This window comes from Bos mutus, chromosome 23 (genome assembly GCF_027580195.1).
Source record: "Bos mutus isolate GX-2022 chromosome 23, NWIPB_WYAK_1.1, whole genome shotgun sequence".
Taxonomy (NCBI): domain Eukaryota; kingdom Metazoa; phylum Chordata; class Mammalia; order Artiodactyla; family Bovidae; genus Bos; species Bos mutus.
The window spans coordinates 11,585,967-12,162,682 of record NC_091639.1 but is presented as its reverse complement, the minus strand read 5'-3'; the positions used below and the strand labels follow the sequence as shown (position 1 = coordinate 12,162,682).

At 42.8% G+C, this 576,716-nt stretch overlaps 1 protein-coding gene, 1 long non-coding RNA gene and 1 other non-coding gene across 6 annotated transcripts; 2 read left to right on the top strand and 1 right to left on the bottom strand.

The window, feature by feature from the left end:
• Positions 1–132,990: 132,990 nt before the first annotated feature.
• Positions 132,991–133,097, top strand: LOC138985157 (U6 spliceosomal RNA). Its single transcript, XR_011462413.1, has one exon. It is a non-coding gene; the product is annotated as a U6 spliceosomal RNA (small nuclear RNA).
• Positions 133,098–139,664: 6,567 nt separating this feature from the next.
• On the bottom strand, positions 139,665–154,324 carry LOC106700940 (uncharacterized). 4 transcript variants are annotated; one of them, XR_011462157.1, is made up of 6 exons: positions 154,186–154,324; positions 153,179–153,580; positions 152,654–152,729; positions 145,743–145,816; positions 141,780–141,970; positions 139,665–140,966 (listed from the first exon to the last, which is right to left on the bottom strand). It is a non-coding gene; the product is annotated as an uncharacterized lncRNA (long non-coding RNA). The 4 variants fall into 4 exon arrangements; XR_011462158.1 differs by lacking the exon at positions 152,654–152,729 and having other exon boundaries at positions 145,743–145,854; positions 154,186–154,323; XR_011462155.1 differs by lacking the exon at positions 152,654–152,729 and having other exon boundaries at positions 154,186–154,320.
• Positions 154,325–154,477: 153 nt separating this feature from the next.
• Positions 154,478–568,454, top strand: ATXN1 (ataxin 1). The gene is given in 9 exon segments (XM_070360780.1): positions 154,478–154,637; positions 162,815–162,929; positions 263,681–263,806; positions 321,077–321,204; positions 384,565–384,625; positions 427,548–427,676; positions 549,455–550,128; positions 550,131–551,536; positions 566,448–568,454. Coding segments are annotated over 3 exon segments (2,451 nt in total). The 5' UTR covers positions 154,478–154,637; positions 162,815–162,929; positions 263,681–263,806; positions 321,077–321,204; positions 384,565–384,625; positions 427,548–427,676; positions 549,455–549,614; the 3' UTR covers positions 566,979–568,454.
• The last annotated feature ends 8,262 nt before the right edge of the window (positions 568,455–576,716 follow it).

Sequence of the window (576,716 nt, the reverse complement as noted above, 5' to 3'; positions counted from 1 at the left end):
ATCATGATGACTTAAACATAACTTATTAATACTTTCAATGAACTATCTGACAGAATACCATTTTTTCCTCCCAAACCAATTAAAATGCTACCAGTCATTAAGAGTAGTATGAATTGTTTTTATTTTTTTACATTGCTTGATAAAATAAGTTTTAAATTAGCAAATGATACAAAAGTTAGAAGACAAAAAGAACACTGATATTTCTTAGAATTATTTTTCACGATTCTTTGGTATTTACTCATCCTCAGAAGAATCACAGCATATAGATAGGACAGGAAGAGAAACCTAAAACCAAAAGACCAAACTAATTTTACAAAGTAGAATACTAAGAGATTAAGAGGCTGTTCCAATCCCACACTCACTGAACCACACTAGAATATAATTATTTTTTGGCTCTCCTTCTGGAGTTCCCGTTTCCTCCAATTCAATGCTTCAAGTATAGCATTACTGAAAGAATAGAAGGCCAGAGATTGGTTGATTAACAGACTTGAAGCGGCTGTTCTCCTCCCACAAGATTAAGGAGCTCTTAGGAAGGTTACCCTAATGTTCGACTAGCCCTTCCTGAGTGCCTGAGGCTGGAGACAGCAGCCACTTCTGCCTCACCAGCTACTCTCCGTTTATAACCCCTTCACTTGAAGTACCAGAGTTCAGAGGGAATCAGTTATGAACCAAGAGGGAAAGCATGGTTGGAAAGAAAAGCTCAGCGTCTCACGCTCTCATCAATTCTTTCAAAAACTGAGTTAAGGGTGCTGCCAAGCCCTTGCCTTTGCTACCTCAGTGTTTCTACTTGTTAAAGGATGAAGATGCTAGTAACTCTGGGAACAAACATGGAATGCATATCAACCGGCCACTAAATAAAACAGATTTCAGATGCAAATAGAAACAAAAAAGCTGGGGAAGTACGAAGAGTTTTAAGGATTAAAAAAAACCTAAAAAGATAATCCTTTTAAGAAGCTGATTTTTTTTCTTAGTCATTCCAGAAGTAAGAGGGACAGGGTAATACCGCCAATGCTTAACTCCAAAATAGATAAAAGATTTTTTTAAAAAGAGAGAGGCTGCTCTATTGAGGAAAAAAGCCCTGAAATAACCTATCACTGGTGTTCAGAAGTCACAAGGTCATCATTCATCTTTATAAAAGGAGACACTGAACAAAGATGAATAAGGTAAAGCGTTTACTTTTACATAACGCCAGGACATGTGAAAGAAATAGCTTAATTCCACAGGCCTTGAGCATGACAGAGAAATACAAAGCTTTAGGAAATATGCTATGAAATGCTATACTTCTGCTTCCAACAAATGCTTGGAGACATCATGAAAGGCCTTTTGATGTGGACAGAAAATTTTGTTCACTATTTCTTTTAAATTCATTTTTTGGGGGATCTTTTAAAAAAATTAAAGTATAGTTTATTTACAATATTGTGTTAGTTTTGGGTGTTTTGCAGATTCTTTTCCCTTATAGGTTATTACAAAATATTGAATATCATTTTCTCTCTTTTAAATCTTTTTAAAACAATTTTTTTTTTTTCCAGAGCTCTCCAGTCTACTCTCTGTCTTGATCTAAGATCAGTCAGGGTTAAACAATCCATAACTTTGGAAGTTTACATCTAATTTTATACCTTTGGCCTTAATATTTATTAACTTCAACACAGGACAATGTATTACTCTAACAATAGTTAACATTGCTGATGCCACGAGCTCTCCATTTGGCTCTCAACAATAATTGCCTTTGTAGGGCTCTTTAAAATTGACATGTACACAGGCACACATTCTTACAAAATGAAGAATGGAAAGAAAAATTAATGGGTTTGTCCAGTGAAACCTTGACATAAATGTACTCCTGATGGTGGAGGTAAATGTATAGGAGACCAGGATCACAGACTGACATATAGCAAGAATAAAATTTCTTCAAAATCTCCTGTTTATCAAGAAACTTACACAAAATTATAATTGTACATTGTGATATATGTAAGTTTCTTTTAATGTTAACTTAAAAATATACATTTGGTTATATACAAGTTTCTTTTACTGTTGAAATAATATTTTCCTCCAAAATTTCCTATATTATTTTGTATGATTGGCATCCATCAGTACAATATAACAAAAAGAAAGCCCACAACACTTTGGATTCAATCTTCTGGCTATTTTCAGGCCAAGTGTTTTGGTTTATTTTTTCTTTTGAATTATTCAGATCTCCATACCTAGTCATGCCCCACACTTTGCATAAGTATAATACTAAGAAATCTTATAATTTTTTATTAACTTGCAGATTTTTTGTGGGGTAGGAATATTGTTTAAATATTCCCTAAGGAGAAACCAAATGAGAGGGAAATTTTCCTCTGAGTTTTCAATTGTAGCTGATAGTGAATGGGAAATCACTTCTCACTTAGATCTACATGGCTGTTTGTGAGCAGAAAATAGTTTTAATTATCCTGACTGTGCAACCAAAATTTCTGGGACAGTCCCAATTTCATTCTTTTCAATAAATGTGAATTTCCATTATACTTACAGGAAATTGTCCAACACACGTATTCATACAGGTGATTAAAGTCCATTGTAGAAAGCTGTTCACTGCACCCTTGTGGGTAATGGTAAACAACTGGAAACAAGTTAAATGTCCTTCAGTAGGGAGAAGAGTTTAAGAAATATCCATACATCCATATAATATAACACCAAGCAGAATCAGGTAGATCACTGTGTACTGGTCTGGGAAAATATTCAAGATACATTGTTCATTTGAAAAATATCATTACAGAACAGATGTTTAGTTGTACTCCCATTTGTGTTACACTTTGAAAATTTCCACTATATATGTTTGTAAAGGGTTAGAAAATTTTGGCAGGACATATCAGAAACAAACCCCAAAATTTCCTCTGTGGTTGGGATGAAGAATTAGAGATAAATGGAGACTTTTGTTTGTTACTCATACTTCCTAACTCCCAGTATTTCCCGATTCCTCCAGTTCTCATTGCTTTCCACCATGTTTGAGACCCCGGTATTGTCATAAATCATACAGTAGTGGCTACAAGATATGAGCTTGCATGAGACTGGTTGGAAAAGTAAAGAAGATAGAGGTCACAGAACTTGATTAGCCATGGGGTTGACCTCTGAAGGAGGAAGCCAGTGGGTTCCAGTCACTGGCAATGTCAAGAAAATCCTGATCAGAAGTGAGTGTAGGAGCTACCAGGTGGAGGTGACACAGGAAGTCAAGCATGTGGCATCATCATTCCAAATTGTCCAACTTTTTCCTTGAACTTGGTTTGTGGTGGACATTACTGTTGCAATGTTGTGCCTGTGCTCAGGTGCTCAGTTGTTCAGCTGTGTCTGACTCTGCCGCCCAGTGGACTGAGCCCACCCGGCTCTTCTCTGTGTGGGATTTCCCAGGCAAGAATACTGGAATGGGTTGCCATTTCCTTCTCCAGGGGCTCTTCCTGACCCAGGGATTGAACCCACATCTCTTGTGTCTCCTGCATTGCAGGCAGATTATTTACCACTGTGCCCAATATCTATTCTCCTTTTCTTCATTATTACAGAGCCAGAATTTCTTTTGGGGCCACAGAGTACCCAGTTAAACACAATCACTTCCGCAGGTTTTCTTAATGTTAGAGGTGACCAAGTTACTCAGTATTGGCCAATAGCTTGAAAGCAAAGGCTTTTGGGTGACACTATCTGAAATTTTCTCTTTTCCTGATAAAAAGGACAGATTCAGTGACTTATGCCTTTTGCCTTCATCTTTCAACCTGATTGGAAATAGATTTGAGTTCTGGGGGTAGAAAAGTCACTTTGCACCACGAAGATGAAAATCAAACCGTAAAGATGGTAAAGCAGGTCATCCGTGAGGACCTCGGGCACTTGCAGAGGTAGCCTGGGAGTCCTTCTGGAGCTCCAGTCATACAAGAAAAACGGCCCTCTGTTTGGCTAAGCTGTTGACATCAGGTGTCTGTGGTCAAAGGTAATTAATTCTAACCAATTCTGGATCCTCCACAAAGGTTCAGATGAGAGGAAACAAAGGGCTGTTCAGTTCGGGATGAGTCACAAGAACTCTGTACGAGTAGGCTGTGATCCTGCTGAGTAGGGGAGTCTGGAAAATAGACCAGGAAACTCCAGGAGAAGCTGGGCAAGGACCTGGGAGAACACAAGGGAGGCTGCATATTGGTAGGTGCCTAGGAGGCACCTGAAAATCAGCGGTCTGTTTGTAGAGCAGGATCCTGCAGGTAACACAAAGTGGGGTGACTTCTAGCTGTGGTCTAAAAAGGACTTGAAAGAAGGTTCCACACTCTTGCCAGGATCAGCTGCTTTCTGGTCCTCAACCTGTGGGGTTGATTTTGATTCGCAGGTGCTCGTCCAGGCCATGGTGGTGAAATCTCTGGGTCGTTTGCCTTCATTTCTCTGCCAGGACTCAGAGCTTCAGGCATCATTTGCATGCAGCTGCTCATGGGTGTTTGGCTTGGCCGAGCCAATGGCCTGCTGTTGGACGTGATGGGGGAGGGGAAGACCTGTACTCCGGTGACCACGCTCCTCCAACAGCCCACCGTCACTTGCTCACTTCTGTTACTTTTACTTTTCTTAATTAAAAAAAAAAAATCTCCATAGTCAAGGAAAGGTGAGTAAAAAGGGATAAATAAATAAGTGTTAACTGGGAGAGTTTCATTTAAAATTTTTTTTCAAACTTACTCAGAAGGATGCATTATCTGTTAGTAAGTAGTGTAAGTAATTATCTTTAGCGTGGAACTGGTATATTTTTGGCAGTCCCACTGAAATGGTGTAAACAACATTTCCTGTGTCAAAAGCAGAGATCCAAGTCTGTTTTAGAATGGTCCTAATCTCCATCTATTATAATTTCCACCAATAACTTGTCTTTTTATATATGCTGGCATCTGTGTGAAAGACAGCATCCCACTTTGACCAAGTCTCCATCTGGTGACAGGCGGGGGAGCAGGAACGTAGACTGTCACTTTATGCAGATGGATTTCTATTAATACAAACAAGTGACCCTAAAAGAGAAATTGGCTAGCTCCAGCAGAACTTTAAGAAGATTGTTCTGAATTTCCTGAAAGCAGGTTATTTCTAAATACATGGTGTTGCCTTTTAAACACAGATCAGGCATTTCTGTCCTTCTGAGAGCTGGTTTCACAAAGTGGGCTTGCTGTTCTCAGCCCATTCGCTTGGGGCGGGAGTGGAAGGAAGTGACTGCAATGAAAGAGGTTTCTTATGGGAAGAGCCCTGAGTTTTGCTGTCCCCGTTTCAGGACTCATCAGGTTATGAGTCCTGGAGAGAGTCAAGGAGGAGGGCAAGAGAACTGAGGGGAAGGGAAATGGTTTCACCCTGCATGACTCCTGACCACCCCTTATTTGTCCTGCCTTACCAAGAGGAAAGGTAGCTTTAAAATATACTCCAGTGCATCCATCCAGTAAATTCACATTCTGAACTTAACACAAGCAAACCTTTCCCAAGGGAGTCTGCTTTCGAGGATGGCCAGACAGGTTTTCTCTGGCGACTTCCTCTTCCTTTGTGAGCCGTCCCAGGCCAGCAGTGGCAAGGAGGACACTAACTGGGCCCTGGAGAGATTCACCAGGGTAACAAACCCTGGTTGTAGACAGCCCAATGGCTCATCAAGAGAGACTGAGTCCTGCTATATCATCCATGCAACAGATACTATGACATGATTAAAAATAATATTTTGGAGGAGTTTTTTTTAACTACCATTGTTTCAGTACCATTTCAGAGCGTTTGCCCTGTTTAGCCCTACTATTACATACTTTGTGTATTTCTTTAAATTTGTTCAGTTTTTAAAATATATATTCCCTCCTCTCCTGACCCTAAGCACTTATATGTGTGACATCAGTTTGATGAGCTAGTTATATTTTTTTAGTACACAATAACATAAATAGACAACTAAAATAAAAACTTTTCGGGGGCTTCCTTGGCAGTCCAGTGATTAAGACTCAATGCTTCCAATGCAGGGGGTGTGGGTTCAATCCCTGGTCAAGGAATTAAGATCTCACATTCCCTATGGGAAAAAAAAAGTTCACTCAAGTATCAGCTTAAATTGTCCTGAGCATCCCCAGTGGTCCTCTTCCCACCTTTTGGAGAAACCCTGCTTTATAAGAGTATTTGGTGTCCTTGGGGGAAAGGCTATGCCATTACCTGAAAAACAGCAAATGCAGAATGCAGTGCTTGATCAAAATCTTGCGGAGATAATGTGTGTGTGTGTCTGTGTGAAAAATGCACATATGTATTTGTGCATCCCCAATATGAGAATAGCATTAACTCTATTAATATGTCATATGGTCTCAGATTGAGTTATGTCTTTTTTACAAGTGCCACCTATACTTAAAAGTGATGGTTAACTCATTGGCTTAATTTTAATAAGAACTTTCAGTTTAGTTCAGTTCAGTCGCTCAGTAGTGTCCGACTCTTTGCGACCCCATGAATCGCAGAATGCCAGGCCTCCCTGTCCATCATCAACTCCCAGAATTCACTCAGACTCACGTCCATCGAGTCAGTGATGCCATCCAGACATCTCATCCTCTGTCGTCCTCTTCTCCTCCTGCCCCCAATCCCTCCCAGCATCAGAGTTTTTTCCAATGAGTCAACTCTTCGCATGAGGTGGCCAAAGTACTGGAGTTTCAGCTTTAGCAACTTTATTGAGATATAATTCACATACTAGAAAATTCACACTTTTAAAATAAAAATTCAGTGTTTTTAGCATATTCACAAAGTTGTATACCACCAGTAATATCTAGTGTTAGAACATTTTATCACCCCAAAAGAAACTCTGTACCCATTAGGAGTTATTACCCTATTGTCCCCTACATCCAGCCTCTGGCAATCATTAGTCTACTTTCTGTCTCTATGGATTTGCATATTCTGCAAATTACATATAAATGGAATCATGGAATCATACAATACATGGCCTTTTATGATTGGCTCCTTTCATTTAATATAATGTTTTCAATGTTCATCTATGCTGGAGCATGTTTTAGTATTTCAATCCTCTTTATTATAGAATAGCATTCCCCTGCCTGGATATATCATATTTTTATTTATCTATTCATTATTTGGTAGGCAATTTTGCTATTCGTACTTTCTGGCTATTATAAATAATTCTGCTATGAATATTTATGTACAAGTTTTATGTGGACATATGTTTTAAATTTCCATGAGTCTCTATCCAGAAGTAGAATTGCTGAATTATATAATGACTCTATGTTAAACAGTTTAAGGAACTACCAAATTGTCTTCCAAAGTGGCTACACCATTTTATAATCCCAGAAACAGTGAATGAGGATTCCGTTTTCTGCACATCTTTGCCAACATCTGTCTCTGTCTGTCATTTTGATTTTAACTATCCTAATGGATGTGAAATGGTTATCTTATTGTGGTTTTGGTTATTACATGTTTCCCAGAAAGCTAAGGATTTCAGGTTTATTATCCTGTGTTTGTTACCCATTTGTCTGTCTTCTCAGGATAAACGTCTATTCGATTTTCTCCCTGTTTTACAATTGGAGTGCTTGTCTTCTTCCCGTTGAGCTGTAGGACTTCTTTATATAATCTATATATGTCTTTTATCAGATATACAATTGCAAATAGTTTCTCCTATTCTGTGAGTTGTCTTCTCATTTTCTTGACAGTGTCCTTTAAAGCACAAGAGTTTTAAATTTCATTAAGTCCAATTATATTTCCTTTTGTTGCTTGTGGTCTGGGTGTCATATTTAAGAATCCATTGTCTGATTGGGTCACAAATATTATGCCTGTGTTTTCTTCAAGGAATTTTATAAGTTTAGCTCTTATATTTAGGTCAGTGATCTGTTTTGAGTTAATTTTATATTTTATTTGTGGAAAGGGTCCTGTTTCATTGATATCCAGATGTCCAAACATTGTTTGTTGAGAAGACTGTTCCATGCACATCGAATGGAACAAGGGTTCTTGGCACCCTTGTCGAAAACAACATCATAAATTTGTCAAAAACAAATTCATAAATGTATGAATTTGGGGAATTCCCTGGTGGTCCAGTGGTTGGGACTCTCACTTCAACTGCAGAGGGCTTGGGTTTGATCCCTGGTTAGGGAATTAAGATCCTTCATGCCTGTTGCATGACACAGACAAATAAATAAAACAATAAATAAATAGATTTAATCCTGTACTTTCAATTCTATTCCATTGATCTGAGTGTCCAGCTTTATGCCAGTACCTCAGTGTCTTGGTTATTATAGCTTTGTAGTGGAGTTTGAAATTGGTAAGTAACAATCTTTTAACTTTGCTATTCTTTCTCAAGATTGTTTTGACTATTCAGGGTTCCTTAAATTACCATATGAATTTTAGGATCAGCTTATCAGTTCTGCCCAACGAAAGGCAGTTGGGATTCTGATACAGAGTGCATTGAACCTGTAGATCAATTTGGAGACTATTACTACCCTTATAATACTAAGTCCCCTGATCCATGATCATGAGATGTTTTTTCATTCAGTTAAATCTCTTTTAATTTCTTTCAACAAAGCTTTGTAGTTTTCAGTACATAAGTCTTACACTTTTTTTTGTTAAACTTACTCCTAAGTATTTTATTCTTTTGGTGTTATTGTAAATGGATTCAGACTGAGTTTTACTTTCTTCTTTATCCTTTCCCAAAATTAAGAAATTTTTACAATAATATTCTTTATTATTGTCAATAATATTTTTATAGTCAGAAAGAATATGAAAGAGTACAATTTCTGCCCTAGGAAAAATTGGGAAAACTAAATATGGACTTTGGAAGAATTTTTTTGTTGTATGAATTTGACTTATAATTTGATTCAAATAATTCATGAAGCCTCTAATGGAACTTAAGTTGATTTCATTCTTAACTGCGTGTTTAACCTATTGTAAAGATGGAAAATGCACATTTATTACTCACAACATAACAAATTTTAGGCATTTTGTTTAATGAAAATGAAAGATGTTTTATTGGAAGTAAGATCAATAAACTCTATAACCTTGAGTCTATAAAGCAAGTTAAAATAAAGCACTTCATGGTCTTACAGAGTAGAGGGAACAGGAATGGGGATCTCAGTGTGAAGGGGAAAAACGTCTGTTGGCTTGCCAGATTTTGAATGTAGCTGACCTGACAGAGTAGCTGAATCAGCCTCCCACACCCCAGCTTCACCCTAGGCTGTAACTTACCTTTCCCTTCAGTTCAGTTCAGGTACCCAGTTGTGTCTGATTCTTTGCGACCCCATGGACTGCAGCGTGCCAGGCTTCCCTGTCCATCACCAAATCCCTTTCCCTTGCAAGTTTATTATGTATGTATGTGCTCAGTCACTTCAGTTGTGTCCAGCTCTTTGTGACCCTATGGACTGCAGCCCGCCAGGCTCCTTTGTCCATGGGCTTCTCCAGGCAGGAATACTATAGTGGGTTGCCATGCCCTCCTCCAGGGGATCAAACCCATGTCTCCTGTGTCTCCTCCATTACAGGCAGATTCTTTACCCACTGAGCCACCTGGGAAGCCCTGCAGGTTTATTATATTCTAGTTTTAAATCAGATCCATCAGTTGAACCACCAGGCCCCTCAGAGATCTCTACCAGAAACCTCAGCAAAAGATGTCAGTTTATGGCTTAAACCTGTGCTTTACAATGTTGTTTGTTTATTGACTTTAAATCAAACAGGACTTGCTCACATTGGTGGTAGGACCCACTTGTTATTAGCCCTTAGCTGTTTTAGTGAATATAAGACTTACTTGGTCATTGTAGCAGCTGCAAAGAGTCATGTCACTCATAACAGAGCTAAAAGATCTTTCAGATCCTAGAGATAGTCCCCTGGGTAAGGCTAAACCTCCACAGCTAAAATCATAGTTCCTGGCAAGAAAAGTTATCGGCCAAAAATATCCTGTATGGAGAACAGAATTCAGCTTCAACAGTCACTCAGATAAGGTCTTAGAAACTATTTCTTGTATAATGTAAGACAGTCAGTCCTCACCTGAAAAGAGTGCGCGCTAACACTCAAAATGCTCTATGTTTGCTTTTCCAGCATCATCCAGTAGATGCTGATGGCTTCCCAGTAGACCATGTCAAGAACTGAGAAAGAAATGTTTGAGAATTCACACTCAGAAAAGGCTCATCAATATGAGCACGTCACATATTTAAATTCAGAAACTAATCTCAGGTCCTCAGACACAGAGAACCAATAAAGAACAGTTCGTGGTATGATTAGAAGCCTTTTAACAACTGCCAGCCTTTAAAGCAAGAACTGGGTAAACTGAATCCCTTGTCCCCAAATCTAGACTTCTGAGTTCTTATGTACTAGTGTCTCTACCCGCTTCTTTCATTGGGAAAAGCATTAAGAAGCTAGCTAGGTGGGGATTTCTCTGGTGGTCTAATGCATAGGATTCCATCCTCCCAATGCAGGGGCCTGGGTTCAATCCCTGGTTGGGGAACTCGATCCCACATGCCACCAACTAAGACCTGGCCCAGCCAAATGAATAAAAATAAATATTAAAAAAAAAAGAAGCTAGCTAGGAATGCAGTCAGCTCCCACAGTATCTTTAAGACAGAGAGAGACAAGACCTGCTAATATAGCCCTCTTTATAAAGGACCCATAACTTTCTTTCCCAACAAGAAACTGAACAGAAATCTGCAGCCCTTCAGGGACTGAGACTCTGTACCCGTCTCTGCACACATCCAAATAAGGCTTAGCTCACCTCCCAAGAAAGGAAATTGAGTCAAGAAGGTCAGGTGAGAAAGGTCAGGATCTTCTATATGCCTTCCTGAGGACGAGCAAAAAGATTTCATGCTCTTTGAAAGCAAACAGAATAAAAGGGTCAAGGTTTTAACCATAGTTCTCCTCATGAGGCAGAATCTTGTGTGATAACATTTTCATCAGTAGAAACTCTCAGGCAAATTGTTCTACTCATCTCTCCCCGGGAAGCTTAACCCTAACCCTCAGCCAATCTCTTTCTCAGCAGTCCCAGAACAATATCCTGCCCTGTATCTGCATGACTTCTTTGCAAGACCTTCCCTCCAAAGATGGCCCGATAGACCCAAATCCTTCCTTTGACTGCTATGCTTGGCCCTGATAAGTCAGGCCTCGCCAACCACAGGTCAACAATAATAGAACCGTTTAAGGTCAAGCCCTTAAAGAGAAATATGGCCTTTCTTTCTGACACCTGGAAGTGTCTTCTGGTGACAGCTCATCTTTGCCTTGAAAGTGGGAAGGTAGAGGCAAACTTTCTGATTTTAAAATGTATCTTTTAGATGCTAATATCGCCCATTTTCAGATTACCCCGTGTTCCAGAAAATCCTTCCTTATCTGACTCTTCAGTTCCTCCTTGTATTCTTCTCAAGCTTCAAGGCAGAGGAATTCTAGTGGGAGTAAAGGCTCTGGCTACATTGATTTTTGCTGACATTAGAGGGTCAGCTTGTGGAATATCAAGCGAATGTGATTCATTTTATTCAGACAGCAAGAATGTACACCTCCTAATTCTGGTCTGGCTTCCTGATGGGACCAGCTTGGTCTATCATCATATATCAATCCTACCTGCTAATGGGCACACAGAGTCCTTTAATGTGTGGAATCACTCTGACAGTTTTCAGCATACATTAGCTTACTGAACACTTGTTGGAAAATTGAATGACAGATTTGGCAACGGTTCTTTAAAATTCCATCTACAGAAAATAAGAGATGTGGAGATTTATCCCCATTGGTCATTTCCCTAGGGATGTCTGCATGAATCAATAAGGACTAAATGCATACCATGATGACTCACTGATGGCATATTCGGTGAGTTTGTCATGAAATTTGCTTATATTTTTAATCAAGAATGAATATACCCTTTAGTAATCTTTGTTTTTTAGTTTTTCTCTGTTTTCAAGGTGGATATTTTAAGTTGTGTTGAACAACATTAGTTCTTAAATTAGTTTCTTAAATTTACTCTGACCACAGTGGCATATGCTTATTAATAATTAAAAATGCTAGTTGAATGTTGAATGAATAAAAAGATGAATGAATGAATCCATGGAAAAAAATGAATAATTTTAATTTATGGATATAATGTTGCTGCAAATGTCTAAAAACCAAATATATATATTGACAGATTTAAAAGATAACAAGGACAAATGATAATATTGATTTTGTTATGTAATCAAATTGAAGGAATTTTTCATCTTGCTATGTCCAACAGTCTTATTGCAAAAAAACAACACTAAAAATGAATCTGATAATACACAAAACTTACAGACGTAGGATTATGAGGTAAGAAAACTAATAATATCATGAGATGATCAAAAGATTTAAAGCAAGCTTTCAAGATATCTACTTCAATCAATATATATAACAAAAAATTATAGATAAGCTGGAATTCATCTTGACTGTCCTCTTTGGATAAGCAGTATATTTTAGTTTAATAGAGGCTTTTAATAAGGAAAAGGAAGAAATAGCAAAGTTAAAAAGAAAAACATCCTTTTACGAAACTGAATTTTATAGACCTCCAAAGTATTATGTTTCACTATCAGGGCCAACAGTAAGTGGAGATAGAGTAGCTGCCTTTGGTGTAATCTCTGCAAAAAAAGGTTACCAGGAGGATCAGTCTTTCTTAACTTCATGAATTCTTTTTCTCAACTTGAAATCTCCACAATCTCTTAATGTTTTGTAGATCCCGGTTTTGACTCTGGAAAAAATATCTGTTTTAAGCATCTAAAGCTGAGAAAGCTCCAGGGTTGTAGTAAAAATAGCTTTCATTCCATCTGAATTCAGTGGTCCCCAATTTTTGGAGCCTTTGACAGTTTTCATGAGTACTGTCACACTGATCTCGCTCACCCTCGTTTTTTCTTTTATTGGAATTTTATTGAGATACTTGTAGGTTTGCATGCAGTATAAGAAGTGATAGAGATTTGTTGTATACTTGACCAAGTTTCCCCTAATGGTAACATTTAGCGAAACTAAAGTATAATATTCACAACCGACATTGACATTGATGCAATTCACTGATCGTATTCAGATTGTGTGTGTGTGTGTGTGTGTGTGTGTAGTGAGTCCTGTACTATTTTATTGGTGACCTCCAATTTTTGCCAAATTATTTGCCCTAATTTTCTCTTCAGATGTAGTTAATTTGGGGTATTTTCAAAGTGAAATCCACCCCACATTTAACCTAGAATGTTCCACATCTGCCCCAAATTAGAGACTCATTGGTTTACTATTCATCTCTTCAGTGGTCTACATCAGCTTTCTTCTTAAGATTACAAAAGACAAATTTTCTTGGATTTAGATGAACATGAGTCATCTCTGGGTTAATCTGTTCCATTTGAGTATAGATTCCAGATTTTTCATGGTTTATTTGTTCATTCAAAAAATATTTACTGGTTGCTTGCTGAGTCCTTAAAGTAGTATCCTAGGAGCCTGGTGTACAGTGGGGAAACAACAAGCATGATCTCTGCTCTCAGAAGACTTAGGATCTACTAGACCGCCAGGTTTGTGCCAACAATAAACTGCCAGAATCAAGTAGGTGGAGATTAGCTGAAAGGGTGGTCACATTTTTTAAAAAGTTCAATGCAATCTCCTCACTTGCCTCAACAAATAGGTGACCTTCATTTAGTCTCCATAGGAATTCATCTACCTTAAAAAAAAAAAAAAAAAGAAGAAATACTACAAATAGAATACAAAGAAATGCTACAATAATATTCAACTTTTGTCATTCAGAGGGATTATGCAGCCAGTTATAAACCAAGGAATCCACATTACCACCTTAGAGTTTCCAAATTCTTCATCTTTCTCTTTAGTGTGGCATTGGCCAAACTTGAAGGACCTAGTTCATAGATTTCTTCTAATTGTAGAGAAGGTACCACTTCCATCCTTTTCAGCTAGCCCAGAAGCTTTATGGTAGGATGATACAATGGAAGGAACCTTGGAGTAAAAACAAAAAAGAAACAAAAAGAGTTGAATTTATACAACACACTCAAATTATAGTGTGAGTAAAATTTGCTATCAGGCTACCACACATTTCCTAAACAAAAACTATAATCACTGAATTTATTAGACAGTCTCCATCATTCAAATAGACAACACCCTTAGCCTCAGGTTGACTTATTCAGAATCTCAGAATATATTTTGCAGTGTACTCTTTGGGATTCCCCTTCTAAAATTCATTCTTCTACCCAGACTATGATTAAGTTATTTTAAAATTGGAACTGCCAGATTGTTCCACCTGCCCTTTCCCAGTCCCAAACTCTAATCCGTTCTTTGGGCAAGGGTTTTGAACCAAATTCTTATTCAAGTGCATGCATTGATTCAAAGTTTTTTTGAGTAAAGTCTGGCTTTGCACAGTTACCCTGTTATCAAGTGTGTACACCAATAAGGTAGCGCCCCCCCCAATCTGGGCTAGCGTACAAGTCAGGTTGCTAAATTTACACAACAGAATGTTGGCTTTGCCATCTGCACACCTGTTATCTAAAGCATACGGCTCTCTCTTTAATCAACAACACAAAACATAGGCTCTTCAGGCGCTCCTGGGAGATTTCAGTCCTGCCTCTGATCCAGCCCTTGGCAAAAGCTCACTTGAAACATCTGATATTTGAAGGAGAGTCTTTAAGGCATGCTAACTACACATTCCTTTAGGTACCTAAGTGAAAACATTTCCCTCTTACATGTAAATATTTCGAAAATAATGTATCTGGACGCTCTGTGAGCCTCACACAGAAGTTGTCCCTCTGTGATATGGATTATAATGGAGGTAAACACATATTTACTTGTAGTTTATTTTGGCATCATCTGCAATTCTGTATCTGATGAGCATATTTGAGAACAAAGATGAGGGTGCAGAAAGCTAGAGGGGACTATACCTCTCACAAATTGATGGAGTCACCATACAGCACTCACTCACCTACCTTTGAAACGGGAAGTAAAGTTCTGAATTTTTCAGACCACTGTTATTATGAGATTTTTATATTAAATGTAGTGAGATGGAATTTTGACTGACAGCAGTCCTCAAGGAGCCCCTGGTGGCTCAGACGGTAAAGAGTGCTTGCAGTGCAGGAGACCAGGGTTCGATCCCTGTGTCTGGAAGATCCCCGGAGAAGGAAATGACAACCCACTCCAATATTCTTGCCTGGAGAATCCCATGGATGGAGGAGCCTAGCCGGCTACAGTCCATGGGGTCGCAAAGAGTCGGACACAGCTGAGCGACGTCATTTTCACTTTCTTTCAATCCTAATAATCATTGTCTTGCTCATTACTTCATTAAACAAATAATTTTTATCACCCAAATTATGCTAGGCTAAATGTAGATTAAAAATGAATAAAATACAGTCCTGCACTGAAAGAACAAAGTCAATAAAAACATAATGCAAGCCACATATGTAATTTTAAACTTTATACTAGCCACACTTAACAAAAAGCCACAGTAATAGGTAAAATAGTCTTTAATAATTTATTGCACTTATCCTAATATATCACAAATATTATCATTAACATTAAATTGAAGTAAAAGTATGCTAATGATATTAACCTCCCATCAGATATAGGATTCACAAAAAATGGAAGAATCGTTTCCTGAGGGTTTTCTCTGCTTTGTGGATCCTTTTTAGCTCAGTGTAGTCCAACTTGCCTCTTTTTTGTTGTTGCCTGTGCTTTTCATGTTATGTCTAGGAACTAGTTGCCAAGACCAATGTCAAAAAGCTTTCTCTCTGTTCTCTTCTGGGAGTTTTCAGTCTTGTATTTAAGTCTTTAATCCATTTGTAGTTGATTTTTATCTATGGAGTAAGATTAGGGTCCAGTTTCATTCTTTTGCATATGGATTTAGTTTCCCCAACACCATTTGTTGAAGAGACTCTCTTTTCCCACATTCTATTCTTGGCATTTTCGTCAAAGGACAGTTGTACGTGAATATACTTCCAGACTCTCTGTTACATTGGTCTGCATGTCTGTCTTAGCAACACTAATCCCTGGGATCCTCTGCTGGTCTCTTGTTGCCTTCATCTACAGTCTCCCTCTTGGCTGGTTTCCTCTCTTGCTTGGGACACATCCTCCTGTTGCTTCATGAGGCAGGATATGTGGAAAGCAGATTTTTGAAAGCTCGAATGCCCCCAAATGTTTTTATTTTCTTCTGATACTTGATTAATAGTAGTTTTATTGCACAGAATTTTAGGTTGGATTCATTTCCCTCAAATATCACTTTGTTATTTTAGAGCAAAAAACCAGATACAAATAATTTCTAAGTATTGGTCTTTGATCTTCTTTTTCCTGTAGCAGCCTTACAGGAAAAAGTAAGCCTTACTTTCTCCTTACCCCAGGTTCTGAAATGTCACAATTATGTGAATTGACGTGTTATTGTTGGTGGTGTTGTTGTTCAGTTGCTAAGTTGTATCCAACCCTTTTGCCACCCACGGACTGTAGCCTGCTAGGCTCCTCTGTTCATGGGATTTACCAGGCAAGCATACTGGAGTGAGTTGCCATTTCCTTCTCCAGAGGATCTTCCTGACCCAGGGATTAAACCTATGTCTCCTGTACTGAAGGTGGATTCTTTATGGCTGAGCCACCAGGGAAGCCCTTTAGCCCTCAATGAGCCCCTTTAAATCGTGAATCCATATTTTTCTGTTCTTAAAATATTTTACTTGATGATATCCCTTTCACTCTTGTATTCTTGTCTCTCACTAGAACTGTGTTAATCTATTGATATTTGGGTCTCTAATTTTCTTCTCTTATATTTTCCATATATATATATATATATATATATATGTGTGTGTGTGTGTGTGTGTCTTATTTTCATATTTTTTGAGTGAAATTCTCAAACTTATCTTCAAGTCTTCTACTGAATATTTTATTCCTATTATTACATGTTATCATTTTCAAAAAAGCATATTGATTCAATTCCACAAACATTTGTTGCATATTTATTATATTAAGTTTACTGCATTTGGGAATGGTTTGTTGGGAGTTGTAGACAGATTTTAAAAAAGCTTTTAATATAAACATATATACAAATATCTATGAAATAAAAGCTATATTAATTTGAGTCAACAACTCTAAAAGTAGACAAGGAAGAAATGCCATCAGTATTCTTCTCATTTCTAAACCAAAAGTGCAACTAATGAGATTATCAGCAAATTAATTAAAAGATATTACTAATGATCATAATAAGAAAGCTGACAAATTCTCAAGTTTGATTGACACTACTCAAGGTAAAACTTTGATTGACATCCATTCAGTCATTCTAATACACGTCTCAGAGCCCATGATAGATATAATGAGCATAAAGTTAAATTCTGGAGAAAATATATTCCATCCTGTTACAGAATATTTTGAGATCAAATAATAGGGCTCTTTAACAAGTACGTAGGATGTTCAACTACTGGCAAACCTTACATGAAGAGATCACGTAATTGGTTTTTGTCCTGGTTAAAAAAAGAATCCTCTAACCAAGGTCACATATGGGATTATTCACCAGTCTTAAATCTAGTAATAAAATGGATAATGGGAAGGCAAGAAGGGATATTTCACAGTTTTGACTCAAAATGTCTGAGCAGCATTTATAATGGAGCAACACAAAAGAATTGCTATTTGACACAAACAGCAGGGGACTCCAGTCCACTGTTCCAGCACTATGGAAGCAAGACAGGGTTCTAGAAAAGGAAGTTGGAAAACAGGGCTGCATGACTCTGAGAAACCCACTCAAGTAAAAGGTGGCTTTTCTCTCCCCTGCCCCCAGCTTTATTGAGATGTCATTGACCTACACCATTGTGTAGTTTGAGGCGTACAACAGGGTGGTTTAATATACTTAGATGTTGCAAGATGATTACCACCATAGCTCACACTTCAGTGTCACATAATTACCATTTTGTTTTTGTGGTGAGAACATTTAAGATCTACACTCTTGGCAACTTTCAAGTGTATAATACAGTATGATTAACTAAGGTCATCTTGCTGTACATAAGATCCCCAGCAATTATTCATCTTATAACTGCATGTTTGTGCTCTCTGACATCTTCCCATTTCCCCCACCTGACCCCAGAGCCTGTAACCACCATTCTTCTCTCTGGTTCTATAAGTTGGTCTCTTCGATCCCATATATAAGTTACATTATACAGTGTTTGCCTTTCTCTGATTGATTTCACTTTGCATAATGCCCTCAGGGTCCACCCTTTCTCAAACAGCAGAATTTCTTTCCTTCTTATGGCTAAATAATATTCCGTTTTATATATAATGCTGCAATAAACATGGGACTGCAGATATCTTCTCAGTTCTAATGTTTATTTCCTTTGGATATATGCCCAGAAGTCAGATCGTTGAATCGTACAGTAGTTCTATTTTTAATCTTTTGAGGAAACTTAATACTGTGTACCAGTTTACATTCCCACCAGTAGCACATGTTTCTCCACATCCTTACCAACACTTATCTGCTGTATTTTTGATAATGGCCATTCTAATAGGTGTGAGTGATATTGTGGCTTTGATTTGCACTTCCCTGAATATTTGATGTTGAGTACTTCTGTATACCTGTTAGCCATCTGTATGTCTTCTGTGGGAAAAGTATCTATTCAGTTCCTCTGCCCAGTTTAAATCACATCATTTGTTTTTTTTGCTGTTGAGTCATAAGAGTTCTTTGTATAATTTGGATCTTAACCCCTTATCAGATATATGATTTATACATTTTTTCCTATTCTGTAGTTTGCCATTTCATTTTATTGATTGTTTCTTTGGCTGTGCAGTTTTTGAGTTTGATATGGTCCCACTTATTAATTTTTGCTTTTGCTTCTTGTGCTTTTGGTGTCATATCCCCCAAAAATCATTGCTAAGACCAATGTCAAGGGGGTTTTGCCCAGTATTTTCTTTTAGAAGTTTTACAGTTTCAGTTCTCATGTTAAGTCTTTCCAATATGTGTAGTTTCCCCCCATTCGACCAAGCACCTCTCTGACACCAGCCTGGTGTCCTACAATCCAACTCAATTCAATTCTGATGCTTCCGACCTGGAGATACTATGAGATCTCACAAGCTAAGGGGCTCAGTCCTACTAGACTGTCCGTCTCTCACTTCAGATGCCAGTCACAAGTCCAGCTTGTCACCTGTGCTTCTGACCAATTGGTTGTACATAAGAGGTTCCAACAAAACCCTCATCAGGTCTGATTGATTTGCTAGAGTCACTCTCAGAACTCAGAGAAACATTTTATTACAGATTGATTAATTATTATAAAAGGATATAACTCATAAACTGCCAGATGGAAGAGATGCACTGGGGAAGTTGTACACGAAAAGGCTCAGAGCTTCCATACCATCTCAGAGTGTCTGACACTCCCAGCACCTCCATGTGGAAGACCTCCAAACCCATCATTTGGGCTTTGTAAGACGGCTTCATTATAGAGGCATGATTGGTCATTGGTAACTGAACAGTCTCTAACCCCACTCCCCTCCCAGAGGTCAGGAGCTAGGACTGAAGTTTCGGTTGTAAACATTTCCAACCATCTAACCATCTGGTTGGTTCCTCAGAAGAAGGATCCCATCTTAGGCTACCTTGGACTTTCTAGAAGTCACCTAATTAACATAATAAGAGATGCTATTATGGTTTCATCACTTAAGAAATCCAGCTGTGTGCCAGGAATAGGTCAAAGGCTAAATATATATTTATTATAAATTACAGTATCAAAGTCTTCATTCCATTTTGAGTTAATTTTTGTGAGTAGTGCTAGATTGAGGTCTAATTTTATTCTTCTATAGGTGGTTTTCCAGTTCTCCCAATACCATTTATTGAAGAGATTGTCCTCTTCCCCCATTGAATATTCTTGGCTTCTAAACAGCAGCTTTTCATTTTCATACCTCAGGGTCCAGAAGGAAAAGCCAGCTGAAATTAGCAGATGAGGACATTGTTTTGTCTGCTGATATAAGAGATGCACCCCCAAGAGAGGTGCTGGCATTTGACATTAAGGACAGGGAAGCCTGGTGTGCTGCAGTCCGTGGGGTGACAAAGAGCTGGACACGACTTAGTGACTGAACAACAACAATAAAGAAAGCCTAACTGTTCTGTGATTACAATTCTTATTTGGACTTCTCAATTTCAAGGACCTCTCATCACTGGGCCTGAATCTTGGGAGAACTTTGAGTAAGTGATATAGCAGTAGCTTTATTAAGCTAGTGTGGTCATGATCTGTATAGCTCTGACTCTGTGTTACCCAAGTTCAGTCAGGGAGTAAACAGGCAGTAGGCCAGTAGAATTAAGGCTGTTTCTACATGCCTAGAATAAAAGGATAAGCCACCCATTTCATTGACTTAACTGATTCAGATCTCTGTAAGGCTGATCCAATTAGCTGTGTGGCAGTTGGCTGGTTGCATGCCATAAAAAATGAGCAGTTCGTGTGCTTAATAGATTTCTTCCTTCAAAACATGATCTTTGTATCTTAAGAGCCTAACACAGTGTCTGGCACAGCATGGCTGCTCCATAAATATTCGTGGGATGAATGAGCTCTAAGAAGTCTTAGACAAAGCAACTTAGTTCCATCCTCACTACCTGCTGTGCTAAAAATCTCCTTGGCTGATTCCATATGACACTTAGGAGACCTTTCTTGTTTTTTTTTTTTTTTATATTGCATTTCATCAGTTCCTGTTAAATTCAAAGAAAAGAAGTTGAAACAGTTCTTCAGCAAATATTTATGGAAACCTACCACGTACAAGGCACTTCTTGGAAAACTAAAACTCTAAGATAATCTTTTCCCTGCAATAGCTTATAGCCTCAAAGAGAAGATATGCATGCACATATACATTCTCAGAACTACAGCTTTCTAAATGATAAATGCATCTGTATGCCGTTATATGCCCCAAGCTTATGAAAGGGGTATAAAATAAGTCTTTCTTTGGTTTGATGCTTCATATTGGTTTTTTAGTTTTTAATGTTGATGCAGACACTTAAAAAGAATTTGACCGTACCAAGTCATAGTTGCACCATGTGGGATCAAGTTCTCTGACCAGGGATGGAACCCATGCCCCCTGCATTAAAGCATGGAGTCTTAACCACTGGACCACCAGGGAAGTCCCTGCATCATATTGTTTAATGTTGAGATCCAAAATGACTCTAAGCTCTCCATGGTTATAAATGACAATCTTTTCCCCCACAATTTCCTTTACTAAGTACTTCCAAAAAGTGTCTGGCATTTCTCTTCTGGGTAGCCTCTGTTTGTCCCTCCTCATATTCTCCTCTTTTGTCTGCCTGCTCTGAGTCCCAGGAGGCTGACCTCTCCCTACACTACTGACTGTATCACACGGGCTCCATAGTCCACTGGCTTACGGTTGGGTTGGGAGAGTGGAATACACCAGCAGAAGATGGGGATGCAGAGAGAAAGAATGGATGTGTATTCACTTCTCTTCTTCCCTGCCTGAGAGCTGTTCTAACAGCAGCTGCACCTCTCTCAACCACAGATCCTGTCTCAAGACTCATGACTCCAGCTCCTGCAAGGCTCTGGGAACAGTATTTGTCCTTTGCCCCTGTCATGGTTAATTTCGTGTGTCAACTGGATGGGGTTGATGGGGTGCCCAAATAAGTGGTTAAGTCTTATTTCTGAGTGTGCCTGTGAGGATGTTTCTGGAGAAGACTAATATTTAATCAGTCGGTTGAGTAAAATAGATTGCCCTGCCCACTGTGGCCTCATCCAGTCTGGTGACAGCCAGAATAAAAGTCTGAGTGAAAGAAAATGATTTCTTTCTGACTGTCCTTGAACTCACACTAAGGCTGGAACTTACACCCTCGGCTCTCTATCAGTTCTCCTGGATTCCGGCTTGCTGACTGCAGGTCATGAAGCTTCTTAACCTTCATCATTGCATGAGCCAATTCCTTATAATTCATGCATACACAACATACCCTTTTGGTTTTGTTTCTCTGGCTAATTTTTTTTCTCCTGATTACTATATCCCTTCAGATCTAGAGATGGTAACGGCTTCCTAGTGTTGTCAGACTCTGGGTACTTCAACATTGCTTGTTGGTACGCTTAGCCCCGCCCATGCCTCTGCAAGGCCTTCTCAGGTGGCAAAGAGTCTGCTTGCTAATGCAGGAGATGCGGGTTTGATCCCTGGTCAGGAAAGATCCCCTGGAGAAGGAAATGGCAACCCTCTCCAGTATTCTTGCCTGGGAAATCTCAGGGACAGAGGAGCCTGGTGGGCTACAAGTCATGGGGTCACAAAGAGTTGGGTATGACTGAGTGATTGAACACACACACACACACACACATATACCTCCTACCTCTGCAAATAATCCCTTCAATAAACTTTCTCAAAATCCTGGTTGAGTAGGCATCTGTTTCCTGCCAGAAGCCTGACTGAGACAATAGCCTGAATGGCACATCTTCTCATTTACCATTCCGGCTGGGAGGACACAGGAGCTCAGAGCCCCTGAGCTCAGTGGTACCTAAAGACCCCTCTCCAAAGCTGGTGACCAGACCCTCTCACCCACTGATCTAGGTTTGTTTGGCAATGACTATTTCCCTCACTCAACCGAAGACTTTGTGTCACCTAGGAAAGAAGAATTCAGATAGTTCATCTAATACAGTGGAAATCTCTAATATGGCAGAGCTAGAGAAGCATCTGACGTGTAAAGATTTTATTCTATTTAAATATAGAATGATAACAGATTACTCAGGGTTGCCTACTCTGTCTTAATCCTTCATTAAAATAAGGTGGTAAGATGCCAGTTACAAGAAACTGAAATAATCCTTTTCTTTTTTTACTGTGTCTTAGGTACATTACAGATCAAAGAGGCTTTGGTCTTTTGGTTTTATATTCCACCCATTTTAAATACATTACTTATTGAAGACGACATGTTCTTTGCCCTAACAACTGGCTTTGATACTTTTGTCATGAGATTTTTCTTGTATCACATTTATTTAAATATCCAGAGTAGTATACTTATTCTCATAATAAGGTCTTTATATTATTTATCATTTTATCTCCAAAGCTATAATCTTTAGTACAGAGGCACTATAAGCATTTATTAAGTGAATGAAAGAATGAATAAATGACAATGAGCCTTGAAATGTAACTCACTTGTAAGTTGAGAGCTATGAAGCTTGAGGGGCACAGAGTAATGCCATGGATTCCTGTCCCCTTACTATGAAGGGTTCTGCCTCTCAGCTCTTTCCAGGCTTGTTGTCGTTGTTTAGTTGCTCAGTTGTGTCCAACTCTTTTGTGATCCCATGGACTCTAGCCCACCAGATCCTCTGTCCGTGAGATTTCCCAGGCAAAAATACTGGAGTGGGTTGGCTATTTCCTTCTCCAGGGGATCTTCCAGACCCAAGGATTAAATCTCAGTCTCCTGCATTGGCAAGTGGGTTCTTTACCACTTGAGTCAACAGGGGAGCCTGTCTTGCCAGGGTATTTCCTACCTATTAGGTGTATGTTGAGCTCTTTTGAAATTGATTAGCAGCCTATGAAATTACCCGGAAATTCTGAGGTAAGCTGTTCTTTCTTTCCTATGTCTGGCAAGCTGCTTTTTACCAATATAATAAATTTTGTGCAATTTTCAAATTATTGCCTATTGAGAATATGATTCACAATATATCCCCTCTATTCTCCAAACTTCAAACTAAGTCACAGGAGAATTACCAGTTTATGTACCACAGAGAAAAATCTGCCCCCCCCCCATTCTATTACTTATTATATCACAGCGGATTGATGACTCAGTGATGAACCTAAGAATTTTAAGCCCCTGAGCAAACTTTCAAACTTTCGTTGTCCCTTGCAATGCAGGGCTACTCTTGATATAATATACATGTGCATATATATTTCTATATAATATATATTTATAAATTATATGTATATATTTAAGTACATTATATTTAAATTATTTATTTAAGGAAGAAAATGGAAGCAACCTCTTTTCTCATTGTTGTGTGTTTCCCCAGGCAAAAGTATCAGAATAGTTAACCATCAGCAGACTGCACAGCCTATGCACAATCATTCGCTACACCTTCAGCTTGTAGAGTTCAGCAGAAGTGGATGTTTGCTCAGTCTTAGGTAAAGATGCAGGAAAATTCTAATAATTCTCCAGTGCTATCCTTTGTTGACTTAAAATTATTTTCAAGTACTAGCAGCCATCCGTAAATCACAAAACTGTCAGTGGTTTAACACAACAGGAGTTAATTACTACTCATTTAACAGTCCAGTGAAGGTTTCCTGATGGGTGGACAGATTTCCTCCGGTGGCGATTCAGGGGCCCAGGCTCCTTCCATATTATGGCTCCTCCATCCAGTAGCTGAGTCCTTGGAGACCAGCAGCCAATTGGGAGAGAGCATGATGAGTGTTCCATTAGAGGCTTTAGTTCACATTTCATTACAAACAGCTCAGCCACACGTCTGCTCCTAACCCCGAAGATGCTACCGCCCAGTGACAGCGGTACACCAGGAAAGAAGGACACAGATTGTTCTGTGAATAAAGAGCTGACTGCCACTGGAAGTATGGGCACTATATAATCCCAAATAGAATATTTCTGTGGGTTTAGAGTGAGAGAAAAGGCAAGTGCTGAATCTGAAACTCAGAAATGCTAGAGATCTTCAGCCCTTATGCCTTCAGTAATAGGGAAGAATCTTTATAGTCTGTTATAAATTAATCACTGAAAGAATGTTGCCTATAACCTTGCTAAGTCACTTCAGTCGTGTCTGACTCTGTGCGACCCCATAGACGGCAGCCCACCAGGCTCCCCCGTCCCTGGGATTCTCCAGGCAAGAACACTGGAGTGGGCTGCCATTTCCTTCTCCAATGCATGAAAGTGAAAAGTGAAAGTGCAGTCGCTCAGTCGTGTCCGACTCTTAGCGACCCCATGGATTGCAGCCTAACAGGCTCCTCCGTCCATGGGATTTTCCAAGCAAGACTACTGGAGTGGGGTGCCATTGCCTATAACCTTAAACCATACATAACAGCCCATCTCTGGGAACCCTGCCTCCCAAGTAATGAACATAAAGCTGAAAAGCCTTTGTTTTACCTACAGGAAACATCCTGACCAGGCCCTCTTGTGAATGACTGCAGGGAGGAAGAAATTAACACAACCCCTCCTGAGGCTGACCAGAATGAGGAAATGTTTAAATTGACTCCCTCCCTTTTAGCGTAAAAGAAGCCTGAATTCTAACTCAGACAAGTTGGTTCTTTGGGATGCAAGTTCACCATCTTCTCAGTCTGCTGGCCTTCTGAATAAAGTCTCTATTCCTTGCCCAGACAACTCGTCTTTCGATTTATTGGCCTGTCTTGCAGTGAGCAGTACGAGGCGAGCGTACACTCGGTAACGAATTTCCACGCAGCCAGCCAGGAGCCTTGCTGCCCGTGGCCCGCAGCCCCATTTGGGGAGTTTTCAGGTGAGGCCCTAGCAGCTGTCCATTGCTTGTCCTGAGGGTCTTTCCTTCAAAGTTCCCCAAAGCGGCACTGGCTGCCCAGTGCTTGGCAGTTGGAGCAAGGAATGGACATTTGGGAGGTGACCAGACTCCAAGAGTGCATACAGATGGATAAGTTGCGCTGGTATGTACAGCCAGAAATTTTTTTTCCTGCATATGTGGGGCTTTTTCTCCAGAATAAGCTAATTTGTTTTGGGGGTACCCTATTGGAGAGAGGAAATAGTTGCGTTTTCTCTTCGTTTGGTGCCTTTTGTGTGGAATAAGCCGATTTGTTTTGTATCTGAGTGGGGTGCCCTGTAAAGAGGAGTTGCTGGACTTCTACCTGATTTGTGAATCAGTGAATTGGTTCATTTGTTTCTTTGGATGCTAGCGTGTGTGTGCGAGTGTGTGTGCATGTGTGTGTGTGCCATTTGTATTTTGTCTTGAATTTCTGTCTTTAAAATGGGAAATGTTTTATGCGTGCTCAGTCGTGTTTGACTCTCTGGGACCCTATGGACTGTAGCCCACCAGGCTTCTCTGTCCATGGGATTCTCCCAGGCAAGAATACTGGAACAGGCTGCCATTTTCTACTCCAGGGGATCTTTCCGACCCAAGGATTGAACCCTCGTCTCTTGCATCTCCTGCACTGGCAGGCGGATTCTTTACCACTGCCCCACCTGGGAAGCCCACGGGCAGTGTTTAACGATCCCTGAAGAAAGTCCCCGGAGGCGCACTTTGGGTAACTGATCTGATTACAGCTCTGAGCCCATGTGTGAGGGGAGGATGGTACTTAATTGAAACAGTGTGTGGCAGCAGTACTGTTAGGGCCTCCACAAGGGGCTGAGGCAGAGTGATCCTGGGACACTGTGGGCTCCCCTTGTCACGTTAATTATGTTGTCTGTGGTCTCCTGTGTCGAAACTCCAAGACCAAACTTGAGGGTTTATTTAGGATTTTCTGATTGTCTTTTTTGGGTTTTTCATTTCATTTTGTTTGGTACTGTTTCTCCACTTATAGCCAAATCAGTTTTGTGATATATAAAACGTTTACTGATGTGAAATGGAGAAAAGGAACAGGAAAAAAAAAAAACTAAAAAAAACCCTGTCTGTTCTTGTCCGAGAATGGGACAGTCCCAGGAAGAAGAGAAATTTCCACATGTTTCCTAAAATCATCAGAAGCTACAAATAGACATAAAGGTCTTTTCCATAAATATTAGTAAAGAGGATTTAGCCATTTAGGCAGGTAACTTGGACATGTCCCATCTGCCAGAAACCCAATTTGAACCCAACCTCTTTTGTAATTAATGGGTTTTACATCGTTGTACCTGACTCATGGCTGAAATTTCGGAATGGGAACTGTGAGGTTCCTGTGTTTGTCTGTTTGTACATGTGCTATCGTTGTGTGGCATTACCACAGTTAATTTGTAAAAGAGCTGTATTCAATTGGCTTAAAGGAAATTAAGCCCTTATATGAACATTCAATTCAAACATTATATGAATTTTGGGTTCATGTGATCTTAAAATTCAGTATTGAATTATTTTGATATCTGTTATTAAAGTTAGCTTAAGCTTATTGGTTTGATTAAGTATATTGCTTTTTTTGTATCTGGGTTTACTAGAAATCAAATAAGACCTTATTATTCCCATTACAAAGTGTATCAGCAAGAAAAATAACAATATGACAGAGCTTTTAAGAAAATAAAATAGAGGTAAATGAAGTGTTAGAGTTTTAGGTAAACTCCATAGGAATAATTGTGTCTTAGGAATGTCTTGAATGTCCATCCAAAATAGTCTCTCCAGATTTTCATGTCTTTGAAGTAAGTTGAATGAAGAAAATTCATTGACTATCTGGATCACTTTATTTTCTGTGTATATATACACACAATTTCAGTGTAATTGCTTTACAATGTATTTCTGTTGTACAAAAACATGAATCAGCCATAAGTATACTGGGTCATTTTAAATAGAATAGCATATTAGAACATTAATTACTGGGCAGGTCTGCATTTGCTTTTCTAGAAGAGGAAGACTAAGTGTAAGTTTGTCAATTAGGAAATGCTGGTGTGACAGATAGTTGATAATTAATTGCTCCTTGCTTTTCACTAGAGATAGAGGTTAAGAATTATAAGAGACATATTTAATATGCAAAGATTTAGGATGTGTGTTTTCAGGAAAGAAGATATGAGGAATAGAAATGCATTCTGTTGTTTCTGAGGGGAAAAGAAAATGCGTGTTCAGTCATGTCCTACTCTTTGTGATCCCATGCACTCTAGCCCACCAGGCTCCCCTGCCCATGAAATTTTCCAGGCAAGAAAGATCCAGGGGATCTTCCCAACTCAGGGATCAAACCCACGTCTCTTGCATCTCCTGCATTGGCAGATGAATTCTTAACCACTGTGCCAAATGAGGGACAGAAAAATATGGATACAGAAAGTTATGGAAGGTTTCTCGAGGAACACAAAGTTTTGTACATGGTCATGATTGGCTAAGATAAGATTGAACTTAATTAAGCAAATGAATTTTAAAGGTGAAGTACAAAACCTGAATTTAATTCTCTAAGGGAACGAAGTTCTTTAAATATTGAATTGCTTTTTAATAATTGTGAGTTTCTTTAAGTGATCTGTATTTGTGATCTTTTTTTATCACTGGTTAAAACTTTTTGATATTTTTAACAAACTTTCCAAAGATCAAATTCTCAGTGAAGTTCATTTGACCTCTAGCTAATTTTTGAGGCTTTCCAAAGGGTCCCTGGAACACCTCAAAACATTTGTTCTCTCTTCATCTCAGAGAGAGGAATATTAAGCTAACTAGGATTATTTGGTATGTTAAACCATGTGAGAGGCATTGTCAAATAAGCAGTGATAACATATCTTAGATTATATTATATGGGTAAATATTATTAATATACACATTCTAGAAATTATATGGAACTCCTAAAATTCTGGTATATCCTGGTAAATGGTATCAGTCATAATTTTGGTAATTAAATTGCATGTTACAGAAATAACCAGTTTTCTTTTGAACTACATTGTAGTCCCTGTTTTTTGATGCCAAAGCAAAAATCCCCCTTTTAATAGTCTTACAGTGGTTTCTCTCAGTTTATTGGCCTATTGTGTCATGAGCAATGCAAGTTAGGGCTCAGTAACATTGGTGCTTTCTCTGTTTTGAGTGGCAAGTCAGGTGCTCCTTTCCCAAGATGTAGAAGACTTATTGGGGAAATATTCCATCCTTCCTCCCCTCATGTTTCTTCACAGAGAACCATTCACCCCTCCTAATAAAGTCCAATCATTTGGACCCCACTGAGCAGCAGTGGACCCCATATCTTGCTTCTTCCACTCCTTGTCACAATTGAATAAAATCGGATTAGACATCAACCCAAGTTAAGCAAATCAGATACTCTCTCCAAGAAATTAGAAATTGGAATTCAAAATACTAGGTAGACTATACTGAGTGTTTAAACTCCTAGATGAGATAAAGCTGGGACTGGCCATCTGTGTTTTAGCTGGTGTTACAGGTGCTCAGAAAGTCGATCTGGGGGTGAGCATACAAAGAAACAAGAGTCTCAAATAAGAGTACCCTTGAGTTCTGGCATTCCAGCTCCTGGTTCCCTCTCTTAGAAGTTTCATCTTTCCGAAAGATATCCTTCTAAGCTGAAACTAGAGGGGGTGAGTCTACAGCCATTTAGTTTCTAAAATTAATTTCCACTTGGTTGCAGGGACTATCTCCCTGTAGACAATGATGGAATGTAACAGTAAAGTAAAACCCATCCATAAAATTTATCACCAAACTCCAGAAATAGAGCCCTTTTCTATATCCAAACCTCCAGAACGTTCTAGGGATGGCACAAAAAGACAAAACTCAAGACTTGGCAAAAGGGACTTTGAGATCAGGAGATTATTCTGGATTATCTGGGTGGGCCTGATATAATCACAAGAGTTGTTACAAGGAGGGTCAAAAAATAAGAAAAAGATGGGACTTGAGACCCGTTTCAGACTTCTGACCTTGGAAGAGAATAACTTTGTGTTTAAGTAATTAAGTTTATGGTAATTCATCATAACACAATGGGAAATGAATACAGCTAGTAATTAATAAACGTTCATGTAGGCTTAGTCAATCAATTGTGTCTAACTCTCTGTGACCCTTTTAGGCTCCTCTGTCCATGGGATTTTTTAGGCAAAAGTATCAGAGTGGGTTGCCATTTCCTGCTCCAGGGGATCTTCCTGACCCAGAGGTCGAACTCATGTCTCCTGTGTCTCTTGCATAAGCAGTTTTCTAATAGCTGCTTGAATATAATTTTAGAGTGAGTTCAGCATGGGTACGAAAAAAATGGACCCTGTTCTTCATTGCATGTTATAGAGGCAGGAGAGGAACCTACTTTACGGAATCATTCTTTCAAAAATGGGTATGGGGAGAATTTCCTTGGCCATCCAGTGATTTGGCCTCTGCTTTCATTACTGAGGGCCTGGATTTGACCCCTTGTTGGAGAACTAAAATCCCACAAGCTGTGCAGTGCAGCTAAAAGAAAAAACAAACAAACAAAACTAAGCTTGGGGATGGGGGTGGGAGGCAGGGTTTATGCAAGAGGATAAAAAGTAGGTCTCTAGCAATTCCAAGAACACTGAGTTCAGGGGGGAAAATGTAGGTTCCATACAGTTAGCTCCTTTTTTAGAACCAAGAGGGTTAAGAAGCAGATATGATGTCTTAACCATCTGAATTAACCATCTAGAATAAACAAAGCTCTGTCCTTCAGCTTCTTAACCACTTTATAGAGCATATGTGGCTCACCAGTCCTGTCTTCATCTCCTACTCTTTTTAATGAAAATCACCTCTTGACACCTGGTTCTTAGTAGAGTCTCATGCTTAAAGAAGATGGGAGATTACTGTCTATTAAAACGTTCTGGTTGATCTCTTGGCAATTTTTTTCAGCCTCTGAGCATACCAGCTTCACAAAATGAGATGATCTTACCCACACTACAAATACCTTAAAAATAAAAACACTCAGATCGAGTATCACTTCTTTTTCACAAAACTCTGATATGATAGACAATGATAGCTATTGGTTTTGTAATTCCCAACAAGAGTTCTTTTCTTATCTCTTATCAGAGCCTGTCTTCCAACCACAGGTCGGGGCAGGTGCACCAAACTTGACTAATCAGAGTCGCTCACTGGCACTGATATATAGACACTGGAATTGCTGGATGTGACAAGACCCATCTGAGGCTATCTTCCCACCATGTTAGTTGAGACTGTTCTTAGAATGACTCTATGCAGAGACTGGTATAAATAAAAAAACAGAGCAGAACAACACTGTGACCTGTGGCACTGAGTCCCAAGTGTTAATCTCTACATCCCTATCCTATATATTTCTCTAACTTTGTGGACTCCACATTCTTTTCAGCTGCATGAGCCAATTCATCCCTTTTTTTGCTTCAGTTAGTTTGAAGTGTATTTCTGATTCATCTGACAACTAAATGAGCACTTCTCATTACATTAGAAAATATGTCAGTGTATAAAGGTTAATTTCTATTTCAGTGAATTCCAAAGAACCTATTTTGTCATTGGAGAACGTATTTTGCATAATCCCAGTTTTTAAAAAATGTATTGAGGCTTGTGTGATGGCCCAGGATATGGTGAGTCTTGATTAATTCTCCACACACAGTTGAAAAGAAAGTGAATTCTGCTGGTGTTGTAGGATGGCTTGTTCTATAAATGTCAGTTGGGTCAAACTGGTGAATAGTGTTGTTCGAGTCTTCTAAACTCTAATTTTCTGCTTATTTGCCCTATCAGTTATTGAGAGAGTGGTATTGGAATCTCCACTATAATTGTGGGGTTGGCCTGCTTCGTTCTTGCAATTCTATCAGTTTTTGCTTCATCTGTTTTGCTCTATGAAGTGCATACACATTTAAAATTCTTATGTCTTCCTCTATGAAATTATCCCTTTGTTATTATGAAATGTTTCCCTTTATCTTTCATAATATTCTTTGTTCTGAAATTACTATGTTGGATATTAATATAGCCTATTGATACAACTTTCTTTAATCATTTTGCTTTTAACCTATATGCATCTTCATATTTAAATTAAATAAGTTTCTTATATGTAGCATATATAAGATCTTGCTTTGTGATCCAATCTGACAATCACTGCCTTTTCATTGGAATATATAGACCACTTAAATTTAATGTAATATTTTATTTTATTAGATTTAAACATATTACCTTGTTATTTATTATCTAGTTGTCCCATATGTTCTTGGTTATTTTTTTCCTTCCCCTGCCTTCTTTTGGATTAATTAAGCAATAGGATTCCATCTCCATTATTGCTATACTCCTTTGTTTTATTTTTTAGTGCTGAAACCAAAAGTTTTTAATATATATCTTTAACTTATCACCATCTATATTTAAGTACTATTATATCTCTTCATATGCAATGTAAGAGACTCACAATCGTATGCTTTCATTTCTACCCTTCTTTTCTTTACACCACTCTTGTTATACATTTAACTTCTATATGTCATGAGCTCCAAAATATATTTTATTTATTTATTAATTTTGCTTTAAGCAATCACTTATCCTTTAAAGGTATTTTAAAACAATAAAACATTGTCTTTTTATAATTATCCACATATTTTTCATCTCTCACCCTTTTTAGTCCTTCATTTTTATGTATAGATCCAAATTTCCATGTACTATTAATTTCTTTTCACCTGGAGAACTTTCTTTAAACTTCTTGTAGTCCAGTATAGCTGGCAAAAAGTCTCTTAGCTTCTATTTGTCTAAAAAGTCTTTGTCTTCATTTTGAAAGATATTCTTAGTATAGAATTCTAGGTTGACAGGATTTGGTTTGGTTTTGATTGTAAAGGTGTTGCTCTTCTGTTGTCTAAGTTGCTTTATTTCTAACAGGAAGTCTGCTGTGATGCATATTTTGTTCTTCTGCATATACTGTGTCTTTTTCCCCCTCCTTGCTGCTTCTAGAGTTTTCTCTTTATCACTGGTTTTAAGCAATCTGCTTATAATGTGACCTAGTAACACTTTCTTAATGTTTCTTCTGCTTGAGTTCATTGACCTTCGATCTATAAGTTTGTACTTCTCATCAAGTTTCAGAAAAATTCAGTCAACGTGTCTTCAAATATTCCCCTATTCTTTCTTTCTTACCTTTCCTCTGGGACTCTGATTACACATATGTCAAACTTGTTGATATTTTCCCACAGATCACTGATGGTATGTTCACTTTTTCCAGGCTTTTAAAAATATGTGTTTTATTTTAGGAGTTTCAATTGCTGTGTTTCCAAGTTTACCGCTCTGTCCAATCTGCTGTTAATCCTATTCGCTATAATTTTCATTTCAATTATAGAGTTTTTCATTTCTGGAAGTTCTATTTAGTTCTTTTTTAGTCTTTCTATCCTCATCATGTTCATCTTTTTCATAATATCCTGGGCCATATTTGTAAGATTCATAAAGCTGTTTTAAGGTCCTTGTCTGCCAGTTCAGCATCTCTGCTACTTCTTGATTTATTTCTATTGTTTATTTTCTTCTCATCATGGGTCATACTTTCTTGGCTACTTTGCATGTCTATTAATACTTTTATTGGATACTAAACATTATTGGGTGCTAGACTGTGTTGTGTTCATTCAGTGTGGGACTTTGTTCTATACGCAGTTAAGTACTTCATGTCAATTTGATTCTTTCATGACTTGCTTTTGATAAGCCTGAGAAGCCTTTAGTCTGGGAATAATTTAGCCCCACTGCTCGGGAGAGTCCATTCTCAACTCTATACCCAAAGCCCATTTATTACAAAGTTTTTCCCTGTGACAGTGAAAATGTGACCCCAGTCTTATGTAAGCTTGGGGATTTTTCAGCTTCTTTCTGATGGTTCTTTACCAAACTTTTTCTGTACTCCCCACCCCAGCCCCCGCCAAAATATCAAGGGATCTCTCTGCACATCTTTGGAACATTTGTATTCTCCCCCACCCTTCACTCTCTCCCTCCCTCCCCTCCAGTGTATGTTCACAAATTTAGCTGTATTATCTCTCTGAGCTTCACCTCTGGCTTTCTTAACTCAACAAGACTGCTGGGTTGTGTTTGGGTTTCCCCAGCCTGTGCTACGACTGGAAACTGCTCCAGGTAAAAACTGCAACAATCATAGGACCCACCCATTTGTTTTCCTGCTTTAGATGTCATTGTCCTGAATTCCATGCTGCCCAACTTCTGACAACTGTTTCATAAAATTTATCTGGTTTTCTAGTTGTAGCAGCAGGAGAGCAAATTCCATACCAGTTAACCCTTCACAAGCAGAAGCAAGGTTTTCCACTATATTTTGGTGGTGCTATTTATCTAGGTTTGCTATTGTGGTAATAGTTTTCCTTTTGAATGATATATCACAAGACATTCAGATGTACAGCAAAACTGGTCTTAACTGCTCTGATCTCAAGTGTTGAAGACCAGTAGAAGTGGGGGAGGATCAGAGACTAAATTTTAGCCCGATATGGATGAATCGTTCCATTGCATCAGTTTAAACTGTCTCTTTTAGTGACTCCATTTTTGTTTGGATGAGAAAATTGTATTCAGTCTCACATCCTCTTAGGGTAATCAACAGGTAGTAGTTCACCCTCAAAGTGTTCTAGTTTTAGCACTAAAAGTCCTGCATCCTGGAAAATCTCTCAATTCCAGGGAAATTTGAAGCAGGTGGTCACTACATCACCCCCTACTCCTCTCCAAGATGGTGCCTGAGTGTTGAGACACTGGTACATTTTTCCTATCCCTGTGGTTGCAGAAGAAAGATCGAGCAGTAATTCTTACTGGCCACTAGCCAGAACTGGTAAACAAAGATTCAATTGGTTCCATTCCTGGTAATTCTATTGGAGCTGTAGCCGCATATCTAGGGAGCAATGGCCATCTACTCTTGAAGAGGATCTGCTTCAGTCTCACTGGCCCAAGGAACCCACGGGTTCTTATAAGGATACTCATTGTTCTCCAGCTTGAACGATCTGACCTACAACCTCAAGGACAGGGCCACTGCATGAAGGCTCATACTGGCAAGCTCTCCAGATAGCACGCCTAGCTACCTTTGGCATTTCTCCATAAGGCACACTGGAAATACTTAATTTTATCCCCAACCTGGGAGTTCCTGTGGAGCTTTTTCTGCCTGACGACATGATGCCACTGAATTTAGCTTGATGTGGTCACTCTCAGTTTGTTGTGGGGACAGGCAGTGAGCCTATCTAATACATCTTGCCAACTTGAAACTTGATCCTGGGAAGGGTCCATCAGGATGCATGTCTGACCACTGGTTTCTTCCGCCTATAGTTCTTTATTTTCTCACCATTCTCGGGGAGTTGAGAGAGGTGGGATTTTGACTTGGGCTTTCTCTTTATCACGTGCTTCTACTGTAGACCTCAAGTATAAACTAAAACTGACCCACCATTTATAACTCTTACAATATAAAAGGTGGAGACTTTTAAAAATCATAATACTTTTCTCTACCAATATAGCCTAGCTTTCTAGATTTACACATCAGAATTTTAATATTGACTCTTATTACACTTTAGCTAGACAGCATATTAAAAAGCAGAGACATTACTTTGTCAACAAAGGTCCATCTAGTCAAGGCTATGGTTTTTCCAGTAGTCTTGTATGGATGTGAGAGCTGGACTATAAAGAAAGATGAGCACCGAAGAATTGATGCTTTTGAACTGTGGTGTTGGAGAAGACTCTTGAGAATCCCTTGGATGGCAAGGAGACCAAACCAGTCCATCCTAAAGGAAATCAGTCCTGAATATTTACTGGAAGGACTGGTGTTGAAGCTGAAACTCCAATACTTTGGCCACCTGATGTGAAGAACTGACTCATTTGAAAAGACCCTGATGCTGGGAAAGTTCGAAGGCAGGAGGAAAAGGGGATGACAGAGGATGAGATGGTTGGATGGCATCACCTACTGGATGGACATGAGTTTGAGCAAGCTTCGGGAGTTGGTAATGGACAGGGAAGACTTGGGTGCTGCAGTCGATGGGGTCTCAAAGAGTCAGATACGACTGAGCGACTGAACTGAACTGAACTGAATGAGGTGGATGAAACTGGAGCCTATTATACAGAATGAAGTAAGTCAGAAAGAAAACACCAGTACAGTATATTAATGCATATATATGGAATTTAGAAAGATGGTAATGATGACCCTATATGCGAGATAGCAAAAGAGACACAGATGTAAAGAATAGACTTTTGGACTCTGTGGGAGAAGGTTAGGGTGGGATGATTTGAGAGAATAGCATTGAAACATGTATATTACCATATATGAAATAGATGACCAGTCCAATTTTGATGCATGAAACAGGGCACTCAAAACCGGTGCACTGGAAGAACCCAGAGAGATGGTATGGGGAGGGTGGGAGGGGCGTTTAGGATGGGGGGACACAGGTACACCCATGACTGATTCATGTCAATGTATGGCAAAAACCACCACAGTATTGTAAAGTAATTAGCCTACAATTAAAATAAATATTTTTTTAAAAGAATGTTCTCATTAAATAAGTTTGGAAAATTCAGAATGATATAAAGTTAAAAATACTTCTTATTGTAGTTCTTCTTATAACTTTCAATATGTTAATGAATTTTAGACTCCAAAAGTAGAATACAGGATATGCCAGATTTATTTGACCACAGAATCCTTTTTTCAGTGAACCTTTACTGAAACAATGATTATAAAACCTGTATGAGAAATGCTATGCTAGTGATTTCCTAATATTAAAAAAACTTATACCCTATATTCATGTGAATATTAATAAATTAAAAATGCCTCTGTTGTCTGCACTAAATATTCTGTTCCTCCCGGGTCTATTTTCCATCCATCTCCAATTTGCTTGAAGGCTCGTGGGCTGTCCTCTGTGTTCTTCTGGGTTCCCTCATCAGACTCAGCTGGGCCAGCCAATGGGAGGCCCTGGCAGGAGATGAGAGGCTATGAAGAAAGCCCATTATGGGGCTTCCCTGGTGGTCCAGTGGCTAAGGCTCCTTGCTCCCAGTGCAGGAGGCCAAGTTCAATCCCTGGTCAAGGTACTGGATTCCATATGCCGCAACTAAGACCTAGCACAGCCAAATAAATAAATATATAAAAAAAGGAAGAGCCCAATATCACTCTCCTAGTTTCCTTCCGTCTGGACCAGGGGTTGGCAGTGCTTTCCTCTTGAAGGCCACAGCTTCTAATGGGAAGCCGGTTCTACAGTTACTGCTCCAGCTCCAGCTGTCTCTAGGTTCCAGAAACCATTATTCCTTTCCATTATTTCTTCAGGCTTAGCAGTTGGTAACAGCTACCTGCTGTTACCACTGCCAAGGTGTTTCACCATCCATTGCTGGTTCCACATAACTCTGTATAAGGTATATATGTCAAAATCATTTCTTCATTAAACTCTCCTTGATTTCACCACTTGAGTGAGTCCTCTGTTTCCTGATTCATATAATGTCTGTTTATAGTACTGAAATTAACTCACACTTCCACATCCCCTTTCCCCTTCCAACCACAGTTTTTGTTTGTTAATATGGAATTTTAGATGAGATTTCACAGTTTTCAGTTGTTAGTATTATCATTTATTTTAAACTGAGATTTTGTCTATAGGAAATGTTAGTGATATTTTGCATTTCTTCAGTCATACTTATTAATATTGTTTAGAATAACTTTTGTTTAAATGCTTTGAAGGCTCATTTTTAGTGCTTTTATCCTGGGTCTACTCTATTCTTGAATACTTTACTTTGCTTAATCACTCAGTTACCTAGAGTGGTTGTCAGAAAGAATATATGAGTTGTATATTTTAAAAGTCATTGCATATCTTAAAATATCATTCTGTTCCCTTCTCAGAACAATGCTTTGGCTTGGTATAAAATTCATGAATCACCATCCCTTCAAATCCTCTACATGTTCTTTCCAATATCTACTATATTTTAAGGTAGTGGAGAAGTAGTCTGGGGCCAACCCAATTTTCCTTTGACCAACCTCCTTTCCATTGCTGCCAGCTGAAATTTCAGGGAAGAGTTCTTATTTCAGAAGACCCCCATCTCTCCCCCCTGCCCCACCACATGCAAACTTTGAGACCATGAAAATATTCTGTTCCTCAAATTTTCCTATGAGATTTATCATTCAGTAACTTTTCTTGTCTGATTCTATCTTTACCATGATGCTTTCAAAATGATGGTTTTCCAAATTTTACTACTTGGTCTCTGGCACTCAACTGTAAGCAAGAGCTTTCTCTTCTCCCTGAATTATTTATTTATTTGTTATAAGTATGGATGCAGGATTTCTGGTTTTTTCAATGGTTTACATTTCATTACTATACTTAATTTTTTTTCACATTCAGATTTTCCCAGACCTATCCAGTGAAAGCCTTTTCAATCTGACACCCCCTCTCTTGACGTTCAATTGCTCATTTCCAACAAAATTAACACGCAGGGAATAAGATTCCTAAGCTCAAATCATCAGCCTGTCCTAGAAGCTACCATCATTTTCTCTTTGTATATTCCCCCATGGCCAGACTAGGCATTAGACAGCATCTCCTGAGTTCGTTCTCTATTTCTTCAAGTCTTTTCTGATGATGTATTCTTTTGTACTGATTGCTACAAGCTTCTGTATATACTTGCATGTGTCTAAATTAGAGAAATCTGTAGATCTGATTTTTTTTTTTTTTTTTGGTTAGATCATCATAAAGCAAGATCTGACATTTTGAACATAAGTTCAAACGTGCTTATGCAAATATCCATCTAAAAATACGAACCTTATGGCTGCACAGTCTAATATGATGTGTGTGTGTGTGTGCACATGCACAAGTGTGTCCACTGTTGTTGGAAACCATCCAGGGAACAGGCTATCCCTTATTAAAACCACAGTGAAAGTAGCATTGGGTACAATTGGTTATCAGTTCCAGACTAAGCTTGGTGCTTGCAAGAGGTTGCTACTGGAATCAGTGAAGTCCAGCAGAACACAGATCAGGGCAGAAGCCAGAATGAATTAGAACTTAAGTCAAGTCCAGGGTAGAGGCTAGACTTCAGGAACAAAACAGAAGGCTCTGGCCTCCAGATCAGGGAGAATCAAAGGTGGAAGCAGCCCAGTACCCTGGATAGCTCCCTGAGCGCAATAGCTTTGCTTTGCTTCAGAACGCCATTTTGCTTCTCTGCTCTATCTGGAATTCTCAGGAACTTAAAATTTCTTATCCCCTCTGTGTTCCCTCTCTTCCTCTACCCAACCTGGTGACCATTTCCATTCCTGCGATGGTTGATTTTGTGTGTCAGTTTGACTGGGCCCCAGAGCAGATAATGGTTATTCTTGGTGTTTCTGTGAGGATGTTTCTGGGTGAAATTTACATTTGAATTGGTAGACTGAGTAAAGCTGATTGCCCTTCCTGTTTGCGGAAGAATCGCATCCAGTCAACACAGGGCGTGCATAGAATAAAAGGCTGAATAAGAAGGAACTCTTCTTGACCAACTGCTTTTAGCTAGAACGGCAGGGTTTTTCCTGCCTTCAGACATAAACTGAAACATCATCTCTTCTTGGGTCTTGAGCCTACCAGCTTTTGGGTCGGAACTTACACCACCAGCTCTCCTGGGTCTCCAGCTGCTGACTGCAGATCTTGGGACTTCTCTGCCTATATGATTGCATGAGGCAATTCTTTATAATAAATCTGTGGATGGGTAGATTGATAGATATTCTATTGGTTCTGGTTTTCTGGAGAACTCAGATACAATCCTCTTAAGAGTGTTTTTTTGCAAGTTTTATATTGAGAGGGAGGTTCTCTCATGGAATATTCATGTCTTTAGAAGGATCTACAAAGCCTAGAATGAGGACCCTGGGACACAGCATCAAACAAAGAAATTAATGGCATTTCTCTCTTTGCCTCTATGTGAGCGTGGCAGTTGAGTGTCATCTTTCAGGATATCTTCCTGCATGTGTGTGTAGCACGTGAATGCCTCCAAGGGCTAGGAGCTACAGCCCATAAACTGTTTTAACCCCCTCCTGCCACTCAGCCCGTGACACGCCGCAGCCAGCCTGAGCCGGCACCCACTACCGTCTCATGGCTCTTCCTTCCCAGTGAGGCTGCCACATGTCACCAAGAGCTGCAGTTCGCTCTCACACGTTTTGCATAATCAGTTTCTATTCTGTCATGTTCTCTCACACATGGTGCTCAGAGACTTCTGGAAAATAGAGAACATTTTTCAGTTCAGATGAGTAGCATGATTTTACGCTGTGCTCAGACTGTTTGGTAAATGAAAAGTCAGTTACTCACATATCTGTCAGATGAAGAGAAAGACGCAGAGATGAGTAGAAGCTGTTTTTAGATCCAGAGGCCACTCCTTTGCCTCCACCCCCACCCCCTAAGAAGTGATCTGCATCATGGTCCTGAGAATTGCTTGCATTTAGATTTATAACTAAATCTGCTGAATGCATTTCTGCAATAGCTTTTAAGTGTTTCTTTCCTTTTGGTACATTCTACAAGCCACTCCTCAATCAAACTTCTGAAAGCACAGTTTATGCTCAGCTTAGAGATTTAGTTTTGCTGTTGACTGGCTATCCAATCTATTAATGTCACCCCTTCTCTGAGCCTCACCTTCCTGAAGTAACATTAGGATGATTATGTTTCTTCCTTGAAGGACTGTTAGGAGGATTCACTGAAAGCTTGTACATGAAGGGCTTTCTAAAGGGTCCCTAGCAGTGTTCATTAGTTCTCAGGATCTTTCTGTGGCTTCTCATTACTCAAAGTTCAAACTCCACCCTGGCATTTTAACGACTCCAAGTCCAAAACCCACCCGAACACCCGTTTATTGTTTTGATTTTCTATTCCCCCCAGATAACAAACTTTCTTTTCCAGCTGGACATATGTACCCATATTCTCACTGGGTGTGGCTGGTGTAGAATAATAAAGTCCAGAAAAATTCAGGACATTGAAGAAACATGGCAGAAACACCAGATGACTTGGCAGAACTTAGATTTGAATACACATTTTAAACAGACTTTTTTCTCACTTGACTCCTGAAGGTAGAGTGTACCAATTCCGTCTTTTTTTTTTCCAATTCCGTATTTTGGCAAAAATGACCAAGGCTTGGTTTCTGGCTGGCACTGTTTTCCAAGTGTGTGACCTTAGGATGCTCTCTTCAACGCCCTAAGATTTCCTTTCTCTCTCTGTTAACATTTTGAATGTTAGCAGATTGTTGGGAGGAATCGATGAGCCAATGTATGTTAAAAATAGAGTTAAAGGAAAATGTTAAAGGGTTACACAAACGGTAGTTTGCCATTAACGGGCCATTGTGAGGACAGGTGAGTTCACAGCGCTTGACAAATACCTGCAGAGCAGTTCTTTTGATCAACAAACTCTGTACTCCCCCAAAATAGGTGATTCCATCATTCCCTCCATAGATCTATCCTCAAATTTTCATAAGCAGAGCCAATCTAAGGGGAGAGGAAAAGCAGTTAAACAACCTAAAAACACGAATTTCCCTTAAATTTGGAGAGCAGATATTATCCGAGCAGGCAGTTGCCTTGCCTCAGAGCACTCACAGTATACTTTAAACCTCTTTCCATTGACAGCCAGCTTTTGATCATCCAGGGACTGCTCACTCCGTTTAGGGCTTTGCTTTTCTTCCTCTTCCTGCCCACGGCCTCCTTCTTCATCATCCCCTACCCATTAGCACACCTCCCCAAGGGAGGGCCAGGAAAGAAGACATTGATTAACTCAAATAAGTCAATAAGAGTCCTTTTTAACAACTTAAACTGGTGAAAGAACAGGTCACATAAAATGTGGTTTGTGAGCACTCTGTGAATTTCATTCATTCACCATCCTTTCCCCTCCAACATAACCACAAGTAAACCAGAGGTGGACTGAACTGAGCCCTTCTCACAGAAATTCAGCTTCTTTGGCAAAGAGCCACAACGCGTCAGAGTGCCCTCTTCTCCCTTTTACGAGTAATGAAATGCTGTTTGACTCCTGAAAGCTGCTCTTTAGACTGTAGGGACACGAGGCCAGGGAACAGGAGTCACCCAGAGTGACTGTTTTGGAGCCATAGTTTTCATAACAGAAGCAAGAAGATCCGAAGGGGAAAGGCAAGCATCCTTCAGCCAAATCCAGACAGGGGTCATGCATTCTTCACCTGACCTGCCTTCAGTAAGCACACCTCCAAGACGCACAGGCTCTCCTGAAAACAAACTGCCTAAACATCTGTGGGGAGACAAAGGGAGACATGGTGAAGGAACCCAGAAATGAATATTTCAGCAGAAACGTGGGAAGAAGTACACTGCAACTTGCAAACAGCCTTCTGTAGCACATGCCATAAATTAACACAATATAAATTTATACATATTTACACCACATAGTCTCTAACTATATAAATCCTCAATACTCAGACTTGTGGGGTAGGTGTAAGAGAACAGTCCATATGTTTATTCATGTTCTGTGGAGCTCTAGGGAACTTAGTGAGTTTATACACAGACACACACAATATAACTAAAGGTGATTCTAAATGTTTAAGTCAAATTAATGCCTAACGACAAAATTGTGTTTTAGAAAATGTTCCCATCTTCAAAGATAACTCACAGCCAAAGATAATTTTAATTCCATTTAAACTGAGCATTTACCTAGTTGCCTTATGCATACCAAAGCATCAGTAAATAGTTACTGATGTGCACATACAGATTGCGACCCCATGGACTATATGGTCCAAGCAATTCTGCAGGCCAGAATACTGGAGTGGGTAGCCATTCCTTTCTCTAGGGGATCTTCCCAACCCAGGGATTGAACCCAGGTCTTGTGCATTGCAGGCAGATTCTTTTACCAGCTGAGCCACAATTGAAGCCCAACTCACAGCCAAAGATAATTTTAATTCCATTTAACTAAGCATTTACCTAGTTGCCTTATGTATTCCAAAACATCAGTACATAGTTACTGATGGGCACATACAGATTGCACAGAGTAAGTTTTTTACTGAAGGAAAAGACAATTTAAATGACTTTTCCCTAGGCTCTCCCATTGTATGAAAGAAAGCAGGGTTAAAATACAAGACTTTCAAATTTCTCCAGGGAAGCTCCCTAATTAATAAGGGACCCTGTAATACCTGAGTCGCTGGGGAAGTTGCAGAAATCAGAGTCAGAATAGCTGGGTTCTGCTCGTGGTTGACATTTGCTGCCGTATTCTCCTTGGACAAGTCACTCAATCTCTTGGAGACCCATATCCTTGGAAAGATAGTAACAACTGCCCCGAATGCCTCCAAAAATGGCAAGAATCAGTGACACAGAGCCGATGTGAAAGTCCTTGGCAACTACAGTGTTTTTCGCATGTACTGTCAAGTCATTGTTATGGGTTCTTTCATAATTTGCTGCTAAGCAAACAAAGCGCATTCAGTTTCTTTTACAGCTTTCTTGGAAGAAATCTACAGCTGAATTGCTGTTGACGCTCTTTGTCTCAGAAGAATGCCATCCACAGTGGTCAGAGAAGCACATCGCAGCACCAATTGCCAACTTGCCTTGGCACATGCGTGTGTGTGGGCAGGGATTGTCAATGTGTCTTGGACATTGCCCAGTACCCAGTGGGCACTCATTAAATATGGAGTAACAGTAAGTATTTTAGGGGAAAATGGCTGTCTGACACAAACAAGACAGCAATTTCCCCACATGTCACTACTTTAAAGGTATAGCAGATGTAAAGTGAACAGAGTCTTTCTGTCCTGGCAGGCACCAGAGAATCACAATAGAGTAGAACTACGCTCATCTGAGCCAAAGGAACAACCGCTACACAGTGAAGGGTAGAGAAGCCTCATCTCTGCTTTTCTTTACACTGACAGTAAATAGAATCCTCTGCAGATAATACCTTGTCTCTATTTCTGAATAACTTGTTTCTCCCACTCTATATATTGGTAATACATCCTTTGGGGATTGGAGGGGAGAAACTTTCCTTCCAGGCATGGAAAAGGGCTCCACATCACAGAGATGCCCTTAGACTCCATGTCACAGTCAAGACATCAACTGAGAATCACATATAATAATTGAGTGATGCTGTGTCCATATGGACTCCCCATCTACCACCACCAGCACCGCCACCACCACCATGCATAGTGGAGCAGTGAGGAGTCCAGCAGAGTCACCCACCCCAAGCTCCGTGAAATCGGTGAGGCCTCCTTCTGAGGAACAGAGTTTGGCATATGCAAGAAACAAGAACGGGGACTTCCCTGATGGTCTAGTGGCTGAGACTCTGCACGCCCAATGCAGGGGGCCCAGATTCGGTCCCTGGTCAGAGAACAAGACTCCAAATGCTGCAGTGAAGATCCTGGATGCCGCAACTAAGACCCGACGCAGCCAGATAAATAATTGTTATTTTTAAAAAAGAAAAAGAAACAAGAACAGCACCAACATGGCACGTGGGAGCACCATTTTAGAGCAAAACCCCACCAGCCTCAGCTCTAACGGTGGAGGAAGGACCGCATGTGAAAGAATGAAGATACTTGAAAAGTTCTCTTTCTCACACTCCTTCTTTTACTCCACCCACAGCCTGCGAGGGGTTAAGATGTGAAGATGGGAATGCCCAGTCAAGAGGAACACTTTTAATTTAGAAATCATAGATCATTGTCTTAACCTGATGAAATCTATGGATTCCTTTTCTTAAAAAGTGCATGTGACACAAAATTACAAATATAATTTTGGAAGGCTGACCACCGCTACTAACCCAATTTAGGAGCTCAGTTCTGAAGAATTAAAGGAAAGACAGCAAGGGGTGATCTTTATAGGTTTATACTTTCTGCAGGGCTAAAAGGGGGAAGGAGTGTGTGTTAGCTTCCTATAGTTGCTATAACAAATTATCCCAAACGTGGTGCCTTAAACAGCACAATTTAGTTGTCCTACAGTTCTGGAGATCAGAAGCCTAGAATTGTTCTGCAGGGCTGTATTCCCTCTGGGGGTTCCCGGGGAGAATCTGGTTCCTTGACTTTTCTGGCTTTTAGAGGCTGTTCAAACTCTCTGCTCATAACCTGCTCCATCCTACCTATGCTTCCATCATTACATCTCCTTCTCTGATTCTGACCCCCTCTTCTCCTTCTTATAAAGACCCTGGGATGGCAGAGGACCCATCTGGGTAACTCATGATAATCTCCTGATCTCAAGATCCTTAACTGACTCACATCTGCAGAATCCCTTTTTGCCGTGTAAGGTAATGTATTCACCGATTCTGGGATTTAGGAGGTAGAACATCATTGGGGGCCATTATTCAAACTACCATATGGTGCTTGAAGGGTTTTACTTTGCAGAGGACCAGGGGTTCTGGGTAGAAGTGCTAACCGGAAATTGAAAGTAGGCATTGACTTACCACGTCCTCCAAGTTTCTATCCTCATGGAAGTTACAGGATGGGAACCAAATCTGAGCAATGGGAAGAAATGACTGTGCTGCAGTGCTTGAGACAGCATGATTCCCTGTTCAACCATGGCTCCAGGAAAAGACACTTGGTCTCACTATGTCTTGAATGGTACCAGGCAAACTAGATTATTGATGACTTTGAATGGCACCAACACAAAAAGATAAAGGAGAATTGAGGAGATGATCAAGCTAATTGAGGTTATATATTTAGTCAAAATATTTTATGTCACTCTCCCCTCAGTTTTCTGGATCTTTGAAAGTCATTTTTCCTTAAATGTCCAAAATACCTAGATAATCTCCTCAACTAGCCCCTTCATTTTCCCTAGATAGATAGGATAATGTGCAGGCTTGAATCTGAACATACAAAAAAGGAAATGATCTTTGTCCATAACACGTTAGGACTTTATGATTACCTGGAGGAGTTTTTGCAGATTTCATATAACACTGAGAGTGCTATTCTTAGCAAAATTCACACTTGGTATGCTCAGTTTCAATATGAACTCAATATTTGAGGAAAAGGAAATTAAATCAGCATTTGGGTGGTTGTTTTCTTTTCTGTTCTCCACCAGACTGGTGTGTCTGGATCCTGTGATCAAGATAGAATGTCATTATCCTGGTTTTTGTCTGTGACCTGTCAGAGCGGACGATTGGGTTTGAACTGAAAGGCAGCCCATATGCTGCTGAAATGCTTAATTGTAGCAACAGAGAAACATTGAATAAGCTTCATGTTGAAAATGTTGTCAGTTCTCTTCCCAAGTCCTTCAGTGTTAAAACTGGGCAAAAAATAGATGGTCGAGCAAAGGCTGTTGTTTCCCTGATGTTCTCAGAAGCCAGTTCCCAGTCCTTGGCTTAGCTTTACTGCTGAGTTTGAACTGAGGCTGGTGAACACATAAATGCCATACAGTCCCCCACATTGGAAATCAAATGGAGGCTTTGCATCTTTCTAGAGCATTGCACTAGAGTCCTGTTGATCTGGTTCTTTAGATTTAAATGGAAAACCCTCCAGGGAAGTTTTGTGTACTGTAAGCATGATCTCTGTTGGACCAGATAATAGGATCTATGTGAATGTAATGCAAAAGAGAGAGAGAGAAAGGCGGGGTACGTGGTAATGCAGAATAGAAATTATTCAGCTGAGACTTTCATTTACTGGGGCACATAATATAAAAATGCCTCTCTCTCAACTGCCGTTTTATTGTGATTTCTCTAAGCTTTGGGGAAGATTATTTTACAAACAAAACAAGTTTAACTCTCAAGAAGTTAGGTTGATGAAGCTTCATATGTATTCCCAACAAATACTCATCTACACTGTGTTTTTAAACTGCACATGTTTTAAAGGTAACATTTGAAATCAATGATAGTGGATATGATTATCACTGATTTCACTTAGATAAACAAGGAGTAATTGATTTGAAAATGGATCTTCTATTAAAGGAGATATAGAGAATGGTTAGATAGCTTAATGATTCCAAGGAAACAATGACGATAGTGAGGATGCTACTTTTAGTGCTGTGATAACTAAAAGAAACAATGTCATGAAATTCTATACATGCCAAGAATGCTCATCTTGACATCGAAATATTAATATATCAAGAATGTTAGTTCTTGGCATGTTCCCTCCTGTATTAGTCAGCGTTCTCCACAGAAACAGAACCGGGAGGAGCTAGGTAGATAGATGACAGATGACAGCTAGAGAATAGATTTATTATAAGTAGTTGGCTCATGGAGTTAAGAATTCTGACAAGATCTTCCGTCAGCAAGCTGGAGACCCAGAGGAGCCAACATTGTAGTTTCAGTTTGAGTCTGAGGGCCTGAGACCAGGAAACCTGATGGTGTATTTCTAGTCTGAAGATGAGTAGTCTTAAGACCCAGGAAGAGCCAAAGTTTCAGTTCGAGTCTTAAGGAAGAACAAAAACAATGTCTCAGCTCATAGGCAGTCAGGTGGAAGGAATTCCTTCTTTCTGGAGGAGGCGCAGCCTTTTTGTTCTCTTCAGGCCTTCAACTGATTGGATGAGGCCCACCCACATTAAGTGGGAGCAATCTGCTTTACTCAGGCTGCGGATTCAGATGTTAGTCTCATCCAGAAATATGCTATCCATACAATGGAATATTATTCAGCAATTAAAAAAGAATGAAATACTGATACATGCAACAACATGAATAAACCTTGAAAACATTATGCTAAGTGAAAGAAGCCATACACAATATTACACTATTGCACTTATATGGAATGTCCAGAGGAGGCAAATCTGTAGCGACAGAAAGTAGATGAGTGGTTCCGTAGGGCTGAAGGAAGGAGGTGGGGGAATGATAGCTCAAATGCAGGAGCTTTCTTTTTAAGGTGAACAGTATGGTCTAAAATTGATGGTGGTGGTGGTTGCACATATCCATGAATATCCTAAAACCCAGTGAATTGTTCTTGGATGCTTGCTGTGCCAGAAATAAGCACAGGATACTCTGGGAGCTGATGAGAAAGTGAGGGAAAGCTTCATGGAGGAAGTGATACTTGCTGCTAAGTCACTTCAGTCGTGTCCGACTCTGTGTGACCCCATAGACGGCAGCCCACCAGGCTCCCCTGTCCTTGGGATTCTCCAGGCAAGAACACTGGAGTGGGTTGCCATTTCCTTCTCCAATGCATGAAAGTGAAAAGTGAAAATGAAGTCGCTCAGTCGTGTCCAACTCTTAGCGACCCCATGGACTGCAGCCTTCCAGGCTTCTCCATCCATGGGATTTCTAGGCAAGAGTACTGGAGTGGGGTGCCATTGCTTTCTCCAGTGATACTTGAGGTGGATTCTAAAATATAGGTAGAAATTGTCCTGTAGAAGAGAGACAGGGAAAATAAGGAATGTAAGAGCATAAAAGGAGAATATTAATACCAGAGAGGATAACATGAGCAAAGGTTTGGGGGAAAGTAGTAGTAATGGAAGTTTGGATTTTTGATCATAACAGTAGTGGGACTGGAGAGTTTGGGAAAGACTAGAAAAAGGGTGTGATGTGTATGGACTTCACGCTCCAGGTTAGCAGCATGCTGCAACACCACAAACACTGTTGCATCTTTGATCCTTAAGTAACACCTAAGCGTGTTTTAACCAAAAATGTATGCAATCATAGCAGTGCCTGTAGAAGCAATATTGAGCTGACCAGGTCACAAAATATAGCACAGAGCACGAATTGGCTGCATTAAATGTTAAGAAGTACAGCTCTTATATCCCATAAATACCTTAACTTTATGAATGAGCCATCCTCTTGCACTACTCGCCTCCAGAAATTCTCTTCCTATTTCTCCTCCTGTCTTTCTTATCTCACCTGGAACGCTAAGTCTAAAAGACAGGAGTGTAATTTTAGGGGGAAAAAGAAAAGAGTTAAGAGGTATAATTTAATAGGCTGGTGTACACAAAATATTATATGTTTATTGAAACATGTAAAACTTTCCTCATAAGTCTATAGGAGAACCTGGCTGGATAGAAAACAATCTTTTTCAATTGAGAACAATGGTGAAAGACATACGGAAAGAAGTGCAATAATTGCGGATGCATTTGTAGGTGTTACAAGCCATAATCACACCACTGCTGTATCTGTGCAGTAATTATTGCTGACTTGCTTTACGTGTTTATAGTCCTTCAAATGTACTTCCAAAAAATAGAATTTTAAAATAAGTTTTGAAACACGTAAGTGCTGAGAATACTACTTTCAGTTGTAGGGTTATTCAGTTCAGTTCAGTCACTCAGTCGTGTCCGACTCTTTGCGACCCCATGTATCGCAGCATGCCAGGCCTCCCTGTCCATCACCAACTCCCGGAGTTCACTCAAACTCATGTCCATCGAGTCGGTGATGCCATCCAGCCATCTCATCCTCCGTCGTCCCCTTCTCCTCCTGCCCCCAATCCCTCCAAGCATCAGAGTCTTTTCCAATGAGTCAACTCTTCACATGAGGTGGCCAAAGTACTGGAGTTTCAGCTTTAGCATCATTCCTTCCAAAGAACACTGGATAATTAAAGGTAACTGTGGCACCAGACAAATCCATGTTATCTCAGAGAATAAATAAGGTTTCTTGCTTGCTTTTATACAAGCAAGATATAATTTATTTCCTCTTGAAGATATATCATCTGGAGTAGGCATGATCCAACAGAAGAGACACTGAGCAGTTAGCAGCCTTAGCCCAGAAGTGTCACCTAGCACTTCTGTTCCAAATCCATTGGTCAGAACCAGGCATGTGACCCCAGTCTAACTCAAAGAAGACTGGGAATCCAGGGGAGCACAGGGAATATTTGCTGAGCACCGAATGTTCCTGTTACATGTGTGTAATGAAGAACAGGCTAGAGGCTGGGAGGCCTCCCTGTATCAGCAGTAAGCTTTTACATTGCGGGAGCAGGGTACACGTGAGATGGGTCGATTGGGTGGAATAAAATGAAGAGAGGAAGCAAGAAAAGCCATATGGCTGACAATTTTTGATCTCAATATCCATCTTAGGGGACTCCCCTGGTGGTCCAGTGGCTAAGACTCTATGCTTCCAGTGCTGGGGGCACAGGTTCAATCCCTGGTTGGGGGACTAATAAGATCCCACGTGCTGTGTGGTGTGGCTAAAGTAAATAAATAAATTATAAAATGTTAAATATATATGAAGTAATTTGAAAAAGAAAATTTTAATTAATAAATAAATATCCATCTTAGGAATTATCCAAGCCAGTTAATTTCCCCCTTCACCCTCTGGAGATCCCTTCCAGGCTACTGGAGAGAGGGCTGAGTAAGATAAAGAGATAAAAGTATGAAAGCATGGAGACATTTTCTGTTCGTCAGAGGCACAGAAGAGGAGATGCCGACTTCTGATGAAACAAGGTGGAATTCACTCATTCATACTCCTTCTGTTTTTCACTCTTGCATATGGCTGAATAAAATAAATTCAGGGGTATCTGCATAGACTCATAGTACGGAAGCATTGGATGGCCACAGTAACCACTGTGACATTTACATCTGATACGATGACTTTATTGAGGAAACCGAACCATCCCATCTTCCTACAGGACTCCTCCAGGTCATCTCATCACCGCGTTTATCCCTTTCCCCTTCAGAAAGTACAATATGTCAAAACCAGCAACAATGACCACACTAGAAAGCCAGGCTGGGAAAGAGAAAGGACAATATTGCCAGTTCTGCCCCTTTCAGAGCACAGGTGGCCTCTGGAGATTCAGCAGGACCAGAAGTGGTCCTCAGACCATCATCTCTGCCCAGTCAGTGGCTGATGCTTAATGGATGGCCAACAGCTTATTTCCTGTGGCTTAAATAAGACCAAAGTGAACCAATGGGTTTATCTTCCTGGTCATAAATCAACAAACCGGCAGTGTACTTTTCCTTGAGCTTAACTGACAGTTCAGTTTTCTTTGAAAGCATTAAAGCACTTCAGCAACGTGACTGGAGTTATTAGCTAGAATTCAGAACGATTCTCTTCCTACTCAATGGATTGTAGGAGAGACTGTCAGGATTGACACTGTGTATGGAATTCTCTAGTCAAGAGTACTGGAGTGCGTTGCCATGCCCTCCTTCAGGGGATCTGCCCAACGCAGGGCTCGAACCCAAGTCTCTTGCTTGTCTCCTGCATTGGCAGGCGTGTTCTTTAGCACTAATGCCACCTGGGAAGCCATAATAGAACAGATGAGTTGAAGAAGGAGATGGAGCCAAACCATCCTCAGCCATCACGTCTTCCTGGAAGTCACCATTTTAAATATTCACCATGATCACTACCAGCTCAGTTCAGTACCTTTTTTTTTTTTTTTGAGTTTCCATAGTAACCCGAGTTTGCAGCTCTTCCTACTCTTTTGCTATCTTACGGTTATCTTTTTATGTGTTGGTTACCCACTAGACAATGAACTTTCTGAAAAAAAGAATCCATTCATCTTTTTTATCTCCAGCATGCATACCAACACGTGTAAGTGGTCAATGAATGTTTCTGGTATAAATGGATGAAAAAAAATGGTGACATTGCAAGTCTCCCTGTGACAATGGCTGGAGCCGGTATGATGACAGTGGTGTTAGGGAGCAAAGAAGGATTCTAAGAGACAAGGCTTCTCCAAAAACACTTGGAGTTTTTCCAGTGTGATTTGACCTCCTTTCAAGAAGTCTGTCCCTCCTCCCACCCACCCTTCTTCAGATTCTTTCTAAGGATGACCCACTTCTCACTAAGATTTCTTCCAGATAACAGGTTATTGGGAGCCTTCATTAAAGAAAAAGGTTTCCCCTTCAATGAAAATGACTGGAAACGGTGAAAAGACACAGTTTGAAACTGAAGGCCCCCTGCCAATACGATGACCCAGTTAGGAGCCAAAACAAAGAACAGATAAATCAGGGGAATAAAAGTCTCCCATCATCCCCACCCCCACCCCGCCCTTCTCTCTTCTACTTACTGCAGTGAGTTCTATGAAGTTTTAAACCTGAGGAGCTAATTTAATTCCCTAGAATTGGAAAATTCCAGCCTTTACCTCAAAGTTCTTCCCAGAGAAGTGGGGATAGAGTTGTACACACTCTTATGCTGTGAGAAGGTCAGTTTTCTTCTCACCTCTCAGAGGCACAGTTCCCTGTTGCTCATTCTTCTTCCCTCTCCTCTCTCCACCCTCCCGTATACCTTACAAAATGTTTCCTTGTCTTACTTCTCTCAAAAATTATAACAGCTCAGCAACAACTCATATTGGGGTGAGCTGGGGGTTGGAAGGTACAACAGAGTGTTGGTAAGGTGGGGAAAGAAAATTACCCTCCTTAGGGAAGTGGCTTTTTAAACAGTTTTATTGAATTGTCCAGTAATGGCAAAGGAGAGTTGAAGAGTACATCTTAGGGCCTGGAGGCTTAGGCAAGCCCGAACATTTAAAAAAATCTCTTGTTTTTTCTTTAAAATTGCTGAAAATTTCTTTTTATCACACACACACACACACACACACACACACTTCTCTGCTGCTAAGTCACTTCAGTCGTGTCCGACTCTGTGCGACCCCAGAGACGGCAGCCCACCAGGCTCCCCCGTCCCTGGGATTCTCCAGGCAAGAACACTGGAGTGGGTTGCCACTTCCTTCTCCAATGCATGAAAGTGAAAAGCGAAAGTGAAGCCGCTTAGTCATGTCTGACTCTTAGCGACCCCATGGACTGCAGCCTACGAAGCTCCTCACATGGGATTTTCCAGGCAAGAGTACTGGAGTGGGTGCCATTGCCTTCTCCCATACTTCTCTACTTTTGTACTAAAATTAAAATAGTCCACCTACCAAATCTTTGGACAAAATTGACGACAAACACCATGAAGTTTATCCTGTGCCTTCAGGTACTAGTATCTCCCAAGACCATCTTTCCCCCTGAGAGAATGAATACCCCCAGTTTAGACCCTTTCCCCCAGGACATCCGTTCTTTTAAATTTCAGGCAAGCATGCGCAGGGGCTGAAGCTACCTGCCGTAAGTTTCAGTGAGACAGTGGACGAGCAGACACCCAACTGGGTTTTAACCCAGTCTCAATTGAGCTTCTTTAGAAGTCTGTTAGGAAAGTTGCTGGAGACCAGAGAGGAGAGAATTTGTCATTGTCTTTTGTTTAAAAGATTGATTTATTTAATTTTTTAGCCGTGGTGGGTCTTTGTTGCTGCCCGCGGACTTTCTCTAGTTGCAGCAAGCAGGGGCTGTTCTTCGTTGTGGAGCACAGACTCTAGGTGCACGGGTTCAGTGGTTGCAGCACGTGGGCTCAAGTAGTTGAGGCTCTCGGGCTCTAGAGTGCTGGCTCAGTACTTGTGGTGCACGGGCTTAGTTGCTCTGTGGCATGTGGGATCTTCCCAGACCGGGACACTTCTCAAACCAGTGTCCCTTGCATTGCAAGGTGGATTCTTAACCACTGGACCACCAGGGAAGCTTCTGTGATGTCACTTTTTATGGCCATTGATGGGTAAGCAAAATTTACAGAGATGTAGTGGTTTATTTCCGTATGATCCATTGCTAGGTAGGACATGAGAGCAGAGCATTTGAAAGGTTGCAGAGGCTGTTCATGGTGGCTTTTAGTTTATCAGACTTCAGTTTCCTGTGGGCCTCATTCATTTCCTCTGTCCTTCCTCTATCCTTGTTTATTTTCTCCGTCTTGCCCTCAGAGCTCCAGAAGGGGACGTGGCTAGTTCTACTTACCTCACCTAAAGTTTCTGGGTGTGACAGACCACGCGATAACTGCCGCTTTGGATATTCTTTTTTTCCAATTAAAGTGTGATTTTGCTTTTCTGTGGCTCTAGCAAATTATCATTTTCATTGCAAAAAATATTATTCAACAAATAATTTTCACGGTCTTTTCAATGCATTAAGGAAACAGAAACCTTATGTCACAGTTCAGTTCAGGCCAGTCACTCAGTCGTGTCTGACTCTTTGCGACCCCATGCATCACAGCACGCCAGGCCTCCCTGTCCATCACCAACTCCCGGAGTTGACTCAGACTCACATCCATTGAGTCAGTGATGCCATCCAGCCATCTCAGCCTCTGTCGTCCCCTTCTCCTCCTGCCCCCCAATCCCTCCCAGCATCAGAGTCTTTTCCAATGAGTCAACTCTTCACATGAGGTGGCCAAAGTAATGGAGTTTCAGCTTTAGCATCATTCCTTCCAAAGAACACCCAGGACTGATCTCCTTTAGAATGGACTGGTTGGATCTCCTTGCAGTCCAAGGGACTCTCAAGAGTCTTCTCCAACACCACAGTTCAAAAGCATCAATTCTTCGGCGCTAGGAGTGCACACTATAGAAAAGCATTTTATAGTTTCTAAATTTCTCTGCTTTGATTTTCCTTCTATTCCAGTGCTTAAGACAATGCCTGGAATAGTTCTTTTCCCCGTCTTGTTGAATTTGACTGAATTGCTTGAAAAAATCGTAGAGCAGAGACAATGTACGGAGGATGTAACTCAAACACCTTGTGCTACAGAAGAGGATCCGGGAAGCCAGGCGGATTGTCCATGGATGAACAGGTAGTGGCTGAACCAGTCAAGTCTGGTCCATTGCTCTATATCACACAGCCTCAAAATTGAAGCTGGTCCAGTGTTACTAAATTGACTCTCTCTTAATAACTTTGTTCTGCTTTTAGAATTATCTAGGATCAGATGTGATCTATAGACTAGCTTGTTAATGTTGAAATGGCTCCCACTTAAGCCACTATGTTGGATAAGTTGCGTTTGGCTGTAAGTGACAGAAAATCTAAGTCAACTGCCTTAATAAAGCATTTTACTAGCTCACATAATTGGAAGTCTACAAGTAAGTTAGGTATTACATGAGACTTGTTATAGCTCATTACCTGTCCCGCTGTGACCCCGTGGCTCCACCCTCCTCCCTGTCCTCAAACCAGCAGTGAAAAGGCTACCATAGTACCAGGAGTCCTGCTAGTGCTCTGCGAGGTGGGGGCAAGGGGAGAGTACCTTTTCCTGTGCATCTCTGTGAGGGGCAAGGACCCTTACCTGAAGCCTCTAATAAACTTCTTCTTGCCACGTGTGATGGTTAATTTTACTGTCAGCTTGATGGGCTAACGGAGGCCCAGATAGCTGGTAAAACATTATTTCTGAGTATGTCTGTGAGGATGTTTCTGGAACACTGGTAGACTGAATAACAGAGAGTAGGTCACCCTCATCGGTGTGAGTGGACATCATCAAGTCCACTGAGGGTCCAAGAAGAGCAAAAATGTGGAGAGAGGACGGATTTGCTCTCTCTGCCTGGGCCAAGACATGCATTTCCTCCTGTCCTTAGGGGCTCTACAGGCTCTCGGGCCTTTGGACCAGGACTGAATTATACCAGCTTTCCTGATTCTCCAGTTTACTGATGGCCTCCATAATCACATACATCAATTCCTATAATAAATCTCTCTCTCTCTCTCTCTCTCACACACACACACACACACAAACTCATGCACCCAACTGGTTCTTTCTTTTATTTTTTTGGCTGCACTGTGAGGCATGTGAGATCTTCCCCAACCAGGGCCAGGGATCTAACCCGTGCCCTCTGCAGTAGGAGCATGGAATCTTAACCACTGGACCACCAGGGAAGTCCCCCAATCGGTTTTCTTTCTCTGGAGAGCCCTAGTACACCACATTTAAGACAAATGGACATCCATCAGTGAAAAAAGGCTTCATTATATCTGAGTAAGCCTAGTTTATGAAAGTCGTCCTTGGCCTAGTTGCTTGGCTCTGAATTTCTCCTAGTCCCGTAGCCCGTGTCCCCCCATCCAGGACCTCTCACTTCAGACTCTGCCTTATCGTCACTTCTCAGTCATTGCTTGGGTGGCAACTTAAATTTTCTAATCAACAGCTGAGTCTCTAGCATCACATCACCTTTGCCTCTCTCTGCCCCTTCTGCCCTGATCCTTGATCCTGAGTTCCTGTTTGGGGAACTGTCCAGCTCTCTGCTTGCCCCATGACTCTGACTCTTTGCTTCTTCTTTCCCAGCTGCCACCATGGCCATGGACCCCCTCTCAGAAGCTTGAAACCTATTCCTTTCGATGACCGTCTTCCATGTCAGCCACTTGTCTGCTCTGTCTTGTTAGTCTGTGTCTCCTGCTCTGAATTTCCACACTGAGTTGGCCAGTTCCTGGGATGCTTTGCCATCTCTTTTTGGACTTCTCATTCCCAATTACTTGCCTTGATGGTGAGCCTCAACTTCTAGCCCCATGCCCTGCCCCTACTTAGAGGCCCAGTGCTCATTCCTACGAACCCTTACCAGCTCCATCACAAAGTTTGTAAGGGGCATGTCCCATTCCTAATGTGATCAACCTTTGTGCTAGTCAATCATTTCTTAAGATATAGAAATTGTCTTCCTAGTTAGGAGAAGGTTTTCATTGCATCATAGAGCTCAGACTTCACAAAATGGTTTAGTGCAAACTTCTAGACTCCCATAGCACTTAGTTTTACCAGTTTATAGTCTGTTTTTATATATATCTTCTCTCTCCCTCTTACAGCCTAGTGACTCTAAGTTCCAAGACAACTAGGGCTCCGTCTTATGCTTGTTCTATGCAGAAGGGCACCTTGAAGTTCCTGCTAAATGCTAGTGGACTAACTGAGCCAGGTGAACAGACCGAGTCTAAGTCCAAGGTCACAGACATAATTGGAAGTCCACAAGTAAGTTAGGTATTACATGAGACTTGTTACAGCTCATTACCTGTCTCCTTGTGACCCCATGGCTCCACCCTCCTCCCTGTCCTCAAACCGGAGGCAACCAGAACTCAGGTTTCCTGATTTCTTGGATTTTCTGAATTACAAAACAAAGTATATAATACCGGCTTTAAAATAGTTCTGTGTATCTTATCATATTTTCCCCTCAAAGTGTACTAAAGGATTTTGCAAATAATTTCTCCTTTACCATTTACATTTCAGTAGGGAGAAATTGTTGTTAAAACAAACCAAGATTTCCTGAAGGACTCACTGAGGTGAAAAAGCCCTGAAAACTCATCACACAGCTAGTTTCCTACACTTCTCTCGTTTGCTTTTCAGACCCATGGTTGAATTTCCCCATTCCCTCTCCAAAGCGAAAAACCGTGGCTAGCTTTGTCAACAGCAAATAAAACACGGGTAACTACTTTGTAATCAGTTCATGTATTCATCTCTCGGCGTCTATTATGAATCTATTATGAATCAAGCTATACTTGGCAAATCTGTGAAAGAGCGTGTGAAGCTTTCTTGCAGAACAAAAAACAATAACACTCATATTCATGGATTGTGATATTCTGGGAGAGCCATATGTGACTCGTGTGTCTTCAAAATATTTTATTCTGTTGATACATAAAAGGTTTGAAAATGTTGTTTTCTCGGCCTCTGATGTTCAAGGAGGCTAAAGAGCTGGAAACAGGGTTTTTTCTTATTCACATGCAAAAGTTGTATCAGAAACACTCTTCTGACATAAGTTAGTTGTGTCTTCAGGAGTAAAAACGGGTGTCCCTCTTTTTCAGGCCACAAAAGCCACCGGTCGTTAACCGAGAGTGACTGTTAATAAATTATATGCCAAACAGAGCTTTGCCAGTACCCAGTGAGTGAATGTTTTCTGCTTGTTTTTATTGAAGTAGACTTAATTTACAATGTTTTAGTAGTTTTAGATGTACAAGTGATTCATTATTTTTATAGATTATGTTCCATTTAGTTATTATAAAATATTGGTTATATTCCCTGTGCTGTACATTCATCCGTCTGTCTTATTTCTTTTATACCTCATACTTTGTACCCATTAATCCCCTTTCCCTACATCGTCCCATCCCTATCCTCTTAATGTGTTTGCAAATTAAATTATTCTTCAGATCTATGAGTCCAGTTTTATCACCTTCATTCCTTTGTTTTATTTTTTAGATTCCACATATAAGTGAAAACACACAGTATTTGTCTTTATCTGACTTACTTCTCTAAGCATGATACTCTGTACATCCATCTACGTTGTTGGAAATGACAGAATTTCAGTCTTTCTTATGGCTGAGTAATATTCTGTTGTATATATACCACATCTTCTTTGTCCATTAGATACTGGATATTTTGAAAGGTACCATGGAATTGAATAGGGTTCTTCTGCCTCTGAACTATGTTTAGTATTTCAACATAAGGACGTCTTGTGTCATAGAAGGAAGAAGATATATAATTATATTTTATTTATTAATACCTCATCTAGTTGCAGAAAAGATTTAAAGCAGCTTCCATAGAGACTTAGAGTATAAGAAGAAGACAAATGAAACAGAAGAAATGTGAGAAAGTTGAAGCCAGAGGAAAATGAGGGCAGTATGTTTATATGAAATTTAAGATGCAAAGACTTAAGTCAGTGCTAGAATAGTTCACCTAAGAAATATGCCTATGTCTGTCTAACTTTTGGAGAACCAAACATATACAAATCCAGACTTTTAAGCCAGAGAACTTAGACTAATTACATTTCAGAAGTATTTTTCATTTTACAAAACAATTCATCACTATATTCCTTCAAATAATGAGGCATTTGCATTTAAAATACATTCATGTTGTTGTAGACGAAACTTCAGTGTATCCATATATGATGTTTTACATCCTTTCTGCTGAAACAGGCATGAATAAATCATACTTTATTGCTTAGGAAGCCTTCCCTGGTGGCTCAGATGGTAAAGAATCTGCCTGCAAGGCAGGCGACCCAGGTTGGATTCCTGGGTTGGGAAGATCCCCTGGAGAAGGAAATGGCAACCCATTCTAGTGTTCTTGCTTGGAGAATTCCATGGACAGAGAAGCCTGGTGGGCTATAGTCCATGGGGTCACAAAGAGCTGGCCACAACCGAGTGACTAACACTTTTATTGCTTAGGATGTGAGTGTACAGCAACCATTATAGGGTATGCTACTGACAAGTGCCTTGAAAATATTTAATCAAAACTATGAATGATGAGGCAGGAAACCAGTTGGAGAACAGCGAACACATAGGTTTCTCCAATTAGGCCAGGATTCCACTTCAGAGACATAAGCTGCCTTGCTAAGGAGGGAATCACACATTTGTAAGTTCTCATCCTACCTTCTTCCTCTTCATCTGCTAAAAATCCTTACTGTGATGTTTGCTAGATTGTAACCTCCTGGAGTATAGGCTTATTTCATCTGTTAGCGCTCAGGTCAGTACAGAAAATACAGTAGACACATGAAATATTTTCTGAATTTTGCAAGGAGAATAGAAAAGAAAACATTCATTATTGAATTTTGAATCCATAGTTCTTACAAGTCAAAGTAGGATTTACGTTCCTTTATGCATTTTCTTTTCAGGGTCCCACTCTGATGCTGCGGGACTGAGACCCCAGGCAGCTCAGTAGTGACTTATAAGGGCAGGGGTACCTTGACAGGGCACGGAGGTGGGCCCAGAGGAAGAGGCAGTTGCTAGGTGAGGAAGAGGAGACCCAACTGGTCCTGAAATCAAAAAGATATGAGGGTCAGATACCCACAGTACCGAAGTCCCCACCATGGGTGGTCTCAAGGCAAACAGGAAGAGCTGCCCTTTAACCTTTTCATATTTATATCTCAAGAAGCAATACTCTGTGGGTTTTTTTTCCTCTTCAAGATTGCTTTTGACATTCATTCCAGTTATAAATGTCACAGTTGTTGCCAAAGAGTGATTAAGTAACCCCTTACTCAGAAGTTCCCAGGATAGCACTGGAGACTAAAACCTCCTAAGGGCAGTCTTGCTATATATTCTCTTTCTGCTATTTTCCACCATCTCATTTGCTAGTCACTTCTTTGGCTGTGTGTGGGGGAGGCGGGGCTGGGGGGGCAGGAAGATAACCCATTTCAACTAAAAGAAAGCTTCCTTTTTAAGTTTTACAATGTTAAAATAAATTCTGAGAGTCGTATCTTTAAGAATGTTTTGGGCTATTCTTCAAAGGTAGTTCTTCTAATTTATTGAAAATAATGTGGTCAAGTTAAAAGAAAAGTACTAAAGTTTTACTTTTAAAATAAGCATTGTGGTATTGATCCACTGCTTAGTTTCCCTATAAAATTGTGGAACAGCTAACTCCAAAAATATTCTGTGCCTTTAAATTTTTCTCTGCCTAAAATTTGTTTTTTTTGTAAATTATTTTTGAATTTATTGTTGGATAATGCTGTACTACAGAAATATATAAAACACAAGCTGTCTCTTATTTTGTTTGGTGCTGAAATGCTCAATTAAAAACAGGTTATGTTGCCTGCCCTTGGCATCCTGAGCTGATATCGTATTGTTCAGAATAGTACATGTCACCCTGAATAATTTCACATGCATCTGTTTTATTAGTAGGTGCTAATTAAACATGTATCTTGTGCAGTGACTTCACATAAGATCATTTTGCAGTTTCCTGTATTATTTATGTAGCACATTGGGATCTGTAAGTCACAAATCCTACTATAAACTTTTCCTCTTAAAATTGTTACTGGAAAGTAAAGTCCTTCTTTAATAGTGTTTTTTTTTTCCAGATATGCTTGGAAAAATATTCCAGTGAAAATTTTAAAACAAAGAAAGAATGTATTTCTAGTATACACTGGGTTACTATTTTCCCAATTTAGAAATTACCACAAATGCTCATTTCTTGAGAGTAATACCCTCTTTTGATTGAAGGTCTACATACTGCCCCTGGGGGTCCATCTAGTCCTATTTTTTTAAAAACTTATTTTATTGAAGTATAGTTGATTTACAAAGTTCTGCTGTACAGAAGAGTGATTCAGTTATTTATATACATGCATATATATATGCTGCTGCTGCTGCTGCTAAGTCGCTTCAGTCGTGTCCGACTCTGTGCGACCCCAGAGACGGCAGCCCACCAGGCTCCCCCGTTCCTGGGATTCTCCAGGCAAGAACACTGGAGTGGGTTGCCATTTCCTTCTCCAATGTATGAAAGTGAAAAGTGAAAGTGAAGTCACCCAGTCGTGTCTGACTCTTCGAGACCCCATGGACTGCAGCCTACCAGGCTCCTCGGTCCTTGGGATTTTCCAAGCAGGAGTACAGGAGTGGGGTGCCATTGCCTTCTCCGATATATATATGCATGTATATATATATGCATACATTGTTTTTCATATTATTTTCCATTATGGTTTATCACAGGATATTGAATATGGTTCCCTGTGCTACACAGTAGGACCTTGTTGTTTATTTGTCCTATGTATAATAGTTTGCATCTGTTAATGCTAAACTCCCAATCCATCCCCCCCACCCCTCCTCCCCCTTGGCAACCACAAGTCTGTTCCGTGTGTCTTATGTCACATTTAAATTCCACATATAAGTGATATCATATGGTATTGTCCTCTTTTTGACTTATTTCACTTAGTAGGATAATCTCTAGCTCTATCCATGTTGCTGCAAATGACGTTTTTTCATTCTTTTTACGGCTGAGTAGTATCCCATTGTATACATGTCCTGTATCTTCTTTATCCATTCATCTGTCGATGCATCTAGTTCTATTCTTGAGGCCAAATTATCCATGCAGATTATAGTCAATATGAAGATAACTGATGGTAAGTTTCTCTGGTAGCTGAGAGCTATGGCTTTGCCCAAGTGTTCTGCATGATCCAGTAGACCACACGCACTCATCCAGTCTGGTCAGTACCGGACTGCTTCCTCAGTTCCTGTGCCTCTTCTCCAAATACATCTCAAAACCTCAAATCTATAGCCTATAATTGTTCCAGAAATGGCCACCATCCTTTCTTTCTCCACTTTTCATTCAGTGTTATACCACCACTGTGGCCCACTATTCAAGTAAGTCGTCTTATTTATATGTAGGTAGTTTTGTAGCTTTAGACAAAGCCCTCACCCACTCTGGATCTTGCTTTCTTTTTTGAAAAATAGATGGATGTGCATTTCTTGGAATAATCTGTCCATTAAATGAAAAAGAATCTCAGTGAAATAAGCTTGTGACCTCTCTTGATTCATAATGCATATTAGTGTATGAAAGAATCTAAGAAGTTCTACAGCAAAGAAACTGGCTTATCTTTGCTTAACTCGATGTCCCTCAGATTATATGATCTCAACACCTTCTCCCTGGTGATATGCTACCATCATTAAGAACCAGCAGGAAGTCGTTTTGAAATGCTACTCTAGACAATTCTTTGAATGACTGTTCTGATTGTAATGGACACTCTCTGACTCCCTTTTGCCACTGTGCTCTTCCTCTCACAAAGAATTTGTATGCTTAGATCTCAGCTCAGTTAATCTAACTAAATGACTCTATATAGTCAATAGTAAAAAAAAAAATTTTTTTTTTCTAATTGCTTCAGTTTGAATCTGGGAGTTGGATCTGCCCACCAGTCACATAGTTCATGGCATTTAACACACACACCAGAGTACAGTATGCTAAATCCTTTCAAGAGTGACTAATACTCTACTGTGATAGGACAGACGCTTGGGGTTTTAGCCAAATCTTGTAAATTTAGCAAAGAATATCAGAGCAACTCCTTCTGTTACCCTAAATGTCAGGGACTCTTACATTTTCATGAAGAACATGCAGGTCTTGGTTTTTAAAGGTCTGATGTGAGCACTTTCATTGAAAATCATGACTCGTTTGCATTGAGAAGATGAATGCTCTAGTTAGATGTATGTGAAAAATTGACCTGGAAGTTGCAGCAGACTTTTGGTATTCCTATTGCGTTGATTAGATCAAATCTCAGCACCCTGAACATAAGTCACATTTTGGGACCAATAAGACTACTTTTCCCCATAATCAATTTTTAAATATATCACGTATTTTCTTGCTCTACTATTTGGAATTGAGCTGAGTAAGCTATGAGCTAGTTGAGACCCCAAAAGCACATTAAGTATGAAAATTAGCCTTTATGTTTTGCCCCATATACTTAATTTCATAATCTAATTACCTCTTCTCCTAAGTAATCACTCTCTATTTCCCAGCCTAGCCTATCCAATTCTTGCCTTAGTTTTATTCCAGCATGAAGTCTTAAAGACAGTCTATGAAGGCAGACTTAGTCTCGAGGTGTCCATTTGACCAGTACCTTATGTTTACATGATTGTTGAAATCCTGATTCACCTAGATCTTGTTTATTTGCTGAGTTTTATTCTCTTGACCTTGGAAGGAAGTTAGCACATTCATAGTTTGAATAGCAGAGACATTACTTTGCCAACAAAGGTCCGTCTAGTCAAGGCTATGGTTTTTCCAGTGGTCATGTATGGATGTGAATGTTGGACTGTGAAGGAAGCTTAAGCGCCAAAGAATTGATGCTTTTGAACTGTGGTGTTGGAGAAGACTCTTGAGAGTCCCTTGGACTGCAAAGAGATCCAACCAGTCCATCCTAAAGGAGATCAGTCCTTGGTGTTCTTTGGAAGGAATTATGTTAAAGCTGAAACTCCAATACTTTGGCCACCTCATGCGAAGAGTTGACTCATTGGAAAAGACTCTGATGCTGGGAGGGATTGGGGACAGGAGGAGAAGGGAACGACAGAGGATGAGATGGCTGGATGGCATCACTGACTCCATGGATGTGAGTCTGAGTGAACTCCGGGAGTTGGTGATGGACAGGGAGGCCTGGCGTGCTGCGATTCATGGGGTCGCAAAGAGTTGGACACAACTGAGTGACTGAACTGAACTGAACTGGTTTTTGGGTTTTCATTATTGAGGTATAGTTGCTTCACAATATTGCATTAGTTTCTGCTGTACAATTAAGTGAATCAGCTATGCTGCTAAGTCACTTCAGTCGTGTCCAACTCTGTGCGACCCCATGGACGGCAGCCCACCAGGCTCCCCCTGGGATTCTCCAGGCAAGAACACTGGAGTGGGCTGCCATTTCCTTCTCCAATGTGTGAAAGTGAAAAGTGAAAGTGAAGTCGCTCAGTCATGTCTGACTCTTAGCGACCCCATGGACTGCAGCCTACCAGGCTCCTCTGCCCATGGGATTTTTCAGGCAAGAGTACTGGAGTGGGGTGCCATTGCCTTCTCCGAATCAGCTATAGGTATACATATATCCTCTTCCTCTTGGACCTCCCTTCCACCCCACCCTCAGCTTACCCATTTTGGTCTCCACAGAACACCAAGCAGCTTCCCACCATCTATCATTTTACACGTGCCGTTGCACAGATGTCCATCCCATTGCACTCCTGACAGCTCAGCTGTTTTCAGAGAAACAACCTCTATGTTAACCTTTCCATTATTGTTTCTATCTTGCTTTTGTTCACCTAGATTTGCTTTCTAACCTGAATCCAACTCCAGTCACAGCACAATATTATATTAACAGGTCCATTTAGGTGTGCTGGAGCATAGAGGAATAACAAAGAATGTTGAGCACACACAAATAAACCAAGTGAAAGTTAGTCAGTCAGTCATGTCCAACTCTTTGCAACTCCATGGACTTCCTAGAATTCCTAGTGCCCCCATCAAGCAATCACAACAGAGATCCCGGAGAGCCCCTCCTTAGAATCCTCTTTACCCCTCTGTCAGCTCATAGTAATGCTCAACTAAAGTAAGCCCGCCAGGCTCCTCTGTCCATGGGATTCTCCAGTCAAGAACAACTGGGATGAGTAGCCATTCCCTTCTCCAGGGAATCTTCCTGACCCAGGGATTGAGCCTGGGTCTCTTGCATTGCAGACAGGTTCTTAACCACCTGAGCTGCTAGGGAAGCCCCATATATACTAAGGATATAGCATTTGGATGGAGTCATTTTACAATTAAATGGCTACATTTAACTAACAGTTGTATCAAGTCATATAGGTATAGTGTCATGGACTTGACTTCTATGCAAACTCTAGCCACCATGGATGGCTCAACTCAAGTCACATCTTCGAGAAGCTTTCCCTGATTGCCTGAGCCCCAATGAGTCTCTTTTTTCTGAATTTATATAGCTCTGATTGTCGGTACCAAGTGCCAGAAATTTACCATTGTCTGGCATTGAATTCCATGATTATCTCATTGGCTCTATTTTTACACAGGGATAGTCTTCCTAACTAGATGAGGACTGTGTCTAACAATTTTTTATATCTCCCACAATATGTCAGAACAGAAAGTAACAAGGAGATATTCTCATAGATTCCATCAACTGGACAGTGTGATATGGGGCAATGAGTTACCTATTTGAGTGAAGTGGAAATTGAGACAGAACATGACTACTGTGGGGAATTGTTGGAAAGGAATGAAGGTGTTTAGAGGCAGAGTGAGGAAGCTAAAGGGGAAGTTCAACTGCTGTTCTGAGAGTTTGGTTTAAACTAAACACTACCATTTCCTTTGTCCCACAAGATTTTCAGAATTACCTTCCTCATTCATAATTACCTACACTGGACAAATTAGACAAGAGTCTTCCAAGAATTCCTAATGCCCCCATCAAATAATCATAGCAAAGATCCCAGGAATTAAGGTTGAGAGCCTCCTTATAAACTTTTTTACCCCTCTCTCAGGTTATGGTCGAAGAAGAAGGCAATGGAGAAGGCGATGGCACCCCACTCCAGTACTCTTGCCTGGAAAATCCCATGAACCGAGGAGCCTGGTGGGCTGCAGTCCATGGGGTCTCGAAGAGTTGGACACGACTGAAGCAACTTAGCAGCAGCAGCAGCAGCAGCTTATAGTAATGCTCAACTAAAGTGAGAAGAAAGCTCTGGCAAAACTTTCTTCCTCTTTCTCCTCAACATCAGTCTCAACAGTCTTTGGGTAACTGAGACTCATGTTTCAAAGAGCATGGGGCCGATCTTAGATTGGTTGTGATTCTTCTCATTATCACAGACAGTAATTGTGCCTCTCCTTTGAAATAATTCATGCCCAGGCCTGATGAGTTTGCCCTCTTTACATATTCATAGCTTTTTGTTGATTTATTGTATGTAGCTGTATCTTTTCCAGTTTAAAAAGATCATTTTCAGAAAGATAAGCAGTGGTTTCTTAATGATGATATTTGATTAACCCCAATAAATGATTCAGCAAAGTGTTGGCTTTTAAAGATGCAAATATAAATGTGGGAGTGAGGTTTCTTCCTGCAATAATTACAATGTGCCCAGGTGACTTAATAAGCCAAACTGTTCCTAAGCACTGAGGTCCAGCCTCAACATTGGGAATCTGACTGTGGGCTAATAAAGAACTCATTGTCTTACTCTCAGACTGATAGCTGTATGTTGTCCAATTGCAAATGAGCAGTTGCAAATCTGGCTCCTCAGAGGCTGAGAAAATCTCCTTTCATCTGTAATCATAAACAAAGGAAATGAATGTCCATCTAGTATGATTTTAAGACAGAGTTCAAAAAAGGAATTGGTAGTGTGATGAGCTCTATTTTGAAAATCAAAAAGGTAGGCCTATAAGTGGATCCATGGGGAGACCCATAATGTTTTATAGTTACCTGAAAGTGAAAGTCGCTCAGTATTGACAAAGATGTGACCCTATGGACTATACAGTCCATGGAATTCTCCAGGCCAGAATACTGGAGTGGGTTGCCATTCCCTTTTCCAGGGGATCTTCCCAACCCAGAGATCAAACCCAGGTTTCCTGCACTGCAGGATTCTTTACTAACTGAGCTATCAGGGAGGGAAGCCCTTAGAGTTACCTATAGCTGCAGAAATGATAGAAATCCATGCAACAGGATGCCAGGGAAATAAGAACCATTTATTTCTGTTAGCTATTGATGTACTGTCTGTGCTGTCACATTCCCCTCGGCATGACACAGTCCACTGGAGTCAGAAGGACAGTGTTGTATGTCTGGCTCTGCCTTTAGCTTGCTGTATGGAAATTTTATACCTTCTCTGAGTCTCGGGTCCTCTTCTGAAAAGTGGGGACACAAGTGTGTTCATTGTCTTACCCAAGAGGGTAGTCGTGAAGATAATATGTGATAACCTTGGAACCAGCTCAGTATGCAGAAGAGTTCTCTGTCCGTTCACTGACAAATCAAGTCCAAGGGAGATTTCCCCAAAGGCTCCTTCTCTCTGCCCACAGAGGTAGTTGTAGATGTCAACCATCTCTCCATTCTGCCAGCTGTGTGTCAACCAACCCCAGTTACAGACTTCACTTCTAATGAGTGTTTGCTGCCCTTCTACCTCCCTTTTCAACACCATCTTTGCCAAAACACTTTGGAACTTCCCAAGATGGCCAAAATGTAGCGTTCAGCCCCTTTTCAACCCATATCCAGGAGTCATAAACTAGGCCACTTCAACATGGGCTCAACTGCTTCTCCTAAAACTCTGCTTGGGCCTGAGCCTCAGGCTTCAGCCTGCCTGGAAGGGTGTTAGGACAAGAATATATGTGAAGGTGGTATAAACTGTATGATAATTCCGTTCTGTTGTAAAGTAGCCACCGCTAAGGTGATTTCAGTAAATTATCTATCTGATCTTTAGTGTTTCTTTATGGCTTGTGCAGTAGTAGTGTATTCACTGAGCATTCAGAGGCAGTCCATTCCATCTTTGGATAGCTTTGGTGGTTGAACTGGAATCTGGGTCCCTGTCATTCTTCTCAGTGCGGTCCAAGTGCTACTCATCAATGCCAGATAGAGGTCTAATCATCCTTCCACGTAATAATTATACATTTTATTTATGTATATAATTGTGTATTTATATGTAAATAAATATTTATATATGGGATTTCCCAGGTTGTGCAGTGCTAAAGAATCCGCCTGCCAATGCAGGAGATGCAAGAGACATGGATTCGATCCCTGGATTGGGAAGATCCCCTGGAGTAGGAAATGGCACCTCACTCCAGTATCCTTGCCTGGAAAATTTTATGGGCAGAGGAGCCTGTTGGGCTACAGTCCATGGGGTAGCAAAAGAGTCAGACACAACTGAATGACTGGGTGCAAATATTTATATGTATGCATATATATATTTTTTCTGGCCAAGGAAACTTGTTTTATCTGTTTTTTTTTTTCTATTATTTCTCATAGATACATTGTCAAAATTCTTCATTGCCCTATTTTCTTCTCTCTAAACACCTCCAGTTTTTCTAGCTTGTTTGTAATAACTCATAATAATTACCAGTACTAATATTCAGCTAATGATTTGCCAATCCCTTGACAAGATTATTGTGAGTGATTTTGAGGTTTTCTTAATGAAGGCTCAAATACAGGCTAAGAATGAGGTCCACATCTCCCTGATTTCCTTATTTGCAAGCTTGATACATTGTCAGTGAAAGAGATGAATTTTGTTTGATAGGACTTGTTCTTAATGAATCAGTGCTAGTTCCTGGTGGTCACTGATTCTTCTCTTATTAGTCCATTCTAACATCTTACCCAGAAACCATTTGAATTCTCTTTCTGGAATTCATAATGTCATCTCAGATTTTGAATCTTCCTTATTCTCTATAATTCCTCACAGATTAATAACAGTGATCTAGAAATTTCTCAAACATGATTTCTCATTTTTATATTTTCATAAGAGATAGAGGGAGGAACACCATTTGAATAGAAGAATAAAGGCATAAACAACTTTGTGTGACTGGTGTGGTCACTCCTTTTTGTATAAAATCTGCTATTTCTAAGCTCCTAGATGGCCTTTTTATTGGGTTGGCCAAAAAGTTTGTTTGGGATTTTTCTGTTACATCTTATGAAAACACCCAAATGAACCTTTTGGCCAACCCAATCATTGAAAGAAAGTTCTTTCAATTCTATTGTGCTTTTCAATTTTCAAACTTTGCACACATGTGATTTCATATAATCCTATAATAACCCTTTCTTAAATTCCCTACTTCTATATTGCCCCTTTCCCTTTTCCTCTTCTCACTGGTAATCACTGGCTTGTTCTCTATATCTGTGAGTCTGCATCTTTTTTTACTTGTTTTATTCAATACTTTGTTGTATTTTTAATATTCCACAAGTTCAGTTCAGTTCAGTCACTCAGTCGTGTCTGACTATTTGCCATCACATGAATCGCAGCACGCCAGGCCTCCCTGTCCATCACCAACTCCCGGAGTTCACCCAAACTCATGTCCATAGAGTTGGTGATGCCATCCAGCCATCTCATCCTCTGGCCTCCCCTTCTCCTCCTGCCCCCAATCCCTCCCAGCATCAGAGTCTTTTCCAATGAGTCAACTCTTTGCATGAGGTGGCCAAAGTACTGGAGTTTCAGCTTCAGCATCAGTCCTTCCAAAGAAATCCCAGGGCTGATCTCCTTCAGAATGGACTGGTTGGATCTCCTTGCAGTCCAAGGGACTCTCAAGAGTCTTCTCCAACACCACAGTTCAAAAGCATCAATTCTTCAGCGCTCAGCTTTCTTCACAGTCCAACTCTCACATCTATACATGACCACTGGAAAAATCATAGCCTTGACTAGATGGACCTTTGTTGGCAAAGTAATGTCTCTGCTTTTGAATATGCTATCTAGGTTGGTCATAACTTTCCTTCCAAGGAGTAAGTGTCTTTTAATTTCATGGCTGCAGTCACCATCTGCAGTGATTTTGGAGCCCCAAAAATAAAGTCTGACACTGTTTCCACTGTTTCCCCATCTATTTCCCATGAAGTGGTGGGACCAGGTGCCGTGATCTTAGTTAGTGATACCACACAGTGTTTATCTTTCTCTGTCTGACTTATTTCACTCAGCATAATGCCCTTCAGCTCTATCCATGTTGTTGCAAATGGCAAAATTCTTTTTTATAGCTAATATCCCAGTGTATGTGTGTACCATCTTCTTTATGCATATATCTTTGATGGACACAAGTCATTTCCATTCTTTGGCAATAATAAATAATGCTGTTATGAACATTGAGGTACATATATCTTTTTGAATTAGTTTTTTTGGCTGTATATTGAGGAGTGGAATTGCAGAGTCATACATTAGTTAGTTTTTTGAGAAACCTCTGTATTAGCAAGAGAGTTCCAGAAAAGCATCTATTTCTGCTTTATTGACTATGCCAAAGCCTGTGACTGTGTGGATCACAATAAACTGTGGAAAATTCTGAAAGAGATGGGAATACCAGACCACCTGATCTGCCTCTTGAGAAATTTGTATGCAGGTCAGGAAGCAACAGTTAGAACTGGACATGGAACAACAGACTGGTTCCAAATAGGAAAAGGAGTTCGTCAAGGCTGTATATTGTCACCCTGTTTATTTAACTTATATGCAGAGTACATCATGAGAAACGCTGGACTGGAAGAAACACAAGCTGGAATCAAGATTGCCGGGAGAAATCTCAATAACCTCAGATATGCAGATGACACCACCCTTATGGCAGAAAGTGAAGAGGAACTAAAAAGTCTCTTGATGAAGGTGAAAGTGGAGAGTGAAAAAGTTGGCTTAAAGCTCAACATTCAGAAAACGAAGATCATGGCATCCGGTCCCATCACTTCATGGGAAATAGATGGGGAAACAGTGGAAACAGTGTCAGACTTTATTTTTCTGGGCTCCAAAATCACTACAGATGGTGACTGCAGCCATGAAATTAAAAGACGCTTCCTCCTTGGAAGGAAAGTTATGACCAACCTAGATAGCATATTCAAAAGCAGAGACATTACTTTGCCAACAAAGGTCCATCTAGTCAAGGCTATGGTTTTTCCTGTGGTCATGTATGGATGTGAGAGTTGCACTGTGAAGAAAGCTGAGTGCCGAAGAATTGATGCTTTTGAACTGTGGTGTTGGAGAAGACTCTTGAGAGTCCCTTGGACTGCAAGGAGATCCAACCAGCCCATTTTGAAGGAGATCAGCCCTGGGATTTCTTTGGAAGGAATGCTGCTAAAGCTGAAACTCCAGTACTTTGGCCACCTCATGCAAAGAGTTGACTCATTGGAAAAACTCTGATGCTGGGAGGGATTGGGGGCAAGAGGAGAAGGGGACGACAGAGGATGAGATGGCTGGATGGCATCACTGACTCAATGGACATGAGTCTGAGTCAACTCCAAGAGTTGGTGATGGACAGGGAGGCCTGGCATGCTGCAATTCACGGGGTCTCAAAGAGTCAGACACGACTGAGCGACTGATCTGATCTGTACTGTTTTCCACAGTGGCTGCACCAACTTACATTCCCACCGACAGTGTAGGAGGGTTCCCTTTTCTTTACATCTTCCTGTGTTTTAAAACTTCCTAATGTGCATCACCCCTAGAAAAAAGGGGGAGTTACATTTGTCTCCAGATTTCTCTACTTTGGTTGGGCATAGTCAGCAGTATCTCTTCTCCTGGGGAGAAGACAAGTGTCTGCCTGGTCTGGATTAAGAAACATTCACAGGGGAAGCCTGTGGTCATTTAAACAGTGCTTGTTCCCACAATGCACCAGGGTTAACAAATTAACAAAAAGGAAACATGCTGTATCAATGCTGAACCTTTTTAAGCATGAGATCATCACTTCCAGCCGTCTGCATTTTACACGAATCTAAATGAAAGAAACTCAACTCCCACTTGCCTACATACACACCAAAAATCATTCATCTATGAGTAATAGCTGAGCATACTTTTGAGGACAAACTGCAGCAGTTTTTAACTGTAAGATTGCAAGGATACATTCTGTGCTAAAAAGTTTTATTGAGATGGTATTGGAAGAAACGGATTTATTTAAGTACCACGTTGCATTTTCCTTTGTTCTTTCAACAGGTTAGTAATTACAGGAGTAGTAATTAGCCTCGACAGAGAGTACACAAAACAATAAATGGGACTGTGTGTTGAGTGGAGGGGCTCTGTGCTGCCAAGCTTATTATTTTCAGTTGAAGCTAATTATCCTTATTATACCGCATGACTCTTTTTCTCCTGAATTATGAGTGGAGAAGTGCTGAATAGAAAATTTTTTCCAAAGTGCCCTAAACTGTGGAGGGAAATGAAAATCACAAACAACAAAAAGCTTGTTAGACCATGAGTTTGATCATCTATAAAGGGATTTTGAAGGAACTTGCGTTCCCCGGCACTGAAACAGTGTAACGGGCTGATGTGAAAATGCTCTGGATTGGTTTTGTTTTGCCGCATGGACGATGGGGCAGAAAGAGCTAGACTCAGCCTCAGTCTCAAGTGAACCAGAAGGAGGAAAGATGGAAAGTCTTGAGTCCTTGCACAAGTACAGGGAAGGGGCTGTGTATAGACAGAGGGTAAATTCGCGATAACCTTTACATGCAATTAAGCCTCTGTAGGTCAGAGCTCTAGGGGTGAGGAAGGGTTTTGGGATCCTGCCTGGCCCAAAGGCCACCTGCGAATTGATCTGAAAAGAGAGACTTCGGTTTCAAAGCTGGTTCCTATGCAACCCTTTTATCTCTCTTTTTTCCCCCATCTCTATTGCCCCCCCCCCATTATAGCAATGCATATGAGCAAAATTCCACAGATGGTGCATGCTTTTATGAGCTCAGTCCTGAAATTTGGTTTGAAATTTCCCCAGTGTCCTCTGAGCTTCTGTCTTTGCAACAGATGCACTTAAATGTTAGCAATTTATTTGCGGCCTGTGCTACAACCAGAGCTGAAGAGGGGAGAGAGGACTGTCATTTCTTGATCACAACTGCTGCAGGAGCGGGCGGGAGGAGAGCTTGGTTTCTGCGGGCACAGCCAGTAAGCCACATAAAAATCAATTTTGTCTTCCCCTGCAGATCACGTCTGTTCTATGAACAAGATGTTAAATCCAATTATTCTCGAGGAAGTTCTTTGCTTTCTTTAGCCTATCATGCTTAGTATTCCCACACGACAGCATCTCATTTCGGTTGTTACCACTTAGCAGGCCTCTAGATTTCCGAGGGCCGGGATGTAGAAATGCATGAGAGGCCGTGAAGAGGCAGATTCCTTTTAAGGACACCCGAGCCCTGTAAGGTGACACCATCTAAGAATACAGCACTGGTTCCAGAGCACCGTGTGAGTCAACTCTTTTGTTTAGTATGTCAACAGTTATATGCTCATTTAGCTGCACTAAAATATTCCTGAACAGAAAGTTATGGGCTTTCTGTGTGGGTTTAGAAATGTCAGCCCAGATAAGCAGGCAATTAACAAAAGCACAAAGTTATCTTCCTCCAGAGCAACCATCATGCATGAGAAGAGATGATAGGTGATTTCTCAAAGAAGGGCATGCACTAATAATGATGAACTAAGGCTGGTAACACGGGCTGGAGAAGCAACAGCAGTTGTCTAATGGGGATAAAATCCCACGTGGGCTTGTGGTATTATTCCATAGGTCAGCAATGCCACAGGTCCAGTTGTCGAGGTGCCATCCCCAGATCTGATCATATTGCTGATCTACTTATACCCTCCAATGGCCTCCGCTGCCATTAGGATAAAGCCCAAATCTTGCAAGATTTTGCAAAGCCCTACATGACTGAGCGTGTCTTGCCTACTTTTTGTGGTGTCTCACCACTGACGTCTAAACCCCATCTCTCCTTGCCTGCAGTATTCTCCCTTCCCTCAACCCCTCCATTGCTACTGCCCACACGTGCTTCAGGATCCCACTTCCCTAGGACTCCCTCTGGGAAATCTTCCTAGTTTCCGCATGCCTGAGTTGGGTGTCCCTCTGGTCCAATACAGACAGCATTTTTTTTTTTTCTTTTTTTCTCTTCCTCTCCCTCTGCAGCTTGGGGAACTCTGTGAGGAATTGCCAGTGTTGAGTTCACTGTTGCACAGGGCATTATGTCCCATGATTCATTACATAACACATTTTATTGAGTCTCTAAATATGCAATGCTCAATCTTCCATCCTCCGTAATGCGAGCTGCATGGCTCAAATGGATTAGTCATTGAAAATTAGATTTAGTCTAATACACATATATACCATACTACTCAGACTGGCTTATTCTATTACCGTATGTCATTAGGAAATTCTAGGTGGAGGTCAAAGTTTGGGACATCTGCCAATAAATTTAGACAAGTCAGTTTTTTCGGGGGTGTGTGGCTATTAACCACATAATGTCTTATGGGTAGAGTTAATGAGTGACAATCTGGTGAGAGGGGTAGGAGACTTCTCCTAACGCTACATTTGAGGTGGTAGCAGAGGAGAACAGAGCCCTCCCACGATGCTGTCCTGGCGTCCCCACCAGGCTGTTCTGCCACCACTCCCTTTGCTCCCATGACCTGCTTTGTGGTTTAGCAGTGTCAGCTTTGGAGAAGGAAATGGCAACCCACTCCAGTGTTCTTGCCTGGAGAATCCCAGGGACGGGGGAGCCTGGTGGGCTGCCGTCTATGGGGTCGCACAGAGTCGGACACGACTGAAGTGACTTAGCAGCAGTGTCAGCTTTAAGGTTCCACGCTGGTCTCCTAGATTCCCACCTGCTTTTCTCAGTGAAGCATGGGAAGCCAGCTTTCTGGAAATTCTAGAACACAGGGACAAAGAGAGCTGGACCTCCATACCTATTTTGCAAGGCTGTTCATCCTCACATGGTAGGTTGTCAGGCAACTCTGGCAGATACAGCAGCCCCTCCAACCCCCGCTAAACTTAAACACCTGAAGTGCAGATTTTCTGATTGAGGGAATATGGCTTTGTGTTAGTTGTTGACAGTTATGAGCTATAATCATGTTTAAATCTCCCTGCAAACTGTATCTGTTATGCCAAAATCACCCTGCTTAGGTTTATAGCCTGCTCAGAAGAGTAACTCCTGGTGTTATTAGATTTTAAGCAGCTGAAAGGTAGTGCTCAGGGATTTATGCCCATGGAAATTTATAGATTTTGTTATGTCTATTCCTCAACTATAAAAATGAGAGGGACCAATTTTGTTTATGCTCTCAGTTTATTGTTTGCTTGGCTAAAAGTCAGGTTGCCAGCAACCAAAGGGATAAGACATGAGTCAATGACTAAGAAAACTTTTAAAGGCTTAGATATAGCTGCTTTTAGATTTCTGAATTGCTGGTGCCCACTTAAAAATAACAGATGTGCTAAGATTTCCCTGGTGTTACACAAATGCTAAGGACAGCGGAAAGCTGACCTTCTCATACTTCTTAACAGTTTTTGTTCAGTTATGACCCTACCCTGCAAATGCTAAGATCTGCTGGTGGCTTTTTACTAGCTTCCCTGGTGGCTCAGATGGTAAAGAATCCGCCTGCAATGGGGGAGACCTGGGTTTGATCCCTAGATTGGGAAGATCCCTTGGAGGAGGGTATGGCAACCCACTCCAGTATTCTTGCCTGGAGAATCCCCATGGAGAGAGGAGCCTGGTGGAGTCGCAAAGAGTCAGATACAACTGAGTGACTAAGCACAGCACAGCACATTTTGCTACCGTGGTCGAAGCTGGCATGAAATTAGTGAATGGAGGAAGCAGGCATTCCTTTTCTAAGACTATGAGGAGCCTGCTAATTTCTTCAATTAGAACAGATTAATTATAGTAATGTATCAACCTAATTATGATAAGGATATGGGAAAAAAATGAATGTATAGGAATAAAATGTATTTGCCTAGGGGCTGTTGAATCCTGTCCCAAGGAGGAAGAGGTCTGGTGCCTATGCTTTCTTAATTTATCTCCAATCTGTCAGAGCAAAGATCGTATTGTTACAGTTAGAATTCTGTTCACCTTCAGACAAGCACAGAAGCCATGTACCTCCAAGAGTATCTCCATCAAGGAGCACCCATCCAAGGAGATAGTGTTGAGGTCATTAGTAGAGTTACAAGGACAACTTCTCTGTTTTATCTCTATTATCTGGCTCTTCCTCTTGCCTAATCAATGCCTGTCCTGGAGCTGCCATATAGGACTTGAAGAGTGTCCCTAGACTATAAAGTTGGCTATTTCTAGGGAGTACCATGGGATGCCCTTTCACTCGTGAGGCATTATAAACAAAGGCAAGCAGAGGTCTGCGTGCTGGAGGAGCACGCCTGTCATCTTGGTGACTGAGTCAAGCAACTCCAACTCTCTGAACTAAAACTCAGGAATGGCCCAGTAGCATGCACTACCTGCCTTGGGCCCTATCTTACATTCACAAAGAGGTGTGTTACTAATATATTCCTTTAATTCTCTTCCTGACATTTTTGCTAATCTGCTTTCCTTTTCCTTTTTTTAAATTTTAAATTTAAATTTTATTGTGATAAGAATCTTCAATATGAGATCTACCCTTGAAAGGTTCCCCCTGCCCTCCTCAGGGTCTAAGCAGCTTTTATTTAAAAAAATAATTTATTGGAGTATAAGTGCTTTACAATGTAGTTAGTTTCCGGATCCTCTATATATAAACATATATCCCCTTTTTAAGCGTACAAACTGAGTCGTTAGCGGTAGGCACAGTGTTATACAGTAGATCTCCAGGACTTACTCATCTTAAGTCACTGAAACTTTATGCCTATCAATTATCGACTCCCTACTTCCTACTCCCACTTCCTCCTGGCAACCACCGTTCTGCTCTTGGCTTCTCTGACTATGTTAGATACCGCATATAAGTGGAATCATGCAGTATTAATCCTTCCGTGACTGGCTTTCCTCTTTCTCTTGACTCAAGAGTAAACTTAAGACCATGGGACAGGCGGGTAGTAGCAAATAGTAAGTTGAACTCTGAAGTAGGAGAAGCACTTGAAGAGTGATTTGACTGGTGTGTGTGTGCTGTGTGCTCAGTCGTGTCCGACTCTTTGCAACCCAGCGGACTGTAGCCCACCAGGCTCCTCTTCAATACTGAAGTGGGGTACTGGAGTGGGTTGCCATTTTCCTCCTCCAGGGGATCTTCCTGACCCAGGGATCAAACTCATATTCTCTTTCGTCTTCTGCATTGGCAGGCAGATTCTTGCCACTAGCACCACCTGTGAAGCCCCGATTTAACGTGGGGAGTTGGTTTTACATTACCCTTTGGGGGCCATGCCACCACCTCCTGAAGCAGCTGTGCTAGTGAACACACTGGTTCTTGCTGACCCATGATTCTGCATGACTGAAGAATCTTTAGACCTTAAAACCAAGGCTCTCTATGGAATTATTAAAGACTTCCAAGACATTTTTACAAGCCTAAAATTCTGTTCTCTTATTCTCTAAATTGCTGTTTAATTAAGTATAGAATACCTCTGTAATGGATCTGATAGTTGGATCAAGCACAGACCTTTTCCTTGGAGGGAAGAAATACTCTGGTTCAATTACATAATACCTTCATTATTTACCTGCATATTCTGAAAAAAATAGGACTTATTTTTATTTGCTAGGTTTTAGTTGTACAGTAACCTTTTACATGAAGTCCCATATTTAAGATGTTGAGATAAAGTAAAATAAAATCACATGATATTTTTGGTTTTGTTTTATAACTTTTTCCAGTGAAAAGCTTTTTCTCTAATTGCCATGGCTAAGAGCTTCAGTTAATTATATCTGTAGGCCTGTATGGTGTGGTATGAGAGTCAATGGGGGGGAGGGTCATTTAGACTTCTGCTCTATATACATCTCACTAAAATAATGATAAATAAACTATAAGTCAAGTTATAAACATTTTGAAGTACAACATTTTGAAATTAAAAAATTTAATGTACAAAAATATATATTACAAAAATCAAGTTATCTTTCTTTTAATGGCACCACAGATTTGTTAATTTAAAAAAACCACCTAAGCTTTTTAGAAATTGAGGTATACTTGACATATAACATTACATTAGTTTTGGGTGTACAACATAAAGTAATGGTTCAATATTTGTATATATTGCAAAATGATCACCACAATAAACCTAGTTAACATCTGTCACTGTACATAGTTACAAAAATATTTTTTTTCCTTGTAATGAGGACTTTAAAGATCTGCTCTCTTAGCAACTCACAGATATGCAATAAAGTATTGTTAACTATAATCACCATCAGTTCAGTTCAGTCTCTCGGTCGTGTCCAACTCTTTGCAACCCCATGGACTGCAGCATGCCAGGCTTCCCTGTCCATTACCAACTCCTAGAGCTTGCTCAAACTCAAGTCCATCAAGTCGGTGATGCCATCCAACCATCTCATTTTCCACTTGGTCCACTGGGGAAGGGAATGGCAAATCACTTCAGTATTCTTGCCTTGAGAACCCCATAAACAGTATGATTATCATGTTGTATATTATATCCCCATGACATATTTTAATCTGGAACTTTGTATCTTTTGATCTCTTTCATCTATTTCATCCAAATTATCTTTTAAAAGTGTGCTCTTTCTAGAGTATAAGTAAAATGTTTGCTATTATAAAACAATTCCAGTTGAAGAAATAGATTAAGTAAATGAGATACAGTCCTTGTGTATATTTTAAGCATTGAGTAAAATAATCTTATGGTCTTTCATCGTCACAGGAAGTCAGCTAACACCCTGAGGGAAAGGTTATTACAATTCCTTCCCCCATGTGTTGCCTCTTTGGACATTAGCCTGCAAGGCATCTCTAAAGGTACTCAGCACTAATTAACACTATCTATAAAGATCCTTATTTGTAGAATTACTTACAGGGAGTCAGGCATCTCTTAAAAGGGTGCTGAATATTCTTTCGTAGCCCATAGAGAAATTTTGGCAGCCTTTAAAAGATAAGTTTAATTAAAAAAGGAAAAAGAAGAATGGAGGACATTTACAAAAATTTCTGAGAAATAAGTGTACATTCCAGAAAATTCATTGTGTAAGTTTATTAGTAGCAAGAGAACTCTACTCTGATCCAAGAGACCTATGCTCTGGTCTTGGTTCCACCAGGATCTAGTTGTGACATGCGGGACCATTCTCAACTTATTGAGCCTCATTTATCTTTACCTGGAAAATGGGGTGACATCTTCCCTACATTGTGGGATTATTGTGAGGATAAAAATGAAAGGACTAACACGAAGCACTTTGAAAAGCTGGAATCACTGAGTAAATGCAACATCTTATTATGCAAATAATCCTGAAATGTCTGAGGTCATTGAAAAAGAAATATTTGGTTATTTTGTAAAAGCCTGTATGTGTGCATGCTCAATTACATCCAACTCTGCAACCCCACGGACTGTAGCCCGTCAGGCTCCTCTGTCCATGGGATTCTCCAGGCAAGAATACTGGAGTGGGTTGCCATTTCCTCTTCTAGGAGGTCTTCCCAATCCAGGAATTGAACCTGCATTTCCTGCATCAGCAGGCTGATTCTTAAACCACTGAGCCACCAAAAATAATATGCCTAAAGAGTCAGGCAATAAGTTCTATGGCTATACATGTTCTCATTAAAATATAGGTTCTCTATTTGTCATTTTTTGATAGTTGGGTACCTCTCCAATTCCCCCATGACCTCTTGAAGAAAAATGTTTGGTGTTTCTGGGGTTAATTCTAGTTTCTTAAGTCAGATAAGCCTAAAAACTGAAATACAATCTTTTTCTAGGAATTCAGCTTAATGAGACACTTTCCAATCCTAGAACAGTTTTCTAGTCTTGACTTCTTTCTTTTTAAATTTTTTTCAAATTACATAAGCAACATATGATTACTTTAGAAATTTGAAAAATAGAGAAAAGCAGAGAAAAAGAAAATAAAATTACCCATCCTCTCATCACGTCTTTAAAAAATTTACCTAAACCAATGAGTAAAAGACCCCTCTGCACGCCACCAGTCCCGATCCCAGGGACAGTCACTGTTTTCCCCAGAAGGGTATGTATCCTTTCGTTCTTATCCAAACATTGCCAACCCATCAACAGAACATGCATATATGAACAGCAATAATTAAATCCAATTGCCTGATAGTCTTCCAACTTCCTATCATATAAAACCATAGCTTACACATATTTTTTCGATTTTGTCCATCTGAAGCTGTATTTTAGTTAACAGCTTATTAACTTGATTTACAACTTTTATGTGTTTCCACAGATGGTAAGTGGCCTCCATTTGTGCTCTGGCCTCGGGCTCCACAAATGTTCAGGGTGGGGCTGCGGCAGGGAGCCTGCTGCAGCGTGTGCTTCCTGGTCCCTCGCTGCAGCCAGCCTTGCAGAACCTCCACCGCCATCTTGCACCTCTGGGGTAACCCCCAGTCCAGGCCCTTCCTGGAAACCGTTGATGTGAGGGAGGGGAGAGACAGCGAGTGGAAAACTCAAAGAAGCTAGAGCACAGGGGAGAAAGTGGAAGACAGGCAAAGGGAGCTATTGGTGCATTTGATCCCTGTCCTAACAATGATGACACCGTATCCTGAACGAGACTATGACCTTTTGAGAGTATCAGCTGACTTATGTTCCAGGTACAGAATAGGCACTCAAACAATAACTGTTGAAGAGACTGAGCAAAGGAGACTTTTGAAACCCTAAAGTGGAAAAAAAAAAATTGGACTTGCCTGGTGGCTTAGATAGGAAAGAATCTGCCTGGGATGTAGGAAACCCAAGTTCCATCCCTGGGTCAGGAAGATCCCTTGGAGAAGGGAATGGCTACCCACTCCAATATTCTTGCTGGGATAATCCCATGGACAGAGGAGCCTGGTAGGCTACAGTGCATGGGGTCACAAAGAGTTGGACACAACTGAGTGACTAACACTTTCACTTTTTTCAAAGTGGAAAATACAGAATTACTTATGGATCTCATAAACTGACAGTCCTGAAAGCAGAGCTCTGAAACATGTTAGATGCGTTTGGCCACCTCATTTCAGATGCATATCTTCCGTATGTTTGTGAAGATATCAGCATTTTCAGCCCATAGTCAAATGATGTTTTCACCCTAAACATGACAACCAACATGGAGAGCTCTAGGAGAAGTTGTAACTGTTTTTTTTTTTTAAATTAATACATCTGAGATTAAACTCTTTTTTTTTGATACTGTGGATGTATGATGAAATTCACTGTTTGCTTTTGAGTTTGATGACATATCAGTTAGCATGGTGATGTTTTTGACCCTATGAAGTACTAATGCATAAGGAATGAAAAGGCAGCAAGTGGAAAGTAAGGAAGGGTCAATTTATGCGTGTTAAAGGCAGGTAACAGGTTGTGTCAGCCAAACGCAGAGTAAGTTGCTGGTTGACAAAATGGCAGCCCAAATCTAATGAAGCTTTCGGCCAGCAGACCTAGGATGACCATTTTTACATTTTTATCTCTAGGATCAGTGTTTACACAACATAAAGGAATCAAAAAAAAAAACAGGCATCTCTGAAATACAAGGGTTAAGTTTTCATCTTGTCTGTTTTCCTAGTCACCATATCAGCCGTGCTGCTGGACTTGAATTCCCATACCTATAATGTGGCAATCCTACATCTGAGGAATTTATCCTGTGGAAATAATCAGTTAGGGGCACAGATATTTACATACAAAGATGCTCACAGCATTGTTTAGAGTAGTGAGATACTGAAGACAGTCTTAATGGGCTACTCTGGGAGACTGAATAAAGCAAGTGCAGAGTATCTGCAGGACAAAACATTATACCATTGAACATCACAGTGCAGAAGGACAGAAGATCATGTAGGGGACAGAAAACCACAGTATATTTCACAGCCTGTTGATAAAGGAAAGAACTGTTTATAAGCAATACACAATATGATTCTACTGTTGTTCTAAAATACATAGATACGCGTAGAAAAGTGACTTAGTGTTGGTCACTCATTCATATCCGACTCTCTGTGACCCTATGGACTGTAGCCCGCCAGGCTCCTCTGTCCATGGAGCTCTTCAGGCAAGAATACTAGAGTGGGCTACCATTCCCTTCTCCAGGGGATCTTCTGGACCCAGGGAGCAACCTAGGTCTCCTGCACTGCAGGCAGATTCTTTACGGTCTGAGCTATCAGAGGAAGCCCAGAAAAGAGACTAGAATGACATATAGTGACATTTTGCAGTGTTTTTCACCAGGTGACATTAGGGGTGATTTTTTTTCTTTTGTCTTTGTGTATTTCTCTATTTTATATATTTTCTACAATGAACTTGCCTTCAAAATTTATATTTATAAAAGGATAACTTTATATCAGCATTTTAGTTTGTAAGATTGAAGGTGATCACATTCTACAGTCCCATTTTGCAGAGTTTCCTATCCAATGTCCTCTTGCCTCCTTTGTATTATCTGGTATCTGGCTTACTCAGTGGATAGTATATGCTCTTTTGATGGCCAAATCTGTGTCTGATTCATTTTCATATTCCCAACAGAAAATAAATAAAAACCCAGGAAGCGATCCTAGATTTTCTCAAAGATCCAGAGAAAATCAATCCAGAGAAACCCCCGATTTCCATGCCACCACCAACACACGCCTCCAGCCTTTCACCTGGTGTGGGCACAAAGCAGTCACGTGGGTTAAAGCATTATAGTAAATACAAGGTGTTGACCTCCAGCTGTATCTGTCTGATTTACATGCACTTTCGTAAGCATTTACTATTCGCTGTATGAGCACATCACCCAGGTATAAATGAATAGTTGATTAAAGATGGTAATGGTGGTCATGGTCATTTTAACAAAATACTGTTAGTCCCTTGTTCAGAGCATAATCTTCATCATTATATTATTTCAGTGAGAACATCAAATCATTTTTATCTGTTTCCAGGAAAGTTTGCCCCTCAGTAAGTGAGAGACTTGCTCTCAGATGGGGGATTCCCGTGTTCTTCTCTGGGGATGGGATGGAGTGCAGGGGAACTCTCACCCCTTCATGAGAGCCCTCCAGTGACCCTGGTCATAAAGATGATGCCTTTGCCACAGGCCTCATGTGATTTATGAGACTCGGTTGGAGTCAAGGGTGTTTCCCTGGAGTGTCTGCTGCAGCCTTAGACACCAGTGCACGTACCCCTCTGGCAGGTAATTAGGGACAATGGAACTAGTCTAGACTTTGGGATTTTTCTGGTTCTAGCATGCCTAGTCAATCAATATGCATTAACCATTATGTCCTCAAGTGAACAGGATTCAGCCTTAGTGACTCATCAGCTTCACACACAGGACAGTGTGTTGTGACTTGAGACGAGCAAAAGAGTTAAAGGAATTAAGAAACATATTATGCCTCAAGGTGCAGAGTACACCAGAGATGAGTGATGAGAGCCCAGTGGTGAGGTAGAGAGCAAATGCAAACCAAATGAATTTTGTGCAGCCTGCGGAAGGCTCCTTCCTAGCATTGTCTGCATGGCTCAGTTAGCACTCAGCATATGCTGCTTAGCATTGTGATTATTTGTCATTTATAAATGCCTTATCCTTCCAACTTTGCTCTGAGCTCCAGAAGGGTAGGGGCCACACAGCTCCTGTCTGGGTCTCCAGCACGTAACACCACCTCAGAGAGAACAGCCATTCAGCAAAAATGGCGGATGAGAGTTGTATCTTGGTGATTAGGGTGGGGCTTCTGGCAAAATCTGCTCTGCTGACCACATAAAGGTAGAACTTTTAGAGGTGCTGTCAAGCTTGATTGCCCAGCGAAACTTCTTTGGCCTGCTAATCACTGAAAAACAGGCTCTCTCACTCATATGAGATTTCCCCTCCTTCCTGTTCTCAGCTAGAAATACCATGAGAACAGACTGTCTCACAGTGTTTTCAGATTTCCACTTCGAGTCCCTGCCAAAAGCAGGAAGTGCAGAAGTGGGCGATAATTCTTTTTTTCTTTTTAGAACACTTTATTAAAGAGTTTTGGTTGTTACTTGTTTTTTCCCCCTGAACCTCATTAGAATTAATTTGAGCAATACTTTGAATTTACATAATGATTTTCTTACAAGTCACACAAAGAGTTTTATTTATCAATGCCATTTCCCAGTAAGGTAAGGTAGAAAGAGGTACAGCATAGCAGAGATTGAGGGCACCTCAATTTTTCTGCTTCAGCATTATTTATTTATTGGCTGATGAGGCGACTGAGACCCAGAGTTATCACCGGGGGTATTTCTCGTTCTGTGTCTGCGCCTACCACTCTGTTTCCACACTGTCATTCTTCCTTCCTCCCTGCCGTGGGGTATCACACTCGTTTCTCGTGTCTTACACCAACACCACCGCGACCTGCCACCCTCTTCCCATCTATTAAGCTCTCTCTGCTTCCCTACTCCTTACCCGTAAGTCAGACCTTTCATTCTGGGAAAATCAAAAGCAGATTAACCATCACTAAGAGGGCCAAGTACCACTGTGTCTGACTGTATACTATTAAAAACAGAGAGAGAAAGGAAGACATGGAAAACAGGAAGGAAGGGAAAAAAGAGGAATAAAACACGAAAGAGAAAGAACAGGAAAGGAAGGGAAACACAGCTTTGTCAGGGGTCAAGGAAACCATTTCTCTGTGACATGCCTGGGCTCTCTTTGCAGCACTCTGCTGGGAAATTTGCTCTGTGCAGGGCGCCATTTGGTTCTACTTCCTGGAGGTCATTGTTCTACTCCACCCTGCTCTAACATTATCCTCAGATCTGAGTGCATTGAATCCTTAAGAGGTGAGACCTCAAGAGCAAGCCAGAAGTAGGGCACAATCAGTGCTATGGACTGAATTGTGTCCCCTGCAAAGTCCATACCCTGAAGCCCATACACTCCCAATGTGATTGGATTTGGAAATAGGGTTTTTAAGGTAAATTAAATTTAAATAAGGTCCTAAGGGTGGGGCCCTAATCCAATAGGACTGGTGGCCTTATAGAAAAGGACAAGGTTTTTCTCTTTTTCTGTCCGGGAATTCACAGAAGGAAGGACATGTGAGGATGCAGTGAGCCGAGGGCCCATCTCCAAGTGGGGAAGGCAGCTCTCACCAGAAATCAAATTGTCTCATCCCTTGATCTTGGACTTCCCAGCTTCCACAACTGTGAGAAATAAATTTCTACTTTTTGAGCCACCAGTGTGAAGGATTATGGCAGCCCCAGCAGATGGATATATAGGTTATTGATGAAAGCCACATTCTGAATTTTTCCCATGACACTATATGGTCCCATAGATATCCATCCCACTCCACTTGGACATACTCTGTGGGTATAATGATTTCTCATCATGAGTCAGCATATCAAGTGACAGACCTAAATTAAATTGTCGTAGGACCAAAGCGAGGTGCCAGCACCATACAAAGTCACAAAAAAGCGGGTGATCATTCATTAGAGGTTCTCAGGATAGTGTGTTCACTTCCTCAGACAAAGGGAGATTTACTGTCATGCTCACGAAGCTTTAATTTCAGAGCACCTGCATGGGCTCCTTCCTCAGCCCTGAACCTGATTCTGTGTTTGTGTATTTTTTAAATGTTTTCATTAGAGCTCCCCCTCCCAAATTACACATGCCTCATACCCCTTCATCTCACCCCTGCATCCAGCAGGTATTTCTTAGCCAAGGGCTGAGAATACAATAGGGTCCAAAATCAGGCCATCAGAGCCCAGGTGCATGAGTTTCAGGGTAAATGGATTGATTTATGTGAAAACAATCAAACTATGTACTAGTAATACATGATAGTCGAGATGGAAGAAGAGTTTATGACCACTTTACAAGGACTCGGTAGATGCAGCCTGGATCTATTGGGTTGGCCAAAAAGTTCATTCAGGACTTCCATACTGTCTTATAGAAAACCCCACACAAAGTTTTTGGCTAATCCAACAGTTTGTCTCTTCCTGGCCCCAAAGATGATGCATTTCAAATGGAGGCAGACATATTCATAGAGAGCCTGCTGTGCACACCAGGTGAAGTACTCAGTATCTGGCATGTTATCTCAATCATTTTTTAACAACATCCATGTGGCATAGGCATCATTATCTCCATTTAGTAAGAACTCTGAGGATCCAAGAAGTTAGATAACCCAACCTACAGTGGAGCTCACTTTATATCCAGGCCCACCTGACCCTAAAGATTCCAAAGCTTCCAGTTTGCCATACATTCTGCTGATACCACCCCCCACCCCCTAGCTGAGGATGGGCTGACAGTAAGGGAGGAGATGATGGAGAAACAGGAGGACAGGGTATTCAAGCCTTCCAAACGATCATTGCACAGTCCTCCAAATGTCATTCTTTTCATATCGCTTTTACTCACGAGGGGCCCAACTGTCCAGGGCCGTGTGTGCTGACAGCAAATGAGCTCAGGCTTTGGGCATCACCATGCCTCTGAGGGCTGAATTCAGAGCTTTTTCGACTCTTCCTAGGGATCTGAGCTCTGTAAAATTTGGAATTTTAAATTCACACTCCCCTTGGCTATTGATTCAGACTTTGGATATCTAATTCTAGGAGAAAAGGAAATCATTCAAATTTTGAAACTGTTGGCATTGAATTAATCATGCTTGACTCCAGAATCTTCACCCTGCATAGCCCTTATGTAAGCTCCTTGATGGAGGTTTCCCTGTGCAGACAGAAAAAAAAAAAGTGTCAAATGATGATAAACCACTCTCTTCTTTGGCTGTGAGTATAACAAGAAGTACTAGTATGACATGCAGTTTTTCTCCTTTTATCTTCTTAAAAGACCAACCAGAAATCCAATGTGAAAAAAAGCTAATGTGATACTAAGTTTGCAAATTTAAACTAAGAGTTCTGCAGTCAAGACATGTAAAAGTTTCCATAGCAACATTAGCTCTCATCTTTAGGATTTTCAGTTCTATTAAAGCCATTAAAATCATACTTTGATATATACAAGGGTATATACAATGTGATTGGATTTAAGGGGTTGAGGTTTATTTTCCATATTTTAATTATAAATGATTCCTGGTACAGCTTTGAATGCCTGTTTCCTGAATGGACCTTTTGTAAATGGAGAGTATTAAGCAGCTGGTTGATTTCTTTTGTTCTTCTCCAAATTTCTTCCTCTTTTATGTTCCATTCCCTCAATACCCTGGATGCTGAAAGAAGGGAAGATAACAGAATCAGACTGCTATAGACCTCACAAGGGACCCACCTAGCTATCATCATGGTACCACCTCCATGCATATTGCAAAACCAACTTCCTTTGGGAGGCAGGATGGGGAAGGGCAGGGACTAAGCCTACATTCTCCCCAGTAGCCATAGACTGACCTACTCACATATGCTGCCTCCTGTAGAGGGCTTCCTAATCACTCTGAAAGCTAGAAAAGGAGCTGGCTTTGCCAGCGGCCACAGAGTCCACCAGCTCCCGGAGGGGGAGAAATGTCTCCTCAAACTAAGCCTGAGTAGAGAATCTAGTAAAATCCTACATCAGCTGGAAAGGGTAGTTGTACTCAATATTTCATGAGCTATCCATAGAAAAATCACACATGTAATAAACATTTCCTTGAAAAAAAATCCCTAATAATTGTAGACTCTTGTTTGCAATGTGGATGGTGTTTACTTTTCCAAAAATGAGTGAAGCAGATGGGGATGGCAAGGATGCCGGAAGATTCCCGTGAGTTCTCCTAATAGGAAACAGCAATGGACAGTTGGGGACATCTGGAGTGAACGTGGGGGAGGGAAGCAAACATTTCTTCAATGCACTTTTCATCTGAAATAGTATCACCGTGTCATAGACACGCAGAAACCCTGAATGAAACAGACAAATGGATGCGGCAGAAGGCTTAAAGTGAAATCAGCCTGCAATGATCGGGGCTATTTTTAGTTTTCTAATGAAGAAAGCAGCTGTATTCAGAAAGGCTGTCACCGACTGCTTGTGAGACCAATTTGTTCTGTTCCAGGGTTCCAGCATTTATCACCAGCAAACTTCCCCTGAGATCCTCAGAAAGGGGCCCCAAATAGACATTACTGTGTGTGTGTGTGTGTGTTTTAAAGAAATTTGAAGAAGATTCTTAAGAATCTTGGTTTATAGATCTATTAGAACCAGAGAATAATAAGCTAAATAATAATTTATTCTTATGCCCTCCTGGTATAAACCCGATCGCATACAAATCAGTTGCAAAGCCTTGAGGAACAAAGGGCAAAATTCCAGCTTACTCTTTCGATGACCCAAGTAGCTAGTCTCTGCCTATTTCATTCTTTTTGGCCAGAGCTGCTAAACAAGAGGATAGAAGACAATAGACATTTTCCAGAAACTGAAAGGCAAGCAGTGAAGATGACCCACTTTTAGAAACAAGAACCTGCCAGAGAGTGATTTACTGTTGTATGAGAGGGGTACTGAAGGTGGTTATCTGAGCTCCTGACAAAGTCTGTTTTCAGCAGTGATCCTGCCATCCTCTCTGGGGCCACAGCGCCCTATGTACTCAGTTCTCCTGACATGATGACATTTACAGGGCAACTATACACAGGATTCTGTCCAACCTATTAGACCCCACATATGACCTTCATTAAAAGCTGCTCTTATTGGGCAGTAGAGTATGTCTTCTTATTTCTAAATATTTAGCTTGCTGGCAGAAATTGCCCATTATGTTAGCAAGAACTTGAGAAAAGGCACTAGTTTTGCATACGTGGGTTATAAATCACACCCACAGATCTAAACCCTTCTCTGTCTTAGGGAAGTGGGAAGGAAGATGGCAGTAAGGGAATGGACAGAGATCCTCCCACAAGCAGCTTGAAGTTGGGGACTTAGCTCCTCATCCTGTGGACCCAGTGGTACTGTCGTGTGTAAAGCTTCCTGGAGGCAGCCTAGGAGAAGATAACCATGGCCTCTCAGGACAGGATGAGGCTTTGGGAATCATCAGCACATAATCCCAAGTTCAACTCAGACAGAAATGAGTTTGAAAAATCGGAGAAGGCAGTGGCACCCCACTCCAGTACTTTTGCCTGGAAAATCTCATGGTCGGAGGAGCCTAGTAGGCTGCAGTCCATGGGGTCGCTAAGAGTCGGACACGACTGAAGCGACTTAGCAGCAGCAGCATCAGCAATAGCAGCTTCTAGGTTTAAAAAGGAAAAGCGGGGAGGAGGAGTTGAGGATGTAAAAAAAAAAAAAAAACAAGCAAGCAAACAAAATCATCTATAAACATCAAACAGTAATACCCAATACTGGCCTTCCATCGTTTGTAAAACAAGATGGAAGACTCTGAGACATTGAAGTTTCCTTCCAGTTCTTAAATCTGGACACAAGAGATGATGAACCCCCTGCCCCTAAAGCTTTCATGTTAATGTGGGAGTTCTCTCACTTTGGGAACATACCTCCTCTAACCCAGAGGGTCTGAGCCTCAGCTACACATTAGAATCACCTGGGGAGCTTTTCAAAAATCCCATTTGTTCCTAAGGCCCAGGCCCAACCCCAGACCAATGAGGTCAGAATCTTAAAAATGGTGGTACCCAGGCCTCCATATTTGTTTAACGGACTTCATCTGCCCAGCTTAATCCCTTCTTGTTTCTTCCTCACGGATGCTCTGAACAGCCACGCAGGCCTTCTCAGCAGCCTCGTTTAGGGTCTGGACTGGCGCTGTCCATCACACTGCCGCTTTGGCCACATGTGACCACTGAACCCAGGAAATGTGGTTTGTTCACACTGAAAGGCTTCACTTGTAAAATACATACTGGGTTTCTGAGACTTAATGTAAAGAACATAAAATATGTCATTAAAATAATTTTGTACTGATTATATACTGAAATAATTACATTTAGATATATTGGGTTAAATAAAATATATTATTCAATTTTTTCTTACCTATTTCCTTTTACATTATTTAATGTGCCTACTAGGAAATTTAAAGTTACTTATGCAGCTCATGTTTATTTCTATTGAACATATTTTAAGCTATGGTTAATCATTCCTCTCTAACCTCTTCCCCACCTTGAAGAGTACCAATTCTTTTCACTTTTTTCCTTAAATCATTTTTCCAGTACAAAGGGCTTTTTTTTTTCTGTTTGCTCTTCTCTGAATCTCTTTCATGGTGGAACTTAGAGTACATATAAAGATTTGCATTTAGAATTTGCTCAACTCATGTCCAGCGTGAGGAGCTATTGGAAAACCATATAAACCCAAAGTACCTCCTCCATTTCCATTAGATCATTACAACATTCATTTGGGTTAAGGTACCAGTTCCCCCCAAACTTTTATCAAATGTTCTCCCAAGAATTTTAATCCACTAACATTCATAATATTTGCAAAGAGTAAGCAGACTGATAGAGATACAGAACAGGCAGCTTTTTTCACAAGAGTGTACAGTTCAGAAGGGGCCTGTCTGATGGTAAGAATAAAACTTGAGTGCTCATAAACAGGCGGGAAAATGACGATCTAGAATTGCCCTCAGCAAGTTAGAGCAAGTGGGAAAGTACTCAAGAGAGATTTTTGTCCACTGAGCAATGTTGCTGAAGCACTGTACTGCTCTTCAAAAAAACTGTTTTAACTCAGTCTTTAGAAACAGGTAGAATAGGAGGTGATTATTCATCTTGCCAGAGAAGTCCTCCTTTTAGATAAAGATTTGCAATCTTTTGCCTTTAAATAGCAACCGCCCAGACATGTTTTTCAAAAGATTCTATTTACAAAAATTCCTACTTAATCACAGCCACAGCATAGAAGGAAGCAGCTTGGATCCCAGAAAGGGTCAGTAAATTACGGAAGCATAATGGCAGGATTGCTCTGCGAGTCGTTCTTATCTCTTCGCACTAGACTGCATGCGTCTCAGCGTCGCACTTGGTGTTTCGCCACTCGCGGAGCACCACACCCTCGACTGCTCGCAGCATCCGCTCCCCAAGCCACTTCTTCCCTCAGCCCTGGGCACTTGGCGGAGGGTCTGGTTTTTCTTTTCTTTTCTTTAAGTTGAAATGTAGTTGATTTACAACTTGTGGGAGACACAAGGTTGGGTCTTCACATTTGTCTCTTGTACATACGTGCTGTTGTTCCTACATAGATAAATCAACCTTGTATTGCCAAACAGTCATGATTAGAAACCTGCAAGCCCAGGTCCCAGGAAAAGGGAGGGGCTGCTGGAACCTGGAGTTCAACTGCATCGTCTGCCCTGATAAACCACTCAGACTGGCACGTGGTTCTATTTTTGTACCCATTACCCTGAACTAAGATTCCTATTATAAGCCTATCTCCCCTCTGACTCCTCACCGGAAGAAAATGTGTCCCATTTCTTTCTTTGTCCTTAAATCTAGGATAGTGCTAACCACATATTAGTTAATCAATAAATGTTTGGCAAACAGGTGAATGCATTAAGCATGTTAATCAGCTCTGCTCTGCAAATGGACTAAAAGAGATCTAGTTAATGAGCCATAAGGAATGTGGACATTTGAAGCAGAAATGATCGGTTTCTTAGGCTGCTGCATAAGAAAGTATTGAGCACAAAGGCCTAGCAACTGGCCAGTGAATGTTTTCAACACACAGTACAGAGTGAGAAGAAGCAATGGGACAGGGCTGAGAGACTGACACCCGCCCTGTACCAGGACACCAAGTCACGGGGATGTGAAGGAGCTGTGCCTTAGGTTTTGGTAGGATGGTGCACGGCCCAAGGAAAGGCTCTATGGGGTCAGAGGGAGGGCCTTGGACACACAATGACCCAGAGTCAGAAGTATGGCAGGGCCCTGAGGTCATGGGGATAAGACGAAGGATGATGCTGAGACCAAAGACAAGGAAGAAGGTGCTGATGGAGACAGAGAATCCTCTGATCCAGTACTTTCTGTCAGCTTCTGGGAGACATGAGGTTGGGTCTTCACGTGGGCCAGAGTTCCTGGGTCCCGTTGACCAGGAACTGAGTGGAGCATTTTGAAGTGGCCAGGAAATCACAGACTCACCTCCAAGCCAGCGTCTCCTTTGCTAACTTACCCATAATGGGGCTTCCTAGCACCAGGGGTTCCCACAGTGGGGCAAGAATGTCCCCTCATCCGGTGATATGTGCAAGTACTTTGGTTTTGGATCAGAAACTCTAAGGCGGCTCAGCAATCTGTTCTTCAACCAGCACTCCAGGGGATTCTGATGCAGGTTAGACTTAAACACCATCCTTGGAGATCCTAATCTAATTGCTCTGAAAGCTTGGTCCTCAGATGATGCTAATTCATAGCCACAGCTTATGGCATCTACGTTTCTGTGCCTTGAAGCCAGTTTCTTCCTCTGGTTCCTCTTCTGCAAAATGGGGATAACCCTATCCTTTTTATCTCAATGCAATGTGCTGAATTAGATGATTTCTTGAGGTCCCTTTCATCTCTAGAGAAAATGAGTCCTTGAAACAAAAAAAAAAAAAAAAAAGGAGAGTGAGAGAAAAGAAAAGAATCAGAAGAGGCTGGTGTGATGAAGAGCCAGCTAGCTAATGCTCCAGAAGATAAAGTAAGGCTTCTAGAGATGGCCGTGGAATATTTTTAGCCGAATCAAATATGTAGGACAAGCAGCACTTGGTATTTCTCCATTGGTGACTGAAACAAGCCTTCTTAAGATCTCGGAGGAAAACGTAAATGGATTTGGATGAAAGGAGCATTTCAAAACATTTTGGTAACAAAATAAAAGACTCTGTGGGGGATTCCTTGGTGGCTCAGTGGTAAAGAATCTGCCTGCTAATGCAGGAGACACAGGTTCAATCCCCTATGCTGCAGAGCAGCTAAGCCTGTGTGCCACAGCTATTGAGCCTGTGCTCCAAAGCCAGGGAAACACAACTACTGAGCCTGCGTGCCTTAGAGTCTATGCTTGGCAACAAGAGAGGCCTCCACACTGAGAAGCCTACGCACCGCAACTGGAGAGTAGCCCCTACTTACCACACTAAAGAAAAAGCCCTTGAGGGAACAAAGACTCAGCACAGCAAAAAGTAAACAAATAAATAAAATTATATATATATAAAGGACTCTGTAGCTGTCTGCAGGTTCCATGATGAAAATTATGTTAAGGACCAGCTCAGCACTTGACAGGGTGGACTAGAATGGGACAGACTTGGATCTCTGGGGGATAACTCCAGTGTTTTCTTCTTTTCTCTTGTCCCTTCCTCTGCCTTGTAAATAGGGGAGAAGTCTGGGAAACGTTTTTCTGTTTCCAGACATACCAGGGACAAAGTTGAACTAGGTAAACATGAAGCCTGGGGCAGGGGTTTAAGGGTATGACTGGAAGTGAAAATATAAACAGTCAATTCCTTGATGACCCAGAGTTCTGGCTGAGAGCCTGGGCTGCACCAGGAAGTCACTAGGCATCGCCAAGAATAGAGCTGGTTTCCAAGTTTCTGTCTTCAGAATGGGGCAAAGCTAGGAGAACAGTTGATTGTATGGATGAACCTTCAGGAAGCAGACTGTGCCAGCCTGGGCTGGTAACTACAGTGGCTGCAAAAGGGCTCACTTTGCAGACTGTGGACAGACTACAGCTAGGGAGGGAAGGCAGGAAGCCAGGGTTCAGTGCCAGAGAAGAAATGTCAGTCATCAGGTCCATACATACAGATCAAAATAGGAATGGTGCTCTCTTCAGTTATGTGGTGCTGGAACAACTGTCCATGGCAGCACTTCAAGATAGCTACGACACCAGAAGATATAACTGGGGCTGGCCTCCTATTTCTTCCAAATAATGCCTTTTTTTCTGAGATTGATATAAAATGACTGTTACATCAAAGGCACCACACAAAAGACATGAATTTAATTTATGGATTCCCTTTTCCCTCCCGCTTTTTTCCCTTACCTTCTTATTTACTAGTTCCTCAGTTTCTCAAAGACTGACTACGGAACTGGGATCAGAAAAAGGGCTAAGCAAGAAATGGCCCTAAGCAAGGGGTATTTGGGCTTCCCTCCTGGCTCAGACAGTAAAGAATCTGCCTGCAGTGCAGGAGACCCAGGTTCAATCCCAGAGTTGGAATAATCATCTGGAAAAGGGAATGGCTACCCACTCCAGTATTCTTGCCTGGAGAATCCCATGGACTGAGGAAGCTAGCAGGCTGGTCTATGGGTTCCCAAAAAGTCAGACACGACTGAGCAACTAACACATACACCCAAGAGCCATTAGAGATTATTTAGATAACCCTTTCAAAAATATGTTAACTTTGAATCAATTTGGCACAAATTTAAAATAGAGAGCTCCAGTCTTTTCTACCTGCTAAGTTGATTATTTGAACTAAAAAAGAAAAGCAGATGACTAGATCATTATATTTTACAAATTTCTTTTCAAAAAGATTATGTAAGAGCCCCAAAGAGTGTCCCAAATAAAATCCTGGAGATAAATGAAATCTACATTTTCATCATGATAGTTACTAGTGAATGCCGAGAGAATAAAGTCATTTCAGGAAAGACAGAAATATGAGCCAAAGGGTGGCTTGGAATGTGTCTTGGCATGAGATGGCCAAGATACAAAGAAAAAGAAAAATATACCTGGCATCTTGGCCATCTTCCCTCCTCAGAACAGAACTTCATTTTATGGAAGACATAATTATCTCCTAGCTTGTCCAATGCTGGCTGTCGAGCTAATTCTATAGAGACAGGCTATTTAAATGTTCTAGGAATGCCTGCTGGTAGGGTTTGCATATGATATGCATGGCCTCCCAAAGATTTTACAGAGCAGCGGGAACTGCGGTGCATAATTCTATGGAGGGAATAGCTTGTCAGACCTAAAAGTAGGTACCTTTAAATTTTTTTGTAATTTTATGCATATTTCAGAGACTATATACATTTGCTTGTTATACTTACGCCTGTATCAGGGTTGAGAGTGAACTCAGGCTGATGTCTGAAATAAGGTATAACTTACAAGGCTTATTGGATGAGTGTCCCGTTATATGGACCAGTGGAACTGTGGCTGCGTAAACTCCCAGGACAGAGGAAGCCCTGTGTGGGCGTGTCTCTGATTTCCCAGATTAATCAAGTATCCGTCTACTTTCCAACTGCTCCAGTGCATGGGAGATCCAGAAAAGATCATCTACATGTTTTGTTTTTTTTTAATTTTTGACTGCAACGGATCTTAGTTGCAGCATGCAGGATCTAGTTCCCTGACCAGGAATTGAATCCAGGCTCCCTGCATTGGGCATGTGGAGTCTTAACCACTGGACCCCTATCCCAGTCTACACGTTCTTACGGCAACTTACACTTCTACAAGGTCCTATGAATGGCACCAGTGATTCTTTATGGACAACCACAGCATGAACGAAGCTTCCCAGACTCATCAACTAATATCATGTTCAGAGAGAAAGTTTGAATAACTCCAGGGGTTATACTTTCATGATAATTTTGAAGATATATAAGGAACATAGACTTTTCAACTCTATTATGAATGCTTCCTGAGCTCAGTAAGCTACTGTCCCCTACCCAGCCATGGGGGGATGCCTTTTGCACTCCCAGTGTGTAGCAAGAACCCCAGGAGAGGTCTCCAGATTTTAGAAAGAACCTTGTTGGGGAGGAGCAAGGATATCCCTGGAGTGGGGAGAAGGAACACAGAGGGTATCAGAAGAAAAGGAAGAGCGTGCCAGTTAGGGTCTTGGGAATCCCCAAGAAAGCGATACAGGAATCAACTGCATGGGGGCTCTGCACTGTTTCCTCTTTCTGACAATCAATGCTTTTTTTTCACTGAGTTTCAAGGCATCCTCCACGGATCAGCATTAGCAGAGGCATTAGACACATCCGAATCTGAGAAGCGCTTTAATTACAGTGAAGCTCAGAGCTCATCCTCCTCTAATCAGAGAGTGTCTGACTTTGGAAAGCGACAGAGAGACTCATCCTCCCTTGAATGAGGGTTTTCTTAGGGCTAAAAATAGGTCTTGTAATCACCAGGCTAGCACTGTCCTGCCACTTCCGGGTTGTGTGGGGAGGGGGTTCCCTTCTTTTCTTCAACCCACTTGGACACCACCTTCACCCCTTGGCATGTCCTCATTTAGTGTGTGTGCCCGCTTGCCTCTGCTTAAACCCAGCTCAGCCCTGAACTTCTGTCAGATTACTTAACCAACCCTCATCTGTAAAATGGGGATAATGACCGTGCTTTCTGCCTAGAATTATCCCAAGAACAAATTGAGTGAATATATGTGCAGTGCTGAGAATGAGAACTCTGGCAAGTGACAAACGCTGAGGATATGTTGGGGGTTACTCTATAATTATAATTTTACATTTTTCTCGGCATTTCTGAGTTCCTTAGTGATGACCACTTTTCTTCATAGGAAGTAACTTTGCTAGTCGGGAATGATCATGGATGACCAGTTAGGGGTTTAATACATGTTCAATCCAAAAGAAAAAAAAATGCAGACTTGACAAGTAAATGTTATCTTAGGACAAGAGTTGGCAAACTTTTTCCGTAAAGGGCCACATGGTCAATGTTTTAGACTTTGCAGGCCCTGTGGTCTCTGTCACAAGTACTCTACTCTACTGTCATGGTGGAAGCAGCCACAGGCAATATGTAAATCGATGAGCATGACTGTGTTCCAATAAAACTTTATTTACAAAACCAAGCAGTGGGCCAGATTTGGTCCACAGTTAGAGTCCCCCAACCCCAACCCAGGTTATAGATGCCACAAGAGAGGGACCAAACCCATGATCACCTTGACATCCTACTGCTCAGCATCATGTCTGGCACACACTTGTTGCTCACATTGTGACAAATTTCTGAGTGAATGAATAACTCCAGAGGAGAGTTTTTCATTCCTTTAAACAGTGGACTTTGGCATACCTATTCAGACTCTGAAATGCGCAGTTTCAAGTTCTGCCAATAGACATGACAAAAGAGTTCTTGGGAACGACAGACCATTTCCATCCAAGGGTTTCAGGCTCTCTGGCAAATGTGTGTGTTAGTTGCTCAGTCATGTCTGACTCTTTTGTGATCCATGAACTGTAGCCCTCCAGGCTCCTCTGTCCATGGGATTCTCCAACCAAGAATACTAGAGTGGGTTGCCATGCTCCATCCTCCTCTAGGGGATCTTCCAACCCAGGGATTAAACCTGGCTCTTCTGCATTGCAGGCAGATTCTTTACCATTTGAGCCACCAGGGAAGCCCCTCCAGAAAATAGGTGTTATTAAAAAAAAAAAAAAATCAGTGACAGAGACTCCAGCAAACCACAGCACTGCCTTTATAAAGCTTTGTCTATTGTCCATTTTGGACACCTCCAAGTCAACAATGGACGGGCATCTCCTATCTCTGGGCACAAGGAGCTTGAGATCTGAAACTTCTGCCATGTTGTTCCTGCTCCCCTGTCCAGGCTCTCGGAAGAGGTGATTCAGTTAAGAGGTGGCTCCGGAGTCAGACAGGCTCATGGATGCCATGAGCTTAAGCACATGACTTCCCCCACTTATGCTTTGGGTTCCTTGTCTACACAATGGAAATATAATAGTAATAGTCCCAGCTCCCATAGTTGATGTGAAGATGAATCAGGATGATGCTCAGTGCCGGGGTCCAGCCCCGGTGGATCCAAGGAATTCGAAGCAGGGACGGCGTCGGTGAGGATCAGGAAACAACTGCTTAATTAAACGTTAATTAAGGATATAAAGAGTAATAGAATGAGGATAGCTCAGTGAGGAAATTCAGTGGAGAAAAGAGGCTGAAATAAGGATAGCTCAGTGAGGAAATTCAGTGGAGAAAAGAGGCTGAATAATTCAGCCAGAAGGTGAGAGAAAGAACGACATGGGGAGACCAAGTTTCAGTGAACAAGGCCCGCACTTTATTTTCCAAAGTAGTTTTTATACCTTAAGTTATGCATAGAGGACAATGGGGGAAGGGGTAGAGTCATGCAGTAAGCCAGGCTTTCTTCCTGCAAACTTATCATATGCAAAAGTTTAGGTGATTTGCATCATCTTCTGGCCCGGAGGCCTGATAACATTTTAAGACCCTTTCTTCAGAAAACTTATTTTTCTCTGAAGGTGATTAGTCAGGCGCCACCCTCCAAAAGCATTAAAGTTGCATTCCTATAGGGCAAAGGTGTGGTGGGCTATAACAAGAAAAGGAATTAACTCAAGGGTCCAAGGTTACAAATGTTAAAGCTACTACTTACACCAATTATATTAATCAATACACTGCCAGGGACACAGCAGGTAAGGGATATGGAGACTTAGCAGCAAACATTGGCCCAACAAGTGAAAAACCCTTCACCAATACAATTTCTAATCAATCTTTTAACTGCTCAAAGGAATCTGTGTTTAGACAGTTTAGAACATCTCATGCCTCTCACAGTTGGGAGGCTCTGAGCAATCACATGTGGCCAGAAAAACCTATTCAGGCAGGCTAGAGGACTTCCAAAGGAGTTTGTAGGTTGAAACACTATCACACCCAGGAACTTTATTAACTGGAGCTGTAAGTTAACTCTTTTTTTCAGAGAGAGGTAGTGGGGACAGCCCCCCATGAAGTCAGAGGTATAGGTGAGAGCACAAAGCAGAAAGTAGGCAGACTCTGGTTTTGGGGGGTAGATGCTCAAGAATTTCCAGGGGGACTCCTGAGGCTCGATCCCGCCTTTGCATATGCCAAGCCTCATTCCTCATGACCTTTGCCAGGGCGGAGCTCCTGCTCCTGGCAGCTCAGCATATTGTCCATTGAACCAGCACTCAACAAAGCTAGCTTTACGGTTTCTGGACCAGCACCTGGCATCTGTTGACGTGATGGCTAAGGGCAGCCTCGCCCTGGTTCTGAACGGCCAGCTGATGCCTGGGAAGGATACCTGAGAGGCAGTGCTCCCTGCTTCCCTCCTGCCTTTGTTTAGCCCCTTCCTGCTCTTGCCCACCCCTCCTTGGTGGTTTCCACATCTGCAGGAGATGACGGTGTTCTGAATATTTTGGGAACCAGGGCATTCTCTGGAGGCTAGAAAACATAGCCCCAAAGGGTTCAAACCTGAAAGAGACACACACTGAAGCTTCCTTCAACAGGCAGTTAAAATTGAGGAAACTGGGGGATCACTTACACAAAGAGCTGGAAGGTAAGAGGCAAGAATTCTCTTCCTATCTTAGAGCAAGCAGATTCTGAGGCATGAAGCCAGGGAGAGGTCCTCACTGTGCCTCAATTTTCCTACTAGGGAGCAGGAAGTAACCATTTTAGGACTGGTTTGGGTATAATTAAAATGAGGGTTAAAGCGCTTGGCAAAAATAAAACAGAGGGGTGGCATCATTTAATAGTCATGATTTACGGCTAGCAGGATAACGATAGAAGCCACCATAGGTCAAAACTAATTTTAGGAACCGCTCTGCCTAGAGGCTAAATGACCTCCAACACCTTCTAAATGATTCTCTGTGACTGCCGTACAGTTTCTTCAGTTTCAGGAGAACAAGGCGGAAGCCCATCTGAATTAGTGGAGAGCAGAACTTTATTGCAATCAGTCCGTCAAATCTAGCCCTTTTAGAAAATTAAAAAGTGGGCCTTTAACCCAGTGTTCCTATGAGAAGTTTTCTTAGGAATAGATTTAAATTACATGCAGTTGCTTATACCTGAGTAGGTGTTTATAGAGAGTTCCAGGGTATTGGCAAACCATTTATTCTCTTAATTAATGTAAACTTTAGTCTGCAGTCTCTGGCCCCCAGTCTTGGAGGTATGGTTGTTCCGTTTTCTGTGAGGTGTCAAAAGAATTCCCTGGTGGTCTAGTGGTTAAGACTCCACCTTTCCAACACAGGGAGTGCAGGTTCAACCCCTGGTCACAGAAGGAACTAAGATCCTGCATGTAGCATGGCGCGGTCAAAAACTAAAAGAGAAAAATTCTATAAAGGAATTCCTTTGGTTTGCTATGCAAACCTTATCTTCATTGATATTGCAAATGTAAACTTCAGGCCTAGCTCAGTCACCACAATTTCTAATTTATGGAATCTGCATTCCTAAGGACTGCAGACCCCCACACTGCAATTAAAATCCACAGGAATGCTGAGGACTCAGTCTGTGGCCTTTCAGGGGGGAGTGTGGGTCAGTCCGTAGGAACCCCTCACTTGTCACTCCTTCTCTCTAACCACAGGGCCGTTGGCAGCTGGGCTGCGGAAAAAATGCCTTCAATCTCCTGCCGACCAGCTAGGAGAAAACAAGTAAGAGAGAGACTGGCTTGCTATCCTGTGTGGTGTGTGGGTTCAGCTCCATAAGAACTTTTGTCGAGATCCAGACCTTTTGTTGCTGGGTTGAAAGCCAGGGGCCTATGAGCACGCACACACAGTTTACCAAATCAGGTGGGCTTGCCCTCAGTGATTCCTGCAGGGGTTTGTAGAGAAGAAGGATAGGTTTAAGGTAGGAATGCTGACTCCACCCTGCAACTCCCACTGTCCCAGGGATGTGTGCTGAGGAAGAGGGGTGCAGAGGGGTCCGCCCATGCACACAGTCGGGAAGTTCATCCTAGAGTCAAATAGGAAAGGTACCTGGCCAGCAAGAGCAGGGATGATCCAGGCTCTGCCAGCAGTTTCCTTCCCATCATCATCCAAGCCCAGGGCCTGTCACATAGTAGGTCCTCAATAAAGTGAGTGAACAAATGAATGACTGAATATTTGTTTCTTTGTTGAGTGAATCAAAGTATCTAGACCACACAAGGCCATTCATTGGCAAGTGTGGGGCAAAGCGCACTTAGAAGGGTGACAGCTGAGGGAATTAGTGTGTGTCCTTTCCAAAGTTGCTGGCTTTTCCTCCAGTTAAAAATAGATGAAATAAATTTAAAAAATATTTTAATGAGGAAAATGCAAATAAATAAATGAAATTGCTTGCTTAGGAGCCCAGGTTCCTCAGGTCCAGGGTTCACTCCTTGTTCATAGGAAAGCTCACCACTTTGCCTCTTCAGAGACACAACCCTGCTATCTTTATTAGGGTCACTCATCTTGCAAGTAGAAGTCATCCTTTTTTAAGATGATGATGCGCTGGGGAAGTTCAGGTTTGCTATAAGTCTTCTGCTTTTCAGGATTAGCCAAATAGGAGCTTGCATCCAGTAGATGGCACTTTGACAACGAAGGTCCCTGAACTCCCTGAGAAATTTGACAACAGCTTTTTAAATTCATCTCAACTTTTAAAATAAGAAGAATCAAGCCACAATCCGTAATTGTGGTTGCAGATGGTCAGTATTTGGCTATCAGTAACACCATAATTCTCCAAAAGCCCCTAATTTCAGCTTGAGGTTCAGGCAGAGGAAATAATTCCTGTGAAAATTTAAGACAAGCAAAATCATTCCAAGTCCTGAAAAACCCCGAAAGAAATAAGGTCATAGGACTTTCCCTGGTGCTATGGTGTTTGTGTTCAGTGATTTCTCTCTCTCCTACTAAATATACCATCTGGAAGCAAGCTTACCATCTGGAAGGACTCTAAGTGGGTTCCAGATGGATCTCCCTTTGATCCAATCGATATGGACAGGAGAACACCAGAACAAACTCTATCCCATATTCCGAGTTGGCTGCTAGATCATAAATATTTCAGAACTGGAGCTAAAAGCAAGCCCTGTACTGATGGGTTAGGAGCAGGCTCTGCAAGAAGAAAGGGCGAGCTGAGGGGAAGAGAAATACCTGCAGAGAGGGGATGGGGGGATAGGACAGAATTTGAGGGTACCCAGAGGACTTGCCATATCATAGGTCACTGCCCGGAAGGACAGTATCATCATTTCAGGTTTTACTTTGTTTTAACAAAAGGGTCACAATCTATTTTTCCATTGTTTGGCACATGTGAGGGGAGTGGAAGAAAAAAGTTAAACATTGGCTCAACCTTTTCACCCTAGGGCTGTGCCAAGCGGCCACATACAGAGCGCTACAGAGCAGAGGAGATAAAGCCAAGTGCAAGGTGCCTGGTGTTTCTTTCCAGAAACCCCATGGCCCTAGAGCTGAGATTGGAGGACTGAAATGGAATTACTAGGATTAGAAGGCAAAGAAAGGCTTGGGCCATGTGAGTGACAGCTCTGTCCTTATACATGCATAACAGTTCTTGCCTCCTGGAATTGTGCTGAACAAATGTAGGTAAATCACCTATTACAATGCCCGGCACTTAGTAGGTGTTCAATAAACTGTAGGGTTGGTTTTTGTTTAAGTTAAATAGGTACTCTTGCCTGGAAAATCCCATGGGTGGAGGAGCCTGGAAGGCTGCAGTCCATGGGGTCGCTGAGGGTCAGACACGACTGAACGACTTCACTTTCACTTTTCACTTTCATGCATTGGAGAAGGAAATGGCAACCCACTCCAGTGTTCTTGCCTGGAGAATCTCAGGGACGGGGGAGCCTGGTGCACTGCCGTCTATAGGGTCGCACAGAGTCGGACACGACTGAAGTGACTTAGTAGTAGTAGTCATAGTTTACAAAGGACCTGTAGAACACTCATACATTTGAGTCTCACAATAACTTTGTGAGACAGGAGGGAACTCTTAATACTGTGTTGCTCATGAGGAAAATGGTGCCCAGAAAGTTTTAAAGAATTGTCCAAAGTCAAACACTGGGTAAATGGAAATCTTGGACTTGAAAGTGACACAATTGGATTCTAGCTTCGAGAGGTCTTTCCACTGTGCCAACTGCACCGTCTTTTGTATAACTCCAGCGCTTTAGTCTTTTTTCAGTGTACTTCATTTCTGGTTGATCCCAATGGTTATGAATCACATTGAGTAAATAGCTCTGATAATTTGGAACTAAGGTGACCTGTGCGTGAGTGGATATGTTTCTACTTTGGGAGAAAATAGTGAAAGTAACAAGAGACATGTAACCCTGATATTATTTAAAAAGAGAATCCTTGGTCTAATTCTATGCTATACATAAATAGTATTCTACTATTTTACATTTGGTAAACTGCATATAAAATAAAATACTTCTAGCATTTAGTACAGATAGATAATAGTGTTACATAACCTAAAATAGAAAATGATAAAAGAACATTCTCCAAAGGGGGAGAAAAGGTATCTTTTTCACGTTCTGATTCTCTAGTGTTAGGGTATATGGTCCTAATTTGTTCCTATACTTTCACTAAAGGCTTCTGAAAAGTCTCTTCATAAGGCTCTATTTTTATGGAGAGCTAAAAACAAATTAAAAAGTGAAACCTTTTCAAGGGAGAATTTTCTGTGTGCTTGGTCATAGTCTAATTTTTACCCCAAAGATGGCTTTTCTCCAGGCCTGTTTAGCTGTTGGAACAAACCTGGAGGCCTCAGTCACAGACATTTATTTTGTCTAATAAAAACATTGTGGAATTTGCATAACATATTTCAATACCCAGGAGGTTTTCACTTATTTCCACTTATTTATTTATTTATTTAATCCTATTTTGGGAGGAGAAAAAAAATGTAATAAAAACCAGAAGATAAAAAAAAAAAAAACCAGAAGATAACACCAGGGAGGCCTAGGTTGGAATCGTTTTGTCTAGTGGTCTCTGGTACATGTGCCGAGGAACAAATGTGCCCAGTCCTTCTTGGCATCTGGGGCACCATGAGCTCTTTTCAAAGTTGAGAGACTTAGAAATCTGTGGTTCCTGGTGGGAAAAATATGATTTGGCTCCCGTAGCTTTTCCTTCCCCGGGAGTAGTGGTTTAATTAATGATGTTGGAAAACTAGGCTAAACACAGACACCATTGCAGTAGGAGGCAGGAGCAGCAAAAGGCCCAACCTCGCGTTGTGGGCGTTGGGCCAGTAGGAACGCAAGAGAAAAATGGTGCCATCTGCCCATCTTCTTCGGGAATTGCTACAGCCAGGTGACTAACTGTGGGGTGTGGGTGCTTCTGCTTCTCTCAAACGTTAAGACTGGTTACCAGTGCTCCTCCTCCGCCTTTTGTTGCATCACAAAACACTGCAAAGAAATGTTTGGATAAAGACATCAGGGAGCCTCAGTGCAGTCCTTAGACCACAGGTGTTGGTTCAAAGACCTCAGGATCCTCCCTCCCTGTTTACATTGGCCAAGGAGATCAATTTGCCTCTCTAACCCATTCATGGTGCAGTGAAATCATCTTCAAATTTGGGTCCTGAGAAGGAAGGAAGGGAGAATAGGAGAATATATACACTTCTACCTAAAATGCAAGTGGATATTGGGAATACTATCTATTAATACCCTTTGTTGCCATTTTTTAGTTATCCCTTTCAACTTAAAATATAGTGCAAATCTAGGCTTGATGTTCAAGAAGGGAGACACAAATTTACCACTGAGTACCCAGTCAGTGGAAATACCCTATGTAGTAATGACATTCTAAGTTCTAGTTTTCAACTTTATATATCTGGACATTTGAGTTTTTTCATTGTGCCCAGATTCAGGAGGTCTGGTTCTCATTAACCAACCTCAAAAGAGACTGATGCATAAACAATAATATCAATGTAAAAGGTTATAATAGGAGCTATTCAATCCCTGGGTCAAAAAGATCCCCTGGAGAAGGAAATGGCAACCTACTCCAGTATTCTTGCCTGGGAAATCCTATGGATAGAGGAACCTGGCAGGCTACGGTCCATGGGATTGCAAAAGAGTTGGACAAGACTTAGTGACTAAACAACAATAGGAGCTATTCCTTTCTTACGGCTAAAAATGTAAAGTTTAGCATCGAGATCACCTTCTTTTCAATATCAGAAAAGTCCATTTGGAACAAAAAAGCTGTTTGTGGAGCACAGAGTCCGAACAAAAAAGGGTGGCTGGATATCCTTTAGAGAACTTTATTTAGGTCGCGGGAAAGCCTGATGAACCAACCATCCTTGCTTTCCCTTGGAGTACCCTCTCTAGTGATCATGATGCTTATGAATCCCAGATCCAGTGGTTCAGTCCTTGGATAATACTAGATAACACAGTGCTTACACTTTCTCTAACTTTCCCTTTTAGAAACCCTAAGCAGGCCAGCCTGTATGTTATAATACTACTGATCAACTTAGTAAAATCACATTCTACTCACATGGCCCTGAAATTACGTGCTTCAATGTACTTCACGTCCTTGAAGTACCAGTGTGCTTCAAATAGTGTTGGTGGTTCTTCAGATATTCTTTCCTAAGTGACTCTTATAGTTGGTCTCACCAGTTTTATATGAACTCTTAGTGTTGTCAAGCTTGTGTTTTCAAGTTCAGGGGGCACTTCACTTTACTTTTTGAGCTTCTTCTGATGATAAATGGTGAGAAAAAATAATAAGATCTATGTTCGTCTTAACATATGTGGGTCAGTGCTTTCTAATAAAACTGGAAGCAGTTAAAAAAATCAGCTATAATTGTAGATCCTTAATTCAGTTCAACTAGGGAAAAGACTAGCTTTGAATTAACCAAAGTATTTAATCACAGCTTTTGTTTTTTAAAGGTCTGATTTAATGAAAAGTACTCTGAATTGGAATGAGATCTCTACTCTATTTCCCTCCTCCATTCACATTGGCCAAGATCATTAACCTCTCCAGGTCTCAGTTTCCTCATCTGTAAAATCAAAGTATTGAGCTAACTTGCCTCTAGGGACCCTACCAGTTCAGTATTTACTTTCTTTAATGTGTGTCTCTGTAGCCCTCAAGCAAAAGAATTGCTGTTTGCAGGCAAGGAAGAGTAGCTCGCAGTAGTTAGATGGTCTTGCCCCAGTGAAACACAATTTTCAATCCCTGAAACTCCACTGATGACAACAACAACAGTTAGCATTAAATTCCAAAACTAGTTCTGTGTTAACCTTCAAAAATAAACAAAAACTTTTTTGGCTTAATTTTTGTGGTATATTTTTGCATTAAAATATTGCATAAAATATTGTTATTAACCTTTGAATGGAAATGACGCAATAATAACACAGCAGAGTTTGAGCATTCCAACCCCAAAAGAACCAGGATTTCTCCACCACACTATTCATGGTTTCAGGTGGATGGTATGTACTTTTCTTCAGTCTAGGACATTTTTCATTTAACAAATCTTCAAGACTGAGTTTTCCCATAAGTAGAAGACAGAGCATATCCTTGATCATAAATTGAGATGGAGAGGCAGTAAACGCTGGTAAGCCAGTTAAAACACTAATGCTGCCCTCATGTCCCCAAGTGAAATTACCAAAGGGCAAGTATATTGTTGTTTAGCCGCTAAGTCACGTCTGGCTTTTTTGCGACCCCGTGGACTGTAGCCCACCAGGTTCCTCTGTCCTGCTGGGACTTCCCAGCAAAGGATACTGGAGTGGGTTGCCATTTCCTTCTCCATGGGATCTTCCCAACCCAGAGACAGAACCTGAGTCTCCTGCCTTGGCGAGCAGATTCTTTACCACTGAGCCACCTGGGAAACCCCTAAGTACATTACAGCCTGCATTAAAATACTTGACATTTTCAAACCCAAACAAGATGCAAAATAGATTATTTTAAAATTTATTTTGAAATGCTTGAATAAGTGATTGTTCTAATCCTCTTTATTATTTTGCCAAATCCTGAGGAATTATTGTCCCTATTTAACAGGTGAGAAAACTGAGGCACAGAGAAGATAAATAATTTCCCCAAGATCATGTAGCTAGTAAGTGGAAGAACTAGGCTTTAAGCCAGGTAATCTAATCCCAGAATTTATGATTTTAGCTTTTATATTATGTTATCCCCAATTAAATAAGCAAAATGTTCATATGACCAAATATTTTTCAATATGTGCAACTAATAACTAAAAGTAAAAAGAGTTACTGATGTGGGGAAATATATAACATATTGTTTTGTGGATAAATAAACTATGGGTTAAGTTCAGTTCAGTTCAGTAGCTCAGTCGTGTCCGACTCTTTGTGACCCCATGAATCACAGCACGCCAGGCCTCCCTGTCCATCACCGACTCCTGGAGTTCACTGAGACTCATGTCCATCAAGTCAGTGATGCCATCCAGCCATCTCATCCTCTGGCCTCCCCTTCTCCTCCTGCCCCCAATCCCTCCCAGCATCAGAGTCTTTTCCAATGAGTCAACTCTTTGCATGAGGTGGCCAAAGTACTGGAGTTTCAGCTTTAGCATCATTCCTTCCAAAGAAATCCCAGGGCTGATCTCCTTCAGAATGGACTGGTTGGATCTCCTTGCAGTCCAAGGGACTCTCAAGAGTCTTCTCCAACACCACAGTTCAAAAGCATCAATTCTTCAGCACTCAGCTTTCTTCACAGTCCAACTCTCACATCCATATATGACCACTGGAAAAACCATAGCCTTGACTAGATGGACCTTTGTTGGCAAAGTAATGTCTCTGCTTTTCAATATGCTATCTAGGTTGGTCATAACTTTCCTTCCAAGGAGGAAGCGTCTTTTAATTTCATGGCTGCAGTCACCATCTGCAGTGATTTTGGAGCCCAGAAAAATAAAGTCTGACACTGTTTCCACTGTTTCCCCATCTATTTGCCATGAAGTGATGGGACCGGATGCCATGATCTTCGTTTTCTGAATGTTGAGCTGTACGCCAACTTTTTCACTATCCACTTTCACTTTCATCAAGAGGCTTTTGAGTTCCTCTTCCCTTTCTGCCATAAGGGTGGTGTCATCTGCATATCTGAGGTTATTGAGATTTCTCCCGGCAATCTTATTCCAGCTTGTGCTTATTCCAGCCCAGCGTTTCTCATGATGTACTCTGCATATAAGTTAAATAAGCAGGGTGACAATATGCAGCCTTGAAGTACTCCTTTTCCTATTTGGAACCAGTCTGTTGCATGTCCAGTTCTAACTGTTGCTTCCTGACCTGCATATAGGTTTCTCAAGAGGCAGGTCAGGTGGTCTGGTATTCCCATCTCTTTCAGAATTTTCCACAGTTTATTGTGATCCACACAGTCAAAGGCTTTGGCATAGTCAATAAAGCAGAAATAGATGTTTTCTATTTAACTATGGGTAGCATAGCATAATTTTCTGTTTAACTATGGGTAGCATAGCATAATTCTATTAAAAAGTATTTTACATGTATTTAACATGTATACATTATAGGCATAGAATATATACATTCACAATTTAACTGATTATCAGTGGTTAGTGGAATTATTGGTGATTTTTATAGTCTACTTAAGAATTTTTCTGTATTTTTCAGATTTTCTAAAACCTTTGAACTTAAAAACTTAAAAAGCTGCATTTGAACTTTCAGTTTCCAGCCTAACCTGTGAAGAACTTGGAAATTGTCACTCTGTCCTTGCAGTAAGAAAAAAAGCTGCACAAACTAAAATCCAATTACCCATCAGAGAACTCGGCAGAGCAAAACTGCTGCCTTCAAACTGGAGAGACAAACAGGCAGATACAGAGAATCACAGCTTCTGTAGAGCAGAAGCCCGTGACTGCAGCCAGCATCTGTATGAACACTTAAAAACCGTGACTGATAAATTGCTGGAGGCTCAATCTATCCTAGTTGTTGTTGGGCTTCCCAGGTGGCTCAGTGGTAAAGAATCTGCCTGCCAATGCAGGAGATGTGGGTTCGATCCCTGGGTTGGGAAGATTCCCTGCAGGAAGCCCACGGCAACCCACTCCAGTATTCTTGCCTGGAGAATCCCATGGACAGAGGAGCCTGGCGGCTACAGTCCATGGGGTTGCAAGAGAGTTGGACATGATTAGCAATTAAACAACAAACAGCAACAGTCTGTCCTAGCGCGAGAGCTAAAAATTCTCAAGCTAGAATAGGGGCCCCCACACTTTCCTGAATTTTATCTCCAGGAGCCCTACCAGGTTCCCACTGTGAAAATGGAAGAAAAAAAAAATCCCTACATGCTTCCAGCAGGGTTAGGGGAATAAGTAAACATTCTGAAATCTGCCCAGAGCATCCAGTTCCTTCATTAAAGCCTAGTCTCAAGGAACCCTGTTTAACCAAGTGTAACTGACTGGGGTTTTACCAGATCATAACACACCCAGGGGGAGGGAAATACCCAACTCAGTCCTGTCTAGCCTTTGACATGAGGGAAGGGAAATACCCACTCAGGCTCACTGGAAGACTGAGACCTGTAATAACAGGACCAGAGAACATGTTCCATCCCCCCACGTCTCACCACCGCAGTCAGGGCTCCTCACAATAACAGGGGATTGCAGCAAGAAGAACTGTAAGCCTCAGAGGCTATTTAAGTAGTCTCTAGGAAAACCCCCAAACAACAGAGGAGACAAAAATAAGGACATCAGAGGAAACTGTAACCTCTGACACCAGAGCTATAACAAGGAGTAAACAAAGCCTAAGTGAAAGTCACTCAGTCGTGTCCAACTCTTTGCCACTCCATGGACTGTATGGAGTTCTCCAGGCCAGAATACTGGAGTGGGTAGCCTTTCCCTTCTCCAGGGGATCTTCCCAACCCAGGGATCAAACCCAGGTCTCCTGAATTGCAGGCAGATTCTTTACCAGCTAAGCCACAAGGGAAGCCCAACGAAGCCTAACTCCTAGCCAAATAAACACAAAAGCTCATGTTACAGTCGTATCTACCTCCATTCCTTTTACCCCACACATCATGTCTGGCTTTCAACAAAAAAATTACAAGGTATAATAAAAGGCAAAAAACAAGGTCTGAAGAGACAAAGCAAACAACACAACCAGACTCAGATATGACAGAGATTTGAGAATGGTCAGACCAGAGATTTAAAAATAACTTTGACTAACATGTTAAGGGCTCCAATGGAAAAGGTAGACAGCATGCAAGAACAAATTGGTAATGTAAGCAGCTAAGAAAGAATTAAAAAAAAGGAAATTCTAGAAATCAAAAATACCCTAATAAGAGGACTTAGCTAGTGGTCCAGTGGCTAAGAATCTGCATTTCCAATGCAGGGGCCTGGGTTCAATCCCTGGTTGGGGGACTAAGATCACAGAAGCTGTACGGGAGACCAAAAAAAAAAAAATTAAAATGCCCTAACAAAAATGAAGAATGCCCATGTCTTCGATGGGCTCATCAGTAAATTAGACATGGCCACGAAAATAATCAGATATTTCAATAAATGCTTTCAAAGCTGAATCGAAAAGAGGAAAAAAGAAAACAAACTGTCCAAGAACTGTGGAACAACTACAAAAGATATACCATACGTATAAGGGGAATACCAGAAGGAGAATAAGGAGAGAAAATAACTGAAGAAATATTTGAAGTAGTAATGGCTGAGAATTTTCCAACATTAATAACAGATATGAAACCAGGAAGCTTGGAAAACACTGAGTAAGATAAATACCCCCAAATCTACACTCTTTCATATCATATTCAAACTTTAGAAAATCAAACACAAACAGAAACTCTTGAAAGAAGCTTGAGATGAAAATAAAACCAAGAATCATCCTACCTACAGAGAAACACAGCAAGAATTATACTTCTCTTCAAAAGTCATGCTATCAAGGAAAGAATGGAGAGAAATATGTAAAGTATTGATAGAAAAATCCAACAACTTAGAATTCTGTGTCCAATAAAATGATCCTTCAAAAGTGAAGTCTTTCTCAGACAGACAAAAATTAAGGTAATATGTCACAAGTAGAACTACTTTGCAAGAAACATTAAAAGGAATTCTTCAGAAAAAAGGAAAATTATACAGATCAGACACTTGGGTCTATATAAAGAAAGGAAGAGCATGAAAGAAGGAATAAATGAAGTCAGCCAGGAACCATATTTACACAGAAGATTCAGGAAACCATGAGCCCAAAGTCACCTGCCATCAGAGCTCCATGAATGCAGGCACACTCTGCCACAGGGTTTGCTGGAAGTGCCCTGCCTCAGAAGCTCCATCAGAAGCAGGAAAAAAAAAAAAAAAAAAAAAAAAGACGTCTCCTCTCTTTAGTCAATTTCCTATCAGTTTCACATAAGTAACCAAAATAGTCTACGTTTTGGCTACTTAGCAGCCTTCTCACCATGATTAAACTTCCAAATAATAAGTGGCAATATCATGCATCAGCTTCTAGTGTGCAAGAGAAGGTGCAAAATCCTATCCATTACCACATCCATGTCCTGGAGATATTAATTCCATTTCTAGTTCAGCCGCAATCCCTCCTGGATACTTTATAATCTAAAGATTAAATTGCAAAGTTGACAACTGCCAACAAAACTGACAGATGTGTAACTAGACTGGCCGATAAAAAGACAGAGAGGGAAAAGACCCAAACAACCACCAGCATTCCTTATATAACATAGGAGAAGGAGAAAGGAGGAAGAGAATTGGTTTTATATGCTAGCAAGTGTTGTGACTTGAATTGTCCCCCCTAAAAGATGTATTTGGGCTTCCCGGGTGGCGGTAGTGGTAAAGAACCTGCCGGCTAATGCAAGAAACATAATGAGACATGAGACTCGGGTTCAATCCCTGGGTCAGAAAGATCCCCTGGAGGAGGGCATGGCAACCCACTCCAGTATTCTTGCCTGGAGAATCCCATGGACAGAGGAGCCTGGCGGGCTACAGTCCATAGGGTCACAAAGAGTTGGATACAACTGAAGCAACTTAACACACACATGCCAAAAAAAAGTATTTAAGTCCTAATCTCCCAATACCTGTAAATATGACCTTATTTGGAAATATGAACTTTGCAGATATTTAGAGGGCTTCCCTCATAGCTCACTTGGTAAAGAATCCGCCTGCAATGCAGGAGACCCTGGTTCAATTCCTGGGTCAGGAAGATTCCCCTGGAGAAGGGATAGGATCCCCTGGAGGAGGGCATGGCAACCCACTCCAGTATTCTTGGGCTTCCCTTATGGCTCAGCTGGTAAAGAATCCACATGCAATGTGGGAGACCTGGGTTCGATCCCTGGGTTGGGAAGATCCCTTGGAGAAGGGAAAGGCTACCCACTCCTGTATTCTGGCCTGGAGAATTCCATGAACTGTATAGTCCACGGGTCACAAAGAGCTGGACACAACTGAGTGACTTGCACTTTCAGAGGAGGTAATACTGGATTAGGTGGCCCCTAACTCCAGTGACCATGGTTCTTATAAGGAGAGAGAGATTTGGAGACACACAGACACACCCAAAGTGAAGGAGGCCCTCTGACAACAAAGGCAGAGACTGGAGTGCCAGCAACCAGCAGAAGCTGGACGAGAAAAGAGCCTTCAAAGAGAGCATGGCTCTACCAACACTTTGATTTCAGATTTCTAGCCTTCAAAAACTGGGGAGAGATTGTTTCTGTCTTGAGGAAAAAAAGTTGAATTTGCTTTATAATTTTTAAAAAGCCCCCCTCCTGATCCACAAGGGGTTTTGTAGTAGGAGCCAGTGTGTGCTTGGACATCTGGATCTCCTTATCTGGTTTATCGAAGTTGGAGCCTGTTTGACAAGGGCTGAATTGTGCTTTTCACCCTCTAATATGCTGTAATCTGGCTTGGTATTAGTGCACTCTTCAAATACATGTTTAATTTTCCAGTAAATTCTTAGCCCCTATAATGTTTAAATGAAAAGATTAAAATGGTTAAGAGCATTCGATTCTGTCTATGCTTCTAAAACCACTAATTTATTTTTATCTGAACCACTCATTTTATCTTATTTGTTGCCTGTCTAATTCTCACCTGTATCAGAGTCCTGGTAGGAAACAAGCGATACCCTAACATCAGGGGAATCTGAGGACATGTGAGCAAAGCATGTGGGAAGAACAAGCGACTGACTAACCCTGGGACCAGCGACCTCCAAGCCATCACTACCCCTAGGACCAAAGGGACAGATGACATTTAAATGCAAGAAAGGTGCTCAGTTGTGTCTGATTCTTTGTGACTCTGTGGAATTCTCCAGGCCAGAATACTGGAGTGGGTAGCCATTCCCTTCTCCAGGGGACCTTCCCAACCCAAGGATTGAACTGAAGTCTCCTGTACTGCAGGTGGATTCTTTACCAGCTGAGCTACCAGGGAAGTCCTTTAAATGGAAGACCATGTCTTTAAACAAATATTGGGTGTTTTTTCCCCCCAAAATGTGGACCATTTTTTAAAGCCTTTATTGAATTTGTTACAATATTGCCTTGGTTTTATGTTTTGGTTTTTGGCCCAGAGGCCTGTGGGATCTCAGGCACACCCCCTGCATTGGGAGGAGAAGTCTTAACCCCCAGACTGCCAGGGAAGTCCCTAAAACAAAAATTGGCTTCCACCATGTGGTAGAATGTAGGGTGCTGAATGCAGGAAATTGAGTAATACACACTCCCTTCCCTCCTCTTGGGACTTTACAAGCAGGTGGGAGACAGAAACACTCAACGGATGACTCCACAAATAAATATCACAGATAGCCGTTAAGTTCCATGAATGAAGAGAAGATTGAATGAAAAAGATTTCAGTAGGGGGCTGGGACCTGATTCCCACTGGTCAGGGAAGGCTTTCCTGAGCAAGTGATGTTACAGCTGAAATCTGGGGGATGCAGAGGAGATTTCAGTTGCAAGAGTGGGCAGGGAGGGGCGCCTGACACGATGGGAACCACGCCCCACAGTGACCTTGACCTCGGAAAGACTGTGGTGCATTAACACTGCCAAGAGAAGCCCAGTAGGGTTGAAGCTCAATCCCACAAAGGGGAGGGAGGGACAAAATCGTGCCAGGTCCTTCAGGCTGGATTGGGGTTTGGAACTCAGAGGAACAGAGAAAAGAGACAGGAGGATGCCAAGATCTGTCTTTATTTCTAAGAGATTCTTACAGGCAAGGGCTGCCTTTTGCTCATTTTCCAATCCTGCCCAGTATCCTTACATACAATCGGTGCTTTTGTTGAACTGCACTTCAGTTCTTCAAGAAAGGTGTTTTAGAAATTGTGTTTAGCAGTGGAAAGTAATGGAGGGGCTGTGGAATGAAACTGGGGATGAAGCAATGGTTGCTTTCCTTCCAGAAATCTGTTTTCTCTTTTTTGATTCTTGATTTGATTCTTGATTTGATTCTTGATTACCACGTGTCAGGGTCACATAAAATGGAAAAGATGCACTTGCTTAAAAGAACATAAAATCAGCATAAGGAAAACATTATTTCTTATGTATTACTGGTTAGTGAAAGTGAAGTTGCTCAGTCGTACCCGACTCTTTGCGATCCCATGGACAGTAGCCTGCACCAAGCTCCTCTGTCCATGGGATTTTCTAAGCAAGAGTACTGGAGTGGGTTGCCGTTTCCTTCTCCAGGGAATCTTCCCCACCCAGGGATCGAACCCAGGTCTCCCTCATTGTAGACAGACTCTTTACCGTCTGAGCCACCAGGGAAGTCCATTACTGGTTAAACCATCTGCTAGGAAATCAGACTGCCTGAATTTGAATCCTGGTTTAATTACTACTACTTACTAGCTGTGGATCCTTGGATAAGTTACTTAGACCCTCTGGGCCTCAGTTTTCTTATCTGCAAAAAGAGATTATAATACTACCTACGTCATCTCTCTGTTGTGAGGTTTAAGTGAGAATACATGAGAAGCATGTCAAAGACTGCCAGGCACAGAGTTAAGGGCTCAATAATGTCACCTATTATTAATTGCATACAATTTAATATATAAAAAGCTGCTTCCCCCAACTGTAAAATAACTTGCTCTTTAAAATGTTCCCAATCCTTGACTCTTAACAGGGGCTGTTGGTTATGTATTCATAATAATATTATATAATGGCAAGATGACTTATACAGAAATGTTTAATGCATCAGGTTTTGCTGGGCTTATTACACAGAGGAATAAGATCTCTCCCCAGTATTAAATTGTTTTCTGATGCATTCCAGATAATGCATTCTATGAAATGTTTAAAGCTAACAACGTGTAAACTCATGGCATGTAATTTTCTTTGATTTCCAGATCATTAGAGGCATTATGAAACATATCTGGGGTTTCCATGAAGGCATGGTCTTTTTTTTTCTTCTCTTGCCCATCTCTCAATTTTCAGAGAGCTGTACATTTGAATACTGTTTCTTCCCCACTCTCCCCCACCCCCTACATATGCTCCTGAGTGAGAAATGCACATTAGGGCATGAACATCACACAAATTGATTATTGAAGCTTATGAAGGTTAGCTCAGTAGACAGGATGTTCATTCTCTCCCTCCTAGCTGCAAAACAGGACTCTTGATCTGTCAGTCTCATAAATCATTCCCCAACTAGTCCATGACAGACAAAAATCAAAGAACATGTTAGCACCGAACCAGTTACAGATTAGAAATCAGGCAACAGCAGGCCCACTGTTTCTTGTAGAATGTCCCCCATAGGGGTACGCTGCAGTGCATGGGTAAGCACTCCCCAACTTGTTGACAGAATTATTTTTAGAAAGTAATGCCTTCCCATTTTTAAAACCCAGAGAGAGGCAGCAGGATATGTAGGTGGTAGTTCTCAGCCCTGGCTTCCAATCAAAATCACCTGTGGAGCTTTTAAAACTCTGCAGAAGCCAGGACCTCACTCCAGACTGATGGTTTTCAGCCCGGGCTGCTCATGTGAATCGCCTGGGGAGTTTTTGAAAAGCTAGGATGCCTGCCAAGCTGCCCCACCCCAGACCAATTGCATCAGAGCCTCTGGGAGTAGGGCCTAATCAGTCCTCCAGGTGATTTGAACATAGAGCCAGGCCTGAGAACCACCCCTCGAGATGGATTGAATTCACTTATTCATTTCACGAATAAGGACTGGCTGCTCCTATGTGCCAGGCCTTGCTGGCAACATAGCACTTAAGAAAATAAACACTCCCTGATCTCTTGGGCTAAGAAATCTGAGTCCAGATCTTCAGGAGTGGGGCCTAGGCATCTGAAATTTCTAAAAGCTGAGCAGCCAAGATTAAGAACTGGGGAGTAGCAAAAAGGGCAAGGAGTCCAACAGCTGTGTTTGAATCTTGGTTCAATCCTCGGCTTATTGGCTGTTTGATCCCATATATTATGTAACTCTTCTAAGCCTCTGCTTCCTATCTTTAAAATGATGAAAAGCAAATCTTCCACTCTAGGGCAGTTACGAGTTTTAAATGAAAAAAAAAAAAGTTGATCAAAATCTTGGTGGAGTGGCTGGTACCTATCAGGCACCCAATAAATGTTCAGTTCAGTTCCATTGCTCAGTCGTGTCCGACTCTTTGGGACCCCATGGACTGCAGCATGCCAGGGTTAGTTTTCCTTTTTCCTCCTCCCTTTCATTTTTCCCATTGTCCTGATGATGTACAATTGAAATGTGGGCTTCCCTGGTGGCTCAGTGGTAAAGACTCTGCCTGCTAATTCAGGAGATGAGGGTTTGATCCCTGGGTCAGAAAGATACCTTGGAGAAGGAAATGGCAGCCCACTCCAGTATTCTTGCCTGGGGAATCCCATGGACAGAGGAGCCTGGTGGGCTATAGTCCAGCGGGTTGCAAAAAGAGTTGGACAGGACTTAGCAACTAAACAAAAACAATTGAAATACCAGACACTGGCCCTGGCTTTCCAGGAGTTGTGTAATAAAGAACAGCCACGTCATACCTAGGTGTGTGCTCCCAGCCGCTTTTATTGCTGCAGGCTTTCTGAATGGGGAGAAGTAATCACTGAGAATCAGAAGTCAGAGGTTTCCTAAAGAGGAAGAATTTAAGAGGAGGGTTTAAGAGCAGAGGAGGGTACTGCAGACTGAAGAAACAGCAGAGCAAGATAACTTCGAAATAATACCTGCAGGTAGGTCATGTTTAAAGACAATATTTACCTTTCAAACATTATTTGACATGTATCTATGCATGTCATTGACCAAGAAAGTGGAAGTTTACCTTGTTATCAGCGTGTGCCTGCATAATAATGTATATGTTCTATGTGTTTATGAACATGTATGAGTTTTACATTTTTAATGAGAAATGCATTTTATATGCATATTCCTGAATATGTTATTCAGGAAAATGCTTCACGCCTCTCTGTGTTTCCTTGCATTCTCCTTGAGGGTATCAGCCCGCCTTATTAGAAATAACTCACTAGCCTCAGAACTAACGATGAATTTTCTCAGCACAAAGAACAAAGAACTGAATCAAGATGACATCATCCTTCTTGTAGTGAATTTTCATTCAGGTGAAAACATTTAAGCCCGGCTGAAGCTTTGTCCAGAAGAATGGTTAGTCCCGGACCAATTGTAAACGGCCAAGAAACTGGATTTGACTAAAAGCAAGCCAGGCTGGCGGGCGAGCGTGCACCTCGCTGCAACCGCGTCCCGCGGGGCAGCCGGGCATTAGGTTCCAGCCTTCCGCTGCGAGGCCTGGGCCTCCACGCAGGCTCCGTGGACTGAGGCTGACAGCGTAGCCCTCCTCTGCTGAGACTACCTGAATGACCTACTTTGAAAATGGTGTGAACTCGGCTGAGTGCCAAGGGATTGAGAGGCAAACAGGCCTGCCCAGAGGGCTTGCAGCAGAAGAGAGCAGGCTTCCTCTCGGGGGGACCCTCCAGAAGCCGTGTGTATGGTTTTGTTTGGCGGGTGGGGGGTAGTTGCTTTTTTTTTTTTTATTCCCAGGGCCTTGCCTGTTACAATTCATCTTTCAGCTCTCGGAGTACCGGCTATTGATTGGCTGGGCCAGCTGTTACATCAGAGAAAGGCAGCCAATCAGAGCAGGACTCTGCCTGTCTCCCTGCTGCAGACTGCTGAAGTTGTAACAAACAGGAACTCCAAATTCAGCCAGGCACTGCTCTTTCCAGGGCAAAGCCGGGAGGAACGCGAGGACTCAGAGCTGAATCACAGAGCAGGGACCTCCTGAGGCCTCCATCCTGGCCCCTACGTGGAGCACTGGCAAAGCTTCCCTTCCAGCCAGGTTCATTTTTCTCTGAGTATCTGACTTTTAAAGCCAATATGGATGTCTGTGGGGTGTGGGAAAGGGAAAAACCAGGGGGCAGAAATGTTGGCAGTCACAAGATTGCTGTACTTTAAGTGATGACTCCAGATAATCCCTTTTTTCTTTACTTTCAGAACTGCCTGCTTAAAAAGTTAGGCCAGCTTTGGATCTAGGGAAATTATCTGCACTTGTAAATCACTTTAAAAATGAATTTTTTTAAAAAAAATTTCAAAGCATTGCCCTGAATTCAGAATAACTAGCTTTCAAATAGGTGGGAAACAATGGAAACAGTGACATACTTTATTTGGGGGGCTCCAAAATCACTGCAGATGGTGACTACAGCCAAGAAATTAAAAGACACTTGCTCCTTGGAAGAAAAGTTATGACCAACCTAGACAGCATATTAAAAAGCAGAGACATTACTTTGCCAACAAAGGTCCATCTAGTCAAAGTTATGGTTTTTCCAGTGGTCATGTATGGATGTGAGAGTTGGACCATAAAGGAAACTGAGCACTGAAGAATTGATGCTTTTGAACTGTGATGTTGGAGAAGACTCTTGAGAGTCTCTTGGTCTGCAAGGAGATCAAACCAGTCCACCCTACAGGAAATCAGTCCTGAATATCCATTGGAAGGACTGATGCTGAAGCTGAAACTCCAATACTTTGGCCACCTGATGTGAAGAACTGACTCATTGGAAAAGACCCTGATGCTGGGAAAGATTGAGGGCAGGAGAAGGGGACAGCAGAGGATGAGATGGTTGGATGGCATCACCAACTCAATGGACATGAGTTTGAGTAAACTCCAGGAGCTGGTGATGGACAGGGAAGCCTGGCGTGCTGCAGTCCATGGGGTCGCAAGGAGTTGCACACAACTGAACAACTGAACTGAAATGTTTACCATCTGATAAGACTCTTAAGATGAAGTTTTTGTTGATAGACATATGAAGAGAATGGGAGCTGGTTTATCAACTTTTCCCACCGGAAAACCACAATGTTTTCTCTTTGTTGAATCAATTTGGGCTGCTATCAAATATGAAGGAAGAGAGAAATTTTACTTTAACTCTTATATTTGAACCTAAAATGAAATATTTGGTATTTATCTGAAAACACCATTTAAAATTAAATGCCTGTGACAGTTCTGTGACTTAGTGCTCAGAGTGCTTCTCCCCTTATTTATTTTTTTAAGCTGTCAAGATATTTTGCTTTCATGAGTTTTCTACCTTGAAGTCCTCTCAATTGCCAAAGACGCCTGTATTTGAAATCCACCACTTTCAGTTTCACCCCAACATTCCAGTCTTTTTCAGAGCTTGGTCTATGGAATACATCAAGAACTAGATACGTTTTCCTAAAAGGAAGGCCTGTGTGCCTGCTCAGTTGCTCAGTCGTGTCCAACTCTTTGCAACCCTATGGAAAAATGGTGAACACGGAGTTATCACTCCCAAATGCACACATGATTCTTCACATAAATTCACATTTGGTACCACTTGGTAAATGTTGGCAAAATGGAAGTATAGGGGTTTTAAAGTAGGGAAACACAAGCAAAAATTTTAAGTATCCTGAAGTGTAGTTGTTGAAAGTGACAATCACTCAGCCGTGTCTGACTCTTTGTGACCCCATGGGCTAACAGTCCGTGGAATTCTCCTGGCCAGGATACTAGAGTGGGTAACTGTTCCCTTCTCCAGGGAACCAAACCCAGGTCTCCCACGTTGCAGGCAGATTCTTTACCAGCTGAGCCACCAGGGAAGCCCAGGAATACTGGAGTGGGTAGCCTACCCCTTCTCCAGCAGATCTTTCTGACCCCGGAATCGAACTGTGGTCTCCTGCATTGCAGGTGGATTCTTTACCAGCTGAGCTACCAGGGGATCCACATTGTTGGTACTGCCCTTTTCCCCGTTGCTCGGTGGACACACTGGATGGGAGAAATGAGCAGAAAAAGGAAAGTGACAGAAATTGGAATCTGCGTTTGACACACAACAATTGCTGGCTGTGCTCACGATATGGGACAGTCCAGATCTTTACATCATCTCTGGCAAACCATCATCTTTTTCTTCAGTCTGACTCCTTGAGGATTTCTGTCTGACAGATGTAAGAATAGAGGCCACAGGGGAACTGACAATTTTATATCAGCAGGGTCACTCCCACAAGCGTCAGCCTGCAGTGCGTATTAGTTTTAAAAGCTGAATAAAGGTGGTTGTGCCCAAGACTTGACCACTTGTCAGAAAAGACCCAGACTCCTCTATGAGACGACAGGCGATGGAGGGGATCAAACACCAGGCTGAGAATAGCCTTTCGGTTTCAGGAGCAGAGCCCAGTGCTGAGGAAGAGAAAAGAATCAACAGTGGAAGACAGAATTAGGAGGACCTAACCTGGAGAAGGCATTGGCACCCCACTCCAGTATTCTTGCCTGGAAAATCCCATGGACAGAGGAGCCTGGTAGGCTGTAGTGCATGGGGTCGCTAAGAGTCGGGTACGACTAAGCAACTTCACTTTCACTTTTCCCTTTGATGCATTGGAGAAGGAAATGGCAACCCACTCCAGTGCTCTTGCCTGGAGAATCCCAGGGACAGGGAGCCTGGTGGGCTGCCCTCTATGGGGTCGCACAGAGTCGGACACGACTGAAGCGACTTAGCAGCAGCAGCAGCAACCTGGAAAGCAGTCATAATGATGGAGATGGTGCTCTGTAGACAGCTTAACCAAATGGAATGGAGAAGGCTAATGCGGTTGAGTAGATAGTTTCCTTTTTCCCAAAATAATTTAAAGTGGCTTCTGTTTTAATTTTACATCCCAAGTAAAATGTGGCAGGCGCTGTGATGTTGTTGCTCATTGTTAGCTAGTATTCATTGACTTATGAAACACCTGGACGCATGTGATGCTGTGCGACGTGTCACTCCCAAGAGTCTGGCAGCCCTAGGGGAATTTGTAGAAGCAAACCCAAAGAGAAAGCTGTTCATTGGAATGCCACATCTTTCTCCTTCTTTCCCCCATGAAGGTTTGTAAATGTTTCTATTTAGAACAGCTATTTTGGCTTTCACTAGATTAGCCACAGTAATCATGAATACAAAGAGGAAGAGAAAAACAGTAAAGAAGAAGTGAAGCCTTGGACCCCAGGAAAACCACAGGATGCTCAAGCATCTCATATGGTGTATGCATCCTAAGTACCTGTTGAAGAGACCACCTGTTGCTGAAAATTCCTCAGTTGCTGTTTTCCTTCTGTCCTGAAGTTTTTCAAAATGCTGAGGGAAGATGATGGGGCCAGAGGGGTTCAATGGTCTGCTGTCCCCTGGGGCCCAGTCCCCTCTGGGGTCCAGCTCATCTGGCCTGCTCAGTGACTACCTGCCTCCTATCTGTTCTACACATTACCTGTTTAAATAGCCACATTACATCAAGTGGTCCCTGGTGGCTCAAGGGTAAAGAATCCATCTGCCAATGCAGGAGATGCAGGTTCACTCTGGGTCAGGAAGATCCCTTGGAGAAGGAAATGGCAGTCCACTCACGTATTCTTGCCTGGGAAATCCCATGGACAAAGGAGCTTGGCGGTCTACATGGGGTCACAAAAGAGTCAGACACAACTTAGCGACTAACCAACAGCCAAAAGGAAATACTATAAGAGAGAGATGAAAGGAGAAAACATTGTCATTGAATACCACAGTGATTGGGCAAGAACAGGAACATATCAGCTCCAGCGGAAGGCTTCAGTTCGAATGAAGCACTATGATCAGGAAGAAACTGGCTCTAACCTAATACCTGGGCAGGGGGCGGGGGTGAATTATGTGAAGCCTTCCAATAAACTAGGCAAACAGACTGGTGGCATGTTTGAAGAAATGACTGTGATTAGATTTTGGTTTATCATCTTCTATCCCAGGAAGCTCATTAGTAAGCACACGATGTGAGTGTTGTCAAAATTTCCCTGAAATGTACAAGAACAATATCTCCTGATATCAAGCTCCCGGGAATATGATAAGGGCAGGTAGGAATCTATACCCAGTGCATAGAAATAGGAAAACCACAGTTCTGCAAGGTTTCATTCACAAAGAGAAGCAGGTCATGGGGCACAAATACTAATTCATGCTTAGTAGGGACTTCACCTTTGCTGCTAACAGAGCTATGGTTTAGTAGAGAAATTCTCTTTAGTTTCGTGGGGAGAACCAGTGTATGTGTTACGAATGTCTAAAGGGCATCATTGTGGGAAGGATACTCATTTCATCTGCTGCTGCTACCGTTTAGCTGCTGTCGTGTCCGACTCTGCAACCCCCTGGACTGTAGCCTGCCAGGTTCCTCTGTCCATGGGATTCTCCAGGCAAGAACACTGGAGTGGGTTGCCATTTCCTTCTCCAGGGGATCTTCCCCACCCAGGGGTTGAACCCCCATCTCCTGTTTGGCAGGCAGATTCTTCATCACTGAGCCACCTGGGAAGCCCTCATTTCATCTGGGAGAAAGTAAAAAAATCAGCAAAAGCTTGGTCACTAGGTAGGTACCAGAGCTGCAGGAAAGTAATTTTTCTCTTTTCGATTCTGTGCTGAGTTCTGCTGGCACCCTGAATCAGGATGAAATTAACACCACACTCCTCACAGGGAACTTAGCATTTTAAAAAAGCTCACATTGTGTTTTAAACCTTTTATCACAAAATAATAGAAGTCATGAAGTTCAAGTTTGTTCCTGTGGTTTTTCTCTGAAACATCTGTGATTTTATACGGGGGATGAGTTTATATTCCATGTGGATCTTTGTCCATTGAAAATATGGTTGAAGAGCTAGTGGTTCAATATGTAAGGCTTACTCCCCACCCCCATCAGAGGTACTTGCTTTCCTCCTTGCAGGCACTCCAGAAATTTTTTTTTTAAATAAGAAACACCTTTTATGTTCACATTCATTGTCATTATTACTATTTGCTGGGTCTGAACAGTGTGACTCATTCCAACTAAAAGCCCCCAGGAGAATAGAGGAGGAAGGCTAAGAAGCAAATTCCATTCAATAAATTACTATTGAGCACTTACTATGTTTGGCGCTATGAGGCCAGCATCCTTAAAGAGCATGTTATCCAGCAGACTATGTAGGGCAGATATACTAATAACTATAAATCAGGACAAAGTAAGGGAAGGGTCTTACCAAAGGTGCTAAAAATCTGGAGGAGTGGGTGGATCACCATTTGAAAAGGCTCAGCAAAGGTTTTGGAGGGAGACTGCTAAGGGGGGAAAAGGCTGTGGAAGCCAGGTGCCAGCTGGGCCCTCCCTGCCATTAAGCTCTAGGTTGGACAGGCCTGAATACCCACTCCAGGCCTCCTGGAAAATCCAGCCCTGCCCCCCCCCCACACTTCCCCACCCCCTGCATGTGCCCGTTGTCTGCTCTGCAGGGTGTCACCACTCATTCATTCCCTCTGCTGAAACCCCATCTCTTTTCTTGATTTCCACAAAAAACCACTTACACAAGCCTTTCTGAGATGCCATTATTATTGAAGGGGTTGGAGAGATGGGTTGTAGCCCAATAATGATCTCAATGGGGCATGGCAGCCCACTCCTGTATTCTTGCCTGGAAAATCCCGTGGGCAGAGGAGTCTGGCGGGCTACAGTCCATGGGGTTGCAAAGAGTCGGACAGGACTGAAGTGACTTAGCAAGCACTCACACAATGATCTTAACACTGAACATTTGTCATCTCTGTGTTTAAAAATCCTTTGGGAGCCCCACCCTGTTGCTCATTCATTTTCCCTTTTGCTGCCTCTCTTTTGGTCAAAACCCCCCAAATTCCATTCATTTTCTTTTATAAAAGAGTAATTAATTTATTTTTACTTTAGCAGCACTGGGTCTTTGATGGCACGTGCAGGCTTTCTCTAGTTTCAGGATACAGGCTTAGTTGCCCCTCGGCATGTGGGATCTTAGGTCCCTGACCAGGTATTGAACCCATGACCCCTGCATTGGAAGGTAGATTCTTAACCCCCTGGACCAGCAGGGAAGCCCCTCCATTCATTTTCTTAAACACAGAATTTCAACCTAAATTGTAGGTTACACTCTTCCTTTACACTAGGAACTATGGCCTACTTTTCCTAACAAGTGACCCATTGGTGTTTTATTTTCTTAAAGACTGTTTTCCTCCCTCTAAGATAAACTCTGGTTGGTATAATTTTATTTTTAGCATGCAACCATGATAACTTGTCAAGGCAGCGTTGCAAGATGAGGATATTTCATAGGGTCATGGGGTTAGAAGACCTAGAAAAATTCTTAGAGATTTTTCAAACAACCATCTCTCATTTTACCAGTAAGAAAACTGAAGCTCAGCCCTGCTCAAGTGCATGAACTTACTGGTGCAGAACTTTGCCAGTTCCATGCTTTTCCACACGATGGTGAAGACTTACGGATGAAGGTATAAAGTTGGAAAACCAGGCATTTATTACAGGAGGTGTCATTAGGTAGGTTGTCGGGTGGCAAAAGATGTGAATAGTAAAAGTAGCTTTTTTATTTCCTTGTAAGTGACCTTATAAGCCACTCAGCCCACCACACTGGCCAATAGGAGCAATCTAGACTTTTCAAATAGCAACATCTCCATGAATGTCATAGCAGTGTTTTTGATTGGTTTAGAGCCCAGAATATGGAGCCAGATTGCTAGGTTAGAAATCTCATCTCTGGCTTATACTTTCTAGATAACCTTGGCAAGTTTCTTTATGCCTCAGTTATGGTATCTGTGAAATGGGGGATAATGATAGGGCTGCTTCCTATGGTTATGTAGAAGCCAGTATCTAAAAAGTGCTTGGTGGTTGCTTAGTCACTAAGTCGTGTCCAGCTGTTTTTGCTACATTATGCACTGTAGCCTGCCCGCCAGGCTCCTCTGTCCATGGCATTTCCCAGGCAAGAATACTGCAGTGGGTTGCCATTTCCTTCTCCAGGGAATCTTCCCAACCCAGGGATTGAACCCATGTCTCCTGCATTGGCAGAGGGGTTCTTTACCATTGAGCTCCCTGGGAAGCCCAAGAAGCGCTTAGAATAGTGCTCTGGGCATAATTCATGCTACATAAATATAAGCTATTTATTATTTCAGTTTTTCTTTTTAGTATTTTTCTTATGTGAAGAACACACTATAATGATTATAAATGAATATATTAAAATAGTGCATCCAAATGTCAAGAGTAAAAGCGTGACCTCTAAATAGAAGGACATTTCAACATACTTCTCAGGAGTTTAATAAAAGATACTGACATTCATCCAGCTCGTTGCTTGTATCACTACTTTGTTCTGATTATCACTGAGTAGTATGCCATGGTATGGATGTGCTGTGGTTTGTTTAACCAGTCACCCATTCAGGGACAGTCAAGTTGTTTCCAGTTTCTGGCTATTGCAAATAAAGTTGTTATGACCATTCATGGACAGGTTTTTGTGTGAACGTAAGTTTTCATTTCTCTGGGATGAATACTGTAGTGTGTAATATGTGGTTGTATGGTAATTGCCCATTTTTTTGTCCACACCCCAAAACATGTGGGAATCCAAGTTTCTTGACCAAGGATCAAACGAATAGCATGGAGTTTTAACCACTGGACTACCAGGAAAATCCCCAGCATATTTTTTTTTTAAAGCAACTGTAAACTTTTCGAGTGTCTGTTCTATTTGGGATTACCAAATATAGGAAGGATCCAATTTCCCTGCATCTTTACCATTTGGTGGTATCACTACTTTTTATTTTAGTCATTCTCATAGATATGTCGAGATATCTCGTGGTCTGAATTTGCATTTCCCTGATTAGTAATGATGTTGAGGGCTTCTCTGGTGGGTCAGTGGCAAAGAACCCACCTGCCAATGCAGGAGACGGAGGTTCAATCCATGGGTCAGGAAGATCGCCTCAGGGAAATGGCAATCCACACCGCTATTCTTGCCTGAAAAATCCCATGGACAGATAGTCCTGGCAGGCTACAGTCCATGGGGTCACAAAGAGTTGGACACGACTTAGCTACTGAGCATGCACTCAGTGATGTTGAACGTATTTTTCATGTGCTTATTTGTCATCTGTAGGACCTCTTTGGTGAAATGTCTCTTTTGCTCATTTTCTCACTGGATTGTTTGGTATTTTTACTGTTGAATTTTCCAAGTTCTTTATATATTCTAGATACTAGTCCTTTGCTGGATATGTGGTTTGCAAATATTTTCTCACAGTCTGTGTCATATCTTTTCATCCTCCTAACAGGGTCTTTCACAGAGTAGCATTGAAACATATACATTACCATATGTAAAATGGATAGCTAGTGGGAAGTTGCTATATAACACAGGGAGCTAACTCTGTGACAACATAGAGGGGTGGGGGGTGGGGAGTGGGAGGGAGGTTCAAGAGGGAGGGGATATCTGTATACTTACAGATGATTCACTGTACAGCAGAAATCAACACAACACTGAAAAGCAATTATCCTCCAATTAAAATAAATTTTAAAAAGCAGATTTTAAAATTTTGGTGGAGCCTAATTTATCAGTTTTTCCTTTTATGAATCATACTTTGGCATGAAGTCTAAGACTTTTTTGTCTAGCCCTAGATTCCAAAGATATTCTCCAGGTTTTTTTTTTTTCTTTCTTTCTTTCCTGAAAGTACATAGATTTCGGTTTTATTTTGTTTATATTGTACTTTTATTTGAATTAATTATTGTATAAGGTCAAAGTTCAATTTTTGTCTATAAATGTCCACCTGTTCTAGCACTATTTACTGTAAAAGTCCTGGAGGTTCCTGCAGAGTTGAAATCTCAACTGTATAGCGCTTCGTGAAGTGATTACATCTAAGGATCTAAAGAAGCATGGAACATCTGGATGTGCCCTGGGTCTGATAATGCCTGCACATGGTTCTTCTCTGTATTTGAGGATGGTTAGGTGGGTGATGCCACCATTAATACTCAGGACCCAAGATACAGAGGGAATCATGTCTGTGATCAGAACTCAGGTTTACACAAACTGATGGGTACCCGCCTTCGTAACACCCTCCACTCCCCAGGACCCATCTCCCCTCCTAAAAGGGCTCAGGAGCAGCAGGTGAGGCTACCCCAAGAAATCAAGAACCCACTATCAAGGGGCAGGAAGATGATAGAAGAGGCGGCTTCCATGGTGGATACTGACCCAGGATCCATTCCATATTTGGATGCCCCAGATTGACTTTCCACCCCTGATTTTCCCAGTTGACTTAAGAAATAAAGTCAGTTGGGAAAGCAGACAAACAAACTAAGAAAACAAAAAAGTAAATAAAACAATGAAACCACGTTGTGTTCTCTAGGTGTGGGAGCAGCCTAGAGAAGAAAAAAGGGAAAAGATAATGGCTTCTTAGGACAGCTTCACCAAACTACCAGTGAATCCAATCCAGTTGTTGGAATGAGAAAAGTATCTCTTCACGTGGTTACTCATCCTTTCCAAAGTCTTGCAGAAGTCGTGAACTCTTCTGCTCCTGGCACGCAGAAACATTCCATTTTGTTAACTCTGGAGTCTCAGTTTTCTCTCCTCCCTTCTCCTCCTCCTCTCTTCTTCCGTTTATTCCTCCTCCTTCTCCTTCTTCACCTTTCCTCCATCAAGTGTGTGGATGTATCCAGGTGTCCTGGCCTACTAATATTGTGGGTTATGTTGATTAACTCCCAAATACTGAACCAGACTTGCATTCCTGGATTAAACCCTACTTAGCTATGATGTATAATTCTTTGGCAATATTGCTGAATTCTATTTGCTAATATATTGTTAAAATTTTTTGCATCATTATTCACAAGAAATATTGGTCTGCAGTTTTCTTATTTTGTACCATCTTTGCCTGTGTGTGAGGATAATATTAGCTCTATAAAATGAACTGGAAGTGATTTTTCTTTTTTCTATAAGAGGTTATATAGAATTGGTATTAAGTCTTCCTTAAATGTTTGGTAGAATTTCTCCTGTAAAACCCTCTGGGGTAGGAGATCTCTTTGGGGGGGAATTTTTAAAAATTGCCAATTCAATTTCCTTAATGATGTTAGGATTATTGAAATTTTCTATTTCATTTTTGGGAAGTTGTTGTGGCTTGTGTTTTTGAACAATTGGTTAATTTCATCTGTGTTGTCAAATCTATATGTTACTTTTTTTTTTTTTTCATGGTGTCCCCTTTTCTTTTTGACATCTGTAGTGATACCTTTTATTCATTCCAGATATTGGTCATTTGTGTCTTCTTTCCATTTTCCCTTTGTCAGTCTTGATAGAAGTTTGTCAGTTTTGATCTTTTTGAAGAGCCAAGGTTTGTATCATTGATTTTCTCTATTGTTTTTCCTGTTTTCATTGATTTCTGCTCTTAACCTCATTGTTTCCTTTCTCTTGCTTGCTTTGGGTTTATTTTGCTTCTCTTTTTCTACATTCTTGTGGTGAGACCTTAGATTATTGATTTGGGACTTTGTCCCTTTCCTAATGTATGCCTTTGGAGCTATAAATGTCCCTCTCAGCACTACTTTTAATGGCATCCTACAATTTTGCTATTTTAATTTTTATTCAGTTTGATGTATTGATTTCTCTTGAAATTTTTCTCATTGGCCCTTGAATTATTTAGAACCATGGTATTTAGTTTGCAAATGTTGGGAGATTTTTCTATTATCTCTCAATTATCAGTTTCTAGTTTAATCCCACTGTGAATGAAGAACATATACTCTGCTGCTGCTGCTGCTGCTTAATCGCTTCAGTTGTGTCTGACTCTGTGCGACCCCAGAGACGGCAGCCCACCAGGCTCCCCATCCCTGGGATTCTCCAGGCAAGAACACTGGAGTGGGTTGCCATTTCCTTCTCCAATGCATGAAACTGAAAAGTGAAAGTGAAGTCGCTCAGTCGTGTCCAACTCTTAGCGACCCCATGGACTGCAGCCCACCAGGCTCCTCAGTCCATGGGGTTTTCCAGGCAAGAGTACTGGAGTGGGGTGCCATTGCCTTCTCGGGAACATATACTCTATGAGACCATAAATGTCTGGCTGGAGTTTCTTAGAAATCATCAACTTGAAATATTTCTTACTTTACCATAAAGGAATCTGGGGATAACCTGGGTTTATAAAGAACCCAGGCAAGCAGGGTTTCTCTTCACTGCCCATTCATTTCTTTATTAACGCAACATTTGTTGAGAATCTAATATGTACCAAGCGTATCATGCTTCTCGGTTTAGACATTTCATTCCCAGGTGACTCAGTGGTAAAGAATCTCCTGCCAGTGCAGAAGCCACAGGAGGTGCGGGTTCAGTCCCTGGGTCAGGAAGATCCCCTGGAGGAGGAAATGGCAACCCATTCCAGCATTCTTGCAAGAATAATCCCATGGACAGAGGAGCCTGGTGGACTAAAGTCCACGGGGTTGCAAAGAGCTGGACACGACAGAGCGACTGACTGAGCATTGACAAGTGCTAATAAAAGGACAAAATTCTCTGAGGACAATTTGACATATAATTTTCCAAATTCAGACAGAAACACAGTGACTTCATAGAGGAAAAGTCTATAGAAGGCTCTATAAGAACTACTCTATTCAGTTGCATTTAGAAATGGTTATGTAACTGTTGCACTGAACTAGCATGACTCATAGGATGTAATCAATCATAAAGCAACACTTCAAATTTATTCCACAGAGTTAGCACTTTCTCGGCTCTTGGGTTTGAAATTTAGAGGAAATTTTTATTCTTCCAGTTACTTCCAGGTAATATATCCATTGGTCAGTAATTAACGTGTCTGGATTCACGTCACAGTAAAAAAAAAACATCGACAGGTTTCTCCCATCCCCAGCTCAACCTCCTACAAAGAGCTACAGTTGGGTTAGGAGAGAAACCTGTGTTCCCTTCCTTTCCACATCCCTGCCCCTTGCAGTCTGTAGAAGGCGGCTGCGCACTTTTCTCTGGTTAGAATACTGGGAGGAGGAGGAGAAGGCGGGGCAGGAAAGTTCTTACTTGTCTGGTCCTCTTGTGAAGATCTGGTGTTACAGTTCTTTGATCTTCACAGGTATATAAAGTTGCCTCTCCTGTTGGTTTGTATGAATTTTTGGAGATGCTCGGGGGTAGAGTTATCTCACCAAGATTTCCCTGCAAACAAATGGATCCATCTTAATATGGCTGATCACTTACTCTTTCCTGGGACCCCAGGAATCTGTTACCAACTCCAGCCTTTTTGTTCATCTGGCTACACGTCCAAATGATCCTCTTAGAAAGGATGCAAGATAACCCCATGCTTGCATTCTTTTGTGGGTGACCCACATCCGATCCAGGGGAACTACCCACATTTTCTTTGCCCCTAAAGATTTAGAAAAGTTGGTGGGGGGAGGACACCCAGCACACAGACTACTCTATACAAAACAACTGCCATCTTTAACCTCTAGTTTTCATTTTTTATGTACTTTATATTTATGTAAGGGGTTGAAAGCCATGTGATCAGATTTTGATAACCTCTCTCGCAAATTTTGCACATGGAGGTCTTGTACCTCACTTTTAAATGTGACATCAGTGTCACAGTGCGTTAGCTGAAACTTTCATCCGTCTACAGGTCTACCTGCCTTGTGATCCTAGAATGACCAGTTTCTAACCCCACCTTTGGTTTAGACTTGCCATGTCACCATGAGAAGTAGCCTTTTCTTCCCCTAGTTTCATCATCTAAGGGAAAGTTAATATCAAGTCTTTATGTAATTTGACGTACTCACTTTCATAATCTGGAGATTCCTAGGGCTACCATGACAAAAATAACCACAAACTAGGTGTTTTAAAGGTTGGGCAGTCCCCAACTTTTTGGTACCAGGAACTGGTTTCACGGAAGACAGTTTTTCTATGGATCAGGGGTTGGGGGGAAGATGGTTTGGGGATGATTCAAGGGAACAGGGGTCGGGGGAGATGGTTTGGGATGATTCAAACACATTGCACTTATCGTGCACTTTATTTCTATTATTATTACATCAGCTCCACCTCAGATCATCAGACATTCAGATCCGGGAGGTTGGGGACCCCTGGTATAAACAATAGAAATTTATATCTCACTGTTCTGGAGGTTAGGAGTCCAAAATCAAAGTGTCACCAAAGCCACATCCCTCCACCAAAGACTCAGACTAGAACCTGTACTGAGCTTCTCTCCTAGCTTCTGAGGGTTACTGGCAGTCCTTGACTTGCAGCTGCATCACTCCAGTCTCGGCCTCTGTCTTCACATGATGGTCTTCCGGCATGTCTACATCTCTGAAGGACCTTCTTATAAGGCACCAGTCATTGGGTTTAGGGCCTACACTAATCCAGTATGACATCATCTTAATGTGGTTACATTGATAAAGACTCTTATTTCCAAATAAGGTCATATTCACAAGTTCTGAGTAATCATGGATTGGGGGGAGGTAAGGGTAACACAGAATATACAATCCAGTACAGGTACAGTAATATTTTCTATACATTTATTTTTATTTGTTTATTTTTTGGCCATGTTGTGCAGCATGTGGGATCTTAGTTGCCCCACCAGGGATCAAACCCATGCCCCCTGCAACGGAAGCATGGAGTCTTACCCACTGAACTACCAAGGAAGTCCCTAATATTATCTATGAAAAGTTCAACATCAGTTGCAAATATGACTTTGCATGTTTTTTCCAACAAATAACCTTTTGCAAACTATGGAGCTTACATCAGGTTTGGAAAAACCTGTGGAAATGGGTACCTCTGGGCTGCACTAGACTGCACTGCATAGCTGTAGTCATAATCATAGCACAAAGGAAGCGAGCAAGCAGCTTAATAAGCATGGGTACAGATCGTATGAGAGAATCGAAGCAAGCTAATCATAGCTACTCTAGAGATGAGCTAACCGATGCTTTTCCCCCAGCTGAATCCTCAGAGGGATGATGTAGTATTTGTTGATTTTGCCATGTGACTTGTGAAAACAAAAGAGATACAAAGAAGACAAATGACATTGTAATTTTGAGTGGTTTGACTGTAACTGCACATACGACACTAGTAGTGATGTGCTGTTTTGTCTACTTCTCCCTTTTTAGGCTTTGCAACATGTTAGACATTTTTCCTGAGAGCATTTCCCACCCCCACCCTCCACCACCCCCATACCAGGTTTCCCCTTTGCCAAAAGTTTAAACGGTTGGTTGGAACCCTGTTCAAATAATGACATAACATCAGGCATAGCACTGAAAACCACTAAAGGGGAGTTTTCGTGCCATCCGTCAAAATTGGGTTTTTTTAGACTAACTTCAAATACAGCTTCTTCATGACTTATCAATAAAGTCTGTCCTGAGAAAATCTGGACCTTTAGAATGATCCAGTGAATGGTTCATGCTTATGTATGTTCTATTTCCTATCCAAACACTCTTGCTAATCTTGAGTAACTTCTTCCTGGACCTTTGATTTCGCTTGGCCAAGAGTGTCTTTGGAAAACCATATATTTATGTACCGCTGCTGATTTAATGAGATCGCCATGCAACTTTAGAAACTTGGAATGACTACATTGCATAGCATGTATTTCCTTCTATTTTCCATGGAACTTCTTTTTGGACCATGGCAAATGCCACTACATGCCTACCTTGCTATGTGCAAGCAGCCAGTGGATACTTATCCAGTCTTTTGCTGCAAACGATGGATGCCAAATTCAAATCTTCCTCTAGATAATTGTTTTCTTTGTGTCTTGCTGTGTTATCGCGTCTTTCCTGCAATTTGTATTTTCTTTTGTAAGACATTTGGATTCTTGTGAAAGTGTTATGTATGTAAATAATGGAAACAACACCCACACCATTCCTTAGCTGCTGTGGGTGCTGCCACACTTTCTTCTTGTTTTCTTTCTTCTTTCTCATCTTTTTTTTTTTTTTTTTTTAATCACCATAAGAATAGCTCTTAGGAATAGAAATGATGTAACAATCTTAAAGATAAAGTCAGTGCTTTATTATGAATTAGGGGAGAGTAATAAAAATTGGCTTCTCTAGCTGATGGCCGACCTGACGTGGCTTAAAACACAGTAGCAGATGTGATACACTTTGTATAATGTTCCACCACAGATTGAGCAGGGCAAGAGGTATAACACCATAGGTCAAAGTGAAATGGTTGTATGGGAACCAGAGAAATGATTGAGCTTCTGTATGCATTAGCCTGTATTTATAAAGTAAGTTGGCTTCCCTCATAGCTCAGTTGGCAAAGAATCCACCTGCAGTGCAGGAGACCCGGTTCAGTTCCTGGGCTGGGAAGATCCACTGGAGAAGGGATAGGCTACCCACTCCTGTATTCTTGGGCTTCCCTTATGGCTCAGCTGGTAAAGAATCTGCCTGTAATGCAAGAGACCTGGGTTTGATCCCTGGGTTGGGAAGATCCTCTGGAGAAGGGAAAGGTTACCTACTCCAGTATTCTGGTCTGGAGAATTCCATGGCCTGTATAGTCCATGGGGTGGCAAAAAGTAGGACACAACTGAGCGACTTTCACTTTCACGTTCATAAAGTAAGTTAGGCCACAAAGATTTTTCTCCACCTTGGAGAAAAGAGCCCAAACTACAAGCTGTGCAAAACAACTGGGCCCATTTGTAGTCAGTAGTCTTCCAAGACTTTTAGGATATCTTTTACCTAAAGGGCTCCAAGGGCAGTGCTTGGAGTTGGCCTACACACACAAGCAGGGCCATGAAGTCCCAGCATCTTAGATGTTAACAGAGAGAAGGGACTGAGTCCTGCCACCCTTGCTCTGTGCTGGCCTCCTTCTCTTTAGTAGGAGACATTTGTGTGTAAGGCAGGCTGAGACCACATCAGCTCAGGCCCTGGGAAGGGGGAAGAAGCCAAGATTCAGGGGGACAGAGGGGACAGAGCGTGTCTTCAGAAGCTAGCCTGTCCCCAGGAGGCAGCGAGGCAGACTTGTGTGCAGCAGTCAAAGGCCATGACTAACTCAGATTGAGCCAGGCTACTTGGACATCTGACTGTGAACTCTCTGCCAGCAGAACGCAGTTCTGGAAGAAGTCCAGGTGACAATATTCAAAATCAGGCACAGTTCCAGGTGATCGGGCCAGTCACAGCGGGTCCCCAGCAGAAGCTGAGAAGAGAGTAGAAAATCACATCCTGCGTCCCAGAGGAGGGGCAGTGCAAGCCTCTGGTGGAACGTGAGGACCGCACTGAGGAAACTGGGGTCCTGGCCAGGATCCAATCCCTGCAGAGAACTGACACGCTAGCAGAGAAACTGAGGCCAACTGGAGTCACACGGCTTTGGCCAAAGTGGTAGGAGCACTCTGAGATGCAGAGTCTACAGGAGGAACCAGATTTCCAGGTCTCTAGGCAACCAAACCAGTTTTGTCTATTAATAGGGCTAAGGCTGATGACATTGATCAGGTCTGGCTCAGATTGGCTGGGGGCAACTAAGAGCTTCTGGAACTTGACTGTGCATACAAATTACCTGGGGATCTTGTTAAAATGAAGATTTGGACTGGGTAAATCTGAGTTGGGGCCTGTATTCTGAATTTCTAACAAGATCCCAAGGGATGCTGCTGGTTTTCTAGAATAACAGAACTCAGAAAATCCACACTTGCTGTCATTTTCTCCTCCCCACTTTCTTCCGCCCGCCCCACTGTTCTCCACCCATTTCTCCAGCCCTCCTCCAAATCATGTCTGACCATCTTCTTTTCCTTTCCTTTCCTTTTCCCCTGTTGTCCCAACCCCTTTGATTGGCTGAATTTCTCTGTCAAGACTACCAAAGAATTTCCACTTTGGGATTTCCCTGGTGGGAATCTGTCTTCCAATGCAGGGCTTCAGGTTAGATCCCTACTCAGGGAACTAAGATCTCACATGCCTCAGGGCGACCCTCGCAACTACTGAAGCTAAGGGCTCTACAGCCCACGTGCTACAAGGAAGACCCAGAGCAGCCAAAAATAAAATATACACAGAAATACTGGGGGAGGAGAGGGAGGTAAGGGATATGTATACAATTTGTGACTGATTCGTGTTATTTTAGGGCAGAAACCAACATAAAATTGTAAAGCAATATTCCACCAATTGAAAAATAAATAAAAATTTTAAAAATCTGACACACACAAAAATAAATAAATAAAAGGTTTCTTCACTTTTAGTCCAAAAAACCATAAATAATTTTTTTAAAAAACCTTCCATTTAGATGATAGATGGTGTGAGATAACATAGTCAGAAACATTTCCTCCATTTCTAGCACGCAACTAAATGCTTTTATGTTTGATAGAAATAACTAGTCCAGATTAATCTCCTTTTTGGTCTCATAAAGAAAGTGAAGAATATGTTACCTTTCTCTCCTGATATAATCCAACCATTACAAGAAAAATTTGTCTGAATGCTCGCTTAGACAACACATATACTAAAGTTGGAACAGTACAGAGAAGATGAACACAGTCCCTGTGCAAAAATGACATGCAAATTTCTGAAGCTTTCCATATTTTAAAAAAGACATTAAAATAGACATAAATTAATGGAGAAATATACTGTGTTTATGAAAGACAGGAACCAAGATAGTAAAATTTTCAGTTCTACTCCAATTAATCTATAAAAGGAATGCAAATCCAATAAAAATCCCAACAGAGTTTTGGTAAAACCTAATTCTCAAATTCAAATAAAAGAGCAAATGGGCAAGAATAGCTCAGAAAAATTTGAAGATAAAGAACAGAGTTGGGGTGGGGGGTGGGAAGAGGAGAGTGTGGGAGGGGAGTTCTCACTCTAGCGAAACTCCAGACTGAATATGTAGTCAGTTATTAAAACGGTGTAATGATAGATATTTTATCTAATGTGATCATAAGTGATTTTGATTTTCTTATTTGTGCTCTTCTTTCCTACATCAAATGTGCTAGTTTTGTAATAAAAATAAAGCTAAAAAATTAATGCTTTAAAAAAGGAAATATCTACTATAAGATAAAAAAATTAGAATGTTGTCACATATTTATGTCCCTACTGCCTAAAAACATGTGGTATACACTACCAGCTCTAAGGAGTTACCAGTTCCTGGCTTCAGTTCAGTTCAGTCACTCAGTCGTGTCCGACTTTTTGCAACCCCATGGACTGCAGCACACCAAGCTTCCCTGTCCATCATCTGCTACTGCTAAGTCACTTCAGTCGTGTCCGACTCTGTGCAACCCCATAGAGGGCAGCCCACCAGGCTCCCCGTCCCTGGGATTCTCCAGGCAAGAACACTGGAGTGGGTTGCCATTTCCTTCTCCAATGCAGGAAAGTAAGAAGTGAAAGTGAAGTCGCTCAGTCGTGCCCAACCCTCAGCAACCCCATAGGCTGCAGCCTTCCAGGCTCCTCCGTCCATGGGATTTTCCAGGCAAGAATACTGGAGTGGGGTGCCACTGCCTTCTCCATGTCCATCATCAACTCCCCTCAAACTCATGTCCATTGAGTTGGTGATGCCATCCAACCATCTCATCCTCTGTCATCCCCTTTTCCTCCTGCCTTCAATCTTTCCCAGCATCAAGGTCTTTTCTAGTAAGTCGGTTCTTCACATCAGGTGGCCAAAGTATTTGAGTTTCAGCTTCAGCATGTCCTTCCAATGAATATTCAGGACTGATTTCCTTTAGGATGGACTGGTTGGATCTTCTTGCAGTCCAAGGGACTCTCAAGAGTCTTCTCCAACACCACGGTTCAAAAACATCAATTTTTCGGTGCTCAGCTTTCTTTATGGTCCAACTCTCACACCCATCCATGACTACTGGAAAAACCATAGCTTTGACTAGATGGACCTTTGCTAGTAATGTTTCTGCTTTTTAATATGCTGTCTAGGTTGGTCATAGCTTTTCTTCCAAGGAGCAAGCGTCTTTTAATTTCATGGCTGCAATTACCATCTGCAGTGATTTTGGAACCCCCAAAAATAGTCTCTCACTCTTTCCATTGTTTCCCCATCTATGTGCCATGAAGTGATGGGACTGGATGCCATGATCTTAGTTTTCTGATTGCTGAGTTTTAAGCCAGCTTTTTCACTCTCCTCTTTCACTTTCATCAAGAGGCTCTTTAGTTCTTCACTTTCTGCCATAAGGGTGATATTATCTGTATATCTGAGGTTACTGATACTTTTCTGGGCAATCTTGATTCCAGTCTGTGCTTCATCCAGCCTGTCATTTTGCATGATGTACTCTGCATATAAGTTAAATAATCAGGGTGACAATATACAGCCTTGATGTATTCTTTTCCCAATTTGGAACCAGTCTGTTGTTCCATGCCCAGTTCTAAATGCTGCTTCTTGACCTGCATACAGATTTCTCAGAAGATAGTAAGGTGGTCTGGTATTCTCATCTCTTGAAGAATTTTCCACAATTTGTTGTGATCCACACAGTTAAAGGCTTTGGCATAGTCAATAAAGCAGAAGTAGATGTTTTTCTGGAGCTCTTTTGATTTTTCTATGATCCAACAGATGTTGGATATTTCATCTCTGGTTCCTCTGCCTTTTCCAAATCCAGTTTGAACTTCAGGAAGTTCTCAGTTCATGTACTGCTGAAGCCTTGCTTGGAGAATTTTGAGCATTACTTTGCTAGAGTGTGAGATGAGTGCAATTGTGTGATAGTTTGAACATTCATTGGCATTGCTTTTCTTTGGGATTGGAATGAAAACTGACCTTTTCCAGTCCTGTGGCCACTGCTGAGTTTTCCAAATTTGCTGGAATATTGAGTACAGCACTTTAACAGCATTGTCTTTTAGGATTTGAAATATCTCGGCTGGAATTCCATCACCTCCACTAGCTTTGTTTGTAGTGATGCTTCCTAAGGCCCCCTTGACTTTGGACTCCAGGATGTCTGGCTCTAGGTGAATGATCACACCATCATGGTTATCTGGGTCATTAAGATCTTTTTTGTATAGTTCTTCAGTGTATTCTTGCCTACTGTTCCTGGCTTAGACTGAAAAATAATCTTATGAAGCCAGTTACTTAAGCTCAGACAGTTTTCCCATCTATAAAATGATGACATTAATAGCCTCTCAGTTCATGTTGGAGGTTTTATTGTTGGAATTGTATAAGACTTGTGAAACTGCTTCACAAAATATAAAACAAGATACAAACTGCTATTACTGGTGTGTGTGTGTGTGTGTGTGTGCTCAGTTGTGTCCGACTCTGTGAGACCCCACGGAGTGTAGCCTGCAGGCTCCTCTGTTCATGAAATTTTCCAGCAAGAATACTGGACTGGGTTGCCATTTCCTTCTCCAGGGGATCTTCCCGAACAAGGGACCAAACCCACACCTCTTGGGTCTCCTTCATTGGCCAGTAGATTCTTTCACTAGTTGGAGAAGGTGATGGCACCCCACTCCAGCACTCTTGCCTGGAAAATCCCATGGACGGAGGAGCCTGGTAGGCTGCAGTCCATGGGATCGCAAAGAGTCAGACACGACTGAGTGACTTCACTATCACTTTTCCCTTTCATGCATTGGAGAAGGCAATGGCAACCCACTCCAGTGTTCTTGCCTGGAAAATCCCAGGGACGGGGGAGCCTGGTGGGCTGCTGTCTCTGAGGTCACACAGAGTAAGTATTTGAAATGAAGCCATTGTAGAATTTAAAGCTTCACACCATCCTGTGTTGGTTTGATTGGACTCTTTGAAGCCATTTGTGTTTAATGGGTGAAGTGAGTTGGAAGAGCATAATTTAAATCCCAGCTCCACTCCTCACACTCCATCTCATTTCACAACTGTTTTTCACCCATTCAATAACTGTATTTATTGGGTGCCAGTGTGCACTAGAGCTGGCAGTTTCAATGGTGAAACAGACATGCGTGCGTGAAGGACATGCATGTCCTTGCATGTGTGAAGCTTATGGATTTGCAGCATATTTGTGGACAAGAAAATAGGCTATTTCAAAATAAGGTGACCAGCGCTGTGATGTGGTAGGTTCAGGGTGCCATGAAGCTGTTGCTTGGGTGGTCATAGAAGGTTTCTTCAACCATGTAATGTTGGGGAGGATGAAATATGCAGATGATGAAAAGGGTAAAGGAGAACTGATCAGTTCTGATCATTGCTGATCAGGCGATGGGGAGGAGCAGCGTGTTCCAGGCAGAGGGAAGGAAACTTGGACTGCCCTCTGGGCAAGGAGAGCAACGGAACGACTTTTTTTTTTTTTTAGCATCTGGATCATTTTTTGTTCGATTTCAGTACTTTATAATATTTCCTAGGTCAGGATCAGCATGATGAGTATTAGAATACATTTTAGGGTGACCTCCTCCTCCCTGCAAGCCTCCTGACCACTCCCATACTGGCCTTTCCCCTCACTGGCTGGCCTTTCCTTTTGAAGAGGCAGCACACCGAAGAGGTGGAAAGAGGCTTTTCTCTTTTGAAGCTGCAGCATTATTAACAGAGAAGTAAAAGTCTCCCATGAGCTACGACAAAATCCTGCAGATTGGTTTATGAATCACTGTAGCTTAGGTTAAAGCAACCTAATTTCCTGAAAGCCACTCCATGGCTTTAGCCTTCCAAAGGGGCATAAGGCTTGTATGATATTTACTCTTAGTTAAAATTAAATGGAAATTGAAAACAAAAAAACCCAAGAGTTTCTTCTGGGAGATCCAATCATTAAAGAAAACGAAAATTAAAGGCTACAAAGCCGTGTGGGTAAGATGTACATATTGCATTAAAGAAGGTCTGGAAAATATACATATCAAAGTGTTAAATTGATAACTATCTCTGAGTAATTGGGTTTCATGTGATTTTTATACCCTTTTTATTGTGAAATATACATTAGAGAAAGTGTATGATATATAAAAGTATAATTTCATAAATTTTTATTATGTGAGCCCTCACATAACCATTACTCAAATCAAGAAATTGAATATGGCCCAGGGGCTGTCCATCCACCCCTTCCCACTCACAACCCACCCTCTCCCCAGCACCCTTACTTTTATGATAACTTCTTTTTTCCTTTTCTTTAGTTTTTCCACCTAAGTGTGTATTGATATTTTCACTTATTTATCTTTTCTTATTTTTTGGACTTTAAGTAAATGGGAACATATGCCTTTTTTTTTAACTTCTATCTTTTAACATTAGATTTCTCAGCTTCATTTATGCGAAGGGTATTATGGTTCATTCCTTTTGAAAGGCTGTATAGTATTCCAAGGTTGGATACAATAATACCACATTTTATCTACTCTACTGTTGGTAGACAACTTGTTTTCAGTTTGGGGCCATTATGAATGGAGTTGCTATTCTTTTGGTGCTCACATGCACGTATTTCTATTGGATATACACCCAGGGATGGGAATCTGGGTCACCAGATGTGTATATCTTTAATAGATAAAGCCAAATGCAGCAGTAGCAATGAATACTCTCTGCAGCAGGGTGGGAGTGTTCCCATCGTCCTACACTGAAGTTTTGCACGTTTTTTTCCTTTAGCTCATTTGAATTGTCTATTTTTCCTCTACAAATATAAATATCAATATTTAATTAGCAGAATGCTTTTCTAATATGTCTTAAATTTGTCTTTCCCAATGTGAATATTATTTTTAAACTTTTAAATTGAAGTAAATCATTCTTATCGTAAAAACCACCCAGATCACAGGTATATGGCTTAATGGATTACCACGAAGTGAACCCACCTCTGGGTCCATCACCTGGGTCAAGAAATGGAATTTTCTGGCCTCCTGGAAGCATCTTCATGCCCCCTATCTGGCACGATCCTTTCCCTCATCAAAAGTAAACTATATATTTAGTTCTAACATGATAGATTAGTCTTGTATGATTTTGAATTTTATACAAGTGGAACAATACAGGAGACCTTATTTCACGTGTAGCCGCTTTTATTTTTCAACATTGCGAGATTCATCTGTATTGCTATGTTTAGTAGTAATTCATTCTTTTTTTTTTTTTTTTTCTGCCACAAGGAAGAAATTTTGACCTAAGAGGCAACCTACTCAGTGCTTTCTTAACTCATGGACTGTATTGACCCTTGCCACATGTGGATTAGAACACTTCACAGTCATCTGTGTGTTTGTTTCCACATCAATAATAAGCTTTGGGGTTCTAGGTGCTGCTGGGAGAGTGAGTATGGTACCCAGCTGCCCTCTGATATCCATAATTATGGCTCCATTTGGAGTTGTCTCTCAGCAATAATGAATGTTTTCTTTCCCTTCTTCTCCACCTAAAATACAAAATAATATCACAGCCCCAGGCTGCACACTTTTATGTAAAACAGAGCAGTCATAGGATTTTACTGGAAAGTTGATTTATTTCCGAGGATCATGAGAGTCCAAGGATAAAACTGGCATCTGGCCACAGGGAGAGCCCTTGACCTAGAAGTGGAGACAGCTTCAAAGCTGTGTTGGTTTATAATGGAACAAGGCACTTTTAACATGAATCAGAGCCTCAAAACTTTCTGGGGGCAAAAAAAAAAAAAAAATCCTAAAACTGTCCTCCAAAAGGAAAGGTAAAATCAATAGCTTGGGTTTTTCACTCTTTCAGATAAGCAATACTAAACCCTTCTACCAAAACAGTTGTTTAAATCTAGCTTTTGGTTTTTTTTTTTTGAAAGAACAAAGTGTCAACTGAGCTTGAACTCTTAAAGCAGAATCTTGATATCAATCTATTTTTTTTTTTTTTTAAAGCAGCCAAACAGGCTTTCAGTTTGTCTCTGAAAGGCTCTGGTAAGTCTCTGAAAGGCTGCATGTGAATATGTAGTAAATGTAATTTTTCTTCTTTTTTTCTTTAGGCCTTGAGATGTAATTATTAAAGCTGCAAATGTCCCCAGTGATATCAGCTAGATAATCAAATTTGGATCACAGGAATGAAATAACCTGAAGTGTGCCTTTATTACTGCTTCCCTAGAAATAATTCACTTAAGATAATTCTACCCTCCCCCCCACCCACAAATCTGTAACCAGACAATGGAGAGAGCCAGTAAAACTAGCCAGAGTAGTCAAAAGGGTCAAATTGATTCTCAAAGCAAAGAATGCCAATATTTCTCCACCGTAAAAATAGAATAAAACATTGCCAAAATCACATGCAGGAACAAGAAATTAAAAGGCTGAATAAAAATGCAAAATTTAGAAGACTTTATTGCTAAAGTAGCCATGAATTACTGATTAACTTTCTTAAAAAAAAAAACAAACAGCAAAAAATAACATTTTTTATAATAGTTGATTGAGAATAGTTTTTGTTAACAAACATATGTACCCACTGGAAAAAATGATCTATGAATATATAGGACATTCAAACAAGGATATAATTAGTATTATATAAACTTAAAATAAGCAAAATCAAGATTTCAACAAATTGAGAAGTTCTGAACTGTTTCAGTATACTTCCTTTCACTGCTGCTGCTGCTGCTAAGTCGCTTCAGTCATGTCCGACTCTGTGCGACCCCACAGACGGCAGCCTACCAGCTCCCCCGTCCCTGGGATTCTCCAGGCAAGAACACTGGAGTGGGTTGCTACTTCCTTCTCCAATGCATGAAAGTGAAAAGTGAAAGTGAAGTCGCACAGTCGTGTCTGACTCTTAGCAACCCCATGGACTGCAGCCCACCAGGCTCCTCTGTCCATGGGATTCTCCAGGCAAGAGTACTGGAGTGGGGTGCCATTGCCTTCTCAGTTCCTTCACTAAGAAGATAAAAACCCCTTTTTGCTCTTACCTACCCCTCTCTTCCAGTGCTATCAGTAAAGAACCCGCCTGCCAGTGCAGGAGATGTGAGAGAGATGGGTTTGATCCCTGGGTCAGGAAGATTCCCCTGGAGGAGGGCATAGCAACCCACTCCAGTAATCTTGCCTGGAGAATTCCATGGGCAGAGGAGCCTGGCGGGCTACAGTCTATGAGGTTACAAAGAATAAGACACGACTGAAGCGACTTAGCACACACGCACACCCCTCTCTTCAGTTAAGGCCAGGAGAAATTCTTAGGCCAGTAAAGCTCGGGGTGGGAAGTCATTGCATTAAGACTGCTCTCTTTTGCCAATGCTTCTTAATCCCTATGTACCAGTCTTCCTTGCTATTTCATGAAAAGAGGATCCCAGCTGGGCCAAATTGTGTGATAGCTATATAATCTAGACACAGTCCCCAGGGGCTTAGAACAAAAATTAACCCCAAATATTTAAACTTGAAAGCTTAGCTATAAAGAATATCTACAAACATTCACAGACCAGTCAGAGATTCTATCCTCTTACAAGAACTCAAGAGGGAAGATTACCATGAGAAAGGTCTTCTAGAATTGGACTTTGCTTATCACGGAAATGTCCGTGGGTGTTAAAACAGAACACACGTTGAACCGAGAAATAGATGTCTTGGGTTCCAGAACTGAATTTGCCACCAACCAGTATAGTCTCTGCCAATTTCTTGCAACTCTTTGGCGGTGATTCCTGTCTATAAAATGAAAGGAAAACAAAATTGAACTAGATTCTGTAAGGATCCTTCCAGGTCTAGCAATTGTGTAAGTTATATTTCTAGATCATGATTAAGGAATAGCCCACCCTCTCCCCATTATTCCACATCCACTTTTTCTTTCTTGCTGATGCACTGAGAGATGGTGATGGGACTGGGAACCGAATTCATTTCCCAGTACCCATCTCAGGTCACTTCTTAGATCCAGAGTCAACTGAATGTGCTTTAACATCCTATCTCCCTAGGTTCCTTTCAGAGAAATCCATTATCATATTTGGTCTTTTTCCTGGCATTAGAATTCCCATGATGTTCCATGGGAACACTAGATCAAAACAAAAAGTATGAGAAAAGCTAGGTTTAGGGCTCCAGGCTGCCATATGTGTTTGTGATGTTCCCCGGAAGACTCAGAATCCATAAATAAATGGATTGCACTCCTTTTAACCTTTGGGAGTTACCGAGTGGATCATGTCAGTGTTGAATAATTGTAACTAGAGCTCGGGGGACCATTTGAAATAGTATGTTTTAAAACGTCATCAATGAGACCTGACATGTGAGAGACTCTTCTGCACTAAGAGCTACAGCGGATGCCACATGGAAGAGCTGCAAACTGGGAGCAAATCCACTCCATCCTACTATGAGCCTTTCCTGTTTTGTCAGCCAGCATGGTTTCCTAAATCTCAAATTGCAGCCGAACTGTTCTGCAATTCCATGGCTAGCTATTTCTGGAGCCTAACACAGCAGGACAAATGTGTACAAGTCCACACAGTATGACAGAAGAATTAAAAATGTATTTACCATCTGTTGGTAGTTTCCTTGTGGGGCTCTTTTCCTCTCCTGCAGCCATGAATAGGGTCTTCTTACCTCCTCCCATCCTCAAAGAACAGAGTTCTGTCCTCAGATCTTTGGATGAAGGGCTTTTTTCCTCCCTCTTTTAAATTTCCCAGACTGTTGAACTCTGGAAGTATTTCAGCTTCTAGGATTGTTTCCTGCAAATATAAAGTGGAGTGAGTCTGTGAACAGGTGGTAGTGTTTTATACGCCTTTGTATGGCCAGGTTACTTTGAGATCCTGGCCTTGAGTTCTGGTGACAGTGGCCTTTGGGAAGTTCAAGAGTAGAACAAGAGAAGTCAAACCCAGGTCAACAGAAAGGAAATTAAATTTTAAGTTAGGCTTGGAAACTCATGTGGGCCCTTTACAATCTATTTAGACCTTACTATGATGGAATGTGTCAGATTCCAGACAAAATTTCTGAGAGGAAAGGGTCCTCAGAATGTGACCATGGGCTTCAAGTGAGAGTCATGGCAGCCATGTAGCAGCATGGATAAAAGTCATAAGCTGGAGTATAGTTTGGCAAGTTGGGAAACCAGTTAGGTTGCTTTGAAGCCACTTGGCTTATGTAGGAATATTCAGTCCTCAATAAGCATCACTAGTTTTAATTTCTGGGACATATATTATTCACTCAAAAATAAAATCTAATAGAGAGTTGTACTAAAAGTGTTGCTTTAGCCAAAATAATTACAATGCAGTGTTACGATTCCACTTGGCCTATATCATTCAGGTAATGACTTGTTAAAAACTCTCAGGCTGTGTAAGTGGATAGCTTCCTACCTTGAAACCAGTGCTGGGTGAGCTTGGACCTTGGGCAGGTCCCCTTAAACTGCCAGCCTCAGTTTAATCATCAAAGAAATGGGAAGCATGATCTCAAGCTCACCGGACTGCGGTGGGGATTTAGATGAAATGACATCTGCCAAGCTCTCCCCACGTTGCCTGGCACAGAATAACAGCTTGATAAATGGCAGCTTTTAACAATTATTATTACTGAAAGCTGGCGCTATGCTTTTTCTGTTTTTCCTCAAAACCTGCTGTCAGGTTTGTACATTGTCTTCAATTCTGGTTTCAAATTTTGTTTTTAAAAAGTCCTTCACAAATCTGAGCCTGACTATGAATTCAGCTCTTTCTGATCCAGTCTTACTAGGCGTACCAGATATGATTAAGTCAAAGATCAATAGAACATGTGGACACAATGCGTTGGTTTTGGATTAGCTTATAATGAGGGAATCATTGTGCTAGAACTTAAAACTTTGCACATAGTAGGTCCTGAAAAATATTACTGACTCATTAATTCATTTAAATGGTTGATAAACCTTTAGTCTGTCGTGTGCCAAGGACTGTTCTAGATATTTGGGGTTTATCTGTGAATACAACAGATAAAACCTCTGCTCTCGACAAAAAATAAATAAAGGAAATGACTCAGAACGTTCTAAGGTAACACATCGATGGAATAACAGAGCAGAGCAAAGTGGATCAGGAAAGTCAGGGGTCCAGTTTTAAGTAGGGTGGTCAGAGCAGACTTTGCTGGGAGGTTTTTAATTTCCTAAGCAAAAACGCTGAAGAAAGTGATGGAGCGAGCCATGTGGATATTCAGCATTCCAAGCCAAAGGACCAGCAAGTAGGAAAGGCCTGGAGGCAAGGGAGCACCTGGTTTGTTTGGGGCTGGAGCTGTGGGACTGAGGAGGAGAGAGAGAGGCAGGGGATCTGAAAGACAGAGGGCATCCCGACGGTGTGCAACCTCGGAGGTCACGGGAGGACTTTGACTCCAGGTGGAAGATGACATTTCACATGCTTTCGAGCAAAGCTGTGGCATCACCTCACACAGAAGCCCCAGTCAGGCCTGAGGCCAACACGGTGGAAGCAGAGAGAGGATTTAGGAGTTCAGTCCGAACATTCTGATGAAGGGTGGTGGTGGTTCCGCTCCAGCAGCAGCAGCCCAGGTGGTGAGAAATGGTCCGGATACATTTTTAGAGGGTAAAAATTGGATTTGGCGGCAGGTTGGATGTGGGGGTGTGAAAGAAAGAGAGGAGTCAAGGTGCTTCTTGGCCTGAGCCCTTGGAAGGACGGAGCTGCCATTTTCCTGAGATGAGTGTGTGAGGACTGTACCATCCTTCTCACGGAGACTCTGAGAACAGACACTTAGGGATTCTAGGCTCCAGTGGAAGGCCTCCCTCCACCTGCTGGGGGAAGCCTCTTGAAACCAACGAGCTTCCGGATGTGCTTTTGAAAGATGGGACTCAGACTGAGTTTTTCCTAAGGACTTTTATAAGACTCAAATGAACAGTTTACAAAAAGGGCAGCAGTTTTGGGGGTTGTATTTCCTCCTCCGTGCCAAACAATTAATTGTGTTTTTAGTATTTTCCTCACCCCTACTCCACACAGAGAAATACCACTTCTTTTTCTTTTAAAGTTTTATCTATTTATTTTTTAAATATTTGTTTATTTATTTGGCTGCCGTGGGTCTTAAATGCTGCACACAGGATCTCCCATCTTCATTGTGGCACGCAGGATCTTTGGTTGCAGCATGTGAACTCTCAGTTGCAGCATTCGGGATCTAGTTCCTTGACCAGGAATGGAACCCAGGTCTCCTGCATTGGGAGTGCGGAGGCTTAGCCACTGGACCACCAGGGAAGTCCCTGAAATGCCACTTCTCAAGAGGAGAGCTGCTGTGGCATCCTGGCACCAGTAGAGGGAGCCGAGGAGCCCTGGGAAGACCTTTGAGCTGTGGCCCAGTGTGGGAGGAGACAGGTCTATCTCAGACCTCTGCAACCTCTGTGCCTGGGCCAGAAGCCGGGTGTTTCTGGGAGGATGGGAAGGTAGTTCTAGAACTCTCTTGCCAGCTTTCCTATTCCACTGCAACTTTTGTTTATTGTTGTGGTCATGGCTAGAAGAGCAAACACACATCCAGAACTGATTACCGATGTGTATCTATGGAGGGAAGACAGTGGGCCATCTGTGTAAATACAGACAAGAAAGAATGCAACGCATCTGTTGCCATTGCTCTTGTAGAAACGGTGTCTGAATTTCCTGGGGCTGTGGTAAAAAAAAAATTGGGTGGCCTCAAACAAGAGAAATTTATTCTCCCACAATTCTGGAGACCAGAAGCCTAACGTCAAGGTGTCAGCAGGGACCTGTTCCCTCTGAGGCTTTACGGAAGAATCTTTCCTTGCTTCTTCTAGCTCTCCATGGTTTCTGGCCATTCTTGGCTTTCCTTGGCTGGGGGGAGCATAGCTCCAGTCTCTGCCTCCGTCTTCATGTGGCTGCTCCTTCTCCCCCGTGTCTCTTCTGTGACTCCTGTTCTTAGGAGGACAGTAGTCATATTGGACATAGGGTCCACCCTAATCCAGTAAGACTTTATCTCAACTAATTACATCTGTACATGCTAAATCACTTCAGTCATGTCTGACTCTTTGGGACCCTATGGACTGTAGCCCACCAGGCTCCTCTGTCCATGGGATTCTCCAGGCAAGAATACTGGAGTGGGCTGCTATGCCTTCCTCCAGCAGATCTTCCCAACCCAGGGAGGGAACCAGCGTCTCTGGTGTCTTCTGCATTGTAGGTGGGTTTTTCACCACTAGCGCCACCTATGTGGAGAGACTCTATTTCCAAATAAAGCCATACTCACGGCACTGGGGACTAATATATCTCTCCGGGAACACAAGTCAACCCACAACAATGGGAACTCGCAGGGAGAACTGACTAGTTGGGGTGCCACATAAATGGAGCAATAAAAGGAAAACAGTGACGTGAAATTGTAAGTGGAGGTCAGACGGGTTTGGGAGTAACAGGAAATATTAGATAAGAGACGCTCTCATTTAGGAGACTCTTTCCATCTGTGCTTACGGCCCTGATTTTTTTCTTTTCTGTCAGAGTTAAAAAAAAATTGTATAAATAAAAAGAATAAGAAAATAGCACTTAGCTGACTCACACGTTGGGCAGAGCCACAAACTCTTGTGATAATCAGGAAAGACTTCGCAGAAATGTTGGTGCTTGAGCTGGATCCTGGAGGATGGGAATAAAAATTACCCTGCAGAGAAGGGCTTCCCAGGTAGGGAGAAAGTATATGGAAAAACACAATGTTATTTAGGCGATCCCTTTACGCCTTAAGTAGGGTGAAGAGTGTCTAAAAGCAACGCCCAGATTGTCTGCTTAATCTCTATTACTAAGAAATGGTATTAAAGAAAGGAAGAGGCAGAGATGTTTCTGGTTTTGATAAATGCACAAATCAGCACACAGTAACCTGAGGAACTCTAGGAGCATCTCTAAGGCGGAGTTCGTTCTTGGACACATTTGCCAAAGCACAAATATGGAAACCCCGCCCTCAGCCAGATCTGAAGAAATCAAAAGGCTGATGTGGTATAAATTCCTCTGCCCTGATTGCATAAAGGAGATGTGCCAACATTTTTTTCTCTGATATATTCCTTTCTGCACAGAGAGCTGAACTGGGTTCTTAAAAACCCGATCGTGAACTGAGATAGGCAATTCTGAATCACCACCAGGATCTAGGAAAATTAACTCCTGACTGATCTTCCTAGATAAGCTCCCAATCTTGCTGCCTCTCAGATCAGCACCGGGATCTGGTGAGGTTTCTGCCACAGAGCAACTCCCTTTTTTGGCATAAGAATGTACAGGATGCCAGTAAAGTTCACGCTGGGTCATCTAAGTCTCTTTAAATGCGCGATGATTCATTGCTGGGGGTGGGGGCGAGAGGAGTGAGGGGGAAGGAAGTGCTGAGCTGAGAGGCGGAGCGAAGTCATTATGAAATTGACTGCAGAAAAGCTGGCGCTGGGAGTGTTGGGGTCACATGGTCTTACTATTGGTATTTCAGCTACAAGTTTTAAACCAGAGGTAGGGGGAGGGGTTGGGAAGCATCACCTTGAAGCCTGATCGGCTTTCAGAGGAGATGCTTCCGTTGATGGCTGGCATGTTGATTAGAATTACAATGGGCGTATTAATTTCTCTTTTTATCTGACAAAAAAAGAAAAGTTCTCCCATGACAGTATGGCTAGCAGAATAAGAATCTGGCTGTAAGTGGTGTGAGTGAACCGTTTGTCTTTTTCTACTTGATTTACTTGCATTCTAGCTGACAGGGTCTTCCATTCTGTGCATTCATTTTGTACTTAAAAAGGGATTGTTTGTAATTTACAGTTGAAGCCTGAGTGCTATTAGTCGGCTCGGTCAGAGAGCATGGACAGCAGGAGCAATCGCTCCGTGTCAGTGCCAGGGCACAAAGCAAATTTGGATCTTCAGTCATCAGTCTTGAGAGCTCCCCAAAGTTACCCAGCAGTTAAACTGTGGAGCGGCCCTGCCGCACAGGGCTTCTGCAAATAACAAACTGCCTGACAAACCCTGCTGAAATCCTGACACGGACAGTTTCCTCTACTTGTTTATGTCAAAAGGCAAAGTTTGCCAATGCATTTTTCTCTGACTCTTCCTCTTTGGGGTAAACTTGGTAAATTCCTCATAAAATAATTGTCTTAAACTCTGACCTGCATTTGGATCAGCTTTTCCTAGCCGAAACAGACTCAAGAAAAACAAAGGCACGGTAAGAGCTTATAGCTATGTGTTTTAATGTTTTGAAGTCAGAATAACAATGTGATGGCTATTGTTCTCCCTGATCTTAGTTTGAAGGCACCCCAAGCTTTACCCTCACAACCTATCAACAGCCTCTATCTTAAGTGTAAACAATGGTGGCTTTGGGCTTTGGTTTTAATTTGGAAAATATATTTCTTTCGAGGAAACAAAATGCCAAGTTGTTAATGATGTGCTTTTAATAGCTTTCCAAATGCTCCTGGCCAATACTGAGCAAAGTTCAATTCACTCATTCTGAGCCTTAAAATGTTCATTTTAATTTCATATAAGAAGAGCTATGTTCTATAGATGCATAAAACCACAAATTCTGTTACTTCATAAGTCACTGCAGTACATTCAATGTTGATAATACTTATATTGATGAAAATGTATCTAGGTCTTGCTTGCAAAATAAATGGTAATGGTTAAAATTCATCTCTTTTCTGGACATGTCCTATTGTACTAAATATATTAGAAATTGTTAAAAAAAAAACAACCCCACAGATTTCCTTTTAGCTTTGATTTGTTTTCTAGTGAAGCAGTAACTGTATACTTTTCATTATCCACGCCTAAAGCCATTTCTTATTAAAAGATGTCACCCTCAACCATTCAGCTGTCACTCCAGAAAGTGTGGATTCTAAAACAGAGAACAAGTTTTCCATCAGCTTCCCAGGGTGGCAAAGTATCTGAGGCCTGTCCCTACCCCACCCCGAGAGACTGACTCTTAACAAATTTTTAGTCTAACATAAAGCCTAACAAATTTTTGTTTGCTGGCCCATAGCATATCTCAGGATTATGCATTTACCAATAGCTTACTCTCACAGATCATTTTAATAAGGGGTAAAGTCCATGTTGGGCTTCCCAGGTGACTTAGTTGGTAAAGAATCTGCCCGCAATGCAGGAGACCTGGGTTCAATCCCTGGGTCAGGAAGATCCTCTGGAGAAGGGAATGGCAACCCACTCCAGTATTCTTGCCTGGAGAATTCCATGGACAGGGGAGCCTGGCAGGCTGCAGTTCATGGGGTCCCAAAGAGTCAGACATGACTGAGTGACTAACACTCACTTTTCAAGGTCAGTGTTATACACTGCAAGGGGGGAATCTCAGGAAGGTAGAAAAGTAACCAGATTACCTACTGCTGCTGCTAAGTCGCTTCAGTTGTGTCCGACTCTGTATGACCCCATAGACGGCAGCCCACCAGGCTCCCCCGTCCCTGGGATTCTTCTCCAGGCAAGAACACTGGAGTGGGTTGCCATTTCCTTCTCCAATGCATGAAAGTGAAAAGTGAAAGTGAAGTCACTCAGTTGTGTCCGACTCTTCGTGACCCCATGGACTGCAGCCTACCAGGCTCCTCTGTCCATGGGATTTTCCAGGCAAGAGTGCTGGAGTGGGGTGCCATCACCTTCTCCGAAATTACCTACTACACTACTGCAATAAGGTCTCCAACTATGGTTCTTAGAACTAATTCCCTACACCTCCCCAGCCCCAATGTCTTTACTAGCGCTGTCCATTAGAAACATAATGGACACATGTCATTGTAAATCTTATAGTAGTCACAGTAAAATGTAAAAAGAAACAGGTAAGTTAATTTTAACAATATTTTAATTTAACCTAATATATGTAGAATATTTTCATTTTAACATTTAATCAATATAAACATTGAGATACTATATGAATTTATGTGTATATATGTGCATGTGTATGTACGTATATGTTTCAAGTCTTTAAAATCCAAGGTATATTTTATAATTACAGCCCATCTCAAGTGCTTAACAATCATATTGGACAGTACTAGACCTATGCTATTGGAGGAGGAAATGGCAACCCACTCCAGTGTTCTTGCCTGGAGAATCCCAGGGACAGGGGAGCCTGGTGGGCTGCCATCTATGGGGTCGCACAGAGTCGGACACGACTGAAGCGACTCAGCAGCAGCAACAGACCTATGCTAAAGCACTTGTTTTTGTTTTCATTGTAGACAGAATCTTATTTAAAATTGCCTAATATGTGTACTATTAAGTCATAAACTGTCAGCAGATGTTTAAACACAATGATTTTAATTTCACTCTTGACTATTGCTGATCTCACATTCATTACCCAGAAGCCTGTGGTGCTACAGTTTAGTGGAGGGTCAAGAAAGCTGATTCAGAAGCATGTCTTTTAAGAGTCTCCATGCCAAGAACAGAGCCCAGTGACTTCAGTTTGGGTGTGGTGAGTTGACCTCAGAGTCTATTGTGTGAGTGGTTTTCACTTTTGTTTTTAGTTTATTTTACTTCTCTGGTCTCTCAGCTTTATTTGGAAGTGCAGTCTAAGGAAAGCATATTGGTTTTGTAAGCATACTATGGTTTGCTCAGATTTTTAAATGATATATATAGGCTACCACTCTCCTTATAATACCGTGGTTAAAGAACTGTCAGTGTTTCTACTAACTTTGGGGGTTTTATTACACAACCATAACAAATTGCTGCAGGTTGAAATTTGGCAGATCTTTCTTTAGCCTGGAGGAAATTCTTTTTAGCAATTTTTTAAGAAAAAGATATAAATTATTAAATGCTGACCATTTAAATTCACTGTGATTTTTTTTTTCTGTTTTGGATAGGCAAGGATATCAGATAAAATATATGTTGTATCTTTACATTTTGGTTGTTTTACAAATTTGAAATATTAATATTAGCTTTATAAATAACTTTGGCTGATGATTTACACAATTCCCTGATCCCCAACCACATTTTCAATGATCCTAGTGTTTGAGCCTTGTATTCGGAAGTCTGATCAATATACTGCTTCTGAGAGGTACTGGAACAATTAACTATGAATCTTTTAAGTTTTATCATGGTAAAAATAGACATTTTTCAAAAGATAAGGTTTGTTTTGCTATGAGCTCCTTGCAGACGGAAATGTCTTACTCATCTTTATAGTCTCAGGGCCTCGTTATTGTAAATGCAAAATGAACAGCTGCTGGTAAATAAGTGATAAACACATAAAAATATAGCTCGAGAATGAAGACTGTCTCTGTTGTTCATAAGTTTCTCATTTAAATATTCAATTATTAAATATTTACTATCTGATAACTCGAAAAGTCTTAAAAACTATAAAGAACATGTTGCTGGGTCTTCAACCTCTATGATTTCCCTCATTTCTGAACAAATCAGTGGGTTACTCACTTGTTCATTAGTAATAAGTTAATGACTTGTTCATCATTAAACAACTCAATACTGTTCAGGCATGAGCCAATTCCAAAACTTTTTAGAGGCTGAGCTTTATAGCCATCTCATTCATCTCCCAGAACCACTGGAAGATGCAATGTGGAAGGACTGTAAAAAGTATGAAAAGCTACATTGATATAATTGAAACATAAATCTACCCTTCTACAAACATAGAGGATAACCCCCTAAGATGACTGTGAAAGTAAACACACTAAGAAATACCTCTTCTTTCAGCAACATATCTGATTCCAAATGAAGTGAACTTATCTGATATCATATTGAGTTAATTGACCCCAAGATTTTTAGAGAAACAGGAGTGACTCTTACTTGCCTTACTCCGTGTTGTATATCTTTATTTTTCATGGTAGAAAAGATAAGGCATCTTTCTCAAGTATGACTATTGAGGCCCACTTTAAGAATTCAAGCCTGAAACTGTAAATAATTATATCTATATGCTACTGACTATTTAGCTTCCAATCCATTCTATTACTTAGTTGTTACAAGCCGCTGAGCCCTTTGTGTTTGCTTGTCTTTGAACTGTGTAAGAGGCTACGTCCAATGAAGACATACTCTACAATTAAAAAGCCCTTGCGATTTGAAGGGCCTGTACACTTGCTTTATTAAGCACTCTTGTGCTCCCTCTGCTGCCCTGAAGAAAACCTCCATGTCCAAGACCCTGGTATATTCCTTACAGAGTGTTCCCTTGGCAATGATGATGCAGATTTGTGCATAACTCAGGGCCCTTCTGAAATGCAGTACTGTTTGACCAAAGCATAGAATGTTAATGATTTTTCATTTGAAAAGTGCAAAGTAATAAAAGGGAAGGGAATAAAAAGGAATACATTGAAGAATCAAGTTCCACGTTTGTGAATAAATTCATCTAGACAGAGCCCTGGAGTGTAGACAGGGTAATGCACTCAGCAATCACTGTGGGGTAGGGGGTTGGGGTGGGGTAGGGATGTTGGTTACACTGTGATTCAGTAGGTCTTGGGTAGAACTCTCTGAAGGTCTAAAAAGCTTCCAGATGCTGCTCTGAAGACTATGCTTTCAGAAGTACGATGTGATATATAATTATATGATATAAAATATACTTGATAGGCCATTTTAAACCTTTAAAAGTAGACATTACCCTAACAGTGAAGTAGATATGAGTGTTCAAGCAATGCAGAACACAGATTAGGAGGAAGAAGGCTCAGCAGGCCTTATTTTTCAATCTCCTTTAATTGCAAAGTTCAACTCATGCTGGCATGAATGTAGTACCAGGTTTATGAATAGAAGCATAGTACTACAGAGTTGCTTACTGGCTTCTTGAAAACCCTTCTTTCACTGAGTTTTTCTTCGCTGGAGAAGGTATTGTTTTTAAAGAAATCAGGGCCAGTTGTGATTGTACATTTCATATTTTGCCATCTGAAAATACAACATTTCAGTACTAAAGGTAATGAAACTATATTGTGAGTATTATGTTTATGTTGGACCTTGCAGGAAGAAATAGTTACAGATTTTAACGGCAGATTATGGTTTTAACCTTAATGGCTAAGTAACTAAATGACACAGTTCTTATTAATTGTTCTTACTGTTTGGGTAATAAACATATTTATCTTCCTTGAGGGAACATTTAAATTAATTGACTAACTGTAATCTGAATTATGTGTTTTAATTTGTCTAAGGTTGTTATAATAACTGCTTGCATCAGTATAATAATGAAAGTATTAGCTTTTTTCTTTAACCCCAAATTGTCTAAATGTAAGATGTCTAAAAATAGAGTGGAGGTGGATTGGACAATCTGCAGATTAGGAGTTGGAATGAAAGCATCTCAGTTAAGCCAAAAACATGGCAACCAATATTTTCTGTTATAAAAATATTTTAGATGAATTAATTTTTTATGAAAGCTGTCTGAATCTGAAATGAAGAGCAGAAGTTCTCTTTTTATTCACAGGCCAGTAATAATAATACCTGCCTCACAAAGCATAGGTCTTTTCCCTGCAGAGCCTACAGCTTCTACTCCTTTCAGAAACCCACTGGCCAATTCAGGAGAAAAGATATTATTACCCGGTTATTAACCTTCACCTTGATAATGCTTGTCAACGAACACATCGCCAGGCAGAGCCTTTTCAGGAAACTGATTTTAATTGTCCACTAGAGGCTGTAATGAGACCAACAATGTCACTTTAGACCAAGCCGGGCTTTAAACTGTAACCATCATTGATTTTTAAGTGGAAAAAAAAAAAGTTGTAGAAACGAGTAAACAGTAGTAGTTCTTTTAAAATAGACATGTATATGTGCATGGTATTTCAAAATGTGAGAAATATTTCCGGGGCACTACACCTTCCTAGTTAGGATGCTTTTATTTCTGCAACACCTTGGCTCTACAATACAGTTGTTTAAAAGTTGACACATTTCTCTTGGTGATTCTGTATCCTGCTTCAGTTGGTGACTAACGGTTAGATCATAAGTAAATTAAGCCAAAAGATTTCTCAAATACAACTTGCAGTCAAGTGGAGACTTTCAGAGAGAAACTTACGTGGAGGGATTCTATTTCTAGCCATTTGGTTCGAAGCACCTGAAAAAGGTCAAATGTTGCCCGACACCTACCGGCCTTCCAGAATTATCTGCAGCCAGGAGAACGCCGCCGCAATGAGTTCCCTGTAGCATGGCTGTGCCTTCTCCTCCTCCAGGTGGCACACCTGTTGGCCAGGTACCACCAGTCCAAAGAAGAGTCCTTCCCTTCCAGCTAATGCCTGGCGGTGGTACCCACGGAGGGTCGGGTGGCGAGGAACTGAGAACTGCACTTTAAAAACTGAGTCCAGAGGAAGTTCTTACCGCGCGGATTCACGAGAACTGCCATCTGATGCTCGGTTTGCTTTCTCTATCTCCTACACTGGTTACCTCATTTCCGATGAAATTAATGATCCCGAATTAGAGGCGAGAGGAGTGCGCGGGTCGTCTACCCAGGCTCGAGCTGGGTAGTTCCGTGCTCTGAGCAGATTTCCGGACCTGCAAAAAGAGAAAGGAGAGCAGGGTGGTCACCAGCTTTCACAGGCAGGAAAGGCGAGGGTGCACGTGCAGACGGGGGGTTGAGGGGGAGGACCCTTAAAACTTTCCTGAGTTGCACGCCAAGGCGATCCCCGCGGCTCGGTGGGCTGGGTTCCAAAACGCCGAAGCTAAACCGGTTTGAGGGTTAACGTGCGTGAAGGTCGGAGTCAGCCCTCTTAAGACGCTTCTCCGCACGCCCGAAGGGAACGTCGGGATCGGAACCGGCCCACCTCTGCTTCCCCAGAGGGGATTTCACGGGCTCCGGTTTGCAGCCCGGCACCCCTCGGAGAGTCCCTCCAGGGTGCCTGAGTCGCGCCCAGCCTGTGCCTTCACAACTCGATGCAGGGACCCGAGGAGGCGCGCGAGGACCGACCGGTCACCGCTCCAATTACCTCATCGCTTCAGCTCCCCGCCCCTTTCCCAAACCTGGAAGAACTGTCCCCTCCGGTCCCGGTCACCGCTCCCGCCCCGCGTCCCCCCCCCCTCCGCCACCCCGATCCCGAGCGGGTCTCGGGGAAACGCGCCCGCCTCCCCGGGGGGACTGCCGGGCCCGGAGATGCGCGCACCCAAGGGTTAAGGGCGCCGGCCGGCGGCCGCGCCGTGCGCTCGCGGTGCTCAGAGCGGCTCGCCCCGCCGCCCCGCCGGAGGGTGGCCCCCCCCAACCCCCGCGAAGTCGGATCCTTGAGCTGCGGCGGCGGCAGCCAACTGCTCCATATTTGGCTTCTATTACACATTTACATACTGGAGCGAGCAAGCGAGCGAGCGCGAGAGAGCGCGAGGGAGGGCGGGCGGAGGGAGGAGGGAGGAGGGAGGAGGGGGGAGGAGGAGGAGAGAGCAGAGTATACCGCAGACATCATTTCTACTACAGTGGCGGAGCCGTACAGGACCTGTTTCACTGCAGGGGGATCCAAAACAAGCCCCGTGGAGCAGCAGCCAGAGCTACAGCAGCCGCAAGACACTGTTTCTCTCCCTCTGCCCCCCCTTCCCCACGCAACCCCAGATCCATTTACACTTTACAGTAAGTGGCTATTTTTTTTTTCCTCCTCTGATTCTTTCTCTCCCCCCTCCCCCCATCTCCTTCTCCCCTGATTTAGATCAAGATCCCCCCCTACCCCGCTCTCCCGAGAGGGGCAAAAGCAACAACCAGCAAACAAACCCCAAACCCCATTCGGCGGCACGGAAAACAGCTGGAAGAGGAGCGAAGGAAATCGACGCGTCGTGTTGTGTTGTGTTGTGTTGTGTGTGTGTGTGTGTGTGTGTGTGTGTGTGTGTGTGTACATACACCCTTCCCCGGCTCCAGCCTCCCAGGCCGACTTCCCCAGCTGTGGGCGCTGAGACGACCGGCGGGAGGGTGGTGTGCAGGGGCCGGGTGGGCGCCCGCCCGGCGAGGGGGCGCGCCCGGGCGGGGGGCGCGGGCGGGCGGGGAGATCCGCGACGGCTCCCCACTACGGCGGCTGCCGGTCCGATCGCCAGTGGGGAGAGCCGTGTCCTCTTCCCAGGAGGTGGCGTAGGGGGGAGGCGGCGGCCGGGGGTCTCGCTGTCCCCTCCTCCCGCCGCCCCCTCCTCACTCCTCTCTTCGCAGAGGGCGGCGAGAGCGAGCGGATCTGGAAAAGGGCTGGCTTTACCGCGGGGGCCGCTTGGCCCCGGAGCCCCCCGGGGCGGGGGTCTCCCGACGGAGGCCCGCCTGGGCCGGCGCGCGACTGCGGACCAGGAGGGTCTGCGCCCGCGGCCGGGTCGGGACTTTGCGCGCGCCGCCGGTCGGTGGGATCGCGGGGGGCACCGAGGGAGGTGGGCGCGGGGGGAACGGGCGCGCGGTGCCGGGAGCGCGGCCGGAGTAGCGGTGGCGGCTCGGGCGGCTGCCGCCGCCGCCGCCGCCCTGTTGGTACGGCCGCTTCCTGATCATGTGCAGCCGCCGCCGCCGCCCGGAGCCGGGAGCCCGCGAGCGCCCCAGCCCGGGCCGGCGCCCCCGCCAGCGCCCGCGGCCGGAGCCGGGAAGCCGCGGCAGGCGCTGCCCTGCCCGCGCCGGGAGTGAGCGGCTGCGCGGCTGCTGAGAGGGTGAATGAAGCCGGGAGGAGGGGAGGGGGGAGGCGGCGGCGGCGGAGGAGGCGCTGCGGGCGCTGGGATGCGCCCGGAGCCCCGCTGCTCGCTCACTCTGGGCCGGGCCGGAGACTCCGCCACTCCCGCGGCCGCCGCCGCCTCCTACGTGGTTCCAGCGCTGCGCGCAGGCCGGTCCCGCAGGGGGCAGGGCAGGGGGCCGGCCGGGCGGAGCGAGAGGTGAGGCGGCGGCGGAGCGCGGCGTGAGTGTGTGAGTGCGTGTGTGTGTGTGCGCGCCCGCGGGGGAGGGGGCGGCAGGGCCATCGCGGTGGGGAGGGGGCCCCGCCGTGGCCGCTTGGCTGACTCCGCAGTGCCCTGACCCCTCCTCGGCCACCCTCGCCCTCAGGCCGCCTTCCTAAACTCCGCGGCTGGTGCTTTCATTTTATTTCAGACCACGTAGGGGGCTGACTGGAAGCGATGGAACAATTCAGGTTTTCTAGGGAGATTGAGCAAGAACCTTAGTGGGGGGTGGAAGTAGGGTGGTTGTGGAGATCCTGCCAGAAAACAAACAACAACAAAAAGCAGTTTCTAAGGACTAGTGGGGTTCAGTTCAATCCCGTGGCTGCTCTGTTTTGTTTTGCTTTCTTGGTATATAATCCTACAGATAAGAGGGTAATATAAATACTTCGAGAGATTGGGAAATTGCTGAAGAGTAGTAAGGGCACACACACACAGAAAGCCAGTCGGAAGCTGGTTATATAATGCGCGATGTGGCTAAGGAGAATGGCAAGCTATTTTTATTTTGTTTACCGTATGCTGTGCAGTAGGGACTCCTCCGAACTGGTTCTGTCCCCGAAGAGATTCTTAGCTTCCCTGTGAGAGCCACAGGATACAATTAGCAAAATTAGAAGACCCTATTACACCCACAGAATAAAAACTAATGGCTTAGAGTGGCATGCTCCTTGCACATCCTGGAGCTTGCACGGGAATGTGTGTATGCAAATAAGTTCTCCTTTGGCAATCTCGTAGTCACATCTCAATGACATTTGTGTTTTATAATGCAGGCTGTTCTTAATATTTAAACATCATCGTTACATATCGCTCGCAGCAGCGGGTACTTGATGGGTTATTTTTAGGCACAGCTAGTTACTTTTTCGACCGTGTTAGCTAAGCCATCTCATTTGGGTTTCTGAGGAACCCTACAGTTCCTGGAAGCCCTCGTCTTAAGCCCACCTTGTGGTTTATTTGGTGGATGAGGGTAGTTTGACACTTGAGCTTTTTTTGGAATGGAGCGTCTGCCTGAAGAAACCACCAGAGAGAAGGATGAGAAAACCCTGCACATGAACTCTTGGAAAGGGATTGCACTTTAAGGGCTAATGCTATGGCATTTAATCTCCTCTGATTGCCCTCTAACTGTGCCTGCATCAGTCAATATTTTAGCAGCTCCACAGATAAATGGGCTTGAGTGCCACCTTCTACAGAAAGCAGAGGTCGAAGGGCTCCCCTGAACCTTCCGCCTGCCTGCCTTTCTCATCTCGTAGATACCTGTCAGCGGGTGTAGGTTTTCGGTGCACTTACTCCATCCCTGATCACTCATGTAATTAGATCAGGCTGCCATGGCAACAGACAGTGTTCTCCCGTCCATTCAGGTGGGTTTGTCTGTGCCTGAACTACTCCCAAGTGTTTGATGCACAGTATTTGTGCTGCCCCAACCAGATGAGAGACTCTTTACTATTTCAGCCGCATCTTCTTTTTGTCACTTCGGATGGGAGACGCTGAATGAGGCTTCTAGCTACTCAACTTTTAAAAGGAGACCAACAAGCTGTGCTTACTGGGTGCAGTATGTAAATGCATCTCCCCAGACCGTGAAAGGAGCCTGACAGTCCTGCTTGTGAACACATCAACAAGTATTTGGTACTTGCTAGAAACCTTTCAGAGCTGAGGAGCTGAGGAAAGCAACCTTTCTCTTGCAGTTTGTCTGGTGCCTTTGGCCTTGCAGGCACTTAACCCTTTCAAGTGCAAAAGAACTCATCCTTTAGAACCCAAGCTGCCAATAGCGGGGTTTTCTAAAGGATTTATTCAGCGGAAGTAATTTATTTGAGAAGGATATCCCCGTTGTCATATTTAAAAACTTTATGGCCATCCTAATGACACACACAAAAAATGCTACTGGCAGTAGGCAGTCATTCTGAATGTATTCATTCTTAACTTGGATTTCTTGGCCAGGATCCTTACCTTGGAGGTAGTAAGTTAAAAGGTTTTTGTCTCAGGTAAGAGATGATACAGGCCTTTAGCTGGTAGACTGATAATGTTTGGTGCTTTTGCACGGTAATTTGTACTCTATTTGGGAATAAAATTTAATGAGCATTTAATAACAGCGAACAACATTCTGCTCTTTGCATTAGGTGGCCACCTTAATAAGCCTTCTATGCAAAGAAAAATAATACTGTTGGGGAAAAAAAGGAAAGTAGCTTTGGTTGCTGAAGCTCTGTGTTGTTCAGGCAATCCAAACAAGAGGGAGTATTTTAATAACTCTGATATTTGAAAGAAAAAATAATTGAGAATAATAATGTCTGGATGTCTGTGTGACCTTGCTAGTCAGTTTACAGTTTTACAACCCCATAGCTAAACTGGTAAATCCTTTTTTTTTTTTTTTAAACCTCTGGGGCCTGGATTGAGAGAGCTATTCAGTGTTCCTCACAGAGGGCTTATGAGTTTCTACCCTTTAGTGAGTCTCTGCAGTTGGTAACATGATTGCGACCTGCTCAGATCAAGTGTTGCTGTGTTTAAAGTAAGCCATTATTTCTAGGAGGTAAATAGATGGGAGAGGCAAGGATATAAAATGAAGCACAGAAGTTTAAGTTTTACACAACGCCTTGGAGGTCCTGAATTACATTTTACTATGTACAGAAAAACACTTTACTGGCAGCCAAATGTGAACGTGTATTTTTGAGTGCACAAATAAATTTGTGTTAAAATAAGTATGAAAAATGTGCTTGATTGGGAACTGTGAAAATGGGTATCTTCTCCTTCCCTTCCGGATTTCATTTTAAGAGGGTTTGATAAACAGAAGTGATATTTAATCAGACTAGGTTTCCTGGCCTCTAATTTGTCTTTTACCCTTGCAAATAGATTCAAGAATAACTCTTCAGCCATCAGACTGTACATGTAGCTGGCCTTACGTTTCAATAGGTCTAAGTCAGTTGTCTGGGGGTCCCAGGAAAGGCCAGCCTAAAGAGCTTATTAAAATATTAATAAACATGCTTCTGTGACTTCTTGTTTTGTTGTCATTACAGAGTTTGATTCACATTCCTTTTGTATAATGTGCCTTTATTTTTTTTCCATTCTGAAATGTCAAGTGGATTTTCTGTTTGCACTTACCTTGAATGACAGTTTTTGATGACTAACGCATGGTAACACCGGCTCATTTTGTTTCCTATGAGAAGTTAGTCAATAAACATGTTTTTACTAAAAGCCTAAAATTTAGCGAAGGTAGGAGTGAATGTTAATTCTTTAAACTATAGTTGTCTGCAAGTAACACATAGTTTTGATTCTGAAAAGCTTAAATACGTGCATATGTGAGATGACATAGTGCAGCAAGACAGAATATTATTTTTATGGGGAGACAGATGATTTGATTTCCATTGCTTTATATCTTTTGATATGTGCAGCTTAACTGCTTCAAAGAGCAGATTTAGTTCTGCTTATATTTCCCAGCTTATCAGAAGCAGGCTCTCCTTATTTTGTGAAAAGATCGAAAATAAGAAATCATAGAAATTCCAAAAGAGATAATAATTTCTGTTCTAAGGCGTTCCACACAGGACTGCCCTTTTTTAAAGAAAGACTTTTATAGTCCTCAATTATGCTGTTCAAATTTTAATTTAATTTAATTCAGTTTAATAAAATACACATTCAAAATTTCTTTAAGAGGTGATAAGTGTATACTCTGTGCTAGTTTTAAGAGAATATTTTCAAATGTTGGCTGAAAGAGTTGTAATTGGATCAAGGTTTTAAAAATATGTAAATGCTTAAAATTCCAGGAGTAATAAAAAGGCTTAGGTAAATAATCTTTAATGGTGGAAACAGTTTTCAGAAATCTCTTTCCTATTTCATAATTTATGTATCTTTGTCTTTATCAGTGTAGTAGTATATTTTATAATCCTTATAAATCTGAACTTTTCAGGCTAATGCACTATAAATTCATGTACTACCTATTGCCACCTCAAATGTACTAAAACATGTTTAGAACTATTAAAGACAAAAAAGCAATAAGCATTGTATCCTCTTTGACACATTTGATGGGAGCAGAACTATTTCATTGATTTTTTAAAAATATAACTTTTAATGCATCCCATTTGTGAAGTGATGAGAAAGCACCAATGATGGCAATAATGCAAGCAAAAATTGTATACTAAACCTGAATGTTACTTTTCAGAAAACTCACTGTAATGTAATCAGTTTGAGGCTTCAGGGGGCAGAGGCTCCCCTGGTGGTGGCATTTGGGTTCAGGCTAAGAGGAAGTTCTCTTTTTTCTACTTAGGTGCTCTTTAATGGATACCTTTTGAGTTATTTATCAGAAGTTTTTAGTCATCACTGTTATAGCTGCTAACCTGTAAATGCTTATGCTTCTAGCATTCAAATGCTAGAATTCTAGAATTCAAATGCTAGATATTTTTTCTATCACCGTGTATGGCATATTTTCTTTTAGTGCACCCTTAACTTTGGCCTACTCTCCCTGAAGTATTTATGTTTTCTTCTGTATCTACATTATTTGTATAGTATCTCCTCTTTACTGTCACATCAGTATTACTTAGGCCACCTTTCTATCTCCCACTATTTATAGTGTTGTGTTATGTTGCTCTGCTGTGCTTTTTAAATATTAAAAATTCCACTTCTAGTAGATATATTGTCTTAAACAGTCTATAGGCTATTTTATTGTACGTTGTCTGTATATTTTTGCAGTGAGTCCATTCTGCCTTGCTTTTATTTTTGGCTTCTTCCCTCTGATAGGACCCAGCAAGTTATGTTAACTCTTTAGTTACTCTAACTGGTGTAGCAACACAGATACTTTTGAAATAAGCAGGCATACCGACGCGAGAGTAAATTAATATTTTACAGCATTTGCATCATGTTTGACTGTTCTCTGCACTTCAGCAGAATAGGAGGAGACTGTAATTTGGACTCTATAAAATCTTATCTGCCAGGTGATAGGTAAATAGGATAGTGTGCACACACGTCGATACACAAGCCAACACTCTCAATTGTTAGCTCATAAAGCAAGCACTCTGCAAATCCGTGGTACCTGCACATTGTTTGAAAATGATGATCAAGGATTTTGAGGCTTCATTTGAGATGTTACTAGATAAAATCAAGATCACCCCCTGGCCCTTAAACCAAGTACTGTGTAAGAATAAATAGAATATTGTGAGCTTTTATTTAACTTGGCCACTATTAATGTTTGTAACTCAACAAGCTTTTTACTGGAGGGCTTGTCTTCCAAGGACTTCAGAGATGTGATAGTCTAGAAAGGCTTCCTCCTTTCTCTACACTTAACTGTTTGGGATTTCCCAGGTGGCGCTAGTGGTAAAGAACCTGCCTGCCAATGCAGGAAACCAAAGAGACGAGAGACTTGGGTTCGATCTGTTCGGAAGATCCCCTGGAGGAGGGTGTGGCAACCCACTCCAGTATTCTTGACTGGAGAATCCAATGGACAGAGGAAACTGGTGGGGTACAGTCCATAGGGTCATAAAGAGTTGGCCATGACTGAAACAACAGCACACAGACCTAACTGTTTACAGATGGGGAAACCAAGGCCTAGAGAACTTCCTTCTGCATGTCAGTCTATGGCATGCAAATGAGGCCTAAATAAATAGTTGGTGAATGGATTAGCTAGAAGTAAGAATACTTTGGCTACTATTCATTACTTTGCAAAGTGTTGGAAAGCAATCGACATTATTTTCCTTTCCAGCTGGGCTGTGCTCTTAAAAATAGTGAGTGTGTATGGATGAAAATAATCATGAGATGTGTTGCCATGTACCCAAGGCTAATTGGCTCACTTACCTGTTTACAGATTATTCACATTGGAGATCATATTCATAGCTCCAGAATAGTTTCTTTCTGACACCCAATATAATCCTGGGCCTTCTCCTTCCTACTGTTACCTGGCGTGGGCTTAGGAAACCCAAACTAAATTTAAAACCAGCCTAAGCAAATATGCAGATCAGCTCCAGTAATGAAAGGCTGAAAAAAAAAAATCAGCAATGACGAGTTTGGGGATTAGTTTATAATAACTGTGCTCCTGATTCTATTTAATGTGGACAGTTGGGAACTACCAGTATTTAAAAATATGCTTTGAATAGATAGGAAAGTATGTTAGCAGATCGAGTCCTCAACTTCTTCTGTTTCTATGCATAGGTGTTTACCTCACAAAAACTACTAGGAGCGCCAGGCTCCCTGATGGAAAGGTATATGGAAGATTGATTCCTTCTGTTTCATTCATCCATTCACGCATTCACTCATTCATCCTACAGTGGGTAATCTTTCCTTAAACATGCTCAAGGTGTTATGGCAGAATGAAAATCAAGTAGATGTACATTCAGTAATTAAATCCTTTAAAGTTCAGAGGAAACTCTAGTGAGTATATGCATACTTAAATTTTTTTTCTGCGTTTGATTCTTTTTTTCTATCCCATTAGACTGGTATGCTAACAACTGTGCTCTGTGTCATGATTGTGCCTAAAGTTGCATGTTGATAGTAAGATATGCCTCATGAAAATTAGTCTTTGGCTCAATTACTATTCAGTCCGTGCCCATTTCCACCTGATAGTCCCGTAATGACCAGCATGTGTTTATGAGGTGATTCGTTAGAATCTTAGAGAAAAGATTGACAGTAGCTGGCTCAAATGGAGAGACCAAGCTTTTAATTTGATTGAAGGGATGACCTTTTTGTGTGTTGGCCCCCCTCCGAGCCCTGTTGAATCAAACCAGATCTGCCTTTTAAGCTGGCTGGTGCCTGTGTAATTCTCATAAAACGATGCAAAATTTGATGTTCTTAAAGTTTAGATTTCCCTGCATGGTGTCTTCAGGTGGAATTATTTTTTAAAGCCATTCGTGCTGTTTCTCATTTTGGATTTCCTCTTCTGCACCCCCTTGACCACTGCAGGAGGAGCCGGCTGCAAATCACCGAGGTGTTCCATTCAAGCTGCAGATTTGTCTGTCGTCTTTGGACAGCAGTCTCTTCCTCCACGGCTGCTTTGGGGGAGTCCAACACCCATCGGGTAAGAGTTTTGCGATGCTGTCTGGTTTCTATCTGAGGATAAAGTCTGGCCTGGGAAAATCACTTACTAGTCATACTTTAGCACTTTACAGACTGTTGAAGATAATTGTCTTTGCAAACTGTACTGTGTGGGAAATGGAGAAATCGCAGAGAGGTGTTTTTTTTTTTTTAAACTTGGATTCAGGTATCCTCCTTTTTGGTTTATTTGGTTGATAACAGTCTGCCTCTGCCTTGCCGATGGTTCATTATTGTGTGCTGGGGTTGAGCCTGATCGTTTTAATTGTCACCTGTACTTGGAGCCGATGAGCAGGTTTTGCTACCAAACGGTTACCTTAAGTCACTGTCTCCATGTTTTAGGTCGTGGTCGTTGTGTGACTGTGGTGCAGGGAGATAGCTTGTTGGTTCCGTAGCAACCCATGTTGGCTGGATCTTGAATTTCTTTGTGTCAGTTTTGGATTTGACAACTTCCTGCTTTCTTCATGTACAGTAAATTTTTCTGACCTGGAGAGTCATGCAGACACAGGGTGGATGCAGGGTTGATGACTCATGGTTCTCTGTTGAAGGGAAGACTGCCTGCCTAGAATCAGGAGAGCAGGGGAAGTTAGTTCGAAGTTGGGGCAATAAGGGCTTGGGAACACTGGTATTCGCAACCAGAGGAGATTGTGAAATCGATCCCCTCTTTCTGTTTGCCTTGGGAGTAGTCCTGCTCCAAGCTGTGGAAATAGACCAGTTCAGAGGTTCTCGAGCCTGGCGGGACACCAGAATCGCCAGGAGAGGTTAAAAAAAAAAAAGAAAAAAATAGAACCGGGACTCCACCCTAGACCCACTGAATCCAAATGAACCGGAATGTTCTCTTGGAGTCACACTGATGTTCCACTGCTGTGTCGTGGGCTGGATCTGGTGGTCTCAAGGCAGCTCTTCCCAAGTCATGTTCTGTTTCTTTCCCTGATAAGATGCATCAACCACTTTTATCCAACCTTACATACAGAAATTTGGATTTTCAGCTCATGTTTAAGAGGCGAATCCTTGCTTTATCGGAATGTTCATTTTGAAACTGATTCACTAGATTTCTTTAAATAAAGAGCTTGCCCCTCGTCCCTGACACCCTGCTTCTAAGGTCCAGTTTTTTAAGTTCTATATAAATTCCGTGGTATTTAAAATAAGGATGCGGGGCTCTGGAACCAGCCTGTCTGAATTTAAGATATAGAAGTGCCACTGTAACCTTCCTGGGCCTCAGTTTCTTCATGTGTAAGATGGAGATCATATGAGAACTTCCGCTAGGGCTGCTGTGAGGTTGGAACGATGTAATATTTGTACACTGGACAGAATAGTAACCTGGTATATGGTTTATGATCCATGAACATAAGCTATCACTGTGAGCATGTGACTTGTCTTGACAGGGTGATTGTAACGTTCTTGTTTGGTGATGGTTGCTCCTTAACCATAAGTGACGAGGAGTAAGTAAATATCCCTGTACCTTGGTCTTTGGACCAACAGTGTGGACATTTGCAGCCCCGAGAGCCAAAAGGCCTTTTATTTATTTTTCTGGATTTTGTGTTAGTCTGCCTCGATTCCTGACCCAGGATCCCTGTGTGTTGTTTTTCTACTGTAGGATGAACTGCTGAGTTGCAGGCGTAAGTGAAGTTATTTGTGGTCTGAGTGAAAACTCACACACACACACACACACACACACACACCTGAATGATTGAAGTACGGTGACTCAGGAAGGGGGATCAGTAAAGTCCTACTGGGGTGCAAGGCAGGGGAGGGGGGAAGTTATCACACACGTTCTGTCCTTGTAAAATATGGAACTGGGTACTTTATATTTTATGGGCCTTGGGTTAGGGAGGTGTCTTTTAAAAGGAAATAGAATAACTCCGGAATTATGTGCAGAGGGAAGCCTCATGAGGTCTGTAAGTATCAACTCCATTGAAAGGGGTGCAGTGTCTTATTGCTAGTTTCTCTCTTAGGGGTATTATCCATTTTAGGCAGAAAGTTCTCACATTCACATTTTTGGGGAAGTAGCTTAATTGCACATGTGGTTAATACATATGCAATTTTTTTTTAATCTGCGGTGTTTAAAGAGAGTCATGTGTTAAAACAAGAATGTCTCAAGAATTTTATTATGAAAAAATCAGGCAGCAAACAGTCCTGTCTCTCAGTCAGTACGGGAAGCTTATTGAGAAGAGATCCAGGTTTCTGTAGTACCTGGTACAGTGCATGAAGGGTTGTAGGAATGTTCGTATTGTATTACTGACAAAGTAGTAGAGTCACCTTGAGTTTTAAGCAGCTGACATGTCCTAGGATCACATTTAAAGGAAGCGTATAAGTATTAGCTAAACATGATGCATAAATAATGGCCTCATTACAGTCCTCACAATTGATGGCTAAACGTGAGCAGGGAAACAGTATCATTCATGTTGTACCTTGTTATAGTCATTAGGTTTTTAAAAAAAAAACCTAGATTACAGTTATTTTAGGTTCTAGCTATTTTATCAATGTTGCTGTTGTTTACCTGCTAAGTTGTGCCCGAATCCTCGTGACCCCCATAGACTGTAGCCCACCAGGCTCCTCAGTCCATGTTATTTCCCAGGCAAGAATATTGAAGTGGGTTGCCATTTCCTTCTCCGGGGGATCTTCCCAACCCAGGGATTGAACCTGCATCTCCTGCATTGGCAGGAGGATTCTTTACCACTGAGCCACCAGGGAAGCCATATCAATATAATATAGCTATAGCAAGTTATGACTTACCTTGTTCACAGGCACTGTCTGTATAAAGAAATGATTCATTCATTTATTCAATGTGTACTTTTTTTTTTTTACTACTGCACAGAGTGAGTAAGAGCTACCAGAAGGGGGTTATATTCTTCGTGGTCAAGTAGGGGAAAGAAGACATGCTCTGAAATTACTAATACAGAGCAGGAGGGGGTGGGTTGTGCTTACTGGGGTAGGTTCTAACACAGCGGAAATTCAGAAGAATGGTGCTGAGTAGGATGATGGGGAAAACTTGGAGGAGGAAGCACCATTTGGGTTGAACTCTGGAGGCTGGTTAACATTTCTTTGGGAAGAGAAGAGAGGGCGGAAGGATGACTGTTTTGGTGGCTGGGCCCTTACAGGCAAGTAGCATGGTGTGTAATCTATCAGGCCGTTTTGGCGAAAGCCCAGGTGCTGGTGGACATCTGAGTTGCTGGAGTCCAGCAGACGCTAGAGAGTGTGGGAAGAAGATTGCTGGGAGGTCCAATCTGGAAATAAATTTGGAGGAGCCACTGGCCTAAAAGTGATCTTTGAGTCTGGGCTTTGGGTTCTTGTGCCTGGTAGGAAGTTTACCAGGCAGGCGGGAATGAGTTTTCTTTCAGCAATGAAGTCAGCCAGAGTGGAATATGTGAGGGAAGGCAAGAGGCAGTGGAGGCAGCAGAAATGGAGCGCTGGTGTGACACAGCCTGTGTATGTTTCCTGTTTAAGACCTGAGGCGAAGGGAGAGTGGGTGGAAAAATTGGGATGATGCCCAAGTGGATAATGGAGTGCGGCAAGGGGGGGTGTCTTCCCTAGATGCTCAGGTACCTTGGAAACTCAGGGCTGAGCTTCGGCTCAATGAAATTTTGTTGAAACCTTTATTCTTTAAGACTTAAAAAAAATAAAGTAGAAACTGGAGCTAATTTTAGCCAGATCTAATGTGTGTGTATGAAAATGAATGCTGCTTTTGAAATTCAACATATGCAGTATCTCTTTTCATTTAAACAAATGATCCCTCTATTTTCCTCTAAACAGTTTTATTAAGAAGATTTTCAGTGAAGCCCTGTACATGTTAACAACAATTCCAGCTTTGCCTTTGATCTTTTCCACCGTGGATTTATTCATCTCATATGATATGCGTAAATCACATTGTGCCACCTACTTGTTCGGGAGCAATTGTTCATTTGTGGTAATTCATTTACTATACTTTGATAAATCACAGTAATATGAGTGTGTTTGATAGCTTCCATGTGGACTCTTGAATGTGATGTGTGTGTGTTAGTGTGTATGTGTGTGTGTGTATGTGCTTAGTCACTCAGTCGTATCCGACTCTTTGTGGCCCCATGAACAGGAGCCCACCAGGCTCCTCTGTCCATGGGATTCCCCAGGCAAGAATCCTGGAGTGAGTTGCCATTTCCTTTTCCAATGTGCGTGAATATTCATATATATACACATTTATATATATATCAGTCAGTTCAGTTCAGTCGCTCAGTTGTGTCTGACTCTTTGGGACCCTATGGACTACAACACGCCAGGCCTCCCTGTCCATCACCAACTCCGGGAGCTTGCTCAAACGCATGTCCATCGAGTCAGTGATGCCATCCAACCATCTCATCCTCTGTTGTCCCCTTCCCCTTCTGCCTTCAGTCTTTCCCAGCATCAGGGTCTTCTCCAGTGGGTCAGTTCTTCACATCAGGTGGCCAAAATATTGGAACTTCAGCTTCAGCATCAGTCCTTCCAATGAATATTCAGGACTGATTTCCTTTTGGATTGACTGGTTGGATCTCCTTGCAGTCCAAGGGACTCTCAAGAGTCTTCTCCAACACCACAGTTCAAAAGCATCAATTCTTCGGTGCTCAGCTTTCTTTAGAGTCCAACTCTCACATCCATACGTGACTACTGGAAAAACCATAACTTTGACTAGATGGACCTTTGTTGGCAAAGTAATGTCTCTGCTTTTTAATATGCTGTCTAGGTTGGTCATAGCTTTTCTTCCAAGGAGCAAGTATCTTTTAATTTCATGGCTGCAGTCACCATCTGCAGTGATTTTGGAGCTCCCCAAAATAAAGTCTGTCACTGTTTCCATTGTTTCCCTGTCTATCTCTCATGAAGTGATGGGACCGGATGCCATGATCTTAGTTTTCTGAATGTTGAATTTTAAGTCAACTTATTCACTCTCCTCTTTCACTTTCATCAAGAGGCTCTTCAGTTCTTCTTCACTTTCTGCCATAAGGGTGGTGTCATCTGCATATCTGAGGTTATTGATATTTCTCCTGGCAATCTTGATTCCAGCTTGTGCTTTATCCAGTCCAGCATTTCTCATGATGTACTCTGCATATAAGTTAAATAAGCAGGGTGACAATATACAGCCTTGACGTACTCCTTTCCCAATTTGGAACCAGTCTGTTCCATGTCCAGTTCTAACTGTTGCTTCTTGACCTGTATAAAGATTTCTCAGGAGGCAGCTAAGGTGGTCTGGTATTCCTATCTCTTGAAGAATTTTCCACAGTTTGTTATGATCCACACAGTCAAAGGCTTTGGCATAGTCATTAAAGCAGAAATAGATGTTTTTCTGGAACTCTCTTGCTTTTTCGATGATCCAATGGATGTTGGCAATTTGTAATCTGGTTCCAGATTACGTATTTCTGGGCTTCCCTGGTGGGTCAGTTGTAAAGAATCCGCCTGCCATTGCAGGAGACCTGAGTTCGATCTTTGGGTCAGGAAGATCTCCTGGAGGAGGAAATGGCAACCCACTCCAGTATTCTTGCCAGGGAAATCCCATGGACTGAGGAGCCTGGCAGGCTACAGTCCGTGGGGTTGCAAAGAGTCATCCATGACTTATGACTAAACAACAACAACAACAAATATATTTCCGGCTGCTAGCCACAGCTTTGCAAACAATTTGGCTTCTCATTTATACTTTATAGAAAATATAGAATCAGTGAGCCTTGGCTCTAGGGAGAAAGATCCTAAGACTATATGGCTCAAAGTGAAGGAGAAGGCTGGAAATTATCAGGTTGTATTGCTGTTACAGGGGACTCAGTCTTAATATAACTAAGGAATATTTGAGGACTGTGTATTTATTTTTTAACCTGTGTTATTTCATTGGGCCTTCTGTATTCCCCTAAATGGCCCAGAATGAGGCTGTGACTTACCTAACTTTTATAAAAGATCAGAAGGTTAAGATAGGAGTGATATAACTGGAGAAAACAGCTCAGCAACTCCAGAGGGCTGCAGACGGTACTGTCTGTAAAGATTTAATAAACATCTAAGGTGTGAAGGGCGTTATGCCAGCTAGACCCTAAAGGAAATAAAGAGATGATCCATAGTCCACGCTTTCTGTGTTTTAACTCTTTTAATCTTCACTGCGGACCTTCCGGGGCAGGCACTGCTATTATCTGCATTTCACAAGTGAGGAAACTGAAGCACAGAGTGGTTAAGTCGCTTGCCCAAGACTGCCCAGCTGTCAAGCGGTGGAGTCATGCTGGGACCCCAGCCTGTATTTGTTGCTGCCAGGCACTGTCTCTCAAGCCCCCAGCCCCGTCTGTAAGAAGGCAGGGTAATGCCCAGGAGTAGCATTTAAAGACCCATGGCAGAAGTGTGGCAGGCTCTCAGAGGTCGGGATCAGGGGAGGTTCACGGGCCATGAGCCCTCCTTTTCCAGGCTTGCCTGTCTGTCCAGGGTCACCTACAAGCTGTTTCCCATTCTTTCAGTCTTTGTCTTACCTCCCTGAGATTCCTACGCACTTTCAATAATTATTAATGGAAGAAAATGATGACCATGGCATATGCTTATCTGTGTTTCAGAGGATTGGCTTAAGTTGGGCTCCAAATGTTTGGCGTCCAGAGTCCCAGCAAGGTGGTGAACTTTTGACTCTCAAAAAGAGCTTCACTGGGTCCACGCTCCGCTTGCCAGATTTGGCCGATTGGAACTATTTTTGTCTCCAGTTTGATAGATGGGGGGTGGCACCTAATCCAACTCTTAAGAACAAAGCATGCAGTGAAGGGAGGTGACTCCTGCGTCAGGGATCCACTGGGAGGCGAGTGCTGGGTCCCCTCCTGTCCCTGCCCCTCCCTGTCTCACCTCCACTGGACCAGAGATGAGTCCTCACTGACTCATGTCAACAGGATAGAGAAGCAAGATCATTTTTCTCTCTTAGCCTGTGCAGGGAAAACAGAGAGCTTGTCTTTCTTACACTGAAGGAAAATTACCAACGTGGTGATCGTTTTGTAACATGTAGAAATATCGAATCACTCTCTCATGCCCTTGGATCTAACGGAGTGTTGTAGGTCAATTATACTTCCATAAAGGAAAGAAAATTACCATGGATTTTCTTTTTTTTTTAAAGTGTCTTCAGAGCCCAGTCTTGCTTTGTAGACACTCAGAACAGAAGGATTTGGGATTTACTCTTTGTGCGTGAGGCTGGCAACCCCAGCCTACAGCCCAGCTGTAATCATATGTGATGCATTTTATTTACAGATTAGGAAGCTCTGACTCTGACATATGACTAACGGGGAAGCTCCTCCCTTACAACAGTTGTATGTCATCTGCTTCAGAGAACTAATTGCTTGGCAATTCCCCTTTGGTAATTCCCTCTTTATTTTCTGATGAGTTACTTAACAGTGACGGGCTTGTTGAGCGGAGCGTAGAGTTTAATGTGTGCTCCAGAAACTCCACTGTAGGCCTGGGGGATATGTTTTTCGAATTCTGTTTAGCTTTACTGAAGGAACACTGAAACCATTCTATGGCCTGTTAATATTTCACTCAATACGAGGTTAAGTGTTGAGCGCTGTGCGATTTTCCAAAAGAAATCAAAACCAGGCTTCTTTTTTTCTTTTCTTTTTCAGCGTACCCCTGTGCATTTGAAAATTATTTAAAAAGGAATTTAATAGTTATAGAATGTTTAATGCTTTTTTTTCCCCCCCAAAAGATTTCACATGGAGTGGCTTTCCAGGACTCTGTGGCATGAATGGGGTGTGGTGGAAAGCTGTTAGACCGGTTTTGGGGAGACCGAGAGTTTCTTTTTAACTGCCCTGCTGCAAGGTGAGCTGGACCAGCCACCCACCTTTCTGGGCCTCAGTTTCTCCAATTACAGTAAAGCAAGTGGGTGAAAGAAATAAGCACTCAGGCCCCTTCTGTCTCTCACAAGGCACAGTTCCATGAACAGACTTGATTGTCATTCTTCCTCTTGGTTCCATGCCTCCTCCCCCCACCAGACCTTTGCTCTGTCAAACATCATTTGCTGTTGTTTGACTTTGTTCCGTTTCGTCTTTAATTAGAATTTACATTTTCGGCTATTATTGTGTCACTGTTTATAAAGTAAGTCAGAAGGGGTGCCTAAAATCATCCATCACCCCATCTCTATTAGTTTTATACCTTACTGCTTCTTCAGCTTCTTTTCCCTCTTCTTGCTACCGTACCCCAAACAACATCCTTTTCTGGAGTGGCTGTGTTATCGCTGGAAGGAATCTTTCTGCTAATTATGGATAATTTCTTTGCAAGGAGAGCGAAGAATCTCTTCTCTGCAATAGCGTCAAGGGTCACATTTGGCTTTTAATTTGCAAGTAGAAATCATTTTTGGGTGCCGTTTGGCTTTTACCTGCAGGTGCAGAGTTGAGGCTGGAGGTAATTTCTTTTCTCTTCTGCATCAACTTTCCCAATTGGTGTGCACAGACCATTACCTTGTCTTATTGGTTAATCTGTAAGCAGTTGGTACTGATGTCTCCTGATTCATGGAATGGTTTTTCTAGGCAGCCAGTGCAAGTAGAAGAGGTGACATTTAAGAGTCTTCTTGTTTTGTTGTCTTATTTGTTTTCACAGGGAGGGAGGAAGGAAGGGAAGAGGCAGGATGTGGAATGGTAAGAAGTGAAGGCTTTGAAGACAGGGAGATTGAGGTCTGAATTCTGGCTCCAGCTGCTTAGATGTGTGTCCCAGGCCACATTTCTTAAGTCTGTGATCTTCAGTTGTAAAGTGGGGATGATGACATCTATCCCACAGGATTGTTGGAAGAATCAAATGGATGTTCACTTTTCATAAGTCTGTGATTCTCGGTTTTCTCATCTGTAAAGTGGGGATGATGACAACATCTTTCTCACAGGATTGTTGGAAGAATCAAATGGATGTTCACTTTATATTGCATGGTGGCTCAGTGGTAAAGAATTCACCTGCAGGAGACACGGGTTTGAACCCTGATTCGAGAAGATCCCCTGGAGAAGGAAATGGCAACCCACTCCAGTATTCTTGCCTGCGAAATCCTATGGACAGAGGAGCCTGGCGAGCTAGTCCCTGGGGTCGCGGAGTCAGATACGACTTAGCGACTGAACAACAACAAAGCCTATCAATATGTAATTTTATAAAAAGAAAGAGGGGGGAGGTATGGAATTTAAGGGCCGTAAAAAAAAGCAAAGGAAAGAGTTGTGTCTTTGGAGGGTGGGTACTAAGGGTAGGAGGGTCTCTTCAGCCCTTTGTGGCCAGGTTTAAATCCTACATGGACCACTGAGACTTGAGAGGATGTAGACAGCCTTCCATGATCTGCGTGTGATGTTCTCTAGAAGGTCAATTTGCTCCATCGAAGAGGGAGTTCAGAGACACTGATGTATAGAACAGTCTTATGGACTCTGTGGGAGAGGGAGAGGGTGGGAAGATTTGGGAGAATGACATTGAAACATGTAAAATACCATGTAAGAAACGAGTTGCCAGTCCAGGTTCGATGCACGATACTGGATGCTTGGGGCTAGTGCACTGGGACGACCCAGAAGGATGGTATGGGGAGGGAGGAAGGAGGAGGGTTCAGAATGGGGAACACATGTATACCTGTGGCGGATTCATTTTGGTATTTGGCAAAATTAATACAATTATGTAAAGTTTAAAAATAAAATAAAATTAAAAAAAAAAAAAGCTGTGGTACATATACACAATGGAGTATTACTCAGCCATTAAAAAGAATACATTTGAATCAGTTCTAATGAGGTGGATGAAACTGGAGCCTGAGAGTGAAGTAAGCCAGAAAGAAAAACACCAATACAGTATACTAATGCATATATATGGAATTTAGAAAGATGGTAACAATAACCCTGTATATGAGACAGCAAAAGAGACACTGATGTATAGAACAGTCTTTTGGACTCTGTGGGAGAGGGAGAGGGTGAGATGATTTGGGAGAATGGCATTGAAATATGTATAATATCATATATGAAACGAGTTGCCAGTCCAGGTTGGATGCACGATACTGGATGCTTGGGGCTGGTGCACTGGGATGACTCAGAGGGATGGTATGGGGAGGGAGGAGGGAGGAGGGTTCAGGATGGGGAACATGTGTATGCCTGTGGCGGATTCATTTCGATATATCGCAGAACCAATACAATATGTAAAGTTTAAAAATAAAATAAAATTTAAAAAAATTAAAAAAAAAAAGAAGAAGAGGGAGTTCACTGCTATAGAATGGATAGAAATATTACATTTTAAACGTCTGTTGCCTATACTTTACGACAGTAAGAGGAAACCAATAAAAGCAAAAGTCCCCTTTGACTCTGCCATCCCAGTCCATCAATCATAATTGCTGTTAGGCATTGTCTTTTAGTCTTGACAATTTAACATATATCTTTTTTCACTTTTGCTTTTTCTGTTTAGTGTGAGCATTCCAATTTACAACTTCGACTGTGCAGTTATCCTTTGCAAGGATACTACCAAGTTGTTTTCTTTTAATTTCAGTTTTGTATTATTTGTGGACGTTGGAGTTGCTTCTGATTGTTTACTGTTAGAAAACTGCAGTGAATACCTCTATACGCTTAAGTATTTTCTTCGGATTACAGTCACATCAGAAGACTTCATTCCTTGATAGAGGGGCCCTTGCTCTGAATTACTTTCTAAAAGACAATATTTGCATTGTTACTGATGATATATGATTGTCTTGCTTCCACCTGATTAATGGTGAGACTTACTCTTTTTGGCTAATTTAATGGCCTCCTTGGCTTTAAAATATGCATTCCTTTGATCTCTCTCAGTCATAGAACATTTCCATATGTGTTTATTTACTGATTTTCTTTTACACAATTAGCAATGAGTCTTGATATTTTCTCATCTGTGTCTCTGAGTTCTTTGTGTGTTCTGGATATTGATCTTTTTTAAAGTCATATGTACTGCAGCTGTTTCTCCAGTCTGATTTCCTTTTATTTGGATTCTCTGACTTTGTGTTGTAAGAAAATTCAAGTTTTTTGTAGGATGTCTCTCTTTTCTTCTGTGATTGTGCCCAGGGCCAACCTGGAAGGACAAAGAGGGGTGACCCCAGGTCACATTCTGCACCAGGCTGGTCAGCGACTTGGCTTGGATAAGTTCTCCTTCTCATCTGCCCACTTCACCCCTTGGGAACCGCTCCACGTTGAAACCTTGCGTGTGTGCTAAGTGGCTTCTGTTGTGTCTGACTCTGTGTGACCCCATGGACTGCAGCCCACCAGGCTCCTCTGTCCATGGGATTACCAGGCAATAGTACTGGAGTGGGGTGCCAGGCCCTCCTGCTGGGGATCTTCCCGACTCAGGGATTGAACCGGTGTCTCATGCCTCCTGCATTGGCAGGTGGGGTCTTTTCCACTGGCGCCACCTAGTGCTTTTCCATTGCTCAGGGCCCTTTCTACTTTCCCACCTACTTCTCACTCCTTGACCTTGATTCATCCTGGGTCAGTTTTCTAGTCAGGGGTCCCTAACCTCCAGCCACGGACCAAGTCCCAGTCATTGCTGGTTAGGAACCGGGCCGCCCAGCTTGAGGTGAGTGTCGGGCGGGTGGGCGGGCAGGCTATGGAAGCTTCATCTGTGTTTATAGCCGCTCCCCATCGCTCGCATTACGGCCTGAGCTCTCCCTCCTGCTCAGTGAACTCAATAAATGTGGTGCGCTTGAGTAATCCCTAAACCATGCCTCCTCTCCTCCCGTGTGGAAACGTTGTCTTCCACAAAACCGGTTCCTGGTGCCTAAAAGGGGACACGGCTCTTCTAGGTGTCTCGTCTCCTCTGCCTGCCGTTGGGGCTCTCCGCCCTCTGTGGCTGACCCTCTTTCTCTCGGGGAACTTGGGGGCCGTGCAGGAGGCCTGGCAGCCGCCCTCACGTGGGCCTGGAGCCATCAGTCTGGATTTTCAGGCCCGGCCGAGGTTGACCCCTTCTCCAGGGCTCCCCACACCTTCTGCTCCCTTGGTCCTAAAGGCCTCCCGCGGGTTTGACATTCCTCACCCTGCCCGGCCTCCCTGCCATTGCAGCTCTTCCCTGGAGAGAGCTCTTCGGGCAGGAGATTGGGAGCAGTTTCCTGGGTCTGGAGCTCTGAGGGCATCTGGCCTCCAGGCCTGCACTGGGCCCAGTGGCCCTGCTGACCTACAGTGGTCTGCTGCTGCTGCTGCTAAGTCGCTTCAGTCGTGTCCGACTCTGTGCAACCCCATAGACGGCAGCCCACTAGGCTCTGCTGTCCCTGGGATTCTCCAGGCAAGAACACTGGAGTGGGTTGCCATTTCCTTCTCCAGTGCATGAAAGTGAAAAGTGAAAACTGAAAGTGAAGTCGCTCAGTCGTGTCCGACTCTTCGAGACCCCATGGTCTGGGATGTGCTAAATCCCTCCTCAGTGGTATTCCTCTCTGAGGCCGAAGTGGACATTTCCTCTTCTTAGACATCTGTTTGCATCTCTGTTGTCCGTCTGCCTCTCCTTGGTTTTTCATTGAACTTCTGAATACTTAACTTCGTCCTGCAAGTTTAGCCCTGTCCCTCGTCTATTGCCCCTTATTCGCTTCAGTCATTTAGTTTTCTCCTTCCAAGTACCTTGTCCTTTCTTATTGTGTTACAGCATTTAGCCACGCTCTTCCCCTTCCCTACCTGCCTCTATCTAGGGGGCTCACTCTGGCCCATTCTTAGAGTCTGGGTTTGGAGTCCTTTCCTCCCAGGACTGGTTTTGTGTTGCCTGTCAGGCCCCCTGCTCTTCTGCTTTTGAAACATTCCACATCTCTTTTCCCAGCGTGGAGACACCAGGGACCTTTGTCTTTCCCCCCCATTCTTGGCAGTTGGCACCCAGTAGGGCTGCAATAAATGTTAAGCATTTCCTCTACAATGTGGGTTTTCAGGATACAAACTGGATGTGATTTCATCTATTTATACAGACCATGACTTAAAGGATTGTGGTCTGGAACCAGCCTGGGGCCTCATGGACCTAAGTGGTGGAAAAAGCCGTGGTGTCTTTGGGTTTGAATACTGTTTTGGTTTGAATACCGTTGTTTGTGCATCAAACAATTGGTGATAAAGGTGAGCAAAATTTGTAAGAAAGCTATGCTCAGATGAAAGAAAAGCCCAGTGATGAATTTTCTAGAATGAAAGTAATAAACTAGAATGCTGGATTTGCTTAGGGATATCTCAGTTTTGTAATACTACACTTATAGCCATGCCAAACACTATTATTATTGAACATCAGTGCAGGGCAAAAATTACTTTTGTTTTTGAATGTCTAAAACTGTCTTTCTCTGTAATGAAAATATTTTCCTGTTGGATTTTGATTATATGAGAGGATTCTTAGGAATACCGCCGTCCTGTGGGATGAATGAGCAGATTCGAGGTTTACCTCCTTAACATCTGTTCTTCGCTTCGATCAGTCTCCCTACGCGCGTGCTCCTGTGACCCGGCTCTCCAATTCAGGTGAAAGCTCTTGATAGGATAATTTCCCCAGGGAGATCATTTTATCTGGAAGAGAGTAGTTCTGGAGGCTTAAGCGAGATGGGTCAAGTGGAAGTAAAGCACCCCATGGATGGGGAGCCCTAAACCCCTCCGGCTTTGACCCGCTCAGGAGGAAGGGGGCTGGTGGGGTGGGCCAGCCGCTGGCCGTGGTGTTCCCTGCCCCTGTGAGTGCGCACCTCCTCTGTCTTGTCTTGTGAGTTTGTCTAGAAGTTGCCCTGCTGCTGGTGGGTGAAAATGCCTCTTCCAGGTAGAGGATGTCCACTGGCGATCACTGATGTGAAGGTGTGTGTGCGTCCGACGGAGGTTCTGTAGGGAGTCTGTCATTAGAAACCGCGGCCCAGGGCCCTTTGTCCACCACAGCGCCCCAAAGCCCTTTCTACCTTGCTCTGTTCGGGCAGGTTCTCAGAGGGGGGCAGAAAGACTGCTGGGTGCATTTAGAATATTCTTCCCTTTGTCAGGGCTCCATTCCCGATTCACCTCTGGAGCTGCCTCTGTGGCCGTCACCCACACCATTGAGAAGTGTGACCCCAAGTTGTGGCTTTTGTGGGGAGACAGTCTTTCTATAGGGAGCTGAGAAAAGAATGTTTCCTTTCGGCGGCTGCCTCTGCTGCTTGATCCGACATTTCTCATAAGATTAGCATGTTGGTTTTTTTTTTTTTTTTTTCTTTTATAAGTGGCCCTAGGCCCCTAAGACCAGTTATCTATTGTTTGTTGACAGGAAAAAAGATGATGTAGTTATTTATTTAAAAATCTCCATCCATAAAACTTGGCTTTCTATTGCATTTGAAGGAAATATAGTGATAGCATCTAAGATCAAATTTTGTGTTTTATTTTGGCTTTCCTGTTCTGTTGAAGCCTCTGTAACCCTTTAGACCTCTGTCTCCTCTTCAGAAGGAACAGGTTATTATTATTTTTTTTTCCATCCCAGAGTCATCCGAATGAACAAGACTATTTTAATGATCCTTGTAAACAGATCCAAAAAAAGAGGAAAAACTGTTTCCCCGCCCTCCCCACCCCCGTCACCCCAGCAAGCTTTTGATCCATTTTGGTCATCCTAGAGATTAGAACGGGCCAATGTGAGTAAGAAACAATCTGAAATGAAGAAAAATATTTTTGAGTGTGTCCTTGAAACACAAGCCTTACCAGGAGTAGATGAGCCTTCTCCAAACAAAACTCTGGAAGTCACAGTTCATATCATCTTTAAGCCCTGGAGAGAGGGTTATTAATCTATGGAAATGAACACTCACCCACTGTTTGCTGTTCTGCTGTGCAGAGAACATTCAGTGACCTGACTAATCTCAGAATTTCTTTCTCTAAATGCTACCCTTCTTACTCTTTGCCCTGAAGTCTCCAGAAATGATTTCCTTAAAAAATTTAAAAAAAAACAACACTTTCCCATTTTAAATATGTAGGGTCTTCAAAGACTTTGCTGGGATGAAAGTTCTTTGTTTTCCTGTTTCTCCAGTAGGACTAGTCAGAACTACCCTTTTCTCTTAGCAATGTTTGGCAGTCTGAGCCTCTGATTAGTAAATGCAGTCCTAAAGACCTCAGTCTTCTGGACTGTGTGCAGTGACTAGCCGTGTCATGGGTCCAGCTCAGACGATAATAGCATATCACAGGAGTTGGAGTGCCTTGAACGAAGGGTTTCCTTGGACGGTCATCATAACTCCTTGAGGGTATCCTCGGCATTTTCTAGAGGAGGGAACAAAGCCAAAGAGGTTGACAGGTTTCCTTGGTTCCAGGGACTAAAATGCATGTGCCTGGGCTGTCTACCCAGATCTTCCGACTTGCATGAAGCTCAGGACTTTCTTCATCACCTTGTGGGGCCAAGATCTCTCAAGTCTTATTCATTTGTGTCTCTGAATTTGTAGACTGAAAAGACAACTTTGCTTAGTTGAAGTGACCTAACAGCAGTTTTGAGATAGAGCTGGAAAGATGGCCAAAGAGGATAGCCCCTTGAATGTAAGCCAGCCCTTCTTGCCTGTTGAAACATTTCTTTATAAGTTTTGATGTTGGTTCCTGGCCTAGCTTGAATTTGATGGATAGGTAGAGAGTGTTTATTTTTTTCTTCTGCAGTCACTGCACCTTTGAAGTTGAGCTTCTCAGGCTTTATTTCCTTTAATGCAACAGTGTCAGCAAAAAACCCCCAAAAATCAGGAAATTGTATTGATCTCGTCTATGGAATCTTGAAAATTGATGCCATCTTCTCTGGGAAGTCCTTTCCTATGTGGAAGGGAAGACAGATTACTTCCAGATAGATAGGTCCTGTGTGTCTTTCTGCTGGATGATGCAGAAGCGAGTTAAGAATCCCATGAAGCCCCTATCGCTTTGATGACAATCCTCTACGGTCCCATGACATCTAGCGGTTCATCTTTGAGTAGAAATCACCATCCATCTCTTGATGTCAGAAGCACATATAACAACTATCATGGAGCCTTTTCTGTCTTTGCAGAAGTAATTGATCACTGATGGTCGACTGTGCTGTAGGTTTCAAAAATACTTAGAATCTGATTCGCCCTGAGACTCTCTGAAGCTAGATTTTAGATGTGGAATCTTCCCCGGGGATTCTACAGACCAGACAAAGGCCATGTCTCTTGTAGGCGTCCTCGCCGCAGTCTCTTTACAGATTTTTCCTAGGCGTAAAGGCACTAGAGCCTGGCTGGGGAGTTTTGCTTGGTGACGGAGTAGCTAAGAATGTTTCTCTCTAACAGGTCACAGAGAGTGCTGGTGGACAACTCTCCCTGCCCCAAGATCTTCGGTGGAAGTCCACGGGACTTGGTGTCTGGGCCATTCAAAGTATATATGAACTCACCAGGAGGCATAATGCGTCACCATTTAATTCTGGGCCACCCTAAAGGATGACACCCAGCTTCAGAGACCTCCTCTTGGACATCATCTCTGAGATCCAGGGTTTTAGCTCCCCACTGTCTGAAATCTGTTTCTGACCGAGTTTGAGCTGCCCCGGCTTTAGGCATTCAGTGGCCAGGACCGCGTGGCAGCGACTCACCGTATGTCGCTTTCAGAGCAGCAACTCCTTCCGAGCACTTATTGAGTCTTTACACAGATATGCTAGAAAACAGGCACCAACCCATTCTTTCCATCTTGGCATTTGCCCACAAGCCTAGTCCTGGGATGACCTGGCACAGAGGCAGTGGAGGATAAATTCATCTTGTACAGACTTGTTCCTGCTAGTTCTAGCCTGTCTGTCGCCACAGATCTAGCTTTTAAATCCTCAAGCGATTGGTTTTATATAGGAATGTGAGGATTGTTGGATCACAATAATTTTCTCCCTGGATGTCTAGTGTTTATACAAGCAGATGTATGTTAAAAAAAGTTTTATCATTGATGTAAACAGCAGGGCTTAATTTTAAAAGTTATGGATGCTTAAAGATGGTGCAGAATAAAAACATAAGATTTTTAAATTATGAGTTGCAACACAACCAAAGGTCTATATTAATGTTTGGCCAGGAAAGGGTCAACATGGAAAATTTGCAACAAAGACAAACGAGAATAGAACAGTGCAAACAGAAGCTGACAAATATATGCCCCATGTTGGGAGTTCAGCCCCTGGAATGTTATGTAGGACAAAAGGAATGGAAGAGATATTTCAGTAACATTTTGTTCTGTGTCAAAAACCTTGTGAAATATAAATCTGCTGTGTATTGGAGAATGGATACAGCAATTGATTCAAGTTGAATAGCTTTCATTTAACTAGAATATCCCACAGAAAGCCGTTCTTGTTCTGACAACCGTATTTTTGCTTTTCTTGACTTAAAGAAAATTGAATTCGTGTTTACATATTTCATAGGATTGTTTTATGGACAAAGACACAGGTCAAATCCCATCCTAGCATAGTGGCTATTGTTAGAGCAAATAGAAACATTTCTAAACGAAATAAAAACCATTTCTAAGCCATGGCCTGTGGCCCATAGTAATCATACTACATTGGAATTATGAAGCTATTTGCAACTATCAATAATTCAGCCCTAGATGTGCTTTTTTCTAATTCTGTTTTTTTAAAAATATTCTAGTCTTTTGCCAACACACATACCCATGCATCTACTTCTCTGATTTGCATGGTAGAGAAGGAAGAGCATGAATATGCATAACAGGAGTCAGCTTTATATCGGACGTTTTGGAACAGATCACCTTTCTTCCTTCCATATGATGACTGCTTGAATTGCTTCCAGTTATTGAAGTTTCATAATTGCCCACAAGTGTGTATGTGTCCATTTAAGGGTCTTGCCATATGAACCAACCCAGTCACAAGCTGTGCTAGTGGTTAAAGAAGCTGAACTTCAGAATTAAGTGCGTGCGTGCCACATTGCTTCAGTCATGTCCAACTCTTTGTGACTCTATGGACTCGTAACCTGCCAGGGTTCTCTGTCCCTGGGATCCTCCAGGCAAGAATACTGGAGTGGGTTGCCATGCCCTTCTCCAGGGGATCTTCCTAACCCAGGGATTGAGCCTGCGTCTCTTACATCTCCTGCACTGGCAGGTGGGTTCTTTACCACTAGCGCCACCTGGAAAGCCCAGAATTAAGACCACTCTGCAAAGGTTCTCTCCATGTCTGCACTTCTCAAGGAGAAATTAGGTGCTTGTTGCTTTGTGTTTTCAGTTCCCAGATCACTCTGGCATTGATCCTGGACTCATTTGCAAACATGGTTTTTAGCAATGACTATTACCCCTAAGGAGAAGGCAGTGGCACCCCACTCCAGTACTCTTGCCTGGAAAATCCCATGGATGGAAGAGCCTGGTGGGCTGCAGTCCATGGGGTTGAGAAGAGTTGGACACGACTGAGCGACTTCACTTTCACTTTTCACTTTCATGCATTGGAGAAGGAAATGGCAACCCACTCCAGTGTTCTTGCCTGGAGAATCCCAGGGACGGGGGAGCCTGGTGGGCTGCCGTCTATGGGGTCGCACAGAGTCGGACACGACTGAAGCAACTTAGCAGCAGCAGCAGCAGTACCCCTAAAACATTTGGCTCTCTGTGGCATATGGTTTTGTAGAATCTGAGATTTTACAGGTACATCAAAGACTAAAATACAGGATGTGTTAAACTTTTAGAGAAATTGATCAAAAGAAAACTACTCTAGGAGTAAAGGTTTTTTAGGTTTTAGCTCTATTCTACCTTCAAGGTTCTTAACTGGATCCCTTCTGTTTTATTTCTTTCTGTATTTATATTAATCTGTTCCTTGGATTTACTGTTTTCTTTTTGAAACAACTTTTAAAAAGTAACACAGCTCTTAAAAATACGAATCAATTCCAACTTGCTCCATTCTTACCTTGACTATCTTTTCTGTCTTATTGCTGAACCTCTGCTTCTCTTTCTACTTCTCTTCTGGGATTTTATCTTGCTCAGCGATTCTGGTGTGTGATTCTGAATTCTATGGTTTGAGTTTCCTGACCAACTTCTCCTTGCATCTGAGTCCATTTCCTGTGCGTAAAACTTTGGCATTCCATTCCCGGATCCCAGTCAAAACTGAAACTTCTAGTGCTAATAACATTAGGCCTTGTAATACTATTAATTCTTTCCTCCCCATTTCTCATTCCATTGGCATTTCTCAAAGATGAACATTTATTTGTCATTAAGGACGTCATTAGATGGTGATAACTAGACGTACTGTGATCGTCTTGCAGTGTATACAAATATGCAACCATGATGTTGTACACCTGAAACTAATATAATATTATATGTCAGCTATATCTCAATTTTTAAAAACAACAAAAAAGAGGAGACAAAAACAGAACTTCATTTTGATGTCACTTCCTTAAGACTTCCTGAATTTTTGTTTTACTGATAACACTTCATAGCTTTGAACTACAAGAACCTTCAACAGGTCTTTGATAAATTAGTTGTCCCTACACATGGTTTACAATATTACACTCACTGTTGAAAAATAATTAAACTTCTCTCAGTGTTCTTTGCTGTGGGGTCAGGAACTTTACTTGCTTTTCCATCCAACACAGAAGTTAATCACAAACGGGTCCTCTGAACCAAATAATTAAAAATAGAGCAAAGTTTCTGAACCAGGCAGTTGGCAGAAAAGTCTGTACTTCCATCTGTGCACAGTTAGGAAAATATTTCATGATATTGAAATAGCATCAGCCTTGCTCTCTTTTGTGTGAGAGTGTATCTGATGACTGCATGTCATTCAGTGCTCCGAATGTTTGACTGTTAGTTGTTTTATCTCTGTGTGTGTGTGTGTGTGTATACATATATATGTATATATGAAAGTCACTGGCAGGGAAACAGGGAAGCAAATCCAGGTGTTCTGTGCATATATTCTTTATTTGCTAGTTTCTGTAGAGGGAACATGGTTTTGCTCTTGCTTTTTAGTTAAATTTTCTTTAAACATGTGCTTCACAAGATTAAAGACCATTACATTTTGATTTGGAAATCTTTATGTCTTTTGATTCTTTATCTACAAATAACCTTTGCCAATAACTTTTAGGAGTTGTTCTTATGTAGGTGAAATGCTAATGGATCTATCTCAGTTTGGAATGTGTATAATAAGGAGTTTCTGCTCTCTGGAAGGAGACTTATGTCTGGACTATATTGTACATCAAACTCATAAACACTTTATGACAGAGGTACAGACATGTGAGTGGCTGATCTTGAGATAAATTTAATCCTTCAATTAGGATTTTCCTTTGCTTTCATCAGTAATCAGTAACTCCTCAAATACTGATCAAACTCAATTTTGGCCAGTTCTAAACCTATGCTATGACTTTAAAAGTATATTTTCTATTTATAAGGTTCTAACTGCTATATAAAATAGATTATTCCCTTCTGGTGAATTTCTATTGCAACTATCTCTCTTTATCTCTGGAAAAGTCTTATTTTTAGGTTGATTTTCTTTCTCCCTGGAGAGCCATTGTATTAAATAACAACTAATGCTCAAAAAATACACAAAAAGGAGATTAGGAATTATTGAGGAAAAAAAGGAAATGTCCTAATTTTCTTCCTGTGGCTTCAAAACATATGTATTTCTCAGAGTCGCTAGTTTCTTTATGCTTCTGGGGACTTAGAGCCTTGGCATACTCTTAATACTGTGATAATAGAATTAAATACTGAAACCAGGAGCTGTGGGTTGCTCATGCTCACATAAATTGAAATTAAGGAAGGAAGAATATCTTCAATAACTGTCATTTTTAATGTTGCAGCTCATTGTTGAATTTAGCTGTGAGGATCAACTAAGGTTGATGATGGTTCGATCATATAGGCAGTTTGCATTTGGGAAGTTGAACATTTAATAGTTTGGTTATTGAGGCATTTGGTCATCCATGAAATTCAGAATTTAGTAGTTTGATCATTTGGGCAGTGTATCATTTATGGTGTTGAAGGGACTGTGCACATTTTTCTGTCCAGCCTCCTCATTTTACAGTCAACCTAATTTTGTTCATTTCTTGTAAACCTACTATGTATGTGCAAAGCACACTGTTCAGAGGGAACAATAAAGTTGAATAAATTGTGGCCTGTGGCTTCAAACAAATTCATGTTTGATTGCCTTTTCATAAGTATCAGGGGACTAACTTTTAGAAAGATATATACATGGATTTTGCTAATTGTTATTCTTTGCTCACATAAGGTATCAGGACTTAACATATTTTGTGCACTGTGAATACTGCTAAGGGTGAATGGTAAATGTTTTTAAGCTTGAAAGTTAATGCTGGATTGATCTTCTCTTACATGAGGCAGCTAACATTGCTAATATTAATTAGGCTCCCTGGAAAAGGTGCCTTGACCCTTGGGTTCCTCACACTTTACTTGTGGACTGTTATATTTGTTTCCTTAATTAATTTAGACATCTTCTAGACAACAGCATATGGGATTTCATTTTTAAAAGTCTGTGTTTGATTGTGGATATCTTTATTCAGTACTGTAAATTGGTTGACCAGTATTTATCTACCAGATTCCTGATCTACTGGACACAGTCAAGAAAGGTCATTGTGCAAAGAACCTACCCTTTTAATAATAGTAACGGCTAGCTGGCACATTGAGGATTTAGGATGTGTCTGTCACTGTGCTGATCACTTAATCTTCACAGTCAACTTATTTGGGAGTTATTATCTCCAGTCTGCAGATAAGGTAACTGGGTTAGTAGCTTGCCCAAGGTCATACAACCAGTAAGTGGTAGGACTGTGACTCAATTCATAGCATTTTAACTTCAGGCCCTATGCCCTTAACTAATTATACTTTACCACTTACCACCCATGTCATTGTGAGACTTGCAAAATTGCTTTCATTAATGTGAGCTCTATACAAAAGCGTAGTTGCAAAATTAAGATAAACTATAGAGCATAAGAATTCAGTGAGCACTCTAGTAACTGTCCACCCAGATTTCATAATTATCACGAATTTGACATCCTCTCTGTGGGGCCCTTCTGCATCACGTCACCTTTCTTCCCACCTTAGCAGTAGCTGCTGGGACTTCCCTGGTGATCCAGTGCTTCTAAGGCAGGGGGCAGGGGGCAGGGGTTCAGTCCCTGGTCAGGGAGCTAGGATCCCCCATGTCACATGATGCAGGCAAAAAAAAAAAGCAAGTAGTAGCCACTAAAGAACAGTGATATTTGAAAACATTTTTAACGAAAGTGCACAGAGATAAATCCCCAGTCAGATATTTATTTTGTTTTCCCTCCTTTTTCTCATCTCTCCTCGTGGCTCAGTCATCTCTTACTTCTTCCTCCTTGTTCTCACCATTGTGGGCTTAAAGAGGAACTGAGTCAGATCTGTACAAAGAGGTTAGGGAGCATGTCCTCTGCTGTGTTGTGCAGGCTGGAGGACCAGAACTAGTGTAGGGGATTTTGAGGTGGAGTGATGGTTTCTTTGGTGCTCTCGAAGGATGCATCCTCTCCCAGGCAAGGCATATGCTCTGGAGGGATGGTAACAAATAGGCCATCCGAGAGGCTGATTTCATGTAACTGGGCAGACACCTCTCTAAAAATCTTGTCAGGTTATAAGTCACAAATATTAGCCCTACAGACATGTGGTTCCTTAATAGCGTGACTCTTAAAATAGCAATGCATTTTTGGTAACTAATGTGAGGCACTTCATAACACAGTCGAGAGCCATTGAGTGGAACATGTTAAGATAATGTAACCTTGTTGTCCCTGACTGCTTTCATGCTATCTTTCAGCAAGTAGTAATAATACCTGGTGCAGCGTGTGAAAATCAAAATGGGCTCGGGTGTGGTGGGAATACTATAATTCTTTCATCACTTGGAAAATACATTCTAATAATTAACTACTTGAAACAAATAAGCAAGGGAGATTTTTGGTTTTTTGTTTGTAAATCATACTCTATTGCATGAAATCTTTTCCCAAGGTCAGACAGTACTGTAGAAGGTGGCAGTTTAATGCACTCTTAGTTATTAAGAGCATAGACCTGGGTTACTTTTACATTACTCTCATGGCATCACAGAAATATGTAATGAATTTAAAAGATTTTAAAAAATCGCATCTAGCTAGACATAAAAGTGCTTATAAAGGCATATATGTATCTGTAGATAGTCATTGCCACATACACATTTATATATGTATGTCTTGTATTAATATTTTTCTGGGGTTGCATGTGTTTGTATGTATAGATACAGTATGCATTGTTTACAGAACTAATGTTAGGAGACCTTTTTATGAACCAACTATATGATTTGGAGCTTTATCAAATGTGATTTTTCAAAGGTCATGATTTTGGCCTGTAATAAAAAACAGTATAGTATTGAGGTTAAGGTCGGGGTCTGTGTATCTTCTTGCGCTCATCTTTTTGCTTAGAGAAAATCTATGTTCAAAGACACCAATGTGCCTACTAATAAGCTTCAAATATGAAAAAAAGAGCTACATATAACACTTTGTTGCAGTTTTGTACATTGTCTCAAAAACATGCTGTAAAAATATGGAAACTAGAAAAATCTTGGCAAATGTAGACTTAGAGTGTAGCTGATTTAAAAGCTGCATTTGAGGATTCTAAGTACTGTTCTGTGACAGCTATTACTATAGGAATTGGCACAGCTAAGAAAATTTACAGTTTAATACTTTAGAGCAAATAATTGCTTAGGATGCTTTAAATAGCACAGGAAATGTGTAGAGTGTTTACTTGACATTTGTTATATTGAACACTAATTCTGAAACAGATTCTTTGACCACAGAGAATGCCAATGTAGGTGGGGTGGGGGTAGACAAGAGAAAGAGACAGATAGAAAACAGCCAGCATGATTAGATAAAAATTAAATGGCAAATGAGCTTTTTCATGATAGAGCAATACCAGAAAAAAAAAGCCCATTTGTTCAATCAAGTTGTCTTTGAGTGTGGTAGCAGAAAGCAAAGTAAAACAAACTCCCTGGGGTTAGGTTTCTCCTTGTTTTAAGGTCCTGCGTTCTGCTCAAGGCTCTCTTCAAAACTTTCCAGCCCTTGGCCACTCTGGTTTAGTTTTTAAGGTCCTGAAAGCAAGAGGAATGACCTCCCTTTTCATAAAACAGAAAGAAAAAAAAAATCCCTCTTGTTATCTGTTTAATCTGCACATGCTCTTAAATTTTTTTTTTTTATGACAGCTCTGGCGCCCTCATTTCTTGATACAGCTTAGTTCTCATGATGTTTCCCCTCTAAATGCATCTTGCACTCCCAGAGCCTACTTTTCCACCCTTGCCAGACACTGCTCATGCAGTCTTATCCTAGGACATGGTCTCCTATGATTGGGTGATGCCTTAAATGAAGAGGGTTTCTTTTTGCAGCAACTTCTTACCCTGTACTGTGATTCAGCTGCATTTAATAGGAAGAAAATATACTTCAGGCTACTAAACCCATTCCCATTCCTGTATCTTTGAGTCAGTTACACAGTATCTTAAGGAAGTTTTAAATGCACATGTTAAAAATGAATTGGCATGTGTGATAGGCCCAAGAATGCGAAACTGTGCAGTGTTAGGGAAATTTGCTAGCTTTTCAACATGAGCTGCTTTAAAATACCGAAGGGAATTTTGAAAACAACATTCAAGAGTCAAAACTTCACGCAGTATGGCCCAGTACCCAGAAACTTCATGGTGGAGAGGCTGTTCAGTTCAGTCGCTCAGTCATGTCTGACTCTTTGCAACCCCATGGACTGCAGCATGCCAAGCAGGCTTCCCTGTCCATCACCAACTCCCAGAGCCTGCTCAAACTCATGTCCATCGAGTCGGTGATGCCATCTGTCATCCTCTGTCATCCCCTTCTCCTGCCTTCAGTCTTTCCCAGCATCAGGATCTTTCCCAATGAGTCAGTTCTTTGCATCAGATGGCCAAAGTATTGGAGCTTCAGCATCAGTCCTTCCAATGAATATTCAGGACTGATTTCCTTTAGGACTGACAGGTTGGATCTCCTTGCAGTCCAAGGGACTCTCAAGAGTCTTCTCTAACACCACAGTTCAAAAGCATCGATTCTTCAGTGCTCAGCTTTCTTTATGGTCTAAGTCTCACATCCATACATGACTACTGGGAAAACCATAGCTTTGACTGATGGACTTCTGTCGGCAAAGTAGTCTCTGCTTTTTAATATGCTGTCTAGGTTTGTCATAGCTTTTCTTCCAAGGAGCAAGCATCTTTTAATTTCATGGCTGCAGTCACCATCTGAAGTGATTTTGGAGCTCAAGAAAATAAAGTCTGTCACTGTTCCCATTGTTTCCCCATCTGTTTGCCATGAAGTGATGGGACCGGATGCCATAATTTTCGATTTTTGAATGCTGAGTTTTAAGCCAGCTTTTTCACTCTCCTCTTTCACTTTCATCAAGAGGCTCTTTAGTTCCTCTTCGCTTTCAGTGTTTATGGAGAGGCTGTATTTATGGGTTTTCCACTGACTGGAGAGTTGACCTTGAATAAATCATGTTTAACTTCTCTATGCTTCAATTAGCTTTTGAAAGATATGTGTGGTTGTATATAGCCAGTGGGAAGGCCATAACCCAAGTTCACGACAAAAGGAGAACTTGAAGGAAAATTTTATTAGAAAAGAGCAGTAGACCTGAATGCAAGCCTTATGTAGGGTACGATTAATAAGTCTTGGTACACATGGCTCCTAAGAATGATAGAGGGTTTTCTTCTAATATTCTTCTTGTATTTTGTAGAATTAAAAAACATATATTTATTGGTTTTTAAAGAGCTGTTATCATTTTTTATTACCATGAGCATTAAAAAAGCTTTTTTATTGACATACAGTTAGTTGCCTTACAATGTTTTGTTAGTTTTTGCTGTACAGCAGAGTGAATCAGCTCTGTTGTTGTTGTCGTTTAGTCGCTGGGTCATGTCTGACTGTTTTGCGACTCCATGGACGGTAGCCCACCAGGCTCCTCTGTCCATGGGATTTCCCAAGCAAGAATACTGGAGTGGGTTGCCATTTCCTTCTCCAGGGGATCTTCCTGACCCAGGGATCGAACCCACATTTCCTGCATTGGCAGGTGGGTTCTTTACCTCTGAGCCACCTGGGAAGCCCCAAATTAGCTATACGTATACAAATATCCCCACTTTTGGATTTCCTTCCCATTTAGGTCTCCACAGAGCTTTGAGCATGGCTCCCTGTGCTGTTCAGTAAGTTCTCATTAGTTACCTACTCGACATAGTATCAATAGTGTATATATGTCTATATTTTTTGTTCTGCTTTTTAATTCCAGAAAGCTTTGTGTTCATGTATTTTTTTCCCCTATAAGTTTCACCTTATATAAAGCTTTTTTTTCCTTTAAGATAGTTAACAATTTAAATTGTAATTGTGCAGTAAAGAGATTTCATTTACTATACAAAGACATTTAATTTTATTTTTAGTAAGATACTTGAAGTTATTCTTTATTTTGAAAAGTTTATTTCTTTTTTAGTCTGTTGCTGCCCCTGCATTGATGATCTCAGTGGTTTTTCATTCATCTGGGGAGTCAGGAAGAAGAGTATTCAACATTTAATATGCCAGAAGCCCTAGTAAGCACAAAAACACTTAAGTACCCATGTGATTTACGGTCAGTGGGTCTGTTTCCCCTTTCTACTGTGTCAGGAATTAGTTGGAAGGACCAGAATTCATAGGAGAAAGTAAAATAGGACTGTGGGGATTAATAATCAAAGGAGGGCTTTTTAGTCCGTGGTACTCAGAGCTGCACATTGATGCAGGAGGTGGTGCTGTTGGTTTAGTCGCTCAGTCACGTCTGACTCTTTGTGACCCCATGAACTGCAGCACGCCAGACTTCCCTGTCCTTCACTATCTCCTGGAGTTTGCTCAAACTCATCATTGAGTCAGTGATGCCATCCAACCATTTCATCCCCTGTCACCGCTTGTCCTCCTGCCCTCAGTTTTTCCCAGATTCAGGGTCTTTTTGAAGGAGATCAAACCAGTCAATCCTAAAGGAAATCAACCTTGACTGTTCATTGGAAGGTCAAGCTGAAGCTGAAGCTGAAGCTCCAAAACTTTGGCCACCTGATGTGAAGAGCCAACGCATTGGAAAAGACCCTGACTCTTTGGAAAAGGAGTTTGTGAGGTCTTAGTAAACCAAATGCGGACAGGTCTCCCTAGCCCACATCTCCCTGGCCAATCTCTTGCAGTTATGGCCTCATTTAAGTTGCACTGTTGTGAAAAGGACAGAGGGCTGAGATGCTACAGTCTCAGGTGGAATTCTGGAGTGTGTAAATGTAAGCCTCCAGCTCTGAGTTTAGAGAAAACATTTAAAAGAAAGCCAGAGGAAAAATCTTACAGATTAAACTCCGTATCCATGACTCACTTTCTCTTTGCTCTCTCGTTCCAGCTGTTACTCATTTTACCGCGAACCCCACAGGAAGGCTTCTTGTGATGTTTTCCCTTTGACTGCTTTGCCAAAAATATAAATATACACCTTGGGAGAAAAAGGGTGAGAGAGAAAACAGGCACAGGTCACAGTTTTTTTTTTAAATCCTGGTTCTGCCGATAACAAACTCTATGACCAGATACTCTGTACAGGAAGAGAGGATGTTATAAAATTTGTTCTCGGTGGCCAGGCAGCCATCTCTCTGTAGAAGGGCTTGTCTCAGATGTCCACCGTGTCTGGATTGCTGAGGTCCCTTTTGGATCAGCTCTCCTGGGCTTTTGGAAGTAGCCCCGCAGGTGTGACTACAGCCTGGAGATTCCTTAGCAATGAGGACTGAATTATCAGAGAACAGGCAGGAATGAAGCCTGTGCGGTGGGGCACGGGGTGCCAAGCTGTCTTGCAGTGGCAGCTTAAACTTGGCTGGTTATGCCCATGTGTTTTGTTATTGTTGGATATCCCAGAATTTTGAAATCTCCTGTGATTTAAACACCAGCCCTGACATATACTACCTTGACCAAGTCACTTAAGGCCTCAGTTTCTTCATCTGAAAAGTGCAAAGTGGAGATTATAATCAGCATGAGGATTAAATGAATCAGGATACATATGACACCTTAGAAGAGCTTCTCTGGTGGCTCAGATGGTAAAGAATCTGCCTGCAATGCAGGAGACCAGGGTTCGATCCCTGGGTCAGAAAGATCCCCTGGAGAGAGAAATGGCAACCCACTCCAGTATTCTTGCCTGGAAAATCCCATGGACAGAGGAACCTGGCCGGCTACAGTCGGCCAAGGAGTCGGACAGGACTGAGAGGCTAACACTTTCACTTTACTTTTTTTTTTTTATGACACCTAGGAGAGCCCTTGGTAACTAGTAAATGCTGTTTATGACTTAGTTACTTTTTATCATGATAATGTTCTCCTTTAGGATTTTCTAATTTATTTGTGTAGTATTTGTGTGTATTTAGAGCAGAGTACAGTCTGTGGGGTTGCAAAGAGTCAGATAATGACTGAGTGGCTGAGCACGCATGCATGCATACTATGTCTATGGGAGGCAGTGGCGATGTGGTTGCTGACAGGGAGACCCAGGGTGCTAGTTGTTGCTCAGTTGCTCAGTGGTGTCCAACTCTTTTGAGACCTCATGGACTGTAACCTGCCAGGCTCCTCTGTCAATGGGATTCTCCAGGCAAGAATACAGGAGTGGGTTGCCATTTCCTTCTCTAGAGGATCTTCCTGACCCAGCGCTGGAACCTGCTTTTACAGGAGGATTCTTTACCACTGAGCCACCTGGAAATCCCCATTGTTCTCCTTTGGGGTTTTCTAATTTATTTCTATCATGTTTAGGGCAGACTCCTAGGCATGTGGGAGGAGGTGGGGGTGGTGGGGTTGGTGAGAGGGAGACTGAGAGTGGTAGAGTGTGGACATAATCTGGTGTCCACCCCAGGCGTCAGCCTTTGCCTGTACATATCATGTTTATTTCTCACCACCAGGCTTTGCTCAGATTCTTCCCTCACTCTCTGCCTTCACCCCCACCTTCTGCCCCACCCTGAATGTCCAGCATGAGCCTCCCATTCTCCAGGACGGAATGCCTTCCCCAGCTATTTCTGCTCAAACCAGCCTCCTTCCCCACTTCCCTCAATTCCTGTGTACTTGTCTGCACAGCTCATTTTATCATGTCATTATTGCTTCATTCTGTTACAAGTCTTGCTTCCTAGTCAGCCTCCATGTGACTGGAGGCTCTGGCCGCCTCTCAGCGTCCCAGGCAATGAGGCAGAAAGAGCAAGGATCAGGAAGGAAAGAAACCTGCTTTGCTCTCGCTAATCAACTCGGCATGCTCAAGGCATTTGATCTCTTTAACCCTCAGAGCATCACAGGTAAAAGGAGGGTCTGGACTGAGTGCTCTCTAAATTTTCCCTGCAGCTTCATCGTTTGAGGGTAGTACACATGTGCATAAAAATGTGAGGAAAGAGTGAACGAGTGTCCACGCTTCCATTTGCTCAGCACAGCTTTAGTTATGCCCAGTAGCATCTCTGCTTGGTGAATGGAGGAAACAGGCTAGATGATGGTTTCACTTTCATTGGATAGAGATTTTGTTCATTTTGATCCTTTCGTGGTCTGAATTCGTGTCCACATCTGAGTTTATGTGAGTAATTTGCCAATGATAAAAGATTTTCTCTGAAAAAGTAGTACAAATTATATCACAGACAAAATAGTGAGCACATTAGAAAAGAAAAGAGTATACAAGAAAGCACTTTAGAAGTCCCTATTTTCATGCATCTATTTTATGTATTATATGTATATTATCTATTTTAGTTTATATATACAAGCTCTTAGCCTATTCACTTAGTAATTTATTGCTCATTTTGAGGTTTTTCTATAAGTACTTAAGAAATTTAAAACTATGTCTTCTTTTTCATTGGAGTGTAGTTGATGTACGGTATTATATAAATTATTGCTATATAATTTATAATTATATAAATCACTGTATAATATGGTGATTTCATAATTTATAAGGGTTGTGCTTATTTATAATTATCTTAAAGTATTGGCTGTATTTCTTGTGTTGTACAGTAGATCCATGTAGCTTATTTTATACATAGTAGTTTGAACCTCTTAATTCTTTACTCCAGTATTGCCCCTCCCCCGTTCCTTCTGCCCACTGATAACCACTAGTTTGTCTCCTCTGTGAGTTTGCTTCTTTGAAACTATATCTCTTTTTAAAAAATTATAATTTGGGCTTATTTTTTCATTCATATTAGGCATCTCGTATGCATGCGAAGTCAATTACATTGTGTCCGACTCTGCGACCCTATGGACTGTAGCCCACCAGGCTCCTCTGTCCATGGGATTCTACAGGCAAAGAATACTGAAGTGGGTTGCCATTTCCTTCTCCATTTAGGTATCTTATCTGAACCCAATTTGCTGAGCATGTTTTGTTGTTTTTGATATATTAGGAGAATTGATACATTTATAGTGGCTGAAATTTTCAGCATCCAGTGTCAATAATTTGGAATTATTTATGCATTTCATTTATTCCTCTTTCCTAATATCTACATCTGGATCCAAAATTGATTGCTCCTTGATCATATTTAAGGCATCTATTTACTTTATGCTTTTACTAATATTTGTAAATTTTAAACAACTACAAAAAGTTTTGAACTTACTGATCTTAATTTACTAGGAAAAGAGAGAGGGAGGGAGAGATAGAGATGGAATAGAATTTGGCCATTTGTTTATGGCTGTAACCATCTTTGTATATGAGAGAAATGACTTCATGATTGAGGAGACTTTATGGTAATAAACCATGACTTTTTCAAACACATTACTCTCTAGAAAAAAAATAGCTTTTGAAATATTGTTTGTCATACAAGTTCAGACCAAGAAGGGTGTAAGTTGACTGTCTAATTAGGCTCCATATGGCTTGAACTCTTCAGAGAGCCACCTGAAATAGGACCCTGTTAAGAAATTATTCTGTGTCGTACATAATCGTGTTCAAGAGGTCTTTGTAATTTGCATTGAAAAATGATAATTGGCATCATCCTCACAGATGAGATCTGTGACCTTAGATGTTTTCTGATTCAGCTTAACACTGACACTAAGATTTATATTAAAATCTCTTTCATATTACTGGGAACACCCCCCCACCACCACCACAACACACACACACACATCAAACCTTTTATAGTTCACTGAGTTTAAGAGGAAGAAGCTCCTTCCTAGTATTTTCATCTGAATCCAGTGGTTGGCTTCCATGCTATAACCAAAAGGAAAGTGTCTCTGGGTGTTGTGGGGAAGGAGAGCTTGCAGGACACGGGGTCACAAGGGTAGAGAAACATCAGCTGCTTTTATTTAGCAAATATTACTATTTACCAATCATTTCTACCCCTGTGCTCCTTGCGTACCAGGATCTGAATTGATCAAAAAGGTCTGCATGTATGGAGTCTTTCCTCGTAGAAATGCTTAGGCTTCACTTGGCTGCTTTTACCTCTCTTTTAAGAAGCAGTGCAGAAAAATGCTGGCATGTGTGTAGTCCATTTGTATGGCGATAGCTGTCTCTCTTAACTGGGCAAAGTTTTGTTGGAGGAGAGACGGTGGGAGTAGGTACTAAAGTCGGAATCCTGGGTGCAAGTGATAATTGACCTCACTGACTAGAGGGAGGAGGGAAAAATAGTTTGCAAGTCCTTTTCACAGGATATTTCAAGCAAGGTGTTTTTTTGAATTTGGTTTCTGAGTTGAAAACCGGACCGGGCTGTTTTGTGTTTCATCTGAACAAATTTACAGTGAATCGAAGGGTAGGGTGTTTCTTAAGCCCAAGATCTTTAGGCAGCGAATCATTTCCATGTTGTTGAGACATTTTCCAGCCTTTATTGCTGTGTGTAGCTCATGCTTTTCTCTGGCTGTTTTGACTCCTTGAGAAACTCGCAATAACAAATTAACAATCACACTCCGCTGGAATGAAAACACTCGGTAGCAGAGAAATAAATAGCAGTTCTGGAAACCTGAGTAAACAGAAAACTCCACTCTCCCGCTTAAGAAGGCTCTAGAGAAGGAATCTAACGCCCAACAGATACAGGCAAGATACACCGTGTAAAGCAAAGAGGCATGAATGTACTTTCATTTTAATTGTCCAAGGGACTGTGGGCTGAAAACCGTAGAGCCACTTTCATTCTTTAAGAACTTACTAGGTAAATTATTTTCCATCTTATCACCTTCCTTCCCTCAAATGGACCATAAAGGATCAGCAGGTTTGACTTGTTAAAGTGGGTTGTATTTGTTTGGGAGCCCCACGGTGGCCTGGGGCTTCTTCACTTCCTGTCTTTCTCTGGTGAAACTGGGACTAGCCCAGGGCCTTGACCTTGGTGGGAAAGACGTGAATGGCACAGTCCTGAGATGGAGTGAGCCCAGCCCTGCTTGTGTGTATGCCACCTTGGTCTGCCCATTGAGTGTCCCATTGGAATTTTCAGTCACAACGAGATTATAAATAGCTCCTGGGGGTATGTCCATCCACTCTATTCATAGGGTTGCTTACTCTGGTGGTGGTAGATGGAGCAGATGTATAATCTAGGGATCATTACCAACTGGTGTTCTTGACTTTCCCTAGTCAATAGAAACTGGTAAGAGGCCAGATGAGAAATTCAGGTGAGGGCTGAATTATTGGGGCTCCTGCTGCAGCAGGAAGGAGCCAAAAACAAATAACAGTTTCCTTTGCTTGCTCACTCAGGAGTAGGGTGAGCTGGTTCCATACATGGGTTGAGGGTAGGGGTGGGTTCAGGGGTCGGGCCCAAAGGATGGCTTAGGTGATCTGCCCACCCCCTCGGTGGTGCTCTGTGCATGGGGGCATGCATTGTACTTGGCTGTCATTCCCAGTACTGTCTTTTTGCTCCCAGATCCTCAGACGTGGCAGTTGGGTTTTTGGTCTTTTCGTATCCTGCTGTCCATACGTCACCCTAACTGCACATGCACCCAGCTATTTTTAGCTCCATATTATTTCTTTGTATTTTGTTGCAAGGAGATGTTTGTCCAGGTGCAAGCGCTGCAGCAAAGGGTCCCAGGTCCCAGGTCCCAGCCTGTCTCAGGATGAACACTTGACTTGGTTAGAGGCCATTATCATGGAAGATATTACAGCTCCTTCATGACCATACATGCCTGGAGGAGAACTTTGGTGCCCACAGAATCTGAACGCCAGGGGACTTTTTAGATTTCCCATTAATCAAAAAGACACCTTAAATAAGCTGCTGAGATTTCATGAATTTTCTCCAGATTCCTATTGAGGAATTGGGGCTAAGGGTTATTATTTTTTTTTTTTTCGCCTCATGAAATGTACCCATATTTAGTCTGTCCAGTTGCAAAAGGGAATGCCATCCATTTTGTGCTTAGGACAATGAAGTTCTTCCCACACCTGGCTGGGACAGCCCATTTGGTTAACTTTCCAGTCTGAAGCATGTGAGTCAGAGAGAAGCAAAGATTTAAATGTTATTAACATGAGAAAAATCTTTTGAACATGAAGTCATCATGGTTGAGGTTACTTTGAACATTCCTCACAGTCTCTTTTATGATTTGTACCAGAATCAACACGCATTTGTTTTATGCTAAAAAATACCATGGAGTAAAAATGGACATGAGTTTGAAAGCCAGAAGCTTTCATATTATAGAAATGTTATACTCTGATAAATATTTCGTGAAGCTCCTTGGCTCATGGGCTGTTTTTTTTCTTTAATGGCTTTTGGATTCAAGAATTTTGAAAGTCAGATTCTTTGTAATTTAAATTTCCTTCTAAGCAAGGAAGTACAGTATATTATTAATTTTTTAAAAATATATACTTAGAAGTTCAAGTTGTGTAATTATCTTAATGCTCCAGAGCCTCTTTTCTGACTAAACATTGGAATTTATGATGTTGAATGCAGGGAATTTGTCCAGAAAAGCTTAAGGAAATTTAGCCTACACAGGGAAATTTGCTAGATTTATAAATAAAAGGTTTAACTAAAGGGATGATACATAACAGAATTTTATCTTATCTATAAAAGATTGCTTTTGAGTTTTGTCTCTTAACCCTTTTTTAGGATTAAGTAATAATTGTAGCTTGTTTTTTGGTAGTTGATTTATAGTAATAGGTTTTGTGCAATCTGACCATGGGTAATTGAACTCATTTTAAGTGCATAAGGATAAACTACCTTTTAAAGGATCACAAAAAGGCATTTTTTTTTAAGTGAAAATGTCCCCAGAGATGACCTGCCTAAGACCTTAAAGTATGAAAGAAAGATAATATAGTATGTTACTCTGTCTCTTGAAGCAATGACCTCTTCTATTGGAAAATAACCTTAAAGAATTCATAGTTTAGAATTTTTAGTTGAAATAATTTATAAATCATGGAACTGGCTTTTAATCCTTAGCAGAATTCTTCTTTATTTCTAAGAAGCCTGCATAAATGTTTATATGAACATAACCTTAAGTATTTAAAATGTAGCATACCAACCTTCCTTAAAGACAACTTTATGCATGACAGTGCACATTCAAAGTTCTTGGATAAAAATGCTTTGTACCTTTTTTGGAAGAAAAATCTTAGTTTTTTTTTTTTCCCCTTTTAATTCCTACCATAACAGAACTTTTGAACAGAGTGGGAAACTAGTATTGTTACTCACACTTACCACCAGTGTTATTACTCATGCTTATAGTATTGTTATTCACACTTATACCAGTATTGTTACTTACAGTTACCACTAGTATTGTTACCCACATTTACTACTTGTATTGTCACTAACAGAGTGGGTGAAGCAACACTATATGTTCAACTTTAGCCAGTTAGATGCATTAACTTACTCATTTAAAGAACTTGAATGACAAAACCTTAATTTTCATTATAGAAAATACTAATAGCAGAGCTTAATTAGCAAAGCTTGTATAGGATCAGATTTGCTTACTATGATGACTCAGTTCAGTTCAGTTCAGTCGCTCAGTCGTGTCCGGCTCTTTGCGACCCCATGGATTGCACCACACCAGGCCTCCCTGTCCATTACCAACTCCCGGAGTTCACTTAAACTCACGTCCATTGAGTCGGTGATGCCATCCAACCATCTCATCCTCTGTTGTCCCCTTCTCCTCCTGCCTTCAATCTTCCCCAGCATCAGGGTCTTTTCAAATGAATCAGCTCTTTGCATTACGTGGCCAAAGTATTGGATTTTCAGCTTCAGCATCAGTCCTTCCAGTCAATATTCAGGACTTTATAATTTGACATATTTTCTCTGTATAATCTAATTTTTTCCTATTGTTTTGGATTTTATATTACATATACTGTGGTTTCAGCACTTGCATACACCAAGGGGAGAGCAGGGGAGAGAAACACAGGTGAGTGATCAGGTGAGGAGGCTGGGTGAGGTGCCCGTGGGCTGACAGTAAAGTAGAGTGGTTGGAGAGTTTGCATTTCTGGTCATTGGACTTTCTCAGAATGCCCCATGACTCCCCAGTAACTGTATTTACATGACATTATATGAATATGTGTTTTTCTGGTACAAGGTTATAGCTTTCACCAAATTCTCAAAGAATTCTCTGGCCCTCCAGAGTTTTATAAGAACCACTAATGTAGAATTGAAAGGTCTGGACAGCTTTGAGGATAAGATGCTATGTCTGAGTTACATAAAGCAAGCTGTGGGCTACCTTTTTTCACATGATTAAAAATGGCCATGGCAGCCCTAAGTTTCTTTTGTGTCTGTGAGTTGATTTCTGTTTTTTTAAGTAAGTTCATTTGTATCTTTTTTTTTTGATTCCACATATAATTGATAGCATTTGAAAACAAATTATGGTTACCAAGGGGGTGGGGGTGGGGAGGGATAAATTAGGAGTTTGGGATTAAGATACACACTCCTATAGATGAACAACAAGGACCTACTGTATAACACAGGGAACTATATTCAGAATCTGGTAATAACCTATAATGGAAAATAATCTGAAAAAAAGGAATATACGTATATATGTATAACTGGGAGCCACCCACTGAGGTGGCTCAGTGGGTAAAGAATCCACGGCAATGCAGGAGATGTAAGAGACTTGGGTTCAGCCCATGGGTCAGGAAGTTGCCCTGGAGAAGGGTATGGCAACCCAGTATTTTTGCCTGGAGAATCCTATGGACAGAGGAGCCTGGTGGGCTACAGTCCATGGAGTTGTAAAGAGTCGGACAGGACTAAACCGACTGAACACACACGCATGCGTGTATAGCTGAATCACCTTGCTGTACATCTGAAACTAACGTAACATTGTACATCAACTGTGTGTCAATAAAAAACAAAAATCTATTGTGACATGGCCACATATGAACTACCTTGAGTTGGTATTGCTCACACCCTGGTACGTATTTAAAACAGCGTGTTTATTTTGAAATAAGTAAAATAAATAAATAAATAACATCTCATGGTTTGTCCCATCCCCATTTTTAGATGACTAAATGTTATACCCTTGTTCATGGTAGCTCTGATTTTTTTTTTTCCTATATTAGAAATTGCTAAGCAGGAGACAAATGAGGTTCCCATGCGAACTGTGCGGGTAATTGAGTGAAGAGGGTAATCCATGTCGTTGGAGATCCATCTTCTTGTTCACATTTGTGTTAAGAAGTATGCAGAGCAGAAAGCCTTGAACAGTTTGGAAATGGGGAGCTGGTTACACTGGAGTGTCAAGCACACATCGCACCCCCCTGCTTTTACATATGCACATTTTGCCACTTGCAAAGCTGTGTGCTTGGATCTGCGTTTGATAAGGGCAGACATACCTTGTCTAGGTTCTGGCTGTGTCACCATGCTGGCACAACATCTGGCCTGCACAATATCCAGAGAAATACTTTGTTGATTAAATGACCTCAATTGGTTCTCAGGGGCGTCCTGTGGATTCAGACACAACAAGTTTCAGCATTCCATTCTCCAGGTTCAAAGAGGACAGTTATTTACCTAGGGTCACATGGCCTGGTAGCTGAAGGATCTAGATCTCTCCTTTACACTGTGCTTCATCTTAACTCCAGTAATAGAAGTGGAAAAGCCACACTTTGATCAACTAACTGTGTTTTGATATAATGGATGAGGGATTGTAACTCTCAGAGACTTCAAAAATCATAGTCGCCTGTTGGACCTGTAACAGAGTCTCTCTTGATGGTGCTATCAAGTCAGGTTTTTATAATTTAGCAGAAGAAAAGAAAACTATTCCTTCTTATGCAACTGGATATTCAGGTGCCAGGCAGAGTGTGTACACTGGGTGTATAAATGAACAAATGCAGTGTGAGCCCCTGCTCTTGGAGTGCTTACCTTTTCATAGGGGAGGAAGACTGCTTATAAATCCATAAGTGTGCTGTGTATTTCAGACAAAAATCAGAGCAGGGTGCATTAGGAGAGAAAGAGTGATGGTGGCAGACAGAGGGTGACTTTATTTGGGGAAGTCAGGGAAACCCTTTCATAGCATGTGACACTCATGCAGAGACCTCAGTGATGTGTAGGAATGCTGTGGGGGTGACATCATCAGAAGAGCTTTGCAGATGGAGGGAATGGTCATGCAAAGGCCCTGCGGTCAGGAAGAGGCTTTCACTCTGGAGTGAGAGGCAAGAGGACTTGCATTTTATTCTACCTGTGATAGGAGACTGAATTTGTTTCCCAGGGCTGTCCTAACGAAGGACCACAAATTTGGTGGCTTGAAACAACAGAAATTTGTTCCCTCACAATTCTAGAGGACAGAAGTCTGAAGCCAAGCTGTCACCTTGCCTCCCTCGCTCTGAAGTTACCAGGGGAGAATCTTTCCTTGCCTCTTGAAGCTTCCGGTAGCTCCAGGCATTCTTTGGCTTGTGGCAGAGTCACTCCAGTCCCTGCCACTGTGTTCACATGGCCTTCTCCTTTGGGTCTGTGTCTTGTCCTCTTCTGTCTCTTTTAAGGACACTGGTTACTGGATTTGGGGCCCACCCAGGTAATCCGGGGTGATATCATCTTGAGATCTTTTTTACTTAAGTACACTTGCAGAAACTCTTTTTCCATAGAAGCTCATAGTCACAGGTTCTGGATGTGAACATACCATTTTGGGGCCTGCTGTTCAACTCATCACGGGAACTATGGAGGGCATTTAAGCAGGGGGAGTGGTGGTGTCTGCGGTGTTTCATAAAGATGGCTTGGATCCTATGGGAGAGCAGTTGTAGGTGAATGAAGAATCAACCAGGAGAAGCTCCTGCAGTGGTCTAGATGAGCTAGGGGAGCGGGGGAGATAGAGAGCAATGGGTGGATTCGGTTCTGCATCACAGTAGGGCAGCGGGGACTTGTTTGATGGATTAGAAGTAGCAAGGAAAGAAAAGAGACAATCCAAGATGGCAGTGCCCTTCATAGAGAATGGGGGAGTTGGGTTTAGGAGGAAGCCAAGGCAGGGGTGGTACCATCCAGAGTTCTGTTTGGGGCACGTGAACTGTTGCGAGGGGGAGATGCTGGGCATTCATTAACTTAGACGTGTGGATCTGCAGCTCAGCAGATCTATAAAGGAGAGCTTTGTCAGCCTAGAGACGGGGTAGTACCAAAGGACACTCCTCTCCAGGAAGAGGGTTGTCATGGACTGGAGACCACAATTCAGTCCATTCGCATGAAGATCACCAAACTGATAATCACCAGTTTCAATCTCTCAACCCTGGCATTTATGTCAATGTCTTCCCTGGTCTCTCAGATGGTAAAGAATCTGCCTGTAATTCGGGAGACCTGGGTTCAATCCCTGGGTTGGGAAGATCCCCTGGAGAAGGGAATGGCTACCCACTCCAGTATTCTTGCCTGGAGAATTCCATGGGCAGAGGAGCCTGGCGGGCTACAGTCCATGGGGTCGCAAAGAGTTGGACACAACTGAGCAGATAACACTGAGGGAGGGAAGCAAGCCATCAAGAGAACCTGGCTCAGTTATCCTTGGCTGTCACAAAGGCCATTGTGTGGTTAATTTTTATTTCATTGCTATCTTTATTTTTTTTTGAATTGTTTCATTCTAAGCTCGACAAGCCTGATTGGCAGATTCACTGTCTGATTTTTTCTAGTTTTAAATGATATGCTTTTTCTTCCAGGCATCTTCATCTATTAACCTACATTCATTTTTAATTTTAATGCTCCAATCAATAATTATTTCGCTTGACAGTTTTTGACAGTCTGCTGCTCCATTTAGCTGTTTAGCGTGAATTTCAAAGGTGATTTCTCAGTCTGTACAAGGGAAGTAAACTTGCTCTTTCATCCTCTACTTTGCGGGGGCATAGGAAAACAGTCATGTTTTGCTCTTTCCTAAGGAGTTTTTAATATAGAAGAACTTCATAGTTTTCCATGTAGGAAGATAGAGGACTATAGAACAGTCACATTTTCTGTGATGTAGCATTTTGTTCCTGTCATTAATTCACTTGAAAGGCTGGATTTCTGTTAATTGGAATTGATATTGTGAGGTCAGCCCTTCGCCAAATATTTATTGAATACTCATTGTGTGCAAGGCACTATGTTAAATGTGATAAGAAATTAATACACGAGTTGGACATGACTGACGGAACACATGCGCGTGCTCGCGCGCGCGCGCGCACACACACACTCTCTCTCTCTCTCTCTCCAAGAAGTGTAGTGGTCAGGGAAAGTGATTTTCAAAATTATGATGAGTAGAAATGCTTAGAAAAATTACAGTTTTATCTTGCTGAATATTATCTGCACCCAGGATAATCCTGCTTGGAAATTCCAAGCAAAAAGCCAGGAACCAAAGTGCATGGTCATCTTCTTGTCGACATTATCCACACACATACATGAGCACGTTGTCATCAAGGGCAAACCTAGCCAAAGACTAAACAGAGTGGGGTGGGGGGTGGGGGGATGTTCCTTCCCACTAGAGTCACAGTGTGAAAGTTCTTGGCAGTTTCAGATGGTGTCGGCTATAGCTGTTAGTTTACATTTTGATAATTTACTAGTGAGCGTATAATATTTAATTCCCAGTTGGATTGTGCCACCAAACACAGCATTGCCAACAGAACACACTGCAAATTAGAAAGTTAAGAGTTCTCCTAGGGGACGTGCTCACTCCGTCGGCTCTTCTGTGAGTAGGAGCGTGACCTGTGGGTTAGAAGTTCTGGAACAGAAGGTGGAACTTGGATCGTGTCACAGCGAACAGGAAAGGAGGTGCTCCCTGCTCCTGCTCCTCTGCAGTGAGCTGCTCTGCTCTGCCTTTCCTCCTAGGTCTGGGGCCGCTTGGCCTCAGATATCCTGGCATCATTTAGGGAAGCAGGCCCTGACCTTTTGAAGCCCTTTCTTTCATTTTGCTCCAGGCTTATTACTAGGCAAAATTCAGTGTCGTATTTGTGTGGCTAAAACTCTTCCGACTTCAGGACTGAGCTTTTGTTTTTCAGCTGAGTAGGGCCAGAGATCTAGCATTTTCTGGACATCACTGACCCTTCACCACAATTGAGGTTTATGATTCACTCTGCCGTGCAGCAGAAACTAACACTGCTGGCTGCTGCTGCTAAGTTGCTTCAGTCGTGTTCGACTCTGTGCGACCCCATAGACGGCAACCCACCAGGTTCCCCGGTCCCTGGGATTCTCAAGGCAAGAACACTGGAGTGGGTTGCCATTTCCTTCTCCAATAGAAACTAACACAGCATTGTAATATAACTATACTCCAATGAAGACAATATATTAGGGCAGAAAAACCCCCAATACCCCTTATATAAACTTCCTTGCACCTTATGGTGGCAGCCAAGCCAGTCACTCATTAGAACTATGAATACTTGGCTGTTGCTCTTTTCAACTTAAGTCTGGTTTTTGCTGACTTTCATTGTACACACGCATAGGGAGGCAAACAGAAACCCTGTTCTGCACTCGCCAATGCTCTGGCTTCAAATCAGTTGAAAGTGAGCAGAGCTGGAAGTGGTGTGTCAGCCGGGCTGTTGGAGAGGGCTGGCTGGGTCTCCACCCGCTCGCCACCCTCCGCCCTGCAGCCCAGAGATGGCTTCAGGTCTGTGTCCAGGACTTGCCACACTGACTCAGAGAGCTAAGTAACGTCTGGGCGGAGCATGCACTTTGATGCCGGCATGGTAATTCATAGTGAGATGCGTCACTCGAGTATCCTTGGGCGCCGAGATCAGCGTATGCTCTGTGTCAAGCTACTCTGGAATGTAAATCACAAGTGGAAGCTATTCTGTTGATTCACTTTGAGAAATTGCTTGCTTTCTCGATGCAGGTAGCAGTAAGGGTTACAGCACTTCCGTCTCCTTAAGAAATGTTTCATAGGGAGTTAGGTAATTGTTTGGTGAGCCTGGAATCAGAGCAGGGAAGAGCTGTTGCTCTCTTTGTCTCAGGAGAAGGATGTTTTTCTAGTGGGACCCACAGTCATCTCACCAGGGTTGCCTAGATAGTGAAGCCACTTTCTTCCCCACAACAGCCTTGGCACTGCTCACATTTGCTTTAGTGACTGTACTCATCCCTGGAAGAGCCAACCCATGGCCCCTTTGGAAGACAATCTTTTCTTAAATTTTTGAGTGTAATTCACAGGTACTGGCTGGAGCAGGGGGCTGTGGTGGGGGTGGGGGTGGGACTTTGCTGTCTTCATTGACTTTGTGTGTGTATATTCTTATCCATTAAGTCTAGTTCTTACTGTAAACCTCTGACTTGGCAATCTCTTTTTCCCATTTTCAAGTTCCTGGTGGGGAGTGGTGGTGTATATCTTATTATACTCCTCATTATACTCTTTATAAGACCCTTGGAGACTTTGTAATAAACACCCCGTGAATTATAACTTCAGATCAAGCACTGGGAATTGCACAGCAACATGGAGGCATTTGCCCAGAGCAAGGGTAGGCAGATTATGGCCTACAGCCCCTATCTGGCCTGCTGCCACTTTTTTAGAAATAAAGTTTTATTGGAACAAGCAGTGTCCATTCATTTATCTAATGTCTATGGAGGCTTTCCCTGTATAACTACAGAACTGAGATGAGTAGTTGAGAAAGGGATCGTCAACCAACACAAAGTATGAAATATTTACTCTTGGGTGCGTTTCAGAAAATGTTTGCCAACCTTGGTCTGTAGAATTTGCAAGTCATAGAATTGCAACAAGTAAGAACTGGAAGCTTAGTCCCCCTCCTCCCACCGAAATTCAGTGAACAAATGGAGGATTAGAGAAGAATGAGACTTGCGTAAAGGTCACAGAGCTGCTTCGTGAGAGAGCCAGAAACTGGACTCAGACTTTCCAGTTCCTAGTGTCAGTACTTGCCTTTGGCTTTTGGAGGTGGGACGTTGGGAGTTTTACAGTTTACAGATGATCAGCCATTACAACACACAGAATAGAGCTCCTTTAGTGGCAAGAGCTATTTGCCAAACTGACTTCCCCCGGATAAAATTACCAACCAGGCTGGTACTGATATTCATTTGACAGCACCTACCAGAGGCTGAGAGTGGAGAGAAGGGATAAGGACCCTGATGAATAAGTGCTATCCTTACCCTCTGGAAATTTGGATGAGAGGAAGAGTCAGATATTTGCACATCTTTTTATTTGCAGTGTGTTTAAATGTCATCACAGGGCCACAATCAAATAAACGGAAAACTGTGTTCATTTGATCATGGGGGATAGAGGTGTTATCAGAGGTGGCTCCACAGAGTTGAAGATGTTTGAGCTAAAGAACTCTCTCATAAGAGGCTTGCGATGGATGTGGCTTGGGGGCCTCTAGGCATGAAATCCAATAGTGTAGGAATATTTGTCTACCACACCCAGAGGTAGGGCGGCGGGTATGTGGCGAAGAGGGGACAAGAAACACAGTTGGAAATGTAGATTGGGCCTAAATAGTGGAGTTTATGGTATTTCATGATAAAGACTTTACTTTACTTTCTGGGGGTCTCTAACCTGTAGATTTTAGGACAACGGGAGACCACAGTTTTTATGAAGGAGGACCTACCCATCCATATGGGCTTCCCAAGTGGTCCTAGCAGGTAAATACCCTGCCCACCAGTGCAGGAGATGTAAGAAATGTGGTTTCGATCCCTGAATTGGGAAGATCCCCTGGAGAAAGGCATGGCAACCCACTCCGGTATTCTTGCCTGGAGAATCCCATGAACAGAGGAGTCTGGTGGGCTACAGTCCATAGGATCACACAGAGTGGGACACGGCTGAAGTGACTTAGCATGCACACATAAATCCATATGCAGTGTAAGCTTCGTGTGTGGGTTTAATAATTAATATCACTAACAGAAATCAGTGCTTTCTCCCAAATATATGTAGCTGGTTGATATAATTCATCAACCCCAAATTCATTTAAAGTGTTACTAAATTAATAGTATCTTTTTGGTCACTGTATATTTTTTTGATTAACAGATATTTAGAGCAAAATATCTATTGTTCACAGTCGGTAAAATTTTGGATTAAAAAATAATATTGGAAACCACTGCTGTTGATGACAGATAGCATGCAGTTTTCTGAGTTAACAAATGGGATTGGTTCTGGGGTCATGCTGCTCCAAATCTATTTAGCTGTGTGACTTGGACCAAGTTATTTGACCTCTCCAAGCCTTAAAGTCCTTATCTCTAATAGTAACATGATAACATTTGCCTCTTTGTCATGAAGATGTATGAAAAGCATTAGCATAGTGCCAGTTGCATGAGATGTGCCCAGTAATTTCAGCTGTTTTCATTATTTCTGGTAGTCTGTGCAAATGTGTATTAGATCTGACCCAGGGTGGAGGACAAATTCCAAGCAGAGAGTTGTAAGACCTTTTGTTACTCAAGTGAGTAACAATGGGGCTGGCATGGGCAGAGGGCAGCGGTATGGAGAGAATGGGAGAGTGAACATCCGCCTCAGGTGATGACGTGGAAAATGAGAGAACCCAGCTTCCATTCATGTCCATAGCAATGGATGAGGTAGAGATTAGACTTCAGTGAACCTTGTTCCTGTGATTTCCTGGCAGTATATAGTGTGAATTATCTGGCAGGTTCCATAGCTCTTAGTTCCTAGAATTGATCTAGGTAAGAATTCACCTAGAATAAATTTTATTTATTAGTTTAATGAATTAATAAGCCCTCTTTGGAACATGTTAAAACTAGAATTAGAATATAAGTATCTTGCTTCATGATGATGTAGTATAACTGCAGTTCAGCCTATCCCCATCATAGCTTTCAAAGAAATGTATATAGGACAATAAGTGACATAGTCCAAATTTTAAAAAATTGTTCTATTTGCATATTATTAGTTATTTTTTGTCTGTACTTAGAAAAAAATCAAACAGGATAAATGTTAAGTGTTATCTGAGAGGTTTGTATTTTTGGGTCATTTTTGTATTTTCCAAAGTGAAAATATGCATTTTGGAAAAATATTTTTATTTTGTATTTGAGAATAGTTGATTAACAACGTTGCATCAGCTTCAGGTGTACAGCAAAGTGATTCAGTTACATTAATACATATACATTTTTCTATTCTTTTAAAATTCTTTTCCTGTTTAGGTTATTGCGGAATATTAAACAGACTTCTCTGTGCTATATAGTAGGTCCTTGTTGGTTTCTGGTTTATGTGTAGCAGTGTGTACTTGTCAACGTGTATTTTTAAAGTGCTAAAAAGGGAAACTTTAAAAAGGACTGGATTGGAAAGGCTGAAGGGAATTTGCCTTCCCCATCTTTTTGAGAAGCTGTTTATAAACGCTAGTGGTAGTGGGTGCTCTCCCAAGTGTCTCGTTTCAGTCAGATGGTGTTCTCCTAAATCTGCGGAATTGGGGACCAGCTCATAGAGGTGGGCGGAAGTGAGAAACGAGAGTAGCAGTAGTACATGCTAATGGGCCGGTCAGAATGTGACTATTACATCTTATTGGATTATTTTTAATGTTACAATCCAGGCGAAGACAAATGATTCCTATTACTTTACCATCCATTCTCAATGTGCAAATTCTCACACCTGGGTGTTGGCACACATGTGTGGGTACACGGTGAAGGGGTGCTGGGCAGTTGCCAGGAGCAGCGACAACCCCAATCCAGGAATCAGGAAATGGGGGTGGTTGGTGGTGATCTAGTCTCAACTCTGTTACTTAGTTTTATAGACTTAAGTCATTAACTTCCCTGAGCCCAGCCTTTTCATCTGGGAATGAAGGATATCTGTAACAGTTCTGACTACCTCACAGGGTTATTTTGGAAATCCATTTTGAACAGATTATAAAACCCCATACACATGAGAGTTGTTTTCAGTGCTGGCTTGGCCCTGCTTCAACACTGTGGTCGTGGGCAAGTGACTCAAGCTCTGCCGACCTGGCACCGCAAAACAAAGGCTACCGAGTCTTCACTTTTTGTCTTGAGACAGTGGAGACCGAGGTTCAGAAACAGTGGGCCAGAGGAGCATCACCTAGGGCAGTAGGTCTCAAACTGAGACAGCATCAGAATTAACTGGAAAGGCGTGTGAAACTGCAGAATCCTGGGCTCTGGGATTTCTGATTTCCTCTATTGGGACCTGAGAATATGCATTTGTAACAAAATTCCCTCATGATATCGATGCTGGGGTTCTAGGAACCATACTCTAAGGATGAGGGTGGGTATTCAGGTGGTGGGAGAACTGAACGCATTATGAAAAAGCATCCAGTTGAATTTATTAATATTAATACATGTAATAATAAATCGAGTTTATTAATATATACAAACACATCCAATTGAATTTATTAATATCACTGTGATATATTAGTATACAATATGATAAATAATATTCAACACCCATATTATATATATATATAATTTATTTAATAATATTCAATGTCCCCTTCTTCCCCCATCCACACACACCAAAATCGCCTGAACCAGACGTTTTCTGAGACTCTTGGCTACTCCTGAATATTTGGTTCTCTCTAGATACCTCAGCCAGTAGAAACAAGAAGGGACTTTGGGATTAAGCAGTTCTCCCACAAGTAGCCTAAATAACATTGACAGATCGTTACTCTTCGGCATCCACTCCAACACAGAGATGCTTTTTCCCACATGCATGTGCACCAGAGGCCAGTGATGTCTTTTCTGCTCTGTTCTCCTTTTTTAAAAATTCAGTGAGTCAGCTAATTTTGTAGGAATGTCTCAAAGCTATTCCTGTAAAGCCAGCATTGGTCAGTTGAAATAGAGGAAGCAGCGCTGATGAACGCAATCTTATTGAAATTTGATCTCGTAGAGGTCGCCCTAGATTCAGAGAGTTTGGACCGGAACCCTCCTACTCATTGCTTGTAGCTCCGTGGTGTGGTAAAGTTCATTCTGCTCACATGGTGTCTACTTTTTCAGCCGGGGTTAATTCTTTTGCTGGAGGGGATGAGTAAGAGAGAGAGTTGGCATTAATTGCTTCATCAACTGCTCGTGTTAGTCATCTCCTGCTCGTCTTATTAATTCAACTGGAAGGAGGAGAAATGTTATCTCTGGTTCCAAGGCCAGCTTCAGTTAACTAGGATACTCCCTCAGAGGGACTTGTGGTCATGGTTTCATTCACTTATTAAAGGAATGAATAGATTGTGAATCTCATTATCCTAGCATGTCTATACGTAAATATATTAACGGCCACATGTGACCTTGTGATGTTTATCATTGATCAAATGCCATAGACAGGAATGTGTTAACTCAGGATTATATTGATGGTGGTTGGTTTTCAAAAAAGAAAAGAGAGGGATGTATTTAGGTTCATGCCTTCCCCGAATTCCCCTGTTTCCCACTTGATTAACTGAGGTGTGGAGGGAAGAAGAGGACAGTTTCCAAATAAAACTGCCTTCAGCTCTTTTCAGAGTGTAACGCGGTAGCTGTATTATTTTAAAACACAATTGTATGTCTGTAATTTTCTGCTCCTTACGTTCAGCTCATTCGCGTCTTCCTGTTTGGCTTGTACCTTCCCCTTCTGACTCAGTCTTCTCGATTTCTCTTCTCACTCGACCAGACCACTGTTCTTCCTCTGCCTTTAGCTTTTTCTTACTTGGCCTCCCTTGCACGGCTTTTTTTTTTTTTTTCACTGAAGCGCATCTCTGTTCACTTTTTCCTTACAAAGAGCATGGGTTATCCCCAGGCAGGTGCTCCAGATGGAAAGTATATCTTTATCTTAACTTAATAAATTCATTTGTATTCAGGAAGAGTTTATATACAGTGAAATGCACACAGCTTAAATGTATAGTTCAGTGAGTTTTGATAACTGGATATGTCTGTGTAGCCAGCACCTTATTCAAGATCCAGGGCATGTCCATCACCCCAAAGAGAGTCTTTATTTCTCCTGTTAATCTCCCCGCCCTCGCCCCCTGCCCATAATCAACCATTGCTCTGATTTCTTTCACTGTAGATGAGTTTGGTCTATTCTTGAACTTTATACAAGCGAGATCGTTCAGTAGGTACTTTTTTGGTATCTGCCTCCTTTTGTTTAACATATCATTTTAGAGATTCACCCACACTGTTGCATGTATCAGTTAAAAAAATTTTTTTTTGACTAGTAGTCCAGTGTGTGTGTGAATACTACAGTTTATTCTTTCACTTGTTTATGGCCCTTTGGGTTGTTTCTGTGTTTTGACTATTATGAAGACAGCAGCTGTAAATACTCTTTTGCAAGTCTTTTTGTGGACATATATTTTCATTTCTCTCTGGAGTGGAATTACTGGGACACTGGTTAGGTGTGTAAGTTTATAAGAACCTGACTGTTTTCTAAAGTGGTTGCAGCATTTTATGTTCCCTCCCCAAGTATATGAAAGTTCCAGTCATTCCACATCCTCACCAGCATCTGGTCCACCCCCTGCCCCATTCTTTTTAATTTTAGCTATTCTAGTGGTTAAATGAAGTAGTATCACATGGTTTTAATTGCATTTCCTGATGACTCATGATATTGAGCATCTTTTTATGTGCTTTTCGGCCATTTGTGTATCTTCTTTTTTTGTAGTGTCTGTTTAAAATTCCTTGACAGTTTTTAAAATTGGGTTGGTTGCTTTTTTTTGATATATTTAGTTCTTTATATATTCTGAATATAAGTTTTTTTTTTTTTGGTCAAGTGTATGTATTACAACATTTCCCCCCAGTGTTTTGGCTTATCTTTCTTTTTTAAACTGTGTTTTTGGGTAAGCAGTTTTTAATTCTAATGAAGTCTCAATTTACCATTTTTTTAAGATAAATGTTTTTTCTCATGTCTTCGTGGAGCTTTTGCTTACCTTCTGGTTACTGAAATGTTCCCCTAAATTTTCTCTCAGAAGCTTTTTGGGTTAGTCTTAATATTTAAAGTTCTAACGCATCTCAAATTAGTTTTAATGTATGGTGTGAGGTAGGGGTCAGGGTTCCATTTTTTTTCAAACATTTATTGAAATGTATCAAATGATTGAGGAAGTTTTCTTTCCTCATCAAATTACCTTAATGTCTTTGTCAAATATCAGTTGAGAATATTTGTTGTTTCAAGACTCTGTTTTATTAGATTGATGTGCATGCTAAACTTAGGTCAATACTGGGCTAAAACAGCTTCGTGGTAACTCAGGTGTTATGTATTCTCTAATTTTATTCTTCTTTTTCAAGATGGTTTTTGGTGGTCCAGCTCTTTTAGAGCTCCATACACATTTTATAATTGACTTTAATTTTTTAAAAAGCCTTTGAGAAGTTTGTTTGGCTTGCATTGAATTATAAGGGATCAATTTAAGGAAAATAAGTATATTAACAATATTGAGACTTCCAATTCAAAAACAGTATATTTCTTTTTGTTTATTAATTTGTTTCAATGATGGCTCCCTATTTTTGGTGCAAAGGAACTGCCTGTCTTTTGTAAAATGTAACTGCATTTTGCTTTTTTTTCCGATACTGTGATACATTTAATTTTTTAGAATTTCATTTTCAAATTACTTGATGTTATATAAGGAAATACAGTTGATTTTTACCTTATTGACCTTATATTTGTGGACTGCTAACTTCATTTATGAGTGAGGATATATAACCACACCTTGTCTCTCACCTTACAGGGAAAGAATTTGCTCTTTTACTATCAAGTATGATGTTAACTATAACTTTTTCATAGTTGTCCTTTATCAGATTGAGGAAGCACCTTCTGTTTCTAGCTTTATTAGGGATGTTTGTTTTTATCAGCAGTGGATTTTGAATTTTGTACAGTTCTCTTTCTGCTTCTAATAAGATATCATATTGTTTTTCTCCTCTATCTGGTAAATTACATTGATTGATATTAGACTTTGAATCAACCTTGAGTTCCTAGGATAAGAACAAGTTATCATTATGCACAGTTCTTTTTACCTATTACTGAATTTTTTGCTGATATTTTATTGTTTTTACAAATATGCCCATTAAGAATTGTCTTTAATTTTTTCCCCCTGTGTAGTATTTGCTAGCTTTTAGTATTGGCGTTATGCTGCTCTTATAAAGTGTGTGCTAGAGTGTTCCTGTTTTCACTATTTTCTGAAAGCACTTCTGTAAGATTTTATTTCTTTTAAAAATAATTGGTGAAATTTGATAGTTGAAAACACTTGGGCCTGGAGTTTCCTTTGTGCAAAGGTTCTAAAAGTATTTAATTTCTAAAAGTATTTAATTTAATTAAAAATATTATACAGCAAAATATCCTTTTTTGGTTACAGTTCTGAGTTTTAACACGTGTAGCGTTGCGTAACTGTGACTGTAATCAGGTTTCAAAGCAGTTATATCACTGTGTGCTGAGGATTTTGATAAGGAATTCAATTTTCTTAACTGATAGTAACCTATTTTTTTTAGCAGAGTTTTTGTACATTTTTGGTTATGTTGAGGTAAATTTTGTATCCATTTTTCAAAAAATTGTTCACTTCCTGTAAGTTGCCAAAATTATTGGCATAAAGTTGTTTGTAACATTTAATATTTGTAGGATTTGTAGCAATATCTGCTTTTCCGTTATTATTATTTTGTTTTCTCGTTTTTGTAATTAGACTTGCTGGGAATTGAAGAATTAACTGTTGCCGATTTTCTGTTTCACTGATTTCTGCTCTTAGGTTTACTATTTCTTTCTTACTCCTTATTTTTGGCATAATTTTCTCTCCTTTTTGTAGATCATTTGATTTGAAATTTTTATTCTTTTCTTTTCCTAGGTGTACAGGTACATACATTTCTAGAATTATTTCTTTCTAATGAATGCTCTTTAGTTTTTATGACATTTGTTCTAGAACTCTGGTAATTCTCCTTGTCTACAACCTGCTATATGGGTATGGGCTTAATAGCTGTAGCCTGTTCAGGCTTCAGCCAAGGACTTAGGGTGAATTCTCATGTTTCAACTGCACTGCACAGATTTTGATACATAATACTTTAATTGTTGCTTAAGTCAGTATTTGGTTATTTCTATTTTATTTCCTCCCCAGGTTAATAGTTAAGTATTTTAATTCCCAGAAATATTTTTAGCTTTCCTTTTTTCTTTTTCTTTTTAAATTTATTTATTTTTTAATTGAAGGATAATTGCTATACAGAATTTTTTCCTTTTTTTCTTGATTGCTAGATACGTTTTTGATTTACCTGATTTTTGCCATAATTTTGCCTTAAAATTTTGAGATCATTTTATTAGATGCATGTATGTTCATGATCATAAAATCCTCTTTACTGAGCATTCCTTTTGCAGGTATATAATATCCCTCATGGTCATTTTTAATGCTTTATGACTTACATTCCATTTGTCTGATATTAAAAGTACTGTCCTAGATTTTGTCTTTATTTTTGTTCATATTTTCTTTTTTATAATTCCTTATTTTCAATGTTGGTTTATACTTTCACTTTAAAGTGGTTCATTTTCCTCTACTACTTATTGTATGTAGTTTAAATGTAATGTTGTCTGTGTTAGTTACTGACTTTACACCCAATTTCACTTATTTAAATTATTTTTATTAAGACATTTTAGCCTTGCTACTAATGTTTTCTACTTGCTATTTCCTTTTGCTTCTTTTTTTTTTTTTTAAACTGCTTTCCTTCCTTTCTTTGGATAGACTGAATTTTCTTTTGCTAGTTTTGAAGGAATATATTTTATTTTATTCTTATCATGTTTAACCTTATGTTTCTATAAACTTAGTTTTCTCTAAGGCTTATCAATAACTTCTCTGTTCCCCAAATCACTCCACACTTCATAACCATTAGACCTTTCCTGCCTCAGTCTGAGATTTTCCCCCTCCTGAGACTTTACTACCTTCTTTCCTCCAAGAGTTCCCGGAATACTTACATTAGTTAACGGGCATAACTCTAAGATGATTCAACCTCTAGTCTATGCAACTTCCCCATCTTGTTGGGAACCAGAAGTGACTGGTACTTTAAGAAAGTTTATTCTTCTGCAGAGTGGACTGTTGAATTGATGGGGGTGATTCTGGAGACAGAGACACTACCTAGGGGTCCCAGTGTAATAGTCATGAGAGTTTCAGAGGTTTCTAGTGAATACAGTGGCTGTCAAGAGTGGGTGTATTGTGTAACAATCAGTAGGTCTTCTCATATGTGAGAGAAAGAGGGGGTGATGGTGCTAAGCATGAATGGCCAATATATTAAATTTCTGGGGTTGTTTTTTTTTAGCCCTATCCCCTTCTTGAATTCCAGTTACATGGTTTCTTATCAGGGTTAAATGAGGCAAAATGTAAAAGACACAACATATATCCTGAAATGGAAATAATAATTTAGAAAAAAAATTAAGTAATTAAAAAAGTGCCCACTTCCACATTTCTGTCTCAGATGACTGTATGAATGGGCATAGGGAAGCTCAGGTGACTTAGAAGGAACAAGTGTTTTGCTTTTTAGTTTGAGTTGTTGCTTTTTTTTTTTCCTTGCAGAAGGCAGGGGGAAATGTATTTATTTTTATTTATTTCTTGTTGTTTTAAATTTGGGTCATCAGTAGGACATCTAGATGGCAGATAATTGAGTATATAATTCTATATAGAGAGAGAGCTGATAGGAGAGAAGGATTTGAGAGTAGTTTGTAAAGACCCTATAGGGGATCTTCCAGGAGAAGGTGACAGGGTCCAAAAGAATAGAGATCCCTGTTATTAAATTGTATTACTTAAAAAAACTTTTTTTTCTATTATTATTATTTTTTTGTCCACACCATGTGGCATGTGAGATCTTAGTTCCGAGACCAGGGGTTGAACCTGCGCCCCCTGCATCAGAAGCACAGAATATTAACCACTGGACCACCAAAGAAATTCAAGAGTAGAGATCCTTGAAAAAAAAGCATGGATTTGGAGGATGGAAGATGCATCAGAGAAAATAGAGGACTGGATTCTTAACCCGGTTCCGACACTGACTGGTTTGCTTAACCTTTTGAAAAGCACCAAATCCCTTCAGGGGCTTCTCTTTCTTTTAAGCCCTTTTTTTCCCTTTCCTTCCCCTTTCCTCCCCTCCATTCTTCATTAATTCAAATATTTTTCTTGAATCCTCATTATATGTCAAATTTTGCTGTAGGTCCTGAGCTTAAAGTATCAGATAAGGTGTGGGCTTTGACCCCTTGTGCTGAGAGCAGGCAACAGATTCAACCGTTACTCTCTGTTAAGCATTGTGGTACCTGTGCGTTACAAAACCACAGAGAAGGGGCGTCTAAATTAAATTGAAGGGACTTTCCTGGTGGTCCAGTGGCTAAGACTCCATGCTCCCAGTGCAGGGGGCTTGGGTTTGATACGTGGTAAGGGAACTGGATCCCACATGCTGCATGCTGCAACTTAAGACCTGGTGTAGCCAAATGAATAATAAGAATAAATATTTAAAAGTAACTAGGTAAATAAAACACAATAGTTCTCTGTAAGTTTATTAAGAAAAATAAATCGGATCGAAGGAAGGAAAAGGGGAGTGTGAGAAGGCTTTCAGGACACGTGTCCTTCAAACTAAGCTTCTCAGAATGAGAGGTAGTTTAGACAAGCGTATGCAAAGTAATTTAGGCAGCGTATGCAAAAAGGAACAAAACAGTGCAGAATGGTATACAGATGGGCTAAAGAAGCTGTTGAAGTCAGGCTGGCCCGACCGCCTTGGAGAGGTTCAAAGTCTAGGGCAGGAGGGGTCTGGTAGGCCAAACCCAGAAGTTTGGGTTTTATCTGGGATGGAATGCAGACCCACTGAAAAACTTGAAACAGGGATGTGAAAAATCAGGTGTGTGTTTTAGAAATCCCATTATTGTACTGGGCATTTGCTGTGATAAGGGACCAGGTGGTGAGCTGGGAGCCCAGAGGAGAAACAGTTCTAGAAATTCAGGTGACAGAGGAATGCTTACTCAACAGCCATGAAGCACCTGCTCCATGCTCATCCCCGGCCTGTGTGCTGGTCATCCCACCTGGCCCCACGGAGATAGGTCCCTTGTTCTCAGAGAGCTTGGAGTGATGGTGGAAGGAGTGGGTAGATTGGAGAGGTGGAGATGAGACAGCACCCAGAGGACTTGGTGACTCATCCGATGTTGGAGGTGAGTGAGAGGGAGGAGTTTGTGGTTTGAATTACTCGGTGGATGATGACCCCATTCACTATGGTGGGGGACCCAGCAGAGCCCAGCAGAACCTCCAGGCAAACGTGTCCAGCACGTGAATAGGTCCAGACCTCTGGAGGGACCTCTGCAACTTGTGTGCGTGCTCAGTTGCGAAGTTGTGTCTGACTCTTTTGCAACCCCATTGACCATAGCCCACCAGACTCCTCTGTCTGTAGGGTTCTCCAGGCAAAAATACTGGAGTGGGTTGCCATTTCCTCCTCCAGGGCATCTTCCCCCCGCCAGAGATCGAACCTGTGTTGCTTGTGTCTCTTGCGTTGGCAGGTGGATTATTTACCACCGAGCCACCTAGGAAGCTTACTGAATGAAAGAAGTGGACTAGGTGTTAAACATACTTGATTTTGTTCAGGTCCAGGATTCAGTTTCAGTCTCTATTATGGTTGCTTCCCTGAGAAGCAGACTTCTTTACATATCTCCCATAACTTAGTGTGCAGCTGGGCAAAGCAGGAGGTTTAGTTGTTTTAGGTACATCCGGGGTCCAGTACCATTAATTTCATTACTCACCCTTCATCCCTTCACCTTTCCAGCCTGGGAGTGAGCTCACTACTTGATTTTGCCTTGTTATGTAGGTTGCTGTGGGCAGTGGTTGTATTCATGAGTGCTTGTAGGGGTTTTAGGATGATCTGGCCCTATTTATGTATTTTACAGATAAGAGATGAGGCCTGGGGAGGTTTGGGGACTTTCAGAGTATGAGCAGGGCTGAGATTAGATCTCCAAGTTCACTGGTCTCTCTGCCACTGCCTTCACCACCGTCCCTCCCACTTATTTGATTCACATTGGAGTGCTTACAGATCCAGGCAGAAATGCTCTTAGGTATATATTTGTGCAGAAGTTTGGAAATGCCTAAGCCTGTGTATGTAACTTTGAGACTCTGTGTAAAGCCTGTCAAGAAGCATTGGGTCATTCTAGCTCTGATGCAGAGAGACGCGTCCTTGGTGTCGCAGTTAGATGCAGGCAGCTCCCTGAGTGCACCCTGCTTCAGGGTGCCCTCCAAAGGCTCCCTGGAAGGCGTCGTTTGACCCCAGGTAGAGAATCACGTTGCACTGCCACTTCAAAGAATAAAAAGAGTGCAGAAACTACCGAACTGAGTGTGGGAAGCCCTTCTTGTTGGTAAGAGTTTCAAGTGCTAGAGAAGGGATGTGTTGAAAGGACATTTACTTTCATCAGCTCAGAGCATCTGTTTTTTGTTCTTTAAAAAGAAGCAACACCTCAAATTATGGCAGTCCCTAGGCAAGTAAGCACTTGAGATTTTGATCTGTACAGATTCTTCGACGGAGTGCCTCGCAGGAGCTTTTAGTAGTGATTTGCAGCATTTGTCTAGTTCTGTAGAATGACAGCCCGTCTTTGTGGGGAAGGGGAGAGAGAGGCAGAGACCGCTAAGGAGCCACTCTGTGAAACAGCAAATAAGCCATTTCTCTCAGATGCGGATAGAAGTGGAAACTGGGCTTAGCAGGCCCCGGAGACCAAATTAAAGGAGATAGGAAATGGAAACTCAAGTCCGTGTTTTCATTTTCAACTCGGTGCCCACCTTCAAAACATTCATTCAGTGTGGGCTTTGTCACAATTTTCCCCCCTCTTCGATGCAGATTTCTATTTTCTTATTGTGGTAAATGTATAGAGCATAAAACTTGCACATTCTTCGTGTGCAAAGTGACATCGGGAGCATTACAGTGATGGACATCACTCCCCCCCTGTCGTGGTAATTATTATTTTAGGCCCAGGTTTCCTAAATGAAGCAAATTGACAGTTAGGGTGGTGTCACCCTTAACCCCAGGGCGCAGTGTAACCACCGTTAAGAGTCAGTCTCCCATCTCTTTTTTTCCTTATTCATACGGTTTTGTTCAAGCCTAGTTGCAATATTGTTCATACTCTTCATAAAGAGAATTTTAGAACTGTTAGGAAATTTAAAGATGCTTCATTCCATTTCCCCCGTTGTTTAGGTTAAGACCTGAGTGACCAAAATGGCTTGCATAGCTGGACAGTAGCCGAGCTGGGTCTCCCTCTGTCCTGGGCGGCTCTGTCTTTAGTTTCAAAATTATTATAAAAAATTCATCTGTGGTTTATTTTTAGGGTCATCTTCCTTCTCTCTCTCTCTCTCTCTCTCTCTGTGGTTTCTATGTCTGGATTTTTTTTTTTTTTTTTTTAAGTGGCGTCTTTAAGCAGGAATTTGTTTTAAACAAGAAAATCACAACATTCATGCCATTCCCAGGGCTTATCACCCATGACTGAGACTGTGAATTCTCTCCCTTCTTGTCTCTGTCCAGATATTCTAAATCCAGGATGTTACTTTCTTTTTTTTTTTTTAACCCCCATTTGTTTTGCTGAGTGTGGTGAAATCACAGTTTAAAGGTGATTGTCATTTTCCCAAGATGAGGTTTTTTTTTTTTTTTAAGCCAGTTTCTTTTCCTTCTTAAGATCTGTTTTCCACTTTGAATTAGGTGGAAACTCAGGGAAGCGGAGCCCTGCAGCTAAAAACCGACCATCTGCTGACCACTTTACCCCCTCAGGGCCGACCTGCCTGTATGATCCCTTTCAAAATGCTTTCCAGCTTCTAAATTCCTATCAGCAAGGAGTTAGGGCCTGGTCCTGCCCACGCTGGAGGTCTGTGGGAGGTGGTTAGGAAGCCGGAGGAGAGAGAGAGAAGCCGGGGTATATTGTTTGGGTCGGCCATGGCAACCGCAGCAGTAAAAAGGAACAGGACTAGTTTTGTGCTGCTCTGTAGATGGCCAGGATTCAGCACTTATCTCTGGACTTTCTGCTCGGCACCAGACAACCTGATCTCCTGGTAAGCTCAGACTTGGCTCTCTTCTGACCGTCTTTGATCACATCCTCAGGCAGGAATGGACGTGGGGAGGGAGTCCAGAACACACTGAGACTAGTACCCAGCAGAGACATAGTGACCACAGAGGCAGAACGGGGAGTGTTTTCTCGTCCGTACCCCAGATACAGAGAGAAGTCCCTCCCCAGGCCCTTGGTTGAGCATGTGTGCAAGTGACCAGCTAGACCAGCAGGGAGGGTGCAGCCAGGAGGGAAGTGAGGAAAGCTTCCCGTGTACAGTCAGGGAAGCTGAAAGGCAGGACCTGCCTGCCACCTGTGGTTCATGAAAATGGGATTGCAAAGGAGAGTGGGAATCCAGAGAAAGCCCCCCTCGCTGAACAATAGTTTGTTTTGCCTTGAGTCAGAATGGCTTTTCTTTTCATTCAGCAGATCATTTTTGGTGCCATTCAGTGTATTTTAAGCTGTGTGTTTCATCCAAATCAGATGAAGAATTTTTATTTTTTTTCAACCCTGTACCGTGTTGCTTCCTCCTGGGCAATGTAACCTATACATGTCATTTTATTGCCTGTGAGCAACATCTAGGTGGTCAAGTCCTGAAGTTTGAATGTTGTTTCTGCTAAGAGGCACCGGTGATTCTTATTCAAAATTGGGCAAGTCTGACATTTCATTTGGGGAAGTCTAAGGAAGTTGGTGAGGGCTTCTGTTAATAAAAACAAGTGCCTCTTTTTCTCCTTATCGCCTCTCACTATCTGCTTGGCTGGCTCACGCAGTGTGGTCTGGCTTTAGTTCTCCCTGGAAGTCTCATTGTGCTTTCAGAGCTCTCTTTTACTATGACCCACAAACAGTGTTCAGACTTCACTCTAAGGAGCCAAAGGTAAAAACCACGAATAAACAGGGCAACAACATCTCTGCTTTTCTGACTTCAGCCCTCCTTGAAAACCACTTGGAATCTGCCTCTGAATTCAGAGAGATGTGTTCGTTTTTCCTTCTGCTTTCCTATCCTCACCTACTGTGTTCTGCTGCCCTTTTATTTTTATTCTTTTCATAGTCACCGACAGGGAAATAGTTACTCAATTTGTCAAAGGCTGGGTGGTGAGGTCACAGATTCTGAGATTAGCCTGTAATTTGTAACAGTTTCAGACAGTTGACAGCAAGATTTTGCTTGCTTATTTCTGAGCTGTTTTCCACAGTCTTTTCGATGCAGTTTAATAGTGAGTAATAGAGGTGTTCCTTTCTGTTGGGGAGGTGCTGTACACAGCAGATCAGCAAACACAGGAGAACTTCAACAGGCTCGTCATTTCTTGTCCAGTGGTGAACTGAACATTGCATAAAACAAAAATGGGGCTTTTTTTCTGGAAGATCAGATATTAATAATTTCTGGACAGACGTGGTGTTGCATGGGTTACATTTTGAAAAATTCTTTTCTGGATGTGTTTTCTTGACCTATTTGAGCTTTGCTGCCTTTAAAAAAATTTAGCTTCATTGAAAAGGCAGGCCGTGTTAAACACTATATTGTACTTTACTGAATTGCAAGGACAGTCATAGAATCAGAATCTTAGAGCTGAAAGAGCTTTAATCTATCCTCATGTTCTAATTTCACAGATGAGAAATCTGAGGCATAGAGAAGTTAAATGATCAACCCCACAACACACAGCTTGTGTGTGTTCAGTCTGGGACTGAAAAAAACCATCTCTCCAGAGACACCTGGATGAGTGTTTTTTTTCTTCATTGGACGTAGCTTTTTAGCTTCAGTTAGGATTTTTTTTTCGTTATTGAGATTATTTTTTAAAATAGATTGGCCTTGAAAATTTATTATTTTTGCTTACTTGAAATATGTCTATGTTATCATATAACATGGGAAATGTATACACAAACGCTGCAGAGATTTTAACGGTGCCGTAGCCATTAGGTGTTTAATCCTCTCTGGAAAGAAGTTGATTTGTTTAAGAAAAGCCCAGTGTTGTGTTAAGTATACACTTGGAACAATAAAACATCACCTCCTAGGTATTGGGAATGAGAGTGGGAGGGGTAGGGAGTGGCCGGTCCTGTGGGCAGCTCAAACACATTTTTGTTCTAGCCTCTCACATGTTAACACAATAATTTATCAGAGAAGGCCTTCTTCAGCGGGACTCTCTGATGATAGAGTGATGTGTTGAGACTTGAAGGTTCTAGGCACTGCTCGAAGGAATAATGAACGCAGTCAGTCTGCGTGCAAGTGAAAATTCAATCACTGAGAAGTGGCACCGGTTGCCCCTTTTGTTGGTTGGTTGGGTCTTTTTCTCTTTCATCATTGTTTAATTTTTTTTTTTAATTGGGGAATAGTTGATATATAATTTTCAAATGTATGACACAGTGATTCACAAGTTTTAAAAGTTATATTCCAAGAGGTTGTAGTTTTTCTCCCCGCCCCCACCCCCCGCTTTGTTACCCTGTGGCATTATGTCTGCTGTGACCTTGGGACAGATGGTTGGGGTGGGCAAGTACACGCTCCTGGTGCTCGGAGCAGTCAGGAAGCATCGCATGAGATGTGTGTGCAGCACGGCCCTACAGACTCAGGAAGGGACCTCGTTCTGTACCTTGGGCAAAACTTCCCAGGGCCTGGGGGGGTCTCTTCCCAGTGGTTGAAGCTATTTATTGATGAGAACGGCACACACTGACTCTCAGGACTTGATTATTTATTTGTACTATTTGTACTTGGGTGCTGTTTACTCCATGTGTGGCTTTGTTAGAAGTGGGTTAAAAATTTGGAAGGAAGAAGTCTTTGGTCCCTTTGGGAAGGCACAGGTTGGTCATTTCTCTACAGAGAGCAGCACCCGGTGAGTAAATTAAAAACACCTGAAGCTAATGAAACTCTGATGGGCTTCCACTGTGGCTCAGTGGTGAAGAATCTGCCGGCCGATGCAGGAGATGCGCGTTCGATCTCTGGCTCGGGAAAATCCCCTGGAGAAGGCCATGGCAATCCACTCCCATATTATTGCCTGAAGAATCCCATGAACAGAGGAGCCTGGTGGGCTACAATCCATGGGGTCACAGGAGAATTGGACATGATTGAACGACTGGACACGCAAACACGCTGATGCAGTCAGGGGAACACTAGCCTAGGCCTTGAGGCCAAGGTCCTAACAGAAAGTGAGGTGGAGATGAAAACAAATGAGTCCTGTGCTCATTCCTTTCCTAACTGAAAAACCGAGAGCAAATTATGGAATATTGTGGAGCCTCAGCTTTCTTCACCTGTAAAATGGGGATAATAATTCCTGCCTCGCTGGTGCCTTCTGAGGATGCAATCTGCTGACATCTATGAAGCCCTACACAGTACCTATACTCTCAGTGGTGGGCCTCTGTATATAGAGGGTTTTTTCCCACTCTTTGTAGCTCTCTGCCTTGATTCATCCACTGTGAAAAGAATATGCTTCGCTAGATGATCATTAAGCACTATTTTGGCTCTTTTAACCAATAAATTATCCTCTTGATAACAACCCCCTCCAAAAAAAATTGAAGATTAAGCCCAGTGGGAGCTTTGTCTCTTTTATGAGAGAATTGGGGAGTGAGGGGCAACTGTAGGGAAAAATAATTATAGAAAACAAAGGATAAGAATTTTAAGCTAATAAGGACCTACTGTATAGCACAGCGAACTCTATACAATACTCTGTAATGGCGTATATGGGAAAAGAATCTAAAAAAGAGTGGGGATATGTGTGTGTATAACAGAGTCACTTTGCTGTACACCTGAGACTAACACAATATTGTAATCAACTATACCCCAATAAAAATTAAAAAAAATAATAATTTTAAAAAAGGAAAATAAATTAGGCTAGCTTTCCACAGATTACCACCACCATCTCCCCTCCCCCAAAATTTAAGTGCAAAGAAACGGCTAATAAAAGCTCTAAAATACTTTTAGTACAGAAAAAGAATGGAAAAAGTGTTGTTAGAAAGATGAATAAACAGCTGTATTCTATATAGCATCTCACAAACTTTTTTGAGATGGATTTGAAGGGAATTGAAGGCTTGAGAAGGGTCTTCAAGGAGTCCAAGGGTGAAAAAGTTAATAGATATTTAAAGAAGTGGAGTTTGTAACAATTTGATGGATGGTAATGATGGATTTACTTCCTCTTAGAATTATTTTGTCCTTAACACTTAATAATACAGTCTTCCTTTGGTATCCATGGGGGATTGGTTCCAGGGTTCCTCAAAGGTACCAAAATCTGAGGATGCTCAAGTCCTATCAACCTGCTCTTGGTTGAACCCAAGGATGCAGAACCCACGGATAGGGAGGCCTGACTACACCGTCGCTAATAATATGTTAAGGAATTTTCCTGATTTGTAATCTGAAACAAAATTATCTGCTATATATGCTGCAATGGAAGTCCACTTAATAAAATGCATCGATAGGTATGCTAGTTTGACGAACTTCCATTCCTCACCTCGCTGAGGCATTTCCACTTTAAAATGGTGATGTTGGCACTAAATAAGCCCAGGGCAGTGTCCTCCAAGAGTAAAAAAGCCATGCCAGAATTTCCCTAAAACTCTTATTAATGGAAGTATCATATCCACATAGCAAGGATGTTTAAGAGATGAGCTGGCAAAGTATTACACTAAAAGCATCCCTAGTTTTTTTTTCCCCTCTTAGCTTTTAGAATCAAAACCATCTTTTTATTGAAAACGAGAAGGGGAGAGAACTCTTCACATTATTCTTGTGAGAGGTGTCAGAATTCTCTGGGTCCACCTAAACGTAAGGGCTTTTACGACAGCTGGACTTCTGAGCAGTATAGATTTGCAAGTAAATTTCTTTCCTTCAAATGTTCCTCTCCACAAGAGAAGGCAAACCCATTACTTCTTTAGAATTTCTTAATGATTATTCACTTCTGTTCTTACTTCAGATTTCCCTAGTAAAGATTTAAATATTTAATTTTGTGTACTCCTGGAATTAACTGCTTTCAGATATAGTATATTGACTCAGAATATTTAAATACATCAAGTGCTGACTTTGTTAGAAGGGGAAAAAAAAAAAAACAAAACCTCAACGTTTTCAGGCAGAAATCAATGCAAAATGCGGTATGCTGCTGCTGCTGCTAAGTCGCTTCAGTCGTGTCTGACTCTGTGCGACCCCGTAGACGGCAGCCCACCAGGCTCCCCCGTCCCTGGGATTCTCCAGGCAAGAACACTGGAGTGGGTTGCCATTTCCTTCTCCAATGCATGAAAGTGAAAAGTGAAAGTGAAGTCACTCAGTCATGTCCGACTCTTCGTGACCCCGTGGATTGCAGCCTACCAGGCTCCTCTGTACATGGGATTTTCCAGGCAAGAGTACTGGAGTGGGTGCCATCGCCTTCTCCCAAAATGCGGTATAAAGTTTCCTAAATAGAGTACAATAGAGTGAACATAATTTAACTTTCTTCTTGGAGATTTATTGTCATTTCTCTGAAGTGATTACACAGATATAGTAGAGTCATGCATGAGGCCCCAGAAGCTCATAATTCTTTTTGATGCCATGGCCTCTGCCTTATCCACTTTTCTTGGTTGTCATGTCTTAAAGCTCCTTTCATTTGCCTGTATCTGATCTGTTGTAAACTTAAGGGAAACCAGATAAGCAAGCTTATAAAATTACTGGGCTGGATTGTATACCCTGATTCTAACCCCTGACTCTCTCCAGCTATTCACTTTGGCCCAAGGCAGTGCTGGCCACGTTCTCTGTGGTGGAGACTGAGAGATTCAGGAAGGACGGTTCCCAGCTAAATTGGGCCATTCATATATAAAGTAAGGGCTGTCTGTGTGCATGACATTTAAAAATTTTAGTAACAGCCCGAAACGGGCATTGGATAAAATAATAAAAATAAATACGATCACCTCTCTGCTTAAGCCGTTTACGATTCAAGACAAAGCTGCTAGTAAGACATCGTATAGGACTTCATTGCTTTTACTGCAAGGTATACATGAAGGCCTGTTAAGGTATAGACCAGGAGCTTCAGAAGGGATGTCAATGCCAGCAGGTCCCAGAGTGCTGGATTTGTCCCACATGCCTGGCTGGGCATGGTGTACGTAGGTAAACACCTGGGAGACTGGTGACTTAGAGAAACTCAGGGCATTTGTCTTCAGCCTCTGTGATCCCAGGCAGCAGAAGAGATCTGAATAGTATGGGTTTGCTAACGCTGCTTCTAGTCAGCTCCTTTTAGCCAAGGGAGGAGTAGCTGAGGATTTTTATGCACACACCAAAATACTTACTTGGCTCATAAGACAGGTAAGAAGACAGAGTGATAATTTATACCTCGTGGAGTTTTTCTTAAGTGTATTTTCCCCGTAAGTAGAAATAGTAGTTTATAAATGGATCTTTTCAGAAAGATGATAAGTCATACCTTGGGAACTCAGAATACATTTCTCACAGAAACAGTGTGTGTGATAGCGGGGTCCCAGGAAAGTCCACAGAGTACCCTGATGACCATAGGACCATGGCCATCACAGTCTTCATGGAGATTGGAGCCCGGGAGCCCTGTTGTTTAGTTGCTAAGTTGTGTCCGACTCTTTGCAACCCCATGAACTGCAGCCCGCCAGGCTCCTCTGTCTATGGGATTTCCCAGGCAGGAATACTGGAGTGGGTTTCCATTTCCTTCTTCAGGGGAATCTTCCTGACCGAGGGATCAAACCCACGTCTTCTGCATTGGCAGGTGGATTCTTTACCACTGAGCCACCAGGGAAGCCCCTTAGCTGGTGGTATATGACTCTGAAGAATGGTCCTCATGGTTTGTAGGAGAACAGTGAAAAATATGAGTAGAAGCAGGTCATTATTTAACTGATAGAGTGAGTGAAACTGGCAGACAGCCTGATGGGAAGTGAACTCACTTTTACTGAAGTGGGTCCAGAGAGCCCAACTAAGAACAGGAAGGAAGTTAAAGGTAAGGAGAGTTGGACTCCACTTGGGGAAGAATGTTCTAACATCAGGACTGCCTAAAAATAGAACAAGCTGATTGAAGAGGTAATGAGACCTCTGTCACTGGAGATGTTCAAGCAGAGGTGGGAGGACCTCCTTAATTCTCCAAAATTCTCCAGAGGTAAGCCGTCTGTTGAACAGAGGGTTATAATGGATGACTATTCCTTTTTCTCCCAGCACTGAGATACAGGACTTAGGCACATTTGTGTTCCAGTTTTTAATTGGAAAAGATAACATAACAGCATTGTAGTAATTTTGACAAAGGCAAATAGCCATACCCCTAATATGGTCTAACTTTTTGCTTTGTGTACTATGTTCCTCGTTAGCATACACATAATTTCTGTGAACCAGTGGACAAAAATGAGCAAAATGTTATTTTCCTACTCTTGAGGAGAGTTGTATTCAGTATGACTCATCTGTTTTTACACTTCTAAGTACTGAGAATAATAAGATATTTAATGGTGTGTTTTTATGGTATTCCTTGTTCAAATGTTTAAATTCCTTATTAACAAAGCCAAGATTATAATATATTCGAAGCATGTTGGAATCTTACATAGTTTAAATTTTTCGTTGTTTCAAGATTTTGACTTTACTATTTCTGTGGTCCTTGAGGATTGCTCAGGACAAAGTTCTTTTGACTTGTTTAATTACCACACTGGATTCCCAGTATTTCTTATCCCAGGGTGGCCTGTATCTTAGAGTAAACTCTGATAAAGTGCATTTGGGGATGGGATGTTGAGCAGAAGCTTCCAGTGACCAGAGAACCTGTGATTACTCTCTAGGTCATGAATTTTCAAAGATCTTGAATATAATTAAATACATTTCTTAATAAACTAGGCTGAACATAATTTAATCTTTCCCCGAAGGTACTTCAGAGTCTTGGAGTGCTCTGGGGTCATGGTGAACATCAATTACCTTCTCACGGTGGGTGTGCAGAAGGAGATAGTTAATAGAGTTCCGTTTGATCGAGTCCTGAATGACCAGACATTTGTTCTATTATTATAAGTAGTCCAGTGTGAAGACTGGAACCAATGCTCAATGTTAAATTCTCAGGCTGGAGAGAATGTAATAAAGACGAGCTCTTTGGTTTTGAGAGGCTGAAAGTTGCTAATAATTCACATGGCTGTGGTAGTTCAGAGCACTTTTTTGAATCCTTTAATGCACTGTCACATACATTGTCTATTAATTGTTACTTATAACAATCCTGGGGAGAAATACAAGGCAGCTGGCATCTCATTTTTACAGATGAAGCTCAGCAAGTTTAAGTGACTTGGGAAAGGTCACACAGTATTTAGATAATGTGTGTGTGTGTGTGTGTGTGTGTGTCTGAGGCCAGTTGACTCCAAATTCAGTGTTCTTTTTAGCATCCCTAAGGATACTAAACCTTGGCACAGGTGACAGTCTTGAGTCCTGACGGTGTTCTCTGGGCTGTATGTGTATTACCTCACTTAGTCCTTACAACCACCTGATGAGCTGGTAGGTAGCAGGTCTTTTGGTATTGTTATGATTCCATGTTAAGAGATGAGGACACAGAGGCACAGAGGGGTCAGGGTGTATAGCTAGCACGTGGTAGAGCTGAAATGTAAACCTAGGAGCTTGAGCTCCAAAGCCTGCTGCTGCTGCTGCTGCTAAGTCACTTTAGTCATGTCCAACTCTGTGTGACCCCATAGACGGCAGCCCACCAGGCTCCCCCGTCCCTGGGATTCTCCAGGCAAGAACACTGGAGTGGGTTGCCATTTCCTTCTCCAATACATGAAAGTGAAAAGTGAAAGTGAAGTCGCTCAGTCGTGTCCAACTCTTAGCGACCCCATGGACTGCAGCCTATCAGGCTCCTCCATCCATGGGATTTTCCAGGCAAGAGTACTGGAGTGGGGTGCCATGGCCTTCTCCACTCCAAAGCCTAGGTCTCATCATTATGCTGCCTGACTGCTCAGTGTACAGATATACAGCCATTGAATAGATCAAGAGCTATGCATTTAAACGTATCTTCCTATCTTTGAAGACCTATCTGCCACTTTATTTAGCTTTTGAGCCTGTTTCTTCATCTGTAAAGCAAAAAGGTAGAATAGCCACTTGAGGTACGTGTAAAGCACCTACTATGGTGCTTATTCTATGTTGTCATTCAGTTGCTCAGTCTACCCCATGGACTGCAGCACACCAGGCTTCCCTATCCTTCACTATCTCCCAGAGTTTGCTCAGATTCATGTCTGTTGAATTGGTGATGCTTATTCCATAGCCTTTATTTTTCAAAGTGGTTGCTGATTTTGTTACCTTTATTATTAGGCATTTATAATGGCTAAAATCATATTAATTTTTTTAAAAGAAAAATTTATTTGTATTTACTTCCCATTACGCAAATGTGGCTTCCCTGGTGGCTCAGATGGTAAAGTATCTGTCTACAATGCAGGAGACCTGGGTTCGATCCCTGGGTTGGGAAGATTCCCTGGAGAAGGAAGTGGCAACCCACCCCAGTACTCTTGCCTAGAAAATCCCATGGACAGAGGAGCCTGGTGCAGGCTACTGCCCATGGGGTCACAAAGAGTCGGACACGACTGAGCGACTTCACTTTCACTTTCATGCAAATGTGAGTATATTAATTGGATCTAATTGTCTTTCCCAAGTCCTTAAAATTGGCAAATCTTATAATTACATTTGTTCATATTATACCTACCTATACCTAGATAGCATATTAAAAAGCAGAGACATTACTTTGCCAACAAAGGTCTGTCTGGTCAAGGCTATGGTTTTTCCAGTGGTCATGTATGGATGTGAGAGTTGGACTGTGAAGAAAGCTGAGCACCGAAGAATTGATGCTTTCGAACTGTGGTGTTGGAGAAGACTCTTGAGAGTCCCTTGGACTGCAAGGAGATGCAACCAGTCCATCCTAAAGGAGATCAGTCCTGGGTGTTCATTAGAAGGACTGTGCTGAAGCTGAAACTCCAGTACTTTGGCCACCTCATGCGAAGAGTTGACTCATTTGAAAAGACCCTGATGCTGGTAGGGATTGGGGACAGGAGGAAAAGGGGATGACAGAGGATGAGATGGCTGGATGGCATCACCAACTCGATGGACATGAGTTTGGGTAAACTCCGGGAGTTGATGATGGACAGGGAGGCCTGGTGTGCTGTGATTCATGGGGTCACAAAGAGTCAGACACGACGAAGCAACTGAACTGAACTGAACTGATACTTAATTTATAAGTTTATTTCATTAGAGAGCCAGCAAGTTATATGAGGACCCAAAGTAATTGTCCAAATTATTTGTCAGATAGTTTATTTGGGGCTGAGATAGAGCTGCTAAAGTATAGGTTCGGATTTAAAAGCACAGAGAGAAATGTTGATTTCAGTGGTTGCACACAGGTCAATTATATGAACTATACGGTGGTCATTAGAAAATATACAATGATCACCTTTATTCTGTCTGAACACCCAGTGCGTAGACCTTCCATTTCTATTCTATTCCAACTACATTTGCTTTTTCTTTTATTATTTGTTCATGGTATCTTCCCAGTAACTATTTATTTGCTACCCTTTAATTAAGGTGTTTTCTTGATGTTGTGCTTGGGGCTGTAAGCTCTTTATAACCTGAGAACTGTGTTGGCTTAACTAATGGTACCTACTTAATAAATGGAAGTGATGGTAACTGTTTAATAGGTGCTTTACATTTTTAACTTTTTACAAATATTTAAAAAAACCACCTATCTTTTCACATTTGTTTACATTTCAAATAGGTATCTTTTTCATTTTTCCTTAGAGGAAATGATAATACTGCATATGCATTTCCAAACTATGCATATTTCTTCTTCTTTCCTCTTAGGAGTTTTTATTCATTCTTTCAGTACATTTTACAGAGTATGTGCTCTGGGCTGCATATTCCCCAGGTCCAGGGAGTATCATAGTGAACTAGACAGACCAGGTCCCTACCCTCAGGAGCTTTGCCGTGAGACTTCGTGATGACTGTGGTGAAAGGAACATGTCAAGATTTGGGACCTGCTTCCAAAGGAATGTTTCTGTGACACTTTCCACGAGATTCTGGCCAGAAATTGTCCTCGTCACTGCAGACTACATGAGGCTTGTATCACAGATTTCATCATGCACTTAAATGCAGGGAGAAGCACAAGTGGTGTTTGCGAGCACTGAAAGCATGAGTTGTCTTTCGGCTCTTTTCTCATTGTCTCTCTTCCCTCGCGCCTTTCCTTTGTCGCATTCTCAGTTTTCATAGCTTAGTCATTATCTCCTAGTCCTTTCCTAAAACGTAATCGGGTGACCTAAGGGCAGGAAGGTTGTCTGAATGGCACCAGCATGATTTATGAAGGGGCTTGGATGTGAAAGTTTGCCACGCTGGATAGTCAGGTCTGACCTGAGGCAGTGCTAACCCAGTTTGTGTCCAGTAGACTGATGGCGTCACCGACTCGATGCACATGAGTTTGGGTGAACTCCGGGAGTTGGTGATGGACAGGGAAGCCTGGTGTGCTGCAGTCCATGGGGTCACAAAGAGTCGGACACGACTGAGCGACTGAACTGAACTGAACTGAGACTGTATCTGGGCAAGTCACTCTTTGTGCCTCCATTTTCTTGTTATTGGTGTCAGAAGTTGCAGTAGCATCATTTTCTAAATTCCCTGCCAATGCTGCAATTCTGTGATTCAGATGTTCCTGAAAAGTTGAGTGTATTTTTTTTTTTTTTTCAGTAAGTGGAAATCTATTTTCCAATGAGCCTGGGAATCTATTTTGCAATTATTCTCTCCCCAGGGTTTACAACTTATCAGCTGTGTGCTGTGGCTTCTAACGCTGTGACTGCTCTAAGCCCATCAAGAGGTTAATTACTTGTAAAGAATAAGGAGCTGCTGGAGACCTGTCACACGTCCAGGAGAGCTTTGGAGTTTACCTCTTCGGTAATGTGAATAAACAAATGTCCTCCTTGTATCTAGTTTCCAAGTGGAGGCATGACAGTACTGGGCTGTGTGGCCTGGAGAAGGTCAAGTTGCCGATGGCATTGAGTACCAAATATCATCATCTATCAGGACTGTATTCTCCGAGAGCTTCTCCAACCAGAAAACAAATAATGTTTTTTATTTTTATTTTTTTCTTCATGTCCCCTCCCTCCTCTATAATATTTTTTAAAAAACAACTTATTCCTCTATGGTTTACCATGTAAACCTTTTTTTCATTTTTAAAATTGAAATATAATTTGTGGTGTTTCAGGTATACAGCAAAATGATTCAGTTATATATAAGTATTTAGTTATGTATATATATTCAGTTTTTGATTCTTTTTCATTATAAATTATTACAAGATGTTGACTAGAGTTTCTTGTGCTATACAGTAGGTCTTAAATAGTGCCATTTTTGATTGTTTCATCTTGTTCTCCTGTAGTTGCTAAAAACTCCAAATGAGGAAGCAAATGAGAACATTTGTCAAAAAGCATTCTAACTGCCAACACAGTTCATCTTCTTTCCCATTCTTTTCTGTCTGGAGTGGAATAGCCCCAGGCCTTTCAACTTGCTTTCCTATGACTTAAGCAGTCCCAAGCATTTTAGCCCCATAATACTGCCTGACTCACAGGCTCTGTCCTGAAGAGTATTGTCTTGATTTGCTTTAAAATATACCAGACAGGAAATTCCTGCTGCATATAGGAAAGGTATATGTTTACACACACACACACACACCACCAAACATATCTATTTTCTTGCTTCCTTTCAGTAAAGCATGACAGGAAGGAAGAAGAGCTATCTACCCAGCTTTTGGTAGTTGTCAGGAATGTCATTAGTGGGAATCTCAAGATGTTAAGCTTAATTTTTGAAGTAGTTTATTGGTAGTTCTAGAATGGCAGTGCTTTTTAGATAGCCCCATTACTTCCATGGTAGCTCAGATGGTGAAGAATCTTCCTATAATGCAGCAGACTTGGGTTCAATCCCTGGGTCGAGAAGATCCGATAAAAGGAGGGAATGGCAACCCACTCCAGTGTTCTTGCCTGGAGAATCCTAGGGACGGGGGAGCCTGGTGGGCTGCCATCTCTGGGGTTGCACAGAGTCAGACACGACTGAAGCTACTTAGCAGTAGCAGCAGGACAGCAAGGATCACCAGGAATATTCTGTAGAAAGTGGGCGTATAATGAATTCCTTCTTTTCCCCATTCCCCTTATTTTATTTTTTGGTTTGCTGTATTATGTTGAGTGAGGATGGGTATATTCCATCAGCAGCATGTTACAACTTGTCGAAAATTACTCAGCCTTCAATGTTAGCGTGCTTCAGTGTTGAACAGGTACTTACTTAACCATTTCTGAGTTTCCTCGGAGAACCGTGGGCAAAGGCCAGAGTCAGGCGTTATTCCTGTCACTGAGATAGAGGTCTCAACCAGGAAAGCCTTGGACTCTTAACTGAGTTGGTAGGCTAGTACCACCTTACTGCTGGAGTTAAACTTAGAGCCCTTTTTCTTCTTATTCTTTCTGTGACGTCAGAGCTATTTCAAGAACTATTTCTTGGGGCTTCCCTATCGGTCCATTGGCTAAGACTCTACCACTTGAGCCTGGGTTTGATCCCCGGTCAGAGAACTAGATCCCACACGCCCAGCTAAGACCAGCACAGCCAAAAAATAAAAAGAAGAAGAGGATTTTCTCCTAAGAAAAATTATTCACTTGTACCACGTGTGTTTTCTCAGGTTATAGGAGAGGGATGAACTCCCAAGAGGCAGACATTTCATCAGTCCATTTTTTTTTTTAAATCAAAGTTTTTTAAGAAAAGCCACTAAATGATATGTTTCATATTCATGGAAATTCATCAGAGTTGTTTTGGCCTACTATCTCCTGTCTGACTGCTTTTTACTTTAGGTAACTGCTGTGATACAACTGCCTGGAGTTTGAAAATAAGCTGAAGGGCTAATGCTATTAGTAGGTTCCCTACTGTCAGTGTTGTAGGAACTCAGTAAGCATAATCCACAAGTGGTCCCTGCAGGAACTGAGTTTTCATGGGAATCAGTGTTGTAGGAACTCAGTAAGCATAATCCACAAGTGGTCCCTGCAGGAACTGAGTTTTCATGGGAATGTCACATACCTTTGCTGTTAGAAGCATGATGGTGTTAAAGGTGGCCACATAAAGGACAGTTTCTGTATGCCTTATATTGGATTTGATGAGGCCTTCGGACAGAGGTTTTTTTTAGCCTCTTAGTTGCTATGGCAATACTGATTTTTATAGAGGTTTAGTGACCTCTACAAGTACCAAATAAAGTTAGATATGATAAAGGAAGCCATATGTGTCCTAAATACAGATATATAGATTGAATTTATATGCATGTTTGCCTTCATACCCTGTGGTGCTTGTTATCGTGTGTGTGTGTGTGTGTGTGTGTGTGTGTTTCTTCTTTTATCCAGGCTTCTTGAGGAAAGAAAAAAAAAAGACACTGATTCATAGTATCATTGTCTTTTGTTTTCCCAGGAAAATTCTGGATTTGTTTCTAAATTCATTTTGCTATAATCCTGAGTTTAATCTCTCCAGATAAATCTTTTTTTGTTCCCCCTCTTGCAGACACAAGACACTTGGCTTTGTGTATGTGAATAGAAGTCAGGTTCATCTCAAGGAATTAGAAGACATGCCAGTAATTTCTTAGGGCTCTTAAGTATGATTTTTCCCCCTTGTTTCTTAATATATTGCCCTTTAAGACTTTCATTTTAGGTGTCTGAAGGTGAGATTGGAAGATTCTAAGAATTTACTGGTCATATCAGATGGTCTGCTAAGTCATTCAGTCGTGTCCGACTCTGTGCGACCCCATAGATGGCAGCCTACCAGGCTCCCCCGTCCCTGGGATTCTCCAGGCAAGAGAATCCACTGGAGTGGGTTGCCATTTCCTTCTCCAATGCATGGAAGTGAAAAGTGAAAGTGAAGTCACTTAGTCGTGTCCGACTCTTAGCGGTCCTCTTAGAGGACCCCATGGACTGCAGCCCACCAGGCTCCTCCATCCATGGGATTTTCCAGGCAAGAGTACTGGAGTGGGGTGCCATTTCCTTCTCTGAATATCAGATGGTCTGGTCCCTACCAAATATATTAACATATCTGTAAAGTAAACCCTTTTGGATATTTTCTCATGACAAAAGTAGAAAGTTTAATTTTGGAGATGAAGAGGTTTTTCAGATGTATTAACTAGATTTTGTTACAGTGAGGTGAGAGGTACTTTTCAATGGAACATTTCTTATGTACTAGCCAGTGGATGGCTTGGCTTCCTGGTTGTAATTACATGCCAAAGGCTTGGTGGTTATTATTTTAGAAGTTGAGTTCATCATGGATTCCCCAAGCACGAAGAGTAGTGCACCCTGATTGTCCACATTAAGATTGTAATTCCATCCAGGGTTTACGGTGTCATCATAGAAACTAGATGGAATTACAGCCCTAGGCACATTTTGGAAGACTATTTATTGACATTCTTTATAAAGTTAAATAATTTTGTAATGGGATTTAGAAACGTAATCCTGGCCACATAGAAAGTTCTCAGTAAATATTTGTTGTTTATTTGATTGACTTCATTTACACCTTTAAATAAACTTTTTTTTTTTGTTTAAAGTCTGGGGAGGTTGTACTTAAAAGTATTTGTAGGGCTTAAAAGAAATCTTGTCGGAAAAGGCTCTTAAGGTTTTCTGCATGTTATGGATGGAAAAAAATTGGCCCCCCATATGAATATGTTAGTTAACCTTCTTTGTTTCTAGCTTGAAGTATAATATTAAATGGGTCTAGTGTCCAAGAATCTTTATTTTCAGCAAGTTTGACCATCCTGTGTATTTTGTTTTACGTAAACATCTGTTTCCAGCATAATTCTCGAAAACCTGTGTGTCTCATACCTTTGAGGTGGACCCCTATGAGGGAAGTAACTACACAACCAGAAACTCTGGTTGTCTGTTGGAATAGCCAATGGGTGCTTTTCTATTTAACCTTAATTAGAGCAAGAACTATGAGAATAATTCACTAATTCATGGTGTGTTACCAGATTAGAAATCACCTCTGTTTTTCATGCTTCTGGACGTAGTACTTCAGAAGACTATAAGGTTGGAAGTTCAGAAGGAGACATTATATATTTCAGAATCTGATATGGTTTTTCACTTTAGAGTCTGTGTTATTTACTGTAGGATGATTATATATAATCTTTGTAACAAGGTATTACTGGAAGCAGTATGGCCTGTACCATCATGCCCTGCAAGATACAGTATCAAGATGCTAAAAGTCAATATGTTTTGAGTAATTTTTTGAATTTGCATTCTTGTAAGTAAATACATACTATCTCTAGTCTATACACAAACTTTTAAAAATGAAAGAGCTCCAGGATCAAAAAATTTAAGTAATACATGGTTAAGATGGTTAATACATACGGAGAAGGCAATGGCACCCCACTCCAGTACTCTTGCCTGGAAAATCCCATGGATGGAGGAGCCTGGTAGGCTGCAGTCCATGGGGTTGCTATGAGTCAGACACGACTGAGCAACTTCACTTTCACTTTTCACTTTCCTGCATTGGAGAAGGAAATGGCAACCCACTCCAGTGTTCTTGCCTGGAGAATCCCAGGGACGGGGGAGCCTGGTGGGCTGCCATCTATGGGGTCACACAGAGTTGGACACGACTGAAGTGACTTAGCAGCAGCAGTAAATACATAACAGGTGGAGCTAAGGTCAATACTTTCTGCTCTCAGAAGAACTTACTGAAAAAGAAAATATCTCGGGCTTGGTACCACTTGAAGCATGTTTCATCTTTTAACAGTTTAAAGATTGAGCAATGACCGGTTTCTCTGTTTCCTGATTTGTTGCCATGCGATAAAGGCTAACTTCATTTTTAATCACCTGTACACAATGAATACCTGTAAACATTTAATGTCAGCTGTGTAAGTTAGATGCCAACTTAACAAAATCTGACTTCTTGATGCATCTTACCATGAGCAGAGAGCAGCCTTCTCCAGCTTCTAACAGGGAAGACTGCTGCGTTTTACATAAGTTGACTTTAAAAGTGGTGGTTTTTTGGCATGTGGCGTGGGTGCAGCAGTAATCCTGAGCCTGCCTTTCAAAATGTGCAGAGATGCGTCCGGGTCTGTGGGCGGGGGAACCACCTCTGTGCCCTCACTTGTTACTCATTCAATTGTTCCTCACCAGTAAAGGGAAAACCCAGAGTCTGTACCCAACTTGTTCTCAATAATGGGGGGTGGGGGAGAGGGGCTGGAGATGCCACGATCATTTGCCCAAAGGCTTCATTTTAGAATAGTTTAGCAAAATGCAGTTTTATTATTTGACTTCCAGTGTGTGCGTGCTTAGTCACTTCAGTCGTGTCCGACTCTCTGCGATCTTATGGACCATGGCCTGCCAGACTCCTCTGTCCATGGGATTCTCCAGGCAAGAATACTGGAGTGGGTTGCCATTTCCTTCTCCAGTGTGTATTCCAAGCTAATATATAAATGGCACGAGTGATGAAAATGGAGTATAGTAGTGAACAAAATTTCCCGTGTGCTTACCAGTTCACCTGGTATGACAGTGAACTGTAAAGTCTCGTGCACCTTTAGAATATGAAGGTGAATTAATGAGGAATCCTTTATTCTGTTAGAAAACACTCCTAGGAAGGTAACACTTCACTTGCATATAAGACTCTAAAAATGTAGAGGTTGTATAATGAATTCAAAGAAATTGAATTATGTATTCATTAAGAAGGCATTATCCTTATTAGCAGAGACTCAATGATTGTGGTTTTGCAGAATGCTAACTAAATACTTAGGAAGGAGCAGGAAAGAATGTCACTGGCCTGGCACAGCAGGGGCTAGGGTGAAGTCTCTGGCCTGTCATTAACTGTTGTGTGGCCTTTGACAAATAACCTAACTTCTCTGTGCCTTAGGAAAATGAGGAAGTTGGATTACATCAGTGGTTTTTAAATGTGGCTTCAGAAACCCCTGGAGAATTCTAGGCCTCCCACCAGCCTCTGTTGAATGAGCCAAAGACTTGGAGGTGAGGATGGGGGGTGGGCAGGGAGCAGAGGTTGAGGCCCCAGGATCTCTAAATTAGAATTTCAGTTCATGAAGCCACAAAATCAAATGATCTTTAAGACCACTTCCAAGTCTTCTGTTTTAGTCCCTACAAAAAAGTAGCTCTTGATCATCCAGTAAGGAATTGAGCCTCTCATAAGAGAAAGTTTTCAATGTAAAGAGGGGGATGGATTCATCATCTGCGAAGGCTACAGCTTTCCTGCTGTCAGAGGAGTCTAAGATCTTCCCAGAGGAACAGAGATGAGAGCTGAGAAAGGTGATTTCTCTCTACCATGTCCCCTGTGAAGAGAAACTTAGGAGATGAGAGAAGAAAATCCCTGGAGTCAAGATGCTGCTAGATGTCCCCGTGCCTGAGCTATCACCCACGAGCTGATTTGTCGGCCCTGTGGTCTGCATTTGAGTTAACAGTCAGATGATGAAAAAGTGGCCGTATTCTGTCCTGGTGTCAGACCATGGGGGCGCCAGGAGAAGAAGTGTGGCACGGACCAGGCCCCTGCCAGGGGCGCTGACAGCTCCTTGGCACCTAGAGGCACAGCCTCCGCCCCTACCGCCCGGGCACAGATAGTATCTCAGGGGAATGGGGATGGGGTGCGGGGGAGGAAAGGAAAGTCGCAGGGATCCCGAAGTGGTAATATCCATGGTGGCGGCAGAGCAGTTTGCCAAGAAGAAAATGCTGGCACTAGGTTGCCAAGCATGTTTGTACTAGAATGGGGTTCAGACATTCAAACAGAGCACTGTCTGTTTGCAAGGACTCATGTGAAAGGTTTGTTTGTCCCAAGCTGAAATCCAGGAGGAGTCTGTCTGTCATAAACACTCTCAGGTCGTCTTCAAGCCCCCTTGAATCTGATCTCCAAAAGAGGGGAGACAGTTTTCAGCTATCTAGTGAGGAACGAGATGTTTTTCTTAGACGTCGCTGCCTGTGAGAATTAAGGAGAGCTCTCTGTCAAAAGTTCCTGCGGGAGGGTTAACAGAGGTGGAAAGTTGAAATAACCTTAAAGGCACAGAAGCCGAGAAACTGTCCTCTTCATCCCCACAGCCACAATTAGTTTTGGAAGGCTGTCGGTGCAGAGACTCAGGGCCGTTCATTTAGAAAGCAGCTGTGTTGGATCGCTCCGGTGTGTTGGCCCATTGGGTACCATATCTCTTCCGTACCTCGTCTCCATCCAAGGCGAAGAAAGCTGTATCTTGATTGAAGCTAGACTGATGAATGGACATCTAGTTTTGCGCTCTGAACACACCAGCAAGTGGTTGGTGACCTTACAGAAGGAGTCCTTTTTGGTAAATGGCCTGATACATATTTTTAAAGGCCTGATGGAAGAAGGCAAAGGATGCCTTTTCTTTTCTCTCATGTTTTGGAAACCTGGATCGCATCAACCTTCTGGTTGGTTTTGGCTGTCAAGGCTCCTTATGCCAGAGCCAGTGCAAGCCAGGTTTCTGAGGTTCCTCCTGACTCATGTTGGCAGCCTCTTAAAAATAACTGTCCTTCCAAGTTCAGCTTAAATATATAACTCAACAAATAAATACATATAAAGTATATGAATAGAAGTAGGAAAGTGTGGATTAATAGACCAAAAAGTACCAGTTGTGCCATGAAAAATACTATAAAACACTCTTAGGAAGGTTCTTGCTTGTGTTATTACTTGTGCAGCAAATGTAGAGGAGCTGACCCACTTCTCATGACCGATCATTTCAGATTTCTCTGCCGGAAGGTTGCGAACTGCCAATCCCTTGCACATTTCCTTGATGTCCTGTATGCCGTTGCTTTATCCCAGGCGCTGCATGTGGAAGTGGTTCAGCACTGAACCACTTTATCAGTGGTTCTCTGATAAAAAAGAGATTCTGTGACACCCCTCCCTTCCATGTTCCTTCTTTTCTTTCATGAATGTCCTTTGTTGCTTTGAATGAGAAATCCTCGAATATCAAATTACAAGATTATTGCTGATTTTGAAAATGAAAAGTGAGAACAGAGAGTAGAAAGGAGGAGGGAGATGCTTCATGTGGGAGCTGATGTTGACTGTGTTTGGATACACATGTGGGCAGGTATGGAGGGGCGCTCTGCAGGGGAACCAGCTGCTCCCTGAGAATGAGGTCAGGACTCAGGAGTTCTGTGCCTTTGGCGGCGGCAGTCCCTCAAGGCTTTTGGGGACATTACCATTAAGGGGATAGGTGACATCAAGCAGGGTTTTCTGGCAATTGTTTGTTGTACAGGGAGCTCTCATTTTCAGGTCCCAGCTGTGTTCAGAAGAGTCAACATGGGTACTTTCAGCACGCATCTTTTTTCCCTCCCAGCTTCTGTTATCTGCCACGTGTATGTTTCCACTGGCATTGAAGCGCAGGGTTCTTAAAATTGCTGACAAATAATCTCTATTTCACATTTCACTGGCACCATGGTCTCACTGTAAATGCTCCCGGTATGTTCTTGGGAAGTTGCATAATTGCAGCTACTCGAGTTGACTGTACAATATGTTCAGTGACTAATGGCCTAATCAGAACTTGAAAAATATATAAACAGTTCAACAGAAGCCATTGATTCACTGAGCTCTTTTCAGCCAGACAAGGGTGAGCTAATGGGAACGGCAAAGACGGAGGTGTGCAGCTGCGACTTGGGGTATTGAAGTCAGAGCCTGCCTGCACATCCCGCAAACCGCTGCAGCCTTGCTTGTTGGTGGTGCATCATCGTTCATTGTTCCCCGGCGTTGAGCCTGGAATGCCCCAGGGTTGTCCTGAGTGACTCTTACGGGTGTTCCTTAATGTGCATGTTACACATATGGCAACTCTGCGCCTTTCCTCTAAATGGTGCTCTGGCGAGGCTGCTGGTCTCACGTGTCCTCTGTGGCGTCACCCTGGGGTTCTGAGGATAGAATTACAGCAGAGACTATGCCAGCCTGGCTGCAAGACCTACCTGGGCACATGGTTGATCGACACGTTCTGTCATCCTCAGTGGCACCTTTCCTTCCAAAACGCACAGCTGAGATGCACAGAGGTAGAGACTTGCAAAGGAACTGAGTAGCCCTGCCCCCCAAAATAAAAGGATCCCCAGAAAAGTTGAGCAGGAGTATCAGTCATCAGTATCTCGTTCCCTTTCCTTAGGGATTTATTAGAGAGCCCCTAAATTCTACACCTCTTACCCCATCCATCCCTTTCTCATAGAAAATTTTTTCTTATCTTCACTCCCAATTGAATGTTTCAATTTTTTTGATGACATCTTTCAATTTCTAGAAGCTAGTCTCTTCTCGATGTAATAATTTAAATCGTTCCTAATTAAAACATTAGGAATTTGGTGTTTTCTAAAACGATCGACTGTTTCCTTAGGTACACGTCAGTTCATTCATAAAGAAAAAAAAATAAAAAGAGTCCTTTCACGCTTTCTGTGTCCCACATTTGTGGTAATGCTTACCCTTCTTTCTGGCTGTTTAAGAATTAAATGGCCAGTGGGCTTCAGTGTGATTTGTTTCACTTGAAAGTTTTAAAGCTACTGGAGTGGAGGTATAATGAATGAGAATTTATTTTGGAGCTCAGGACACTGTGGACTAGAAAACGAAAAGGAAGAAAGGGAAGGAGTAGAAAGAGGTGTCTGGGGGCTGAGCAGACTTCTGGGGGCTGCCCGCACAGGTTAAGTTCTGGTCTGCTCTCGCCAGAAATCTGGGGTACAGAGCCAGGAGCCAGGACAGCATCCTTATCTAACTTAAGTCCTTCACATTCTGTTCAAGTTTTATTATCTGTACTTCATGGGGGAGACCAGGGGTAAAATACTCCAAAACAGTGGAGAAGCAAGGGAAAACAAACAAACAAACAAAAAAACAGGCATGAAGGACCTTGGGAAATCTTTGGTACTTATTTGGTTACATGTTTCATTTTTTAAACTAGCAACCAGATTCAGTATTTTTTAAAGAAAAGACTTTTAAAGTTACTCTTCATGCCACGGCATTAAAAACACAAGATATGAAGCTGCGATTTTTTAAACTACAATAACAATAAATTTATTAATAAGCATTAGAGTTTAAGGGGTTTCCTCTTACAACAGAATGAATTAAAACCTGCTGGAAAGCACGGCCACATTAGCATTCTTCAGCTAATTCTTGCCTTTCACTCGAGGGATGTAATAATAAGAGAGGAATGGTTTGAGTGTCTGGACGTTATTGTGTGTCCCTCCAGTGAGTCTAACTCAGTGGTTCCCAGACTTCTGTGTGTGTGAAAGTTGCTGTCAAGTGTTGTCTACACAAAATCATGTTTGCAGTGCCTTATGGGGAAAAATCAGGGATTTTCAAAGTGAATTTGAATTATATATGACATTTGTTTAATGTTCGAACTTAACCTCCCACATAAAAACTGACTATTTTTTACTCTCTCTATCCCTCTCTCCTTTCCTTACCTCCTTGCCTTTTTTTGGAATATTTATTGATTTATTTTCAGTTTTTTAAAATTCATTTTTATTGGAGAATAGTTGCTTCACAATGTTGTGTTAGTTTCTACTGTATAGCAAAGTTAATCAGACACACACATACATGTTTCCCCTCTTTTTTCAAAAAAGATTAACTTTTTTCTTCCCTTCTTATTTCCCTCCCTGTTTGGTAGTTTCAATTCTACAGATCTCTCTCTCTCTCTCTTTTTTTTTTTGGTGAAATTAAAATAGTGGTGTCAATTTATATTCAAACCAGAACCTTACTAGCTTGCTGAATATTCAGATCTCTTAGAGAAAATAATGAAAATATGCTGTAAAAGTCTATCTGAATTCCCCATCCGGTGTTCCTACTCAGCTTTCTGCCTTCAGTTTCTCATTTTTAGCTGGAAAAGTGTACCAGCCAAAAGACAGCCAGGTTCTTTGTGAAGCAAAGCATATCAAACCATCTGTAGATAAAAAAGTAACATTTTGGCTTAAAAGCCACCTTCTGATGTAAGACAGAATGAAAATTATAATGATTGATAGAGTATACAGTATTGTTATTAAGAATTTGAAAATAAGATTTTCCTATAAATAACTCAAGATATTCCACGTAAGTCAAGACTTATGTGATACAATATGTGCATTTTCTCAAAAATCAAGAGAAATTAAACTAGTACCCAAGAAGTTGGGTTATGAAGTAAGAATGTCAGTGAAGATCCTGAAAGTAATTTAAACATTGGCATTGTACATATTTCACTTATATCTGTCACAGAAGATTAATTTTACCCTGCACTTTTGCTATGTGACATCAACCCCATTAATTTATTTCTGTCATTTCTGGCTGGCAAAATTAAAATAATTCAGTCCTATAAAGAAGCCTTTTTTGCCATTGTTAAAATTCAGTGGCACAAATGAAAGCTACGTCTAAAGTTATTGCCAGGATTTAGGGAAAAAACCAAACAAACAACATTTTGGTTCAAACAGAAGGTCTTTCGGGCAAACAGTCATGGATGAAAGTTGCAAGAAAAAAATTAAAAAACTCGTAAGTTCAGCATGCACCAAACATTTTCAGACAACCATTTAGTGTCTAAAAATTTCACAGTTTGAAGTGCGTGATAGATACAGAAAACAGGGCATGATGGTTGAGGAAAATAGTGAATTAAGAGCAGTAATAGGAAATTGTAAACAATTTTATCTGAATTTCATCAATTGCTTTTTGCTTACATTCACAATTAGTTATCTATTGAAAAACAAATGCAGGTGAACATTTAGCTGCTTAAAAAGGAATTAGCTGCTTGAAAAGACAAGTGTTCCTGTTGAATTTACCTGAAGAGTAAGCCTCAAAACACTATTGTGAAAACACATCAACCTTCACTAGTATGAATGAAGCAGGATACAAGTAAAATGGGTAGAGTAAATAGGATTTGGAGAAAATCCTAGTATACAGGGTTAAATTTTTTTAAATTAATTAATTTGACCCTTCTAATTTTATAACCAAATACATCAAAAATAAGTTCATGATAAAGCATTCTTTATAGTAAAATCTTTTTGCACATGTTTGATGCTAGTCTTGGAATAGATGTGCCTGGAAGCTGGCTTTTGATCTTACCTGTTGCAAAGTAATACCCAGGTAGTATATAAAATTCTCCCCTCCCCAATATTGTTTTCTCCCATAGCTAGCCATCTGTGAGAAAGCTCTGAGAAACCACTCTAGACCCAATGATGAGAGTACAGAGGGAAAATAAGCCAAGATTCAAAATTATAATTTCATGTCAAGTGTTATCATCAGACATCTCAAGTATTATATGACTTTTAAAAATAAATGTTGTTGGCTAAGCATTATGTGACTCCCTGTCTTCTTATCCAGGTGGGGTTTTCAAACTTTGTTCATTCTGGGAAGGGGGATTTAAAAATAGAAGACGCCTTCCCCCAGTCTGCACATAATGAATACCTGTGTTCCAACTTGGAGCCCATCACTTGCCAAATTCATTGCTTGTCATCTCCCAGGACTCCTCCGCGGCCCCCTGATTCACGCCTTATTGTTTGTTTACAGGTTTGTCTCCCGGACGAAGGCTGGAGAGCTTTTTTAGGACAGGGACAAACTCTTGTACAGTTCCCGTGATGCTTTATGCCCTGTGGCCACTCAGATGCTATTCATTGATTTTTTTAAAAAATTGTTAGCTAGTAAGTGAAAGTAAAAGAGCCAAATGAGGTAAAAGCTCAGATCTGAAATGCTAACAAAATCATGTAGGGGTGCCATGAATGTGGGATAAAATGAACTTGCTATTCTAGATCCTGTGGTGAACTAGAAGAAAATCAATGACTGATGCTCGCGTAAAACTTGTCTTGGTCAGCTGAACGTTCCAGAGCAGAGGCCAATATTGTAGTTAAATCTGTCCTGGAGATGGAACAAACCGAAAGATTTGAACCAAAAAGAATCACACTGAAAGTCTTTGGTCACCATGAACCATCCACAACAGAAAATGTAATTTGTGAGCTGGGAGTTAGGGTGGGAAACCCACGTTCGTGTCCTTTTTATGGAGAAAATATCCATTCTGCCCCTTGTACTGCTTTTTTCATGGCTCTGCCGTTGTTTATTATTATTTGTTAGTATTGACTGTTTATTTTCCCACCACTACATGAAGAGTGCAAGGACCATATTTTATTCATATGTATATCCTTGGGGCCTAGGTACTCAGCAAATGCTGAATGAGGAAATAAGATGTTTCAATTTCCCTAGCAGCGAGCAAGATATATAAAACTGGGGCTAAGACTAACAAGAATTGGTTTCATATGCTAGTAATTGTGGGTTTAGAAATAAAGAGCTACTATGTACCTTATTTTTTGAAAAGTGTGTGTATACCTGAGTAACTTTCAAAGTAAAAATTACAGTTACGGAGTATTCAATCTGGTATTCAGTCCTTTTAAGAGCATCACCCTGCTTTTCTCCATGAGCCAGATAAAAGCTGTTTGTTAGTAGGCAGTCTTTGGAAATCTTAGCTTGTATGTACTTCCACCTGATTGTAAACTCACCCACCCTTCGTACTTTGGTATCAAAGGTGCTGTCATCGTCAGCTTGATGGGGGTAGCCAGGTTGGAGACAGTCTCTGTGCTGTTATCTGTCTTGATGTTTTCATTCATCATGTAACACTTTAGAGTTTGATATTTTGCATATTGAAGACAGTGTGTATGATGTCTGAGTTTCTTTTCTCCCCACCCCATCCTGTCATCATCTTTCCTGGCAGTTCCTACACCCAATTTAATATAGCAAAGAAGAGACTTGTTGGTGATCCGGTGGTTAAGAACCCACCTTGCAATGCAAGGGACATGGGCTTGATCCCTGGTTGGGAGCTAAGACCTGGCATCCTGTGAAGCGACTAAGTCTGAGTGCCACAGCTAAAGAGAGTGCACCATGACGCACAAAGCCCTCACACGATTCAGTGAAGACCCCATATGCTGCAACGAAGACCCGACACAGCCAAATCCATAAGTAAATTAATATTAAAAATAAATAGCATAGGGATTCATCTTCACCTCTCCCTGAGAACTCTTCCTGCCTGTCCATTAGCCCTTCAGGTGCCATGAAGGCTTGAATTTCAAATCCTCAAAACAAATTGAGAATGTGTAACACCTTCCCAGAGGGCTTCCCCGGTGGCTCAGCAGTTAAAAAAAGAAAAAAAAAAATTCCTCCCGCAGTGCAGGAGATGCAAGAGACATGGATTCCATTTCTGGGTCAGGAAGATCCCTGGAGAAGAGAATGGCTACCCACTCCAGTATTCTTGCCTGGAGAATCCCATGGATAGAGGAGTCTGGTGGGCCAAAAAAGAGTTGGACACGACCTAGTGACTAAACAGCACCACCTTCCCGAAAGGTAAAAGAGAAACTGTGAGTCTGTTGGAAGCAGTATTGACTGCCCAAAGGCCAGTATCATTACAGAAATGGAGGAGAATCCAGGAAGAGCTTGGTGTTTGGTTCAGGACCTGGGCCCTTAGTCCTTCAGAGTAAGGTGACATTATTTGCAGAATTTATAAGATTATTATGCATTGAAGAAAGGCCAGTGAGAGAAAAACGTCGAATTCTAATGTCTTAGAACTAATTAATATGGCCACAGTTACAGAGGATTAACGCCCTGAGGTTGATCTGTTAAAATGCTATTGGTTACTTGTTACCAAGGATCTGTATGCTTATTATATTCCCTGTAAGAGCCTTGTGTCGAGCCACCAGTCTGTGCAATTCAGACGACCACCTCCACCTCAAAAAGACTGATGGTGATTTTATGAATTTAATATCCAATCTTAGAAGCTGTATTTTTTGTTTAAGATTTCAGTAAGAATAGAAGCTGTGTTTTCCATTTACAGTTTTGTTATTCTGAAATCGAAGTGGAAAGTCTGAGCGGAATTAAGAACTCCATAAAACAGGATCTTTTAACATCTCGGTTTAAGTCATTTTCTTAGAGAGAATTTGTTGAGGAAATTCCCTTATTTCTTTGGTAGACTGATTTCTTCTTCTGAGACGGTGGCTATGTCCTGCGATCTGATTCCCAGACATCTGTTCTGTCATCAGAGTCAGGCTAAGTCAATCACATGGGTATTTGATTTACACTGTGTTAAACCTTGTGATTGAAAGAATTTTTATTAGTGATGTCAAGATAATAAATTGCAGAGAGCTTTCGACAGTTCTGTGTAACAGTCAAGTAGCAGGCTTTGGCCCGTCTAGCAGTGGAATGGATTGTGAGCTCATCGTCAGGTCACTGTGGAGCAGCCATGTTTCCGTGGCCTGTGGCTGGGAGTAAGTGTAGTGGGGCCATTAGAAAAGGCCTGTGGTTGAGTTTTGACTTAGAGCTCTTTTAAAAATGCCAGACAGACTGAACTCATGGGAGAGTTTGAGTGAGACCGGCTGTAATGTAAGTGAAATATACATGCAGGTTGGAGACTTCTGCCTCAGAGGGAGAAACTGATGCAGGAAAGGAGAGAGCACAGAACACCAGGTAGACTGATGTATGCCTTAGACCAGTGGGTATCAGCCTGGGAGCATTTCGAGTACCCAGGGGACAGCTGGCCGGGTCTGGAGACACTTTTTATTGCCGTAACTGGGAGGAGGTGGGTCGCTGTGCTGGCGTCTCGTAGGTAGAGGTCCGGATGCCGCTGCTGCTGCTGTTCAATTGCTCAGTTGTGTCCGACTCTTTTGTGACCCCATGGACCACAGCACGCCAGGCTTCCCTCTCCTTTGGGGGAGGGGTGGGGCATTTTTCTGCCTACACAGAACCCAGAGCATTTTTCAGTGCCATTTTCGCTGAGCTAGAGACAGAAAAAGAAAGTTTGTAAAAAGGGTTTGAAATAATCCTCTTTTCAGTGGTATAACTTCAGCATTTTAGAAGCCGTTTTTCTTTTAGTTAGTGTGTTGTGACTTCTAGAAGACATTTGGAGAATGTTGAAAGGAATTGTTTAAAGTGGCAATGACACATTCCAGTAGAAGAGAAACCAAGAGGGAAACGAGTAGCCAAGGAAACTCCAGATGAAGGGTTTGAAAACTTGAATGTGCAGCTAGTACTCACCTGGGGATAAGGGAAGATTCGGATTCCTGGGCCCCTGCAGCCTGGGTAGGTGGGTTAGGGTGGGGCTCTGGGGGTTGTATTTTTAACGCATCCTTTTGCTTCTCTGGTGGCGCAGATGATAAAGAATCTGCCTGCAATGCAGGAGACCTGGGTTTGATCCCTGGGTCGAATTCTCCAGGGAGGATCCCCTGGAGAAGAGAAAGGCAACCCACTCCAGTATTCTTGCCTGGAAAATGCCATGGACAGAGGAGCCTGGTGGACTATAGTCCGCAAAGAGTTAGACACAACTGAGCGACTAACACAACACACTCCTGTGATACATTTAGCACAAAAGGTTCTTGGATCACATGCTAAGAAACAAAATGTAAATAACTGTTTTAAAATATGTACATATTTTAATAATTGAGTATAAAATGAAACTATTGCATAATACTAATGTTAGAGGACAGAATAAGGAAGTATATTAAGCATAGTAAGTTCTTGACATTTCAGTTACATTTTGGGGGATGTGGTTTGTTTTAGGCATATTTGAATCCTTATTATATCAAGCCATATTTATATTCAAAGTATATAATGATTTTGACCCTTGATTGTTCTTGTTAAGACTGTCATCTTCCCTGTGTGATTAATTGTTGTGTTGATATAAATATGATTTTGGCTTACTAATGTTCAGTAAGAACTAATGACTCTTGGGAATGTCAGTGACTCTGTGAGTCCTTTGTAAGTCAGATATAACCAAGCTATTATTACAGGCTTGTTTGGATGCTAAGAGATAACATTTATGAATTTCTTTCTTAAAAAAGATTTTTGTTGTAGTATAGGTTATTTACAATGCTGTGTTAATTTCTGCTGTACAGGAAAGTGACTCTATTTATATTTTTTTTCAAAATCTTTTCAGTTCATATTCTTTTCCATCATGGTTTATCAAAGGATTGAGTATGGCTCCCTGTGCTACGGTAGGACCTGTTCATCATAGTTTGCATCTGGTGGTGGCAGTTTTAGTTGCTAAGTTATGTCTGACTCTTGTAACCCCATGGACTGTAGCCTGCCAGTCTCCTCTGTCCATGGGATTTCCCAGGAAAGAATACTGGAGTGGGTTGCCATTTCTTTCTCCAGGGCATCTTCCTGACCCAGGGATTGAACCTGGGTCTCCTACATTGCAGGTGGATTCTTTGCCTGCTGAGCCACTGGGGAAGCCCATAGTTCGCATCTGCTGATCCCAAACTTCCAATCCTCTCCCCCAGCCCCGCTTCCCCCGTGGCAACTGCAAATCTGTTCTTAGTGTCTATGAGTCTGTTTCTTTGGTGTATTTATTTATATCATATTTTAGAGTCCACATTTAAGTCATTTCATATGGTAGTTGTCTTTCTCTTTCTGACTTACTTCATTCTAGGTCCATCCATGTTGATGCAAATAACATTATTTCATTCTTCTTTATGGCTGAGTAATATTCTAGTATGTGTGTATATGTATCAGTTCAGTTCAGTTCAGTTCAGTCGCTCATTTGTGTCCGACTCTTTGCGACCCCATGAATTGCAGCATGCCAGGCCTCCCTTTCCATCACCAACTCCCGGAGTTCACTCAAACTCACGTCCATTGAGTCAGTGATGCCATCCAGCCATCTCATCCTCTGTTGTCCCCTTGTCCTCCTGCCCCCAATCCCTCCCAGCATCAGAGTCTTTTCCAATGAGTCAACTCTTCACATGAGGTGGCCAAAGTACTGGAGTTTCAGCTTTAGCATCATTCCTTCCAAAGAAATCTCAGGGCTGATCTCCTTCAGAATGGGCTGGTTGGATCTCCTTGCAGTCCAAGGGACTGTCAAGAGTCTTCTCCAACACCATAGTTCAAAAGCATCAATTCTTCGGCGCTCAGCCTTCTTCACAGTCCAATTCTCACATCCATACATGACCACTGGAAAAACCATAGCCTTGACTAGACAGACCTTTGTTGGCAAAGTAATGTCTCTGCTTTTGAATATGCTATCTAGGTTGGTCATAACTTTCCTTCCAAGGAGTAAGCGTCTTTTAATTTCATGGCTGCAGTCACCATCTGCAGTGATTTTGGAGCCCCCCAAAATAAAGTCTGACACTGTTTCCACTGTTTCCCCATCTATTTCCCATGAAGTGATGGGACCAGATGCCATGATCTTAGTTTTCTGAATGTTGAGCTTTAAGCCAACTTTGTCACTCTCCTCTTTCATCAAGAGGCTTTTGAGTTCCTCTTCACTTTCTGCCATAATAGGACATCCTTATCCATTCATCTGTTGATGGACATTTAGATTGTTTCTAAATGGCTGTTATAAATAGTGCTGCTGTAAATATAGGAGTGCATGTAGCATTTGTGAATTTCTTAACGTAGAGTAGTTGCTCAGTAAATGCTAACTTTACAAACAAATTGCTAGAGAATTTTTCTGGGACTTTCATTTTAAGAGTATAAACTTAAGAGTTCATAATTCCTATCCATCGAGTCCATAAGGCCGACCTTTGCTATGGTGTCGCCCCCGATACCTCTCCTGCATAAAATGGTTTCCTTTCTGAAGTCCCATGGTTCTTCTCTTATTCTCTTATTTTATTGCAAAGAGGTTGTACCATTTATACACACTCTCTTCCCAGATGGAAACTAATTTCCCCAAGGCCATGACCCATCGTATCAAATACTTTATACTCCAGATAAGCCCCTGGCAGACTCTCTTTCCAAAGCACTTACTCAGTACATTTGTTGGTGGAATGACTACAATTTAGACAATTATGGCACCATCTTACAACTTCTCAGATATTGTCTCTCACTTGTTTGGAAATTGAAAATGTTGCAATGACTTTTGTAAAAACAATTTGAGAATAGTTATTTACTCAGCTTTTTATGTTAATGATGTCACGATATCAAAAATTAGCTAGAGTAAATCTACTTTAACGAGGATGGTTTGTTATCTAGATGACATGTTCCACATGTAACATCCAAATGAACTATAACACTGAGTTGTTGGCAAGTGGTTGTGGTGAGCAGAAGCAGTCATTATACATTACTTGGTAAAATTCATATTCATATCTTGTCAGTTTGTAGTGAGCCAGAGATTGAAAATACCAGTTGTTTCTGTTTTAGTAACTGCTTTTAAAAAATATCTCAAATCTTTTTATTTTCTTTAGTTTGACTGCTAGTAATGTTTTTAATATGTGACCTTTCAAGAAGTAATGAAATGCATCAATGCAGCTTGGCAATGCATAACAGAGCATGCTTCTAGGATTATTTTTAATGATTAAAAGTCAAATTGAACTTAAAAAAAAAAAGACCTGAAATGCAGATGAGCCAAGTAAACCCAGAAAGAAATCTATGAATGAAATGTGGGTTCCTGGCCCTTTGTGTATTCGCCAAGTCTATTTTCTCCAGATTTCTTATTTCTTGCTCATTCACCACAAAGGGGGAAAGGTGATGGGGATCTCAGAGTATGTTGTATTGTTTTGTTCTTTTTGTTTTTGGTCTGAGGTCCCTCTGAGTTTGTCCCATTGGTGTATTTTTTGCATTCTCCTTTCTCTTCCCTGGTGGTTTGAAGAATGTACTATAGTTGTCCATGAGTTTTGGTTGGGGAGGTACAGCCATCAGACCTGAGTTTTCCAGAGGCAGCTTTGATGGTGATCTGGGAAGGTGAATGGCGGAACATGAGAACGGCCGGAAATCTCAATGGGAGAGTGGGAGAGCTGGGTGAGAGCTGAGGCAGCAAGGCTGGAGGGATGGAAAGGGAAGAATTCAAGTAGTGTAACCAGGAAGTAGAACAGTTAGAATTTGGCACAGCTCCCGAGAGTAATATGAGGGAAGGCGGAGGTGTGGGTGCTGCTTGTTCCCAGTTTGGGCCACTCAGTGATGCCAGGGACCAGAAGGAGCTCAGTGAATCTGTAGACACGATGGGCCCCCAGACTGTCGGCCGTCATCCAGCATTGCTTGCCTTCTCTCCTTCATGACCCTGTAGCTTAGCCCTTCTTGATTGGGAACCATGGCTAATGGCACCTTCAGCTTCCGTTGGATGGCCTCAGGTGTCAGGTGCTTAGAAGTGACATCAGGGGCGTGTGGGCTCCACTGAATAAATGTAGAGGCGAAAGAGAAGTGTTAGTCTAGAGCTGTCCCAGTGCTTAATACGAAAGGCAGGATAAAAATGTTTGCTAAACTAAAATTACTCACTTCAGATTTCAAGAGCCACGGGAGAAGTTTAGTATTTACCGGCTAGGAACATCAGCCCCTCACTTAGTAATGCCTGATTCAGAGAACTTTCTTTTGTGGTGCAGCATACTGAGGGGCTTCTACCAAGATAGAAAAAGAGAACAGTGCTTCCTAAACTATAATTACTTCAACGTTGCCATAAGTAAATATTTTAAATATACAAAAACGGCAACATCAGGAAATATGACTAAGAAGTCAAGATGTGACACACCCTCTAGCCCCCACCTTTGTGGTTGTTGAAAATTTCCACCAAGAATGATATATGCAAAGAAGGTTAAGGTCAGGCTGTGAAGTTTCATAGCAAAGCCAGCATTTTCATGGCCTTTAATTTTACAAAGTTAAAATCCAATGATGTACCTTACAAATGGGAGTCCAGTATTTAAGTTAGGTACGCTGTCATCGTAATTAGACACGAGCCGTTACAGTGGCTTTCCTTTCTTAACTTCTGTACAGAAGTTTGGTATGGCAACGGAGCAAAACAAAACAGAACAAGACACACGTCTGCTCCTAACTGTGTTGCTTGCAAATACACAAACCTTGAATTGACTTGGTTTGTCTGAGAGAAAGAGGCATTTGGGAGGAGAAGGAAAAAATCTCATGAGTTGGACACAGTATCAAAAGAGTTTTGTTACCATCAGTTGATATGATTGTGTCATTTTATACCAAGTGTGTAGCACAGTGCTAAGGGAATGAACTGAATTCTTCTGTATCTTGTCGTCCTTGCCCCAGGAACTTCTAAATATTACTGAACTTCCCAAGTGGCACTCTGCCTGCCAATGCAGAAGTCACAGAAGACTTGGGTTCAATCCCTGGGTGGGGAAGATCCCCTAGAGAAAGGAATCACAATGCACCTCAGTATTCTTGCGTGGAGAATCCCATGAACAGAGGAGCCTGGTGGGCTACAGTCCACGGGGTCGCAGAGTCAGACACGACTGAGCAGGCACAAACTTTAGTAATCCATATCCTTTCTCTGGCAGTTATTCCCCAAATCATGAAACGCTCTCATCACTTTCCTGCTGCAAAGTGAAGAGGTGCTCAGTGAGTTGGCTATTTTAGCATTCATTGAAAAGCTCCATGGCAGATTGTGGCATTCATATTGGAAACAGAGACGTATAGAACATTTCAGAGGGGCGTGGGGGCTACCAGATATGGGTGTCATTAAGAATGGCTGGGCATTTAGAAAGGTCAAGACACAACTGATCCATGGATTCTAAATTGTACTCCAAATCCATTTTCTTTCTTTTTTTTTTTTTTTTTTTTGCCACGAGTTAGTATATATTATCTTTCTTTCTTTTTTTTTTTTTAGGTTTATTTTATTTTATTTTTTTAATTAATTTTATTTTATTTTTAAACTTTACATAATTGTATTAGTTTTGCCAAATATCAAAATGAATCCACCACAGGTATACATGTGTTCCCCATCCTGAACCCTCCTCCCTCCTCCCTCCCCATACCATCCCTCTGGGTCGTCCCAGTGCACTAGCCCCAAGCATCCAGTATCGTGCATTGAACCTGGACTGGCATCTCGTTTCATACATGATATTTTACATGTTTCAATGCCATTCTCCCAAATCTTCCCACCCTCTCCCTCTCCCACAAAGTCCATAAGACTGTTCTATACGTCAGTGTCTCTTTTGCTGTCTCATATACAGGGTTATCGTTATCTTTCTTTCTTCTAAAATCACTTCACATTAGGATGGAGTCTCGCAGATAAGCTGTCATGGAGCTCCTCAGTGAATACCATAGATTGTACTATAGACTAATTACTCTCTTTCAAAATACCTAAAACTTCCGGTTGAGTGTACTGCTAATTTTGTTCAATCTTGGGACTGAAGGGAAAGATGTTTAAAAATAAAATTGTCATAAAAATACTTTCCTGTGTTCTTCACTGTTCATCCAAGTGAGGAGAAATAGGAACAAACATGATATTTTGTGTTCTGCACGGTGGGAAGTGTTGTGAGAGATTCCCCAGAAAGTCTCAGGAACACTCACCATCTACTAATAGTTGTCAAAGATGTTGCTGTTGCTCAGCTGCTCGGTCGTGTCTGAGTCTGTGCCATCCCGTGGACTGCAGCATGCCAGGCGCTTCTCTCCTCCACCGTCTCATGGAGTTTGCTCAAGTTCATGTCCGTTGAGTTGGCTGACGCTGTCTGACCATCTCATTCTCTGCTGTCCTCTTCTCCTTTCTCCTTCAGTCTTTCCCAGCATCAAGGTCTTTCCTAGTCAGTCAGCTCTTCATATCAAGTGGTCAAAGTATTGGACCTTGAGCTTCAGCACTGAATGTTTAAGGCTGATTTCTTTCGAGATTGACTAGTTGGATCTCCCTGCAGTCCAAGGGACTCTCAAGAGTCTCCTTTAGCACCGCAGTTTGAAACCATCAATTCTCCGGCACTCAGCTTTCTTTATGGTCCAACTTGTACATCCATACGTGACTCCTGGAAAAACGACAGCTTTGACTATATGGACCTTTGTCAGCAAAGTGTTATCTCTGCTTTTTTTTTTTTAATTTTATTTTATTTTTAAACGTTACATAATTGTATTAGTTTTGCTAAATATCAAAATGAATCCGCCACAGGCATTCATGTGTTCCCCATCCTGACACTGTCTAGATTTATCATAGCTTTTCTTCCAAGGAGCAAGTGTCTTCTAAGTTCTTGGTTTCAGTCATTGTCCACAGTGATTTTGGAGCCCAAGAAAATAAAATCTGTCACTGTTTCCTCTTTTTCCCTTTCTATTTCCCATAAAGTGATGGGACCAGATGCCATGATCTTCGTTTTTTGAATGTTGAGTTTTAAGCCAACTTTTTCACTCTCCTCTTTCACTTTCATCAAGAGGCTCTTTAGTTCCTCTTCACTTTCTACCATTAGAGTGGTATCTGCATATCTGAGGTTATTGCTATTTCTCCTCCCAATCTTGATTCTAACTTTTGATTCATCCAGCCCAGCATTTCACATGATGTACTCTGCATATAAGTTAAATAAGCAGGGTGACAATATACAGCCTTGTTGTACTCCTTTCCCAATTTTAAACAAGCCCACTGGTCCATGTCCAGTTCTAACGGTTGCGTCTTGACTTGCCTACAGGTTTCTCAGGAGGCAGGTAAAGTGGTCTGGTATACCCATCTCTTTAGGAGTTTTCCACAGTTTGTTGTGATCCACACAGTCAGAGCTTCTAAATGTCAAAGAAAGAGACTCACATAAATGGAGCCACGTCACCTACCATCAGGCAGCACACAGGAGATCCGTAGTGATGGGGGTCCCTGCCAGAGGCACTTTGAAGAAAGGAAGAGCTGGGCTAGTTCTGGAAGTGGAGATGTCTTCAGCTGGGCGTTGGAAAATTATTAGGACTGATCTAGAAAGTTGGTATTCAGTATGTTTTGATTGATTCTGAATTAGCAGAAGAAAGGGCATTGATGTGCAAGAAATAATGGGTAGAGGTTATAGTGACCTGAGGGAACTAAGGGTTTAGAAAGCATTTGAAGAGAATAATCCCATCTCCCTTGCCTTACTGGGGTGCCTTCGAGATGACGGGCATTTCACTGCCCTGTTTAATACATTTTAATTCCAGAGGAATGGAGAGGGAATAGAGCCGAGGGCTCCTTGGGTCTTGCTCCCAGAACATCATTATGTTTGCTCTGTGCTCCAGCCTCGTGACCTTTTAGGGATCAAAAGATTGGACTTCACAGCATCCTGCTTATGTGGCTTTTGAGTGAGACTTCATTTTCCATGGGGTGACCCTTCCGCTTTGGGAGGTGAAAGAATCTTCCTGCTTTGTACATTTATTGGGGTGGCCTCTGAGCCAATTCATTGAGCACCTCTTCACTTTGCAACAGGAAAGTGATGAAAGTATTTCATGATTTTGGGGATAACTGCCAGCGAAAGAATCTGGATTGCTGAAGTTTGTGCGTGTGTGCTCAGTCGGGTCTGACTTTTTGCGACCCTGTGGAGCCATTAGACTCCTCTGTTTTGGGGATTTTCCAGGCAAGTATACTGGAGTGGGTTGCCATTCCCTCCCTTAGGGGATCTTCCCGACACAGGGAACAAACCCAAGTCTCCTGTATTGCAGGCGGATTCTTCACTGCTGAGCCACTGGGAAGGTCAGCAAATGATTAATTGGAAATGAGGCAGCATAGTGAGGACTGGAGAGACCCTTGGTGTCAGACAGATACAGATAGAGGTTAAAGTCCTGGATCTGTCTCTTGGTTATTTAGCCCTTTGAGTATGTTATTTAGCCCCATTCAGCTTCATTTCTTCATTTATTAAAAATAGGAAAAGGGAATATATGTATACAGATAGCTGATTCTCAGTGCTGCACCGCAGAAACTAACATAGCATTGTAAAGCAATTATACTCCAATTTAAAAAAAACAACAAAATAATAGGAAAGTGTCAGCCACCTAGGATGGTTGTCAGGCTTAAAGAGATAATTTGCAAGTTTAATACTGAAATATTAGCTATTAGTATTATTGCATGTGTACATCGACACCCAAAGATAACCAGTGTTGTTTAGTAGTTCTTTTTAGTTCTTAAAGAGGGGATGGTTTATAACTAGTGCTAAGCTAAGTGTTAGTTGCTCAGTCGTGTCCAACTCTTTGAGACCCCATGGACTGTAGCCCACCAGGCTTCTCTATCCTTGGAATTCTCCAGGATTCTGGAGTGGGTCGCTACTCCCTGATAACTACATAGTTACTTCATTAACTGATTTCATGAAATAGGCCTTTCTGAGTCTCTTTCAGGGTACTTAAAAAGTTGATTGCTGTTGGTTAAAACAAATCCTTCCTAAATTATTAAGGCCTAGGTTGGAAGAAAGTGTTTGCTGAAAGATTCTAAAGTGTACACTTCTCACAGATTCCTACCTGGGATAACCCAAATAACCAAATGTTTTCTTTATAGTCAATCCTGTCCAACTGACCCCTCATGGTTTATGCCATGGCTGTGGACCAGTAGACCTTGTTTAGGGTCACAGAATCCTAGGATAGGAAGGAAACAATGTTCTATGCTTTTCTTCTGGGAGGGATCTTCAGAACTTAGTCTCCTTAGTCAGCAGTTCCTGCTTTGAGAAGCTCCAAGACCTTTTTGGGTGGGTGAGAGAGGTCTGCAGGGTCAAAACTATTTTTATAATACTACTGGGTATCCAGTCTTGCTCTCTCACAGGTGTATAGAAGAGTTTTTCAGAGCTGCGTGATGTATGATGATGTTGTATAGTGAACACTGCTCGGAAGTCTGTGTAAGTCAGTGAGCTAATTTTATTTTCCAGTGACCAGTGTATGGGATTTCCCAGGTGGTGCTAGTGGTAAAGAATCTGCCTGCCAGTGCAGGAGACGCAAGAGACACAGGTTCGATCCCAGAGTCGGGAAGACCCCCTGGAGTAGGAAATGGCAACCAACTCCAGTGTTGTTGCCTGGGAAATTCCATGGACAGAGGAGCCTGGTGGGCTACAGTCCAGGGGGTTGCGAAGAGTCAGACACGACTGAGCAACCAAGCAGGCACGTGTGTACAACCAGTGTGTGATTTTATGAAACCACACATGGAAAAGGATCCATCCAAAGTGCAAGACAAACCAACGGATTTTAATAGAACCGAGTACAAGGAGTTCGTTGGTAAGTTTCAGATTCCACTTTGCTACCACCCTTTAAGAAACTAGCCCTTGTTGAGTTTTGGTGTAGCACTAAAGGAGAACTTCCACCAGGAGCTGAAAACAAAGGCTAGATTTTCTCCCTCTGTTTCAACCAAACAGCATATCACAGCAACTTGAATTCAGAGACACTTGTGAAAATTTAACTGTTTTCTGTGAACCCAGACACTAAAGAGATTTGTGGAATTGAACATCAGTCTCACTCTTCTCATTAACTTTTTGGTTTTGAAAAAATATGGTTATTTTGCTGTTTTATGTAAGATGCAGTTGGTACCTTGTTACTTAAGCTAAATGCATTAATACAGATTTTAACATTCAGTTTTCATTTCTAATATAAATATCATTAAAGGTAATCTATGTCATTAACAGTGCTTTGGGGTCCTCAGTATATTTTATGAGTATAAAGAGGACTTGAGACCAAAATCTTTGAGAACCCCTGGCCTCGTGTATTGTTTTCCAGGGGTGTATTCTTGTCACGCATGTATACTGGTTGCCTATTTGAAAAAAGTATTCTGTGGCCAATATATTTTGGACCAAGATGCATGCTTTGTCCCCTATTAGAGCTTTATCATACATTTTAATACATCAAAATCCCTCAAGTGTGTTTCCCCAATTTTTTGCAACCTTTTTGTCTCTTTTTTTTTAGGATAATGGAATGTCCCACAATGAACTCTTATCAGCTCATTAAACCATACTGACTAATTATCATATAGGTTGCCCTCTCCCCATTTTTCAAAAATAAAAAGCAGTTTTTCTCAGGTACTTTCCTTAAAATTCGTGCTTTATTTAGAGGAAGGCCCAAGGAAATTCACCACCTTATCTCCTTGCCTCTCTTTTTAAAAGGAAAACTACTCATACTTCCTTGTATTAAACTATTTTGCTTATCATCTTTGAAGCTGCTTGGAACTTCTGTTTCCAAACTCATATGTTTTGAAACTATTTTAAACACTTCTTTGTGTTAATTGGTTGCATCTGTTCCCTGTGTCCTATGACAAAGTAATCTCCCCACACAAATTGTCCAAACTGCAGATCAAGTCCCAGCAGCCTAGCAGTGGAGCTGTTACTACTGTTTGGTATTTTTAAATGGCAAAAGATACCTTTGGTGATGTGTCTCATGCCCCTTTATAAAACACAGGCACTTTTTGTGACAGATTTGTAAATGGCAGTGGGTTTTGTTGTATTTCTTTTTTATGACACTTTCTTTCCAGCTCTTTGGCTCCCATTGGTGGTGGGCACAACCTTAAGAATTTTAACAAAAGAAAAGCATTCTACAGTGTGGATGGGGGGACAGGCTGCTGGCTGCAACTACATGGGTGTTTTCCTCCTGGAAAATAGGAGTGATGGATTAGCCAGCAGCAGCCCTTTTCAACGACAGGGACATTCTAAATTTGTGTTGAGGCAAACGTTCAGAGGTCACTTCTTTCTTTTTCTGTATTTCACATGTCTGTGTCAGGGAAAGAATGGGAACGTCTTAATGTGTTACAATAATTAAGGGGACAACAGCCTTTGGATTTTGTACAGTTCAAGAGCTATCATTTTTAATATTCTGGTCTTGCCAGTTTCTACTTAAAAACTTAATATTGTTGGCATACTTTCCCTTATTATTTAAGAAATTCAAGCAGAATTTACTGTGACTATCTTATTCAGTATCTTATTCTTTTCTTACCACTTTAGTAGTTTGAGAGAGAACTTTTTACATGTTCAAAGGGACCACATTCAGTCAATATTTTAGAGTGTTAGGAAACTCTAACACTCTGGAAATTCTTTGATAGTTAAATCAGCTAGTTAACCAGATTGAAATTAACCAGACTAAGGTTACTGTTCAGACAGCAAGAGGCTGCTTTTATCTCTTCTTTGACAGGTGAGTGTAGATTGTAGTACAGGTGGGCTTCCCTGGTGGCTCAGATGGTAAAGAGTCTGCAAAGTGGGAGACCTGGGTTTGACCCCCGGGTTGGGAAGATCCCCTGGAGGAGGGCATGGCAACCCACTCCAGTATTCTTGCCTAGAGAATCCCCACGGACAGAGGAGCCTGTGGGTGGGCTACAGCCCATGGGGTTGCAAAGAGTCAGACATGACTGAGCGACTAAGCATGACGTAGTTGGGATAGCAAAGACTGGAGAATTGTAAGGCTATGTGGCAGCTTAAGAAATCTGATGAAAATGCATATGGACCATTGCTTGTATGAACTATGTGATGTTAGCACTTTTTGCAGTAGGTCAAATTTCAGGTTTGTACATTCATTGCAGGAGAATAGGTTATTCTAGAGGAGTCTTGATATGTGGTCATTAAGAGCTGAAGCTCTGGAGTCAGATGACCTGGGCTTGATTCTTGCCCAGTCACATATGTGTGATGTTGGGCAAGTGATATAGCTTCTCTGTGACTCAGTGTCTCCAACTGTAATAAGTCAGGTAAAATTTCTAGACAGTGCCCGGTGCATCATAACTGTATTAGTTATCTATTTCTCTGTAACAAATTACCCTAAAGCTTGGTGGCTTAAAGTAGCAAAAACTTACTATCTCACAGTTCCATGAGTAAGAATCAGGGCACACCTTAGATGGGTATCTCTGGCTCAAGGCCCCTCCTAAGATTACAGTCAAGCCATTAGCCCAGGCTAATGTGAAGGATCAGCTACAGTCTCATCTGAAGGGTGGAGGCAGGCTGTGTGTGCCTGGGATCTGCCAGCAGGCCATGTGGGCCCCTGCACAGGATGGCTTCAACAGTCTGGCAGTTGGCTTCCCCCAGATTAAGTCATCCAGGAGAGAATGCAAGAGGGTACCCAAGATGAAAGCTACAGTCTTGTAGCCTCACCTTGGAAATGACATTCCATTACCTCTGCCCCACTCTGTTTGCTGGAGTCGCTCAATACAGTCTGCACTCTGGGGAGAGGATTATAATAAGGACATGAATACCAAGGTAGGATAGCTGGGCACCATCTTCTTGGACGCTGCCCGTAACAGTAACTCATGCTTTCACATGTATCTTCTATCCTATCTACATGTCAGTGAATTCCAAACACCCACATCCAGGTGTCTACCTGATAGCTCACTAGGAGTCTAACAAGCATCTTAAGCTTAACACGGAAAAGTGGCCCTTCCTGACACCTGCCTTTTCCAGTTTTTTCTATCTTGGTGAATGGCAACTCTATTCTTAGAGATGATTGGGTCAAAAATTTGGAAAGATCCTTTACTCTTTTCTTTCTCTTCTACCACTTGTCACCTTGACCTTCGCCGTGTGTTCAGAATCTTGCCAGTTCTCACAGCCTCCTCCTCCAGTGTCATCACCTCAGTCCACGTATCGAGCGTCTCACCTGAATTTTTGCAGTTGCCTAAGTGGACTCTGTGTTTTCTGCCTTGCCTCCTTAGAATCTGTTCTTCAGACAACAGATATAAAGATCCCTTAAAACATAAGGCAGATCATTATCCTGCTCATTTCAAAATCCTCTACTGTCTTTGTATTTTAAGGTAAAAAGCCAAAGTCTTTCCAGTGGCCTCCGAGGCCTTTTGTGATTGTAACATTATTCTTTTTGTGTGTTACTGCATAAAATGTTGTCAGTATGCATAATAAATACTATGTTAATCTATGTCTGGGTGAACACATCTTAATATGTTTAAGTTACCTAGAATTTATTTTTTACCCTTATTTCTCTTTTTTTTAATTATTTATTTTAATTGGAGGATAATTGCTTTACGACATTGTGATGATTTTTGCATACATGAACATGAATCTGCCACAGATATACACGTGTCCCCCCATCCTGAATCCCCCTCCCATTTCCCTTCCCACGCCATCTCTCAGGTTGTCTCAGAGCCCTGGCTTTGAGTGTCCTGCCTCATACATCAAACTTGCATGGGTCATCTATTTTATATACAGTAATATACATGTCTCAATGCTATTCTCTCAAACTGTCCCACCCTCGCCTTCTCCCACTGAGTCCAAACGTCTGTTCTTTACATCTGTGTCTCTTTTGCTGCCCTGCATGTAGGATTGTTGTTACCATCTTTCTATTTTGTGAATGGTGTAAGGGAGTGATCTGACTCTTCTCAAATGGAAAGCTAATCTCCCCAGAGCTATTGATAGACAAGAACACTCGTTCCCCACCAAGGGATTATTCCACCATGAACCCATTACTCACCTTCTATGCAATCTGTGTCTAATTGTTGGAATTTAGGATTAAAATGAATCTTAATGGATCATATAAGATAAAATTGTGTTTGTGGAAATTTAATTTGATATGGTATACTCAATTGCATATGAAAACAACTTGAATTATCACTAGGAATTCATTATGGAGAGCCCTTACTTAGGTCCCTTTATTTGATAGATAAGGAACTAATTCTGCATAGGAGATTATGACTTAAATTTAAAAATAGACTAAGCTGCAAAACTCAGACAAAAAAAAAAAAAAAAACCTCATGGCTTTTAGACCACTGCTTTTGAGTTATGTTGATATGCTATATTTTGTTGCTGCTGCTTATAACTGTTCAGAAAATTATCACAAAACACTTATCAAATTTTAAAACCCTGTAAGGATATCATCTAGAGGGCAATCCCTGTTTCTGTAGCTAACTTTCAGTGCTCAGGCAAATCAATGAATGCTCTAGGCCTCTGGTGTTCTTTTCGTCTTTCTGGACTTTTGGTCTTATCTCTATTTATAACTTCAACCGGCAAGCAAGAATGGGCAGGCAAAGGAGATTAAACTCAAGCCAGTTTGTTTTGTGGGTGATTAGCAGCACAGTATTCCTGCTTGGAGAATCCCAGGGACGGAGGTGTCTGGTGGGCTGGTGTCTATGGGGTCGCACAGAGTTGGACACAACTGAAGCGACTTAGCAGCAGCAGCAGCACTGCTGAAAAGTTTTGCTGAAGGAGGAAAGTATATTACAATTCTTGCTTAAAAGGAGGTGTGTAGAATTTTCAGTGGTTTTCTTTTGATATAAATGGTTTCATGCTTGTTACACTATGTGTAATTGAGGGTCAGCTATAAAACACAAAATGAATCACTTCCAAGTTCTTCACATCTACAGAGATAAGAATGGAAAATCTTGTCACTCAGATGAGTCCTTTTTTCTTTTTTCTCCTCTGCAAATAGTCTAAACCTTACTCCTCTGAACACCTGGTTTTTGAAGCCAGAGATAGGGCCCTGAGCTAATAATGGAGACGTTATCTCCTCTCCCAGATCACTTGGCTCTGCTTGGTGACAAGAATACAATCCAGAAATGAATTTCTTTACACAGAAATAAAACAGAAAAAGAGAAAGAATATTATGAGAAAGTGTTGTGCTTCTGGTAAACTTTTCAAATCAACACATTACATTGTACTCAGTGACATTATTATGCCCATTAAGAGTCAGAGGGCATGAGTGATTAAACCCAGAGTCTAGTCAAGGCAGAGATAAACTTGCTGTGTGACTTTAAGAGGCTCTTCACCTTCTCTGGGCCAGCAGCTTTATTTGCAGAAGAATCTTGAACTAGATGACAAAGACACTTCTAGTTCTAAAATACCAGTACATAAAGCTGGTAACAAGAGAATTGCAGCAGTTTATTTTTAGTAAAAGAAGATTGATACCAGCCAGTAACTCTCAGTGGGCTTGCTTAAATCCTCCTGTCTTCCAAATTCTGTTTTTACCAAATCGGTAAACTGAAGACAGTTTGTCATGCTTTGAACTTCCTGGCTCGTGTTGATTTGTATCAATATGTTACTGTTACACATTTGAGTGGGAGCTGAGTTACATTTCATGAAAACTGCTCAGAAAACTAATAAAATTGTTACAACCTCACTTTCAGTGGGAATTGATAGCATCAAGAAAAATAAAAGAGCCTTGGCCATTTTCAGGCATTTGCTCTTCCAGCTAGACTGAAAATCTAATGGCCTTACACTCAACTCGCTTGTTTAAACATTAACCAAAGTGGCTTTCTCCTCCTCCTCAAAATGTTGAAGTGCCAACATGAATTGAACCAGCAGTCCACACCCCCCACCCAAGTCCTCTTAAAAAAACATTGAGTATTCTATAAAGTAATAGCTTCAGAAGGCTTTCAAGGAATTGATTATTCACACAGCAGCCTAGGGAGGTGCAGAAAGTATATGCTGTCTCTTACAACTGGGTCAGTGCATGGTGAGCTCCTTGATTCAGGACCTTTGGAGATTCATAGAGGGTTTCCAGTTACAAGTGGGGTGCAGTCACCATAGTTAGAGAACGGGGTGACAGCCTTCCAATGGGCTTTCAGAATAGATGCGGAAGAGCTCAGAAAAGGCTCAGAAAGGGTGCAGACATCTTTTGAGGATCGTTTCCAGGCTCTCAAATGGCCATTGTCAAAGAACAAACAATGGCGGGGGGTAGGGGGCGGTGTGGTGGTTTGACTAAGCATCCGAAGAAGCCCGAACAGCACCCTGTGAGCAGTGAGCCTTGGAAGCTCACAGCCCAGTGGAGAACTTTTCAGAGCGACTTGTCACACACAGTTCTAATGTGTGGGCTTTATCAGCTGCTCTGAGTGGGGGTTAAGAGGCATGCATATTTTACCCATTCATTACATATTCAGTGTGTGAAGTAAATGCCGCTTTCCAGCTTGGGTGGAGAAGGTTATTTATCAAGATAGACCAAGTCAGAACGAAAGCCCATCAATTACCTGTTTGGAGCGCAAAATGGAAAATGTCCTCTCTCTCACACTTTGCCATTTCTGTTCAATCCTAGTAATCCTTCGTTGAAAACTACTAATATTAGCTCCTTCAATTTGAGTCTTTCATGGGCAGAATCAGATGAATTTTAATTCAAAACATAACTTTCTCCACTTTCTGCCCTCGAGAACTGCACGTCAGCATCTCTGTTTCAACATCATGAATTCTTCTTTAATTTCTTATTTCAGTTAGTAAACTTGAAATCTTGCAAGCGCAGTATCAGCGGTAAGTGTCCTGAGATGCAGCACCTATCTAGTAGGGGTTTTGTTGTCTTTTTTTGTACTCCCCTCCCCTCCCCATCACCGGCATTTCAAAGTACCATATGGAGATCAGTTGTGTGATAGATTCGTTCTGGTAATTAACATGCTTGTTTGAGGTTATAAAATATACATCTGAGAAAGGCCAGGGATTTCCCCCTGAATATCAACGAACTGCTTGAAGTGGCATTTATTTTTCATTCTGACTTGGTGTTGTGTTTTGTTTTACTGCAGCAGTCTGGAGCAAAATGAAAGAGCTTATGTCGAGGCCTCCCAAGCAGTGCTGCTACAGACCATGAACAAGAGAGGAGGAGGAGACCTCAGCCTGCACGAACGATCCTGAAACACAAATGGTCTTGGGTAAGTCATCTGAAGGGCTTGGCATCCATCAGCTGTAAATTTCATCCATCATCGTTGGTTTGGTGTCCCAGGACATCTTATTCAACCCAAGCAACAGGATGTTGAGGAAATGTTGATCAAGTGCTGGAGAGCTGAAAGAACAATGAAAGTGACTTAGCGTGTTCATTTCTGAAATTTGCAGAAGAGTAGGATTTGAGCGGAATGCATTGGTGGTTAGGAAAGACTAGAAAGAACCGAACTAAACACATAGGCAACAAACTTCATCTTCCGTGTATTGCATTTCAGTGGAGAGAATATTGGGTTAATCACATGAGAGACAGTAGATTCAGTCTAGGGGCACATTTGTTATCCTTTAAGTGAAGTATTGGGATGAGCAAGGTGAGAGACACTGCGAGTTTCCAGAGCCTATTCAACAGGATCTATTGTGAACCTTTTTAAAAAATATTTATTCATTTATTTATTTGGCTGCATCGGTCTTAGTTGTGGCATGTGGGGTCCTTGTTGTGTCGTGCAGTGTCTTGCGTTGGCTCAGTAGTTGTAGCACAAGGACTTAGTTGCTCTAGCGGCATGTGGGATCTTAGTCCTCTGACCAGGGATCAAGTCTGCATCCCCTGCATGGAAAGTGGATTCTTAACCACTGAGCAACCAGGGAAGTCCCTATTGTGAACCTTTTAACTAACCATGGTGTCCTGGAACAACAGTCTTGGTTTGAGAGGGGAGAGGGGTGGAATGCAAATGTGCCAAGCTATAAATAAATAATAAATTCCAAACTCAACACCAAAATAATGTGGACTTCCAAGGAAGTTTTATCAGCCTGCTTCAGTGTATTTCTTGGAAACAAAGGCCTCAGATGGAAGCCCAGTTCTGCTCACATATCTTGACCTTGGACAACTTATCCACCCTCTTGGAATGAGTCACCTGTAAAAACACCACCGTCTTGAGGATGTCCAGGGTGGCTTGCAAATGTGAAATTCCACAGTTCATTCTAATGAAGTTAATGAAATAATTATACCTTTTGATTCTTGCTTCTCTGAATTTATGGTGTGCCCTTGGCAAGTCATCATTGGCAGGGGGCTCACTGGACTAACCGCTGTGAAGAAAAGGGTGCAGGCACCTGGGGTTGCTCCTTCCTTCTGTTTGGTGACACAGCCCTTTGGACAAGCAGGCTTTGCAGTTCCGGCTCGTGATTTATTCCCTTGCAGCATTAAAGAAAACATGGCGTAGTGCTCTATGAATATAACATTAGAATAAACGAGATAGGTTGCTTTTGAATTCTTATCCTCTATTTTTCTCTTGGGGATCTAACTTCTTCTTTCTCTGTGCCCGCTGTCGCTGTGTCATGGGTTTTCTGCCAGCCCTTTAACCCCTCAGAGCCCCAAACTTTGTTTCACGTTGAATGGAATTTATGATTTCTCTTTCTTACTCAGTATCCCTTATTCTGAAGCAGAGCTGTGAATGACATGTTAAATGATGTTCACATGTCACTCTTGTTAGCAGCTGGCTCGCTGTCAGCCTCAGAGTGGTGCATTATTTGGGTTTCATAACAGCATTTTTTTTTCCTCTTACAAATGTTAAATTATGAAGTGCAGGAAACCACACGAATGTGGCAGAATGAAAAAATGCAAACACAGTGTTATCTGGAGATGCCAGTTTTATGATTTTCCTGGTGACCATCTCCTCCCTGCAGTCGAGGTACAAAGCCTCTCTACCTGTTCAGTGGTGGCCTTGTAGCCCCGTCTCCATCTTCTGTTATGCCTTGTTCTGAACAGAGAGATTGGTTTAAGATGATTGCATGGGGCTGTCTCTTTCTATCGAAGTCCTTCCTGACCGCCAAGCCTGGCTCACACTCACAAAGTCTGCCCTGAATCCTCAGGACCTAATGACTGGCTTCTCCTTATGAACTCCTGTACCAATGACAGCCTGCATCTTAAAAAAAAAAAAATTAAAAAAATCCTTGGCTGTGCACCACTTTGTGCATTGTAGACTTGAGGACAGGAATCAGGTCATAGCCCTGTGGTTCTCAAAGGTGGTCCAAGCCCAGCACCCTCTCCAGCAGAATCGCTGGGACGTGTGTATTAAAGCTGCAGATTTAGCAACACTGGGCTCGATGAGTCACAATTTCTGAGGGTGCTAAGCCCAGGAAACTCCTCACAGAGAGCTCTTCCGCACTGAGGTGTGCGAGTAACTCTCTGAGGCTACTTCTTCATCCTCTTCTTGGTCTCCTTGCCCACAGCAGAGGGTCCAGATCTGAGCACAATTTAATGTGCCCAGGAAATACTTCCTTGTTGATCTGAGCAGTGTCAAACCATGAGGGTTACAATCGCTCTTCTATCTCCCGACCTTATCAGGATGTGGAGTCAGCGTATTCTCTGAACCCCTGAGAAACCCCTTTTTGTATCTAAATGTGTGAAATGTTCCCCTAGGTCAGCGGCTCCTTTAGAAACCTTCTGGTTATGTCTCTTGCTGTGTTACCATTGACTCTTGACTGTTCCCTGGTAATGGCAGGAGCCCTAAGCCCACGTCTAGCAGAGCAGAAACATTAGCTGTGGGCACAGGACTCGATGGAGCCCACGGGGGGAAGGATGGGAGGATGGCGCGGTGCTGTGGTGATTTGGATGCTGTATCCTTGGCTCCCAGGGCCTCCTCGGCTGCCTGTGGCCGTTTGTTTAATGCTGTTACTTTCAGCTGTTAGCCTCGCAGGTTGTCCATTTGGGTGGCAGGAGAGTGGTCCCATTGCTGGAAGGGAAAAAGCTGAGCTGCAGTGGACATGCGTCAAAGCCCCCGCAGTGGTGGTGGCAGATTCAGGATCTGACTCTCACGTTGACAGATGGCCATGGTGATGCTTGGCCCTCTCCTTCCCTCTTCCACATCCAGCCCGGCCTTGGATGATCCAGAAGAGATGTGGTGTTTGCTTCTGGTGCGTCTCCCGAAGGGCTTTGCTGGAGGATCCACAACCGGCAGAACACCTGACAGCTAGTTCAAGCCAAAAACTAAACCGAAGGACTCGCAGAAGCCTGGCTGGCCGAGGAGGGAACAAGTAGGGGAATCAGGAAATTTATTAGCTGCCAGGATAACCACTGCCCCAGGCACCAGACGCTTTCTGCAGCCTTTCTTTTGACTCTTGCTTTGTCTCTGTTTTTTTTCTTAGCACAGTTGCGCCAAAGCTGAATTAAGCTTGTGTTAAGAGCACATTTGAGCCTGGTGACAGGAAAGCATCTTCTTCCTGGTCTCCACCTAACCTCATCTGCTGGGGGTTTGGTAAGCAGAGAGTGGACCAGAGTAGATGGGGCTTTTTATCAGATTCTCAGCTAAGGGAAGGAAAGAAACGCATGGGTTTCCAAAGCGATGTTAAGGGCAAAAGAGGCTTTTTAATATGTGCTTCGTGGAGAACTGACTCGATTTTCCTCTGTGTGACTTCTTCCAGATATAAGTTACTGATATAAGCATCTTCGAGCCTTTGTTAAAGGCTTTAAGCGATAACCGGGGAGAAAATTAAAGAAATGATAAAGTGTGTGATTTTCACGAAATACCAGGTGCTGGCATTGCTGTTTGGGAGGTCTTTAGCGGTGCCTGGAATATTTCCTTTTAAGTAGCTGTCCACAGTTTGAAAAGAGAAAAAACTGCTTTTAAAGGAGATCTGTCTAGTTAGAAACTATGTCACTTGTGCTGTTTAGCACAGGCAGCCTTGAGAATTGCAGGGGTTCTGAATGGCCACCTAGGCCCTGCTTCTGGAAGGCCGATGGAAGAAAAGAGCAAGCTCAGCAGCCTCCTTGAAGACCATGGTCGGAGAGCTCTCCGAATACATTCTAGTTCAGAGGAGTTAGTTACCTTCCGCGTCCCTGAGACGCTGGGCGGTAAAGCAGCACCAAGCATGCCTTCGGTGAGATGTGTTACAGCTCGCTCTTCTCCTGATACCATCACGGGCTAATAATTACATCAGCCCTTCAGAGCGGCTGTGTGGTTTGGTCTAACTGTGAGTGAAACCACACCAGTTCAGGAAACGCAGTGAATTGTCTTGTAATAGGCGTCATCAAAGCCCACATTGATTGCCGTGAAAGGTACCCTTCCTTGGTGACAGTTTGAGAGCTTTGAAGGGAGGTCTTTGCTCTGCCTCAAAGAAGTTAGAATTAACAGCCGCGTTTGCACACTGTTGGAGTGAAAACTGAAACTCACCCATGTTGGTTCCTGCACACGCGCGCCCTGAAGGCTTCACTGCTTCGTGGCATCATTATCAGCTCCGCTCAAATGACTAACACTGTTCCCCTTTCTCCTCAGAGTTTAAGGTCACTAGCTTCTGACTTCCTCCCAGATGGCTCTGATTTGAATATTCCAAAGGTGTCTTCACCTTGAGGCTAAACGTGTACCTTCAGTCTCCTGTCTCCCTTTATGGGTTCCTTGTTTAGAGAAATAAGGTCACCAGCCAGCTAGTCACCGAGGCTGGTCACCTCCTCCTCTTCCTGTATGTCATCTCTTGACCACATGTAGTTTTTGCCTCTTAAATAGATTTCAGACTATCCACTCTTCTCCTTTCCTCACCCAAGTTCTCTTTCAGGCTGTTAGCATCACTTGCCTGGACTAGGGCAGCTACTTCCAAAGAGTAGTCTGCCTTTTTTTTTTTTTAAGGTTTATTTTACTTTTTAGCTGTGCTGGGTCTTTGTTGCTGTGCATGGACTTTCTCCAGTTGCTGTGAGCAGGGGCTACTCTCTGGTTGCCATGCATGGACTTATTGCAGTGGCTTTTCTTGTGCTGCAGCACAGGCTCTAGGCACTCAGGCTTCGGTAGTTGCAGCGTGTGGACTCAGTAGTTGGGGTGGGTGGGCCTAGTCGCTCCATAGCATGTGGGATCTTCCCAGACCAGGGATTAAACCAATGTCCCTTGCATGGCAAGGCGGATTCTTAACCACTGGACCACCAGGAGAGCCCCCAAAGAGTATTCTTGCCTCCAGTCTTTCCTTTCTCTATCCCATTCATCCTACTATTTTGAAAATTACCTTCTTAAAGAAAAGGATCTGATTGAATTATTCCTGAAAACCCTTGACAGTGTGTGGAAGTACAGAAGACTGTTTCTAATACAATGTTAAGTGTAAAATTCATAATTCAAAATTGCATACACGTATTGGTCACAAAGTCATGATGGGAATGGGTGCCTGTCAGCAAAGAGTAGACGTGAATAAAGCAAACAGGAAAGATGTTTGCAGCGTGAGAGTGATCGGTACTTCTTTTTTTTAAAATATTTCTCTTGGTATTTTTCATAGTAATGAATGAATAGGATGAAATGCAAGGAAAAATTTAAAGCGTTTTCATTAGCTTTTTTCTTCCCTATGAGATAAAGTGAATTTCGTCGCATGATATTTGAGACCCCCTAGGAACTCGTTATCAGCTTAGTGTTTAAACCTCATCTGCCACCCCTCGCATCTCTCCACACACTTCCTTCTACTCTGAACATACTGTGTATTTTAATAATCATGCCTTTCTTCACGTTGATTCTTCGGTGTGAGATTCTGTTTCTGTACCCAGTGGACTCCTCTTTCATTGAGGCCAAATAGAAATGTCCCCTTTTCCTGCTCTATGTACTGCAATTCTTTGTTTACAAAGTTATCTCTGTGGGTGGCTCATGACGGCAGAGATTGGTTTATTTTAAACCTTGTATTCCAAGTATTAAGCCCATTCCGCCACATAATTTAGCTCAGTACATATTTATGGAAGGTGAGAAGAAAGGAAAGAATTCATTTATGAATATACAAGTAATCCTTCAGGGGAGATGTAACATTTTTCAGATAAGCTCAGTGCTAATTACCTTGTTATAGAAATGATATAAAGGAAATGTTTTGGTTAAATAGTTTTTACAAAAGTTGTTGGATTCAGCATCAGACCATTTTCAGTAAAGAAATAGGGTGGATCTTTGGTATTTGAAAATTCTAACATCAGGGAGGATCCTGTCAGCTTCTCAGTAGCCATATCAGTGAAGTTACTAGAAATTGCTTTAAAAAAAAAAAAAACTGTATTATGTCATGAAAAATTATATCAGCCAAATCATAAATCCAAAGAAATAACACATCCAGTGCTGGCAACGTAGTATGAATAGGTGGTATTTTTTCCTAAGGGAATTTAAAAAGTCAAGAGTGGATAGCAGGAAAGCATTGATGTAACGTTTTCGATTCTGAAAGGCTATTCTGCTCTGGAAATATACTTGTTACTATTTTTTCATTTCTAAGAATTCTATTTGGTTAAAATATCAAAGGAGAAAAAAATATCTTGGCTTAAATAGAATGAAAAGTCATCTTCAAAATTAATTTGGCATCCTCAAAATTTCCTTTTCAAATGGGGGAGTAGGGTGGTTTTTTTAGTGTCACGTGTTAAAAATGCCACTAAAAACATCATCATTGGCACTTGTTTGCAAGGAATTCAGAATGGGATTTGTTGGAGATGAATGTGTGAGGCATGTTACACATTTTTTAAAGAATATTTTGTCATCGGGGTAAGAATGTTTAATACTGTATATTATTTTATAACATATCATTTTTCCTATTAATGTTTTAGTTAGAGTCAGTAAGCTGGGAATAGAGAATTTCAATTTGAGGTTTGCCAGGTTTTTTTTTAAAAAAGGAACCAAAATATTTTTATTAATATTGAATAAGTGATATAGCTGTCTACATAAAAGTCCAAGAGGATCTAGAGACAAACTATTAGAATTAACGAGTTCTTCAGCAAGACTGAGGTTTGCCAGTTTTTTTTTTTCCTTTGCATGCTATTCTTACCCAGATTTCAGTTTTCTTGTGTATAAAATTACGCCAAAAGTTGAGCCATCGTTAGATGAGCAGATTTTAAGAAATTGGCCAGTCAACAACACTGACTACTGATGAGATGCGTTAAATACCACATCGCTTCTCAGCCTTGCATGTGAGTTGATCTTGGCTTGCCACAGTGAAGAACCTTTGCTGAATTTTCCTCTTTTCATGTCCTGTGCCTCGCGTTCATGTGAAAGCCAGACCCTTCGGCTCTCTAGAAGATGCGTTAAGAAATAGACCAGGGCTTAGGTGGATGAATGCACACTGTTAGTTATCCTCTGCTGCACTGTCCGCTGGGCTGCGGCCTTGCCCGGTGACTGCTCCAGTTCATTTAGCAGGAGGTACTGACTGTCGAATTGCCCTTTTGTGAGAGCCAATCCTCGAAAGCATCCTAACTACCTCATGACAAAACCTCCAGCAGGCAATAGACATCTGTAAGTTTCATTACAGCTTCAGATGCTACTCGGGGTAGTAGGTGCTTATCTTGAACTGCCCTCTGCAGACCACGTATGTGGGTCCATGGGCTGATCCTATGGCTGTAGTTCCTGGAGGCTGTTTAGTGTTGGTGAGTGCACGCAGAGGAGTCTGCAAGCTAGAGGAGCCCAATTAGGAAGTCCTTTCCTGAGACTTTAAGGATCTGAATGCAGAATAGGACACCTTGATGGATCTAAAGTTTTAAAACCCAGCCCTGAGAGAACTGATTATGGTCCTTAGAGGTTTTCTAAAATAGGACATAATAAATTGCTATAATGCTATTGGAAAACAATGTCATGCAGCATAAGAGCATAGGTTCTTGAGGCAAACTTCCCGAGTCTGAATGCAAACCTGCCCCTAACTAGCTCTGTCATGTTTACCAAGTTACTTAACCTTCTTGGGTCTTGGTTCATCCATCCATGGACTAGGAGAAATTAAGCAGCATCTATCACTTGTGAGAATGAAATAAAAAGTTAAAGCCGTAACAAAATGTTAGCTGTTATTTTCCTGCCAGACTTCGTTGGTGGCTCAGTGGTACAGAATCTGCTTGCCAATGCAGGAGATGCGGGTTCGATCCCTGGGTGGGGAACATCTCCTGGAGAAGGAAATGGCAACCCTCTTCAGTCTTCTTGCCTGGAGAATTCCATGGACAGAGTGGCCTGGAGGGCTACAGTCCACGGGGTCACAAAGAGTTGGAGATGACTTAGTGACTCAACAACAATGTTATCATGTTACTGTCATGGTATTCAGTTGGACTGGTCCTCATTTGGTAATCAAACTTTTCCAACCTTTGCCTTCCTTCAAACTGAGTTTATGAATTTACAGTCAGTTATGGAGGGGGAAACTATGAGTGAGTTCAGTTAGGGAAGGTGAGGAAATGCTGTGAGAAAACAGAGAAGTGAGAGGCTTGGTCTCCTTGCTGGCGGTGACGATCTGGAGAAGGCGTTCTGAGCCCAGCATGGAAACGAGCCAGGATCCCACGTGGCAGAGGTGAGAAGGGACGGGCATTGGGTGCCAAAGGAACCCCAGGGACTGGTTTGGGTCCAGGGTAAGGTGTGTGAGGTGGAATAATGAGAGCTTGGGAGGAAGGAGACTGATTTAATAATGATGATGATGATACTAATTAATGTGAATTACTGATTGCATAGCCACCTTACACCAGCCTGTGCAATTGGTGCTTTATATAAATTAGCTCTGATTGCAATTCCCTGCAACGTAGGTATCCCCATTTTACAGATGAACTATTGAATTACTCTCATATTAAGGTCAGAATATTTTCTGAAGTGGTGGAGAGCCACTGAAGGTTTGGGGATGGGAGAGGGTTGTGATCAGACTTAGCTGAGATTTACTTATCTGCTGTTAGACTCGAATTTTCTCAAAATTAAAGACATAATTTACATCTCCCTGTGTTGCTTGTGAGCAATAGCACTAACACTTTAAAATGGTGGATATTCCATAAATACTGGTTGACTCTCTTTAAAAGCTTCCTCAGCAAAACCTGGGAGACACATTTTGTACATTTTCCCCTTTAAGGAGAAAATTAATTTAAGAATACTTTATATATCAATTTCTTTGTGTGTGTACCTGTTTCATCTCGTCTGATCCTTACACACACACACACACACACAATGAAGGACAATGGTGTGACTTTTACATTCAAATGGTATGTTATTATAAAGGATGAGGTTATTGGTGTTGAAGGGTATCACATGGGCTTATAGGAATAAAGCTAGGACTCCAGCCCTGGTCTCTCCCCGAGCCCCTGCCTGTGCCCTGCCGCCACCCCCACCTCTTTCGGACACTTCTGATTTCCAATCTCCACTCGGGTGGTTTCTTCCAGTGGTTTAAGGGCACTTGGCTTGCACTCTGCTGCTTTGAGAGAAACTAGAGCCCTCCGAGGACCTAACCTACTTGGTTGGAGTTGATGAGAAAGGGATTATTTTCAACTGTCTTCAGGACCAGCATCCTTTTTCAACGATACTCCTGGCAGGTGGCCATTTCTGGGAGGTCATCAAATTAGCCACTTGTGTAAGGGCCTTGTGCCCTGTGTTGGGCGGTCATGTAGACAGAACTTGCTCTCCATTGTAAAATAGAGTTTGAGAGTGAGTACATTGCAGGAACGCTAAATGCTTTGTTTCTTCTGCCTGATTGAAACCAAATTTATGATACTAAAAAACACTTAGTAATGGGCACAGAGCGGCATTCGCTTCCAAATCTGTCTGAAACTTGGAGTGACATTTAGTGAAAGGGGAAGTTCAATTCGGATCATCAAAGGTCACGGCCAGTGAACCTACAAGCGCATATTGTGCAAATTCAACCCAAATCCGTATTTATTAACTTGACAAATTTTGGAGTGCTTTTCTGCTCTATGAAATTGAGTAAGAGCCTGCAAAAGATCAGATCTGCTTAATGCATTTAAATCAGGACTTCTGAATGCTTAGCTTCCGTGCCGGTGCCGATGTTCAGAGGCTTAGCTCAGCTGTGGCTGTCCCCTTCTTTGCAGGAGTGGGCGTTTCTCCGTTTCCTGGTGAGTATCCACACTGGCCTCATCCCTTCCCTTGCCTGTCCTGCCCTCATCCACGTGAGAGAGTCAGGGAACCAACAGCACTGTCTCCTGGGAGCCCAGCCATCAATCCCGCATGTGTCCTGAATTTTATGTTTAAATATACTATATATAGATATAGATATAAGGGGCTTCCCGGGTGGCAGTCGTGGTAAAGAACCCATCTGCCATGCAAGAGAGAGTTAAGAAAGGTGGGTTTGATTCCTGGGTTGGGAAGATCCCTGGAGGAGGGCATGGCAACCCATTCCAGTATTCATGCCTGCAGAATCCCGTGGACAGAGGAGCCTGGCTACAGTCCATAGCGTTGCACAGAGTTGGACACGACTGAAGCAGCTTAGTGCACACACACACACACATATACATTTAATTGCAGTAAGTATATGTAACATAAAATTGGCCACTTTAACCAATTTTAAGTGTAACAATGCAGTGGTATTAAGTACATTCACAATATTGTGCAGCCATCAGCACTGTTCATTTCCAGAGCTCTTTCATCTTCCCAAAAGAAACTCTGTACCTATTAACCACGAACTCCCTGTTCCTTCCTCTCCCAACTCCTAGTGCCCTCTACTCTACATTCTGCCTCTGAGTTGGCCGACTTTGGGTACCACTTCTACCTGGAATCATATGATATTTGTCCTTTTGTGTCTGGCCCTTAGGTTAATTTTTAACACAATATTTCAAGCATACTTTTCTGTGTATTTGTTTTCACTATTACATTGTATCAATAATCATCCACAAGATATAATTCTCATTCTAATTTCACAAACTAGGTCCTATGAGAATATGGGTAAAAGAAGATACGGGAAACTGTTTTTCTCATTAGTTCAGTTCAGTTCATTTGCTCAGTCGTGTCTGACTCTTTACGACCCCATGAATCACAGCACGCCAGGCCTCCCTGTCCATCACCAACTCCCAGAGTTCACTCAAACTCACGTCCATCAAGTTGGTGATGCCATCCAGCCATCTCATCCTCTGTTCTCATTCTCCTCATGCCCCCAATCCCTCCCAGCATCAGAGTCTTTTCCAATGAATCAACTCTTCGGATGAGGTGGCCAAAGCACTGGAGTTTCAGCTTTAGCATCATTCCTTCCAAAGAAATCCCAGGGCTGATCTCCTTCAGAATGGACTGGTTGGATCTCCTTGCAGTCCAAGGGACTCTCAAGAGTCTTCTCCAACACCACAGTTCAAAAGCATCAATTCTTCAGCACTCAGCTTTCTTCACAGTCCAACTCTCACATCCATACATAACCACTGGAAAAACCATAGCCTTGACTAGACTGACCATTGAAGGCAAAGTAATGTCTCTGCTTTTTAATATGCTATCTATGTTGATCATAACTTTTCTTCCAAGGAGTAAGCATCTTTTAATTTCATGGCTGCAATCACCATCTACAGTGATTTTGGAGCCCCCAAAAGTAAAGTCTGACACTGTTTCCACTGTTTCCCCATCTATTTCCCATGAAGTGATGGGACCGGATGCCATGATCTTAGTTTTCTGAATGTTGAGCTTTAAGCCAACTTTGTCACTCTCCTCTTTCATCAAGAGGCTTTTGAGTTCCTCTTCACTTTCTGCCATAAGGGTGGTGTCATCTGCATATCGGAGGTTATTGATATTTCTCCCCGCAATCTTGATTCCAGCTTGTGCTTCTTCCAGCCCAGCGTTTCTTATGTACTCTGCGTAGAAGTTAAATAAGCAGGGTGACTATATACAGCCTTGATGTACTCCTTTTCCTATTTGGAACCAGTCTGTTGTTCCATGTCCAGTTCTAACTGTTGCTTCCTGACCTGAATACAAATTTCTCAAGAGGCAGATCAGGTGGTCTGGTATTCCCATCTCTTTCAGAATTTTCCACAGTTTATTGTGATCCACACAGTCAAAGGCTTTGGCATAGTCAATAAAGCAGAAATAGATGCTCTTCTGGAACTCTCTTGCTTTTTCCATGATCCAGTGGATGTTGGCAATTTGATCTCTGGTTCCTCTGCCTTTCCTAAGACCAGCTTGAACATCTGGAAGTTCACAGTCCACGTATTGCTGAAGCCTGGCTTGGAGAATGTTGAGCATTACTTTACTAGCATGTGAGATGAGTGCAATTGTGTGGTAGTTTGAGCATTCTTTGGCATTGCCTTTCTTTGGGATTGGAATGAAAACGGACCTTTTCCAGTCCTGTGGCCACTGCTGAGTTTTCCAAATTTGCTGGCATATTGCATGCAACACTTTCACAGCATCATCTTCCAGGATTTGAAAGAGCTCAACCGGAATTCCATCACCTCCACTAGCTTTGTTCGTAGTGATGCTTTCTAAGGCCCACTTGACTTCACATTCCAGGATGTCTGGCTCTAGGTGAGTGATTACACCATCATGATTATCTTGGTCCTAAAGATGTTTTTTGTACAGTTCTTCTGTGTATTCTTGCCACCTCTTCTTAATATCTTCTGCTTCTGTTAAGTCCATACCATTTCTGTCCTTTATTGAACCCATCTTTGCATGAAATGTTCCCTTGGTATCTCTAATTTTCTTGAAGAGATCTCTAGTCTTTACCATTCTGTTGTTTCCCTCTATGTCTTTGCATTGATCACTGAGGAAGGCTTTCTTATCTCTTCTTGCTATTCTTTGGAACTCTGGATTCAGATGCTTATATCTTTCCTTTTCTCCTTTGCTTTTCGCTTCTCTTCTTCTCACAGCTATTTGTAAGGCCTCCCCACACAGCCATTTTGCTTTTTTGCATTTCTTTTCCATGGGGATGGTCTTGATCCCTGTCTCCTGTACATTGTCACTAACCTCAGTCCATAGTTCATCAGGCGCTCTATCTATCAGATCTAGTCCCTTAAATCTATTTCTCACTTCCACTGTATAATCATAAGGGATTTGATTTAGGTCGTACCTGAACGGTCTAGTGGTTTTCCCTACTTTCTTCAATTTAAGTCTGAATTTGGCAATAAGGAGTTCATGATCTGAGCCACAGCAGAAAATAACATTTCTAAGACAAAATTCTGATTCGTGTTGGGTAGTTAGTTTCACATTCCCTCTTGATTCTTCCTCGCTTTGGTTTTAGCCCCCTTTTGGCTTAAATTCTTTGCAGAATTTCCTCAAGCAGGCTTACATTTCTGTAGTACCTACTAAGAAGAGTTCAGAATTTTTTAGATTCCATCTTTTGACGGACGTGCCTTTTCTTCTTCTTTTGGGCGATTTTTAAATGAATCATTCTGTCTACCTGCCTCTGTCAAACAACAAGCAGAAACATGTGAATCACACTGCTGTTGGAAAATTGGTGAATCATTGCCTTCCACTTGCGGTGATAATTACGCAAAGTAGAAGCATTCCTTTTTGCATAGAGGCAGAAGCAGTGTCATTTTACTGCAGCGATGAGATTGTAGTAGAGGTGAACATAATTCTTCTTCTATTTACATCTTTAATGAGCCGCAATTAAAAGTAGTGAGTTGGCGTGGCGGAGCGATTGTGTTATTTTCAGATTTCTATTCTAGCCACCACTGCTGATCTCAGCGACACTCCACTGGCACCCTGGAGCTCTGAGAGCCTGAATAAAGAAAGCCCGGAAGGGGCTAATCTACTTCCTGAAAGTTAATGGAACAGGAATGACCTTCTGCTGGCCTAAGGTGGACATTTGCCTCAAATCCCAGAAGCCTGTGATTCTCGAATCTTCTTTCAGGGTACATGTTTTTCTTATGGTGAAAAAGAGCTCTATGGATTGATTTCATGTTGAGGTGCTCAGAGTTTTTCTCTGTTCTCATTTTCTCCAGCCATAAATAAGATGCAATAGAGGACTCTCCCTGCCCTGGGTTCCCAGTGCAGGGCGGTGGCAAACACCATGTATTGTAAACTGTCCTTTTCCCAGCTTCGCTTGAGCCCCAACCTAAGCTCGTTGACTTCAGGGGCGCCGTTCCAACCCACGTTGTCCACATGTAATTGTAACCTCTGTGTTTAGCTACACGGTGACTCTGGTCCAAGGTGCTCTCTCAGGTACCTTTAGGTGAGTTTCCAGACTGTAGGCATGGCTGCCTAATCCATTACTGTGGACGGCAGGTTTTCCTGCCACGGTAGTAAAGCTGCATACTGGAATTCACTTAGCAGCTTGTCTAAAACACACTGTGTAAACATTTTTCCCGTGGCCACCTGAACTCAGCAAAAATGTGTGCTGAAGTATTTACGATACACTTGATGCTCAAGAGGGCTGTAGTGAACTATGTAGATCTTGGCCTCTGACAGGCATCCCCACCCTGAGTTGCTCAAATACACGTGAGTGTGTTACAGACCAGGCACAGCCATCTGCAGGCTAATGCCACTTCAACTTCATAGCCTCTCACTTGTACAGATCCCTTCTAAGGCCCAGTGTCGAATTTTATGCAGATAATTTTGTGAACTCTTTGTTTAAAGACCCACTCCTGTCCCTATTCACTGCTCTGTCCCTTATCTAACTTTATCAGCTTCAGACCCCAAACACTGGATCCACCTCTGATTAGGAATATGTATACACATGCCTGTCTGTGTGCATGTGATCAGTTGTATCAGACTCTTCGCGACCCCAGAAACTGCAGCCAGCCAGGCTTCTCTGTCCATGGAACTTTCCAGACAAGAATACTGGAGTTGGTTTCCATTTCTTGCTCCAGGGGATCTTCCCAACCCAGCAAGATCAAAGCCACATCTCCTGCATTGGCAGGTGGATCCTTCACCAGTGATCCACCGGGGAAGCCCAGAGTTCTGTGTGCATGAGTGTGCCTGTGTGTATATTAATTACATATATTCACTTCTCCTTCATACTAGGATATGAAATTATCCTGAATCTGCCAGGCCACACAGTAGGACAGTGAAGAGGCCGGGCATAGCCTGTAGTGTCTTCACCAATTGTTTCCAGGGAAATTTATATCTTGGGCACTTAGCAAATAATAATGCACTTAACTGATAGGAGCTGGTTCCTAAGTTTCCCGAACGATGACTAACTGTTATGATTCACAGATTCCTGGGAATCTCCCTCCCCCCGGCTTGCCATTTGCCTGGAGCATGTACAGTATATCAGAGTTTCTTAGGAGTTTAGTAAAACTGAACTATATCCCTTCTTCTCTTATCCCCAAGCCACCTAAAGAAAAATTAATTTAATGGCTATTTTGCAAGATGTTTTTTTTTCCTAGCTTGACATGGTTAGTTGAAGGTAAATTATTCTCCCTACTAAGCAGTTTCTTTTTCCAGGTAACTTTGATTTGAGAAGCAGCTGTTGATTTCTAGTGTGCTAAATGCGTTTATTTCTTTGAATTCTTTTATTGTTCCCAGTCGGTTGTTAGGAGTAAAAAAGCTAATTTAGTTTAGATTATTTTTTTAGTGCCTCTGGCATTCAAAGTATGACATTTCCTGCTGAACTAGCATTGTGATGGCCTGAGAGAAAAAGACCCCAACAAAATATAACCCATTTAAAAAAAAAAAAAAAGAATTAAAAGTATTGTGTTGGCCAAAAAAATTCTTTGGATTTTTTTAATGGAGAAACCCAAATGAACTTTTTGGCCAACCCAAATCTGTCTGTAAAAAAGGTTTTAAATCAGTTCATGATATTATTGATTAGCCATTTAACTTGCTTATTAGTCAGAAATCTTAGGGAGATGTGATGTCATGGACTGCTACGAGTGAACGGCAGTTGGTGTGATGCAGAGCAGGGTGACCATGGAGTAGAAACAGCCAAATATATTTAGTCCTCCCAGAGCAAGGAGGCCTGTTTCAGTGGCCTGCTTGACAACACAGTTTATCTTCATGACTTAGCAATCTCTGAGTCTGGGAAGGGCTGGGAATGGAAGCAGTGAGCAGGCAGGGTGCTGCAGAGTTGGAAACTAGATTGCTTTGGGAGGAGGGGACTGGTCACAGAGTCCAGGTCTCGGTTCTGGCTCAGTTCTTGCCCCTACTTTTGTGACTTTTGGAAAATGACTAACCTCTCCAAAACAGTCTCCTCCTCTATAGGGGGCAGGTCAGTAGGAGCCTGGATAGTTTTGGGAGGTTGCCTTGGCCTGGGACATTCTGTATCAGAAGATTAAGAGAGACATGAGATGTCACAGAGGAAGTCTCTGTGAAGCAGGTGGAAGCGAAGCAGGTGGCGGGCAGGCAGAAACGAAGAGGGCGGTCTAGCACATGGAGTGGAAATACTCTCTGTGTAAATTCAGGTGGATGTCTCTCTGCACAGGCAGGACAACTGAATACTGCTGGGGTTAGGGATGAGACCTGGGGTAACTTACACCTGGGAAACGCCTCTCAAGGAATGGTATTTCTCTTGCACAGGAGGTGCCCCTTGCCCTTCCCCCAGCACGAGGGGCTGGGCTTTGTCCTGTGCGCAGTGCTGGGCTGGCTTCCATGCCACCTTCTCCCTTTTTCTTCAGTCTTTATCTTCAGGATGCTTCTGGAGATGTTTGGGGGCCCTCGTAGATCCTTTTTCTTATTCCAAAGCCTTCTTACAATTCCTTTCTCTGGAGATTCAGGAGTATTTATTTATCTTACCACTGTCCTCCTTAAATAGTCAGATACTATTGTACTTGTTTTCGCCCAAACTCACACATGGGAATGAGCTTTTGTAATCAGCAGTGTAGGTTGAGTCTGAAATACCTGAATCCTTGCCAAGCTGCTGCTTAGTTGTTCAGTTAACACTTACTGAACTTCTGTCACGTCCTCATTTTCTGGGCTGTGTGTGGAGACCAATGCAAATGGGCGCACGAGCGACAGAGTAACAGTAATAACAGTCATGCTGGTTGAAAGCGTAGACACTTTCTGAGTGCTTACCATGTACCCAAAGTACTGTGCTAAGCACGTTGCATGCCCTAAGTCTGTATGTCTGCATACATACACACATTAAAGATAAATGTTTAATTCTCACAACGACTCTCTGATATAGGTATTGCTGTTATCTGCCTTCTGCTGGTGAAAAAACTGTGGCCGGGAAAGAAGAAGTAAATTGCCCAAAGTTATACATTAAGCATGAGTTGGATGATTGTGTTGTTTTGTTTGTGTTTATAATTTTATTTATTGATTTTGGCTGTGCTGGCTCTTCATTGCTGAGCAGTCTTTCTCTAGTTGTGGCTGTTTTCTAGTTGCGGTGTGCACACTTCTCCTTGCAGTGACTTCTTTTGGGCTGTAGAACACACGGGCTCAGCAGTTGTGGTATGTGGGCTTAGCTGCCCTGCAGCATGTGGTATCTTAGTTCCTGGACTAGGCACCAAACCCATGTCCCCTGCATTGGCAAGTGGATTCTTCACCAGTGGACCACCAGCGAAGTCCCTGGATTAATGTTTTCACTATAGAAACATCTATGTCAGTGGGAAGTAAGAGCTAAGTCTATTGCTTGTGTGGATGCGAGAGCTAGAGAGGGTTCGTTTAGATGGGATTAAGGGAGAGGGTGGTTTAAACTGTGTTTTATAGGAGGAAAGAGTCCTGATGGTGTGATGTGGAGGACAAAGGGGCATTTGATGCTGGAGATGATTGCTTGTGAGGATCGGAGATCCAGAAGCTGGACAACAAATAGGTTTGTTTAGTTGGACTGAAGGACCTCCCTCCCTATGACGACAGCTGGGTGATCCGAATTCAGTGAGCAAAGAGTTACTTTGTGGGCTGTGGTGCAGGCATTGCCGGAATCAGTAGCAGGTCAGCACCTTATGAAGTCTCTCCAGGGTGTAAAGACATGTTTTCAACAGAAATGTGTTAGGTCTGCAAAGCAAATCAAGTGCAAGCCTTAATGCCCTGCCCTTAGGAGATTTCTCCTTGGGTTCTCTCCACCAGATGACATGAGCTTCACACTCTAGCTCTGAGCTGTCACCATCTTCACTTCAGTTTCCATTAATTAGCTTCGAGTCTTAGGTCTGTAATCACTTGGAGCTGTTCAGGAGCCTTGCTCCAGCCCCTCCTGGACAGCGGGAGATATTTGCCTTTTCCGACATATCTGTCTTGCCCTGGCAGCCACTGTGACACTCTGGTCAGGCAGGTGCCTCTGGGGGAGGGGTGTGTAGCAGCATCTGTGGGCAAACGCAGGACACAGTGGCAACCCCCTGAGGGCTCCAGATGGTCGGCACTGGGTAAGAGATTTAAACTTGGGCAAGACCTGGAAGCAAATGGGCGACCTGGATTTGTGGGTGCTTGGGGAAAAAAATAAAATGAGGAACTGTAGCTGTAGTAGGTCATGTTTGTTTCCCAGGTTTTCCCCTCCTAAACTGGAAAAAGGAAAAAAAAAAAAAAAAAAAGCAGTGGAAGGAATTTCCCTAGGCTTGTCAATGGCTGGTTTGTTTGTCTAATTAATTAATGAACTAATTACTTTGCTTATAATCCTCCTTGTTTGGAAAAGATTTATGGCTGTGCCTTAAATCTCTTAAATCTATCAAACAAGAAAATCTTATGAAGTGGCCAGGTTAGCAAGCTATCTATGCCTCTTGTTAAGTGTGTCTTCATAACAAAAACATTTAATAAGAAATTCAATGTCAATGTGCGTGCTTGCTAAATAGCTTCAACCGTCTCTGACTCTTGCAACCCCATGGACTGCAGCCCGCCAGGCTCCTCTGTCTATGGGATTCTCCAGGCAGGAATACTGGAGTGGATTGTCATGCCCTCCTCCAGGGGATCTTCCCAACCCAGGGATCGAACCCAGGTGTCTTGCCTTGGCAGGTGGATTCTTTATCACTAGCGCCACCTGGGAAGATATTCTAAAACTGAGTGCCCTAGGTATTGGCAGTTCTCATCTATTTTCCATTTTTAAAAAATAGGCTTTTCCTTTAAACTTCAGATTGTCTAGCAGTTTCCCATTTTCTGGTTTCTGTTGAGGCTGGTGTTTGTGAAACTGTAGTGCTGACATGGTAACTCTTGGGTTTTGTTTTCCTGAAAGCCCCTCTTGCCTTTTGGAGCGCTGTGAATGGGACCCTTAACTGCCTCCTCCACCCCCGCTACCCGGGTTTTATTATCTGCTCTTGCTGTGTTTTGTTGCTTGGCTTCTTGGAAGCTTAAGCAGTTCTGGGTCATTGACAAAAATCTTGCCTGTAGGAATTCAGCTCAGAAGAAATTCAAGAGAGCAAAGACTCAGTGTCTTCCCCCTAATCTCATGGAAATAAGAGTGTAAACTAGCATTTACCTTCTGCCTTTTCAGGCACGTTGCCACATGTGTCCTTGTCACAGCCATATGAGTGCCTGTGGCTGTATTGACAGAGGAGCAGATTTTGCCGGCCACGCTGGCCGGGTGACGAGACGCTCACTCCCTCTCTCACTGTCCCAGGATGCTTCCAGCCTGCAGGGCACAGGCCAGGGGCTGGGCGTTCCTTAAGGAGACAGTGAGGGGGGGCTGAGTGAATGAGGCAAAGCTACTCCTTGTCGAAGGCTTCCCTGGTGGCTCAGATGGTAAAGAATCTGCCTGCGATGCAGGAGACCCGAGTTCGATCCCTGGAGAAGGAAATGGCAACCCACTCCAGTATTCTTGCCTGGGAAATCCCATGGATGGACGAGCCTGGCAGGCTACAGTCCATGGAGTTGCACAGAGTCGGACACGACTGAGCAGCCAACACTTACTTATTCCTTTTCGACCAAAGAAAACAGAAGAGGAAGGAATCTGCTGGGTACAACACTAGGAGCATGACCTACAACCTCTATTTAAACCCAAACCCCACCCCCACCCCACCCCAGGAGGTGAGCTTTACTGCTTGTTTCACAGATGATAGAAGACCATTCATCACGCTCATGCTCAGTCGCTTCAGTCGTGTCCGACTCTTTGTGACCCCATGGACTGCAGCCCACCACGCTTCTCTGTCCATGGGATTCTCCAGGCAAGAATACTGGAGTGGGTTGCCACGCCCTCCTCCAGGGGATCTTCCCAACCAGGGCTCGAGCCGGTGTCTCCTATATCTGCTGCATTGATGGGCGAGTTCTTTACCGCTGGAGACACCTGAGAAGACCGGGGTTAGGGAATCAGATTAATAGCTGCCCCCTGAGATATAGAATAAGGACTCGAAACCAGCGCTGTCTGAGGTTAAACTCACACTCTTCTTTCAAGCATTAGAGCTTCTCCTCTCTTCCTCTTTCCTTCTGATGTCCTGTGTGCTCAGTCATGTCAGCCTGCAACCCCAGGGACTATATATAGCCCACCAGGCTCCTCTGTCCATGCAATTCTCCAGGAAGGAATACTGGAGTGGGTTTCCATTTGTTTTTACTTATTTGATGGAGAACTGAAGAATTGTTCAGCAGATAGATAGGGAAAATAAGTCAAGGTAGCTGAAACGAAACTGTTGTTGACTGACCTTTCTAACGCAAGTCTGTGGCTGAGAAGAGAGGTATACAGTCAATCACCTTGGGATTTCAGAGCGCTGATTTTAATCATAATAATAATTGAGAACTAAGGAGAGGAGGGTCCTATGAAATGTGGATCATGAAACCAAGAGTCTGACTGAGGAGTGGTGAGGTAGAAATCCAGTTAAGATGTTAATGGAAAGTCCAGCGAGACCCCCAGAGGAGATGTGGGACAGATGATTTTAACTCTGGACTGATGTGAGATGTGGACTTGTGAGCCCTATGTGATCTGAGTAATTTGAATCATTTCCAGAGCTGACCAGAGTATGGCACCAATTATCCAGGGGTCTCAGGTGGCAAATACGGGTGCCACCGAGTGGGACAGGTAGCGAGATGCGCACCCAGGACTGACCAGCTGTAGCCATCTTTCTGTATACCTTCTGAAGTGTTATGGTCATGATACCGGCAGAGTTTGCACCATTGGATATGCAGGGCACTGGAAAGAAGCCTGGCTTGGGGGTCCATAAGCGAGACGGGAATTCAAATCCAGCCTGCATTTGTTAGTGACCACGAGACCCTGGGCACACCGCTTCCATCTCTCAGCAGTGAACCTGGGATAATAATCGTGTTTCATATGACTGCTTCTGCCGCACTGAGCAGTGCCCAGCACAGAAGTTATCATCATCATCCAGGAGCATATGTTATTATCTAAGAGCAACTAAGAGCACAGTGGTCTTTTTTTTTTTTTGCCGTCATAAAGGCTATGGGCTTCCTTGGTGGCTCAGACAGTGAGGAATCTGCCTTCAGTGCAGGAGATGTGGGTTCGATCCCTGGGTTGGGAAGTTCCCCTGGAGAAGGGAGTGGCTACACGCTCCAGTATTCTTGCCTAGAAAATTCAATAGACAGAGGAGCCTGAGGGTTGCAAAGTCCATGGGGTTGCAAAGAGTCAGACACAACTGAACTAATGCTAACTAACTAAAGGCTATGGTATACCAATGAAAGGCTCCCTCAGAAGTCAGCAAGAGAAATCCTTGACATTTCTGCGACAACAAAAATGCAGATTAGCAAAGATGCAAATTACCTCTTCATGCACTTTGGGCGGACATATAAGCCATTTACATAATGAAACCTCTCTATTGTTATTTCTGTGAAAAGCCATATTTCTGAGTATCAATCTGACCATTTTGTATTTAGAATCATTCTGTGAACAGACCCCTTTTATTGACTTGTCTTCTTAATATCTTCTGACAAGTATCATTATCTTCTTACTTCCTATTCTAGTGTTTCTAATTTTGTAAACTCCTTGAATGTTAGTTTACTACCTAAGCAGCTCATTTTAAATAATGCATTATTTTAATGTCAGCGTTTAGGAGGTAAGATCACTGCTTGTTTTCTCCGGTGCAGATTTACAGATGAGCATAAAATGCTCTGGTCAGCATGGTGCTTGGAGAGAGAGGCTCTCTACCTTTATGTATTGAAGTGACTGCTTCTCTCAGCTTTTTTCTAATGAATCCCTTGTGAGTCACCCTACTCCGCACTTCAGCCCATGTTTGTGTGCACATTTGGCCCACACGGTCCTGTACTCACTTGGGCCCTTGAGTTTCTTTATCTGTATGTGAGATATGGGCTTCCTTGGTGGCTCAGTGGTAAAGAATCTGCCTGCAATGCAAGAGATGTGAGTTCGATATCTGAGTTGGGAAGATCTCCTGGAGGAGGAAATGGCAACCCACTTCAGTACTCTTGCCTGGAAAATTCCATGGACAGAGGATCCTGGTGGGCTACAGTCCATGGGATTGCAAATACTTGGACACTGAGTCTTTGCTCAGCTGTGACGTAGCAACTGAGCACATACACATACACGTGAGGTATACTGTTACGTGATAAGACTGCTTCTTTAAGTCAGCCTCACCACTTTAACTCAACAACAGAGTGACTTGTGTCCTTTCCTGGGGAGAACTCCCCCTGGGGGCATATGATTGTCCCTGTTTGGCTCTGACGCCCAGCAAGCCCGTCACAAAATACAGAGGGGCCCAAATGCTTACTGAAGGAATGAATGAGTGAGAAAGACCTGGTGAAACACCCAGAGCCTCTTGATGAAAGTGAAAGAGGAGAGTGAAAAAGTTGGCTTAAAACTCAACATTCAGAAAACTAAGATCATGGCATCTGGTGCCATCACTTCATGGCAAATAGATGGGGAAATAGTGGAAACAGTGACAGACTTTATTTTTGGGGGCTCCAAAATCACTGCAGATGGTGACTGCAGCCATGAAATTAAAAGACGCTTGCTCCTTGGAAGAAAAGTTATTGACCAACCTAGACAGCATATTAAAAAGCACAGACAGTACTTTGCCAACAAAGGTCCATCTAGTCAAAGCTATGGTTTTTCCAGTAGTCATGTATGGATGTGAGGGTTGGACTATAAAGAAGGCTGGCTGAGCACTGAAGAATTGATGCTTTTGAACTGTGGTGTTGGAGAAGACTCTTAGAGTCCCTTGGCCTGCAAGGAGATCCAACTAGTCCATCCTAAAGGAAATCAGTCCTGAATATTCATTGGAAGGACTGATGCTGAAGCTGAAACTCCAATACTTTGGCCACCTGATATGAAGAACTGACTCATTGGTAAAGACCCTGATGCTGGGAAAAGATTGAAGGCGGGAGGAGAAGGGGATGACAGAGGATGAGATGGTTGGATGGCATCACCAACTCAATGGACATGAGTTTGAGTAAACTCCGGGAGTTGGTGATGGACAGGGAGGCCTGGCGTGCTGCAGTCCATGAGGTTGCAAAGAATCGGCCACGTCTGAGTGACTGAACTGAACTGAACTGCAACACCCATAGTTGGAAGGAAGTTGCCCGAGTAAGAGGAGTGCTAAGATCCAGTCTAGGTCCGTGATTCTGTCCACAGACCCATGGCTTATTGGACGGGAAAAACATGGCAGACACCCTCCCAGAAGCTTTCTCATTGTCACCTTAAAAATATCTAATAAATGGTCAGGACTTAAAAAAATGAATTCCTCTTTCCACTAGAGGGTTATAGAGGTTCTAAGCAGGCAACGTTGATCAACTTTTCAAAAAATTGGGTTTTTATTTTTAAGAAATTTGTCCTGCTTTTCTGTTTGTTTTTGAAATCTGGTTTTACTAATTAGTTCTCTTTTTATTGCCTCATTAGAGGCAGCTTCAGAGAAACGAAGGATTTTGATAAGAACACAAGGATGTCTCGTGGACTTTAGTAAAGGGTGGGGCAGATGGGCCTTCAGTGCTGGAAAACAAAACAAACAAACAAAACCACCAAATTACCCACCCACAGTGTGTCTGGGGTTTGAATCATATAGTATGAACAGGACTGCTCCCACCTGTGTGTTTAGGCAATTTTCAGAAAAACAGATACTGAACAGTCCTGTGTTTGTGTCTGTACTGAAGTTGTACCAAAAGTGTGTGTTTGTATCTCTATCTTCGCTTGTACTGCTGTTGAAGACTTTGTGATCATTAGTGCTAATATTGCTGGAGGAGAAGAATTAATTAAGATGTCTATGGTTCTGTTGTGGTAATTTCTGTTTGCAGGGCTCATTAACATCTTTGCTCAGAATGATCAGTTCTTTTCTGGTTGGAATATGCTAAAATCACCCAAAATGTAGAGTCATTCATCAGCCTGTTCTTGTTTCTTCTTCACCTTCCTTCAAGGAGTTGATCTTCCCCAGATGCTGTGTGGTCCAGAGGAGCTGAGTGGTGGCATCTGTCCCTTTTGAGTTAGAAGATTTGTTGGGAGAGGATCTTGGACTTAGATGTTGGGTGATGTTGATTCAGTCGTTCAAGAAGCAGATGAAACAGATGACACATATACACTCTTGAGCATGTGTGCATGCTGAGTTGTGCATTCAGTCGTGTCTGACTCTTTGCGACCCCATGGACTATAGCCTGCCAGGCTCCTCTGTCCATGGGATTCTCCAGGCAAGAGTATTGAAATGGGTAGCCATTTCCTTCTCCAGCTAATGTCATAAATGTTTTTAATTGCTCACTCTGTATCACGCATCCTGCTAGCTGCTGGGGAAAATGCACACAGGACTCACTTTCTGCCTTCTTTGAGGTTAGAGCCTTGCAGAGAAGACAGAAAAAATGGGATTTGTGAAAACTGTTAGGAAAGAGGAAGTCCGTGTGCCAACCCGAATTCCTGTCCTTCCATGGGGGCAAGTTTGCATCAGGGGCCGCTCGTCATTTGCTTCTCAGTGATTATTGGAGCATTTGTGTGCCTGGAATGCTGGTTCTAAAGAGGAAAGCATCAGAAGGCATCCCTGTTGTTTTTCAGTCACTCGATCGTGTTCAACTCTTTGCGACCCCATGGACTGCAGCATGCCAGGCTTCCCTGTCCTTCACCATCTCCCACAGTTTGTTCCAACTGATATCCATTGAGTTGGTGATGCCATTCAACCATCTCACCCTCTGTCACCCCCTTCTCCTCCTGCCCTCAAATCTTTCCCAGCATTTGGGTCTTTTCCAATGAGTCGGCTCTTCACATCAGGTGGTCAGAGTATTCAAGCTTCAGCATCACTATGTTCATTCCAAATCTGTTCTTTCATGGCCAGAATGCTCACTCAGTCAGTAACTGGATTACTTAAGGGCTCAGTGGTTTTTTTTTTTGGAGAGAGGGAAGCTGCTAATTTTACCACCTACTAGTGTTCTGATGGCTCCATGATAAAACGGTTCTACACTGAACCCCATCTGTCTCTCTCCTGGGCCCACGTCTTAGTCATATTTTTGTCCCAAACGTCTGGCGGAATGCCTGGCATTTAGTAGGTCTTCAGTAAATATTTGCTGAATAAGTGTGTGTAAATTGAAAAATCGCCTACTATTACTAACTCTCTGCATGTGATGCCTGCCTTGCCTTCCCAGAAAGATTGTGGGCTTCCGAGCAGGAACACTGTGAGTCACACACTGTGTTTTTGACTCAGTGCCTTGTAAGTGACAGATAGGCCATGCTAAATCCTCAGGGCCCTCAAGAATGCCCGGTTGTTGGGGATCTTGGAAGATTCTGAGAGCAAAGATGGAAAAAACAGATATAGGTTATTGCCCAGCCATACACTAAAAAGGGCTTCACAGGTAGCCCTAGTGGTAAAGAGCCCAGCTGCCAGTGCAGAAGGCATAAGAGACATGGGTTTGATATCCACGTCGGGCAGGTCCCCTGGAGGAGGGCATGGCAACCCACTCCGATATTATTGCTTGGAGAATCTCATGGACAGAGGAGCCTGGTGGGTTGCAGTCCACAGCATCATAGAGTTGAACACGACTGAAGCGACAGCACACACGTACGCACATTAAAAATGTAATCTGTGAGAAATAGACACAGAAAACAAACTTAGGGTTACCAAAGCGGAAAGTGTGGGGAGCGATAAATTTGGAATTTGGAGTTGACAGATACAGGCTACTATATATAAAAGTGATAAACAACGGGGACCTACATATAGCACAGGAAACTGTACTCAATATCTTGTAATAACCTATATTGGAAACAAATCTGGAAAAGAATATATATAGCATATGATATATAACGGAGTCACTTTGCTGTACACCTGAAAGATCGTATATCAACTATACTTCAATAAAAAATGTAATTACAAAAATCATCTCAAGGTAAAAAAATGTGATCTGCGCCATTTACCCCTTTTAGACTTATGGACAGAAATTAGTACTCATTTCTTTCCCCCTCAGGGGTGGATAGGATTCTCTTCTCCGTGTCTGCTGTAATCACAGCTGCCTTCATTATAGAATCCCAGAGAAGTGAATTAAGGTGAACTTTGCAAGAAGGAAGAGATACAGCTCACTTGATGGATGTGGGGGTGAGAGTGGGAAGGTTGTTCTAGGCATAAAGATGGCATCGAAAAAAGGCTGGGCTGTTTTTCCATTTCCAGTCATCGTTGACAGTTTTTATTGTTTAACATTTCTCATGGTGTCCTCTGAACCTCAGGGCTGTTCAAAAACAAGCATGGCATGGTAGAGATTATGTCAAATGATAAGAGGGGCATCGTATGATCAGTGACAGAAACAAAGGTTGAAGCTGCGGTGTGATGAGAATTTAAACATACAGAAAGTCAGAAAATTCAGGAGTTAGAGTTAAACTGCAGGCGTGACTCAGTCCCCTCGGGCATATGGTAGTAGCGTTTTCTGAATCGTGGCATATTCTGTTAAATTTAAGCCCTTGTTTTTGCAAAATTGTCGTGTCAAGGTTGCAATGTGAGCAGTAACTTTAGACTCTCACGATTTTTTTTTTAAACCTTCTTCTCACCCACAGTATATGCTGTTGTAACATTTGTGCACTGGAATTCGGTATTGTTTATGAAAATTAAAGAAAGGGATGCAGTGCCCAATCTATGGTGCACAATCCCTATGACTTTATGCAAAAAGAACTCCTATCTTTGCTTGAATATGACCTGATCCTGAAACAAAACACAGCCACCTTCACTTCTCATGGGTAGTAAAATACTCACAAGATAAAATTTGCCATCGTAACCATTTTGGAGCGTAAGGGTCATTGACATTAAGTGCATTCATAGTGTTCTGCCACCATCACCACCGTCCATCTCTGGAACTCTTTTCGTTTTGCAAAACTGAAATTCTGTACCCGTTAAACCGTAACTCCACATTTGCGCCTCCCTCCGCCCCTGGCAACTGCCGTTCTACTTTTGTCTCTATGAATCTGACTGCTCTAGGTATCTAATATATGTGGAATCATACAGTATTCATCCTTTGGTGACTGGCTTATTTCGCTTAGTTGATATACTTTTTAACCACAGCTTTAAGATATGACTCACATACCATAAGTGCATCCCTATAAAGTATACAACTCTATAGTTTTTAGTATATTCATAACTGATAAATTTCTGAAGAGAGTAAATTCAGTACTTTTTTCCTTATTGCACACTTTTTCTTTTTTAAATCTGGTCAGTCCAGTTATAAAAATGCCATGGAATAAAGGCAACTTTATTTAATAAAGGGTTAGGGACAAATATCTAGATGACGCTTAGTTTGGTTCAGATTAATTCACATAACCAAAATATTTTTGTAAGCATGTTTGTTTTCCTTGAAACATCTTCATTTTGCATCCTGGCATCAGCAATATGTGATTATTTATTATTGTTTCTGAGGGGATATTATTTGCTTGCAAAGTTGATTATAATGAGTGAGCCAGAAATTCAACAGAACTGAAATTTCTTGAAGTCTAGATTTGTTCAAAGACCAGTTTTGAACTGACTGAGGCTGTAGATGGAACAGGCACTTGAGTTATTTGAGGTCTGGAATCCCCTGTGGCAAAGAGGATATTTTGGTCTAAGTTAGAAAAATGGCATTTCATACTTATCTACTTCTGGTGGGAGTGTTAATTGGTGCAAACATTTAGGAAAACAGTTAAGCATTATCCAGTGAAGATGGGTGTGTGTGTGTGTGTGTGTGTGTATATATATACATATACATATCTAGTGATGAGGCAGTTTTCCTTTTAAGTCTCTTCCCAAGGAAATCTTTGGTACACATGAATCAGAAAACATGTATGCTGTCCACTACAGCTCTTCTGATATTAATAATGGTTTACAAAATAAATGCAAACCACCCAAATGTTTATCAAAGCAGAACAGCAAATTATAATAAGATCAAATAATAGAATATGCAGCAGTGAAAATGAAATGATTTAAAATGAGACAGAGTGATACAAATAAATCTCGACAACCTGATATTAAGCAAAAAAAAAAAAAAAAAAAAAAAAAAAATGGTTGCAGAAAAATTCTTACAGCATCAATGAATCTGTTTATAAAGTTTCAAAAATATCCATAACTTACATAAAGTAGAATTTCACCCAGAGACGGTTCAGAAAAGACTAAAAGCCTCAAAGGACGTATATTAAAATTCTTCTGTGGGAGAGTATATATGTGGAAATGAAAACTACCAGCTCTTTTTGCCATTTAAATGCTCCTATGAAATTTCCAAGTACCCTGCATAATAACTCTTTGAAACACCACATACACGCCACACTAGCAGACAAAAAGCCAACAGAACGATGGCTGAGTAAAAAACAAATCATGCATAAAGAATATTGTTATTTAAAAATTTTTGCATTCCTGAAATAGAATGTTCAGAGAGAAGCTTTTCTTGAATGAAGTCAGATTAAAGGATATAACTAAAAATAGAGCTGCAATTTTTAATAAATGAAAATTAGTCCAGATCCTAATCAGTACTTCCTGCGTTCAATACTAATTTTGTCACTGTGGTACTTTAGTGAACGTGGGCTGTGTCTATTCTCACATCCTTTGAACTCTGTTGTCTGCTTATTGCTGTGAACATCACCATCATCACCACGGCATCATGGCCATCAGCAGCAGCACCACCATCACCATCACCATCCTCACCCTCACCATCTGGACCACATGCTCTTTTGAGCCCTGAGCTCACACGCTTCTTACAAACATCCCATTGAATGCAAACTTCTTCCTGCCTCAGGGTCTCTACCTTACTGGTCCCGCTACTTGATTTCTTCCCCCTTCTGATGACTCACTCTCTCTCTCTCCATCCAGCTGTCTGCTCAAATGTCACTTTAACTGAAATAACACCCCCCTCACTTTCCATCCCTGTAACTGGTTTAATTTTTCCTCATTGCCCTCACATACATTTCTTTGACTCTCTTCTTCCACTCAAATCTAAGAAAGACGTAGAGTCCATGTAAGTGGAGGCCCTGCCTGTTTCTCTCTGTCTTGTCACTCCAGCATTTGGGCCCAGCCCATATAGAAGCTTAGTAATTATACACTGAGTGAGTGAATGACTGTGAATCATTTCAGTAACTCTGAGATAGATAGTGCTACAACCATTCTGTTGGTTTAAAAAATGAAGGTCCAGAGATGAGTGGTGGCGACTGGAATTTAAAGCCAGGTTGTCTGACACCAAAGCCTGTTCTAAACGCTCCAGTTTGCTGCCTGGTATCATCTGTCACTGATGTGACTTTTTTTCCCCCTTCCTTTGCATAGAGCATCTTTCCTTCTTTTCAGATGAATGCACCTGAATGCACCTTTATAACAAATCATTAATGTCCCATTTTAGGACTATTTTTGTTTTGCATGTGCAAAGATTCCCCCCTCCCACCCCATTTATTTTCTTTGGATTGCCTTGCCTTCTCCAGCTGACATTGCATGTCCCGTTTAATGCCACTGTCTAGGCACGGAGAAGGCAATGGCACCCCACTCCAGTACTCTTGCCTGGAAAATCCCATGGATGGAGGAGCCTGGTGGGCTGCAGTCCCTGGGGTCGCTAAGAGTCAGACACGACTGAGTAACTTCACTTTCACTTTTCACTTTCATGCATTGGAGAAGGAAATGTCAACCCACTCCAGTGTTCTTGCCTGGAGAATCCCAGGGCTGGAGCCTGGTGGGCTGCCATCTATGGGGTCGCACAGAGTCAGACACGACTGAAGCGACTTAGCAGCAGCAGGCTTGGAGACCACAGTGGGTTTGTGAGTGCAACAGACGAGACTCTGAGTGGGAAGGGTTTGTAGATAACCCACGGAGCTGTGTTATCTCTCAAATGCATGTGTCATTACACCGTTTCTGATGGCATCTAATGACCTTGTCCTGAACATGTGCTGCCTTGTAATCTGTACTCATTTGTCACTTACCCACCCCTGCTCGATTTAGGGAAGTAACACAGATGGGGAAAGCGGAATAAAAATTGCAGATGCCTGGGCTGCTTTGTTTATTCTTTTACTTTTCTTTGGCATGTTTTGGGATACAGGAGCCAGATTTGAAGTTACTGATAAAACAACTAATGTTCTAAACTGAGGTTGTCATCCTTTTTAATAGAACCCCAGATCTTGATGGAAGCCCGGAGCGTTCTCATTTGGCCAGTGAGAATGTGTGGCTGGTGAGGGTCCTAGAACTTGGGTATTCTGACTCCTTGTCTGGAGCTCCTTCCCCCATGCTTTGCTCATTCAGCTATAAAGCCAAATGTGCTGCAGAACAGTAAAAGCCTTTTCTTGGATCACATGTTGGCCAATTGGTTATCAGCAGCCTCTGTTCTCCTAGGTCATCTGGCTTCTTTATCAAAGCCATCTCTTTTTGACCTTGGTTGACCATGGTGGACAGTTGGCAGAGCTCAGATGGTCTCCATTAGGGCTGCATAATTAGCTGTGGCCCAAACTCCTCAGGATCCTAGGGCATGGAGACTGTAATCTTGGGGGAGGGGTGTGTGTGTGTGTGTGTGAGAGGGAGAAAAAAAAAGACACAGAAAGAAGGAGAGAGAAAAAGAGACAAAAGGAGAGAGAAAGAGACAGAGAGGCAGGGACAGAGAAGGGGAAAGAGAGTAATTATTTGGAGACTATATAACCTTTGAAGGCTTCTACTTTTCCTCTGGTGTAGAAATAAATTCAAGGCAAAGTTTCTTGTATTATAAAAGTTTGGAGGCAGGGGTGGTGTGTTCAGTTCAGTTGTGTCTGACTCTTTGCGACCCCATGGACTACAGCACCCAAGGCTTCCCTGTCCATCACCAACTCCCGGAGCCTACTCAAACTCATGTGCATCACATCGGTGATGCCATCCAACCACCTCATCTTCTGTCGTCCCCTTCTCCTCCCGCCTTCAATTTTTCCCAGCATCAGGGTCTTTTCCAGTGAGTCAGTTCTTTCCATCAGGTGGCCAAAATATTGGAGTTTCAGCTTCAACATCAGTCCTTCCAATGAATATTCAGGACTGATTTCCTTTAGGATTGACTGGTTGGATCTCCTTGCAGTCCAAGAGACTCTCAAGAGTCTTCTCCAACACCACCGTTCAAAAGCATCGATTCTTCGGTGCTCAGCCTTCTTTATAGTCCAACTTTCGCATCCATACATGACTACTGGAAAAACCATAGCTTTGACTAGACGAACCTTTGTTGGCAAAGTACTGTCTCTGCTTTTTAATATGCTGTCTAGGTTGGTCACAACTTTTCTTCCAAGGAGCAAGCATCTTTTAATTTCATGGCTACAGTCACCATCTGCAGTGATTTTGGAGCCCCCCCCACCAAGAAAAAATAAAGTCTGTCACTATTTCCATTGTTTCTCCATCTATTTGCCATGAAGTGATGGGACTAGATGCCATGATCTTAGTTTTCTGAATGTTGGGTTTTCTGAATGTTGAGGGGGGTGTGTGTGTGTAATTGTTGTTTTAAAACCAAAATAATACTAATATTCATTGAGCACTATTATTTCCAGATACTGTACTCAGTGAGCTGTGTACACTGTAAAATTCGATGGTCACAGCAGCCCAACCTGGTAGCTACTGATACTAGTCCCATCGAGAGATGAGGAAGTTGAGGCTCAGAGAGGGGAAGTAGTTTGCCCAGGGTTGCAGAGCTTACATGACAGAGCTGTGATCTGAGTCGAAGCAGTCTGACTGAAAAGCCTGTTCCATCTCTTGTTCCTCTGATTGCAGAAGTGATATATATTCAGTTAGTGAAAAATGAGAAGAAAATGAAGGGCAAATCACCCACAAGATAACTGCAACCATTTTTAGCGTTTCTAGGCATACACATCTTATAACTAAGGGATCACGCTGATTGGATTGTCTGTGAACTGCCTTTATCAGTGGTCTGTATATTACAAACATGTTGCCGTGTCTTTTCAATCCCACATAGCATGACTTTATTGCTATAGAGTTCCACGTCTCTTATGGATACTGTAATTTACATAAGCAGTCTAATGTGCTGAACATTTAATTCTCCAGATTTTTTGCTATTGTTAGTACGGCTGTGCTGAATTTTCTTGGACGTCTATCTTTTTTGGACATTTCTGATTGTTTCCTTGGGATTCATTTCTAGAACTAGAACTGTCGGCTCAAATAGTAAGTCTATAAGATTTTTGATATATAGCGTTCAAGTACTGTATTTTATCCTTTACCAACCAGGATAAAGAGTGTCCATGTGTCTGCACTCTTGGACAATGCCAAGTACTATAATTAAACAACAAAAACAAGGAAAAACCTTGCCAATTTGATAAATTAAAAATTGCATTTTGTTTTAATTTGCTTTTAGGTTTTTTTTTTGATGTGGTTTCGAATTAAGTTGGACATTTATTCTTTTTTTTTATTTCTTTTTAAATTGACTATGTTCTTTGCTTGTTTTTGTGTTAGGACATATATCTTGAACTCATTTACTCATTATATATATAAGTATACATATATAAGATGTCTGTGTATAGACACACGTTTTATATTAAGGATATTAACTCTCAGTGGTGTTACAAGTATTTTCTCACTTTGATATTTTCCTTTGAATTTTATTTATGGTGGTTTTGATGTAACAAATATTAAAAGTGTTTGTGTAGTGAAATATATTAGTGATTTTGTTTTTTTTTTTTTACCTAGAAAAGCATTCCATTCACTGAAATTGGACAAATAATAGCCTATAAATTTCTTGTAGTTTTTTACTACCCCATAGTTTATATTTAGATTTTTTGATGTGTGATCTCAGACGTGAGAATCAAATGAACTTTTGCCAAATAGTTTATCAGTTCTTCTCGTGTCATTTATTTCATACTCTTTTCCCCATGGGTAGGAAACACTACCTTTATCGTGTAATAAATACTTTTGTGACTTGAGTTTATTTCTGAGCATTATATTTTGTTCTCTTGATCTTTGTGATTTTGCACATTCGTGGTTCTATAGTTTTAATATTTTTAGCATAAGTAGTCTTAGATTCTTCCATATAATTTTTTCCCCAAATTTTCCCAAAGAGCTATTTTAAGCCTATTCATTTATTCTTCCATGTGAACATAAGACTAATTTGGTCAGATTTTACTAGCACCACATGCTAACAAATTGAACGAACTGGCCCTTACATTCAGATTTTAAAACTTTTTTTCGGAATAATTTTAGTTGTCATAGATTACATATTAAACTGGAGAGTGTTTAAGTCTTTACATGCTTGGAACTTTTGATCCCCGTATATAGTCTTATTCAAGACTTTTATTGTCCCTTAGTTTACATTCCTGTTTTCGTAGGATTTGAGTTTTTAATGTTTTCCTTGGGGATTTTACAGTATTGGTTATAATTGTGCATTTGATCTTTGTTTCAATTATATTTTTATATATTTTATATGTTTTTATACTATATTCTCTATTTCCCTTATTGCTAGTTTATTGAAAAACTGTATGTATGTGCGTGTATACACACACACATGTCTCTGTGCACACATGTACATACACTTGTGAATCTTCTAATAACTGGCCATCTTATCAGCCTTTCTAAATTCTGGTAATCTTCCAGCTAACTCCTTTAGATGTTCTAGTAGCTCAGATTGTAAAGAATTCACCTGCAATGCAGGAGACCTGAGTTTGATCCCTGGGTTGGGAAGATCCCCTGGAGGAGGGCATGGCAACCCACTCTAGTATTCTTGCCTGGAGAATTCCATGGACAGAGGAGCCTGGTGGGCTACAGTCCATAGGATCACAAAGAGTCGGACATGACTGAGCAACTAAGCATAGCACAGCATTTCTACTAATGAAGATATTGTCTCCCACATTTTAATGTTTTAACTTTCATTTCTCCTAGAACATCCCAATGCCATGTTAAATTACAATGGTAGACGAGGTATACTTGACTTCCTGAATTTAATGATTAACTCTTTATTGACTCTTCTTTTTAATTTCTAATGAGATGTTGGTTATTGGTTTGTGGCAAGCATCCTATATTGTGGCAAATAAATAGTATTCTATTTGAATTTTCAATAGCACTTCCTACAGAAATTTTTTATAAAATGTCTTTAAACATCTTTAATACGAGAATTTTTTTTTTCTCTTAACCTTGCAATGCTGTGAATTGCATAATGTAATTTACATGTCATGTCCATCCTGGAAAGCTTTGAAATTATTTGTCCTCCAAATTATTTGACACAGGTCCTTTTTTTAAAAAAAAGTTAATGCAAGACCACCTACAATTTTTTTCTACAGTAAGTTTTCTGATCAAGATTTTTACTTCTGAAATTAATATTAAAGATTTCAATTTTTCTAGAAAATCTGCCATTTCTATATTTAAAATTTTATTAACATAGAAACATATTATACATTCTTAAAATTATGAATATCCTCAATATTTTTAGTTTTATCCTACTTCTCATTTGCAATTTGGTTTAATTGCTCATTCTTTGGAGCATCCATTTAGCTAGCAGTAAATCTATTTTCTTTAGGGATTTTAAGGACTGCCTTTTGAAATTTTGAATGCCTTTCATTATTTTTGTGTTTTTTTTGCCTTCATTTTGCTTTCCCTAGGTTCATTTCCCTTTTCTAATTTCTTGAGTTAATTATTCTTTAGTTTTGGATTTTCCTTAACGTTGAAAATATTTCAGGTCTTTGCCTCTGAGTTCTGGTTACATTATGTTCTCTTTATCCTTATTGTCTCAAGCTGCAGTTACATAATTTAGTGTTTCTCAGACTCTAAATCTCTTTAAAAGGGTATTTTTTAAGTGTATACAAATTTATTTGAATTGTTTATGCTTTCATTTATTATTGTGGAGTTTTTCTGCATTGGGATCACAGAATATCAAGAGGTAGTAAAGTTTCCTCGGTGTCCTGACATGTGCTTAGTTTTTGTTAACATTCCATGAGTCCCTGTACAGACGATGCATGCTCAGATAATTAAGTTTATCTAATCATCAGATCAGCCTTATATTATTTTACCTTGCTTCTCTGTATCTGCTGCCTTTGAAGTCCATCATCAATCTCAATATCAATAACAAAAGACTGTAAATATAGGGGGAAATATGCATCAGTGCCGGAAAACAGAGAGAGCAACAGACATAGGCCATCATCATTCGTAAGACTCTAGAGGGCCGATGCAGCCATGTGATTTGTGACTCTCCTTGAAACAGTAGCATCATGAGAAGAAAACAAGAGCCACACTTGTATCCTATATCTTTTTAAAAAATATTTATTTATGTGTATGGCTGCGTTGTGAGATGAGATGGTTGGATGGCATCTCCAACTCAATGGACATGAGTTTGAGCAAGCTCCAGGAGTTGGGAATGGACAGGGAAGCCTGGTGTGCTGTAGTCCTTGGGGTTGCAAAGAGTCAGACACGACTGAGCAACTGAACTGAACCGATGGCTGCATTGTGGCATGTAGGATCTGGTTGCATGACCAGAGAGTGAACCCAGGCCCCTGTGCACAGTCTTAGCCGCTGGACCACCAGGGAAGCCCCTGTATCCTGTATCTCATGATGGTCCCCACGAGGCTCAGGCTGTGCGATCCAGTCCGACGCAGCGCATCTGAGTAGCACCAGTCACCTCGCCTTCACCGATGCTGATGACTTTGAGGGATGCTGGTTTTACCCTGTGCACTTTTCCTGGTGGCGAGTGGCAGCTGGGTTCTGGTTTTGCAGCCCAGCAGATAATTGCTTCACCCCAGAAGCTTCAGAGACCCTTGCAGTCCCTCTCCTAGAAGGAAGAGCAAGAATGCCAACGTGTTTTAAGGAAACAAAGAACAATAATGTCCCATGTCTTTGAATAAGAGTGAAAGAAAATAGTTCTTTCCACATCTGAACACAGTGTAGTCAGAAGCAACAAAATAGAGGCGAAGGGCACACAAGGCAGAAGGTGGGCCGGGGCTTCATGGATCCGGAGGAGTCATTTATTGGCTTGCGTTTTCTTCCTTTCACTGGCCGAGCTTCAATTATTGACAACAAAGGTGATTCAGGAAAGGAAGACCTTGGCGACTGTGTGTGTGTGCGTGTGTGTGCATGTGTGTGTGTGTGTGTGTGTAAATCACTCTGTGAAAGAGCGAGAAGACGGAGGTAGAGCTGGTTTGCTTGCTTGCTTGCCAGAACATCCAGGTCCACGTCTGTCTTCTCTCTGTCTCACCTAGCTGTGCTCGGTGCTCTTTTTTTTAATGTTTTGTCTTATTGTATTGTATTATTATTATTTTGGACTGCACTGCAGCATACAAGGCCTTATTAGTTCCCCGACCAGGGACTGAACCCATGCTTCCTGCAGCGGAAGCACAGAGTCCTAACCGCTGGACCACCAGGGAATTCCCTAGGTGTTCTTAATTTATAATTTCGTCTACTCTTATAACTCTTTGAATAAATGACCGTTTTTGCCCATTTTATGGTTAAAGACTTGAAAAGTTATGGCTATAGGCTTGAAAAAGAGACTATTACTATCCTAGGCCACGTAGCTAGTGAGCTTTGAGCCTCATACTGTGGTATTTGACTGGCTAACCTATATTGTTCCTACTGACTCATGCTACTCTCCTATTGATTTTCTTAACAGAGACTGTAAATTCTTCCAAAGATCGTATCATACAAAAGTCGCTTAACTGAAAGCTCCCAACATCTCTTTCTGAGCTTACCCCATCCCTCCAAGCATCATGCCTCTTTCTCAAGGTCCTTGAATTAACTCTGAATTGTGAGCAAATGGTCTTGCAGAATGAAAGGTAAGGGACTATGACCTTGCTGTGTTGTCCAAGCACACAGCATTTTTAGGATTGCCAGATGGCTCAGCGGGTAACGAATCTGCCTGCAATGCGGGAAACACGAGCTTGATCCCTGGGTTGGGAAGATCCCCTGGAGAGGGGAATGGCAACCCACTCCAGTATTCTTGCCTGGAAAATCCCACGAACAGAGGAGCCTGGCAGGCTACAGTTCATGGGGTTGTAAAGACATGATTAACCAACTAAGCATGCAGCACGCACTGTAGCAGGGTGGGGATCGAGAGCACCTCATATATCCCCTGCTCTAAACAAACTCCTGCAGCCTTGAGAAAGCCAGACCCTCTGTTAGCCCTGACTTCTTCACCTCACCTCTGTTTCATCTCAAACAAAAGGGTTAAAGTGAAGGCAATCCCTAAGGTCCATGACTCTGCAGACTCCCGGACTCTGCAGTTATACACATTGCAACACCAGAAGCCTGAACACATAAAACAGAATTTAGTGTTGTCATAAAATGTAACTTACACAAGTGAGTTGATCGCACACGCAGTTCATGATACCTTTCATTGGTACTGTGCTGCATGGTCTTGGGGCATTAGTGGAAGCAGTTCTGTAAATGACTCTAATCTGTACTACTCTTACACCATTAAAGTAATTTGGATAATTTTTCACTCCTTGATTTGCTTCCTAATGTCTATAATTAGTGTGGTTTTCTTTCTCCCAATGCAGTACATTGTATGACACATACACGTGTGTGGATGTAGGATCACGTGTGCCCGACCTGAGTCCCACCTGGAACAGCTGGGCTTCCCCAAATCCACCTCTTCCAAAATCCCGAGAGTGAAGCATTTTTGTGATCCTACTCTTCTTTCTCTATTGAGGGAAATGCCTGCAGCTGTTCCCCATGGCCCACGTGCTGTGTTCAGACCTGGTCAAAGGCCCTTAACTGATCTCCCGTCCACAAGGTCTTCTTCCAGGACAGCACCAGACAAGGAGCCGCCTGGTTTGTGGATTCGACTTCTGTGGCCCTTCCCACCAGGTCCTGACGCTTCCAGGGAAGTGCCTCCAGATGCTGAGCTGCATAATCCTGGCAGAGACGACGGGACTGTTAGGGTCCCAGCCTGCATCTCTGATGCCACCTGAGAGCTCCCGGGGTATTGCCTGCAAGTGTCCCCTGCATTGCCTTCCATGAATCTCACCTCGGGGTGCCCTCCCCTTCCCCTGTCCCCTGCCTCAGTCCGCTTGTTTCTTTCCTTCTCTGCAGCTTCGTCTCTGTTTGTTAGCCCTACTCAGCATCCATGCCTCCCGTTTCTGGTTGAAGCCTCCCTGTCCTGTTGTGGTTTTGTCCTCTCCTACCTCTCCAAACCTTGCAGAATGGTGATATTTGATCTGTATGATCCAGCTCAGGGATTTCCCTGGTGGTCCAGTGGTTAAGATGGATTTCCAGTGCAGAGGGACATGGGTTTGATCCCTGGTTGGGGAACTAAGATTGCCTCATGTGGCATGGTCAAAAAAGGAAAGAAAAAAAAAAAAATCAAGCTCAGGCCGCCTCAAGAAGCCTGAGTCTAGACCTGGGTTCGATCCCTGGGTTGGGAAGATCCCCTGGAAAAGGAAATGGCAACCCACTCCAGTATATTCTTGCCTGGAGAATTCCATGGAGGGAGGAGCCTGGTGGGCTACAGTCCACCAAGTCGCAAAGCGTCGGACACGACTGAGCAACTTCACTTTTACTTTCCTGCCCCATTTACGGTGGGGTGGGGCCCTCTCTGTCTCTCCTGTGTCCTCTTTGCCCTTCTCACAATGTGCCTTTCCTTGTGGGAAATTTGTTTTAAATGAGGCCCTTGGCTGCCAGGGCTCAAACTGTGTAAACTCAAATGCGGGGGCTGTTGGAGGTTTCCCCATGAAAAATCCATTACAGGCCAACCTCAGAGGTTCTGCGGATTCGGTCTGTAAGAGAATATTGTAGTAAAGCCAGTCACACGGGCTTTTGGGTTTCCCACCCGGGGCATGTTGAATTTGTGTCTACTCTCCTCCAGGAGGGAGGGTGGAGACTGGGAGGTGGGGTGCGGGGAGGAACGGCGCGGTATCTCTGGGATTCTTGGACCAGGGGGTGGGGAGGAGAGGAGAGGAGTGAGGAAGGGCTGAGATGCTGTCAGGCAGGCGAAGGGCCAGAGAAAAAGAGTAACAGAGAAGGACTAATCCCAAGCCTGCCTTTAGGGGGCGCCTGGCTCCATGGCCGGAGGCCACCAGCTTGGAGAAACCGGTAAGAATCAGGCTCTTAGGTTCTCAGTGATTCTGGCCCTTAGCAAATGTGTCTGGATCAGCCCTGGGCCGCGTTTAGCTACACTTGGGAACCACTGTGTCCTTTCTAGGTGTTGTTTAGCCTTTAAGATAACAATGTGCCAACCACTTTATGATCATAATTATTGTTATATTCTGTGATAAGAATTCCTACTTCATACACAGGTAACTGAGACTCAGTTACAGGGTTTTTGCGCACAGTCATAGTGGAGTATGAACCCGGCCTGCGATTTCAGCGATTTTTATGGCAGGCCTGCACATGAAACAAAATAAGCTTTTAAAAATAGGGGAGTTACCTTATCTTGTCTCCCAGATCAGAAGGTTGGCTGCTAGCTGATGCTGGAATTTAAGGCAAGTACAGCTTTTGACTTCTCCATTTAAAAATGAAAAGGTTTAAACGAAAAGCTTTTTAGGAGGCAAAACAGTGATGAATATTCATTTTGAAACAATATGATGTCTCACTGGTGTTAATGTCCACAGGGTAGGGGTGGAAAAGCCAGAGCAGAAACACCCGGGGCCTAAGGGGAGGCACCTTAGGAAAGGATCCTGTGACAGACAACTTGGGTCTGGGCAGCTCTGTTTCACCTTCCTCTGAGATCAGAAAAATAGATATTGGGGCACATGCTTTGTTGCTTATGCTTAGCTCACCAAGGATAGTTTAGCGTGGGGGTAATATTCATTCCGTTGGCATGAATTTTGAAAACTTCAAGATTTACGACTTGAGAACCCTCGCTCTTGAAATGCATGAGAATTTTCTCATAGAAACAGATTCCTCTTGCCAAATAGATTCCACTTGCAAAAAATCTTCTAGTTACATTTTTCATCTGAGTTACTGAAACAAATAGATTTTAAGTGTCTGGCTGGCTCAGGGATTGCATCCTGTTAGAAGGTCAGAACGGAAAAAAGATGGGTGTTAGCAGTGTTCCTGGAAGAAACTCGAAAGTGCCTGGGGAGACTCTGGGTTCCACTTCTTATCCGATATCCTGCAGTCTCATTTTTTTTTTTTTTCCCTCACTCTCAGTATAGTATCAATTCTGGCACTGAGAAATTCTCTCTAGGTGTCTCATTAGAGTGAAGACGTCAATATTAAGAATTTCATTTTTAATTGTAGCATTTTGATGGAGCTTTTGCCTTTTTTTTCCCTGCTTGATTTTTTTTTTTTTTTTTGGTGACTACCTGTAATAATTTCCAGAACAAGGCTGGCTTTGTTATGTTTTCCTTCATCTTACCTCACCTGGCCTAGATAACATGCATTCCAAATTGTATTGAGAGTTTGCAGTGAGGCCGCTAAGCAACGGGCCCTAACAGCTGGGTCATTTTCTAAGAATCAAAGGACATGACTTCAGTTTCCAGGTTTGGCTTTGGCTGGCTTGGTGAGTGCTGACATTTAACCCGTTTCAGCCTGTGCGCTTGGAGATGATTAAAGTTCCTGCCTGATTCATAACTTAGAGGTGATTGAACTTGTAAACTATTTTGAGGCCTTTTTTTTTCCATTCATTTATTCAAACAAACATTTATCGTTGAATGAATGGTGACTTTGATTTAAAAACACTCTACCGACATAAAACACTGGCAGTTTGTAGATAGCAGGTTTTTTTTTTTTTTTTAATTTGCTCTCCTAAAGGAATTTCATTACCAAATCCTCGTGAATCTTGAACCTCAAGAAGAATAATCTTGCCTTTGTTGGAGTTTTAAATTTAGACTAATCAGACAATCGTGAAGCATTCTGTTCAAAGCATTCCTTTTAGGCAACCTACTTATTATACTCTGCTCTTAAGAAGAGATGAATTTGATTAGCGTTGAACAATTCAGTTGGTGTTTTTGCATAGCTAAAATCAGGGAGAAATTTTCAAAAAATTGTACCTGCTGTTTAATATTATTCTATAGTCAACTTTTAATTATCTGTACTGATGGAATATAATCAGTGATGTGTATATTCCAAAATCATTTCCTTTGGCTTTAGGAATCATTGTATGATGTTTTCATTTCACTTTCCATAATGGTTCTGCTCAACTAGTATTAAGATGATGCCAAATTCTTTATGTGCACAACTCATCAAAGGAAGGAAGGAAGGAATGGGCCAAAAGTATACTAAGGGTTAGGGAAAGGTCAACTGGAATTTTTTCATTTGTTACTGATAATACACAGAAGGAATCAACCCAAGGTTATTCATCTTGATTATTAGATAGAAAGTAATGGCCAGTAATTCACTTCAGTTGCATAAGGAAAAAGGCACAATAAGCCACTAACCAGATTTCCATGCTCGTGTATTTTTGTTTCCCAGTTCTGCATTGTGAAATTTTCTAAAAGTGAATCTGCTGAAGTCACACTCCAGTAACTACTACAGCAGTAAACACTCAGTTTCGTGATCTCCAGAATGTGCTCTGCACATTAGCAGTGCTCCACGGAGGCCTTTTGGGGAAACAGAAGGGCTGGTATCCTGACCTATTAATGTTTCTAAATAATGTCCCTGTTAACTTGCATTAGCTATTTCTGTTTATTATTAAAAATCCCTCTTTCCTTCCTACTTGTACAGGTTAAGCTTATTTTTATGGGCAGCAATTATAGGAGGAAATTTGGGGAAAGTTTATGTTCTGCATAGTGGCCTTTTGTGTGTGTGTGTTAATTATTTTTAACTGCTCTGGTCTTCACTGCTGCGTGCAGGCTTTCGCTAGTCGTGGAGAGCAGGTCTACTCTCCAGTTGCAGTGCTCGGGCTACTCACTGCAGTGGCTTCTTTTGTTGCGGAGCACAGGCTCTAGAGCGCGGGCTCAGTACTTGCAGCGCTTGGGCTTAGCTGCCCAGAGGCATGTGTGCAAGGAGATCCAACCAGTCCATCCTAAGGGAAATCAGTCCTGAATAGTCATTGGAAGGACTGATGCAGAAGCTGAAACTCCAATACTCTGGCCACCTGATGTGAAGAACTGACTCTTTGGAAAAGACCCTGATGCTGGGAAAGATTGAAGGTAGGAGGTGAAGGGGACAACAGAGGATGAGATGCCTGGGTGGCATCCCTGACTCGATGGACATGAGTTTGAGTGAGCTCAGGGAGTTGGTGATGGACAGGCCTGGTGTACTGCAGTCCATGGGATCGCAAAGAGTCGGACACGACTGAGCGACTGAACCAAACTGATGTGGTATCTTCCCGGACCAGGGATCCAACCCGTGTCCCCTGCATTGGTAGGTGGATTCTTAACCTCTGGACCACCAGGGAAGTCCCATAGCGGCCTTTTGGATTTCTAAAGTCTTCTCAGCCTAAAAATATATTTCAGCATCAGCCTGCTCTAGAGCCCCTCACCTCCTGCCATTTTTAAAGCCCTCTGATTGGTCCATTCGCCTGAGAAATTGGTGAGATGGCTTGGGTCATGCCTTGGAAGTCAAGGATGGCTGGCTCTCCAGGGTGAGTAAGGGGCAGTCCCTAAGTGTGGAGGTGCTGATGTCTAGGAAAAGAGAACCATCTCTGGATGTACACCTTGGTGTGGGGCCTGTCCTCAGTAAGTTCGCAGAAAGTCTCTAGCCTCAGTGATCTGGCCTGTGGGTCAGTGGGGTCTGATTGGCATCATTGGGCTTCAGCAAGTCAGAAGCTACATTTAATTTCTTCTACTCTTTTGCCTGCCTGCCACCTGCTCATGGCTTCACCTAACCTATACCCTTGCAGGTGATCCTATAGAATGGCTGTTCATATGTACCCAGATACTTCGTCTCCCCAGCCAGACACCAAGCAATGGAGAGCCTTGGGAGGGGCTAGGTGTGGCTTTTGGTGAAGGCCCATTTCTAAGTTCACAGTCTTGTCAGCCAGTCTACATTGCAAATGAATGTCAGTCTGTAGCCACCATGTGCCCTGAGCAGAGCTGACCCCAGCACATTTGTGAAACAGGTCCTGTCCTGGGTCCCAGGTGGCCCTTTCTCCTGCCACTTCCTTCTCCATCTGTGCTGACCTCCTTGTTATTTCCACATCCGGAAGCTAGTATCCTCATTCATCCTCAGTTGTTCCCCTATTATGACCTGCTCTGTTAAAAAAAAAAGCAGAGGAAAACTCATGTCCAAATGTCTGCTATGTGTGTGGTCTGGGCCATGGACTTTTATGTACTTTTAATGGAACTTCATCTTCGCACTAACCTTCTGAGACAGGTGTTTGTCTCATTTCACAGCTGAAAAACTTGAGAGTCAAGCCAATAAGTAACTTCCCTGAAGTTACAGAGCTGGAAGGTGGTAAAGCTGGGATTTAAAACTCAGCTTTAATTCAAAACTTGCTCTCTTTCCACATATGTTTGTGTGTGTGTTTCTTTTTCTGGATGTCTGGATAGTCTATTTCCAAGACAGCATATTATCCTGAAATTTGAAGAGAGAGAGGGAGGGGATCTATAAAGCAAAGGAAAGACTCTAATGATGGAATTTCAGGTATCCTTGAGTTTTGGGGAGGCTGTCATCTTAAAGCCACACCCTAGTGGCAACCAGCCTCTGCAGGGTGTGACCAGCTATGTAACACGCATCAAAGCATCGTTCTTAACTGTTGCTTTTACTTAATCCTAGACTGCCCACTGCTGCTATTTCCAGCATAGTTTAGAACTCACCAGCTTCACTTGGCTGTCCCTTGGCCAGGATGTGTGCTTTCCTGGTTTTCTAATAAAGCTTTAACCCATGGTGGGAACTGAATATTTTAGTTCCAGCTACCTCTCTCTGATGCTGGGAAAGACTGAAGACAAAAGGAAAAGAGGGCCACAGAGGATGAGATGGTTGAATGGTATCACTGACTCAGTGGATATGAGCTTGAGCAAACTGGAGAAGATGGCGAAACACAGGGACCCTGGTGTGCTGCAGTCCAGGGGGTTGCAAGGAGTCGGACACAACTTAGCGACTGAACCAACATCATCTCTTTCAGGATGAATTTGGCAACACCACCGTTTAGGAATATGCTGTACCTTACACTGAAAATAGATTTATGTTGCTTATCTGGGTCCGCAGTGACCTTGAACATGAAAGACATTCTTCTCAAGGAAAACGTTTTCCTGCCCTGCTCCCTTGGTTGTAACCAACAAAAGGGGGTGGTCCACCCATTTCGGCAGGGCTCAGGGGCGTGGGTGAACACATCCGTCTTCCACCTTGGAGACACCGCTGACGAAGTTCCCTTACAAAGCCCAAAGGAATTTTCCTCCTTCCACCGGAGGTGCTTATAACCTCTAATTTGCTCACCATGCCTCTTGTAGAAGGGAGTAGGAGCTCAAACCACTGGCAGGCTGCCACCGAGCCACCTCGGGATGGTGTCTTAGAGCTGAGAGGCTCGCTGGAGGATGCTGGTATGCAGATGGGAAGGAGGAGGGATGCAGGTTGAAACAGCAGCCCATAGCCCCGCCTTCTGCCCTGCTCCCTGGAGGTGTGCGTCTGGGCCCAGGGGACAGCCAACCAGGGAGCGGGAAGGGGCCACGCGGCAGTAAGTGAAGGAGAGGAGGAGCTAAGATCAATGAACCTTGGTACAGCGCTGCAGCAGTGCTTTCCCAAGAGCTAATAATAAATACCTAGCTTTTTTTTGTACTCTGTGCCTGATAGTGAAGAACAGAGCACTTGTAGGAGACTTGACCTCGTACCTGTTTTGCCTTGGGAAAGGGCTGCCCTTTATGCTGCTGTAGTAGTTGATGGCACCTCCACCTGGTGCTTTGGGCACGACCTCATTTCCCATAGGAGCTTAAAGGGATGGAGCGGGGAGGACTAATTAGTCCCTCATTAAGCACTTACAAGTGAAGTACAGGAATTCTCCTGAAAAGATGGTCTAGTCGTTGAAGAGAAAGCCAGACCCACTTTTATCATAACATCAGAATACAAAGTCATTTGAAATAAAAGCTTTTTGTCATTGTGGCAAATGACGATGTTTTAATAGAATTTTTACGTATCAGTGTAACAAAGGGATCCTATAAAATGTGATGATTTTAGTGTTTTTGCAGATCTTGAGAGCTATTTCATAATCTGGAATTTCACCTGCGGTTACAGACACATTTTTTCTCCATCCTATTTGTGGGCATCCAGTACCATGTTCTTAGTAGAAAATCAATGGGAGAGGTTTTTTGACCAAGAAGGAAAGACTGTTCTCTTAACACTGCCTGGCTAAGTTCCAGCTCTCTGGCCTAAAAAGAGGCAGCATCACTAGTGTGATTAATGTAAGGCCCCTTGGCCCTGCTTAATTTAAACAGTTTAAGAACCTAGTAAGAAGCAGAAGACCTCACCGACAGACAACAAATATTCTCCAGTAGGTGGCTTGGGCACTACTAACATTAACTTCTTTGTTTGACTTTTAATCACATATAGACATTCAGAGACACTCATTGTATAGGTGAGGAGTCCCTGACCTCTGGGATCTAATGCCTGATGATCTGAGGTGGAGATGATCTAATCATAATGGAAATAAAGTGCACAATAAGTGTAACGCACTTGAGTCATCCGGAAACCATCCCCCCTCCCCCCCAGTCTGTGGAAAAATTGTCTTCCATGAAACCGATCCCTGTTGCCAAAGAATCTGGGGACCACTGGCGTAGCCGAACGTGCGCAGTTCCTCCTCCTTCCCTCACTGTCTGCTTTTCATACATCTCACTGCTTGTTGGGGTTGTGTGCATGTGTGTTAAGTCACCTCAGTTGTGTCTGACTCTTTGTGACCCTATGGACTGTAGCCCATCACGCTCCTCTGTCCATGGGATTCTCCAGGCAAGAATACTGGGGTGGGGTGCCATGGCCTCTTCCCGGGGATCTTCCCGACCCAGGGATCGAACCCGCCTCTCAAGTCTTTAGCAGGCGGGTTCTTTACCACTGGTGCCACCTGGGAAGCCCTTGTTGGGGCTAACCAGTAAGAAAGAGACCAGAATGGAGAAGGGATGCAAAAACATGGTCAAGATGATTTAAAATTCAGAGAGTGGATACTACCAATAGTAAAAGGCCATGGGGAAGAAACTTGAAACAGTTGGCAACGATATTGGCCGAAGCTGGCTAGGTTTCACTGACCATTCCCTGGTCTCTGTTCCTGTTACTCAAGAAGGTAGACTAGTTACCCTTCCAATTAATTTCTGGGGCTGCTGTAGTGCGGTCCTGCCGTTGTTGCTGTTGTACCAGAAAGAGGCTCTGTTCATTGTACTCTTTGCCCCTCCTCTTGCCCTCTATTTGCTAAGTCTACCCTCAGACCCAGCAGGTCTGTAGATACACATCGGGGAAAGATCAGAACTGGATGATCTGGACCTCAGACCTAGAGTTCAGTAGACTCCAGCTTTGACCTTGGTTTTTGGGAGAGGGAAGAAGCCTTTTACTCTAAGCCTAAGCCTGGCAAAACCTAATTACAGGGATTTTTTAAAAAATTGCTATTCTAACATAAAAGCTCATGAGGTTTTAATGGCTATTTAAAAAAATATTTATTTTGTCAGTTGTTTCACTGGCTATTATTTTCTCCCATTCTGAGGGTTGTCTTTTCTCCAAAGTATACAAGCAGCTCATGCAGCTCAATACCAGAAAAATAAACAACCCAATCAAAAAGTGGGCAAAAGACCTAAACAGACATTTCTCCATAGAAAACATACAGATGGCTAATAAACACATGAAAAGATGCTCAGCATCGCTCATGATTCAGTTCATTTCAGTTCAGTTGCTCAGTCGTGTCTGACTCTTTGCGACCCCATGAATCACAGCACGCCAGGCCTCCCTGTCCATCACCAACTCCCGGAGTTCACTCAAACTCATGTCCATTGAGTTGGTGATGCCATCCAGCCATCTCATCCTCTGTCGTCCCCTTCTCCTCCTGCCCCCAATCCCCCTCAGCATCAGAGTCTTTTCCAATGAGTCAACTCTTTGCATGAATTGGCCAAAGTACTGGAGTTTCAGCTTCAGCATCAGTCCTTCCAATGAACACCCAGGACTGATCTCCTTTAGGATGGACTGGTTGGATCTCCTTGCAGTCCAAGGGACTCTCAAGAGTCTTCTCCAACACCACAGTTCAAAAGCATCAATTCTTCGGTGCTCAGCTTTCTTCACAGTCCAACTCTCACATCCATACATGACCACTGGAAAAATCATAGCCTTGACGAGACGGACCTTTGTTGCAAAGTAATATCTCTGCTTTTCAATATGCTATCTAGGTTGGTCATAACTTTTCTTCCAAGGAGTAAGCGTCTTTTAATTTCATGGCTGCAATCACCATCTGCAGTGATTTTGGAGCCCCAAAAAATAAAGTCTGACACTGTTTCCCCATCTATTTCCCATGATGTGATGGGACCAGGTGCCATGATCTTAGTTTTCTGAATGTTGAGCTTTAAGGCAACTTTTTCACTCTCCTCTTTCACTTTCATCAAGAGGCTTTTTAGTTCCTCTTCACTTTCTGCCATAAGGGTGGTGTCATCTGCATATTGGAGGTTATTGATATTTTTCCCGGCAATCTTGATTCCAGCTTGTGCTTCTTCCAGTCCAGCATTTCTCATGATGTACTCTGCATAGAAGTTAAATAGCAGGGTGACAATATACAGCCTTGACGTATTCCTTTTCCTATTTGGAACCAGTCTGTTGTTCCATGTCCAGTTCTAATTGTTGCTTCCTGACCGGCATACAGATTTCTCAAGAGGCAGGTCAGGTGGTCTGGTATTCCCATGTCTTTCAGAATTTCCCACAGTTTACTGTGATCCACACAGTCAAAGGCTTTGGCATAGTCAATAAAGCAGAAATAGATTTTTTTTTCTGGAACTCTCTTGCTTTTTCCATGATCCGGCGGATGTTGGCAATTTGATCTCTGGTTCCTCTGCCTTTTCTAAAACCAGCTTGAACATCTGGAAGTTCATGGTTCATGTATTGCTGAAGCCTGGCTTAGAGAATTTTGAGCATTACTTTCCTAGCGTGTGAGATGAGTGCAATTGTGCGGTAGTTTGAGCATTCTTTGGCATTGCCTTTCTTTGGGATTGGAATGAAAACGGACCTTTTCCAGTCCTGTGGCCACTGCTGAGTTTTCCAAATTTGCTGGCATATTGAGTGCAGCACTTTCACAGCATCATCTTTCAGGATTTGAAAGAGCTCAACTGGAATTCCATCACCTCCACTAGCTTTGTTCATAGTGATGCTTTCTAAGGCCCACTTGACTTCACATTCCAGGATGTCTGGCTCTAGGTCAGTGATCACACCATTGTGATTATCTTGGTCGTGAAGATCTTTTTTGTACAGTTCTTCTGTGTATTCTTGCAACCTCTTCTTAATATATTCTGCTTCTGTTAGGTCCATACCATTTCTGTCCTTTATCAAGCCCATCTTTGCATGAAATGTTCCCTTGGTATCTCTAATCTTCTTGAAGAGATCTCTAGTCTTTCCTGTTCTGTTGTTTTCCTCTTATTTCTTTGCAGTGGTCGCTGAGGAAGGCTTTCTTATCTCTTCTTGCTATTCTTTGGAACTCTGCCTTCAGATGCTTATCTCTTTCCTTTTCTCCTTTGCTTTTCACTTCTCTTCTTCTCACAGCTATTTGTAAGGCCTCCTCAGACAGCCATTTTGCTTTTTTGCATTTCTTTTCCATGGGGATGGTCTTGTTCCCTGTCTCCTGTACGATGTCATGAACCTCCATCCATAGTTCATCAGGCACTCTATCTATCAGATCTAGTCCCTTAAATCTATTTCTCACTTCCACTGTATAATCATAAGGGATTTGATTTAGGTCATACCTGAATGATTTAGTGGTTTTCCCTACTTTCTTCAATTTAAGTCTGAATTTGGCAATAAGGAGTTCATGATCTGAGCCACAGTCAGCTCCCAGTCTTGTTTTTGCTGACTGTCTAGAGCTTCTCCATCTTTGGCTGCAAAGAATATAATCAATCTGATTTCGGTTTGCCCATCTGGTGATATCCACGTGTAGAGTCTTCTCTTGTGTTGTTGGAAGAGGGTGTTTGCTATGACCAGTGTGTTTTCTTGGCAAAACTCTGTTAGTCTTTGCCCTGCTTCATTCCGTACTCAAGGCCAAATTTGCCAGTTACTCCAGGTGTTTCTTGACTTCCTAGTTTTGCATTCCAGTCCCCTATAATGAAAAGGACATCTTTTTTGGGTGTTAGTTCTAAAAGGTCTTATAGGTCTTCATAGAACTGTTCAACTTCAGCTTCTTCAGCGTTACTGGTTGGGGCATAGGCTTGGATTACCATGATATTGAATGGTTTGCCTTGGAAACGAACAGAGATCATTCTGTCGTTTTTGAGATTGCATCCAAGTACTGCATTTCGGACTGTTTTGTTGACCATGATGGCTACTCCATTTCTTCTAAGGGATTCCTGCCCACAGTAGTAGATATAATGGTCATCTGAGTTAAATTCACCCATTCCAGTCCATTTTAGTTCACTGATTCCTAGAATGTCGACGTGATTAGAGAACTGACATGTCGCTCATGATTAGAGAACTGCAAATCAAAAGTACAATGAGGTATCACCTCACACTGGTCAGAAACAGCCATGATCAAAAATTCTACAAACAGTAAATGCTGGAGAGAGTGTGGAGAAAAGGGAGCCCTCTTGCATTGTGGTGGGAATGTAAATTGATATGGCTACTGTGGAGAACACTATGGAGATTCCTTAAAAAGCTATAAATGAAGCTCCCTTGAAGTGAAAGGGAAAGTGTTAGTCACTCAGTCGTGGCTGACTCTTTGCAGCCCCGTGGACTGTAGCCCGACAGGCTCCTCTGTCCTTGGAATTCTCTAGGCAAGAATACTGGAATGAGTAGTCATTCCCTTCTCTGGGGGAATCTTCCCAACTCAGGGATCAAGCCCAGGTCTCTTGCATTGCAGGTGGATTGTTTACATTATGAGCCACCAGGGAAGCCCAAGATTATCATATGACCCAACAATCCCACTACTGGGCTTATTATACCCTGAGGAAACCATAATTGAAAACTACACATGTACCCAATATTCTGTGCAGCAGTGTTTATAATAGCCAGGACATGGAAGCAACCTAGGCATCCATTAACAGATGAAGGAGTAAAGAAGCTATAGCACATATATACACAGTGGAATATTAGTCACACAAAGAACTGTATTTGAGTCGGTTCTAATGGGTGGATGAACCTAGAGCTTGTTATACAGAGTGAAGTAAGTGAGAAAGAGAAAAACACGTATCTATGAAATCTAGAACAGCGTGTTTTCAGGGCAGCAGTGGAGACGTTGACACAGAGAACTGACTTGTGGACACGGTGGGGGAAGGACGGGGCGGGGTGAATGGGGAGAGTAGCATGCAAACGTTCGTTACCATATGTCAAATAGAGAGCTAATAGGGATTTGCTGTATCGCTCAGGGAGTTCAGGCTGGTGCAGTGTGACAACCTAGAGGGTTGGAATGGGATGGGAGGTGGGAGGGAGGTTCAAGAGGGAGGGGACATAGGTACACCTGTGGCTGATTCATACTGACATATGGCAGAAAGTGACACAACGTTGTAAAGCCAAAAAAAAGAAAGTAAAAATTATTTATCTGACTTTGCTGGTCTTAGCTGGCGTACTCAGGATCTTCCATCTTCTTTGTGGTATGTGAGATCTTTAGCTGCAGCATGGGGGATCCAGTTCCCTAACCAGGTGCGTTCCACTGTTTGCATAATACAAAAGATAGGGGGGATTAAACAGTGTTTTCCAGCTTTTTTGAGGTATAGTTGACTTTCAGCAGTGTGTATGTTTAGGGTATATAGCATAATGGTTTGACTGTATGTGTATCGTGGAATGATTACCACGGTGTTTAGTTAACAATCATCATCTCATATAGACACAAAAACGAAAAAAAGAAAAAAAAATTTTTTACCTAGTGATGAGAACTCTGAGGATTTACTCTCAAGTTTCATCTATGTCATACAGTAGTGTGAACTTCAGTCATCCTGTTGCACATTATTACCTTTGGAAAATACAAATTTTTTAAGTTGATAACATAGTGAGAAATCTGTTACTCCCATATTTTACCCTTTTCATATCATAGTCCCTTTTCATCATCCACAGTGTTTTGACATCCCACGGGGTGCTTAAAAGATGTGGTCCGACAGGGAAATCCCTGGGGTTGTTTTGGCTGGCTGAGGATATAAGATGAGGCTGACAGAAGCCTTCTGCTCCTCTTCCTGCATAATGCCTAGAAAATCTTGGGCCATGGAGAAAAGAGAACCCATTAAGGGAGGTTTGGCGTGACCTCCTGGAAAATCCTTAGTTATTGTCCCAACGGTGACGAATGGTTCCGAATGTGGACGATCAGCCCGGATCCTTGTTAGGAGGAACTTGTTCTTTTGCTGCCCACTGTGCTTTTCAGAGCAGAACTAGCCTTGAGTGAGGTGGGGCTTTGGCATGTGTACGATGATGGCTTAGGTAATGCAGCCAGGCAGATATTTGCAAAGGCTCAGTCTTGAAAAATTATAAGGGGATATGTGAGAAATTGATCCATGCGGGAGAAGAATGACCATGAAAGTGGAAAATGTCCATCAGGCCGGGTGTGGTGCTTCTCTGAGTGCCTAAGTTCTCTCCTGCTCGGATGCATCATCGCTGAAGTGCTGGCTGGTCTTGGGAGGGGAGGACAGACGTCTCCGGGGAACCTCTCTCTCCCCACCCCCGCCCCCGCCTTACTCTCCAGCGGCTGCATAGGGGAATAGTGCGTGACGGGCAGGCGTGGTAGATGTTGAGTCTTCCTCTGGATTTCCATTAAGCGAGTGTGTGGAATCAATACCCAGCTGAACGTTTGTCCTGAGAACACCCAGAGGCCCCCTGTGTAGCTTGGTATTTTTCAGACCGATTCTCAGACGGGAAAATGTGCAGAATGTCTATTTTCTAAAATAGTTCCAACATCTTTTATGTGATGCTGATGCATCTGGAAGTGAAAATGCTTAAGAGTTTCATTTCACTAAAAGTGAATTTTTTTTCTTTTTACTTTAACCTCTAACTTCAGATCACAATTTAGGGACATTTTCACCATAGTCTTAAGAGTATCCGGATGTGTTTGTTCATTGACACATTGAACCAGTCTTTTCTGAGAATTTTTATGTGCAGAGGACTGTGCAGGCTGTTATGAAAAATTCGAGCCCTGATCAGTGACTCTAAGCATCTCAGAGTCTAGAGAGGGACACAGATCATTCATTACATGGTAGGACAAATACAGTATATGTGGAAGCGTTTCACCAAGGAGGTGATATCTGAGCTGAATCTTAAAGGAAGAGTAACATTTGAATGAATAAGAAGGGCATTCCCAATTAAAGGACCAGCATAAGTAAAAAGAAATTTTGCCTTGTAAATTCCTAAGCTTTCACTAGATTTTATGACACTAACACAAGCATCACAATAATGAAATTATTCAGAAATTCAGAGAAAAATTATCTAAGTAGATTTAAGACATTTTTTTTTGCTAAATTTATCTGTCCTACTTTTTCATCTTAATTATGTTGCAAGGTACACTAGATTTGCATCATATTAAACTGGTTGATAGTTGTAGCCAATGAGTAGAATTATAACTCAGTTAAAAATCCTACTGGTAAAACAATTAGGAACTTAGCATTTAAGTAAATGTAGGTAGTTTAGTGTTTAGATAAATTTACATAAATTAGAGTTTGGGGTTAACAGATACATGCTCCTATATAGAAAATGGATAATGAAGATCTTCTATATAGCAATGGGAACTATATTCATTATTGTGTAATAACCAATGATGGAAAAGAATCTGAAAAATATATGTATATGTATATGTGTAAATGAATCACTTTGTTGTACATCTGAAACTAACACAACATTGTAAATTCACTGTATTTCAATAAAAAAGGAAGTTAGCATTTTTATAACATTTCCCGTCTGTAACTCTATTACTTCTCAGAAGATGGGTAAGTCACAATTAGAAATCTGACTTGCTTTGAGTTTTATTATTTATCACGGAGATAAAAATGAATTGAAAATAGAAATCTCAAAATACAATGATAGTACTTTATATTTCAGTAGCACACAGTATATATAAAATAGTATTTATTATTTAAATTCAGCCTGTATGCAACAGAAAGAGCAATATAAAACTAAATTATAAGTTTGCTTTGTAGAATAAACTATTACCAGTACATTCTGCTCAACTGTGTACTGGTAGCATTTGTAAATAGTTCATTCTTATGTTATTTCCCCCCTCAAAGAAAACAGTTGCAAAATTTTCTTGCTTCTTTTCCCTTCTTTGCATAATCTGTTAAATTTTAGCAATTCTAAACCAGAATAGCATGAACATTTATGGTGTATTCATTAGACAAATACATAATATTTATAAAGTCTGTTTAGTAATTAAAAGAAATAGATGAATATGTATCACTTTCTTGTTTTTTTAGCAAAAGAAATAATTCACAGTAAGTGTTTCTAATTATTTCAGCTAAATATTTATAGTACTTGAATGATAATATTTGTTGTTTCTGTCCTTTAGATTTTATAGATCACTTTTGGACAGACACACTTCTTTTCTGTTAGAGTGTCTGTACCTCTGCAGATACATTGCAGATTACTGAAACAATACTGGCCCTTCAGCTGCAGACAGTAAAACTCTCCTTTATCTTTAGTTTACTGAGGGCCTCTCTGATAATCTCTCTATGGCCTTATGGAGATGCTAATGCTAATTAATGTTTTAATAGGAAAAAAATGTTAGCAAGTAAACCTGTTAAATTTGAAGCATGAATTGTAAATTCAACTTGGTTGCCCTGATGATAATGTCCATAAAGTGCTTCCAGTATTCTGAACTCAGTGCCAAATATTTTACTTATATGTACGTAATATATGCTGCTTAGTCACTTCAGTCCTGTCCGACTCTATGGAATGTAGCCTGCCAGGATGCCAGGTTCCTCTGTCCATGGGATTTTCCAAGCAAGATTACTGGAATGAGTTGCCATTTCCTTCCCCCTCTCTATGTATATATATAAAATGTATGATAATATTTAAAATGTATAACTCTGGAGCTTTACACATATTATATATATATAGATAGATAGATAGATATAAAATTTTTACTTACACATATTTTTTCCCAACTACTATGTGAGTGTTTTTATGCCCATTTTACAGATGAATTTGTAACCATTATTCATCACAACATATAATAATACTTTAAATATACTATATCAATAGTGTATTTAAAAGATGCAAGTCTGCAGCTTCACACATATTTCATATATATGTATATACAGATGCACATGTATGTGTGTGTATATATATATATGGAGCTTCCAGGTGGCCCTAGTGGTAAAGAACCCTCCTGCCAATGCAGGGCACATGAGACTGGGTTGGGAAGATTCCCTGGAGGAGGGCATGGCAACCTACTCCAGTATTCTTGCTTGGAGAATCTCATGGACAGAGGAGCCTGGCAGGCTATAGTCCATAGAGTTTCAAAGAGTCAGACATGACTGAACACACACACATACACGCACATTTTCTTTTGTTCATTGAACAGATGCTCATTTATTGAATATCTATGTGCCAGGCTGCTGTGCTAAACTCATGGGGAGAGTGGAACGAGGCAATACCTACCCTTCTTGCCTTTAAGGGACTCAACAGTGTCCTGGGAGGGATGAACTTGCCTAAGACACAAGTACAAGAAAATATGATAATTGCTTTAACAAGAGTTGGTACAAGGTGTTATTGGGCATGAATTTGAGCAAACTCTGGGACACAGTGGAGGACAGAAGATTCAGCAGATTTTTAGTAAATGCCTATAATGCACACAGCATCGTGTTGAAATAGGATAAAAGCATGGGCAAGAACTTATACAGTTGTGCCTTCCTGGAACTTACTAATTGGTGAGGGAAACAACCATTCATCAATGAATTTAACAACTTACTAAATTAGTAAAAATTAATTTTATTTAAATTAAATTAATTTTAAAAAATTAATTAAAAGTTTCAAAAGTAAAATTACAAATGTGATCAGCATAACCAAGGAGAGAGTGATTCTGTAAAGTATATAGTAAGGGCTACTGGTACTGATCCCTGATGCTGGTAAAGATTGAAGGCAAAAGGAGAAGCGGGCGGCAGAGGATGAGGTGGTTAGATGGCATCACCGACTCAATGGACATGAATCTGAGCAAATTCTGGGAGATAGTGGAGGACAGAGGAGCCTGGTGTGCTGCAGTGCCTGGGGTCTCAAAGAGCCCGGACGACTTAGCAACTGAACAACAAGGAGGTAGTGAGCTAGCTGAGGAGGTGAGGAAAGGCACCTCTGAGGAGAAAAGGACTGAGCCAGAGGAGGGAACAGTACATGGTTATTTTGTGAAGAATATGCGCGATTTGAGGGGAAGTCTCAGCAAGGAAGAGGACATGTGCAAAGACCCTGAGGTCTAGGAGAGCAAGGTACTTCCCAGGAATTAAAAGTAAGCCAGGAGAGCTGCATGCAGGCTAGAAAATAATGCAAGGGCTGGACCACCCTGGGCCCTGGGGCCCATGGTCAGAATCCAAGCTCAGTAGAAAGCCATTGCCATGCTTTAGGCAGGCTCTGAGGATGGGCTGTAGGGTCGCGGGGTGGGAGCAGGGAGACCACTTGGTAGGCCACTGAATAGTCCAGATGAATCGTGATGGTGGGCAGCCTGGAGCAGAGGTGGTGGTCAGGGGAGAAGGGGAGGGTGGCAGATTCAGTGACTGGATGGTCGGATAACTCCTCCGTCAACGACATTTTTGAGCGCATCGCTGGCGAGGCATTGCGCCTGGTGCATTACAACAAGCGCCGACTATCACATCCAGGGAGATCCAGACCGCCTTGCGCTTGCTGCTACCTGGGGAGCTGGCCAAGCACGCCGTGTCTGTGGGCACTAAGGCTGTCACTGAGCATACCAGCTCCAAGTAAATATAATATGCCTAGCCGCTGTTAACGGAGAAGGCAATGGCACCCCACTCCAGTACTCTTGCCTGGAAAATCCCATGGACGGAGGGCCTGGTGGGCTGTAGTCCATGGGGTCGCTAAGAGTCAGACACGACTGAGCGACTTCACTTTCACTTTGAAAAAGGAAGATGTTAAGGTTCCGCCGGTACCATTGTTAAGGAAACACAGGAGAGGGCAGAATCTGCTCTGCTTGGATCTCCGGAAGACGTCAGGGAAGAACGGATAAGTCATCAAAAGGGATTGAGATTGGAGATTGGCCTTGAAGAATGAGTAGGCATTTTCTAGTTGGCAAGAGGGGAAAGGTATGATAATCAGAGGGCAGGGCATGTGCAAAGGCACAGGGGCATAACCAGAACAGCACGAGCAAGTAGCTGCAAACGTCCATAGGTACGAAAGGGAAATTAACATGTGACCCGTAAATAACAATGTTGGTTTCTTGATACGCTCATCTCTATTTTGTGCACAGTCATCGTAAGACCTATAGTAGGTAGAATTTGTAAATAGGTTAGAATGTGTAAATGTTTTATTTTTATTTCATAGGCATAATGTATAGAAATTTCTGTCTTTACTTCCATATTTTAAATGAGGAATTCACATATGACTCTTGATTTTATTATCTGCCTTCTTTCTAAAAAAATTTAGTCATTTGGGTAGGGCTTAGAGTTTAGGTTTTTCCTTAGTGTTTCGGCATCTGGATTTGGGATTGATTGACATTTTAAATTTATTGAAGTAACTATGAATTTACTCCTGATGGAAATAGGAACATGTTGATTTCGATTTTGCTTGGAAACGAATGTCAAAGGACAATCCAATCCAAAAAGCGTTAGTAATGCTAAAACTTAGGTGACACGTCAACTCTGGGGAAAAATAAGGTGATGTTGAATTAATACTTGATGTGTTTATAGTAAGTACGAGAGTGTTGATAGATCAGTCTTGGAAAAATCTCTAGCACTGAGATTATTAGCATGGCTTTGTGTGAAAGATAGTGGCGTAAAATACTGCCTTTAACATCTGTTAGCCGTGCAAATGCCCAGTTTTCTTGTCAATAACAGGTAATAATGATTTTTCACTACTTCACAGGTTGTGGTGGAGCGGGGTGCCAGGAATATAGTCGGTGTTCAATACATGTCCATGATGACTTTGACGATCAGTGGTTCCAGGCTTCACCTGAGTCATCAACAGAGAGGCACTGTTCCATTTCGAAAGTGAAAGTCAGGCTTCTATGTAAATACATGTATCGAACTTGCTTACCTCTGTGGTTAGGAAAAAAATCTCAGAGAGCATCAGATTCAGTCATGTTTATGACATTTTCTGCAGAAGAATTGTTTCTCATTTCTCTGAAGTCTTGAGATCAATAGGCAGAGAAGGAGGGGAAAGAAAAGAGTGTTTTGACGGTGTTATTCCTAAGGTCAGGAGATGTGGTGGGAAGCAATCCCTCAGCAGAACCGAGGACCTACCATGGGTCTGCTCGCTGAGTTTTTGGCATTCTGAATTAAGAACTGTGTGGTGTGTGTGTGTGTGTGTGTGTGTGTGTGTGAAAGAGGGCGAGAGAGATTATGCAAATATGTTTCTCTTTTCTGAGAATTCAGCTCATGTGAATGAAGACTGCAGAAAACAGCCTAACTCAGTGGGAATGTTGTTTTTATAATTACAGGTCTACGCTTTTCACATTGACCTTCTCTGCTGCCTCCCCTTCTGCTCAAGCAAAATCTGTCTGAGAAGATCTGATGGGAAGGAACTAACTGCTTAGGACTCTCCCTTGTGATGAAAGCACATGTACAGGTAAATATCTCTGGCATCTTTAACCAAAAATAGCTCTCATTTCATTGTACAAGATCCAAGGTAGTCGTGGGGATGCTTACATACCTGTTCACGTGCACACTCACACACACACACGCAAAACAAGCATACATCTGCAGATTCATGTGTTCTCCACCTCTGTATTCTTTCCATCTCTTTATAAAAATGGACCTCTTGCTTTTTGGGAAAGAAATCAACTGCTACTTATTTTCAGATCATCGACTAGGATGGTGACAAGGCATTAACAAGAAAGGGGATACCTGGCGATTGTGTTTATCAGTTCAGCTACAGAGACCATGTCCCATCAGATGGTCTAAGGGAGCAATGCAATATATGCTGTTATATAATCTTTTTGTTCCTCTTCACAGTGCAGTGATACACATCTTTTCATAGCAAGTCCTTTATCTACAATATGATTTTAGTGATTACATAGTATACCATTGAATACATATCCTAAGGTAATTTAATTGATCCCTTCTAGTTGGACATTTAAGTTATTTCTATTTTTTTTTTTTTTTGGCCTTTATGCTACCAAGAATGTTCTTATGGCTTTATGTTAGTTGCCATTATTGATGGTTTCCTTGGGATAGTTCCTTAGCAGTAAATTTCTGAATTTAAGTGTTTTCAAGTTTTAAGACTCTTGACACTTGTTGCCAAATTACTTTCCAATAAAGTCATACCAGTTTATATTTCCAGAGGTGCAGTGTAGGAGAGACCTACTTCCATAAAATTTTGCCACTGCCCAGAATTTTGAAAAAAGGAAGAATATCTGCCAGTTGATTATGAGAACCAGTGTCTTTCCACATGTTGGGTTATTTTTTTAGGGGGTGGGGCAGTGCATTATTTGTAAATCATACCATTTTGAAGGACCTTTCCTCTGTAGATAGTAGCATGCTTGAAACTTAACCAATAGTTGACATTTGAGAAATAAGACTAAATCAAGAAGCATGAAATCATTTGAGTCCTATTCCAAAAGAGTAATGCTATGAGAAAATGGTCATGATCAAAGTAAAAAAAAAAAGCAAAGTATGACAGTAACCGTAGCATAATCCCATTCCTGTAAAATTGTTTTTTTATTTTTCCTTCTTCCTCTCTTGTTTCATCCTCCTCTGGGATGCAGAAAGGGTATAGTATATTAGTAATCCTAGGTCTGGAGAAACTGGCTGACTGAAGTCTTCACGTCAGACCACCATTTCCCACAAAGCTCTGAAGTCTCAGAACTGCTACGACACCTGGCCAGTGGGTCCCTGGAGCAGCCCTGGTGTGAGAGCAGAGCCTCAAATCCCCCTCCAGCTCCCTGGGCCACCTTGCTCCTGAGATACAGCGAGGACCTTGGATCAGGCCGCCTTTCTGGCCTCTTGGAGCTGCACTGAATTCCCAACCATTCAGCTCCACATATGCAAGCTGCCGTGCTAGGCTCATCTTATTCCCTCAGTGGTATTAAATAAGCTTCCTTTCACTTAAAAAAAAAATGCAAGAGAAGGTAGAATCAGAGACCTTCTTAGGAAGGAAGAAGGTCTTAGGAAATGTATACTTCTTAGGAAATATATACTTTATCCTTCATAAGCACACAAGAGAAAACTGTGGAGGTGCGAGTCCCTCAGCCCCTGAGCCACATCACAAGGCTGAAACGTAGAAGGGAAAAAGAGGCAGAGTGAGATTTGGCATTAAGGAGACAAACCCAGGGGGACTGGTCTGGCTTCAGGAAAGCTAATGCTTTTCACCGGAGACTCTGCAAGTCCTGTGTATGTACATTTGTTTTGGCCCAGGTTTCCAGTCTCACTTGCACAGCTCTGTATTTTTCAGTAAAGAGAGGAACATCTGAATTCCTAATTAAGACCGTTTAGCTTAAGAACTCCTCTTTAGTGGGCCATAAATTATTCTCCTCCAAATGATTATGAGGACACCTAAGAAAATGAAACTTGTATTTATGCACGTACATATGTTATCCCAGCAATATTAATAAGTTCATAAAGGGAGAGAGGACAGCAAATGTGTCAGCAAATATAGGTCGGGAAAGGAGTGCATCGTGTTCTGCCAGACTCCAGCGAGCGGAGGTAGCACGGCCATGCATCTCGGCAGCAAGGACGTGGTAAAGCTGCCATATGGGAGGTTTGGTATTTGGATAGCATTCAATTCCTCCCCAATTACAGAAGCAACAGGGACTCAGACAGAGAGGAAGAAAGGATGCTCTTGCTGTGCCTTGCTGGCTGCTGTGCAGAAATGCAGACATGTTGATTATTAGGGGCTTACGGATGAATTTCTCTAGGGAGACAGAAGAGTGGGAATATTTAACCATGTTTCACAGCAGCTGGGGTTGCCTCCATAACCAAACCGTTTTTGCAGTCATGTGAGACTGCAAGGCCAGGCCAAATCATTGTTGAAAACTCAATTCACAGAGTCCCGTAGGGCCTTTGGGGGTGCCTTCAGACTTTGCCAGTGCAGAACGAGAGTACAGGTTTTGAATTGAAAGAAATTTGAGATGATGTCTTTCAATCCTGGTCTCACTTAGTCATTCATCCCTCATGTATTCATTCAAATACCTCTTGGGGGCTACTGGGTGGTGGCGCTAGTGGGAAAGAACCCTCCTGCCAGTGCAGGAGATGCAAGAGAAGCGGGTTCCATCCCTGGGTTGGGAAGATCCCCTGGGGGAGGAAATGGCACCCGACTCCAGTGTTCCTGCCTGGAAATCTCCATGTGCAGAGGAACTTAGTGGGCTATAGTCCATGGGGCTGCAAAGAGTTGGACATGACTGAGTGACTGAGCATACGCATGCACACACACACAGGTACTAGCAGAGTTCTAAGCACTGGAGATATGGAATGGAAGAATGTGGGCGTGGGGCCTGCCCTGATGGAGCTTACATTTCTAAGGGAGATACTGTTGATGGCATCTGAACCTGGTTTGGGTGAAGAGGGGAGATGATCTGGACCATTCAAAAAGGAGGCTTGGACCAGTTGCTAGTTGCTAATACCAGTGAAATAATTTCTTCCAAAGGAGAATCATTTAAGAGTTCTTTGGACTTCGTCTTCAAAGGTAGCCAAAGAATTCAAGTGACAGGTTATGCCAGAAAACTTTTGCAGTTAGTGAAGTTAGGGTATAACTGAGAATATTGGGAACACCACACATACCATTTAGGTGATGTTGGTATAGTGGTGAGGCAGCAGTGATTGTAAAATGAAAGTAATTAACAGGTGCACACTCTGCTGGGGCAACAGGTGTTCAACCTAGAAAAATGTTTCTTAATGGATTTCTTATGACGTCACTGTGTCTTGGGTTTAACTTTGAAGCAAATGAAAAAATTGAAAAAATAAAAGGTTTAGAGTGCATCTGAAATGAGAGACTGGAGAAACCAGTGGAGAAAGACCTGTTGATCTGGAAGGCAGAGGCAAAAAGAGCCAGAGGATAGGGGCCAGCAGGAGGCCGTGACTATTGACAGCAGGACCAGATTGGGAAATGCAGAGAGAAGACAAGAGTCAAACTTGGCGTGGATGCGCAATTGTCAGGGTCTATAGAAATCTTGCAGCCATTCATCTCTCAGTTTCAGTTCACTACAGTTGTTCAGTTGTGTCTGACTCTTTGTGACCCCATAGACTGCAGCACACCAGGCTTCCCTGTCCAACTCCCAGAGCTTACTCAAACTCATGTCCATTGAGTTGGTGATGCCATCCAACCATCTCATCTTCTGTTGTCCCCTTCTCCTCCTGCCTTCAATCTTTCCCAGCATCAGGGTCTTTTCAGATGAGTCAGTTCTTTGCATCAAGTGGCCAAATATTGAAGCTTTAGCATCAGTCCTTCCAATGAATATTCAGGACTGATTTCCTTTAGGATGGACTGGTTGGATCTCCTTGCAGTCCAAGGGACTCTCAGGAATCTTCTCCAACACCACAGTTCAAAAGCATCAATTTTTCAGCACTCAGCTTTCTTTATAGTCCAACTCTCACATCCATACATGAATACTGGAAAAACCATAGCTTTGACTAGATGGACTTTTGTTGGCAAAAAAAGTCTCTCCGTTTAGGTAACAGAAATAGTTGTTTAGTCACCTAGTCATGTCTGATTCTTTGTGATCCCATGGACTGCAACACACCGGCCTCCTTGACCCTCACCATCTCCCGGAGTTTCAAGTTCATGTTCATTGCATCAGTGATGCCGTCCACCCATCTCATCCTCTGATGCCCTCTTCTCCTTCTGCCCTCAATCTTTCCCAGCATCAGGGACTTTTCCAATGAGTCATCTGTTCATATCAGGTGATATGCTGAAGATGCTGAAGCTTCAGCATCAGTCCTTCCAGTGAATATTCAGAGTTTATCTCCCTTAAAATTGATTGATCTCCTTGCTGTCAAAGGGACTTTCAGGAGTCTTCTCCAGCACCACAGTTCTAAGGCATCAAGTTCTTTGATGTGTTTCTGCCTTCTTTACAGTCCAGCTCTTACAATTGTAAGTGACCACTGGGAACACCATAGCCTTGATTATATGGATCTTTGTCTGCAGAGTAATGTCTCTCCTTTTCAACACACTGTTAGGTTTGTCATTGCTTTAGAAGTAGTACACACTGTCAATAATCTGTATTTTAACAAAGGGTGAAATGGGTACGTTTTACTCTGCTGCTGCTGCTAAGTCACTTCAGTCGTGTCCGACTCTGCAACCCCATAGATGGCAGCCCACCAGGCTCCCCCGTCCCTGGGATTCTCCAGGCAAGAACACTGGAGTGGGTTGCCATTTCCTTCTCCAATGCATGAAAGTCAAAAGGGAAAGTGAAGTCGCTCAGTCGTGTCCGACTCTTAGTGACCCCATGGACTGCAGCCTACTAGGCTCCTCCATCCATGGGATTTTCCAGGCAAGAGTACTGGAGTGGGGTGCCATTGCCTTCTCCACGTTTTACTCTATGACTTTATAAACATGGGAGACAGAAGAGTCGATGGCTCACAGTGGAGAGTGGTATTGTCTTTTTTTCAACTGTCACTCAAAGGAAGAACTGAGGTGGCATCATCCCCAGAACACACTGACCTTACTCTAACTTTGACTAATTACTTCGCTGTTCTTACCTTATCCACCATCTTTAGAGAGTGAGACGAATGATATAATTAATTTTCCCTTCTGTGGGCAAGAGCCATTAATTGTAGTTAACTTCACACAGGTTAAAGTTCTGGATCAAAAGAGTCTCCAGTTGTCACCTCTTGGCCTCTTTGATTTTTTGGTACCCTTCCCCTCAGCTTATTTGTGGGATTGTGGTTCTTCTTACCTTCCTCCCTCCATTCCTGGATGCTTTTAGTGGTCTCTTAAATAATACAAATCCACTCAGAGATTTATTTTATCTCCTTTGACCTTCAACATGGGTTTGGTAAAGGCTACATTTTTGGCTTTGGATTTACTATCATTGAGGGACGCTTTTTCTCTGTATTCTTCCTTCCTAGTCACCTTATTCTGGTGCTCAAACTTCTACCATATATTTGACTCAAATACTATTCCTTTCTTTGACAAGCCCAGTTCATTTAGTTTAGTTTTCCGTCCCATTCCCTAACCCAACCCACCCAGACCCCCAACACACACACTGGGATTTGCAATGCCCATTTCCATGGTTAAGAAAACCCTATGGATATTTATTAAATCTTTAAAATAGAGATCTTCTCCTAAATTATCTTTTAGAATAAATATGTTCTTCCTTTCTCTATACTAGTTTCATCCATTTGAAGGTAGTCTCCGTAACTCATAGCCAATTTGGGGAAAGGTATTATTTTGAGACAGCCTTTCCTAATGGCTCAGTGGTAAAGAATCCCCCTGCCAGTGCAGGAGATGCCAGTTTGATCCCTGGGTTGAGAAGATCCCCTGGAGAAGGAACCTGCTCCAGTATTCTTACCTGGGAAATCCCATGGACAGAGGAGCCAGCCAGGGGTCTCAAAGAGTTAGACACAGCTTAGCAACTAAACAACAAAAAATTACTTTGAGACAATAATATTTTTCATGGCAAAATGAAAATCATAGAGACAAAGACTCCAGGGTATGTAGTGTTTTTTATGTAGGCATAGCTTTTCAAAACTATTTTGGAGTGTATTTGAGTATCTAAAGTAATTTACCAGACTTCTGTATAAAGCATTTTATTCTTTGAAAAGTCTCATAAATAATATAATTTACTGTGTCAGTATGCAAGCATTCACATAAGTCTTTTTACCTTTCCTGAAATGAGGTAGAATATTTTGTCATATGACAGTGAAACCCATGAGAAAATGTTTGATACCAAAGCCTACCATTTTTGTTTTTGTTTTTGCTTTCCATGTTGGGATGCTAAAGTAGAATGCTGCAGAAATTTCTTTCCTTCTAATACACTAACACTGCTCTCAGTGTTGGCAAACTGTACTATCCAAAGTGTGAGTGATGACTAAACGTAAAAATATCAAAGTGTCAGTATTCAGTGGTACTTTTTGAATTACTCTCTTTTTTCCTTTTAGAGTTTATCAAATGAGATGAAGCATTTAAATATGTTTTCTAAATTCTAGACTATTACCTACTATAGCCTTTGGTGTTAGAGTATGTAGAGGTGGAAAGTGAAATATGAAAGTGAAAGTCATTCAGTTGTGTCCGACTCTTTGCGACCCCATGGGCTATGCAGTCTATGGAATTCTCCAGGCCAGGATACTGGAGTGGGTAGCCTTTCCCTTATCCAGGGGATCTTCTCAATCCCGGGGATCGAACCCAGGTCTCCCTCAGTGCAGGCGGATTCTTTACCAGCTGAGCCACAAGGGAAGCCCTTAGAGATGGAAGGGAACATGAAAATCATTTAGACCCCTTTCCCCGCTAACTCAGGACCCCCTCAAAACTCATTAGTGCTTCATTTCACCAAGGGTCAAATATTGAGTCATTGATTGTTCATTGATTGTTAAAAGAACCATTATTATTAGGAGATTTAGAAATATGCGATATACAGACATTCTTTGGAATAATGTACTTGCTTGAGTTAGCAAGAAACGGAAGACTCATGCCTCTAGAGGCCAAGCGGTATCAAGGATTATGATTATCTCTTTAGATTAAATGAGAACTACATCAGTGATATTTTTTTAGATTTTTACTGTCTGAATAAAATTTAGGAAGGTTTTTTTCTAGGACTTGGCAATTTACTCTGCCTCCTGTTTTCTCTTTGGGAATACTCATTCTTCTTTCTCATTTTTCTTTTCTTTAAAGTGAAGACAACAGGTCACTGTGAGGATTATATGCATATAAACTTTTAGAACATTTTCTGTCCTGGCGCCTGGTTAAAGCATCTGCTACTGCTAATTCTACTCCGTTATTTCTCCCTCCTATTTCACATTCTGTTTTTTTTTCCTGGTAGAGAGTTTTCTTGAGTAGCTAAAATAAATAAATATAACCAAACAAAACGAGCAACTGAGTGCTGATATCATATGCTTTATAAGCTGGGGGTGTGTTTGGCTCCCCTGGCAGAGATGTGAGCTTCTGAGTGCATCTATGGCTGAACTCAAGTTCAAGTGGAACGCCCTGGGTCTGGGGATCAGGGGAGCTTTGAACAAAGTACTCGCTTTGCCTCCAAGTTTTCTATGAAATATCTGTTTCGTGAGTGGGCTACTCTCTGAGGCTTCTTCCACTTCTGAAAAAGATCGTCAGCTGACATCCTTGATGTTTTAAGGCTTTGAAGTCCCTGTAGAAAAGAACCTGTGAAAAGCCCCAGTCACCGTTTCTGTTCTCTCTGTGCGTTTCTTGTGTATGTGTTGAGTGTTTTCTGGTTTTTTTCCTCCTTCATATTCAGGTGGAGCTAAAGAATGATCTGCTCCTCCAGTGTGGTGATGGTGATACAAAATAAAGCCAAACAAATCACTGCTTTCCTGCATCAAGGCAACCCCCTCCAGATGCCGAACCTCTTAAACGGGTATTCAGATGGCACAGGACGAGCACTTCGCTTGCCACTGAAATACAGCCATCTCTGGAGTGAAATTTGGCAGCTGTGTAAGTCGAGCTGCAGCACTTATATGACAGTTTGGGGAAAGGAGGGAGATGGAAATAGCAGATTCCAAAATAATCCAATTAAAAGAGCCTGGAAAGTGGAGTTGGGCAACAGGAAGGGAGGATGGGATGCCCCGAAGGTGGATTATCTCTGTGGGTTAGAAAGGCTAGACTTCAGGTCCAGAAGCTCAATGGTGGCCACACTCAATAATCTCCTACACCCGCCGGAGAGGGGGCTTGTCTGCTAGGCCACTGGGCTATAATCTTGTGATTTTTCTCTCTCTGTTCCCAGTGGTCTAATTATTAGGCTGTGTTGGCACTTAAATAGATCTGTCTTTTAGAGCCACCTCTTCCTTTTGCCCCCTGCATAGGATAATATCATGGTGCAGTGTTTATGACACCAGAATGTACCATGCTGAACAGTTGTTATATTAAAGCACCTTTTAAATGGCTCAGGCAAAATGATCTTGCAGATCAGAAAGGACAGCCCCCTCCCCCTCCAAAAAAAGAAAGGACAGCCCTTCTATTTAATTCAAAGATCTTTGCAGTAACAGTGACTGGGAAGAAGATTCAAGAAATGGGCCTGGTAGATGAATGCAGTTGGATAAAAATGGCAACTTCTTCAGATTTTTCTAGGAGTACAAGTTAACGTCGTGATAAATATTAGAATAAGATCATGGAAGTCATAGTAAAATTGATAAAATTGAAAAACATTCAACAATGTGCACAAAACAATTTTTTTAAAGCCCAGAGGAAAGAATTGTCAATGTAGAAATAATCAGATCATCAGTTCATAGGACATCAGATCTCTCAAGAGGGAGATTCCAGGGAATAAAGGAAGCAGATACTAAAGGAACCAGGGCATTTTAATTTTACCAGAGAAGAGAGAACTTTTAAAATATATATATAGGGAAAATTTTAAAGTATGCAGTTTCATTTAGAAGCTCATAAAAATCTGAGATTTTTTTTTTTAAATCTATGAAACAGAGATAATTATATCTAACAGGTATGCTGTGATCAAGTGTGGGAATGCTTAAAAACTGTATGGTGAGTTGTAAGGCCCTCTGCATATGTTATTTTGTAAACATGCGGCATTCTTATGCAGAAGCTGATAGGGAGAGTAATCCCCTGTGTGTGCAAGAATAACTTAGAGGACCAACCACTTGGAGGAAAAATCTATTGTGAATAATTTAAAAATATATGTGAATTTTTTTCGTCTCCTCATTTTTCTGGCCCAGAAATTCTATGTTTATGGTATTTTTCTAAAAATTTTCCAGCTAGCTCTGTTAACAGAGTTGTCCATTCTCTGTTAAGTTAGAAACCACATGATTTTATAGTAAATATTGCTTCTGAGTAAACTTTGAATAACAGACTAAAAAAAAAGAATGTCTTATTTTATTTAATAATCCTCATTTTAGGAGGTTTGGGCAGAACTAGGAGGGGGGTCTGTGAGAGGGACAAGAGTTAAATAAGTAGGGTGCTAAGTGATGAAGACTTTGCCACAGAAAAGGTGAAGCACAGTAAATTTATCCACAGTGTGGGCTGGCATGCTGAAATTCCCTTTATGCAGCAGCCCATCTGTCTCATTAGCTTCTGTGTCTCTTAATCACAGACTCCATGAAGTGTCTACTTGGCTCTTTTAAAGCATTTTATCTTAATCTGCTACAAAAGTTAATGAAAGGAAATCAACTGGATTAGATGCTGTTTGTGTATATTCCCATGCAAGTTGCGGGTGTGGAACAAGCTCTATTTATAAGTGAATATTACCATAGGGACCAGTCTGTATGCATATGAGTGTATTTGTATATTGTACTCATGTACATGTGTGCATTTGTGTGGATATGCACAGACACGGCACATAGGTGCATCTGCTCTATACACCCTCTCGTGGAAAAGACACATTGACGTTAATTAGAAAGGATGATACCAAATAGTGAAAGTAGAATTCCTTTTAGCAGCCGTTACTATTAAAATTAAAGTGCTGGATACAACATTGTGTGTGCAGGAGAGTTTGCTTATTCATCCTTCAGAACAATAGTAGGAGTTAAATATTAACAGATTTAAGTGTCAATAAGGGTCTAAAAATAGGCATTCCCTATTGTGTGCAGGTCTTGCAATACAAACATGTCTGGTTGCTTGGAATTCAAAGTGCTTTGGATAAAGAATGTTGCAGAATGCAATTTGTGGCAGAAAATGTGTCCAGGATGTTTGTTTATTATTCCTGAGAATGTTTGCAGGACTGAACTATCACATATAGAAAAGAACAGCTTTGTTTGGAAAATGCAGTCGGAGCAGTACAAGAAAATTGAATTAAGTAAAGAAACTTAGGGAGACCGTCTTTGATTGATGATGCTTCTTATTTGCTCTTCATTATTCCCTGTGAAGGAGTAAAAACTATGAAATTGGATTTGAAAACTGGATTAAGACAAATAGCTTCTCAAATTTTTTTTTTTTACCTTAACTGTTTGCAATTTTTTTAGTAAAGCACAGAGTCACTATATAAAGAGTCTATGTTTACTACATTAGATCTTCCTAAACAGTGTGTCCTTGAGGTTTGATTTTAGGAATTAGTTTAGAAGATGCAGAGGCAGAGTGTATCTAGTAACTGTGTGATGGTATTTGTCTCTGTTTATTGCATATACCTACTTTTTTATAGAGTGAGCAGTGGAGTAAAAGGGAGGACAAAACACTGTTTTTCTTAAGTCTTTCCTGCCTACCTGTCACCCTACATTTTCTTCTCCAGGTAAAATTTACAGTCTTAGCATTTGACCCATCGCTATACAGGCTTCCCCCACTATCCGAAAGTAGAGAGTGCCTGTGAAAAATCTTATGTAAGCTGAAATGGCTTTAAAGTGAAGAAGCTATTACCTTAGGACACATCTCACTAACGGCTGCACAAAATGAATGGAGGGAAAGCACAGATGCTCGCAGATGCAGTTCAGATCTCTGGGGCTGGGATGCTAAGGTGCTGACTGTAGTTCCCAGGAAGGAGCTTGGCAGTGCCGCTGTTTTGCTGGGGGTGTTAACCGCTGCTGCAAAACCAGTGTTGCAACTGTGTTCACTTTTCACCTGTTTCTGTGAAAGCCAAAATCCTCTTCGGATTTCTTTCCATCAGCAAAAGTAGGTGCTAATGTAGGCCTTTCGTAAAAAGGAAGTATCATGAAGTGACCTTTTGAGAAGTGGGTGATACTTGCATTCTCCAAATACTTTTATCAGAGATGTATAGACAGTCACATGAATTTCTGTTAACTAAGCTATAAACATCTTGAAAAAAGGAACTGTTTTATTTGCTGTCCCGCTAGCACCTAAGCCAAGGGCCTAAACATAATTTGTTTAATGAATGAATGAATGACTCAATTGATGTATCAAACACCTACTTTTCAAAAGTGCCAGGATTCTTTAAAGATCTGGAAGGACTGAGGAATGGCCACAGATTGGAAGAGAGCCACAGCAACTCAATGTAAGGGGAAACCTGAGACTGGATCCTGAAACAGGGAAAAGGTGTTGGTGGAAAACTGGTAGCATCTTAATGGATTCTGTAGTTTAGTTAGCGGAACTGTGAGTGCTCCGTTGCCCAGTTGGGTCTCTCTGCAGGCCCGTGGACTGTAGTCCACCAGGCTCCTCTGTCCATGGGGTTATAGACCAAGGTTCATGTTTTGGTCTTGATCATTGTTCTTTGGTTATGTGAGAGGTTGACTTAAAGAGAAGCTGGGTGATGGGTACAGGGGAACACTCCTGTTTCGGCAGCTCTCTGTGTATCTTGCTGTTGTTTTTCAGTTGCTAAGTCATGTCTGAATCTATGCAACGCCATGAACTGCAGCACCCCAGCTTCCTTCTCCTTCACTATCTCCCAGAGTGTGCTCAAATTCAAGTCCATTGAGTCAGTGATGCCATCCAATCATCTGCTCCTCTGTCACCCCCTTTTGCTCCTGCCTCCATCTTTCCCAGTATCAGAGTCTTTTCCAGTGAGTCGGCCCTTTCCATCAGGTGGCCCTAAATGTCTAAAATTATCTTTATGAAAATTTAGTTGAAGGTGCAAAACCAACCCATAGGAAGCAAGTAGAGAGTCACTGGAGGTGGCCAGCTCTGGGCTGAGTCTGTGTTGAGGGGAACGAGAGTTGACTTGGGATTTGAGTGGCCAGCAAGAGCTTCATTAGAGAAGGAAAACTTGATTTGCACCTTGAGAGGAGGGGTAGACGTGACGGATGGTGCATGCTGGGAAGTTGTTCTAGTTGCAGGGACAGCGGGGGCAAAGGCACGAGAGGGGAATACTGGTGACCTGTGCGGCTGAGTGATGTGTGTGCTATTGCTGGAGATCCGTGTGAAAGAGCACTGAGAAGCTTTGGGAAAGACAGAGCAGAGGATCCTTAAGATTGCGGAAGAGTTTGAAGTTGTTAGGGCAGTTGATGCAGAACTGCAAGTTCTTGTTAAAGGAAGTGACTCCGTAACATGACATATGCATGCAGTTGGTGACAGGATATCCAGAGTGGCTGGAGTTGGGAACGATGGAGGTCGTAGGCTAGGAGTTAGAAATAGGTAATGAGAGCTTATACATCTGAGGCCTGGGTTGGGAAGGATGGGGTGTCAGAAATTTTTTTTTTTTTAATATTTATTTGGCTGTGCTGGCTCTTAGTTGCTGCACTTGTAATCTTTCGTTGTGACATGTGGGATCTAGTTCCCTGTCCAGGGATGAGACCTGTGTCCCCTGCCTCGGGACTGCAGATTCTTAGCCACTGGGCCACCAGAGAAGTTCCCGCAGCATGTAAACTTGACTTTCACATATGTTTTTAACAATGAGAACTCTCCATGGAATGTGAGTTTGCCCACGGTGGATTCAAAACATGACTTAAATGGCAGTGTGTTGAATAATATGAATAGATGTTTTTTGGAGAATGTAAAAAGAAATGCCATCTTTTGGCAATGGCAGAACACTCTGGTAGGTGACTACTGGGTCCCCTTTATGGGCCTGCTGTGGGGGCACATATGTTCAAACTGGCAGGATAAAGAGTCTTTTATGTCCTTTTTAACTCCTGCACTGACTTCAGGACTTTTTCATAGGGAACTTATTTCAAAATTGTAATTGTAGTCAGTGGTTCTATGTAAAGATTTTATAGAAAAATACTTTGTGCAGTGGGTCTTTCTACAGTCCCATAGATGCCAGTCCGTTTTCCTCCCTTCTCAGAGTGCCTTTACTGCAGTGGGTGTCTCATTTTCTTTTGGCAGCCGAAGTGGAAGTCGCATGCTGAGTGCGGGGAACCATTTTGAACTTGTTCTCAAAAAAGTTGCAAGGCGAAGGCAAGCGAGACCCCTGCTCTGTAATCCCCAGTGGAGTTCCATAGGATGGGGAAACCCATCAAGACATCCCCTGTCAATGAGGTGGTACACACATATCATACAGGTTAATTCATTATTTCTTAAGATGCCACGTGGGAAGTGCATGACCGTTTAACCTCATGGGCCTTTCAGAGACACAACAAAGAAATGAGCGTGGAATGGGCCAGAAAATTGCTGCTGGAAGGAGCAAAGCTAGAAAGCCAATTTTTAGGATTAGACCAAATCTGTTTAAATTTATATTAGAGTTTTATTGTACCTTATAACAACTCAATAATGAAATATGGAGGATATTTACAGAGCAAGAGGTGGAGGGTAGTTAAAATTCTTTCCCTTTTTCACTCTCATCTTTCCTTCTTTAGTCTTTTTTCCCCCCTTTCCCATTAAAAGTAAACTGAAGGAATGAATAAGAGAATGAAGTGAACAAGCTGCTTTTAACAAAATTTGAGTGATGCCACTTCTGTGAATTTTGTCTAAAAATTATATAATCCTCGTTTTCCCATCCAGCGCATACACTTCTGCAACCCTAATCCACTTGTAAAATCTGGAAATAATAGGGAAAAGCCTTCTCAGCAAAGAGAAAAATGAAAGACCAAAATCCTGCACTTGACCCTGTAGGTGAGGCCCTGAGATACTCAGAGCCCTGTTGGCTTAGCAGGACACTCAACGTAAGGTTAATGATTTACCAAGTTTGCTTATCCAGTTCCCCAAGTAAATTAAAAAGAGAAGACCTTCTAGTGTAAATATATAGACCACAGTGAAGGAAGAAGTAAAACTAGAAGCAATATAAATCTCAGCAGGGTGGGGCGTTTAGTTTGCAGGCAGACCAACTCAGTGGATTATTCAGGGTAGGCAAACGTAAAGGACTTTTCCTGAGATGCAACAAAAAGGTGATGATGCAGAGGGCAAGGCTGTTGCGGTAAGATACAACCCCAGGCCTCAAGGAGGAACACAATAGGAGTTTCTTTCTCAGTCATTTTATAGTTAATTTGGGGCTCCCCTGGTGGCTCAGTGGTAAAGAATCCACGTGCAATGCAGGAGATGGGGGTTCGATCCCTGGGTTGGGAAGATCCCCTGCAGGAGGGGAAATGGAAACCCACCCTAGTATTCTTGCCTGGAGAATCCCATGGACAGAGAAGCCTGGTGGGCTACAGTCCTTGGGGTCTCAAAGAGTTGCATACGGCTGAAGCAACTGAACACACATGCATGTATAGTTAACTTGGGGGATTCCACAGGCTGTGGTAGAGATACACGCATGGTGGTAATTCTCAGACCCTGAGTCCTTCCATCTCGTGGCTCAGCTGTTCCCTAGGGTCAATGGGAGACCTTAACCATCTTCTGCAGCTATTTGGCCAATAGCCAGGAGGAAAAGAGAGTGTGACTCTTCTCACTGGAGGTTTGTTAGTGGACATGTGGTTCTCTTTCACATTCCCTGGGTCAGGATTTAGTACCATGGACATACCTAACTGCAACTAAAACTGGGAAATGTCAAACTATATGCCAGGGAAGCTGGTTTGTTGAACACAAACCAGCCTCTGCTTCAATTGGATACCTTCACGAGCAGGATATCATCACAGGGTGTGGCTAGGATGGGGGCAGAGGATGATATCCTGCTCGTGAAGGTATCCAATTGAAGCATAGAGTCAACTTGCTTGAGAACTGTCCATACTAGAATTTGTCTACCGTATGGGCTTACTCGGAGAAGGAGATGGCACCCCACTCCAGTACTCTTGCCTGGAAAGTCCCATGGACGGAGGAGCCTGGTGGGCTGCAGTCCATGGGGTCGCGAAGAGTTGGACACGACTGAGTGACTTCCCTTTCACTTTTCACTTTAATACATTGGAGAAGGAAATGGCAACCCACTCCAGTGTTCTTGCCTGGAGAATCCCAGGGACAGGGGAGCCTGGTGGGCTGCCATCTGTGGGGTCGCACAGAGTCGGACACAACTGATGTGACTTAGCAGCAGCAGCAGCAGCAGCATGGGCTTACTATATCTTGTTTGCCTTTCTACAAAATCAAGCCTTATTTATAACATCATTTCTCTGAGAAAATGAGTTTGGAATTGCAAACAACTGACTTAGAAGTGAACTTTCTGTACACAACTCATTCATAAGTTGAGGACTGCCTGTATGAGGCATGTAACCCAGAGATAACATTTATCTGTGCCTTATCCGTATGAGCTTGTCAAGTTAACTTATGTTTACTTTTCTCTGCCTTCATTTTGTTGATAGCCTCCCTCTTAAAATTTAATACTGTCTTTATGTGTTGAGAAATATTTTCTTTGGAGGAGCCTTAAATATTCTGTGTATTGGAATAGTGATTTTATCTCCCTATGTATCTTTAGTGGGATTCATGGCTATGAAAGTCTTTTGCTCAGGCAGTCTTTAAATTGTAGAAAAATTGAGAGCTATTAAAAGGAAGTGGGGGGGGGGGGTAAGGAATTCGCTTCTCATATTACCTGGGCTGTCAAATATCTTGCAATGTAATTACTCCGTTGGTTTGTAAAGGTTAAAGAACTCTGAAGTTTGTAATTCTCTTTTGCATGTGTGTTTCACACATAAAGGGAGAAATCTGACAGATCGCTACAAAATGCCTTGTTAACATAAAAGTTCTGAGCAGTTTACAGTTTGTCAACACAGAGACATAATTCTTGGCTTTTACATTTGCTTTCACTAATATCTGATGAATCAGTTATTTGCTCCATGGAGCTCATTTGGAGATTACAAACCCATTTATTTCTAATCTGTAGCGTGTGTAACACGAGCACAGAAATATTCCTAATATCGTGGAACGCTGATCTTAGAAATGCTTCTTCTTGGAGAACTTGCTATCCATATACAAGTAAAAATTTCTACTGTTAGTAGAGCAGCTGACAGAATAAGATCACAAATGTTACGGATGCTGTTCTGCTCTGAGGTAGAAAACTGAGGACTGTGTAAGCTTGTCATAGTTACAATTTTCAGGGTGAAGTGCTTCCATATTAAAAAGAATACTTTGTGTTCCTCCCACCCTTGAACATGTAGGCACCCCAGCAGTGTTAAGAAACTGCTTCGGCTGTTACTCTGACTGGTACTTGCAGGCTCAGATTCTGATGCTAGCGTAGTTAATGTTTAGTGAATAGCAGTCACGTGTAATGATCTCTCCCTTCTGTTTAAAACCATACTGCAGCCCATGCAAGAAACATTTTCTTTTAATTTTAAGTTTGCATACTTTATTGTATCTCTTGATGGTTTTTCTTTTCTGTTGAAACTATGAGAATAATTTTGATGTCATGATCTTTCTGCTATCCCCAGGTTGCAGTCACTGTCCCCCGAATTCTCCTCATAGATTCCAGGTTAACTTCATGTTAAATGTGGTTCCACAGTAAAGAACATGTGTGCAATGCAGGAGACAAAGATTAGATCCCTGGGTTGGAAGATTACCTGGAGAAGGGAATGGCAGCCCTCTCCAGTATTCTTGCCTGGAGAATCCCATGGACAGAGGAGCCTGGCGGACTACAGTCCATGGGATCACAAGAGTCAGACACGATTTGGTACCTAAACCACCACCAAATATTCATTAATTAACTAATACTTTTGAAAGTATTTTATAGAAATTGAATGACAGAAAGCTGAGGTTTAGTACAAAGAAGCCCATATGACTGTGAAAGAAAGCACTTTATGAACAGTGGAGTGCTATATAAAAGTGAGGCATTAAAATCAAATACTCTTAGGTTTTTACTGAACGTTGACTGTCAAAACATATAAAAGACATATATTTTCCTGTAAGTACGCTGCTGATGATGTTACAAGAGTAGCTAGAAGTTATTCCAATATTGAAGTGGGCATTTAGGGGAATTGAAGAGTTCTAAAAGCCAACAGAGGGGAAACTCTTGGACCCACCTCTTTAAGACCCCACAGGAAACATGGTACCATCTGAATGTTTCAACCTTACCCAAGCAAAAGCAAAATAGAATGTTGTACTTTTTATATCTGGATACAGAAACATGAATGCTGAATGTAGAATATAAATCGTTAAATTTAATGGGTTTATGTTTTATGGCCATCTCCAGTTTTACAGATTTCTAGATACCTAGAGATACATAGTAGATTTATTCTTATTAAATCTTATATAAAATTAAATCTTATATAAATTTCTCTTAGTTTCCAGTGTCATAAAAAATCCCTTTTGTGTCTTTCTAGACACCTATGCCCATCCCCTACCAGGTAGAATCCTGAAGTTTCCGGCTCCGATAGGAGTTGGATGCGTTTGTAGATTATATAGACATAATGCGGTTGGCACCTCTTCATGGAAATTGGGCTCAGTGGGAGACTTCACAGTTTCCTAATGTGCTTACCTCGGTAGAAATTGATGTTTTACAACTGACATGCCATTGACCACAGGAACTTGTTATAAAACATGATGCTTTATCATTTGTTTTGCGTCTTCAGCCATGAACGTTAAAGCCAAAACATGAAGAGACTTTAAAAAGGTGCTATCAAGCGTATGTTTTAAGACAGTTTACATGAGACTTCTTTGAGCAATGCTTCCATCTTTGATTCCTGGACCATTCAAATAATAAAGGCACTTCTCTGTGTGCGGACAAAAGCCAGTATTACCAGAGACCCTCAGAGTCATGTGGAAGTGTTAATAATAATAATAATAATCATTGTTATTGTTGTGATTATTATTGTTGCAAATGAGTAAATTAGCCTTCTGATTTTTTAACATCAGTGTTCCCTTAAAAACACTGTTGACGCTTATGAAAAAGCTTGGTTTCCTGGAACCAATAATATTATGAGGCCACTTTTTAGGCAGTTATTAGCATGTAAATCAAACCTCAGATGCACGGTGGGGAATGGTTTTTCAATACTTTCTCTTTGCAATTTGTTCCCCAAAGAAAATGATGTTCAGTGGAGTCATTTGGAGGAAACGTTGCTTTTAAGGACCCTGTCCTCGTGGTGTGGAGAAACCACAACAGTGCTTCAGAGCACCCGCCTCGGTATTTTTCAGGAGCTTTAAACTCCTGTGTATAAAAGGCCCGTCCACCTTAAAGCTTTTGCCTGTGAAAGATCAAGCAGAGATTGATTTTTACCCACTGTGCGCCTGGGGAAACAGAAGGCACTAGCCAAGATTGAAAGAAGCAGAGAAAGGAGAAGAGAAATAACCTCCCTGGCACCCACCTGAGAACGTCTCCGGAGGAGGAGGAGGATCAATATCTCGTGATATTCATAAGGAAGGGAACTGCTGGAATGCAGCCTTTCCTACGCTCTGCCCATCAGGGCCTCTCACCCAGGGAAGACCAAGAGTCTTTATTCAGAGAGAGGAAGCGGGACGCTTTCAGAACCATGTAGCTAACGTTCTTCTTTTTAAAACTGTACAATCGGTGCTTTTTACTGCATTCACAGAACTGTGCATCTCTTTAACCGCAATACATTTTAGAACATTTGCATCAGCCCCAAAAGGAACCCTATATCCATTAGCAGTCAGTTCCCATTTTCCTGCGACCCTTCGCCCCCAGCTCCTGGCAACCAGGAATCTGTTTTCTTTACATATAGATTTGACTGTTGTAGATGTTTCCTATAAATGGAATCATGCGCTATGTGGACTTTCGTGCCTGGCTCCTTCTACTTAGCGTGTTGTTTTTAAGGTCCGTCCACGTTAAAAGCTTGTTATCAGTGTTCCGTTCTTATTGTGATAATGATACGCCATTGTGTGGAGAGGCCAGGTTTTGTTTATCCATTCGTGAGTTGGTGGTGCCTTGAGTTGTTTCTGCTTTTTGGCCGTCATGAATAATGCTGCTGTGAACATTCCTGAACAAGCTTTTGTGGGGCCATGTTTTTGTTTCTCTGGGTAGCTTGCTTTTAAACAGTTAGGAATTCAGAGAGTAAATGATTCTTTCCCCTTTCATACGTTTGTTTGCTTCACTTCTGTTTCTTCTCTTTTCTTGCCCATCTCGCTCTCCTAAAAATAATTTTCCTTGAGAACGTTGTTGTAGAGGAGTAAGAACATCAGTTACCTTTTGCTAATCACCACCCCCTAGCATCTCTTCTTTTTTGAAGCTGTTTTTTAAACATAATTGAAATATAGTTGATTTACAACATTGTGTTAATTTCTGGTATCTGTCGTCGTTGTTCGCTCGCTAAGGCGTGCTGGACTCTCTGCCACTGCGCGGACTGCAGCACTCCAGTCTCCTCTGTCCTCTGCTGTCTCCCAGAGTTTGCTCACATTCATGTCCATTGAGTCGCTGATGCTATCTAGCCATCTCATCCTCTGCCTCTTCGCTCTGCTTTTGCCTTCCATCTTTCCCAGAATCAGGATCTTTGCCAATGAATTGGCTCTTCTCACTAGGTGGCCAGCGTATCAGAGTTTCACCTTCAACATCCGTCCTTCCAATGAATAGTCAGGACTGATTTCCTTTAGGATTGACTAGTTTGATCTCCTTGCAGTCCAAGGGACTCTCAAGAGTCTTCTCCAACACCGCAGCTCAAAAGCATCAGTTCTTCAGCGCTCAGCCTTCTTTATAGTCCAACATGACCACTGGAAAAACCATAGCTTTGACTCTGTGAACCTTTGTTGGCAAAGTGATATCTCTGCTTTTTAATACAGTGTCTAGATTTGTCATGGCTTCTGGTTTATAACAAAGTAATTCAGTTATAATTTTTCAGATTATTTTTCATTATAGTTTATTACAAGATGTTGAAGATAGTCCCTGTCACCAGCCTCTCATCTAAGCATCATGGAAATGTTGCAGCATTTCTTCTTTACTGATGTGATGTGCTGTGCTTATTTGCTCACTCATGTCTGACTCTTTTGTGACCTCAGGGACTGTAACCTGCCAGGCTCCTCTGCCCATGGGATTCTCCAGGCAGGAATACTGGAGTGGGTTGCCATGCCTTCCTCCAGGGGATCTTACCACCAGGGATCGAGCCAGGTCTCCCACATTGCAGGCAGATTCTTTACCGTCTGAGCTACCAGGGAAGCCCGCCGAGGTGATGGGTCAGGTTTAAAGAGGCTCCATGAAGCCTGAAGTGTCCAGCCAGTCAGTGTTGGGGAGCTGGAACTTGAACCGGCCACTGTTTTACTCTTAAATGCACTGCTCTCTGTTGCCTCCCTCAGGATAATATTAACCCAGGTCATACACCTGTTCGTCTGACAGAGTTCTGTTTCTATGTACGGGCCTTTCTCTGATTTGATTGTGAAAAGTGAGGAACGTGGTTCCGAGACTCTTCATCACCTGCTCTTGGACCTGGGGCGGGCAGTTGTGTTCCCCTGACACAGTGGTTGTGGAGTATCCCCCTGTCTGTCTGGATGAGGGCGCGTCATGGAAGCCTGGTGCCGGCAGGGGTCAGGTGAGCCCGACTCTTCTGACCCTTTGCCCTCCCGTTGCTCCGTCTGTTCACCTTAGGATTTGATCTCTCCTTCACTCGAGCCACCTGCAGACACTGGCACACCTATGACCTGTGTATCACCTTGAACCAGTAGCCTTTGGACCTTTCTATGTCTTGAAATCTCAGACTCTGCAATTCCCCTCTCTGGTCACAGGGTCCCCTGTTTTCCCTCCCCTCCTCTTCATCCAGCCACCACGCTCACTGTTTCAGCTGCGTTCAGGTTCACTTTCTCCCTCCCCGGCCCATGGTTTAAAAGGTTCACTAAAAAGTTGGCTTAAAGCTCAACATTCAGAAAACTAAGATCATGGCATCCGGTCCCATCACTTCATGGCAAATAGATGGGGAAACAGTGGAAACAGTGGCTGACTTTATTTTGGGGGGCTCCAAAATCTCTGCAGATGGTGACTGCAGCCATGAAAATAAAAGATGCTTACTCCTTGGCAGAAAAGCTATGACCAACCTAGACAGCATATTTAAAAAGCAGAGACACTGTTCTCCATAGTGGCTGTACTAGTTTGCATTCCCACCAACAGTGTAAGAGGGTTCCCTTTTCTCCACACCCTCTCCAGCATTTATTACCTGTAGACTTTTGGATCGCAGCCATTGTGACTGGTGTGAAATGGTACCTCATAGTGGTTTTGATTTGCATTTCTCTGATAATGAGTGATGTTGAGCATCTTTTCATGTGTTTGTTAGCCATCTGTATGAAACGAGATGCCAGTCCAAGTTCGATGCACGATACTGGATGCTTGGGGCTAGTGCACTGGGACGACCCAGAGGGATGGTATGGCGGTGGGAGGAGGGAGGAGGGTTCAGGATGGGGAACACATGTATACCTGTGGTGGATTCATTTTGATATTTGGCAAAACTAATACAATTATGTAAAGTTTAAAAAAAAGCAGAGACATTACTTTGCCAACAAAGGTCTGTCTAGTCAAGGCTGTGGTTTCCCAGTAGTCATGTATGGATGTGAGAGTTGGACTATAAAGAAAGCTGAGCAGTGAAGAATTGATGCTTTTGAACTGTGGTGTTGGAGAAGACTCTTGGGAGTCCCTTGGACTGCAAGGAGATCCAACCAGTCCATCCTAAAGGAGATCAGTCCTGGGTGTTCATTGGAAGGACTGATGTTGAAGCTGAAACTCCAATACTTTGGCTACCTGATGCGAAGAGCTGACTCGTTTGAAAAGACCCGGATGCTGGGAAAAATTTAAGGCAAGAGGAGAAGGAGACAACAGAGGATGAGATGGTTGGATGGCATCACCGACTCAATGGACATGAGTTTGGGTAGACTCCGGGAGTTGGTGATGGACAGGGAGGCCTGGCATGCTGTGGTCCATGGGGTTGCAAAGAGTCGGAGATGACTGAGTGACTGAACTGAACTATAGTCTCCCAATAGTTGAGTGTCACACAGTCCTTTCCAAACACCAACCCTGGGTGATCCACGCCACTCACACAGCTGCCCAGAGGTCCCCACACCCAGTGGATTGGGCCAGCTGTCGATCCTTGCTCTTCATTTGAGACAGGTCCCCATGGTTTCTTCTCCAGCATACGCACTGTCACATTTCCCCATGCAACCTGTTCCTAACTTTTCTTATCTCTTCAAAACGTACCATGTCTCCCGCTTTCCGTGAATGAGGGGCCCTGCAATGATTCCTCCACTTCTCCCCTTTTCCCTTGAGCTTTGTGCATCGTCCCGGCCCTGCTTATCTTAGATCCACAATTGAATCTGGCCTCTAGTATCAGATGTTACCACGTGCTACATAACCAAGACATCAAGAATTCAGAGAAATTTTTCTGAAGGCTAGCTAGCTGGGAAGCCTGCATTTTATAGAATGTTTCTCAAAATTCTTTTGACTATATTTCTTCAGCAGTTTCTCTAAGCTGTGTAGCTGCTGCTGCTGCTGCTAAGTCGCTGCAGTCATGTCCGACTCTGTGCGACCCCATAGACGGCCTCCCACCAGGCTCCCCCATCCCTGGGATTCTCCAGGCAAGAACATTGGAGTGGGTTGCCGTTTCCTTCTCCAATGCATGAAAGTGAAAGTGAAGTCGCTCAGTTGTGTCCGACTCTTAGCGACCCCATGGACTGCCGCCTACCAGGCTCCTCCATCCATGGGATTTTCCAGGCAAGAGTACTGGAGTGGGGTGCCATTGAGGCCACCCCAATCACTCACCCCCATTCTCTCCTCTCTGGACACAGGAGAAGGGAAGGAGAGGGGCTATGTTCTCATCTGTGAAAGACGACATTGACATTTTTGACTAAACTAAAGTTGGGGTTGGCCAGTCAGCGACGCTGCCCTCCATTCTATCCACCAGACAATGGAAAACGGCTGTAATGGCTCGGGAACGTTATAAGGGTGGATGGGGGTGCTGAGTAAGCCTTGCCATCTCTTTTGCCGTGATAGATGTGTGTCTTCAAGGGAATCCAAAAAGTTCTGCTTGACAGGTGAGGTTAAAAGTACACAGATGTGCTGTAATGCCTGTGAGAGGGTTAACATGAAAAGTTTTGTGTGAGCCCAGAATCCTGTCCTTTTGCTGACCCATCACCAGGGACCTGGCATGCTGCAGTCCGTGTGGTCGCCAAGAGTTTGACATGACTGAGCAACTGAACTGAACTGAACACCAAGGACCACTCTGTCCCTCCTGGTCACTCAGGACCCCTTCAAAGGGGAGTTGGGGGGCTACATCTCCACTCTCTCCTCTTCACACCTCCTCCCCTCCACCCTTCTTAGAGCAAGCACCTAAGGGAACTTCTTATGAATTCACTGTAGTGTTTGTCAAGACGTTTTTACAGCTAGTTTTTTCTTAATTCAGCTGATGGCCAATGGAAGACCTAACAGTTCAGTGAGTAGAAACAGGCAAAATTGGTCTCTTTCTTTATGTCCTGAGGATAAATCCAAAGAAACCTGTTTAGTTGGCATGTCTCCAGCTGCAGCAGAGTTCAGGTTTAAGTGAATTATGAAGACTGAATTAGCTCCTTGGTCTTGGAGGGAGTCCTCCCACTCTGGAGAGGAGTGTGTTAGTAGGGTGGGGTCTCACCAATGGCCCACATATAGGAAGCTTAGTTGAATGCATCTGTTTTGCAGACGGGTGATCCCTTATGAGGGATTTTTTAAGTTATTAATTTCTTTCTTGAATATACCTATATTAAAAATAACCAACAGAGTTTTCTAGAATTAGACCACAATATTTTATTCATTTTGTATTTCAGTATCTGTCATATTTGTTTCTCTTTATTTTCTTTTAACTGAAAGAATTAACTAATTTGTTTTAAATCACTAAAAGTACAAAAGGATAAAATAAGAGGTAGAAGAAAAGTAAGTCTCTCAAGTCACCCAAATTCACTCCTAGTGGCAAGCTTCATTACCATTTTCTTGTGGGTTTGTTTAGGGATATTTTAAAAATATAAAACCTAAGTTATAACTATAAAATATAAAGAAAATAGAAAATCCAAATATACATAATATAAACACAATATAAATATAGGGATATTTTGCTGCTGCTGCTGCTAAGTTGCTTCAGTCGTGTCCGACTCTGTGCGACCCCATAGACGGCAGCCCACCAGGCTCCTCAGTCCGTGGGATTTTCCAGGCAAGAGTACTGGAGTGGGTTGCCATTGCCTTCTCCAAGGGATATTTTATAACTATGTAAACTATAGGAGAAAAAATATGGAGTTTTTTAATATGTATATATTTTTTTTGGCCAGGCTGTATGGCATGTGGGATCTTAGTTCCCTGACCAGGGATTGAACCTGTTCCCCCCTACCTTGGAAGCACAGAGTCTTATTAACCACTGGACCACCAGGAACGTTCTGGTACAGGTTTTTTTCAGCATAATATTTGCACCGTGCACACTGTTCTGTGTTTTTTTTTTCCTACCTTTTTTGACTTAAGCCTGTATCCTCAAAAACCTTTCTTGTCACAACATAGGGAGCAGTCTTATTCTTTTTAGTGTGTGCACGCTCAGTCTATTCTGTCCTGTCTGACTCTTTGCAGCTCTATGGACTGTAGCCCCACAGGCTCCCCTGTCCGTGAGATTCTCCAGGCAAGAATACTGGAGTGGGTTGTCATGCCCTCCTCCAGGGGATCTTCCCAACCCAGGAATCAAACCCACGCCTCCTGCATTGCAGATGGATTCTTTACCACTGAGCCATCAGGGAAACCCATTCCTTTTAATACCTAAATAGTATTCCATTGTAAGGGTTTTGCCTTAATTACTTCAGCCCCACATTGATGGACTTTTGCTTGTTTCCAATCATTTTATACTAGGCACGATGCTGCAGTGAATTACTATCTATAAATAGCATTTTCTATGTCAGCAAGGCTCTCTGGAGGAGAAATTGCTACAGTGGAATTGTTGGATCAGAAGAATGTGCAGTTTTAATTTTGGTAAACCTTGCCAAATTGCCCTCAGATTTGGCATCTGTACTAATGCATGCTCCCACTAACACCGTGGGTTTGTGCCTTTTCTCCACAGACAGTGTTACTAAACTGCATGATCTTTGCCAATCTAAGAGGTGCAAACTACTATCTTTTAGTAGCTTTAATATAGAGTTTTGCTTGTTCTCACAAGCAAATGATCGAATATCTTTTCATATGTTTAACGAGCCAGTCCTATATTCTTTTCTGAGAAATGTGTATTGACTTTTATTGCCCATTTTCCCCTAGGTTTTTGGTCTTTTCCAGCTAATTCATTTTTAGGAGCACAAAGTAACTTAAAAAAACTAATCCTTTTGTCCTGAGTTTTTTAATTTTTCCATTTATTTTTGGACTTCTTAGGCTTTTTTCCCCCGCAGGATTTGTCTTTAAAGTTATGTAGGCTTACTCATCAGACCTTTTTTTTTTTTTTTTTTTTGACTTTTAACTTTTTGGCATACTTAGGGCTTCTCTGCTCAAACGTTATATTTTTTAAATTGTCTTATATTTTTTCTTAGCACTTTTAAAATCATAGCATTTTTGAGATGTAATTTACATACCATAAAATTCATCCTTTTCATGTGTACAGTTTAGTGGTTTTGGTCTGTTTACAGAATTGTACAACTATCACCACAATCTAATTTCAGAACATTTTCATCACCCCAAAAAGAAACCCCATACCCATTAAGCAGTCACTCTCCATTCCCTCCACCCCAAAGCCCCTGGTAACCACTGATCTCTTTTACTTCTCTATGGATTCGCCTGTTCTGGACGTTTCGTTTAAATTGACTCATACGGTGCATAGCCCCTTGTGACTGGCTTCTTCCACTTAGCGTCATGTTATCGAGGTTTATCCTAGGGCTTTTACATTTGCATTTTTCACATTCAAATCTTTGGTTGCTCAAGAATTTATTTTAGTGTAGGATCTGAACCAGGGATCTGACTTTATTTCTGCCAGGGGGCCATCCACTTATTGAAAGACTTTCTTCTCCCAATAACAGGCACTGCCAACTTTGTCATACCCTGAATCGCAGGATGTGTTTGGGTCTGTTCCTTTTCCACTGATCTTGCTTTCTGTTTGTGTGCCATTGCATACTGATTTAATTTTTGGAGCTTTAAAATATTTTACATATCTGGTATGCTAGTCTTTCCTTATTTATTTTTTTCCTTCTTTCTTTTATTTTTGGTTGCACTGGGTCTTCGTTGCTGTGCTCGAACTTTCTCTGGTTGAGGAGAGTGGAGTCTACTCTGTAGTTGAGCTTTGCAGGCTTCTCACTGCAGTGGCTTCTCTTGTTGCTGAGCACAGGCTCTAGGTCTCTGGGCCTCAGTACTTGCAGCTTGTGGGCTCAGTAGTTGTGGTGCTAAGGCTTAGTTGCTCTGTGGCATGGGAATCTTCCGGAACCAGAGATTGAACTCATGTCCCCTGCATTGGCAGGTGGCTGTATCACCCTGGAAGTCCTCTTTCCTTATTTCTTGTTGTTTCATTTTTATGGCTATTCCTTCCTATGCATTTTTCCAGATAAACTTCAGAGTTAGCTTTCTCATGGTATTCTTGGATATCATATCATGTTTATCAGTTACTTTGGAAAGAATTAGTGATTTCCTCATCAAAGACCAGCAAGGTAAATGTACCTTCTCTGTCCTTCAATAATGTGAAATTTTCTTTCTTTACCTAGTTCTTGCGTATTTCTATTTATCTCTAGCCATTTTCATTTTTATTGTAATTTTAAAGACTGGGATGTCTTCTTAATGGTTGTTCCTTAGGAAGGCTACTGACTTTTGCATATTATTCTTGTTGGTAAAGAATCCAGGAGACCACCTGCAGTGCAGGAGACCAGGGTTTGATCCTTGGGTTGGGAAGATCCTCTGGAGAAGGAAATGGCAACCCACTCCAATATTCTTACCTGGGAAATCCTATGGACAGAGGAGCCTGGCAGGCTGTAGTCCATGGGGTCACAACAGTCGGACATGACTTAGCAATTAAACCAGCACTTGTGAATTACCTTACAGAATTCTCTAATTGTAACAGTTGTTCAGCTGACTTGCTCATGTGATTTTCAGCCACAATCTTTGCAAATAATGATCATTTTGCTGCTCTTTGCTAGTTTTTAGATTTCTTATCTCTCTTCCTTACATAATTTAATTGGCTACTTCCACCAGAATGGTGTTAACAGCTATAATGGTAGACAGCCTTGCGTGGGTTCTAAGTTTAATAGAACGCTTCTTATGTGTCACCACTCACAGTGAGGCTGCCTTTGGGGTTGGCATGTGTAATGTTCATTGGGCATTTATGGGGCTTTATCATGAGCAGAAAGCCTTTTGGAAATGCTGGAGCTGACTGAATGGTTTGCAGAGACAGCGGCCTGCTCTGCCAGTTCTCCTGCAGTGATAAAATAGCAGACTGATTTTCCTCACTGGCACTGACAGGCATGTGAGTGGGAAGTCCATGCTCTAGAGGAAAGAGGCAGCAATTATACTTGAATCTCATGCTACGTTTATTTTGCCAGTCAAATGAAAAGTCTAAGAAGCTATAGGTAGCACCATGAGATGGGGCTTTCCAGGTGGCGCTAATGGTAAAAAAATCTTCCCTGAGTCAGGAAGATCCCCAGGAGAAGGAAATGGCAACCCACTCCAGTGTTCTTGCCTAGAGAATTCTATGGACAGAGGGTCTTGGTGGGCTGCAGCCCATGGCTAAGGACACACACCAGCCTATTAATGCCTCAAAGCTATGAACTTAGAACACCATGCATGCTAAGTCGCTTCAGTTGTGTCCGACTAAGAACAACTAATCAAATGGTTAACTAGGCTTTAAGCTATAGTCAATTAAATAATTTCCTTTTGGGCTTTCCAGTTGGTGCTAGTGGTAGAGAATTCACATGCCAATGCAGGAGACTAAGAGATGCAGATTCGATCCCTAAGTTGGGATGATTGCCTGGAAGAGGGAATGGCAACCCATTCTGGTATTCTTGCCTGGGAAATCACGTGGACAGAGGATCCTGGTGGGTTACAGTCCATGGGGTGGCAAAGAGTTGGACACGACTGACTGATCACACAAAGGGGGAAAGACCTCATACTGGGAAAGATTGAAGGCAAAAGGAGAAGGGAGCATTAGAGGATAAGATGGTTAGAGAGCATCGTTGACTCAGTGGACATGAATCTGAGCAAACTCTGGGGGACAGTGGAGGACAGGGAGGTCTGGCGTGCTGCAGTCCAGGAGGTGGCAGAGACAGATATGACTTAGCAGCTGAACAACAACAAAGAGGAAAAGAAAGAAAGGAAGGGAGAATTAATGGAAAGAAAGAGGTAAAAATCTACACCCCTCTCCTCACTGTCCTCCCAGAGCAGGCTGTGTGATAAGCCAAAATATTTCCCAGGTAGTTTCCTCCCGCAAAATATTACCAAAAGGAGGGCACCCAACACTGATTGTCAGCAAATACAGTAGTCTCAGAAAAAGCTTAGAAGAAATAGTGAACTCTTCTACCATTTGTAAGCAAAGCAGGCTAATAAGGCCTTCCAAATATTGAGAAAACCACCAGAGGGAAAAAGAATGCCTGTTGAAATATGTTTACATGTTGATTCTTTTTGATGTTGCCATATAAAAAGCGTTTTGATCTTTTGCACAGAAATCAGAGAAACATCTATTGTATGTGCTAATCCTGAACCTGACATTATTCTGATAGTAATAAATACAAGGATAGGCCATCCCTTACATGAGCAGAACTAGAAACCAAAATGAAAGATGGTAACAATTGAGGCTTTGAGGCTCCTTGGAAACATCTACCATGCAGAGTTGGTGCAGTTGTGGTTATAAACAAAAGGCATTTAGACTGACTCCATAAAGTGGAGGGCTCACGGGTAGCGTTGGGGATTCTGTGCTATATCATCTCTATGACATGCAGAAAAGAGAAAGTTTGCGGAAGTACACAGATTGCGTGCGTGTGCCCATCCGGTTGGTTTTGGCCACGCACACCTTCGGCTTGTACCTGTCAAAACCACGTGTGTGATTTTGAAGCTTGCAAGAACCACTGGGGTCTGCGTGGGCGTCATGGGCGAGTCCCCAAGCCTTCTTGTGAGTTGACGTGTTGAGGAAAAAAGAGCTCGGGCTCGGAACAAAGGCATCCAGCGCAGCCGCCTGCTGACTGTGTGTACTTGACCGAGTTACTGAACCTTTCTGAGCTGTGTTTCTCATCTGCAAGTCATGTTTACAATTCGTGTGGCTTTATTAAGAGGTGTTGGGCCCAAAGCACCTAGCATAGCATGGGCCTGGTAGAGAGTAATTGCTAAGTAGGTGTTCCAGATGGACAGAGATGAACCAGAGGAAGCAAGGGTGGAGGGCAGGAAGGGAGAATTCCATGTATCGAGTTCCACAATCCTGATATATGGAGAGTCATGGGGAAACTCTTAAAGAATATCACACCAGGGCCAGGGATAAGGGGTGTTTCTAGGAAAGACGTCTCAGAGAGGTGAGTCATGAAGCCGGGGCAGACAGGTTGTGCTAGGGTAGCGCTTCTAGGTGGAAAAGGACAACGTTTTCAAAGGCACAGGCGTGACTGAGTCAAGAAGTCTTAAACCCAGGGAAGCGTGGGTAGTAAGAGAGTATGGCTGAGTCTCAGGTTATGGATGGGGGTTTGGGGGGGGGGAGTTGTGAATAAAAGTCAGGAGAGGTCTTCAACCCTGGGAGTGCTCCTGTTTGTTCTGTTGGATTAGGACTACGATGATGGTGGCTGTCACCCTGAGGGACACCATTGCATCTGCATTTTGGAAAGATGGCAGCGGCATCAGTGGGGTGCCTTTAGAGACCACCAAGAGGAAGTGAACTCTGGGCCACGGCAGTGATTCGTGCCACGTCCCCCACACACCCTGCATAGTGCCGAGCACATAGTAGGTGGTCAGGAAAAGCTGCCTGACAGACTTGGACCAAAGCGCTTATTTGGCCAAGATTGTCTTCTCCATGATTCGTTTGTTTTAGCATTCATAGATGATTCTCCTGTGGATTTGATCATTTCCCCCCAATTATTTTTGACCCTCGATTAAATTATCTTATTAAACAACTGTGTGTTGTGGCATAAACTTACCCTAATCTATTTCTAATTTATTGTGCAAGCGTCTGTCTCATGTCTTCTTATTTAAAGGGCGCTGGCCTAGAACTGCATGAAAATCACCAGTCTCGCTGATGCTCCCTCCCCCCCACCACCCTGAAATGGTTTCTGTGCAGAGGAATAATTGTTTCCAGTCCTGAACACTTTAGGCTTTGCCCATAACTCTCTTTCAAAGCTTTCCCTGCTTTAAGATTCTTTCAAACGTCCTGGTGCTCTTGAAGGGGAAAACTCTCAAAGCTTTTAGCTCCTGATTGACTTCAAACAGAGCAAGCTCATGGTCTTCCTTTGGAGTCATGATACCTTCTAATTAAGGTGGCCAAAGCAGTAACTGTGGCCGCGTCGCCAGCCTCTGAGGGCCGCAGATAGCACTGAACGGAGTGAGGGGTAAGTGTTCCTGTCGTGTACTGGATGAATGTGCACGCGTGCTAAGTTGCTTCCGTCATGTCTGACTCCATGCGACTCCATAGACTGCAGTCTCCCAGGCTCCTCTGTCCATGGGATTCTCCAGGCAAGACTACTGGAGTGGGCTGCCATGCCCTCCTCCACGAGATCTTCCTGGCCCAGGGATTGAACCCGTGTCTCTTTGGCAGGTGGGTTCTTCACCACTAGCACCACCTGAATAAACAGTTATAAATAGCATTTATTCAGAGCTTGGATTCTGTTTTCCATCAGTCATTCAACTAACATTCTTTGAGATTCCACTGGGTACCAAGTAGGGTTTTAAGTACTGAAATACTAAGGTAGTACAAAAGCAAAGGGTCCCTTCCCCATCGTGCTAGGTTATAGTTATTTTAGTACTGTAGATGAAAAAAGAATTAGTCAGTTACAATCCACAGTGATAAGCAGGGTGTGAGGGAAATACAGGGTGTGGAGGAAGCATCTAGAAGGGGCACCTGAGCCCCACTTGGGAGGCCAGGGGAGACTGCCGTGAGGATCCAGAGAGTGAACAGGAAGCAGAGTAAAACAGATCTTAGAGAGTTTGGGGTCGGTAGTTTTTTATCTATAAGGAAACATTGGAGTATCATGGATTTTATTATGAATGTTTTACAAAAGTTGAGTAAGTCTATCAAAACAGCCTTTGAGCGGTACAGGGTTTGGAATATATGCTTGGCTACTGTCATGTAGGTCAGTTGGCTCAGATCTCTTATCAGACACAGTTTTCTTTCCTGTGTGTCTCAGCACTGCCAGCTGGCCAAAGGCACAGATCCTAGACGTCAGGGACCTGAAAGAAAGTAGAATCTGAATAATATCTCTGGAGAGACTCTGGGTCAGGGTACACACGCACAGCTGCCCTCAACACCTTCTGAAGTTGAAGCCATTTTGCTGTCTGTGCTTTTAGTGACTTGGTATCCCATCCTCTGGGCTTCCCAGGTGGCTCAGGGCTAAAAAATCAGCCTACCAAGCAGGAGACAGATCCCTGGATCGATCCCATCGATCCCTGAATTGGGAAGATCTCCTGGAGAAGGAAATGGCAACCCACCCTAGTATTCTTGCCTAGAAAATCCCATGGACAGAGGAGCCTTGTGGGCTACAGTTCACGGGGTCACAAAAAGGCTGGACACGACTTTGCAGCTAAACAACAATGAATCACATCCTCTGGAATACATGGAGCAGCCCCACCCTCAGACAGAAGAGCCCAGTGACTCTCAGCGAGATTCAGTATATGATCGAGGTGCTCTGTTGAGTTGAATAGCCCTGATGGGGGCCAGCAGGTTACAGAGGCATCAGGGAGAACAGGGCCCAAGGAGACCTCATGCTGACTTAATCCTTTGGTCAAGACTGGCCAGTGGGTCACAGCCAAGCGGACTGTTAGACGTGGGCTTGTGAAAAGTGTATCTTTTCTAAATTCTGAGTATGGAGTAGTAGAGCTTCCCACGTGGTGCTATTGGTAAAGAACCTGCCTACCAACGCAGGAGACCCGGGAAGAGACCCGGGTTCAATCCTTGGGTCGGGAAGATCCCCTGGAGGAGGGCACGGCAACCCACTCCAGTATTCTTGCTTGGAGAATCCCCATGGACAGAGGAGCCTGGCCGGCTACATCCAGCCCATGGGGTCGCACAGAATCAGATGTGACTTAGCACGCACACACGCCTGGGGTGGTAACCCAACTACACTCTTCATTTTTGCTTTCAGAACTTATGTCCAGAAAAGAGAAGCAAAATGTCTCTACCTTATTAATTACACCTTATTCAAAACACACTGTGTGAATTACTGCTCTCTACTAAAGGAAGGGTTTTCACAATATTGTTTCTTTTGCAATGGCAGAGGGCAAGTTTAACAGGGAAACATATTTACTCCTCATAAAAGGGAACTTGGCGGTTTTTCACCTGTCTCTAGGGAGACATGCCCTTCCACAGAGCCTCTTAGGAATTCAGGGGTGACTTAGAAATGGCCTGAGTTGGTTAGAGATGAGCATGAGTAGTTTTGGATCTAGAAGTGTGGAATGCTTAAAATATTTTGCAAAGCAGGATTCCTATTCTGTACTTTAGTTGTTGTTTCCAGAACCAACATTTCCGGGTGCAAGGGAGCAGCTTTGAAAGCCAGAAAGCCATTCTGGCTTGTCATCAAGAGCATGTGTCCTTGGAGAATGCTTTAGTTCTACCTTCTGGGTACCCCACCACGGATGCACACGGCTTGTTCACATACACTCTCAGATGCGTTACTTAGTTCTGAGAGCCTGGGCAGTCAGAGAGAGATGATTAAAAGGTTTTTTTTTTCTCCTTTCAACTGAAAGACACTGCTCTTTTTGCTCTGCCTCTTGAATATGACTTCTCTGCTTTTTGTTTATTTTCAGTCTCTGCAAGGGAAATGTCAGTTTTAACTAGAATCACAGACTGTTAGGTCTGGAAGGGACTGTAGAGATCTAACGTGCCCAGTTGGAAATGCCAGCAGGACCCATCCAGAGATGGTCAGCGGGTGTTCTGGAAAACACATCTGGATCTTGGAAGAGAGGGCAGGACTGGACTTACGATTTCGGAGTTTTTCGTGTCGAGGCAACGGAGTACCTCTGATAGAGGCATTCCCCTGCTCCCAACCTTCTTAAGCCCCTTCTGATTTTACAGAATCATCTCAATTACTCAGAAACGCCTTTGGGGTCCTTCATTATCTGGCCCCCACTCTTCTTTCCCAGCTCGTCATCCACCGCTGTGTCTCCACACACACAGCTCCAGCCACAATGGTCCACTGGCCACACTGAGGCACGTATGCCTCTTACCTCTGTTTTCTAAAGCTGTTTATCCTTCTAGAATTAGCTAAGATTCCCTTCCTTCTGGAAGCCTTCTTTCATGCATTCAGGTGGTCAAAAATTAAAAGGACTCCCGAGGCCTGTGATGAATGAGAAAAATATTTCTCCTCCTTCATCACTAGTCACAAGTCTTGTGTGGCCCGCTTAGAATAGCCTTGTACTCGTTCTCAGGGACGTGAGTGGTTGTCTGGGCTGGCCAAGCTCAGGGCTCAGGGATCCATCCTGACATCCATGACATATACCTTGCTGCCTGCAAGAAAATAGGTATCTATACATTGGAAATGTATCCAGTTTTCTACGTAGTTATCCTTCATTTACATTATTTTCTTTTCAGATGTTTCCTTTCCAAGGAAGTTGTATTGAATTTTCCTCTTTGGAAAGGCCCATTTTTTACCTAGAATGCAGAGATTCTTACTGTAGCTGCATTCTCAGCTTATTGGTTCATTTAGGCAAGTTATATAACCTCTACCTTCATTTATCATCTGTGAAATGAGCCTAAGAATAACGCATCTGGTTTTTATAAGAATACATAAAATCTAGCATTGAAACATTTTGGAAAATGTTTTAAAACATGGAATGTAAACATAAGGCTTTATTTTTGCTACCATCCTGCTTCTAGTCAACAACAAAAAAAACCCTTTAGTCCTTCTTGATGATTTCATATAGACCATGTCATATTATTTATTTTATAACTTTGCAGAACTTGACATCAGACGAGATGAATCCATGTTTTGGTTCTGGGTTATGAGCGGTGTGTCCATTACTGAATTACTTAACCTTTTTGAGCTTCATTTTCCTCCTCTGTATATTGGGAATAATGATGTCTCTGCTGTCTATTAGGGTTGTTGAATAATTATAGTCTGCCACTATCATGCTTGAAAAATACTTTTTAAATTGCCAAAGGACATACTCAACATAACCATCATGACTTCTCTTGTGGCCTAATAATTATGCCGGCTAGAAAGAGATCAAAAATATATTATGATTTTCTTTTGTTAGATACCTCTCATGTCTACTAAGTCACTTCAGTCATGTCTGACTGTGTGTGACCCTATGGATTGTAGCCTGCCAGGTTCCTCTGTCTGTGGAATTTTCCAAGCAAGAATACTGGAGTGGGTTACCATTTCCTCCTCTAGGGCATCTTCCCAGCCAAGGGATCGAACCCCCAACTCTGATGTCTCCTGCATTGGCAGGAAGGTTCTTTACCACTAGTGCCAGCTGGGAAGCCTAAGATACCTCTCAACTTGTCCCAAACGTGCAAGGGATAAAAGGAGGAGGAACAAAAGTGAGCTGAATATGTAGAAGAGGATGCAAAGTTGGCAGAAGACTCTGATGGATGTCCCTCCTACCCTGAAGTTGAAAGGGGCCAAGTTGATATGTGGATTGCATGGGAGCCACACGGCCAAAGCTGAAGATGGGTATGGGAGAGAAGGCAGTGGGAAGGGGCCATGATAGCATGTGAAAGCCAGTGATGGTTTGCCAGGGGTGTCCACGGGCATGGCATGCCTGTTCTTGAGTGTTCCTTCCAAGCAGTGGTCGGGCACTGGTGGTGTATTCAGTGGGACCACAGGAAACTCCATGGGAGGTGGCTCAGCTTCCCTCACGTACCTCTCTTAAGTTGGGTGGGGATGAGGTGATGTTATATGTTGAGCCATGTCCCTCCAAAAAGATACTGAAAGTACTCCCCCACAGTGTCTGTGACTGTGGCTTATCTAGAATAGGGTCTTTGCAGATGATCAAGTTGAGATGAGGTCACTGTGATGGGCGCCGATCCAGTATGACCTTATAAAAAGAAGACATTTGGACACCAAGACAGAGATGCAGGGAGAAAGCCGTATTAAGATTAGAGTTATGCTGTCACAAGCTTGAGATGCCTTACAGACCCACCAGAAGCTAGGAGAGAGACACAGGGCAGAACCTTCCCTCAAGGCTCATAGAAGGAGCCAGCCCTACTGAAACCTTGATCCTGGACTTCCAGCCTCCGGAACGTGAGGCCGTAGATACTGGCGGTATAAGGCAGGCCCCCAGTCTATGGGCCTTCGTCTTGGCAGCCCCAGGAAGCTAAGAGAGGCGGGTGGGCCGTTTCCCCAGACCTGACTGCTTCTCTGTGACACTCGGTCCACAGCCTGGGTTTTATGATGAGGCTACACATGGTACACATTTGCTGCCAGTGTATATTCAAAATGACAAGATTTCCTGTGGTTTGGCTTTTGGCAGCAAGTATGTTTAGTGTCTAATCTCAAGGTTTGGAGTTGACTTAGAATGGAGTTTCTTTTCTTTTCTTTTTTTTAATATGTATTTATTTGGCTGTGCCAGGTCTTAGTTACCATGTGTGGACTTCCTGGTTGCTGTATGTATATGGGATCTAGTTCCCTGACCAGGGATCGAACCTGGGTCCCCTGCTTTGGGAGTGTGGAGTTCTTAGCCACTGGACCACCAGGAAAGTCCCTAGACTGGGGCTTCTTAAGGGTTGTCATGACCTCACTTTCATTATCTCCTCAAATACAGTACCTCTATGTGTGTTGAGAAGGAAAAAAGAGTGCAATTGAGTTGTGTTTTACAGTCACTTACTTAAAGTCCTGTGTTCGGTTATTATTTTTCCAGCTTCGAGTGCTTTCTTGGGAGTATTTTGTGTTCTATTGTAAGTCTGCTTTGGTTAGAGTTTTGCCAAGTCCACAACAAAGAGGGAATGTTTGTTTTTTCTTTTCACTTTCCTTGGGCTTGTCTGTTCCTTCTCTGCTGCTGCTGCTGCTAAGTTGCTTCAGTCGTGTCCGACTCTGTGCGACCCCATAGACGGCAGCCCACCAGGCTCCCCCGTCCCTGGGATTCTCCAGGCAAGAACATTGGAGTGGGTTGCCATTTCCTTCTCCAATGCATGAAAGTGAAAAGTGAAAGTGAAGTCGCTCAGTCGTGTCCGACTCTTAGTGACCCCATGGACTGCAGCCCACCAGGCTCCTCCATCCATGGGATTTTCCAGGCAAGAGTACTGGAGTGGGGTGCCATTGCCTTCTCCAAAAGGATGCTAGAACTTCCCTCCCCTCCTCTGGGGGTGGGGAGGGGAAGGAAGCAGCTTCTTTCCTCTTTGGGAAATATTGATGTATATTACATGAAACATTTGTTTTTCATAGAAGCTTCCATTTCAACATTTTGAAATAGTTGGTTCTAATTTATATGTGAAAAAGAAATGAACTTGTCGTGGAAATGCTCCGAGGGTACAGTTACATAATAATTATGTATGCCCACCCCAACTCATTCATATAGTAGACCTCACCTCCCCATATTAATAGTTTTCTAAGACTTCATGGATTCTAACAACTTTTCCCAAAGTTCCCTGAAAACACATTAAAAATAGCTGTTATAAGTTGAAAATCCACTATCTTTAGAAGTATGTTGTATGTGCGTGCTATGTAGCTTCAGTCCTGTGCAACTCTTTGTGACCCCATGGACCCCACCAGGCTCCTCTGTCCATGTGACTTCCCAGGCAAGAATACTGGAGTGGGTTGCCATTTCCTACTCCAGGAGATCTTCCCCACCCAGGATTGAACCCACCTCTCTTAAGTCTCCTGCATTGGCAGGCTGGTTCTTTACCACTAACACCACTTGGGAAGCCCATTAGGATGTTGTGAGTAGCGGCAATTTGATATCCCTACTTAGTACCTGGGGCAGTTAAGGTTCAGAGAAAATGGCAAAGCTGAGGTTAAAATTCAGGATTTCCTGATTTCCAACCAGTATAACGCTTGTTTTCCATGCTAATATTATTGCAGGCCAGGGTTCAGTTAACACAGATAGTGGGGGGTGTAAGGGCAAGAGAGCCAGAGGGCTTGCAACGGAAGCCCCTCGGCCTCCAGTGAGAAAAGGAGTTCCCCTGCCTCTGCCACTGTCTGACTGCATGACCCTGGGGCCTTTGGCTTCTCAGAGATCTCAGGACAAAAGCGGGAGCTTAAAAAGTCTATGCTTCATACTGAAATATCTAGGGATTAAATGATTTTTGGGGGATTTGCTTGAAGAAGTAAGATGAACTGTGAGTTGATGAGTATTGATGCTGGGTAGTGAATATCTCCAGTACTCTTGCCTGGAAAACCCCATGGACAGAGGAGCCTGGTAGGCTGCAGTCCATGGGGTCGCAAAGAGTCGGACACGACTGAGCGACTTCACTTTCACTTTTCACTTTCCTGCATTGGAGAAGGAAATGGCAACCCACTCCGGTGTTCTTGCCTGGAGAATCCCAGGGACAGGGGAGCCTGGTGGGCTGCCGTCTCTGGGGTTGCACAGAGTCGGACACAACTGAAGCGATTTAGCAGCAGCAGCAGCATCAGTGAATATCTGGCATTCTACTGAACGTCTTCTGTACATGTTTGACATTTTCTATAGAAAAACTTCAGAAAAAAATGTTATGCTTCTAAAATGTGTACCTTTTGGAATTCCCTGGTGGTCCAGAGGTTAAGACTGCATTTCCACTGTAGAGGACACATGTTCAATCCCGGGTTGGGGAACTACAAGATTCTACTTTATTTTTTATTATAGTAGCATAATATAGTAGTATATTTTTAATTATAGTAGTATAATGCTACTCAGCGTGGCCCAAAAGCAAAATAAATGTGTACCTTTGACTCTTCCCATCTCCTTTCCTACCAGACGCTATTGTTTAGCTCACTCATTTCTCCTGAACACAAAGTCCTTTGAAAGCAAGCAAGCCTTTCCCTTTGGTCGGGTGCTAATGTGTTGTTCAGTCACTAAGTCATGTCCAGCTCTTTGTGACCCCATGGACTGCAGCAGGCCAGGCTTCCCTGTCCTTCACTATCTCCTGGAGTCAGCTCCAACTCATATCCATTAAGTCGGTGATATTATCTAACCATCTCATCCTCTGCTGCCCTCTTCTTCTTTTGACTAATATATATATATATTAATAAATGCTAATATATATATTGGTCTTCCCTGTGGCTCAGATGGTAAAGAAGAATCCGCCCACAATGTGGGAGACCAGGGTTTGATCCCTGGGTCAGGAAGATTCCCTGGAGAAGGGAATGGCTACCCACTCTAGTATTCTTGCCTGGAGAAGCCCATGGACAGAGGAGCCTGGTGGGCTACAGTCCATGGGATCGCAGAGAGTCGGACACGACTGAGCCACTTACACTTACCCTAATGTATATGTTATTATATACATATATATTATGTAAACATATATATATTAATAAAGACTTTCTGATGCTTTCCTCATTTTTTATTTTGTAACTGGTAATATGATGGCTGAGCTTTCATAATAAATTCAAAATCTGCTTTCTGTTCCTCACCAGTTTGAATTGTAGAAAAGAGTACAAAGGATTAGCGTACTTTAAAATACATCTCATCTAATTATACATACAACTGCATTCACTAAATGCGAATATTTTCAGGCCTTTCTTTGCTACCAAGTGCCACCTGCTTGTGATTTAAATGGGCACAAATTTAGTTCCATTAAACAAAACACAGCAACTCTTCTCCTGTAGCACAGACTTCTTTAGGTCCTATTCTGGAAGTGGGGAACTAATTCTAGTGTTCCCTTGTTGTTAGCTCTGGGCTAGTGTCAGTCACGCCACAAGGGTGATTACTTGAATGTTTTGCAGTCTTGCTTTCAAAATTTCAGCAGGCAGATAGGTTGTGATGAAGTGGTTTGCGTCTTTTAAGGATTCTTATGAACTCTATGGCATTTGAACTTGTGGTGCTAGCAATTTACCAGGAGATCTGAATTGAGGAATGCATGACTTGATTTTTGCAGTTCTTTAAGGAGATATTTTACTATCTACAGGGTAGCTCAGATGGTAAAAAAAATCTGCCTGCAATTCAAGTGGCCTGGGTTCGATCCCCTGAAAGATCCCCTGGAGAAGGGAATGGCAACCCATTCCAGTATTCATGCCTGGACACAGGCGCCTGGCGGCTATAGTCTATGTGGTCAAAAAGAGTCAGACAGGACTGAGTGACTTCCACTTTACCACCTTACTATCTGTTGGGCGGGGGGCGGAAAGGTGGGGGAAAGAGAGAAGAAGAAAAAAGAAATCTCAAAATGGTGTGCTCTTGGGACTTCTCTGATGGTCCAGTGGCCTAGAGGCTATGCTCCCAATGCAGGGAGCCCAGCTCTGATTCCAGGTCAAGGAACTAGATCCCACATGCTGCAATGAAGGCTGAAAATCCCGTGTGTGCAACTGGAGACCTGGTGCAGCCAAATAAATAAACTAACAAAAAAAAAAGTAGTATGTTCTTGGCCCGTACCATGGTCTCCCCAGAAGCTGCTGGACTCTACCTTGCTGTGTGTTAAAGTAACAAGGCCATTTAAGAGGAATTCATCTCCTTTTAATCTGGAACTTTCACGATCTCTGCAGATCCAAAGCCTGTGTTTCTTTGGGGCCTGTGGAAGTTAAAGCGGTGTTCAAATCCAACATGAATTTCCAAATTCTTTCCCAAGAAAGCTTCCACGAGTGGCCTCATCTGCTACATTTGGAAAGTGAAAAACCCCAGGGCGTGAAGGGTACATTCACCACATTCATAGAAAAAAGTGATTTCCTTCCAACAGCCTCTTTGTCTCCAGCTATCTGGACCCAAAATCCTTGATGCTAGAGCCAGTCGGTTAAGAAACGAGGAGGAAGCTCCTTATCTCTCCTGAAAGTCCTGATTTTTCCTAATCTCTCCTCCTCCCTCCACCCTTGCCCTAAATTCCTTTCCATTTTGCCCTTTGAGAAACTCCTCCCTCCTTACAAAAGCTAAAAATAATGCCTATGCTTTCCAGTGACCCTCCCTTATTAGTATCGGAGATGCAGGCAAAAAGGAAACCCGTCACGGTCGGTCCTGCTCAGAAGTGCGTGTTTACAAGTCTTGGCTCACCCCGAGATTTTCAGATGAAAAATGTCATCTGAGATTTTCACTCTGACTTGAATCCCAGGATCTTTGCCTTAGTGTCAGACCATGCCAACAGGCTTGGAAAGTCCCGACTGATTCTAGGTGATGCCAACCCCAGAGCACCCCAGAGAGAGGTTCATGGACCCAGGAAGGTAAAGACATACCCAAATCGTCCAGCTGTGATTGGGGGAAGTCCCAAGTGCTGGTGGCGACACTCCAGTTTTTAAAAATCACATGTTACTTAATAAAGATCACAGACCCACTCTTGTGTTCCCAGGGGTGTACCGACCTGCAGACAAGGGCCCCGAGGAAGGTGGAGACTCTGGAGGCCCAGTCCTACCAACAGAGTTCCAAGTTGTGTGCGATTCTGCACCCTAACTTGGCCGGCCGGCACGGACAGCTGGCTCTGGTTACTGTGGGAACAATGCAAGGAAGGCCGTTGTCACATTCCTCCAGGGTCAAAGGCACAACCTCCCCAACACGCTCAGTCCCTGCTGGTAAAGGGAGAGCTGAAGGAGCGTGGAAGCAGGGGCTGGGAGCATGCAAAGGGCTTTAGAAATCTGTTAACCCCCCTCGTTTTACTGACTGAGAAACTGAGACCCAGAGAAGTTCTGTGACTTCCCATTGTCAAGACGATGGCAGACCCAGGACTGGAAATTTCTAACTCAAGGTCCAATGCCCTGGGACTGCCCTGGCAGTCCCGTGGTTAAGACTTTGTCTTTCAATACAGGGGGTGCCGGTTCGATCCCTGGTCAGGAAGTTAAAATCCCACTTGCTTTGAGCCAAAAAAAAAACCCAGAATATAAACAACAGAAGCAGTGTTGTAGCAATAAAGACTTTAAAAATGATTCATATATTTTTAAAAAAGGTCCAACGCCCTAACATTTCTTTGCACATCTTGATTGTTTCAGACTCATGGTGAGAAGAGATTATTGGTAAAGGCATTATATTTTCTGTGTCTTTACATTCTGTAACTGAGTGAGGTTCAGGAGTGACCATCTCTGTTACTTTTGGGCCAAGATGCTGAAGCACCGCTAGGCAGAGTCTCACCAGCAAGCATCGTCTTTGGTGACCCTCGGGGATGTCATTGGCTTCCAGCCCCAAGCCCAGAAGTGAGAGTTAATTTTTAAGTGCTCATCTTTAACTCAAGCATGAAGCTCTAAAAGCACTCAAGTAGTAATGCTTGAAAACAGCTCAATTCCTCTGAGTTCTGACCACACTTGAACTCTTTCTTTAGAAAATCGCTAAAAATGCAGTGGTTAGGACGCAGGAAAACAGAATGACTGGATAAAATTTGTCACATATACCCTGGTTGGAGGGGCATTGAGGAGTTGAATTTATAGGTAATCGAGCATTCTTTTTCTTTTACCATGTTTTCCTTCAAAGAGTCTCACAGGAACTTTCTTTAGCACAGGTGCAAGCTGATACAAGATTTTCATTTAATATTTTTGCTATTCTATAAACACACACAGAGGAGGGAGAAAAAGTGTCTGATCCTAAAGGGCAAAGAATTAGAAGCGGCTCGTTTGCATATAAACTTCTAGAACTTTCCTTTCACAGGAAAAGGCACCAGAAACTACTTTTCATCAGGAAAACTGGTGCTCAGGGGATAGGCTGCTTCCACGGCTGATGGAGGGGTGGCCGTGGTGGGGAGGAATGAGTGGAAACCTCTGTGGTCCTGTGTGCTTGGTGCAGCCCATGTGTTTGAACGTCATTCCCTGAAGATGGTGGACATGCCATAATTTGGTGCCTCACTTTCTGTTAAAAATTTTGCCTCTTGACTTCCAAGGAAACTTTTCCAGGTTCTTTTCTTTTTCTTTAGATTTTTTTTTTTATGTGGACCATTTTAAAAGTTACAATATTGTGTCTGTCTTATGCTTTGGTGTTTTGCAAGGCATGTGGTATCTTAGCTCCCTGACTAGGAATTGAACTCACACCCACTGCACTGGAAGATGAATTAACCACTGGACCCTAAGGAAGTCCCGACCTTTTCCAGGTTCTAATACCTGATTGTAGATTTTTTCCTCCTTGAGAATGACTGTATTTGGTTGCTGTGAAGGTGCCAAGGCTCACCTAGATCAGGACTTGGCAAAGGCTCCCGAGGTATCTAGAACCCTGGACGGCTACCAGGTTTCCTGTCCACCGAGAGCCCCAGTATGACACGCCTGAGACAGAGGCGTGTTTTCTGACTCCCGGGATGAGCCGGGGCGGGTGTCGGCGAGGGGAGAAGACGAAGGCACGGCACATCCCTTGCTGTGATGGTTTCTTTCCCCTGACGGAGGCAAGAGTGCTCTCCGCTATTTGAAGAGAGCAATTTAGATTTATATTAAGGAATGAATAAATAGGATGCAGTGATGAAATCTCATCTGGAGTGAATGCAAATCAGATATGCTAATGATCGTGGGGCCGTTTCTCACATTGGAGCAGAAAAAGGGAGCCCAGCGGAAGCCTGGGTGCTTCTCCTGTCTCCCCCGTTAACCAACTAGATGTTCCAGAACAACTGAGGCTGTGGGAAAGGGTTATCTTTTACTTGACAGTGGGCTTCCCTGATGGCCCAGTGGTAAAGAATCTGCTTGCAGTGCAGGAGACAAAGGTTCGATCCCTGGGTCGGGAAGATCCCCTGGAAAAGGAAATGGCAACTCACTCCAGTATTCTTGCCTGGAGAATCCCATGGACAGAGGAGCCTGGTGGGCTACAGTCCATGGGTCACAAAGAGTCAGATACAACTTAGTAACTAGGCAACAACAAAGCACTTGACAAGTCCTCAAGTATTTCTGGGCAGAGTATTTTAAACATTTCCCAGAAGGTCTCAAGAGATGATTTATGCAGACCCCTACATGAACTGGGGCTTCCCAAGTGGTGCTAGTGGTAAAGAACCCACCTGCCAATGCAGGAGATGCCTGAGACAAGAAGATCCCCTGGAGGAGGGCATGGCAAACCACTCCAGTATTCTTGCCTGGAGAATCCTATGGACAGAGGAGACTGGCAGGCTACAGTCCATAGGGTTGCAAAGAGTAAGACATGACTGAAATGACTTAGCACGTGCACACACATGAATTCAGTTCGATCCTAAGCGTTCAACTGTTTCTCATTTAGCTCAGTTGGTAAAGGATCTGCCTGCATTGCAGGAGACCCCGGTTCGATTCCTGGGTCCGGAAGATCCACTGGAGAAGGGAACGGCTACTCGCTCCAGTATTGTGGCCTGGAGAATTCTATGTACTGTATAGTCCATGGGATCGCAGAGTCAGACATGACTGAGTGCCTTTCACTTCACTTCACCATTTGACATTGGGAGAAAATCTTTTTGGGTTCCATCTGCAAGTCACCTCCTACTGTCTCTCCTTAGAGTTTTGGGTGCATGGGGCAGGAGGTCAGAAGTCCCCTAGTTGAGCCATGCCAGTGTCTAGCTTTGGCCTAGTCACTTTTCATGAGTGAGAAGCGGGTTGCCTGTTTGTTAAATGGGAGGCTGGACCCAAGGCTTTCCAAGGTTCCCTCCAGCTCGGACGTCCTGCCTGCTGAGACTCAGCACCATGGGGTGCGACTGGACGCAGATCAGCCTTCAGCACCGTCCTTGCAAAACTGCTGCCTCAGCCTGAGCAGCTTTCCCACCGCTGCAGAGCCAAGTCTGCCAGCAAAGGGCTCCAGGTCTGGTCGAAGGTGTCCGGCCCTCGGGAGCAGCTTGTGAAACCCCTGTGTGTGCTTTGCCGTCTTCTGCTCTGGTTGGTGATGAAAACCTAAGTCACTAGGGGATTGCCTCCTTTCCAGTTATCAGTAGGGGATACCCCCAGGGCTAAAAAAGGAACAGATGCAGAGCAACTCCAGAGAAGGAAATAGCTAAAGAGGTGCCTGCAAAAGGTGAGCCTCACCCTGTTGAGGGGGAAAGCCTCACCCCGTTGAGGGGGGAAAGAACCGGGCCCTGAAGCTTTGGAAGGAGAAGGAATGCCATCCTGGGTCTCCTTCTGTGGGTCAGAAGCTCTGTGAAGTGTGAGGGGAAAGGTGGGTTGCCTTCTCTCAGAGTTTAGGGGGCTTCGGGCAGAGTGCCCTCTCCACCTGTGCTTTGTCCTGAATCACTAGAGAGGCCAGACCTGTGCACTGGATGTGGCCTCTCTCCTATATCTCTAAAGAGATGTATTTAGTCTATAAATAGAATATTTATCTTGATTTCTTACAAACATCCCATGGGTTTTCAAATTTAAAAACCACTGTTAAGTTCTGCAAGAAACCATGTTCAAAGCAATATGGCCTTGGACAAGTCACTTGATTTCCCCGAACCTCACTTTCCTTATCTGAAAACAAGGTTAATTGGAAATCCTCAGCCTGTCTCACAGAATGAATGAAGAAGGATTGACTAGGGTCAGTGATTCATCCTTCATTCCACAGCCGTGCACGGAACACCTGCCCGGGGGAGGCTCTGCTGGGAGAGAAATCCATAAGCAAATGTACGGGACTGTTCTTCCAAGAAGAGGGAAGAAGCACCTGCAGAAAAAAGCACAAAGATAACTTCTTGGTGCTGGTGGTGTTGGTGTTAACTACCCAGTTTAATATAGTGACTCCAGAGTCTTAACTGCTTGGGCTTGAATCCCAACTCCCACCACTTAGGAGTGTGACTTCAATACCTCTACTTAACTTTATTGTGCTTCAGTGTTCCCATCTGTACAATGGGAATGATATTAGACCCTGGGGCACCAGGTTGTCAGAGAGCTAAAATTAGAGCCAATACTTGTAAACTAATTCGAATAACGACTAATACGTGGTGAGCCATTTCCCACGTATATCGTGGACACTGTTACTATTTCACCATGCCTTGTGAAATTGGTGCCGTAGAGCACATTCCTAATGGGTGTGCCAGGAGTGTTGCTGGTTCTCGGTCCTCAGCATCACAGTCCCTTGTAATCATACTCCCATTTTTGTCTCCCCTCCTGCCTCGTGAGCCCCTGGAAGATGCATCCTGCATCCGAGAGGCAAGGCAAGAGAAACATGTCAAAGATTCTCTCTTCTCTCTCTTCCTTCACCCCCACCCCCTGCCCTTTTTTGAGGTTGGATTGGTGCTCCTTTCACACTGAACAAAAGCTTTGCCTTGCAGAAAGGATCTTTCTGCATTCGTATGTCATCTGCCTTTAAGGGTGTAATTTGTTTCTGATGTATGCAGGGCGCTCCCTCGAGAAGGCTTTGTTGACAATGCGCAGAGGCCTCCTGTATCGATCGGTGATATAACGGTTCTATAGTGGGTGAATGAGGTCATTCTCATCGTGTTACTCAAGTCGGCGACCTTGAGGCCGATCGGATGACTAAGCCCCATAGGTGAATCCCTGGTTACAGAATGTCCTTGTTTAAAGGTAAAGCGGTATGATGGTGTTTTAAAGAAACGACTGCAAAACGAAATTACATGCCCCTTGGTGAGAGGCAGTCTATATTAATAAGCTCTGAGACCACCCAGGCCTTCGTGGGACTGTTAGGGCTGATTTTCAAGAGTTCCTTTATCTGTACTTCTCTCTTATCTCTTCTCATTAAATTTCAATTCTCTGTTAAACTGCCATGACAGTGTAGAATACTGTCAGTGTGAAGTTCAGAGCAAAATACTTAGGGTTCTGAGCCTGTTGGCTGGTGTGCTTTTTCTTTCCTTTTTAAAAAATTCAACAGTGGGGTGGGACACAGCAGAAGATGAAAAGATTTTTTAATACAAGAAAAGAGAGGAAGTAAGCATGATGATAAAATCTGCATGCGAAAAACCCTAGTTTAAAAAAAAAAAGAAGAAGTGAACTGTATAGTTAGCCATACATTTAATCTGGATAAATACATTAGCCATGCAAATAGGGGTTTCTATCTGCCAACATCCTGTGGTTGCAGACCAGGCCTTAATGGCTTTGGAATAGATACAGGTCTTAAATGAACAAACTTTGAGAGCAGGTGGGCAGGTGAAGGACAGTGAGTGGGTGAGGGGGAGGTAGGGGGAGAGGGTAGGTTATAATACTTATTTTGGAATCATTGGGCAGCAGTCAGCTGTTTTGTTGTCTATCCATAATGGCAACCCACTCCAGTATTCTTGCCTGGGAAATCCCATGGATAGAGGAGCCTGGCGGGCTACAGTCTATGGGGTTGCAAAGAGTCGGACACAACTGAGCGACTAAACAACAAATAGCAAAAGTAGTACTTAATAATGTGCCCCAAAATTCTGAGTGCTTTTTAATATATTAATCCTTTAATCCTTACAACCATTATTATGCAAATTCAGCATCCAAGAACAATGAGATTAAGTAATTAGTCCAAGGTTGTTTAAACCTAGACTTTGTCTTCAGAGTTGGTGCCCTGACCACTTATAGTCTCTCACTGGCTGGCAGGGTTTTGGGGGCGTAGAGAAGAAGGGAATACCTGTCCCCAGGGTAGATTTCTTATGCAGGTAGGAAGGAACTTAATTCTTTCAAAGGGTTTCATCAAATGTCCTAATCTGGCATGTTGCCATTAAACTCATTGTATCTGATTGGAAGAATGTAGTGATTATAGCATCACTTCTGGGAAGTAAGACTTTTTTTCCCTTCCTAGTCGAGCATCTGTTTTTTTGCCTGAATTGTATTTTATTCTGATTAGAAAGTCATTGCTAGTATACAGATACTCGTGCACTGAGCCCTTTCCTGAGGGTAAGCAGAGAGCTGGCTTTCGCCCTTGGTCGTGTCACGTGGCAGAAGAGAAACACTTTTTTTCTGGTGGCAGTTGGCAAGGCCATCGATTCATAGAGGAGGAGAACAGGGAAACCTTCTAGACAGCTTAAACATTTGCTGGCACTCATGAGTCTGTCAAGCACCTAAACTCAGGACAGCACACACTTAAAGTGATCTGGAATAAACTTTAACTTTCGTAAAATATGATAACAATCCAGTATTCGAGTCAGAAGAGGCACATTTTCCCTAAATCATTTAATTAACTCCTATCTCTCAAGAAAAACTTCATATGAAACAAATACACAAAAAAGTCCTAAGGTAGGTAAGGTCAACTAAGAATTGAAGATCAGGTGAGTAAATAACCGAGTAAATGGAAATTATCAAAGAAGTAGATGTATTGTGAATGCACTGTTCAAGATGTTTATTGACCAGAGCAATAATGATGTGTTTTTAAACTGTGATAAGGGCAAGTATTGTAATCCATCCAAGCCACACGCATGATTTGGAGGGTCCGTGTGGAATATAAAACTGCAGAATCTAGAGCTCGTTATCCTATATGGCTTTTGGCTAATTAATAAACATTGGCCTTGTGTCTGTTACTTAATAGCCTAATTGCAGCTCATTGGCAAGAATGCAGTCTTTCACTGCTGATGGTGGGGTTGGGGGTAAATTTTCTGTAAAAGAGGTTAAAGGGAGAAATCATGAAACTAACTTTCTAAAATGAGATGCTCCAGAATAATCAGATACGTTTACATTTGGGTCAAATAAACAATTCCTGAGAAACTTTTTTACTGTGAGCAACCTTAGCTGTGCAACCCTGAAAAACTCACCCTGCCTCTCTGAGCTTCAGTTTCTACACCAGGAAAGGGAATAATCTTAGTCCTCCTTCTTTATTGTGCTGCTGTGAGGATTAATGAGTTAAAACTTCTAAATCTCTTAGAACAACTCAACATGAGTTTCAACTTGAATTCTACCAATTGCTAACTTTGTTTGCTTGGGCAAAATAGTTATATCTTTTTTTTTTTTCTCCTCATTGTCCTGTAAAATGAGAATGAAACCATTGAACAGCATTTGGGGTATTAAGTAAAACTATATATATATAGTAACTACAGTCCACAGTTTATTCAGATTTCCTTAGTTTTTACCCGATGTCCTTTTCCTGTTTCAGGGCCCCATCCAGAAGGCCGTGTTACATTTAGCTGTCATCTCTCCTGAGGCTCCTCTAGAACATGACAGTTTTTCAGACTTGACATGACCTTGACAGTTCTGAGGAGTGCTGATCATTGGGGATTTCTCCTAGGTTTCTGTTAGGATTAGAAAAACCCCAGCTGAAGGACGTTCAGCAAAAGAACTGATCAGTACTCCTCAAAATTGGTAAGTTGCCATTTTCGTCACATCATGTATATCAGGGACACGCTATCAACGTGACTTATCCCTGTTGATGTTGACCTTGATCATCGGTCTGAGGTGGTGTTCATGCCCTTTCTCCACTCAGTTACTCTTGGCGTACACACCCCCACCCGCCCACCTTCCACGTTATACTCTTTGGGAAAAGCCACACCTAAGGAGCCGGGAGCTGCCTTCCCTCTCTTTGCGATCAGTGTGTCTTAATGAAGTCTTCTGCACAGCTTTGTGTAGTCTCCTCCATTTATTTATTGACTGTCATTTCTTTGCTGTTGTTCAGTCACTAAGTCGTGTCTGACTCTTTTTGACCCCACAGTCGCAGCACGCCAAGCTTCCCTGTCGTTCACTCTCTCCCAGAGTTTGCTCAAACTCATGTCCATTGAGTCGGTGATGCTATCCAGCCATCTCATTTCTTATATCAGTATAAACTAATGAGTGTTTTTATTCTTTAGGTTATAATCCAGTGCTAGTTATCTTGTTTCTTAAATTGTTCCAGTTTTGGCCATGGGGAATATTAGGAATGTTGATTCCTGTTTTGCTTTGATATGCCATCATCATTGTGGTTTTTTTTTTTAAGCATTGCTTTCATATTAATCTTGAATGTTCCCTGCCCCAGTTCTAGAATTCGCTGTTTCTCCAAAGAACTCTGGTTCCTTTTGCTACAAAACGGTGTTAGAAACCAAGGTCTGGGCTCTAGGGCTTACAGAAATTTCCTGCTCAACAAATATCAGTTTCCTCCCTTCCTGCCAGGGAAGTTTGGCATGTACAGTAGTGAGTGCCCTTGTGCCCATGGGTCCTAGCTGGTGAGCCTCACTCACTGGACAGCATCAGCCCGGATGGAAAAGTCAGCAGGATTTCCTTCAGTTCAATCCAGGTCACGGACTCGGCGGGGGCCAAGTGCTATGAGAACCTTCTCTGCCCTCATGGAACCCAACCCTCTAGAATCCAAGACGAGTAACAGAGAAGTGCTGTCGAAAATCAGAACGGAGAAAAGCTAATACAGTCAAAGAGCATTTGAAGAAGGCTTCTTATACACTATCAGGCTTGAGCTAATTTCATTCCAGGCGGGGAGATGGAAGAAAAGATATGATATCTTAAAACAAATTATTTTTGTTAATCTTTTTATTTTCCCATGCATGTAGCATGTAGGGGTCCTAGTTCCCCAACCAGGGATCAAACCCATGTCCTCTATATTGGAAGGCAGAGTCCCAACCACTGAACCAGGGAAATCCCAACAGATCTCTTTTAGTAATTAAAGAGTCTCTTGATGAAAGTGAAAGAGGAGAGTGAAAAAGCTGGCTTGAAACTCAACAGTAAAAAAAAAAAAAAAAAACAACTAAGATCATGGCATCTGATCCCATCACTTCATGGCAAATAGGAGAGGAAAAAGTGGAAGCAGTGACAGATTTTATTTTCTTGGGCTCCAAAATCACTGTGGATGGTGACTGAAGCTGTGAAATTAGAAGACACTTGCTCCGTGGAAGGAAAGCTATGACAAACCTAGACAACGTATTAAAAAGCAGAGACATCACTTTTCCTACAAAGGTCCATAGGGTCAAAGCTATGGTTTTTCTGGTAGTCCTGTACAGATGTGAGAGTTAGACCATAAAGAAGGCTGAGCACTGAAAAATTAATGCTTTTGAATTGTGGTGTTGGAAAAGACTCAAGTGTCCGTTGGACTGAAAGGAGATCAAACCAGTCAATCCTAAAGGGAATGAACCCTGAATATTCATCAGAAGGACTGATGCTGAAGCTTCAGCTCCAATCCTTTGGCCACCTGACACCAAGAACCAACTCACTGGAAAAGACCCTGATGCTGGAAGAGATTGAGGGCAAGAGGAGAAGGGGACAACACAGGATGAGATGGTTGGATGGCATCACCGACTCAATGGACATGAGTTTGAGCAAACTCTGGGAGATAGCGGAGGACAGAGAAGCCTGGTGTGCTGCAGTCCATGGGGTGGCAGAGTCAGATACGGCTTAGTGACTCAACAACAAGAACAACAAAGATAAGAAGAGGCCTGAAATTAAGAAAGGACTGTAGCTTTGGGGGTTTATTTCAGATATGAAACAGGGCTAATTGATTTTGATGAGATAAGGGAAATGGGCTTCAGCCAGCGGTGTGTTGGAGCCAGCTTGCACTGGCTTTCACAAGTTAGTGGTTAAATTTTTAGGAAATTTTAGAACAAGTTGGCATCGTGTTGCTAGCCGGAAGTTGGTCATGGTGGGAGGGTTTATAGAAATCTGCAAACGCTACAAACCAGGGCTTCTTTCTTCCCTCCAGCTGGTTATTCAACATTACCCTGTTTACTAATGGCTTTTGCTATCTAAAAATCTTGTCTATACCCCTGCTCTGAGTTTATTTTTCTTCCTCCAGCAGTTTTTTCCCCCCATATACACATTTCCCTTCAGTGCTTTGAATTCTCTGACAAGAACTGGCAAAAAAAAAAAAAACAAGGTTACAACAGAGATGAGTGCTCTTGAAGAAAAATTGCATTTTCCATCATGTTGGCTAAAACTCTGATAGTTAGAAAATACTGTAGTTAGTGGGGATATTTGAGACCCTCGGATGGCCATTCTGGATAACTGAGTTGGAAGATAACCCAGTCTTCCTCCTTGTTTTGGGTGGGAGAAGATCCATCATCACCAGTATGTAGTTGTCCATGTCATATATAAGCAGTGTGGCTGTAGGATTTTTCTCCTTCCTTATACTTGGAAGAATCTTCCTGTTTCTTATCAAGAATACGGGAAGAAGTATCATTTTCCTTCACTTGAGAAACCATGACTCAGCATCACCCTGTTGGTCGTAGGTCATGTGGCCCTCCGTTAGCTTGACTTTGCAAGAATGTAAGCATACCCGAGTAACCCCTGGAAGAGTGATCTGCAAATACGGACAGTTCTCATAAGGTCACCTCCTGGGCATGGTTCTATGGTGTTGAGCATTGTTCAGAATTAGAGGAGCTTATATTTCAAGAGCGTCAACTAAAAGCAGTCAGATGGATGTGACCAAGGAGAGCAGGGTTAGGGAGGGAAAGACTTTTCTTATTGTAGCTGGAGATTCTGAGTTATCACCTTCATCCTCAGGGAGTTCAGTTCAGTTCAGTCGCTCAGTCGTGTCCGACTTTTTGCGACCCCATGAACCGCAGCACGCCAGGCCTCCCTGTCCATCACCAACTCCCACAGTCTACCCAAACCCATGTCCATCGAATCGGTGATGCCATCTAACCATATCATCCTCTGTCATCCCCTTCTCCTCCTGCCTCAATCTTTCCTAGCATCAGGGTCTTTTCAAATGAGTCAGCTCTTCACATTAGATGGACAAAGTATTGGAGTTTCAGCTTCAGCATCAGTCCTTCCAATGAACACCCAGGACTGATCTCCTTTAGAATGGACTGGCTGGATCTCCCTGCAGTCCAAGGGACTCTCAAGAGTTTTCTCCAACACCACAGTTCAAAAGCATCAATTCTTTGGTGCTCAGCTTTCTTTATAGTCCAACTCTCACATCCATACATGACCACTGGAAAAACCGTAGCCATGACTAGACGGATCTTTGTTGGCAAAGTAATGTCTGTGCTTTTTAATGTACTGTCTAGGTTGATCATAACTTCCTTCCAAGGTGTAAGCGTCTTTTAATTTCATGGCTGCAATCACCATCTGCAGTGATTTTGGAGCCCAGAAGAATAAAGTCTGACACTGTTTCCACTGTTTCCCCATCTATTTGCCATGAAGTGATGGGACCACATGCCATGATCTTAGTTTTCTGAATGTTGAGCTTTAAGGCAACTTTTTCACTCTCCTCTTTCATTTTCATCAAGAGGCTCTTTAGTTCTTCACTTTCTGCCATAAGGGTGGTGTCATCTGCATATTGGAGGTTATTGATATTTCTCCCAGCAATCTTGATTCCAGCTTGTGCTTCCTCCAGCCCAGCGTTTCTCATGATGTACTCTTCATATAAGTTAAATAAGCAGGGTGACAATATACAGCCTTGACGTACTCCTTTTCCTATTTGGAACCAGTCTGTTGTTCGCCATGTCCAGTTCTAACTGTTGCTTCCTGATCTGCATACAGGTTTCTTAAGAGGCAGGTTAGGTGGTCTGGTATTCCTATCTCTTTCAGAATTTTCCACAGGGAGTTGCTTTGCCTTGATGACAGGGATTTCTTTTACCTCTCTGTTCTTTCTTATGTCCTTCCGTGAAGTAGATAGGTAAAGTTCCCTTTTCTTCTTAGCTGTCACTGACTGATTCACTGTCATATTGAGTCTCTGAGGCTGTAGCATTCAGAGAGCAGAGTGCTCGTCTTCTGGCCACATCACAGATCTTGGGTGCCCTGGTTCACTCTGAGTCTTAGCGTTGCTGAGAGTGGGGTCTGGCTGCTCACCGTTCAGAAGCCAATAAAGAGGCAAGGTTGGTGGAAAGGAAAGTTTGCTTTATTTTGGAGGACTGCAATGTGCAAATGGAGGAGGAGACAGACTTGTGCCCAAAGGCTGACTCTCTCCCATCTCCTGGCAGTCAGTGGGCAATAGCCTTTAATGGGGGTTTCAGGGATGTATCAACTAAGGAGGGAGCTAGGCCATGGGGTGGTCTGATCAGTGTCATCTTGACTGTTTTAAGTATAGTGAATCTTCCGTTCCAGGTCGGTTTGTTCGCATTTCCTTGAGTTCAGTTCTTAGAATTGTGGCGGCTTATGTCATGGCTACAGTCTGGTCATCATGTAGTTAGCTTCTTCCACCTGGTTGGGGTTTCAGTATCTACAAAACAGCTAACAGGATATTCTCACAGCTCAGAATATTATCTGCAGCCTTTGAAGAGGAACTAAAAGTCCTTGACTTTGCTTAATGATAGAACTATTATTATTTGACTGTTTTCTTTTATTTCTGTATTTTCTCATTTCTCTGATTAAACGTTTTTTGGTTAAAGTTTTTCTGCAGACAAAAAGCAGGTGGAGGACATGGGTGGGGTGGGCAGGGACCATAAGGTCCTATTCCATGTTAGTGGGAACGCTCGTATTTTCTTCTAGTCCAAATGATTCTAGATGTAGTGAAAGTGAAGTCACTGAAAGTGTCTGACTCTTTGCAACCCTATGGACTGTAGCCTACCAGGCTCCTCTGTCCATGGAATTTTCCAGGTAAGAGTACTGGAGTGGGTTGCTATTTCCTTCTCCAGTGGATCTTCCCAACCCAGGGATCGAATCCAGGTCTCCCGCATTGCAGGCAGACACTTTACCATCTGAGCCACCTGGGAACAGGGGCTGTCAAATTTTCAAACCCAGTTGCAATTCCTCAGCTGCTTCCTGTAAACCAGCCCTCTCAAGCATGACAGACTTGGACCTCCTTGGGATAACCTGGTCTAAACAGATCACCTGAAAAATGTGATTTTTTTCAAAAATCTTTTTTTAAAAACTTGTGGTTAAGTATGCATAAAATGAAATTTATTATTTTTAAGTGTACACTTCACTAATATAAAGGACATTCACAGTGTTGTGCAGCTATCATCATCCATTCATCTGAAGAATGCCTTCTGTCTTCCCAGACTGAAACTCTGTACCCATGAAGCAGACCCTCCATTACCCCTCCTTCCAGCCCCTGACAACCATTCTACTTTCTGTCTATGAGTTGGATGGCTCTCGGTACCTCATATAAGTGGAATCATATAGTGTATGTCCCTTTGTGACTTATTTCATGTAGCATAATGTCCTCGAGATTCCTCCATGTTGTAACATGTGTTAGAATGTCCTCCTTTTAAAAGGCTGTATAATATTCCCCTGCATGTTTGATGACTACCATTTGCTCATTCACACTTGAGAGCATCCAGCTTTTGCTTTTAAAGAATAAGACTGCTATGAACATGCATGTACAGATGTATGTTCAAGTCCTTCCTTCCTTTCTTGGGTATATATTCAGAAGTGGGATTGCTGGATCATATGGTATTCTGTGTTTAATTTTTTTTTAAGGAACAGTCATACTGTTTTCCACAGTAGCTGTATCTGCACCATTTTACATTCCCACCAGTAATGCATAAGCATTGCAGTTGCTCCACATTCTGGCCATTACATGGTATTTCTGTGGTTTTGTTTGTTGTTTTTGATAATCGCCACCATCCTAAGAAGTGCAAAGTGGTATCTCAGTATGGTTTTGATGTGCCTTTTCCTAATGGTTAGCGATGCTAAGCATTATTTTGTGTGCTTATTGGCCATTTGTGTATTTTCTTTGGAGAAATGTCAGTTCAAGTCCTTTGCCCATTTTTAATCAGGTGGTTTGTTTTTGGCCCTGGCACAGATGTCTCCCTGATTGCCTAGAAAGGTCACTGCTTCTTAAGGCTATTGGGCACTTACCCAGGGTTCTCTGGGGCAGCCTCTTCCCTGCTTCTCAAGGCTATTGGGCACTTACCCAGGGTTCTCTGGGGCAGCCTCTTCCCTGCTTCTTGAGGCTATTGGGCACTTACCCAGGGTTCTCTGGGGCAGCCTCTTCCCTGCTTCTCAAGGCTATTGGGCACTTACCCAGGGTTCTCTGGGCAGCCTCTTCCCTGCTTCTCAAGGCTATTGGGCACTTACCCAGGGTTCTCTGGGGCAGCCTCTTCCCTGCTTCTTGAGGCTATTGGGCACTTACCCAGGCTTCTCTGGGCAGCCTCTTCCCTGCTTCTCAAGGCTATTGGGCACTTACCCAGGGTTCTCTGGGGCAGCCTCTTCCCTGCTTCTCGAGGCTATTGGGCACTTACCCAGGGTTCTCTGGGCAGCCTCTTCCCTGCTTCTCAAGGCTATTGGGCACTTACCCAGGTTTCTCTGGGGCAGCCTCTTCCCTGCTTCTTGAGGCTATTGGGCACTTACCCAGGGTTCTCTGGGCAGCCTCTTCCCTTTACATGTATGTCATGCAGACATAAATGCAGAGACTTGCCCCTCTGGAAAATTCCACCTGACACTGAAAGATTTGCCCTTCCCGCTTATTGTAAAGGAAGTTCAGTGGTGAGTGCTGCAGAAATAAGCCAGTTACTGCTTTTGGATAGTGTGTGATATTGTCATTTGACTTTTTACTAAGTTAAAATAAAATCTCTTTTGGGGAAAAGGAGGAAACAGATTCTGTTTTTCAGGTTCCCAATGTGATGATATTCTACACCAGGGGTTGACAGACTCTGGCCCATGGGCCATATCCCACCTCCTCTTGCTTTTACAAATAAAATTTTATTGGCACACAGCCATGCCCGTTTGTATAGTATTGTCTATGGCAGCCTTTGTGGGACAGTGGCAGAGCTGAGTGGTTGTGACAGATTGTCAGACCCACAAAACCTAAGACATTTCCTGTCTGGCTCTTTTTACTGAAAAAGTTTGCCAGCCCTTGACTATTCTAGACATTTAAGAAGTACCGTTAAACAATCGACACGATATAGTGGTGTTGACGGCTGACCATTCACTCTACACTCGAGTAGTTTGAAAGCCGTGAAGCTCATGGAGGTGTAAGAGAAAATGACTTTTGAGAATTTGCTGAACTCCAACGTTGTGTCCAGATGTGTTCTTTAATTAAGGCTTTTTTGTTTGATTGGGGCCATAACTTTTGCATCTAGCAGGACTCCTGCCCAGTGTGGCTGAAAGGTTTCTAACACAGGCAGCATTTTTTAAAGTTACAGTATCTAGAGGACTTCACTGGCGCTCCAGTGGTTGAAGCCTCCAACGCTTCCAGTGCAAGGGGCACAGGTTCAGTCCCTGGTCAGGGAACTAAGATATCCCACATGCCATAGCTTAAAAAAAAAGTCACAGTATTTGACGCTTGCCTTTGCCCTGTGAAAGTCCCTGTTTATACTAAACTTCAGTGAAGTAGCTCTGATCTTTACGTACAGTAAGAGGAGTTATACTGCAGGGACGTGGCTGGGAAACGTATAGCACAGAAAGCTTGTGGCTTTTTACTCTAAAAATAGCATCCTACTTCTTTTACCACTCCCTCCAAGCAAGAGGTGCAGCCTTGCTAAGGTAGCAATGGGCAGTTTTGGAATTTTAAGATGCCGTTGGTTTGCTGATTTTGTCTTGCCCTCTGTTCAACCGTTTAGCCGTTCATGCAGTGATCTTATGCTAATTACCAGGAGAATTGTTAAGGTGTACGGGCATGGACTTTGAGGAGCTTATATAGTATGTTTTGGCAACTCAAGGATATTAAATATTCAATTTAAAAGGTTTTTATTTTAAGCATAGCAGTGTGTACATCTCAATCCCAAACTCCCAAACTATATCCCTCCTTTGCTGGATAACAACAAGGACCTACTGTATAGCACAGGGAACTCTGCTCAATATTGTGTAACAACCTAAAGGGAAAAGAATTTGAAAAAGAATAGATGCATGTGTATATATAACTGAATCACTTTGCTTTGCAGTTGAAACTAACAGAACGTTATTAATAAACTCCAATATAAAAGTTTTAAAAAAGATTATTTATAATATCCTTTGAGATCATTGGGAATTCTAGACCTGTGCACACACAACATACACTCATAATCACCCACAAACACAGGCTCCCAGGAAATCATGAAGCTAGGAGTAACGTCTACCTGAAAATGCCTTTTCACACAGAATGGCAGGTAACCATTCAGTACAATCCAAGTAGGATCTCAATAGTGGATGAATCTGGTGAGATGTCACATTTTGCTGTAGATATAATATTTATCTAAAGGCGAAATAGAGGCTTTATCCCATTTCATGAGGCTTACTGCCCCAACTCATAGTGAAAGCGTTAGTTTTCATTTCTTGTTGTTTAGTTGCTAAACGTCCGACTCTTGCGACTCCATGGACTGTAGCCCACTAGGCTCCTCTATCCATGGGATTTCCCAGGCAAGAATACTAGAGTGGGTTGCCATTTCCTTCTCCAGGGGATCTTCCTGACCCAGAGATCAAACCCAGGTCTCTCATGTCTCCTGCATTGGCAGGCAGGTTCTTTACCACCGAGTCACCAGGAAAGCCCATGGTTTAGTGCTGATCTATTGAAAGCTTTATAGCCTTTTTCCTTTACTTTTTGAGAAGAAAAGTTGAATTCTCCGCCCCCCCCCCTTAATCTAATAATCAGTATTTCTCTTCCAGATGTGGTTCCTAACCTATAGTGATTTTAATTACTCTCCTCGGGAACCGCTCCCCAAATACTCTCTCCTCCATGAGTTTAAAGGCTTTAATGTTGAGCACAGTCTGGTGAGAATCCCCTTGCAAATGATTTTCTTCAGTTGGTATGAGGGCAGTATTTCCTTATTTTTGTATCTGTGTGTTTTTTCCCCCTAGGAACAGATTTTCATGATATATATTTCCCCAAATCTTTTCAATTTGTACCATCATCGTTTCAATTTGTAGACACATTTTGGAATTCAGATCTTGCCCTTAGAACAACTGGGGGGTCATCCACCCGCTCAGTAAGTGTGCCTTCTTATTTATGGCCCGATGAGACTTCATTCATTTCTGCATATTTTGTTGTCTACTGTTGATGTCAGACACTGGACTCGATGTTGGGAATACAGAAATAAATGATGTCAATTCCTTGCTCTCAGGGCTGGGCCACAATTGAGTGGGGGAAATGCAAACTCACAAAAATTTACAATGGAATATGATTGTAGAGATGTGTACCACATGCATTATTAAGTCTGGGGAATTTGTAAGCTTACTTAAGTCTTTCAATTGAGTTAGACTGTGGATAAGTGTATCAGATGAGAAACACGTAAATGGTGTTTATTTACTCTGAGGTAGTAAATGGAGAAGTTGAACGAAATAAAATGCATATATTATGACCACTGGCGTCCAGCAAGGCCACTGCCCCCGTGCCCCTGTTCTGCCTGCACTTTCTTCGTATGTGGGTCATTAACATTGTGTTTAGGTCAGATGAGAGTCTGTTCCATCTGCTGTGATAGCTGAAGTAAAATGCTGATGGAGATCATTTGAGATCGTCTCTGTGCTGCTGATTGCATGCTTGTGGCTCATAATCAGAATGATGCGAAGTAATTGTTCAAGCGACTTGCCACGGCTACGTTTTGTGTCGTTGCAACTGTCAGCAGTTTGGTCCTGCTCCTCTGCCTGAAGCGTGTTTGCCCAGCGCCTGTTGGATGGCGCGAGTCGCCCTTCACTGTTGTGGGTGACATCGGTTCTAGCATCCTCACTTGCTGCCCCCCATCTATTTTATAACCTGAAAAAGAAATGTCTGCTTATTTAGTGGGAGCAAGTGCTGGCTTTTGTGTTCAACAGAATGCTACGTACCAGGGCTTCCATACAGAAATCCACATGCTTGTTGCCACAGTGCTCCTCTCTTTTTCTCTTTGGCCAGAAAAGCCAGGCAGACCTGGCTTAGAATTCTTGCTTTGTCACCTACTGGTTACATAACCTTGGGTAGGCCACGTGTCTTGAACCTTGTTTTCCTTATCTGCGCACTGGGTCTAAGAGAACCTGTTTTACAGAGATTTTGTGAGAATTAAAGATAGTAGATAAAACTTGTTGGCATAAGTGTTGTTGTTCAGTCATGAAATCGTGTCCCACTCTTTTGCAACCTCATGGACTATAGCTTGCCAGGCTTCTCTGTCCATGGGATTTCCCAGGCAAGAACACTAGAGTGGTTCCCTTTTCCTTCTTCAGGGGATCTTCCCAACCCAGGGATTGAACCTGTGTCTCCTGCATTGAAGGCATATTCTTTACTGCTGAGCCACCAGGGAAGCCCTTGTTGGCATAATTAGCCACCCAGTAAATGGGAATAGTTAATAATAAGGAATCCAGTGCTTACTCAGGATGACATTATACAATGGCAACACAGAACTTTCCTAAATCAGTAGTCCAAAAATATGTTGTAAGTGTGGAATAGAGAGTGTCAGCCCAGTTTTCCTAGCTACATCATATTTACCAGAGACACACAATTGGATGGGGGTGTCAGAATCTGAACCCTCATTTTCCATGGCTGGGTCTGCTCTACAGAATGTACTCTGGGCCAGCCCACCTACACCATCAAAGGATGTACTCCGGGCCAGCCCACCTACACCATCAAAGGATGCAAAGGTCCCTTTGAAAGCACATTTAAGAATGTGTGTCATTTAGGTTCCACTGCATAAAAGAGACATTATACTGGATAGTGCACAACACAGCCTGACCATCTGGTTTCCTCTCATGCAGAAAGCAGGGACCACGACAGAGAGAAGCAAAGCAGAAACTCTGTCCCTTTAAGAAGTTCATGGTTAGATCTAGGAACTTCTCACAAGCTCCTAAACTGTACCATCAAAAGAGATCTGTTAAACGTAGCTCACTCCATATTCCTCCATACAGTAAAGTCCCTAGAGGGAGTTGTGGAAGCGATGCTTTCTCTGCTTCCATCCAGAGCTAAATTTTAAGATCTAAGTTCTTATCTCCAGGTGTTGATGCTGTTACTCATGGACAACATAGAACAGTAGAAATCTCTTCTACGAACATGCCCCCCACCACAAATTGTTACTTCCCCTAAAAGTCGCATAAGCTGGACAAAGCATGAACTTTTCTGAGAACGTAGCGTGTGAAGGGTTTATCACCTGTGCATTTGTGGGAACCCACAAGTCGAACTCTTGTGTTTCTCCACTTTTGGTCTCAGATACCAGAATTTTTCAGCTGGTATCTGATTTGGCATTTCTCTGCTGCCGCAATGTGCCCTGTCTTTCTTTCGCTGTGCTCCCTGGCAGTTCCCCACCTCCTGCCTGCTTGTAGGAGCAGGGTTGGCAATGCATTAAAGGGTTCCATTCATAATTGGAGGACGAGTTCACTCTACACTCTGCTGATCGCGGGCATACCTTCACTTTCCCGGTTACTAGTTTCTCAGCCGAGGACAAGCACGTGTCGTGCAACTCAGTTAAGCTGTATCACATACGTTTTTACCAGACCAACCATTCTCTTTGAGAAGGAAATTAGATTAGAAATATCGAGACCGCACAAACATTCCCATTCTTGATCTCTTCTAAATATGGTAAATTCTGATTTTTTTTAAAAAAGTTTTCTAGTTTGTATAATGTGATTATAATTTTTACGTTCACACAGGAGTCTACAATTTCCAGTTTACTTCTCTCTGTATCATGAAATCACTCCACCACAATCGGGCCGTAAACAGGGACACCTCTTGAACTTCAGACTTAACGATTTTCACACTTGAAAGAGGCATCTATATCCGCTGGTACTCCTGGTCTTTAAAATTTTGTCCCCTTTCAATGTATTGGAGACTCACTGAATATTGTGATTTGTGATATTATTCCCTGCAGTATATGTACTAGTTTGTAGTCTTCTCAGCTACACCCACTCAAACCAAAACAATTTTTTGTTGTTAAGGCTTCTGATATTTATACACGCTGCCTTTCCCAATCTTGATGATGATGTAGAAGCAAAAGAATCACACGCTACCATAAATGTAGTCATTTCTCATAAATGTGGGACACTGATAAATTCTGTAAATTCAACAAATACGGATTTAGTGGTTCATTCTTTCATCGCAATACTCTTGTAGTCCTTAAACAATTATGATGGGTATGAATTTGTTGATGTTAAAAAAGTTTTACAATATAACAAGTAAAATATTAGACAAGAACAATATGAATGGTATCATAGAATGTTATAAATACACTGTATATATGTATATAATTTTATTTATATAAGTATGTGTATGTTATATTCTGTATATTTGAGCATAGCTGAGACCTTGCTGCTGTAGAAGTGAAAATGTTCAAAGTGTTATTAGTGGAACTTTTGCTGCTTTGTATTATCTGGGGTTTTTTCCTTCCTTATCTGTATTACCTAATTGTTCATGTGGGCATGTGCCTAGTTGCTTTGGTTGTGTCCGGCTTTTGTGACCCCGTGAACTGTAGCCCACCAGGCTCCTCTGTTCATGGGATTCTCCAGGCAAGAATACTGGAGTGGGTTGTCATTTCCTTTTCCAGGGAATCTTCCCCACCCAGGGATCAAACCTGAGTCTCTTAAGTCTCCTACATTGGCAGGTGGATTCCTTACCACTGAGCCACCTGACAAGCCCTGATTGTTCACAGTAAATGGTTTTACTTTGTTTTCATTTTTCTCATCTCATTTTTGGGGCGTGGAGAAAAAGAGAATACAATACAGATACCCACAGTTTTCTCTGCCGTGTCTTGTCGTCACAGATCTGTAAATGTGTTATGCTGCACGGCATTAGGGGATTTTCTTTTTATTAAGTCTCTTCTGCGTGCCAAGGACTGCACTGAGAACCTGAGACATGATGTGAAGTTGGTATTATGACCGCCATCAATGCAAATGAGGAAAGGGTTCCGAGAGTTTATGTCCCCGGCATCGCACAGGTGGTGGGTGACGCATCTGAGACTCAGATTCAGGTTTGACTCTGAAATCAGTGTGTGGGGTCCTGGTGAATCTCACTCTAAACCTCCTGTCTGCCTTGAGGAGGAAAAGGTTAATGTATGCGAGTGAATTATAAAGTGTTGCTTTCGAAAGACGGCGCTCAGAGATTTCACCAGTGGGGCCAGGACCATCTCTCGGGGATTGCAGTGTTTCCCTGCAGGGCTTTCAGTCAGCGTGTGAACTTCCCAAGAGGCAGGATCACGTGCTTTCAGTACCCCTCTCCTCTCCCCGCACAGGCTGGCGGTCGGGGAGGGGGGTTTCTCCCTGGGGCTGTGAAGACAGCCTAGAAGATTCTGAGGCATCAAGTCTGGGAATCTGTGGCCAGTGGACACCTCCCCGAGAGGAGACTGTCCATCCAGCCCTAGAGGTCGCAGTGCTCTTTTCCTTTTAGGGAAAAGGAAGGAAAAGCAGTGGCTGGAGACTGGATCCCTGGTACTCTGGGATCGTGTGAAAATTACCAGTCTGGGGAGCTAGGCTCGCCTTGCCTCCTCCCCTCCTGAACCTGCAAAGCCGTCTTGAAAACAGCCTGTGGAAATTTTTAAAAACTTGGATCTTGCGCCGAGTTCCTTGGGTGATGCAGATTAAATGGTCTGTGGCTGTCACCGCCTTATCTGCCTTTGTCTTCCAGGCTTCCTCTTCCAACACTCACATCATCTCGGTTCTTTCCCACACTTTATCTCAGACACCGTGGCTTCCTCATGGGATTACTCAGTCCGCCTGATATGTGGGCGCCTCTCTGCCAAGTCCCCCTTCCCGTAGGAGCTTAATTATGGATCCCTTTGGGGTCATGGACTTCAGTGGCGCCGGCCAGGGGGGAGGAATGGATGGAGTTGTGGGTACCCCATTTTGGGAGAAGGCAAAGTGACGTGATGGGATGCTCTGGTTACTATGAAGACATCTTCAGTTAGCCCCATTGTTGGGGTGCAGACGTGGCGGTTTTAAAGGTCTACCTAAAAATGATTTCCCAGGCACCACAATATATATGAACTATATATTGTATGGTCAGGCCAATCAAGATGGCAGTTCCCTTGGTCTCTGCATCGCCTGCCCGACCAGGCTCGGCTTCACTCACATGACTATCCAATCCCTTAATTACAGGGCTTAATCAGTAACTGCCTACGTGCTTGCTCTGCCCTAACCTCTGGGTTTCCCTGGTAACTGGGGGAGCCCACCTGCCCTCTATTCCCCCTATAAATTGTAGCCTCCTCCCCCAATTAGTGAGGAGTGCGGCCATGTCCGTGTCTTGCTCATCGTCTGTTGCACACGGGGATTTGTCTCTCCAAGGCCTCGGTGGAGGACCCCCTTGTCCAGATGTCTCTGTTGCTGTCTCTGGGCTCTTCCTCTCATCTCGAGCCTGGGCAACTACAAGCCTTGAAGACCCGCGGGGTGCGGCCCCACGACACTCCTTTTTCAAAGGTTCACTCCTCTGGAGATAAAGGAATCATGCACATGATTATTTTCTTCATATTAATTGTTCAGAGCTCCGTCTTTAAAATTCTCGTACTCAGCCAAGCGGTGGGAGGTCCACGGTCTTCAGAAATTAGCTGCGTGCCTAGTAAGTAATCAGGGGCCCGGTGCTAGGGGGGCGTCTCATCTCCCTGGCCCGCGTCCCCAAGCCAATTTATAGGATGGGTTTAATGTTTTATTTTTAATCTTTTTCTCTTCCAGTTTTCCAAAGAAATTAGTCCGTTTTCTGGGTGGAGAGAGACCAGACTGCTATTTTCACAGGGTGAGTGATCCTTTGACTCCTTCACGGGTGTGTTTTACTCGCCTCTCTTGGTACGTGCTTATAATCCATAGGCCTTCTCCCACCTGGTACTGAGATACTCTTCCTACTCATTGCGTCTCCTCTTCCCTTCAGAGGGGAGGGTTCCCCCTGGTGTTTTTCTGCCATTTGTTTTGGCTGTTCACAGGTTTTGTCTCCTCTAAGTTGGTCTTCCTCATTGGTGTTACCTTGTTCATCTCGCAGAAGGGATGAGAGAGGAAATTTTTTTTTTCCTCCATTGGCTGTTGCACAGAACCACGGCCGTGGGCAAGGGGAACCCATGCATTTTGTTCATGTGACATACTGTCTTAACACCACGACAGGGAATAATGGGATGTGAGCGCTAGCTGGGACGTTAGAGCCCATCTGGCAAAGCCCCTGTATACAGACGGGACAGCTGAGGTCCCGAGGGCTTCCGTTCCCCCGCCACCCTCTTCTGAGCCTAGATTATGAGGGAGGCATTGGACTTTCAGCTGTGTGCGGTTATGGCCCCCCAGTCCCACACACAGGTGTCTTTTGAATCCCAGTGACCTCTGAGGATACAGTCAACAGGTGGTTCAACTTGATGTTATCCCAATGGTAAAGAATCCACGGCCAATGCAGGAGAGGCTAGAGACCCAGGTTTGATCCCTGGGTTGCGAAGTTCCCCTGGAGGAGGAAATGGCAACCCACCCCAGTATTCTTGCCTGGGAAATTCCATGGACAGAGGAACATGGCAGGCTCCATTCATGGGGTCGCAGAGTCAGACACGGCTGAAGGCACCCTCACCACACCATACCTCCATCTGTCAAGACAAGTGGCAGGAGGAGCACTCTCCCCTATTTAACTTTCTCATACTTGACTACTACCTAGAGAAGCTGATGGCATGGAGGTACCCAGAACCATTTTTGTTTGGGACCTCATCTGAAAAGGCCTATTTTTTCTTTCCTTTGCGCCTTTCCCAAACCACCACATTTGCAACACCCCGTCACGTGCTGGGACTCCGTGGTCCACCTGTTTGCTGTTGGACTCCCAGGCGCACCTGCAGGTGGGTGCGGGCCAGCTGCAGAGCGGCACGCCCCCACCCGGGACCGCCGGCACCTGCAGAGCCAGCTTACCAGGGTTTCCGTGCTGTGCAAATTTGGCATGCAGTCGTAGACTCTCGGAGGAGCATTCCTTCTCTTAAAAAAAAAAAAGGTATGCTTCCATGAAATTAAAAGACGCTTACTCCTTGGAAGGAAAGTTATGACCAACCTAGATAGCATATTCAAAAGCAGAGACATTACTTTGCCAACAAAGGTCCGTCTAGTCAAGGCTATGGTTTTTCCTGTGGTCATGTATGGATGTGAGAGTTGGACTTCAAAGAAAGCTGAGCGCCAAGGAATTGATGCTTTTGAACTGTGGTGTTGGAGAAGACTCTTGAGAGTCCCTTGGACTGCAAGGAGATCCAACCAGTCCATTCTGAAGGAGATCGGCCCTGGGATTTCTTTGGAAGGAATGATGCTAAAGCTGAAACTCCAGTACTTTGGCCACCTCATGGGAAGAGTTGACTCATTGGAAAAGACTCTGATGCTGGGAGGGATTGGGGGCAGGAGGAGAAGGGGATGACGGAGGATGAGATGGCTGGATGGCATCACTGACTCGATGGACGTGAGTCTGAGTGAACTGCAGGAGTTAGTGATGGACAGGGAGGCCTGGCGTGCTGCGATTCATGGGGTTGCAAAGAGTCAGACACGACTGAGTGATCTGATCTGATCTGATGGAGACTGTACAAATGTGGGATCCCAGAAGGTGGACCTACCTGTGATTCTTTCAAGACACCTGTGCCACACCTGGCTCTGGATCACCTTCATTTAGGTTGACGATCTAAGTGCAGTTATTTCCAAAATGTCTTATCACCTCTAGAGCTTGGTCTAAACCTAGTATTGAGAGCCCATGTCCCTCATTGTATCCCACTTCTCAGCTTAATCACTTTATCTTGACAGACAGAGGGCTTCTCTTCAGCCCTTCCTGGAGTCCTTGTAAAGGAACTTGATTTTTCTGCTCATCAGGTTACAGAGATAGTCTGCTTTCTACCAGCGTCCTGTATAGAATTTAGAACGTGGATTGCTGATTCACTAAGGGACTGCCTATCTCGCCTGCTTATTACTCTAGAATTGATGTCTCCTGGCCCCACGTACTCCCTGTGCATGAACTGTGCATCATTAGAAGTGTGAGGGTGTCCATTCCCTCATCTTACCCAAGAAAAGCCCCGAAGGTTTATCCCCCAGAGCACACCGCTATAACATGGGACGCCGAGGCCTGCTGTTCCCCGGGGAAACTGGAGGGGCTCAGTGGAACCAAGAGATTGATCACGACTAAAGCAGGAGACAGTGAAGGGCCTTGGGAAAAGGTGCCGAATTCCTTGCCTGTTTTGTGCTGTTCTTTAAGTAAAAAAACTGGTAGAGATGGGTATGACCTGAGGAATGGTAAAGCAGTAAAATAAGGACCACCTGAACCCACGCTGAGCCACTTAACGACAACTTCGGCTTGCTGCTGGGTTGTAAGGAGTTGGAGGCATCAAATCATTGTCCCCAAAAACTACACGCTGTTTGCTTTTACTGCTTGTGGGGAACCAAAAATACACCGAAGCTGTGAGTTTCTTAAAAAGCAACTCAGAGGCTGATCCCCACGCCTCGTGTTGGTGCCACACAGTTTCCTGTGCTGTGCAAGTGTCCACCTTGGGAAACAGGGGTCCACTGGGCTCCAGCTCATGCTATTTGGTAGGGCTGGACCCTGGAACAACGCTGCCGCCGTTTCCAAGCTCGAACAGCGCCCGGCCTCGATGGTATCCCTTTAAGGGAAATCCTCCTGCCAGCACTGCGATTTTATTTGCCAGAGGCCAAGAAGCAGTGGCATGTATTGGTTCCATAGCAACATGTCTGTGCAGCCAGAAAAAATATCATGGCCATGGCAGCCTGTGTGTCCTGAGCAGGATGAACACAGCCCTATGCCTCCCGCCTTTTTTTCCATGTTATCCCGCCCCGCCTTTCCTCTCCTGTAGAGAGTGCGGACTGGGTCATTGTTATCCGTCTCTGCTATCAACAGTTGCCTCCTGTCCCCACCGAGCTGGGGGCTCGAGGGGAAGGAGGTGTCTGTAGTAAAATTGTGCGGGTCCCCGAGTGTGCTGGCAGAGAACTGCCCAGCTCGAGGCGGTGAGAGCCTGTTCTTCTAATCAGCCCTCTGGCCAGGCAGCCCTGGCAGAGGGGCATGGTGGACAGAGTGCTTCCTGGACATGGCGCTCAGCTGCTCCTGGCTGAAAGTGGACAGGGAAACAGGCCACATTTAACGTGGTCCACAGAGGGTTGAGGAGACCCCTCTCAGGGCAGTGCAAGGCCAGGCCCTGTAGGGCTGCACCCAGCGATCCGTTGCACATGGCATATCTTCTAGGGGCTTCCACCAGAGGTGCAGTTTCTAAGTGCAGTCTCTCCAGCGTGTGTGGGTGGGGTTTTCACATTTCTTTGATGTTTTCTCGTCTCTAAAATCCTCCATGGGGACTTCCCTGACTGCCCAGTGGTTAAGACTCTGTACTTAAAATACAGGGGGTGTGGGTTTAATCCCTGGTCGGGGAACTAGGATCCCACATGCCATGTGTGTGGCCCCCCAAAAAAAATCCTACGTGAAACCATTGTGATCACTTTGGGTATTAGCAGATGCTTCCCCCCACCAAACTCCTGACTCATTTAAAAATCTTTACCATCCATTTGACATTTGATTTGTATTTCCTTTTTTGATATATAACACTTTGGGGGCCTGAGCAGTCTTTTTAGGTAAAGAACCTAGGAGCCATCCTTCTTACTCTTCATCTTTTTTAAATTATTATTTCTCTCTGAGTCTTATGGATAGTAACTATACCATTAATAATTTCTTCATGATAATGTTTTGGTCTCATCCAGTCTCATAAGGAAGCAATGAGGCAAGTCTGTAAATATTAAACGTCTTTCAATTTTTTAAAAGAGAAAAGATAGATTCAAAAATTTCGTTTGCTGGTGTGGTTTTAAAAAAACATGTAGATAGGAAATCATAAGGTAAGACTATCTGAAGATTTCACATTTCCTCCTCTTCCTCTTTGGCTACGGACCATGAACTGTGTACCCTAGGGTTTCACAGTGGCACTGAAGTCATCTCCCTTCTCCCTCAATATTTGCTATTTCTGTTGAATTTGCCTTATTCCTCTTGAGCTAGACCTCTCGTGAAACCCCAACCGTGTCTTTGGAGCTATTAAGTAAGAGATTTGAAGGATTTTTCATTAAGATGACAGGTTTGATAGATTGGGATAGTGCTTCCTAATTTAGTTCTGAGGTCTGTTGAGGGAGGAAAGGTTTTTTATTGTATGAAAACCTTTATTTTCAAAGAGTACTCATTCCTTCCCAAGTCCTGAGCCAACTGAGAAATAAGACAAGTGTAATAAGGCAGATGGAGCCAGGGTGAACCTCTGGGACTGGCAACTGTTAACTGAGAAGTTGTATCTTAGGATGAGAATCTCAAAGAGCTTCTCTGGTCTGGGCTTGGTCACAGTCTACCTGCAGGAAAGTTTTGAGCCTGTGGGCCACTGTCTGTGTGAAGAAGGAAGGAAAAAGAGAACCTAATTCTCCCCCTCCCACCCCTGTGGTAGCGTAATTCTACCCAGTGAAGTTATGGGTTCCCAAGGAGAGGTGTGGTCCACCCTGGCTTTAGCCCCCAGCCAGGTACCTCGCTCCACATCCCTGGGAAAGAAAAAGGATGGAGTAGAAGGCCAGAAGGGTTAGGGGAAATTCTTCCCATGGAAAAAAAAAAAAGGGATGGAGTCTGGTGTCGGCCTCTGGCTCTGCTCTCACCTCTCTCTCTCTACACGTCTACAAATGGAGGGAGGGGGTCTGGTGTGTCCCGTTTCCCTCTGGCCGTCTCAACCCACTGGGTTTTCTTCCTAGCTCCTTGGTTTGCATATCTCTTAACTGGTTTATTGTTAGTCTCCTCTATTAGAAGGTGGCGAAAGCAGAAGTCTTGTCAGTACCATTAACTGCTGTGTCCCAGGACTCAAAGCAATATACGCAGAGGAGGCATTTGATAAATCTTTGCTGGATGAATATGTGAATAAATGTTTTTTTGCCTCTTCTTACATTTAATTACTTGGATGTCTTTGTGCCTTATCTTGCCTGGCTTGTACCTTATTCATATCATAAACTCAGGTCAGCTGTCAGTTCTCCATGGAACCTTCCAGCTTCCTTTCTTCCAGGGGAAAGGATCACTTTCTTGTTTGTAAGCTCGGTTGCCAGGAGTTGTGTACACGTGAGTGTGTGCAGCTGTGTGTGCATGCAAGTCTGCCTTTTCTGTGTGTGCACGCACTTTCTGGATCTGGTTCTGTAACACTTGGATTCACTTGTTTAGGTATCAATATTTAATCACCTTTACTGGGTTGTAAACTCCTTAGAAACTGGGCAGCCCCTTATTCATCCCTGTTTCTCTAATACCTGCCATCCAGCAGGAGCTCAGGAAATGATTTTAGCGTTTACTGTGTGTGCTTGCTCAGTCGTGTCTGACTCTCTGCGACCCTGCAGGACTTTGTCCCCGCCAGACTCCTCTGTCCATTGAATTTTCCAGGCATTGTTATTTCCTCCTCCAGGGCATCTTTCCAACCCAGGGATCAAACCCACGTTTCTTGTGTCTTCTGCATTGGCAGGTGGGTTCTTTACCACTGCGTCACCTGGGAAACCCCTCCGCTGTGTCTCAGTACTTAACTTCCTAAGTACCTTACACGTATTAACATATGTAATTCTCACAACAACCTTACAAGATACATTTTTTTGCTCTCACTGTATAGATAAGGACACTGGGGCATAGAGAGATGAGGTGACTAGCCTACGGTCTCACAGCTAGTATGTTTCCATAGCTGTTATCATTGCTGGTCCTTAGGACTGTTTAAATATACAGATGAAGGAATAGGAAGCCCAGACACATATCATTAAACAGGACCACAGACACTGGGATCAACACAAATAAGAGATGGTCACCAGGCCAACCTATGATTAGTTGACAAAGAATCCTGAGGCCCATGCTGACATAGGTGAGACCCTAAAGTTTTACAGTAGCTATTGTGCTTAATTCCTAATTATCCATGCCAGTAGAATGGCATTAGTTACTGAAAGTAAATAATTGTCATTATATTAGGGGGATTATTTCTTAATGGGAAAATGTTAAATCATCAATTATGAGTTGAACAGTTGCTGTATGCAAGGCTCACTGCTAAGTTTAGGGGGACAGGGTGAAGAGGAGAGCCCTGTGAGTAGAAACGAAGGTCACCATGTTTAAGAGGCTCTTGTTAAAGAGGCATGATGACAAGTAACGTCAAGGAAATTAAAAAAATAAAGGGCAGTGAGTATAAGGATGATCACAAGGCATTATTACACATGATTAATTGCCAAATGGTGATAGTGGAGGAAAGGAAAGCCATCGTGTTAGTCAGGACAGGATGGGCTTGTGCTGCAGAGAGTATCCTGCATGCTCACTGGCTTAAATTAAAGCAGAAGTTCCCTCCTCCCTCATCGAGGGTGTAGTGGATCTGGTGTCTCTGCCTTTCTTCTAAGAAAAGACCCTATTCTTCACGCATAGCTCCCCAATGTGGGCTGCATGGATCTTTTCATCCTAGAGGCCTTCCCCATGATCACAGAGGAAAGAGAGAAAGCCTGCAGAATTGTAGCAGCGATGAAAGCATTGCCCTGCAGGGGGCATGTGCCCCCTGCCATGTCCTAAACACGGTATTCAGTCTTTTATACATAAGCTCCCATCTTTCAAGTCTGCTTATTTTTGGTTCTCTTCCACCCAGCACACAGTAGGTGCCTCATGAATATCTGTAGGGTGAAGGAGTGGGTGAGCCTAGGGATGACATGTCACTCATTCCTGATCATGTTTGTAACAAGAATGCACGTGGCAGCCCCAAAACCCAGACTTGAAGAAGTTAAGCCTGCCTTGATGACATTGACTCAAAAGAGGATTAATAATAATAAAATAACAGAGCTAACATTAGTTCATCACAGTGCATGGAAAATCATGAAGACCTGGGCAGGTTAGATCCAAGTCAGCTGGGGGTTGAGCTCCCCTCCCCAGCCTTTCAGGCTTCAGCCCTGTCTCGGCCACGTCACTGTCTGTCTGCAACTTGACCTCTCGGTTCATGTGTTATCTGGCTGCCCTCCTAGCCTGGTTCCTCCTGAACAAGGTAGAGATCACTATCCTCCTTTAAAAATGAAGACACTCAATTAAGGAGAGGTTAGCTTGTCTGGGATGCTGCTGGGATTCCAGTCCAGGGGTATCTGACTGCACTCTGGCATCAGGCTGTCGAAGGTGTACCTGCTACCCCCCATCCTGGGGTTGGCAGGCTGCAGCATCCTGCTCCAGGTCAGTGGAGAAGGGACATCTGAAGGGAAGTCGCTCAGTCATGTCTGACTCTTTGTGACCTCATGGACTATAGCCTACCAGGCTCCTCCATCCATGGGATTTTCCAGGTAAGAGTACCGGAGTGGGTTGCTGTTTCCTTCTCCAGAAGGGACATCTGGACAAGGGCAAAACATAGCTGAGCAAGGCATAGCAGCCGAATGTGAACAGTGAGTTGGAAGCTCTGGGTGTGAATCCACATGGGCAGTGGTGCACTCATAGAAGTGGAAAGATGGTACTGGAAACATAGGGTGGGGTCATACCATGTGTGTGAGACTAAAGAATATGCCTTTCAACCACATCGCCGGATGTAGTATTTGATCCAGAGAAGCCTGAATGCTGGAGGACCCATGAATGTGGTTTCTCACAGATTCTTGAAAACGGTGCTTGTTTGTTTCTGGGTTGGGGGCAGGGACATGTCACGGAGGGGAGAGGGAGGGCTCTGAGTACATATGGTCTCAGCATGGACAGGGCAGTGCTTGTGGACACGGCCTTAAAGTGGAGGTTGGTAGTCACTGGACGTTTCTCAGCAAGCTGGTGATGGAACCACTCCTGTCTCAGTGAGATTAGCTTTATAACTGTGTTCACAGCGTAGGAGGTGGTGAGGAGAAAACCAGAGACGGGGGCCATGGTTGGGAGGTTATTACAGGAAAAGGAGATAAGATTTTGAAAACTTGGGAGCGTTATGAAGGGGCAGATGTGGTCAACTCTACAAGCAAAGAGTTGATGAGGACAGGGTGACTGTTTGCATGTAAGAAGCAATGGAAGGAGTCAGAGATAATGGACTTTTTGAGCCCAAGTAGCCATTGAAGCTATCCTATGTTATATATTTTTTTGAGCTTATTTTAATGACAATGTCATTCTGTGAGTTGAGGCTTCTTGGGTAGAATTGGAGGATCGCCTTAGATTAAGATAAGCCCCCTTTGAGTAACTGAGTGTTGTCTTGACCCCAGCTTTTTCACATCTCTCTTCCTTCGCTGCCCTGCCCTCCCCAAGGTCTTGGATCAGTTCTTAAATCAGCAGCAAAGTCATCAGGTTACAATTTCATCTCCATTCTGGCCCTCTGGTGGAGATAAAATGGCTTAAACATGAGCGAGAAAGTAGAATTTAATGTTGGGGCATCTAGTTGCTGATGAAAGAGGCCTTGTGGTCCATGCTCAGAACCGTGTCTCTCTTTCCTGCTGGTTTGCCTCATTACCAGACATGAGCTCCCACGGCTCTGGGAGGTGCGTGGTAACATTTTGCTGGTCGGTCAAATTTTTGTAAGCTGACAATTCATCTGAGCTTCACCAGGTCACTGCACACCATTTTCTCTTTTTTGGTCTAACAGAGTGCCAGTTTTGATTTGAAGGAGAGGAGAAAGGCTGTTTGATGGAAGAGAGGAGGAACACTCTGCATTCCCCTTTTACTTCCTGGGACTTGTCCTGTCACATTTCACAGGCTCCTGTCTCTAATGGTAGAGGACAGTCTAATGAGAGGAGCAAAGTGCGTGAACTGCACACAATTTAAACTCAGCTCCCAAGAACCAGGCTGGGTGCCGGATTCCTGGGACTCAGGAATTCATCAGCCCCAGTCTCTTTTCCTTGAATGTAGCCTGGAGAGATGCTTGCAGGGGAGAAGAAAACTCCTAACTGCTTGCCCTTATTCTCTGCTTTCCGCGTGGCTCTTGGAAGCAGGCATCTCCAGCCAGGGATGCAGAAAGTGTGATAGAGGAGGAGGCCTTCAGGTTGCCATCCCTCTTCCTCGAAGGCCCTTGACCTTCCTGATGCTTCTCTTGCTAGGCAGACCCTCCTGCTTGCCCTCGTTGACATCTGTACTGCCTCTCTATGAAAGCTTTGCCCCTTCTTCAAACTTCAAGGGTCCCACTTGACGTGGAGATATCTGACATTCCTCCTCATTTCAAGCCCTCTTGCCAACCCATAAAATCACCAGAGTTTGTTAGATTGATTCTTAAGTGATATAGCAAGATGGTCAGAAGCCTAGAATATGTCTGGGATTGGGGACGGTGTACATTTAGACAGAAAGGCTGAACTACGTATAGATTATGACATATTGTGTTTCAGAGAGAAGGTGGAGATAAGCTTTGCTCCCCATCTTGCAGAGTTTCACTTGTTACTAGAAGATTGTAAACGTCTCGAGTTTTCAGTGATATCTATGTTCTTTTGATGTACTTTGCAGGGAAACTCAAGCAGGAACAGGCTTCAGAGTAAGCTAACTAAAGCATTGCGGGCTTTTGATCACTTTTCATTAGCACGAACAATAATCTCTGTCCTGGCAGATTTTATTTGAAAGGGCGTTCACTGTTAAATGAAGATAAACATGTTGCTGGGTATTTAAGACATCTTCTCAATGCAGGGACTGAAAAATTCATACATGAGATTAGCTCTGTTGCCAGAGAGGGGATTCTCAACGGCCCAAACATTTCCCTAGCCATTGGCTGAACTTTGGAAATGTGCTTTGCTAAAAAGAACAGATACTGAACAGATATGTCACTTACAAAGCCTTCTGTTTCAGTGGTGAGTCCCAGGGGCCTCTTAACCACATCGTTGCTATGCAATATTTGGTCAAAGGAGATCTACGTTTAAGGAGGACATGTGATCACAGCCACTGACAAATTCCTAGAAAGTGATGCTGGCTGTTCGTTGTTCTTTAGGTGGTGGCAGTGGGGTGCGGGAGGACCTGAGCCGCTCTTCCAGTCACTGTTGTAATGCATATTCTTCTGTTGCTACTGACTTGGGCTTTGACTCTCTGACTTGCAGGAGGGAGGCCATAACTGCTCTTCTTGGTGTCTGAAAACCTACAGGCAGAAGTTTGAGCAAGCAGATTACAGGCTCAGCGATAGACGGTGCTCAGCCCATTCTGTTGCTCTTTGCTTACTGACATATTGGGGAAAAAATAGGGCTTGCATTCTAAAGTTATTTCTATCATAAAAGAGAGCGCCTTTTAAATGTTTAGGACTTGGGAACCCTTTTTTTTCTTTTTAATAAACTTAGTTTGTGCAAAATGGGTGTCCATGGAGTTCAGGTTCCTAATTGAGGGGGAACAATAAACAAAGCCATTGCTTCCCGTTTCATTTACAGTGCATTCCTTCCCGAGGAGTTGAGGGTGTGGGGACGGGATTGGAGATCATCCTTTCCTCACATCCAGCTGTCTCCTGGTTCTGTGATCATCGTAGATGCCACAGCTCCGCAGTATCAGAGGCACTGGCGTTTTTTGCAGGAGTTATTTAGGGACACGCAAACCAGTGGGGCTTTCTGAGGAAGGGAGGCTGTGGATGAAAACCCTGTGGGGAAACCTTTCCTATCAGCCCTGGGCGGCAGAGCTGCTGAGGAGCCGGCTTGGAGGGTGAGAGCATCCCTGTCTCTGTGAGGCCCCGGGAGCGGCGGGCCTGTGTGTTCTGCTGCCAGCTCACACCTGGCTGCCTCCGGGCGTCCCATCCTGTAATTAGACCCACCCTGGAGTCTGCCCGAAGATGAGAGGGACCTGGTGAGGAGAAAGGTGGTGGGGCGAGGCCGCGGCCACTCTCTGAGCCGCGCAGGTGCAGGGGGCCGGCCGGCCGCCTGGGCCACCCCTCTGTCGGTGGGTTAACGGCTTGGGCAGCGCGGCGGCCTGAGACTGACCCTGTCACTTCCTGCTGCTGCTCCCCCTCAGAGGCGATCTTGTTCGCTCCAGGCCTCCCCGGCCTCACGTCTCGTATTCCCGCTCCTTGGAAACCACTTTTACAAGCGGGTCTATCAATTTGAACTTCCGAGATCACGAGACGGCAGTCTGGAGAAGAAAGGGCGTGGCCCAGGCTCTCTTTGTGGCTGGGATGGTTCTGCGAGAGAAAGGGAAGTTTGGAGATACCCCAACAACAGAGAGATGGAGCAGCCTGCAGGCAATAGCATCACGAGTCAGCCCCTAGTCCTGCAGCAGACGCCAGCTTATTCACACAGTATCTTTTGTGCTACAAGACAAAGGAAGTTAGGGATCGTTCGCGTCGTGGAAGTTGCTCTCTGCCCGTTTATGAGGGGGCGTGGAGGGTGGCTATGGTTGCCCTGTGAATTCTCCTGCAGGGTAGCTCCTGTTTGAAGTCTGAAGTCGGGCTGATTTGATTCGCATGCGGATGCCCCCTAGTGGCCAGCATCGTGCCCTTGAAGGCCCGTCCCCACGGCCACTGCCTCCCATCCCCCAGGAAACACCATCTTCCCAGCAGCTGAGTACATGTCACATCACGTCTGTATTTCCTTAGTATGCTTTGTCTACCAGGTAGGAAAAAATCCAAAGCTTTATTACAGAGCAGAGCAAACTTGCTGTTCCACCAAATGAGAAATCTTACATCTATAGCACACTTGTGTTATAATCTACTTGGAGGTGATGGAAAACTCTTTAAAGTTTTGATGTAAATATTTTCATAACTAATGTGTTACAGGAGAGTTATAATGTTGGCCAGTGAAGTTAGGCCAGTTAAAAGTCACTCAGTCATGTCTGACTCTCTGGGACCCCAGGGACTATATACAGTCCATGGAATTCTCCAGGCCAGAATACTGGAGTGGGTAGCTGTTCCCTTCTCCAGGGTATCTTCCCAACCCAGGGATTGAACCCAGGTCTCCCACATTGTGGGCATATTCTTTACCAGCTGAGCCACCAGGGAAGCATTTGGTCAAATCCTTGGCTGGCTTCCTATTCACAAGTGGACAAGCTTTATAAAACCACAAAATCTTCTCAGCTGTTGGCCAAGGCAAGATTTGTCTTTCTCACTCAGAAGGTTGATAGTTAACCTTCCACTGACTGTGGAGCGTTCATACAGTTTTATATAATGAAAGCCTTATTCATTCACAATTATCTTTGGATTGTGTAAGTTTTGTTCTGTTTTTGATCATTTTTTCCCCTAGTCAGTTAAGACACTCAGATATGAAATGAGTGGTTAGCATGAACTTGATCAAATGCATAGGAATCACTTGTTAAAATGCAGGTTCTGGATCCTAGGACTGAGGGTGGGGCACAAGATTCTGGATTTCTAAGAAACTCCTAGGTGATACCAATGCTGCTGGTCCAAGGACTGAACTCAGGGGAACAAAATAATAGTTGAGAGGAGAAGGAGACGACAGAGGATGAGATGGTTGAATGGCATCACTGACTTAATGGGCAGGAGCTCGAGCAAACTCGGGGAGACAGTGAAAGACAGGGAAACCTGGCATGCTGCAGTCCATGGGGGTCACAAAAAGTCAGACAAGACAGTGACTTTACAACAGTCAAGCTAGCAGGTGACACAGGCTGTGTCCTCCAGAGTCTTATAAGCTGAAAAGCGACAGGAAAAAGTATACAAGTAATTACAGCATAAAAGGCAATGTAATGAAATGTGTAATTAAGGTAAAGTGTCCTAGGGAGTTAGAGATGGAAGTGATCATTTCTGATTGGGAAGGTTGGAAATTTTTTATGGAGAAAGTGATTTTTGAAAGTGGACTTGAAGTTTAGGTTAGTCTGCAGCAGGGGTGGGTAGGATGGTGAAGGCCAATGAGTCAAAAAGCACAGATTCTAGGAAACAAAGAGTATGTCCAGGGAAGAAGCAGCCCATTTGCCTGGGATGGGGAAGATGTGAGATGCAGTTGGAAAGGTAAATAGAAGCGGTGCTATGGACTGTCAGGCAGAGACAGTCTGGACTTAAATCAGACAACAAGAGATTTTGCAACAAAAAAGTAAATTGATCGAGACTATAGTTTAAAGAGATTAATCTAGCATATGTGTAAAGGATGGAGTAGAGTGGGGAGGGACATCATTTTCCAGACAGGGAGTGATAAGAGAGATAATGTGATTAAAATCAGCAGCAGGGAGACTAGAAAGTAGATTGGATAGAGAAGGGTCAGAAGTTAGACATCAGGGTTTTAATCCTGGATGATTAGAAACATAGTTGCATAATCACCATAAATAGGAAAGTCAAAAGGAGCTCTTACACATGTTTGAACAGGAAAATGACCTGGATGAATATGCAAAGGCCACTGGCAAGAGGCCGTCCTTGTGTTTTCTATCTAAAATATTAATAGCCCCTCAGGCTTCTTACCCTGCTTTGCTTCTTCTCATGATACTTTTTGCTATCTGACATGATTTGTTAAATTTGTGCTAAGTATTGAAAGCCTTGCCCTCAAGGAGCTTATGTGCTTGTGAGATTACATTGAACTGAGCATAGGCAGAGCGAGTGGCATATGCAAAGGCCTTGAGGTGAGAACTGCTTGGCACTTTCAAAGAACCTGAACCCGAGTGACCGAAGGCCAGGGTGAGTGAGACGGAGATGAAGTTAGAGCTGGCAAGCCACAGGTAACGAAGAGCCTGGACTTGACAAGGTTTATTTCATTGTAAGTACCTGGAAAGTCACATGAGGGCCTCGGTAGACAGGTGGATTGGAGGATGGCAAGGAAACAGGGAATGGGGGGGTGGGGGGAACCTGAAGCTGACAAGAGAGGAAGTGATAGTGGTTTGGACTTGAATGGTGGCAGCAGTGTTACAAGTATATGAGTTCAAGATGCATGTCTTCTCAAGGCCAGCTGTGTAGGACTTGTAGGTTTCTGATGTGGATGAAGGATAGGGAGGTGGTCTCAGGATAATTCCCAGACTTCTGGCTTGAGCAAGAAAGGAAATGAATATGTTATTCATAGGGACGGGGAGGCACAGAACAGAGTTTTGAAAATGTTGAGTTTAAGGTATACATTCTTTTTTTTTTTTTTTAATCATGGTAAAATACTCCTACAGTTTATCATCTTGATTATTTTTAGGTGTTCAGCTCAGTAGTATTAAGTATCAATGCACACGTGTTGTGCAACCAGTCTCTAGAATTCTTTCCATCTTGTAAAACTGAAACTCCACATTCATTAAACAACAACTTCCCACTCTTCTTCCCCCGGGGACCTGGCAAACACCATTCTACTTCCTGTCTCTATGAAGCTGATTACTATCAATACCTCGTGTAAGTGGATTCTAGATACCATACTGATTTCTTTCACTTACCACAGTTTTCCTAAGGTTCATCCATATTGTGGCATATGTCAGAATTTCCTTCTTTTTAAGGCTGAATAATAGTCCACTGAATATATATACATTTTGTTTATTCACATTTGAGTGACTTCCATCTTTTGGTTTTTGTGAATAATGCTGTTATGAACATGGGCATACAAATATCTGTTCAAGTTCCCGCTTTCAATTCTTTGGGTACACACCCAGAAGTTCAGTTGCTGGATTGTGTGGTAATTCTATTTTTAATTTTTTGAGGAACCTCGATACTATTTTCTGCAGTGTCTGCATCATCTTAAATTCTCACCAGTGGTGCACAAGGATTCCAATTTCTCCACATCTTTGCTGACACTTGTTATTTTCGGTTTTTATTCGGTTTTGTTTGTTAAGGTGGTGAAACTTATTTTTAGTAGATCTCTCAGATAGGATGTTGTGTCTTTTCAGATATACAGATCAAGAAGAGATTTGGATCTGAGATATAGGTTCAGATTTAAGCTATCTTCCATCCTTTGCCAACTTGACTTGTAAACATTTTAAGGACTTAGAGATTCAGTTCAAAGAATTAGATTTGTATTTAAACTCAGAAGTATGTTTGGAGTCAGAGTAGATTAACTTAAAAACATTTCTTTCTCTTCTACTTTCATATTATGTAAAATAATTTACAACTTTACAGTATCATTATCTTTATCATCTTTTGAACCACTTTATAAGGCATCTGATAAATAATTTTGAGGGCAGATGATCTTGACTTCCATTTAAGTCATTTGAGAAACAACATGTTTTGAATCTGTGTGAGATGCTCTTGTCACCAGAAATTTTATCCCAGATCACAAGTATTTGGGTCTATATGTATTGATTACATTTTAAATACCTTCCCAGCCAAAACAAACCACGTAACCAAGCTCAGTTAATGTGAACATAGATACAGGAAGGTATAATATATTGGGGACCAATGCTGTAACAGTATGAGATCCAAACAATACGGAGAGTTTTTTCTATTCTTCCAGTGAGTATGTATTCACAAACTATACAACTTAACCTCTTACTGTGTTGCTTTAGAAAGCAATCTTTAAAATGCTTTTTAAAAATTATAATGACATATCCAATGTTTGCAGTTGTAAAGTCAGACTCCCAAGAATAATTACTAGCTAAATCTGTTTTCTTCCTTTAAAAGAAAAAACAATCTTTTTAGGTGACTTTTGTAAGTATTCAAGAACTAGCTTTGATGGAGGTGGTTTCAAGAGAGTATGTTTTCCATAGAGAGTACTTTGTTGAGTAAAATTTAAGAGAGCAGCAGTATGGTAAGCTTTCTGTGGACTCAGAAATTAAGGGAACTCGGTCTTTGGTGCATTGGGAAAAAGCCTTCCCCTTGTATTCAGGGCATACATAGTAAATTATAAACTTGGCTTTGGAGTGTTCAGTGTAAAGAAGAGTTTCTACACAGTAGAAGTTTTTAAACACTAAAATCGTGATTGAGCCCATTTCTCATAAAGGTTTGTTAAGAAAAATACAAGCTGGATAATATGGTAGTTCTATTTGTTTTGTTTTGTTTTTTTCTTTGAGGACCTTCCATACTGTTTTCTGCAACGGCTGCATCACTTTACATTCCCACCAACAGTGCACAAGGGTTCCAATTTCTCCACATCCTTGCCAGCACTTGTTATTTTCTGTATTTTTGATAGTAGCTGTCTTCAGTACATCTTCAGCCCTTCCTAGAGGCATGAGAAAGCTTTCAGGGTTCATTCTGACTCTGCAAAGCTGTGATTGGGTAATGCCTCTTATCCCTCACCCGTTTGTCCATCCACTTACTTATTCATTAATTTCAAGTACCTTCTATAGAGAATTTCTAAGAACAATGTAATAGAAAAGCTTTATTTATTTTTATCAGTTTAGGCAACAGAGGGAAGGATAGTAACAAATATTAAATCAAAAATATTTGTATTACCTCAAATACTGGACAAATCCATATTGAAAGTTTTTAACCAAATCTCATAGATTTGACTTAAGGAATTTCATTATATTTTAAGACTCAAAGCCCGATGATATGTTTCTGCAGTGCTAATTTGGGTGAGGAAGACAGGGCTCTAAAGAAGCAGCCTTCATGTGTAACCTGGAAGGAGTATATGTATTTGATTGCCAGCGGGTCATTTATCTACTCATCCACTCATCCTTTCATTTATTTTTACCCTCATCAACTTAATACAGCGTTATCAATACTCATGAGCATGCCCTTTACTCATAGCATAGCATATGCTTTGAGCATAGAAGAGAATTGGGTAAAAGTAAGTACTGCAAAAGACCTTCCTCTTACCTTTAAGTTTCAAGCTTTGTATGCTACTGAGGCCCACTGGACTGAGTCCATCGCCTTGACTCCACTACAACAAATACTGGTATTACTCATTTCACAGCTCTGACCTGGGAATTGCAAGAGATTTACCAACATTAACTTATCAATCCTCCTAACACTTCTGAACAAGACATCAGGATTCTTGAACTCAGCATAAAAATGGATTCTGTGGAATGGCCTAGCCACTACCATTAAATAAGGAGGGAGGAGGGGAATTAAAGCTAAAATCCTCCATTTCTAAACTACTTCTTGGTGGCCTGACCTGAACACACACACACACAGTCTTATTTTCTGGAAATTAAAAAGGGGTGGGCAAACATTAACACTGCTCTTGTAAAAATATTCAACGAGACCATACTAGAAAAAAATCATTAGAACCCCAAATGACCATTTTCCTTAAAACACTTTCTCCACTGGATTTGGTTCTTTATAAAATGATGAACTTAAAAATGATACAGCCTGCTTGCTGTCACCCAAAAGATGAATCACAGCATGTGAACAAATGAAAACAAATCTCTAGCTAAAAGGCCCAACCTCTCTGTTACCCTGGAAATAATAGTTCTCATTTTTCCAGGGCTTCCAATGGCCTTCCAGTCCTGTGCAACCAGTTTATAATAAACTCCGATGCCAAGATTTTTCAGTCATTTCCCTGCCAAAACCATGATGCTTTCAGCCTGGGAGTAGGCACTGTCCCACGGATGAAGGGAAAAGGAGAACCACAAAAAAAAGGATTATTTCTTCCAGGAGGAAATGGGATAGCATTCCTCCTTGGGACAGCATTCATCATGCCTGGGTCTGTGGAGGCTTTTATGAGAAAGCAGAGATTTTTTATAACTCACTTAGTCTGGCAAGTGAAGCAACACTGAAATTCCTTAAATGTCTAAAAGATAGGAGCATAACAGTTTGTTCTCCGTCATCTGAAGTTATCACCAAGACCCTAATTTGCTTTGCCCCGACCATGCTTTTGGAATAAGGGCCTCGTGATAACGCCCATGGATCGGTTATAATACAATATTTCAGGGAATTTAAGTACTTGGTAAGCAGTCAGCTGCAGTTAGGAATGAAGCCTGCTTTTTCAGCAAATCTGGCTCGTGTTCGTATTAAATGCCACCCTCCTCCCCCCGCCTTTTTTGGAAGGGGTACTCTCCAGACCTCATTCCTGACTGCAGCTTCCTATTTTAGAAGGCTGTAGATGCCCTTCTCCCTTCCGATGAAGCCCAAAGGCGTTCTTTACCTTATTGACTTTTATAAGATTGGGGATGCCCAGCCTAACCTAATGATAGAAACTCAAAAATAGGACTGATACCAGCACCCCAGGCACACCTGATAGAAGGACCTATTCCACGCTCTTTACTCAACTTCTTGGTGAAAAAAAAGTCTGGTGGCATTGGTGCTGGCTGGTTAAACTTGATACATGGTAGGCTTACTGATGAGTCAAGGTTGGCATCTGGGTTACTGATGTGTTTGCCGTGTTCGCTGTGAGGACTGGTGGCCCACCCTTGTGTGTTTCAAGGTATCCAGGCTGATCACAGCTGAGAGAGAGAACTATATAGATGGTATCTGGCTGGGTTTTGGCCCCTCGCTCAGTGGTCTAGGTATACATAGCTGATATGAAGTGGAAAGCAGTAACTGTGATCCAAGTTGGGAAATAGAACTAGAGCCACAAAAGCTACAGAAGTGGAAGTGGGGGAGGTGAACACAGGAAGAGGTGGGCTCTTGCCCTCATCTAGCACCTCAACCAGCCGTGCAAAGTGGTTCGTACTTGAACTCTTCCCCTAGAGGACTCTTGGCGAGGTCAGAGAGCTGTTGAATGCAGGTGCAGGAAAGAATTCAGGATTGGCTTAACACAGTTTGAATTTTAATTTGCCCTGTGTAATTCACACATGATGAACCGGAGGCCAAGCAGTGGAGACTTTTATGGGGTAGCAGTTAGCATGCGGTTCCAGCCTGGCGTCCAGGTCACCCGCTGGCTTCTGTCAGCCACTAAAATGACTTGTCACCCTTTTTAAGTCTTTTCTACTTTGCTTTGCTTTGTAGTCCTCTGACTGTAAGATCGGAGATATGACCATGTTCATGCAAGCATTTTAAACTAAAAGTCTCTGTTCAAAAGTAAAATATGTACCAGTTTTCTCTAATTTCTCTGATCCTCTGGTGATAAGATGCATGATAGATGTAATGATTAGTTTCCTAGGGGAATAAAAGAAATGCTATCACTTTTTTATGAGCTCATGAGGTTATAAAACAAGTCCCAAGTTCAGAGGTGTTAAAATATGGGAAATAAAACTGCATGGGTATCACAGACAAGCTCGGTGATAGCCATAGGCTCTTGGGCCCGGATGCACCTGCTCCTTAAAGGTGTACTTTCCGTGGAGCCCCAGACAGTCCTGGGGTGCAGACGGACTCCTAACAGTTCATGTTAATAGGGATCAGTGAGGGATTAAGGAAAAAAAATCCAAAGTATTCATTTCTAGCAACCTAAACTGGTAGCTGGTAGCTAAGCTGGTAACTAGGAGTTTCACTGACCATATGTCTTAACCACATTGACCACATTTCTCACTAAAGAAGGTCCCAAGTGTGGATGAGAAGGAGTGAGAGATACAGCAGGTGGGGGGCAAAGGGGAAGTGAAGAAGCTGGGTATTCCACACCCTAGATCATTAAAGTACATTATCAAGAGGTTTTTAAAATAACATATTTATGTACAGAATTTCAGTTTTGCAAAATGAAGCATTCTGAAGATGGACGATGGTCGTGGTTCTATGCAGTGTGAATGTACCTCATGCCGCTGACAGATTAGACTAAACGTGGGGAGCAAACAGCGTGGTGCATAATGTGTGCAGTGAACAGTCGGCATGATGACTTGAGGGCGTATCATGGGACTGGTGGGTAGTGAGGTCATAAGTCTGTGAAATAAAGGAGCAAAGTGTAGAGGGTTCATTATGCCCTGATAAGGAGCTCAGACCCCTCAGACCAGTGGCCTAAGATTTTCTCAAAGCCCCCAGACCCCCATGGGGCTGCCTCCAAAAGTCCTTGGTGGTGATGAGGGGATGTGTAAGGAATGGAGAAACCAGTAGGTCACTATGAATAGTCTGAATTTAATTTGTTTTTTTGTGTTAGATTTCTATATAAAATTTCATTTGAAGGTAGGGTTCTGATTAAAAAAAGAACACTTGTGAAAATCACTGATGGTGATGAGAAATACCCCAAAATGATAAAAGTTGGTGACAAAAATCAGTATTCAGAATTCAGAGTGATGAACATGTTTTCTCCATGTCTGAACCTCACCTGGCAGCACTTTGCACTTGATATTCAGTAAAATGTTCACTGGGACTGTTTTAGGGATGTGACTTGTATGCTGTGTCTAGAAGGGTGAATTTAAATAACATACTGCCCGGTGACTCAAAAGGAATTTGTAGAAATATAAATGCACTTTCCCCTTATTCTCTTTTTTCTTATGTAAAATTGTACTGGAGTAATTTCTTTTAGCTGAGTTTCCTGTCTGTTTTAGAGACATTAGCTTTTATAATTTGATGCCTTGGACCCAGCTGACAATCTGATTCTGTATGTGGGATTGAATTTAGTGGAAAATAATAGTTAATTGTATTTTTTTTAATGCTTACAATGATATTCCGGGCAAGTTTTGTTTCTTTATGGACGATAGCCAGATCCCTACTGTTTTTCAATTTGTTTAAACGCAACAGCTTATACAACATATGTACATGTTCAGTTGAAGATAAAGGATATCATTATTTTTAGCCGATTACAAAGAAAACCACATTTTCTCTTAAATCTCTTGATACAAAGTAATTTGAACACAATTTCTGCACAAATCATTTTCAAGAGATTGGCTGTCAAGTGTATTTTTTAAAGTAGCACTCTCCTAAGAGCCAATGAGACTTTGCAAATTTAGATATATTCTAAGCCTGGGATGTGGTTGAAAATGTCAGTTTTTAAACAGCGCTTTGAGAAGTAGTTAGCTTAAAAGTGTAGCAATTCAGAGCATACAAAGAATGATTTTGAAGAGTAAAGTCTTGATACACTGGAAAGAAACTTGACAGATTCACTACAATTAAGAGACAAGCAGCTACGACTCCCACTTGTGAAAAACTTTTTCTCATCTAGCCAACTTCTGACACTGGCCTAAGAAAACCTCCGGTAAATTCTTATTCCTTTACAGCTCCAAGTTTGTTGTATAGAAACTCTCCCAATTTCCTTATGTAGTAATAACAGATACAGAATAATAACTTTGGAGCCCACTGCCCCTAGTCTGAAGGATGAATAAATTAGATCTATGAAAAATGATCAGACTGAAATGTGTTTTTCTACAGGCCTGTGTGTATGTGCACACACATTCACGCGCAGACCCACACATTTGTTTGAGTGCACCAGTTAGAAAAAGGAGGAAAAAGTAACTTGAAACTCACTTCTCAGCTTCTCCCTCCATAACCAATATGTTTTTATCAATTCTGACTTTTTTCTATTGTGGTGGAAAGGTTTGTGAATGTGCCCTGTGCTTTGATAGACAAGACAAACTTATGTTGCTATTGTGTCTTCTCTGCTATAAGAATCTAAATATTTAAGTATTGGTGTTTTTGCCTGATATTCTTGACTCTTGTGGTTTTCAGCTGCTTGAGCTTTGTAATCATATGTAGGCATGAGATTAAATTCACAAGTGAACCAAGTGTTTCCTCCGTGCTTGTTATTTCTATACTGCATTAAAGGTGTTTCATGGCGTGTTGCCAGTCTTATCCTACACTGGGAAAAGAGCTGCTGTTCCCCCATCATCTCTGGAAACTTTACCCAGTTATTACAGTTCGGAAGTCATGTCACACCGTCCTGAAGTCAGACATACCCCTGAGGCCCACTTCCCTTGTGTGGACACACACACTCACACACCCACACATCCTCACACACCCATGTACATACAACAGAGAAAGAGAAGTAAATCACGGAGGCAGCGCCCACTGTTATTTTCAGTGAGTACATATATCCTGCAAGGTGAATACTGGATGCAAGATGTAAAGCTGCTGTTTCCCCTGTGGGCCCTGGTACCGAATGATGTGACCACATCCGTAACTTCCACCCCCTTGAAAATGACTGAGAGAGAGGACATAAAGGATACAGACTTTTGGTTGGAAAGAATTGCACTGAAATCCCTTCTCTGCCACTTCAGATATTGTGATCTGGGGCTGTTGCTTAATCTGTCGGCATGTGATTCCCCAACAATCATGGAGAATAATAATAACGGAAGCCCTCCTTGTCTGTGGCTTTTACAAAGATTAAATGAGAGCAAATACAGAGAACTGTTTTTGTTAGTTTTAATCTGCAACTATAAAACTTGAAAAAAAATAGATGAATGTGTATCCCTAACTGCCTGCAAGCAGTGGGAAGTGGCTGGAAGAGCGGGCTCTGAGACCCAGAGGAGTACGTAGCAACCCCAGGTGCCTGACTGCAGGACACTGGCTTCCCCCTGGCTTGCACATCAGAATCCTGTTGCCTGGACTGCACCCCAGATCAGTTAAGTGAAGATCTCTGCTGGGGGTTCCCAGGCAGCAGTATTTTTAGAGCTTCCTAGGTGATCTCAATGTGCAGCCAAGCTTGAGAAACGATGTTTCAGAGGGATTTGAAAGTCTCCAGTTCCCCTACAGACCGAATGGACGATGTCCAGACTGCCACAAACTATATTTCATTCTTTTGGCTTAACAAAACAAGGACTTGAGCATCATGCAAAAAGAATATTATATCTGTCCCTGATGGCTCAGACAGTAAAGAATCCACCTATAGTGCAGGAGACCCAGGTTCAATCCCTGGGTCGGGATGGTCCCCTGGAGAAGGAAATGGCTACTCACTCCAGTATTCTCCATGGATAGAGGAGCCTGGCAGGCTACCGTTCATGGGGTTGCAAAGAGTCAGACATGACTGAGCGACTAACACACAGCACAACAAAACAAGGACTTGAACATCATGTTGAAAGAATATTATATCTGACTCAGTGTGAATTCACTTAAGTTCTCTGCAAGGAGCCAATATTAATAGGCAGGTATTGGGGTGGTAATAGGAACAGAGGTCTCTAGATCTCTGAATCTAGAGAAGACAGAAGCAGCTCACTAGAGCTGAAGAAACAGGTGACAAATGGAATAAAAATAATGGAAAACCCAGCAATTTCAAGCTACTTGTTGCTTTTGGAAATTGGTCCTTGCCAAAGCACCATCCAAGAACTGATTGACTTCCTGGAAAGCTCAGGATTATGGCCCTAGGGAGTCAAGTTTCTTGAAAACTTGCTATATCTTCAGAATGTGGGTTGGGGAAGACAAGTTTATTCACTTACCTTCTCTGTAACCAAAAGTCAGTTAAGGAAATTTGCAAAACGACTTATTTTTTAAAGAAAAAAAAAAAAACTTAAAAGAAGGAACTAAAATCACTCCATATTCAAATCTCTGTGACCTTTATTCAACTAGGGGTGCTGGGAAAGCTGGAAAAACACATGGGATCCATGCAAAAGAATGAAGTTAGACTCAACGCCATGTGCAAAAAATTAGTCCTATTTAAGTTGTTAATCCATTTATTTAAAGTATATAACTTAGAATAAAACATAGGGATAGATCTTTGTGACTTTGGATTTGATAATGGGTTCTTAGACTAAAAACACAAGTAAAATAAGAAAATAAATTGGACTTCATAAAAAGAAAGCAAACTCATGTGAATCAAAGGACACTATGAAGAAAGTCAAGAGACAACCCACAAATGGGAGAAAATACTTGCAAATCATGTATTTGATAACAAAGTCTAGTTTCTGGAATAGATCAAGACCTCTTAGAACTGCATAACCAAAACACAACTCAATTTTAAAATGGACAAAGGACTTGAATAGACATTTCTCCAAAAGCAAAAGTGTTAGTCATTCAGTCGTGTCTGACTCTTTGCGACCCCGTGGACTGTAGCCCACCAGGCTTCTCTGTCCATGGGGTTCTCAGGCAAGAATACTAGAGTGGGTAGCCATTCCCTTCTCCAGGGGATCATCCCGACCCAGGGATCAAACTGGGATCTCCTACATTGCAGGCAGATTCTTTATTGTCTGAGCCATGAGGGCAGCCCCATTTCTCCAAAGAAGAAATACAAATGATCAATAAGCATGTTCAAAAGATGCCCAACATCTTTAGTGGCTAGAGAAATGCAAATAAAAACCACAATGAGATACCGCTGTCCATCAAGATGGCCATGATAAAAAGTTAAGAAAATAACAAATATTGGCAAGGATATAGAGAAATTGGAACCCTCATCCACTGCTTTAAAACTGTGTAGACACTATGGAAAACAGTTTGGCAGTTTCTCAAAAGGTTGCAGAATGACCGTGGCCCGGGAGTGCCACTTCTAGGTATGTACCCAAGAGAACTGAAAACAGGCGTTCAAACAAAAACATGTACGGGAATGTTCATAGCAGCATTCTTCATAATGACCAGAAAGTGGAAACAACCCAAATGTCCATCAACTGATGAATGGGTAAACAAAATATGGTATATACATGCAGTGTAGCCAATATTTAGCCAAAAAAGGAATTTAGTGCTGATCCATGTAACAACATGGATGAATCCTCAAAATGTTACGCACAGTGAAAGAAGCCAGACACCAAAGGCCACGTATTGTCTGATTCTGTTTAGATGCGATATCCAGAACAGGCAAATCCGTAGACACAGAAAGCAAGTCAGTGGTTGCCAGGGGCTGGGAGGAGGAGGGAATGGGGAGTGACTGCCTTATGGCTATTGGAGGGTGATGAAAATCTTTCGGAATTAGATCATGGTGATGGTTGCACAACAGCATGAGTGTAGTAAAAAACCACTGAATTGTTCCCTTTAAAAATGATTAAAATTGCAAATATTATGTGAATTTTACCTCAGTTAAAAACTCTCTCTCTGACCCCATCTGTTCTTCAATTTTGCACTTTTGATTGTAAACCAACACCTTGGTGGTGGTGATGGTTTAGTTGCTAGGTCATGGCCGACCTCATGAACTGAAGCCCGCCAGGCTCCTCTGTCCATGGAATTTCCCAGGCAACAGTACTGGAGTGGGTTGGCTTTTCCATCTCCAGGGGATCTTCCTGACTCAGGGATTGAACCCAGGTCTCTGCCTTACAGGCAGTTTCTTTACCAACTGAGCTACCCGGGAAGCCCAAATCTGGTAGCCCAAGCTTAGCTGTTACTGAAGGGTCTTTTTCCATCAGTTATCCTTTGTAATTCTGCTCTCATCCTATACTTTTCCCCCTCCAATGTCAGCTTCTGCAGGGACCAGAACACTGGTCTTCACTTCTTACCAGGATCTCATTCATCACTCCTCAAGCTCTGGTCCCCAGCAGAGCCAGTAGAAATACAGCAGCCATGTACAAGGTTCCTCTGCCGATTCCACACTCCACCTGGGAAGTTCTGCATCTGCTCACCCCCACCTGGCAGCTCGGGTGCCTCCTGCTTTGCCCATGAGGCCTTCCAGTTTCCAAAACTGGAAACTAGGTTTCAATGGACTCATCCCCCACAGCATCGCCACAGAATGTAAGCTCTTAGGGACAGATGGGAAAACCCTCATAACCTTTCCTGGCAGGCCCTTGGTGACTCCTGCAAGCTCAGTACAGTGAAAGTCACAGGTAGGAAAATGTAAATTTGTATGAGAAGATCTAAGGCTGTTACTCACAGAGCTTAAGTCCTTTTCATTCTAGATAATAGCTCTGATAGCCTTGGAGGTTGATCTCAGAGCTTATAGAGTGGTCTAAAAGTGGAAGGAAGCTGTATTCAACATTCTCTTAATTTCTTTCTCCCCCTTTCCTCCCCTCCCCACATTCTTTTTCTGCTGGGGTCAGCAGAAATGGGAATCTTTCTTTTTTTTTTCCTTTCTAGATCAGTATTATTATGATTCTGATTATACTGAAAGACCTGTATGGGAGGAATGCTGCGATCTGAATTAAAAATAGCATTTTCTGTCCTCCCACACACAGCACTTGAGTGCTCTGAATGCCTTTTATAAATGCAGACTTTCTGCCTGGCTAGATAAAAGAAGCTGTCACTTCATTTCCATAACGAAGTCATTCCCAGGAGAATTCCATTGTTTTAGCAATAGAATTTTTGTAAAAAGCCTCTTATTTTGCCTGAAAAAGGTAACAAAAATGAACTTCGGAGAGCTCATTCGACAAAACAATTAAGGAGCGAGAGATTTTTCTCCTCTTTTGATATGTGAGGAGTTCTAAGTGTAAGAATCCCCTGAGCCATGGTATTAGGATAAACCCATAAACCTGGCAGATGAAGGTGGTGGGAGAATGTTACTTTTTCTTCTAGAAGGAGTGGAGGTGCACCACTCCCTAGCATGTGGGTTCCAGAGGCGTGCGTCCAAGTGTTGTTAATTATTTATTTTTTAATATTTGTTATTTATTTTATCTGGCCGTGCCAGGTCTTAGTTATGACACGCGGGATCTTTAGTTGTGGCATGTGGGATCTAGTTCCCTGCTGCTGCTAAGTTGCTTCAGTTGTGTCCGACTCTGTGCGACCCCATAGATGGCAGCCTACCAGGCTCCCCGTCCCTGGGATTCTCCAGGCAAGAACACTGGAGTGGGGTGCCATTGCCTTCTCTGAGGCCAGGGATCAAACCCAGGACCCTCCCTGCACTGGGAGCCCAGAGTCTTAGCCACTGGACCACCAGGGACGTCCCCAGGTGTTGCTACTTCTAAAGAGTTTTAAGTATTTGTTTTTAAAGAGATGTAGGACACTTTGGAGAGGCAGTGGCAACCCACTCCAGTACTCCTGCCTGGAAAATCCCATGGATGGAGGAGCCTGGTGGGCTGCAGTCCATGGGGTCACGAAGAGTCAGACACGACTGAGCAACTTCACTTTCACTTTTCACTTTCATGCATTGGAGAAGGAAATGGCAACCCTCTCCAGTGTTCTTGCCTGGAGAATCCCAGGGACGGGGGAGCCTGGAGGGTTGCCGTCTATGGGGTCGCACAGAGTCGGACACGGCTGAAGCGACTTAGCAGCAGCAGCAGCAGGACACTTTTAAGATGCTCATTATATATGGAAATTCCTTGTAGTTTTTCATAAAATGTGGTCATCTGTTATAGGACTCTGAAAGCCAACTGTGGCTGTATCTTGCTGGGGTTGCTGGGGTCCTGTTGCTTAGAAAAGAATAGTTGATGTTGCCCCTTATTTGACATTGTAGCAAGTGGAATTGTCACTGAGTCCAAGCTCCTAGTGCTCCCTAGGCAACAGGCCAATAAATTCAGACATGAGTTGTTGGGGAAAGGAGTAGTTACTTTGATATTCAGAGAACTGGCAGATGGAGAGGATGGTGGACTCCTGTCCCAAAGAAGCATCTTGACTGAGTTAGAATTCAGACTTCTTTTACACTAAAAAGGGAGGAAGTAAAGTCAAACATTTCCTGGTTTAGGTCAGCCTCTGGAGGGGAGGTGTTAATTTTGTGCTTTCTGTAGTCATTCACAGGAGGACCTGGTCTGGCTGTTTCATGTAGCTAAACAAAAGTTATCTTAGCTAAATGCTCATTACCTGGGGGGAGGCAGGATTCTCTGGGATGGCCCATTAGGTATATTTTAAGCTTATAGGCAACACATCTTTAGTGATTTACTTGTAGTAAAACATAAAGGTTCTTCCTGGATGGACCTAGAGATTGTCATTCTGATGGAAGTAAGTCAGACAGAGAAGGGGAAACATCATATGGCCTCAGTTATACGTGGACTCTAAAAAGACATGATACAAATGTACTTATTTACACAACAGAAACAGACTCATTTAGAGAATAAACTTATGGTTGGCAGGGAAGGGGGAAGGATGGAGGGAAGGGATAGTTAGGGAGTTTGGAATGGACCTATATACACTGCTGTATTTAAAATGGATAACCAACAAAGACCTCCTGTATAACACAGGGAACTCTGTTCCTTGTTATATGAAAACCTGGATGGGAGGGGAGTTTGGAAGAGAGTAAATATATATATATATATGTGTGTATGTATGGCTGAATCCCTTTGCTGTCCACCTGAAACTATCACAACATTGCTAATCAGCTATACCCCAATACAAAATGAAAAGTGTTTTAAAAAAATACAAAGGTCCTTCCCAGTTACAGCATAGGAGGTACTTTGTTATACAACATTACTCGTAACTAGTTGAAGCAGGCATGTGTCTGTGTGTGCATGCTTTTTCCTACCCTCCACGCAACAAATCTTTCCTCCAAATCCCGTATCAAATCTTCAACTCCATGTTAATAAAAAGAAAAGGATAATTGTGTTTATTGGTACTTTCTTGGCACCAAGTAACCCACATCAAAGTCTACCAGCCTTTGGTGTTTCAACAGGTAATCCCCAGATTTAATGCCAAGTGGCATTTCTGTTCCATGGTGTCTCAGATGAACCCACTGAAATCTCAGTTTTAAGCTAGCATAGTTTTATTAAGCTTCCTCCCAAAGAAGAGGTTTTCAACAGCATCTTTGTCAAGAAGTACCTCTGTTCTGATTGCATCAGAGACTTGTGAAAAAAAGAGGTTAATATATAGTCATTGTATCTCTTGGCTTTTAATTTAAGAAAATGGACAAAAAGTAGGCAAAGGAGGTTGATTTTAATGTAATTATGGAAATCCTATTGATCCAAACATTATGCAAAGTTGGATAGTTAAACTTGCTGATTTTGAATTTGGGGAAATAATTCTGTTTCACAAAAAAAGTCTTTGAATAGCCTTTAATCATGTAACAATACCACAACTTTTATTGGTTTATTTTTTACTTTTTATTCTATATTGAGGTATAGCCTATTAACAAATACAATGAAGGGACTCAGCCATATGTAGACGTGTATCCAAAGCATGGTTGGAGGTCCTAGTTGGAACTTTGCTTTTGCGTAAAAACATTTCATTAAATGAAATTAAATGAAAAGGAAGTCATGGCTTTGATAGGGTGCTTCTAAAATTTTAATACCTGTGGTGAATTCTGTTCCTTGTTTCTGTCCTAAAGGATGGGGCTGGAGAGTGTATGCAAATTCTGTCTTGTCATTTTACTATGACTTACCATTTGGTGTTTTTAGAAGTCAGGCCAGATAAAATAGTTGACGGTACTATCTTACTACTCTTAATGTTATGGTGAGAAGAGAATGAGAGCAACATCTTGGAATTTTTTTTCTTGAGATTTTTACTGATTTTGTTATTAAAAGGAGAGAATTTGTTATTAAATATTAATATTTATTAAATAATATTTGTTATTAAAATAGAGCAGAAACAGAAAGAAATGTAAAGCCAGGGGGAACTCTTCACAATAGCTACTCAGGGACCATAACAGCTCATAGTTTCTGAAAAAAGTGAAGGTGAAAGTTGCTCAGTCATGTCTGACTCTTTGCAACCCCATGGACTATACAGTCCAAGGAATTCTCCAGGCTAGAATACTGGAGTGGGTAGCCTTTCCCTTTTCCAGAGGATCTTCCCAACCCAGGGATCAAACCCAGGTCTCCCTTATTGCAGGCAGATTCTTTACCAGCTGAGCCACAAGGGAAGCCCAGGAATACTGGAGTGGGTAGCCTATTCCTTCTCCAGTGGATCTTCCTGACCCAGGAATCTAGCTGGGGTCTCCTGCGTTGCTTGCAGATTCTTTACCAGTTAAGCTACCAGGGAAGCCCATGGTTTATAAATGGTTATAAGTGATCAAGACATGAAACAGGTTCTGTCCCTGCCTTTGCCATTTTTATCAGGCACTTTTGCAGCATGCACCCAGACTTCTCACTGACCTTCTCCAGCAGGTGTGAATAGAACCCTCCTCCTGGGAGAAGGTGTGTGATGACTCTTGGCAGCCTGAAAGGGACCTGCAACCCAGGGGGTGCGGAGCCGTAGTATGGTCTTTAAGTGTCTTCATCTAGATTGTTCTATCTCCTGGGCCACAGTGCCTTCTGTTGGGTCTTAGCAACCCCCTTTGAAAGCAGAGTATTAGACAAATAAGGTTGGGGAGGAATTGTCAATAAGGAGCACATGCCATCTTGATCTTTAAAATCCTAATTTCCTCGAGACATCATTCTACGGTTGTTCAGTGAAGATTATGTATTTCTCATATTTTTTTTGCCTTTACTTCTTGATATGCAGACATACGTTTCTCTGGATGCATAATTGTATTTCTCAATAAACTTTGCTGTATAACAGTACGGAGATATAACCAGCATACAAATACAGACACCTGCCAGGTCTGTATGTGTGTGGATAGAGCCTTACCTTTTGTGATAAGCTGTGCTAATCCTAGGAAACAGTGGCATGGATCAAGATGAGTTTTTTGGCTCTTTTCTAAGTTTCATCGTGGGTTTTTTCCCAGCATGTTTCTCTCTCTGATTATGTGTCCTTTCGGTGGATGCTAATTTTAGTTTTCATTACCTAAGCACCAGCCAGATAATATCAGGGAGATTGTCCACAAGATATTGCCTGCTAGATATTCATGGACTGCCAGTTTGGAAAAGGATTTTACAATGGATAAGTCAAACAAATTATTGATTGGTTGATTGAAAAGGATGGCATGATGTGATGAATGAGTCATATTCTTCAGAATACCCTAGGTTTGAGCTACAATCAACTCCCTGTAGTTCTACTTGAAATCTGACTGGACGCCTATACTCTCGGGGAAGTTCTGTTGCTGTCCCTGGGGAAGGGGAGCATTGGGGGTCCCCCACGACCACCATAGATGCTCCTTTGTGAGCAGGGTGCAGACAGAAGCTCTGGACCTGCTAGTCTGAGCTTACCCAGAAGAGGCATTTCTGAACTCTGTAGTCAGTAGCTGTTCCTCTTCTTCCCTCAGGATGAAAATACCAAGAGAGTCAGCCTTTAGTCCTGAGTTGGAAAAAGAGGCTCTGTGGTTGATTGACAGAGCAGTTTCCATATTGGGTCATGTCGTGACTTTTCTCCAAGTCAACCAGAAAGGAGCTCACAGAGTGAGGAGACTTGAGGACATGTCAGAGGAAAAGAAAAATGCCACATTCTCAGTTAAGTCACCCAGTATGTGTCAAAGGCTTACCATTGGCAAAGGCATTAGCCTACCCACCTTCTTAGAGTTCACTACAGTCTGTCTAGAGAAATGGTGCCTGTTTGAGGATAAAGAATAAAATGGCTAGTATCCTCAGGAAAAGAAATCAAAACCATAGGAGTTCTCCTCCAAAACCAAACAAAAAATACTTCTGATGGAGAAAGTTGTAGCACAGGAGGATGTAAAGGAAAAAGTGATGGAAGAAGTAGGACTTGAGTGGGTCTTGGTAGGTATGCCTTGGATTCTCACTTGCAGGTTGTAAGACTGAGACCCTCACTCTAATGCTGGTGATGGGATGAGCATCACACTTGGCTCCTGGTGTCCATCTCGAGTTTCTTGCCACACGAAGTTTCCCCCTCTCCCTCAGTGTGATCTTTCGTGGTTTGAATCTCATTGCTGGAAGAGCCTGTTCTTTTGAAGGGCTCTCCTGATTAGGTCAGGCCCACCAAGGACGGGCTTTCTGTTTTAAGGTCAGTTGATTTAGGGCCTTAATTTTATTTGCAAAATCCTTCACAGCAGCACCACCCAGATTGTGTTTGATTAAATAACTAGGAGAGGGTACATGTGCACTAGGGGGCCAGGCAGTCTTGAGGGCTACTTTTGAATTTTGTCTGTCACAGCACAACTAAAACATCCAGGGATGGATCTGACTTTTGGCGTGGCCACATCCAAGGTAACTCACTATCACCAGGACTCAGACGTCCTGGCTTTCAACCTCGTTCCATACTGCAGAGCTTCATCCTCATGTGGGCTTCACTGATGGTAAAAACAGCTCTGTGAGTAGACCATGTTTCCTGATTCCTCTTAGTTCCAGTCAGTCGGAGAGGGCCTTTGGTTCATGCCCATCCCTACCTAGATCCAGTCGTCATCACAAGAGGGATATGTATTCTGATTCTCCAAGCCTAGATCACATGCCTGTCTTTTTATTTATTTAAAATTTATTAAATTATAGTTGATTCACAGTGTTAATTTTCTGCTGTATGGCAAAGTGACTCAGTTGTACATATATGTACATTCTTTTTATACACATATTCCAGGCCAGAATACTGGAGTGAGCAGCCTTTCCCTTCTCCAGGGGATCTTCCCAACCTAGGAATCGAACCCAGGTCTCCTGCATTGCAGGTGGATTCTTTACCAACTGAGCTATCAGAGAAGCCCAAGAATACTGGAGTGGGTAGCCTATCCCTTCTCCAGCAGATCTTCTCAACCCAGGAATCAAACTGGGGTCTCCTGCATTGCAGGTGGATTCTTAACTGAGCTATCAGGGATGCCCATAGTTGAGTCACAGTGTTGTAATTTTCTGCTGTATGGCAAAGTGACTCAGTTGTACATATATGTATATTCTTTTTAATATTCTTTCCCATTATGATTTATCACAGGATATTGAATATAGTTCCCTGTGCTATACAATAGAACCTTGTTGTTTATCTTGTATATGATAGTTTGCATATGCCCATCTCTGGACCCCGGAGAAGGCAATGGCACCCCACTCCAGTACTCTTGCCTGGAAAATCCCACGGATGGAGGAGCCTGGTAGGCTGCAGTCCATGGGGTCGCTAAGAGTCGGACACGACTGAGCAACTTCACTTTCACTTTTCATTTTCATGCATTGGAGGAGGAAATGGCAACCCACTCCAGTGTTCTTGCCTAGAGAATCTCAAGGACAGGGGAGCCTGGTGGGCTGCCGTCTATGGGGTCGCACAGAGTCGGACACGACTGAAGTGACTTAGCATAGCATAGCATAGCATCTCTGGACCCAAGGCATGAGGTTGACCAAGCCCAAATAACAAAGAAAGTGAGGTAAAGGTCGTATTCTAGAAAGATTGCTGTTTAGGAAAAGTTCTAGTCCTAAATAAAATGAAATTTTACGGAACCCCTTTATCAAGCATTATAAGAAAGTCAATCAGGAAAAGGCCACTACATTTAGAAGACAGGAAAACATTCCTGACCTTTAAAAGAGAAGTTTACTTTTTAAAGTGTTGAAATCAAACTCTACGGGTTTAAGAGGTACCTGATGAAATACAGTGTGGAATTTATACTACACTTTAACATGTTTTATGGTGAATAGGGGAGAAGTGACAGCCATTTGGAAATGTATCAGAGTCTGGGGATGATTGAGTGTGTTTGTAAGCTGTGAAGAAGTTTTTGGTAGAGAGAAGACTGAAGGAGAGACAGAGGGCAGAATTGACCCCAACAGGACCTGAGCCAGTAGGAGACAAAGAGCCCCCAAAATTTTCCCAGATTTTAAAGTGGTATGGGATTTTGGGGTGGTTTGGTCATTTGTCACTTCTGTGGAATAAACAGGTATCATTCCTTCCAACGTAATCATCTTATAGTGATACTAAACCAATCCTTAGTCTCTGTCCGGCTATGTAATTGACAGAAAGACTTAGGCTTAGAGTAGTGATTCTCAAAGCCTGGTCCTTGGACCAGCAGCATTAACATTACCTGGGAACTTGGTAAACATGCAGGTTCTCTGGCCTCACCCCAGACCTACTGGATCAGAAATTTGGGGAGTGGGACCCAGAGACACAGTTTCACAAGCTCTCCGGGTGTTTCTGATAGCACTTCAAGTCTGAGAACCACTGCCTCAGAGCGTGCTCATCTCTCCTTCATATACCACGAGGGTTTCCATAATGATGGCTTTTGAGAAGCTAGGAAAATCGAGGATAAAGGCTCCTGGTGGTGGGGGAGGGGACTGCACGTCTTGAAAGGCGATGGCAACTGTTCAAAAGCCATTAGTGACTAAAAATAGAATAGACTTGAATAGAAGAGAGAAGGGTACGTTATAATTTAATTGTTCTCAGGTTCACGCAGTGCTTTCATTTTGATGACAGGCACAGAGGACCTCCCAAGTCCCTCCCTGGAGGACAGAGTGAGAAGGGTTGACATTATAGCTGAGAGTGGTGCTTCCTTTGGCGTAAGGATGAAGTCGTAGAACCGGTTTTGGATATGGATTGTTTAATTTAAATTCAGGCTCTTCTCGACACTCCTAGGAGGCTGCAGAAGAAGGGCATGGCAAGGTTTCTTTCATCGAGGAGCTTATAAACTTTTTGAGCCTTTCAAGACTTAAATCAATCCACTGGACTATAAAAAGACAATATACCAAAGTGCTGAATTGAAGAGAACCAGCGGTAGAGGCTGTAAGTGCTGTGGGCAGTCAGGAGGAGGAGAAATTGACATTGTGTCATTTTCATCTCTGGACAGAGGATGAAACTGTCAGCCTGGCATAATTTCCCAGGTCTCATGGCAGAGTTTTAGACAACTTGGCAACTTTTTCTTCTTGCTCATTCTTTTCTTCCCGAATCTGTGAAAGCTTGTCAGAACTACTGAGTCAAAGTAAAGGTTTATATTTCATGACTTTGAACTTGAGAGAATGTTGATATTTGGGTTTATAGGAAAAACCAAATGTGTAGGAGATACTACATTTTATCTGGTGTCTTTAGTGAAAAGAGACTCAAACAGAAGTTTGACTTACTCGTTTCAAACAGACTTTCAAACTCACTCCATTCATGGAAGAACATGAATGAGCCTGTCTGAGGATACCTTCATTGTGTAGATGAAGAAAGCAAATTACTGATTTTCCTTAGTGAAAAAATTAAGCAGTACCAGTTCTGCGATGGTAGGGAACAAGAAAACAGTTCAGATAAACACAATATTTCTGAGGCTTTTTGTTTTTATACACCATGCAGTTCTGGGATGGTAGGGAACAAGAAGACAGTTCAGACGGACACAGTATTTCCGAGGCTTTTTATTTCTATAAACCATGCTGCTCACCTGGGTAAATAAACAGATACCAAACCGAGAACCAAAAGAGAAGGCACTCAGACACTCTAGAAAGTGGGCAAAAATGCCATTTCAGTCCAGGAAAGAAATAATAAAGATGTTGTAATAGTCAAGAGGAAGCCAGCCAGTTTGGAACCTAATAGAAGGTAGTCAGAAGTGTTTTGTTTTGTTTTAAGAAGTTTACATGTAATGTGATCTGATTTTAGCCCTTTGCGGGGTAGTTTCTTAACTCCAGCTGTGGCATGTGGGTATGAAGAGGGAGCTTCACTTTACTTCATTGTGATAATGGGGTTATTTATGATGCCTTAGGAATCCACATTAAGTATGATATCTGTACTGAATGATGTTCCCCTAGCAAAAATTGCTAGCGTTTGTTGCTCTGATGGCCCAATAGTTGAAAAGAAGAATCGTTTCCTGTTTCAAGGTATTGAGAACGGTTCTGTTGATCATCTTTTGATCAAGGAGACTCATTTGAAATAGCCAGGGGGGAAAAGGATGAAATAACAGAACCTAATAGTACAGGTCTAGTGAGATCACATAATGCAGAGGCTGTTTCCTCTGCCTAGAAATGTGATGCCGGGTAATTCTTGCTCATCTTTTTCTTCCCTATTTAAATGTTGTTTTTGTAAGACAGATCCTCCTTCTAAGTGACATAACCCGTTATAGGGTGATTGCAAATTGCAGTGTTTATTTGTCCTTCTTGATGTCTATCTGATTTTTAAATTTTATGCATATGTTAAAAATAACATACTCTGATTTTTTAACATCTGTTCCGCTTGAGGCAATGAGGTCCTTAAAGGCCTGGTCCTTTGTCTGTTTTGTTCACTGTTGTGAACAAAGAACCTGTTGGGTATAGTAAGCTCCAAGTAAAAAATGTGTTCCGTGAATGAATGAATAAGAAAGCACTTTGTACACGTGAAACTAATTCAATGTTTTATGTCAATTACAACCTCTATTTTAGAAGAAAGAAAGCACTTTGTAAACTGAATTCACTATAAAAGTCATGGTTAAGTATTTTCATAGAAGACACCTCCTTTCTCTCTTTAATCCTCACTTTTTTCTCTCCAATTTTTTACTTCTTTAAAGGTCTGCTTGTCAGTGTTTTGCCAGTTCCAAACCTAAGATTTGGTATTATTCGTTCTTGCCTTTTTTTTTAAGATAAGAGATCACATTTTTCCCTCAAAAATATTCTTTACCAACCACGCTAATGCTGGGATTCCAATTTTTGTTCAGTGTGCACTTATGACTTTGAAAGGAAAACATGGCTGGTACTTGTGAATGATTTATTTGGGAAGCAAACAAGATTCTAGAGTAGTATTTAACTTCTATTTCTTGTCATCCCCAAAGCCACTCTCGTACGTCACTCTCTGCAAAAGTACACACGTCAAAATACCTTGAATAATATTGGCCTAGGAGAAGTTGCTCCTGGCCCTGTCTTACAGAAGGGCGGTTGAGGTGGGTGGGGGGGGTGGGGGGGGAGGGGGGGGGCAAGAAATCTAGATTCAAGAAATAATTAATGAGATACTGAGAGTAAACTCAGTCAGGTCTTTTCTTTAAAAGCAGCAAACAAACAAAAATCACCCAGCCCTTTCCCAGAAGGGCCTCCACGTGCCACTTCTTTTTTTTCTTTTTTAGATCCTCATTTCTTTTCTTTTTTATTTTTTATTTAAGGATAATTGCTTTACAGAATTTTGTTGTTTTCTGTCAAACCTCAACATGAATCAGCCATAGGTATACATATGTCCCCTCCCTTTTGAACCTCCCTCCCATCTCCCGCCCCATGGCACCCCTCTAGATTGATACAATGCCCCTTTTTGAGTTTCTTGAACCATACAGCAAATCCCCATTGTCTGTCTGTTTTACATATGGCAATTTAAGTTTCCATGTTCCTCTTGCCATACATCTGACCCTCTCCTCCCCTCTCCCCATGTCCATAAAGTCTATCCTCTGTCTTTTTCTCCATTGCTGCCCTGAAAATAAATTCTTTAGTACATTTTTCTAGATTCCATATATATGTGTTAGAATATGATATTTATCTTTCTTTCTGACTCACTTCACTTTGTATAATAGGTTCTAGGTTCATCCACCTCATCAGAACTGACTCAAATGTGTTCCTTTTATGGCCGAGTAACATTACATTGTGTATATGTACCACAGCTTCTTTATCCATTCATCTGTCGATGGACATCCAGGTTGCTTCCATGTTCTAGCTATTGTAAATTGTGCTGCAATGAACAATGGGATACACCTGTCTTTTCAATTTTGGTTTCCTCAGGGTATATGCCTAGGAGTGGGATTGCTGGGTCATATGGTAGTTTTATTCCTAGTTTTTTAAGGAATCTCCATACTGTCTTCCACAGTGGCTGTGTCAATTTGCATTCCCATCAACAGTGCAAGAGTGTTCCCTTTTCTCCTCACCGTCTCCAGCATTTATTGTTTGTAGACTTTTTGATGATGGCCATTCTGACTGGTGTGTGGTGATATCTCATTGTAGTTTTGATTTGCATTTCTCTAATGATGAGCGATGTTGAGCATCTTTTCATGTGTTTGTTAACCATCTGTATGTCTTCTTTGGAGAAATGTCTGTTTTGGTCTTTTTCCCACTTTTTGATTGGGTTGTTTGTTTTTCTAGTATTGAGTTATATGAGATGCTTGTATATTTTGGAGATTAATCCTTTGTCAGTTGTTTCATTTGATATTATTTTCTCCCATTCTGAGGGTTGTCTTTTCAGCTTGCTTATAGTTTCCTTTGCTGTGCAAAAGCTTTTAAATTTAATCACGTCCCATTTGTTTACTTTTGTTTTTATTTCCATTACTCTAGGAGGTGGGTCATAGAGGATCTTGCTTTGATTTATGTCATCGAGTGTTCTGCCTATTTTTTCCTCTAAGAGTTTTATAGTTTCTGGTCTTACGTTTAGGACTTTAATCCATTTTGAGTTTATCTTTGTGTGTGGTGTTAGGAAGTATTCTAATTTCATTCTTTTACATGTGGCTGCCCAGTGTTCCCAGCACCATTTATTGAAGAGGCTTCAATATTGAAGAGGTTTAATTTTGTACAGCTTTTGCACAGCAAAGGAAACTATAAGCAAGGTAAAAAGACAACCCTCAGAATAGGAGAAAATAATAGCAAGTGAAACAACTGACAAAGGATTAATTTCCAAAATTAATTGTATATTCTTTCCTCCTTTGTCAAAAATAAGGTACCCATATGTGCCTGGGTTTATTTCTGGGCTTTCTGTCTTGTTCCATTGGTCTATATTTCTGTTTTTGTGCCAGTACCATACTGTCTTGATGACTGTAGCTTTGTAGTATAATCTGAAGTCAGAAAGGTTGATTCCTCCAGCTCCATTCTTCTTTCTCAAGACTGCTTTGGCTATTCAGGGTCTTCTGTGTTTCCATATGAACTGTGAAATTTTTTGTTGTAGTTCTGTGAAAAATGTCATTGGTAATTTGATAGAGGTTGCATTGAATCTGTAGATAGCATTTGGTAGTATAGTCATTTTCACAATATTGATTCTTCCTACCCAGGAACATGGATATCTCTCCATCTGTTTTATGTCATCATTGATTTCTTTCATTAGTGTCTTACAATTTTCTGTGTACAGGTCTTTGGTCTCTTTAGGTAAGTTTATTCCTAGATATTTAATTCTTTTTGTTGCAATGGTGAATGGGATTTATTCCTTAATTTCTCTTTCTGATTTTTCATTGTTAGTATATAGAAATGTAAGTGATTTCTGTGTATTAGTTTTGTATCCTGCAACCTTGCTAAATTCACTGATTAGCTCTAGTAATTTTCTGATTCTATCTTTAGAGTTTTCTATGTACAGTATCATATCATCTACAAACAGGAAGAGCTTTACTTCTTTTCCAATCTGGATTCCTTTTATTTCCTTTTCTTCTCTGATTGCTGTAGCTAGGACTTCCAAAACTATGTTGAATGATAGTGGTGAGAGTGGACACCCTTGTCTTGTTCCTGATCTTAGAGGGAATGCTTTCAGTTTTTCACCATTGAGAATAATGTTTGCTGTAGGCTTATCATATGTGGCCTTTACTATGTTGAGGTAGGTTCCTTCTATGCCCATTTTTTTAAGAGATTTTGTTGTAAATGGGTGCTGAATTTTGTCAAAGGCTTTTTCTGCATCTATTGAGATGATCATATGGTTTTTATCTTTCAGCTTCTTAATATGGTGTATCCTGTTGACTGATTTGCATATATTGAAGAATCCTTGCATTCCTGGAATAAACCCAACTTGATCAAGGTGTATGAGCTTTTTGATGTGTTGCTAAATTCTGTTTGCTAAAATTCTGTTGAGGATTTTTGCATCTATGTTCATCAGTGATATTGGCCTGTAGTTTTCTTTTTTTGTGTTTTTGGTTTTGGTATCAGGGTGATGGTGGCCTTAATAGAATGAGTTTGGAAGTGTTTCCTTCCTCTGCAATTTTTTGAAAGAGTTTTAGAAGGATATGCGTTAGCTCTTCTCTAAATGTTTCATAGAATTCTCCTGTGAAGCCATCTGGTCCTGGGCTTTTTTTGGGGGGAGATTTTTGATCACAGCTTCAATTTCAGTGCTTGTAATTGGGGTCATAATTTCTATTTCTTCCTGGTTCAGTCTTGGAAGATTGAACTTTTCCTAGAATCTGTCCATTTCTTCCAGGTTATCCATTTTATTGCCATATAGTTGTTCATAATAGTCTCTTATAATCCTTTGTATTTCTGCATTGTCTCTTGCAACCTCTCATTTTTCATTTCTAATTTTGTTGATTTGACTCTTCTCTTTTTTTCTTGATGCGTCTGGCTAAAGGCTTGTCAATTTTGTTTGTCTTCTCTAAGAACCATTTTTTAGTTTTGTTAATCTTTTCTATTGTTTGTTCCTTTCATTTGTTTTTCATTTATTTCTACTTGGATCTTTATGATTTCTTTCCTTCTACTAATTTTGGGGGCTTTTTGTTCTTTTTTAGTTGTTTTAGGTGTAAAGTTAGACTGTCTATTCGATATTGTTTCTTGAGGTAGGATTATATTGCTATAAACTTTTTTTTTTGACTGCTTTTGCTGCATCCCATAGGTTTTGAGTTGTCATGTTTTCATTGTCATTTGTTTCTAGAAATTTTTTTATCTCTCTTTTGATTTCTTCAGTAACCTGTTGGTTATTTAGAAACATGTTGTTTAATCTCTGTGTGTTTGTGTTTCTGACAGTTTTTTTTCTTATAATTGATATCTAGTCTCATAGCATTGTGGTCAGAGAAGATGCTTGATACAATTTCAATTTTCTTAAATTCACTGAGGTTTGATTTGTGACCCAAGATGTGGTCTATCCTGGAGAATGTTCTATGTGCACTTAAGAGGGTGTTTTCTTCTGCATTTGGATGGAATGTCCTGAAGATATCAATGAGATCCATCTCATCTAATGTATCATTTAAGACATGTTTCCTTACTAATTTTCTGTTTTGATGATCTGTCCACTGATGTGAGAGGGGTGTGAAAGTCTCCTACTATTATTGTTTTACTGTCAGTTTCTCCTTTTATGTCTGTTAGTGTTTGTCTTATATATTGAGGTGCTCCTATGTTGGGTGCACAGATATTTGCAATTGTTATGTCTTCCTTTTGGATTGATCCCTCGGTCATTATGTAGTGTCCTTCCTTATCTCTTGTAATCTTTATTTTAAGGTCTATTTTGTCTGATATGAAGATTGCTACTTCAGCTTTCTTTTGCTTCACATTTGCATGGAATACATTTTTCCATCCTCTCACTTTCAGTCTGTATGCGTCTTTAGGTCTAAAGTGGGTTTCTTTTAGACAGCATATATATGAGTCTTGTTTTTGTATTCATTCAACCAGTCTGTCTTTTGTTTGGAGCATTTAATCCATTTACGTTTAAAGTAATTATTGATATATATGTTCCTATTGCCATTTTAAAAAATTGTTTGGGGTTGATTTTGTAGATCTTTTTGCTTCTCTTGTATTTCTTGTATAAGTCCCTTTAACATTTGTTGTAAAGTTGGTTTGGTGGTAATGAATTCTCTTAACTTTTGCTTGTCTGAAAAGCTTTTTATTTCTCCATCAAGTTTGAATGAGATTATTGCTGGGTACTATAATCTTGGTTGTTTATTTTTCCCTTTCAATACTTTAAATATATCCTGCCATTCCCTTCTGGCCTGCAGAGTTTCTGCTGAAAGATCAGCTGTTAAGCATATGGGGTTTCCCTTGTATGTTACTTGTTGCTTCTCCCTTGCTGCTTTTAATATTCTTTCTTTGTGTTTAGTCTTTGTTAGTTTGATTAGTGTGTGTCTTGGCATGTTTCTCCTTGGGTTTATGCTGTATGGGACTGTGTGCCTCTTGGATTTGATTAACTATTTCGTTTTCCATGTTGGGGAAATTTTCAGCTATAATCTCTTCAAAAATTTTCTCAAACCCTTTGTTTTTCTCTTCTTCTTCTGGGACCCCTATAATTTGAATGTTGGTGCATTTGATATTGTTCCAGAGGTCTATGAGTCTATCCTTGGTTCTTTTCATTCTTTTTTACTTTATTCTGCTCTTCAAATATTATTTTCACCATTTTATCTTCCAGCTCACTGATTCGTTTTTCTGCTTCAGATATTCTGCTATTGATTCCTTCCAGAGTATCTTTAATTTCAGTAATTGTGTTGTTTGTCTCTGTATGTTTATTCTTTAATTCTTGTAAGTCTTTGTTAATTGATTCTTGCATTTTCTCCATTTTGTTTCCAAGGTTTTTGATCATCTTTACTCTCATTACTCTGAATTCTTTTTCAAGTAGTTCGCCTAGTTCCTCTTCATTTATTTGGACTTCTGTGTTTCTAGTATGTTCCTTCATTTGTGTAGTATTTCTCTGTCTTTTCATTATTGTTTTTTTAACTTATTGTGTTTGAGGTCTCCTTTTCCCAGTCTTCAAGGTTGAATTCTTTCTTCCTTTTGGTTTCTGCCCTCCTAAGGCTGGTCCATTGGTTTGTGTAAGCTTTGTATAGGGTGAGATTTGTGCTGAGTTTCTGTTTGTTTTTCCTCTGATGGGCAAGGCTGAGTGAGGTGGTGATCCTGTCTGCTGGTGACTGGGTTTGTATTTTTGTTTTGCTTGTTGTTTAGATGAGGCGTCCTGCACAGGGTGCTGCTGTGGTTGGGTGATGCCCCGTCTTGTATTCAAGTGGTTTCCTTTGTGTGAGTTCTCACTATTTGATACCCCCTAGGGTTAGTTCTCTGGGTGTCTAGTGTCTTAGAGTCAGTGCTCGCACTCCAAAGTTCAGGGCTTGATCTCTCTCCAAAGACCAGCCTAGGTCCAGTCTACCAAGAGGAATTTCACCTGAAATGAAAGGACCTTTACTTGAGTTCCAAAAACCAGTGCACAAGAACACAACGGAGATCTCTGACTCAGCAGATACTGGGTATTGCCTGCCACGTGGCCAGGCCTCCTTGGATTGCAGCAGATGACCAGACCGTCTGTCCTTGGCAGTGGTCAGCAGAACTCCACATACCACTTCTATCATGTTATCCTTGGTGGCTGGAAATGGCAGATGGCCAAGTGGAAAATTTCACAGCCCTGCAAACATCAGCACACTAAACACTGCAGACCAGCAGTGCGAGTGAGCTGGGTGGTGTGGACCAAATAATCATGTCCCCGGCACATGCCTTCCTTATTAGTTTTGGTCGCCTCTTTCTCTTCCCTTCCTGTTCCAAGGCTTTACTTTCTTTCTCCCTGAGATTCCAGACAGCTCTGTTTCCTGCCCTGTGAACCCCTTGACCACTAGGTGGAAGGAGAAACATTTGGACGCTTGAGTGCACCGGCGATGGTTGATTGTGGGTGCCTTGCCAAAGCTGACTTTTATATTCTGGCTCAGAGCTAAGCTACAGACTTCTGACGGTGAATAATCCTTTGTCTTTACGGGGCGCCTTTCTTCTTGGGAACTTGGAGTGCCTTGCCAAAGTGTTCTTATTGATCTTCCCAACAATTTGGTGAGGTATGAATATGGCAAAAGGTCATAGTCCGGGCACCCGCCCTTTTGCAAGAGCGTCAACTCGGGTGGCTTATTTTGAGGCCATGTTGCAAGTTTGCATCTCAGCTGGGATTGCGTCTGAAGTCTCCCAAAATTGGCTTCAACTTTGGGGTGGGGGTGGGGGAAACGCTTGGCTGCACCATGCCGTCTCCTGGGGCAAGAGCAAAAATATCGCATTTCCTTTTTAAGCAAAGTGTACTGGAAAATGGTCTTTGGTGAATTACCCATCAGTCTAATTGATCTTCGTTTGTTGCGATAACAAGGGATTTGACAGAGTGTTCAGCTTTTTATTTTCTCTTCTGTTCCCACGCTAGGTACTTCTCCCTTCTCTGTGAAAGGAAGAAAGAACACACCTAGGCCCAGGAGCACTCCAGCTTCTTGTGGGAAGTCTCCATGGTGACGTACAAGCTGGGGCTACCTGTGAACCGCGCATAGTGAATGTTGTAAGTTAACAAGAGTCGAATCTGCACTGGCTTGCCTTGCAACGGTTTGTGAATCACTGGATGCTCGAGCCAGGGTGCTGAAGACGTGTTAGCATTAGCTCTAGGTGATCCTCCAATTAATTTCTTCTTCTTCTTCTTTTTTTTTAAAGGGGAGAGGTTCTGTTGTTATTTGCTGTGAAGTTGACTTTCTCAGCTTCTGTTGGGAACTGCTCATTCTCTCCTTCTGGAATAAAAGGGTGGAAGACAGTGATTATTTCAGCCTAGAGCCAAGTTTATAGCAGCCTCTTTAAACCCTGCTCTGCAGTTCTTTTAGGTTAGTGGGTATGGGGTAAAACCTTTCAGGCTAATGATTCCCAATCAGGGAATCACACTCTGTCATTATTTTCTTTACATGGGGTTTTTGATTGGAAGGAAATGTTTCTGGCGTTGAAAAATCTGAGGTATGCAAGCTAGTACGGTCAGCTCTTCAGGGTGCTTTTCTTGCTTAAAATTGGCTGATTTATTGGTTTTTGTCAGGCTGCTGGGTTGGGATTTTGAGATGAGTGGTTTCTGCATTCAGCTGCTGGTCACCTTTCATGAGGAGGTATAGGATCCAGTAATTGAAGAGAAAGCACACTGTGGGCTTCCAGAAGCTTTAGTTTACCACAGAACTTAAGGGTTCACTCAGCTGTGCTGCTTTCTGGAGATTTTACCTCATTGCTAGACTGTGTCATAAGAAAAAAATGCTTAGAGCTTTGTCCAGGAAAGAATAAAACTACAGGAAATCCAGGCTAGCCTATGAACATATTACCTTCAAATTTTAGAACATGAAGCACCATCTTTGACTAGGTTTTTTTGTGTGTGTGGAAATATCTATCATATATATTTGTGCACACACATCTTTACATATTTGTGTGTATGTGTATTAAATATAAATATGTATATACACATGTGTGTGTGTGTGTATATATATAACTGTGCATTAAGTTTTCAGTTTCTTAATAATTTGGTCAGGAAAGTTTTCCAGGCATTTATTACCTATTTTTTTTCCAGTTGCATAAACAATTTTGAGAGAGCAAGGAGCAGTGATATGAGGGCATGTGTCTAGGAGAAAAAGCATTTACCGTTGAAAAGATAAATTTCCACTGAAATTTTATTTCTTGGTTTTCTAAAAATTTGTATTAAATATGCATGTTTATCCATATTTCCTGAGGGTTAAATAGCCATATTAAAATAAGCTTATTGAACTCAAGCGCTCCCAGTACCTCAGGGTAAGTGGGTGATGGGGGGTGCTGGTGTTTTCATGGATTCTCATTTTGTACGTATGATCACATTGGTTCTGGTGGAAAGTACAGGGCTCCTAGAATTATTGACCTCAATTCTATTTCTGGTCCTAAGGTCAAGGTCAAGGTCAAGGTTTGCAACCTTGGGCAAGTCACCAACTCCTGCGAAGTGTTGGTTTATAATCTGTGTTGCTCTATGCTGCTTGTTTATTGATGAGTCTCCATCTTAGTTTGGGGTTCCCACAAGCAGCAGAATCTTATTTAAAAAAACTCTTATTCTAAAAGCTTCTATCACTATTAAGGAATACTTTGGGGGCCCTGTTAGATCTAGGTGCTACTATAGCTGTATGTTTTTCTAGAAAGTATTTCCCAATCAGGTAGCCAACAGAATGCACGTCTGATGATGTTTTTTTAAGCATCTTTTAACCTAGGAAACAAGTATCTTATGGAAAAGTGCTGTAGATTTCAGGCTACATTTAAAAAGAACAGTGCAGGAACTATAATCAATATAGCTTTTGTTTCGAATCTGGTGGTGTGTGTTTTTGTTTTAAACCATTGCTTTGAACTGCTCATGTGATACCCTGTCAGACCTCAAACATTAAGTGAGGTTTTCAAAGACATTCTAGAGTGTAAACCTTAAGATGCCACAACTTAAAGTCATTTAAAAATCCTTCTGTAAATGGAATGGGTTGAGCAAGAGGAAGAAAATGCTAAATTCTTTTGAACTCCAAAGGACTTTTTCTTCCAAATTACATTCGCTTGGGGAGGCGGGGGAAGTCCCAGTTTTCTTAGTAAATTTGGAAGTTAGTAACCTTTTGCAGTCTTGCTATATTTTTACAGCACTGAGTTAGTTCAGTTCAATTCAGTCACTCAGTCATGTCCGACTCTTTGCGACCCCATGAATCACAGCACGCCAGGCCTCCCTGTCCATCACCAACTCCCGGAGTTCACTCAGACTCACGTCCATCAAGTCAGTGATGCCATCCAGCCATCTCATCCTCTGTCGTCCCCTTCTCCTCCTGCCCTCAATCCCTCCCAGCATCAGAGTCTTTTCCAATGAGTCAACTCTTCGCATGAGGTGGCCAAAGTACTGGAGTTTCAGCTTTAGCATCATTCCTTCCAAAGAAATCCCAGGGCCGATCTCCTTCAGGATGGACTGGTTGGATCTCCTTGCAGTCCAAGGGACTCTCAAGAGTCTTCTCCAACACCACAGTTCAAAAGCATCAATTCCTTGGCACTCAGCTTTCTTCGAAGTCCAACTCTCACATCCATACATGACCACAGGAAAAACCATAGCCTTGACTAGACGGACCTTTGTTGGCAAAGGAATGTCTCTGCTTTTGAATATGCTATCTAGGTTGGTCATAACTTTCCTTCCAAGGAGTAAGCGTCTTTTAATTTTATGGCTGCAGTCACCATCTGCAGTGATATTTTCTCCTTATTTTGGTATCCTGGTGTCCCAAAGCCATGCCATTATAATAGAGGAGGCAGGAGATTTTTCGAAGGACTTGAGCTTGCATGTAGATGGGGTATGGTGGAGGGTAGATGAACGTGTTAGTAATAATCATGGCAGCCGCTGGAATTAGTGGTGTCCATCTTCAGCAGCTTGTTGCCCCAGACTCACTACCTTTGTTGTTCTCTGTTTGTCCCCATCATCCACCTGTCAAATGCCACTGTGGCTCTTGCAGATGGACTTTGCTTCTCAAAGTGTCTCAAACTGGCTCTAAGGTGTGGTATCTTGTACAGAGAGAAGAGGCAAGAAAACTGACCTAGGAGTTGGAAGACCTGGATTTTACCCATGGTGCTGCAATTAACCCTACAGCCTTGAGGACCCGTTTTATCTTGAGTAATATGAGAAAGTTGAGTGTAGAGAGCTCTGATGATTCTTCTAAAGACTCTAACATTGCTTCGAATATCAACTTTGGATGAGGCTGGCTGGATGGTCACTTTCCCCTGTTTGGCCTCTAAGAGTCAGTGATCTGGCACAACTTCAGTTTATTGATACAAGAGCATTTAAAACATTTAGCACAGTCTTGTGGTTAAAAAACCAAAAAAAAAGAATTATTGTGTGTGTCACAACAACACTACCCTTTGCAGAGGACCTTCCCAGGGAACATGTGACAGTCAAAAGGTGTTCACTTGAGCGCTTTTTCTAAGAATGCAGTTTTAGTCATTTAAATTTAGGATCCATACTCATTGGTCTTTTTGAAAATTAAATATGAGCCACTTTTGAAATTTAACTTTTGAAAAATAATCCACCTCTGTTCTCAAATATTACTTAGTATATAAACCGGGAGGCCGTGATCTGTAATTCTCTTCTGAGCTGCTCTGCTTTCTTGAGTAGCTCTTCTCCAGCTGCCTCTTTTAAGCAGCCTTCCCCGACCTATATAAAGCAGCACCTTGTCCCTGTATCCTCTAGCCCAGGGGTCCCCAAACTCCAGAATCTAATGCCTGATGATCTCAGGTGGAACTGAGGTAATAATAATATGAATAAAGTGCACAGTAAATATTGGAGAAGGAAATGGCAACCCACTCCAGTGTTCTTGCCTGGAGAATCCTAGGGACAGGGGAGCCTGGTGGGCTGCCGTCTATGGGGTCGCACAGAGTCGGACACGGCTGAAGCGACTTAGCAGCAGCAGCAGTAAGTGCAATGTGCTTGAATCATCCCCAAACCATCTCCCATTCCCTCCCCGGTCTGTGGAAAAATTTTTTTCCCACAAACTGGTCCCTGATGCCACCAAGGCTGGGGACCACTTCCCTAGCCTACTTTTTTTTTCTTTTAAGCACCATACATTTTATACATGCATTTATTAATTGCCCTATCTCCTCAACTAGACTGTAGGATCCACAAAAACAGGGATGTTGTTCTTATTATTTTCCTGGTGAATCTATAACGCCTAAAATGCGGCTTGTCCTAAAGTGGGCACTCAGTAAATATTTGTCAAGCAACTAAGGACAGAGTGAGCCTGTGCCTGGGTTTCTCCTGTGGGAGCCTAAGCCATTCAGAAAAGAGCCCAAAACATGGTTCATATGCAAACGGCTTCAATCTGATAGTAGTTTGGTCAGGTAGAGGGTGACATGCAAAGACTAGTTCACTGTCTTTTCCTTAGAAGTAGACGTCAAATGTTGACAATGTATATAAGTCAATGTGGGAAAGGAAGCTGTTTGTTTAAAAAAAAAAAAAAAAAGGCTTCATGGAACTATCAATAGTGTTTGGGGATTTTCTGATACTTAAATTCTGCCTGATGTGTGTTTCCTCTCCGCTTCCATTTGAGTGGTTTGCTTTATGGGTTGTTTGTGAGCAGCCTGCCCTGGCATTCTGTGAAAGGCAGGGTGTTGTGTTTTATAATCCCATTATTTTATCATCTTTCATGTTTTCCATTTCCAAACTGAGAGATAGACTTGGCGTCGTCGGTTTACCTAGAAATTCACCATTTACTGAATAGCATCATTTTCATTTTCTTTCCTTTTGAGAGATGTGTACTTTGGAATGAAGGAATAGTGAACTGATACAAATTGGGTCCATCGAATGTCTCTCTGGTGGGAAGGGAGAAACCAACAATCACTTTCTTAGGGAGGGATCGTCTTCTGTGGCTTTTGAGGATAGCAGGTATCAAGGTTTCTTGAAGTTTTTGTTTATCAACCCCCTTTTCAGAGTGCAGGAGTTACATTATTCCTGGGAAGAAATGGAAAGACTGAAATAAACACCTTTGTGCCTATTTAGACAGCATTATGCTGTCTTTATAAGCTTTGAAAAATGGGAACTGAATTTCCAGTCTCCAGAGTGAGAGAATTACATATACACACTCTAATCAGAGCGATTTGGGAATTTCCCTATGTGTCTGTCAATTTGTACCTTTTAGATTTGCCATCTGTGATACCAATTTTTTTTATGATCTCTAGTGCTATCATAGAAAAAAAAAACTGAAGTCGCTAAAAGGGATCACAAGGGAAGAGATTTTACTATTAGATAAATGAGGGGAAAGTCTCTTTTTAAAAAATTCTTTGCTTATAATGACCCTACCAGTTGGTCTGCATGTTATAAAGGCAAAGAGGCTCTCATATTTCATGCAAGCACTCTGGGTGTTCTTTATGTAGCCTCAAGTCTTCTAGAGTTTTCTCTTTCACCCATTTCTTTCTCTTTCCCAAACTTCCTCCAGTTGCTTCTTCTAGATGGCCTCACTCATTCCTGGCCATTGCTGCCTTGCAGCTGGTGGTGGTGTTGGGGGCTCTGCATGAGCTGCTGAGAACTGAGAATTGATGTCAGCCCTACTTCTGAGTTGCTTGGCCGAGGGCAGCCCATCCCAGGCACACCTGTTTTCCTCGACATCGTCTTCCCCACCTGCTCAGCCCACTTGCCTTAGCATCTCAGAGAGGAAGAGAGAAATACCCAGAGTGCTGAGCAGTTGTGGCAGGAAAAACATTCGTGTATCTTCTGCAGTGTTTTGTCCTGTAAAGGAACGTGTCCACAGCCTGGTCAGACTGCTTTCTAACAGAGTAGTGCTGAAGTAAAAAGGTTTTATGTTCTGTTTACTGTTTTGAATTCACTGACTGGATCCTGTTTATGAAAAGACTGGTGTGCTCAGGTCTGTGAGGGAGGCAGGGGTGAGTCATCTGTATTCACTGCCCTCTGGGATTTTCCCTCCACTGTGCTGGTCATTATTGGTCAGCACAGAGTCAGTGTTCCGAAGCGGGTGTGAGTACGATTCCTGAGACTTGGGTTTTCAGAGAAGGAAGGATTCACAGACAACTGAGCATCTGAATTCGGCCTTGAAGCAGGGGTTGGATTTCCACCCCATATATGTGTGTGTTTTGAGAAGGCGGCAGAGCGAGAGAAGATAACTCAAGTCTTTTTGTTTAACTGCTTCTTCGCCTGGGCAGGTGAGACCTCAGAATCCGTGAGGACTGAGGTGCCATGACCACTGATCCAGACGTGGAGTGGGGGCTTGGGCACGCGGGACCCATTCCTCTTCGGAGTCATTTTATGTGTTTATGAGCAATAGCTAAAGCAAGAATTTGGGTCACTTAGAGAAGCGGCATCTCCCCAACCTGTGTAAAATGTAGTGTTTTCAACTGAACTTCAGGCTGAAACCGCACCCAGGACTAAAAATGTGTTTCTCAAGTGGAGTGCCTTTGACACGCTCGCTGTGGGAGAATCTGTGTACACCGAAGGCAGGGCGAGGATGCCTGGATGGGGGTGATGCCCAGGACGGGGAGTCTTAAGCCACTGCAAATTCTTCCAGACAGAGATCAAATCTTTCTCCTACTCGGTAACTTGGAGACTGATCAGCCCTACCACCTTTGTTATAAATATGTATGAATATGATGGTCATGTATAAATATGAGTGATGCATGTCTGTCTTTCCAAGTATATCATCATAGTAGTATTTTCATTCTTCGTCTAAAAGACTGTTGTTTCTCTTTTGTTTTCTTAGAGGAAAGAGTGAGACACAGATAGGGACTAAATGACATCGTTTTGTCATAAAGCCAAAACAAAACCTGATGGTTCTTACCAGCAAACGTATCAATTTTGGGGACAGATGTATAAAGAGAAATGAATAATTTCACTCTTTTAATTTCCCACATTTTTTAACTTTTGTGAAAGTCATTTTTTTTTTTAAGAAAATCATTCATCCCTCCCTCCCTCAACATTTCATACTAAATTTCCAGTGCTAGCTATGTCATAAATGATGGTAGGTGGACTTGCAGAGTGAAAGAATGGATCCATCTTCTCTATGTCCTGAGGATTTTGTTAACCTTTTGCAGACCCCTGAATAAGAATGTTATATAATTCAAAAAAAAAAACTCTTTTGCAACAAGTATAAGCTGCTTTTAAGGTGAGATAGTAAAATTAGCTGTTTGACATCTGTGTTGGAGGATGTTAGTGTCTCGGTGTCAGCTCCTCTACTTTTTAAGGTATTTATTTGGCTTTGCTCGGTCTTAGTTGCATCCAGCGTGATCTTTAGTTGCAGTGTGTGGGATCTAGTTCCCTGACCAGGGCTTGAACCTGAGCCCCCTGCATTGGGAGCACAGTCTTAGCCAACGGATCACCAGGGAAGTCCCCAGTTCTCTATTTGTGCTTCTGTCCTGAAACTACTTCCTTAAGTAGACTCCCCTGAAGTAGAAACCTTAATGGGATGCAAATGGCAACGTCCTTCAGAATCTTTTTATTTCCAAAATTCAGTGAAGTTCTCGTCATGCTCTTTGGACTCCCCAGCATCTTATTCCACCTCTAACTCGCACATCTTTCTCAATACCTTTATCACGCATGTCTTATGACCTTCTGGCCACAAGTGTCCAGCATTAGGACTTGTCCACAGTGCCAACAGAATTCACTGCTTGAGACCCCTGCACAGGTAGGCGCTGGACTGTGCTACATCTTTCATTCTGGACATAAGCCATCCTCACGTCGGGACGTCGATGTTTTGCATATTTGGAAATGAAAATGCTCTTGCTAAAATTATTTTCTAAAAATTTTGTATTAGGTGGCTCTTCACTTCATTTTTCTTTCTTTCCCCCGCAGCCTTTGCAGCTCGCATACAACTGAAAAATTGTCATTTCTCCAGGGCTAACATCCAAGACTTTGATAGGCAGTCTCAATGCCTGGGGCTCCTATGAGTTGCTGCCCATTCTAAGCATCATAAGACTTACCTTGCAGAACAAAGAGAACTGGACCCAAAGATCGTCCCCTTCTTCTGACCTGGCAAGCTCTTCTTTCCCAGTGTCCTTTGTCTTTCTCTCTTTGTTCTCCAAGAAAAGGGGGGGATGAGATTAGGATGCTATTGTTCAGAATGGGGACAGCTATTGCCTGTGCAAACAGAGTTTTCCTTTCCCTTTCTTTGGCAGCTTCAGTTGTTCTACCTGTTTCTGGCTCTCCTCCTTCCGCAGTGAACCTTTCTGCCCCGCCCCACTTTCAGGAGACTAATAAATTAAAGATACAAGTGCCAGTTGGCTCCTGTGAATCTACCAGCTCACATAATTCCGAACATCATTCAGCCTCTATCTTTAGTGAGGTTTTAGCCCTTTCTGTGTCACCACCGCATCAAGCTCATGTGTACATTAAGGGTAGTACGTCAAGGTGAGAGCTCTCTGCTGGGTTATGTTAGGCCGTCACTCCTTTAGTGGCGCAGACAAGCTGCCAATTGGTATCTTGTTGCTGTCATTGGAGTTTGCAGTCCAGGTCCCCAGCTCTGCTGGCGATCTATTTCTGAGTCCCAGCGATGACGCCAGTTGTCCTGGCAACCTGCTGGCTGGCGCATCCATAAAGGCCAGCAGAGGGATGGCAGTGGACGAGGGTGGCCTCCAGAGGGTTGGAAGGGAGTTGGCAGTCACCTTGCTCAAAGAGGATTTTCCATTTCCTGCATCTGGGCTGGCCTCCAGGAAGAAGATGTCCATATCATGGGAGTGTCACTTGGGACTGTGAACCACATGGTCTTTCTCGTCCAGATAGCATCCCGTGGAGAATAACACACTGATTAGTGGCTGATCCAGGCAGAGTGTGGGGACTGCCAGACCGGGTGCTGGCTGATCTCAGGACGTTAGATGGTATCAGCTTTTCTTGTGAATCGGGTTAACGTTCCTGTTGTTCATCAGCACTGGTGTTCGGAGTTGGGGACATGGGGTAGATGTTTGGGAAGAGTCAGAGGTCGAGAGAGGAGGGTAGAAGGGAAACACCACAGTGGATCTTGACTCCTTGTCCTGTTGACAGGTCTGGCCTAAAAGCAGTTGAGTGTAACTAGAGCTCTCTGACTGGGCTCCAGTAATTATCTGTGTTCGCAGCATTGCACAGGAGCACCCCTTGTCCTCTTCTCTTTAATTCCTCTCCTCCTCCCTTGATGTCAAGTTGAATTGGCACTAAATGACTTGCCCCTCCCTCCTGATTTGGATCCAAAAGAACACAGAAGCTTTCTATCTTAAAGTCCCTCACTTAGTTGGCCTTGCCTTGATTGAGCCTAAAACTGGACAGTCAGTTGGCAGTGAATGTCTTAGGGATTGCATGCTATAACCATTTCATCAGAGAAGCCCCTGGCCAGTGCCTGTGGCTGACATTTTTTCCTCGGGAATGCATCTGTTTCTGTTGGCATGGAGATGTCAGGATATGTTTCTCACACACACACACAAAGCAAAGGTGGGTCTACCAGCAAAATTTGGGTGCTGGGGAGCAAGGGAATCTGGTGAAAGAGATATCCCCAAAACAGTTGAAACCCACAAATGACATAAAATATTATTAGTACCTTTCATTACTTAAAGAATTTTTTTGTATTCACAGAGACCTTTTAGTATTTGCTGAGATAATAGCACGTACCTGTGTCTTCAGGATGAGGAAGCCAGTTAGGGTGTAACCAGGTATTTCTAGCACATTTTATTGTTTGCTGTTTGCATGCTTAGTTTCATCCAGCTCTTTGCAACCCCATGGGGTATAGCCCTCCAGGCTCCTCTGTCCATGGGATTTTCCAGGCAAGAAGACTTGTGTGGGTTGCCATTTCCTTCTCCAAGGAATCTTCCTGGCCCAGGGATCGAACCTGGGTCTGCTGCATTGGCAGGCAGATTCTTTACCACTGAGCCACCTGGGAAGCCGAGCACATTTATACTCAACATATATAAATGCCTCCTTTCATAGCTAGAATAAGGATAAATGTTGAAGATCTGGAATTGAAATTAACAGAAATACTATTTGGAGGAAAAAAGAAACTCCACGGGAGTTGATTGTACTTTCAGAGTATCCTATGTTTCCAAGATGTTTCTTGAATAAATCAGTTTTGTTTAACAAGCATGTGGTATGCTCAACCAGGTCATTATTTTAAGTTGTTGAAAGGGTTTAAATTCTCGAAGACATTGTGTGTTTCTCAAACAATAAATACCTCTTAAGTGCATTTTGATACAGTGGAGAAACAAGGTTGATTTTTTTTTTTAAGGATCATTATGTAACTCTTAATTCAGTATCTGATGCTAAATAGTCATCATTCTTCATGGTACACAGGCAATGAAATCAGTTCTCTCATATTGATATGAATAATAGATACAGACTGTGAATCACATTAAAGTTGGAAGATTAAAATCCTTCTCTAGGTTGGTTGCTTTTTTAAAAGAAATCTGGAGAAGCAGATGAGAGCCCAATTAGGACTCATGAGCTTCATGCTCCTTTTTCTTTTTCACAACCTCTCTAGATATACAGTAATTGGAAGCATACCTAGTACAGAAAGACTGGGGTCTCCCTCCCTCTTGAATCTGAGTCACAGAGGTAGGTGTGAATCTAAATATTCATAACGCAAGGAGAAGATGGGGATGCCCGGGGCTTGGTGCAGAAGCATCAGACTAAGGATGGACCCCTGGGTCTTTCCCCTCCACCCCTGTGAGACCCAGGGCAAGCCACCTTCTTTCTCTCTGCACCTATTCCCATGTCTTCCAAAGGAAGGTAGTTCTTTATTCCATTGGACAGCATCAATCAGATTTAAAGGTGTTCATCCAACTAAGGACTTTTGGACTCATAGGTATAGTGTTAGTCACTCAGTTCTGTCTTACTCTTTGTGATCCCATGGACTGTACCCTGCCAGGCTCCTCTGTCCATGGAGTTCTCCAGGCTTGAATACTGAAGTGGGTTGCCATTCCCTTCTCCAGGGGATCCTCCTGACCCATAGATCGAACCCAGGTCTCCTGCATTGCAGGCGGATTCATTGCCATCTGAGCTACAGGGACTCATACCTGGATTCAAATCCTAGAGCTGCTCAGTAGCTGTGTGTGTCCCTGAGGAAACTGCCCAACTTCTCTGAGTCTTACTTACCTCATCTGTAAAATAGGGATGGTCATACCTATGCTGCAGAATTGTTGAGAGAACTGAATGAGATAATGTGTGCTAAATATTAGCCCAGAGATTGCTCCCTAGTAACCATGGCAGCTATAATGCTGTTATGATAATAAATTGCACAAAACAAAGTTTATCGTGATGTGTTGCTGAAACAAACAGGTGAACAGAACAGGTGAACAGTTGAAACTTGCTAGTCTCTTTGTTGTGGAGATGTCTCCTCTGTAATGGGAATTGTCATTAACTGTCAGTGTCTTTGCGTTGCCAGTGAAGTCGGTTATGTCTTGTCAAAGTCTTCTGCTTCTTTGACATGTGTAGTAGAGTCATTATGATGGTGAAGGTGGCATCGTTTGTCAGAATTATCCATGTGCATAGTCTAAGGGACCTTGGTATTTTAGGTAAATTTTTTAGCATTAGTCAAACTGAAAGGCACAGCGAGTTTGGAAGAGACACTAGTCTTGTCTCAAAAAGAGTAGGGAGATTCCCAAAACCTACTGATATGAGTGGGACTCTGAGAAAGAAAAACTACAGTATTTTGATGTAGTCACCATGTCTAGGTGGAGATAGGTGAAAATTACCTGGGCTAATTCTTTGACATTAAAGACAGAATAAGTCAGAAGATGGAGGTATACATTCCTGTATCTTCTTCCAGCAAATATGTACCTGGTGTGTGCGCTAAGGAAAGCTTCCATAACAGCTAAAAAAGCTTCCAGTCACTGGAAAGAGAGGTGAGAAGATAGGCAATTCCTGTCTTTTAGTGGTACCCAGAGGATGCTATGGATGCAGACCAATGTGGCATCTTCTGGGCTCAGAGAAGCCTTCACCCCTAGACCTGACGAACTGACAGGTGTTAACTGGGAAACAAAGTGGGTGTACCATTTGGCATACATATGTAACAAGCCACCCCAACATTTAATGACTTGAGACACCAAACATGTATTGTGAGCCAGAGCTATTCTAGGCTGGGTAGCTTGACTAGGACTGGTTGGTCCGTGATGACCTCACTCTTATGTCCAACTGTTGTAAGGCTGGTTTGGGGGCAGGACCATCCACTGGGATAGCTGGTCCCTGCTTCACATGGTCACTCATCCTCCAGGCGGCTCGTCTGAGCTTTCTTATTGTGGTCTCAGGGAGCAGCAAGAGAGGACAAAGTCCAGCACGCAAGTGCTTTTAAACCTCTCCTTGGAAAATCTTTGCTAATCTCCCTGTGGCTAAAGCAAGTCATCTAATAAGTTCAGATTCAAGGGATGGGGGAAGCATGGGCATTAACTTTGGTTGATTGCCTGGGGGATGCTGTGTGCCAAGCTCAGAGATGAGAGAGAATGTGCCATCTTGGAAAAGTGTACAGAGTCCAGAGTGTCTAGAGCAAAGCAGGGGAGAAGTGGCAAGGCCAGATCACCAAGAGCTTCTTTTCAGGAAGCTCTGCGGAAAAGTTTGAAATCTATCTTAAAGACAGGAGAGGAGTCCTTGAAAGATTTGTACTAGGATGTGGACATAATCAATTCCATATGTAAAAACATGGGTGATGGCAAATGCCTAAAAGCATTTGTCCACCTGGACAGTTCGGGGAAGTTTCTAAACTTTCTAATCCCAACCTAGACATCCCAGGAATTGCTGGAGAAGACAGAAACACTGCAGCTGAGAGGTGCTTCCAAGTTGACATGTGCTTTCTAAACAGAGACCAGAAAGAGGATGCAGAGCCTCCTGGCGTGTCAGGAAGGTCAGAGGCTCAGGTCATGGGCAGTGTCTCGGTGAAGTCTTCCGGGAGGGGTGAAGGGGGTTGGACTTTGCGGGCAGTGTTCGTCACATCTCTTCCTGATGGGATCCTGCCTGGCTTCTGATGGGTTACTGATGGGTTGATTGAAAGACTCATTAAAAAAAATGTGTCTTTGCCTGGTAGGTAGTGTTACAGCGTCACCCCAGCTGAAGACTCTTCTTGCCAACTGGTTTCCCTGTTAACCTCAAAATAGGCAGTGTGTTCCAGGGGCTCTCAGACCCCCTAAAAAATCCGTCTCTATCCTTGGATGGGACCAGGGCTCACTCATTAATTTCAAGAACTGACCTTTTAACTATGCTATTCAGCGTCACTCTTTAAAAATACTAAAATAGAAGTGACTGTTTCATTTCACTAAATTCAAGTCACTGAGACCGAGAACTTGTGGTTTTCACCGGGCCGTTTGGGACCCAGTTTGTTGTCACCGAAACTGTGTGATATCGGGTAGGAGTTGGCACGATCCTGTTCAGGCCTGGAGGTTATAGCCCCGATGTGGAAAGTACTATCTTTTATAGATTAAAAAAAAAAAGAGAGGCAGGGGACACCTAAATATGCATTAAGCAGATGATAATTTGCCATGTTTTCTTTTTAATTTTCCAGTAAAAAAATGGGAAGTACAGAAGAGCGTGGATAGGGTGGTGCAGGCTGCAGTTGGGGTGGCCTCTGAGTTCTACTCTTTGCCTTGAGGGACACCTTCCCTGCCCGTCACACTGACAGCAAGTGAAAATCAAGGGAAGAGAGGAGGACGAGACAAGGAGGACTGAAAACCCAGAGCCTGGTCCTCCAGGAGCAGGCGGGCCGCTGTTGTAGCTCAGAGTCCTATATTTTCTCTACTTAGAGAGTTTCAAAACCAACCTCTGGTGAGGATACTTAATGGTATTAGCTCTTTATTTTGTGCTCACTGATACAAGTGTTGGGTAACCACCGAAGTCAACTGAGGGGACAGGTTTGCCCCTCTGCGACTGGAGACTTTGCTCCTGTACTGGGCAGCCCTAATCTCCAGGCACTGCCACTTGAATGGGACGCATTTTCAAACAGGAGAGGGTTTCAGAAACTCCGATGCAGGGTCAGAGGCAATAGAAGCATTTGTTTGCTCCTGAGAAACAGCTAACATTTTAGATGTTTTTAGCAGAATGTCTCAAACAATTATGTAAAGGAAGGGAACCTCAGAATTTAAAATGTCCCAATGGGGTGAGCTTCACTGTTCTGTGAAATGGAAATGAAAATGTGGTGTGCTGGGGAATTCTTTATATGTAATATATAAATATATATAAAATCTATTTATTTGGCTGTGCCAGATCTTTGTTGTGGCATGAGAACTCTTAGCTGTGGCCTGTGGGATCCCTGACTAGGGACTGAACCCAGGCCCCCTGCATTGGGAGTGTGGAGTCCTGGCCACGGACCACCAGGAAAGCCCCATTGGGGAATTCTCGATTCTACCTACTTGCTTTACTGGAGGATCACAGGACAAACACTGACTGACTGTATCTGATCCTGAGAGGAAGATATAATTACTGTGCTCAGCCTGGTGACGTCACAGAGTCCAGAACGATGCCAGGTGAGGGAGGGAGCCCAGCCGTGTGGATCAAGGAAGGTCCAACTCCTGTATTCTTTCAGTACAAGCAGGACCTTCTAGGAGGTTTTGTTTTGTTTTGTTTTGTTTTGTTTCCAGAGTGAGGAAGGTTCTAGGAGGTTTATCATGAAATATTAATCAAAATAATATGTATCTCTTTACAGATACCTATTCAGTCTGTCTGAGCACGTGCAGCGTATGCAGGAGGAAAATAGAATCTTATTTTTAAAGTGGGGTGAAGATGGCAGGGTGTGTTTGCTACCACCTGTATGTTATTTCACAGGTTTCATCAGCTTATTTCCTCACCCACCTGTGCTTTCTCCAGTACTTAAGCAATGTAACGAGGCCAGGAATCCACCAGGGACATGGGCACACAATTAAAATGAATGCTGATCAAAACCACCTCCTGTTATAGACTTTTTGAGAAGTTTTAATAATATTGCTGAAGTCTGAACAGGTGGAACTTTCTCTGAAGCTCCTTGATGAATATCCAGAGGTAGTCACTGTCAGCTAAGGTCTGACAGCAGGTGTGGAGACTGGGACGCCTGGTAAGTATTCTGAGTGTCTTACGATGGGAGACAGGCTATCCCGTTCAGAATATGGTTGCTTCTCCCCATTTTAGGTACACTCTCTGTAATCACAGTAGATTCTCTCTCTCTGTCTCTCGCTCTCTCGAACACAAACATACATAGACACCTATTCCCCTGGTGTGCTCCACTGAAGGCAGACCAGCTGCAGAGGGGTGGCATGACTCCAGAGAGCATGGCAGCCTTGCATACAGCTAACTTTCTGGGCCCAGATTCTAGGATAACGGGCATAAGGTTAAAGCCCTTCTGATCCAGCCTCTTAGCTCTTATGCCGTTCACAGATTTGGATTCGTTGAATCTAACCTCTTCGTTGCAGCCGACTCAGAAATGCAGAGCTCTGAAGCCCATGTATTTACTTACTCCATCTCAATCTTAGATTTGCTGGCCGTACTTCAGTTCACGAAACTGAAAACTCCAAATTAGTTTCCATGATGAAATATGGGGCCAGAGTTGAAAACTGTTTAGCAGAAGCCACGTTTGATCTTTGGATAGAACTCCATCCAGGTTCTGCCTTGGGACGTTTTGCATTGCTGGGAGCCTTTTCAGACAGAAGGGAGAGAGACAGGATGAGAAAGCAGGTATGTGAGCACCTGTGTCAAAAGGTCATAGGTCATGTGGGGAGAATTTCCAAGTAGCACAACTGGATTTCAGCGGTTCCTGCGGACCCGTGGCTTTCACTGTCTGGACTCCCTCTTCTGTGTTGGACCTGATCTTTCTCTCTCCCAGATGCCTCTAATCAGTTCATGTACCTTGACTGAGCTGGGGAGAAACAGTCTGGTAACAGCATATTAACCTGATAGGGACCTCAGCCAGAATAGTCACGCTTTACAAAAGCTCGGGGATTCAGGATTGAAATTTCTTAATGGTGGAATTTCAGCTGATTGTGGAGGAGACCCTTTAGGTGTCATTTTTTTCAAACATATTAGGAAGCAAGCACCTGCCCATCCAGTCAATACATGCTATCCATTCTGGTCTTCTGTGCTATAAATTTTCATGTATAATAACTGATGGCAATCTTTATAATACTCTTAAGAACTTTGCATATAAATTTCAAAGCTATGGTATGCTTCACCAACTTTCTTTTGTTCCCAGTTTTTAAAATTGTGATTAAAATACACACAATTTACCATCTTAACCATTTTGGGGTTTTTTGTTGTTCAGTTCAGTTCAGCCGCTCAGTTGTGTCTCTTTGTAACCCCATGAATTGCAGCACGCCAGGCCTCCCTGTCCATCACCACTTAAATTTTTTTTTTAATGTTTTGTATTGGGATATACCTGACTAACAATGTTGTGGTAATCGCAGGTGAACAGTGAAGGGACCCGGCCATGTGTATCGTCTTAACCATTTTTAAGTGTAAGTGCAGTGGTGTTAAGTACATTAGCATTGTCGTGAAACCATCACCACCAGCCCAGAATGCTTTTCACCTTGCAAAATGGAAACTCTTTACCATCAAACACTAACTCTCCATTCTCCCTCCTCCCCGCCCCTGGCAAGCACCATTCTGTCTTCTGTGTACCTCACACAAGTGGAATCCTACAGTGCATGTCTTTTTATGACCAATTTACTTCATCTTGCATAATGTCCTCAAGGTTCATCCATGCTGGGGGCATGTGTCAGAATCTTTTTCCTTTTTAAGGATGGATAACATTCTACTGAACATATAGAATATATAGTCTACTGAATATATATTAAATTTATTCACCCATTGATGGACCCTTGGGTTGCTTCCAACCTCTTGGCTGATTTGCATAATGCTCCTTTGAACATGGGTGTGCAAATATCTGTTCAGGACACTTCACCAGCTTTCTTGTATGTGCTTGCTGGACATAGTTGCTTGAAGAAGACATGCATCTACCCTCGATGACTCTTTTTCACTGAATAGAAAAAGATGCCCAGGAGTGTTATCTGAATTATCTTTTTCATGCCCAGGTGTGTTGCCTGAAGTATCTTCTCTGCTAAATCTCACCTGATATGCCATGAATAGCAGTTCAACGCTGGGGCCTCATATAATAAAGAATCTGCTTGCAGTGCAGGAGACCTGGGTTCGATCACTGGGTGAGGAATCTCCCCTGGAGAAGGGAATGGCACCCCACTCCAATCTTCTTGCTGGAGAATCCCATGAACTGAGGAGCCTGGTGGCCTATAGTCCATGGGGTTGCAAGGAGTTAGACACAACTGCACAACTAACACATTCACGCATTTGTTCCTCCAGAATTGAGCAAAGCCGTCTACTTGTTTTACTTTAAAATGCAAATATCCCTGGGACAGAAGCTACAGATAAGATTTTTAGCACTTGGTGTGAATTAATCAGATCTCATCTTAGAAGCCTTATCTGTCCCTCTCCCTAGTTCTTAACTGTTGGTTCCCTATTGTGTGTGCTTGCTAAATCCCTTCAGTTGTGTCCCACTCTTTGTGACCTCATGGATGGTAGCCTGTCAGGCTTCTCTGTCCATGGGATTTCCCAGGCAAGAACACTGAAATGGGTTGCCATGCCCTTCTCCAGGGGATCTTCCCGACCCAGGGATCAAACCTGTGACTCTTATTTCTCCTGCATTGGCAGGCAGGTTCTTTACCACTGGCACCCACCTGAGAAGCCCAATAAATATATTTATTGCCTTGCCTTTTTACTGCATTTATTATAGCCTTGCCTTATTACTACAAGTATCACACTGTATTAAAATTACTCAATGATATTATTTTGCTTCTCCTGATAGAAGCTTCTTAAGGACAAGATCCTTGTACAATTTACGTTGGTTTTTCAGGCCCTAGTAAATGTTGCCCACAGACACCTCTAAATAAAAATTCATCCATTTATTCACCAGGCATTTATTGAGTACCCACTCTATGTCTTCAAATGAATCTTAAAATTCTGACTTTCTAGTTTTGGGTGGCTGAAGATCAATTCTGTCCACCGTACAGTTTTGGAAGATTTTAGAAACCTTCAGATCTGCCTTTTACCCTTTTTGGTGCCGAACCTTGAACCAGATGAGTCACTCAACCTTTCAGTTTTCTATCACAAATCTCCCCAGTTTCTTGCGCTCCTGTTCAGAAGCAGCGTCTATGCAAGTAGGTTGACATTCTTCTGTTCAAAATTAAGACAGTGAGACGAGGAGACTGTGTCCCTGTCTCCAACCAACATCAAGCATGGACATTTTATAAATACATGCATTCACTTAGCCCATTGTTAATAGTAATCTCCTTAGAATGGGGGCCAGGGTTCGAGTCCTTGGGTTAGTATGCTCTGTGTTGACTTATAACTGTATACCTCACTGTATACTAGCAACTCACAGCCCAGGGATAACATGCACTCCCTCAAGGTATGTCCCCCTTCATCAGGTGATGGTTATTACCTTGTAAATGAATCTATCCTGAACTAAATTATGACTTTAGGCTCCAGCCTCAGAGTCTGTTAGTTCTCAGCGATGTTACTATCAAAGCTAATAGATTATCATTTGGGTTTATACTGTTGTCGTCACTGTTATTCTAACAGTGACATTAAAGGTTAAAGGTGTTTCCCATAAGAGATTTCAAGATGAAACTGTGATTATTGGTACAGTTCCCTATTTGGTAGGTAAACAGAGTTAAAGATTCGTTGGTCACTAGATCAAAACAAATTGGAAATCTTTACCAAGAACATATTTATAGGATTCATAGGATTCATTTTACAAGGAACAGAAAAAAACAGGAATAAGTGGAATCCTCAGACAATCTTTTAGTCTTCTTTTTAGACCATAGTTTGGCTTCTTCCTCTATTAAACATTTGGACAGAGTTATTAGCAGGTAATAAAGTTTAAAGTCAACTGGTTTTAAGACATTTCCCCTTCTGGCGCTCTCGTATTCCTACTTTAATGCAGTCGAAATGAAAGTTACAGAAAAGGTAATAGCAATATGCCTAAATACTGAACTACAGTAAATAGCTATAGTGAATTTATGCCCATAGAAAGGAAGAATTTGAAACAGATGGCTTTTGGTTAAAGGTATTTCCTGTAACAGATTTCAAGATGAAATTGTTAGTTTAGCAAAGACGATAAGTCTTTAGAAACACTGTTGCTGGAGTACCCGTTTTTTAAAAGATCCCTCCCCACCCTAAGGACCACCACCACCACCACTCCCTCCTCTGTATGTAAAAACAGCTTTGAAGGATAAGAACAAACACCGAATCTGACGTTGCTGATTGGCTCGTGCGTCCCTCTGGTTTGTGGATGGGGAACCCAGCTCAGTTGTAAAACAACTCAGTCATGCTAATTTCTGGTCGTGTTGCTACATTATCTTCATAAATAATTTGCATCATGGGGTGTTTCTGCATATCTTGTGCATTTTAATGTTATTTTTAGCCAGAAATTTTTATTTTACAATAACAGTTTTTTGAATAGACTAATCAAGAAGCCTCCTCCAGAGTCAAGGAAACAAGTGCTGAGAATATGTCAGGGGGGTCTGTCTCCTTTCCTCCTCAGACACTTCCCTCTGCTGCTGTTCTTGCTGCTCTTGCCATTACTTTTTGTAACTTTAGTTCTTTGGAATTTCCATTTCTTTTTTTTTTTTTTTCTCTTTAGACATCAGAATGTGGCTGTTGAAGTAATTTATGTCACGAGAGGCTGCACTACAGTGATCTGAAGCCAGCGTGGCTTTTGTGTAAGGCACTAGCTTTTCTGCCCTTAACAAGGAGAACGTTACTGGAAACTTGAATTATGAGATGGAGTGTTACCTCTTTCCTTTGAAACAACTGTCTCTTACAAGTAATCTCTGCAATAGCTTGAAGAGGAGTTAAACTAGAGTAGCAACATAAAACAGAGAAGGAAATGGCAACCCACTCCAGTGTTCTTGCCTGGAGAATCCCAGGGACGGGGGAGCCTGGTGGGCTGCCATCTATGGGGTCGCACAGAGTCGGACACGACTGAAGCGACTTAGCAGCAGCAGCAGCAACATAAAAAACCTGCCATGTTGTCATTCAGCCACTCAGTCATGTCGAACTCTTTGTGACCCCATGAACTGCAGCACGCCAGGCTTCCCTGTCCTTCACAATTTCCTGGAGCATCTCAAACTCAGGTCCATTGACTCAGTGATGTCATCCAACCATCTCATCCTCTGTCATCCCCTTCTTCTCCTGCCCTCAATCTTTCTCAGCGTCAGGGTCTTTTCCCGTGAGTCAGCTCTTCGCATCAGGTGGCCCAAGTATTGGAACTTCAGCTTCAGCATCAGTCCTTCCAATGAATATTCATGGTTGATTTCCTGCAGGTTGTCACCTGTAGATGTTGGCATTTGAGTGTTTTCTTCCAGAATCTTTTCTATGGATATGTGTACAAATAAACAGAGGCGGTTTTACAAAAATGGAATTGTAATTGATAGACTTTTCTGAACCTTCTTTTCTCACTCTGTCTTCTGTTGGGAACATCTTTCCTTGTTGATAAATATAGGTCTTTAAAATGTTTATGGCTTCTGAGCTTTCTGGTGCACGGATGTAAGAGTGAAGATTCTCTGACTTCACCAATTGTATGTGCCCTTTTTGTTCCTCTGTTTGTTCTCTTTTCTGCTAGGATCCATCACATGCCTCTTGCTCTGCTCTTGACTATGGTCAGGTGAAAAACCCGAATGAAGACAAGATCTAGGACCTCTATTTGATAGAGAGCTGTGCTCTTGAGTTCTCTGAATCCAGACTTCTGAGAGAGTATTACTCTTCCGTCTTGGCTTCCTCGACATACTCAGCATGTCTTTTCTTGGGAATTTTACTTTCCCTTAGATTCCCAGTATCTTCTGTTGACTTTCCCTCAAGTCTGATGACTCATTACCTCACCTGCAGTGGGGTTCCCTTTCTCTTGGGTCTCTTCCTTTGGCCTGAATCAAGCAGAGACACTTCTTTTTGACTCCATCACATCCCTTTCCAGTTGTCTGGAGTGAGCTCACTCGCCTTTCAGACCCCATTTTGAATCTCTAGGCCAAGTCCAGCACCTTCAGTCTGATCTGCAGTTCCTTGTCAACTTGTGGCCTTGTCTCGTGGTCCAGTGCAGTGCTCTGTTGGCCGATCTTCCCAACTGCTCTACCTCTAAGCCTTGCCTGTGCCATCACCTCCATCAGAAACACCATGTCCTCCCAGTTCTTGACCCGCAAACCAGTCCCTGCTGGGATTTCAAAACCTGGACAGGAGTCATCTTGATGGCGTCTTCTCTGGTGCCTTCCATAGGGCTCCAATCAAATCTGGAAAGTCATCTGGAAGGAAAAACCTCAAACCAGTTTTGTTTTTTTTAATTAACAGACTTTAATTTTTTTCAAGCAGTTTTAGGTTTACAGAAAGTGGATGGGAAAGTACAGAGTGTTCCCACATTCCCCGCCTCGCTCCTGCCCCAAGCCAGTGGCCTCTGTTATTAACCAATAATGATATATTGGTTGTAACTGAAGTCCAAGATTTACAGTCGAGTTCATTCTTTCTGTTGTATTGGCTTGACCATAAAGGTTATTTGGATTTTTCCATAGTTCTGATACAGTCTATGGGTTTTGACAAATGTAAAATGATGTGGGCTTTGCTGGTGGCTCAGTGGTAAAGAATCTACCAGCCAATGCAGGAAATGGGGGCTCAACCCCTGGGTCAAGAAGATTCCCCTGAAGGAAGGCATGACAACCCACCCCGGTATTCTTGCCTAGAGAATCCCATGCCTGGTGGGCCTGGTGGGCTACAGTCCATGGAGTCGCAAAGAGTTGGACATGACTTAGCGACTAAAACAACAAAACAGCATAATGATATGTATCCACCAGTACAGTATCATACGGAATAGTTTCCACCCTAAAAATTCCCTCTTCTCCATCTATTTATCTCCCTCCCAACCCCCAAACCCTTTTCACTATCCTCATAGTGGCCTTTTCCATAATGTCAGATAGTTGGACCAATACAGAACGTAGTCTTTTTTACTGGCTCCTTTCGCTCAGTAGCATATATTTAAAGATCCTCTGTATCTTTTCATGGCTCAATAACTTACTTCTTTTGATCACTGAAAAATATTCCATTGCACAGATTACTGCAATTTATCCATTCACCTACTGAACGAGGTCTAGGTTTCTGCCAAGTTTTGGCAGTTCATAAAGCTGCTATGAATGTTCACGGTCAAGGTTGTATATGGACCTAAGTTTTCACCTCCTTTGGGTAAATACCATGGAGTGTGATTGCTGAATCATATGGTAAGACTATGCTTCATTTCGTAAGAAACTGCCAAACTCTCCACAGTGATTGTACCATTTTGTGTTTCCTCCAGCAATGAGTGAGAGTCCCCATTGCTTCACGCCCTCACAAACATTTGGTATTCTGGATTTTGGTCATTCTGGCTGGTGTGTTTAGTGCTATTTTGTTGTTTTGACTTGAAATTCCCTGAAGACATGATTTGGAGCATCTTTTCATAACTTATTTGCTCTCTAAAGATCTTTTGTAGGAAGGTGTGTATTTAGGTCTTTTATGTATTTTTTTTTTAATTGGATTGTTTGTTTTCTAATAGCGTCGTTTTTCCTGTAGCTCTATTTTTGCTGTTATTTCTCTTTTAACTCAAGCTGGTTCTTACTGCTCATTAGATTGCTTACTACTGGAAGGCACACTCTCCTTCCTTGATGAACCCATGTATCTCTCAGAGTGGTGTTCACTCTGAGTCCTCCTGATATGAGCTTATCTACCTCCTTTTGTACCCAGGCTGCTGCTTTGTTAGAATATCCAAGACAAGAGCAAGAATCAAGAAATGTAGCTTGCATAACGTAGATCACAGTATTTAGGTCGATTTCTGAAGCTGGTGTTAAATTCCAGAAATTCCTTGGCTCCTTTACATTAATTCCTAAATTTTACTCTTTGCCGTAATGATTTAATAGCGTATTTTTAAAATGTTATTTCGGGTGCCTGTGTAGTTTTCCCTGCAGACTACAGAAGTCATTTTAACTTCATCTTTCTCACCTGCTAAAAGCAGTAAATTGACTGCAATAAGTGAGAGAAACAAGCTGCTGTGTATCTAATACGAGGAATTGCATGTTCTATGTGTGCAGTAATAGTTAATGTGGGAGGAAGTCAATATTAATTAATTTCTGAGTCGCTGACTACATTATAGATAATGCAGAGCTTCCCAGCCCATGTGTTACAATGGGCTACAGATATGTCAGCCTTTGGGCATCCTTAAACCCTGAGGTTATAAAGCCCTGGTGGGGGCGGGAGGCCGGGGCTTGACCACTCATGCTGGTGTGTTGCTGGCCAGGTGTTAGTTTCTCTGTAAGTTGTGCCGAGAGAGAGGGAAGGGGGAGAAAGAAAACACGCGGAGGAGAGAGCCCCAACACTCACTGGCATAATATGAAGTGGGGAAGATAGCGATCTACAATCCGCAAGTATCAGTTCATTGTCAGCTCTCCAATAGCAGAGATTGTGTCTGCTTAGCTCACTGCTCTGTCCTCACACCTAAAACAGAGCTTGTTATATAATAAATGCTCAATAAACATTTATCAATTTAATTCATGAAACATACCTGAATAATAAATTCATCACACGTTGCTTCACCCTCTCTGTTCTTCAATTTCTAGAGCCAGAACCAATTTATGTCTATATAACAAGTAGAAATTTACATGTAGATAGTATGGCTCTTTTTGTGACCTAAAGTGGCACAGCCAACAGCATGGTGCTGGTTAAGGAGGTTGAGGAGCCATTGATTCTTTCTTACCCTCTCTTATCTGAATTATTTTTAAGTCTGGACAATGGTGGGGATGATAATTACGTAATTTGCATACAGCTCATAAAATTTATTGCTTTACATCGATGTAATCCTCAGAGCGGCTCTTAGAGAAGTATTTCTTTCTATTCCCATTTTCATAAATGATGAAACTGGTGCTCAGCAAAGTTAAATGATTGTGGAAGATGGCATAAACGGAACTTGAGCCCAGACATTTTAACTGTTTACTTCAAATCTCAAGGACTTTTCATCTGTACCAAACATTATAAGGTTTCCTCTAGACTCACTTTTAGGGCTTTCCTGGTGGCTCAGACAGTAAAGGACCTGCCTGCATTGAGGGAGAAGGGAGAGGTTCGATCCCTGGGTTGGGAAGATCCCCTGGAGGAGGGCATGGCAGCCCATTCCAGCATTCTTGCCTGGAGAATCCCCATGGACAGAGGAGCCTGGTGGGCTACAGACCATGGGGTCACAAAGAGTCGGAATGACTGAGTGACTAAGCACAGCACAGAGACTCACTTTAAAGCCTAGATGTTATTTGATACAAATTGATGGTGATAAAGTAAACTTAGGAATGCTTAAATGAGGTAAACATTTCTAAACCTTTTTTTGAAAAATGTAGGCTTAAGCTAGATGCTAGTGAGACTTTTTCAGGTCTAACTAACTCTTAAAGGTCTGAATTAGTGGAGTTTTAATGTGGATTAATGGTCGCATTTTCAAAGAATAAAGTGATTAAAGCATAAACCTACCTGCTGTTGTAGAACTAGGTGAGGTGAAATGAGATGAGACTAGACGGTGCACTATGAGAACAAGAAGGCTGTGAAGAGGCAGGCTTATGTGGACCCTTTAAATACACTTGATACCTTTGGACAGGAAGAAAGGCCTTTAAAATCTCACACTGGCAAGAGGAAAAGAAAATCGGCAATCTCTCTTCTTTTTTTACCCTTTCATTTGAATATTTAGTCACTTTGGTCTACTTCAGTTTTGATTCACAAATGAGTTTTCAGAAACTGCCCTCCTGTTTTTTTTTTTTTTTTTTTAATGAAATGTTTAATTTTTCCTCTGAAAACAGACACAATCACTGGGACATGAGATGGATACTCCTACATCTTCTCGTTTTGTCAGCTGAATTTAATCTTACACTATCTACAAAATCGGGAAAGGTTTTCTCATACAATTCATGAGCAGTTCTGGACATCCCATACTCATTCCTGCATTTAAGTAATTCTCCAAATATTTATTGAATGCCAGCCACAGAATCTTTGGCCTAAAGAAGCTCACAGTCTTGACTCTGGTTCTCGACTCACCAAACACCTTGTTTCTCTTCCACCAAATTCCAGACTTTCTCTGTCTCTGGATACAACTGAATGCTGTTTGCAGAGTTCGTCCTGCTTGTAGTGAGCAGCCATCTAGCTCAGTAGGCACTTTATAAAGCTCGAGAGTTTGAGGGAAAAAGGCAAAGGAATCAGTGAGTAGCTTGCTGTTTGGTTTCCAGGAAAGAGGACTGCCCCGGTGATCCTGGAAGAGCTTTGCCATGCAGCTCCCTGTGCGCGCGCATATTCTATACATCGGGGCAACATCTTCTGTGTCTTACACAAAGAAAGCAAGGCTAAAGATAGAATCCAGGGGCATGAAAACCTTTTAACCTTTCCAACAACCATGTTTCAGTTCAGTTTGTTCCCATGTTGGCTTTCAGAAGGGGGAAGAAGAGAGAGAGAACTCTTAATTACAAAGGCCACATTTCTTTCAGCTATACTATTTTCAATGCTATATAATTTGAAAGCTGAAGTGGCAAGTGCTTGCTTTTAAATATGGAGAGAAGGTGCCCCCTCATTTTAGGCTTCTCTGATAACTCAGTTGGTAAAGAATCCACCTGCAATGCAGAAGACCCCAGTTCAATTCCTGGGTTGGAAAGATCCACTGGAAAAGAGATAGGCTACCCACTCCAGTATTCTTGGCTTCCCTTGTGGATCAGCTGGTAAAGAATCCACCTGGGTTTGATCCCTGGGTTGGGAAGATCCCCTGGAGAAGGCAAAGGCTACCCACTCCAGTATTCTGGCCAGGAGAATTCCATGGATTGTATAGTCCATGGGGTCGCAAAGAGTCACAACTGAGCCACTTTCACTTTCGGTTTTCATGTAAGGCTTAGAAAATATTGACTTTGATTTAAACAAAAGGAAAGGTCTCCAGAGCCTCGTAATGGGGATTGGTATTGTCAAGAGGCAGACTTTTTGTTCTCCTGGTGTTGGCCTTTGGTGGAGTCTGCTCCTCTTTCCCTCCCCTTTTTTTATTCCTCTTCTCTGGATCAGGTGTGTTCACAGATGACCACTAAAGTGGGGCTCAGGGAGGCTAGGATGAGACCCAAGGCTGGATTTCTGGCAGAGCTTCTCCGTAACTCCCAGGAACAGGATAAGCTGCATCTGTGGCCTGGAAAGTCCATTTCCAAGACAGAACATTGATCCCTGTTGCTCAAATAGGCTGGTCAGCGTTCCTGCAAGGTCCCGAGAACAGAGTGGAAGCTATTTACTGAACACTGAGTCTGGGTCTAGGTGGATTTTATATGTTATTTCTTGGAAGATATACAGACATCTTGACAAGGTGGATATTGCTATCTCTATGTTGCAGATAAGAGAGCCTACGCAAAATGGAAGTGAGTCAGCTCAAAGCTACCCTGCTAATAATAAACATGCTGGTTTTGACCCTAAGTCAGTCTGAGTAATAAAACCCATGCCCTCTACACCACATCACATTTCTTCCCTTGAATCAGAAAGTACCCGGCGGGACAGGTGATGGCAGGGACCATGATACCACAGGTAGATGAAATGCTTTCTGCCTCCTTCCTCCTGTTCTCTGAAACCCCATTCACGTATGCAAATGTGTTGTGTACATGATGGTTCCAGCCCTTTGCCTGCATAACTCTACACGTGAAAAAGATTCAAGAGACCACGGAGACACTACTGGCATCCAAGTATTTGCTGTCACGTGGGAGGAAAGTTATACAAGAACTGCATTTTTTTCCTTTTCCTTTTCTTTCCTGTATTTAGGCATTGTAGAGTTACAGCACTAATCACCCACAGGTACAAATATCATCCTCTACCTTTATTTGATGATTTACAAATATTTTTATTATCTTTTTTTCTTTTCTCTTTTTTGCAGTTGAATCCAAAATATGTATTTTATGACATTGATTTGATATTTTCTGTGGTAAAAGTATTCAATAAGGCCTCCCTCATAGCTTAGTAAAGAATCCTCCTGCAATGCAAGAGACTCTGGTTCAATTCCTGGGTCAGGAAGATCCCCCTGGAGAAGGGATAGGCTTCCCACTCCAGTATTCTTGGGCTTCCCTTGTGGCTCAGCTGGTAAAGAATCCGCCTGCAATGCCAGAGACCTGAGTTCAATTCCTTGGGTTGGGAACATCCCCTGGAGAAGGGAAAGGCTACCCATAAAATGTATAGTATTCAATACATTGATGCAATGATGAATCATTTAAAAAGACAAGTATAGAATTTAATACAGTAATAAACAGATCAGCAAACATTATTCTCTTCACTTTCCAAATTCTAAGATTTCCCCCACCCCACGCCCACCGACACCCAGGACCCTCTTTACTTTGTCGATTTTTAGTATCAACTCCTTTTTCAAACACAATCTGGTGTGAAACCTCAATATATAAAACTGATAAAGGAAAAATTTGTTAGTATAATGTTTGTTAAAATTCAATGTATAATGCTGACATAAAACCCAGAAAAAAGAACAATGAGGCTTTGTGGATGAATGCAGAAATTTAAAATCAGTGTTACGGATGACAGCTGCAGGCTTTTCTAACTTCAGTTTCCAATTTATTCCCTTTTGTTGTTGTTGATTTTTTTTTTATTATTATTGCACAGTCTTGAGAAAATAATCTTGGTTCCCTAAAAAAGTGAGTTGCAAGTAATGATAGGGTATTGTTTTTTTTTTTTTTTTTTAAAGAGCTACCTTGCAATCTCAGGGTATTTTTACATTTAAACTTATCCACTTAGAACTTATTCACTTAAAAGGAAGAGTAGAAACGGCTTCTTTCAAAGTTGAAATCATTAACTATATGAAACAATTTGCAGTTTTTAATTGGAAAGGCTGCAATTTGGGGAACCAATGGTCGTTTCCTCAGCTAGTCCAAATCTTCCATTAGAAGCAGAAAATACTTTTCAAATTATAACATTAATAAGATGCTCACTGATATCTTTAAAAAAAAAGAAAAGGAAACCTATAAGACAACCTCTGTCTATTCAATTCCAGAAGGTACAATTTACCTTGTTTGGCATAGTGAGTCCAATCTTGGAATTTCATGCTGGCATTTTGCTATCATACATGGTAACCTAGGTCACTGCAATGCCAGTACATCAATTTTGTTCCACCATTTTCTGCCACACACTTATTATGCCAGAATTCAGAGTTTACTCGAATCAGAGTATAAATAGTCTATTTATGTCCCTTAAACTTCTTATAAGCTACTGGTGCCACATCTTACCCTTTTTTTTTATGTTATATAGTTTTTTTTCTGTAGAAGAAACCAGATCATTTGTGCAGTAGAATGTCCACCATCTGGCTTTCGCTGGTGGCGCTGGGCATGTCCCCTTGTTGTCTGTCTTCCTCGGGAACTGCTGGGAAGCCCTAGAGGCAGTGTTTGGTTCGTTTTGTTTTGCCTGACAGCTTCACAGTTGGTCTTGTGTTAGGAGGTCATTGGTTAGTAGTGTATCTTTTCGCAATGAGATCTTTGTTTAAATTCCTAAATTTACAGGCGATTGCGAAATGATGCTAGTCTAATTCTGTTATTCTTTGTTCATTTATTACCAGGAACCATTGTTCGAGACGAGAAACTTCCCCTCACCTACTGTTTGTTTACTCACTGCTTCCAGTTCTGTATAAAAAGCAGGATGAATACTTGACTCTTATTTACCGGTCTTGAACATAAAATTTGTTCATAATTTTCTCCTTAGTCACCATTTTTAAAAATATTACTGTAAACTCTTGAACTTAAATGATATATATCTGGTGTGTTTCAATCAGTTATAGTTTTTACCATTAACTAATACGCAAATGGCCTCATTTTGACTATTGCCTGCAAACTATTCAGTTTGGTTCTTGAGTCCTTTCCATGTAATACTAGTTTTCTGTTTTTTTGGATTTTATATATATATATATATATATATATAGTTGTCTTACTTTCTAATATGACAGTAAGTTCTAGACTCCTGTACATTTCCTACCTCAGACCTGGGATCACCTTTTTTTGTAAGAAAACCTGCTTCCTATTAGTGAGCAATGGCATTTGGAGACCACAGTCTGGGCTCAGGTGTTCTCATTATGACTGGGTTTGTCATTGTTTCTCAGCCTTTTCAGTGGGCACAGCCAGAGTTAGGAAATGAATCAATTTCTCTTTCTCTCTCTATAGATATATATAAATATATAAATTTAAATATTTATATATTTATGAATTTAAACGTATATATATATATATTTTTTTTTTTTTTTTTAGGTGAAATACATCATGAGTTTATACTGGTGTGCACTGGTGTGCCAACTCTTCTTGATCTCTTTTGTCTTACTCCAGTATTTTCTATTTTCAAGCGGAAAATAGTTCTCATTCGCACCAACACAATTTACTCATTTTACCCACACTACACTCACCATAATTTCTGAATAAAAATACCAGTGACACCCCAACAATATGTTTACCAAAAACTTTTCACTTTTGTTTTGGATTTTAGTCCTTTGGGCTAAGGACGTACAGTTACTTCATAATGTGCTGGGGTCACTTGGAACAGTTCCTGTCTGAATGTTTATGCCAGTAACTAGATAGATCTTCCTTAATATAATACCCTTAATGCACCCCTGTCTCTCTCTTGGAGCCCCAAGTTCCTGGCCTTCTTATAGCACTTTCACCTGTTTGACATCATCCTATACCTTTCTCTGAGAGCTGTTTTCACATATAGGCATATGTATTTGTGTGATAATATCATTAATGTCTTTTCTCCCCAAAGAGAAGGCAAGCTCTCCAAGAGTAGGGACCATGCTTGTTTTAGCTCCTAGTAGCACAGTGCCTGGCGTATGGGAGACACTGCATAAGATTTGGTTTGTTGAATGAAAAAATAGCTGAGATGTATCACATGATAGACTGAGATCAGAGAAGAAAGAATGTTCAAGAGCAGATATAAAATTAGGCTGTGAAGTACAGCATCATAATATGTGGATGGTTATTGATGATACTGAGTCATCAAAGAAAGGTTAAAATTTATTATTCTTTATTTTAAAGGCAGTTACCGGGACTTCTCTGGTGGTCCAGTGGTCAGCGGGATTCTGAGCTCCCAATACAGAGGGCCCAGGTTCGATACCTGGTCAGGGGAGATCCCATATGCTGCAACATCCCATATCCCACATGTTATAACCAAGACCTGGCGCAGCCAAATAAATATTTTTTAAAAAATAAATAAAAGATACCTAAATATAGCACTGTGAAAGAAGCAGATCTTAGAAAAATTTCAATTTGGTAAGTGAAGTTTTAGAAAGTGAAGAGCAGTTAATTTTTGTAAATACTTCATTTCCCAATAACACAGATAAATGTTTTCATCCCACTGTGAGCACAAATAGTGTCCTGTCCCTTATTTCTGCCAGTGGAGGCTGAGGGGACACAGAGCATTGAAATGACAGTGAATAAGGAAAGGATTTATTGATTTCCATGCCATCTCTTTTCCTTGATCATATAAGAATTGCCAGAAAGGCTAAAAAATGGGCATCAAGGGAAAAGAAGAAACAGTAAGATTCTTGGATAATCCTCCACCAGATAATTACGATTTAACTGGGTCTGTTTTGATGTGTGCACATGTTTCTGTACACGGAAAAGGATGAACCCACAAATATTATAAATGCCAATTTTTGAAGGCTGTTGGAAAATGCAACCCATAGCATATGGTATCAAATTAATTTGGGGTTTCACTTGCCTCAGTCTGATGTGGGCACATTGATTATGAGATAATAGTTTGGCATCCGTGATTGCAGTGCTTTTTGTAAGCTTCTCAATTTCACAAAAATTCCTTGAGGTCAAAGGATGTGTGGTGACCCTTGTTTAGCAGATGAGGACAGAGGCGTGGGGCTTGCCTGAGCTTTGGGAATAACTCATCAGTAGAGCCAATGAGAGGTAGGTCTGTGGACTGTGGCTGAAGCCTCACCATTTCTGCCTTTACTTTCAGTGTTTTCTTTGCCTCCCTTCTCTTTCACGCCGTTGAATGCAACCTGTTTCACCCTGCTGCCATCACTGTTAGAGGGAGAAAGGAATTTACAACAGAATGGATTGTGTGTGAGAGTAAGGAGCTGCACAGCTGAATTCCATCAAGACATAAAAGTACCTGTAGCCCTGGCAGTATTAAAACATTCCAGTGATGTTTTACCATGGCTCTACCAGGGCTCCACGTGACAAGGAGGGGCCCAACCTGGAAAGACCCCTCTCTCTCTGTGTAGTGATAGATTGCTCTTGTCTGCCCACCTCCAGAACCTCCTAAGAGTGTTTGGCTTTTCGTAAACCCAATCCTAAAATTTAATTTGAGGTGGAATAGTTGTTTCTCCTGTAGCCTATGTGAAATTTGGGGTGTCAGCTAATTGCGTTAAAGTTGCCAGTAAAGAAACCCTTTGAAAGTGTGAATCACCAGTTACCTCTCGGAGGAGCTACTGAACTAAGGGTTAATAGCAGTAGGTATGACCTCAGCTGCTGCATTCAAAGTACAAAAGATTCTACACTTGATTTCACAAAGTGTGTCTGAATGATACTGCTTCCTATTTAGGTGATTACTTTAAAGAATATTTATAGACTTTAAGGAATATTTATAGACTTTGCCAAGGTTTCTCCAAACCTTCACCCAGTTCCTAAATCTGACACCCAAACAGGAAAATAATTTGGTACAGAACCCATCATGTACTTGTTGAACTGATGCTGTCAATTAAATGCTATGTGGGAAAGGACTTTGCACTTCTTTAGAGCATAGTATTACTGCTATATATTCACTCCATACTGAGAGGTGAGGACTGAGTTCTGTGGTGCCTCAGAAAAGATCAGAACTTTAAGTTCTAAAACATAGCTTTGAGGGATCAGGATACACAGAAACTCAGAATATTTGAATGTCAGCCCAGATGCTGGCAGACTTCCATTCAGATTTTGTCGTGAGTAAAATGTGTACTCAGTGACTAGGTTCAAGCCCTTGGTCGTTTATAAGCAAATCTTTCTACTTTTCCTAAATCATTGCCAAAAAAAAAAAAAATAGGTTAAGCAAATTTTGTGGTGGTGCTTATGCGTGCACAGACATGCATGAGGCCCCTACAGCTTCCAAACTTGGAAAGCATATTTTAACAGCCCAAGTAGATCTCTGCATTTGATCTATATCAGAACCTCTTTTTTTTCCCCTCTTCTTCATGCTTTTTAATTATATAGCTGAAATGTTTTGCCTATTAAATCTGTTTGGTTTTCAAGCTGTAAACATCACAAGCAGCTAATAAGCTTTAGGAAAGAAAAGGAAATTGACATTTAGTATAGAGGTTCCACAAAACCAATGAAAGGCTATGCAAATGAGCTAGAGCAACAGATTTGCATATCCTTGTTGGTTTCATGATGATATTCTCAGCGTGAGCCTGGCTGACTTGCCTTTTTACCTCTTGGGATGTGGCATGTCCCAGTGGCAGAGCGCCCTGCAGGGTCAATTTAACAAGTGTAACATTGTAATTTTCCATGAGGTTTCTCAGAACCACGGAGCAAAATGCGGCAGTAAATAGTGGCAGAGGAAACCGATTTTTGAAGTAAAGGCCTTGGCAGCCAGGGCAGGGAGGGACATTCTATCAGTCTTTAATGTTGCCAGGGTAGGATGAGCAAGTTTTGGTATTGGTGCCATTGCATTTTGAAATAAATATATACCCACCAATTCCTCTGCTCTTTTGTTTTAGTCGCTAAGTCGTATCTGACTCCTTTGTGACCCCATGGACTGTAGCCCGCCAGGCACTTCTGTCTATGGGAGTTCTCAGGCAAGAATACTGTGGTTTGCCATTTCCTTCTTCAGGGGATTTTCCTGAACCAGGGATCGAACCCTCTTCTCCCACGTTGCAGGCAGATTCGTAACCACTGAGCTACCTGGGAAGCCTTCCTCTGTTCTTTTGAGAGTACTACATGCCCAGCACCAAAACTTTTGCTCAGAGACTGGAGAGATTTTGCAAGCCTCTGTTGGCTGTATCAACACCAGAAAAGCAGGCTAAGGAATCTGCTTTTGCCACCATCCTGTTAGAATAAGAGATAGTAGCCTACTGGCCAAGTTGTGTATTTGTTTGATTAATTGTATGTCTTGCCTGACATTGACATGTGGAAGCATAATTGCATGGTGACCAAGAAGGATTTGCTATTGTCAAGACTGGGATTTGAACTATACGCTCTGGCATCCCTTCCCACCTTGGTTTCTCACCCGTATGTGAGAGCTGTGAACATTAAATGAGAGAGAAGGCAAATTCTTACCGTGCCTGGCTCATAGTAAATGCCTAATAGATACTATCAGAATTTTGAAATGCTTTCCAAATTATAATCAGGTTTTCCTTTGTAATATAAAAATTTTAAAACCGTCAAGGTAACTTTCCGAAGAAGAGAAAGGAAATGAAATCCGCCCCTGAAATGGACTTGGAGGAATTTAGAGGGTCTTTTCCAAGTTGTTATAAAACACCTCTGAAGTAAATTTGCCCATTTCTGCCCACACCAATCCTATAACATTCCAGGAATAAAATCTGCACTTGAGTTTAAAAATAAAATGGTGGAACAAACTGAATTAGAAGTCCTTGGCAGACATCCCCCCCTCCCCACCCAGCAGAATGTTCTCTCAATTGGTGGTATCGCAATAAAAAAGAAGATGTATCTTTTTAAATCTGCCTTTCTTCCTCTTCTCTTCAACCAGTTGTATTTCTTTATCTTAAAAACCCAGTTTGCTTGGATTTGACCTCATCCCTCTGATATCTGCACTCCCACCCCCCACCTCAAATAAACCACATCCGCACAGACCTTCCTTCCCAAGAAAGCATGGAGCAGGGCCGTTCTCTGATGCCGTATATGTGCATACTGGCCACGCTGAGCAAGGCCAGAGAGACATGGGAGGGCTCTGCTGTTCTCAGTTGCAAAGACTGCCAAGAAAGAAAGAAAGAAAAAAAAACCACCTCAAATGTATTTGCATCTCTCCCGCCTCTTTTTTTCTTCTGTAAATATTCAAACCCTTTTTAGAGAGGCTTTTGATAATGTCTTATCCCAGCAAATGCCATGAACCCTGGATGGACTGAGTACTCCCAAATCCCATTGCAATGACTCAGTAAAAGAGAGATAAAGTGTGGTTGGCAGGATTGGGTAGAGAATCTTGTTATTATATACACAGATACACACACAGGCGCGCACATGTACGCCCCAGCCACCCCCACCCCTATCATCACCACGAAAGTTCTGTAAAAACTAGTCATCCTCCTCTCCCTCACACAGGCGGGCGCATCTTTGCATCTTTCCCAAAAAGGGAAGGGGGGAAAGCTTTCTTTGGCTGAGCCATATGTAAAAAATTATGGAACATCTGTGTAAGTAACAACATACAACAAGACAAATTATTGGTGGTAAAAGGCAGAGCCCTTGTTTTAAAAACATGTCTGGAGATAGTGTGTATATACAGAATCTTGCTTTGTGCTAATTATGCATAATAGCTGTCAGCTTTGGGGACCACAGACTGGGCTCTTCAATACCTCGTGGCCTCTGCAGGGTATGCCTTTTCTTGTTCTTCTCTTTTTTTTTTGTTCTGTCTTCCTTCCCTCCTTCCTTTATTCTTTGTGGTTCTTGTCGAACAAACCATATAGCTTTATTACAGTAGTTGCTGTGATTTGGAAAGCTACATCAAAAACGTGGGTGACTTGGGGACTCAACGTCTTGAAATGTACCAGCCCCCTCCCCACACCATAACTCCTGATTGGATCGTTCCCATCTAGTGCTGGTCCCAGGAGTGTGGCAGTGTGGGTCCAAGCCACTCAGTTTCGGGAATTCTTTTCCTTTTCAGCATTTAACTGTTCTCAATCTCAGCACCCACCATGAAAATAATGTCGTTCCAGGCGAATTTAGTTGCTTTCCTTCTTCTGAGACTCATGATTTTGCCGGAATGGCAAGCCTGTCGGGCACATGTACTTTAGAATGTGAGAAACTTGGGGAGTCCCTGGTCAACAGAGCAAAAGGTGTTTGGAAGAAGGAGGGGTGGACATCTCTTTATGGGGAAGAAGTATTAGGCAGACTCTGGTTTCTTGGGAAGAGAGACAGTTCAGAAGGTGCTGCTCCTCTTCTCAGAAACCCCTAAGGTCTCAGCAATATGGTGAGGAGGGGACAGGGCCAAGGTGACCGCTGTGCCCCCTCCCTAGCCCTCCCTCCCTCTCTTTTCCCCATTGGTAGCCCACGTTCCGGCCATCGTAGTTCCAACAGTCCCTGCGTATTCACTTCCACGTTCCCTTTATTCTGACCCCAGCCCATCACAGAATCCTCCCCAGGCTTCCAGACCCAGCTTACACTCCGTCTCCTCCAGGAACACTTCCAACTGCAAAGCCAGCTAGTCTGCCTCTTTGTTGGGCTCCCAGATCCCTTTATTATTTGTACTTCTTTGCTATTTATAATACTTAGCACAGCCTGCCTGCCTCGTGTAGTTCTGTATAACTGCTGTAGCAGAAAAGATAGTGCAGAATGCTGGCTAGTGTGCAGGCGCTGGTATGAGCCTGCCTGAGTTCAAATGCCCCTTTACCAGGCCATCTCCTAGTGCTGTAACTGGGCTAAGTACTTAACCTCTATGTCTAGTTTCCTCGTTTGCAGACGTGGCTTACTAATGTGTGTGCTAAGTCGCTTCAGTCATGTCCGACTCTTTGCAACCCTATGGACTGTAGCCCACCAGGCTCCCCTGTGCGTGGGATTCTCCAGGCAAGAATACTGGAGTGGGTTGCCATTTCCTCCTCCAGGGGATCTTCCCGACCTGGGGATCAAACCCGCGTCTCTTATGTCTCCTGCATTGGCAGGTGGGTTTTTTGCCACTCACACCACCATAGCTCCTTCACAAAGACATTGTGGGGGTTAAATGCATGTACTGTTCTTACAGCACTGTGTAAGCACTTCAATACTAGCAGCAGTAGACCTGATGTCTTCTACTTGCCTTTAGCCCTTGTAACTGGACTTTACACGTAGCAAAGACCCAATCCATACATATCACATTGGTTCAGGTACATCTGACCACATGCGAATCTGTTCCATTGAGTCAGCTAAGTAATTCAGAGTGCAGCAAGCCTCCCCTCCCACAGCCCCATCCTTCCAGTCACTGAAAAATCTGTGCAGAGTCAGAGTATCTCAAGTGCCAAGCCCTATGGGGAACATCTCCAGTCGTCTTTAGGCGTCTGCTTTCTCTTTTGGGTGCAGACACTCAGCAGAGCCTGATGATAAGGCAAGCGTCTGTGTGCAGCCTTATTTTGCAGAAGCCGAATGAAAGAATGGGAGTTCATCCTGGCTGAATGTTTCCCTCCCAGTTTCTAAGGCTCAGGGCTGTAAACACTGGCGGGCACTTTGAAAATGGAACCCTGGAAGTTCTTCTCCAGTTTTGGAAGCATTTACAGCAAATCAGGTGGATAAAAGTATGAAAAAAATCAGCAGTGAGAACCACCTGTCCTTAGAGTCTTTGTATATAATATTGTGTGAGGGTGTGCTTATGCGTGTGTGTGTGTGTGTTTAACCTTCATGCACAGAGCAAGGTGGTATCTCCACTTGGAACCAGCCAAACCTATGTAACATTTACCTTGTGGTTCTGATCTCGCCCCCAGGAGGCAGGTGGCAATATCTGGAGACATTTTTGATTGTCACAACTTGATTGCTATCAGCGTCTAGTGAGTAGAAACTGGCGATGTTGTTCAGCATCCGTAAAGTACAGGACAGCCCCTTACAGAGAAGTATCTGACACAAGAAGTCAATACATCTGAGGTTGAGAAGCCTAGTTTACTTTTTTTTTTTTTTTTTTTTGCCGTATGGCTTGTGGGATATTAGTTCCCCAGTTAAGGATTGAACCCAGGCCCTGGCAATGAAAGCTCTGAGTCCATCAAAGAATTTCTTGAGCAGCCTGGTTTACTTTTTAGCCTCAAAAGAACCATAGGAATTATTGGCAAGGAATGCCTATTGGATCTGCCCAGAAGAGAGCCACAGACCTCACTGCAGGCCACGTAGGGCTCACCTGTGGACCCACACCGAGCACTTCCACACAGGCCCTTTCCTGGTCTTCCTCCTCAGGAAATCCTAGTCCATGAGGACGGCTGGTTCTGACTCTATTCTTGGCTGGCAGATCATTTCTGGTCCCCTCATCTCAGTTCCTGCCTTGTATTTGAGTTACTTCTAGTTTCTTAGTTTTATATTGAATAGTGCCATGAGATACAAGACACATCTAGAAGTTAGAGAAGAGTTAAAATGGCAGGAGGGTGCTGGGTGAGTGGGGCTGCTGGGAAGAGAGGAGGGGAGGGGGCAAGAGAGGAAGAGAAATGTACAAATGGAGACTCGCTTGGTTGAGTGGTCCTGGAGTTCTCAGCTAGAGCTTTGGCTGCCAGCGTCTCCATCCTTCTCGCGCGCACACACGCACGCACGCACACCCCACCACATGCGGGCCAGGTGGCTCCTGCTTACATACATGGCTTGGCGCTTTTACTCCTCGGCTGAGACCGTTTCACACATGAACAACACAGCCTCCTCCCAGAGACTTGTCATCCATCTGCTTGCAGAAGGGCTGTCTGTTTCCCTCAGAAAACTGGTCCAATCAACATTTTCCTTTGGCCGGAGTAGCTTACCAGCAGCTCCTCCATAAGGTCCGTAATTGCAATTTCTCATTCTCGTTTGCCTGGCTGGCTTCACCCTTCTGTCCTCTCTCTCTGTGTCGCCCCCGCCCGGCCCCCACCCTCAGCCCTCTCCGTGCCCGTTAAGAAGCCCTGTCAGAATGAAAGACAATCAACTTCCTTCCCCCGCCCCCAGCGGCTCACGACTCCCAGCTTTCAGGCAGTGTTGCCTTGGTCCTCACGAGGTTTGCAGATCGCTCTCCACACGCATGATCCCCCTTCCAGGGTGACGCAGCGGGTGGGTGCCCGCCTCTCACTCTCTCCAAACTCTGCCACCATAGCAGTATTGTGGGCAAATATGCCACTGCGTCTTTTCTTTGGGATCTGCTCCAGCCTGTCTATCCCCATATGCTTGCAGCAGACCGTGGTTAATATCAGTCTGTGAGCATCTTGAGGCTAGCTCTGAAGTCTGACTCCAGTGTCATCATGCCGAAACAGTGCACACGCCTCACTCTAACACGCAGGGTCATCTCTCACTGGCCAACAAGGTATGGGACATGGACCACTAACTCTGCTATCGCAGGCATGTTTGTGGTTGAGCAAGGGAATGTGTGATGGGCGTGGGAGAGACCTTCTCCCAAACGACTTCTCATTCCTAAATTTTGAAAAAACGAGTAGCACAAGTAGGGAGGGATATCGCAAGAACCAAGAAGTAAATCTAATGATAAACTCTTTGATGTTTAGAAGATAAATGTTCAAGCCAGAAGCCTTATGGACCCAGATTATAATGGAAAGGTTTTGTTAAAAAAAAAAAAACAGCTGAAAACTGCTGCTTTGAAGGAAAGGGGAAAAATCTGAAGGATGATTAAGAAGGTAGGAAAAATCTGAAGAACCCAGGGGGTGAGAATGATGCTTTTCTGTGACCTGTAACTAGACTTTGTTTTCCAGTATAATATATTCAGACCATTTCTAGATAATAAGGGATAATTACTCTTAAAATGCTGCTGTACAAAAAGACATTTTAAACTAATACACTTGAGTGAGGACTGCAAGTGCGTGATGGGTCACTTTGGGTGAACAGCTTGGCACAGTGACGTGGGGGTCCTTCTTTTCCTAAATGTGAAGTTTGTGAGTTCAGAGAGGTCCTGAGACAGCACCCATAGGTATTTGTTCTATTCTGCTCCATGAGACCCTGAAATCAACCGTATCTGTGTGTTTAGAATAGGAAAGAATTAAGGAGAGCTAGTACTTGGAAGCATTTTAGAGGGAAGAGAAACAGTAGCTAGAATATTGCTCTGCTTTGGTTGTTCACTTTTATTCATGGGCATATGGTGAAATTATCTGCATAGGCACCAGAAATGGCCATTCATAGAAGACCTCAGGCCCACAATGAAGTGGAGAGTCCCTGCCCAGATCCAGACCATCAGAAGATTCTGGAAGGTCCTCCGAGGAGACACTGCACCAGGGCTTGGGTGTTTCCAGCCCGACCTGAGCTGCTCTGAGTCTTCCCAATGGTTAGTCACAGAGCACCCACACTTCCTAGTCCCTAGGACAGTTTTCTCAACCCCTTGACTCCTAACCCCTTCAGCAATCCCAGGCGAACCTGTCAAAGCCACACACAGCAAGATCTTTGAGAGGCTTCCATAAACATCCCTCAAACCAGCATTCGAAGTGGGGAGGGAGCAAGAACAATGAGGAGAATTCTGGTTTATTCTCCAAGAAATGGCCACTTTTTGGGGAGCATGAGCTGATGTGTGCTTGTGCTTAGAAAACAGGGCAGACCCTGGAAATAAGTCAACTCCATACCGATGTTAAATCGCCAGGATTTGCTGATGCAACCGCTACAGGTTGTAGAGGGAGGTACAGTCAGCAGTCAGGCTCCCAACAGGGTTCAAAAGTCACCTTTCTGCCACAGTGATTTTCCACGTGAGTCATGTGGACAGTTCTCGGCCCACTCCCACACACTTGCACACACACACTTATATGCCTCTTTCCTGCCTTTGTTTGAATGCATACCTCTGCTTTGGCTTCTAGGAGCAATTATATTGTAGCAACAATTACAGATGGAACTCAAGGTCAGAACCCCCGAGTTCCAGGCTGAGCTCACCACCAACTTTCAGCACTGTTGAGCTCATTCTTGAAAAGATAATAGATCAGAAGTATCCCTACAACTCTCAGACTTGTGAATTAACAAAGGAAATATATGCAGAGATGGGTGTGTGATTATAAGAATCCTACCCTGCCCCAGCTTTGTCACTCATTGCCCCTTCCTTAAAAATGAATTTGAGTTCCCTCTCCAAAATTTGTTACCTAAATCGGATGTCCTGTGACAGTGTTATTTTTATTGAGATATAATTGGCATGTAACAGTAAGTTTAACTCACACATGTTGATTTGATGGGCTTCCCTGGTGGCTCAGTCAGTAAAGAATCTGCCTACAGTGCAGGAGACCTGGATTCAGTCCCTGGGTAGGGAAGTTCCCCAGGAAAATGGAATGGCTACCCACTCCAGTATTCTTGCCTGGAGAATTCCATGGACAGAGGAGCCTGGTGGGCTATAGTCCATGGGGTCACAAACAGTTGGATAGGACTGAGTGACTAACACTTCACTTTGTTGATTTGATACATTTATATATTACAGTCTGATTGCCACCATAATGTTAGCTAACACTTCTGTCTCATCACATAATTATCATTTCTTCTTCATGGTAAGAACAGTTAAGATATACAGAGAGTAGAGTGGTGGTTAACAGGGTCTTGGTGGGGGTGGAACTGGGGAGATGTTGTTTAAGATACAAACCTATAACTAGAAGATAAATAAATCCTGAAGATCTAATACCCAGCATAGTGATTATAGTCAACAGTACTGTGTTACAAACTTCAAAAATGCTAAGGCAATTTTTGAAACACTTTACTAAATATAAAGTATTTTTCAGTAGTAAAACTTTAACATTCCTGGTTTCCCTCTGCCTTAGAAAAATATGAAAAAATGAAAATAAGACCTCATTGGCCCAAGTTCAACAACAGAGAGTGCAGAAATAATACAGATCAAAGAAACATCTCTCTGTGAATAATGGAGCCCCCACCCCCTGCCAACCCCTACTATTGCCCTGCATTTGTTTGGGTAGCATGTCCACACCTAAGGAGACTTTTGTGGAAGGAAAGAATTCACAACTGGGTCTTTATAATGAGAGATAGGGTGTGCCTGGTTGAGTGAATTCCATATTTGATTTGGCAACTTGTAGGACCTCTTATTATTACTGTCCCTCATTTTTAAAAAAAAATACATAAATCCAAATATTTATTTTACTATTTGAAAGCCTAATTTTATTAAGTAACTTTTAAAAATTGAAGTATAGTTGATTTGCAGTATTGTGTTAGTTTCAGGTGTACAGCATTGTGATTAATTTGTGCGTTTTTTTTTATAGATTATGTTCAATTAAAAGTTGTTCAGTCGCTCAGTCGTGTCCGACTCTTTGCGACCCATGGACTGCAGCACGCCAGGCTTCCCTGTCCATCACCAACTCCCAGAGCCTACTCAAACTCGTGCATCGTGTCAGTGATGCCATCCAATCACCTCATCTTCTGTTGTCCCCTTCTCCTCCCGCCTTCAATTTTTCCCAGCATCAGGGTCTTTTCAAGTGAGTCAGTTCTTTGCATCAGGTGGCCAAAGTATTGGAGTTTCAGCTTCAGCATCAGTCCTTCCAATGAATATTCAGGACTGATTTCCTTTAGGATGGACTGGTTTGATCTCCTTGCAGTCCAAGGGACTCTCAAGAGTCTTCTCCAGCACCACACTTTGACTAGATGGACCTTTGTTGGCAAAGTACTGTCTCTGCTTTTTAATATGAAGTCTAGATTGGCCATAGCTTTTCTTCCAAGGAGCAAGCGTCTTTTAATTTCATGGCTGCAGTCACCATCTGCAGTGAATTTGAAGCCCAAAAAAGTAAAGTCTGTCACTGTTTCCATTGTTTCCCCATCTATTTGCCATGAAGTGATGGGACCAGATGCCATGATCTTAGTTTTCTAAATGTTGAGATTTAAGCCAACTTTTTCACTCTCCTCTTTCACTTTCATCAAGAGGCTCTTTAGTTCTTCTTCGCTTTCTGCCATAAGGGTGGTGTCATCTGAATATCTGAGGTTATTGATCTTTCTCCCAGCAGTCTTGATTCCAGCTTGTGCTTCATCCAGCCTGGCATTTTGCATGATGTATTCTGCGTATAAGTTAAATAAACAGGGTGTTACTTATAATCAAATGGGCTTCCCTGGTGGCTCAGCTGGTAAAGAATCTGCCTGAAATGTGGGAGACCTGGGTTTAATCCCTGGGTTGGGAAGATGCCCTGGAGAAGAGAATGGCTACCCACTCCAGTATTCTGGCCTGGAGAATTCCATGGACTGTATAGTCTGTGGGGTTGCAAAGACTCAGACATGACTGAGCAACTTTCACTTTCATAAGTTATTGCAAGACACTGGGGACAATTCGTGTGCTATGTAGTAAATCCTTGTTGGTTATCCATTTAATGTGTAGTATTAATAGTTTGTATCTGTTACTCCCATACTCCTGATTTCTCTCTCCCCCACTTCCTCTCCCCTTCGTTAACCTTAAGTTTGCTTACAGTATCTGTGAGTCTGTTTCCATTTTGTATATAGATTCATTTGCATTATTTTTAGATTTCCACCAACAAGTAATGTCAGTTTTTGTCTTCCTCTGCCTGACGTACTTCACGCAGTATGACAGACTCTGGGTCCAATCTATGTTGCTGCAAATGGCAGCATTTCATTCTTTTCTATTGTTGCCCCTCAATTTCTTGGGGAGATTTCACTGTAGAATTAGGAATATGATTCACTGATGCAGAATTGCCAGCCAGGACTGGAGGGACTTGGAACCCCTCTCTGCTAAGTCTCACTCCAAGAATGGGGAATCTTTTCAAGTCAAAGAGTAAGAATCTCACCCAACAAGGTTATAGCTGTCTCAGACCTTCCATTCATTGAAGGCAAAGGTTTTGAAGGTATCAGAAGACGAGAGATGAACGTATTGTAAGTGGAAGAGAGTGGTGTGATCTGGATTTCTCCTGGCCCCAATTACTGTGCACAACCCGCTCTCCTCACCCGTGTGGTGAGCCCACTGAAGCCTCCCTGTTGGCAGAAACATTTGTTCAGTGCATTGCCAAAGGACTGAGTGTCTGATATATCTTGATGCGTATATCAGACTAGAGTCTAGTCCCCGCCCATCTCCAGTTTTGTGGCCTCTCTAAGGAGAAGCATGGGCAGCAAACCCAGGCGGCTCTGCTCCAACTGAGTACAGGCAGGAATATGACTTTGCCATTCATTTTGCACACAGCGGCAAAAAGCAAGCCCTCATGTCCTTCAGAAAATGAATACCCTGCGTAAGCACTGCCTTTGCAACAGGTGCTGAGATTCAAATATTAGAAGAAATACATGTGCCATAGCCATGAAATGGGCTTAAAAGTCAATCTTGGCTAAACTTTGTTCTCCCTGTTAATTTCCATAGAAAATGATCAGTTTGGGACATAATTGTGCTTGATTTGAATTTGTCATAGTGTGGTTGTCCTAATCCCTACCTTGGTATGCAAGTGTGTGTGTGTGCGTGTGCGTGCGTGCAAGCAAGCTCATGCCCCTGCCCAGCGCATGTGTGACGCTTTGCACGTGTCTGCTTTGGCCTCCCCCTGGGCCTGCGTATAACTTGATAAAGTAGGAGGCAGCCCAGTATTTAACTCTATGGGCTTTTCACGTTCAAAATGTTTTTGAAAAATGCTTGTTCGGAGGAAAAGGAAAGACTCCAGTGCTCACAAGTCTGAGCATTGGTACATTACTTTCCATCCCCTTGATCTCAGAGCTGTACTCATCCATTATTTAAAAATTACTGATTTTAGTCATTGTTTCTCCAAGGAGAGGCGGGCAAATGTAACTGTTAGTGCAGTAAATGATTTTGCTTCTTTTCTCTTCTATGTCCTTGCCACTGTTAAAATGACACTGCTGATTGATATGTGGGAGCCGTGTGCTGTGTTCTGTTTTGTTTGAATAATCGCACCCTTAGATGCCTGTGAACTTCTGTCTTCTCACACTGTAGTAGAGAAAATCCTAAAACAGCAAGGCCAGAAACAGCAGTTGTTAAAAAGCGCATGCTCCCTTGGCAACTTGCGTTGAACAAGCTTAATCCAAAACTGTCCCCTCTCCTAATGTGCTTCTACTCAATTCCAGCTGGGAACCTGATGGTTTCGTGTGTGAATCAAAAAGAGGACGCTGATTCCCATCCAGAGCATTTTTTAATGCCAGCAGCTCATAAATGTGTGTGTATCACACATAAATCAGGGTCACACAGGGTGACAATCCGCTCTGCAACTAATGAGAGATTATGCGAAATTAGATGGGTTATGTACACGTTTTCAGTTTCTGTGTCTTTGAAATCTTTAATTAAAACACACAGGAGAAAGGCACACTGTCTGTAACTGTTAGATATTATAAGTTCTGGTTGTAAGGTAATAGCCTTCCAAGTTATTTTTATGGGTCATTCTATTTAGTGCCAACTTAGAGCAGAAAGCCATCTCCCAGCTTCCCAAAAGGAAAGTCTGTTTTCTCACTTTCTGATAATTACTTCAGGTCTGACAGTAAGGACTTGTCACAGTGAATACAGATTAGTCAACTGTGGATTGTTTGGGTCTGCGTTTCAACCACTTAGGGCAGAAGAACAAGATCATTTGGGGCTTCCCTTGTGGCTCAGTGGTAAAAGAACCTGCCTGCCAATGCAGGAGACTCGGGTTCAATCCCTGGCTTGGGAAGATCCCCTGGAGAAGAAAATGGCAACCCACTCCAGTATTCTTGCCTAGGAAATCCCATGGACAGAGGAGCCTGGCAGGTTACAGTCCATGGGGTCACAAAAGAATCAGATACAACTTCACAACTAAACAACAACAACAAGATCATTTATATCTGTAAATGATCTTCCAGTCCGGGCATGCTGTGACGATACCCTCAGAACACCAGCATAACTCTGAGACTGTCTTCCTAATTATCTTGGTTGTCTAATAGCTGAGCTGTTGTTAAATAAAACCATGCGAGTCTTTCAATGCATGCCCCCCTCATCCTCAACCTCTTAAGTGATGCAGACAGTAAATGCATTTTAATATTTATTTAGAAAACTGGCATCCTGGGACTGTTTCACCAGACAGCTCATTTGTTTGAAAGTCCCTGGGGACAGTGACAGTCATACCACCACATCTCTAGCCACCTTCACACCACAGAGGCAAAATGCAGCATAGAATACTCCAGCTGAACGTTTATAGAGGATCTTGGTGTGGTTGTAATTTCCATTTGATTCAAGTTACTTAGTGAGGATTTACATAATTTGCATTAATGTGCGACTTTCTATCATTATAAGAGTACATTTGTGTTGCGACAGAGTACTTGCCGGTTGTATCCTCCAAGGCAGCTCTGTGTGTGTGTGTGTGTTATATAAAAAGTAACTGGTCTCCCAGACCATCCCCCATCCTTGCATCTTTGTACCACGTGTGCTCTGATTATGGCCAAGTGGACCAAAGACTGAGGGCTCACCCTTTAGAAGCTCATGGATAATAGAACCAGCACCACCCCCCACACATTCCCTCCGCTGGGGTAGGAGAGTGGACTTTGCCAAATGCTGGCAGAAAGCCTTGAGATTGCTTCAGTTGTGTTACCATCTCTTCCCCTCCCAGCCTCACCTCGCCTGCCCTTAGCACCTCAGTGACAGCCTTGGGAATCCACTCACCGCACACATCCAGCTGTTTCCCTTGTGTGCTTTCCCCCTCAAAACTCCCCATGCACCTTTGATCATCGTATTTGCTGATTTCTCCAAAGAATGTGGTCCAGCTCGGATCTCACTCCTCTGAAAATGGTACTCCCAAGGCTCAGATCCTCTACCATGGAGGAAAATATTCCTTCTTATTGCAAAGCATTTGGACATGGTGATTCGTTCATTCATTGATTCTAAATATTTTAAAATTTAGAGTGGGAATCATTTTGTAAAGTAATAATGAGTATAATAACATTTACTGGCACATTTACTTGGCACATTTCTTATGTGCCAAGCACTGTGCTAAAATACCTATGAGCATCAGCTCATCAGAAGCTCATGACGTCCTCTTAGCCTCATTCAGTAGAAATGAGGCTTTGAGGCTGGTTAGGGGCTTAGGGTGGGTAGTAAATGGAGGAGCCGATTCAGGAGAACTAACTAGGCCACCTTCTGTGGACGTGTCCCAGGCTGGGGACAGCATGTGATTCCCACATAGATGATGTGTGATATCTACTCTACTCGGATACATCTTGAAATGGAATGTCCTGGTCAAGTTCCAGACCATGCCTGATGTCCACATCAAATACCTGGGAAACACTAGTGTTCGGAGGGCTGCTTGCTCAAACTGTTGCAGTCTCATGAGTGACTCCTGCTTCTCTGTTTCCTCTTTGATTGGACATATACCATGCCCTGTATTGCAGTGGATTTCTACTTTATTCCAAAGACCAAACATTTCTGGAAGTGCTCTATTGGAGGCAGTCGAGGGGGAAGTTAATGTGTTACAGAGAGGGGTACCACTTAGTATGACTGCCGCCCCAACAATTCCATTTTTGTATGACTATAAGAACTTTTAACAGGGAACCAGGGATTCAAAGATTAGAGGAAGAAAATAATAGCACAGGGAACAATATCTACTTTGATAATGACAATAATTTGAGAAAGTGCATCTTCTGCACATAACCAGTTCAACAGAGAATTATTCATTAGTTTTTTTCAGTTAATGAACATTTTAAGCATCTGTTATGTGCTTTTGGTAGCTTTAGGACAGTGTTCACTTCTCAATCTTCTGCTGTACCACAGTAAATGGATACACATTCCCATTAATCACTTTAGCTCATTACTCTTTCTTTTCAATTATTCATTCATTCATTCATTCACACAGTTTTTAATCTCAAGAGTCCTGAGGTTAAAGATGAAGTTCATATGGCGGGCTTCTGAGAAGTTGACTTTTGAACCAAGTCTTTAAAGGAAGAATTATATTCTAAACTGGAGAATTGTATTCTAAACATGGAAGTCCCATGTTCCTCCAATTTCTCTTCCTGATAAAAAGCTAAAACTTAGAAATCCCACATCAGTGGCAGCCAATCATCCTATGCTAGACTTATGTAGTCCTGCCCTTCTACAAGAGCCTGTAAATTGTCAAAAAGTACACATTTATGTAAGTTGTTATTACTGAATATAATTCTACCTGAATTGATCATCATTGCTGGTGTACTTCTCAATTACGTTGTGTAGAGTTTGATTATATTGTTCTACTGAACATATACTTATTTGGCTCAGATCTCAATGTACAGAGTACTATTGCATGAATGGCAATATCCTTAAAGTATGAGATGCTGATAATTTATGATTAGCCTTCTTAGGGACAGAGGCATGGGTTTGTTCTTTGAACCCAAAGGGCATCAATTGTTTGATAGCTAGATACAGTATTCATAAACTGAAAAGCAGGGTGGGCCATTAAAAAACAAACTGTAACTCCCTCTGTTGATTAAAGTAGGCATATAATCAAATGCTTTCTTATTCTGATTTCCCTTAGGAACTATGGCTTAGAAATTATTGTTGGTGTTTGCCCTGCCTTCATGACAAAAATCCTTCCCCAAATCCCAGCAGTGTTGTCTAAGAACCAGACTGGGGTGGGATTAGTACATTGGGTACAAAAGTTAATCCAGATGGGATGGACATTCTCCTTTTTACAGGCAACCTTTTTTTTTTTCCTGTTGAAGGTATATCCTAGAGAATTAACAATTTGGGGTGTGTGAAAGGAACACTAAATGTTCATTTTAGAGGAAGTTGACAAAAATGTAAAATATCAGTGGGGTAGTTGCCTGTTGGACCCTAGGATTTATGTCATTACATATTTATTTATTCACTCATTCATTCATTTATTCATTCAATAAATACTTACTAAACACCTATACTGTACATGGTACTAAGCCATATTCTACTGAGTATATGATGATAAGTAGGGTTTCTGCTTTCTAGAAACTAAAGCTCTGATAGAGGAGTTCAGATACGTACATGTCATAATACAAGGAGAACAAAATAGGAACTAAGAAAGCAGTACTTGGGAAATAGGATGGGATTCGGGGGGTCCGAGCTATTATATGTAGAGAAACTCTTTTAAAATTTAGGTGTGCAAGATAACTTGGAGATTTCTTTAGAAGATAGCTCTCTATAGAAGTTTATACACTGAGAGGAATAATAATTATAGTTGACATTTATGGAATATTTAATATGTATCAGGCATTACACTAAGTGCTTTTTGTGAATTGTCTCATTAAACCCCCACAACAATATTATTCTTTCTGATATTTTACAGATTGCTCTATTGTATGCTCCATGGTTATAGCAAAAGCTTTGTCTCTATTAAAAGGCCACACAGGTAAAGGATACAAAAGAAAGTCATTGTATGTGATGCAGTATTAATTACTGGGCCAGGAAAATCTCTCTAATTTAGGTTTGGGGGGAGAAAAATCATTTTATATTCATTTAATCTAAATTATGGGATCCTTCTGGGGAAGGAAATGGCAACCCACTCCAGTGTTCTTGCCTGGAGAATCCGTGGACGGAGAAACCTGGTGGGCTGCAGTCCATGGGGTCGCACAGAGTCGGACACGACTGAAGCGACTCAGCAGCAGTAGCAGCAGCATGGGATCCTTCTAAAAAAATAAGTTGTGTTACTTCGTGTACACCCCAGACATATAAATTATTGGTTAAAGTTTTTTTTTTTTTTTTAAATTCATAAACACTGCCTTATAGAAATTAGATAGTGGCCGTTTGTTATCAGCACACTGGCTGCAAAAATGGATGCGAAAGAAAGTCTGGTATTTTCCCCGTGAATAAATTAAACATTTATCTACAATCCTATTTACATTATTGACTTAGGTACTGGTCCTGTTTCTCCTCACTGTGTAGAATTCCCCTCACTTATTTGAGAGGAGGGGAAAAAAAAAACAATTAAAAATATCCTCACTTTCTTTTTCCTGCCTTGAGATAACTCTTGCTTCCAAAAGAGATATGGGAAGAGGGGCTCTCAGAACCCCATTTTGTTCCACACTTAAGGCAGGAAGGCTCTAGATAAGAGCAGAACAAATGAGATTCAAGTATTTATTCTGGCTATAACTAAGGGATTTTTTCTTCCCCAGGAATAAAAATGATTAGTGGTTACCAGTGGGAGAGGGAAGTGGGAAGAGGCAAGATAGAGATGGGGGGTTTAAAAGGTACAAACTACTAGTAATATGAAACAAGTAAGCCACAGGGATATACTGTACAGAACAGGGAATATAGCCAATATTTTGTGATAAGTATAAATGGAGAATAACCCTTAAGATTTATGAATTACTACGCTGTACACCTGAAACTTACATAATATTGTCAATCAACTCTACCTCAATTAAAAACTACATAAAATTAAAAAAAAAACAGTAAGCTGGGGATAAAAAAAAAAAAAAAAAAAGTTACCTTGACTTTGACGGGCAAAGGGTAAATTTCGGTTCTCACAGGTGGCCTCAGTCGTCCCTGGCCCTGGAGTAGAGGGAGTCACAAACTGGGCAGAATTCACTCCTGGATGCTTTTCTCAGTTGCTTCCGCTTTTTGCTTCCTAAGGAGTCCTATTTCCCACCTACCTAGGGAAAACCAGGACTTAGATGTTGAGATAACTCCTGTGGAATCTACAATTGTACAATAAAAATATGTGTGCCAAAGTGATAGATCATACAATTGACTTGCCACTTTTCTTAGCAGATTTTATTTCTGTGCATAATGAGAGGTAAATGTTAAAGCCCCAGCGTGAATGAGTACATTCCATGGGGGTGCACATCAGTGAGGCCTTCTACATTAATACCTAATCTCTGTCAAAGTGATCTCCAAAATTCGAATCCAGTTTTTACGTTTATTAGAAATTGTTCTAAGAGGTGCCTTGACAAAGGCATAAAAGAAAAATGAATTACTTATGTTAATACAGAATGAAGTAAGACAGAAAGAGAAAAATATCATATATTAACACATATATGTGGATTCTAGAAGGAAGGTACAGATGAAACTATTTGCAGAGAAGGAATAGAGATGCAGAGACAGAGAACACATGTGTGGATGGAGAGGGGCAAGAGAAGGGTGGGACGGCTGGGAGATTAGGATCGACACATATACACTCTCTCTCTAGTCGCCAAGTCGTGTCCCACTCTTGTGAGCCCGTGGACTGTAGCCCGCCAGGCTCCTCCGTCCATGGGATTCTCCAGGCAAGAATACTGGAGTGGGGTGCCTTTTCTGCTCCAATGTATACACTACCATGTGTAGAATAGATAGCTAGTGGGAACCTGTGCTGAAAGCTCAAAAAAAAAAATTACTTATGTTAAAATTATATATTATATATGCCTATATACCAACTGTTTTGAGGTTTAATATGAATTGGGCATCCTTTTATTCCACATAATCCTTCCAAATCAAAGCATAAGGTAATTTGCCAGAGGACACGATTGATATCCTAGGTAGGAAATTGGGTCCCTGGGACAGTTATAATAGGAATGAAATGAGGCTCCTGGTAAAATGCCTGAGATATATTAACATTATTCTAGAACCCAGAGAGCCATACTTTCAGTCCATTGTACTGAACACAAACCCACAGACCTTTAAATGGTACAATTTTGTTAACTTGAAGGAGCCAGAAAAACAGACTTACCAGGGAATATTCCCATCCACCAATATGTTTAGTAAAAGTCTGGACAAAAGTCATCATCCTTAAACTGTATATTACTTTCAATAAGTGGCTATTGGTTTAAGAAGGTGTTCCTGTGTTTGGATAGATAAACACAGACTGAATGAAATCACTAAAATGACTAAAATCACTGACTAAAACCTCTTCACTGAAGAGGTTCTACAGGATTTAGCTCCTTGTTGTTTAGCTGTGTGTCTTTAAACCAGTTGACGCCTCACACGCTAATAAAGCCTGGAATAGGAGTTTGAACTCTGAGAAGCAGGTTTGAATAAGTCTAGACATTTTGTTATCTTCTGTCTGGCGTTCATTCGTGTCGTGGGCGTCACACTCCTGGATTAGCGTTTCATTATGCAGAAGCTGTTTTATCTTTGGCTTCCTTATAATAGCTTCGCGTGAATTCCGAGTGGAGAGAGAATGAAGGCCAGGGCTTCGGGAACTTCGGGGATCATACCTAAATGAGCTGGTTGGATAAGCATTATAACCTCGCTCTCTGATAGTTGTTAGATCTAGTGTCTCGCCACCTCATTTCATGTACAACATGCCAAGGAATTGACCAGGATTCCCTAAACAGTGAGATGAGACGGTAGAAATCCATTTCTGTATCAAGTATCCGACACCTGGTATAAATAAATGATGGTCGCGAGTGAGATTATCTGAGCTGTGGAAATCTAAGGGCCCGTGGGACACCTCTGAGTATATAATCACTGCCTGGTCCCATTTTAATTAGCTCCTGGAGGCCCCAGAAAGCAGTTCAATTTTTATCCCCTGAATTAAGCATCTCTTCTATAAACAGCATTTTATTTTCAGAACTCAAAATGAAACAATGTTTGGTTTTCCTGACTCGCTGACTTTTTGAGAATGTGTTTCACTCTTAGAATGTAGAGAGGAATTTGAATTAACTCGTTTGCCCAGATAGCCACCTCTTTAATATCTATTTCCTCAGGCTCTATCCTTCCAAAGGACATCATGGCTTCAGGCTAAGTTCAATGTCTTGTAGAAATCAGCATTGTGTCAGGCAGGCTGCTGTGTCAATGAAAAAGCCCAGACCAGTAACACACTTCCAGGCTTTCTCTATAGACACCGAAATGTCATGTCATGTGGATTTAAAAAAAAAAAAAAAGTGATTAAGAAGCACTGAAGACCAAGATTGCTGATTCAGTTCCCCTTATGGACTTGTCAGATTCATTCATTCTTTCTTTCAACCACTGACTCACATTCATTCATCCATTCATTAAACATTTGTTGCGTAAGATAAAAGGGCAAGATTGGCCTCCATTACTGGGTTCCTATTTCATGGGCAAGAGCTCACAGTACAAGAGGGTCAGACTAAGAATAAGTGGATCTGATAACCCAAGTCTATAACAAAAAGGATGAATTCAGAGTATCACCTTCTATCAAATGAACAAATTCTATTTTGCACCTAAAAGCCAGGTTTTCCTTTGGAAAGGCAGCGTGCTATGAGATAAGAACAGGGCTTAAAGACCTAGACAGGCCTGGGTTTGAATCCTGCATCTGTAAATTACTAGCTGTGTCATTTTGAGGATGTTCTTTTGAGCTTCAGATCATCTTTAAATGGAGTAATGGTTCCTACTTTGTAGGGTCGTATGAGGAGGATGAAACACGTGGCATGATCATTGGCGCATTTAAGCCATTTCAGCAAGTGCTGTTTCCCTTCTCTCTCCTTTGTTTTCAAGCTTCCCAAGGTAGGAGTTGGGAGAACCCTTTTCCTCTTGTGAATAGACACCTCCTCACCCCAGTACTTGAGAGCTGGGTAGGAGGACTTTTGGCAGCTCCCCAGGGGACAGCACCTAATCCCGAAGATCTGGTTTGCTGCACCCCCCACCGGGTGCAGGTACCGAGTTTTCCACCATCACCCCCAGAGACTGTCTCCCGCTGTGCCCAGCGTTCACCCACTTGGATGACGCCTGTAGCTCCCAAGAGAGACAGCAGGCCCGCGGAGTGGCCTGGAGAAAAGTACACTCACTAACACGCTCCCTCTCAGGACGCTGTTGTTCTATTGCCAAGCGCATGACCTTTCGGGAATTTGGAAATTTACTACTCTGTGGGGGGAGAGAGACAAAGAAATTCAAGCTGAAGCTTTATATCAAGTAAAGGGCTTTTATTATAAGAGCGTTGAATTGGGTTGGGATTTTGCACACCCTTCAAATTTCTTAGGGTGTGGGTGAGGGCATCCTAGGAGATTTAATTAGTTCCTTGAGAGGTGCAGAAGTTTGCGAGACTGAGGCCCATTTTCTTCTATTGTCCGTGGAGGTGGGGGATGCTGGCAATTAAATTTCTGGAAGACGGAGACTGTTGCCATAGATAGAATTGTATGGATATTTGAATACAGTTAAGTACTTGGTGGAGTTTGATTTTGTTGTTTTGTTTTCTGGAAAGGGACAATTAAACTGGGGTAAGTCAGGGCAGAGAGGAATGTGGGCAATGGAGTTAGAATGATCTGATGGTCTCCTACGATAAGGAAGACTGGGTAACAGTGTTAGTAAACCCTTCAGAGATAAAGACTCACAGGCTGCCCAAGGCTGTGTTTTCATCTTAATAGGCTCTCCCAATGAAGACCTGGCTTACTTCAAGCTACGTTTTTCTTACCTTAGAGTGTTTGGAGGCAGGGTCTGGACTGGATGCCAGGGAGCAAGCACAGCAAGAGGGAAGGCTTTTAGAAAGTTCTCTGCTATTTGGCAGAGTTTGTATTCTGTAGTTCACAATTCCAGGAGTCAACATTTACATTAACTTAGGTGATGACATCTCAGAGTAAAGAACCCGCCTGCAATGCAGGAGATCACCTGCAATGCCGGAGACCCGGGTTCAGTCCCCAGGTCAGGAAGGTCCCCTGGAGAAGGAAATGGCCATCCACTCCAGTATGCTTGTCTGGAAAATGCCATGGACAGAGGAGACCCAGTAAGCTACAGTCCATGGAGTCACAGACGAGTCGGACTCAACTTAGTGTCTAAACTACCATCGCTGCCTTGATTGAGCAAACCTGTATTTCATACATTTAGTTATGTGTTCAACTAATACTTAATATTTCCATATATTAAACTTTGAGAGAAATGAATGAAAACATATAAGCTGACTTCAAGAAGGCTGACAGCCTACATAGGGAGGGAAGACTCTTATATGAACAGTTTAAACACAGGGACGATGTGCAATCCTATTATGAATGAAGAGAGACTGGATTCTAGTGGCTGGAGAAATTACTTCCCTCCGAGGAAATCAGAGAAAGGAGGTATTTCTGAGTCGGGACTCTGACTCACTAGAAACCGGGTCCCCTCTCTCCACACTGTGGACCAGCAACCTCCACACTGTGATGACATTCATTTCTCTCCCAGGTCAATAACAGGCAGGAGTTTCCTCATCCTTGAACCTCATCACTGATCTGCATCCCTCCTCCCATTCCCTCCTGGCCTTACCTCACCCCCTCCCTAGTGTGTGCTCAGATGCTCCTCGTGTCCGACCCTTTGCGACCCAATGCACTGTATCCCTCCAGGCTCCTTCGTTTCTTAAATCCTGATGCAGTCAGCAAGGGCTCTTTTGTATTTTACCTTCAAGAAGAATCTGGGTGAGGGCTCCTGGATTCCTGCTTGTCTTCATAGGAAAATACCAGGTCCACGTTGCTACGATCGGGTGTGCTAGCTCCAGGTCTCAGCAGTGACCACGCTGTCAAGGGCTTTCACTGAGCGTTACCCATACGCAGGTGTCTCGGTCTCCCATTTTCCTATGTGCCTATTAATTTATTACAGATCTACTCTTGACTTTAATTTGGTATCGGTAACGTGATATTAGTAAGATGAATATAGACAGCCAGACCTAGAGTCAATAAGACATGAAAACTAATGATATGTAACTATTATTGATTATGCTTGATTTAAGTATTATTGATTATGCCTGATAGAAGTCATTTTCAAGAACATAGACTGTGGGTAATATCAGCACGCATCCTTTAGACTTTATTTTCTAAATACGTCCCATCTTTTAGCATTGGTCATTCTCATTCAAAACAACCACTGTTACACTTCAGAGAATACTTCAATTCATTCTGTTCCACAGATGTCGTGTATGACCTGAATATATGTGATTCTGATACACTTGTCGTTCTTAGGAGGTTCCCAATTTAAAGGAAGCTCATGATGAAGGCTTTAGAAAATAAAGAAAAATTTAGCAAAGCAAAGGATTGCACCATTCTAAATCTCTGAATTTTGTGCATGTCAGCTTCTCTGAAAGCAAGGGGCCATATGTTAGAAGGCATCCCCTTACTTGGGTTTAGACAAACCACTATTTCAACTGTCATCTCCCAAATGTTGCTACATGACCAAAAAAAAAAGCCAGGCAGAGCCTGTGAAGTTAGTCTCAGCTGGAAATCCCAATGCAAGATCAGCAAGGCATGGCTTCCTGCTCCCCACCTTCGTAAATCAGATGCATTATTCAGAGGTCATCTCAGGTTCTCCTCTTCCCTGAAAGGCCTTTCATCACTTGTTTGGTTCTCTAATTGGCTTATGATAGTAGGTCTTAAATCATCTGCTGGATTATAAATTCCTTCAGGGAAGAGACCTCAATTAAGCACACAGTGGATGCATAGTGTTTCAAAACAGAAAGTAATCATCAGGAGAGAGTAAGGTGGCCTGGGACTGTCACTCGCCCAGGGTCACAGAAGATATGAGACGGAAGCAGCATAAGAACCCTTTCGTGTCAAGGTCGTCATAGGTTTTTGATAATTTGGCACACATCCCCCCTCCAGCCAAAGAGCCTGAACCTAAGCTTAGTTCTGGGAGGGCTCCTTGTAAAGCATCCTTGTAGAGCCAGTTTCAACCTGCTCTTTGCTTTCTTTACCTTTGTCATTCAGCATGTCAGTCCAGGGAGCACTTCCACAGAAGACCAGCAGGGGGAGTCCACTTGCGTGGAACGTCTACAAAACCAACTGTTCTTTTTAAAAAAACACGAAACCAAACCACAGACCACGCTATGTGAGGTGAAGGGGCCAAGAAGGGCCTGGCTTCTGCATGTCTGAGAGCTTTTTAAAATGGTCTTTAAACAACCCTAGACCTCCATCAACCGGATTTTTAAATTATACAAACTGCAAGTCAGATTCTTAACTAGGTTTAACAAGTAGGTACACAATAACAACAATTACCATGTTTGTTTCTTTTTTAAAATTTGCCTTTATTATTGTTGTGCTTTGCATAGAGAAGACAAAAGCGAAGGCAATTCTGGAGAACAGGCAACCTCTCAGGGTACCCATCTCCTGCTGATTTGTAAATGCCGGGGCAAAGCGGAGTTCGTTTTTTGGGAAATAAATGTCAAAAGCAAGTCAGAGTCATTTATCCCTTGGCAGGAAATATTGATCTGGTGACATTGTTCGATTATAATAACTGTTTCTATTGTGTTAAGTGACTGGGGTATATTTAACCAATTTCAATGAAGAATGAAGGGCACTGTGCCATTTGATTGGCTAAACGTTAGAAGCCGCGTTTTGTTCTAACCAGTTCATTTGTTCTGTCACCAATATTTATTAAGCACCTACTGTGTGCCGAACATTCTGCTAAGGGCCAGGGTAAGAAGTAGGTTTTGGAATTGGATACCCTCGGGTTCAAATTATTCTACTGCCACTACCAATTAACTGTGAGAAGTTGAACAAGTTCACTTAACCATACTGTCCTCGTTTTCCTTACGTTGAAGCCACAGAGGTTATTCTGAAAATTAAATGAAAAAATGCATGTCTGCCTGTCAGAATGCAAGGCCTAAGTTATCATTAACTTTCATTACCATCATCATCATCATCATCTTCTTTTTTTCTCATCATACTCTTCATTTTTATCTTCAGGGTACCAATTTGGTGAAAGAAATGTTTAACTCAGCAGCTTAACATTAACACATTTAACAGCGAACTGGATTTAGAAGTGGGAAGGGGGAGCAAATGTGAAAGCCAGCTTTGGTAAAGCCATTATTTAAAATAACTACAGTTTATTTAAAAATCTAGAACAGACAGTAACTCACATTTCACAAGGCTACACCATCCTAAGGATACATTCGAGGAGTACGCGTTTAAGGTACTTGTAAGTCAATACCTTCTTCCTCAAACTCCCACCCACCCCCTAGTCTACTTGTCCTCCTCCCTGTTCCAGGGATGTCACCAAGTTTCTCCCAAGCACCTTCTTCCAGCCCTGCTCCTGGCAGGCTTGCAGTGATCCCCTCCTCCCTCCATCCTGCCCTATATGTTCATGGTGCGGCCCCCAGACACCCTTCTGGAATATTTCATCAGCTCCTGTTTCTGCCCTTTGATGTCAAAAGGGTTGGTGATTGGCCATTCTTCTGTTCTCTTGCCAAGCAGAGACCAGGAAATGTGTCCCCTCCCTCCTGAGTGTCATAATTTATCTTTATAGACCCTGAAACACAGCACTATGACCCCACTGCCCTTCCTACAGCCTTTCCAAGAGGCTGGGTTGGTGGTCCTCCCGCCGTGACTTCCCTTTTTATCAGCGTCATTCTACCCTCCCCCAGCATCCCTCGCAGATATACCTCGCCCTGTGCTCAGAGTCAGTTCCTTCCTTAGACACTCAGCCCTGAGAACATCCAGGAAATGCTGACCTTCAGATACTGTGTGTTGGTCACTGTTGGTTTTCTGCCATGAGCCTCATCAGACAGGCTGCTATACAGATGCAAAGTCTTTCTACTTATGTCACAGGCCACCCAGACTCGCCCAGATTCATGGTGGGTGTGCAGCAGCTCATACCCTCCAGCTGGGCTTCTCGCTACAGGAGCCAATGGTGAGAAGCTACTGAGCTGGGATTTAGAGCGTAGGTTTCTAGCTAATTCTTCGACTTGCTAACAGTATAGTGCCCTCTGGCATTTTAGTCACCTCCTTGCTTCTCCACTTCTTTAAAACGTGGCTTTTACTAAAGACCTTGCAATATACAATTGAAAGTGACATATAAGTAAATAAGATGTTGTAAATGAAACCATCTTCAGTATCCAAAGGGTGATGCAGACACTTTTGAGGAGCATGTATCAACGTATTCTTAGGACAGACTGACCTAGACGTTGGTTTGCATGCAATATCACATTCCAGTCATTCCATCTGTATTATTTTGCATCATTAAAACATAATCTTAGAATTAAAAACATTTTAATAATGTGTTTTTGTTCTTAACCTGAAATTAAAACTTTCAGATAAGGATAGTACCTTTGGAATGTTTTCTTTTAAACTTGAGCCAAGTTAACAGTCATCATTGCTACTACTTCTGTGACCTTGGCCACGTCTCATCTTCTCTCCGAGCCACAGCTCCCCGTGAACGACCTCTAACCTCATGCTGTGAACTTGCACCAACCTGATTCCATGTGGCAGATAACAGGACACCTAGTCATGCCTTCAAAGGTTATGAACGCAGTACACGTGTTAAGTTCAAGCTCCATCTTCCCAGTACCTTGAATATAGAAATGGCTCCATTAGAAATGGACTAGGAATGAATCATAGTAGGGTGTGCTCGAAGTTTCCTATAGATTCTTGAAAAGCTATTTCACTTGGGTTCTTTGGCATATGATTAATTTAGAGAGAAAACGGATCCAAAAAATTCTAGCCACCTCACCATTCCTCCAGGGGTTCCACTTCTTCGGTGTCTTGTCATTTTAATTGAAAGAAGGAAACCTCTGGAGGATGAAAAGAAAGAGAAGATGAGCTGTGGACCATCAGCTTCGTATGCATTTAAAGTAGAAGAAAACATCCCAAACACGCTTAGTCTTTCCCTTCCCAAAATGGACGGCATGGGGTAAATGCTCCTTCCTGCGCTGGCTGATGCTCTGTCATTTCACGGAGTAGCAGGTAGCAGGGTTTAGGCTCCCAAGCCCAGATTGCCTTCTCAGCCCCCTGACGCCAGTGCCTTTCCCCATTTGCTGTCTCTTCTTTCACCTCCAGTAAACTAAACGCTGCCATTCAAGCGCCGCTTTTATGAATGTTCTGTAAAGGACATCAGCAGACTTTGCACATGAAATGCATGAAAATTAGCCAAGACAGAGGGACAGGATGTGCTGTCCGTGGTCTGCGGGAGGGGTGGAGGGCAGGAGTTGTGGTTGAAGACTGGGTCTCCTCCAGTCCACCATGGCGGCCAGGAGCCTGGTGCTTCAGCCGCCAAGAGGAGCACTTGGCGGGGTTCACCTCTGAGATCGCTTCTCAGCTGGTTTTATGAAACCCAGGCTTTATTAAACCAGATTGTTTTATTGCTTCCTGCATGACCAGTCTGTTGGATTTCTGTACTCAGCTCCCTGAGAGTGCTTTGAATTATAGCTTGGGTGATTTCCATCTACAAGGTTCATGACATCATAGTGGACATTGGCGAAATGGTGTCAAACCGGCATTAACTGAAATTGAGAGGAGATAGGCTGGGAAATTCAAATAAAGGTGTTTCCAGATTAAAATACAAAATATCATGTGGGTCCAAACTCTCACTGTATAGTCATTCATAGCCCAAGCAAGGACTTTTGGCTTTTATCAGTATGATATAAATAGATGACTCCTTAAGAATAGAGACTGTCTTGAGTCAAAAGTTGACTAGTAAGTTTTGTGTGCCTGTGATGTACTTATTATGGAGCAGATTTATCTTCTGATATGTGTGTAGGGGAATGCTGATGCAAATGCAATTCACATGTGGATCTGACTCTTATTCCAGGGCAGGGTGGGGCAGTAGGTTGGAGTGTGGCTTTCTGTGTCCAGGTGGCAATTGGTATTCCACAAGATCCAAATGTGAAAGGCTTTCTTTGGAGAAATTAGACAAATCCCAGGACATCTTCCAAGCCTAGCACAGTGGATGAATGTCTCAGATGTTCAATAAATATTGTTAAATGAAGGAAGAAATTTTCCTAGACTCAGAGACGGGGACTGGAAAAGTGATCATCATGCATATAAGATAGAGCCTGTGTTTCTTGGCTGGACAGACGTTCCGACCTGCACCGGCAGCCCTTTGTAGTCACACTCATAGGGCTGAAAGATGAACAGCTTGAGAGGGTGCACTGGCATTTCACAGGGTGTGGATCAGAAAACAGCCCACTTGGAACGTGTGTATACAAGCATGCGTACGGGTGGGGGGCTGGTGACACAGCTTAGTGACGACCCAGGGACTAGACTGCACTAGGCGGCCTCTGCCCTCCTCCTGTGAGCTTGGACATTAAGGTCAAGTAGGTGACTGCGTGTGAGACACCAGCATGTCGAAAGGGCCCCTTGCCTGGTATCTCACATGGCCTGCCGGTTCAGAACTTGTATCTGGGTAGGTTCTGGCCCCCAGGGCAGATGTGGGCCACATGACCTTCATCACTGGAGGCTTTGGGAGGGCATAGGTGAGGCGAGAGGGCACATTCCTCCCAAAACATCTTTTGGAAAGAGGAGAAGCCAAAACGTGCCCAGTTTCAACAAGTTTCACTTTCCCTGATCTTTTTGTTGTTGTTATTTTCCTCTGTCTCTTAAATACTCTTGCTTAAAAGAACTCTCCAAGAAAAGATTTCCAGGGAATGCTTTTTAGAGGTCCTGTGGAAGCCAAGAATAATTGGCCTCCTTTTTTGGCCAAGGACTGAAGTCAAGGCAAGTTTTAGTTGCTCCCCCAACCCCCGTGCACACATAGATATTCATATTACTAACAGTCAGCTGCTCTGAGTCCATATCAAGGATGGACACATTGACCAGCAAAAGCCAGAATTCAGCACAGTATCAATCCCCTAAATGTAAACATCTCTCTAAAATTTTAAGAGTGCATAATTTCAGTATTTTTTCCTATCACTAGATGTTTAGAGCTCCCTCCAGTGTCACTGTGTTGTCATATTAGTTTTAAGCTTTTTTTTCCCTAAGATCAATATTTCTTTAACAATATCAGGGAGAGCATTTTTGTTTTCTTTATACTCATGTTAAGAGCTGCACACGATGCCTGGAAATGTCTTGTGCATCCCTAGCGTAACCAAAAGTGGGGTCTGACTGCTCGCTGCTCAAAAGTCATTAAAGAGCCCAGGTTGGTGGAAAGGAAAGTCTGTGTTGTTTGGGACGCCTGCACCCAGGGAGGAGGGTGGCCACTTGTCCAGAGGCCAACTCCCCCAACACTGACCATCAGTGGACCAGAGCTTTTATAGGCGGAGGGAGGGGTCTACATGCAGAAACAGCATACAGTCATCTTGAAATCGGTCATCGGTGGTCTGACCAGCATCATCTTAATTGTTTTAAGTACGGTTAGTCTTCAGTTCCAGCACTGGTTTATTTCTATTTCTTTGTGGCCAATTCTCAGAATTGTGGCAGCTTATATCATGGCTACAGTCTGGTCATCATGTAGTTAACTTGTTCTACCTGGTAGGGGTTTCAGTATCTGCCAAACGGTTCACAAGATATGGCTCAGAATACTGTCTGTAGCTCTTGAGAAGGAACTGGAAGTCCTCGACTATGCTTATTGACTAAAGTATTATTATTTGGTTTCCTTTTGACTGTTTTCCTTTGTTTCTGCATGTTCTCACTTCTCTGATTACATTTGTTCTTTTAATCAGAAAAACTGAAGTTTTTCTGCAGACAGAAGGCAGGCAGAGGGCATGGGAGGCAAGGATCACAGGGTCCTGCTGTGCTTCCCCAACACCAGAGACCAGCTGTTCCTGCTGTCTGTACTTCTCTCAGGATCAGGCAAGTTTGAGGGGAGGAGCAGAGGGGGATGAAGAAGTGGTCAGACAAGGGTGATGAGAAGGAACTCATGAGATATGTGCTATACAAGTGGCTTAGCTTAAAGAGCCTAGCAGCTCTCCCCGCCTTAGGGAACGGCAGAAGCCCGATCTTTGAGCTGACGAGCCAGGGCCCTGGGCTTCCATCTGCTTGCCTGGCATCATATGAAGCCACATGAAGTGTCTCACGTGTTCAGCTCTACTGTGAAGGCAGCAATGCCTGTCCACAGCTGGATGTCTTCTAGGTTTGGGATTGCCAAAGCTCTGCTTCGCACTAGAGTCCCAGTCTTTCTGAGTGTTGTACTTGCATATGTGTGAGTATATATATGTTTATATACACTCACCATGCACCTATGTATGCATATGCATGCATATCCAACAAGATATTCAAAATCCAAAGCATTGTTTTAACAGTTATTAAAAATTCTTCATCAGCAAATCTGAATTCAGCCCAGGATCAAACCACCTCCTTCATTTGGCTGGCAGCGAAAGGTTCTGGGTATTGTAAAATCTTTCAAGATACCGTTTGATGTGGGGTGGAGGGAAGGTCGTTCTCCTTCAAAGCTTAGTGACTCTGAGGCCATGACCTCCTTGTGTACCGGCATCCCCTCCGCTTTCTGCAGTGTGGAGACTCTAGCCTTGGGTGGGCAGGAGCCAGCTCTGATATCAGGGATGATGTCTGCTCCTGCTTCACGTCAGTGAGAGCTGGAAGTTGGATTAATGAGAACAGGAGAGGCTTGGGCCCATGGAAATCGTTCTCACTCGAAAGGAGACCCAGCTCTCCAAATGTGTTCCAGCCAAGCCTTGCATGCATTATAGTCCTGATCCCGGGTGGCAAGGGTCTCAGAAGTAGTGTGTTCTGTCTCCCTCTTCTGTCGTTCTTAGCTCATGAAGCTGTGTGTCTGTTGTCACCCAGAACATTGCTATAAGCCAGTTATCTCTAATTTTTTTTCTTTCTTTTTTTTTTCTTTAATAGAAAATTATTTAATTAGTATACATGTGTTCCCCATCCTGAACCCTCCTCCCTCCCCACACCATCCCTCTGGGTCATCCCAGTGCACCAGCCCCAAGCATCCAGCATCGTGCATTGAACCTGGACTGGCATCTCGTTTCATACATGACGTTTCACATGTTTCAATGCCATTCTCCCAAATCTTCCCACCTCTCCCTCTCCCACAGAGTCCATAAGACTGTTCTATACATCAGTGTCTCTTTTGCTGTCTCGTATACAGGGTTATCATTACCATCTTTCTAAATTCCATATGTATGCGTTAGTATACTGTATTGGTGTTTTTCCTTCTGGCTTACTTCACTCTGTATAATAGGCTCCAGTTTCATCCACCTCATTAGAACTGATTCAAATGTATTCTTTTTAATGGCTGAGTAATACTCCATTGTGTATATGTACCACAGGTTTCTTATCCATTCATCTGCTGATGGACATCTAGGTTGCTTCCATGTCCTGGCTATTATAAACAGTGCTCACGATGAACATTGGGGGTACACGTGTCTCTTTCCCTTCTGGTTTCCTCAGTGTGTATGCCCAGCAGTGGGATTGCTGGATCATAAGGCAGTTCTATTTCCAGTTTTTTAAGGAATCTCCACACTGTTCTCCATAGTGGCTGTACTAGTTTGCATTCCCACCAACAGTGTAAGAGGGTTCCCTTTTCTCCACACCCTCTCCAGCATTTACTATTTGTAGACTTTTGGATCACAGCCATTCTGACTGGTGTGAAATGGTACCTCATAGTGGTTTTGATTTGCATTTCTCTGATAATGAGTGATGTTGAGCATCTTTTCATGTGTTTGTTAGCCATCTGTATGTCTTCTTTGGAGAAATGTCTATTTAGATCTTTTTTGATTGGGTCATTTACTTTTCTGGAGTTGAGCTGTAGGAGTTGCTGGTATATTTTTGAGATTAGTTGTTTGTCGGTTGCTTCATTTGCTATTATTTTCTCCCATTCTGAAGGCTGTCTTAATCAAAAATCTTCCAGCAAACAAAAGCCCAGGTCCAGACGGCTTCACAGCTGAATTCTACCAAAAATTTAGAGAAGAGCGAACACCTATCCTGCTCAAACTCTTCCAGAAAATTGCAGAGGAAGGTAAACTTCCAAACTCATTCTATGAGGCCACCATCACCCTAATACCAAAACCTGACAAAGATCCCACAAAAAAAGAAAACTACAGGCCAATATCACTGATGAACATAGATGCAAAAATCCTAAACAAAATTCTAGCAATCAGAATCCAACAACACATTAAAAAGATCATACACCATGACCAAGTGGGCTTTATCCCAGGGATGCAAGGATTCTTCAATATCCGCAAATCAATCAATGTAATACACCACATTAACAAATTGAAAAACAAAAACCATATGATTATCTCAATAGATGCAGAGAAAGCCTTTGACAAAATTCAACACCCATTTATGATAAAAACTCTCCAGAAAGCAGGAATAGAAGGAACATACCTCAACATAATAAAAGCTATATATGACAAACCCACAGCAAACATTATCCTCAATGGTGAAAATTTGAAAGCATTTCCTCTAAAGTCAGGAACAAGACAAAGTGCCCACTTTCACCATTACTATTCAACATAGTTTTGGAAGTTTTGGCCACAGCAATCAGAGCAGAAAAAGAAATAAAAGGAATCCAAATTGGAAAAGAAGAAGTAAAACTCTCACTATTTGCAGATGACATGATCCTCTGCATAGAAAACCCTAAAGACTCCACCAGAAAATTACTAGAACTAATCAATGATTATAGTAAAGTTGCAGGATATAAAATCAACACACAGAAATCCCTTGCATTCCTATACACTAATAATGAGAAAACAGAAAGAGAAATTAAGGAAACAATTCCATTCACCATTGCAACGAAAAGAATAAAATACTTAGGAATATATCTACCTAAAGAAACTAAAGACCTGTATATAGAAAACTATAAAACACTGGTGAAAGAAATCAAAGAGGACACTAATAGATGGAGAAATATACCATGTTCATGGATTGGAAGAATCAATATAGTGAAAATGACTATACTACCCAAAGCAATTTATAGATTCAATGCAATCCCTATCAAGCTACCAACAGTATTCTTCACAGAGCTAGAACAAATAATTTCACAATTTGTATGGAAATACAAAAAACCTCGAATAGCCAAAGCAATCTTGAGAAAGAAAAATGGAACTGGAGGAATCAACCTACCTGACTTCAGGCTCTACTACAAAGCCACAGTTATCTCTAATTTTTAAAAACCATTTGGGGATTAACAGATATACACTCCCATGTATGCAATAGATAAACAAGGACATGTGTATAGTGAAGTGAAGTCGCTCAGTCACGTCCGACTCTTTGCGACCCCATGGACTGTAACCTACCAGGCTCCTCTGTCCATAGGATTTCCAGGCAAGAATACTGGAGTTGGCTGCCATTTCCCACTCCAGGGGATTTTGCGACCCAGGGATTAAACCCACATCTCCCTCGTTGCAGGCAGATTCTTGATGGCTGAGTGCTGTACAGCAGGTTTGGAGAAGGAAATGGCAACCTATTGGCACCCTTACCTGGAGAATCCCGTGGACTGAGGAGTCTGGCAGGCTACAGTCCATGGGGTCGCAAAGAGTCGGATGTGGGTTAGTGACTAAACAGCAGCAACTGTATGGCACAGGGAGCTATAGTCAGTATCTCGTAACAGCCTATATTAATGGAAAAGAAACCGAGAAAGGATATAGTTTATATAACCGAATCCCTGTACTATACAACTGAAACGCTATAAATCAGCTATACTCCAATTTTTAAAAAGTTAGAAAACCCATAGAAACTCCCTGAGCAGTATACACTGTCCCTGTTTTATGAAACTACACTAAAAGGGCAAATGAAAAGAAAGAGAGGCAGTCAGAAGCGTGCACACAAAATAAGTTCTAGGGAAATACGCGAGTGGCAAGTAATGGGCCCAGAAACAAACGATGGACAATACAGAAGAGCTTGTTTTCTTCAACCACATGGATCAACTGGTGATTGAGAAAGTGTAGCAGCCTGAGATTTCAGAATCACGCGAGCCCTGGGGCAGAGCTGCTGGCCCTACAGGGGGAAAAGTACTCCGTTACACTCAAGAGATTTACACACCGCACTGTCAACCCTGCGTATCCAAGGAGGATTGGTTCCATTGGTTCCGCCATGAATAACAACCTCCAGGAATGCTCAAGTCCTGTGGTCCACCCCCCATTATCCACAGGTTCATCCAGATAGCATATAGGTTAGTTGAATGTGAGAACCCAAAGAGCTGTCTGCATATTTGTTGAAAAAAAATGTGCATAGAAGTGGAACCATGCATTCGAACCCATGCTGTTCAAGGGTCAGTTGTACTTCAGTTGCAACCACTGAAAGTTGAACAGTTAAAAGTCAATATTGATTATTTTCCTCTTTAACTAGAGACTGAAAGGGTTTCTACCAGTGGGCACTTCTCCTGTGCTGTGCTTAGTCGCTCAGTTGTGTCTGACTCTTTGTGACCCCCATGGACTATAGCCGGCCAGGCTTCTCTGTCCATGGGGATTATCCAGGCCAGAACTCTAGAGTGGGTTGCCATGTCCTCCTCCAGGGGATCTCCCTAACCCAGGGATCGAACCCAGGTCTTCTGCATTGCAGGTGGATTCTTCACCATCTGAGCTACCAGGGGAGCCCAAAAATACTGGAGTGGGTAGCCTATCCCTTCTCCAGGGAATCTTCCCAACTCAGGAATCTAACCGGGGTCTCCTGAATACCAGGCGGATTCTTTACCAGGTGAGTCACCAGGGAAGCCCGGGCACTCCTCCTACTAGAGGCAAACTCTGTAGAGGTTTTTTTGTTGGTGATATAACCTTTCTTGACACCGTCTCATCTGCTCCAACTAAGATAAAAGTCTCAGCCACAGCTCTCTCTGTTTCCACTCTTTACAGCTTTGCAACCATACCAGTGTCATATCCTAAAAAACAGTCTTACTGGTGGATAAGTAGTTTATACCGACATGTAAAGTGTTAAACTCTTGTCAGGGTGAGTCCCACATCCTCGCCAGCTGCTTGACGTTCGGGAGACATAACTGTCCAAATTATGACAACATGTATCACATGCCTTGTAAAAGAGAAACTGACCCCCTGTTCACAAAAGTATGGTATTAATGAAATAAGCTTCCTGTTTAGCTAACTAGACTTATTGTTGTCTTGATAACTTAGCAGTTATTTCCCAGTCCTTTTTAGACCAATTTTTATGCTTTTACAACCTGGCAAAGGTAGCCGAGGAAGAGAACGCAGAAGTTGACATCGTTCTCAGTGCTACAGCCAGGAATTCTCTTTCCTTTTTCCTTTCTCTGTTTGATACCTTGCTTCTGATGAGACTCAAGGATGAGCTTCTACATTAGATTCTAGTTAGAAAATCAAATTTCTATAAAGTGTGCATCCAGAGAAGAAAATGCATTCATGTATCCAACATGGTTATTGTTTAGCTGCTAAGTCCTGTCCAAGTCTTTTGTGACCCTGTGGACTGTAGCCCTCCAGGCTCCTCTGTCCATGGGATTTCCCAGGCAAGAATACTGGAGTCGGTTGCCATTCCCTTCTCCAGCGGATCTTCCTACCCAAGAATTGAACCCGCATCTCCTGCATTGGCAGGTGGATTCTTTACCACTGAGCCACCTGGGAAGCCTTGTATCCAACATTAGACAGATAAATAGATGAATATAGATATTGAACACCTTGACTTTTCAGATGTTTTTCAAAAGTTCTCTTTGGGCTTTTACAAGATTTCTTTTTAAATTTAATGATTTTGCCTTCTGATGTTTTTCTCCACATGGCATGCTCCTTGACTAGCCAAAGGCACTGTGGGAGATGAGCTGCCTTCTCCTAAAAGGGCTATAGAATGAACTGGTGTTGCAGGGAGCCAGGGAGAGCCTCTGCTGGAGGGAAGTTTTCGGAAAAAAGCGTTGGAGAGGAGAGCTGCTTTTTACTAGATCTGCTTCCTTGGAAGGCAGAGTGCAGAGTTAATGATGAGTGAACAGGAGAAGGACAGACAGCCCTGTGGGGAAGGACTGAAGGAGAAGGGGAAGGGCACTTGCACAGTGCCTCTCACACTGGAAAATGTCTAGGAGTTCCCTGGAGCTCTTACTGAAATGCACATACTAGTCCCGTTGACCTGCTGGGGCCTGAAGTCCTACATCTGTAGGAAGCTCACTGGAGGTGCTGATGCTGCTGGTCTGTGGACCACACTGTGAGTAGCATCTCTGTAGGCTGTGGGAGAGAAGGGTGTTGTGGGGGCCCGGAAAGCCCAGGAACCAATTCGAAAGATGGAAGATTCTGTCGCAGCTGATCATTTCTGCTTCCTGTTAGAGCAGGGAATAGCAGCAGTAGCACTCTGGACATTTGAGGCCTGGTAAGTGTTTGTTGGAGTGCGAGGTTGGAGGCAAGGGGCTGTCCTGTGCTTTGTAAGATGTTTGCAGCACCCCTGGCCTCTGCCCACTGAATGTTTGGTAGCCCCATCTCACCTTCCACCCCCATGTCTGTGACAACAGAAACATTTCCAGACATTGCTAAGGGTCCCTTGTTGTTCAACTGTGTCCAGCTCTTTGCAACCCCATGGACTGCAGCATGCCAGACTCCTTTGTGCTCCACTATCTCTCGGAGTTTGCTCATGTCTGTTGAGTCAGTAATGCTACCTAACCATCTCTTCCTCCGCTGCCCTCTTCTCCTTTTGCCTTCAGTCTTTCCCAGCCCCAGGGTCTTTTCCAATGAGTAGGCTCTTAGCATCAGGTGGCCAAAGTATTGGAGCTTCAGCTTCAATATTCTAATGAATATTCAGGGTTGATTTCCTTCAGGATTGACTAGTTTGATCTCCTTGCTGTCCAAGGAACTCTCAAGAGTCCTCTCCTTTGGGGGACAGAATTTTCCCTGGTTGAGATTCAGTGAGTTAGAAGGAGAATTAGGGGCCTTCCCGTACTTGCACACCTCCTGTCTTCCAGAACCACAAGGCAGAAATGACTTAACTCTGATATACTTAGAAGGCAATGCACTTTTCACTATTTCAGTCTTCAGAAATGCTGAGAAAGTGTTTGCTTTTAATTTGACAGCCTGATTACTTTAAAGTGTCCTCAGCTCAGACCCACACCTCGGCCCCATTTACTTACAGTTTGACTAAAACAGTAGGGAAATTTCTTTCCAAGAATATGTTGGCTCAGTAACCTAACATCATTTTAAGTCATCACCACACACCCACCAAAATTGTGAGATAAAATGGAAACTCCGTCATCTGTTCTCAGGATCTCAGTGCTCATGATTCACTTGTGACCTCTAAGAATTTCTCTGTATCCATCTCCGGCCACATTGAACTTTTCTTCCACCGCCTGGAAAATGCTTTCCAGCTCCAAGGTCAGTCAATTGACAATCTCGAAATTCCTGACAAGCAGACAGATGGGTTTGCTTTTTTTCCCCATTGTTAGAGTTTATTTCTGCTTAATGTGTTGAGAAAACATCTCAAGGTTTTAACCCTGGCTCGGTCTTGGGAGAGAGGCACTTTAACAGGCTAGCACTTCATCTGGCCTCGGGGGGGCAGTTGTAGGGGGGCGGGGAGGGGGCAAGCAATGAACATCCCCTGGAGAGCCCAAGGGCACGTCTTGTACAATCAGTTAAACTTTCTCTTAAAGCCAAAGAAAACTTAGATCCAAACAGGATTTAGTCTCAAGCTAAAACAAAAATGTACATCATGTCGAAAAGGCTTTTCCAAACGCTACAGTTAATAAGCAATGCTGTGTTTTTACTGGAAAAGCATGCATCTAGCCAGGCATTCTTCACATTTTTCCCAGGATTTAGTCATAAAATCATTTTAAACATATTGCAAGGATAAAATGTGTACATATCTGATAAAGGCAGTGATTTTTTTTTCTTTTCTGCTCTATAGCTCCATAAAGATGGGAAAAAACGAACTATAGGGAAAAGCATGTATGTGTATATATATGGTGCTTGCCAGGAGTCACTAGTGGTAAAGAACCTGCCCGCCAACGCAGGAGACATAAGAAATGTGTGTTCGATCCCTGGGTGGGGAAGATCCCCTGGAGGGGAGGGCATGGCAATCTGCTCCAATATTCTTGCCTGGAAAATCCCATGGACAGAGGAACCTGGTAGGCTACAGTCCATAGAGTTGTGAAAAGTCGGACACGCCTGAAGCAACTTAGCATATATATATATATATATATATATATATACACACATGTGTACACATACTTCTGTATATGTATGCACATGGAGTATGTATGTGTGTGCATAAATAAAATATATAAAACAAACTATACTTGTACACATACATATGCATCCATTTTTACCACTGTGAGAATCTGGCTTTTTAATTCACTGTTACGATTTTACTTTAAGTAGATACTGCAGATCTTTCCCCTGGATTGGAATAAGTCAGATCCAAAGCATAGAACCCTTCCTTATCATGCCCACCTGCCTACAGCATCTTTAGGAATTCAAGCTGAAGTGCATTTGGGTCTGATTTATGTGGGGCATGGCAGGGTGGACATCATTTCTGTGTGTGGTCAAGAAGCAAGCTGGGCTGTGGGGGGTTGTTATCCATCCATGGAGACATGGGTGCGCTGTCCCAGCTGACTGCGTTGGTAATCAAAGGCAGGAGGAAAGTGAATCCAGATGTTGATCATTTGAAAAGGAAAATTCCTATTTTCAAAACAAACTGACAGAAAAGCAGTAATCTGTGGTAGAGACTAAGTAACACTGACTAGACACGGGTTTCTGGGTTTGAGTGCTGGCTGTGCAACATACTAGATCGTGACCTTGGGTGGGCCACCTGACCTTATTTATTTCTCATCTTTAAACAGGGATAGTGAAAGCCAACCTAAGAGTGGTTATGGGGACTTAATGAGCTGATCCATCAAATGCTGTGAGCATGGAGAAAGACTGTACAAATGTCAAGTGGCCTTTTTTTTCTTGCAGATATTATTCTTGAGTGAGTTCTTGGTGATGCACACACAGCTACCATGCTTTTGTTGCAGATCATGGAAATAGTAAATCAGCCGTAGCTTAATTGGAAGCTCTGGACCCGTAATGATCTGGTGGTAGCTGGTTTGCTGGCACGTGCCTGGGCCTGTCATGATGGAAAGTCCACTGGCCCGTCTCTTCTCACCTTCAGAATTCTAACTCTAGTCCCATTAAGAAAAAACTAGAGTGAATGCCATTAGTTGCTTAACAGGAATTCCAAGCTTGGCTCCTGGCTTGGAGATGACAGAGATTCTGATTGGTAGCATTTTGGTAATTTATGTGATGGAAATGTTAATGCTCCCACAGTGAACAGTTCCACATCATCAGGAGGACATCCCCCAGTGAGAGTTCAGGGAAAGGGACATAGTGACTCACCCACTATGTAGTGTTTCCACTATGCAGGTTGATGGAACTAGCCTCAGTCATAGAGACAATAGTCAAACAGGATGAAATAGTGAGGAGTGATGAGTTTTGAATGTAACTCGTTAAGTTGTAAGTTATATGTAATTTAATGTTTAATCATGGTGGTGTTTGACTGTTTGACACTCACAAGTTTAGCAACCGGCTGGTATGAGCTTAGTTACCTTAAAGCACAGTCTTGTGCCGTGAGTCAGCAAGTGCAGGGCCGTCTTGGAAAACTGGCGTGGAAAGTGCAGCCATAAATGGACTTTAATTTCTGTGGACTTTGGATGAGCCGTCTACTCTAGGTCTCACAGTTTTATACCGTATTTCCCTTAGGCTGACAGAGTGAGTATTGGTTTATGAGAATGATCTATGGGTCTAGTTATTGCGGTTAGTATTTGAAAGTTTCAGCTTTTTAATTATTTGAAAGACTAGTGAAGACTTAGAGCAGGATCTTTTTGTTGGTCATTGAAAGAATCTGGAAACTATTCCCAAGGAGAAAGGGTAATTTTTTTTTTCTTCTTCTTTTAAGCTATCCCAAAAGGTTCAGGAGGAAATGACCATTGGGGAACAAAGGGTTAAAATTTTTGCCCATCCATGATGTAGATGTTCATCATGAAAAGAGACTTTCAGATGACTTGTACCTCCTTCTTTAATCAGTAGGTGATTTGATGGAGGCCTCATGTTTGACCAGCCATGTTGTGACTCTGGAGGATTTGAGAAGCCCGGCTAACACAGAGAAAAGGTAGCCTTACAGTTAACATCAAAAGACCTAAAAGCCTCGGGCTTCCCAGGTGACACAGTGGTAAAGAATCAGCCTGCTAATGCAGGAGACATGGGTTTGGTTCTCTAGACCAGAATACTGGAGTGGGTAGACTTTCCCTTCTCCAGGAGATCTTCCCAACCTAGGGATCCAACCCAGGGCTCCTGCATTGCAGGTGGATTCTTTACCAGCTGAGTCACAAGGGAAGCCCAAGAAAATGCAGTATTTCAGAGGGGACTGAATTTTAAAATACACTTGTTTTTTTTTTTGTTTTTTTTTTTTTTTTGCAATTAACCTACAATAAAGTATATACATTATTGTAGGTTAAATGCAAAAAAAGCATATTTTGAAATTCAGTCCCTTCTGAAATACAGCATTTTGTTTTCCTGAACAGGACTTAAAACATTAATGCCATAGGCCCATGATTTTTAAACACATGGATCACCTATCATGAATTTGGTAGAGCTGTTTGCAGGCAAATAAAGTGGTCAAGTCATGCCTTTTAGAATGAAACAACTCATCATAATTCTATCTGAGAATTTGTAAATCATAGACTCTTTTTGTGTTGGGGAAATATGTGCTCTTTTAATCATTCTTAAAAAAAATAGCCTTCATCAAGCAAAAATGTCAGACTGTTATTGTTTTGCTTATGAATTCACTTAGATCAAGTAAGATTTTGAAGATTCTTGAAAGAAAATGATTCTTACTTCATTTTGGTGCATTTACATTAAGGGATTTCAATGGTAATAGCTGTCAAATTTCTAGTGGGTCAGCACACCTGACCTGGAGGACGTTAACTCAGTCTGCTGGACCCTAGCCCTGCACTTCATGCCATCTGTCCAAATGAAATCTGAGAATTGGGATTTCTGATGTTTCCAGGTGATGGTGGTCTTCCTGATCCTGAGGACCACACGTGGAGAACCACTGACGAGTGATTTTAGAGATAATGAATGGATTGGGGAAGTGTCAAGCAAATCAGTAAGTGTAAAATGACCATCACTAGCTCATCAGGCATTCAGAATTCTGAGGAGGAAGGGAAGATATTAGGCTATTTTGCTGTTGCTGCTGCTGCTAAGTCGCTTCAGTCATATCCAGCTCTATTCGATCCCATAGACGGCAGCCCACCAGGCTCCCCTGTCCCTGGGATTCTCCAGGCAAGAACACTGGAGTGGGTTGCCATTTCCTTCTCCAATGCGTGAAAGTGAAAAGTGAAAGCGAAGTCGCTCAGTCGTGTCTGACTCTTAGCGATCCCATGGACTGCAGCCTACCAGGCTCCTCCATCTATGGGGTTTTCCAGGCAAGAGTACTAGAGTGAGGTTCCATTGCCTTCTCCAGAAACGCTATATTTATTATACCTGGCAGCTTTCCAGTTCACAACTGCTGCTAAGCTCACTTCTAGGGGACTTCTAAGACTGCCCGTTTCTGCATCCTTGGGTGTCAGCTGGGAAGCCCAGGTTTCTGTCTATGCTCTTAGCTGCCCCCTCCACATAGCGTGCCTCTGTTGGTGGCATTGGAATTTCCCCCAAACTGAGCAGACGGACAGAACAGCCATCTGAAAAGGAGAAGGGAGCAGGTTACTGATGACTGCTAGCGAGCGTCGTTTCCACTGCCAGCCAGGCAGTCAGAGCTTCCCGGCACGCACTTGATCACCTTTGGAAAGAGTCGCATGTTCCCGTTGGGGGATCGGAGAGTTCTCTGCCACTGAGCTCAGCTTCTCCCCCTCCTGACTTCTTCTAAAGCCGTCTCTCCGATGTCACTGATCCTGGTAACTGGCTACCAAGTGTTCACTGCAAGAATCGATCCCTAGACTGCTAGGTGGAGGAGGCCACGGGGCCACCCTGGGGCGGGCAGAAGCATCAGGAAGGGATCAAGGATGCTGACTTCTCTCTGGGCCACTGGGCCTGGACCGCAGAGAAGGAAGGAGACCTGAAAGGGATGCGAGGCTTGGAGGCCGCAGCGAAGCCCCTGGGGTCATCGGCTGCCATGTACACGCTCCTCCCACCATACCTGTGGGTCAAGGTTTGGTACACAGGACACACTGGTTTTCCAGTGCCTTCCAGAGCCAGCGTACTTCCTGAAAACTCTTTAGCCAGGGAAGTTGTTCAATTCCAGAGTTCCACTGAGAAAACCTATACTTAAACAGATGGCCTCTGCAGGAAGGAACAAATTCATGAATCATAGTTATACTTAAATTTTTTCTGTTACAGAGAAACTTATTGTTTTAATTGCTTTTAATTAATTTATTTGACTGTGTTGGGTCTTAGTTGCAGGCTTCTCTGTGTCATGTGGGCTCCAGAGTGGGTGGGCTTGGTTGACCTGCCGCCTGTGGGATCTTAGTTCCCTGACCCAGGATCAAAGCTGGGTCCCCTGCATCGGAAGGCGGATTCTTAACCTCTGGATCACCCGAGAAGTCCTGAGGAACTTATTTTTAAAACTGGGACCCCAAACCTAGTTGATCAGAATCCTTTGGGGAATTTCAAAAAATTCCTTTGCACCAAGCCAGAAAATTCAAGTTCCACAGGTCCTTGGGGCTGTCTGAGCATCTGTGTTCCCTGTAAGGCATGGCCCTGATCCTGAAGGGCCATCATGGGTGAGAACTCTGAGCAGAGCTCAGGTTTGATGGTGATGGTGACGCTGCCTTATGGGAAATTCAAAGGAAAAAAGCTTCTTTCTTTAGGAAGGGCCAAAATCCATAACTCTGATCGTTTTGATTTGAATAGTATTCTCTTGTTTTTGAAAAGCCTTTATAATGATTGTTTTATTGTTCCTTCCAATGCTCCTGGGAGCGGGAGGACAGGACATGTATTACTGGCACCATTGTACGTCTGCGATGCCTCTGCAGAGGGGAGCTTAAGTGAGGCAGGGACCCTGCTGCTCCCCGTCTCGTGCGCTTTCCACGACTCCAGCTTTGTTGCTTACTCTTGTGGGTATTTGTTTTTGATACCTCGAGTCTGTCGTCTTGCTTTCCACGAGTGGATGACTGCCATTAACACGGACCATCAGGGAGATGATCAAAGTGGAGAAGCCAAATTGAACATAGCTGGAGGCGACACCCAAGCGTCTTACAGCCCAGGTTCTAAACTAGGGAGCAAGGCCAGGCTTCGTCTATTGCACAGCCGGGCTATTGTGGGTATGAGAGAAGCAAGCATCAAAAAAGCAGATCGGTCCAGGAGAGGAGATTATTTGCATGCATACCATACAGAGAAATGTACAAGAAAAATGTATGCATGTGTGGGGTCCAGTGAGGTCCAAGATCCAGGCCATGGAGGTTAATGGAGCTTAGTTAGGAAGGTGATCGAGCAACAGATACTGATGACATGGTAAGGAGAACACCAGAGTTCAGAGATAAGGATTTCCATTACCAGCACTTGGGAAGTAAAACCAGAGTTTTGGGGGTTACAGGTCAAGGATCTCATACTTAGAGGACTAGCACGAGGGTGGTCCTGAGTCTGCAGGTTGGCACCACCCCCTCTTTGAAGTCCAGGAAGCTCAGGTTAGCCAAGATGTTGCATATACTTTGTTAAATCACCTTGAACAAGCCTTGCTTTCCCCAGCTGCAAAATAAAGAGTTGGCAAATTGATAGCCTGTATACATGCCTCACAGGGAAGAAATCTACCTTTGGTAAATGAATAGCAAGAATGTGGCTTTGGGCAGTGAGTGGGTGACGGGGGTTGGCAGAAGGTGACCCCTATTCAGGGCTTTTCAGCACTGATCCTGGGACACTGGCCTTATTGCAAGGGGCACCTCCTTTCATGCGTGGGGAACAGCTTGAACAGTTAGTTGCAGCCCAGTGAATGCACTGCCAGCCCGTAAGCCCCGTGGACTGGTCCCACTTATCTGGAAGAGAGCGATGCCATGCCTGTGATGGTCATGACCCCACTGACCCTCTTTGGTGCCACCGTTTTCTTTTTCACGAGAAGGAAAGTGAACAGAAGGTACATCACACACTTTCATATTATCGGCTGTGGAGTTTTAGGGACAGGATTTCCAATAAACCCAGAAACCATGATTGCTGCCTCCTTTTCATTCATTCACTAGTTTTACAGCCTCAAGGTGATAAGAAAATGAAGGGCTGTCAAGACAGAAGGAAGTCCAGTGAGCCTGGGAAGCGGCTTTTCAGTCAGTGCTGTGTAGAGTGCCTGCCACTTAGAGTTCCTTCTGCAGTCTCTGCTGGCAATGAAAGTCTTTGTGGAGGTTTTCCATGTAGTTGCCACCGAGGGATGCTAAGGTCTTTTTAATCTGGCCACACTGGACTCAGGAAGAGAGAAGAATGATAAATCGTAATTACATAAATGAAGGTGTTGCTGTTGTTTAGTTGCTCAGTCGTGTCTGATTCTTTGTGACCCCATGGACTGTAGCCCACCAGGCTCCTCTGTCCATGGGATTTCCCAGGCAAGAATACTGAAGTGGGTTGCCATTTCCACCCGCAAGAGATTTTCCCAACCCAGGGAGCAAACCCATTTCCTGTTTTTCCTGCATTGACACTTTGCAGGGAGAAAACGCTTCCTGCATTTTCTTTACCACTGTGTCACCTGCAAGGCCCAGATATTATCTCAGTTCAGTGCAGTCAGTCAGTCATGTCCGACTCCTTGCAACCCCATGGACTGAAGCTTCCCTGTCCATCACCAACTCCCGGAGCTTGCTCAAACTCACGTCCATTGAGTGGGTTGATGCCATCCAATCATCTCTTCCTCTGTCGTCCCCTTCTCCTCCTGCCTTCAATCTTTCCCAGCATTGGGGTCTTTTCTGCTGCTGCTGCTAAGTCGCTTCAGTCGTGTTCAACTCTGTGCGACCCCATAGACGGCAGCCCACCAGGCTCCGCCGTCCCTGGGATTCTCCAGGCAAGAACACTGGAGTGGGTTGCCATTTCCTTCTCCAATGTATAAAAGTGGAAAGTGAAAGTGAAGTCGCTCAGTCGTTTCCGATTCCTAGCGACCCCATGGACTGCAGCCTACCAGGCTTCTCCATCCATGGGATTTTCCAGGCAAGAGTACTGGAGTGGGGTGCCATTGCCTTCTCCATTCTAGCGCTCCTCAAAAGAAAAATCTCTGGATCCTCCATTGTTTCCAGGAATTTCATGTGTTATTTTATGTGAAGAATTGCTTTCAGGCAAGTTCTATGTTTTGGTAGCGGAGACCTCAGCAAGAAGTGAGTCAAATACACGTGATGAGTAGAGCACCCGTGCTGCTGACCGGATTCCCCGCAGGACTCCAGAGGTCAGCACTGTCCGGGGACCTGCGGTCCCTTTCACCTTGCTGCGGGTTCTTTGCTTAGGAGACTTCTTCAGTGGTTCCGGCTCAGCCCCAGCTCCTGGGCGTCTTCACAAGCCTTGTGTGTACCCTGATGCTGGGGAAGATTGAAGGCAGGAGGAGAAGGGGACGACAGGATGAGATGGCTGGATGGCATCCCCAACTCAATGGACATGAGTTTGGGTAAACTCCAGGAGTTGGTGATGGACAGGGAGGCCTGGCGTGCTGTGGTTCATGGGGTCGCAAAGAGCTGGACACGACTGAGCAACTGAACTGTGTGTACCAGGCTTTGGGTTCTTGCGTGAACTGAGAACCAGGATGGTTGTTGGATGGTTAAGTATGTGTACTTGGGGACCTGAGGAACCTGGGTTCACATCTTGGGCTTCTCCGCTTACTGGTAAGTTGCATTTTTCTCTCAGAATGAGTTTACTCATCTGGGAATTAAAAACCAGTGTCCACCAAATCTGTTGCTGTGAAGGTTCAGTTGTGTGTGAGATAGCCACCACCAGCATGCAGTGATGCTCGATAAGCGTTGGCTATCAACATTACTATTACACGGTTCAGTTGCTCAGTCGTGTCCGACTCTGTGACCTCATGGACTGCAGCAGGCCAGGCTTCCTAGATATCCTCAGACAGAAGACTTGGACGGAGGATGTTGGATAACCTGATTCAATATTCCATGCAGAGAGAATTAAATACACAAGTACCCTAGGACAGTGCCATCTACTCTAGAGAGTGTTTAAACTGTCAGCGTTTCACAAGGGAGGCAAGCAGGCAGTCCTCAGCGATGAACACCCTCTTGCTCATTATAACGGTGTTAGTACCCCTGATCTAGGCTTGATATTCTAGTCCTGTCCCCAAGTTACTGTAGCAATCTAGAATGCCCCCGTTCCTCTTCAGATGTCCCTCCTTGGTTGAGAATCACTGGCAAAGCACAGTCTGAGCTTAACTCCGAACTAAAGCAACAAGGCCACCACCCCCACCCAGCGGCCAGGGCAGAGGTCTTCCATTCTGAGCTTACAAGGGAGGGCCTTCTGGTCTCTCTGACTTGTCTTTTCTGTTCTGTACCTCCGGAGGGGCTGGGGCTAAGCTTTCTGATAACCCTGCAGAGAACAGAGGCAGTTTAGTGCAGTGGAGGGGCGGGAGGGCTGACCTTCCTTCTGCTTCATCTGTACACACACTTCGAGCAGGATTCTTGGTTCATTTAAGTGCTAGTCCTTGACCACCATCGAGACATTAAGCTTCCTAATCAATCTGGAATTCAGGGATTTGCTTGATCCCTTGTTCCAAAGGCACTTTACTATGCATCTATTATATGTCAGGTGCTGTTAAACACTGCGTACTTAAAATGACTAAGATGTGGACTAAGGACTAAGGACCCTTGTCCTTAAATAATAGGAAGTGGAAGTGATACGGGGGAGGGTGTTCCGTTCCTGTTTGGAGGCATTCAGTCTGTCAGCCTAACGGGTTACGCTAATTGCTCTATGCATACCTCCTTTAGTCGTGATGGACGTTTCTTTATATTTCTTTTATTTCATCTCCCGCTGTGCTCCTTCACCAGGGAGCTGATATCCAGGTGGCCTGAGGCAGCAGGTCAGGGAGTTCTCCCATTTGTTCTCTGGACTTCCTAGAAGATCACAGCATCTCTGTCCATGTGTTGCTTTATCATCCATGTCTCCTTCTTTTATGAAAAAGTTTTAAGCTGGGGGCTCGGTAGGATCTGAAAGGGAACGTTAACATTCTCAGCATAAAAATGTTCTCAGCCACCTTCAGTCCCGAACTCACATTTTTTGTAGCAAGCGATCTCTCACCCCTCCCCAGCAGTCTACAGAGCAGCTGCAGATGCAAGGCAGAAACCTTGCTGCAGACATCCACTCGAGTGACTGAGCTGACGTGTTGTCATCCCAGGAGGGGCAGGATCAGGGGGAGGAGTGACGGATGGGGCCTTTGAGGAGCAGCCTTCACTTAATGATTTTTGCATAGATTCCTGAATTGTGGCTTCTTTGCCAGAAAAAAAAAAAAATCCAGTAATGCAGACTGCTGTAAGAGCCTGGGATGTGTCATTGTGTCTGGGGATGATGGCTTTTTCTCTGAGACCCAGCATTTGTTTCCACCTGGATAAAGGAAACCCTTTTATCTTGTGGAAGATGAATAGCCTTCAGGGTGAAGGAGAGGACAGAGACCCTACCCAAGAAAAAGATTGGAGGGGTTGTTGGTGATAATCAGATGAATGGACTGGAATATTTGCATTTATTCTTTGAATAAGTTGCACACTGTCTCTCTTCTTTCATGGAGGCAGAGTAATTCAGGAAAGGCGGATGTGTTGTCAGGTGGAGCAAATGATTCTTGTATGTCTGTTCACGTCTCCAGTGAGTGCTCAACTGATGTGTCTTGAGTACTCACCGTGTGTAAAGGACTGGAGAGAGCCTTTGATGCAAAGTTAACATCTTTTAACTTTATCCTAGAGTCAAAATGGGAAATTAGAGCTCTGGGAGTAGAAAGAAGCTGTTGCATCATTTCTCCTGTATCCCTTGTGTGAGTGGCAGTAGCCAAGCCAACACCGCCCCCCACCTCCCCGCCTGCTCCTGCGTGTGTGCACATCTGGCTATCCAGTGACTGGTGTGCACTCCCCCTGCACAGCCTCTCTCCCCCGGCCCCTCTTCACCACCCTCACTGCCCAGCACCTGGCTGGACCTCATGATATTCCAGCAACACTGGAGCAAGATCCTCCCAACCATTCCCCTGCCTGCGGAACATGGTCTCTTCCCACCATCCTCTGCACTGTGACCAGAGTGACCCTTTTTTCTTTGTTTTGACTTTTTGTATGTTTTTTAATGCTTATCATAGTATAGTCACTTTACAATGTTGTGTTCGTTTCTGCCATGCAGCAAAGTGAATCAGCTATACATTTGTATATATCCCCTCTTTGTCACCACAGAGCCTCGAGTAGGGTTCCCTCTGCTGATCAGTAGGTTCTCCTTAGTTACCTATTTTATACGTAGTAGTATATGTATGGGCTTCCCTGGTAGCTCAGCTGGTAAAGAATCCGCCTGCAATGCAGGAGACCCTGGTTCGATTCCTGGGTTGGGAAGATCCCCTGGAGAAGGGATGGGCTACCCACTCCAGTATTCTTGGGCTCCCCTGGTGGCTCAGATGGTGAAGAATCCACCTGCAAAGCGGGAGACCTGGGTTCAATCCCTGGGTTGGGAAGATCCCCTGGAGGAGGACATGGCAACCCACTCTAGTATTCTTGTCTGGAGAATTGCCATGGACTGAGGAACCTGGCAGGCTGTACAGTCTGTGGGGTCCCAAAGAGTTGGACGTGACTAGGCGTGCACACACACACAGAGTGTACATATGGGACCTTTTTAATATGAAAATGGCCCTTCTTAGCCTCTGGAAGATTTTTCATGGCCTCCAGGAGACACCTTGTGTAGGGAGGGGCCCTGCTCTCTTCCTTCCTCCCCTCCTGACACTATGTTCTCCTACCTCCCTCCGTGTGCCATGATCCCTCGTGTGACACCGTGTGCCTTTGCACACGCTCCGTCCTCTGTCTAGAGCTGTTCTCCTTGGTTTCATATACGATAGATAATTCCTGTGTGTTCTTCAAACTCAAGGTTTCTCTCTCCTCCAAGGAGTCTAGCCTCACTGCCCCCTCGTGGTCTTACTGAGCCAGGCTGTGTGTGCTTCCTGCCCACGTAGGATTTCTGCTGTCTGTCCTCTTGAGAGTGTTTGCATAGTAGGTACCGTGGACTTGAGAGTAAGAACGATATCTTTTAGATCTTCTGTTTCATGTGCCTGGAACAGAGGAGACAGTCCGCGAGCACTCACTACTTCAGTGAGCGGATGAGGTCTTGGGTCTGAATGCAAGTGGCGTTGACTATGAAGAGACATCACACGTTTGTGTTCCTGGGCACCTGGACCATTTGTTCTCCTATCTCATAGTCACTTCATCCCAAGGAAGGTTGTACACTGTATTTAGAGAACCTTCTGGGGATTCACTCATGTTCAGTTTTTTTTTAATCACAATTCTCTTTATATGGGGTCCGTGTCCCAAATAGTCAATGAGAGGATTTTTGAAAGCTTCGCTTGTCTTGGATACATGGAGAAAATAAGAAAAGGCAGGTGTATCTGAAGCAGCCTAGATACAACTTTCTGATAGTGAAAGAGATGGAGTCATCTTGCCATTCAAACAGTGGTATCGTTTGTATTGCTATTAAATAATAAAAATATTGTTATATAAACAGTAAAAGTGTGACATAAATTGCAGTAGGGTCCATGAGTTCCTTGAATTACCTGGAAGTACAAAATAAATTTTAAGACAGAGTACAGAGAGAATCCAGTCCATGTATAACCTTGGCATGACCACTTGACCACTGGTATGAAGTGGCGTTGGCTAATTTTCTGCTCACAGATTAGCAAAGTTGCCCCAGGTTTTCCTTTTATGCTTTTCATTTCAGTTCAGTTCAGTTGCTCAGTCATGTCCAACTCTTTGCGACCCATGACCCACAGCACACCAGGCCTCCCTGTCCATCACCAACTCCTAGAGTCTGTCCAAACCCATGTCCATCGACTTGGTGATACCATCCAGCCATCTTATCCTCTGTCGTCCCCTTCTCCTCCTGCCCTCAATCCTTCCCAGCATCAGGGTCATTTCAAATGAGTCAGCTCCTCGCATCAGGTGGCCAAAGTATTGGAGTTTCAGCTTCAACATCAGTCCTTCCAATGAACACCCAGGACTGATCTCCTAAAGGATGGACTGGTTGGATCTCCTTGCAGTCCAAGGGACTCTCAAGAGTCTTCTCCAACACCACAGTTCAAAAGCATCAATTCTTCGGCACTCAGCTTTCTTTATAGTCCAACTCTCACATCCATACATGACCACTGGAAAAACCATAGCCTTGACCAGATGGACCTTTGTTGGCAAAGGAATGTCTCTGCTTTTGAATATGCCATCTAGGTTGGTCATAACTTTCCTTCCAAGGAGTAAGTGTCTTTTAATTTCATGGCTGCAATCACCATCTGCAGTGATTTCAGAGCCCAGAAAAATAAAGTCTGACACTGTTTCCACTGTTTCCCCATCTATTTCCCATGAAGCAATGGGACCAGATGCCGTGATCTTAGTTTTCTGAATGTTGAGTTTTCAGCCAATTTTTTCACTCTCCTCTTTCACTTTCATCAAGAGGCTTTTGAGTTCTTCTTCACTTTCTGCCATAAGGGTGGTGTCATCTGCATATCTGAGGTTATTGATATTTCTCCCAGCAATCTTGATTCCAGCTTGTGCTTCTTCCAGCCCAGCGTTTCTCATGATGTACTCTGCATAGAAGTTAAATAAGCAGGGTGACAATATACAGCCTTGACGTACTCCTTTTCCTATTTGGAACCAGTCTGTTGTTCCATGTCCAGTTCCAACTGTTGCTTCCTGACCTGCATAAAGGTTTCTCAAGTCGCTGGTCAGGTGGTCTGGTATTCGCATCTCTTAGAATTTTCCACAGTTTATTGTGATCCACACGGTCAAAGCTTTGGCATAGTCAATAAAGCAGAAATAGATGTTTTTCTGGAACTGTCTTGCTTTTTCCATGATCCAGCAGATGTTGGCAGTTTGATCTCTGGTTCCTCTGCCTTTTTTTTTTTTTAATTTATTCAGGGTTTCCCTTTAAATGAAGAATTCCTTTATAGACTCAAGTTCATGATAGTAAACTGAAGTATCCTGTAGTTGTTATTGCATTCATAAGCTTTTCAAAGGCAGCTTACTCTTTTTTTTTTGTATACTAGCACACTGCCCTTTACCTCATTGGCCAAAAGACAGTCGACCCAAGTCCAACTAATTTCCTTGTGTATGAAGCCCATCATCCCTGTGGGGCAGGAATAATGGGATCTTAACCATCTCTGCCTCCAGGTTACTAGCTGAATGCCTGGTACTTCAGTGTTAAAAGAATATATTGTTCAGGCAAAGCTGTTAGTGGAATGATCTAATGACCATAAATAAGAAAGTGTGTGGGGGCAACTTATATTTCAAGAATTATGTTTTAATAAGTGGTGAATTATTGGGGTGTAAATCCAGTATTAATTATCATCAATAATGGATGAAATATATTGAGCATTTACTGTGCATACTAAGCTTTACTGCCTCTCTCATTAAGTGAAAGACTAAATTTTATAGTTTAGAGAAAGAAAAGGACGTATAATTTAAAAGTGCATTTAGTAGCGAAAGAGCTCGAGTGGAATAAGTTTGGTATGACAGAGTCTTCCCAAGTAGACGCCCTCCCGGTTCTGCTTGCATTAATATGGGGTGTGCCGCGTGCAAAAGAAGAAAAATGACAAATCATAAACATTCACAGTCCTCCTCTCCATCCCACACCATCTGAGGACTAGTTCCCTGCTTGTCTACCGTGCTCTTTGCTGTGAGCTCAGAAAGTTTTGAATGGCTGAACTGAGAGTAGGCCAGACTGCTCCTTGAGCGAAATCCCGTGACCATTGAGGGAGGGGTATGAGAACAGCTAGTGTGGGGGCCACTGAGAGACAGTCGGGGGAGGTGAGAGGCAAGATGAGGAGCAGCTACCACGTGAGCTGACACTCGGGGAGGAGAGGTGTAAAAAGGGTTTCCAGGAAGTCTTTCTGCACCTGGCGCCCTAGAGTGGTTCCACCCTACTCCCCACCCTTCCATCCACTCCTGCTTTCTCCACGCTTCCTCGGAAGACAGGGCCCAGACCTACCTAACAGCCTGAAACCAGCGCTTCCTGGTGTCAGATTTATGTTTCCTTTACATGTGACACTCCAACAGTAAAGAATCTGCCTGTAATGCGAGAGACCTGAGTTCAATCCCTGGGTCAGGAGGATCCCCTAGAGAAGGGAGTGGCAATCCTCTCCAGTACTCTTGCTTGGAGAATCCCACAGACAGAGGAGCCTGGTGGGCTACAGTCCATGGGGTCGCTAAGGGTCGGACATGACAGAGCAACTAAAGAAAAACTACATGTAACACAGGCTGTGGAAGGCCAGCCTTCGTCTCTACCTGGGCTAAGTCACAGACGTTGGAAGTCAGCACTTTCACGGCCATGGATGAATGGGAAATGGGGAGACAGCTTTAAAAGAGTTTTGCATTTTAAAAAATATATGGGTAAATAATAGTCTAAACATTCCTGTCCTCTTAGCCTACCCTATCCCTAGCTTCTTTGCATTATTCACTTTCTTAGTCAATCCTATTTCCAGAAAAAGCACAAACTTCTGAGCGAATGCTTAGTTCCTCATTGGGTAAAATTACTAATAATACTCAATTACCGATAGTGGAGTCTCAATTCAGGCTGTTTGGTCTATTTTGAATAAGCCTCCATTCAGTATGACTCAGTGTTGTAAAGCTGTAAGTGTAGAAGTGTAATCAACATAGAAATGTCAGCAGCTCTTAGACTGAATACATTAATAATGATACTCCATATCGGTCTGACCGCCGGGAACTTCTGCGGGAGGTTTGGTCCCTACCCAGAGACATCGTGTGGTACATTGTGATATCCAGCGTGGATAAACCTGGCCGATTGAGTTGTCCATTCTGGAAGGGCGACAGCTCAGGTAACTGTATTATTTAATGCACCTGTCTTTAGTGTTTGGTAGGAATTCTGTGGTTTGGGTGCGTGGGCACAATATAAGCTGAGAGAACTTCAATGACATTAAATATTATCACATGAAAACTGAATTTCAGTCACTCCATGATTCAAGTCCTTCCTTCACACACACACAGCTTCACGCCCCTATCTATATTAGTTTGCCAGGGATGTTCTCACAAAGCCCCATAGACTGAGTGGCTTCAACAACAGAAATGTTTTCTCTCACAGCTCTGGAGACTAGAAATCCAAAACCAAGGTGGTGTCAGGGCCATGCTCCCTCTGAAGGTGCTGGGGAAGAATCGGTCTCAGGCCTCTATGATCCCTTGACTTGTGGGAGCCTGACTCCAGACTTCCCTGTTTGTAAGGACACCAGCTGCTCTGTGTCAGGGGCCCACCCTACTCTGGTCCGGCCCCATTTTAGCTAATTCCATCTATGACAACCTTGATTCTAGATACAGTCCCCTTCTGAGATGCTGGGGGTCAGGACTTCAACATGCGCACTTAAGGGGTCACAGTTCAGCCCCTAACGATGCTCCCAAGTGATGGTTTAGAGGGCTCAGATTGAGTCTAGCGGCCCTTCGTTGAACAGAGTCCCCTCAGGGAGACGAGTGTCAGGCGTTCGTTGATTTCAGGTGCCGAGGCCCTCTCGAGCCTGTGATGCGTTCTCACCCTCCCCTAAGAGCTATTTATGGCCCACAAGTCTGCGAGCACCGGAATGCGCGTGTGCGGGAAAGACAATCAGCCAGACAGGCTTCTACTCCCACTTAAGAGCCCTCACATGGATCAGTCACCCACCCCGAGCATCGCATTACATTTGACATCTGAAATGTGTCTGGCATTTTCAGGTAGAGAAGCCTTTTTTAAAAAAAAAAATCACGTGGATGCCAGTTCCTTACTCTCTCCCTGCAAGAGCCCAAACACAGAGATCCAGACACCAGGACCTGCTGGGCTATCAGACCGTGATCAAGCCTCTGAATAAGCCTAGAACGAGGGCGCAGTGTCTGCTGCCTTCTAATATTTAAGGACCATTAAGCTTAGTTTCTCGTACTGTTAGCCCACCTGGCATGCAGGAGACACCCATCGGAAGTTTATGAACAGATGACAGCCGGGGTCTCTGTCCCCTGGGCTTGGATGGTAAAGGTCCCTGCATTTGTCCCCTCCTCTGACCCCTCTTCTAAGGAGGGGGCAGCCTGATGCCCCGTTCCCAGGGTCGCATCACCCTGTGCACACAATCCGGGCATGCGGGTGCTCATGAGTCAGTGATGGAAGCCTGGATTGCATCCTGAGTGCAGTCAGAGACATCCACAGCCTGACTTGGCAGAGATCCTGCAGCACAGCTGAGGCCAGTCTGAGGAAAGCAGAACCATTCATTCCTTCTTTCTTGTTTTCCCTTCCTCTCTTTCCTTACTTCCTAAGCCAGTTTTTACGTATATCCTTTCAAGCCCCATCTTGAAGGGGTCTTCAGAAATGACCCGTCTTTGCCCATATACTTGGGGGCAGTCAGTTGCTGCTGCCTCCTGTCCTACCAGCATCTCGTGGAGGCCTCTGTTATCAGCCTGCACTAGAGTGACCTCTACACACACCTGTCTCCCAGTAGAACTAAGAGTCTCAACTGCATTTCCGGTGGGGGCAGGGGAGGGAGTCTTTGTTTTCCTAATACCTAGAATAGTGCGTGGCTAGCACAAAGTAGGTGTTCCGTACGTGGTCATTGATAAACTGACCAAACGAATGAATGAATTTGGCTGTGTGCTCGCATCTCATTGTGTCGTGGAGGACTCAAAGAAATGTAATTTGCGGGAGGGCATTCTTCCAAACTGCTTACACTGTGAAAGATAAAACATAGACTTATTGCAAGCAAGTAGCATTCTAGTACTTTAATAGGTTGGTAGGCAGGCCCAGTAGTATAATGGAAAGAGCACTGCATATAGGCTTCAGAGATTCAGAGCCCAGTTTTGGCTCCACAAGTTATGTTTTCTACGGCCATGCAATGTAACCTAGCTGACCCTCAGTTTACTGGTCTGGAAAATGGGCCTGGTGCCACTCTTAAAGGATTACTGTGTGGGTATTAAAGGAAATGATGTATGGGAGCTTTGTAAGTGATGAAATGATGTGTAACTATAAGGTGTATTGTTATTACGACACACGGCGTCATCTGGGTTAGCACCAACCAGCAGAGAGGTATGGGCAGTAAATGGTCTGAGCTTCAAGTAATGCAGAGGGAGAGGAATTTGACCTGACCTTCCTAAACTAAGGCCATTTTGGACGTGCAGGAGGAGGGGAGTGGCTTTGCAACCCCCATGGACTGTATAGCCCACCAGGCTTCTCTGTCCATGGAATTGTCCAGACAAGAATGCTGGAGTGGGTAGCCATTCCCTTCTCCAGGGGATCTTCCTAACCAAGGAATCAAACCTGGATCTCCTGCATTGCAGGCAAATTCTTTACTATCTGAGCCACCAAGGAAGCAGATGACATATTTTGGGGCTTTTGGCAGAAATAGTGATCAGGTTGCTTTTTTTATTTGCATTTATAAATACGGTCCATTTTTATTTAAATATGTGGAGTTTTATGGTATAATTCTTGAGGATACTGGAAATAAATTGATAAAAGCACTTGTGTAAGTGAATGAATGAATGAAACCATTTTGAAACTAGCTGTCCAGGTCCCTAGCCTAGATGTCAGGTATCTTTTCCACCTTTCAGGAAAAACTATTCCTTTTGCACAGTGACTTCTTTGAGTGAGTGTAAGTACCGAATGACAATGCTTTTGAATTGAACAGTTCCAAAGACGGGTTATTTTGAGACCAAAAGTAGAACTTGGTGTCAACATCTGGTTTTTAAAAAGGAGGGAATTTAGAGTTTGCCATCTATTATTCGAGCGGTAGAAAACATAATGTAAGTGGCATTCTTAAGAAATGTATTTTTGTATCCTTGGTTTTTAAGAAATGAAGGGAAACTGTCTGAAAAGCTGTTGTTTTTTAAATGAAAATGAAAGTAACTCACTGGTGTGGCTTACTTGTTTACCTTTGAAGAAGCTCGGTGCCTGGGGGTCTCCCTTCCAGTGCTGCCTCACCTCCTCAGGCCCCACGTTGGCTTCCCCCTCCCTGTCATTGCTCTGTGTGTGTGTGTGTGTGTGTGTGTGTCTTTTTTGGAAGGGGGCACTGTGGTCGGTTTAACCTACAGTCTATTCAGATTCATGAAAAAACTGGCCGATCGATAATGAGTTCTGCCAGATGAAGTGAAATCCTGTGGGTTGACATACTAGTCCAAAGACAATCCCCGCAGACCCCGAGTGAATATTCCTTTTCATTTCCACTATGCTGTGGGCACGAAGGAAGGATTTAGTCCAAAGTGCCTTGGGGTTTTGTTCAGTCCAGGGTGTAATTTTTTTTCCTTTTTTTTTTTTTTCGCCTATAGCCATTTCCTTGACATTACTGAAAGGACTCCCCACCCCCAACCCCGCCAATGAAGCATGAAAATTGATTGTATCTTGCCAGGAGAGTTCTTCCTAAGTCTTAAGATATTAAAGATTTCATGAGAACCACATGAAGAATATCTTCCTGAATCATTTACATTTTCCCCTTTTGTAGGCTTATGTAACCATGCAGAAAATCTAATAATAAGTGTGCTATTAGTGTTCCATATACCATCCTGCAGGCAGCCGTGCTGTGGGGGTTAGGAACACCCATGCCCAGGGTTTGTGCAGATATTTAACTCACACAGTGTCTGAAGCAAAACCCTGCTGGAAACTCTACAGCTAATTGGACGGAGAGCCCATTTTTGTCCGGCTTTTTTTTCTTTCCTTTTCCTGTTCAGTCTTTTTTTTTTTTTTCTTATAGCAGAAGGAAACATAGAGGCCATGGAATATATTCACAAGAGAGTATATTTTCCAAAGCGAGTAGCTTGAACTGTTTGGATTCTCGAATCAGTGTTGACCTAACACGGGTGGTGCCCGACCCATATCTGAACAGGGCACAGATGGCTAAATTGGAGTTAGAGGGAGCCCTTAAATTTGTAACCATCATAGGACGACAAGAAACAGGAAAAGAAACGTAGCTACAAACATTATCGGGAATTTTCACAGCATTTATTTACAAATCACAAGGAGTTTGTACTGCCAAGCCTTTTCTCAGGATCCAAAATTAAATAAAGGGTTCCATCCAGGTTCCCCCAGAAACTGCCGTGATCTTCAGGATGAGAGAATGAGGATGAAAAAGGAATTTTTAAATTCTCCTATTTTCGTAACCAGACACAGAGGGACATTTGGTGGGCTGGGGGTAGCATCTGTAGTAGATAAAAGAATTGCAGAATCGTTGACAGCTGTGTCCTCAGAGACACTTTTCCTGCAGATATTTGCTTTGGACCCTAAGCAACAGGGCTGTAGATCTTCAAGTTTAACTATTTGTGCTTGGGGTCAGTGGGGAGAGTAGTCTGTTGAAGATGGCTTAGTCGTGGGAATCAGAGAAGTGGAGCCTGGGCGATAATGTATCGTTTCCAAATCCTCATGCCTTCCTGCTAATCCCAGAGCTTTCCTTAGTACGCCTTTCTCCTTGGAGTTCTTCTGATGTGGTTTTGGGGTCTGGGCACATCTGGTCTCTGTTTGCAGGGAGCAGGGAGCCGTCCTGCCCTGATCCAGCCTTTCTCATCCTCTGTCCTCCACAGCACTTCTGCCAAGTCACCAGGTTGGCGGGGGGGAGTGGGTGCCTTCTCTCTGCCTGTCTAAGAAGTGTTCTCCGGAAGCAGAGTTAAGCAGGGCTCACTGCTGCCACAAAGGCTTTTTGCATTTCTGCAAAAATCGACATTTTTCAGGGACTCCGGCTAATGCCACGCTCTCCACTTTGCCTTGGAAAAATAGAAGAAAACACGCAGGTTTCATCAAAGGTATTCTGTGTTGAACCGATGTATTTCTCTTCTTTCAGAGTTTCTCCTCCCATAGTATTCCCATACTATGTATGTCCTGGGGTTTCCTCCTTTTATCCCATGGCCCAGCTTATGTCCACGTCAGGCAGAGGTGGAAGTGGCTGATCTCTGGGGCATGTTTACCCTCTGACCTCACAGCATCCTTTCAACACTGCTAACCTGGAGCAACGTGCCACTGTTGATGCGTCACCGTTTATACCTTTGGAGATGATTTCTCTTTAATTGATGCTCAGTTGGACCTGTGATATTTCATTAAGGTCCAGAGGTGCTCATTAAAACAAGCATTGGATAACCTGTTAGAGTTGCCTCGTCTCTATGAATCCAAGGAAGGGCTCTATGGAACTTATTAGAGACTGCATTTATAGATTGTTAAATTAAAGGATTAGTGTTTTGCTAAACCATTTTCAGGCTAATCAGTTGTGGGAAACCAGATTTGATGTTTAAGCCAACTTGCACTATGGCTTTATAGTAAGAAAAGTTGTTAAGCTACTGTTTCTTCTAATAAACCTTCTAGCTTGCTAATTGACTGTACTCTGCAATTTTGCACTTAACCGAATATGATTTTGTCCTCTAATTTTGTTATGGGTGAGCATTATTTTTTTCCAGCTGGGTCATAAATTCTTTTTTAGCAGGGACACTGTCTTCTTTTTTTCCTGCTCCCATCCTAACAGGTTCCGGTGCCTTTCTAGGTGCTGAGCAGCTGCTTAGGAATTTGTTTATTGAGTGATCGCTACATCGTTTGAAAGTCACCACAGTGTTATCACATGATTTATGTCATCGTGATGTATGTGAGGGTTATGTGTGTTTTTAAAAAAAAACACTGAAAGCGCATGTTGATGTGCACCTAGGTTGTTATCCGCAGTAGGCAAAGTGCTACAAAGTTCATAGGGAGGTGGAGGGGATAAACAGATCTAACCTGGGTGTGATGTCATTAACCTGATAAACAAGTGGCTTCCAGACTGCCTCCCAGAATGAGCTGGATTGCTCTACCAGAAATAAGGGTGGAACCCATCAAAAGGTCTATTTGTCATTAATGTTTCTCTAGCTAATGATTGCCTTTCGCTGGTACACATCAATGTGCCCAGGAGGCAGATAGAAAAGAAATTAACAGTTGTATAAATGGAAAAACTAAGGCACAAATAAGAAATGTTAGGTTCTTTTTAAGTGATGGCCGGATCATCTGTAAGTAGAACCATACTGTCAAGCCAGAGTGGAGATACTGATTACAAGCAATGGTTGTAGACTTCCAGGACTAGTTGGTGTTCAGTTGCTAAGTCATGTCCAGCTCTTTGTGGCCCCACGGACTGTAGCCCACCAGGCTTCTCTGTCTGGCATTGAGTGAGCTTTAAACAGAGGCAACTCAGGTGGCAAGATCAGGACTTTCACTTGGGCCTCTTGTCCAGCATCATATCACACGCTGCCTTCCTGCCATAGAAAGCCCTCCTCTTTACCTTCTCCACTCCACCCTAGCCACATGTTCAGGGTCTTAGATGTTAATAAGACTACGATGAAGGAGTCAGTGAATTGCATACATGGGCCCTCAATGCCTCAGAAATAACCATTTCCATCACCAGTTGGAGTTCACCCTCTCCAGATGGACAGGCTTGGAGCTAAATGTGTGGTGGATGGAGAGGAGTTACTGCATTTCGGTGCTGGGGGGCCTTCCCTCTTTGTGGTATCTTCCTGGCTTACCCATCTGTCCCTCTTGTGAGTTTTCCTCCTGATCTCTCTCAGCTTCTTTCCTTCTCTTCTTTCTCTCCATATCCTCTGCTGCTTTTACTTGCCATTTTCTTCATTCTCACTGGTCTGGCCCTGGATCTGAGGAGGCCAGGGACGTGGGAGGATTCAGGCTCCATGCCAACCTTTCTTCCAAAGCATAGTCGTCGTCTTGGCATTCACTGAGATGCTCGACTTTCTGTTTTTCTAATATCCCTTCCGGTTTTATAAAAGAGAAGTAGGTCAGATTTGCAAAATGCCTTGACTGGTTGATGTTAAGAAAATGTGATTTAAGTAAATGTGTATCAACAACATAATGGAGAGATAACTGGCTATTGACTCTAGCCTGCCCAGGGTTTAATCAAACAGTCATTTAATTAAAGAAATTTTGAAAAATCACTTGGTCCAGTAGAGAAGGGAGTCAAAGAAATGTGTACATTTCTAGGACATCTTTAGACACCTGAGGTTAAACCAAATTAAAACATTTCTGTCAATTCAGTTTAAATATTGGTGTTTTGAAGACTAGATCAGCGTATTGCATATCTTTTGCTATCAAGTTTTCTTTTACTTGACCAGCTAAAACTGGGACTAGTGTTAATTAGAAATACTAACATCTTCAAAAATCATAAGTTTTCTTGGTACAGTAAATCCCCACTTGTTCACATGTGCTTAGAAAAAGTCAAAAACATAAAAAGAATATAACTACTTCATTTTTGGTTCCTGTATTAGCTCATATTTAGCATATATAGATGTTTGTGGTGGCAGTTTTGTCGCTAAGTCGTGTCTGACTCTTGCAACCCCATGGACTGTAGCCTGCCAGGTTCCTCTGTCCATGGGATTCTCCAGGCAAAAATATTGGAGTGGGTTGCCATGCCCTCCTCCAATAGATGCTTGAGTGGTGCTCATTTTTAATTAATAAAATATTTGTATGCAGTTGGATATTTTTAAAGTGATTATGGTTCCTTCTTGTAAGTAAATTAGGTGTTTAATCTTAGAGCATGATTTACATCATTAATTTGCTTTGCAAAACCATTCTTTCTAGGGAATGTGAAGGCAAATTGAGCCCAGGTCACTCAAATTTACTGTAATTCTCTGATTTCTGAGGCTCTAGAATGTAAGCTCCGAACATCAGGAACTCTGTCTTACCCATCACATCCCCAAGCCTGCCTCCCACAAGGATTCCAGCTGCTTAGGACTCAGTCACTATTTGCTGATTGATTAAGATTTAGCTCCATTAAATTATATGCCAAAATCACTTACCAAGTGCTTTTCACAATTAGTTGCAATCTGAACTGTAAGGTTTTTCTAATTTTATTTTGTCTTTAACTAGTTTTAAAAAATAGTTGATTCCATCCTATAATTTTTGAATTACAATACAGTGTTAAGTGAAGGTCGAATTTTAAACTATATATTCGGATTTATTCTAATTTTTTAAATATACATGGGTAAATGTGAGCTTTAAATATACAAAGTATGTATATTTATTACATATATACATTATATGTTTTACATATATATACATGCCAAAAATAATTGGAATATAAATATATCAGATTGGGGTTATGAACAATTTTTATATTTTTAAAGTTTCTATATTTCTAAAATCAGCCCATTTTGTATTTATATCAGAAAAGCAAAAATATTTCAGTCCTACATTACAAATATTCGTTTTGGTGATAATCTAAGTATCTGAAAAAAATTGTGATTTCTTTTCTCATGGCTGTCTCAACTTTTCTTAAGACCATCTTTGTGTGCTTGCTCTCTTTAGACGTTACTCAGTTTTTAGTGTTTGCTCTTGAAACTTTATAAAACCAATGGGAAAGCAGTTTGAGTAACTTCTGTTCTTTCATAGAGCTGTACCTTTCAGAGCTTTGATGGTTATTAGTGAAGAGAAGAATGGACCCAAATGAAAAACAGTTGCATTTAAAAAGTATGTCTGGCGGGGAGATGGGGGAGGGGGGGAATAGTTAATGTGGAAAGAACCGCTCCTCCTGAACTTGACGGCGGAAGCAGAAGCCCTGCTGTTTTCCATCTGGGTTGCCTGGAGCGTATCATTTAACCTTCTGCGTCCGTTCTCTCTTCTGGACATTATAGTATTCGTAATACCCGTCTCACGCAGGATTCCTGTGAGGAGCAAGTCAGATAATAATGCACGTGGAAGTGCTCTGAATGACAATCATGACATTCTTATCACCACTGGCATTATTTCCCCATCTGAAAGGGTAGAAGACGTGAGATGCTGAGGTTTTCTTTATCTCGGCATAGAAACTAGGGAAACCCAAGATTTTTTTCTGCTTTGCCCTCCAGCATGACGAGTCAGAAGGTAAATATCAATATTGCTCTTCATAACTGAAGAGCCTCATAGTTCATGACAGGTGATTTCTTGGTTTCAGTTAGCATTTCAGAGACCATTATACACAGTAGTCATCCTGCATGGAGGTAAGGAAAACTCATTTTCCAAGGCATATAGTCTCCAGTGAAGGAGTCGGTCTTGGTGGAATGAACTCAAGAAAGGCAGTTTATCTTAAAGGTAAGCTAGCATTTAAGCAGATGCTGGAGATTACCAGACATGCTTGTGGAAGGCGGGGCGGTGCGGATTGTAGACTCTGAGCTTCTGTATGTCTTTAAATGTCTGTAATTGCTCAGAAGCCAGGAGTGAAACAATGGATGCACTCAAGTGTTACAGGTTAACCCCACCTGCAGGCATTCATCAAGGAAGTGAAATAGATCACTCAGTACAAGATTCTGACTCGTCTACTCCATGGCTCATGCTTCTAATTTGCAAGGATGCGCCTTGTAAGGCAGTAACTAGGGGGCAGAAGAACTCTGCTGGATACTGGGTTTGTTTGTCCTTGGGGACTGGGCAGAGATGTTACTGGAGATGGAGCAGAATAGGCGGAACTGCATATTGCCTGTCCCTCTGTTACCATTTTCATTTTGAATATTAAAGAGTTTTAGAAGACTGGGCAGACAATCTGAAGTTACTGTAATGTAAAGGGGGAAAGCTTCTTTCTGTTTGTCATAACCATAGAGTGATTTCTGGAAGTGAAGATTGTGGGATGAGGGATGGGGCTGCCCCAGGTGGAGGCATTTGGCTTATCTTTTCTCACTATCTGAATTTAGAGAGTTTAGTCATATCCATTACTTTCAGAGGGTTATTCTGTAAATGCATCTAGGAGTGTGTTTTAGAGCTATGGTATATTGATTATCTTGCATACATATTGAAATGTACTTTTTAACATTCCAGATTCTGACTCATCCCCCAAATTTGAAAATCTTCATTTAGCCCTCTCTAAAATATCAGTGCAAATTAATAGAGTTTTATCAATTTAAGTACTGAGATGCAGATTAAGACATGTGCCAGCTAGTGAATATAACAGGAAAGAAAAATTTCTCAAGTCTATTCATTCCTATGCCTTGTTACATTTTTTATTGTTTAATATCTCATTCCTTGAGTATGTGTGATTTGGGATTAGATGTGCCAATTGGAAAACCTTGGAGGTTCAGAAATTCAAAGACATGAAATATAAAATGATATTCATTTGACAGATACGGATGGGCATATATAATAGAACCTCCATCATCTATCTTTAGAAGTAGAAGATTAAACAGAAGTGTAATTAATTTGCCGACTCTGCTTCCCTGATTGAGACATTTATCAATGTTGATCTTTAATTATTCGTTTCCTTATGTATAAAATGAAATCTATTATGACCACTTAGGTCTGTTTGCAATAGGATTAGGTGCAGTTCCATGCCACCACCACCCCTACACACACACACACACACACACACACACAGGCTAAGAAAATTAGACATTTATTTTTCTCTCACAGAAAAAGAGATTGGGAGGTAGGATTCCAGGGCAGATATGGCAGCTTGCCAGGAGTGGGGACCCAATCCTATCTTGCTGTTTGGCCATCCTTAGTGTGTCTCTTATGTACAAAATAGCTGCTTAAGCTCCAGCCATTACATTTGCATTCCAGGAAGAAGGAAAAGAAAGGCCTAGCCACCTTTTCAAAGATGTCTGCAAGAGGTATCATAACATTTTTGTTTACTTCATGTCAGCCAGAATTTACTCTCAGTACACTTGGCAGCGAGGGATGATGAAGATAAGAACTGCAGAAATGTGTGCAGTTCAAAAATCAAGGTTTCTACTTCCTTTTTTAAAACTTTTTATTTTGTGTTGGGAGTATAGCCAGTTAGCAATGTTGTGATCGTTTCAGGTGAACAGCAAAGAGACTCAGTCATACATATACATGTATCCATTCTCCCCCAAACTCCCCTCCCATCCAGGTTGCCACATAACATTGAGCAGAGTGCCACAGGCAGCACAGTAGGCCTCAAGGTTTCTACTTCTGAGAAAAGTGGGGAGAATGGATATTGGGAGAAACAATGAGTAGCCACAAATTTCAAGCTCAGAATGTTGTGATGTCATATTTCGGGGAAAATCTGACCTGTTCAGTCAAGGTGAATATATACCAAGTGTATACAAATCAGGCAACTTGCACTATTACCTTCATTAGCTCTGCCCCTTTTTTAGACCTGAGATTGCATTTTTAGCCCTAGTTCAGAATCCTTTGGTTGACTCTTTGGCTGTATGTGTGTGTGTATGAGAGAGAGAGAAATGAAATCCTTTTTTTCATTCATTCTGGTTTAGATTCTGTTCCCACAGAAGTCATTGTGCAGCACTGAGTCAAGTTCCCTGTGCTATACAGCGGTCCCCATTAAATATCTATTTTATAGTAGTGTGTACATGTCAATCCCAATCTCCCAATTTGTCCCTTCCCTCTGTCCCCTTGGTAACCATAATTTCGTTTTCTACATCTGTGACTCTGTTTTGTAAATGGGTCTATTTGTACCATTTTTTTTTCAGATTCCACATATAAGTGATATCAAGGATATTTGTCTTTCTATGTCTGACTCACTTCAATATGACAATCTCTAGGTTCATCCATGTTGTTGCAAATGGCGTTTTTTTCATTCATTTTATGGCTGTGTAATATTCCACTGTATATATACACCACATCTTCTTTATTCATCTGTCGATAGCCATTTAGGTTGCTTCCATGTCTTGGCTATTGTAGGATAGTGCTGCAGCGAACATTGGGGTACATGTATCTTTTCAAATTGTGGTTTTCTCCAGATATATACCCAGGAATGGGATTGCTGGATCATATGGTAGCTCTAATTTTAGTTTTTTTAAGGAAAGTCCCTACTGTTCTCCATAGTGGCTGTACCAGATTACATTCCCACCAACAGTATAGGAGGGAGAAACAAAATCTGTCCTGCAAGGTGTGATGTGTGTGTACACCATTACCCAGCAGTCTAGAGCTTCCCTACCTCCCTCTCCAGGGTTAGAACACATGATGTTCACCCCACATTGTCAGCACTTCACATGATTAATAGTGACCAGGAAATGTATGCTTTCCATGAGAGTTGCATGCATCTGCTTAGGTTACTAGTAATTACAGCACTCTTGTATTATGCTCCATGCCTTGTCTGTTAAAACAGGCATGGTGGCCGAGGAGGAAGAGAAGATTCCCCTGGGATAACCAAGGGAGAAAGTCAACAAGAGTTACAACTCTGGTTTGGGCTCTATGCGTAAGATCATTCTTGCAAGTCAAAGAGAAAAAAAGAAATCACACATTTGTACTTTTTGTAAAATCAGTCCCCCATTTTAATAGCTAATTAAAACCAGGAGTCTTCTATTCTGTGACGGAATCTCCACGGGACGTTTGTGAATATGTCATATTTGAGTTGCTTGGAGGTTTGGGTCTGTTTTATTGAATCGTTCATATTTTTAAGTGTCTCAGATTCTTGATCAACCCACAACATCCTGGAGTCTCTTTTGTTAAGTCTGTTTCTGCTCCTGATGGTAGCAAAGAGGTCAGCTCATAGGATGCTAGAGCCTGAGTTTAGCTAAGTGGCAGGTTCTGAATTAATGTGGTGTTGCTGTGTGGTATAATGTCATTTCCTAGGAAACTGCCAGTATCTGGCTAACTTCCAGGAGCACAAGTGGTCAAGCCAGTGGAGGTGGTATTAGAACTGTTATTATTGTTGTCTCTAACAGACAGACATGTTATGAAAACTCACCACAAAGGTCCCCTTTCCATATATCAACAAGGCTTTATAGGTAATAAAAGGCAGACAGCTGAGTTGTTTTTTTTTTTTTTTAATGTCACTATTGGTCTGACCAAGATTTGGCAACAAAAATAAATTGAATCCCTGATGTTGAAACGAGGTCAGAATAAGTTGAAAGTCAGGGGAACAAATAAGTAAGCAGAAAATTATTGTTTTTTCCATTTTGGTGTAGATGGGGATGGTACATATGGGGGACTCTGAATGGACCCACCAGAGGCAGGTGTATCAGTGGAGATGATTAGTAGCTAGACAACGACGGAAGGAATTCTAGTGCAGTATGGAGAAGCAGCAGGAGGAAGGGAAGGAAAAGAAAAGGGAATAGTTCAATATGAGGTCATTACAGGTTGTTTGGACATGGTAGGATTCCCATTGTTTTACCTAAACACTGCTTGTAAACAGTTTGCAAGTTTGAATGTACTCTTTGACTGTAGAGTGTGCTATGAATTGATTTGAATTGAAAAAAAAATGAGAAAGAAGATACTTTTTCAAGGGATTTTCTGTTTGATTATGTTGAGCTTTTCTTTCACTAATGGATCTGGGGAGGTTAAGCCCCTGCAGCGTCGTTAGCCGTTTCTCTGGTGCCAAGCAGAAGGACAACACGGCACTTTGAAAACCAGCAGTGCAGAGTTAGTCCTCCTTGTTCCTCCTGTTTTTAAAAAACTCAGTGCTGGTTTACGACACACCTCTGTGTTTTTGATCCACAACGTGCACAGCCCTAGCTTCACACCATCGTCCTGAGAAGATTCAGGCAGTAATTGGCAGTCATGCCCTCTGTCCCCGCTTCTGGATAGGAACCTCTTTGCAGGAGACAAGGCACCAGGTCCTCCTCCACCTCATTTCCCATGACCCTATTCTTCCTGGTCCCTCCCCTGGTTATCGAATAATCTCAGTGAATGGATCACTTTCTAATGCACGGAGGTGGTGGTCTAGTTGTTAAGTCGTGTCCGACTCTTTGCAACCCCATGGACTGTAGCCCACTAGGCTCCTCTGTCCATGGGATTTCCCAGGTAAGAATACTGGAGTGGGCTGCCATTTTCTTCTCCAAGGGATCTTCCTGACTCAGTGATTGAACCCACATCTCCTGCACTGCAGGCAGTCTCTTGTATTGCAGGCGGATTCTCTACCACCTGAGCCACCAGGGAAGCCCTACTTATAGAGGGATGTAAGTAGAAGGTTACGTTCATAAACAGTGTGGTTCATGCAGTACCACACTTTCTATTGATTGGGCTGTTGTGGGGGGAAACCATGCTTGTGTCTTACAACCTAAAAATATCCAGAACATTGTCATGAAGTCAATTTAAAAACGGTGCACCCCTCCACCCCACCCCTCCACCCCCATCAAATACAATAAGTTCGACTTGGGGAGTTATTTTTTGTAAAGAAGGTACTTCTGATAGTCTGACTTCAGTTTTATCAGCTGCCCAAGTGCCAATGTTGAGAGGAATTAAAATGCCAAGAGGTCTTAGGTCATTATTAGAGATCTACTTTTAATAGACTCTATGGTGGATTTAGTAAACTGGACACTCTTCAGCTCTAAGCTTGGAAATTAAAGCTAGCCCCTGCTGCCAGAATGCATTGTCCCATAATCAAAATGATTTCTAGGGCCTACTTGACAGCAGATACCCCGAGAAACTCCCACTGACATGGCCGGATCGGGTTGTAACTGTATTTCACAGTCACTTAATAGAAAGATCTCACCAGATGTCATGACTGCAATATTTACCCATTAACTCTTGTTCTGGTAGTTATCTCAGCAGGCCCACAAATTATATCATGTCCCCCTTACCTGGGGTGAAATGAAAAGCTTACAAACTCAAATCATGCCTTCACTCCCCACATCAATCCAAGAAATAAACTAGACTGGAAAGAGGAGTGGCTAAGGGAAAGGGAATGGGGAAAATTTGAGAATGCAGTGAAGACTAGTTTTACATGGTGGAGGTGGAAACGTGGCCCTGCCTCCAGTTTTGTTCCATGTTAAAAAATCTCAGTAGGAACTCAGTTCTCTGTGTTGAGGAAAAAAATGTGCCTTCTTTTATGATTAGACTGACCATCCTGAATAGATCCATTTCTATCAGCATCAGGTTTTGCTTATTTAAACCTTGGCTTAAGTCCCAATTCATACCTGATTTACTCTTGGTGGAACCTTGAATTGATCTAAAACTTTTGTATCTTTCAGTGGCACATGGGGCAGCAGAAAAGCCCAGTCAGCAAATACTATGAAACGCTCAGGATTATTTACAAGACATGACACTTAGCACATTGGGGGAACTGATTTGTGTAACAAATATTCAGCATGCATATATCAAGTATGTGTCGGGCACTATGCCAGGGCCTTCAGGTTGGGAAAAAGAAAAACATTTGCTTGCCCTCGAGGATCTTAGAGTCTAGAGGTTTTCTGTGTCTTTCCACTTCTAATTCTGAAGCTGAACAGCCAACTGACATCCAGTAAGCATCCATTTTTCCAGAAGAACTCTGTTAGGGATGAAATAATGTAGTAAGAGAGATGAGAAAAAATAGGCAGGGGTGGGCAGGCTGGAAATGGGGGAGATACCGTTACAAAGAAACTGTTGTTTAAAGATTTATTTGTCTGTCTTTGGCTGTGCTGGGTCTTCACTGCTTTGTGGACTTTGCTCTAGTTGTGGTGTCCGGGCTTCTCACTGCAGTAACTTGTCTTGTTGCAAAGCACAGGCTCTAGGGTGCGTGGGCTTTGGCAGTTGTAGCATTTGGGCTTAGTTGCTTCACGGCATGTGGGATCTTCCTGGATCAGGGATTGAACCTATGTCTCCTGCATTGGCAGGCGAATTCTTTACCACTGAGCCACCAGGGAAGCCCTGTTGTTGTTCAGTCACTAAGTCGTGTTGGACTCTTTGCAGCCCCATGGACAGTAGCCCACCAGATTCCTCTGTCCATGGGATTTTCCAGGCAAGAATACTGGAGTGAATGGCTATTTCCTTCTCCAGGGAATCTTGCCAACCCAGGGATCAAAACTGCATCTCCTGCATTGACAGGTGGATTCTTTACCACTGAGCCACCAAGGAAGCCCAATCCTACAAAGGAACTACACACATTTATATGATATAGGTCTGTACTTGTACCCGTGAATCATCTCACTTAATCAGATATTATAATGGCAACTAGGCAAGTGCTTACTTAAATGAGACATTCCATATAAAATGCTAGCATGTACTAAGTGCTTCATACATATTAGCTACTATTCCTACTTCTTGTTAATACATTGTAGAGACTCAATAAAACTTGTCAAATGAGTGACTAGGAGATGGAATTAAGCACTGGAATTTAAACCTGTACATAAACTGAGTATGATATCTATATGAGTAGAGAACCTTGTATAGCATGAGTGAGATTTTCACATTCTATCCTGACAAAGATGATCAGAAATCTTCATATAACTGCACAGGCTTCAAACATGTTTCTCTGTCCAACATCAGCTTTCATTAAAAAAAAATGACAGCAGCATCTCCAAGGTGCTGCTGGCAGGAAGAGGCATGGGAAAGTGTCCTTCTGTTTCACTCTGGAGAGGAAAGGTGATAATGGGAGAGGAAGCAGGCAGGAATGAAGTGATGACGGTGGTGATGGAGGCCGAGGCGGTAAGGGGGAGGGTGCGGACCAGGAGAGTGTGAACCAGCAGACAGGGCTGACAGGTAGGCACTTGAATGACTTCCCTGGAATATCTCCCAATGCCAGCAGCATCCTTTATCCAAAGTGCCCAGACTAGAACTAGCTTCTTGCTTTAGAAGCATAATGCTCCAGATGATTACAAACACTGGGTTGGCCAAAAGCTTCATTTGGGTTTTTCCGTAACATTGTACAGAAAACCCAAGCTCTTTGGCCAACCCAAGAGCTTTGTGAGCCAGCCTCCAATGCTATCTGCTCAGGAGATTTAATTGTCCTGTTTCTCTATCGTTATGAGCTGATTAATGTTGGGGGGATGAGGGGTGAATAGACAAGAATGGCCTCTGTTGTCTCCAATTTGTGCGTTGGTCTGAAGCAAGCTTTAGCAGTTTGGTAGGGCATGAGGAACTGGCGGTCTGCAGGTATGACCAGACACTTGGCCAGCTTATTAGAAGGAAGAAAGGGCATCCATAGGTCAGATCAGGCAATTCAGGTAAAGCGGTCCGTGGATTTTCTAGAGTTGCCCAAATTCACCAGCTCCTTATGCAGTGTTAATACTGCCTTCTTACCCCTGCGTGCACACAGCCCCAGTAAGGTGAAACACTCTAAGTGAATGATTCCTAGGACTCCAGAAACATCAGTCATTTAGGATCAGAAGATCCTCACTCGAGATTGGCCTCACAGGAAAATCTAATATAAGAATTTATGCAATGAGTTCAAATTGGACAATGGAATTGTGAGTCTGACATTAAGACAACGGAAGGAGTGGAGGAGGGAACTTTGGGAAGAGAGAGGTCAGTGGAATGTTCAGGGAGTAAAATTTATTATGGAACATTAAAAAAAACTGCAAATTACCTTTGAGAGTCATTTTGTTTATATCTTAAATGCTGCAATATCCTTTTAGTTAATTTGTTTATACGCATTTAGGGGCCAGTTACATGTTTTAGTCTACAATCCACACTTACTCCCAGAGTGCTGCCCTTGAGACAGTCCATCAGAAATTTCCTCAAGGCTCTGGAAAAGGGGATAAAAGGCATAGTTTAAGAGGTGGGTGTGTATGTGCAAACTATGTTTGTTTTAAAGAGATCTTAGATGCTGTAGAAATAATTAGCCATGTGCACGAACCAAAATAATTAATACCAAATGGTACCATATCCTTTCTGAATCCTGTTTCAAAACAGAACTTGAATGAAACATTAAGTTCTCTCTCCTTGTTTTTCCCCCATGTTACTCCAGATTTTATAATCATCGCTAGTACCTTCTTGGCTATGAAGTTAATGTCCTTGTATAGAGCCATCTTCCTCACTTTTCTTGCCTTTCAGAATGCTTCATGGTTTTGAGTATTACACAATTTGCTTTCCAGAGAAATATTAACTGTCGAGTATTTTAATTACCCAAAACAAATGCCTGTTATAAATGTACAACGGCATTGGAGAAGCTTCTATCTCCATGCATCCTGATCCCTGGGAGGCATGTATTACCTATGCTGGATAGGTAAAGACCTTCTCAATTGTTGGATTCAAACCTCTTACCTTGGTGTGTTGGTCCATCACAGATTGACAGGGCTATTCTAGAATCCAGTTTTCTACTTTAAGGAAGGACTCTAGTGATGTGTTGGGATAATGGAGATAGGATTTTGTGTGTGTGTGCGGTCTCCACTGTCTTTCTTCAAAGGTAAACCTGCGAGATCATGTTACTCATAATTTGCATTACCTCTCACCAAGTTTACCATCAGAGGAATTGAGATTGGCTAAGGGTCTCCCACGATTGAGCCCTAGGCTTAAAACTCAGTTGAAGAGGGAGCAAACCACAAGAACAGTATTTTCCAAGAGGTTTACTTCCCTTGAACTGAAGCATAATCATGTTCCCTAGCTCTCGGGGCACTTGTACAAAGCCCATCTGTTTATTCAAGCACTTGCTTGATGATGTGGGAGGCTCAGCCAGAATAATCCCAGGCATGAGGTTTCCAAATGCTGGATGTGTTATTCAAGGACATTATTTCCCATTGACATACCTAAATTTAAACTAAGATAATCAATAATGCCAATGTCGCCATTGAACCTAAGGACTAGAGAACACACTTAAGATGTCACTTAGTACATATATCCATTCCCCTCCTTTTAAGGAGGACTATAAAGTATTCTCTTTGAAGTCATCTGCAGTCACACAGTTTAATCCAATGGTCATTAACCCAGATCCTGAGTCAATATCTTTTGGAAGCTTACCAGTGCTTCTAATGTTCAGCATGGACTCAACCACTGGGATAATCAGTGGCCTTCCTTAATTCATGTCTTACTCAGTTTCTTGGCTCCATTTAATATAGCTGATGTCTTAGTTTTCTTCCACTTCCTTGACCACTTTTCCTCTCTTGAGCCAAAATTGGGTGTTTTGGCCCCTCCTTTTTTTTTCAACTGTCCTTCTTGGGTATCTCTCTCAGCCTCAACTTCCTTCCTGGGATGTTAATAGTTCTGCTTCCTGAAATCTCTGCTCCCCTCACCTGCTCTCTGTCCTCCCAGGCGAGTGACAGATATCTGTCCTGGGGCCAGAGGTGCCTGTGGGCAGCAAAGCAGACTGGATTCTGCTCTCAGACACCTGGAGCAAGCCTGCATCAGGCCAAGGGAAAAAAAGCTGTGGACCTGCCTTCTCTTTTATGCAGCCCAGTACAGGCCGATAGACGCTATACACAATCGAGGTCTTCTCTGAAGGAAGGGAGGAGGAGATGCGTGCACACAGGGTACCCAGAGACTCGAGGTGTGCTGAAGTCAGACGTGTTATAGCACAGAGGAGCATGCGGCTGGCAGGGCCTGGTGGCTGAGGCTGGCTGTGGTCCTGATCGTAAGATGTGAGCTAAACAGCATGGCCGTGGCCGCACGGAGCTTCCTGATTATCAGAGAACTGGGGGCCTGATATCCATGAGGAGTATTTGTTGTCCCTATCACAGTCCAAATGACATCAGGCTCCAGCCAGTCTTTCCTCTTGACCTCGAGGCTGGCCCTTGAGCAACTCGGCACTTCTTGTGGGGCTCTGCACCCCCAAAGTCACAGGAAATGATCTCTAAACATCTCAAAAAAAAATCTGCAAACAAAAACCTAGGTTTTGTCTTCTAGGGAAAGCATGGTTCAATAAAAGCAAATTTCACATGAGCTGATAAATAAAGTCGGAGCTCAGTACCTTCATAGATTGTTGGGGAACTTGGCATTTCATTTATGTTTTTCTGAAGCTGGGACATTTGCAGGCTTTAGGAGGGCCTGCTGTATGTCAGCCACAGTCCTAGGTACTGGAGTGGCTGGTACTTAAATGAACATGAACTTAGGCTCTGAGTGATGGTTCTCAACCTGAGCTGAAATTCTGGATTCCTGGTCCAGGCTTTATGACATGATGGCTGGGGGTGTAGCCTTACCAGAAGGATTTTTATAAAGCTCCCCACACATTCCTAACCTGCTGCCAGTGGGTCTGGTGTAGTAAGTTCCCAAACTGAGCTGCTGATCAGAATCGCCAGAGTTTTTTAAAATGCAGATTCTTGGGTCACGGCGCAGATCTGCTGAATCTTGGGAATCTACAGGGAATGTGTACTTTTAGAGTCACCAGTGTTTCTGATAACCAGCTTGGGGAGCCCGCCCCCTGTGATGTACTCATGCGTGGTTGTGATCTAGAAACATAATGCTTATAACAGTTTTGATTCCTTTATTCTCATAGACAAAGCCATTTTTACTCCTTTGGATAATGGCCAAGTGTTTGTAGTGGTTCTTAACGAGAATTTCACAATTCTAAAGCTACCAGTCCACCAACAGCTCTCCCCATTCTCTGAGCTCTTTTCTCTGCCATGTGTCTGTCAGGGAACTTGTTTTCTGCCTTGTTAAAATAATCCCTTTTAAGTGCTGTGTTTTCTTGTGTGCGCGCATGCTCAGTGACTTCAGTTGTGTCCACCTCTTTGCGATCCTATGAACTATAGCCCACCAGGCTCCTCTGTCCCCATCTTGATGCATCTACAGCCCTCCTCTGTTACTGAATCTGTAACTTTACCGTCTCATGAACCACAAAGCCGGTCGTCGCGATGTGTCTGCTGCTGCTGCTAAGTCGCTTCAGTCGTGTCTGACTCTGTGCAACCCCATAGACGGCAGCCCACCAGGCTCCCCCATCCCTGGGGTTCTCCAGGCAAGAGTACTGGAGTGGGTTGCCGTTTCCTTCTCTGTGCGATGTGTCTAGCTTTGTTCATTTTCTCTGAAGATCTCCCACCGTCCTGAGATTCACTGACCACACAGTGGTCCTGGCAGTCAGCGTGGGGGAGCTTGTAAATCCATTTAATTAAACGTCTTCCACACTGACCTTGAGGAGAGTTCCAAGACAGCTGTGAAATAGAAAACAAGACCCACCCGTCTGAAGTGTTATTCCTACCTGGCTGCTTGGAGCTCGTGTCAGCCTCCCAGGCCGGTCCCTTTCTGATCACCCGTTGAGAGCTCTCTGTGAAGTTCTCTGGAGCTAACACTTTGTATGTTTTACCACATACGTTTAGGATGGGTTCATTTTTATCATTTAATTCGGAAACATTATCAATCGCCTCGGTCACTGCTTTCCTGTTGGTCTTCACCAGGCTACCCACCCCTCATGAGGTAACCCCAGCAAAATGGAAGCTAACTGTATATTTTTCAAACCTACAAAGGGGAGAAAGATCCCAATTTTTGAAATGTGCTCTTATGAGGGGGTGGGGAAAGTGTGCCAGACAAGGAGATCATATGTCTCAAAATGGAAGGGGCACATTTTTCTACTTGACACTGAGACATTTTTCTAATGGAAGGCTCCTTTATTTATATTTTTGTTTATTTTAGGAAAAGCCTAACTTATTGTAAGAAATTATCTCTTAGTGAAATAAAGGCCTTTTCCCCCCACTTCCCAGTCTAAAGTACACTCTGGAAGAGATCAGGAGCGATAGTCGTCCTCTGCACACATCCGGGACTGTGGCTAGCCCACACCTTGAAGTCAGGGCACGCTGACGGATAGGAGCTGAAAACACTGAAATGAGGCACGGTTTCCCTTCGCTGTGCTGGGATTACATTGTAAGGAAAGCGCATCAACCCTACATTCTCCAGACTGAAGGCAGAACTTTAAAAAAAAAATCAATTGGGAAAAATAATAGATTTCCTAGAAAAGAACACAAGCAAAAAAACTCAAAATGAAAATCCTTTGTGGCAAATGAGGCAACCACTAAATATACTGAAGGAATTTTCAAGAGTTCTGACCATTTCCATCATCTCCTCATAGAGGGAAAGAAGTTACTGTGGGTGTTATTGGTGGTGGTGTTTACTCGCTCAGTCACGTCCAGCTCTTTGCAACCCCACAGACTGTAGCCCGCCAGGCTCCTCTGTCCATGGGATTTCCCAGGCAAGAACACTGGAGTGGGTTGCCATTTGCTTCTCTGGGGCATCTTCCTGACCCAGGGATCAAACCTGCATCTCCTGCATTGGCAGGCAGGTTCTCTACCACTGAGCCACAAAGGAAACCCTACTATGCCTGTAGTTCCTATTGAAGATAAGGAGCATTTCTTAGCTAACATACTGCATCATACCCTGTGCTTGGACACTGCACTGAATGCTTAATATACATGATCTCACCCCTGATGGCTCAGATGGTAAAGAATCCACCTGCCAATGCAGGAGACCAGGATTCAATTCCTGGGTCAGGAAAGTCCCCCTGGAGGAGGAAATGGCAACCCACTCCAGTATTCGTGCCTAGAGAATCCCATGGACAGAGGAGCCTGGTAGGCTACAGTCTGTGGGGTTGCAAAGAGTCAGACACGACTGAGCATTTAACACTTTTACTTAATCCTGCAGAGTAGATATGTTAAGATACGGAAGCAGAGCCCTGGGTTAAGTAACCTGCTGTGACTCAAGGCACCTACCCTATAGCTATCAGGTATAACATAGATTATCTCCCAGAAGCCTAAGGCAAAGCCTAGTCCATTTAGGGAGGAACAAGGCTAAATTCTTTCTCCATGGTGAGATGGAAAAAAGGGATAGATGGGGGGGGGCTTCTTTCCATGATGGTTGAGATGTTTTGAAGAAAGATTGACCCTTCTAGGGGAGTAGCTGGATAGAGGGGTTAAGTGGCAAGAAGGCTTCAAAATCAGTGCTTCTAGACTTGGGGAAAGGGTGCAGAACTGTGGCACCAGCATGGACACAGAGGGGATGCTGGCTTGAGAGGGATGATAAAGGGAAGTTGGAGCAGTTACATGGAGGTATCTGACCCACAGGTAATTGGAGCTGAAAGCAATGTTCAGCAAAGAGAACATATTTGGATTTTTTCTTATAGACATTGCACTTTCTTCCATGAAGGGCTTCCCTTTGGCTCAGACAGTAGAGAATCCTCCTGAAACACAGGAGACCCAAGTTCGATGCCTGGGTTGGGAAGATCCCCTGGAGAACGGAATGGCCACCCACTCCAGTATTCCGGCCTGAAGAATCCCATGGACAGAGGAGCCTGGTGGGCTACGGTCCATGGGGTCACAGAGTCAGACACAAAGTTGAAGTATTTACATGAAGGTTCCCAAGAGGCAGATGGAGCTGAAAGCAACATTCAGGAAAGAGAACGTACTTGCATTTCTTGTGATAGACGTTGCACTTTCTCCCGTCTGTCATCTTATTTCATCTCATAGCAATCTTTTGGAAATGTTATCATCATCATTCCCATATTATAGATGAGGGAAATGGAGGTTCAGAGAGGTGAACTGTCTTTCAGTTCAGAGATTTCAGTTCAGGTTCAGAGAGGTCACAGAGCTCGTGAAGAAAATGAGCTTTGTTGTCAACAGGGCGCTGACTGACTTTTTTGCATTTCTGCTTCTCCAGTAAACATTGTATTGCCTCTTTAGATTATACTCATTCGATGCCTGCAGCTTCCAGCAGCCTCGCTTGTTGTCTTTCATTTGCTACGAGGGTCTTAAATAAAATAGCTGGCCAATTTTTGTGCATTTATAATGTGGAGATTTTCAGTGGGGCCTGGGTATTCTAAAGAGGTTAAATAGGAAAGGGGTTGATTTCATTTGTAATGAGTAATTGTGAGTAAAATAGGTACCGTGCTCCACATTCAAAGAAGCCAGAAAGCTTCTATTGATAACTGTGGGGAGAAAGCAGATAATACAAACAACTCCACATTTTAAACATGAGCGTATTTGAATTTTATTTTTGAATGCAGATGTGATTGATCATTTGTTCTGCAGGCAAGGCTTTAGTCCAGTTAGGGGGGAAAATACCAGTGCACTTGTATCGATTATTTTCTAGAAGAAGTTTTAGAGACTTACTAATAGTAAACTTTCTAAGCAGCTGAGACTTGAAATTCCTCATTAGCGGAGGTGAGGCAAGGAGTCAGAGACTGTTGCACACATCATCTTTGCTGCAGTTGACTGGCACCTGTGTTGCCTGAAGTAATCCAGGAAAGAAGTCAAGGGAAGAAAGTATGCGTTTTTAATACAGAAGAAAATACCACCTCTGTGAAGGAAGTGGGGAGGAGGGTCCTTCTCAAGAGAGAATCATCACTTCAGCCTCCAGTATTTATCGGTCACGCAGTGGGTCAGGCCCTGGTCTGAGTTCTTTGAATGTGTGAACTCCCAACAAGTCTATAAGGGCCGATTTGTTGTTTATTCACCAAGTGGTGTCCAACTCTTTGCGACCCCATGGGCTGCAGCCCACCAGGCTCCTCTGTCCAGGGGATTTCCCAGGCAAGAACACTGGAGTGGGAGTGGGTAGCCATTCCCTTCTCCAGGGGATCTTCCCGACCCAGGGATGGAACGCAGGTAGGTTCTTTACCACTGTGTCGCCTGGGAAGCCCATGTGAGCAGAGGACTGGTATTCTCACTGTAGAGATGGGGAAACTGAGGCACAGCTGGTGGGTGAAGGAGCCAGGATTTCCACTCCAGCAACTGGGGTCCCAAGCCTGTGCCCTCAGCATCCACAAGGGGAGGTCATTTGATGCCTGGAAGTGGTTCATGGCTGGGGATGACTTTCTTTGGCCTGCTTCAGCCTGCTTGCGGGGCACTGCCTGATCCCGTGCCATTTCCCTAACGGCCCCATGAAATAGAGTTCATTATTATCTCCATTTTCTTAAAGAGGAAACCAAAGCTTAGAAAGTTGAATATCTTCCTTAAAGTCACCGGTCACCAAATGCCAGAAGTCTCTCCCGGGTCTCTGCAACATCAAAGTCAATCATCAGTTGACTGCCCAGCAGTCAGAGCTGTAGTCTAAAGTCTGGATGGGATGTCTCTAAATACAGAGAAATAAGCAAAGCCTGTCCTCTCTTCCGTCTTTGACCAGCTTTTTATCAGAGCCTTCCCTTCATGGCATATCCAAGAAGTCCTGCCTAGAGGGGGGTAATTCCCTTCTTCCCAGACCCTAAATTGAATAAAAGAATCTAAAACCCGTCCCTGACATCCCTGCTGAAAGCTGTCGACTTGACCGTGTGCCTCGTTCGGAGGGCGGCGGCATTCTTCCAGGGCGAGTGTAAACTGTTCTCATTGAATGAATACCTGATTAAGTTAATGGTGCTGAGCCAGGGCGAGGAGGAGCGATTTGGCAGCCGAATTCCTGGCAGCTCATTCAACGTCCTTAATGTTCCACCGGCTTCGTGCTGGGCCGCCTGTGAGCCCCCGGGAGGGGCCGCCGGTAATTACTCAGCGTTTTGATTGAAAACAGCTGCAGGTAGCGCGTCATCCCATTGTCCGTTTTGCTGGTGATTGGAAATGACTGGGGGCATCTTGGTCTCCACTGCGCAGCCTCACTCCGGGGAGCGGGGGTTGGGGATGCGGGGAACAAGGTAGAGAGTAGGGTTCCCACTTGCTCTGCTTTTCAAAATGAACCATTCATCTTTTGAGGGTCAGAACTCAGCCACCCATTCAGTGACTGTGAGTCAGAGCCCTAATTTTAAAACAAACGTTTATTTCAGGGAGAATTCTTATCTTGGCTGATCCTTACTAGCTCCTCTCCCTGTTCTTTCTATGCTTGATTTAAGCTGGTTTCAATAAGATCACTGTCCTTGTAAGCACGTATTCCTTCCAGTAAATCCAAAGAGGATCCTCAGCATTCCCCTGGGATAAATGGGGGACAATCTGGACATAGTTTTGGATCATGGGATGTGGATTTTTAGGGGTTAAAGAGGCTGCAGCCTAGCTCCGGGAAGTATGCGGGGTTCATAATCTCACATGAGAATCTGAGCTTAGAAATGGAATCTCTCAGGCCAGATGCTTTTTAGTTACCCAGTATTTTATGTCCCTCTGTCATGAGATTCACTTTCGATCCAACACTGCATGATCATGTCCAGAAATTTAGAAGATCCAGAAACACTTTGCCTTTTAGAAGCCAGCTTCTAAGGGAGACCGAACAGCAATAGACAGACACAGGATGAGAACAGTCAGCCAATGAAGAAAGGACAGCAGCCCGAGCGTCCCACAGGGTTATGAAATTCAATCTGCCTCCAGCACAGGGAGCTGACCGTCTAGTGAGAAAGATGCATGGAAGTAGGTAAAGAATGCAGTGAACATGTTACATAAGTGATGGTCAAGCCTCAGAAGAAGGGCTGTGCAACGCTGCAGTGCCTCAAGTGGCTTTGTCATGATTTTAGGGGATGATTCCAGTAGATGGTGGGCTTCCCTAGTGGCTCAGATGGTAAAGAATCCACCTGCAATGCAGGAGGCCCGGGTTCGATCCCTGGGTCGGGAAGATCCCCTGGAGAAGGGAATGGCAACCCACTCCAGTATTCTTGCCTGGAGGATTCCATGGACAGAGGAGCCTGGTGGGCTGCAGTCCACAGGGTGGCAAAGAGTTGGACACGACTGAGCAACTAACACACACACAGTAGATGGTAGAGATCAGGGGCAGGAGTAGGGATGGGGTTTAGGGAGAGAGAGGGAGAATGGGGACTTAGTGTTTGATGGGGACAGCGTTTCAGTTTAGGAAAGGGAAGATTAGGGAGATGTCTGACGTCCAGAGTTGCACAATAATGTGAACATACTTAGTGTCACTGAAATGTACAGTTAAATATGATTAAAATAGTATATTTTATATTAGGGGACTTTCACCACACACACACACACACACACACACACAAGGAAGAGGCATATAGGGCAGAGGTCTGGAGGGGGTCCAAACCTGGGGCTTCCAGGCGTCCTCTCCTTGGGTGGGGCGGGTCGTGGAGGGTGTCACCTTCTCCCACCCCTTCAGTGTGACAGCTCACTCACAGTACAGCCACCCAGCAAGGCTTCCCCTAGCCCGGTGTCTGGAGAGTCATTGCAGCTCAGTTGCAAACCAAGCACATGGCTGGTCTTTACTCCCAGCTCCTCCCGGAGGTTACCTCCTCCAGAGGCTGGCACTGTTACCGCCTATGGCCCAAAGCCCCCATCATAAATGATATTTTAGACTGTCCAGTGGTCAAAGCCCCCAGGCAAACACAGTCCCATAGGCAGGACATTCCAGAGGCCTAAAGGTCACCTCCCAGTCGCCAAAGACAATGATGAGAAGTCTGTTTGGGTGAGATTAATCCTGTACTGTATACCCGCAGCTCACTGCATAATCTGAGCACTGGGACCCAGATATTTGTATCAGATGAACCAAGATTTTCATCTTATTTCTGTCATTTATGAGCCATGTAACCTTAGATTCGTGTGTGGATGCTCAGTCGCCTCTGACTCTCTGTGACCCCATGGACTGTAGCCCATCAGGCTCCTCCGTCCATGGGTTTCTCCAGCCAAGAATACTGGAGTGCCATTTCCTCCTCCAGGGCACCTTCCCAACCCAAGGATCAAACCCAGGTCTCCTGCCTTGGCAGGCAAGTTCTTTACTAACTGTACCACCTGGGAAGCCCTTCATGGAACCTTAGGGGACTTGTTTAACATGCTAAGCCTCAGTGTCCTGGTCTTTACAATGGGATGGTCACACACTGGTGTAGCTTGCAGGAAAAGTGTTGCTCTGTTTTCCTCACACACACAAAAACAGCCTCAGTGGCTTCTGTCATAACCCGCTTTGCTTGGGGACGCTGGGTCCCAGGAGGTCTCAGGGCCTTTGTCACTAAGAAGAGGGCAGAGTGGTATAGCATCCTAGAGACTAGAGGACAACCACAGAGGGGACGCTGCCATGGCACTCCCAGGGGGAATGACTTGTTAGTTCATGGTTATCTAGAACGTCCCACTGTCCTTCGACTCAGCCACATCCCAGGGCAGCAGATGCCTCAAGACCCTCTCAGGATGCCTCAGTTCCAGAAAGGCATTTTTCTGACCCAATAGGGATTTTCATGTTCTCCAATTGTCAGCGTGGGAGCCCCCGGCACCCTGGTCACTGGTGGGATCTGACCAAGCCTCCTCCAGCTCCCGCTGGCCCTTTGCTGTGCAGTGCGTAGCAGAGCTGCTGAGCGCATGTGTCAGAAGACAGCTGGCAGCCATCCCTGTGGGGTAGGGAGAGAAGGTTCCGCCTTTCCCCACCAGGCCTTTGGGGAATTACTCATCTTCATGTTGTGGAAAAGCGGACCGCGTGGAACCAGGAAGCATCACGCTTAACCCTCGCAGAGACACACCAGGCCCCAGTTTTCCCAGCTCACCCTTCTGTGGACTCCGTTTGTATAGGCTGAGCGGCTCTTGTGCTTTGGGGTATAAACTGGGGGCCTGTGCACTGGGAGCTGTTACCAATATAATCTCTTCTGTCAGCTGAAGAAAGAGAATAAATGCTCAAACATCCATGACTTTTTCTTGTGTGAGTTACAGGTGTGAGAAAAAAAAAAGTCCCAGATGCTGGGAAGGATTGAGAGTCTGAGGGTATCATGTTGATCTGATCATGGAACCAGGAGAGATCAGTGACAAATCAGCGTGGGTGAAAACAAGGGATTCCGCAGGAAGCGTGTGCTGAAGTACAGTTAGGATGGCGACCGTGTATTGAGTGTGTACATTATGCCAGGCACCGGGCGTGTTAATTCCTCCCCATTTTATAGGCAGAGATACTCATTACAAGGTCACACAGTATTGAGAATCTCTCTAAACTGGACACCTGCATAATTTGGAGTAAAATAAGGATGACATTAAAAGAAGGGAGACGGGCAGGCGTGAATCCAGGCTTTTTGTCATTTTTTTTTCAATTTGAGGGTCTTTTTAAAAAAAAAATTTTTTTAATAAAATTTTTAACAGTTACTTTCCATTTAGTTATTATACTGGCTATATTCCCCATGTTGTACAGTAAATCCTTGAGCCTGTCTTTACACCCACCAGCTGTACCTCCCCTCCCACCACCCCTATGTTGCCCTTCCTTCCTTCCCACCGCTAACCACCAGTTTGTTCTCCCTGTGAGTCTGCTTCTTTTATGTGGTATTTATCAGTTGGTTGTATTTTTTAGATTCCACATATAATAAGTATCACTCTGAATTTATCTTCCCCGACTTAGTTCTCGTAGCATAATGCCCTCCAAGTTCATCCATGTTGCTGCCGATGGCAAAATTTCATTCTTTTTCATGGCTGAGTAATATTCCATGACCACATCTTCTTTATCCATTCATCTGTTAATGGATACTTAGGTTGTGTCCACATCTTAGCAATTGTAAATAGTACTGGTGTGAATATTAGGGTGCGTGTATCTTTCCAAGTTAGTGTTTTTGCTTTTGCATATATTGCCCGCCATATATGCCCAGGAGTGCAACTGCTGGATCATATGGTAGTTCTATTTTTAGTTCGTTGAGGAACCTCCATGCTGTTCGTCATAATTCGTGTGAGTGCTCAGCCTCTCCGTCGTGTCTGACTCTTTGCAACCGTGGACTCTAGCCTGCCAGGCTCCTCTGTCTATGGGATTTCCCGGCAAGAATACTGGAGCGGGTTGCTGTTTCCTTCTCTAGGGGTTTGTCATGATGGCTGCACCAATTTACATTCCCACCACACTGCACGAGGGTTTCCTTTTCCCTGCACCGTCGCCAGCATTTGTTACTCATGGATGAAGCCAGGCTTTGACCTTGTCCTTCACCTCCACCCCAGGAGTAGGCTATTCTTCCTACTACTCTCTGTGTTCTCCTCCTTATTAGTACTAGTAAGACTATGCATGTTACCTTCCTATCAGTAATAATATTTTATCCTGATACTCCAAAGATGCCAGTGGAAGTGAGTGCAGAATGACTTCCATAGTGAGATTTTTCACTGCCGTGCTAATAAGCACATTCAGTTGAGAGTCAAAAATAACTTGTCTTCTAACCCCAGTTCTCACCGTGTTACTATGGCCGGTTCTTTGCACCTTGTCGCCACAGTCCCTCTGTCCTTAAAGCAGTTCACCCTGGAGCGGGGTGCAAACTGCTGCGGGGTTGGGGAAAGCACCCAGGGAACTGTTTGCAGCCTTCGGTGGGTAAATGGAGATTTGGGCGTCACTCCCGGGGTAGCTTACCTGCCACACAGGACACGTGAGAGCAGAAAGGTATTTGCTCACGTATGGAACCAGGGAAGGTCTTGACAGAAAGGCATTTCCAGCTTTTCTTAAAAACGTCTTTTGGACAGCTCACTTGGGACCGCTTTCAATCCAGATGGTGATCCCTCCAAGTGATTATTTTTCCATCTTCAGCCTTTCCAGGAATTCCAGTACGGGCAGGCTGCCAGGGGACACTGGCTGCCCAGATGCTGCAGCGACATCCCATGTGAGCCAGGGACAGGCCAGCCCAGCTGCGGGCCTGGGCCCTCCTCTCTCGGACTGGCCTCCTGCAGACAGAGACGTGGACCATATCCCCATACTGTGGGCCCCACCCATGGGACAGACCTCACTGTTTTCCAGAGGTGGCAGGACCCGCTAGAAACCATCCCAGTGTCACACTGTTATCACGTGGATGCGATACGGGTAGGGCAGAAGCCAGGAGCCGAGGAAAGCTTCTCCTGGGCCTGATGAATCCTGTTGCTCTGTGATGCAGACAGTAGAAGCAGATGCTGGAGCCTGACGTAGGGAGGAGGGAGATGGGGGTTAGCTCCACGCCAAGCAGAGGAGTTCAGGGGAAGGAGGACAGCAGAGCAGCCGTGCGTCTGGAGCAGTCCCCTCCACGTCTCCATCATGGAGGTGGATTTTAATCAGAACAAAGACTCTGAGTCCATTTATTGCCCTCAGAGCTTCCCTGAGCCCAGGGAGCCCCCAAATGCAGCTGTGTTCTTGTGGGTAGACTTAAATTTTTGAATTAACATATGACACTGAGTGATTGTATTCATTGCCCCCAAGTCCCCACAGAGTCTAGCCCTCCAGACTCTGTCCATGGGATTCTCCACGCAAGAATCCTAGAGAGGGTTGCTATTATTTCCTCCAGGGGATCTTCCTGACCCAGGGATCAAATCTGGGTCTCCTGCATTGCAGGCAGATTCTTTACCATTTGAGCCACCAGAGAAGCCCCTATAGATAAACAGGCCACCCCAAAACTATTATTTTTGGTTCTATGAAGGAGACAGTTTTCTCCTGCCAATCCTCATTCCCCTGAAATCCCAGTGTGGATGGTAATGGCAGACCAGGGCCTCCCCGGCCCTGTGTGGCATACATCACTGCTCTGACTGAAGGGTCCTGCATCCTGATACAGACTCTGGTACCAAACTTGCTTTTGGTGACCCTAGAGGGAGAGACCCACTCCAGTACTCTTGCCTGGAAAATCCCATGGATGGGGGAGCCTGGTAGGCTGTAGTCCATGGGGTCGCTAAGAGTCGGACACGACTGAGCGACTTCCCTTTCACTTTTCACTTTCATGCATTGGAGAAGGAAATGGCAACCCACTCCAGTGTTCTTGCCTGGAGAATCCCAGGGACGGGGGAGCCTGGTGGGCTTCCGTCTATGGGATCGCACAGAGTCGGACACGACTGAAGCGACTTAGCAGCAGCAGCAGAGGAAGAGAGCGAGCTTGTTAACCGCACGATGGTATTCATGGTTCTCCATGCCTGATCTGTACGACTTGCCCTCTGGGGGGTTTCAGCACTGCTGTGCCCTGGATCACCACTAGGTGGGAGTGCTGAGCTTGGTGCTGGGTGAGGCTGAGGGTCCCTGGCTCCCTTGCCTGGGAAGTCTGAAGATCGGGCTCACCTCCTTATTCAATTCAGCCTCTACCCTGGAATGCCACACCCACTGCAGCCCATGATCAGAGCTAGGAGGGATGCCGCAGTGCCCTTGACATCATCTTCCCCTCTGATCCCTTTGCATTCTCTTTTCCACATGGGACCATCAGCAAGTGTCTCTAAACTCTGCCTCAATGCTTAAGATGACACGGGGATTCCCTACCTCATGAGGCAGCCCAGCCCATTTGACCAGTTCTGATTAGTTTCTAATTTCTACTGTATACAGTCGTCCATCAGTATCTTTGGGGGTTTGGTTCCAGGAGCCCCCGATGCTCAAGTCCCATAGTCAGCCCTCCATAGAAGTGGTTCTGCACTCTGGAATTCAGCCAACCGCAGATTATGTCGTGCTGTGATACAGGAGACGTGGGTTCGATCCCTGGGTCAGGAAGATCCCCTGGAGGAAGGCATGGCAACCCTCTCCAGTATTCTTGCCTGGAGAATCCCAGGGACAGAGGAGACTGGCGGGCTACAGTCCATGGGGTCACAAAGAGTCAGACAGGACTGAAGTGACTGAGCACAGCACACAGCAGGTCTTTATTGAAAAAAAATCCCCATATAAATGGACCTGTGCAATTCAAACTCACGTTGTTCAAGGGCAAAGTGTATATCAATGTAATCTGGAGCTCAGTTCTGTTCTGCTGTCTTTCACTGATGGTCCTTCGTAGATCTGAGCATCACATCTCTGCTCTGGCTTTTTCTGTCCTTCCCCAGGCCATACATCTTCAGTTTCTGCTGCTGTTACTTACCTGTCTTGGGTCCAGACCTCCTGCTAACCCCATCACTCCATCCTGGGCATGCCCGCCAGTATCCCCTTGCCTCAGGACTTTGTGACCTTACCAATGCTGTATGCTATTGCAGTATTTATCCTGTTACTGAGAATACTGTGCTTTTTAAATGAAGCTATACCAACTTTTAGGCACCAACCCAACTGTTGGTTCATATTGAATGGATGGTCGAACAGAAAATTCCTGGGCTGTTTGAAATGAACTATTCTTCAACCAGATCTCTCTAACCCTGCTATTAATTGAGCTATTGAAACCAAGGGTAGGACATTTATTTATTCTTGTTCATTTTAGTATTTCTGGCTTTGTGCCATCACTTCCAGCTTCTTAGGATATATTTGAATATTAATTGCAGGTAATATATTAAGCCAGCTTCCCGATAGCTCAGTTGAGAAAGAATCTGCCTGCAATGCAGGAGACCCTGGTTCAATTCCTGGGTCAGGAAGATCTGCTGGAGAAGAAATAGGCTATCCACTCCAGTATTCAGTATAATATAGTAAGCACCCCTTCCAGCCTTCTGTTGCCTCTAAATATGATAACCAAACCACTTAATAAGATGTTGAACAGAATAGAACTGAAAATAGAGTTCTTGCGTACCAGAAGGCAATGGCACCCCACTCCAGTACTCTTGCCTGGAAAATCCCATGAACGGAGGAGCCTGGTGGGCTGCAGTCCATGGGGTCGCTAAGAGTCAGACACGACTGAACGACTTCACTTTCACTTTTCACTTTCATGCATTGGAGGAGGAAATGGCAACCCACTCCAGTGTTCTTGCCTGGAGAATCCCAGGGACGGGGAAGCCTGGTGGGCTGCCGTCCATGGGGTCGCACAGAGTTGGACACGACTGAAGTGACTTAGCAAAGCATAGCGTAGCATTTGCCCCACACTGACATTGAACAGTTAAGGTCCACGATACAGAAACTAAGTGTCTGATGAATGACTATGTGATACACCTCCTTTGAGGTATGCTTATTCAGTCAGCCATGAAGATATCTAATTATGCTATCACCTAGCATACCTTTCTCCATTTTGGAAATTTCAAACATGTCAGAGTTGGGCTTGCTTTTAACATTTAACCTAAACAAAGTGCGTTCTGCCTTTGCACTACACAGATCAACCTGTTTAATAATTCAGTAAAACAAGAGATTTGTATGCCAGGACTTCAAGAATCCTTGCCAAGTCCTAGTGACCCCTCCCATCGGGTCCAGGTGTTCTGTCTTTTAAATGGTCGCATGGTTTTTCCAGAGCTGACACAAGCTCACCAGGCTCTATTTCCTCCTCTTTAAAACGAAAACTGTGTATCTGTTGTGCATGGACATTATATGCCAGTCATGGGTTTCACTCAAACTGAGAAACTCACAGGATGGTGGGTGCTGGGCAGAGCAACCCAGTGTATCGCCCTGACCTTGGAATGCATGTTTAGGACTGTATGTATCAGATTCTAGGCGTGTTTTCCATTCAGAGCAGTTAGTTTGTATTTATGGGACTTGGAATCAGTAGGGACCATCTCATTTTCCTGTCACTTCTGGAACAAGCTGAATCCATGGTAATGGGTAGGGGGTTCCAGGGATTTTTGAATGATAGCAAAGATAGAAGTGTCTTCCTTTATTAAAGTTTGCTTTTCCTCCCAGAGATGACTGAATCATATGTATAATTTACAATAATAGTCTTTTTAAAGTGTGTTTCCTTAGAGTTTTCAAAGACAGAAAGAACCAGAAGAAAAGGAGCATCTGTTATTTAGAACTGTATCAGGTTTAGGTGACCCCAAAGGAAACAGCTGAGTTCTCCCTAAATATTCCTGTACGTGCTTAGTCAATGAGTCGTTTCTGACTCTTTTGCAACCCCGTGGACTATAGCCCGCCAAGCTCCTCTGTCCATGGGATTTCCCCTGCAAGAATACTGGAGTGGGTTGCCATTCCCTTCTCCAGGGGATCTTTCCAACTCAGGGATTGAAGCCAGGTCTCCTGCATTGCAGGCGGATTCTTCACTGAGCCACCAGGGGAATAACCCTAAATATTAGCTGCTGGTCTCCAAGGCACCATCAGTTCTGTTTGCTCACAGCGCCTAGTTTGGTTTCCCAGCACCTACTCCATTAGGAAGAGGCTGAGGTGTTTACTTAGGAGCTTAGGTGTACAGGCTGAGATTCTCACACCTTGCTGTGCATATGAATCATCTGGGGATTTTGTTAAAATGCACTCTGAATCAGGAGCTTTGGATAGGACCTGAGTCTCTGCATTTCTAAAGCTGCTGGGGGAGCTGGTCTGAGGACCACACTTGGAATAGTAAGGCCCTATGCCACTGAGCTAAATTTTAAGATACTGATGGAGAGAGAGATACAAATGTAGATGTGAAGATGCTTAAGATGACTCTATTCAGAACAGTGATTAACAGGCAAATCATACGTAGTAAACCCTATGTAAATTTGCCTTGATCCATCTATTGACCCCTGTCCACTTCCCCTTTCCTAATAATAATGTTTAAACATGATCTGCATGTGTGGCTCTTTGTTACCTTTGCAGTTATATAATCGTGCTCAGCCCCATGTTTCTGTTGCGGCAGGTGCATCCGGAGGCACACGCCTCCACTGGGGGACTCAGGTGAACGAACCATTGGTGTGTTTCAGCACTGAAAAGGCAATTAGGGACATGAAGGCCATTTGTCTGCAGCTAGAAAGAAACCCTAAAAGCAGACATCCACTCTCCTTTCTTATTCTCTTCTTCCTAGTCTCTTTCTCTCTCCCTTTTCCCTCCTGCACTTTCTACCTTCATAGATTTTACCTCTCCGTTTTTTTTCATCCCGTGAACCATCATCCAGTGTACCAGGGACATGGTGGCATCCTGTGGTGCCCTCTCGTGGTTCACTGAAAATATAGCTAGACACAGTCCCTACTCTCACAATGACTTCCCCTGCTGAGAGATACAGACAGCACGGAGAGCCATTGAAGCGCAGAACAGGGACAGGTGCCCCAGAATTACAGCAACCCAAGTCGGTAGCTGCATTGGTAAATAGGAAATATGGTCCTTCTAAATGTAGGAGGGGGAGTTGAAATTTGTATCCGTCTGGCCCCAGGGTTGCTCCAGTTAATCTTTGTATCCTTGACTTATTGTCAGTATTATCTGGAAAAGATGTTTATCAATGGACCACTTTTCAGAAGAGTGCATTTGAAGTTGTGTGTTAAGGCCGATGTGTTTTAGTGGTCCATTAGCAGAAAAACCAGCCATGGAATCTATAATGAGATCTTTAAGACCAACAAAGCCACCCAGTGTCTCTCAAAACAAACAAACAAACTGTAAATAAACCAGGGCACTGCTAAGAACCAAGTCGGCATTGTTTTTTCAAATTCACTAAAGCTGAGTTCTGTTTTAAAAAGTACCTTCAGAGGAGTTTTCTAGCTTTGTGTATGGTGCATTCCATCGTGCAGCAATTTCACATTTGCATTGCTAATGGACCTCTCTGCAAACGTGTTTGACATTTTGCTTGGCTTTGAAAGGACTTTTATGCTGCTATTTTTTCCTTCCCTAGAGCTGCCTTGGGCTAATTAACCTATTCCCTTACTGGCTGGGCCTACTATATGCAAATACTCTCCTTCTGGATTCTGACACACTACTCTTACATGAACATCCCTAATGAAATCCTGTGGGGTTTTATTGGAGCAGTGTTACTGTGGGGCCAGCAGGGGGCGCATGGAGCAGTTCACGTTCAGTCCATCCCCTAAATTACTTTCCTTTGCTAGTCCCAGTGGGAATGCCAGTTTATGCAGTTCTCTTTCTTAGAGTAACTTGAAACCTAGAGATAAAAGATCAGTATCAGCACTTTTTAAGCAGTCAAAAGCGTCAACTGTTTTCAGTTTTGGTAGTTTAATTTTATTCTGTCGTTTTGAAAACAGCACTGTCATCTCAGTAGATTTGTATAATATTAGGTGTAAATTACATGCCATGAACTTCCTAAGAGAAGGCTATATATATACCTGCGGCTTAATAAAGCCAGAGGTTGGGAGGGTAATGCTGAAAACTGCTGCCTTATTGTGTCTATTTTAACATCATACTATAGAAAGTGGGTCTGGGTAGGAGAAATGCTAAAACCCAGGTCCTGGAATTCCCAGATTCAGCAACTGTCCAGGATCACAGAACAAGACTGCTCACAGCCTGTAGGCAACCCTCACATCTGCCTCCTGTTAGCCTAGTTCCTGTTGGTTCCACTGATGATCTGCCTCTTGCCAGGTGGACATCTGTCTGCCTACACAGTCCTGGAAACAGAGTTCAGTGGTTCCTGAAAGACTGAGATAGGTGTCCTATCTCAGATTAAAACTGGCTCGCTACTTGTATGTCCAGGCTGAAACACACAGCCCTGATTGGTCTGGCAGAGGCTGCATCTCTAGGGTTCATGGTGGACTGGCCCTTTCCAAGCAGAGGGTGGAGAGGATGGAGAGAGAATTCAAAGAGCTTGGATAGGAAGTACGAGGCAGAGACGAAGCAAGCATGTTGCCCTCATGAAGGACACCCTCAATGCCTGAATATTGCATTTTTAAAAACCAAACCATGTTCCTGTTTTAACTGTCTCATAGATTCCTTTTGGCTGTTACCATATGAGTAGCTGTACTGGGAGCTGTTTGGAAACGTGTAGAGAACATAATTATTTGGGGCTGCCTCTGCTCAGTTGGCCTGTATGTAGTGTGTGTGTTTATGTCTGTGTGTGTGTGTTAGGCAAGAGAGAATTGTTGTAAATCCAGTATGGACCCAGAATCACTAGAATCTTTGAGTAGCGCCTATGGCAGAGCTTCCCTGATAGCTCAGCTGGTAAAGAATCTGCCTGCAATGCAGGAGACCCGGGTTCAATTCCTGGGTTGGGAAGATACCCTGGTGAAGGGAAAGGATACCCACTCCAGTATTCTGGTCTGGAGAATTAAGGCATGGAGCAAGTCAAACCGAGAATTCCATGGAGTCGCAAAGAGTCATGACTGAGCCACTTCCACTTTCACTATGGCAGAGGAGGACTCAGATAACCTATGAAATCCACTGGGGACTTCCGTTCCTAACCTGGTCCTCGCAGTGCTTGGCTGAGGACCGCTGATCGTCACTGGTGCCGTCCTCCTTGTAGGCTTCATTTGATCCTCCAGAGACTGGGTAAAGCTAGAGCTGAAGAGTGGGAGGGCCATTTCTGGGAGGGAAACTAAGAAATGCATTGTTTGCCCTCCAAAAAGGAAAGGGTGGGGGTAGGAGAAGAGGGTATTGAGAGAGAGATCTTAGAAGACTGACTAAATCCATAAAAAAGGTTTGACTTGCTCCGTGGCTTAATGATCTTCCTGATGTCCTACCCAGCACGGCCAGCGTTTTACCTGCTCTAATAGTGGGGCTGGCGGCAGGATTTTGGGGGATTCACATGAATCTCGCGGGAGGGGGTTCTTTTCCGGTGTTGATGTTCTGACGCCCTGTTCCCCCACCCCTTTCTCCCCCTTGGTCCCGACCCTCTGCCTTTTCCCAGATTCCAGAGCAGCTGCTGGAGGATCGCACCCACGGGGAGATGATTCCTCATGAAGAGCCTGGATCCCCTACAGAAATCAAATGTGACTTTCCGTTTATCAGACTAAAACCAGAGCCAGTCCGACAGTGAGACGGTCACCGTGGAGGGGGGACGGCGAAAAATGAAATCCAACCAAGAGCGCAGCAACGAATGCCTGCCTCCCAAGAAGCGCGAGATCCCCGCCACCAGCCGGCCGTCCTCGGAGGACAAGGCGGTGCCCAGCGACAACCACCGCGCGGAGAACGCGGCATGGCTCCCCGGCGCCCGGGGCCACGTGGGCGGGCGGCTGGGGCCAGCGGGGCCCCCGGCGGAGCTCGCAGCGGAGCTCGGTTTACAGCAGGGAATAGGTTTACACAAAGCGCTGTCCACGGGTCTGGACTACTCCCCGCCCAGCGCGCCCAGGTCCGTCCCGGCGGTGACGTCCACCACGACGATGCCCGCGGCGTACCCGCCGCCCCCTCCGTCCGGGGCCCCAGTATCCCCGGTGCAGTACGCCCACCTGCCGCACACGTTACAGTTCATCGGGTCTTCCCAGTACAGTGGGCCCTACGCCGGCTTCATCCCTTCCCAGCTGATCTCGCCCACAGCCAGCCCGGTCACCAGCGCGGTGGCCTCGGCGGTGGGCGCCGCCACGCCCGCCAGCGCTCCCAGCTGGAGGCCTATAGCAGCCTGCTGGCCGACATGGGCGGGCTGAGCCGAGCCTCCGGACACAAGGCTGAGCCACCGCCACCGCCGCCACCGCCGCAGCACCTAGGACGGACAGCAGGGCTCCTCCCCCCGGGGTCCCCACCGCACCCCCAGCAGAGCCAGTACGTGCGCATCTCCAGCTCGCCGCAGAACGCCGCACGCCCGGCCTCGCCGCCGACCCTCCCCGTCCACCTGCACACGCACCCGACCATGATCCCACACACGCTCACCCTGGGGCCCTCCCCGCAGGTGGTCGTGCAGTACACCGACTCCGGCAGCCACTTTGTCACCCGTGAGGCCACCAAGAAGGCCGAGAGCAGCCGGCTGCAGCAGGCCATGCAGGCCAAGGAGATGCTGAACGGGGAGGTGGAGAAGGGCCGCCGGTACGGGGCGCCCCCCGCGGCCGACCTGGGCTTGGTGAAGGCGGCCAGCAAGGCGGTGCCCCACCCGTACGAGTCCAGGCACGTGGTGGTCCACCCCGGCCCCGCTGACTACAGCGTCCGCGACGCGTCGGGGGTGCGGGCCTCCGTGATGGTCCTGCCCAACAGCAGCACCCCCGCCGCCGACCTCGAGGGGCAGCAGGTCACCCACCGGGAGAACTCGCCGTCCGCCCTCAACGACAAGAGTGGCCTGCACTTGGGGAAGCCCGGGCACCGCTCCTATGCACTGTCCCCGCAGCAGGTGCTGGGCCCCGAAGGTGTGAAGGCCGTCGCCACGCTGTCCCCGCACACGGTCATCCAGACCACACACAGCGCCTCTGAGGCCCTCCCCGTCGGGCTGCCGGCCACGGCCTTCTACGCGGGCACGCAGCCGCCGGTCATCGGCTACCTGAGCGGCCAGCAGCAAGCGATCACCTACGCCGGCGGCCTGCCCCCGCACCTGGTCATCCCGGGCACCCAGCCCCTGCTCATCCCCGTGGGCAGCGCTGACCTGGAGGGGTCGGGCGCCGCCTCGGCCATCGTCACATCGTCGCCCCAGTTTGCTGCAGTGCCTCACACGTTCGTCACCACCGCCCTGCCCAAGAGCGAGAACTTCGGCCCCGAGGCCCTGGTCACCCAGGCCGCCTACCCGGCCATGGTGCAGGCCCAGATCCACTTGCCCGTGGCGCAGTCCGTGGCCTCCCCCGCTGCCGCTGCGCCCCCTACGCTGCCGCCCTACTTCATGAAAGGCTCCATCATCCAGTTGGCCAACGGGGAGCTGAAGAAAGTGGAGGACCTGAAGACGGAGGACTTCATCCAGAGCGCGGAGATCAGCACTGACCTGAAGATCGACTCCAGCACGGTGGAGAGGATCGCAGACAGCCACAGCCCCGGCGTCGCCGTGATCCAGTTTGCCGTCGGGGATCACCGAGCGCAGGTAATGTTGCCTCCGCATCACGCAGGTAGGGGGGACACCGCGCCATGCCGCCTCCCTTACCTCCTGGCCACCGTGAGTTTCTTCCAAGCAGCAGACCTGTCTGCCTTTCTGCGGCTGTGGGGGTGATTGAGGGTTTTCTTTCACTTTCACTTTGTACCTAAAAGTTAGACTTCTCACGTTCCCCCAACCACCGTTCTCTAAGAGAATTAAGCCCTAATGCACCCCGAAGCATCCGCTATTTGTTATGAATTAATTTCTCTGCTTCTCCAATGGGGGCTGGTCAGGTACCATGCTTGGGACAGTTAAGAAAATCACCACTCGGGTTATTTTGCTGATGTTGTTCTGTGGTTTACATGAGTAACCCTGATTCAGTTCAGTTCAGTTCAGTCGCTCAGTCATGTCCGACTCTTTGCGACCCCATGAATTGCAGCACGCCAGGCCTCCCTGTCCATTACCAACTCCTGGAGTTCACTCAGACTCACGTCCATCGAGTCAGTGATGCCATCCAGCCGTCTCATCCTCTGTCGTCCCCTTCTCCTCCTGCCCCCAATCCCTCCCAGCATCAGAGTCTTTTCCAATGAGTCAACTCTTCGCATGAGGTGGCCAAAGTACTGGAGTTTCAGCTTTAGCATCATCCCTTCCAAAGAAATCCCAGGGCTGATCTCCTTCAGAATGGACTGGTTGGATCCTTTTGCAGTCCAAGGGACTCTCAAGAGTCTTCTCCAACACCACAGTTCAAAAGCATCAATTCTTTGGCCCTCAGCCTTCTTCACAGTCCAACTCTCACATCCACATGTGACCACAGGAAAAACCATTGCCTTGACTAGACGAACCTTTGTTGGCAAAGGAATGTCTCTGCTTTTGAATATGCTATCTAGGTTGGTCATAACTTTCCTTCCAAGGAGTAAGCGTCTTTTAATTTCATGGCTGCAGTCACCATCTGCAGTGATTTTGGAGCCCAAAAAAATAAAGTCTGACACTGTTTCCACTGTTTCCCCATCTATTTCCCATGAAGTGATGGGACCGGATGCCATGATCTTCGTTTTCTGAATGTTGAGCTTTAAGCCAACTTTTTCACTCTCCTCTTTCACTTTCATCAAGAGGCTTTTGAGTTCCTCTTCACTTTCTGCCATAAGGGTGGTGTCATCTGCATATCTGAGGTTATTGATATTTCTCCCAGCAATCTTGATTCCAGCTTGTGTTTCTTCCAGTCCAGCGTTTCTCATGATGTACTCTGCATAGAAGTTAAATAAGCAGGGTGACAATATACAGCCTTGACATACTCCTTTTCCTATTTGGAACCAGTCTGTTGTTCCATGTCCAGTTCTAACTGTTGCTTCCTGACCTGCATATAGATTTCTCAAAAGGCAGATCAGGTGGTCTGGTATTCCCATCTCTTTTAGAATTTTCCACAGTTTATTGTGATCCACACAGTCAAAGGCTTTGGCATAGTCAATAAAGAAGAGATAGATGTTTTTCTGGAACTCTCTTGCTTTTTCCATGATCCAGCGGATGTTGGCAATTTGATCTCTGGTTCCTCTGCCTTTTTTAAAACCAGCTTGAACGTCAGGAAGTTCACGGTTCACTTATTGCTGAAGCCTGGCTTGGAGAATTTTGAGCATTACGTTACTAGCGTGTGAGATGAGTGCAATTGTGTGGTAGTTTGAGCATTCTTTGGCATTGCCTTTCTTTGGGATTGGAATGAAAACGGACCTTTTCCAGTCCTGTGGTCACTGCTGAGTTTTCCAAATTTGCTGGCATATTGAGTGCAGCATTTTCACAGCATCATCTTCCAGGATTTGAAAGAGCTCAAGTGGAATTCCATCACCTCCACTAGCTCTGTTCGTAGTGATGCCTTCTAAGGCCCACTTGACTTCACATTCCAGGGTGTCTGGCTCTAGGTCAGTGGTTACACCATCGTGATTATCTTGGTTGTGAAGATCTTTTTTGTACAGTTCTTCTGTGTATTCTTGCCACCTCTTCTTAATATCTTCTGCTTCTGTTAGGTCCATACCATTTCTGTCCTTTATCGAGCCCATCTTTGCATGAAATGTTCCTTTGGTATCTCTCATTTTCTTGAAGAGATCTCTAGTCTTTCCCATTCTGTTGGTTTCCTCTATTTCTTTGCATTGATCGCTGAGGAAGGCTTTCTTATCTCTTCTTGCTATTCTTTGGAACTCTGCATTCAGAGGCTTATATCTTTCCTTTTCTCCTTTGCTTTTCACTTCTCTTCTTTTCACAGCTATTTGTAAGGCCTCCCCAGACAGCCATTTTGCTTTTTTGCATTTCTTTTCCATGGGGATGGTCTTGCTCCCTGTCTCCTGTACAATGTCACAAACCTCATTCCGTAGTTCATCAGGCACTCTATCTATCAGATTTAGTCCCTTAAATCTATTTCTCACTTCCACTGTATAATCATAAGGGATTTGATTTAGGTCATACCTGTATGGTCTAGTGGTTTTCCCTACTTTCTTCAATTTAACCCTGATTAAGAAAAGCCATTTTCCACCCCCACCCCCCTTTTTTTTTCTGGTCAGGGAAAGACAATGCTGCTTCAGGGGAGGGTGTTAGGTGCCCAGAGTTGCCATATCCCATTACAACATCAGTGTTTTGTTGTTGTTGTTATTTATTTATTTTTTTAATCTGGCTGTGCCAGGTCTTGGTTGCAGCGCTTGGAATCTGATCTTTAGTTGTGGTGTGTGAACTCGTAGTTGCAGTGTGTGGGATCTAGCTCCCTGACCGGGGGGTCGACCCCAGGCCCCCTGTATCAGGAGCTTGGAGTCTTAGGCGCTGGACCACCAGGGAAGTCCCAACATCCATGTTTTAACATGTAGGTTTTGTTATCATTTAGGTATAGGTGAGGCCAACAGAGGAGAATGCATCTGCCATTGAAAAGGTGGTGTGTTATACTCAGATCCCAAGAAGAGGGGATATGTCCGGCCACATGGGCTGACATGCAGAAGAAGCCCAGGGTCTGTTACAAGGCACTGGGACCCAGGAGAAAACATGGACAAGAGCCTTTGTTGTTGTTTCAGTGGGAAGGAGTGGGTGAGGCAGGGTAGCAAGCGTAGGTAGGCTGCTGCTGCTGCTGCTGCTGCTGCTGCTAAGTCGCTTCAGTCGTGTCCGACTCTGTGCGACCCCATAGATGGCAGCCCACCAGGCTCTGCCGTCCCTGGGATTCTCCAGGCAAGAACACTGGAGTGGGTTTCCATTGTGTGAAAGTGAAAAGTGAAAGTGAAGTCGTTCAGTCCTGTCCGATTCGTAGCGACCCCATGGACTGCAGCCTACCAGGCTCCTCCATCCATGGGATTTTCCAGGCAAGAGTACTGGAGTGGCTTGCCATTGCCTTCTCCGGTAGGTAGGCTAGTTGGAATCATTTCAGCAGGCTCTGGGTACAGGAGCTGTCCCTAGGTGTCTGATAGTGGCCCAGAGAGTGCAAGTCCCATTCACTGAGGAGGAAGCTGGGGTGTGGGTGTTTTCTTTACACGTGAAGAACATTATCCCCGGTAGGGGAGCTGTTAGCTGTGTCTGGGAATTACCTAACGGAGGGAGGGACAGTCCCTCCAGTGTCAGCAAGACCCCAAGATGTCAAAGCATCAGATAAAATAAAAAGCATGGTTCATATAATCTGGAAGGTGGAAGGTCAAGGTTGTCCCAGGTGATCTCCTGGACTCCTGATAAATAGGAACCCCAAGGGCCAGATGCAGCCAAGCTGAGTCATGTTAAAACTAGAACCGAGATCAGCTCTTAATTTCCATGAGTTCCTTCAGTCCACTCTTTTCCAGCTTCTTAAATCACTTGAATGCATTTATTCCGCCCATGTGTATGGAAACAACCGTTTCACTGACCAGCTTGCTTGAAGTCAGGTTTGGCCCCAAGGCGGGGAATTTCCCAGGCTATAGAGCCTCAGTGCCTCTGGGAATGGGATATGACAGCACCTCCTTCAGTTTGAAATGAGTTGAAAAATGGTCATGGCGTAGCTGGTATTTGGGACAGTCAAAGATAAACAAACTAGTTAATGGTTTGAATTGTTTTTAGAATATTTTTAAAAAGATCAAGTGAGGTGGGGGAGTCTGATTTTCCAAAGCGTTTTCCAGGACTGCTTGTGAATGTCCGGATGTGGGATCTTGCTCAATATCAGAGGGCCTGCATTGCCAGGAGCTTTTAGCCCTGAAGACTTTTCTTTTTAATGGTGAGATGTCGCTGTAAAGTTTGGTGAGGCCCAAGAAAATTTCTCAGGGTTCTGATGCAAAAAAAAAAAATTGCAAAAATCAGGATATTTGGAAAAGAGCATCATTATGTAGAACTCCCTACCCATGTCTAAGTGTCTGCTCCCTCTCCGCATCCTACGTGGATTAGGAGTAGGTGGATCCTCACTGAAAAAAGAATGAACTGATTTACTAGCAAAGTTGTCTTTTAACAGACCCCAAGTGAAGCCTGGGAAATAAACAAGAAGGAAAAGTAAATGTGTTTTTTTTTTTTTAATGATCCTTTTAATCCTTAAAGCACTACTGTGAACAGAGGTAAGCAGAGGAAGAGGGGTTATTTTGAAATGCAACTGTCTCCCGCCCAGCACCTCTTTTCAGCTTTCAGTAAAGAAGCGCTCTGAGCTGCAGGCTCATCTCCAAGGCCATAGGAGCCCCCATAGACCAGAGCCTCACAGACCTCTAAGTTCCAGATTGACCGGCAGTGCTGAGAGGTAGCATCTCTGCATGCACCTCCCGCCCGATCCTCCGCAGAGCGAATGCTTAAACGATTGAGAAATTGGCTTCCGAGTGTGAAGTCTCATTTCCTTCCCGTCGCCAGGCCACCGGTCTCTTTGCTGACGGCCAAGGTGCAAATTAGAAGGTAGCGGGTTTGTCGGGGCCTGTTTGCAGGCCTGTGAGGCCGCCCCTGTGTGGCCCGGCCGCCCGCTGGGAAGGACTCAAAAGGGTGCCTGGGGTTCCAAGCTTCAGAAACACAAGTGCAGGGCCCGGCACGCCAGTGATGTGTCTCTTTACCCAGAAGCCTATCAGAAACAGGCTGACATCATCCCAGCTAAAATACTCCACCAGCTGTGTTTGCCACAAGTGACGGGGGCAGAGTCAGCCGAGAATCAGAGAAAGCGAGAGGGGGAGAGGGGCGGCAAGGGAGAAGGAAGGTCCGGATTTAATTTACACTCTAAGGGCTGAGGGCTTCCCTTCCTCCTCAGGGGGCTCTCTGAGGGGTTTTCTCCCCAGGCCTGGAGATCCAGTCTCGGTCTTTTCAACTGATTAGAAATCTCTTAACACTTGCACCCATTAGGAAGGTTGAGAGATGTGCAGAGCGTTTTCACTTAATTAGCCAAATCACAGATTTGATTGGGGAAGTTGTGGGAGGAAGGGGGTAGTTTTCTAAAGGACGGATGGCTTTGTGACCCCAGGCGTAAATCCTGCATGGAGGCAGGACCACAGGGACACTTGACTTCATGACCTACCACAGGCGTCCCCAGTGGATGCGGTGTGGCTGGTGGGAGAAGCCCCGAGCTTGGGGTCTGGACAATAGCAGAACAAAAATGGTCTCACTTCTCTCTGAGCTAGGGTTTTTCTCATCACTAAAATGGGCAAATGATTCCTTATACAAGATCATATCTTCAGCATCCTCTTTGTTTTTGTATTCCTTTGCTTTCCTGCCGTGCAGAACAGCCCTTGTAAAATTTACTAGCATCCACTAAACAAAAAAAAGGAGTGGGGAGGGATATATACAGGGAAAATTACCTGACTTTATGCTAATAATCAGCATGTAGATCCAGGGAGAAGGAAAGCCACCCTCTATAGAAACAAGGGAATTTTCACTGAGGGATTATTTTCAGGAGCTGAATTCCTAATTATTATTGTGAAAAGAGCCCTCCAGGGTGGTGGATCTGAAGCTCCCTGTGAGGCAGTGTAGCAGAAGAATGCTTTCGCATATCCATCCCCATCTCTGTGGTTTTGTCCTTCCCAGAGCAGTATTTCTTGGCCCAGGCAAAGTATCCTTGCATCCCAGTTCCCCCAGGCTGGTTCTCCTCCAGGAGAATTGAAGGATCTCAGGCACCATCTGTCAGCCCGTGTGCACCACATGAAGCCTCTCGGTAGCCACCCATGGTCTCCAGAGTCTATGGTGAGCCCAGAAGGGATCCTGAGATGATAATAACATCCACATGGGAGCCCGTGTGATTCAACTGGAGGGCAGAGCATCGTCTGCTTGGGTGGGAAGCAGGTTAAGAGGTCAGAAAATGCAAGACCTGGAGCCGAAAAGACCCGAGGCTGAATCTGTCCTCCACCCCCGGAGCTTTGGGACTTGGTGCAAATCACAAACAGACTAGTGCACACATGCTTGATGGTGCAAATGACACATGTGCCTTCCATCCGGCTCGTGTTGTAGTGTGAAGAATGAAAGTGATGTAAGAATGAAAGTGAAGTGAAGCCAGAGTGTTAGCCACTCAGTGGTGTTACTCTTTGCAATAGCCCGCCAGGCTCCTCTGTCCATGGAATTCTCCAGGCAAGCATACTGGAGTGGGTTGCCATTTCCTTCTCCAGGGGATCTTCTCAACCCAGGGATTGAACCTGGGTCTCCTGCATTGCAGGCGGATTCTTTACCAGCTGAGCCACCAGGGAAGAAAGGAAATTCGCTCAAAAGAACCAGTTCAGTCAGTAGTGGATAGGAGGGCCTCAGCAGTGTTAGTTTCCCTTCCTTGCTTCTGCTTGGGTGGGACTTTGACCCTAAGAAGAGAAAGGTTAGGTCCTGAAAAGTGAATGAGTAAAAGGCTTCATGCCCTTACAAGAGCTTTTGGAAGGAGGGACAGTTTAGAAAAGTCTGGAAGGAAGGCTGAACTTTTCTGGTGAGTCTCTGCCATTTCACTCTGCCTGTGTTCTTGCGGCATATTCCCAGGAGAGGTCCAGGAGCATCCCTCGCCATCGTGTTTCTGTGAAGGAAGTACCATGACCTCACGCCGGCCTGTGTGCACACAACACTGTCTGGTTTTCCTGAGTGTGAGCTGGACTGGAGGGGTCATCTAATGGTTGAGCCCTGCACATCAGTGACCAATGCAGAAACGGGCTCACACACCTCTCCTTTGCAGAAAGGATCTGGGCACCATGCCCACTGAGGAACCCCCGGCCTGGGACAGCCCCACTGGGGGAGCCCTGGCTTCCATCTTTGAGCAGCCTCTGCAGCCCTCCGTCTCATGTTCCCCAAGCTTGACTTTTCTGAAGAGTACACAACATTTTGTCAGTACAATTTATCTGTGATGAGGCTGCCTTTTTTCCGTTAGTGCTGGGCTCTGTCTCTCATTAGGGCTGTCTGTCGCTCCCCCAGAGTCAGGAGCTGCCTGCTTCCTTTTACCTCCTTGGTGGCTGCTTAATATTCCATGTCATTCTCTTCTCCCAACTCGTGTGTGTGTGTGTGCGTGCATGCGTGTGCATGCACACACACACCCATACAGCATGTTACAATGACATGCTTACTGTAAATCTACTGTTGGCTTTTCTTCCATTTCACTATTTTTTCATTTGACCGCTGTGTTCTGTGAGCCACCAGTGTCTGCATTATGCATTTAATGGGTTAGCCGGTGCCTAAAAATAGCCAGAGCCCTCCTGCAGGCAGCACAGACGCCTGTATAGTCCCTAAGCAGCCAAGGCAGACCGACTTGCCAAACATTTTACACATGGGGCTTGGTGGATGTGAACCCTGATGAATCAGAAAGTGGGTAGTGGCTGCCCTCGATGCAAAGCTCATTACGGCCCTGGGGTCCAGTGATTGGTGATAAACCTCCTAGCTCTAATGCCAGAAAGGCTCTAGCAGAGAAGCAATATCAAACACATTTTTGTTTGTCTGTGTTCCCTCCCACTCCCCCCAAAAGAAGAAAAATACTCTGCTTTAGCATGTGTGTGATATAAGTGCCCCCAGCTTGGGGATCTTACATGTGTTATTGAAGCAGATTATCTGGGACCATTGTAGCTTATAGCTTTTTTTTTTTTTTTTTTTAAGTAGACTTTATTGTTGAAAGTAGTTTTAGCGGAAAGTACAAAGTTCCCAGACACCTCGAGTTTCCCGTTATTAAAATCTTGCATTTTAATGGAACATGTGTGACTTGTAATTGATGAGCTAATGTTGATGCATTATTATTAACTAAAGTCCATACTTTATATTAGGGTTTACTCTGTGCTGTACATGCTGTAGGTTTTGAGAAATGTGTAATATCACATATCCAGCCTTCCAAGCGTCTTAGAAGATAGCTTCCCCACCCTAAAAAGATCCTTCATGCTTTACCTATGGGTACTCCCCACCCCACCCCCAACCCTGGCAATCACTGATCTGTTTCCATCTCTGTAATTCTCCCTTTTCTAGAACGGCATGCAGTTGGACTCCTACAGTGTGTCGCCTTTCAGACTTCTATCACTCGGGAACATAAATTTACAGTGCCTTCATGTTGTTCTGTGGTTTTGAAAGCTCGTTTCCTTATAGCACTGAATAGTGCACGTTTGTTCTTTAAGGCATGCATTTTCAGACCCTGGTAGGGAGGGAAGGCAAGTGGGACAGACCCGTGTGCCCCAGAGCTGCCCTGGCACCTGCCAACTGGGTCTCTGGGAGCCAAGCGACATTGCGAGAAGAACTCAGCTCATCCATCATGTGGGGCTTGTGTTTGGAGGCGTCTCTGTGCTGGGATGTGGGTTTAATGAAACAGCTTCCACCAAAGACTGAGTCAGGCTTAGCGTGAACGTGATGAAGTGTTTTAAATAGAACACTCACAGACGCTCTTACACTCGACTGAAGAGGTGTGACTGTTTTTATTAATGATTTTTCAACATTGAAGTAAATTGGGCCTCCGTCAGCCCCTCCGTCTTTGCTCCAGTGTTTTCAATTTTTTTTTTTTTTTGACATGGAGAATGTGGTCATGCAAACTAGCCTTCGAGGAGAGCAGACAGACTTTTGTCTATGGGTGAAACAGGACCCAGAACTTCACTTGCAGACAAAGTTAGGGATTCCCAGTGTAAGCATGTCACCGAAAGTGAGAGGTCCTCACCGACACCCACTTCTGAGTCATGTCCTCACTCCTGGATGCAGGCAAAATGTGTATATTTGCCATAGGCTCGAGAAAAAAATGCTTCGTAAAACAGAAGCCCTTCACATTTGTGAAAACAGGGATTCTCATGAAGGAAAAGGGAGACAAATTTAAACAACAGGCATTTTGTTTTCTTTATATCCTGCTCTCGGTGATACGTACATATGTGTGTGTCTAGACAGAGCACCAATCTACTGTTGAAAAATACAGCCAAACAGCATAGATGTGCGTATATGCATGCACAGTTTAGATATGGCGGTCTTTGAGTAGCTAGAGGTATTTTACTGAACTTAAACAAGAGCTAAGAATGATCATAAAAGGTGGTCAGTCGCCAGATCAGGAGGCAACACTAAATAATTATCAGCCCAAAGTGAGGATGGCATCTCCCTGTCTTGGTTTCTTCATCTTGAATAGAAGTTGGAGGCGATCGTTTTAGAGGAGCTGGTTTAGCGGGGCTGGAGAGGTGGGGGCAGGTTCCTCTTTGGAGCCCTGGGGAGCAGTGGGTGTGTCTGGAGCCACGGGAGGAGGGCGGGAAAGGGCACAGGAGGCTGGAAGGTGACCACCCCTGAAAAAGAGAGGTGCTGGATGCAAGGCATCCAGGGATGAAAGGCAGAGGGGGCCTCAAGCTGACACCAGAACAAAGGCTATTCATGCTCCCATTTCATCCTCCAGTTTGCTTCAAGTGTTTGGAAAAGGATGTATTTATGTGATGAAAAAAGAGAAACTGGCTGTGTCGAGCTGCCAGGAGTTATATAACAGGTTTTGGTCTTGTATGGTCCTGCCCTCATGAATATATTTTTGTTGGGGTTTAATCGGAGCCCATTTGAACCTCGACAAGGTCATAAAACGAAATCGTGGTTATTAGCGCAGCTGAAAGCACAGAAAGGAACCTCACGCTTGGGGAGAAAGTAACTGAAGTATGACTCAGTGAGCTCAGGGTGAGCACTGCGTCTGACAGGGGACCGTGGGGTGAGGCAGCTGTGGCTCGGCCTGGAACGGCGCCTGTGAAGAGCTGAGCGAGACCCAGGGAAGGTGCAGCTCCTCTCTGGGCCAGGAGCATGTGTCCCGCGGAGTCCCGGCTGGCAGTCGCAGGCCCAGGCAGTCTCTCTGTAGCATCTAAACACTGGCCGCTATTGGCCAGTGGTACGTTGCGGTGTTTTCACTCATGGAGGGCAAACACAGAACCAGTCTTTCAGATTTGTCCTGAGCACCCATTACAAGCCAGGAGGTGTCCTGCACCCTGGGGATAAATCAGTGAGCAAACCAGGTGGGATCTCAGCACAGCACCCCCCACCCAGAACATACCGTCTCTTGGGAGTTCATGGGCCGAGGTGAAGTGGAGAATTATGGAAGTAAAGAAAATGACGCATCAAAAGATAACACGTGCTGTGGGAAAAAATAAAGCAGACTAAAGAGGATGGGGAAAAGAAGGATGCAGAATAGTTCAACAGGGTGTTTGGTGACACTCTGAGAAGGGGAACAAGAGGTGACAGGACACAGAGCAAAAAGGCTTTCAAGTGGAGGGAATAGCGGATGCACAGACCCAGAGGCACAAGCGTCTTTTGAAGTGAAAGACCAACGAGAAGACCAGCATTACTGCGGTGCAGGATTGAAGGGGTGGGATGCAGACCACGCCAGGCTTGTTCACAGGGCTTTTTCTCCCAGTGAGAAGCTGGCTTGGCCAGGACTGTGACCGAGGAGGCAGTGAGAAATAGGCTCATCCTAGCTGTATTTGGAAGAGAGAACCCCTTGGACTTGCTTGTGATTTGGATGCGTGCGGTCTGGGAGGAGGAGCCCAGGAACGTACGATGCCCAGGCTGTTGACCTGAACACTGGAAGTGTGAGGACGCGGCTCTTGGAGGTGCCAGGAGGAACCCAGGAGGGGCGTATCAGGGGTCTGTTTGGGACATGTTCAGTTAGAGTTGCCAGTATATAGCCAAGTGGACATCGCCAGGTAACATGGTTGCCAGTATCCAAACAGGCCTTGGTGAAATTACTGGTTTTGTATGCGTGTTCTGGCTCCTCACTGAAGGCAGGAACTAGGTCTTAAACAGTAAGTCTCACACTCTCAGTGTTACATTTTGAACTTGATTCAAACTGCAAAACCTGGAATGTGAAGCACTTAATAATATTTCTCAGCACCAGAGGGAGCCCCACACGGGCCTCAAGTTCAAGGAATTCAGACTCATTTCTGGTTTAAAGCGACATCATGTCCCAGAATCCCACCATGTCTGTTTCATATCCACAGTCGTACCTGTTGGCCTTGACAGCATGTTTTGAGGCAGATAATGCTCCTCTGTAAGGGAATTTCAAGCAGCAGACCCAGCCATATACATTCTCACTGGAAAATCTGTCAGTATGATTTCTTCATTAATTGTTAATGATTAGTTAACCTTTGAGAATGTTTATGACCTTCTGAGAAACCTAATTGCAAAATGAAAATACTTTTGTTATGACTACTTCAGTGTGCTTATTTGAGATATGTGTAAATGAGAGTTTAACCTTCACTTGAGGAAGGGCAAAACCTTACTTTAGTTCACATATATCCAGCCCCCCCCAAAAAAGTGCATTACCTAGATAATTCAGGCTACAGCATTAGGAAGGGAAGAATATTCATGAGGATAAATATTAGCGAGGATAAATAACTAGGAGAAAGATAACATGGGGCCTGAGCCATGCAGGTAAGCCATGCTTACCACAATCAGATGACCTGAATCTTCTGCTCCTAATTTGTATGGACCCAGCTGAAGGGGTGGCATCTTTTCCTGGGATGGCAGAGCTCTCTGGGGAGAAGACAAAGCAAGCTTTTAGGAGGAAGGGACCAAAGGCAAGCTTTTGAAATGACAGAGATTTCCCCAAAGCTCTCTAGGTTAAAATAACCCATTATCATTGCCCTTTTCAGCATACCTCTCAAATATTCTCCTCTCTCCTCATCACTTTTCTTTCATGCATTATTAGGTAGGCTGTTCAAGCTATCAGGCACCTCACAGAATTTCATTCTAAGACCTGCTTTTAGAGTTTTGAGATGATAGAACAATGAAGGGCTTTTAAAATGCCCCCAAATATGGTGTATGTAACGGGGGAGCAGGTACATCTGTATCATTCCTTATGGAGTCATCAGTAACGTTACTTGTCACAAAGGCTTTGAAGCCATCTTCTTAATGAGTCTGTTGCACTTGGCAACATGTAAAAGTCTTCAGGTAGATTTGTACACAGAAGTTATTTTCAGAATGTGAACACCGGCTGCTCCGAGGGATGTGTGTAATATGGCTGACACAGCAAGAACCCCTTGGTTGGTAGTTGTTGGGCTGACCGTCAGCACAGCTCTACCCAGAAGCAGGGCTCACCTAGGAAATGCAGCCAACAGTCCCCACTTGAAGTAGGATTTGTTTCCTCTACTCTGTGTATGATGATAATGGCTTTAAGAGGTTTGGGACAGGATTCATGGAACTAGCTCCAGGTTGGTCCTCCCAATTGGAACTCAGTGGGTATCCCCATCTGATACTATAACGCGTAGGTATGTTTGTATACGTCTGCATGATGTGAACATAGCTCTGTAATTGAATATCAGCCTCATATATAGAGAGATACTTGATTCACATAGCAGATGTAAGGCTGATGCTATTTCACAATTTTTTGTCTCATGGAACAAATCCATAACCTCGGGTCATTGGATTCTATTTATTCCAAGTAACATTCACCACTTTGGGGGTAGTGTAAATGTTAAGTTCATCTCTTCTGGTGATACTATAATATCTTTGTTCACAGGGGCAGAGATCATAACATAAGAAAAAAGAAAACGGGTTTGGGGGCTACAGAGACTGGGATTAAATCCCAACTCCATCAGGGTATAGTCATGACATTAGGTCACTGATTCAATCTCTTTGACACTTAGAGATCCTTAGTTGTAAAATCGGAACAACAGCATTTTTCTCACTAGTTTATGTGAGTGTCAAACAAAATACTTTTTGTGAAGTGTGTACCTAAATGTTTAACAGATAGTAGGAACTCAAAAATTTTTTTAATTCTCTTTTCGTTATTCAGATAGTCCATAACAATGAAATTTTCCCCAGATAATATGAACATTTATATGGGCTCATGCCCACACACTGGAGAAGGAAATGGCATCCCACTCCAGTATTCTTGCCTGGAGAATCCCATGGACAGAGGAGCCGGGCAGGCTACAGTCCATGGGGTCGCAAGAGTCGGTCACAACTTAGCGATTAAACCACCACCATGCCCACACACATACTGTAGTCATAGGCTTTCATATAAATTCATTCTAGTTGTTTTTTCTAAAAACACTTAGGTCTTCTATGGAGCAAATAAAATATATCATTCAAGAAGTGCATCTAAAACAGGATTAATCACAGTTATCAAAAAAAATAGGTTAAGTAGAAAAGCCACAATCCATGTAAATTACATGAAATTATACTACTTTTAAAGTGAGATAGCTTAATTATTTATGTGTTTCTGGATGTGTGCCTGTGCATGAAATTCAACAACATTTTCAATATTATTGTATTTAGTCAATACAGCCATCTTTCTATATCTGCGGGTTCCACACCTGTGGAGTCAACCAATCACAGATGGAAAATATTTATGGAGAAAAAAAATTCTAGAAAGTTCCAAACAGCAAAACTTGAGTAGTTCCTAGGCAACAATTTACATAGCATTTACATTATGAGTAATGTAGATGAGTTAATGTATGCAGACAATGTGTGTAGGTTATATGCAAATACCGTGCCCTTTTATATGGACTTGAGTATCCTTTCAGTCATTTCAATGTATCGAAATTTATGGTAATACATGGCACACGTGTGCGTGCTCCAGTCGTGTCTGACTCTTTGAGATGCTATGGACTGTAGACCGCTAGGCTCCTCTGTCCATGGGATTTTCCAGGCAAGAATACTGGAGTGGGTTGCGATGCCCTCCTCCAGGGGATCTTCCTGACCCAGGGATTGAACCTGCGTCTCCTGCACTTCCTGCATTGGCAGGCAGTTTCTTTATCACTAGCGCCACCTGGGAAGCCTGCAGCCTAGAGAAAACAACAGCTACTGAAAGCATGCTGGGCTTCCCCTGCTTTCAGTATTTGTCTTTCAGACAAAAGAGAGACTGACTGGAGTGCCTGGGCCTGACCGTGTGGCTGGGCCAAGCCCGTGAACTGTTTTGTATTCACTGCACCCTCAAACCCCTGCAGTGTTGCCCGGTTTCAGGTCCTGGGGAAGCCCTCCCTGTTTTCTCCAGCTCTCTTTGGTTCTCCTTCTCCTAAATTCCTAGAATATGCATTCATTTGTCCAACAAATACTTATTTTCAACTACGTGCCAGGTACTCTTTTCGGGGCCAGGGACACAGTGATGAACACGTAAGTGCCTGCCTCATGAAGCTAAAATACAGTCTTAACTCTGATGCCTGTTCAGCGCTGCCATCGGTGAGGATAGCATCTGTCCAGTGATTAATAAAGCACAGGAACATACTTTGGGCTTGAGTCACATGCAGCGCTCAGCGCCTGAACACTAAGTAGGTGTTCCGTCATCCTTAGGGGGGGTCCACTGACTTGTTTTAACAGAGACCAGCTACAGAGCAGATACACAGTAAAACTATATTTTGAATACTGAATTTAACTTTGACTGGCTTCGCTATACGGTAAACACAGGTACAGCAGAAAATTAAGAGGCTTATTTACATGTGTTGGTAGAGGCAGACTGGGGAACTGAGTCTGTCTTTTCTTCCCATCAGCTTATGTGCGAATGTATGTTTGTGTACATGTGTATATGCGATAAAACAAGGATGAAACATCTTCATCTTTTCCTTCTTTCTCTTCTCCCTCTCTCTCCCTGTTCCCACAGGTCAGCGTGGAAGTTTTGGTAGAGTATCCTTTTTTTGTGTTTGGACAGGGCTGGTCATCCTGTTGCCCGGAGAGGACCAGCCAGCTCTTTGATTTGCCGTGTTCCAAACTCTCCGTCGGGGACGTCTGTATCTCGCTCACCCTCAAGAACCTGAAGAACGGCTCTGTTAAAAAGGGCCAGCCCGTGGATCCGGCCAGCGTCCTGCTGAAGCACTCAAAAGCCGACAGCCTCGCGGGCAGTAGACACAGGTATGCCGAGCAGGAAAACGGGATCAGTCAGGGAAGCGCCCAGATGCTCTCTGAGAACGGCGAACTGAAGTTTCCCGAAAAAATAGGATTGCCGGCCACGCCCTTGCTCACCAAAATAGAACCCAGCAAGCCCGCGGCCACGAGGAAGAGGAGGTGGTCAGCGCCCGAGACCCGCAAACTGGAGAAGTCGGAAGACGAGCCACCTTTGACTCTTCCCAAGCCTTCTCTCATTTCTCAGGAGGTTAAGATTTGCATCGAAGGCCGCTCTAACGTAGGCAAGTAGAAGCCGCGTGGGGAAGGGAAAGCTGGCCCTCCTTTATCATTTGTATCCAGATTACAGATGTACTGTAGGTTAAATAACTCAGTATTTACATGTTATCCTCTTACTTTAGGGTTCTGTTATAACCTTGTCTTTAGAGTTACAGCGGGCGTTGGGCAGGCGATCGGTGCATATGCTTTTTCCAGGCGTGTCTCTCGGCAGGTGGGGTGCCAGGGTAGGTCCAGCCCAGGCTCCAGGCAGGTGGTGGGCATCCTGGTTGAGATGAAGGTGGCCCCATGGCACCCGCCTTTTCTGGCATCGTGGATGCACCCACGGGGGCACCGACTTCCACCGGCTTCAGAGGGATGGTCTACGGGAAGGGAGCTGCGTCAGGGGGGTGTGCGTGTGCCTGGGTGACACTTCTGTGAGGGTGTCTTTCTCTCTGCCTCCCTCTCTCTTGCTCTCAGCACCAGATTGGAGGTCTGGGGGAATGTCCTCAGGAGGTTCTCCCGTGCAGAGTCAGCATCGGGGCCTCCGAGAGAGGTACCAGACAGCAGATGGAAAGCTAACCGTGTAAAGGAACATTCCCCGCCCCCCCCCCAACTTATTTTACAATAAAAGCAACTTTTAATCATAGAGATAAATATATATATATATATATATTCCCCCTATGGGGCCTGACTGCACTGATATTTTTTTAAAGAGCAACTGCCACCCATGGGATTTCGTTTCTGCTTTACTAGTGCAGTAGTGATGTCTCCAGGGCATCGTGGTGGGCAGGCGGCCCTTGCTGGCATCGCTCCGCACTGGTTGGGGGGGGGCGCTGGGCAGCAGGGGTGGGGGAAAGTGAACACCCCCTCCAGTCTCTGTGCAGTGTTAGGAAAACCAATCAGGTTAATTGCATTGACTTCGCTCCCAAGAGACAGACAAACTGCCCTTCAAAAGAGCTGCAGAAGCTCTTTGCTTTGGGTTTGCAAATCTTTTGTCTTTTAACTCTAGTACTGTTTATAGTTCATGACAATGGACAACTCGGGTGCCACTTTTTTCAGATTCCAGTGTGACGTGAGGAAATAAGATTTTGAAGATAAGCATATATATTACTATCTCTAAGTACTTAAAATGCCGTTCACACTTTATTACCAAGCATCTTGGTCTCTCATTCAACAAGTACTGTATCTCACTTTAAACTCTTTGGGAAGAAAAACAGAAAAGAAAAAAAAAAAAAACTAAGTTGCTTTCTTTTTTTTTTTTTTTTTTTTTAACACTGTAACTACATTTCAGCTCTGCAGAGTTTCTCACGGAGCAAGATGCTGAAAGTTTCAAAGTGGTTTCAAGGGATGAATGTGAATTATGAACTTGTATGTGACAATGAATGACCACCAAGTACAGCCTGACAGGAGGCACTCTTCACTTTGATGTCTCTGAAAGGATTTAAAAAGCATATGCAGAGCTGGCAGAGGAACTGAGAGGGAAGGGATGGGGAAAAAAAAAAAAAAAGAATACTCACTTTTGTCCAGTGTTTTTCTTTTTAAGATGAACTTTTAAAGAACCTTGCGATTTGCACATCTTGAGTTTATAAATTTGTGTGATATTCCTGCAGTTTTTATCAAATAACATTGTGGGAAAGGCTTGGGGGACTGAACGAGCATAAATAAATGTAGCAAAATTACTTTCTAACCTGCCTAAACTCTAGGCCTTTTATAAGGTTATGTTCCTTTCAAGATTCATTTTTGGTCTTCTTACCGTATCTGTCACATAAAACCAGGTCTTAGCAGGACAACTCTGAGAATTTTCTTCAGATTCATTGAGAGAGTTTTCCATGAAGACATTTATATATGTGAGCAAGTTTGTTTTTTTTTAAGAAAACAATTATTATTGTTGTTATTAATGTTATTTTCAAAATGACTTTCTTTTTCCATCTGAAATCAAGATTTAATGTTTGGTACAAACCCAGATAGGGTCTTTCACAGTTGAGACCTTTTATCCCCAGAGATCTGAAAAATTGTTTGTGGGTTTTGAGTGTGCGTTTTAAGTGCTTAAAAGTTTTATAAGGAGAGAGAAATTTTTAAATATTCTTACTTGGAATGGCTGCAAAGAATCTGAACAAATACCTGATTTTTCTTTTGCCATTGAAAATAGTACTTTTTCCATTTCACAGATTAAAAAAAAATTCTCGTCAGCCCACATTCTGGCTTTCCAGTATTCCTTCACATTTAGCTCTCAGCAGAACTGATGATTTTTAGAAACCATTTCTGGGGTGTACCAAAAACATTGGAGTAGGTTTTGAACTGCTAGATCAGTCCTTGACTTTCTTCGGTGTTCATTACCCTCTCAGCATGCTAGCAGAGAGCTGGGTGAGTCCATTCTTGCAGTCATATTGCTTATTTAGTGCTGTATTTTTTTAAACGTCTCTGTTCAGAGAACTTGCTTAATCTTCCATATATTCTGCTCAGGGCACTTGCAATTATTAGGTTTTGTTTTTCTTTTTTTGTTTTGACGGTAAGAGGAATAAGGGGCTGCCATACAGACTTTGTCCTCCTCAGTCCCATTCACGTGGACTCAGAGAAACACCCACCACCTTTTGGCTTCTTTTGAGTATTGAACTAACCGGATCCACACCTCCAACACTAAAACGGGAAAACATGCGTGGTTTGGAGCAATAGGAACATCATCATTGTTTTTCGTGCTTTTGTTTCAGGTATAGGAATTATCAAAGAGTCGGTTCTTTCTAAACATTGTCCCGTTTCACCTTCCTGCTTCTTTAGTGTGGGCAATACTTTCCGTGCCAATAGAGTCTGATCAGTGTGCTCTAGAGAAAGTGTAGGTAGGCCCCTCTTGGCTTTTTCCTTATTCTCTCCATCCTTTTCCTGTGCCGGCCGGCCGGAGAAGGGCTGGAAGGAAGGAGCCAGGAAGGGGAGAGCCTCCTGCTGGGCGATTGCCCTGCTCGGGGAAGCCGAGGCCCCGGGGCAGGGAACTTTCGGAGGAGCCCCGCGTTTCCCTTCCCCTGGTGCAGAAAAGAGCAAACAAAGGAGATCGTCCCCTCCTCTCCGCGAGGAATAGTGGCGCGCAGACGGGAAGCAGGCAGACTCATTTCTAAGGCGCACTCTGGGGCAATCGAGCCAGGATCAGCCCCTGTTCCACCGTCCTTTCCTCAAGTAGGTGGGCCCCCACCCGCTCAGGTCTGTATCCTGGAGACTTGGAGCCCTGCCTCCTCCGAGCGTGGGCAGGAAGCGTGGTCCACCGCGTGCGCGCCTTCCGAGCCTCGGGTGCAGGCGGCTGCGGAGGGGCCGGGCCTCCTGCGGACAATGGCCACCGCTCCTCTGTGGCAGCTCTCGCCTCCAAATAGGAAGGCCATCCGGAGGACAGGGGCCCTCCTCTCGTTGGCACACGTGGGCGAGTGCCGAGGCCCCCAGAGCAGCCCGGTCACCGCACCCGCGTAGCCCACCTAACATTGCCGGGCGTAGAAACTCTCCGGCGCCGCGCAGCTTGCGAGGAGCAGCCATGTGCCTCTGTGCCGTGCCCACTTTGCAATATTTACCTAACCCATCTTTTGTTCTTCTTACCCGTTTTCCATTTTTAAAGTAGTAACAGCAGGCCTTTTGCGTTTACAGTGGAACACAATCACAAAGAAATTAGTCAGGGAGAAAAGAAAAAAAAATTCACCAACAAACAAGGACCTCTCTTTCTAGGGATTTCTAAATCTATAAAATGACTGTTCCTTAGGATGTTTCAACTTCAGAATTATCTCAGTTTGGGCCACATTGGGGGCGGGGCGGGACGGCTAGAGAGATGGATACCACTTACCTCAAATCTTTTCAAGTGGAAATCCAAAATTGCTTTTTCATTTGGACGTTCAGGATGATTTTCTATGTCGGTCAATTTTGTGTCTTTTCCAACTCACCCCCATTTGTTTTGGGAGGAATTTCTTCTTTTTTTTCCCATTGCTGTCCTCAATCCCATCTCACCCTGAATCATGACCCTTTGTGTGTTCGGTTAGGTGAGCGCTTCGGGTTTTCTCGCCCACCGGGAAATGGCAGCACCCCCTCCTCCTCCCCCCCAAGGAACTCTGCAGAACCTTTCACACCTCTAACTCAGGGACGGGGCTGGCGTGTGTGTGGTACACTGACGTGTCCAGAAGCAGCACTTTGACTGTTCTGGGAGTAGGGTTGTACAACTTCAAGGAATGTTTGGATTTCCTGCATCTTGTGGATTTCTCCTTAGATACTGCATAGATTGCAATATAATGCTGCATGTTCAAGACGAACAGTAGCTCCTAGAAATCATAAAATCCACTCTTTGCACATAGTTCGATCTTTACTGAAATACATTGCCAAAATTTACTTTTGTTGTATAGCTTTGGAATTTTTTTTTTTAAGGAAACAATCGACAATACCGTTTAACATCTGTGACTACTAAGGAAGCCTGTTTGTTTCATAGAGGAAAAAAAAAGTCTCAAATGCTTTTGAAGACACTAAATGCCATGCTGTTTCAGATCTGGGTGAAGAAGCAGAGCTCTGGGGATGGAAGGCCGGGCTTTTTGAGCTGTGTTGGTTGTCATGGCTACTGTTTGATGAACTGTAAGCAGCTCGACAAACCGTGGTCCGTTTCCTCCTAAAACCCTTTGCACATCCTATGTCCTAGTCACCCATGATAATCCCAGGTGAAAAAAGGGCCAGCAGTCTCCGTGGTCCAATCCCGCTTCTTCAGGGTGACGTGAAAGCAAAGGAAATGACGCTGTGTGGGCTTTTCAAGAGAAGCGGAAGTCTCTGCTTCCCACCTTTGTTTTCAACCCAGAATTTCTGAAATAGAAAATTTAAGAACACATCTAGTAATAACTATACAGAGAACATACTTGGCTATAAAGCACATGCCTATCTATGCCATTGTGTTAGGTTGGTTTCCTCTTTTTTTCCTCCACGGACAGTGTTGTGTTTCTGTTGATAGGGAAACTCCAAACTGTTTGCACATCTCTACTCCGGAGCTAAGATTTCTTTTACATAGATGACCTCGCTTCAAATAAGTTACCTTACTGATAGATCTTTTCTTGTAGCACTATACCTTGTGGGAAATTTTTTTTTTTTTAATGTACACCTAATTTGAGAAGCTGAAGAAAAAAAAAACTTTGAAGCACTCACTTTGAGGAGTACAGGTAATGTTTTACAAAATTGCACAAAAGAAAAATGAATGTCAAAATGATTCATTCAGTGTTTGAAAGATATGGATCTGTTGAAACAATGAGTTTCATACCTTGTTTGTAAAAAAAAAAAAAAGCATAAAGGTTGAAAGTTACATGTTTTTTTGTATATAGAAATATGTCATGTCTAAATGATCAGATTTGTATGGTTATGGCCTGAAAGATTACTACTTAAAAGGCTCTTCAACTATGCCTATACTTCCTCTAGGTTTTTGTTACATAGAACCCTCTTCTGAGGGAGACTAATTCTGTATTTTGCAATTAGAGAATACTGTTCATTCCTATGCCGAAAGTACTTCTCCGAGCTCCCTTCTTAGTTTAAACTCTTAAGCCATTGCAACTCCTTTTTCTCCAGAGATGATGTTTGACATTTTCAGCACTTCCTGTTCCAGTAAACCCAAAGAATATAATTCTGAACAAGAAGTGTTTGTAACAAGGGATCCTGGCTACCAAGAAAACGGGGCTCATCACGAGGACACACACACACACAAATGTTCAGCCTTCTCTGCCCCCCGACACCTCATTTCAATGGCGGGGGGTGGGGGGTTAAACAAGAATTTTAGTTGAGATGCCTCATTTCACTTTGGTTTTTTTTTTTTTCTTTCTTTACCATTAAGAGGCCAAAATTAACGTGGAGCAACTTCTCAGAAGTCATATTCTGTCCAGAAATCAAGCCAGCAGAAACTGGACAGCTGGCAGGGGAGGGGCAGGATGTTGGGCAGATCCCCCCTCCAGTTCTTAAAATTCAGAATCTGAGCCCCTCCCTACATTACACGCAATGTTTCTGGTAGCTGACATTCACCTGTACGACGGCGGGAGGGAACAGCGGCTTCAGTTCTCGCGTCCTCACGACTTGCATACAAATGGTTCAGCTGTATTAAAATTAAGTGCTTTTGGCCAATAGGTGGTAGCTCTCCAGTAACCGTCTCTTAAGAATTTCCGTCACTTTTCTCAGCTGAAAGGACTCCAGTCTTCCACTGCAGATAATTGGAGACTTCACCCAAGTTTTCTTTCCCTTTAGTTTGTTCGTTTGCTGTCTGGGACGGCCGATGAGCCAGTCTCCTTTTCCATGGCCAGTCTGAAGGCCCCCTTTGGAAGTGCTGTTTGCAGTCATCCTTGCCGAGGTAACAGGAACTGTCCTCTGGAATAAATGGCAAGTCTGAACAGTTACCAAGCTGGGTGTGTAGGTTTCCTCTGGTTCCTAACACGAACCGCCTACTCTTCAATTAATCCAGTTCAGGAGTGGGGTGAATTTCTTTATTGTCAGTGAACATTAAACTTGATACCTGTGTACATCAGTTCTGTGAATTTGGCCTTTTAGGGGAGGTTTTTTTTTTTTCCTCCTCAGCCTTCACTGCTCCCTGTACACCCAAATTAGTGTCAGCTGAAAGGCTCCAGCAGAGCCCTGCCAGCATTTTCTGGTGGCCTTTGGTTAAGACAAGAGTCCTAATTTCTAGCCAGTGGGGTCCTGGCCCCAGGGCCATCTCTGAGAATCACACCGAATGTGTTTTTCTAATATCAGCTCACGACCTACCAACCTTCCAATTGTACGCCTCCCACCGGCCAAGGAAAAAGAGACACCAGAACTTTGAGGGCACTATCAGACTGACATGGCCAGTACAGAGGAGAACTAGGGAAGGGATGATGATTTGCACCTTATTGAAAAGAAAAACTTAAGTGCATACATAGTTAAGAGCTTTTATTGTGACAGGAGAACTTTTTTCCATATGCGTGCATACTCTCTGTAATTCCAGTGTAAAATATTGTACTTGCACTAGCTTTTTTAAAACAAATATTAAAAAAAAAAAGGAAGAATTCCTATTCTATTTTCTAATCGTGGTGTGTCTATTTGTAGGATACACTCGAGTCTGTTTATTGAATTTTATGGTCCCTTTCTTTGATGGTGCTTGCAGGTTTTCTAGGTAGAAATTATTTCATTATTATAATAAAACAATGTTTGATTCAAAATTTGAACAAAATTGTTTTAAATAAATTGTCTGTAAACCAGTACAAGTTTATTGTTTCAGTATACTCGTACTAATAAAATAACCGTGCCAATTGCAAACGTGTCTGTGCCTTGTGTCAGGTCCTTGGAAACCAGGGAGGCTGAGGAAGTGGTGGGCCGCCTTCTTGATCCGCTGTGATCGCTGGGTAGGTTTGTGGTGGCAAAGGTGACATAAGGCTTTGCCTTTCTTACTAATTTTGGGGAGTGGTAAGTGGGTCGGTTGTGCTTGAGATGAGAATCAGATAAAAGTCAGGTTTCAACATCTGATGTTTCAGCTCATTCCATTTGTTTCTCCTCTCTGCACACTGCTGTTTTTACAAGAGATTTTTCTTCTCAACAGAATTTGGCATCTTTGTGGGCTTGTAGCATTATCGGTATGTTTCTGTAAGCTTTGCTGCACACTGGTTAATGGTCTGAAGGTGGAAAGTTCATTTGTGTTTCTTGGAGTTCATGCCTGTTAGAAACTCAGAGGTTTGCACGGTGTCCGCTCTCAGATGGAGGAGACTTGGCAGTTGCCCCAGAAAGGAATTCCTCCAGGACCCAGTCAGGTAAGGCCCTCTACCTGCATCTGCACACGTGGCTGTCCAATCCTTCCAGGCTCCAGCTTCTGCAGCGCTGGAAGAGAACTCTTGGCATCCAATTCAGCGTTGTTGCTCACCCCAGGCAGGGACGGGTATCTCTTTTCCTGTTAGTCGTCTTGTTTCGGTGTATCGGGACATCTCACCAGGACTCTGCTGTTAGGCCTGCGGCATCGAGGTCCTGTTGTACTAAGAATGCTAGTGTGAACGAATGTTGGTGTGTAAATTAGCAGTGATGCACTGAGCCTTGAAACCCAGACAACAAGGCTGTTCAAGCCCTCATCCTCCAGAACAGTCTGGGCAGACGTGGGCCGCTCTGATGCAGCAGTCTGGACCGCCACCTGCTCTGCTGTTGTAATAGTAGCTGCTAATGGTCCTGACAAGTCTGGGTTCCAAGAGCTGCGAGTCTTACCTGAGCCAGTCTGGTTGATGAGAGGAAAGCCTTTGCTTCACAGGCGGCAACGAGGTCGACCTTGAAACCACCAGGAGCCTACAGTGCACAGGAAGCCCTGTACAATCAGCAGGTCGGAGGGCATCCAGGGCAGGCTCCCCCACGCCCACTGCTACTGGAGGCAGCGATGAACCTGCAGAGGGTCAGGGAGCCTTAGAAGTGAAACCTCTGCTTCAACATGTTCCTGATGAGGTTCTGGCTTCTGTGATCTGTTTTCGCTTCCCTAAAAACCAGGTGAGTGAGGAACTGCCTCACTCCCCTTGGTGGAAACAGAGCGGGTAGTCTGGAAAGTCTTTGCACAAGATGGATAAAGCAGGCACACGTCCTCACAGATAGGACTGGACAGCCCCAAGCCAAGACAGAAGTATGAAGGATGCTGTTCTGGAAGTTTCCTGACTACTTACTGGCAGTCCCTTTTTAAGAGGTTTAAGACTTCTCCTCCACTTCTTTCCCTTCTTTTGCCATAAAGGATCTCTTAAAACTAATGAACTCAAGGGCTCGAGTGTGACACACATTTAGCACAGGTACAGGGGTTCACACCTCAGACAACCAGACAGAAAAGGTGGGGTACCTCCAGCAGCAACGCAAATCCTGCCAGAGGTTCAGTATCCTTCAAACCCTTGAGTGTGTGGGTGTTCGTGTTCCTACAAGAATTACTCTGGGTGGATTTAGGAGGAAAAAGTATTACCATGGAGCTCAAGTTGCTGGATTTTTGAATGTATTCTTCTAAGACTGGACCATGAAGAAGGCTGAGCACTGAAGAATTGATGCCTTTGAGTCATGATGCTGGAGAAGACTCCTGAGAGTCCCTTGGACAGCAAGGAGCTCAAACTGGTCAATCCCAAAGGAAAACCACCCTGAGTATTCATTGGAAGGACTGATGCTGAAGCTGAAGTTTTTCCAATACTTTGGCCACCTTATGCAAAGAGCTGACTCATTGGAAAAGACCCTGATGCTGGGAAAGATTGAGGACAGGAGAAGGGGGCGACAGAGGATGAAATAGTTGGATGGCATCACCAACTCAACAGACATGAATCTGAACAAACTCCGGGACATAGTGAAAGGGAAGCCTGATGTGCTGCAGTGCATGGGGTCACAAAGAGTCGGACACAACTGAGCAACTGCATGAACAGCAAAGACTATAAACTCAGGCCTGTGAGTCCCTGGAGTGTGGTGGTTTGTTCGGATTCCTCATAGTGTCAGTCACCAGGAGCATCGGCTGTTAATTCGCTCTCATGCAGCAGGAATGAGTGGCTCCTCTCTCCTCTAGGGCCGTCACTTGTCTCGTCAAAGAAAAATTAACTCCTGTATCTGCTTCTTTAGCCCCATTTAAAAGGAAATGAAGCAAAACATCCTGGGCTGCATACACTTCCCAGTCCTAATACTCAAGTAATGCTTCAAAAGAAGTGGCCAGTCATTAATGCACGCGGGTTCACCGTTTAGACAAGTGTCACCGTGCACTGGGGTGGGACTCCCACCAAGGCCATGAGTCTTTTCTCCAACAAAGTATGAATGTCACCAATGAATGAATGGA